The sequence below is a fragment of the Convolutriloba macropyga genome, chromosome 11, assembly GCF_964194025.1.
Source record: "Convolutriloba macropyga chromosome 11, txConMacr16.3, whole genome shotgun sequence".
NCBI classification, from domain to species: Eukaryota; Metazoa; Xenacoelomorpha; order Acoela; family Convolutidae; genus Convolutriloba; species Convolutriloba macropyga.
The window spans coordinates 28511905-29088620 of NC_134478.1; the positions used below are offsets into that span (position 1 = coordinate 28511905).

The 576716-nt window shown below is 34.8% G+C and overlaps 2 protein-coding genes across 3 annotated transcripts; both read left to right on the plus strand.

Moving 5' to 3' along the window:
• The first annotated feature begins 59593 nt into the window (after positions 1–59593).
• Positions 59594–341425, plus strand: LOC142349336 (WD repeat-containing protein 48-like). 2 transcript variants are annotated; one of them, XM_075400812.1, is made up of 17 exons: positions 59594–59670; positions 59983–60217; positions 66465–66677; positions 66960–67048; positions 147460–147561; positions 147900–148004; positions 160333–160566; positions 212510–212696; positions 235008–235132; positions 254994–255186; positions 258701–258885; positions 301217–301390; positions 301760–301873; positions 311766–311848; positions 339969–340013; positions 340643–340901; positions 341113–341425. In XM_075400812.1, the coding sequence occupies exons 1-17, from the start codon at positions 59620–59622 to the stop codon at positions 341230–341232; spliced, it is 2514 nt and encodes an 837-aa protein (XP_075256927.1). In that variant the 5' UTR covers positions 59594–59619; the 3' UTR covers positions 341233–341425. The 2 variants fall into 2 exon arrangements, with proteins under 2 accessions (XP_075256927.1, XP_075256928.1); XM_075400813.1 differs by lacking the exon at positions 339969–340013.
• A 157643-nt stretch (positions 341426–499068) lies between these two features.
• On the plus strand, positions 499069–557150 carry LOC142349616 (uncharacterized). The gene is given in 5 exon segments (XM_075401301.1): positions 499069–499372; positions 515788–515960; positions 543493–545540; positions 551043–556092; positions 556094–557150. Coding segments are annotated over 4 exon segments (8007 nt in total). The 5' UTR covers positions 499069–499372; positions 515788–515837; the 3' UTR covers positions 556880–557150.
• The last annotated feature ends 19566 nt before the right edge of the window (positions 557151–576716 follow it).

The window sequence follows — 576716 nt, forward strand, 5'->3', positions numbered from 1 at the left end:
TGCTCATTTGAAAGGCGTAGAAATTTTTGGTGTTTTCTAAGAATTACTGGTTGCTGTTGGTGTTTTTTGGACATGGCGTTATGAGATTTTTGGTTTCAAAATTTTATTAAATTTAAAGATTTTTTGAGATTTTGTATATTCAGTAGAAAAGCTTTGTCACAGAGTTGTGTACTGAAAAAATTCAACCAGAAAGAAATCAAAAAGTTATGCACGCTTTCTATCTTTGTCCTTAGATACTCAACATACCTTGCACCAAGACTTGAAATTCGTTAGATATTGAAATAGATAACGTTCATTGTTTCACACACAATCCGGGAAGTTTGATATGGTCATAAATTGACACATATTTATGACATCTTTTCAATTTCTTTGGTTTTAAACGTAAAATTCTGATAATTTCATGCATTTAAAGCCAAACAAAGCACCCAAAGAAAACAGCCTTTATAAGCTTAGCGCACTGTCAAATTTGGGTTTCAATTCATGCCACTTGACAAACTGAAAAAGTGTTAAATGTTTTTAGAAAAGGTAAGCTTATAGTTTTGACGTTTTTTTCGGCTATTTTTGACTTTTTTTTTCGGCTATTTTTGACTTTTTTTCGGCTATTTCTGACGTTTTTTCGATCAGTTTTGACGGTTTTTTCGGCTATTTTTGACGTTTTTTTCGGCCATTTTTGACGTTGTTTATCAGTTTTGACTTTTTTTTCGGCTATTTTTGACCATTTTTTGGCCATTTGAGACTGGATTAAGTTTTGCCAATTCTTGGCCAAGACTTGGATTAGGACTTGGCAAGTCTTGGCCAAGACTTGGATTAAGACTTCGCAAGTCTTGGCCAAGACTTGGATTAAGACTTCGCAAGTCTTGGCCAAGACTTGGATTAAGACTTGGCACGTCTTGGCCAAATCTGACAAGTCTTAAATGTGTTATGATCATAGCTCTGAATCCGTACTGATACCTAGACTTGCATTTAGACTTGCCCAGTACTGATATTGACTTGGCGTTCGGTACGGGTTTGACAATTGACAATTGTGTGCATTGAAAACCATACAAAGCACCCAAACAAAGCACCTTGTGAAATCAAAAATAATGAAAAAGTGCCAAGTACTTTGAAACCAACCAAAAAACATTCAAGCTCTTATGACTGTTTAAGAATAATTCCAATCAATTGAACAACTAGTCAAGCGCTTATTGATTTGATTTCAAATTTGTGATTTTCTCACAAAAAAATGAGATCAGCATACTTCACAGCTTTCATTATTTTTGGGATCTGGTTCATACGCCAATCGTTGCAAAAAATGAATTCGCTTATTTAAAATTAGGTCAGCCAATTGCACAGTAAATTCATAAAGCAATTAATTCCACAATGATGCAACGAAGAAGTTCTGAGAAACTTCGAAAAATAACAAAATATCTTAATTGAAACCCTGTTGGATATGCGTTGGATACACATGTAACCATCATGAAAATAAGTCATAACAGCGCAAAACATCAACACGGAAATGAATGCAATTGAATATTCCAATACTTTTTAATGGTCTTAATTGGTATGCGCCTAATATCCACAAAATTTTAGTCCAAAATTTTTGACTAAATTTTTCCTAACACGTAAACACCTATTATGCTACTCTCCAAACAGGTAAATTTTTCCTATAAACTAGAAGACGTTCAAACAGTTTTATTGCAATCAGAAGCAAATTTAGATTTCAACAGTTTGGAATTCAAAAAGTGCTATTCTTCTTCTTGAATATTTTTAAAACTCATTGGGGTTCTGTTTTGATTTGTTCAAACTTACGACTTCCTGATTTTTCACAGTTCGGAATCTAACCAAAAAATGCCTAAATTTGATCCCAATTGTTTAATGAAAAGTGTCAGTTCCGGGCTTCATCTTATGCCACCTGATAATTTTAAAAAAGTGAGTTTTTACAAAAGTGAGTTTTGTCTTCGGGTGGAACACTTTTATCTCTTTTTTCTACAAGCTCAGTACAGATCTGCTAGTCCTAATAGGTCTTCTGGCTTTTTTGTTATTATGAACTTTCGCATCATCTGTCACTTTTCTTTGTTTCATTGTCAAAATAAAATTTCTTGGTGTTGCATATTTTGTAGTCTGTAGTGAGCTATGGATGCAGTTGATTATTAGCGACCGGGGAAAACCAAATACCACATACGTTGCTCGGTTTTTTTAAATTATGAACTTATAATTGGTAGGCCATTATCTCCAATGGTAGAAAAAGTGTCAACTCATATCGGTATTGTCCTATGTATTTCGCGGGGCGTTCAGCTGTTCGATTTGCTATTTCAAAAATTGCCTACTTTTTTTGGGTGTTAGGATGTTGTTGATGTCCTCTGTATTCACAGTGCAATGCTAAGCCTACGGAATAATTTTGGCATGAGGTTTGCCTTTGATCGCTCTATAAGTTTAATCTCACCATACATTGTTCAACAAAAGCCCTTACCACGGTTTTTGCCTCCTCCTGATTTGCTAAATCTATCGCCTTCATAACAATTGCTGAATGAATGTTTAATTAGTAATGTGTACGTTATTCTATAGGACTCAAGAAGTGGACCCATGATTTTGTTCTCTAAAGTTTTGCTATTGGAATTGAATGTTTCTGTTCAATACCTTTCCTTTTCAAACACACGTTACTTTTTTATCAAGCGGTTACATCCCTCCTACTGGACAATAATGCGTTTCAAAAGCCCTTTCAAATGTTTTCTCTACGCCAAAGTGACTTGTGCTAGGAGCGTTTTCTAACAGTTCAAGCACGTTGGACACTCTCTCTCTCTCATGGTTAAAAATTTTTTTGAAGCAAAAATATAGTTATTTTTAATTTCGTGTATCGATACAAAAAACCTTCTATGAAGCAAAGATTTCTATATTGAATTCGGTATTTCCATAATTCCTCGTAGCTTCACTTTTCATTTGTCTTTGATCCGTTTTTTTAAGAGCCACAAGTAGAGTTTTTGAGGAGTTCATCAATTTGCTGCAAATCTAACAGCATTAACCTCAATAGTTTGTGTAGAAAGCCAACCCAACTCCCGATATCGGTACATTTATCTGTTTTCCTGATAGGTCGAGCTTTCACAAAAGTTCTCCTGATCTTCTGTGTCTATGTGCGGCAGGCAGACCACGTGTAAGATTTTATTTCCTGCGCAATTTTTGATGTCAGAATCTAATTGCAAAACATTTTCTCTCGATCATGCAACCACGCTCTCTGCATCTTTGAAGCTGTAAATCAAGACAAGTGCCATGTGGTCCGGTTACAAAGTGCTGACCATCTAAACTGTTTTCAATTTGATTGCGTAAAATGGACGATTACATCAAATTTATCGCTTAGTAGCCGGGTATCTATGTTATCCTATACTCAGCACGTTGCTAGCGTAAAAAAATTCCGAATCCTGGTTTCCTTGTTTTTGTCTAAACTTTGATCCAATGCCTGTCCTATGAAAGCATCGGTGGTTAGATTAAACGGATCCTTGTAACTTGTAAATGAGGCTTAAGAAAATTTTTAAATTTGATTGCAGCGCTTTTGCACTCTGCGCTGAATTTGATTTTCTTTTTATTTATTTAAAAACCTGTAAAGAAAGTTTGCCATTTTGCTAAAAACCAGAGAAAAATACGATAATTACAAACGAACTCATCCTATCAAACGTCTTTCAGAGAGGGTGAAAGGACAAAAACTAGAAAAAAAAATCCGATGATTACAAACGAGCTCATCCTTTCAAACGTCTTTCCCGCATTTTTCGGGCTCTCGTGGTTTTTGTGAGTTGACATTGACTCCACACAAGGATAAAATGTGTGGCAAAAAATTTCTGCGCTTTCAGGTAAATTTGCATCTTGATTGTGGTTTTTTGAGTCCCTTCTTCGCTTACCGTTGAAAAAAATTCACGTTTGCGATGTTCTTCAATCATTAAAACAAAAAGTTGACGTCGTCTAGATAAACTAGAGTCACTTTGTAAGGTAGGCAAGTGGAAACTGAAGCGAAAACAATTAAGAAAAACCTGCTTGTCACATACGTAAGTCTTGTTTATTTATACATTCTCAGAGGTGTTATGAATGCTGTGACATTTCGAGCTGTTACAGGACCAGAAGTGTTATGAAAGCTATGATCTTTTGACTTTCTTCCCAGGTCGTCAGTTCTCGATATCCCGACAAATGATCTTTGAAAAAGAACAGTTCCAGAAGTGCATAATTCTACTCAATCTTTGTAACGGCTAACATGATTTCTCTATTTGTTTGTTCAGACCCAGTTACTATATTGTCTACTCTGAACGGTAGGTACAACATTTATTTGGTATCAGTGATGATTTGGATGCCTATTTGGGGTGTGTTGGTTCGATTAGCACATCTCATTTTCAATATTCATCAGTCGTTTTCATGGAATGGTCGTGGAGTGCCCAATTTGATCTTATTTGTTTTTTTAGAAAGCTGTAGAGAGATTCTGTCCTTCTTCCAATAACCGGAAAGAAAAATGATGATTACAAACATGTCTAGGAAAGGAGCAACTGCATCCAGAGCGGATTGTTTCTCCTGCAATCTTCCAAACACTCTTATTTTTTCTGGATTGACATTAACTCCACTCTCGTATAAAATAAGTAGCGAAACACTTATGCGCTACCGGACAGCGTTGAACTTTGACCGTTGATGTTTAAGTCGCTTCTTCGAATAACGTTGTGTTGAAAGTTTCAACCAATTCCAATGTCTCTCAAAATTTGTTCCAGAAGCGATGCAGATAGATTAGAGCCAAATTGAAAGAGCGGCCAGCAGAAACTGAATCCGCTACGTCATAAAAACCTCTGGCGCAGACGCTCTCCACATACGGAAGTCTTTTATACTCATACAGCCCCAGAGCTGTTATGAAAGCTGTGATAGTTTGAGGTGTTATGGAAGCTGTAATATTTTGACTCTCTTCTGCGAGCAACATTTCAAATTATCCCAAGAAAAAAGAAAAGATCCAGAAGTACATGATTCTTTTTATTCGTGGTAACTGCTAATATGATTTTTCTCTTGGTTTATTCAAACCCAGAAACAAGTTTGTCTACAACTGACCAATAGATACCACATTTTCTTGGTACCATTTATGATGTGGATACCCATTTTGGGTGCGTTGGTTCGATTAAGACATCTTATTTTCATAGCATGCTTTATTACTCCGACTGCCATATGTACGTTGAAAATTAACAGCAGCGGTCTTCAGTTTTATTTTGTAGTAACTACGGTTGAAAAGGTGCACATCCTTTGAATTCTTCGAAATCTATTTCTTAAATTTTCTGCACGGTCTTCCATTTTTTGTCATTTCCGCACAATACAAATTCACTGAACTAGCAATATCATGCTTTTCATAACCATATTCATACCTTGATTGTCAAATTGAATCTTCGTTGTTTAGCTGTATTTTTCAGAATTTTCACTAATTTTTGCCTATGCGTGTCTGAATAGGAATCAGGACTCAAACCTAGTAGATATCACCAACAGCAAAATGGCCAAGAATCTATTTGATCTTCTTCGAATTTAAGTGTTTTAGTTTCCTGTGTTTTCTTAACTTCATGCATTCTTAACTTCGAACATAGTTTTGGTTTGTTGTGTTTTCGTACCTTTTTGGTCAACTATCCTGCGTTTAACGAAACTTTTTGCACTTTTGCACTCTGTGCTCAATTCGATTATATTTGATTTGTTTTGCAACCAATAGAGAGGATTCTATCTTTTTTCTAAAAACGGGGGGAAAAGTTTGATGATAACAAAACGAGCCCTCGAAAGGTCATAACATTTCATATTTCAGAGATGTTAATTCCTGCATTTTTCGATCGCACTCACTTTTCTGGGTTCACCTTGACTCCATTCCGGGATAAAATATGTCACAAAAAACTTAAGCGCCTTCATATAAAGTCGGATTTTGATCGTTGTTTTTTATTCCATTCTTCGCTTACCATTGGCGAAACAATTCCAAACATTTGCCATGATCGTCAATCATTAATCCAAAAAAAAGACGTCGTCCACGTAAACTAGAGCCACTTTGTAAGGTAGGCCAGCAAAAACTGCATCAACTACATTGTGAAAAACTCCTGGTGCAGACGCTTGTCACATACGGAAGTCTTGTTTACTTATACAGGCTCAGAAGTGTTATGAAAGCTGTGACAAGTTGAGCTGATACAGGTCCAGATGTGTTATAAAAGCCATGATAATTTCTGTCTTATGCTAGAGCGCTATTTCAAAGTATCCCGACAAATAAGAAAGATCTAGAAGTACATGATTCAATTCATTCGTTGCGGCGGCTAGCAATATTTCTCTATTTGTTTGTTCTGACACAGATGCTAGTTTGCCTACAACTGAACAAAAAGTACCATATTTTATGGTAAAATATATGGTTGGGATGCCTATTTGGAGTTTGTTGGTTCAATTAAGACATCACAGTTTCAATCAGTGTTTTTTATGGAATGTTTTTAGTACTCCTGCTGCCACATGTACGTTGAAAATCGCCAGCAGCGTTCTTCAGTTTTATTTTTTAATAAATCTGGTCGGAATGTCACATATCATTTAATTTCTGCAAAAAATTGGTCTCATATTTGTTGAACGGTCCTCCAATTTTTCTCATTTCCTCACAAAACAAATTCACTGAACTAGCAATATTATGCCTCTCAAAACCATATTCATACCTTGATTATCAAATTGGATCTTCGTTCTTAGGCTATATTTCTTAGACTTTTCAACGTTTCTTGCCTATGCGTGTCTGTTATATTTGTAAATATTTCTCTCCTACAAAATAGGAATCAAGACTCGAACCTAACCGATACCATCATCCAGGTCATTTAGCAAAATGGCCAAAAATCTATTTGATTTTCTTCGAACTTCAGGGTTTTGGTTTGTAATGCTTTTACCTTCATGCATTCTTAACTTCGAAAATAGTTTTGGTTTGCTGTGTTTTCTTACATTCTTGGTCAACTATTTTGCATTTATCAAAATTTTTGCACTTTTGCCCTCTGTGCTCAATTCGATTTTTTTATTTGTTTTGTAACCTATAGAGAGATTCTGTCCTTTTTTTCAAAAACCGGAAAAAATTCGATGATAAAAAACGAGCCCTAGAAACGCCATGGCATTCCATATTTCAGAGGCGATAAATCCTGCATTCTTCGATCGTTTTTCTTTTTTGTGTTCAACTTGACTCCACGATAGGAAGTGTCGCAAAAATCTTATGCGCTTTCTGATAAAGTCGCACTTCCGTTACCGTTGGCAAAACAATTCCAAACATTTGAGATGTTCCACAATGATTAATCCAAAAACAATGACTTCGTCCAGATTAACTAGAGCCACTTTGTAAGGTAGACCAGCGAAAACTGAGTCAACTACATTGTGAAAAACCCCTGCTGAAGTTGCTTGTCACATACGGAAGTACTTTTTACTTATACAGACTCAGAAGTGTTATGAAAGCTGTGATATTTCGAGCTGATACAGTCCCAGAGGTGTTATAAAAGCCATGATATTTGGACTCTCTTCCTCGAGAGCTATTTCAAAGTATCCCGACAGATAAGAAAAGATCTAGAAGTACATGATTCAATTCATTCGTTGTGGCGGCTAGCAATATTTCTCTATTTGTTTGTTCTGACACAGATACCAGTTTGTCTACAACTGAAAAAAAGTACTAAAAATTAGTACAATATATGGTTGGGATGTCCATTTGGAGTTTGGTGGTTCAATTAAGACATCTCATTTTCAATCAGTCTTTTTTATGGAATGTTTTTAGTATTCCTGCTGCCAATGAACGTTGAAAATCGCCAGCAGCGTTTTTTCGTTTCAACTTTTAGTAAATCCAGTCGGAATGTCACATATCATTTAAATTCTGCAAAAAAATTGTCTCATATTTGTTTAACGGTCTTCCAAAATTTCTCATGTTCTCACAAAACAATTTCACTGAACTAGGATTATTGTACTTCTCAAAACCATATACCTTGATTGTCAAATTGGGTCTTCATTGTTGAGCTATATTTTTTGAGGATTTTTCAAAGTTTGTTGCCTATGCGTGTCTGTTATATTTGTAAAACTTTCTCTCCTATAAAGTAGGAATCAGGACTCGAACCTAACCGATATCATCATCCATGTCATTTAGCGAAATGGCCAATAATCTGTTTGATTTTCTCCAAATTTAAGGGTTTTGGTTTGCTGTGTTTTCTTACCTTCATGGTCAACTATACTGCATTTAACAAAAATTTTTGCACTTTTTCCCTTTGTGCTCAATTTGATTTTATTTGATTTCATTTGATTAGGGAGATTTTGTCTTTTTTCCAAAAACCGGGAAAAAATTTCGATGATATCTAAAGACATCTCATTTTTAAAGGGGATAGTTTTTGCATTTTTCAATCGCTCTTCCTATTTTTCCGTTCAAGTTGACTCCAATCTAAGATAAAAATGTGGCACAAATAAATTTATGCCCTTTCAGGTAATGTCGCACTTTGATCGTTGTCTTTTGAGTCCATTCTTCGCTTACCGTTAGAGAAACAATTCCAAACACTTGCAAGGTTCCTCAATCATTAATTCAAAAACAATAAAGTCGTCCATATAAACTAGAACCACTTTGTAAGGCAGGCCAGCGGAAATTGAATCAACTACATTGTGAACAACTCCTGGTGCAGACGCTTGTCACATACGGAAGACTTGTTTACTTATACAGGCTCAGAGGTGTTATGAAAGCTGTGATATTTTGAGCTGATACAGCTCAAGAGGTGATACAAAAGTCATGATATTTTTCCTCTTTTCCTCGAGAGCTATTTCAATAAAAGTGAAAAGATCTAGAAGTACTTGATTCCATTTATTTGTTGTGATGGCGAGCATTATTTCTCTATTTGTTTGTTCTGACACAGATACCAATTTATCTACAACTGCACAAAAGGTACAATATTTTTGGCACCATTTTTGATTTGGGATGCTCATCTAGAGTTTGCTGGTACGATTAAGACATCTCATTTTCAATCATTTTTTTTCATGGAGTGTTTTTAGTACTCCTGCTGCCACAGTTTTAATTTTTAGTAAATCCGGTCGGAAGGTCACATTCAATTTAAATTCCGGAAAAAATTTGTCCCATATTTTTTGAACGATGCTCCAAAAATTCTGATTTCTCACATTACAAATTCACTGCGCTAGCGTTATCAAGCTTCTCAAATTTATATTTCTCTCTTGATTGTCAAATCGGATTGTCGTTGTTTAGCTGTTTTTTATGAAAATTACGCCTTTTAGAATTTTTCTAATTCCTGTCTTATAGTGCAGCACTCAGAACTTGAGCCTCAGCAATATCATTAGCACTGTCCATTAGCGAAACTGCCAATAAAGTATCTGATTTTCGTCGAAATTAAGGCTGCGAGCATAGTTTCGGTTTTATTGTGTTTTGTTATCTTCTTAGTCAACTGTTTTGCATATAGCAAAAATTCTTGCTTTTTCGCACTCTTTGCTCGATACAGTTTTGTTTGATTTATTTAGTAACCTGTAGGGAGAAAAAAAAATTGATGATAATACACGAGACCTAGAAGGGCCATGACATTTTTCAGACAGGATGAATCCTGCATTCTTGCAACGCTCTTACGTTTTCTTGGTTGACCGTGACTCCATTCCAAGATTAAAATGTGGCACAAAAAAATTTATGCTCTTTCAGATAAAGTCGCACTTTGATCGTTGTTTTTTGAGTCCATTCTTCGCTTACCGTTGGAGAAACAATTCCAAACATTTGCGATGTTCCTCAATCATTAATCCAAAAACAATGAAACCGTCCAGATAAACTAGAGCCACTTTGTAAGGCAGGCCAGCGGAAAATGAATCAACTACATTGTGAAAAACTCCTGGTGCAGACGCTTGTCACATACGGAAGTCTTGTTTACTTATACAGGCTCAGAAGTGTTATGAAAGCTGTGAAATTTTGAGCTGATACAGCTCAAGAGGTGTTACAAAAGGCATGATATTTTTACTCTCTTCCTCGAGAGCTATTTCAATAAAAGTGAAAAGATCTAGAAGTACCTGATTCCATTTATTTGTTGTGGTGGCGAGCATTATTTCTCTATTTGTTTGTTCTGACACAGATACCAATTTATCTACAACTGCACAAAAGGTACAATATTTTTGGCACCATTTTTGATTGGGATGCTCATCTAGAGTATGCTGGTACGATTAAGACATCTCATTTTCAATCATTTTTTTTCATGGAGTGTTTTTAGTACTCCTGCTGCCACAGTTTTAATTTTTAGTAAATCCGGTCGGAAGGTCACATTCAATTTAAATTCCGGAAAAAATTTGTCCCATATTTTTTGAACGATGCTCCAAAAATTCTGATTTCTCACATTACAAATTCACTGCGCTAGCGTTATCAAGCTTCTCAAATTTATATTTCTCTCTTGATTGTCAAATCGGATTGTCGTTGTTTAGCTGTTTTTTTATGAAAATTACGCCTTTTAGAATTTTTCTAATTCCTGTCTTATAGTGCAGCACTCAGAACTTGAGCCTCAGCAATATCATTAGCACTGTCCATTAGCGAAACTGCCAATAAAGTATCTGATTTTCGTCGAAATTAAGGCTGCGAGCATAGTTTCGGTTTTATTGTGTTTTGTTATCTTCTTAGTCAACTGTTTTGCATATAGCAAAAATTCTTGCTTTTTCGCACTCTTTGCTCGATACAGTTTTGTTTGATTTATTTAGTAACCTGTAGGGAGAAAAAAAAATTGATGATAATACACGAGACCTAGAAGGGCCATGACATTTTTCAGACAGGATGAATCCTGCATTCTTGCAACGCTCTTACGTTTTCTTGGTTGACCGTGACTCCACTCCAAGATTAAAATGTGGCACAAAAAAAATTTATGCTCTTTCAGATAAAGTCGCACTTTGATCGTTGTTTTTTGAGTCCATTCTTCGCTTACCGTTGGAGAAACAATTCCAAACATTTGCGATGTTCCTCAATCATTAATCCAAAAACAATGAAGTCGTCCAGATAAACTAGAGCCACTTTGTAAGGCAGGCCAGCGGAAAATGAATCAACTACATTGTGAAAAACTCCTGGTGCAGACGCTTGTCACATACGGAAGTCTTGTTTACTTATACAGGCTCAGAAGTGTTATGAAAGCTGTGAAATTTTGAGCTGATACAGCTCAAGAGGTGTTACAAAAGGCATGATATTTTTACTCTCTTCCTCGAGAGCTATTTCAATAAAAGTGAAAAGTTCTAGAAGTACCTGATTCCATTTATTTGTTGTGGTGGCGAGCATTATTTCTCTATTTGTTTGTTCTGACACAGATACCAATTTATCTACAACTGCACAAAGGGTACAATATTTTTGGTACCATTTTTGATTGAGATGCCCATCTAGAGTTTGCTGGTACAATTAGGACATCTCATTTTCAATCAGTTTTTTCATGCGGTGTTTTTAGTACTCCTGCTGCCACAGTTTTAATTTTTAGTAAATCCGGTCGGAAGGTCACATTCATATTAAATTCCGGAAAAAATTTGTCTCATTTTTTTGAACGATCCTCCAAAAATTTTGATTTCTCACTTTACAAATTCACTGCGCTAGCGTTATCAAGCTTCTCAAATTTATATTCCTCCCTTGATTGTCGTTGTTTAGCTGTTTTTTTTTTTAAAATTTACGCCTTTTAAAATTTTTTAAATTATTTCTGTCCTATAGTGCAGCACTCAGAACTTGAGCATCAGCAATATCATTAGCACTGTCCATTAGCGAAATTGCCAATAAAATATCTGATTTTCGTCGAAATTAAGGGTGCGAGCATTGTTTTGGTTTTATTGTGTTTTGTTACCTTCTTGGTCAACTATTTTGCATATAGCAAAAATTCTTGCTTTTTTGCACTCTGCGCTCAATACAGTTTGTTTCATTTATTTAGTAACCCGTAGGGAGAAAAAAATTGGTGATAATACACGAGACCTAGAAGGGCCATGACATTTTTTAGACAGGATGAATCCTGCATTCTTGCAACTCTCTTACGTTTTCTTGGTTGACCGTGACTCCAGTCCAAGATTAAAATGTGGCACAAAAAAATTTATGCTCTTTCAGATAAAGTCGCACTTTGTTTGTTGTTTTTTGAGTCCATTCTTTGCTTACAGTTGGAGAAACAATTCCAAACATTTGCGATGTTCCTCAATCATTAATTCAAAAACAATGAAACCGTCCAGATAAACTAGAGCCACTTTGTAAGGCAGGCCAGCGGAAAATGAATCAACTACATTGTGAAAAACTCCTGGTGCAGACGCTTGTCACATACGGAAGTCTTGTTTACTTATACAGGCTCAGAAGTGTTATGAAAGCTGTGAAATTTTGAGCTGATACAGCTCAAGAGGTGTTACAAAAGTCATGATATTTTTACTCTCTTGCTCGAGAGCTATTTCAATAAAAGTGGGAAGATCTAGAAGTACTTGATTCCATTTATTTGTTGTGATGGCGAGCATTATTTCTCTATTTGTTTGTTCTGACACAGATACCAATTTATCTACAACTGCACAAAGGGTACAATATTTTTGGTACCATTTTTGATTGGGATGCCCATCTAGAGTTTGCTGGTACGATTAAGACATCTCATTTTCAATCAGTTTCTTTCATGGAGTGTTTTTAGTACTCCTGCTGCCACAGTTTTAATTTTTAGTAAATCCGGTCGGAAGGTCACATTCATATTAAATTCCGGAAAAAATTTGTCTCATATTTTTTCAACGATCCTCCAAAAATTTTGATTTCTCACATTACAAGTTCACTGCGCTAGCGTTATCAAGCTTCTCAAATTTATATTCCTCCCTTGATTGTCGTTGTTTAGCTGTTTTTTTTTAAAAATTTACGCCTTTTAAAATTTTTTAAATTATTTCTGTCCTATAGTGTAGCACTCAGAACTTGAGCATCAGCATTAACCTTTAGCAAAATTGCCAATAAAACTTCTGATTTTCGTCGAAATTAAGGGTGCGAGCATAGTTTTGGTTTTATTGTGGTTTGTTACCTTCTTGGTCAATTATTTTGCATATAGCAAAAATTCTTGATTTTTTGCAATCTGCGCTCAATACAGTTTTATTTGATTTATTTAGTAACCTGTAGGGAGAACAAAAAATTGGTGATAATAAATGAGACCCAGAAAGGCCATGACATTTTTCAGACAGGATGAAACCTGCATTCTTCCAACGCTCTTACGTTTTCTTAGTTGACCTTGACTCCACTCTAGGATAAAATGTGGTGCAAAAACTTATGCGCTTTCGGATAAAGATACAGATTGTTCATTCTTCGCTTACCGTTGGAAAAAAAATTCCAACCGTTTACGATAATTTCTTGGTAATTCAAATTAAATTGAAATAAACGAGAACTCCGAAACTGTCCAGAGATGCGTTTAAAAAGTATTATGATGCCTCTTTGTCATGAGAAACACTATTCGGTTTTTCCAGTATTCCCCAAAATAGTTCAGTTTGTTTTAAGCATTGAAATTTAAAAAAAACGAATACTCCAAGATTTTCTTGTTCTCCTCTTCAAGTCTCTTGAGTGCTTATATATATATACGGCTCTTACAAATACTTTGTATAAAATCATTTCCGCGTCAACTTCTCAGTTTTAATCTGACCTGAATATTTATACAGGCATGAACTCTATACAGGCATGGAAAATGTATAGAAATTTCATGCCTAATATGCAAGGCGCTAACTCAATTCTAGTTCCTAAAATACTCAACTGTTGTTTCAATAATGAATTCATGAGGTTTTGCTTATATTTGTATGAGTTGAACTTTTTACAGGAGTTGTTGGATTGATACAGCTATTATGTTTTATTGCAGGTTCTGGCCAGCTCGGGCTCTCCCATTTGATTGTAGAATGAGTTGTTTATAATATTAACACTGCATCAACTATCAAATAAGGCCATCTCTTTTTTCATTTTTTTGCAAACAACGCCTTCATTGGGCTGTTTCAGGCACGCGAAGTTTTTGCGTGGCTTACTGAAAGTGAAGCCTGCCACCTTGAGTTAATTTTCTTTCATATAAGAACGCCTTATAAGAAAATTCGGATTTGAGGCGATTTGAGCTTGCACATTAAAGCCAGCTCCTGCATTCCCTAGATGCTTGATTTCGTTTAGCACAATGGAAAAATTGCTTTTTCTTGAAACTCACTGCTACTTTAGTTTGCTATGCAAACTCACCGCTGCTTGTGTTTGCACAATTCTCGTGCAACGGATCTCGTTGTCTGTTGTCAACTCCAAGTATTGGCAATTGCAATCTTTAGTCATAGCTCTGCTGGCTCCTGTAAGCGCTACGTCTTCTATAGCTATCACAACCTAATAACTCTTCAACCTCGCTCTCTAGCGTTTTGTTCTCGCACTTTGATGAAAATTTTCGATATATTTGGCTATAGGTTTCAATATCCTGCAAAAGTTCGCACAATTTCTCTATTTGAGTTAATTAATCAATAATTTTTATTTGCAGCAATTCCATATTTTGCTTCAAAATTGAAACAAAGTTCTGTTTTCCCTAAATGCATTATCTGATTTACAATATCGGCAACATTACTTTTCTCGAAACTCACGGCTGCTCATTGTTGCTCTGCACAGCTCTTGTTTAACGGATGACAGCGTCTATTTTTACTTCCTAATTTTGGCTCCTTGGTCATAAATCTTTCATCTAATATCAGTACTACTTCCTTTATAATACAATCAAAAACTTAAACTTCGCTCTTTAGCGTGTAAAAAAACATTTTTTCCTCGCTCTTCAATGAAGATTTCTCATAGTCCTGACTGAAAAATGAAATAGTCTTCAATTTTCTCACAAACCCAAAACTTGAACGAACTAAATGAGAATTTTTGTCTGACTGGACGGCGTACTCCAGCAGCGCCTTGTTCTCCTTTTTAATTCTCTTGAGTTCGTCTATGTGGAGTGACCTTACTAATGCTTTGTCTATAATTATTTCCGCGTCACGTAAGTTCCTTCTCAGTTTTAATCTGACTTGAATGATTTATATGCCACCTCGGAATCCCCTCAAATGGTGTTGTTTTCTTATATCTTTGGGGGTAAACTTTCATCGCAAATGACTGCAAATTGCCAAGAAAATCTGGATATTTTTGCCGTGTTGAATGACACTCTTTGCTAGCCTCCCTTGGATGATTACTGGTTTCTGGTTACAATGTTGTCTACGAGTTTTCACAATCTCATTGTAATCCTTTCTACTGTCGTCAGCAACTGATCATGGGAATCTATAGCAACAATTTGTAACACTAAAGCAAAACTTTGCAGTGTATCGTCAGTTTTGGTCTCGTTGCCATTCGTTGTTTCTTTTTTCTGCCATTTTGAAGTTGGGACAGATGCTCAAAAGGTGTAACATAACTTTAAAAATAATTAGATACTTTATTTGGTTACTTTTTTAGCATGATATGTCAATTGGTTAATTTTATTTGACGCCCGAGTGTTGCTTTATGAAATTTCTATGTTTAATTTCAAACGTATATATGATAATTCTCAAATGGCAATTGATTTCCAGCAAAAAATAGTACAATGCGTAAATGGTTGCTTGTAATATGCTTCAAAATGTCAACCATTTAGCAAAACAAGCTTTATCGGAAAATCTCAACAAAATCACTTCATACTTTGAATATCTGAAATTAGATTTGAACGCAGAAAAAGCAGAAGCCAAATTTAAACCGTGTTGTAGTAAATAATGCTTTTGAAAAGTTTAAAAGTTTACGAACAAATTGTGACTGAAAAAAGGAATGCAAATGTCTTTGCATTACAATTGATCATCAACTACAGTTTGGCTCTCAATTCAAACGTTTTTACAGAGATTTGTAGCAGGAAGTTAGACCACAAAAAAGATAAGTGGTCAGTAAAAACCAAAACTCTATGAATTTGTTTTAAATCGATTGGGTTATCGTTTTTAGATTATTGAGCAATGTAAATTAGCAATTTTAAGAGAAATTAGAAAAACGGCTGAGCTTGGGACTGGTAAAATCTTTTTTAAACCTAAACAGTAAAGTAACAAAGAAAGCATCTTCCAGGTCCACCAATTGACAAGTTATCTCCAAAATCCATTTTTCGTGCCGCGGCTATCAACAGTAACAATCCAACTAGCTCTTAACGCATATTGATCATTGAAAAAATAACACCTAGCGAATGTCTGGTAAGATGTTTTCTTAACTGTAATCTTCCGAGTATAGCCAACCTGGAGCCTTCGGGTTTGAAAAACTGTTGTGTTGGTGAAAAAAATTTGACAGAGAACAGTACTCTTTTCTTTTATTTTTGAATATTACAAATTGATTGTTTACTACTTCGTTTGGCTAATTATGCAATGGCTTTTTTATACTATACATTTTCTCCTGCGTTATATTATCCTGCGCGATACCTGTTATCTATCTAACAGGGACCCGTGCGGTAGAAAATAACTATGAAAAAATCCCAAGGAGATTAACGAAAATGGGTAAAAATAACCTAAGATTAATTAACCATTGATAGGACTGAAACCCAAGAACATATTCAAAACTAATCCTTACACAATCGAGCTGCCTCTCTTTAATTGCTTTACATCTCTCATCTTCACAAAACTTCTAATATTTACAAACAATAGATCTAACTTTGTATTAAACTGATTGTACATTTACATCTGCTCAATTAAATTCAAGTCTGAAACTTGGAAAATTTTCCTCAGTAACTCCGAGGTTTAAAGTGCTTAAGAATAACATCCAACCCAAACCGTAACCGTAGACAGTGCACGGATATTACATGTCTTACTGCTTTAGCTGTGAGGAAGTCTGATGGCGTCGTATACGGATTTGCCAAAATTTTAATACAGTATTATTTTCGTTTCAGTTATCTTCTTTTCAGTAACATCTATTCTCAGTATTTTTGTCCACCAAATTGGAGACTGGAAAGAATTTTTTTTCAGTCCTAAATATAAAACTAACCAGAAAATTTTTTTCTAAGTCTAGTTGACAAATAATCTCCCCAATTTTTTAATGCCACACCTGATAGCTGCAACAAGCTACCTAACTTATTACGGATGTTCAAAATTGAAAGCAGAAAACTGAATGAACCTTTTTAAAATATTTTATCTTGGCTGTAATCCCCTTACTTCATCGTAATTGGAGCATTAAGATTGCAAGTTTTTTTGTTTTGTTGAGTACAAATCTGACAGAGCCCTGTAATCTTTTCTTTTAATGTTTAATGTGTCGAACTTGTTGTTTTTTACTACTTCGTTTGGCTACATATGCAACTGCCTCTATTTGCTATACCTTTACTCAAATCAAAGTGTTTTTTGTCCTCTAAGTAATTTTTAAATTACTTTGAATGTGAATGCACACTTCAAAACAGTTCACTGCCTAATTCACAGAGGTTTTGAAAAGAAGACTGGTTTCAATTGAAAAAAAGTTTCTCACATTGGCATTTTTACAATTAACCAGCTGATGGTCAATGTAGAGCTCAAATATGTTCCAAATATAATGACTAATTTTTTCTCTTTAAAGTCTGGTTTTATTTGGCTGCGATTTAGACCATCAGATGTGGCCAAAACAAAAATGCTTCTGTCAGAATATAATTGCAAATGCCAGAGAAACCAGTGCTCTTGATGAACGGCATCCTGTTGAACAAAAAACATTCAAAGAAGCAACGTGCCAAGTTAAAAGTTGAAAACAGGAGGGGTTCAAGAACCCTTTTGAAGAACAGCAGTAGTCCTTATATTACTACATCAAAGCTATACACTGCTTTACTAGAGTTTTAGTTAACCTTGTATACGAGTGGTCTCAAATGTATTTGAATGATACCTTGTATAAACGTAATAATTGAATTTTGTGATGTCCTTTCAATTGTTTCGCTCTGTGTTTTCTTTTGGAATCTTCATTCTTTTTTCTTTCTCCGTAAGTCATCTGTTCGCCTTATTTCTTAGAAATGTTACATTTTTCTGTTAGGAAAAGTAATAAATTGTGTTCTTATGTTTTGTTCATTTTCTGCAAAGATAATAAGCTCCGCTTAATTTTGAGAGGGTCAGTTTCATTGCTCTTAGTGTTAGATTAATCTCAGAGGAGGTAAAATGTTGCGCTCTGGCTCTGGAATGTACATTTTTGCAAATTTAGTTGTCTAACAACTAAAAATGACCATCAGCTGGAATTCTGCACTTCGATCCTTGATTTGTTAGTCAATTCTACGCTTAGGGAGGTATGAAAAAATATGGGAAGTCATGTTGGATGTTGGCCGTTAACACGCTTAAATGGAATCATGTGCTTATGATCTTTTCTCCTATACCTAGGTCTTTTGCCGGGAAACTTTCAAATGGCACTCGAAGAAGGGAGTCAAAGTTTCACAGCTTGCGTAACACACCTGGCTCTGGATAATTAAACAAGGCATCCTTGTTGGTCTAGATTCTTTCCAAAATCAGAAACCTAGTGGAATCTGTGTTTAATGGGCTCTTCCGAAGCTTTCCATTTTATATAGACGTTATCGTTTTTGGGAGATATTTTGAGGAAACTCTGAAATGGTTGCAATTGGATAGCAGCACTAGTTCTGAGCAGCATCATATATTTTTTTAAATGAATTGGATTAAAATGCATTCCTAATTTCTATTCATTCTCTGTATAGATAACAGCCTGCCCATAGTAAATTCGGAAAGTTAGATACAATGTTCTTGGTGTTAACTTCATCTCAGAGGTGGTGGAGTAAGGTGCAAGCTTTGCAAATATTAGAGATCAAAGCATTAAAAGAGTCTAGCTTGTCTTCAGGAGATATCGAAGCAATCCCAGAACCCACTTATTTCGGGAAAAGTTCCGACGATTCGCAAAAGGAAAAGTTGCTGAAAGTCTACATTAAAATCAGTCACAGGAAGTCCGTCGTTTTTTTTCAATCGAATTGAACTCGAAATTAAATAAAACTCGAATCAGTATTTCGGACACCCTAAACTTAATCCTTGCTAAGACAAGGAATATAATCTGTGAAGTTAAACGCAATATTATATGAAAGGATCATTTCTAATAAAAACTCCCACCATGCAGATCGGAAAGCGATAACGAAGGTTCATATTGAAAAAAAAATCTTTAAAAGCTTGGATCTATGGATTAGATGCAATTTCGTTGCCCTGTTGAAAACGAGAAACTAATAAAAATAAGGCTTTTGATAAACAAATGGAAACCGGTACGATATCAATCTCTTTAGGACGCTTCTCTGATGGTCGAAATTGTCCTATACAAGTCAGATAAAAATGAGTGTCAAAGGAAAACCTCAGACAGTGCTCGAGAGCATAAGCAAAAACATCCAATTACTCGAAGAGCGGATCCTAAATATGTGATATCGGACATCAGGAGAACGTGATTTACACTTCCACCCATACACCTTCAAAAAAGCTAAAGCCATCGGAAATCAGATGAGCAGCAAGGAACACAAGTAGTAGTCACGCTTTCCCCAGTCTTAACGCTACCGAATGCTGAGAATATTGCTAACAATTTAAGGCTTCATCAAGCTATTTTATTAAAAAAAAATCAAAGTTTGATTTAAAAACTACCACTGATGATTGAGTTTTTTTTCTCTATGCAATGTTTGCCGTCTAATCGCACTTGATAAATGCCACTGGGTTAGACCTATTGTCATAGGCCATGTGTGGAGAAAAATAATAAACAGGAGTATTGCACAGTGAGAAAAACAAGATATTTAGCAAATGGGAGGAATTTTAATGCTATTTCTAAGACAAGAAGGTACATTTAAAACGCAAGTCATGAGCTTTTTCAACGACTCCACGATGAATATGCGGAAAATTGTTTACGTATCGGTGCCAGGAACGCATTCAACAGTCCTAACAGAGGTCTTGCCATAGAGAACACCGCAAAGTTTCGTTCATCATGTTATTCAACAGTTTAAATTTCATATACGATACCATCAGACCTCTTCATAATTCTAAAAAAAAATTAGGTCTCAAAAAGATCTGATGCAGTGGGGCCCGATAGCAATGGCAATGTATGGTGCGGCTATAATTTCACTAATTGATTTACTCAATGGTCACAAAATCAATCATACGTGGTATACTGAAGACGTATATTTACCTGAGGACAAGGCATACGAGTAACAAAAATCTCTTCAGCTCTGCGAATCCCTGTATGAGTATAGTGCTGCATACCCAGTTGTCGTGCGAGAACAGCTCCTTAAAAGAACCTCAAAAAGGAAGCAGCTAAAGGAAGCGAGATAAAATTTCACAAGTGAAAGATATCATTATGATGAAACTGAGGCTTATTCTCTAGATCTCGCAAAAGGAAGGAGCGTCGTGCTGATTGAATGCGCTTCCGTCGAAATTATACGACTTTAATCTGACCTGAGAACTTAGGGGTGACATTGCAATCAGAGATTGCGGGTAATCTGTGAAAATTACGTAAACCTGTGCATGTTGAGAGGCATTAGACGTAGCGAAAAGGAAAGATGATTATAAAAACGATAAGTTCCTCAGGACATTGCCCTCCTTTTCAAACTTTGTCATTTTGGAGTGTGCACGAGCCAGACGGCTCTTGAAAACGAATTTACTTCTCGTGTGCTTGGGCCACATAATGGCCAGCCCTATTTTTATCTGGAGTGTAACTCCTATTGACATTCCAATCAGAATCTGACATTATAAAAGCTATAAAAAATATAGCGCATGCGTTACACTGTCTTTCACACTTAGTAAATTTAAAACCTCGCAACTCGTGGCCTCAAGTTCAAAATTTTACTTTTGGAGCCAAACGTTGTAGCATCTTCCTTGACGAGTTTTCTTTCAATCGTTGAATTTAATTCCCTGTAGACAGTTAAATTGTATTAGGAGGTTCCCTGCAAATTCCCAGATTTTCCGAAGAGAATTAAAACAAGTTTCAAGTCCTGAGGAGGATTTCAGCTTCGGTCGTAACATTGCAAAATGTGAGTTGTGTTTCTCGGGAGAACCTACCCAGACTCAGAGAAATAACATACTTAACCAATTTGCAGAACTATGCATGGAACAGAAATTACAGCGAAAGACAATCGTGTATTCTTCGGAGCCGCAGTCGGAAAAAACGTGAGGCAATCTCTGCTCTCGGAAAAAGTAACATCTGGATACAAATGTCAATCTTTCTTGCTAAACTAGATGCGCACTGTGAACGTTATCACCTCCAGAATTGTTTCAGTTTGCCGAAATTGCTCTACTTTGTTAGAACAAGCCTTAGAACAAAAACTTTTGGAGAATTACAAAGCAACTTTGAAAACATAATTGAGTAGGGTAGCAAAATCTTTATGAAATTGCGTTTCTCCAAGAAGTCTTGCCCTCCTAAAGAGGCTGGATTTTAGTTTAGTTCGCGCAAATTTTTGCTCCTCCCACTTTTTCAGCTTTATCAGTGGACGCACACATGTCTCTAGTTCACTTCTTCATTGATGAAATTATTGAGGCAAATTCAAATAAGGCTTTGAGAACTGGTATGAGAAAACGCATTCTGTAGAGGCACCGGACACTGGGCATCAAACAGATTGGTCGAATCAAATTGACAAAAAATTTGTTCGTGACCTGATTTTCAAATTTTTTCCTTTTGAATTCAAAAGATTTAACAACTTCAAAACAATTTTGCCTACTGATGGTTAGATGTAATTCCCTGCAGAAACGTAAATCTGAAACTGTTTTTATCAACAACTAATTTTTTCAATAGGTTTGCGCCATCGGGCCAACTTCGGGAACATCACAAATGCCTATTGGGTAAAATGGTAGGTTGAGACAACAGGAACGGTCTTTCCTGTCCCGGGAGCGCAAGAAAAGTCTCTTGCCACGCTTAACTCAACGATTCAATTAGGCAAACCTTAGCTTCAGCTCGTAAAATTTAAGTGCTAGAACCGAGTCAGTTCTACAGAGTAGACAACAAGAGACCCAATTGGTGTACACACTAATCATTGAAGTGAGATAAGAAGTTTTTGTGCGTTTTACAATAATGGAATCAGTTGCTTCTGCTCGCATTGAGAGTTGATCGGTCGCGGCACATCAGCTGCAGAGCTCAAAAATCTAAAATCAACAAAACAAAGAGAAACTGGCGAGAAACGCTATTTGTTCCACAATTCAGCTAATGAGGTGCACGCAGCTGACGAGTCCTCTGCCGAATCTTGTCTTGGATATCTGTGCAAAAATCTCTTTGATGAAACAACATACCCATAACCGGCGCATTTCGTAAACAGAGAATCTCCTTGGCAATCCAGGTTTCAAACGCAGCGTGTGTGTTGAGAACTGTGAATGAAAATTCATCTTTAGAAAAGATTTTCTGTTTGTAACCTTTTAATTTTCTGTACTGCTTTGGCCGTTGCAGATGGATGGTTAGTGGGCCAGTCTTCATTCTGTTGGTTACATTCTTACTTACTTTTTACTTACAACATTGTAGCCCAGAGATCACTTTTAAAACTTTACAGAGCCACTATGTAAGTTATCTTCCTGTATTGTATCCTTATTTACTGTTTAAAAAATTCTTAAGTAGCTGCAATACTCGTCCAATTCATTACTCGCGTGTGCTCGAGTCATATGATGACCGGCCCTATTCTTGACTGAAGTCTAACTCCTACAAATCCTATCTGACTTACAGAAAATAAAAAATGAAAAAACGTAGCTCATGCGTTATATTGACAACAGGTTGCTACAATTAGGTTACGCACCACAGTAAACGCGATTCAGTTTCCAATTTGCTAAAGGAAGTATATGATGTTCTCCAAGTTGAGCCCTGTCTTCCGACTTTGCAAGGAGAAACCTTTGCAAAGAGAAATAATACACCTGATGACGACGCTCGATTAGATAACAAAGGAAATGGGTTGTTTGCTTTGTGCTTCAGCCGAAATTTTTTTTGACGTAAAATTTTTTAATCTGTTTGCCAAGAGATGCCAAAAGCATACCCGATTGATATGAATATCACGAGATCAAAAAAGTTCAAGTGTGAGCAAACAGCAGCTGATGTTGAGCAAACAGCAGCCACCTTCTGTTCACTGATCTCCTGCACTGGGGAGCTACCGTATCAACGTCGAAAACTATACAGAGGTTGGCAGCAAGAATTAGCGAAAGACTCAAATTCAGACGTGAATAAACACATCAGGACAAAACTTCGCGTAGCTCCATACTCTGGTCAATGCGCCGGCGTTAAGACGTGTGCTGAGGTAGGGTTACCTTGAGAGGTTACCCTACTTCTGTCTTATGGTGTCTCAAGAATATCGTATAATCTTAAGGCTTACCTGACTAACTAAAGTTCTAGATCTCTAGTCTCTTACTCTTCTATCTGAGCTTCAGCAGACAGCGCACCGGCCGAAATGCTAAAGTCTAACATATATCTCAATACTAAAACAAGAGCGGAGTAGAGAGAGATAAATATACTTTATTATTATATCAGGTATGACTGGTACCGACTAAAGGGGTAGCGTGTTGTTTTACCAACGGGTAAACAGTTAAACATTAAAAGGAAAGGTATTTCCATAATTTTAACCAATCAGGGTTGAGTATTTTAGTTTATATTTATTAAGATAAGTAAAGTCTCTAAATCTTTTTGTTGGAAGTCAACCCTGACTCCATCTTTCCGGGTTTTAGAGTTTTTTTGAAAGTCTTCTGTACTATGAGTCAATTTCTCTTTATATCTCTCTGAAGTTTTTTCTTTCTTTTTTGAGTGTGTTGCTTGGTGATCGGTTTCGTCAAAGAGTAAAGTCAACAGACATAGGTTGTCCACAAAGCAAAGAACGAACATCAACAACCACAAAAGTATTTATTCCAGTACCACGTCCAGTAGGTGAAGATCCTTTTCGACAGCTCCAGTGTCGATGTGTTGTGGCGCTCCTGATGTCCATTGACTTACCTGACTTACCTGGTTAATATTGTTAGTTGTTAAAGTGTTTAATAAGTGTTCTGTGTTACTACGTATAATACGTAGTATCCCTTCCGGTTGGAAGAGTTTTTCAAAATTGTAATCATGTAATTCGACGAAGGAATCGAGGGTAGTTAGTTTATATGTTAATCGAAGTTTCTGTTTACAATCATGGAAATGGTTAGTGACATGTGACTTTTTTGGCCATTTTATATTATGTTACTGAAGATGAACATGTATTATGTCTCTTGATGTCTCCTGAAATCAGGAGTTATTCTAATGCCATTAGTTCTGACGAATTGTTTTGTCATACTTCTACTGCTTTGGAGTAACTATTGTTCAATGTTAGTTTTCGCGTTTGTCGTATCTGTAAATTTTTTGAAGGTTACAGATCTCGCTTACTTTCTTTATAATGGGTATACGCAAAAATGTCCCATTTGCTGATTCCCATTAACGGTTATTTCATCATTGTGTAAAAGGTTCGCCGGATACGATACAGTCTTCCAAATAACGCCTTTTTTCCTTTTGAAGGAAAAGAATTCAGAGGATTTGTTACAAATATAAATGTTAGTTGTTACTGGTGTATTACATGTGATTGCATAGTATATCTTAAAGTATCATTTCGAAATTTGAAAATTTCGAATTGTGAACAATCTTAATATTTTGTTTGTTTTACCATTTGTTATATTCGTCTGGAAAGTATTGGTAACTATTTGTGAATACTTTGTATACAAAATGTTATGTTCTGTATTGGAAGATACTACATGTATTGCATGTTAAATCGAGTAGTTTTTTTCACACGATTGTCATGTTGTGACTCATATTGTTAGTTAGTGAATTTGCATGTAATCTATGTTAGTTTTGAATAGTGCATGTTTGTGAGGACACAATATTATAGTGTGTTATTATACATTGTGTTACTCATTCCACTTATTACTAATACCTTGTTCTATTTTTGTTTTCTTTTTATTTACAAAATTGCATATATCTAACTATGGAAAACTTTGCATATATACATGTATACAAGTAGCTAAGAGTAGGGGGTGAAAAGAAAAAAAGAAATAAAAAAAATTATGTTTTTTGTAGATTTTATTACACATGAAGTGTCATACTAGTACAAATGGGGTTCAATCACATTTAAGGATTGTTTGCAAAATGGGTTTTTTTACTAGCATTTATAAAATATTTATTGCACGTGAAATATGCAGAGGAACATCTATAGTTAGATGTATAGTAATAAGTATTTATGACAATGTTACAATGAAATTGTCCTGAATATTACGAAATTTGTTACTACATTGACGATTGTCTGTTTGTTTAGGGTGATTTGTTCGATCCCTATATTGTTGATATTCTTTGATGAAGTGATCATCCTTTGAAAGAAAATATGCCACTAGATCAGTTATTTCATCTAATGACACTTCTGTTATTGATGCTTTTACCGAGTTTCGTAATTCTTTCTCGATATCTGAAGTCTTGCGTTCATTGTTAAAGTGTATTCTGTTCAGGACAGCTCTGTTTGTTACGCTGCCTTTCAAATGGTAAGTGTGATATTCTTCACACGGTTCTAAGGATTCTATTGTTACAAAAAGCGGTCGTTCGGGCGCTTCCTTAGGTCGGAAGATATAGTAATTCTTTACAGGGTCGAAGTTACGGAGTGTTCCAATTGTGTATTCGCATTTGAGTCTGCATCCGTAATTAAGAATATAGGGTGACGTTAGTTGATCGTTTATGTGTATATAACTCTTTGTAGTGTTCTTGTTCTTGTCCCGTAAAAACGTATAGTATATTAAGTTATGAACTAGCTTCGTTTCATGTACTCTATAATTATTGTTTTGGACATCCTTTGGTGTCGGATGTAAGAAGTTTAAGCTAAGTTGGAAAATCTGGTGGTTAAAAACGCTGTAAGCGGAAAGGTCTTGTGATGCCTTTGCTACGAGATTATCAAATATACATGTTATAGGTATTCTAAATTCATAATCGTAGTCGTATAAAAAACGTTCTGTGAGACTGTAAATTTGTTTCAAAATTGGATAAGCAGTTTGATGGTATTTATCGCGTCCCATATTTTTGGTACTACGTTTAACTGTGTTCGTGTTCTCAGAAGGTAATGGTGGGAAAAATTCAGAGACACGGTCTTTTAGGTTGTGCAACGGTGCCATTACAAATTTATAGTCCCGTGAATCGAATGGCATTTCAAACCAATTACGATAACTTAACAATGGGTTATAGTTGCTGTTATGTGGGTTATTCAATGTTCGGGGATCTTTGTCCTGAAACCATATTGTTTCCATGACTGTTGCTGTAGGGGATTGTTCGTTAGTCGATTGGTGGAAAAATGATTTCCTACTGTTGCTTCGGGGCGTTACGGTGTACGGGAAGCGTAAATTGTTCGGTCTTATATGTGATGGATGTCTATGTGATATGCGTTGTTGAACGTGATATTGCGGTAACTCGTGTTCGTTATCGCTAGGTGGAGGTGGTCGTACTGGAGGTGGATAGTTACGTAGAGGTGGCGAGTGGTATACTGTATTTGCCGTGTTATCGCTACGTGGTCTGTTGTTCTGGTAACTATGTATGTTAGTAATGGTTCCTTGTTCTGTTACATTAGTATTTGTTCTATTAGAAAAGGAATCTTGATAACGTTTGTTTTCTGTTTGCTTTCTCCTAGTAACTTGTTCTTTTATATCCTGTGCAATCTCTTTGGGTGCTGGTTGGTTCAACGCTGTCTCTGTGTGTTGATCGAAAGTGGCGCATTCCACTTCGACTCTCATAGTTGTTATCCTGTCGTGTGGGTTGTTGAAACGGTCGTCTGTTTGCGTGCTACAATCAGAGGCGTTATCTCGAATTGTTCCTGGACTGGAACGTCCTGATCCGGAACTTAATTCTCCTTCCTCAACGTCGTAGCTGAGGGACGAATCTGCTCGGTATGGATTCTCGGGCTCATAGTCCATTTTGTGTGCCATTTCGTCTCTTGTTTGCTGAAAGGTAATTCAATTTGTTACATATTCTTACCTTTGTATTAGTTACAATTGATTGTTACAGGTATATACATGAAACGTTGTTCATTCAGTTTGTTACAAACACACTTGTTATCAGTGTTATCTTTGTTTTTATCTGTTATCTGTTACACAGTTATTATTATTCTTTTGTCGGTATTATGTTCTATGAAGACAATGTTCATTCATATTCGTACAGGGGTATATTGGTTAGTACCATTGTGTTACTTGTTATGTATGTTTACATGTATTTTTACAGCTATCTGTCGAATATACTAGGTGTGTTAAGTATAAGTGTAATAAAATACAGAAAATATGGGTAGTTGGTTGATAGTATTTAACTTTAGATAAGTAAGAGAATGTATATTAGTAATAAAAAAATGTCTTTGGAATAGTATAAAACATGTTAGTTGTTCGTGATTGAGTGTAGATTTACACTTCGTATGTATCTGCCGAATGAATGTCAAAATATGTGACTTCATTCGTATGTGGTTGGTCATCATTTTTCAGAATGTCTAAGCTATGGCTGCGGTTATGCATTTTATTAGCTGCTAGTTTCAACTGATTGAAATCTATAGGTGGGGTTTTTTGTTTCTATTAGTTTTACTGATGGTATGAGGTTTTGTTGGTTTGTTGATGTAGATGATGGCTGCGGAATTTCATACGGTGTTGTTTTACTAATACTTAAAGGAGGTTCATATCAACTTCCCTGAAATGTTGATGATTGTTGTTGTATGTTAGGCGCACTAGGGATGGATGTGATATGTGGTGTAGTAAGTGATGTTGTTTGAGGTGTATTAAAAGATACATTATTTCCTAAACATTGATATGCAGGTGGTGGAGTGATTAGTTGTGGTGGTAGTATAGGTAGCTTGTTTTCAGTTATTGTTTCTAATGGTTCAATTTTTAATGGTTCTTGTTTGTATTTTCGTTCTGGCAATGGTGATTTTTGTTTCTTCGGTGGTGAATCTATTGTTCGTAATTGTAGTCCCTTATCTGTTCTGCGAATGGTTGTATTATAGTGTTTATATTTAGTGTCAATATAAGCTTGTGATGGTTTATCGTTGTCATTGTGATCTGTTATATGTGTTATATCTGAAGAGTGTCGGCGAAAAATGTTCTTCCGTGGTGTATTATGTTTGGTATAGTGTGAATAGTTCTCGTCACTATCTTGACTAGTTTCCTCTGCTTGAATCTGTGCTATTAGTTGTGTCAGTGTCTGTGAGAAGATACCAATTATTCCCGTTAAAAGTATTTTTGTAATACTAGCTTGTTTGCCAATTGCTTTATGAATTGCAAAAGCGTTGTAGAGTTTTATCATAAGATTTGTTAAAAATAGTATCATGCTAAGCATGGCGTATATGATTGCCATTTTTTCTAAGATGTACCATGGCCAACCAAAGATTGATAATATTTGTTCTTTTAGCCATGCTCCGTCAAAAATTTCTTTCCAGTTTACACTAGGTTGGTCGATTTGGAAGTTATATCCATTAATATTTAGATCTTTTAACCATTTTAGTGATTGTTCATAATTTTTGTATGCTTGGAGTAATCCGAGTTGTTCAAGTGCTAGCAATTTTTGTGCGTTTGCTGATGTAGCTTCCTGTAATGGTTTTTCGCGGTCTCGCATGTATTCGTGTAGTAAATCTCGTTTTCGTTCTTGTATTAATTGTTCTCTACTGTATATTCCACTTTCTATCAAACTTGCTTTACTAAACATAGTTGTCTAGTACTATTTCTTCAGGTGAAATAGTGTTCAATATTGTTTCAACTTTTACTGGGTATGGTGTAACTCTGTATCTCGCTGTTCCTTCTGTGTCAGTTGATATTAACTGATCAAAGTTTCTATGTGAACATGGGACTTTCTTCGCCCATAAGTATGTTTGTCGTGTTAATTGGTGTACGTATTGTACTCTGTTTTTGTATAGAATTGCTATTTTGTCATAACACTCGCCTGTTTGCGGTACATATAGAGGTGATGATTTTTTTGCGCATTTGTACATTTTCATCACATTTACTCCTTCTTGCTTAACAAATATTGATCGGTCTCCAGTGAGGATATATCCTAATAGTGGAGTGTTCTTTTGTACTTGTGTTAATGTTAATTGTCTAAGGTTTCTAGGTTGTTCGCAAATTTGTGAATAGAATTCAATAGCTTGTAGACTTATTCGTGAGTAAATGTTGCTCATATAAAGATCCATTTTCATGTTCAAATGTGTGTTTTCGTTTACAAAAGTATTGTAGTATTGTTTGTTATCTTCGTCCTCATATCGTGTACGTTCTGATATTATTTGTTCTGGTTTTATTCGTATAAATTTTTTGTCGTCAAATTTATCTTTCTTTCTTGTTACTTTTTGTCCGGTATGCATATCGAATCCGTATTCGTAGATGATGTATATATCATCAAATTCTGTTTTGTGTAATGATTGGAGTGAGCCACATTCGCGATCGACGAGTGGCAATACTTCGAATCTAGTTGCGATCGTGTCTGTTTTGTTTAATTTTATTTTTTGTGTTATGTCTGTTTGTTGGACTGTTGTCCATCCAGCGTTTGTTTCTACCAATATCTATCTTGATATTTTACCATGAATGCATCAAATCTGATTAGTTCAAATAGTTGACAATGGGTTTGTGGTTCCCATACTACAATGGGTTTGTGGTTGCTTTTGTTAATGGTGTTGGGAGGCATTCTCCTTTACGGAGATCGCAGGGTAGTTTTGTTCCCATATATGATATTTCTTCGTTATCAAGGTTTAGTATTAGTGATACTTCACGTATTTCTAGTGTCCAATCTAATATATCTATTCTGTTTTGTTTTCGTGGTCCTTTCATGCAATTGGATTGTGCATTTTTTATTGCGCTTGGTATCCACATGCGATATGTGTAGTCATAAACTTTTCGTCCGTATGGCGGTACTAATGGGGTATTCATATCGAATTGTATTCGACCTTGCATTTCTTCGATCTTTTTCTGAAGTGGTGGATTTTCGATGTAGTTGAATGATATATTATATCTTGTTGGTTTATATCTTGTGTTTTTGAGTAGGTTTATTCTAGCGAGTTCGTTTCGAACTTCGTCCGCATCTAATATTTTTGTTCTTTGTGCATCTGATACGTAATAACTTGGTCTGTTTGCTCTAATGTAATCGGTGTGTTGTGAACACCATTCTACGCGTTCTTTAATTGTTCCTGCAACTGCGTATGCTTTTTTTTTTACTGCTTGTGCTTTTGATAATAATTGTACTTCTGTTTTTGTCATATCGAGGTCTAATGGTTCGAATTTGCGTGTACTAATTTTGTTTAGTTCGTATTATTTGACATTTGTGATTTCTTCTGCATCACAATCATAGTGTTCTATGAATATATCTTGTGGTCCGGTTGCGGAGCCGTTAATATTCTGTCCAGTTAATTCTACAAAGTCTATTTGTGTTTGTCTTTTTTGTTTTTTATTGTTCATATTGAACTTATCCAGTATACTATCTGTTAGTTGTGCTCTACAGAAATTCCAATTTCGTGTCCAATTGTCGATATCTATTTCCCACATAGCTTCGTTGTCTGAATAGTTTTTAGTGTTATTTGATTCTTCTACTTTAGTATTATTGAGATATCTTGGATAAGTGTTGGTTTGATTGTGTTGGAATACATAGTGTTGGAGGTTATCATATTTTTGTGGATTAATTGTGTGGTAATTATTAATAGTATTGTAATTTTTTGTGTTGTTTTTATTTTTAAAGTGTTGGATTTGTATTTCCATTTTCTCGTTGATACGGTCTTTAATGCGTTGTCTAGCTTCATTTTTTAATCTTTGTTCCATTTGTATTTTTGTTTCTACTTTCATATATATGTATATTTTTATTAATAATAATATGAGAATAATAACTTTCAGTTGAAGCAACATGTGTATGATAGACCGGTGTGTGGATTGTAAAATGTTGCAAACCCTAAAGTTTGTTTTGTATATCTATCGAATTTATATATAAATTCAATACAGATGAAAGGTGCTGGGATTGTGGTTGTGACTATAGATGGTGTTGTAGCGTGAAATGGATGAATAAAAACAGTGTTATATTTTATCGTTGTGTTAAATTTAAGTTCAAGAGAAGGTGTCGCTAGAACGTTAAGTGCTGCGTTGCGATGGCGATGAGTTAGATTTAAAGTGTTTGTAAGTCTATTTCTTGACCAATTGGTAAGTGTATCACCAAGGTTGGTAGGTTCGTATAACGGTGGGGGTGGATTCCAAGTTTTGTGATCTAATGGGAAATGATATGTGTGTTCATTTGTTCTACTTTGAGTTGGGGGGTTACAATTAAGTATGGGGGTTGATCGAATTCGTCCTGGATGGCTTGAGGGTAATCCAATGTCGGGTATGAATGATGATGAGGATAATGCTGTATTTCTCGGAGGTTGCAAGGTGTTTGGGATTTCAACTCTTGGTACGCTTACTGATGTATTTGATGATGATGTTTGATTTGTTCTTAATGGTGTTGTATTTGTACTTGTGGATTGTGGTGATGTTGCTGACCAAAGCGAACTATTAGGTGACTGTAATGGTTGTACTCGGAAGTGTTCTTGAACAAAGTTAAAGTCTTGTCTCTGTGAAAATGTTGGTGGTAAAAATGGATTTGCTCTTAGTTCGGATGGTGTTGGTGTATGATATGTATTAACACTTGAGTGTTCACTTGGTGAACTGAGACTAAAATTATGCAATGTAGGTGTTCCTGTTCTATTTGGCGGTTCTGAGTGTCCTGTTTCTAAAGGTCTTATTATATTAAATTCTATGTCTGTTGAGCCATATGATACTAATGTTGAGTCTTGTGTAGGGAATGATAATCACGATCGACGTCGTGCTCTTAAAAGTTCTCTACTTTCCGGTCGTTCCCGTCGTACAGTATACGGGTTTTCGTTATCTGGATTTAGTGTATCATCTATTTCTGGTGAAGTTGGAATATTTGTTATATCTGTGACTTCGTTATGGTGTGGTCTTTCTGGGTGATTGTTACTTTGATTATTACTTGATGACGCAATTTTTGCGGTCTATTTGTTATGCTCCTGAGCCAGGTCCGTGGGGTGGGATGTTGATGATTGGTGGTTGCAAAATAATGAGTGGTGTTAATTCTTGTCCTGGTGTGTGTGTTTGTGCTCCTAAGTTTGATATCCAAATTTCTTTATAGTCTAGTCTGAGATTTAATTGGTATATTATAACGTTACCGTATAATTGAGAGTTTTCTGGGAATCCTATTTGTAAGTAGAATTTTTGTGAGTGTAGGGTGTAGTAGATGGATTCTTCAATATCAGGAATAGGATAAATTTTTATGGATATAGAAAGTATTCTATTAGATTTAAACACATTCGTATGAAAAAGTAAATTATAATTGCGATCTTAATGAATTTAAATATTTCTAGTTCTATAATATCTATATTAGATTTACATATATGGAATATATCAGAGTGTATTTCATGCATGAAGTGTTATTATTGTACTGGTGGGCTCGCATAGACAACTCTACGGTTTTGAATGATTTCAGTTATGGTTACTATAGCTACATACGTTGAAATTACTACTATACACGGTACAAGAAAAATAGTTAAGAAAAATATGACTTTAGATAATAGTAAGTAGGTTGCTATTAATGCTTCTGTGAAATCAATTTTTGAAACTATTTTATTTGTTTTATGTGTTTGTGTATGTTAGTGTGATTATTAGTGTAAATTGGATACAATACTTCACTGAAAAGTGACAGTTATTTACTGTTGTAACTGACACTTAACGGTGTCGCATTATCAAATTTTGTGAGGGTTGAAGTGATACGTGATATATGACTATGACAATGAGTGGTATCATTACAGTTGTTACTTTTTTGTTCTGTCGTCAATAAGGTTTATAGCTTCCTTTTTTAAAACTACGAGAAAAACAGTGTTTAGCTCGTTTAAGTTGACACACTCCTGAGTGTTAATCTGTTGTTTCAGTACTTCAAATTCTGTGATTGTTTCCGTACACGGTGCTGTGTATTTGAGTAAATCAAAATGTTTTTCTCCCCAAAAGAGTTTTATCTCTTGTTTTGTTTTTGTTATTCCTTCTATGATAAAGAGATAATTTTGAGGTGATACTTTGCGATTTGTTAGTTGAACGCTATCGTCGTCAAAATGTATATGACTGCCAGATGGGTAGTTAAGTTCAATAAAATTGTCAATTTGGACTGAAATTCAGATGACAAGTTGATATTTACTAAATAAATTCAAAAATTCTGAAACTGACAACATAGGTGGTGTTTCATTATGATGGTGACTATAATGATGTATAAGTCTTTCTAAAATGAAATTAAGGTAATTCAGTTTTACCTGTTTTGTCGAGCTGTTTTCGGTAGAAAGTTGATAAAGATGTGAGAGAAATTTTTAAACACAGTTGATACAAATTTATTCCGAATGATTTCAGGAAATACTGAGAATTAGATTTTTGGAAGATACGGTGGAAATTTTTATTCTGTTTAAGAATGAGGAAAGAAATAGTTTATGATTCAAGAGATTATCTCTACAATTGAGAGTCGTCAATGAAATTTTGTTGAATTTAAAAGAATTTTAAGATGTTGTGTTGAATTTGGAACAGAGTTTTAGTTAGTTTTAACTTTTCTTATCAGCTTAGCTGAAAATGAGAAAATTTTTCTGATTCGAGAGAGGTTGTGATTTGTACAAGACAAAATCGGAGTTGTGATTTTTACTCAAATGTTTGGGGCTCTCTACAATGTTGGTGACATTTAAATATCTTCCGTTTTTCTTTCTTGGTTCTTGAAGTTGCCAATTTTACTAATTTTCTGGTCCTAATTAGTATTTTGGATTGTTATCCTTTGATGTATAAGTGTCTTTTTTAGATATTCTTTGGCTTTTTTGTTACGGCATTCTTCCTGTTATTGGTATGTTTGATTGGTTACTGACGTTATCGTTTTGCTGTTTGACAAGATACCAATTAGGAAGTTACCAATACCAATTAGGTAAGTTATCCTAAAGGTTGTAATTTGTGTCAAGTAGGTTTTTTTTATGGTGTTCCTTGATAGTGTTCAATGAAGATGGTGGCTCCATCTGCTCGCTTTTGTAAACCCTTTGAAAATTTAGTGCTAATGAGCTAGAGGTTCGTTAACATCGTTAATTGTTTTAAATGGTGCAGAAAAGGTGTAAATGGTGCAAATGATGCAAGTAGTGCAAACTGTTAATTAGTCTTTTTGTTTGCAACGGAAGTATGCGTTGAAAGTTGGTGTTGTGTTGAAATGTCTACTTCAACACATAATTGATCTGTGTTAGATCTATTTTTTTAATCACTATTTGGTAATGGTGAAAAATGTTAATTGGGTTGACATTTGTATTTTGTTACTAATTGCGTCTGGCTGGGAGCCGTTTGTCCCGGTACTTTGTTGTTCAAGTCTCTTCATCTTACTAATGAAGATGGTTGTTTTAATCCTTTTTCTGTTTTAGTGATTTGCTCGTTTACTAATGAGGTATGTTGTTGCTAATGAGTACTATGACGTCCGTCTTTTTTAACGTCCGTTTTTGCTTATGACGTAGGTTTGGGTTATGACGTCTTATTTGTTAAAATGTCATTGTGAAATGTTTAATTAGCCGAAGGTCATTTGACCGATGAATAATGAAATTTGAACTAAATTGTATTTGTATATATTTCAGGTAATGAGTCATCTCACCCTGGATTGTTACTGTCTGGGTTGTTACATGTAGGTTACAACACATGTATTGTTACAACGAATGGATTGTTACACTATTCTTACTGGATTGTTACACATAGTTATATCACCATTTGGCTATTATTTGGCGTTTGTGTTAAATAGTTCTTTTAGGCTAACGATGTTGTCAACAATGTTATGTGTTGTTGGCTTTGTTCTGGACTATTATTTTGTACGTATAACTTGGCATGAGCGCAATACTCGTTTAAAAAGAGGAAGTTATTCCAATTTGTAAAGAGCAAGTTAATCTTTTCCTGTATGTTTATTTTGTTTGTGTTTAACTCATTATTTTTTATTTCGTATTCGTTTTAGTGTTTTCTTGTTTTGGAATATTAGTAATTGTGCTTTACCTGTTCAGTGTTATTTTTATCTTTCCCTTTCTTGTATTATCTATTATTTTGTTATAAGTTATTTATTATTAATGTTGACTTCTACAAAATGTCTATTCCATTCCATGAGTCCTCAATCGTAGAGGATATTGTTATTTGATATTAATTTGTTATTTGAAATTTGTTTATTGTTTTTTACTTCAATTAACTTCAAAATCGTCTATTCCAGTTCCAAGCCTGTGAACATCAAAATACCATTTGTATTTTATTTTATTGTGTTTTGATATTTTGTTTACATGAAATTACCGTGACTAATCTTTATTGTTTGGTTCTGGGGCTAGTATCATAACCAGTTTGTGTTATAGTAGTTATTTGTTACTTGATTTATATTGTTTTATTTGTTCTTTGATATCTGTTGTTTTATTTGTCAGTGGATTTATGTGGTGGCGGCCTGTGTTGGAGATGGATGTGTCCGGAGGTGGATGGAAGGTGATAATGACCGTGAGAGGAGACTGTGACTTGAGGTATGTGAAGAAGATGTATGAAGAAGATGTGAATGACGAAGGAAGAAGATGTTGATGATGAAGATAGTATTCACCGTTTTGTTAAAATTATTTAATTATTATTTGTTGCCATTGAAGGTGTTAATACGTGTGTATTTGGGTAATTTGGGATTTTATACATTTGAAATGTTATAATAAATTTGGTGTGATCGATCTGGTGAAAAACATTCTAAGGTTTGTTATAATCTATGGCTTGTTATAATCTATGTTTTAACGGTTGGGGGATGAGTTAGGTGTATCTGGTATTAACACTTTCCACATTCATTGATGTGTTTTGTACTGTTTGCGTATTATCAGTATTATTGTTTTAATATAGATGTTCTTTTTGAATGACTTTAATTTCGGGGGTATACACACAGGTTCGGGTTTGGGAAGTGTGTTAGAGTAGAAATACTGAATGTATACTGGGTCCAAGTTTAGGTACATGTTAGTCTATTACAGAGCTGTAAACTATATATATTGTTTTAAGTAAACATGAAAATGATTCGTGAAGAGAATAGATTGTATATATTACATTTTTATATATATATATCTATATATATATTAGTATTGATATATAATATAATGTAGGGGTAATATCAGTGAGGGTTAGCTTGTATAGTAATAGGGTTGGCTTGTGTAGTAATATAGTTGACAATATGAATAGTGGATATTATGAATATCATAGTTTCAATTAATGAATTATATATTTATTAATAGTATGTAATTATTTATTATCAATATTATTATTATTATTATTTTAGGTTTTGCTATTGTAGTGTGACCTTCCTTTTCCGAAGGTTATATTGGTGTGTATGTTTTGTATCCGGGTTGTGGATATCTTGTTGAATGTAGGTTGATGTGTTTGGTTGTTTCAGTGTTGGTATTTCTTTTGTTAGGAGATAATTTTGTAGTTCTAATTTGATGTGCTTCTCTTTTGGATAATATGGTACAATGTGATTTCTGTGTATTGTTATTTGTTCTTTATTGTTGTCTTTCAAGATGTATGTTGTTTCAGTTGGTTTATCAACAATCAAATATGGTCCTGTTTTTAGGGGTAAAAGTTTTTTCGATACCCCTTCAATTTGTTGTTGATTGGTGACTAAAACGAAAGTATTTTTCTCAAGGGGTTTTGCTGTTCTAAATCGAATGTTCATTTCATCTGTTAGCTTCTTTCTGTTTTGTAGAATTTTTGTTATTTTTTGATATGTATCGTTGTAGTGTTTTTCTTTGTCGAGGAACCATTTTGCGAATGTTCCTTTTTGTAATTTTGCAATTTTAGGGTGGCTGAAATGGTTTTCTAAGTGTGTATGTGTAGGTTGTGTGTTGCATGCACTTTTATCCGATGGGTTGCAACTACCCATTTCGTCCGTTGTTGTTCCGAGTTTAATTTTGGTTGGTTTCCTTGGTTTCTGACTGAAAACAACTTCATAAGGTGACATACCTAGTCGTGTTTGATATTGTGTGTTGTACGCGTATGAGAAGAATTGTGCTTTTCGTGACCAATTATTGTACTTTTCATTTAGTAATGTTCTTATGAATTGTCCAATTATTTTATTTGTTCCTTCCACTAGTCCGTTTGTAAGGTGCATATGTTGTACTTGATTTAAACTTTATTTCGAAGTAATTACATAAATGTGTTAAATCTGTATTGATGTATTCAGATCCGTTGTCTGATCGGATTTCTTCGGGTAGTCCAAATTTCATGAACCAATGTTCAAATAATGCGTAGTGTGCATTGTTTTTTGGTGCACACATTATGGTAACATAATGTGAAAAGGCGTCAACTATTACAAAGATGTAATTATTTCCTTTTGATGTTGGGTAAATTGGTCCTTTTGTATCTATCATTATCATTTCGTTAAAGTAGGTTTTTGTTGGTGCCAGTTGTTCTTGTTTACTTTTCAGTTTCGTGTTAGCAAACACTTTGTTTGTTTGACATTGTATACAATCTGCAATTGGTATTTTTATCCAAGGTGTAAGGTTTGGAAAATAGTATTTTTCCATTATGCTTCGTTTTGTTTTTTCGAGTCCTGTGTGACCTAATAGGTCTATGCAATGGTTTTCGTAAAATGTGCATAGTAAGAGTGTTAGTGGTAGACAGATTCTTTGTAATGATTTTTTATGAATATTTACTACAATTTTGATTAGTTCAGATTTTTCATCAATAATGATCGATTTGTATTTTCTGAAGTATGCGAATAGTCCTTTATTTCCACGTATGTCCGTTGTTACTGAATATGGTTTACTGTTATGTTTTTTCCACATCTTCACTTTGTGAAGTACAGGGTCTAATATTTGAGTTTCTTTGATTAGTTTTTCTCTTAATTTTGTTTTTTCGTCGTAGAAAATATCTGATATTTTTGTATTTTCATAGTTTTGTTTTTGTTGGATTGTTATGTTATTTTTTAATCTAATCGTCATGATGAATTGTGTATGGTCTTTTTTGATTTTTCTCAATAATGAGGTCATCTTTCTCTATCGTCGGAGATTGCCAATTCTTTATTTTTGGTTTGTATTTTGTTATCAAATTTGTTTTTGTTTCTTTGTGATACTTTTCGTATGATATTGGGTGATATTCGTTTTTGTCGATGTTAATTTCGAAGTAATTGTTGTGAATGTTAGCTAAAATGAGGTAGTGTGTTCGATCTGTATTTTCGTCGTTTGTATTATTGCATATGCTATATTTGCATTCCAGTTTATTTGCGAATGGTGTCTTTGCAAAAAAGAATTTTATGTTTTCTGGTATTTCTACTGTTATGTCACGTGTTTTTGTAAAATGTTCTTTGTCTATTGTTCTGCTGAGGAGGTCAGGAAGGGCTAAGTTTTTTCCTTCTGTCCAAATGATATGTAAGTTTGGAAATTTCATTAAGATGAGTTGAAATCTGTAAACTCTATGGTTTGGTTTGTTCTTTTGAGCAAATAGGTAGATAATCGGTTTATGGTCTGTAAATAATACTATTGGGTGATTTGATCCTGTTAAGAGGAATTCGTGCTCGGTTAGTGCGAAAATGATCGCAGAGCATTTTCTGATTAATGTATATAGTCGCATTTCTACAGGTGTGAACAATCTGGAGTTTGCTGATATCAATTTCATTTTCTTTTCAGTTGGATGTTGTTGTAGCAATGCTGCTCCAATGCCTGTATTCGATGCATCTGTTATGATGTAAAATGGTTTTGTAGTGTCTGGCATTGTTAATTCTAACTTGTGTGTTATTGTTTTTTTCATTTGTTCAAAAATTTTTCGATGTTCTTGTGTCATTTTGAAATCAGTTTCTTTGTGTAAAAGATTGTAGAATGGTTCTAATATTGGCTGCATGCCATATACGTATTTTGCAAGAAAGTTAATTGTTCCTAAGTATCTTTGTAGTGCTTTCTTACTCTTCGGTGTTCTAGTCTCTGAAATCCGTCAATTCTTGATGTCAGTGGTTTCACTTTTTTATCCTCTTTGATATGTCCAAGAAATTTGACTTTTTTCAACATAAAGTATGTTTTATCAGGCGCTGCTTTGAGGTTCTCTTTTAAGATTACTTTATGATATTCAATGAGTGTTTCGTACATTTGGTCGTATGAATTTGTTTGAATGAATATATCGTCAACGTATGTTATTACTGTTCCTTTACGAAATAATGGGTAAAAAAAGTGCGTTAGTATTGATGCAATTGCTGCGGGTCCGATTGATATTCCGTAAAATAAACGTTTAAAGCAATATTGTTCATTGCCAATTGTAAAATGAGTGTATCTCATTGATTCTTCGTCTAGTGGTATTTGATTGTATGCGCTATTTAGATCAGCTGTTGTGAATATTGATCCATTTATGCGTGTTAGTGCGAAGTCAACAGGTTCGATTGGCCAATTACACTTTGATTCATCGATCATGCTATTTAAGTATCGTGCATCTAGTACTATTTTCAATGATTCTCACTTTCGTAATATAATTACTGGATATGTAAATGTATTTCCTGTAGATAGTTGTTCTTTGTTCACTGGTGCAATTACGTCGTATTTTTAGTACGTCCAGTAGTTTCTGGATTCGTTCTCTTAAGTGTATTGGTACTTTGCTTATTCTTTGTTTTTTGAAAACTGCATCTTTCTTTATAGGTAGGTTCAGTTTCAGTTTTGTTTTTCCAACGTCAAATTTTGTTGTTGCGTAGACTTGTCTGTAGTCTAGTATGATGGTTACCACTTTTTCAAATTCGTTTTGGGTTAAATGTGAATGTTGAAAGTCGAACATTTGAATAAATTCTTTTTCTGATTCTGTGTATTTATTAATGTTAAATTTGCATTTGAAATTTGGTTTTCTTTCGAATGTTGCTACTTGTTCAATTGTTTCATTGTCCTGTATGTTTAGTTTTTCGTTGATATCATTTTCGTTTTCATATGTTAAGTGATATAATGCTGTGAATAAGTCTAGAGAATTAGTCTGATACATTTCTTCGTTTTGTTTTTTGAATGTAATGTTTTGATACATAAAACCAATTAAGCCTTCATTGATTGTTGTTTTGTGTTGATTTTTATTGACTAAGAATATGTCTATAAAGTGTTCTGTTTCTGTTGTAAGGTTTTTATATCCGTGAATGATAAATTGTGATACTTGTTAATTGGTTCGAAATGGTAGTTTGAACTATATATTACTTTTCCGTTTGACTTTTCCATTTGTTTGAAGATGGGTATCGGAAATGTTATGCATTTGTGTTGTTCTTTTTCAAGGTAGATTGATTCTTTGTTATAAATCGGGTATAGTCTAGAGTAGTAGGGGTATCCTTTTGTACTGTTCATGAAGAAGTTAATGTCATTATCTAGAATTGTAGTAGTGTTTATTGTTGATTTGTTCGTATTTATATTTATTGTTTCTATATATTCCTTGATGAATGGAGTTCCAAGTATGTTGTGGTTACATTGAGTAACATAAAAATGAATGTTAAAGTTGTGTTGTATTTTATTTCTGTTGTTTGATATTCTATCTGGTGTTAGATTTAATGTTATTGTTGCAAATGTTTCTATGGTTGTGTTATTTGCTGCTGTTAGTGTTTTGTGTGCTCGTTCGAGATGTATCTCAGGGTTGTTGTATTTTATTTCATTCCGAGTGTCTTCATTTAAGAGGTATAATGTTGCTCCAGAGTCCAGTAGAAAATCAATTTCTAATATTGGTTTTTGCTTTGTAAAGTCTTGTTCGAATTTGTTACACTGATACATTGGTAGTATCCATGTTGGGTTACTTTCTAGTGCATTCACTATAGTATTGCATGTGTCTTCGTTTGCATTAAAAAATTTGTCAAGTATTTCTTGATCTTCATTTGATGATTCGGATGTGTATTCGTATTCATCAATGCCAGGTGGATCTTCGTTTGGTCTATCTGTTTCTATATTATTTATTCTACCTTTATTGTGATTATTGTTATATCTGTTTCCGTTTGTTCTTCCGTCTTTTGATTGATTTCTGTTGTTTTGTTCTCGATGTGACGAGTTTCTTCTATCGGTTCTATTGTTATTGTTTGAATAATGTCTGTTGTTGCTGTTTGATCTTTGTCTGTATCTGTCAGTTCTATTTGAATCTCTGCTGTCGAATCTCTGTCTGTTATAAAAATTATTATTATTACTATTATTATTATTATTATTATTATTATTATTTCGGTTATATGGTGATTGGTGTCTTGATTGACTACGGTTTGTATATCTTGAGTTTGATCTACTATTGTTATATCTATTGTAACTATTGTTTCTGTTGTAGCTGTTTGTTCTACTTCTATTGAAATTGTTTCTGTTATAACTTGTGTTTCTACTGTTATATTTGTTATTCGAATCGTTGTTTCTTTAATAATTTGACGTATTATTGTAGTTATTTCTTGATTGTGATCTATATGGCGTTCTGCTTCTTGAACTGTTGTATACTGGTGATGCTGATGGTAGTTGTCTTCCATTGACATTGTTGGAGTCGATTCTTCTATTCGGTAAATTTTGGTTATTTCTCATAGGATCATAAAATGTTTTATCTTTTGGTCTTGGTATGCTTTCTCGTCTTGGTCTTTTAAAACATCGACCTTTTTGTGTGACCGTGTGAACTACAGTAACAGCAAAATAGTGCAAATTTTTTGGTCTTCCTTTAAAATATTTTCTATCGTATATGTTACTTATTCCGTTTAGAACGTTACAAATCGTTCCTTCAAATTTTTCCAAGTCGTTTAAATTTAGGTCGTTTATATTATTACAAGCTATGTTCATTTGTTTTAAGTCATCATTAATGTTATTTGTAGTTTGGTTAATTTCACATAAACGTTTATGATTGTTTGTTATTGTTCTTGTTAAGTCCATTTGGTCTATTTTGTCAACTAGTGCTTTAAATGGCATTTCTGGTTCTCTTGGTGTTTGTTTATGGTTTGCATGTTTTTTTCAATGCTGCTGTTTTTAGTTCGTTGTCCAAACATCTTATGAATGTTTGATTCATTACACTCTTTTTATAATCTTCTGTATATAGTGAATATGCTGTTTTGACAAGTGTTTCTATTCTTAGAGCAAGTGATCGTAATGATTCGTTTGTATGTTTTTGTAACTGTTGTAATAATATTTTTGCTTGTTGTTTTGATTTTTCTGATTCGAACATATCTGAGAATTCTTTGCAAAATGTTTCCCAATCCAATTTGGTTTCACTCGGTAGAGTTGAATACCATTTTTGAGCTGGACCTTGTAGTGTGTGTAATATTAAAGCTGTTATTTTTACTTTCCATTGATGGTGTCCTGGTTTGTTTACTGGTTCTATACCAATGCTAAATATTATTGCTGCTACTATACTGTTTAGATACTCTTCGACAGTATATGCTGGATCTGTGCCATCAAATGGTTTATTGTCGTTGGTACTGAACCACTGCTTATGTTTTGTTCAATTTGCAGTTCTTCGTTTTTACTCATTGATGTCAATTGTTTATAGAATGGTAATGGGGGTTCTGTTACTGTTGTTTCTCTTTTTTCTGTTGTATTTGAATGTGTTGTACTTGGGGTTGATCTTCGTTTTCCAATTTCATGCCTGTTGTTTTGGGTATTATTGTTTTCTAGATTTCTGTTTTCTGTTCGTATATTATATTGTATATTAATGTCATTTATCGTTCTTTCGAATCTGTTAAACATTGATTGTAATGCTTCATCTTGTTTTCTTTCCATGTTTTTGTTTATTTGTCTGAATTTGTTTTCTATATTGTCTATTAATTTATTTGAATGATTTGTTACTTTTTCGGTAATTTCGTCTTTTAAATCATTATAGTTGTACATTTGTTGTTCCCAATGCAAATCGTGATTATCATTGTTTTCGTTGATTGAGCTTATATATATATATATTATTTCTAATATATTTTTGATTCATTGCTTGTTGAGTTTTCTTTCTAACTCTCTGATTTACTCTTGGTGGTATCCAGTTCCCAAATTTTATTTCTTTTTCTTTTTCATCTGAATCGGAAATATATATTTCGTCTACAACGTTTTGTTGATTTCCGAACAATTTTGACGTTAGTGGTTTGTCAGGTTTTATTGTTGATTTCTGCTTTGGTTGCAGACTTGTGTTTACTTGAACGTCTTTTGTTGTTGACGTATTTGTTAGTGTTTTTGATAGGCTAAATGATGGGGAACCTATCTGTCCTTGATCCGTTATTTGTACATAATCTTCTAGTCCCTGTGTGTAATTTATACTGTCCGAACATACTTTTAATGTACTTTCGAAGTGTGGTGAATAGTACTCACCGTCCCAGATGTGTCTAAGTTCTTCATTCAGATTTTCAATTTCTTCGAGAAATGTTTCTCCAAACTCTATTCGTTTTTCGTTAATGTGTTCAAAGTTATCTAACCAGAATAGAAATGTGAATTCGGAAATCATTTGGATAATATCAAACGTAGCTGTTTTGATTTCTGTTTTTAGTTCAATAATTTTTGTTAACCAATTATTGTATTTTATTATGTCGTTTCTGAGTCTATCGTTTACTGACTGTATTTGTTTTTGATGTTCGTCCAAGTATCCGATTGTGTTTCGGAGTAATTCGTATGATGTATTTGGTATTGCTGTTTTTTTTTATCTGTCTTGTCTTTCTTCATGTCTTCTTAGGAATGTTCTGAACATATCTGATAGTTTTGTTTCATTTTGAAAATTATATAATGTTTTCTTTTTTTTGTTTCATCTGTTAATGTGAAAATATAATGCTTGTTAAGTTGATCTCTACCCAGTAGTATTACTGGTAGATAATGTGCTAGATGGTTTCTATGGATACCGATTTGTTGTATGTGTTTTGTTTCTTTGAAGAAGTTATTCTTCAAATTTATTATTATTCTGTGTATTGTCTCGCGGTTATCTAGCGGACAATCATCAGAGATTGTAAACGGTATTAAGTAATTGCTAGCATTTGTTTGTTGTAGGTAACTACTGGCCATTGTTACTATTGTTTTGTTATCTCTGGGAATTGTTTTGTTTAATTGTTACTTTTTCCGTTATAGAGAATAAAAGATGAAAAATTGTTATTTCAATATAGTCCGGTACTGGTCGCACCAGATAAGACGTGTGCTGAGGTAGGGTTACCTTTAGAGGTTACTCTACTTCTGTCTTATGGTGTCTCAAGAATATCGTTTAATCTTAAGGCTTACCTGAATAACTAAAGTTCTAGATCTCTAGTCTGTTGCTCTTCTATCTGAGCTTCAGCAGACAGTGCGCCGGCCGAAATGCTAAAGTCTAACATTTATCTCAATACTAAAACAAGAACGGAGTAGAGAGAAAGAAATATACTTTATTATTATATCAGGTATGACTGGTACCGACTAAAGGGGTAGCGTGTTGTTTTACCAACGGGTAAACAGTTAAACATTAAAAGGAAAGGTATTTCCATAATTTTAACCAATCAGGGTTGAGTATTTTAGATTATATTTATTAACATAAGTAAAGTCTCTAAATCTTTTTGTTGGAAGTCAACACTGACTCCAGCGTCCCGTTGTTGAAATTTTTTTGAGGCATTGTAGAAGAAGGGCGGCTGTTTTAAGTCATCCTACCAAACTGCCCTTCAACTTAAATCAACCATACTATACTAAAAAGTGTGGTAGGCTTATTAAGTAATTTTAGCAGAGCCCTCGGGCGATATTTTGAGTCATATTATTGAAACAGTAAAAAATTGTCAACCAACAATACCCCTCAAACCGCCTAAAAACTCAGTCTCGACGGAAAATGACATTGATGATGGAAGCCTTCATCTCATAAAATGCGCGGGTGTGGATAAACGCAATCGATGTGCTGTATGGACAGAAGTGTTTCTTCCGCAGAAAATCCCAAGATTTTCTTTGCTCGACCATATCACTGTGGGTTCCACTCAGCTAAATAGTTAACACAAGTATCCGAAAATTTGAAACAAGTATCATGAAACCCGATTTGAAACCCGATGATACTTGGTGCGTTTCATGCTGAAGCGTTAGAGAAATACGGTAGGAGGGATAATTTCCTATTTTCAGGAGTCGTAGAAGAACAAAACAAAAATGTGTACCAAAAAGTTGTCGACTTGGTTGAACAAATTGAGGTTACAATAGATAAAACCGACATTACCGTTTGCCATCCCCGTCCAACATGTGGAATTGACCCAAAGGTATAATTTTGAAATTTGAGAGACAAACTAAACATCTGATCATAGGAAACAAGAAGAAGCTGAAATAGATTGTCCTGGGAATTTTCATTAATGATTATATAACACCGCTAAGAGGGAAGGAAGGACATGTAACTTGGTAGAGAAAAAGAGGAAGTTGCAAGTGTGACTACCATAAATGAAAACAAAATTGTGTATCTGAAATCTGATAAACTTTTATTCAATAACGTGTTTGAACTCTATGAATGGGATAGCTCCTGTTTGATGAGGGTATTAGCCAGCGTTTTTGAAATTGTAACCGCAAAGGTGCAAAGTGTTTCGAAAAACAAAGCCAAGCTTTACAGTAAATTGAAAACTCCTGTTTTTTACACTGACATAAAATGACTAAATAAAAATTTTGATGAAATAGAACAAATCATTTATGATAGAAATGACAAAGTCACCGCTATATGTGTTTGGGAAACCTGGTTGCCGTCTGATTGTCTTTTCAACCTCTGTAATTAATCCGGATATAAAATGGTAATTTCAGAAAGCACGATTAAAAGCAACAGTTGTGCTATTTAAATTGACGAAACGGTAGCGTATGAGGTTATACCAACACCAGTCGATCTGTTTCACTTCGTTAACTATTAGATGTTTTAATACCGAAAATTTGATACTTCGCTGAATCTACAAATCACCATCACCTAATAACAATGATTTTCTAAACAATTTTGAAATAATAATTTCATGTCTACAACAGCATGACCTAAAATGTACTAAAATTTTTTATTTTAACTTAGATTTACTTCAAAAATCTAAAATCGACGAATAATTTAAAATTGATTGCAAAAAAGGTTTCACTTATCGTCTAGACTTTCCTACGAGATTAACAGGTACCGCCACAACGTTAATTGATCATGTGCTTGATAACAAAAGAATTAATTTTGTTGAATTCTGTATTATTTTTCAAAGCATCACTGATCATTAATTAATTAATTAAAGTTTTGATTGGTTAACAAAAAATGAAGTTTAAAACGTGACAATCAGAGGGTATTTATTTTTGAACAATTAGAATGCCCTAATTGGTTTTCAGAATCTATTAGCATCTAAAATGACTACTTTTCAGTACGGTGACTGTAGTTCGGAATGTGCAAAGAGCTTGATTAGAATTATAAAAGAAGCAATAGACGAAATTGCTGTAATTCGAATAAGTAAGATTAAAACTAAAAAGGGTCCGTGGTTAAATAATAATTTAAAAAGTCTTATTGCAAAAAGAAACCACGCCTAAAAATTTTTATAAACTTAGTCAAGTGTCCGAATTCTAAAATACGAACTAAACATGTAATGCGTAGAAATAGAGTAAACAAATTTCTTCGCCTAAACAAAAAACAGTATCATAGTGCAAAATACAAAAACCTATTAAACTGTAGGAGATAATTTTGAAAAAGTTAAGATTAATTTGTGGAAGGAATAGCAAAGATAATACATTATCGATTTAAAATGAACATGGAACTACCATTGAAAATGATCATGACGCCGCTGATTGCTGTGATAAATATTTTTGTTTTCTTGGAATAAAAATAATAGCTCGATAGAAATACCAATAAAAAAAGTAAACATAAGCCCAGTAAATAGCCCAAAATCGGTTCATTTTTTCGATTGTACCTATACAAAAGGTTCAAATTTATTGCATAATCTTGATCCTAATATAACAACTGGGTTGGATGTAATTCTGGCTAAAGATATAAAACTTTGTGCAATTATTCTTGCGTATCTTGTCTCATACTTAGTTAGTCTATCGTTCAAAAGAGGTAGTGATTGAAGAGGTGACTGCTTGAAACATGCAAAAATTAGTCCAATAAATAAAGCCAGATCAAAAAGGAAAGTTGAGAATTATCAACCAATATCTGTGCTTCCTGTATTGAGCAAAATTTTTGAAAGGGCATTGTTCAACCGTCTCTATAACTTCCTAAATAAAGAAAATATGTTATAAAGAAAGCAGTTTGGTTTCCAAATCAAACGCTCTACAACTGACGCCCCGATCCAAGTTCTAGAAAGCATTCATTGCATCAAATTAGGCGATTGCCCATCTCAGGTAGAGGTCGTCATATTTGATTGGGGTTCTCTTTTAGGACCACTGTTATGTGTTCTTTATATAAATGGTTTGTGGAAAATAGGCTGTGTTTGAATTCTTCTAAGACACAACTAATGCATTCTTCTAATATTAGTCTTGATGTCACAGCAATAAAACTCATGAACCTGAATGTGTAAAATACCTAGGTCTCTTTCTTGATCATGAATTGAAATTTGAGTGTCATATAAAAGCAGGTAAGAAGATTTCGCCTCAAATTTTTGTTCTTAAGCGATCGAGAAAGTTTGTCACAAATCAATTTTTGCTTGTTCTTTCTAAAACCTATATATAGCCTATCATGTCGTATGGTTTGTTACTGCATGGATGAAACTCAAAAAATAAAATGAATCGATTATACGTACTTCAGAAAAAACTTTACGAATAATATATTTTAAAGGCAGATGTGAACACATCAATGAGTTTTTTCTTCGAAAAGAATTGTGTTTTTCAGATTTGAACTTTACTTAAAAGAGCTCGTGAAGTACACTTTGATCTATGTTCAGACTAGCAAAGTCACTGAACATGGTTCTAGCAATATTACGTTTTGTTTTACAAGATCGAACACAGCAGGTAAATTTAAAGTATCTAGGATTAAAAATAATGCTTAAAAACTCACTTACGTAGAAAAGTCCGGTTCTGTGCAATTTTTTAGATCAAAATGCAATACCGCTCCTTAAAATTAATTTATCTGAATTTGGTCTTAAGAATTTAACAGACCGTATAATGAATACAATAATTATAAATGAAAATGTTTTTGAAAGACTTCATGTAATCTATATTTATTATTCAGTTATGTGTTAATTATTCACTGTTTGCTCCAAGGGCAGCCCCCTTGGCTTTGGAGGGTCCACTTCGCTATATTTGAAGTTTTGTAAGATCTTTTGTTAAACTTTTATTATGCATCGGAAACAATAAAGGGCCGTGTACACCATCCGGCATCGATGGATGTAGGTCGAAAAATAGTCGAAAAATAGCATGATGAGTGGCACTTAGTAGCCGGATGCTGCACTCCAAGCTGTTCCCCTCCAGACAGTGTAAAGACGGCCCAGTCACAAAAATAAATAACAAGTGGAGAGGAAAGCACCTATATATATAGCACACATAGGGAACTAGAATGGAAGGATTAAAATAAAAATGAATAAGCAAATGAATAAAGATAAGCAGCCAAACACTCAGTGCAGCCTTCCCTCCTCCACGACGGCGCTAATCGAAGTCTCACTGAGAACACGAGGCTTGAGGGCACGACATCCCCTCAAGCAGAGAACACAGCTCCTCAGACGTGCGAAGCTGATTTTCGTTCGGATGTAGCTTATAGTGTCGGCGTACGGCTCTCCTCGTTTTTCGCTGATCTTGGTTGCGAGTTGTTTCATAACGCGCGATGCTGATGAACCTGCACCACCCGAACAAGCAAAAACCAGTGCATTGAAGCTGCTCTGTTCGGTTTCGCGGATTCGCTCTTCGTACTTATTTCGCTTGATGCTCTCGTGATATTTGTATTGTAATATCCGTGCACTGTTTACGGTTACGGTGTGGGTTGGATGTTATTCTTAAGCACATTAAACCTCGCAGATACTGAGGAAAATTTTCCAAGTTTCAGACTTGAATTTAATTGAACAGATGTATATTCACAATCAGTTTATTACGAAGTTAGAACTATTGCTTGTAAATATTAGAAGTTTTGTGAAGATGAGAAATGTAAAGCAATTAAAGAGAGGCAGCTCGATTGTGTAAGGTTTTGTTGGTAATATGTTCTTTGGTTTCAGTCCTATCAATGGTTAGTTAATCTTAGGTTATTTTTACCCATTCTTCGTTAATCTCTATGGGATTTTCTCATAGTTATTTTCTACCGCACGGGTCCCTGTTAGTTAAACTAACAGATAACAGGTTTACCTGCTTGACGAATCCCGTCATGAACAAACATTCCTTGACGTGTCCCGTCAAGATGAGATTCCATGATGATTCCCATCATTATTTATGATGCTTTCTCTATATTGTTAAAATCCGGTTTACTATTAATAACCATCTCTTTTTGTTCTCCTATTTGTTTGTGAAAATTTCGAATTATGCGTTTAATATGTAATTTATGAGCATGTCATACATTATGGTTCACTATACTGCCTCCCTCTTTGAAAAATGTGAGTGTTCCACTCACTCACACAGCAAGAGTTTCAAATGTCCATTTTCGAGTTCATATATTCTTGTGCTTTTTCAATGCCGTACTTGTCATAGATATTACGGGCCTCCTCATCTTCCATAATTTTCTTTGCTTGAAGAATGATTTTGAACATGTCCTCACGACCACCCTTGTCAAGATGACAAAGCATTGCCAACGTTTTGAAATGTTTCTGGATAATACTGGTTGTGGCCCCCTGTGGCAGGAAGAGAAGTTCATAAAAGTTTGGAGGTCGACTGAACGGGCTCTGCGCGTTGATCGCCTCCAGCCTCCTCTGTATGACCTTCTTTGAGACTTGCTCTGTTTTTACTCTACCACTTAGCTTTCTATTGTCTATCTCGGCATTCTCCAACTCCCGAGCTAAGCACTCCCGCTCTTCCACCAGAGCGATACATTCCCTTGTTTTTGTTTCGGCTACATTTGTAGCCTCCTCCAACTCTTTCTTCAATGTTTCCACCTGCCTCCTGCAGGACTCCCGCTGATTCCCAGCGTATTCAAGTTGCCGCTTGGTCTCCAGCAATTGATCACCTAATCTTTGACATTCAACTTTTAACTGCCGGAGCTCCTCTTCAAGCCGAGCCCCGGCTGTTCCCAGCATTTCGCTGTTGTCAATCTTCTTTTGTTGTTCCTCGATTCTGTGTTGCATCTCACTTAACTCCCCAACGCTAATTGCGGCTCTATCCACTATATTGTGTGGTTGCAGCTGCGTCAGTGGCACCACGTACCTTTTGTTTGAAGTTACTCCAACAATCCGATACACTTGGTGCCTGACTATCGAACTGACCTCGAACAACTCGGGTAGATAGTAGCAATAATCACCAATTTTTGGTTCTGCCATTCCTACATATCATATATGTAAATTAGTCTAATGTATCAATCTCAATTTCGGCTATATCTGGTACAGATTTTGCCTTTTTTGCTTTTATAACTACGGTGTTTGTTTCACCATCACACCGTTCGACTGTCCTTTTTCTTGTCACTTTTTGGTCCTTTGTACGTTGTATTAGATGATGAAAATAACCTAGTTCCCCCATTGGGGTTAATGGGTTGCAGTGCAATTACAGGATTGGTGCCACTGCGTAGCATATCGATTGAAAGAAACACGCGTACCAAACAAAATATGACTTTAGATCCAATAAAAATAGTCATCAAACTGATGGTTATTTCCCTGGCCACATGCCAGATTTGTTTCACTTCTTTACCCAAGTATTCAATAATCAGCAATTCATGCCACTGATCAATGTACTTTAAGTCCGAGTTGAAATACACTAGAGTCTCATGCTCATATAAACCTCCTTGTCCCAGGAAAACTTCTCTTCCTGTTATCGTCTTTCTCGAATGCCTCAACCTTTGGGCCCTTTTGCCAAGTTCCAGGTCCTTGTCATTGAAAATTCCTTCCATTGGCGCTGAAGTTGAACAATTGACGTTAACTCTATAATTAGGCATATCATTGGGTTTTTCAATCAATTGTATCCTTCGCCCATATGTTATCCATGACCCATTCTGCAATTCGAGAGCGTTCGGGTACATGGGGTTTCAATTAATCAGTGTGAAATTTCTATAGAATACTCTAGAAATGGGGTCCATGTATCTAATTACTTCTGAAGAATTGTCAGAAAACACCCTAACTGGTACTTCCTCCGTACAAAACTGATTTTCGACAACATGTACGATTACTTTAGCGCACCTATGGACATAAAGTATTCCTCCCGCTCTTTCTGCGTGTGTACCCAGAGCGTTTTGTTGACTTAAGAAAATTTGGTGTGAATTTCCGTTAATTGATGTCGTTAGAATCATAACTCTGTGCAGTTTTTCTATGTGACAATTTAATAACTCTATTTGTTTCAGGTTTTCAAACATGCCTCTAAAATCCCACACAAAATTTGGTCGAGTTTTATGTCCCTGAGATCTGTCTCAGATATATCTGCTGTTGAAAAATTTTGCTCCGTGGCCGTCAACTTTTCCGTTGTGTAAAACAAATTTCTGTGGTTTGTTTCAAAAAGCAGAAAATTGTCTATATGTTTTGTCTTGTTTTTCAACTGGACAACTAAATTCCTTTTTTTGTCTAATTTTCTTGTCAAGTACTTTTTGTTTCCAGCGCGGACTATTTTTGCTGTTATCGAATCTGAAAATTAAACGATCGTTAAGATGTTTGGTTTTTTGTCTTGGTCAAACAGATATTGTACTGAATCTATTTCAAATGTATCTGCTTGATATAACAAGGTCTGCTCCTGCTTCAAAGGGTCTTTAAAATATAACCATGTTCCTTCATTTGCTTCCCTAGTTTCAATGAACAAAGTCCCCATGAAAATTTCAGCATTTATCATGATGTTACCTTTCTAAGTTTCACCTTTTGGATTGATCCAATCCACGGGGTAGACATAATTCACTCCTTTCTCATCTCCGCCTTTCATGAAAGTTTTTGATATCTTCTGAACAAATTCAGCGTCGGTTCGGTCAACATTCATCTCGTTGAGGACTTCTTTGGGAGCATTGAATTCAAAATCACCAAGATCCGGTAACCGCGCTTTGTGTCCCGGCCATAGATTTTGACAGACTGACTCTTTTATTGGGTAAAACGTTGGAAATATTTGTGATTTTTTGTTTAAGTAAGTTGCGTCGTCATACCAACTACTTTTTTTCAGCACAGTTACCGTATATGCAGCCCTGTACATGCAGTATTTTAGTTTACTCATGCTGCTTTTGGCGTAGATCAGTCCTCCTTTGTTTACCTGCTCCTCATTTGTATGTGACGTTTCACATTTTGTCGGTTCCGTCATTGCAAATTTGTGCGTCTGTAGAAGGTTCTCAAAATCATACCCCACAATCTCCAAGGATTGTGAAAAACCTAATATGCTAACCAACTGGAGAAATTTCCAGTTCAGCTGCACGATCCAATGTGGGTTCCACGCCCTCTGCATTTTGTCGTATCACCTTTTTAAAAAAATACATCATTATCAAATTTTTCATCTGAATCGTTATCCTTGAATAAAAAATAGTCTTTCAGTTTCCGTGGTCTTGTTATTCCCGACGCACTTCTTGTCTGATATCGTCGTTCGGCGACATTTTGCGAAGTAGAAGCCGTGCTTCTATTTGGAAATTCTTCGCCTTCACTCCTTTCGGATGTTGACACCAGACTATCCCGCCTCTGCTTTGTGGCCACTTTGGGCGCAGGTATCTTTGTGCTTCTGCTCTTATTGTTGGTGTTAGTATTTATTGATCCTCTTGTACTCCCACCCATAGGTGTTTGAAACGATTCGTCTTTGACTGTCTCGTTGTGAGTTTCAGTATTAGGATGAATTTGACTAATATTTCCTTCAGGTTGAACTTCTCGTCCTTTTGTGTCATTCAGTTTTGGGGTTACCACTTCAATTTCCACAAAGTCATTGTCCTCCGTAAGGTTGTTTTGTGTTATTCTCGGTTCAATCTTTCCCTTCTTAGGTTCTTTTTTATCAGTGGTAGCACTTCTACTGTTAAAACGTTTGAGTCGATCGTAGTGGACCTTTTGTTGATTTTTTGTTTTCACATCCTCAATAACAAAGTTCAGATCGTTTATTATTTCACGTATTACCTGCGGTCCGTTGTAAAAGGATTTAAATTTCTTTGTCTGGCCAGTTTTTATTGTGGGGTTGAACACCATTACTAAATCACCTACTTCATATCGTGGTCCAAATGTGCTACGGTCATAGTAGGTTTTTTGTCTTTCTTGCTCCACATCCATGCTTTCCCGTACCAGCTCATGGCACGTTTGTAGTTCGTCTTTCAAGCAACCAACGTAATCACTCAAAGTTGGGTAGATTTTGGTTTGTATTGTTTGATACATGCAATCAATCGGCAGCGCGCATGATCGTCCAAAAACGAGGTAAAAGGGGCTGTACTTCGTAACAGAGTGAATTGATGATCTGTACGCCATCATTACTAGCGGAAGGTAGTCGCTCCAGGTGTTGTGATGCTCACCCACGTATTTTGCAAGACTCTCTTCGATTGGGCGATTGGTGCGCTCTATCATTGCGTTTCCTTGAGGGTGATAAGCTGTGGTTGAAGTCCTGTTAATTCCCAGCTCTTTACACATGTTCTTGAAAAGATTCGACATAAAATTACTGCCCTTGTCGCTATGAAGATTTGCCGGACAACCAAATCTTGAAACCCATACGTTTACAAAGGCCTTAGCTACCGTTGAAGCTTCTTGGTTGCTCATGGGAATTGCTTCATACCATTTTGTAAACTGATCTCCAATTAACAGAATGTACTTGTTTCCGCTGGACTCGGGTAGAGGTCCCATAATGTCTAAGGCAACTTGCCTGAACGGATGACTTGGTTTCCACGTTGTCAGGCTGTGTATGTGTTTCTGGTGTGGAGATTTCTTTTGACAGCATTCTTCGCAAGAACTTACCCACTCGTGGACATCTTTTTTCATCCCGGGCCAGTAGCATAGTTCTCGAACCCGATCAAATGTCTTGAACATACCAAAGTGTCCGCAATGTTCATGAAGGAAAGGTAGAATTTCTTTTAAAAGTGATCTCTGAACGACTATTTGTGTTAAGTTATTAAAATCGTCAAAACGTTTCTGTCTCTTGATTAGATCATTTTCAATCTGTAAATTTCTGAAATCAGTCCAAAGTTTCCACAGTGCCCTAGAGGCTCCTGCCATGTGTTTTCTTTGAGGGCGTTTCCCGTTCTCAATCCAATTTCTCAGTAAAATGAGGTCGGCTGCATTTTTCTGATGTTCAACTAGTTGTTCAACAGATTTCCCTAGTCCAATGGACCAGATATTTTTTTCTTCCGTATTTATTTGGTTCACTTGATCGCAGTCTTTGACTTGGTCTTCAGTCTGTGGAACTCTCGACAGACAATCCGCGTGAGGGATCTTTTTTCCCGCTTCGTGTTTGATTTCAAAGTCAAACTGTCCGAGCTTTTCTATCCATCGGGCCAATAATCCGTCTGGTTCCTTAAAACTATATAACCACGTGAGGGCCCTGTGGTCAGTAACAATTAAAAATTTTTGTCCCAGAAGATAATTTCTGAAGTGTTGAGTAAAATAACCTATTGCAAAAAGTTCTCGTTTTGTCGCAGAATAGTTTCATTGACTTTTGCTGAGCGTTTTGCTTGCGTAAGCAATAACTCTTTCACCCCATTGTTGTCTTTGGGAAATAATTGCGCCAATGCCAAACAAAGAGGCGTCGGTGGTTAACGTATAGGGATCCGTGTCATTCGGATAACCCAAATTTGGTGCTTTCTGTAAAGCTTGTTTTAGTTGTTCAACTGCTGATTCACATTCCTTGCTCAAAGTAAAGCGTTCTTTTTTGCTTAATAGCTTATAAAGCGGCTCTGCTATTTTTCCGAAATCTTGTATGAATCTTCTGTAAAATCCTACTAGTCCTAATATAGCTCTCAATTCTTTTATTGTTCGTGGGCTTTTCATTTGACTGACTGCCGCTACTTTCTCCGGATCCACTTCTACGCCTTTATTTGATACAATGTGTCCCAGGAAATGAATTTTTTCCAAAAAAACCTGCATTTTGAGCCTTTTATTCTCAATCCAGCGTCTTTAAGTCGCTTAAGTACGAGATCTAGGCAGTTGAGATGCTCCTCAAAGGATCTACCGAAGATGATTATGTCATCCAGGTATACTAAAGCCACTTCATAGGAGAGTCCCGACATGATCAATTCCATTAAATTTTGGAAGGCTCCTGGCGCTGACGCCAAACCCATGGGTAGTCTCTTCCATTTGTAGAGTCCCATTGGAGTTACAAAAGCTGTCACGTTCTGTGACTCTTCATCGAGTGCCATTTGAAAATATCCCGATGTCAAATCGATATTGGAAAAGTAAATATTTCCGTCTAGAGAATCAATAACGTCATTTATTCTGGGTAGCGGCCAACTGGTTTTCTCGATTTGTTTATTCAAAACTCTGTAATCTACAACTAATCTGTAGCTGCCATCTTTCTTCTTCACCAATATTGATGGTGCTGCCCAATACGAATGGGTTGGTTCAATTAATTTTGCATCCTCTAGATCTTCGACAATTTTTTTCATTGCTTTTCTTTTATCAAAACTCATACTGCAATAACTTCTTCTGAACGGCTGTGCATCTTTGTTGAGTTTAATCTGGTGTTTAATTTTGTCACAATATCCTAAGTCATTTGAGTTTCGTGAGAAGACTTGTTGATGTCTCGTGAACAATTCCTGTACTTTCTCTTTCTGCTGATCATTTAGTTTAGAACCTTCCAAATTTGCGTGTTTTCCCATTTGAAAAGTTTCCAATGTTTTTGGCTTATTTTGATTTGTAAAAATTCCATTCACAACTAAATTCTGTTTGTTTTCAAAGTAAGTTCCCACTTTAGTGCTTTTATACACGGTTACTGGTGCGTCCGTTAGATTTAACACTTTTATCAAACTCCAACCATCTTCCATTGATATCATACAGGCGGCTACAAACAATCTAGTCTTTAATTCAAAATCTTCAATCGCTTCCACTAATCCTTCCACTCCCGGAATTTCTTCTCCGTTTTCATCAGCTAGTCTAATTTTCATTAGACTTTCGTTTTTACTCTGTATATAAGTGTTTTGTCCCGCAATTGCAAAAACTTGAATACCTTGCGTTTTCTCTGTGGTGAGCGGTATTGAAATTTTAAAGTGACTGCTATATAGTTTTTCTTCGTGTAAGTTCAATACACATTTATTGGTTTTCAGGAAATCAATTCCCAGCAGGCATTCTATACCTTCGTCTGCCGTTATCACAAACTCTTGTTCGACCACCGGTAGTCTTGGTTGCAACTGTACCAAAAGCGTTACTCTGCCTATTATTTTGACAACTGAGTTATTGGCTGTTAACACTTGTTTTGTGTATGTTTGTACAATTCCATGTTTTCCCAGTTTTTCGTATGTGGACCAGCTCAAAAGCGATATACTACTTCCACTGTCTATTAATCCAACGCATCTGTTCCCATGAAGTATGGTTTCTGCGTTTAGACATTTAATTGTGTTTGTCGAACAAACTCTAATGACATTGCAGTTCTCGGTGGTTTTCTTTTTAAAAGGGCAGTTTCTTTTCAAGTGTTGGGAACTTCCACATAGGAAACAATTTCGACAATTCCTCGAAAGGTGTCCTTCTTGTCCACAGGCTCTGCACTTGAAACTCAGCCTGTCGTTCCTCCTAGACGGTTCCTCTCTTTCAAAAGATCTGTCTCGGTGACTAGGTCCTGGCGTTGGAAATCGCCGCCGATCGTTAAACCCACGATCTTGTTGCTCTCCTCTGTCACGTCTGTCGTCACCCCAACGTCCCCGGGAACCGCTTCGCTCCGTAGATTGATTTCGACGGTTTTCTCGCTGTTTGTCATCTACTGACAATTGGTTCACAAGCTTGGTGAATGCTTCCACTAAATCTTTTGTTTCATCTCGTCTAATTACCGCAACTTTTGGTGTTTGATCTTCCTCCTCTATTCTTGTTACAGCTTCCAGATGCAATGCTCTTTCCAAAACTGTTTCAATTTTCATATCCTTGTCGCCGATTTGTTTTCTGAGATCTAACCTCACCTGACTATGGTTGATTCCTTCTAGAAATCCTCTCAAAACGAGATGGTCTCTAATGTCTTGCTACTCCGTTGGGTAAGCTTTCAAAGCCAACTGCTTTAAATCTCCCAGAAAATCTGTCAATTTTTCTCCTGGTTGCTGTACGCGGCGAGCTAGCCGTCCCCGGAAAACGACCGGTTTTTCGCTGTAGTGTTCTCGAATAGCTTTAACGCTTTCATCATAATTTTCTCGTGTAGCTTGCGGTAGAGTGCGATAGAACGCTATGGCAGATTTTTGTAGCCTAAGTGCAAAGTAATGCGGCCGTTCATCAACTTCGCGAGCTGGATCTCCTTCAGTTCTTCTCCACTGTTGTAGTTCCGCTATTAGCTCAAAATGCGTCACATAACTTTCCCAGTCGTTTGAACCGATAAATGCTTCCGTTAATAGCATTCTAGAGGTTGAGCCCGTTGCCATTTTATTGTTCCCTACTTGAATCGTGCCCTTTTAAAACTTTGTTAAATTGTTGAAATTAATAGTTTCTACAAAATAATTATCAAGTAGATTGTCACTGGAAGGTGTTTTCTATTTTTATGTTTTAATTTCTATAGCACTCTCTTTATTTTAATGTTTTAAAAAAAACTTTTGTGTATAAAAATCTAACGCTTATTTCAATACGGTATTTCTTTTTTAATTATTTATTTACTTTTCTTTATTTTTAAGGAAGTTTTAATTTACAGTCTTATAGACGACTGTCCCACCTAATTTCTCTTTTTTTATTTTAATATGTTTCTGTCTGAACTTCGATTTTCCTCTTTTTTTTGATGTTTTTTATATATTTTTTTTTCTATTTACGGCAAGGATGATAAAAGGTGCTTTAGTTTTCTTTTACTTATTCTGCTTATTGTTACCTGATCAACTTTCTCGCTTTATTTTCTCTTTTTTTTAATGTTTGTTTTGAAAAGTCAATATATAACTTTCAGCAACTGTTTCAATTGATTTAACAAGGCGACTATCCCGCACTGTTTTTTTTCCGATGGTTATGCCGCTCGTTTTCTAAAAGTCAATTTATTAACTAAGGTCAAAAGAAAAAAATATTTTCTAGACTAATAAGAATTACGCAGTGGCGATCAGTTTCAAATACGAACGACAAAAACAAGAAGAACTCTTTATTTCTACTCACTTGGTATGATGCGGTCTTTCCTTACAGGGAATTTTCTGTCTCCACCAACGAGTAAAAGATAGCACCACGCGAGTAATTTCTCACTTGTTTTCCTGCGACTGATGTCCTGTGACTGATGTCCTCCGCTGTGGCTTCTGCAATTGATTCCCACAAAAGTTGATGGAAATTGTTGGTAATTGAAGATTTGTTATCCCAAATCTTTGTGTTTGTTTCGAGAATAATTCGATTCTCGGAGGTTTTGGGGTTAAAGTGCTTTTTAATTGCGTCTCCCTACCGACAAATTTGTTAAAGATTTTAAAATGTTAACTTTCCATCCCATCTCTGTCGCCAGTGTAATATCCGTGCACTGTTTACGGTTACGGTGTGGGTTGGATGTTATTCTTAAGCACTTTAAACATCGGAGATACTGTGGAAAATTTTCCAAGTTTCAGACTTGAATTTAATTGAACAGATGTATATGCACAATCAGTTTATTACAAAGTTAGAACTATTGCTTGTAAATATTAGAAGTTTTGTGAAGATGAGAAAAGTAAAGCAATTAAAGAGAGGCAGCTCGATTGTGTAAGGTTTTGTTGTTAATATGTTCTTTGGTTTCAGTCCTATCAATGGTTAGTTAATCTTAGGTTATTTTTACCCATTTTTCGTTAATCCCTATGGGTTTTTCTCATAGTTATTTTCTACCGCACGGGTACCTGTTAGTTAAACTAACAGATAACAGGTTTACCTGCTTGACGAATCCCGTCATGAACAAACATTCCTTGACGTGTCCCGTCAAGATGAGATTCCATGATGAGTCCCATCATTATTTATGATGCTTTCTCTATATTGTTAAAATCCGGTTTACTATTAGTAACCATCTCTTTTTGTTCTATTTGTTTGTGAAAATTTCGAATTATGCGTTTAATATGTAATTTATGAGCATGTCATACATTATGGTTCACTATAGTATGCATCTTTTATGGTCTTAGGGCAGCTCTTCGCATGAGGGTTGAAAATCTTCACATCGAAGAAAGTGCGATTAAAGCGGGAGACCCACAGACCGTTTGCCTTGATGTCCAGTCGAGCGTCATCATCAGTGGTGGTGGAATTACTCGAGAAAATTTCTCCATCGAGCGACTGAAGTTTTGGCTCTATCTGTACATCGTGGCAAACGTCATCCATCAGGTTTGCAAACACGTCTCTAATTTCGTTGTGCCGTAGGTGCGTATAACCGCCTTTGGCGCAATGGAGGGCATGGGTGAGGCTGAATTCTTTCCCGCATGGGCATATGGCTGGCGTGTTCTTCGCTTCCCAGGTGTAGCGAAGTGCTATTCCATCACGGAACTCAGTCTTCGTGAGGTCAAAACCATGTTTTGACAACGGAAGCGCGTTAAGCCAGCTTGATGCTCCTTTCTCCGAGGCCAGCTGGATGGTATACTTCATTTCTGGTAGATTGTTTTCGATTCTGGATTTTTTCGAGATGAGTTCACGTTGATTGTCTGCTTTCTGTCTGAGACTGATCATGGTTTGTTCTACTTCACATTGTTGAATATTATTGAATGACGCCAATGGTCTTGAGAGTTCAGTCACAGTGGTGACTGAACTTTATTATGCATCGGAGAAATTAAATTATTATTGACTTTTTAAATTTTGACCCATTCTTAATTTTAGTGCTGATCATGTAGCTGGTCTAAATGAGGATGAGTGCTTATCATCGACCTGGCAATCAGCGTCAAAGAAGAACGGTAATTGCTCATATCAATCTGCGTTTTCTTGTAGTATTTTGATACAAAACGCCAGCTAATTATGAAGCGTGTGGTTGTTTCTGGCACAGCTTCGGCCAAAATGGTAATAGAAAAATCCCACATCTAGCAGAAGGAAATGATCCTGTTGGCATTATTTTGCGCCTTGTTGGCTATGTGTAGGTTTACATATGTGTAGTTCGCTTTGTGTAGAGGTTTTAAGTAAGTAAACTATTGCTTTTCTATGTTAAACAATTGTGCGCGAGTGTTCCAAGTTTACTAAATAAATATCGATTTGCCATCTTTTTGCTATAGATTACAGTAATTATTCGAAATGACGCGAATGACGTTAAATATCACCACAATGGCGTCAATGCGCTGCAATATGACCCACACGAGAAAAAGTTGTACAGTGCTGGCAGAGACAGTGTCATTCGAGGGTGGAATGTGTCCTCGTCTGCTCTGGCAAAACATCAGTTGTCGACCCAGCCAATGGAGCACCACTGTGACTGGGTCAATGATATCGTGCTCTGTATGAATGGCAAGAATAGTGAGGCTGATTTCCTTGTACTCTTTGTAGCTCTAAAACTTTTCTTGTTTTGATAAAAATAAAACTGCTCTTCAAGTTCGAGTTTTTTAAACAGGTTGAGGTGATAAAATGGAGGACAACTTTCGTTCAAAATTAATTCATAACATCATAATTAAAAATCTAAAAGCTGGCCCTGCGTTTTTGCAACTGTTTACAATTATTATGAGCAGACGTTTGAAATGATATTCTAAAGCAAGTAAATAAATTTTGGCATCACATCATTTTTGTTATCTCTTCAGTATTAGTTGTAAAAGTGGCAGGGCGGAGTGGATGCGACAATCCTGTATATTGAACGCGTGAGCTCTAAAAAGGAACACAATTGTTGCATGTTTAAGGGCTTCTCGAAGCCCCTCTTATGGGGCCGAAGTGAGCTTCATGATTAATGGGGCACGTCGAGATTGTCCAATGACCTAACCTTTGGGGCTAAGCAGTTTTGAGCGTTTGCTCACCCACAGGAAAGGTTCAGTGTCCCGGGTAATATGTGTTGTTGCAAGTGTCTGTGTGTCTTTTGTAATTGTGGGGGCTATGACGAAGACAAGGCAATCTTCAAAAAATATCTGCCCCTCGGAAAAGTATTTATAATGTTCGATGGGTTGAGGTAAGGAAACTTCGGGAAAGAAGCTCTCGAGAAGAAGTTATTGGATGTTAGATACAAAAAGGTTGAGTCGGAAGAACAAATTTACGTATTCGCAATCTGAAGTTATTTTACGTGACTAAGGAGATAAAATAATGGAGACGCATGAAGATATTGTATTGCAACTTTAAGCCTTACCTGTTCATATTTTCAATGGTAATTGACTATCTACTATTACCACTCTGTGACTATTCTCCCTTTTAATGGTCGTAACATATCTGCTATTGAAAAGCTCACTAAGTTGGTAAATTTATGCATCAGCAACCATGTTTAGCATGTTTTTCTGGCCAAAACCTGGTTGGATGATTCTATAGCTGACAGACAGCATTTCATCCCTATTCAACTGTTGCAATGATTCTTCTCGAATGGACAGATCTTGCAACATTGCGCAGTGGTGTGGCTATTATTACTTCTGTTACTTCACTTCACGATGTGACATATATCAATTGTCATCAACCTCTGGATGTGATTCATCTGCCGTAGCGATAAATATTCGTAACGTATTATCTTTATGCAACTTTTATTTTATCTTCCACGATCAGCAGTGCATTTACTGATCCGAATGACAGTGTAGCTGAATTATTTGCGTTCTTCGTTAATCAGGTTGCAAGTCTTACCTGGTGTTCAGACGAGAATTATTCTTTATTTACTTGATGATTTTAACATGCCGGGGTTGAATTGGGAGACTGACTGGTGCTAGTTGTTGTGAGTCTGAGTTCGTTGAAATTTGCGCCAACTGTATTTTTATGCCGCTAGTTTCATTCGCTACCCACGATAAGGGCAATACTCTCGACAACATAATAACAAGTGCCTCAGATTATCAGACTCACATTGTATGTATTAATTAAAGCGATCAGTGATCGTCATCCTATTTTAGCACGTCTACATTATGAGAACCTTCCTAGTTCCGCGTGAGAGTACGTTTTTCCTTAACGGTTTTAGCCGTTAATTTTTCGTTCTATGCAAGTGGCTCTGTTTCGCGATTTGTTGCTAGCCATCGGTAGATGATGTCTCTATTTTACAGCTTTTTGATTGAGCAGATTCCGGTACACTTCAAGCGCATATCGTGAAGCGTTTATCTGTTCCTCACTTCTATTCTTCACATAGTGATATTTCTCTTTACATTCAAGAGACTGTTTATCGCCGATGTGTTAAGAATCCTACCGCGAGCAATCTGCAGAAGTTGCAAGAGACTAAAGTCCCCGGAAACAGTCTATTGATGTTAGTAGAATTTTTTATCAATGATTCGAATACTGCTACTTTGTCACTCAATTCTGAACGGCCTATACGATTCTCATTACCCACTCCTATGCTTTTCAATTCTGTTGTTCGGCGAGTTCTCAAATAGCAAACGCTTTCATTATTTTCTCAAGTCCAACGAGAAGTACTATGAGTCTTCTCATTTTGTTCCGACTCGTTCTACCATTGAAGATTTCCAAGACTCTTATGAAAAATTGAGCCTTATATCTAGTACCAAAACACTGAGTTATAAGTCATATGCCGGTTTACCTAGACAACGCTCAGCAATTGTCCAGCTGATTGGTTCCCTCTTTATCAATTTAATATTGGCCTTCAGTTTCCTTTTCCATGAAAAACTGCTTTTGTTTATCCTCCTTATAAAGGGGGCAAGATTTGCATTGAATCGTCGAACAGTTAGTTTGTTACCCAAGATATCCCGTACATTTGAGAGGCTAGTCTTTGATTGTTTTTCATCAGAATGCAAGAAAACTTCATCCCAAACAGTTTGGCTTCCAATTGAGAAAAAAGCCCGATTACCCAACTTATAGATTATAGACGCTATGCGCAGAAAGTATAAGGGAAAACGTGTTTTTGCCGTTGATCTCAAATTTTTATTTGAGTCCTTGGATTTCAATAATGATCAAGCTCGACTACAGCTTTGTAGTTTTGAAAATGGGATGATACTGAAAAGCCTAAAACCAAGTCTCTTTTGTTTAATCGTTCTGCGAGGCCGGCTTTCTATGGTAATGCTCTTGGAACATTTGATTCGTACAAGGATCTTGGTATAATAATTCACAAGAAACTCAAACAGACTAAACAAGGTGAAATCCAGCTTTTCTTGTAGACGAGCTTTTTATGGTCTTTGGAGATGTGTCCCGTTCAATTCTGATAGCTATGTCAAGTGTAATTTGTTTCTTTTTTATGGAAATCAGTTATGGCACGCTCCCTTGATGACGAAGGTGGACAGATCGAAAGCACGTTGCTTTGATAGATTTTTGCAACAGATTTTTGTTTGTAGAGTTACGTCGGAAGGATAGTTTTTACCCATGTTTTCAGCTGCAATTACTGGACGTCTAATTTTTCATCCAACTTTCATTGGAAAATTTAATGCTGATATTTTGCAGTATTTTAAAGTAACCCCCAGAATGGTTAATTTTCATTCATCGTCATACAACCGTTTTCAACTTGTACGAATCACTATAACTAACTATATTGATTTCTTTTACCGTGTTGGCAAATTTCCTGCAACATGGTGTCAAACTTTTCATAATCCCAGTCCATGTATGTCATTCGCTGGTATCTAATCCTTAAGCTTGAATCGTTTTCCCCTAATAATTCTAGCTCGTTTTATATTTATTGTAAATCTTGCGCAAAGAGGCGTTCAATGTTTAAAGAGTTTCCTCTACAATAAATCTGTTAGGCGGTGTAACCGAAGTTCTCCTTACTCCCCGCTTTCGGAACCGAAGGGTCGACTGCGCTCCAGAGGCCGCGTGAGGCTGTTGGTGGAAGTTGGAATTCAGCGTAAAGCCTCTCATCTTGGATGCGCGTCACCTGTTTTTATCAAAATGATCATTGAGCACACGAATGTCAGGCATTGCTAGCAAGGTTTCAAATCAATTTCGTAGGAAGACTACGCTGTATTCAACTAATTTCGTCGTTGTGTTGAACTAATGCTCGTTACTGAAGATGAGGACAGTTCTACACAACAACTCTGCAACCAATCATTGGCGACCTTGCAAAAGAGGTTTACATATCAGTCTCCTCAATGTACACTTTGGACCGTTTTACGTAACTGTCCACTGGACCACGGAGTTATTGGGATTTCTCTTTATCTACACGAAATCTCGCACAGTTCGTCTTTATATAGTATTGTCCATTGACGCCAGTTTGTGTATATTGGGAGTTGGCGGTTTATGTCACGTAGAAGTACGCCTGCCAAAATTTGGTCAGACAGTAGCACTAATTTTACTGGTTGCAAAGAAAGAACTCCGAGAAAGTATCGAAAATTGCACAGCCACTGCTATTGCTGAACTCGCTCAGAAAGGAATTGAATAGAAATTCAACCCCCCCCCCCCGCTTGCACAACTCAAGGTGGTGTCTGGAAAAAGTTGGCGCTCATCTTCTCACGCGTTCTTTACACCACCCTTGGGATTCGACGCTGAGGTATTGATTACCTAATTGTTGAACCTCCATGAAATTTTTGCTTTTTATGTGTAGTCATAGAGCTGCTAGAAATTAACGGATAATTAATCCCACATATCGACCGCATACTTTAAAGCGTTAATTGCCACTACTCTTAGCACCCGCCAAACAAAGCTATCAATAAGTCAGCTTTTGAGCCTTCACTTTTGTGATTAAAAAACGAGCCTGAGTTTAGGCCTGGATTATCCAGGACCAAATCCAAACTAGAAATAAACATGAGTAGGTGCCGCTAATAATGTTCAATTTCCCTGCTCTTTGACTGACATTTGCAAGTGGATCTGAATAAAAGCAAAAAATTCCCCCAAAAATTTCAAGTTTATCTGAGCAGAAGGAGAATTAAGGTGGCTACGCAAGGATGAAACAGGCTCGAGGGCTCCCGTTATTAAATTTTTTAAACGGAAGAACAATAATTTCTGTAGTTTTCTCGATTTCTCGGATAATAGGAAAATTAGGGAACCATTTCACTATGAAGGAGTACGTGGTTTTCCGCCAGCTATCGGCCCAAACTGATCTGAGAATAATTTTGAAGTTCAGGCCGCATTTATCTTCCTTTTTCTCAAGAACATTTCTGATAAATACTAGCTGAAACTAGAGAACAAATCATTCAAATATAATTAAGAATGGTTTTTTGAGTTTATCTTAACGTCAGCCTCTCCTTCACGGAAGACCAATTACAACACCAACCTGATACAATTAGACACCCAGCTCAATCCGATTAACAGAATAATTAGCCAGCGTGTATATTTGTACTCATCCTTTTATAGATTAACACTTTCAGCCCCCAATCCTTAAATTGACACATAGCGCAAACAGGTCTTAGGCATATATCTTTGCCTTCGATTTGTTATATCTTTTGTCAAGTCAGATCGGCATACATAAAGAGATCTCGTATTGTCTGATCTATAGCAGCCCGCTCTAATTTGATAACTGATCCGAGCGATTTGAATGCAATTATAATCTCTTTCTACAGGGAAATCATTTTACTGGAATTCTTACAATTGTTAGAGTTTGATCACCGCAAGTGTTTTGCCCGTGCACATCCTTACAAAAAAGAAATAAGACCGGTGAGCTGGTTTGGGTAGCTGAAGAGACCAACCCGCGAGTTACAGCCAATCGTTTGGATCAGCGAACTTCTTTACGGCTACGAGATCATGGCACACAACGGAGTTTCCAGATGTCAACCGGGTTGCTCTTTCGTCAGTTCGTAAAACTAGTACCAGTTTTTTTGGGACTGTAGGATTTTACGCAGTGAAATGAACGAAACGGTCTGAAATGCAAATATTAGAAAAGGTTGGTAACACAATTTTAGGCGCACTTGTTAATTAAGACAGTTTAGGATAAACGAATTTCGGTTTTCGAACTCGGTATAAAACGGTTATCGCTTTTGAACTGATTTATGAACTTTTAAAAGAGAATAGAAAAACTGCCGTCTAAAAGACCAGTTGTTGCTATCGTATTTTTTGAATGCTAACGTTGCTTTGTTAACTGATTTTTAAGCGTTCTATGCATGTAAGTTGTGATTTAAAACATCGATTCACTTTTTTTAATCAAGAATAGCTATCAAGCTTTATTTGTCTTTCTTTTGCTAACACACTCTCCTTCGTGTGCGTCTCGTTTTTGTTTTTGCTTGACAGATTTGGTTAGCGAGAATTCACAACTAAATTTTGAATCAAAACTTAGCAGAATTTTAATTTTTTTAACCTGTTTGGTAAAAATACACCCCCACCCCCGGCTGAAGGAGGCTACAAAAGTCAAGCTCACGCCTGTCTTTAGAGGGGAATTCCTCCAGTGATTTCGTTGCTTTCCTCTGAACTCGTATACCTGTTTTTATTGAGTGCATCATTGAGTTTAATATTGGCATGTGTTCTCATGAGTTGTGGCATTTTTTTGCAGTTTTGAATTGAGAAACATTTAGATAGCTTTTACGGGCATGCTAGTCCCTTATAACTGCGCTCGGCTTCTGTTAAATTTTATTTAACGATTAAAAATAGTCGACTTAAAACAGCAACATCAAATATCTACCTCGAGGGTGTCTGTTTTTGATTGTGAGAATTATACACACGCAATTTTTTTCTGGTTTTTGGGCGTCTCAAAAACCTGCTCATTGCTTAAGACTTTTAAAAATTCTTTTAGTTGTTTCGGCCAGCTCCGACTGCACAGTGAAAGTATGGAATGTCAGTAGGGGATTCTGCATGTCCACTCTTCGTACCCACAAGGACTATGTCAAATGTCTGGCCTATGCCAGAGATCGAGAATTGGTCGCGAGCGCGGGATTTGATCGACAGATTTTCCTCTGGGATGTGGGGAAGCTGTTGCAGCTGACAGCTACTAACAATACTATCAATAGTAAGTCCATCAATTTATCAGTAATATTGTACTGATCATGATCTATTTGTGTTCAATTGAATGGAGTATTGAGAGTAGGCGATTTAAGATCAAGATCGCTCCATATTGGAAATATGCCTCTACATTGCACGCAGCTTAATTGTAATCTATAAAAAGTAAAATTGTATCGTTAGAAGTGACTACAGGTTGTCACTGTTCTTAAGAAAAATTTAGAAGTAAACCTTTTGCAGCGTACTGTCTCCTTAATATCATCGACCATGCTTAATTTTAGTTTTGTTTTAGCACAAAATCTCCTGGGAGCCACTGACTCCATATACAGTCTTAGTATGAATCCCACTGGGACTGTATGTGTAGCTGGTACCTCCGAGAAGGTAAGCAAACCGTTTGTCATTCATGTTTCTACATTTATGGGCAGAACGATTAACGCACCTCTCCAAGTTTTTCGGTAAATTTTAGGCGCTCGCCTTTTTACGACTCGAAGGGCGTGTATCGGTGGAGCGCCTTTTTTGGTCGATAATTTTTTGGAGTATAGTGGAGGTAGAAGTCAATGCCGCAATTGAAAACTAAGTGCTTAGATCAAACTTCTAAACAAATTGAAGAGCAGAGAGAAGGGAGAGAGAGAGAGAGAGAGAGAGAGAGATTGAGCGAGAGCGAGAGAAAGAGAGAAAGAGAGAGAGAGAGAGAGAGAGAGAGCGAGCGAGAGAAAGAGAGAGAGCGAGCGAGCGAGAGAAAGAGAGCGAGCGAGAGAGAGAGAGAGAGAGAGCGAGCGCGCGAGAGGGGGAGAGAGAGAGAGATTTGGTCATGCCGCATTTTTGAGAGAGAGCGAGAAAGTTGTGAATTTTTGCTAAGCGAGCGAAATTTTTTGATTACAAGCTGCTTTTTCGGAGCAGTCTAAGTTTACTTTTTAGAGTAATGCGGTTTTTCTAAATATTAACTAATAACGACAATTGGGAACATTTTTGATCATTTAATTTATGAGTTTTATGCAATATTGAGCTATGTTTGTGATTTCGACGTTTTAGACGCTTTTTAAGCTGTTTTAGTAAAATTTGGGCTTTACCATAGTACACAGCTTGTTCAACATTTTGTGTGAAATCTTGTCTGCTAAAATTGTTTTTCGACAGCAGTTGATCAGCAATGCAACCCAAAATGAACAAAGTCAGTATCGAAAACGAAATCAGAAATAGAAACGGGATGGACCCATAAAGCTCAACTTTAGATGCCCGTTACTCGTTTTTTGTTCTTAGTTAATATCTCTAATGCTTATTGATATTGATATTAGCCCCTGTTTCGTCTCACTTCGAAACAGGAGTATGTTTAGCTCCAAAATGACATCAAAATAGTTCGCACTTTGAATTTGTTAGTTTACAAAAATCATTTTTTTGTTAGTTTTTTCTCTTCTTTCAATCCCAATCTTGGTTATGAGAGTCAACGGCGGCTGTTTTCCGGCAATCTGCCGGGTTTGTTTTGTTTTAGAAAATAGGGTTTTTATAAACAATTTTTCTGCTTGATTTTTCTGGATTTCAGCATATTTTTACATGTTCAATTGTTTAATTACGGTTCTTTGTAGGGCTCCTATTAATTAAAAAAAAATAGTTGTGATAGGTCATATTTTGATTAAAAAAACAAATCAATTTTCAGTTTTTTGTGTATTTTTCACTGCTCATGTTTTATAATAGGTTTTTAATGCGTTTTGGTGTCATGTGGGCTCAATGAATGAGCAGGAGCGGTATTTATACGTTACTTTATACGCAGTTATTGAGTTTTCTGAATTTTTGAAAATTTTCTCAAGTTTAGAAGGTTTTTGTCCTTTAGTTCGTTTCCTCTGGCTCGGTTTTCCTCATTTTTTGAAATTTATCGTTGGTTATGTTTTACCACCATTTGATATTTTTTATTTGAACACAACTTAGTCTTACCAGTCTGTTTAAAAAATGCTTCTGGAGTCACAACTGAAAAAAGGTTCCATGGATATATTTTCAAAACTTTTTTTCGCTGATATTTTGTCTTCATTTTATTCTTATTTATTGAACGATAAAATCAAGTTGGTTTTATCAGTTGGTGGTTAGCTTGGGTGTTAGATGACTTTTACTTCGAGTCAATTTCGGCTATGTTTTTTCCTAATTTGGTTTACCTTTCGTTTGTTTTCTGTTTAACATTGGTCATGACTTTACGTTTGGCTCCTGATTTACCTCAAGGTTTTCAATTAATGGATGTCAAGTCCTTTCATTTTTTCGAATTACCCAATATATTGAATATTGTCAATGTGAAAAGAGCAAAATCAAAAACGGGATTAACCGATAAAACCTGGTCTTTACGTTATACTGCATTAGGTCATAAAAGTTCATAAGAGTAGTTGCTAGCTGGCATTACTATAAATACTATTGCTAGCTGGAATAAACTCATGGCGGGAAGGCTGTTTAATTTATAAACCGCATAGTGGTAGCGGGTATATTATTATTGGTCTTCTTCAATAAAACTTTCAAGATTGTATTGGTTAATTGATTTCTGTCAGACGAAGTTTGTGCTAATTATATTGACCTTGTTGGCCTTTTAAGCGATTTTTTGTTATTTGCTTGACCGATTTTTTGTCTGACCACTTTTTGTCCTCAAAATTGAGATAAACAGTATAATAGTTAATTGTAAGTCTTGTATTTTAGGACTAAGGTAACTACAACTCGTTTCTGTAGGCTCTTCTTGAGGCTATTTTTTCCGGAGGAAGCTAGACCGTAGGGACAAGGTAGTTTTTCAATTTTTATAGCTTATGTAGTCTGAGTGCCCTGCGCTTTAAAGCTGTAAGCTAAGCGTGAACTCACAGAGTAAAGGCTATGTCTAAATCAATATCTTTAAAGCGATTGCTGGTGCTATTGTCCTTCTTAATAGCCTCCGTCAGCCTCATAAGCGGCTATTATTTAGGCGCTCTCCTTTTAATTCGCTTTACCTTCTGATCACGTTTTTCGTTTTACATAAGTCACGATTTTCACCTTTGACTTCTGACTTAACTCACTCACTGTTTAAACTGAATGGATTTGTAGGAAAAATTTCCTGAATTTCATGAGAGGGTTACGCACTTTGAAATTGTTAGTTTAAAAAAATCATTTTTTCATTAGTTTTTTTCTCTTCTTTCAACCCCAATCTTGGTTATGAGAATCAACAGCGGCTATTTTCCGGCCATCTGCCGGGTTTGTTTTTTTTTTGTTTTAGAAAATATGGTTTTTATAAACAATTCTTCTGCTTGATTTTTTGGGTTTTCAGCATATTCTTACATGTTCAATTGTTCAATTACCGTTCTTTGTAGGGCTCTTGTTACTAAGTAAAAAATAGTTGTGATGGGACATATTTTTATCAGAACAAATAATTCAAATTTTCAGTTCTTTGTGTTTTTTCACTGCTCATGTTTTTTATTGTTTTCCAATGCGTTTTGGTGTTATGTGGGCTCAATGAATCAGCAGGAGCGGTATTTATACGTTATTTTATACGCAGTTATTGAGATTTTTGAATTTTTGAAAATTTTTCAAGTTTAGAAGGTTTTTGTCCTTTAGTTCGTTTCTTCTGGCTCGGTTTTCCTCATTTTTTGAAATTTATCGTTGGTTATGTTTTACCACCATTTGATGTTTTTTATTTGAACACAACTCAGTCTTACCAGTCTGTTTAAAAAATGCTTCTGGAGTCACAACTGAAAAAAGGTTCCATGAATATATTTTCAAACTTTTTTCGCTGATATTTTGTCTTCATTTTATTCTTCCTTATTGAACGATAAAATTAAGTTGATTTTATCAGTTGGTGGTTAGCTTGGGTGTTAGATGAATTTTACTTCGAGTCAATTTCGGCTATGTTTTTTTCTAATTCGGTTTACCTTTCGTTTGCTTTCTGTTTAACATTAGTCATGACTTTCACGTTTGGCTCCTGATTTACCTCACGGTTTTCAGTTAATGGATGTTAAGTCCTTTCATTTGTTGAATTACCCAATATAGTGAATATCGTCAATGTGAAAAGAGCAAAATCAAAAACAGGATTAACCGATAAAACTTGGTCTTTACGTTATACTGCATTAGGTCATAAAAGTTCATAAGAGTAGTTGGTAGCTGGCATTACTATTAAGATTAACAGTCGTCAGGAAGCTGAATTAGGTTTAATTGAAACTGCAAATCAATTTAGAACCCTTTTGACCTTTAGAAAAATTCTGTCACTTTCGTTTCTTTTCTGTTTTAATTCCAATGTGCGCCAAGCGGGTCAACGGCAGCTTTTTTCAGCAATCTGCCGGCTGTTTTTTGCCCGAGGACGCTTGCTTGTGTGCATAATGGGTTTGCATTTTTGAGAGTTTAAGTAGTTCCTGATTGCGCTGTTCTCTAAAGTAGTTAGTAAGGAATAAACTCATGGCGGGAAGTCTTTTTAAATTATAAACCGCATAGTGGTAGCGGGGCTATTATTTATTCTTCTTCAATAAAACTTTCAAGATTGAATTGGTTAATTGATTTCTGTCAAACGAAGTTTGTGCTAATTATATTGACCCTGTGGGTCTTTTACGCGATTTTTTTGTTTTTTGCTTGACCGATTTTTTGTCTGACCACTCGACTTTTCGTCCTAAAAAATGGGATAAACAGTATAATAGCTAATTGCAAGTCTTGTATTTTAGGACTAACGTAACTACGACTTGTTTCTTTAGGCTGTTTTTTCCGGAGGAAGCTAGACCGTGTGGATAAGGTAGTTTTTTTCAATTTTTATAGCTTAAGTAGTCTGAGTGCCCTGCGCTGTAAAGCTGTAAGCTAAGCGTGAACTCATATAGTAAAGGCTATGTCTAAATCAATATCTTTAAAGCGATTGCTGGTGCTATTGTCCTTCTTAATAGCCTCCGTCAGCCTCATAAGTGGCTATTATTTAGGCGCTCTCCTTTTAATTCGCTTTACCTTCTGATCACGTTTTTCGTTTTACATAAGTCACGATTTTCACCTTTGACTTCTGACTTAACTCACTCACTGTTTCAACTGATTGGATTCTGTCACGAATTGAATTACGCAATGTAGTGAATATGGTCAATGTCAAAAGAGAAAAATCAAAAGAATCTGGTTAAACCGATAAAGCCCTGTCTTTAAGTCGTAAAGCATTAGGTTATCAAAGTTCATTAGAGCGATTGCTGGCTGATATTAGCATTAAGCATATTTGAATTCCTATCTCTTCTTTTTTTCTTTTTCTTTGTCCACCCCAATGTGAGTCTAGCGCGTCAACGGAGCGTATTTTCCGGCTATCTGTTGGCTGTTTTTTGCAATTCAAAGAATCAAAATTGCATTTGGGCGCTGTCTTTGTACAACTTGAAGAGTATTGGAGAACAATCTTTATTTTTCGATAAATTTTCTTTGGAGTTTAATCTTGGCCTGCTGGGGTTAATCTTGGCCTGGTCGTCGTCCAGGTTTTCGTTGGGACCACATGGCGTCACAATCATTTCAAATATGCTATTGCCGTCGAAATGTTCTGTGAAAATATGATCTTTATTTTATGTTTTAACAAATATCTGGGACGCTTGTGTAAATTTTGTGGTTTCATCGGATCAGAATTCTTTGAAATTTTTTCATTCTGCAGGAAAATTTTTACATGTCCTCTTTTCTTTTTTGAAGACTAGAAGCATTTAAAACCAAACTAATTGAATCATCTTCGCCGCAAGAATCAATCTTTGTCTAATTGATATCAACTGAGATTTGTAGAAAAAATTTCCTGAATTTCATTGGAGGGGTATGCACTTTGAAGTTGTTAGTTTAAAATGGTTTTTAAACATTTTTTCTGCTTGATTTTTCTGGATTTCGGCATATTTTTACATGTTCAATTGTTTAATTACGGTTCTTTGTAGGGCTCTTGTTACTAAGTAAAAAATGGTTGTGATGGGACATATTTTTATCAGAACAAATAATTCAAATTTTCAGTTCTTTGTGTTTTTTTCACTGCTCATGTTTTTTATTGTTTTCCAATGCGTTTTGGTGTTATGTGGGCTCAATGAATCAGCGGGAGCGGTATTTATACGTTATTTTATACGCAGTTATTGAGATTGTTGAATTTTTGAAAATTTTTCAATTTTAGAAGGTTTTTGTCCTTTAGTTCGTTTCTTCTGGCTCGGTTTTCCTCCTTTTTTGAAATTTATCGTTGGTTATGTTTTACCACCATTTGATGTTTTTTATTTGAACTCAACTTAGTCTTACCAGTCTGTTTAAAAAAATGCTTCTGGAGTCACAACTGAAAAAAGGTTCCATGAATATATTTTCAAAACTTTTTTCGCTGATATTTTGTCTTCATTTTATTCTTCCTTATTGAACGATAAAATTAAGTTGGTTTTATCAGTTGGTGGTTAGCTTGGGTGTTAGATGAATTTTACTTCGAGTCAATTCCGGCTATGTTTTTTTCTAATTCGGTTTACCTTTCGTTTGTTTTCTGTTTAACATTAGTCATGACTTTCACGTTTGGCTCCTGATTTACCTCACGGTTTTCAATTAATGGATGTTAAGTCCTTTCATTTGTTGAATTACCCAATATAGTGAATATCGTCAATGTGAAAAGAGCAAAATCAAAAACAGGATTAACCGATAAAACTTGGTCTGTACGTTATACTGCATTAGGTCATAAAAGTTCATAAGAGTAGTTGGTAGCTGGCATTACTAATAAGCTTAACAGTCGTCAGGAAGCTGAATTAGGTTTAATTGAAACTGCAAATCAATTTAGAACCCTTTTGACCTTTAGAAAAATTCTGTCATTTTCGTTTCTTTTCTGATTCAATTCCAATGTGCGTCAAGCGGGTCAACGGCAGCTTTTTTCAGCAATCTGCCGGCTGTTTTTTGCCCGAGGACGCTTGCTTGTGTGCATAATGGGTTTGCAATTTTGAGAGTTTAAGTAGTTCCTGATTGCGCTGTTCTCTAAAGTAGTTAGTAAGGAATAAACTCATGGCGGGAAGTCTTTTTAAATTATAAACCGCATAGTGGTAGCGGGGCTATTATTTTTTCTTCTTCAATAAAACTTTCAAGATTGAATTGGTTAATTGATTTCTGTCAAACGAAGTTTGTGCTAATTATATTGACCCTGTGGGTCTTTTACGCGATTTTTTGTTTTTTGCTCGACCGATTTTTTGTCTGACCACTCGACTTTTCGTCCTAAAAAATGGGATGAACAGTATAATAGCTAATTGAAAGTCTTGTATTTTAGGACTAACGTAACAACGACTTGTTTCTTTAGGCTATTTTTTCCGGAGGAAGCTAGTCCGTGTGGATAAGGTAGTTTTTTTTCAATTTTTATAGCTTAAGTAGTCTGAGTGCCCTGCGCTGTAAAGCTGTAAGCTAAGCGTGAACTCATATAGTAAAGGCTGTGTCTAAATCAATATCCTTAAAGTGATTGCTGGCGCCAGTGCCCTTCTTAATAGCCGCCGTCAGCCTCATAAGCGGCTATTATTTAGGCGCTCTCCTTTTAGTTCGCCTTACCTTCTGATCGCGTTTTTCGTTATACATAAGTCACGATTTTCACATTTGACTTCTGACTTACCTCACTCAATGTTTAAACTGAATGGATTTGTAGGAAAAATTTCCTGAATTTCATGAGAGGGGTACGCACTTTGAAATTGTTAGTTTACAAAAATCATTTTTTCATTCGTTTTTTTCTCTTCTTTCAACCCCAATCTTGGTTATGAGAATCAACAGCGGCTATTTTCCGGCCATCTGCCGGGTTTGTTTTTTTTTGTTTTAGAAAATATGGTTTTTATAAACAATTCTTCTGCTTGATTTTTTGGGGTTTCAGCATATTCTTACATGTTCAATTGTTCAATTACCGTTCTTTGTAGGGCTCTTGTTACTAAGTAAAAAGTAGGTGTGATAGGACATATTTTTATAAGAACAAATAAATCAAATTTTCATTTTTTTGTGTATTCTTCATTGCTCGTGTTTTTTATTGTTTTCCAATGCGTTTTGGTGTCATGTGGGCTCAATGAATGAGCAGGAGCGGTATTTATACATTACTTTATACGCAGTTATTGAGTTTTCTGAATTTTTGAAAATTTTCTCAAGTTTAGAAGGTTTTTGTCCTTTAGTTTGTTTCTTCTGGCTCGATTTTCCTCATTTATCGAAATTTATCGTTGGTTATGTTTTACCACCATTTGATATTTTTTTATTTAAACACAACTTAGTGTTACCAGTCTGTTTAAAAAATGCTTCTGGAGTCACAACTGAAAAAAGATTCCATGAATATATTTTCAAAACTTGTTTTTTTTTCGCTGATAATTTGTCATCATTTTGTTCTTACTTTTTGAACGTTAAAATGAACTTGGTGGTTAGCCTGGATGTTAGATGAATTTTACTTTGAGTCAATTCCGGCTATGTTTTTTTTCTAATTCGATTTACCTTTCGTTTGTTTTCTGTTTAACATTAGTCATGACTTTCACGTTTGGCTTCTGATTTACCTCACGATTTTCCATTAATGGATTTTAAGTCCTTTCATTTGTTGAATTACCCAATATATTGAATATTGTCAATGTGAAAAGAGCAAAATCAAAAACGGGATTAACCGATAAAACCTGGTCTTTACGTTATACTGCATTAGGTCATAAAAGTTCATAAGAGTAGTTGCTAGCTGGCATTACTGTTAAGCCTAACAGTCGTCATTATAGAAGCTGAATTAGGTTTAATTGAAACTGCAAATCAATTTAGAACGCTTTTGAGCTTTAGAAAAATTCTGTCATTTTCGTTTCTTTTCTGATTCAATTCCGATGTGTGTCAAGCGGGTCAACGGCAGCTTTTTTTCAGCAATTTGCCGGCTGTTTTTTGCCCGAGGACGCTTGCTTGTGTGCATAATGGGTTTGCAATTTTGAGAGTTTACGTAGTTCCTGATTGCGCTGTTCTCTAAAGTAGTTAGTAAGGAATAAACTCATGGCGGGAAGTCTTTTTAAATTATAAACCGCATAGTGGTAGCGGGGCTATTATTTATTCTTCTTCAATAAAACTTTCAAGATTGAATTGGTTAATTGATTTCTGTCAAACGAAGAGTGTGCTAATTATATTGACCCTGTGGGTCTTTTATGCGATTTTTTATTTTTTGCTTGACCGATTTTTTGTCTGACCACTCGACTTTTCGTCCTCAAAAATGGGATAAACAGTATAATAGCTAATTGCAAGTCTTGTATTTTAGGACTAACGTGACTACGACTTGTTTCTGTAGGCTTTTTTTTCCGGAGGAAGCTAGACCGTGGGGATATGGTAGTTTTTTTCAAATTTTATAGCTTTTATAGCTAAGTAGTCTGAGTGCCCTGCACTGTAAAGCTGTAAGCTAAGCGTGAACTCATATAGTAAAGGCTATTTCTAAATCAATATCCTTAAAGCGACTGCTGGCGCCAGTGCCCTTCTTAATAGCCGCCGTCAGCCTCATAAGCGGCTATTAATTAGGCGCTCTCCTTTTAGTTCGCCTTACCTTCTGATCGCGTTTTTCGTTATACATAAGTCACGATTTTCACATTTGACTTCTGACTTACCTCACTCAATGTTTAAACTGAATGGATTTGTAGGAAAAATTTCCTGAATTTCATTAGAGGGGTACGCACTTTGAAATTGTTAGTTTACAAAAACCATTTTTGTTAGTTTTTTCCTTTCAATCCCAATCTTGGTTATGAGAATCAACAGCGGCTATTTTCCGGCCATCTGCCGGACTTGTTTTTTGTTGTAGAAAATAGGGTTTTTATAAACAATTCTTCTGCTTGATTTTTTGGGATTTCAGCGTATTCTTACATGTTCAATTGTTCAATTACCGTTCTTTGTAGGGCTCTTGTTACTAAGTAAAAAGTAGGTGTGATAGGACATATTTTTATAAGAACAAATAAATCAAATTTTCATTTTTTTGTGTATTCTTCACTGCTCGTGTTTTTTATTGTTTTCCAATGCGTTTTGGTGTCATGTGGGCTCAATGAATGAGCAGGAGCGGTATTTATACATTACTTTTTACGCAGTTATTGAGTTTTCTGAATTTTTGAAAATTTTCTCAAGTTTAGAAGGTTTTTGTCCTTTAGTTTGTTTCTTCTGGCTCGATTTTCCTCATTTATCGAAATTTATCGTTGGTTATGTTTTACCACCATTTGATATTTTTTTTATTTAAACACAACTTAGTGTTACCAGTCTGTTTAAAAAATGCTTCTGGAGTCACAACTGAAAAAAGGTTCCATGAATATATTTTCAAAACTTGTTTTTTTTTCGCTGATAATTTGTCATCATTTTGTTCTTACTTTTTGAACGATAAAATGAACTTGGTGGTTAGCCTGGATGTTAGATGAATTTTACTTTGAGTCAATTCCGGCTATGTTTTTTTTTCTAATTCGATTTACCTTTCGTTTGTTTTCTGTTTAACATTAGTCATGACTTTCACGTTTGGCTCCTGATTTACCTCACGATTTTCCATTACTGGATTTTAAGTCCTTTCATTTGTTGAATTACCCAATATATTGAATATTGTCAATGTGAAAAGAGCAAAATCAAAAACGGGATTAACCGATAAACGGGATTAACCTGGTATTTACGTTATACTGCATTAGGTCATAAAAGTTCATAAGAGTAGTTGCTAGCTGGCATTACTATTAAGCTTAACAGTCGTCTTTATAGAAGCTGGATTAGTTTTAATTGAAACTGCAAATCAATTTAGAACGCTTGTGACCTTTTCTGTCATTTTCGTTTCTTTTCTGATTCAATTCCGATGTGTGTCAAGCGGGTCAACGGCAGCTTTTTTTCAGCAATTTGCCGGCTGTTTTTTGCCCGAGGACGCTTGCTTGTGTGCATAATGGGTTTGCAATTTTGAGAGTTTACGTAGTTCCTGATTGCGCTGTTCTCTAAAGTAGTTAGTAAGGAATAAACTCATGGCGGGAAGTCTTTTTAAATTATAAACCGCATAGTGGTAGCGGGGCTATTATTTATTCTTCTCCAACAAAACTTTCAACATTGAATTGGTTAATTGATTTCTGTCAAACGAAGTTTGTGCTAATTATAATGACCCTGTGGGTCTTTTATGCGATTTTTTGTTTTTTGCTTGACCGATTTTTTGTCTGACCACTCGACCTTTCGTCCTAAAAAATGGGATAAACAGTATAATAGCTAATTGCAAGTCTTGTTTTTTAGGACTAACGTAACTACGACTTGTTTCTTTTAGGCTATTTTTTCGGAGGAAGCTAGACCGTGTGGATAAGGTAGTTTTTTTCAATTTTTATAGCTTAAGTAGTCTGACTGCCCTGCGCTGTAAAGCTGTAAGCTAAGCGTGAACTCATATAGTAAAGGCTTTGTCTAAATCAATATCCTTAAAGCGATTGCTGGCGCTCTTGTCCTTCTTAATAGCCGCCGTCAGCCTCATAAGCGGCTATTATTTAGTCGCTCTCCTTTTAGTTCGCTTTACCTTCTGATCAAGTTTTTCGTTATACATAAGTCACGATTTTCACATTTGACTTCTGACTCACCTCACTCAATGTTTAAACTGAATGGATTTGTAGGAAAAATTTCCTGAATTTCATTAGAGGGGTACGCACTTTGAAATTGTTAGTTTACAAAAATCATTTTTGTTAGTTTTTTCCTTTCAATCCCAATCTTGGTTATGAGAATCAACAGCGGCTATTTTCCGGCCATCTGCCGGACTTGTTTTTTGTTGTAGAAAATACGGTTTTTATAAACAATTCTTCTGCTTGATTTTTTGGGATTTCAGCAAATTCTTACATGTTCAATTGTTCAATTACCGTTCTTTGTAGGGCTCTTGTTACTGAGTAAAAAATAGGTGTGATAGGACATATTTTTATAAGAACAAATAAATCAAATTTTCATTTTTTTGTGTATTTTTCACTGCTCATGTTTTTTATTGTTTTCCAATGCGTTTTGGTGTCATGTGGGCTCAATGAATGAGCAGGAGTGGTATTTATACGTTACTTTATACGCACTTATTGAGTTTTCTGAATTTTTGAAAATTTTCTCAAGTTTAGAAGGTTTTTGTCCTTTAGTTTGTTTCTTCTGGCTCGATTTTCCTCATTTATCGAAATTTATCGTTGGTTATTTTTTACCACCATTTGATATTTTTTTCTATTTAAAAACAACTTAGTCTTACCAGTCTGTTTAAAAAATGCTTCTGGAGTCACAACTGAAAAAAGATTCCATGAATATATTTTCAAAACTTGTTTTTTTTCGCTGATAATGTGTCATCATTTTGTTCTTACTTTTTGAACGATAAAATGAACTTGGTGGTTAGCCTTGATGTTAGATGAATTTTACTTTGAGTCAATTCCGGCTATGTTTTAATTCGATTTACCTTTCGTTTGTTTTCGGTTTAACATTAGTCACGACTTTCACGTTTGGCTCCTAATTTACTTCACGATTTTCCATTAATGGATTTTAAGTCCTTTCATTTGTTGAATTACCCAATATAGTGAATATCGTCAATGTGAAAAGAGCAAAATCAAAAGCGGGATTAATCGATAAAACCTGGTCTTTAAGTTATACTGCATTAGTTCATAAAAGTTCATAAGAATAGTTACTAGCTGGCATTACTATGAAGCTTAACAGTCGTCGTTATAGAAGCTGAATTACGTTTAATTGAAACTGCAAACCAATTTAGAACGCTTTTGACCTTTAGAAAAATTCTGTCATTTTCGTTTCTTTTCTGATTCAATTCCGATGTGCGTCAAGCGGGTCAACGGCAGCTTTTTTCAGCAATTTGTCGGCTGGTTTTTGTTGCCCGAGGACGCTAGCTTGTGTGCATAATGGATTTGCAATTTTGAGAGTTTACGTAGTTCCTGATTGCGCTGTGCTCTAAAGTAGTTAGTAAGGAATAAACTCATGGCGGGAAGTCTTTTTAAATTATAAACCGCATAGTGGTAGCGGGGCTATTATTTATTCTTCTTCAATAAAACTTTCAACATTGAATTGGTTAATTGATTTCTGTCAACCGAGTTTGTGCTAATTATATTGACCCTGTGGGTCTTTTATGCGATTTTTTGTTTTTTGCTTGACCGATTTTTTGTCTGACCACTCGACTTTTCGTCCTAAAAAATGGGATAAACTGTATAATAGCTAATTGCAAGTCTTGTATTTTAGGACTAACGTAACTACGACTTGTTTCTTTTAGGCTTTTTTTTCCGGAGGAAGCTAGACCGTGTGGATAAGGTAGTTTTTTTTCAATTTTTATAGCTTAAGTAGTCTGACTGCCCTGCGCTGTAAAGCTGTAATCTAAGCGTGAACTCATATAGTAAAGGCTTTGTCTAAATCAATATCCTTAAAGCGATTGCTGGCGCTCTTGTCCTTCTTAATAGCCGCCGTCAGCCTCATAAGCGGCTATTATTTAGGCGCTCTCCTTTTAGTTCGCTTTACCTTCTGATCACGTTTTTCGTTATACATAAGTCACGATTTTCACATTTGACTTCTGACTTACCTCACTCAGTGTTTAAACTGAATGGATTTGTAGGAAAAATTTCCTGAATTTTATTAGAGGGGTACGCACTTTGAAATTGTTAGTTTACAAAAATCATTTTTGTTAGTTTTTTCCTTTCAATCCCAATCTTGGTTATGAGAATCAACAGCGGCTATTTTCCGGCCATCTGCCGGACTTGTTTTTTGTTGTAGAAAATACGGTTTTTATAAACAATTCTTCTGCTTGATTTTTTGGGATTTCAGCAAATTCTTACATGTTCAATTGTTCAATTACCGTTCTTTGTAGGGCTCTTGTTACTAAGTAAAAAATAGGTGTGATAGGACATATTTTTATAAGAACAAATAAATCAAATTTTCATTTTTTTGTGTATTTTTCACTGCTCATGTTTTTTATTGTTTTCCAATGGGTTTTGGTGTCATGTGGGCTCAATGAATGAGCAGGAGCGGTATTTATACGTTACTTTATACGCAGTTATTGAGTTTTCTGAATTTTTGAAAATTTTCTCAAGTTTTGAAGGTTTTTGTCCTTTAGTTTGTTTCTTCTGGCTCGATTTTCCTCATTTATTGAAATTTATCGTTGGTTATGTTTTACCACCATTTGATATTTTTTTCTATTTAAAAATAACTTAGTCTTACCAGTCTGTTTAAAAAATGCTTCTGGAGTCACAACTGAAAAAAGATTCCATGAATATATTTTCAAAACTTGTTTTTTTTCGCTGATAATGTGTCATCATTTTGTTCTTACTTTTTGAACGATAAAATGAACTTGGTGGTTAGCCTTGATGTTAGATGAATTTTACTTTGAGTCAATTCCGGCTATGTTTTAATTCGATTTACCTTTCGTTTGTTTTCGGTTTAACATTAGTCACGACTTTCACGTTTGGCTCCTGCTTTACTTCACGATTTTCCATTAATGGATTTTAAGTCCTTTCATTTGTTGAATTACCCAATATAGTGAATATCGTCAATGTGAAAAGAGCAAAATCAAAAGCGGGATTAATCGATAAAACGTGGTCTTTAAGTTATACTGCATTAGTTCATAAAAGTTCATAAGAATAGTTACTAGCTGGCATTACTATGAAGCTTAACAGTCGTCGTTATAGAAGCTGGATTAGGTTTAATTGAAGCTGCAAACCAATTTAGAACGCTTTTGACCTTTAGAAAAATTCTGTCATTTTCGTTTCTTTTCTGATTCAATTCCGATGTGCGTCAAGCGGGTCAACGGCAGCTTTTTTCAGCAATTTGTCGGCTGGTTTTTGTTGCCCGAGGACGCTAGCTTGTGTGCATAATGGATTTGCAATTTTGAGAGTTTACGTAGTTCCTGATTGCGCTGTGCTCTAAAGTAGTTAGTAAGGAATAAACTCATGGAGGGTAGGCTGTTTAATTTATAAACCGCATAGTGGTAGCGGGTCTATTATTGGTCTTCTTCAATAAAACTTTCTAGATTGTATTGTTTAATTGATTTATCTCAAACGAAGTTTGTGCTAATTATATTGACCCTGTGGGTCTTTTATGCGATTTGTTTTTGCTTGACCGATTCTTTGTCTGACCACTCGTTTTTTCGTCCTCAAAAATGGGATAAACAGTATAATAGCTAATTGTAAGTCATATTTTAAGACTAACGTAACTACGACTCGTTTCTGTAGGCTATTCTTGAGTCTATTTTTCCGGAGGAAGCTGGACCGTGGGGATAAGATAGTTTTTTTTCAATTTTTATAGCTTAAGTAGTACCTGAGTGCCCTGCGCTGTAAAGCTGTAAGTTAAGCGTGAACTCATATAGTATCTATTATTGTCCTTCTTATTAGCCGCCGTAATATAGTATCTATTATTGTCCTTCTTATTAGCCGCCGTCAGGCCCTTAAGCGGCTGTTATTTAGGCGCTCTCCTTTCAATTCGCTTTACCTTCTGATCACGTTTTTCGTTTTACATAAGTCACGATTTTCACCTTTGACTTCTGACTTACCTCACTCACTGTTTCAACTGAATGGATTCTAAATTCTTTCACGCATCGAATTACGCAATGTAGTAAATCGTGTCAATGTCAGAAGAGCAAAATCAAAAGAAACTGGATAAACCGATAAAGCCCGGTCATTAAGTCGTAAAGCAATAGTTTATCAAAGTTGCATTAGAGTAAGGAATAAACTCATGGCGGGAAGGCTGTTTAAATTATAAATCGCATAGTGTTAGCGGGGCTATTATTGGTGTTCTCCAATAAATTATTCAAGATTGTATTGGTTAATCGATTTATGTCAAACGAAGTTTGTTGTAATTATATTGGTACTGGTGGTCTTTTATGCGATTTTTTGTATTTTGCTTGACCGTTTTTTGTCTGAGCAGTCGACTTTTTGTCCTCAAAAATGGGATAAACAGTATAATAGTTAATTGTAAGTCTTGTATTTTCGGACTAAAGTAACTACTCGTTTCTGTAGGCTATTCTTGAGGCTATTTTTCCGGAGGAAGCTGGACCGTGGGGATAAGATAGTTTTTTTTCAATTTTTATAGCTTAAGTAGTACCTGAGTGCCCTGCGCTGTAAAGTTGTAAGTTAAGCGTGAACTCATATAGTATCTATTATTGTCCTTCTTATTAGCCGCCTTCAGGCCCTTAAGCGGCTGTTATTTAGGCGCTCTCCTTTCAATTCGCTTTACCTTCTGATCACGTTTTTCGTTTTACATAAGTCACGATTTTCACCTTTGACTTCTGACTTACCTCACTCACTGTTTCAACTGAATGGATTCTAAATTCTTTCACGCATCGAATTACGCAATGTAGTAAATCGTGTCAATGTCAGAAGAGCAAAATCAAAAGAAACTGGATAAACCGATAAAGCCCGGCCATTAAGTCGTAAAGCAATAATTTATCAAAGTTCCATTAGAGTAAGGAATAAACTCATGGCGGGAAGGCTGTTTAAATTATAAATCGCATAGTGTTAGCGGGGCTATTATTGGTGTTCTCCAATAAATTATTCAAGATTGTATTGGTTAATCGATTTATGTCAGACGAAGTTTGTGGTAATTATATTGGTACTGGTGGTCTTTTATGCGATTTTTTGTATTTTGCTTGACCGTTTATTTGTCTGACCAGTCGACTTTTTGTCCTCAAAAATGGGATAAACAGTATAATAGTTAATTGTAAGTCTTGTATTTTTGGACTAAAGTAACTACTCGTTTCCGTTGGCTATTCTTGAGGCTATTTTTCCGGAGGAAGCTGGACCGTGGGGATAAGATAGTTTTTTTTTCAATTTTATAGCTTAAGTAGTACCTGAGTGCCCTGCGCTGTAAAGCTGTAAGTTAAGCGTGAACTCATATAGTAGCTATTATTGTCCTTCTTATTAGCCGCCGTCAGGCCCTTAAGCAGCTATTATTTAGGCGCTCTCCTTTTAATTCGCTTTACGTTCTGATCACGTTTTTTGTTTTTCATAAGTCACGATTTTCACCTTTGACTTCTGACTTACCTCACTCACTGTTTAAACTGAATGGATTCTAAATTCTTTCACGCATCTAATTACGCAATGTAGTAAATCGTGTCAATGTCAGAAGAGCAAAATCAAAAGAAACTGGATAAACCGATAAAGCCCGGTCATTAAGTCGTAAAGCATTAGTTTTCAAAGTTCCATTAGAGTAAGGAATAAACTCATGGCGGGAAGGCTGTTTAAATTATAAATCGCATAGTGTTAGCGGGGCTATTATTGGTGTTCTCCAATAAAATATTCAAGATTGTATTGGTTAATCGATTTATATCAAACGAAGTTTGTGTTAATTATATTGGTCCTGGTGGTCTTTTATGCGATTTTTTGTTTTTTGCTTGACCGTTTTTTTGTCTGACCAGTCGACTTTTTGTCCTCAAAAATTGGATAAACAGTATAATAGTTAATTGTAAGTCTTGTATTTTCGGACTAAAGTAACGACTGGTTTCTGTAGGCTGTTCTTGAGGCTATTTTTCCGGAGGAAGCTGGACCGTGGGGATAAGATAGTTTTTTTTTCAATTTTTATAGCTTTAGTACCTGAGTGCCCTGCGCTGTAAAGCTGTAAGTGAAGCGTGAACTCATATAGTATCTGTTATTGTCCTTCTTATTAGCCGCCGTCAGGCACTTAAGCGGCTGTTATTTAGGCGCTCTCCTTTCAATTCGCTTTACCTTCTGATCACGTTTTTCGTTTTACATAAGTCACGATTTTCACCTTTGACTTCTGACTTACCTCACTCACTGTTTCAACTGAATGGATTCTAAATTCTTTCACGCATCGAATTACGCAATGTAGTAAATCGTGTCATTGTCGGAAGAGCAAAATCAAAAGAAACTGGATAAACCGATAAAGCCCGGTCATTAAGTCGTAAGGCATTAGGTTATCAAAGTTCCATTAGAGTAAGGAATAAACTCATGGCGGGAAGGCTGTTTAAATTATAAATCGCAGTGTTAGCGGGGCTAATATTGGTCTTCTCCAATAAAATATTCAAGATTGTTTGGTTAATCAATTTATGTCAAACGAAGTTTGTGGTAATTATATTGGTCCTGGTGGTCTTTTATGCGATTTTTTGTTTTTTGCTTGACCGTTTTTTTGTCTGACCAGTCGACTTTTTGTCCTCAAAAATGGGATAAACAGTATAATAGTTAATTGTAAGTCTTGTATTTTCGGACTAAAGTAACTACTCGTTGCTGTAAGCTATTCTGGAGGCTATTTTTCCGGAGGGAGCTGTACCGTGGGGATAAGATAGTTTTTTTTCATTTTTTTTAAGCTTTAGTAGTACCTGAGTGCCCTGCGCTGTAAAGCTGTAAGTTAAGCGTGAACTCATGTAGTAGCTATTATTGTCCTTCTTATTAGCCGCCGCCAGGCCCTTAAGCGGCTATTATTTAGGCGCTCTCCTTTTAATTCGCTTTACGTTCTGATCACTTTTTTTGTTTTACATAAGTCACGATTTTCACCTTTGCCTTCTGACTTACCTCACTCACTGTTTAAACTGAATGGATTCTAAATTCTTTCACGCATCTAATTACGCAATGTAGTAAATCGTGTCAATGTCAGAAGAGCAAAATCAAAAGAAACTGGATAAACCGATAAAGCCCGGTCATTAAGTCGTAAAGCAATAGTTTATCAAAGTTCCATTAGAGTAAGGAATAAACTCATGGCGGGAAGGCTGTTTAAATTATAAATCGCATAGTGTTAGCGGGGCTATTATTGGTGTTCTCCAATAAATTATTCAAGATTGTATTGGTTAATCGATTTATGTCAAACGAAGTTTGTGGTAAATATTTTGGTACTGGTGGTCTTTTATGCGATTTTTTGTATTTTGCTTGACCGTTTATTTGTCTGACCAGTCGACTTTTTGTCCTCAAAAATGGGATAAACAGTATAATATTTAATTGTAAGTCTTGTATTTTTGGACTAAAGTAAGTACTCGTTTCTGTAGGCTATTCTTGAGGCTATTTTTCCGGAGGAAGCTGGACCGTGGGGATAAGATAGTTTTTTTTTCAATTTATATAGCTTAAGTAGTACCTGAGTGCCCTGCGCTGTAAAGCTGTAAGTTAAGCGTGAACTCATATAGTAGCTATTATTGTCCTTCTTATTAGCCGCCGTCAGGCCCTTAAGCAGCTATTATTTAGGCGCTCTCCTTTTAATTCGCTTTACGTTCTGATCACGTTTTTTGTTTTACATAAGTCACGATTTTCACCTTTGACTTCTGACTTACCTCACTCAGTGTTTAAACTGAATGGATTCTAAATTCTTTCACGCATCTAATTACGCAATGTAGTGAATCGTGTCAATGTCAGAAGAGCAAAATCAAAAGAAGCTGGATAAACCGATAAAGCCCGGTCATTAAGTCGTAAAGCATTAGTTTTCAAAGTTCCATTAGAGTAAGGAATAAACTCATGGCGGGAAGGCTGTTTAAATTATAAATCGCATAGTGTTAGCCGGGCTATTATTGGTGTTCTCCAATAAAATATTCCAGATTGTATTGGTTAATCGATTTATGTCAAACGAAGTTTGTGTTAATTATATTGGTCCTGGTGGTCTTTTATGCGATTTTTTGTTTTTTGCTTGACCGTTTTTTTGTCTGACCAGTCGACTTTTTGTCCTCAAAAATGGGATAAACAGTATAATAGTTAATTGTAAGTCTTGTATTTTCGGACTAAAGTAACTACTCGTTTCTGTAGGCTATTCTTGAGGCTATTTTTCCGGAGGAAGCTGGACCGTGGGGATAAGATAGTTTTTTTTCAATTTTTATTGCTTAAGTAGTACCTGAGTGCCCTGCGCTGTAAAGCTGTAAGATAAGCGCGAACTCATATGGTATCTGTTATTGTCCTTCTTTTTAGCCTCCGTCAGGCCCTTAAGCGGCTGTTATTTAGGCGCTCTCCTTTTAATTCGCTTTACGTTCTGATCACGTTTCTTGTTTTATATAAGTCACGATTTTCACCTTTGACTTCTGACTTACCTCACTCACTGTTTAAACTGAATGGATTCTAAACTCTTTCACGCATCGAATTACGCAATGTAGTGAATATGGTCAATGTCAAAAGAGAAAAATCAAAAGAATCTGGATAAACCGATAAAGCCCGGTCTTTAAGTCGTAAAGCATTAGGTTATCAAAGTTCATTAGAGCGATTGCTGGCTGATATTAGCATTAAGCATAATACCCTTCAGATTAGAAGCTGAAGTAAGTATAGATTTAGAATCTAACTGAAACTGCACACTGAATTAAAACAATTTTTGAAATCTAAGGGAAAAAATTTTTTGAATTCCTATCTCTTCTTTTTTTCTTTTTCTTTTCCACCCCGATGTGCGTCTAGCGCGTCAACGGAACGTATTTTCCGGCTATCTGTTGGCTATGTTTTTTTTGCAATTCAAAGAATCAAAATTGCATTGGGGCGCTGTCTTTGTACAACTTGAAGAGTATTGAAGAACAGTTTTTATTTTTTGATTAATTTGCTCTGGAGGTTAATCGTGGCCTGCTCGTTGTCCAAATTTTTATTCCGACCATATGGCGTCACAATCATTTCAAATATGCTATTGTTGAAATTTTCTGTGAAAAGATGAAAATTTTGTTTTTTTGTATTAACAATTATATGGGATGCTTGTATAAATTTTGTGGTTTCATCGGATCAGAAATTTTTTGAAATTTGTTTCATTCTGCAGGAAATTTTTTACAGATCCTCTTTTCTTCTTTTTTGAAAACTATAAGCATTTAAGATCAGACTAACTGAATTATCTTTGCGCCGCATAAATTAATCTTTGTTTTAAGTGATGATATCAACTGCGATTTGTAGGAAAAATTTCCTGAATTTCATTAGAGGATATCAAGGTTATGCAACGGTAGGGCCCAGGAATCTTATGTGTGTGCAACACACTTCAATCAAAATTATACTGATTATGTATCGTATAATGTCAGAATATAATTGAGGCGATCAAAAAATTCAGAAGCACATGTTTTTCTTGTCACTGATTTCTTTGTCTTAACTGGTTGACTATTCGCGGATTGATGTTGAATCTGTGTTAACTTGTGTCCAAAATAAACGGATTTGTTTTGATGTATGACTTCTGACATTCGAAAAAAAGTAGGCTAAAACCCCCGCCTTTCGGATGTTACCTTTGTCTTTAGCTACCAAGATGTTACCGGAATTTCTCGTTTTATTTTTACCGAGACTTTTTGTTAGTATGTCAGCTGGTTGTTTGCCTGTAGGAACATACTCCAACTTCAGTTCAACACTATCGCATATATCCCTAAGATAATGTACGTTGATTGCAAAATGCTTAGTTTTACTATGGTGAGAAGTCTGCTTACTTAGTTTGATACAGGCTTGATTATCAACATACAAGTTAGGTCGATTTAGTACAGGATGGTTGTTGAGTTCAGCTAAAATAACCTTCAAGGATAACAACTCTTGAGCAGTTGAAACATGTGTAAACTTCAGCCTCCGCTGAAGACGTAGCAATACTATTTTGGATTTTACTTGCCCAACTAATTGAGCCAGAATTATTACACATTTTAAAACAAAAGCCCGTTTTGCTTTTACGATTGTAAATCTTCCCAGCCCAGTCAGAGTCGCTATAACAAACCAAATTGTCGTTCACGGATGTCGCTTTCCTGAAAGTTAGCTTTAGATGTTTCGTAACCTTTAAATATCTTAGTACATGTTTAGCTGCAATCCAATGCTCCATTTTTGGCACATCAAGAAAAGAACTTAAAGCATGCGCCGCCTGTGAAAGATAGGTTCGTGTTGATAGTGCTAAATAATTAAGGCTCCCAACAAGACTGCAATAATTTTATTATTAATATCAGGTTTATCAGTCTCTGCAAATTTAATGAACTTTTGTTTTTCTGCAAGAGGTGTCGATACACTTTTGCAGTCGCTCATTTCAAATTTTATCAGAAGGTTATCAATGAATTTTTCCTGACTAATTCCGATTACCCCATCGGAAAGGTCAAATTTCTTTCCCAAAAGCCATTTGAGATCAGAACATTCACTAATAATGAATTTGTTTGACATCTTTCCCTCGAACCATTGGTAAAATTCAGTTTCTGGACAATAGAAAATAATATCATCTACCCAAACGCAAATCATTGCCAAAATGTTATTCCATTTTTTGATGAATAATCAAGGATCATATATGCATGCTTCAAAACCTATAATTTCTTAATGTTCTTTAAGTGTAAGGAACCAATTCCTTCCTGTCTGTTTCAAACCGTAATTGCTTTTGTTCAATTTACAAACTAATGGATTACCTTCTGGGTCATATTTTTCAAAACCTTCAGGTTGATGCATGTATACATTTTCCTCAATTGGTGTATTCAAGTACGGTGTCTTGATGTCCATTTGTTTGGGAATATTACCTAATTTTGCCACTATTTGAAGTATGATACGTATGTTATTTAGTCTAGTTGTTGTGAGTATGTGTCTTTGTTGTCAATACCTTGTTGTTGACTATAACCTTTCGCCACAATACGTGCTTTGTGTTTAGTGACATTACCATCACTATCATATTTGTTAGCAAAATGCCATTTGCTCCCAATTGCTTTCACATTTTCTGGAAGAGGAACTAACTCCCCAACGCGGTTTTTAATTAACGAATAATACTGTTCTTGCATTGCGTTTCGCCAATTTTCATTTTACAAGGCTTCATTAGTATTTCGAGGCAGTTCAGCATAACATTTCAAGATTTCCTCCACTTCTGCAGAAAACTCATAATTAGTTTTCTGGTTAAGTCGAGCAGATTGTACGAAGAGATGATATTTGACTTTCTACTGTCTCCTTGTTCAAGATTGCAACAGGTTCATTGCAAAATTCTGTCTCATTAACATCTGCAAAATTAATATTTGCTAATGAGGGACCATCCAAAGAAGAATGTTGATTGCGGTCGTTTTTGGCTTTACAAAACATCACATCCTCGTGGAATTTTGCATTGTGAGTTTTTGGTAATCTTGTAGCTTCCTTGTTCGACTGGAATTCCTATAATAAACGTTTTGCTATTGTTTGAAAATCCCTGAGAAATTCCTTGAGCACGATGGTCAAGTTTTCCTCGAAACTGTTTTTCGATATAGCTAAAGGCCTTACAGCCAAAAACCTTTACAAAAGAAACGTTGGGTTTGGATCCATACATTTTTTCGCAATGGTTTCTCCAATTGCTGAGTAAAAACGGTAGTTTTTGATGTAAAAGGCGTAGTTCATTGCATAGTTCCAGTATTCTTTTTCCAATCCTGCGTTGTCCAACAAACATCTCGTCATGCCGGTAGTGGTCCCCCATTTTCTCTCTAATTTACCATTTTCCTCTGGTGTATAAGGTGCTGAATTTTCAAATCTCGCCCAATATTCACGAGAGAACCTGGAAAACTGACTAGAGGAAACCTCTTTTGCGCCGTCACAAGTGTTTGGGGCGTGCCTAAATCTGCGCAAAACTGTTAAAATTACTGGAGGCATTCGTCACGAGTTTTCATAAAGGAAACTTTTGAATATCTGGAAAACTGTCAACAAATGAAATTGCATATCTATTATTGTCAGCTGATATAGGTGTTACTGGTCCTAAAATATCAAGAACAATATCAAGCGCCTTGCTTGCTCTGTCAACACTATCTTTAGGAACTGGTTTGCGTTTTGCTTTGTTTAATTTACAAGTGTCACACTTCAATTCACGTTATCAGTTTTGTCAATTTGCATCCCATCAACATGGTTTTACATTTTTATCAAATCCTGAAAGTTATTATGACCTAATCTGTCATGCCAAAGTTTCAAGTTTGACAAAGCTAAGCATTGTTCGTTGCAAAAATCATTTTCTTGAGTCTCATGATTAATAAACTTAGCACTCCATCGGAATAGATTGTTCTCTTGCATCAGTGGAAAAACAGTGCCATCTCTTGTTACTATCTGACCGTTGTCTCCAAATTCAACTTTGCCAGAATTTTTCAATTTGCTTACTCAAATTAAATTCTTCCCGTAGTCGGGAAAAAGATCTTCTGATAGCGTTATTTTTGGTCTGTTTAAATTATCCGGACACACAAAATTCAGCCCTACCCCTTCCTTTGATTTCGGATTCAGAATTGTTTGCACAGCCAACAGATCCCGAAAAACTTTCATCTAATGTAGCAAACAGTTCGCGATCTTTCAACATGTAATGTGTACATCCTGAATCAATTATTATATCAACTTTATTTGTAGTTAAAACATTGTTTTCACTACTTGCAAAAAAGCAAAAACCTTTTTCATCAGCTGAGTTCATTTCCCGAAGTAAATTAGCTGTTCATTGTTACTGGTACCATTTTTAAGTTTACGGCATTTGCTGCGGTCATGGTTGTTCATTTTACAAAAGGAACAGTACTTTTTGTTTTGTTTTTGTTTTGCGGCAATCCTTTGCTAGGTGACCTGGAGTACCACAATTATGACATTTCATTTTTCTTTTGTTAGAATCTTTTGCAAACCAAAACGCTTCATCTTGACCCATTTCCCCACAGAAATTACATTTCAGTTTTGGTTTCCGTCTATTACTGCCAAAGAAAGTGACTCCGGACGCTCATCATTGCTACGTTGTCTTTTGTCATATTCAAAATTCACTAAATCTCTTTTAATACTATCCAGATTTTGTTCATCTTTACTGAATTTGCATATTGTTACAAAATTATCAAAATCATCTGTGAGAACTTTCAAAATAGTAGAAATAAGCATGGGCTCGCTGACTTGTTCATCAACTTCTCTTAAATTACTCTGCAACTCCTCAGCCCGTTTGATATAATCAATGACACTTTCATTTGTTATCATTTTCAAACTAGTCAATTTTTCAATCAATTGCTGTGGACGAGGCCGTTCACAACTTTATATCTATCATACATTACGGCCCAATTCTTTGGACCATGTTCTTTGTAAGGTATCAAAAACATTGCAGAACGTTTGTCAAGTGATTGTATGATCTCACACCAAACACTCATCTTTAACTCATCAAATTTTTCCCTAGCTTGCTGTTTATTTCTAAGTTTAGCTTCCTCGGAAGCATTAGGTTTCAAATTTTTCTCAAACTCAGTTTCATCACATTGCGCTTTCAGAACTCTCAAAAGTTTCACGTTAAACATCTTTGCTTCAAATTGATCCTGAAAATAAGCAAAGTCCTCCTCTTCCAAAGAAATAAACACCTTTACTTCTACACGACTGATCACTTATTTTTATGTACCGCACTGTGAAAAGAAACTTCCAGTGTTATGTTAACGTTTCAAATAACTATAGCAAAAGTTAGAATATGTTCCGAAAAACAAATTTTTGTTGAATGTTATACATCAGACTCAAAAATCAGAAATTTGGAAACTGTTGGAGTGACTGGTGTTTTCTATCTGTTAAAAATCCCCTTATATTGTGGGTTTTAGCCGGAAAAGGCAAACATTACTTTCATTACAAAATTCTTTGCTATATCAAAAAAACTGTTAGATTACTGCTAAATCTGTGAATATTCAACAAAAACTTGCTGCATGAGTACTCCAAAAATTGCTGTATCGGAGACAATTATTTGTTTATATTTAAAAAAACTTGTCAATATGAAAAAAATCTTTAAATCTCCAACTTCAACTTGCAATGTATTTCGTGAATACAACAAATGCTGTGTATATACTGTCGACGTGATATCAAGTTTGCATTGTCGTTGGTAGAGTATCTTCTGCTTTTTGTGTTTCTAAATTTTGTCTGTTTAAAAAAAATCTGTCACAAAAAAGTTTGACATTTAGCTTTCAACCAATTATTATCTTCGATACCTTTAATTTTGCGGTTTCAAGTTCGACTTTCAAAACTTTGAATACTGCAGAAAACAATGTCGGCAGAATATCCGACAAAAAATTTGCTGTTTATCAGATTAAAAAAAAATCGCGCAGGCAAAATATCAAAATGCGCGATACTTTTTCCCTTTTTGATGATTAATAGTAAGGATTTTAATTTCCTGGGCCCGTCACCTATCAAGGTTATGCGACGGTAGGGCCCAGGAATCTTATGTGCGTGCAAAACATTTCAATCAAAATCTATATATTAATTCAGCGTCGACATAAAAGGCACCATGTTTAAGCTCTTATCTTGACATGTTTTAACGTCCTTTAAACATGATGTGTGACAAATAAGTTTTGCTCTCTCTGAGATTTGAACCTTGACCTAGTTCTAAGTTCATACTAATCAACAGAAGTCGGTAGCCACTGCGCCAAGGTGGAGGGGTTGCGCGGGGAATTTTATCTTTATTTAATATGTTTAATATCTACTCCCCCCCCCCACCCCCACCCCCCCCCCCCACACACACACACATACACGCACACCTCATCAACACAACACGGCGCCAGGGTGGAGGGGCTGTATTTAATCTTCACATTCCTTCCTCCCCCGCCCCCCGCTTCATCAGATACCACACCAACATACCCCACCTCCACTCCCGCACCAACCCGGTGCATTGGTGTCCGTTTGTTATGGAGTTATCATTTGCAGTCTTCATGTGAGTGTGTTTGTCTTATGTGTTCATAATTAGATCGGCTGAAAAAGAGCACATGTTGCCACTGTGATTCTCAAGACGAGTGACGCGAATCTAACTGGTCCCAAATCAAGATTTGACTGGTGTTTGATTGCTTATTGTGCTTCACTCATTGTTGGGAGATCTGAACAGAAGTTGGCTAGAAATATTCCTTTGAAATTGTCAGGTTTCAAACTTATCCCGTTGTTAAAATGATATCGTCTACGTTTGCTCTTGCCTCACTTCAGAGCAATTTTAAAAAATCATTTGAAAGTGCGGAGAAGGATGTTGAACTTTCTATTACGCATGTTGAACGGGCACTGGAAAATAATATAGGAGCACCCGAAATTTCCGATTTGAGGAAAAAAGTTGGTGATTCATTTACCGAAGTTAAAAAACAGCTTGTGAAATTTAATTCATCGGCTCTTTTTTTTATTGGCTTAAACATTGATCCCCTCAACCCCAATTTACATGATTTGGTGTCGGGTAGCAGAGACGAACTGGCGCTGTTCCTGAAATCGAGAAAGAGGGGCAAAAAGAATGAAGAGAATGGTGTGAGAGTTACTACAGGGAAAGATGGGACTGCTGCGCTTCCTCCCAAACGACGACGGGAAAACAAACCTGAGAAAGATGGGACCACCAACAATACCCAGAGCTCCAAGGCATGTCCGCCTTTAGCTTCGAAGAGTACTAAAGTGAGCGGCAAGTTGGACAAAAGGGCTGATGTTAAAGTGCAGTGTGCAGCGAAAGCTTCAAGCGCAGCGAAGAAAAGTCCGAATTTGTCTAAGACTGATCTTCATTTGGAGGTTCATGTTAGTGCAGGTAACAAAGCCGGTTCCCGACAGGAATTGGAGAGCTCAACACTGAAAGAAACGGTTGGAAAGTCGGTTGATAGTGATCGGAAAGGTGACAGCCGTGGGTCGGAGCGCGTTCCTTCGGAAATGATATCAGAGAACCGTGAAGAAGATGGCGTCAAGGACGCTGTCAAAGCTCCAGAAAAGGCCAGTCATGATGACGGAAAATTGGTACTTGATTTAGAGGAGGGCGAAGTTGCTGATTAGAACATCATTGATTGACTTAAAAATAGTTTCAAGTTCAGAGTTCGATAGTTTTCTATGTTTAACTGATTTGATTTTTAGTTTTATACATTTTGTGATGTTTCACATTTTGCCACGTTATATGCGTATGACCATTTTTGTTTTATTCGATTTATTCGGTTCTTTTCTGTTTTGATCATATGTTTATCAAAGAATTCAACGTTTAATCTGATCTTTGTTAAATGAGTTATCAGTTTCCGGGGATCAGTGGGAGTAATATCAAATTTAGAACTAACAAAATTACCTCAGATGGGCTTTAATATTTCAACAAACGACAACAGGTTTTCATGCAGCTGTTCAATTGCATTAGAGCAACTGTGTTGTTTTTGGCAATCTGTTTTGACTTGGTGGATTTTTTAAAGCGACAAGTTTGTTTTCTCTTTTTTTTCAGTGCATGAACTGGCTATTACTAAAAAAAGCTGCTGCTTGGCGAAAGCATTTTACTTCACTTTAATCTAATTTTAAAACTTCGCTGCAGTTGCAAGGGCCGCATGAAATTTTTAGCTAAAAATTCTCTAACATTGTATTGTTATAGAGATATACGTATAAATATAGTTACGAAGAGTTGAAAACTCACATTCTCGCTTATCGCTACATAAAGCGTCTGACAATGCAAAGGTCATGCAGGCCTGAAACTTGATTTAAACTGTTTACTTTATATATATGATTGAAAAAGAGCTTGCTCTTTCAATGTAATGTCGAAAAATGAATCTCTTCCCAGCCCATCCAAAATGCGAAAACTTTTGCTTGATCATTCTTTTTATTTGAACATTCTCTGCAATAGTGAACATCGAGTACTCTCTTTAACCTTTACGTGGCGAATTATCTAACTTTATTTATACTGCGTCCTTCATATAAGTGAAAAACAATATTTGCTCTTTCGATATCATATCAAAAAATGAATCCCTTCCGAACACTTCTCAAATACGAAAATTTTGAAGAATCATTTTTTAGTTTGATACATATTTCTCTCAAATAGTGCTGATCATCGATTCCAAGTTTTCAATAAACTATTGATTTGCTGTCTTCTGATATCAAAATAAAAAACTGTTCGACATGCCATCTCAACTGCAAACTGTCACGAGATCTCAGACATTTGATCAATTCACTTCTTTCTGAAAACTATTGCAACAGCCAAGAGGGTTTTGCGGAATTGATGTTTGATTTTCATTTAAAAAGTCTGAACATCGACTACTCTCTCCTCTCTAAACTCTCAAGTGAATTATCTTACTTGATTTATACTGCGTCCTTCATATGAGTGAAAAAGAGTCTTTGCTCTTTCGATGCCATATCAAAAAATGAATCCCTTCCGAACACATCTGAAATACCAAAACTTTTGAAGAATCATTTTTTTTATTTAGAAAATATTTCTCTCAAACAGTGCTGTGCTGATCATCGATTCTAAGTTTGCAACTAACTTTTGAGTTGCTGTCTTCTGGTGTCAAAATAAAAAATTATCGAATTGCTACCTCAACTGCAAATGGTCACGAGATCTCAGCCATTTGATCAGTCCACTTCTTTCTGAAATTTTTTGCAACAGCCATGAGGGTTTGCAGAATTGCTCGATTTTCATTTAAAAAATTTGGAACATCGAGTACCCTCTTTAACGCATTCGTGGTGAATTATCTTACTTGATTTATACTGCGTCCTTCATATGAGTGAAAAACAGTCTTTGCTCTTTCGATATCATATCAAAAAATGAATCCCTTCCGAACTCATCTGAAATACGAAAACTTTTGAAGAATCTTTTTTAATTTGATACATATTTCTTTCAAATAGTGCTGATCATCGATTCCAAGTTTTCAACAAACTTTTGAGTTGCTGTCTTCTGATTTTAAAACAAAAAATTGCTCGAAATGTTACATCAACTGCAAATGGTCACGAAATCTCAGCCATTTGATCAGTCCACTTCTTTCTGAAAATTTTTGCAACAGCCATGAGGTATTGCAGAATTGATCGATTTTCATTTTAAAAATTTGAACATCGAGTACTCTCTTTATCCCGTACGTGGTGAATTATCTAACTTGATTTATACTGCGTCTTTCATATGAGTGAAAACCAGTGTTTGCTCTTTCGATATCATATCAAAAAATGAATCCCTTTCGAACACATCTGAAATACGAAAACTTTTGAAGAATCATTTTTTAGTTTGAGACATATTTCTCTCAAATAGTGCTGATCATCGATTCCAAGTTTTCAATAAACTATTGATTTGCTGTCTTCTGATATCAAAATAAAAAATTGTTCGAAATGTCATCTCAACTGCAAATTGTCACAAGATCTCAGACATTTATTCAATTCACTTTCTGAAAACTAATGCAACAGCCAAAAGGGTTTTGCGGAAATGATGTTTGATTTTCATTTGAAAAATCCGAACATCGACTACTCTCTCTCTAACCTGTACGTGGTGAATTATCTTACTTGATTTATACTGCGTCCTTCATATGAGTGAAAAAAAAAGCTTTTGCTCTTTCGATGTCATGTCAAAAAAAGAATCCCCTCCGAACACATCTAAAAAACGAAAACTTTTGAAGAATCATTTTTTAAGAAAATATTTCTCTCAAACAGTGCTGATCATCGATTCTAAGTTTGCAACTAACTTTTGAGTTGCTGTCTTCTGGTGTCAAAATAAAAAATTATCGAATTGCTACCTCAACTGCAAATGGTCACGAGATCTCAGCCATTTGATCAGTCCACTTCTTTCTGAAATTTTTTGCAACAGCCATGAGGGTTTGCAGAATTGATCGATTTTCATTTAAAAAATTTGGATCATCGAGTACCCTCTTTAACCCGTACGTGGTGAATTATCTTACTTGATTTATACTGCGTCCTTCATATGAGTGAAAAACAGTCTTTGCTCTTTCGATATCATATCAAAAAATGAATCCCTTCCGAACTCGTCTGAAATACGAAAACTTTTGAAGAATCTTTTTTAATTTGATACATTTTTCTTTCAAATAGTGCTGATCATCGATTCCAAGTTTTCAACAAACTTTTGAGTTGCTGTCTTCTGATTTTTAAAAAATTGCTCGAAATGTTACATCAACTGCAAATGGTCACGAAATCTCAGCCATTTGATCAGTCCCATTCTTTCTGAAAATTTTTGCAACAGCCATGAGGTATTGCAGAATTGATCGATTTTCATTTAAAAAATTTGATCATCGAGTACTCTCTTTAACCTGTACTTTGTGAATTATCTAACTTGATTTATACTGCGTCCTTCATATGACCGAAAAAGAGTCTTAGCTCTTTCGATATCATATCAAAAAATGAATCCCTTCCGAACACATCTGAAATACAAAAACTTTTGAAGAATCATTCTTTATTCTGATACATATTTCTCTCAAATAGTGCTGATCATCGATTTTAAGTTTTCAACAAACTTTTGACTTGCTGTCTTCTGATTTTAAAATAAAAAATTGCTCGAAATGTTACATCAACTGCAAATGGTCACGAAATCTCAGCCATTTGATCAGTCCACTTCTTTCTGAAAATTTTTGCAACAGCCATGAGGTATTGCAGAATTGATCGATTTTCATTTAAAAATTTGAAAATCGAGTACTCTCTTTAACCCGTACGTGGTGAATTATCTAACTTGATTTATACTGCGTCTTTCATATGAGTGAAAACCAGTGTTTGCTCTTTCGATATCATATCAAAAAAATGAATCCCTTTCGAACACATCTGAAATACAAAAACTTTTGAAGAATCATTTTTTAGTTTGAGACATATTTCTCTCAAATAGTGCTGATCATCGATTCCAAGTTTTCAATAAACTAATGATTTGCTGTCTTCTGATATCAAAATAAAAAATTGTTCGAAATGCCATCTCAACTGCAAATTGTCACAAGATCTCAGACTTTTATTCAATTCACTTCTTTCTGAAAACTAATGCAACAGCCAAAAGGGTTTTGCGGAAATGATGTTTGATTTTCATTTGAAAAATCCGAACATCGACTACTCTCTCTCTAACCTGTACGTGGTGAATTATCTTTTTTGATTTATACTGCGTCCTTCATATGTTCGAAAAAAGTCTTTACTCTTTCGATGCCATGTCAAAGCGTGAATCCCTTCCGAACACATCTAAAAAACGAAAACTTTTGAAGCATCATTTTTTTAGTTAGAAATTGTTTCTCTCAAATAGTGCTGATCATCGATTCAAAGATTTCAACAAACCTTTGAGTTGCTGTCTTCTGATGTCAAAATAAAAAAATTGCTCAAAATGCTACCTCAACTGAAATTGGTCACGAGATCTCACGACATTTGATCAGTCCACTTCTTTCTGAAAACTATTGCAACAGCCAGGAGGGTTTTGCAGAATTGATGTTCGATTTTCATTTAAAAAGTTTGAACATCGAGTACTCTCTCTCTCTCTCTCTCTAACCTCTCAAATGAATTATCTTACTTGATTTATACTGCTTCTTTCATATGATTGAAAAACAGTCTTTGCTCTTCCGATATAATATAAAAAAATGAATCCCTTCCGAACACATCTGAAATACAAAAACTTTTGAAGAATCATTTTTTAGTTTGAGACATATTTCTCTCAAATAGTGCTGATCAACGATTCCAAGTTTTCAATAAACTATTGATTTGCTGTCTTCTGATATCAAAATAAAAAATTGTTCGAAATGCCATCTCAACTGCAAATTGTCACAAGATCTCAGACATTTAATTAATTCACTTCTTTCTGAAAACTATTGCAACAGCCAAGAGGGTTTTGCGGAATTGATTTTTGATTTTCATTTAAAAAGTCTGAACATCGACTACTCTCTCTCTCTCTCTCTCTCTAACATGTACGTGGTGAATTATCCTACTTGATTTATACTGCGTCCTTCATATGAGTGAAAAAAAAGTCTTTACTCTTTCGATGCCATGTCAAAACATGAATCCCTTCCGAACACATCTAAAAAACAAAAATTTTGAAGCATCATATTTTTAGTTAGAAAATGTTTCTCTCAAATAGTGCTGATCATCGATTCAAAATTTTCAATAAACCTTTGAGTTGCTGTCTTCTGATGTCAAAAAGAAAAATTGCTCGAAATGCTACCTCAACTGCAAATGGTCATGAGATCTCAGACATTTGATCAGTCCACTTCTTTCTGAAAACTATTGCAACAGCCAGGAGGGTTTTGCAGAATTGATGTTCGATTTTCATTTAAAAAGTTTGAACATCGAGTACTCTCTCTCTCTCTCTCTCTCTCTCTCTCTCTCTAACCTCTCAAGTGAATTATCTTACTGGATTTATACTGCGTCCTTCATATGAGTGAAAAAGAGTCTTTGCTCTTGCGATGTCATGTCAAAAAATGAATCCCCTCCGAACACATCTAAAAAACGAAAACTTTTAAAGAATCATTTTTTGTTTGAAAATAATTCTCTCAAATAGTGCTGATCATCGATTCTAAGTTTTCAACAAACTTTTGATTTGCTGTCTTCTGGTGTCAAAATAAAAAGTTGCTCGAAATGCTACCTCAACTGCAAATGGTCACGAGATCTCAGACATTTGATCAGTCCACTTCTTTCTGAAAACTATTGCAACAGCCAGGAGGGTTTTGCAGAATTGATGTTCGATTTTCTTTTAAAAAATTTGAACATCGAGTACTTTCTCTCTCTCTCTCTCTAACCTCTCAAGTGAATTATCTTACTGGATTTATACTGCGTCCTTCATATGAGTGAAAAAGAGTCTTTGCTCTTGCGATGTCATGTCAAAAAATGAATCCCGTCCGAACACATCTAAAAAACGAAAACTTTTGAAGAATCATTTTTTGTTTGAAAATAATTCTCTCATAGTGCTGATCATCGATTCTAAGTTTTCAACAAACTTTTGATTTGCTGTCTTCTGGTGTCAAAATAAAAAGTTGCTCGAAATGCTACTTCAACTGCAAATGGTCACGAGATCTCAGACATTTGATCAATTCACTTCTTTCTGAAAACTATTGCAACAGCCAAGAGGGTTTTGCGGAATTGATGTTTGATTTTCATTTAAAAAATACGAACATGGACTACTCTCTCTCTCTCTCACCTATACGTGGTGAATTATCCAACTTGATTCATACTGCGTCCTTCATATGAGTGAAAAAGAGTCTTTGCTCCTTCGATGTCATGTCAAAAAATGAATCCCTTTCGGATACATCTAAAAAACGAAAACTTGAAGAATCATTTTTTGTTTGAAAATAATTCTCTCAAATAGTGCTGATCATCGATTCTAAGTTTTCAACAAACTTTTGATTTGCTGTCTTCTGGTGTCAAAATAAAAAGTTGCTCGAAATGCTACCTCAACTGCAAATGGTCACGAGATCTCAGACATTTGATCATTCCAGTTCTTTCTGAAAATTATTGCAGCAGCCATAAGGGTTTTGCAGAATTGATGGTCGACTTTATTTGAAAAATTTGAACATCGAGTACTCTCTTTAACCTGTACTTTGTGAATTATCTAACTTGATTTATACTGCGTCTTTCATATGATTGAAAAACAGTCTTTGCTCTTCCGATATAATATAAAAAAAATGAATCCCTTCCGAACACATCTGAAATACAAAAACTTTTGAAGAATCATTTTTTAGTTTGAGACATATTTCTCTCAAATAGTGCTGATCAACGATTCCAAGTTTTCAATAAACTATTGATTTGCTGTCTTCTGATATCAAAATAAAAAATTGTTCGAAATGCCATCTCAACTGCAAATTGTCACAAGATCTCAGACATTTAATTAATTCACTTCTTTCTGAAAACTATTGCAACAGCCAAGAGGGTTTTGCGGAATTGATTTTTGATTTTCATTTAAAAAGTCTGAACATCGACTACTCTCTCTCTCTCTCTCTCTCTCTAACATGTACGTGGTGAATTATCCTACTTGATTTATACTGCGTCCTTCATATGAGTGAAAAAAAAGTCTTTACTCTTTCGATGCCATGTCAAAACATGAATCCCTTCCGAACACATCTAAAAAACAAAAATTTTGAAGCATCATATTTTTAGCTAGAAAATGTTTCTCTCAAATAGTGCTGATCATCGATTCAAAATTTTCAATAAACCTTTGAGTTGCTGTCTTCTGATGTCAAAAAGAAAAATTGCTCGAAATGCTACCTCAACTGCAAATGGTCATGAGATCTCAGACATTTGATCAGTCCACTTCTTTCTGAAAACTATTGCAACAGCCAGGAGGGTTTTGCAGAATTGATGTTCGATTTTCATTTAAAAAGTTTGAACATCGAGTACTCTCTCTCTCTCTCTCTCTCTCTCTAACCTCTCAAGTGAATTATCTTACTGGATTTATACTGCGTCCTTCATATGAGTGAAAAAGAGTCTTTGCTCTTGCGATGTCATGTCAAAAAATGAATCCCCTCCGAACACATCTAAAAAACGAAAACTTTTAAAGAATCATTTTTTGTTTGAAAATAATTCTCTCAAATAGTGCTGATCATCGATTCTAAGTTTTCAACAAACTTTTGATTTGCTGTCTTCTGGTGTCAAAATAAAAAGTTGCTCGAAATGCTACCTCAACTGCAAATGGTCACGAGATCTCAGACATTTGATCAGTCCACTTCTTTCTGAAAACTATTGCAACAGCCAGGAGGGTTTTGCAGAATTGATGTTCGATTTTCTTTTAAAAAATTTGAACATCGAGTACTTTCTCTCTCTCTCTCTAACCTCTCAAGTGAATTATCTTACTGGATTTATACTGCGTCCTTCATATGAGTGAAAAAGAGTCTTTGCTCTTGCGATGTCATGTCAAAAAATGAATCCCGTCCGAACACATCTAAAAAACGAAAACTTTTGAAGAATCATTTTTTGTTTGAAAATAATTCTCTCATAGTGCTGATCATCGATTCTAAGTTTTCAACAAACTTTTGATTTGCTGTCTTCGGGTGTCAAAATAAAAAGTTGCTCGAAATGCTACTTCAACTGCAAATGGTCACGAGATCTCTAGACATTTGATCAATTCACTTCTTTCTGAAAACTATTGCAACAGCCAAGAGGGTTTTGCGGAATTGATGTTTGATTTTCATTTAAAAAATACGAACATGGACTACTCTCTCTCTCTCTCACCTATACGTGGTGAATTATCCAACTTGATTCATACTGCGTCCTTCATATGAGTGAAAAAGAGTCTTTGCTCCTTCGATGTCATGTCAAAAAATGAATCCCTTTCGGATACATCTAAAAAACGAAAACTTGAAGAATCATTTTTTGTTTGAAAATAATTCTCTCAAATAGTGCTGATCATCGATTCTAAGTTTTCAACAAACTTTTGATTTGCTGTCTTCTGGTGTCAAAATAAAAAGTTGCTCGAAATGCTACCTCAACTGCAAATGGTCACGAGATCTCAGACATTTGATCATTCCAGTTCTTTCTGAAAATTATTGCAGCAGCCATAAGGGTTTTGCAGAATTGATGGTCGACTTTATTTGAAAAATTTGAACATCGAGTACTCTCTTTAACCTGTACTTTGTGAATTATCTAACTTGATTTATACTGCGTCCTTCATATGACCGAAAAAGAGTCTTAGCTCTTTCGATATCATATCAAAAAATGAATCCCTTCCGAACACATCTGAAATACAAAAACTTTTGAATAATCATTCTATATTCTGATACATATTTCTCTCAAATAGTGCTGATCATCGATTCTAAGTTTTCAACAAACTTTTGATTTGCTGTCTTCTGGTGTCAAAATAAAAAGTTGCTCGAAATGCTACCTCAACTGCAAATGGTCACGAGATCTCAGACATTTGATCAGTCCACTTCTTTCTGAAAACTATTGCAACAGCCAGGAGGGTTTTGCAGAATTGATGTTCGATTTTCTTTTAAAAAATTTGAACATCGAGTACTTTCTCTCTCTCTCTCTCTAACCTCTCAAGTGAATTATCTTACTGGATTTATACTGCGTCCTTCATATGAGTGAAAAAGAGTCTTTGCTCTTGCGATGTCATGTCAAAAAATGAATCCCGTCCGAACACATCTAAAAAACGAAAACTTTTGAAGAATCATTTTTTGTTTGAAAATAATTCTCTCATAGTGCTGATCATCGATTCTAAGTTTTCAACAAACTTTTGATTTGCTGTCTTCTGGTGTCAAAATAAAAAGTTGCTCGAAATGCTACTTCAACTGCAAATGGTCACGAGATCTCAGACATTTGATCAATTCACTTCTTTCTGAAAACTATTGCAACAGCCAAGAGGGTTTTGCGGAATTGATGTTTGATTTTCATTTAAAAAATACGAACATGGACTACTCTCTCTCTCTCTCACCTATACGTGGTGAATTATCCAACTTGATTCATACTGCGTCCTTCATATGAGTGAAAAAGAGTCTTTGCTCCTTCGATGTCATGTCAAAAAATGAATCCCTTTCGGATACATCTAAAAAACGAAAACTTGAAGAATCATTTTTTGTTTGAAAATAATTCTCTCAAATAGTGCTGATCATCGATTCTAAGTTTTCAACAAACTTTTGATTTGCTGTCTTCTGGTGTCAAAATAAAAAGTTGCTCGAAATGCTACCTCAACTGCAAATGGTCACGAGATCTCAGACATTTGATCATTCCAGTTCTTTCTGAAAATTATTGCAGCAGCCATAAGGGTTTTGCAGAATTGATGGTCGACTTTATTTGAAAAATTTGAACATCGAGTACTCTCTTTAACCTGTACTTTGTGAATTATCTAACTTGATTTATACTGCGTCCTTCATATGACCGAAAAAGAGTCTTAGCTCTTTCGATATCATATCAAAAAATGAATCCCTTCCGAACACATCTGAAATACAAAAACTTTTGAATAATCATTCTATATTCTGATACATATTTCTCTCAAATAGTGCTGATCATCGATTCTAAGTTTTCAACAAACTTTTGATTTGCTGTCTTCTGGTGTCAAAATAAAAAGTTGCTCGAAATGCTACCTCAACTGCAAATGGTCACGAGATCTCAGACATTTGATCAGTCCACTTCTTTCTGAAAACTATTGCAACAGCCAGGAGGGTTTTGCAGAATTGATGTTCGATTTTCTTTTAAAAAATTTGAACATCGAGTACTTTCTCTCTCTCTCTCTCTAACCTCTCAAGTGAATTATCTTACTGGATTTATACTGCGTCCTTCATATGAGTGAAAAAGAGTCTTTGCTCTTGCGATGTCATGTCAAAAAATGAATCCCGTCCGAACACATCTAAAAAACGAAAACTTTTGAAGAATCATTTTTTGTTTGAAAATAATTCTCTCATAGTGCTGATCATCGATTCTAAGTTTTCAACAAACTTTTGATTTGCTGTCTTCTGGTGTCAAAATAAAAAGTTGCTCGAAATGCTACTTCAACTGCAAATGGTCACGAGATCTCAGACATTTGATCAATTCACTTCTTTCTGAAAACTATTGCAACAGCCAAGAGGGTTTTGCGGAATTGATGTTTGATTTTCATTTAAAAAATACGAACATGGACTACTCTCTCTCTCTCTCACCTATACGTGGTGAATTATCCAACTTGATTCATACTGCGTCCTTCATATGAGTGAAAAAGAGTCTTTGCTCCTTCGATGTCATGTCAAAAAATGAATCCCTTTCGGATACATCTAAAAAAACGAAAACTTGAAGAATCATTTTTTGTTTGAAAATAATTCTCTCAAATAGTGCTGATCATCGATTCTAAGTTTTCAACAAACTTTTGATTTGCTGTCTTCTGGTGTCAAAATAAAAAGTTGCTCGAAATGCTACCTCAACTGCAAATGGTCACGAGATCTCAGACATTTGATCATTCCAGTTCTTTCTGAAAATTATTGCAGCAGCCATAAGGGTTTTCCAGAATTGATGGTCGACTTTATTTGAAAAATTTGAACATCGAGTACTCTCTTTAACCTGTACTTTGTGAATTATCTAACTTGATTTATACTGCGTCCTTCATATGACCGAAAAAGAGTCTTAGCTCTTTCGGTATCATATCAAAAAATGAATCCCTTCCGAACACATCTGAAATACAAAAACTTTTGAATAATCATTCTATATTCTGATACATATTTCTCTCAAATAGTGCTGATCATCGATTTCAAGTTTTCAATAAACTATTGATTTGCTGTCTTCTGATATCAAATTAAAAAATTGCTCGAAATGCCATCTGAACTGCGAATTGTCACGAGATCTCAGACATTTGATCAATTCACTTCTTTCTGAAAACTATTGCAACAGCCAAGAGGGTTTTGCGGAATTGATGTTTGATTTTCATTTAAAAATACGAACATGGACTGCTCTCTCTCTCTCTCACCTGTACGTGGTGAATTATCCAACTTGATTCATACTGCGTCCTTCATATGAGTGAAAAAGAGTCTTTGCTCTTTCGATGTCATGTCAAAAAATGAATCCCTTTCGGATACATCTAAAAAACGAAAACTTGAAGAATCATTTTTTGTTTGAAAATAATTCTCTCAAATAGTGCTGATCATCGATTCTAAGTTTTCAACAAACTTTTGATTTGCTGTCTTCTGGTGTCAAAATAAAAAGTTGCTCGAAATGCTACCTCAACTGCAAATGGTCACGAGATCTCAGACATTTGATCATTCCAGTTCTTTCTGAAAATTATTGCAGCAGCCATAAGGGTTTTGCAGAATTGATGGTCGATTTTTATTTGAAAAATTTGAACATCGAGTACTCTCTTTAACCTGTACTTTGTGAATTATCTAACTTGATTTATACTGCGTCCTTCATATGACCGAAAAAGAGTCTTAGCTCTTTCGATATCATATCAAAAAATGAATCCCTTCCGAACACATCTGAAATACAAAAACTTTTGAATAATCATTCTATATTCTGATACATATTTCTCTCAAATAGTGCTGATCATCGATTTCAAGTTTTCAATAAACTATTGATTTGCTGTCTTCTGATATCAAATTAAAAAATTGCTCGAAATGCCATCTGAACTGCGAATTGTCACGAGATCTCAGACATTTGATCAATTCACTTCTTTCTGAAAACTATTGCAACAGCCAAGAGGGTTTTGCGGAATTGATGTTTGATTTTCATTTAAAAATACGAACATGGACTGCTCTCTCTCTCTCTCTCTCACCTGTACGTGGTGAATTATCCAACTTGATTCATACTGCGTCCTTCATATGAGTGAAAAAGAGTCTTTGCTCTTTCGATGTCATGTCAAAAAGTGAATCCCTTTCGGATACATCTAAAAAACGAAAACTGTTGAAGAATCGTTTTTTTAGTTTGAAAATATTTCTCTCAAATAGTGCTGATCATCGATTCTAAGTTTTCAACAAACTTTTGATTTGCTGTCTTCTGATGTCAAATAAAAAATTGTTTGAAATGCCATCTCAACTGCACATTGTCACGAGATTGCAGACATTTGATCAATTCGCTTCTTTGTGAAAACTATTGCAACAGGCAAGAGGGTTTTGCGGAATTGATGTTTGTTTTTTTATTTAAAAAATCCGAACATGGACTACTCTCTCTCTCTCTCTCTAACCTGTACGTGGTGAACTATCTAACTTGATTCATACTGCGTCCTTCATATGAATGAAAAAGAGTCTTTGCTCTTCCGATGTCATGTCAAAAAGTGAATCCCTTTCGGATACATCTAAAAAACGAAAACTTTTGAAGAATCGTTTTTTTAGTTTGAAAATATTTCTCTCAAATAGTGCTGATCATTGATTCTAAGTTTTCAACAATTTTTTGATTGGCTGTCTTCTGATGTCAAAGAAAAAATTGCTCGAAATGCCATCTCAACTGCAAATTGGCACGAGATCTCAGACATTTGATCAATTCACTTCTTTTTGAAAACTATTTTAACAGCCAAGAGGGTTTTGCGGAATTGATGTTTGTTTTTTATTGAAAAAATCCGAACATGGACTACTCTCTCTCTCTCTCTCTCTCTCTCTAACCTGTACGTGGTGAATTATCTAACTTGATTCATACTGCGTCCTTCATATGAGTGAAAAAGAGTCTTTGCTCTTTCGATGCCATATCAAAAAATGAATCCCTTCCGAACACATCTGAAATACCAAAACTTTGAAGAATCATTTTTTGTTTGAAAATAATTCTCTCAAATAGTGCTGATCATCGATTCTAAGTTTTCAACAAACTTTTGATTTGCTGTCTTCTGGTGTCAAAATAAAAAGTTGCTCGAAATGCTACCTCAACTGCATATGGTCACGAGATCTCAGACATTTGATCATTCCAGTTCTTTCTGAAAATTATTGCAGCAGCCATAAGGGTTTTGCAGAATTGATGTTCGATTTTTATTTGAAAAATTTGAACATCGAGTACTCTCTTTAACCTGTACTTTGTGAATTATCTAACTTGATTTATACTGCGTCCTTCATATGACCGAAAAAGAGTCTTAGCTCTTTCGATATCATATCAAAAAATGAATCCCTTCCAAACACATCTGAAATACAAAAACTTTTGAAGAATCATTCTTTATTCTGATACATATTTCTCTCAAATAGTGCTGATCATCGGTTTTAAGTTTTCAATAAACTATTGATTTGCTCTCTTCTGATATCAAATTAAAAAATTGCTCGAAATGCCATCTGAACTGCGAATTGTCACGAGATCTCAGACATTTGATCAATTCACTCCTTTCTGAAAACTATTGCAACAGCCAAGAGGGTTTTGCGGAATTGATGTTTGATTTTCATTTAAAAAATACGAACATGGACTACTCTCTCTCTCTCTCTCTCTCTCTCTCTCTCTCTCTCTCACCTGTACGTGGTGAATTATCCAACTTGATTCATACTGCGTCCTTCATATGAGTGAAAAAGAGTCTTTGCTCTTTCGATGTCATGTCAAAAAATGAATCCCTTTCGGATACATCTAAAAAACGAAAAATTTTGAAGAATCATTTTTTGAAAATAATTCTTTCAAATAGTGCTGATCATCGATTCTAAGTTTTCAACAAACTTTTGATTTGCTGTCTTCTGGTGTCAAAATAAAAAGTTGCTCGAAATGCTACCTCAACTGCAAATGGTCATGAGATCTCAGACATTTGATCCTTCCAGTTCTTTCTGAAAACTATTGCAACAGCCAGGAGGGTTTTGCAGAATTGATGTTCGATTTTCATTTAAAAAGTTTGAACATCGAGTACTCTCTCTCTCTCTCTCTCTCTCTCTCTCTAACCTGTACGTGGTGAGTTATCTAACTTGATTCATACTGCGTCCTTCATATGAGTGAAAAAGAGTCTTTGCTCTTTCGATGTAATGTCAAAAAATGAATCCTTTCCTAATAAATCTAAAATGCGAAAAGTGTTGAAGAATCATTTTTTAGTTTGAAAATGTGTCTCTCAAATAGTGCTGATCATCGATTCTAAGTTTTCAATTAACTTTTGAGTTGCTGTCTTCTGATTTTAAATAAAAAATTGCCCGAAATGCCATCTCAACTGCAAATTGTCACGAGATCTCAGACATTTGATCAATTCACTTCTTTCTGAAAACTATTGCAACAGCCAAGAGGGTTCTGCGGAATTGATGTTTGGTTTTCATTTAAAAAATCCGAACATGGACTACTCTCTCTCTCTCTCTCTAACCTGTACGTAGTGAATTATCTAACTTGATTTATACTGCGTCCTTCATATGAGTGAAAAAGAATCTTTGCTCTTTCGATGCCATATCAAAAAATGAATCCCTTCTGAACACATCTGAAATACCAAAACTTTGAAAAATCATTTTTTCAGTTTGATAAATATTTCTCTCAAATAGTGCTGATCATCGATTCCAAGTTTTCAATAAACTATTGATTTGCTGTCTTCTGATATCAAAATAAAAAAAATTGCTTGAAATGCCATCTCAACTGCACATTGTCACGAGATCGCAGACATTTGATCAATTCGCTTCTTTGTGAAAACTATTGCAACAGGCAAGAGGGTTTTGCGGAATTGATGTTTGTTTTTCATTTAAAAAATCCGAACGTGGACTACTGTCTCTCTCTCTCTCTAACCTGTACGTGGTGAGTTATCTAACTTGATTCATACTGCGTCCTTCATATGAGTGAAAAAGAGTCTTTGCTCTTTGGATGTAATGTCAAAAAATGAATCCCTTCCTAATACATCTAAAATGCGAAAAGTGTTGAAGAATCATTTTTTAGTTTGAAAATGTGTCTCTCAAATAGTGCTGATCATCGATTCTAAGTTTTCAATTAACTTTTGAGTTGCTGTCTTCTGATTTTAAATAAAAAATTGCCCGAAATGTCATCTCAACTGCAAATTGTCACGAGATCTCAGACATTTGATCAATTCACTTCTTTCTGAAAACTATTGCAACAGCCAAGAGGGTTCTGCGGAATTGATGTTTGGTTTTCATTTAAAAAATCCGAACATGGACTACTCTCTCTCTCTCTCTCTAACCTGTACGTAGTGAATTATCTAACTTGATTTATACTGCGTCCTTCATATGAGTGAAAAAGAATCTTTGCTCTTTCGATGCCATATCAAAAAATGAATCCCTTCTGAACACATCTGAAATACCAAAACTTTGAAAAATCATTTTTTCAGTTTGATAAATATTTCTCTCAAATAGTGCTGATCATCGATTCCAAGTTTTCAATAAACTATTGATTTGCTGTCTTCTGATATCAAAATAAAAAAAATTGCTTGAAATGCCATCTCAACTGCACATTGTCACGAGATCTCCGACATTTGATCAATTCGCTTCTTTCTGAAAACTATTGCAACAGGCAAGAGGGTTTTGCGGAATTGATGTTTGTTTTTCATTTAAAAAATCCAAACGTGGACTACTCTCTCTCTCTCTCTGAACTGTACGTGGTGAGTTATCTAACTTGATTCATACTGCGTCCTTCATATGAGTGAAAAAGAGTCTTTGCTCTTTCGATGTAATGTCAAAAAATGAATCCCTTCCTAATACATCTAAAATGCGAAAAGTGTTGAAGAATCATTTTTTAGTTTGAAAATGTGTCTCTCAAATAGTGCTGATCATCGATTCTAAGTTTTCAATTAACTTTTGAGTTGCTGTCTTCTGATGTTAAAGAAAAAATTGCCCGAAATGCCATCTCAACTGCAAATTGTCACGAGATCTCAGACATTTGATCAATTCACTTCTTTCTGGAAACTATTGCAACAGCCAAGAGGGTTCTGCGGAATTGATGTTTGGTTTTCATTTAAAAAATCCGAACATGGACTTCTCTCTCTCTCTCTAACCTGTACGTAGTGAATTATCTAACTTGATTTATACTGCGTCCTTCATATGAGTGAAAAAGTCTTTGCTCTTTCGATGCCATATCAAAAAATGAATCCCTTCTGAACACATCTGAAATACCAAAACTTTGAAAAATCATTTTTTCAGTTTGATAAATATTTCTCTCAAATAGTGCTGATCATCGATTCCAAGTTTTCAATAAACTATTGATTTGCTGTCTTCTGATATCAAAATTAAAAAAAATTGCTTGAAATGCCATCTCAACTGCACATTGTCACGAGATCTCAGACATCTGATCAATTCGCTTCTTTCTGAAAACTATTGCAACAGGCAAGAGGGTTTTGCGGAATTGATGTTTGTTTTTCATTTAAAAAATCCAAACGTGGACTACTCTCTCTCTCTCTCTCTCTCTAAACTGTACGTGGTGAGTTATCTAACTTGATTCATGCTGCGTCCTTCATATGAGTGAAAAAGAGTCTTTGCTCTTTCGATGTCATGTCAAAAAATGAATCCCTTCCTAATACATCTAAAATGCGAAAAGTGTTGAAGAATCATTTTTTTAGTTTGAAAATGTTTCTCTCAAATAGTGCTGATCATCGATTCTAAGTTTTCAACAAACTTTTGATTTGCTGTCTTCTGATATCAAAATAAAAAAAATTGCTCGAAATGCCATCCCAACTGTAAATTCTCAAGAGATCTCAGACATTTGATCAATTCACTTCTTTCTGAAATCTATTGCGACAGCAAAGAGGGTTCTGCGGAATTGATGTTTGGTTTTCATTTAAAAAAATCCGAAGATGGACTGCTCTCTCTCTCTCTCTAACCTGTACGTAGTGAATTATCTAACTTGATTTATACTGCGTCCTTCATATGAGTGAAAAAGAGTCTTTGCTCTTTCGATGCCATATCAAAAAATGAATCCCTTCTGAACATCTGAAATACCAAAACTTGAAAAATCATATTATTAGTTTGATAAATATTTCTCTCAAATAGTGCTGATCATCGATTCCAAGTTTTCAATAAACTATTGATTTGCTGTCTTCTGATATCAAAATAAAAAAATTGCTTGAAATGCCATCGCAACTGCACATTGTCACGAGATCTCAGACATCTGATCAATTCGCTTCTTTCTGAAAACTATTGCAACAGCCAAGAGGGTTCTGCGGAATTGATGTTTGGTTTTCATTTAAAAAATCCGAACATGGACTACTCTCTCTCTCTCTCTCTAACCTGTAAGTAGTGAATTATCTAACTTGATTTATACTGCGTCCTTCATATGAGTGAAAAAGTCTTTGCTCTTTCGATGCCATATCAAAAAATGAATCCCTTCTGAACACATCTGAATTACCAAAACTTTGAAAAATCATTTTTTCAGTTTGATAAATATTTCTCTCAAATAGTGCTGATCATCGATTCCAAGTTTTCAATAAACTATTGATTTGCTGTCTTCTGATATCAAAATAAAAAAAAATTGCTTGAAATGCCATCTCAACTGCACATTGTCACGAGATCTCAGACATCTGATCAATTCGCTTCCTTCTGAAAACTATTGCAACAGGCAAGAGGGTTTTGCGGAATTGATGTTTGTTTTTCATTTAAAAAATCCAAACGTGGACTACTCTCTTTCTCTCTCTAAACTGTACGTGGTGAGTTATCTAACTTGATTCATGCTGCGTCCTTCATATGAGTGAAAAAGAGTCTTTGCTCTTTCGATGTCATGTCAAAAAATGAATCCCTTCCTAATACATCTAAAATGCGAAAAGTGTTGAAGAATCATTTTTTTAGTTTGAAAATGTTTCTCTCAAATAGTGCTGATCATCGATTCTAAGTTTTCAACAAACTTTTGATTTGCTGTCTTCTGATATCAAAATAAAAAAAATTGCTCGAAATGCCATCCCAACTGTAAATTGTTAAGAGATCTCAGACATTTAATCAATTCACTTCTTTCTGAAAACTATTGTAACAGCTAAGAGGGTTTTGCGGAATTAATGTTTGATTTTCTTTTAAAAAAATCCGAACATCGAGCACTCCTCTCTCTCTCTCTAACCTGTACTTGGTGAGTTATCTAACTTGATTAATACTGCGTCCTTCATATGAGTGGAAAAGAGTCTTTGCTCTTTCGATGTCATGTCAAAAAATGAATCCCTTCCTAATACATCTAAAATGCGAAAAGTGTTTTTTAGTTTGAAAATGTTTCTCTCAAATAGTGCTGATCATCGATTCTAAGTTTTCAACAAACTTTTAATTTGCTGTCTTCTGATATCAAAATAAAAAAAATTGCTCGAAATGCCATCCCAACTGTAAATTCTCAAGAGATCTGACATTTGATCAATTCACTTCTTTCTGAAATCTATTGCAACAGCAAAGAGGGTTCTGCGGAATTGATGTTTGGTTTTCATTTAAAAAATCCGAAGATGGACTGCTCTCTCTCTCTCTAACCTGTACGTAGTGAATTATCTTACTTGATTTATACTGCGTCCTTCATATGAGTGGAAAAGAGTCTTTGCTCTTTCGATGCCATATCAAAAAATGAATCCCTTCTGAACATCTGAAATACAAAAACTTGAAAAATCATATTATTAGTTTGATAAATATTTCTCTCAAATAGTGCTGATCATCGATTCCAAGTTTTCAATAAACTATTGATTTGCTGTCTTCTGATATCAAAATAAAAAAAATTGCTCGAAATGCCATCGCAACTGCACATTGTCACGAGATCGCAGACATTTGATCAGTTCGCTTCTTTCTGAAAACTATTGCAACAGGCAAGAGGGTTTTGCGGCATTGATGCTTGTTTTTTCATTTAAAAAATCCGAACGTGGACTACTCTTTCTCTCTCTCTCTCTCTAACCTGTACGTGGTGAGTTATCTAACTTGATTTATACTGGGTCCTTCATATGAGTGAAAAAGAGTCTTTGCTCTTTCGATGTCTTGTCAAAAAATGAATCCCCTCCTAATACATCTAAAATGCGAAAACTGTTGAAGAATAATTTTTTTATTTTGAAAATTTTTCTCTCAAATAGTGCTGATCATCGATTCTAAGTTGTCAACAAACTTTTGAGTTGCTGCCTTCTGATGTCAAATAAAAAAGTGCTAGAAATGCCATCTCAACTGCAAATTGTCACAAGATCTCAGACATCTGATCAATTCAATTCTTTCTGAAAACTATTGCGACGGGCATGAGGGTTTTGCGGAATTGATGTTTGGTTTTCATTTAAAAAATCCGGACATGGACTACTCTCTCTCCCTCTCCCTAGCCTGTACGTGGTGAATTATCTAACTTGATTGATAATGCGTCCTTCATATGAGTGAAAAAGAGTCTTTGCTCTTTCGATGTCTTGTCAAAAAATGAATCCCTTCCTAATACATCTAAAATGCGAAAACTGTTGAAGAATAATTTTTTTATTTTGAAAATTTTTCTCTAAAATAGTGCTGATCATCGATTCTAAGTTGTCAACAAACTTTTGAGTTGCTGCCTTCTGATGTCAAATAAAAAAGTGCTAGAAATGCCATCTCAACTGCAAATTGTCACAAGATCTCAGACATCTGATCAATTCAATTCTTTCTGAAAACTATTGCAACAGCCAGGAGGGTTCTGCGGAATTGATGTTTGTTTTTCATTTAAAAAATCCGAAGATGGACTGCTCTCTCTCTCTCTCTAACCTGTACGTAGTGAATTATCTTACTTGATTTATACTGCGTCCTTCATATGAGTGAAAAAGAGTCTTTGCTCTTTCGATGCCATATCAAAAAATGAATCCCTTCTGAACATCTGAAATACCAAAACTTGAAAAATCATATTATTAGTTTGATTAATATTTCTCTCAAATAGTGCTGATCATCGATTCCAAGTTTTCAATAAACTATTGATTTGCTGTCTTCTGATATCAAAATAAAAAAAATTGCTCGAAATGCCATCGCAACTGCACATTGTCACGAGATCGCAGACATTTGATCAGTTCGCTTCTTTCTGAAAACTATTGCAACAGGCAAGAGGGTTTTGCGGCATTGATGCTTGTTTTTTCATTTAAAAAATCCGAACGTGGACTACTCTTTCTCTCTCTCTCTCTAACCTGTACGTGGTGAGTTATCTAACTTGATTTATACTGGGTCCTTCATATGAGTGAAAAAGAGTCTTTGCTCTTTCGATGTCTTGTCAAAAAATGAATCCCCTCCTAATACATCTAAAATGCGAAAACTGTTGAAGAATAATTTTTTTTTATTTTGAAAATTTTTCTCTCAAATAGTGCTGATCATCGATTCTAAGTTGTCAACAAACTTTTGAGTTGCTGCCTTCTGATGTCAAATAAAAAAGTGCTAGAAATGCCATCTCAACTGCAAATTGTCACAAGATCTCAGACATCTGATCAATTCAATTCTTTCTGAAAACTATTGCGACGGGCATGAGGGTTTTGCGGAATTGATGTTTGGTTTTCATTTAAAAAATCCGGACATGGACTACTTTCTCTCTCTCTCTCTCTCTCTCTCTCTCTCTCTCTCTCTCTCTCTCCTAACCTGTACGTGGTGAATTATCTAAATTGATTCATAATGCGTCCTTCATATGAGTGAAAAAGAGTCTTTGCTCTTTCGATGCCGTATCAGAAAATGAATCCCTTCCGAACACATCTAAAATACGAAAACTTTGAAGAATCATTTTTAGTTTGATAAATATATCACTCAAATAGTGCTGATCATCGATTCCAAGTTTTCAATAAACTATTGATTTGCTGTCTTCTGATATCAAAATAAAAAATTGCTCGAAATGCCATCTCAACTGCACATTGTCACGAGATCTCAGACATTTGATCAATTCGCTTCTTTCTGAAAACTATTGCGACGGGCATGAGGGTGTTGCGGAATTGATGTTTGGTTTTCATTTATAAAATCCGAACATGGACTACTCTCTCTCCCTCTCCCTAACCTGTACGTGGTGAATTATCTAACTTGATTCATAATGCGTCCTTCATATGAGTGAAAAAGAGTCTTTGCTCTTTCGATGTCTTGTCAAAAAATGAATCCCTTCCTAATACATCTAAAATGCGAAAACTTGAAGAATAATTTTTTTATTTTGAAAATTTTTCTCTAAAATAGTGCTGATCATCGATTCTAAGTTGTCAACAAACTTTTGAGTTGCTGCCTTCTGATGTCAAATAAAAAAGTGCTAGAAATGCCATCTCAACTGCAAATTGTCACAAGATCTCAGACATCTGATCAATTCAATTCTTTCTGAAAACTATTGCAACAGCCAGGAGGGTTCTGCGGAATTGATGTTTGTTTTTCATTTAAAAATCCGAACATGGACTACTCTCTCTCTCTCTCTCTCTCTCTCTCTCTAACCTGTACGTGGTGATTTATCTAACTTGATTTATACTGCTTCCTTCATATGGGTGAAAAAGAGTCCTTGCTCTTTCGATGCCAGATCAGAAATTGAATCCCTTTCGAACACATCTAAAATACGAAAACTTTGAAGAATCGTTTTTTTAGTGTGATAAATATTTCACTCAAATAGTGCTGATCATCGATTCCAAGTTTTCAATAAACTATTGATTTGCCGTCTTCTAATATAAAAATAAAAAATTGCTCGAAATGCCATCTTAACTGCACATTGTCACGAGATCTCAGACATTCAATCAATTCGCTTCTTTCTGAAAACTATTGCGACGGCATGAGGGTTTTGCGGAATTGATGTTTGGTTTTCATTTAAAAAATCCGAACAGGGACTACTCTCTCTCTCTCTCTCTCTCTCTCTCTCTCTCTCTCTGCCTAACCTGTACGTGGTGAAATATCTAACTTGATTCATAATGCGTCCTTCATATGAGTGAAAAAGAGTCTTTGCTTTTTCGATGTCATGTCAAAAAATGAATCCCTTCCGAATACATCTAAAAAATGAAAACTGTTGAAGAATCGTTTTTTTAGTTTGAAAATTTTTCTCTCAAATAGTGCTGAGCATCGATTCTAAGTTTTCAACAAATTTTTGATTTGCTGTCTTCTGATGTCAAATAAAAAATTGCTCGAAATGACATCTCAACTGCAAATTGTCACGAGATCTCAGACATTTGATCAATTCACTTCTTTTTGAAAACTATTGCAACAGCCAAGAGTGTTCTGCGGAATTGATGTTTGGCTTTCATATAAAAAAACCGAACATGGACTACTCTCTCTCTCTCTCTATCTCTCTAACCTGTACGTGGTGAATTATCTAACTTGATTTATACTGCGTCCTTCATATGAGTGAAAAAGAGTCTTTGCTCTTTCGATGTCATGTCAAAAAATGAATCCCTTCCAAATACATCTAAAAAACGAAAACTGTTGAATAATTTTTTGAAAATTTTTCTCTCAAATAGTGCTGATCATCGATTCTAAGTTTTCAACATACTTTTGAGTTGCTGCCTTCTGATGTCAAATAAAAAATGCTAGAAATGCCATCTCAACTGCAAATTGTCACAAGATCTCAGACATCTGATCAATTCAATTCTTTCTGAAAACTACTGCAACAGTCAGGAGGGTTCTGCGGAATTGATGTTTGTTTTTAGTTTAAAAAATCCAAACATGGACTACTCTCTCTCTCTCTCCCTCTAACCTGTACGTGGTGATTTATCTAACTTGATTTATACTGCTTCCTTCATATGGGTGAAAAAGAGTCTTTGCTCTTTCGATGCCAGATCAGAAAATGAATCCCTTCCGAACACATCTAAAATACGGAAACTTTGAAGAATCATTTTTTAGTGTGATAAATATTTCACTCAAATAGTGCTGATCATCGATTCCAAGTTTTCAATAAACTATTGATTTGCTGTCTTCTGATACCAAAATAAAAAATTGCTCGAAATGCCATCTCAACTGCACATTGTCACGAGATCTCAGACATTTGATCAATTCGCTTCTTTCTGAAAACTATTGCGACGGGCATGAGGGTTTTGCGGAACTGATGTTTGGTTTTCATTTAAAAAATCCGAACATGGACTACTTTCTCTCTCTCTCTCTCTCTCCCTAACCTGTACGTGGTGAATTATCTAACTTGATTTATACTGGGTCCTTCATATGAGTGAAAAAGAGTCTTTGCTCTTTCGATGTCTTGTCAAAAAATGAATCCCCTCCTAATACATCTAAAATGCGAAAACTGTTGAAGAATAATTTTTTTATTTTGAAAATTTTTCTCTCAAATAGTGCTGATCATCGATTCTAAGTTGTCAACAAACTTTTGAGTTGCTGCCTTCTGATGTCAAATAAAAAAGTGCTAGAAATGCCATCTCAACTGCAAATTGTCACAAGATCTCAGACATCTGATCAATTCAATTCTTTCTGAAAACTATTGCGACGGGCATGAGGGTTTTGCGGAATTGATGTTTGGTTTTCATTTAAAAAATCCGGACATGGACTACTTTCTCTCTCTCTCTCTCTCTCTCTCTCCCTAACCTGTACGTGGTGAATTATCTAAATTGATTCATAATGCGTCCTTCATATGAGTGAAAAAGTCTTTGCTCTTTCGATGCCATATCAAAAAATGAATCCCTTCTGAACACATCTAAAATACGAAAACTTTGAAGAATCATTTTTAGTTTGATAAATATATCACTCAAATAGTGCTGATCATCGATTCCAAGTTTTCAATAAACTATTGATTTGCTGTCTTCTGATATCAAAATAAAAAATTGCTCGAAATGCCATCTCAACTGCACATTGTCACGAGATCTCAGACATTTGATCAATTCGCTTCTTTCTGAAAACTATTGCGACGGGCATGAGGGTGTTGCGGAATTGATGTTTGGTTTTCATTTAAAAAATCCGGACATGGACTACTTTCTCTCTCTCTCTCTCTCTCTCTCTCTCTCCCTAACCTGTACGTGGTGAATTATCTAAATTGATTCATAATGCGTCCTTCATATGAGTGAAAAAGTCTTTGCTCTTTCGATGCCATATCAAAAAATGAATCCCTTCTGAACACATCTGAATTACCAAAACTTTGAAAAATCATTTTTTCAGTTTGATAAATATTTCTCTCAAATAGTGCTGATCATCGATTCCAAGTTTTCAATAAACTATTGATTTGCTGTCTTCTGATATCAAAATAAAAAATTGCTCGAAATGCCATCTCAACTGCACATGGTCACGAGATCTCAGACATTTGATCAATTCGCTTCTTTCTGAAAACTATTGCGACGGGCATGAGGGTGTTGCGGAATTGATGTTTGGTTTTCATTTATAAAATCCGAACATGGACTACTCTCTCTCCCTAACCTGTACGTGGTGAATTATCTAACTTGATTCATAATGCGTCCTTCATATGAGTGAAAAAGAGTCTTTGCTCTTTCGATGTCTTGTCAAAAAATGAATCCCTTCCTAATACATCTAAAATGCGAAAACTGTTGAAGAATAATTTTTTTATTTTGAAAATTTTTCTCTAAAATAGTGCTGATCATCGATTCTAAGTTGTCAACAAACTTTTGAGTTGCTGCCTTCTGATGTCAAATAAAAAAGTGCTAGAAATGCCATCTCAACTGCAAATTGTCACAAGATCTCAGACATCTGATCAATTCAATTCTTTCTGAAAACTATTGCAACAGCCAGGAGGGTTCTGCGGAATTGATGTTTGTTTTTCATTTAAAAATCCGAACATGGACTACTCTCTCTCTCTCTCTCTCTAACCTGTACGTGGTGATTTATCTAACTTGATTTATACTGCTTCCTTCATATGGGTGAAAAAGAGTCCTTGCTCTTTCGATGCCAGATCAGAAATTGAATCCCTTTCGAACACATCTAAAATACGAAAACTTTGAAGAATCGTTTTTTTAGTGTAATAAATATTTCACTCAAATAGTGCTGATCATCGATTCCAAGTTTTCAATAAACTATTGATTTGCCGTCTTCTAATATAAAAATAAAAAATTGCTCGAAATGCCATCTTAACTGCACATTGTCACGAGATCTCAGACATTCAATCAATTCGCTTCTTTCTGAAAACTATTGCGACGGGCATGAGGGTTTTGCGGAATTGATGTTTGGTTTTCATTTAAAAAATCCGAACAGGGACTACTCTCTCTCTCTCTCTCTCTCTCTCTCTCTCTCTCTGCCTAACCTGTACGTGGTGAAATATCTAACTTGATTCATAATGCGTCCTTCATATGAGTGAAAAAGAGTCTTTGCTCTTTCGATGCCCTATCAGAAAATGGATCCCTTCCGAACACATCTAAAATACTAAAACTTTGAAGAATCATTTTTTTAGTTTGATAAATATTTCACTCAAATAGTGCTGATCATCGATTCCAAGTTTTCAATAAACTATTGATTTGCTGTCTTCTGATATCAAAATAAAAAATTGCTCGAAATGCCATCTCAACTGCACATTGTCAGGAGATCTCAGACATTTGATCAATTCACTTCATTCTGAAAACTATTGCGACGGGCATGAGGGTTTTGCGGAATTGATGTTTGGTTTTCATTTAAAAAATCCGAACAGGGACTACTCTCTCTCTCTCTCTCTCTCTCTCTCTCTCTCTCTCTGCCTAACCTGTACGTGGTGAAATATCTAACTTGATTCATAATGCGTCCTTCATATGAGTGAAGAAGAGTCTTTGCTTTTTCGATGTCATGTCAAAAAATGAATCCCTTCCGAATACATCTAAAAAATGAAAACTGTTGAAGAATCGTTTTTTTAGTTTGAAAATTTTTCTCTCAAATAGTGCTGAGCATCGATTCTAAGTTTTCAACAAATTTTTGATTTGCTGTCTTCTGATGTCAAATAAAAAATTGCTCGAAATGACATCTCAACTGCAAATTGTCACGAGATCTCAGACATTTGATCAATTCACTTCTTTTTGAAAACTATTGCAACAGCCAAGAGTGTTCTGCGGAATTGATGTTTGGTTTTCATATAAAAAAACCGAACATGGACTACTCTCTCTCTCTCTCTCTCTCTCTCTCTCTCTATCTCTCTAACCTGTACGTGGTGAATTATCTAACTTGATTTATACTGCGTCCTTCATATGAGTGAAAAAGAGTCTTTGCTCTTTCGATGTCATGTCAAAAAATGAATCCCTTCCAAATACATCTAAAAAACGAAAACTGTTGAATAATTTTTTGAAAATTTTTCTCTCAAATAGTGCTGATCATCGATTCTAAGTTTTCAACATACTTTTGAGTTGCTGCCTTCTGATGTCAAATAAAAAATGCTAGAAATGCCATCTCAACTGCAAATTGTCACAAGATCTCAGACATCTGATCAATTCAATTCTTTCTGAAAACTACTGCAACAGTCAGGAGGGTTCTGCGGAATTGATGTTTGTTTTTAGTTTAAAAAATCCAAACATGGACTACTCTCTCTCTCTCCCTCTAACCTGTACGTGGTGATTTATCTAACTTGATTTATACTGCTTCCTTCATATGGGTGAAAAAGAGTCTTTGCTCTTTCGATGCCAGATCAGAAAATGAATCCCTTCCGAACACATCTAAAATACGGAAACTTTGAAGAATCATTTTTTAGTGTGATAAATATTTCACTCAAATAGTGCTGATCATCGATTCCAAGTTTTCAATAAACTATTGATTTGCTGTCTTCTGATACCAAAATAAAAAATTGCTCGAAATGCCATCTCAACTGCACATTGTCACGAGATCTCAGACATTTGATCAATTCGCTTCTTTCTGAAAACTATTGCGACGGGCATGAGGGTTTTGCGGAACTGATGTTTGGTTTTCATTTAAAAAATCCGAACATGGACTACTTTCTCTCTCTCTCTCTCTCTCTCCCTAACCTGTACGTGGTGAATTATCTAAATTGATTGATAATGCGTCCTTCATATGAGTGAAAAAGAGTCTTTGCTCTTTCGATGCCGTATCAGAAAATGAATCCCTTCCGAACACATCTAAAATACGAAAACTTTGAAGAATCATTTTTAGTTTGATAAATATATCACTCAAATAGTGCTGATCATCGATTCCAAGTTTTCAATAAACTATTGATTTGCTGTCTTCTGATATCAAAATAAAAAATTGCTCGAAATGCCATCTCAACTGCACATTGTCACGAGATCTCAGACATTTGATCAATTCGCTTCTTTCTGAAAACTATTGCGACGGGCATGAGGGTGTTGCGGAATTGATGTTTGGTTTTCTTTTATAAAATCCGAACATGGACTACTCTCTCTCTCCCTCTCCCTAACCTGTACGTGGTGAATTATCTAACTTGATTCATAATGCGTCCTTCATATGAGTGAAAAAGAGTCTTTGCTCTTTCGATGCCCTATCAGAAAATGGATCCCTTCCGAACACATCTAAAATACTAAAACTTTGAAGAATCATTTTTTTAGTTTGATAAATATTTCACTCAAATAGTGCTGATCATCGATTCCAAGTTTTCAATAAACTATTGATTTGCTGTCTTCTGATATCAAAATAAAAAATTGCTCGAAATGCCATCTCAACTGCACATTGTCAGGAGATCTCAGACATTTGATCAATTCACTTCATTCTGAAAACTATTGCAACAGGCAAGAGGGTTTTTTGGAAATGATGTTTGGTTTTCATTTAAAAAACCGAACATGGACTACTCTCTCTCTCTCTCTCTAACCTGTACGTGGTGAATTATCTAACTTGATTCATACTGCGTCCTTCATATGGGTGAAAAAGAGTATTTGCTCTGTCGATGTCATGTCGAAAAATGAATCCCTTCCTAATACATCTAAACATCGGAAACTGTTGAAGAATCATTTTTTCAGTTTGATAATATTTCTCTCAAATAGTGCTGATCATCGATTCTAAGTTCTCAACAGATTTTTGATTTGCTGTCTTCTGATATCCAAGTAAAAAATTGCTCTAAATGCCTTCCCAACTGTAAACTGTCAAGAGATCTCAGACATTTGATGAATTCACTTCATTCTGAAAACTATTGCAACAGGCAAGAGGGTTTTGCGAAATTGATGTTTGGTTTTCATTTAAAAAACCGAACATGGACTACTCTCTCTCTCTCTCTAACTTGTACGTGGTGAATTATCTAATTTGATTTATACTGCGTCCTTCATATGAGTGAAAAAGAGTCTTTGCTCTTTCGATGTCATGTCAAAAAATGAATCCCTTCCGAATACATCTAAAAAACGAAAACTGTTGAATCATTTTTTCAGTTTAAAAATATTTTTCTCAAATAGTGCTGATCATCGATTCTAAGTTTTTGACTAACTTTTGATTTGCTGTCTTCTGATATCAAAATTAAAAATTTGCTCGAAATGCCATCCAACTGTAAATTGTCACGAGATCTCAAGATATTCGATCAATTCACTTCTTTCTGAAAACTATTGTAACAGCGAAGAGGGTTTTGCGGAATTGATGTTTGGTTTTCATTTAAAAAGTCCGAACATGGACTACTCTCTCTCTCTCTCTCTCTAACTTTTACGTGTTGAATTATCTATTTTGATTTATACTGCGTCCTTCATATGAGTGAAAAAGAGTCTTTGCTCTTTTGATGTCATGTCAAAAATTGAATCCCTTCCGAATACATCTAAAAAACAAAAACTGTTGCAGAAACATTTTTTAGTTTGAATTTATTTCTCTCAAATAGTCCTGATCATCGATTCTAAGTTTTCAACAGACTTTTGATTTGCTGTCTTCTGATATCAAAATATAAAAAATTGCTCGAAATGCCATCCAACTGTAAATTGTCACGAGATCTCAAGATATTCGATCAATTCACTTCTTTCTGAAAACTATTGTAACAGCCAAGAGGGTTTTGCGGAATTGATGTTCGATTTTTCTTTAAAATATCCGAACATCGAGTACTCTCTCTCTCTAACCTGTACCTGCTGATTTATCTGACTTGATTTATACTGCTTCCTTCATATGAGTGAAAATGAGTGTTCTACCTATGTCCTGTGGAAAATGAATATCACCCAAGCACAACTCAAAATCAAAAACTTTTGAAGGAGCATTTAGTTTGAAAATGTTTCTCAAATATTGCTCGATTCTAAGTTTTTAACAAACTTTTGAGTTGCTGTCTTCTGATATCAAAATAAACATTGCTTGAAATGCCACATCCACTGCAAATTGTCACGAGATCTCAGTTATTTGATCAATTCATTTATCCTGAAAACTATTGCAACAGCCAAGAGGTTTTTGCGGAATTGATGTTCGATTTTCATTTAAATAATCCGATTATCGAGTACTGTCTCTAACCTGTACCTGCTGATTTATCTGACTTGATTCATTCTGCTTCCTTCATTCATTCTGCTTCCTTCATATGAGTGAAAATGAGTCTTTGCTGTTTCTATGTCCTGTCGAAAATGAATCCCTTCGGAACACATCTAAAAATCAAAAACTTTTGAAGAATCATTTTTTAGTTTGAAAATATTTCTGTCAAATAGTGCTGATCATCGATTTTAAGTTTTCAACAAACTTTTGAGTTGCTGCTGATCATCGATTTTAAGTTTTCAACAAACTTTTGAGTTGCTGTCTTCTGATATCAAAATAAACATTGCTTGAAATGCCACCTCCACTGCAAATTGTCACGAGATCCCAGTTATTTGATCAATTCATTTATCCTGAAAACTATTGCAACAGCCAAGAGGGTTTTGCAGAATTGATGTTCGATCTTCATTTAAAAAATCAGAACATCGAGTACTCTCTCTAACCTGTACTGCTGGTTTATCTGACTTGATTTATACTGCTTCCTTCATATGAGTGAAAATGAGTCTTTGCTGTTTCTATGTGCTGTCGAAAATGAATCCTTTCGGAACACATCTAAAAATCGAAAACTTTTGAAAGATCATTTTTTTAGTTTGAAAATGTTTCTGTCAAATAGTGCTGATCATCGACTTTAAGTTTTCAACAAACTTTTGAGTTGCTGTCTTCTGATATCAAAATAAACATTACTTGAAATGCCACCTCTACTGTAAATTGTCACGAGTTCTCTGACATTTAATCAATTCATTTATCTTGAAAACTACTGCAACAGCCAAGAGGGTTTTGCGGAATTGATGTTCGATTTTCATTTAAAAAATCAGAACATCGAGTACTCTCTCTAACCTGTACTGCTGATTTATCTGACTTGATTTATACTGCTTCCTTCATATGAGTGAAAATGAGTCTTTGTTCTTTCTATGTCCTGTCGAAAATGAGTCTCTCCCGAGCACATCCCAAAATCGAAAACTTTTGAAGGATCATTTTTTAATTTGAAAATTTTTCTCTCAAATAGTGCTGATCGTCGATTTTAAGTTTTCAACAAACTTTTGAGTTGCTGTCTTCTGATATCAAATTAAACATTGCTCGAAATGCCACCTCTACTGCAAATCGTCACAAGATCTCAGACATTTAATCAATTCAATTCTTTGTGAAAACTATTGCAACAGCCAAGAGGGTTTTGCGGAACTGATGTTCGATTTTCATTTAAAAAATCCGAACATCGAGTACTCTCTCTAACTTGTACCTGCTGATTTATCTGACTTGATTTATACTGCTTCCTTCATATGAGTGAAAATGAGTGTTCTACCTATGTCCTGTGGAAAATGAATATCACCCGAGCACAACTCAAAATCAAAAACTTTTGAAGGAGCATTTAGTTTGAAAATGTTTCTCAAATAGTGCTGATCATCGATTTTAAGTTTTCAACAAACTTTTGAGTTGCTGGCTACTGATATCAAAATAAACATTGCTCGAAATGCCACCTCAACTGCAAATTTTCACGAGATCTTAGACATTTAATCAATTCATGTATTTCTGAAAACTATTGCAACTGCCAAGAAGGTTTTGCAGAACTGATATTCGATTTTCATTTAAAAAATCCGAACATCGAGTACTCTTTAACCTGTTTATGGTGAATTATCTGACTTGAGTTATACTACTTCCTTCATATGAGCGAAAGAGTCTTAGCTCTTTCGATGTCATGTCGAAAATTAATTTCATCCGAACATATCTCATATGCGGAGACTTTTCAAGGGTCGTTTTTCAGTTTGAAAATATTTCTCTGAAATAGTGCTGATCATCGATTCTAAGTTTTCAACAAACTTTTGAGTTGCTGTCTTCTGATGTCAAAATAAACCTTGCTTGAAATGCCACATCCATTGCAAATTGTCACGAGATCTCAGTTACTTGATCAATTCATTTATCCTGAAAACTATTGCAACAGCCAAGAGGGTTTTGCGGAATTGATGTTCGATTTTCATTCAAAAAATCCGAACATCGAGTACTGTCTCTAACCTGTACCTGCTGATTTATCTGACTTGATTCATTCTGCTTCCTTCATATGAGTGAAAATGAGTCTTTGCTGTTTCTATGTCCTGTCGAAAATGAATCCCTTCGGAACACATCTAAAAATCAAAAACTTTTGAAGAATAATTTTTTAGTTTGAAAATGTTTCTGTCAAGTAGTGCTGATCATCGATTTTAAGTTTTCAACAAACTTTTGAGTTGCTGCTGATCATTGATTTTAAGTTTTCAACAAACTTTTGAGTTGCTGTCTTCTGATATCAAAATAAACATTGCTCGAAATGCCACCTCCACTGCAAATTGTCACGAGATCTCAGTTATTTGATCAATTCATTTATCTTGAAAACTATTGCAACAGCCAAGAGGGTTTTGCGGAATTGATGTTCGATCTTCATTTAAAAAATCCGAACATTGAGTACTCTTTAACCTGTACATGGAGAATTATCTGACTTGAGTTATACTACTTCCTTCATATGAGCGAAAGAGTCTTAGCTCTTTCGATGTCATGTCAAAAATTAATTTCATCCGAACATATCTCATATGCGGAGACTTTTCAAGGGTCGTTTTTCAGTTTGAAAATATTTCTCTGAAATAGTGCTGATCATCGATTCTAAGTTTTCAACAAACTTTTGAGTTGCTCTCTTCTGATATCAAAATAAACATTGCCTGAAATGCCACATCCACTGCAAATTGTCACGAGATCTCAGTTATTTGATCAATTCATTTATCCTGAAAACTATTGCAACAGCCAAGAGGGTTTTGCGGAATTGATGTTCGATTTTCATTTAAAAAATCCGAACATCGAGTACTCTCTCTAACCTGTACCTGCTGATTTATCTGACTTGATTCATTCTGCTTCCTTCATATGAGTGAAAATGAGTCTTTGCTGTTTCTATGTCCTGTCGAAAATGAATCCCTTCGGAACACATCTAAAAATCGAAAAGTTTTGAAGAATCGTTTTTTAGTTTGAAAATGTTTCTGTCAAATAGTGCTGATCATCGATTTTAAGTTTTCAACAAACTTTTGAGTTGCTGCTGATCATCGATTTTAAGTTTTCAACAAACTTTTGAGTTGCTGTCTTCTGATATCAAAATAAACATTGCTCGAAATGCCACCTCCACTGCAAATTGTCACGAGATCTCAGTTATTTGATCAATTCATTTATCCTGAAAACTATTGCAACAGCCAAGAGGGTTTTGCGGAATTGATGTTCGATCTTCATTTAAAAAATCCGAACATTGAGTACTGTCTCTAACTTGTACCTGCTGATTTATCTGAATTGATTCATACTGCTTCCTTCATATGAGTGAAAATGAGTCTTTGCTGTTTCTATGTCCTGTCGAAAAGTGAATCCCTTTCGGATACATCTAAAAAACGAAAACTGTTGAAGAATCGTTTTTTTAGTTTGAAAATATTTCTCTCAAATAGTGCTGATCATCGATTTTAAGTTTTCAACAAACTTTTGAGTTGCTGTCTTCTGATATCAAAATAAACATTGCTCGAAATGCCACCTCCACTGCAAATTGTCACGAGATCTCAGTTATTTGATCAATTCATTTATCCTGAAAACTATTGCAACAGCCAAGATGGTTTTGCGGAATTGATGTTCGATCTTCATTTAAAAAATCCGAACATCGAGTACTCTCTCTAACCTGTACCTGCTGATTTATCTGACTTGATTCATTCTGCTTCCTTCATATGAGTGAAAATGAGTCTTTGCTGTTTCTATGTCCTGTCGAAAATGAATCCCTTCGGAACACATCTAAAAATCAAAAACTTTTGAAGAATCGTTTTTTAGTTTGAAAATGTTTCTGTCAAATAGTGCTGATCATCGATTTTAAGTTTTCAACAAACTTTTGAGTTGCTGCTGATCATCGATTTTAAGTTTTCAACAAACTTTTGAGTTGCTGTCTTCTGATATCAAAATAAACATTGCTCGAAATGCCACCTCCACTGCAAATTGTCACGAGATCTCAGTTATTTGATCAATTCATTTATCCTGAAAACTGCAACAGCAAAGAGGGTTTTGCGGAATTGATGTTCGATCTTCATTTAAAAAATCCGAACATTGAGTACTGTCTCTAACTTGTACCTGCTGATTTATCTGAATCGATTCATACTGCTTCCTTATATGAGTGAAAATGAGTCTTTGCTGTTTCTATGTCCTGTCGAAAAGTGAATCCCTTTCGGATACATCTAAAAAACGAAAACTGTTGAAGAATCGTTTTTTTAGTTTGAAAATATTTCTCTCAAATAGTGCTGATCATCTATTTTAAGTTTTCAACAAACTTTTGAGTTGCTGTCTTCTGATATCAAAATAAACATTGCTCGAAATGCCACCTCCACTGCAAATTGTCACGAGATCTCAGTTATTTGATCAATTCATTTATCCTGAAAACTATTGCAACAGCCAAGAGGGTTTTGCGGAATTGATGTTCGATCTTCATTTAAAAAATCCGAACATAGAGTACTGTCTCTAACTTGTACCTGCTGATTTATCTGACTTGATTCATACTGCTTCCTTCATATGAGTGAAAATGAGTCTTTGCTGTTTCTATGTGCTGTCGAAAATGAATCCTTTCGGAACACATCTAAAAATCGAAAACTTTTGAAAGATCATTTTTTAGTTTGAAAATGTTTGTCAAATAGTGCTGATCATCGACTTTAAGTTTTCAACAAACTTTTGAGTTGCTGTCTTCTGATATCAAAATAAACATTGCTTGAAATGCCACCTCTACTGTAAATTGTCACGAGTTCTCTGACATTTAATCAATTCATTTATCTTGAAAACTACTGCAACAGCCAAGAGGGTTTTGCGGAATTGATGTTTGATTTTCATTTAAAAAATCAGAACATCGAGTACTCTCTCTAACCTGTACTGCTGATTTATCTGACTTGATTTATACTGCTTCCTTCATATGAGTGAAAATGAGTCTTTGTTCTTTCTATGTCCTTTCGAAAATGAATCTCTCCCGAGCACATCCCAAAATCGAAAACTTTTGAAGGATCTTTTTTTGTTTGAAAATGTTTCTCTCAAATAGTGGTGATCATCGATTTAAGTTTTCAACAAACTTTTGAGTTGCTGGCTACTGATATCAAATTGAACATTGCTCGAAATGCCACCTCAACTGCAAATTGTCACGAGATCTTAGCCATTTAATAAATTCATTTGTTTCTGAAAACTATTGCAACAGCGAAGAAGGTTTTGCAGAACTGATAATCGATTTTCATTTAAAAAATCCGAACATTGAGTACTCTTTAACCTGTACATGGAGAATTATCTGACTTGAGTTATACTACTTCCATCATATGAGCGAAAGTCTTAGCTCTTTTGATGTCATGTCAAAAATTAATCTCTTCCGAACATATCTCATATGCAAAGACTTTTCAAGGATCGTTTTTCAGTTTGAAAATATTTCTCTAAAATAGTGCTGATCATCGATTCTAAGTTTTCAACAAACTTTTGAGTTGCTGTCTTCTGATATCAAAATAAACATTGCTCGAAATGCCACCTCCACTGCAAATTGTCACGAGATCTCAGACATTTAATCAATTCATTTATCCTGAAAACTATTGCAGCAGCCCAGAGGGCTTTGCGGAATTGACGTTTGATTTTCATTTAAAAAATCAGAACATCGAGAACTCTCTCTAACCTGTACTTGCTGATTTATCTGACTTGATTCATACTGCTTCCTTCATATGAGTGAAAATGAGTCTTTGTTCTTTCTATGTCCTGTCGAAAATAAATCCCTTCCGAGCTTATCCCAAAATCGAAAACTTTTGAAGGATCATTTTTTAGTTTGAAAATGTTTCTCTCAAATAGTGCTGATCATCGATTTTCAACAAACTTTTGAGTTGCTGCTGATCATCGGTTTTAAGTTTTCAACAAACTTTGGATTTGCTGTCTTCTGATATCAAAATAAAACATTGCTCGAAATGCAACCTCCACTGCAAATTGTCACGAGATCTCAGACATTTAATTAATTCATTTATCCTGAAAACTATTGCAACAGCCCAGATGGCTTTGCGGAATTGACGTTTGATTTTCATTTAAAAAATCAGAACATCGAGTACTCTCTTAAAACCTGTACTTTCTGCTTTATCTGACTTGATTCATACTGCTTCCTTCATATGAGTGAAAATGTGTCTCTACTGTTTCTATGTCCTGTCGAAAATAAATCCCTTCCGAGCTTATCCCAAAATGCGAAGACTTTTCAAGGATCGTTTTTCAGTTTGAAAATATTTCTCTTCAATAGTGCTGATCATCGATTCTAAGTTTGCTACAAACTTTTGAGTTGCTGTCTTCTGATATCAAATTAAAAAATTGCTCGAAACGCCATCCAACTGCAAATTGTCACGAGATCTCAAGACATTTGATCAATTTACTTCTTTCCGAAAACTATGGCAACAGCCAAGAGGATTTTGCGGAATGGATGTTTGATTTTCGTTTAAAAAATGTGAATATCGAGTACTCTCTCTAACATGTACGTGCTGAACTATCTGACTTGATTTTTACTGCTTCCTTCATATGAGTGAAAGAGTCTGCTCTTTTGATCTCATGTCAAAAATAAATCTCCGAACGCATCCCGGAATCGAAAACTTTAAGGATTAACTTTAGTTTGAACACTTTTCTCTTTAGTAGTGTAGAAAATCAATTCTAGGCTTTCAACAAACTCTTCAGCTCTTCTCTTCTGATATCAAAATAGAACATTGCTAATAGAAACCAAATCAACTGCAAATTGTAACGAGATCTTGGGCATTTGATCAATTCTTTTCTTTCTGAAAACTATTGGAACATTTGAGAGGGTTTTGCTGAACTGATGTTCGATTTTCATTTAAAAATTGCGAACATCAAGGACTCTCTCTTACCTGTACGCGCTGAATTAACTGACTTGGTTTATACTGCTTCCTTCATAAGTGAAAAAGAGTGTTTGCACTTTCGATGTCATGTCAAAACATAAATCCCTTCCGAACACATCTGAAAAACAAAATTTTTTGAAGAATCATTTTTTAGTTAGAAAATATTTCTCTAAAATTTTGCTGATCATCGATTTTAAGTTTTCAACAAACTTTAGAGTTGATGTCTTCTGATGTCAAAATAATAAATCGCTCGAAATGCTACCTCAACTGCAAATGGTCACGAGATCTCAGATATTTGATCAGTCCACTTCATTCTGAAAATTATTGCAACAGCCAAGAGGGTTTTGCAAAATCGATGTTCGATTTTCATTTAAAAAAATTTGAACATCGAGTACTCTTTAACCTGTACGTGGTGAATTATCTAACTTGATTTATACTGCGTCCTTCATATGAGTGAAAAAAAGTCTTTGCTCTTTCGATGTCATACCAAAAAATGTATTTCCAAACACATCCCTGAAACGAAAATTTCTGAAGGTTTTTCGTTTGAAAAATTTTCTCGAATATGGTTGATCATCCATTCTAAATTTTAACAAACTGTTCAGTTGCTGTCTTCTGATATCAACATTGCTAGATATGTCACCTCAACTGAAAATGTCACGAGGTCTCAGACATTTGATCAATTCACTTCTTTCTGAAAACTTGTACGTGCTTGTAAATATCTGACTTCATTTATTCTGATACCATCTGTTACCTCCGAAAGCATCTCAAATTGGAAACTTTGTGAATAGTTTTGATCTTCAATTCCAAATGTTTAACAAACTTTTTGGCTGCTGTCTTCCGATAACAAAATAAAACATTAGTTGAAAAAGCCACCTCAACTACAGATTGTCACGAGATCGTAGAAATTTGAACAATTCAATTTCTGAAATTATTGAGTACCCTGTCTAACACGTAGCTGCTGACTTATGTGACTTGGTTTATACTGATTCCTTCTTAAGGATGAAAAAGAGTTTGGTTTCTTGTCATGTTAAATTCATGTAAAAAACGATTTTTTTTCGAATCCGTCTCAAATGTTAGCACCTTTGTTGATTATCCATTGTTTTCAGCAAATTTTGTTTCTGTACTCTTTGACTTGATATCTACTGATTGTTTCAAATCAGCTCTTTCAATGTCATGTCACAAATTGTATACTTGCCGAACACTTTTGCGAAAGCGACATTTGTTTCTCCACACATCCCAAGTGCGAAAATTTTTAAAGGATTGTTTTTAGTTCGAAAATTCTCTCTAATAGTGTTATCATATATTCTAAATTTTCAACAAAAGCAGTTTTTTGAGCTGCTTTCGTAACTCAATTTAGGACATTACTGGAAAAGGGGCCTCAAGTAATTGGACATTCGATCAACTCACTTTTTTTTCAATAACTCGAACTTTCTAGATGGCCTTGCATGATTGATGTTTTCCTTTTATCGAGAACTTATGTTGTCATCAAACTGATTATTCGTTCTCGAATACTTCTCCAAATATTAAAGCAATTGATAATTTCAACTGTTTCTTTTGTAATTTGTAAAGATCTGCCAATGATACCAATCATTTTTAAATTTTCAAATTATTTTCAGGTGTGAATGGCGCGACAACAAGCGAAGAGCGTTGTTGATAAGTTTGCTGCAGCAGAGAAAGATATTGATTGTGCTATGAAGAGATATGAAAACTACGTGGGAAACCAAATTGCTAACGTTGCTTCGTCCTCAGTGCCCGCTGAGGTCAAGCTGGAGTCCTTTATTCTGGCTATGAGAGATTGTAAAGAGTTAGAGGATCTAAAAGCTCAAATATTGTTATCCTTAAAGGCCTGTAAGATGGAGGTATGCAGTGTGAGTGCAGGTTTTCTGAAGTTCATTCGACTGCATGTTAAACCGGACAATCTGGAGTTAGCCCGTCTTCTTGGTGTCGAAAATGAGGTCAAATGTGGTCGATCCGAAACATTAGGTGAAATAAAAAAGAGGAAAAGAAAGTGGTCCGTCGCAGGTTAATTTTTTCAGTAATAAAAGCTATTCAAGCTTTTGGAAAATCTCACTTATTGTCTGCTATAGGTTCTCAGTCTCTTAAGCAGTTGTTTGCTAAACGAACTACTGCTAAAGCTGCTACACTTAGGTCTGAAAAAGATGAAGTAATTGTCCTATCGCCCGACGAGTGGGACGGTACCTGTGCGACAAGGCTCAAAAGTTAGTGCCCAAAATTTGTTAACGATATAAAGAAATTTTTAGAATCTTTTAACATTTAAATTGTTTAGGGCGCTCTAGCCAACAGGCTAGCATTTCCGGTGACACTGAACAGTTTGAGAAAGAGCAAACTCAATTGAGTTCGCTGGCCACAATTGTTCCGGTCAGCTGTCGAAGAAGTAATCCAGGAACCGGTTCACATCTTTCTTAAACATTCATTTTTTGTAGTTGCTTCCTTGAAATCAAAATTGATTGTATTTTTTAGCTACAGTCTGCCGAGATTATTTGGATGTTAAAAAAGTGTCGTCTATGAGGTTTCCACAGTTCACGTCTTCTGAGTCTAATGCGGAGCTGGAAGATGGTTTTTCTGGCGCTCCTAGTTCTCCAATTGCTCACATTGATACTGAAAGCGACAGAGAGCGATCCGGTTCGAGGAGTGATTCAGATGAGGTATCCCGCGGCCTGCTGTCTCGAACTAACACAAATTTGATTGATCCAAATTATCGTTTGACTAGAAATGAGTTTGCTGCTGAATCACTGACTTGTAAAAGTGGTAGTACGAGTAAAAGTAGTCTTCATCGTATCAACCAAGTATATTCAGAATTGGGAAATGTTGAATCCGCGGGCAAGCAAATAAGAGGACCCATTACTCGACAGGTTGACAAACGATCGTTTGGTAACTATCAAGAGCCAATATAGTACAATCCAGCCAGATTTTTTTGGTTATTTAAAAAATCTGCGAGGATATGCGATACCAAGTTCCCTCAAAAAATAAGTTGAATTGGTCGAGTCATTAAATGTTAACTGTAAATGTTTGTTTGTTGCAGTTGATAAAAAAATTGCGTTTAGTTTCGATGTTTGTGACGCATTAGCGCTGTTGCTTTTATCAAATGTTTTGTGTTCTTACCAAATCCTGTCTGTTTTTGTTGACTTGTTTTTTGTCTTGCGAAGTCTCAGTTGACTTTTTATATGTTTCTGATGTCTATTTTGTTAAATATTGGTCTTTTGGCTCATAATGGTTTCTGTTTTATTTTGCGATTAAGCATAAAATTTTAATTTTCTCAAATACTTCAGTATTATATTTGTGAAAACTCAATGAAGCTTCAATTTTTTCAGTTGGAATAATTGTAATCGTTAATCTGTCTTCGAGACAAAAAGATGGGCATTTATTCTGATTCATTTGTGTTTGCATGCAGCATTTGCATTTTGATTGTTGGTTGTTCTGGACGCAGCGCTATCAATGATACTGTTCTGTTCAATTATGCAAATTTCTGAGTTAAACCTGGTGATGGCGCTTTTTGAAACTCAACAAATGCAATAGATAAAGAAATGCTTGAGGTGAAAAATAAAGTTCTGTCAACCAGTTTTAATTTAAAAAGGATATAATTCAAAATGAACTAAAAATTCGGCTCGGCGCCTGTACAATTATTTCAGATATCATGGAAGGTTATAAGGATTTGGTTCTGCAACTGGGACTGCGAGTAGATGCCCTTTTTCAAAACTTGAGAGATGTGATAAAACGTGAATTGAGATTCTCACCTTTTACCCGGCGAGCTCTCATAACTGCTGTCAACACTTGGCACATGAACCTGAAAAGATGTTTGGCAATGATGTTGAGAACTTTAAGCGTTCGGATCAGAGCTAACGCTGGTCTACACCAACAGGGTCAGTTCTTTTTAACATTTTGTATAAATGATTTGCCAAGCCATCAGGGAAATACTGCTATTCACTATGTTTTTTCTCTAGTGTCAATTTTACTCCCATAACTAATGAATTCAATCTCTCCGCTCAAAGCTGATCGGTTGATAAGGGTTTTTGATGTTATAGCTGATTTCACCACTGAAGTTCCACTGGATGCAATAAGTTGGACGAAGAGAAAAGCACTTTCTCACATAGAAGAAGAGAGCGAGAAATCTGATATTGCGGGTTCCTCAATGGGAAGCCCTGGGTTTCGAAAATTTGTCAAGAGATTTCATGTCGATGATCCCCTTGGATAGAAACATACTGCTTCACAGAATTGAACTTCAAGGATTTTTATTATCAGTTGTGACAGTGTGCGCGATGCGATCGACGGTTTTTTGTCTGTTAATCTTTGTTGTGGAAGTTATGTGAATAAATTTGTACGAGAACTTGTAGTCCGTAATAAATAATTTCCTTCAAACTGCTTTTCCGTTTTTGACCTAACCGGTGCCTACATTGTAATCTGTTGGCAACTCTAAACCATTTTGAATGCATGAGTTCAACAATTTGTTCAGTTTTCAATAAAAAATAAGTTTTGAATTTGGCAATGTAATTTTTTTTTGCTTATGAGATAATTCCATTCCATTTGATTGTGTATTTCAGAGTATGCCTGCTAAAAACAATTTGCCAGTCTGTGTTGTTATGAAGAACACAGTTTTGAGATTGCCGAAAGGGTATCACTCTTTACCAGCTCTGCTGATCAATTTGTTTGGTGTAAGTTATACATTAATTTATTTTTTTGGCTGTTTTTAAATTGGTGATTTTTAGGCGCCTTTTGCACTCCATCGTAACTGTCTTCTTGTCAAAAAGAGGTCGGAAGCCGAAGAGCTCAACGTTTTCTGCTTGGAGACGTTTTCAGGTGTTGTTCAAGGTGTTTGATTTTTTTTGTTGCTTTTCTCTTCTACCCCTGAATTGTTTTAGGAAAAGAGCTGTTGTGCCCTGGCTTCCAATTTAGTTTTGAGAAGGGATGCGATCAGAAATTGTGGCTCTATCGGTTTTCTGACTATGTGGAAAGCAGAATTAATGTAAAATTTGGAACACCAGTTGTCCTGGCCAAAGACTTTGACCTCGAGTTAAGAGCTGGTGATTTCTGTCTTATAATTGAAATACGGAAAGATACTCTGAGGCTGTTTTCTGTGCGATTGCGTTACGAGTTTGAACTAAAATACTTAGAGGTGCTCAATAGAAAATCAAAGAAAAGTTCTTATTTTCCAGTAAACTTAGCATTTTCATCTGTGAAGCATCATATTCAAGGTGATAGTGTTTACAGTTTCTCGTTGTGTTAATTTAATAACAATTTCAATTGATTTTGTTGTAAATTTTATAATCAGTTGTGTTTAGTAATCAGTTCTGATTTCTATATGAATTTTTTTCTTGCCTGCTTTCGATTTTTCTCCTGACGGTTATTCTGGCATCATTTTTAAAATCTCTTAATCCTCATTTCTTTGTTGTTTCTGTTCAAAGCTCTTCGTGAACTTACGATTTGGTAGCGTTCTTAATGCTAACTATTGATTTCAACCAGACATTGCTGAGTTTTTCCATTTTCTTTAAAATTGAATTATGAACATACCTGTCCTTTAAGAAATAAGTTTTTTCCCTGTCAGATATTTACATTCGCGCAATTGTTAAAATTTTGGCTAGAGGCTTAATAAGGAACTTTGTTCTGTATATTCAGAAATTGAGCGAGTTCAGAGATTGAGCGAATTCTACCACGAGTTGCAATCTTTTTTAATTTTTGAGATACTTGGACTTCATGATATTAGTGTTCATACAATCAATCTAATTGACTTCGAGGGGTTGCGATTGGTTTGGAAAGAAAATAATCTGCTTTTTTTCAACCTCTCCTTTTCCGATAGCCATTGATTATCTGATTTTAGGAGCATTGATTTATTCTCATATTTCTGAAGTTTGAAAGTAACTGGAGTTCATTTTGCTTTGACCTCTCGACTCATTGAGTTTTTAAGCATCGGTTTTTTAAGGTAGCATGAACCTTAACCGGATTACTGACGTCTACTTAACAGCAATCAATGAAAGCTTCTCGACGCTGAGGTTAACAGTTGAGCAAGTAACAAACGACCAAAATGCTAAAGAGACAAGACATCTCTTTGAGGCCGTGAACACTTGGCACATTAAAATAAAACGAAAAGTGGTAAGAGTTTTGAGCTTGTGTCGTTCATTCAATGACTGCAGATTTTGTTGGCAGAAAAGTGGAATACGTTTGTTGAAACACGAAAAACAACCTCTTACAAGTCTGGTTCCTCCAGGAGATGAACAGGATGAGCAGGTTGATTCTCTGTTTATGTCTACAAGTCAACGTTAGTGTGCTTTTTCAAGTTCTTTTTTGCTTTCTTTGACTCACATATATCTTTCGTAGAGCTTGATGAAGCACTTCTTGGTGACAGCTTTGAAGAGTTTTTCATCGACTGCGACGTCCTTACCGCAGTGGCTATGACAGGTTTGGTGTTTTTTACATTTTATATCTTGTTATACTCTTACTGCAAAACAGCTGACTTGTTTCAGATGCCGACAATTTGGAAATGCCATCAAGTTTTGGTATCGAACTGCAGTCTTTCCGTTGCAGTTACCCGAATATCTAATTCAAACGCTTCTACACGATCTTTGGTGCAGTAAAACCAATAAATAGGCAGTAAAGTGCCTAAAGTGCCTTCAGTAAAGTGCCTTCTGTACAATTTTGTTTTGTTTAAATTGTTTTAAAAAATGGCGAATGGAAATTAACTGTTTTTAGTTTGATGTTCTGGTTCTGTTATCGGTCAAAAACGAAACCGAAAAATTGCTCAGACAATTTTTTAACGTTTCATACTATTGATCCATTGATTTTATACTTCTAGAACGTATTGTCCTTAACAATATATTGGCTATGTCTTCATAAGGGTTCTTCTGTATATCAGTTTCAAAATGTTCATATTTAAGTTTTAAATGGTTTAGGAAAAAATATCTTTCTCCTGGTCGCGTACTCAAGTCTTTTTCATTTTCTGTTTACATTTGCATCAGGTTTTTCATTGTTTTCAGATTCTATGGTCTTTGGGATCTCATGTTTGTCCATTGAAGAGCAGATCATTGGCAGCTGTTGAATGGTTGAATGGGGGCTGTTGACCTTGATAAAGAGTTCAATCAGTTAATAGTAGAAAATTTGGAGTGTCAAAATGACTTTGAAATGTTGGTTTGTGGCTTGTCGTTGTCAACCGATGCGCAAGATCATTTAATGTTGAAATCAGTTGCTTGCAAACTGAGTGTCGCACGAACCAGTGATGAACTGAGAAGAGCTTTGGAAACTTACTGCGAAAGTGTGGATTTGAGTGATCGAAAATGTAGTTTTCATGCTGCTATTAAAGACTACTGAAGTTTTCCTATGTTAAAAGAGTAAATTTTCGATTCATTTTACTTTTCGTTCTTCGTGACGACGTTTTGATGTGGTTTTCTGGGAATCAATGACTGATATTTATTGTATTGGTGATTTATCGGTAAATTGATAGTTTCAGAATGATCTGTGAGTTGAAGAAGCAATTTGACGAGTTCTTTGCTTTAAGCCATGCTGGGCACAGCATGTTGCTTGCGGTACTCCAGGGAACATCTGAAAGCGGTTCTTCTCAAATTAAGCCAAATATCATAGCGAGCGCTCTCGACTGTAAGCTAGAAGTTCATCGGTCTGCTGCATTTTTGAAGCTCAATCTATTAGCAGCTCTCCGTGAAGAGAAGGCTGCGTCTGGTTAGTGGCTTTATTTTTCTGTCTTGACAGAATTCTTCATGTCAGAATGAGGTTTTCTCTTGAAATTTTGCCGTTTTCAGAGGGGAAGAAAACTGACGAGACTATTGGGTCGATAGAGAAGTAAGCCATCTGATGAATAGTCATGTGTTTCTCTGGCGTTGAGAACTTCAATAGACAGAGACTTGCCCTATATAGCCAAAATCGTATATTAGAGTACTTGTTTTGGATTACATAAAATATTATTTGTATGTTTGGAAACTGAATCTCTACGTTTCAAATAAATAACTTTCTCGGTGAACATCCTGCTTCTGATACAGAAACAGCTCTTTTTTCAGAAGAAAATGCCTCTTGAGTCTTTCTCTTCTAGCTCAGAGTCTGGTATTGATCTTGTTCGTCGAGCATTTCCGCATCTTGACAACAGCGAGTTGTCAAATTAAAGAGTACGAATCGAATACGTAAACGCGTCTATAACCTTGAAAGTAGCTCGACTGAGGTCTCCTGTGTTTCTCAAATAACTGTGCCTGGGTCTTCAACTTCTTTACTATCTAAGCAGGTTATCTTTTTGTTTAAAGTAGGCAACTGTTTCCTATAAGCGTTGGACTTGTACTACTTTTTTAGAGGCCTGGTTTGGCTCATTGGTCAGAGGACGTGTTATGGGTTGTCAGGACGTTGATCGAACGCCGCCTCGATGCAACCGCTGCAAAGGTGATATTTTCAAAGTTAACGGGAACCTGCAATTTTGTTTCTGATGAGCGATTATAGAAATGCTTTATTCAAGAGCTTTACTTAGAGCACTCGAACATCTGATCAATGTGTCTTGGATGTTGTTATTGAGCTTAGTCAGATCACTGCTTCAAGAAATCAGTTGCCCTCATTGAATTCATGTGACAATATGTGTTCTGCTTCAATTCAGGTTAGCTCAGATTTCCCGCTCTTGTCAGCTGTTTAAATTGATTTAACAAATATTTGTCTTTAATGTGTGTTCTCTGATCCGAAGTTTTTCAAATAATGGTACTAATTCCGATGAATTATAAATTGGTATGTTGAAATATCTATGACATAGAGCAATATTGTTTAACTTTTATGATATAATATAGTTGATATATGATGGTTTCTTCTCCCGTTCCCGATTAATGGCGAGATTTCTGAAAAGATTTTTTTTCACAGAAATTGCTCAAGGTACCATCAGTTGTGCTTCAGCAATCTTCTGATAGAAGCGGGCAAGGAAATGCTGAGGGTGGCGACCAGAACATCTGCCAATCATCTGCTGCGGATTGCACTTCTGGAGTTTTCAATGGACAACCAATTCCCTTCTCTAAGCAGGTATCGCGGTCATTGGAAAGTAATGGCAAATCTCGGAGTTTACTCAAAAACTTGAAGTATTTCATATCTGGTCACTTTGTGAGTGTTTCTATTGTTTAGAAAGGTGTGCGACCTGATCGCCGATCAAGAGTTCCAACACAGCGCATAAAAAATAAGAGACAATCTATGTCGAAGGTTAGCATAATAGTTCCGTTTTCTTTCATATTTTCTTATTTAATTTGAAATTTCTATTTTAGCGAAAATTGAGACTGAATCGTTCATTCGAACAAAACGGTAACTACCAAAAACGGATTATTCCCCGGCGTTGCGCAAGACGAACGTGTTCAGCCAAACGAGTATCTGATATACTGAATTGCTCTGTGATTGTGCAGAAGCATTTCTGTGGTTTCAGAGATATCCCTTGCGTACACTGTGGTGCTCTCAGGTGGAATGAGGAAACATCATCTATTTGTTGTTATTCAGGGAAAATAGCGCTGACAAGTCTGCCTGAACCGCCGGTGCTCTTAAAATCTTTATTGTTTTCTGACACTCAGAGGGCTGCTATCTTTCGAAAGTATATCCGACAGTTAAATAATGCTCTGGCTATGGCTTCAGTTAAAATTGGAAACGCAAAGTTGGACTCTAGTGGTTTTCAACCAACCGTTTTCCTTCAGGTAACATCAAAAACTGGTGTTTCGTTTCGTTTGATTTGGCACATTGGTTTGTTTAGGGAAAATCTTATAAGCTATTTGGACCATTAAAAGCTTCAGATGATCAGCCACGGTTTGTGCAGCTGTACGTCCATGATCCGCATGCGATTGACGAGTCAGTGAGTTTGCGCTTGAGCTCCTTAAAATTGCCATCTACTGCATCGCCGCTCGAGTGCGAGACTCTTCAAGGATTGCTGCGTGATCTTCAGGTATTCTTCTTGGTCTCAGCCTTGAACATTTTTATAATTTTGGTGACTTCTGGCTTCATTGTGTTCAGGCCATGCTGCTTGAAGTAAACCCTTATGTCCGAGATTTCATCCAGATCGCAGATTTCGACGAAAGTGAAGTGGCATCGTTGAAGTTTGTAATAAACCCTGCTGCCCGACCTCGAACTGAACATAGGAGGGTTCATAATCATAATCTTCGGGAGGTTGCGGTCCTGTACAATGAGAATCCTCAGCCTAGTGATATTATTGTTCATCGAAAAAGTGGTGGACTCTCTATTGTGTCTGATACTCATCGGGCATTCGATCCACTTCACTTTGTTCTGCTGTTTCCCTTTGGGACTGATGGCTGGCATCTCAACATTCCGCAAAGGTTGTTTTTTTTTGCTCAATGTTTTTTGTTTTCTAAATGTTTTACTGTTTCAGTGGCTCCAGTGGTCGGACGGTTACTAAACTGCAGTTTCATTCTTTTCTTTTACATGAGCGCGAAAGCGCCTGTAACTATCTTTTGAGAGCCGAGCGGCTTCTTCAAGAGTACATCTGTGTTTCATTTGCCACTATTGAGAACATGCGACTGCAGTTTGCGAAGTTCAATCAAGATACACTACGGTCCGAGATTTTTTGCTAATTTGGAAGATTCAGTGAATTCCTCCGATTGTGATAACCGAATTGGAAAACGAGTTATCTGCCCCAGATCAATCTACAACAGCCAAAGGAATCGGTTTTGTAGGTGTGTTACTTAATGATTTTTTGACTTTATTCTCTCCTCCATCTGTAATTTTTTGCAGGTATCAAGATGCCATCGCTGTTTGTCGAAAGTATCACAAACCTGATTTCTTTATTACCTTCACCTGCAACCCTTTGTGGAAGGAGGTCCAGCAACACCTACAGGGAGGACAAACAGCTTTTTCCCGACCAGACCACTCGTCAGAGTGTTTCGTTTGAAACTTCGCAGTCTCATTGATGATTTGCGTTACAATGGTAAGAATGTTTTGAGTTTGTTCATTTCATTACTTATGTTTATGGAGTTATTTTTTGCAACTTTTTCTAGGAGCGTTTGGAAGAATGATTGCCTTCACTTACGTTGTGGAGTATCAGAAGCGTGGTTTACCGCATGCTCATATTTTGTTAATTGTTGCTGATAGCGATCGACTGAGGAACCCTGAAAACGTTGATTCTGTCATTAGTGCTGAGCTACCACCGCTTCAATCAGCATTCCAATCAGAGGAACAAAAGCTGCAAGCCACGCGCTTGCACGAAATAGTTCTGAAATGTATGATTCATGGACCTTGTGGCATAAGGAATCCTCGCTCCCCTTGCATGATTGACGGGAAGTGCTCTAAAGGATATCCTAAGCCCTTAAGCATGCACACTTCTTGGACTCAGTGGTCAAGTTACCCGTCGTACAAGAGACGAAGTTTGAAAGATGGTGGACTGACCGCGATTGTCGGTGATCATGTCGTTGAAAACAGTTGGGTTGTCCCCTATAACCCCTTTTTGTCTCTTAAGTATGAAGCGCACATCAATGTTGAAGCGTGTATATCTCCCTTTGCTGCAAAATATCTCTTCTTGTACATCAATAAGGTGAGATATTTTTGTTTTCGGTCCATTTTTTACGATTGTCAAAGCTTCCGTTTGCAGGGAAATGATCGGGCCATGGTTAAACTAGCTGGAGAAATAACTGATGAAATTGAGCATTTCGAAAATATGCGTTGTATTGGATCGGTGGAAGCTTGCGCAAGAATCTTTTCTCTGCCGCAGTCAGAGAGATATCCATCTGTGCAACAATTATCCGTTCATCTACCGAAGCAGCAAGTTGTTGTGTTTCATGAAGGCAGTGAACAACGAGCGGTTGCGGATGAAGGTAAATCTCAAACAGAGTTAACTGAGTTCTTCACCTTCAACCGCGAGAACCCAGCTACTATGGTGAGGTACTGTGACTTTCCAGAGTATTTTTTCTGGAATAAAGTGGCAAAACGATGGTCAAAGCGAAAAATGAACAACGGAACTATCGGCCGAGTTCATACAGTTCATCCGTCAGCTGGTGACAGATACTATTTGAGAATGTTACTTCATCACAACTTCTGCAAAGGTATTAAAAGTTTGTGAAGTTCTTTTAAAGTTTTTGATGAGCACCGTAATGTTTCAGGAAAAACATCTTTCGACAGTTTATTACATGTTAACCAATTGAAAATGGGTTCTTTCAAAGATGTTTGCTACGCTATTGGAATATTAGCTGACGACAAAGAGTGGGATTTGGTTCTTGCTGAATCTCTTTCAACTCTATCGAGCCGGAAAGCCCGCGAACTTTTTGCGGTCATGTTGCTCTTTTGTGAGATACCGAATCCGCTTCATTTATTTGTCAAGTATTTGGACGATTGGGTTGATGATCTGCGACGTCAAGATCCAAGCTTGTCTGAAAGGCTTCTTCAAATTTATGCAAGGAAAGAAATAGATGATGAGCTTCAGCTACGTTCTAGAAAATTGGAAGACTTCAATATTCCTGGAGTAACAGCCGAAGAATTGAAAGACTTATGTTCAGTTTCAAAGAAATTATGTTATTCCAGTTCTGTTTTTTTTTCTCGATGAACCAAACTTATCGCGCCAAGAACTGATAAGTTTTGTTAATTTGTGCAAAGGTTCCGAAGCAGGGGGCCTTTATCGATCTCAGCGCGTGGTTTTTGATCACGCTGTTGACTATTTAAAGTCCGGCTGTCAATTTTTGGCGTTCGTTGACGCTCGTGGTGGAACGGGAAAAACGTATCTGTTGAACGCTGTTCTGGCCTATGCACGTTCTTTCAAAGATTTTATATCACCCGCTATTGCAGTTGCAACCAGTGGTATTGCAGCAACACAGCTTTCGAATGGTCGTACTTTTCATTCGCGCTTTAGGGCACCCTTAGATGTGTTGGAGCATTCGGTTTTGGATATCTCAGTTCAGAGTCAGTTAGCCAAATTGATTCGAGACAGTGTTGTCATCATCTGGGATGAAGCTCCAATGGCGCATCGGTTTCTCTTAGAGGCTCTTGATAGAAGCTTGCGGGACATCATGGCATGTGAGAAACCATTTGGAGGGAAAAGTCTTATACTTGCTGGGGACTTCAGGTTATTTTTTGTTGTCTTTCATTTTCCTGGTTATGATATCAGTTTCGTCTGTTTTTAGGCAAATTCTTCCTGTTATAAAAGGCGGAAACAGGGCAGAAATAGTGAATTCTTGTCTAAAGCGGTCTTACTTGTGGAAGCATTTCCAAAAGTTTTCACTGGACGAGAATCTTCGACTACTCAACTCTTCAACTTCGGCTTTCGAGTATGATAGGTGGCTTCTTAGTGTTGGTAATGGCCTAGCACCAAACTCAACGCAAGCGGTTCTGCCAAGCGATAAAGTAGAAGTGATCAATCAAGACGAGCGCACCAGCTGCATTCGGCGTATGATTTACTGGGTGTTCAATGATGAGCTACAGGTTAGGTAGAATTATTTTAGGTATAATAATGGAGACAGAACTGGTAACTAGTTATGTTTCAGCGAGGTGTGGTCCATAGTGGAAGCTGTGTTCTGGCTGTGACCAATGCTGCTACTGCCGAGATTAATCGCATCTGTACAAACCAATTTCTTGGGAGTAGCTTTGTTTGCTATAGCGCGGACACAGCGTATGATCCTGATGACAGTTGCCGCTACCCTGTAGAGTTTCTTAATAGTCTGAGTGTACCGGGTATTCCTGACCATTGCCTTGTTTTGAAAACAGGCATGCCAGTCATCTTGTTGCGAAATTTGAGTCCGAAAACAGGTCTCTGCAACGGAGTTCGTTTGGTCGTTCAAGAAGTGATTGATAGTCGAATAGTGGCTGTGAAATTTGCAAATGGTTCAAATTCTGATACCTTTTATATTCCGCGAATTAATTTGATTGTAAACGAAACAGCTGGTGTTCCTCTCAAATGGAGAAGAAGGCAATTTCCTCTCCGACAAGCGTTCTCGTTAACAATCAATAAGGTGCAGGGTCAAACGTTATCTCGTGTGGGTGTTTGGCTCGAGATACCAGTTTTTACCCACGGCCAGCTATACACTGCTGCTTCTCGCATAAATAACCCTGACAATATTCGCTTTTTTATTCTAAATGACTGTAACTTGGACTCTTGCAGTACGCAAAACATTGTATTCAGAGAAGTGATTGATTAGTTGTCTCTACAGCTTGCTATTCGTTGATGCTCTTTCTGTAGACAAATAAATGTTTGCTCATTATATGCTATTAGAAAATATAATTTTGTTTTTTTTTGTACGTTATTGGAGGCTCTTAAACGACACTCAGTCTTGAAGGAAAAAGGGTAAATACTTGTGTGAATGTAATTTCATCGTCGATTGAGTTGTGTGCTTTATTTAATTGCCTGTATTTAAAGCTGGGTCGGGAGTTTGAGAGCCAGAAGCGTCCTCTTCTCCTTTAATCAAGTGCACAGAAGAATCGGGAACATAAGAAAAAATAGTAAGGCATCGATGCAGAAGACAGAGGCTAAGTTTCAAAGCAGATTGGGGAATTTAAAACACTGGAAAAACAAAAATTTTGTAATGCAAATGTTTGGTGAGAGGTTGGCTGCGTCAATAGCTAGCTACGATTTGGGGATCCTACCTTTAGCTTATTTGAAAGGTGGATGAGGTCAAATGTACTTTGTTGCGGGTGGAGCGATATTAAGGCGTGAAACTCAAATGTGACTAAAAATGGGTCATTGGGAGAAGAGCCCCCGTATGGCCTAGATGCAAAACCTCGATTCCGGAGCAAAAAAGGCTGTGCAGCAAAAGTTAGAGATGTTGGGAGAAAACATTCAGTATTTTTCCTCCACCTTCTTTTTTTCATAACATCATAACACCATCTTTTTTTGACATTTTTGTGGCTCAGTTTTTTTTCACTTCTCACAATTTTTTGGTTCTCTTGAATCTTTTTTCCTTTATCTTTTCAATTGCGCTTCGGAATAATGAGACAATCATTGTCAATTTTGTGTCTTTTTTTCAGAAGAGAATCTCGACAGTTTTTGCGCTTTGTCCTTTTTCGTTTTTCGGCTGGGTTCTAGAACATTGATTCACTTGTGACTCGAACATTGGGTACTAGAACATTGATACATTTTGTGACTCTTGTTGATTTTTGCGTTACCGAATTTGATTGGTTGGTAAAAGAAAAGCAGTTGTAAGATAGGATTTTTCAAGAGCTCGATAGCCGAGTGGCAATTGCGCGCGTTTAGAAGGCAGATCGCGGGTTCGAAATTCGGCAGTCTGTTTTTTGATCAAACAAAAAAAATAGTAGAATACACGCTGCTCTAAATTAGTCTGACCTGCATTTCAATCGAAAGTAAAGTGTTTGATATTGGTTGTGTTATGTTTCCTTTGGTTTCGCATCGCAAATCTTTAATTGTTTTTTTATTTGCTCTATTTTTCATTTTTCTGGTTTTTGCTACCTTCTTTCTAACCTTTATTTCATAGTTTTCCTTTCCCTGTTGAGTTGTTCTGTCCCTCTTTCCTTGCTTTCTATCTGTCTTTCTGTGTCTCTGTACTCCGCAATTGTTCTTTTCTTTTTTTTGTTTTTCGTTCTTTTGTTTTGCGGTTTCTTTCGTCATCACGACCTTCTTTTTGTCTGGTTTGTCTACATTCTTTGTTCCGTCTTCCTCTGTTTTTTCATTCAATTTTTTTAGTGTCGTTTCCGTTTCTACTTCCGTTTTTTCCGTCCTGCGCTTTCTTTTTTGCTTTGTTCCGTTCGTTTTTGACTATCTTCTTCCCTTCTTTTGCTTTTTCTTGATCTGTTTTGATGTTTTTGATCACTTCATTAGCTCATCTGATCTCAGCAATTTTCACTTCTGTCACTTTATTCGCTTCTTTTTTATTCCTTGAATGAAAGAAAGAAAAATGGGGCAGAAAAAAAGAGTTAGGGACTTGAACCATGTTGACATTAGAGATCAGATGAGCTAAGGAAGTGGTCAAAAACAAAACAAATCAAGAAAACGCAGAAGAAGAAAGAGAGAACTTTGTTCTTTTTTATCATTGCCTATGTTTGAAATCTTTAAAACCCATCTTTCTTCAAAATCCTTACTTTGAAATCTTTCTTGCTGATTTTATTTAATTAACTTCTGTTTCATTTTCGTTTTGTCTTTTGGTGTTTTAATGTATGTACTACTTTCTATGTCTTGCATGCCTCTTCTTGTTGTTTTCGTTATATTGCTTATTATTGATCTCTTTTCGATCTATATTTAATTATCAGTATTTGTTTCTTCATATTTTTATTTCCAGTTTTCTCATCTTACTATTCAAGATTCTTTGCAGTATTAGAACAACAATTTGCTGGAATAAAGCACGAGAGCTTTCCTCCAACTAATTGCTTGGCTCTGTTTTTCTCCATCCTTCTATTTTTTGACTTTTTTGTCACGTACACAAACATTTCTTCGCCCACCCTCTCTCGCTCTACTTCGACTTTGACATACATCTTCTCTTTTTACGATCAATCTCTTTTCTTTTTCCCACCTCTATGCTTTCCCTTTTTTGGTTTTGCGTTCGTTTTTCCAATTTTCCGAACAAGTTTTTGTACTGTCTTGTCAACGTCCATTTTTGAAACTATTTTTCTCGCTTTTTGCTGGTTTTTTTCCCTGTCAGTGCAAAACAATTTTAACTTTTTATGCTATCAATTTTTGCTTAACTTGTTTTTCATCTGAGCAATTCTTGCAATTATTGCGATTCCGGGCCTGCTAGTTATACTGATTATGTATGGTATAATGTCAGAATAGAGGGATACGAACATTGTGCGGATAAACAATACCGAGATTTAATGTTTGCATTATAATTCTGTCCTTACTGTGCATAAGCTGGCAACTATCAACATTTCCTCCGCTGTGGTTCGAAAGCGATTCGCAGTCTTTTCTGTTATGTTAATAAAACGATATTTTAAGAAAGCTAACTCACTGCTATTTTACCTGAATGGCATAATACATACAGAGTATTCATACTGAGGCCAATGCTTTATAATGAAAACCTTTGGATAATTCCTCAAAACTTTCTGAATGATATTAATTATTTTTGGTCTTTTTTACAGGGAAAAACAAGCAAAGGACTACGACTTTTGTTCCCCGACAGATTTTTAAGCCTCAACTATTGAAATAAGAAAAAAATAATCTTGTAGTGCAACCAAATCAAGAGCTGCTTACTTTATAATACCGCATTTATGCAATGTTTCACACTAAGCACTAATTGTGTTTTCAGTCGCTTCTTGTGTGGGATCCAAGGACACAAAACTTCAACTACAAAATGAAGGGTCACACCAACATAGTCAAGTCCCTAGTCGTATCACCCGACGGAACAAAGGTTGGACTGCAGGCTTAAATGTACAAGTAAACTTTTTCTTCTTTGGCAATTAGATTAGGGGAAGAATTTTGCTCACTTTGACTAGGTTTAATATGGATCAAAGCTGGTTTGCATAAGAACTCGCGTTTGTTCTACAGTTGTTTTTTTCTCATTAGTTGAGTTCCATTTGTTCTTTGATTACGCTGCATACTTATCAAGGAACTCGTTTTACACACAACACGGGGAAGTCATGCGCGTTCTGTGCCGACAAATGAGGCTATTACAGCGATAAAAGGTAATCATTAAAGAATTCTGGGGTGAGAAATAGATTTGAAAACAGTTGTGAAATTGGTGTTCAGGTGCTGTCGGGTTCTTCTGATGGTCTGATCAAGTTATGGTGCCTTGGAGAGCAGCGATGCATTGAGACATTCAAGATTCACCAAGATAGTGTGTGGTGTCTGTTGGTAAGTACCTATATGCTACTTTGACCTTCAGTAAATTGCCGCTTGTATATCAAAGAGCGAGTAATTTTTGTATCAGGTCATCATCTAGCTGATTTTCAGCTGTGCGGGACCATTTTCCCTGACATAAATTGTTGCTGGTAGCCATAAAATGCCTTGGCATTGAACAGTAAAAATAAGAAAGACCAAACTTTTTGTAAGTTGTTTGAGAATGAAAAAATGAGATCAACAGAATTGTTGACAAATTAGAAACGAAAAATAGTAAATTCAGTTGTATCGGAAAAATGATACTATTGGTTTATTAATAGCCGCAAAGCGATTGACGTTCTCTTGTTTTGGTACAACTCGAAGAGGAGTATTGGTTTTCTTAAGGTTTTTTTTTTACCGGAAGTACTATTCGTTCAGACGGCGTTTTGACCTAAAAACGAAAGAGTAAAATTGCCATGTGAACTAATTTCTTCTGAGCGAAAAAAGTTTTGTGATTATGCGATCAGTGAATGGCCTTTTGACTTTGAAAAGTGTTTTTGAGAGAATTGTGCATATAGATAACCCTTTTTGACCGTTTTTTCGTCAATTTGATTCAATTTCTTTGCTTGTAATTTGTTTTTCTTTGTATTAAAAATTTTTGGCCGATGCTGCATTATCATTTAGCTAGCTGGAATTGATACCACACAGCTTTTGAGAGCCTAATAGTGCATTTTAAGTGCAAAATAGACACATATTTCTCTTTTTCTTTTAATTTTTTGGAATTTTTCATTGATTTCATTATTGGATCTTTGAAAGGATATTTTTTCTTGAGAAAAAGTATATTTGGCAACGTCCTCTAGACAGTTTATACATTAGGCAGTTATCTATAGCTTACCTCATTTCTGTTTTGTAAAATTTTAAATATACTAATCCGATTTTTGCCATTTTTGTTCAATTTTCTCAGTTTTTGTTAGTTTTTCTGGTTGGTTTAGTTAGTATTAAGTCTTTTTCTGCACAGGCACGGATTTTTTCCGGTTTTTAATAATTGGCATAGTTCTTGGAGTAATCTTAGAAATTCAGTGAAGAATTCGTCTCATAAACGCTGTTTTAACAATATCTTTTACAACAATTTTTTGTTGCAAAGCATTTTAGTGTTCCAAATATTTAAACTGTCGTAACTTGTTTCGTTTAGACAAGAGATTGGGAATGTTATCTTCTGAGCCATGAATGCTTGGCAAAATATTCTGTTTTCTACTTCATTTTCGACTTCGATTTTCAAATTTAAGAAGTACTCTTTTTGTTTCTGTTCTTTTTTGGCATTGTTTTCGTATTATACAAACTCTAGCGTGTATCATTCTAGCTTTCTCCTTTGACCTAGAATGTTTTTTTCACTGATTTTTCTTTCATTAAAAATTTTTAATTTCGTACTTGTTATATTTTTCGTTTTTTTTTTCTTGGTATTCAGTAGTTTTCATATTTAATGTACCACTTAGGCTTTTCTGGGTTTAGCTTTAAAAACTTTGACTGTTATTTCGTTTTTGTGATTTTTTGGGAGGCTAGGTCCTTAATAAACTGTTTTTTGGTTTTGAGTGTTACTCTGTTCGTTTTATTGTTTCCAAGATTATTTTTATTTTGCAGTGTTTTAGTATTTTAGTTTTTATTTTATCTGCTGTCTCCAACGAGAAATAAATCTATCTGATTCTTCAGTCCTAATTTTTAAGTGCTGTGAAGCAAAAATCGTTTATTGCGTTCTTGAGTCCTCTCTCTTAATTTTGATTGAGAAAAGCAAATTTTTGATCAAAGCAAATTTTTGATTAAAGCACTTAAGGAAAACAATTAATGCACTTAAGGAAAACAATCTTCTAAGATTGATACCTGCCTTATGCTTTCCGACTGTCTTTCGGGTCGGAGAGTTAATTGTGGAGCGCTGATTTTTTTCTAAATATCTTTAGCTCTTGACATTTTTTAGCCGGTCAGTTTTTAAGCCTAGCAAAATTTGCATTCTAAGAATTTTGGCCAATTGTAAACGCTACCAGATGTTTATTAATATGAATGTTTGTGGTATGAAGATATCTTAGTTAGTGTCTTCTGTCAAGATTATGGCTTTAGATTTAGGTTTATGAATGTTTTCTTATGATCTCGAATGATTTACTTGTTCTTATGTTAGCTAGCTTCAATGATGTCATTGCTCAAATCTTTCTCGTTCTAGGGTATAATTTTTTATCAAATTTTTTCATCAAAGTTGGTGAGGTAAAGAAAAACCGTTTTAAGACAAAAGATAATGATTTGGCTGGAGTGACAGTTTTCCTGGCAAACTTCCGACGCCTCGAGTAGCTTCCGGAGTTCTTCCGGCTATGTTTTACAGTTCAAAGAATTTGAATTGTTTTGGGGCGCTGTCTTTTTTACGACTTGAAGGGGAATGTTGGAGAAGTCCTTTTTTAATCACTTTTATTAGAGTGAATTTGAAGCAGAAAATGAAGCGCGTGCAAAATATTGGATTGGTTTGGGTGCTGAACACAATTCAAGAGCGGAGCGAAAAGTGGTTTTTTCATACCGATGTCGAGACAGCAAGAAACAGGTGTGAAAAAAGTTCTAAGCGTGCGAAATTTTATGTTCACGTACGACTTTTTAAATAATTTTGTTGGTTAAGATTTTTGATTATGGTATTGTTTTATTTTTAGGGGTGTTTTGATAGATGTTTTTTTCATTAATAAAAAAATTCATATGTACTCTCCTAATAAAAAAATTCATAAACTTCTGGTAGATTTTTTAATGTTGTTTTAAATGATTTCTCTCTTTTGATTCTCTCTTCTGAGTTGAGCAATAATTATTAGTTGAAAGATATTTGAGTAAAAATTATGCCAATTTTGTCGGATTTTCGTCGTTTTTTGCTTTTTTGATGTTTTCTAATTTCTCTGATTTTGTGCTTTTTGCTACTTTTTACTCTTCAATCTTCTGTTCAGTGCTTTTCTCGAGGTGTTGCTGGAAGTTACTGGAAGCTAGACAATAAAAAATATGTTTTTCTGTTTTTTCGCTTTTTTCTTGTATAAATCGGCTAGTCGTTGGATTGGTGCATGCGTGACCAGAAGTAGGAGTGAAATTTTTGTATGGTTTTGAATAATGGCAATTTATTTATTATTTGTTGCAAAGTTTTATTGAAATTTTGCAGAGAATAATTTTTTATTTTGTCTTTCAATTTACCTTACCACCCTTACTTGAATTTTTTGTTGGGTTTTTCTGTCAATTTTTTGTAGTCGTTTAATGAATGAAAACTAAACGCGTCGAATGGTGTTTTGCCAATAGGTGTTTTGAGTTTGCGACTTTTTCAAGACCTCATCTTTTTTGGTCAGATACTTTTTGATCGTTCATTTTCATGATATTTTCGTGTTATTGTTAGTGATTAGTGTTATTCAGTAGGATAATCATTGTCAGTTTTTTTTAAATTTCTGTTGACATATTTTCATGTTTTTTGAAGTCAAATTGGAGTAATGATTTTGGTCAAGCCGAAAAAGCGAGTGGTTTTGCTGCGTGAAATTTTTCACTCGAATTATCAGATACAGTAAGAAAACGGTGTTTCAACAGAAAATAGCTTTCTCTATTGTGATTTTTTGCTCACGTGCGGCAATTTGTCTTATTTTTGTCGCTGGTTTGTGCATTTTTTTTATTGAATCCTTTTCTAAATGATCCCAATCCATTCTTGGTCCATTCTAGGTCTAGATTTTTGTTAAATCAATGAAAATTCTTTGTATTGTTGGTGAGGACTTTTCCTGCTAGGTTTTTACAATTCAAAGAATTTGAATTGTTTTGGGGCGATGACTTTTATTTATGATCTGTTCACATATTTTCATGATTTTTGAAGTCAAATTGGGTTAGTAATTTTGGTCACGCCGAAACAGTTTGTGGAGCGAAAAAGCGAGTGCTTTCGCGGAGTGAAATTTTTTCGCTCCAATTTTAAATTGGAGTGAGATAACGGTGTTTTAACAAAAATTCGCTTTCTCGCTACTGGTTTTTAATTAACATGCGGCAATTTCGCTTTGATTTTGACTGTTTTTTCGATTTTTTTCGATCGAATTTTCGAAATGTTTTTTTCCAATCCATTCATAGTTCATTCTAGGCCTAGTTTTTCGTTTGAACCAAGTTTCCATTTTTCGCTAGTGGTTTGGTCACATGCGGCCCTTTGACATTGATTTTCTGTTTTTTTAATTTGATCTGATTTTTTTCGAATGGTTTTCCCAATTCACTCATAGTCCGTTATAGGTCTAGTTTGTTGTTTAGTCAATGAAAATTCTTTCATTTTTACGTCAGGACTTGTCCTGCTATGTTTTAGTTCGTCAAGATTTTTGTTACGACCATATGACGTCACAATCACTTCAAATCTGCTTTTTGTTCATTCGTTCATTCAATTTCAACTGAATTGCGTGCGTGACGTTATTTTTCAATCTTAGTGGAGCGAGTTTTTGGTTCATTTGCGTGAATAAGTTTTGGTCGCACGTGATTTACCTCACTCTCAAAAATGACTTTCTCACTTTGAATTTTACTTACTTTACTTAAAGAGTTAAGGTCAAGTGAGTATGTGTCACTCTAATTGAAGTTTATTTGATAGCAGCTAAGTTATGCAGATTCTTAATCAAAATCTAACATCTTAGCTTTGTTACTTTTCGTCTCATTCTATTCACGCAGAGAATGCTCTAAATACAGCTAAACGACGTCAAAAAGACAATAACATAATTGAAAGACTTGAAAAGAATTTAGCTTATTCACTTGAACTAGATAAAACAGTATATCTGAATTATTTTGCAGGTTTAACTGTTACAGAAGTTTTTCAAAATATTAAGAGCTTTCGTGTTTTTCCCTATCTGCCAGTTAAGATGAAATTTGCTGGAAATAATATTTCTGGATCGTTGAAAATTGCCAATGCTTTCAATCAACATTTTGCATCTGTTTTCAAAGAAGACACGAACCCTCTTTCAGTGCCACTCCCTTAAGCAGACCCCACAATTTGTCTCGAAGAATTCCATTTCACTAACAGTGAAGAAAAATCAATGATCCTTAGTTGTCATTCGGGTTTTGATTCATACGATAAATTGCAGGCAATATTATTGAAAACTTTCAGGTGCCATTTTTCCAGTTGTTGCTGAGATATTTAACAAAATTATAAATGAGCAAGAGTTTCCAAAGAGCTGGAAAGAAGCAATAATTAAACCCCTGCATAAAAGGGAGTCGAGAATTGACATAAAAAATTACAGACCAGTTTCAATGTTGTGCGCGCTTTCCCTTACTTTTCGAGAAGTTATTGTACAGAAAATTTAGGGATCGTTTATTGAGAAATTTAGACAATCGCCAGCATGGTTTTAGGCCCAAGCATTCTACAATTACTCAAATGCTAGAGTATTGTGGACAGATTTTTTGTTGTCTAAATGCTAAAGTGTCTGCATTAACCATTTATCTGGATATTGCAAATGCGTTTGATACACTAAATCACAATGCAATTTTATTGAAGCTTATGCATTTTGGATTTGATAACCAATTTGTCAAGTTTTTTGCAGATTACTTATCAAATAGAACGCAGTGCGTTAAAGATGAGTATTCGTCAGAGAACTGTTACAAGTTGTGGTCCACTGGTTCAGTGTTTGCGGTTTTTATGTTCGCTGTGTACATTAACGACCTTCCATCTCTAATGGAGAGTAGCACATATCTTTTTGCTGATGACACAAAAATTATTGTAAGTCAAATGAACTTTTTTTTGCTACAAAATGATTTTCGTAAAAAAAAGCTATCAAATTGTCAAAAGAAAACAGGTTGGAATTAAACATTGCAAAGTTTGAAGCTGTGTTTTCATGTAAAAAAAGTTGGATCAGTGTAGTGTCCACTTGTATGCAGATGATATAGAAATTACATGCAAATCTTCGGTGAATGATCTGGGTATAATTATTACTAGTAATTTGAAATGGGACAGTCATATCAATCAGCGGTTATCGAAGGCACAACAAAAGCTGTTTTTTCTTGAGAAACGCTCCCTTTTCTACAAATACGAGAGTAAACGTAAGTTTATACAAAAATTACATTTTATCAATTCTTTACGCGTCAAATGTATGGTTCTCGAATGGGGCAGATTGCAGAAAACTAGAAAAGTTGCAAAGACGAGTGCTCAGTGAGCTTTGAATAAGAATTTTGTTAACCGATAGTGTCTATAATCAGAGCCTCATTTACAACAATTTGTTGCCAATCAGTTTTGTTTTAGTTCGAAAAGATCTTCTTATGCTGAACAAAATTTACAACTGTGATACTGCCCTTAAATTTGATGATTATTGGAAAGTTTTCAAGGGACCACGCAGTAACCGTTCTGCAGCAAAACAATTTTTGTGGACAAATTTTAATTGAACAAAATCAGTCAAATTGGAAGAGCATTTTTTGAATTAGTTTCGGTTAATGGCAATTTATTCATTATTTGTTGCTAAGTTTATTGAACTTTTGCAGAGAATAATTTTTTATTTTGTCCTTCAATTTACCTTACCACCCTTACTTGAATTTTTTGTTGGGTTTTTCTGTCAATTTGTTGTAGTCATTTAATGAATGAAAACTAAACGTGTCGAATGGTGTTTTGCCAATAGGTGTTTTGAAGCTGCAACTTTTTCAAGGAGTTTTTTATCAGATTTCTCATCTTTTTTGGTCAGATACTTGTTGATCGTTCATTTTCATAATTTTTTCGTGTTGTTGTTACAGTGATTTGTGTTATTGATTAGGATAATCATTGTCAGTTTTTCTAAAGTTCTGTTGACATATTTTCATGTTTTTTGAAGTCAAGTTGGAGTAATGGTTTTGGTCACGCCGAAACAGGAAGTGGAGCGAAATAGCGAGTGCTTTCGCGGCATAAAATTTTTTCGCTCTAATTTTAAAGGAGTGAGATAACGGTGTTTGAACAAATTCGCTTTCTCGCTAGTGGTTTTTAATTCACATGCGGCAATTTTACTGCGATAGCTGGGGCTATTATTGGCCTGCTCTTGGTTTTTGTTTATTTTGTCGAGATTTTTGTTACGACCATATGACGTCACAATCACTTCAAATCTGCTTTTTGTTCATTCGTTCATTCAATTTCAACTGAATTGCATGCGTGACGTCATTTTTCAATCTTAGTGGAGCGAGTTTTTGGTTCATTTGCGTGAATAAGTTTTGGTCGCACGTGATTTACCTCACTCTCAAAAATGACTTTCTCACTTTGAATTTTACTTACTTTACTTAAAGAGTTAAGCTCAAGTGAGTATGTGTCACTTTAATTGAAGTTTATTTGATCGCAGCTAAGTTATGCAGATTCTTAATCAAAATCTAACATCTTAGGTTACTTTTCGTCTCATTCTATTCACGCAGAGAATGCTCTAAATACAGCTAAACGACGTCAAAAAACAATAACATAATTGAAAGACTTGAAAAGAATTTAGCTTATTCACTTGGTAAAATAGTATATCTGAATTAGTTTGCAGTTTTAACTTTGACAGTTTTTCAACATATTAAGAGCTTTCGTCGTTTGCCCGATCTGCCAGCTAAGATGATATTTGCTGGAAAGTATTTCCGGATCGTTGAAAATTGCCAATGCTTTCAATCAACTTTTCGCATCGGTTTTCAAAGAAGACACGAACCCTCTTTCAGTGCTACGCGCTTCAGCAGACCCCACAATTTATCTTGAAGATATCTATTTCACTGACAGTGAAGTAAAATCAATGATCTTTAGTTGTCATTCGGGTTCGGATTCATACGATAAATTGCAGGCAATATCATTGAACACTTTCAAGTGCCATTTTTCCAGTTGTCGCTGAGATATTTAACAAAATTATAAATGAGCAAGAGTTTCCAAAGAGCTGGAAAACAGCAAATATTATACCTCTGCGTAAAAGGGAGTCGAGAATTGACATAAAAAATTACAGACCAGTCTCAATGTTGTGCGCGCTTTCCCTTACTTTTCGAGAAGTTATTGTACAGAAAATTTAGGGATAGTTTATTGAGAAATTTAGACAATCGCCAGCATGGTTTTATGCCAAAGCATTCTACAATTACTCAAATGCTGGAGTATTGTGGAAAAAAGACTCGAGTACTTGAGTTTTGTGTTCGTTTTTTAAATGCTAAAGAGTTTAAATGCATTAACCCTTTATCTCGATATTGCAAATGCGTTCGATACAATAAATCACAATGCAATTTTATTGAAGCTTATGCATTTTGGATTTGATAACCAATTTGTCAAGTTTTCTGCAGATTACTTATCAAATAGAACGCAGTGCGTATTTGTTAAAGATGAGTATTCGTCAGAGAACTGTTACGAGTTGTGGTCCACTGGTTCAGTGTTTGCGGTTTTTATGTTCGCTGTGTACATTGACGACCTTCCATCTCTAATGGAGAACAGCACATATCTTTTTGCTGATGACACAAAAATTATTGTAAGTCAAATGAACTTATTTTCGCTACAAAATGATTTTCGTAAAAAAGCTATCAAATTGTCAAAAGAAAACAGGTTAGAATTAAACATTGCAAGGTTTGAAGCTGTGTTTTCATGTAAAAAAGTTGGATCAGTGTAGTGTCCACTTATATGCAGATGATATAGAAATTACATGCAAATCTTCGGCGAATGATCTGGGTATAATTATTACTAGTAATTTGAAATGGGACAGTCATATCAATCAGCGGTTATCGAAGGCACAACAAAAGCTGTTTTTTTCTTGAGAAACGTTCCCTTTTCTACAAATACGAGAGTAAACGTAAGTTTATACAAAAATTACATTTTATCAATTCTTTACGCGTCAAATGTATGGTTCTCGAATGGGGCAGATTGCAGAAAACTAGAAAAGTTGCAAAGACGAGTGCTCAGTGAGCTTTGAATAAGAATTTTGTTAACCGATAGTGACTACAATCAGAGCCTCATTTACAACAATTTGTTGCCAATCAGTTTTGTTTTAGTTCGAAAAGATCTTCTTATGCTGAACAAAATTTACAACTGTGATACTGCCCTTAAATTTGATGATTATTGGAAAGTTTTCAAGGGACCACGCAGTAACCGTTCTGCAGCAAAACAATTTTTGTGGACAAATTTTAATTGAACGAAATCAGTCAAATTGGAAGAGCATTTTTTGAATTGGTTTCGGTTAATGGCAATTTATTCATTATTTGTTGCTAAGTTTATTGAACTTTTGCACAGAATAATTTTTTATTTTGTCCTTCAATTTACCTTACCACCCTTACTTGAATTTTTTGTTGGGTTTTTCTGTCAATTTGTTGTAGTCATTTAATGAATGAAAACTAAACGTGTCGAATGGTGTTTTGCCAATAGGTGTTTTGAAGCTGCAACTTTTTCAAGGAGTTTTTTATCAGATTTCTCATCTTTTTTGGTCAGATACTTGTTGATCGTTCATTTTCATAACATTTTCGTGTTGTTGTTACAGTGATTTGTGTTATTGATTAAGATAATCATTGTCAGTTTTTTTAAAGTTCTGTTGACATATTTTCATGTTTTTTGAAGTCAAGTTGGAGTAATGGTTTTGGTCACGCCGAAACAGGAAGTGGAGCGAAATAGCGAGTGCTTTCGCGGCATAAAATTTTTTCGCTCTAATTTTAAAGGTGTGAGATAATGGTGTTTGAACAAATTCGCTTTCTCGCTAGTGGTTTTTAATTCACATGCGGCAATTTTACTGCGATAGCTGGGGCTATTATTGGCCTGCTCTTGTTTTTTTGTTTATTTTGTCGTCGCGATTTTTGTTACGACCATATGACGCCACAATCACTTCAAATCTGCTTTTTGTTCATTCGTTCATTCAATTCCAACTGAATTGCGTGCGTGACGTCATTTTTCAATCTTAGTGGAGCGAGTTTTTGGTTCATTTGCGTGAATAAGTTTTGGTCACACGTGATTTACCTCACTCTCAAAAATGACTTTCTCGCTTTGAATTTAACTTACTTTACTTAAAGAGTTAAGGTCAAGTGAGTATGTGTCACTCTAATTGGAGTTTATTTGATTGCAGCTATGTTATGCAGATTCTTAATCAAAATCTAACATCTTAGCTTTGTTACTTTTCGTCTCATTCTATTCACGCAGAGAATGCTCTAAATACAGCTGAACGACGTCAAAAAGACAATAACATAATTGAAAGACTTGAATAGAATTTAGCTTATTCACTTGATAAAATAGTATATCTGAATTATTTTGCAGTTTTAACTTCGACAGTTTTTCAACATTTTAAGAGCTTTCGTCGTTTGCCCGATCTGCGAGCTAAGATGATATTTGCTGGAAAGTATTTCCGGATCGTTGAAAATTGCCAGTTGCTTTCAATCAACTTTTCGCATTTGTTTTCAAAGAAGACACGAACCCTCTTTCAGTGCTACGCGCTTCAGCAGACCCCACAATTTATCTTGAAGATATCTATTTCACTGATAGTGAAATAAAATCAATGATCTTTAGTTGTCATTGGGGTTCGAATTCATACGATAAATTGCAGCCAATAATATTGAAAACTTTTTCAGCTGTGTTTTTTCCAGTCGTTGCTGAGATATTTAACAAAATTATAAATGAGCAAGAGTTTCCAAAGAGCTGGAAAAAAGCAATAATTAAACCCCTGCATAAAAGGGAGTCGAGAATTGACATAAAAAATTACAGACCAGTCTCAATGTTGTGCGCGCTTTCCCTTACTTTTCGAGAAGTTATTGTACAGAAAATTTAGAGATCGTTTATTGAGAAATATAGACAATCGCCAGCATTGTTTCAGGCCCAAGCATTCTACAATCACTCAAAAACTCGAGTATTGTGGAAAAAAGACTCGAGTACTTGAGTTTTGTGTTCGTTGTTTAAATGCTAAAGAGTTTAAATGCATTAACCATTTATCTCGATATTGCAAATGCGTTCGATACAATAAATCACAATGCAATTTTATTGAAGCTTATGCATTTTGGATTTGATAACCAATTTGTCAAGTTTTCTGCAGATTACTTATCAAATAGAACGCAGTGCGTATTTGTTAAAGATGAGTATTCGTCAGAGAACTGTTACGAGTTGTGGTCCACTGGTTCAGTTTTTATGTTCGCTTTCTAAATTAACGACCTTCCATCTCTAATGGAGAACAGCACATATCTTTTTGCTGATGACACAAAAATTATTGGAAGTCAAATGAACTTATTTCGCTACAAAATTATGTAAACAAAGCTATCAATATGTCAATAGAAAACAATTTGGAATTCAACATTGCACAGTTTGAAGCTATGTTTTGATGTAAAAAAGTTAGATCAGTTAAGTGTCGACTTGTATGCAGATGATACACAAATTACATGCAAACCTTCGGTGATTGATCTGGGTATAATTATTACTAATAATTTGAATTGGGACAGTCATATCAATCAGCGGTTATCGAAGACACAACAAAAGCTCTTTTCTCTTGAAGAGAAACTTTCCCTTTTCTAAAAATACGGGAGTTAATGCAAGTTTATACAAAAGTTACATTTTATCAATTCTTCACGCGTCAAATGTATGGTTCTCGAATTGGCCAAATTGCAGAAAACTAGAAAAGATGCAAAGACGAGCGCTCAGTGGGCTTTTGATAAGAAATTTATACCGATCGTGACTACAATCAGAGCCTCATTTACAACAATTTGTTGCCAATCAGTTTTCTTTTGGTTTGAAAAGATCTTATGCTGAACAAAATTTACAACTGTGATACTGCCCTTAAGTTTGGTGATTATTGGAAAGTTTTCAAGGGACCACGCAGTAACCGTTCTGCAGCAAAACAATTTTTGATGACAAATTTTAATTGGACGAAATCATTCAAATTGGAAGAGTATTTTGTTTTGAGAGTTGTGAAATATGCAAATGTTCTCACCCAGCGAAATGGCATCTCATTTTTTGACTGGACATGTCCAAAAGTGTTATTTCGGAAACAGTTGAACTCTCTTTTGAAATTAAAGGCTGTGAACTTTAAATACTATCAGTATCCTGTGAATTGGTCCTGTTTTTGTAATTAATAAAGTGATTCCCGTATCGCGGGTATCAAGTCAATTTAATAATAATTATTACTAATAATTAAATAGAATTTTATTTTTTGGTCTGTTTCTTTTACTATCTTTTTGAGACTGCAGATCTACAAAGCTACTGCGGCTTTTTTCTGGCAATATGCCAGCCATGTTTAATTTTGTGGTTAATTGATAAAAAGGGACTTGTACTAAAATACTTGTATGTGTAATTTGTTTCATTAAAAAGCTGAGAACGGTAGAAGTTGAGTTGCGCAGTTTGTTATGCCCTGAGATCCCAAATTAAAATACTGTTGCGGTACATAGGGTACTAGTTGTTTGTATCAACTAAATGGTGGGCTATTTTATACCAACTGAGTGAGATTTTCAGACGGACACCGCCTTTACCACCCTATATTCTGGCGGGAGAGATGGCTGTGTGTTCGAAACTGACTTGACTCCCTCTCTGAACACGCTGAATGACAACTGCTCAGCTGACAGTAGCAGCATATTTGCATCACGACAAGTCGTCCAAGAAAAGAAGCCCGTTATCAGCATGCAATTCGGAGATCACAGCTTGAAGAGTCTCTGGATTGCTACTACGTCATCACATATCAATAAATGGGTTTGTTCTTAAATATCAATAAATGGGTTGCCTGGTGTGTGTAGGTTGCTTTATAGAAGCAGTCAAGAGAAAAGCGCAATATTACTACAAAGTAGACATAAATCTTTCATGTTAATGGAGGATATGTTTTCTGAAACATTTTTACATTATTTTGCCTTGTGCTTGGTGTTTAGGTTGCTTGGTAAAGCAAACGAGATAAAAACGCCAAATACTATAAAGAAGACTCATTTGTTGAAATTGGAGGATTTGTTTATTCGATCACTTCAGTTTATTTTGCTTTGCGCTTGGTGTGTGTAGGTTGTTTTGTAAAGCAATCAAGAAAAAAGCGCCATATTACTGTAAAGAAGACAAATCATCCATGTTAATGGAGGGGTTGTTTTCTCGAACATTTTTGCTTGCTTGGCTTTGCGATTGGTGTTTAGTTTGCATTTTAAAGCAAACGAGAGACAAATGCCATATTACTGTAAAGGCGACTCATCGTTTGCTTCGATTTGCGCTTGGTGTGTGTAGTTTGCTTTGTAAAGCAATCAAGAAAAAAGCGCCATATTACTGTAAAGAAGACAAATCATCCATGTTAATGGAGGGGATGTTTTCTCGAACATTTTTGCTTGCTTGGCTTTGCGATTGGTGTTTAGTTTGCATTTTAAAGCAAACGAGAGACAAATGCCATATTACTGTAAAGGCGACTCATCGTTTGCTTCGATTTGCGCTTGTTGTGTGTAGGTTGTTTTGTAAAGCAATCAAGAAAAAAGCGCCATATGACTATAAGAAGACATGTCATCCATTTTAATGGAGGAGTTGTGTTCTCGTACATTTTTTGCTTGCTTCGCCTTGCGCTTGGTGTGTAGTTTGCTTTGTAAAGCAAACGAGAGAAAAATGCCATATTACTCTAAAGACGACTCATCGTTTGTTGAAATTTTGAAGATTTGTTTATCCGAACACTTAGTTTATTCTTTGATGCGCTTGGTGTGTGTAGGTTGCTTTGTAAAGCAGTCAAGAAGAAAGCGCCATATTACTATAAAGAAGACATATCATCCATGTTAATGGATGAAGTGTTTTCTCGAACATTTTTTGCTCGCTTCGCTTTGCGCTTAGTGTGTAGTTTGCTTTGTAAAGCAAACGAGAAAAAAATGCCATATTATTATAAAAACGACTCATCGTTTGCTTCGATTTGCGCTTGGTGTGTGTAGTTTGCTTTGTAAAGCAATCAAGAAAAAAGCGCCATTTTACTGTAAAGAAGACAAATCATCCATGTTAATGGAGGGGTTGTTTTCTCGAACATTTTTTGCTTGCTTAGCTTTGCGAATGGTGTTTAGTTTGCATTTTAAAGCAAACGAGAGACAAATGCCATATTACTGTAAAGACGACTCATCGTTTGCTTCGATTTGCGATTGGTGTGTGTAGTTTGCTTTGTAAAGCAATCATGAAAAAAAGCGCCATTTTACTGTAAAGAAGACAAATCATCCATGTTAATGGAGGGGTTGTTTTCTCGAACATTTTTTGCTTGCTTAGCTTTGCGAATGGTGTGTAGTTTGCATTTAATAGCAAACGAGAGGAAAATGCCATATTACTCTAAAGATGACTCATCGTTTGTTGAAATTTGAAGATTTGTTTATCCGAACACTTCAGTTTATTCTTTGATGCGCTTAGTGTGTGTAGGTTGCTTTGTAAAGCAGTCAAGAAAAAAGCGCCATATTACTATAAGAAGAGATATCATCCAGTTAATGGAGGAGTTGTTTTCTCGAACATTATTTGCTTGCTTAGCTTTGCGAATGGTGTGTAGTTTGCATTTAATAGCAAACGAGAGGAAAATGCCATATTACTCTAAAGATGACTCATCGTTTGTTGAAATTTGAAGATTTGTTTATCCGAACACTTCAGTTTTTTCTTTGTTGCGCTTAGTGTGTGTAGGTTGCTTTGTAAAGCAGTCAAGAAAAAAGCGCCATATGACTATAAGAAGACATGTCATCCATTTTAATGGAGGAGTTGTGTTCTCGTACATTTTTTGCTTGCTTCGCCTTGCGCTTGGTGTGTAGTTTGCTTTGTAAAGCAAACGAGAGAAAAATGCCATATTACTCTAAAGACGACTCATCGTTTGTTGAAATTTTGAAGATTTGTTTATCCGAACACTTAGTTTATTCTTTGATGCGCTTGGTGTGTGTAGGTTGCTTTGTAAAGCAGTCAAGAAGAAAGCGCCATATTACTATAAAGAAGACATATCATCCATGTTAATGGATGAAGTGTTTTCTCGAACATTTTTTGCTCGCTTCGCTTTGCGCTTAGTGTGTAGTTTGCTTTGTAAAGCAAACGAGAAAAAAATGCCATATTATTATAAAAACGACTCATCGTTTGCTTCGATTTGCGCTTGGTGTGTGTAGTTTGCTTTGTAAAGCAATCAAGAAAAAAGCGCCATTTTACTGTAAAGAAGACAAATCATCCATGTTAATGGAGGGGTTGTTTTCTCGAACATTTTTTAATTGCTTGGCTTTGCGGTTGGTGTTTAGTTTGCATTTTCAAGCAAACGAGAGACAAATGCCATATTACTGTAAAGACGACTCATCGTTTGCTTCGATTTGCGATTGGTGTGTGTAGTTTGCTTTGTAAAGCAATCATGAAAAAAGCGCCATTTTACTGTAAAGAAGACAAATCATCCATGTTAATGGAGGGGTTGTTTTCTCGAACATTTTTTGCTTGCTTCGCTTTGCGATTGGTGTGTAGTTTGCATTTAGAAGCAAACGAGAGAAAAGTGCCATATTACTCTAAAGATGACTCATCGTTTGTTGAAATTTGAAGATTTGTTTATCCGAACGCTTCAGTTTATTCTTTGATGCGCTTAGTGTGTGTAGGTTGCTTTGTAAAGCAGTCAAGAAAAAAGCGCCATATTACTATAAGAAGAGATATCATCCATGTTAATGGAGGAGTTGTTTTCTCGATCATTTTTTGCTTGCTTCGCTTTGCGATTGGTGTGTAGTTTGCATTTAGAAGCAAACGAGAGAAAAGTGCCATATTACTCTAAAGAGGACTCATCGTTTGTTGAAATTTGAAGATTTGTTTATCGAACACTTCAGTCTATTCTTTGATGCGCTTGGTGTGTGTAGGTTGCTTTGTAAAGCAGTCAAGAAAAAAGCGCCATATTACTATAAAGAAGACATATCATCCATGTTATTGGAGGAGTTGTTTTCTCGATCATTTTCTGCTTGCTTCGCATTGCGCTCTGTGTAGTTTGCATTTAAAAGCAAACGAGAGAAAAATGCCATATTACTCTAAAGACGACTCATCATTTGTTGAAATTTGAAGATTTGTTTATCCGAACACTTAGTTTATTCTTTGATGCGCTTGGTGTGTGTAGGTTGCTTTGTAAAGCAGTCAAGAAGAAAGCGCCATATTACTATAAAGAAGACATATCATCCATGTTAATGGATGAGTTGTTTTCTCGAACATTTTTTTGCTTGCTTTGCTTTGCGCTTGGTATTTTGTTATCTTTGTAAAGCGAATGAGAGAAAAATGCCATATTAATATAAAGACGATTCATCATTTGTTGAAATTGGAGGTTTTTTATCCGAACACTTCAGTTTATTTTGGTATGCGCTTGGTGTTTGTAGGTTGCTTTGTAAATCAATCAAGAAAAAAGCGCCATATTACTATAAAGAAAACAAATCATCCATGTTAATGGAGGAGTTGTTTTCTCGGACATATTTTTTTCTTGCTTTGCTTTGCGCTTGGTATTTTGTTATCTTTGTAAAGCAAACGAGAGAAAATGCCATATTACTATAAATACGACCCATCGTTTGTTGAAATGGAGGTTTTGTTCATCCGAACACTTCAGTTTATTTTGATATGCGACTTGTGTTTGTAGGTTGCTTTATAAATCAATCATGAAAAAAGCGCCATGTTACTATAAGAAAGACATATCATCCATGATAATGGAGGGGTTGTTTTCTCGAACTTCTTTGCTCGCTTCGCTTTGAGCTTGGTGTGTAGTTTGCTTTGTAAAGCAAACGAGAAAAAAATGCCATATTAATATAAAGACGACTCATCGTTTGTTGAAATTCGAGGTTTTATTTATCCGAACACTTCAGTTTATTTTGGTATGCGCTTGGTGTGTGTAGGTTGCTTTGTAAAGCAATCAAGAAAAAAGCGCCATATTACCATAAAGAAAACAAATCGTCCATGCTAATGGAGTTGTTTTCTCGAACTTTTTTTGCTTGCTTCGCTTTGCGCTTGGTATTTAATTATCTTTGTAAAGCAAACGAGAGAAAACGCTGTTACTATAAATACGACCTATTGTTTGTTGAAATTAGAGGTTTTGTTTATCCGAACACTTCAGTTTATTTTGATATGCGATTTGTGTGTGTAGGTTGCTTTGTAGAGCTATCAAGAAAAAAGCGCCGTGTTACTATAAGAAAGACATCATCCATGTTAATGGAGGGGTTATTTTCTCGAACATTTTTGCTTGCTTCGCTTTGCGAATGGTGTGTAGTTTGATTTGTAAAGCAATCAAGAAAAAAGCGCCATTTTACTGTAAAGAAGACAAATTATCCATGTTAATGGAGGGGTTGTTTTGTCGAACATTTTTTGCTTGCTTCGCTTTGCTATTGGTGTGTAGTTTGCATTTTAAAGCAAACGAGAGACAAATGCCATATTACTCTAAAGGCGACTCATCGTTTGTTGAATATTGAAGATTTGTTTATCCGAACACTTCAGTTTATTCTTTGATGCGCTTAGTGTGTGTAGGTTGCTTTGTAAAGCAGTCAAGAAAAAAGCGCCATATTACTGTAAAGAACACAAATCATCCATGTTAATGGAGGGGTTGTTTTGTCGAACATTTTTTGCTTGCTTCGCTTTGCTATTGGTGTGTAGTTTGCATCTTAAAGCAAACGAGAGACAAATGCCATATTACTCTAAAGGCGACTCATCGTTTGTTGAATATTGAAGATTTTTTTATCCGAACACTTTAGTTTTATCTTTGATGCGCTTGGTGTGTGTAGGTAGCTTTGTAAAGCAGTAAAAAAGCGCCATATTACTATAAAGAAGACATATCATCCATGTTAATTGAGGAGTTGTTTTCGCGAACATTTTTTGCTTGCTTCGCTCTGCGCTTGGTATTTTGTTATCTTTGTAAAGCAAACGAGAGAAAATGCCATATTACTATAAATACGACCCATCGTTTGTTGAAATGGAGGTTCTGTTCATCCGAACACTAAAGTTTATTTTGATATGCGCCTTGTGTGTGTAGGTTGCTTTGTAGAGCAATCATGAAAAAAGCGCCATGTTACTATAATAAAGACATATCATCCATGTTAATGGAGGGGTTGTTTTCTCGAACGTCTTTGCTTGCTTCGCTTTGCGCTTGGTGTGGCGTTTGCTTTTTAAAGCAAACGCGAGAAGAATGCCTTATTAATATAAAGACGACTCATCGTTTGTTGAATATTGAAGATTTTTTTATCCGAACTTTTCAGTTTTTTCTTTGATGCGCTTGGTGTGTGTAGGTATCTTTTCAAAGCAGTAAAAAAGCGCCATATAACTATAAAGGAGACATACCATCCATCTTAATTGAGGAGTTGTTTTCGCGAACATTTTTTGCTTGCTTCGCTCTGCGCTTGGTATTTTGTTATCTTTGTAAAGCAAACGAGAGAAAATGCCATATTACTATAAATACGACCCATCGTTTGTTGAAATGGAGGTTTTGTTCATCCGAACACTTCAGTTTATTTTGATGAGACTTGTGTGTAGGTTGCTTTGTGGAGCAATCATGAAAAAAGCGCCATGTTACTATAAGAAAGACATATCATCCATGTTAATGGAGGGGTTGTTTTCTCGAACGTCTTTGCTTGCTTCGCTTTGCGCTTGGTGTGGCGTTTGCTTTTTAAAGCAAACGCGAGAAGAATGCCTTATTAATATAAAGACGACTAATCGTTTGTTGAATATTGAAGATTTTTTATCCGAACACTTCAGTTTTTTCTTTGATGCGCTTGGTGTGTGTAGGTATCTTTGTAATGCAGTAAAAAAGCGCCATATTACTATAAAGAAGACATACCATCCATCTTAATTGAGGAGTTGTTTTCGCGAACATTTTTTGCTTGCTTCGCTCTGCGCTTGATATTTTGTTATCTTTGTAAAGCAAACGAGAGAAAATGCCATATTACTATAAATACGACCCATCGTTTGTTGAAATGGAGGTTTTGTACATCCGAACACTTCAGTTTATTTTGGTGAGACTTGTGTGTAGGTTGCTTTGTGGAGCAATCATGAAAAAAGCGCCATGTTACTATAAGAAAGACATATCATCCATGTTAATGGAGGGGTTGTTTTCTCGAACGTCTTTGCTTGCTTCGCTTTGCGCTTGGTGTGGCGTTTGCTTTTTAAAGCAAACGCGAGAAGAATGCCTTATTAATATAAAGACGACTAATCGTTTGTTGAATATTGAAGATTTTTTATCCGAACACTTCAGTTTTTTCTTTGATGCGCTTGGTGTGTGTAGGTATCTTTGTAAAGCAGTAAAAAAGCGCCATATTACTATAAAGAAGACATATCATCCATGTTAATTGAGGAGTTGTTTTCGCGTACATTTTTTGCTTGCTTCGCTCTGCGCTTGGTATTTTGTTATCTTTGTAAAGCAAACGAGAGAAAATGCCATATTACTATAAATACGACCCATCGTTTGTTGAAATGGAGGTTTTGTTCATCCGAACACTTCAGTTTATTTTGAGACTTGTGTGTAGGTTGCTTTGTGGAGCAATCATGAAAAAAGCGCCATGTTACTATAAGAAAGACATATCATCCATGTTAATAGAGGGGTTGTTTTCTCGAACGTCTTTGCTTGCTTCGCTTTGCGCTTGGTGTGGAGTTTGCTTTTTAAAGCAAACGCGAGAAGAATGCCTTATTAATATAAAGACGACTAATCGTTTGTTGAATATTGAAGATTTTTTATCCGAACACTTCAGTTTTTTCTTTGATGCGCTTGGTGTGTGTAGGTATCTTTGTAAAGCAGTAAAAAAGCGCCATATTACTATAAAGAAGACATACCATCCATCTTAATTGAGGAGTTGTTTTCGCGAACATTTTTTGCTTGCTTCGCTCTGCGCTTGGTATTTTGTTATCTTTGTAAAGCAAACGAGAGAAAATGCCATATTACTATAAATACGACCCATCGTTTGTTGAAATGGAGGTTTTGTTCATCCGAACACTTCAGTTTATTTTGATGAGACTTGTGTGTGTAGGTTGCTTTGTAGAGCTATCAAGAAAAATGCGCCATGTTACTATAAGAAAGACATCATCCATGTTAATGGAGGGGTTGTTTTCTCGAACGTCTTTGCTTGCTTCGCTTTGCGCTTGGTGTGGCGTTTGCTTTTTAAAGCAAACGCGAGAAGAATGCCTTATTAATATAAAGACGACTCATCGTTTGTTGAATATTGAAGATTTTTTATCCGAACACTTCAGTTTTTTCTTTGATGCGCTTAGTGTGTGTAGGTATCTTTGTAAAGCAGTAAAAAAGCGCCATATTACTATAAAGAAGACATACCATCCATCTTAATTGAGGAGTTGTTTTCGCGAACATTTTTTGCTTGCTTCGCTCTGCGCTTGGTATTTTGTTATCTTTGTAAAGCAAACGAGAGAAATTGCCATATTACTATAAATACGACCCATCGTTTGTTGAAATGGAGGTTTTGTTCATCCGAACACTTCAGTTTATTTTGATGAGACTTGTGTGTGTAGGTTGCTTTGTGGAGCAATCATGAAAAAAGCGCCATGTTACTATAAGAAAGACATATCATCCATGTTAATGGAGGGGTTGTTTTCTCGAACGTCTTTGCTTGCTTCGCTTTGCGCTTGGTGTGGGGTTTAATTTTTAAAGCAAAGAGAGAAGAATGCCATATTAATATAAAGACGACTCATCGTTTGTTGAAATTCGAGGTTTTATTTATCCGAACACTTCAGTTTATGTTGGTATGCGCTTGTTGTGTGTAGGTTGCTTTGTAAAGCAATCAAGAAAAAAGCGCCATATTACAATAAAGAAAACAAACCGTCCATGCTAATGGAGGAGTTGTTTTCTCGAACATTCTTTGCTTGCTTCGCTTTGCGCTTGGTATTTAGTTATCTTTGTAAAGCAAACGAGAGAAAACGCTATGTTACTATAAATACGACCTATTGTTTGTTGAAATTGGAGGTTTTGTTTATCAGAACACTTCAGTTTATTTTGATATGCGATTTGTGTGTGTAGGTTGCTTTGTAGAGCTATCAAGAAAAATGCGCCATGTTACTATAAGAAAGACATCATCCATGTTAATGGAGGGGTTGTTTTCTCGAACGTCTTTGCTTGCTTCGCTTTGCGCTTGGTGTGGCGTTTGCTTTTTAAAGCAAACGCGAGAAGAATGCCTTATTAATATAAAGACGACTCATAGTTTGTTGAATATTGAAGATTTTTTTATCCGAACACTTCAGTTTTTTCTCTGATTTGCTTGGTGTGTGTAGGTATCTTTGTAAAGCAGTAAAAAAGCGCCATATTACTACAAAGAAGACATACCATCCATCTTAATTGAGGAGTTGTTTTCGCGAACATTTTTTGCTTGCTTCGCTCTGCGCTTGGTATTTTGTTATCTTTGTAAAGCAAACGAGAGAAAATGCCATATTACTATAAATACGACCCATCGTTTGTTGAACAGGAGGTTTTGTTTATCCGAACACTTCAGTTTATTTTGATGAGACTTGTGTGTGTAGGTTGCTTTGTGGAGCAATCATGAAAAAAGCGCCATGTTACTATAAGAAAGACATATCATCCATGTTAATGGAGGGGTTGTTTTCTCGAACGTCTTTGCTTGCTTCGCTTTGCGCTTGGTGTGGGGTTTACTTTTTAAAACAAAAGAGAGAAGAATGCCATATTAATATAAAGACGACCCATCGTTTGTTGAACAAGAGGTTTTGTTCATCCGAACACTTCAGTTTATTTTGATGAGACTTGTGTGTGTAGGTTGCTTTGTAAAGCAATCAAGAAAAAAGCGCCATATTACAATAAAGAAAACAAGCCGTCCATGCTAATGGAGGAGTTGTTTTCTCGAACATTCTTTGCTTGCTTCGCTTTGCGCTTGGTATTTAGTTATCTTTGTAAAGCAAACGAGAGAAAACGCTATGTTACTATAAATACGACCTATTGTTTGTTGAAATTGGAGGTTTTGTTTATCAGAACACTTCAGTTTATTTTGATATGCGATTTGTGTGTGTAGGTTGCTTTGTAGAGCTATCAAGAAAAATGCGCCATGTTACTATAAGAAAGACATCATCCATGTTAATGGAGGGGTTGTTTTCTCGAACGTCTTTGCTTGCTTCGCTTTGCGCTTGGTGTGGCGTTTGCTTTTTAAAGCAAACGCGAGAAGAATGCCTTATTAATATAAAGACGACTCATCGTTTGTTGAATATTGAAGATTTTTTTATCCGAACACTTCAGTTTTTTCTCTGATGCGCTTGGTGTGTGTAGGTATCTTTGTAAAGCAGTAAAAAAGAGCCATATTACTACAAAGAAGACATACCATCCATCTTAATTGAGGAGTTGTTTTCGCGAACATTTTTTGCTTGCTTCGCTCTGCGCTTGGTATTTTGTTATCTTTGTAAAGCAAACGAGAGAAAATGCCATATTACTATAAATACGACCCATCGTTTGTTGAACAGGAGGTTTTGTTCATCCGAACACTTCAGTTTATTTTGATGAGACTTGTGTGTGTAGGTTGCTTTGTAAAGCAATCAAGAAAAAAGCGCCATATTACAATAAAGAAAACAAGCCGTCCATGCTAATGGAGGAGTTGTTTTCTCGAACATTCTTTGCTTGCTTCGCTTTGCGCTTGGTATTTAGTTATCTTTGTAAAGCAAACGAGAGAAAACGCTATTTTACTATAAATACGACCTATTGTTTGTTGAAATTGGAGGTTTTGTTTATCAGAACACTTCAGTTTATTTTGATATGCGATTTGTGTGTGTAGGTTGCTTTGTAGAGCTATCAAGAAAAATGCGCCATGTTACTATAAGAAAGACATCATCCATGTTAATGGAGGGGTTGTTTTCTCGAACATTTTTGCTCGCGTCGCTTTGCGCTTGGTGTGTAGTTTGCATTTTAAAGCAAATGAGAGAAAAATGCCATATTACTGTAAAGACGACTCATCGTTTGCTTCGATTTGCGATTGGTGTGTGTAGTTTGCTTTGTAAAGCAATCAAGAAAAAAGCGCCATTTTACTGTAAAGAAGACAAATCATCCATGTTAATGGAGGGGTTGTTTTCTCGAACATTTTTTGCTTGCTTCGCTTTGCTATTGGTGTGTAGTTTGCATTTTAAAGCAAACGAGAGACAAATGCCATATTACTCTAAAGGCGACTCATCGTTTGTTGAATATTGAAGATTTGTTTATCCGAACACTTCAGTTTATTATTTGATGCGCTTGGTGTGTGTAGGTTGCTTTGTAAAGCAATCAAGAAAAAAGCGCCATATTACTGTGTGGTACATGGGTAACCACTTAACCTCTAAACTATTAAATCTTTGAAGCAGTAAATTAATACTACCATATGCAGTATGTAATTCATCATGTTTTGTTAGCATTGGAATCGCCGCGCGATTCTTCATAGTTTTTGAAAGTGACAGGTATCTGCGCGCTAACAGACAGACCACGAAATGATCAATTGCAGTCTGCCTTATATGAACGTGAATAGAAGTTGTGCGTTAATCTTCTCTTTATACGATAGATAAGATACTTAGTCGAGCGTGAAGGAATTGAGTACCACATGGCGCAGTCAGCGGAAAAAGCAAGTACCATATTAGGACTGGAACCATTTTGGGAACGACCCAGCTCCAACCCCCCCCCCCATTCCATGGGAAAAGTGGAGAAGTCAACTCAAGATGGCCCTCGTCGCAAAGACAAACATCGAACTAGATGAACTCCTAAGAGAGAAACCGACAACAGTCATATATCCCCCGGAACCAGTGGAAGAACAACCAGTGAATAATCCAACACAAACAATGGAGAGGGAGAGACTCACGAGATACAGTCAGGCAGTAGCCAAATGGAAGAGTGAGTGCAACTTAATCGACAGAATAGGGGTGTTGTGCGGCGACAAGCCATGGGACATTGCGGACAAGAAGGCAAAATCAATGGTGTACCTAACAATTGGAATCGAAGGACGCAGGATGCACACCCGAAAATACGCACATACAAACGTCGAGAACATCACGACACAACAACTGTGGGAAGAATTGGAGTTGACATTTTTAAGACCAAGGAATGTAACTTTTGACCGGTATTTGTTGCTAACCAGACGTCAACAAAAAGGTGAAACCATGGAACAATTCCATTCGGCCTTAAGATCCCTAGCAGAATTCTGCCAGCTAGGAACTCTAGAAGACGGATTGTTAAGAGACATCTCCACAGCCAACATGAATGATCCAGAAATACAAAAAGAACTCTTGAAGGTAACATTGGAACCAGAAAAGGCACTGGAATTAGCCATCAGCATTGAATTAGGCGCACGAAGCCAACTAGCCATACAGGCAAAATCCACAACAGACCCATCAATGGTATCAATAGTAGGACGATCGGAGCCCGTTCTAGCAATCACCAGTTCAAGGTATCGAGGAAATTTTAGAGGCAACTATAGCCAGCCCAGAGGCACATTCACACAGTCCAGAGGCAACAACAACACTCAGTCAAACAGACAACAAGTACAACACAATTGTAGAAACTGCGGACAACCCTGGACACAAGACCACAGAGCCAAATGTCAAGCGCTAGGCCAAACATGCAGAAGATGCCATAAGCTCAACCACCTGGCCAAGGTATGCCGCTCAAACTTAAACAGAAACAACAATAGAAACATCAAAGAAATCGAAGAAATACACGATACACAACACGAGGACAACATAAACATGGTTTCCTTAAATAACAAAATAGAGAGCATAAGAGATGACTCAGAAGAAGACTACAGTGTAAACCTAGTCTCACCAACGGAAGGATCAACAACCCCCACCAAACTAAAGGTGACATTTGGAAACAACAAATATTGGGTAATGGTTGACTCCGGGAGCTCAAACAGCTTAATCACAGAGCGGATGGCCCACGAGATAGAGGAACGGGACAAAAATAGTTGGTGGCGTCGCAAGACGAATCCAACTAACCTAAGAAGCTTCACGAACACCCCAATCAAGAACAAGGGAACCTAGTACTGTGACGTTCAATGCAACGGGTGGAACGCAGGAAGAGCCGACCTCATCGTAGTACCAAACAACCATAGAGCACTAATAGGCCGAGACCTCTTCCAAGGACTAGGCATTCAAGTCAATCAACAGTCATACCCAAATTCGGAAGGTAAGAATGTCGCGATGATAGAAAATCTGGATAGCCAAAACTTAAAACAATTAATAGCAAAACAATTTCCCGGTCTAGTAAAACGGATAGGACGATCAATCAACCACACAGTAAAATCTAAAACAAACTTTACGCCTATTCATCAACGAGGTCGAAGAGTACCAATACATTTAAAAAACCAGGTCGAACAGGAACTCAAAAAATTACAAGAGAAGGGCAATATAATAAAACTGGACAAATGCAGCGACAAAAACTTCATATCGCCAATTGTAATAACAGTCAAAAGAGACAAAAGGATAAAACTAGCCTTGGACTCTAAAATTATAAACAAAGCCATCCACAAAAACAAATATCAGATGCAAAACATAGATTGCCTAATGGACAATATTGCCCAATCAATTTCGGAATCGTCGCACGAAGGCGAAGTACTTTTTTCAACAATCGACTTACGGTATGCATACAGCCAACTACCGCTAGACGAGGCAACAGCAAAGCAATGCAATTTTAACATAGTAGGCGGCCAAGCCACCGGAACGTACCGATTCATAACAGGTTTCTACGGCCTAACGGACATGCCGGCAGAATTCCAAAAGGCCATTGACAGCACACTAAAAGGTCTTAGAGACACATATAGTTTCTTGGACGACATAATTATAGTCTCCGGCGGAGGAATAAAAAATCACAAGGAAAAAGTTTTTAAATGCCTGCAAAAACTCGATAAAGAAAACCTCAGCATAAACTTAGAAAAATGCCACTTCGCAAAAAATAAGATAGAATGGTTAGGATTCGAAATCAACCAAAACGGAATAAAGCCACTCATCAGCAAAACCGAGGCTATTCAAAACCTAAAAGCCCCGAACACATGCAAGCAACTAAAATCATTCCTCGGAAGCGTCCACCACCTAACCAAATTTGTTCCAAATCTAGCAATCCAGTGTAGAGTCTTTAGAGACCTTTTGAAAAAAGATAATAAATACAAGTGGGAACATAAACATCAAATAGCATTCGAAAATATAAAATTACACATAAAAAACATAACAGAAAGTACGCACTATGATTCCACCCGAAAAACGAGAGTCAGAACAGACGCATCACGATCCGGACTCGGAGCCGTCCTAGAACAAGAATCGAATAAAGGATGGGAGACAATCGCATACGCCTCACGTTTCCTAAATAAAGCTGAAGAAAAATATAGCATAAATGAACTAGAACTTTTAGGTGTAGTGTGGGCACTCGAACATTTCAAACATCATCTTTATGGTCATTATTTTACAGTACAAACAGATCATAGAGCACTTTTATCCATATTGAAAGAGAAATCTACTAAAGCCCATCAAAGTAGACTAACACGTTGGTGTGACAGGTTAATCCCATTCCATTTTCAAATTGAACACATACCAGGATCAAAGATGGGATTAACAGATTACATTTCAAGAAACCCAAATAACAAAGCTAAGCCAATAAGCCGATACGATGAGGACTTTGTAATCGCGCAAATAGACGCAATTAAACAAACCATCTATGGAATAAAACAACGAGGGAGGCCACGAAAACCAGACAAGTTGGAATCGTCCAACGATTCCAAAGCACTAATTACAAAGCCGGAAATCAAACGACAAAGAGGCCGCCCACGAAAATTACCCCTGCAATCGCAGGACGATTCCAAAATCAAAGTGCCTAGAGCACAAAGTCACAAGACAAAACCACAAACTTTGCAAAAGCTGCACAATTACAGCTTACGCAGAAACAAAGAATTACCAAATATAGAAAACCACGTGACGATAGATGACGCAACTTTACAAAAAGTCACACAGCAAAACAATGCAAAAGCGCATTTGCCAAATAACTTAGCTACAGATAAGTCACTACCTAATTCCAACTCTAATTTCGAAATGGACAAAAAACAACCCACAATCCAACAAAACCCACCTACATCGCCAGCTAAGAACCCAATCTCTTTCTCGACCTACCTCAGCCCAGACAAAAAGAAGATCGCCCCACCAAAGTAGACACCCAGTTAGATAAAGCAATACGAGATGTCTTCAGTTCAACACTAATCGCGGCCATGACGAACAGAGACGCAGTTCTACGGGAGATAAGAGACTGCATAACACAAGGGGACGAACAAAGATGTAAGGCAGTAAGCAGGCAAATCCATACACATTGGAAACAACTCAGTGTGAATGACGGGTGCATCCTCCTAGACAATCGGCTAACCATTCCAAACGCAATGAAAGATGCAGTGATAGACGTCCTGCACGCAACCCACCCACGCGCTTGGGGGATGACTGAATTAGCCAACAGATTATGGTGGCCGTTCATAAATAGAGATCTGATTAACAAGTCAAAAACGTGTCGCCCGTGCACAGAAGTTGGTAAGAACCTTAAAAGCATAATACCAAAAACCAAATGGTCACCACTAAAACCATGCGTCGAACCGAACGAAGAAATACAATTAGACTTTGGGGGCCCAATACTAGACGGTCAAGGAAGAGAACTATACTTCCTTGCATGCATTGATAGATTCTCTAAATTCCCAACGCTTAAATTATACCCCAACGCGAATGCCACAAACATAGAACATTTCCTAACAAAATACATTGCTATCCAAGGGGTACCCAGATCCATACGAATGGACCAGGCTAGATGCCAAACAGGAAATGTAATAAAAGAATTCTGCAATAGAAATAATATCAAGATAATATTCGCCCCAGCGAACGATCACCGATCGATAGGATTAGTCGAAAGATTAATAAAAACGGTAAAACGCCGCCTAGGTTGCATTAAACTAGACCCGAACCAGCGCCCTTTCAACATAAAACAGTCATTAAGACAAATCGCACAGGAATTAAGAATATGCCGCAAAAAAGCAACTAATATTTCCCCATTCGAAGCACACTTCGGTCGCCCGGTGAACACAACAATAACTAACCTAACCTCATGTGCGGATAGTCGAAACTTAAAATAGCCAAATATTAAGTCTGATTATTTAGATGACAACATTATGGGCAATGACGAGCTAATCTCAGACAAACGTTGGATACAAGAGACGCTGGACAGTGACGAAGAAGTGAAACTATCAAAGCAGCGAATGCTATCTGCGGCACTGAACGACAAAGGTGAAATCCCCCGCACCTTCCGTATGGCACCGCAGACACCGCTACTACCCCTCGCCGAAAACAGCAAGGAGTTGAAACTAGCCAGGAAGACCCTCGCCGCCACCCGAAGCAAGAAACAGCTGCAAGGGCTTTACGAAGCCATCCCTGAAGGAGCGGCACTGGTAAAAACGTCCGGCTCCACCATGACCATCAAGTACCCCGGCCAAGACGATACGGTGTTACACAAATCTGAAGTAGCACGCTTCGGAACACCAGCGCAACCGAAGATCCCACTCATACAATTCGCAGCCCGAAAGACCGTAATCAACCACCATGGTAAAATTCAAAGACAGATGAACGTACACCAAAAAGATCAGTGTGCAAAACTCAAAGGCGAGAAAACGATCAGAAAGAGGACAAACGATTCGCCAACGAACCCCAACCTCGCTAATCTTTTGAAAGTGAATCGCACTAAGATTCCCCCAAAGAGGAAATTTATACAATCACCCAAGAAGGGAAAGACCGGGGCAAAAAGCCAAAGAACAGCAACACCGCCTGATTCCCCATTCGAAGACGAGGATTGTGAAGTGGCAACACCAAGACAGGAAACACTTGACAACAGCGAGGATCCAGACTATGACCCGCAGGAAGACATAAACGTCCAGGAAATTGCGGCACCAAAGAAACCAAGAAGAAGTAAAAGGGCAACAAAGAAGCCCGAAAAATATGGTCACAGCGAATGTCCCCAAACAGATGATGACACGGAAAGCTCGGAGACAGGCTCCCCGAAAAAGCAAATCACTGGAATTGCAAATTATCAGCCCACGACCACAACACAAGAGGTCCCGCAAGTATCGAAGGTGGACATACAAACAGCCGGCCCCTCACATCCTCCCCAAGGTGATCACGGGAGCGCAGCGCCGCAGCCTGAACTAGCACAATCGTTGGACGATACCCTGCCGTTCGAGCAGGCTGAGGAAGAGAGAGAACTAGACCCTCTCGAATTGTAAACAAACTTGTAAACAAAACTTTGGTTTTTCCTCCGAGGGGAAATGTGGTACATGGGTAACCACTCAACCTCTAAACTATTAAATCTTTGAAGCAGTAAATTAATACTACCATATGCAGTATGTAATTCATCATGTTTTGTTAACATTGGAGTCGCCGCGCGATTCTTCATAGTTGTTGAAAGTGACAGGTATCTACGCACTAACAGACAGACCACGAAATGATCAATTGCAGTCTGCCTTATATGAACGTGAATAGAAGTTGTGCGTTAATCTTCTCTTTATACGATAGATAAGATACTTAGTCGAGCGTGAAGGAATTGAGTACCACAAGTAAGAGTAAAGAAGACAAATCATCCATGTTAATGGAGGGGTTGTTTTCTCGAACATTTTTTGCTTGCTTCGCTTTGCGATTGGTGGGTTGTTTGCGTTTTAAAGCAAACGAGAGACAAATGCCATATTACTCTAAAGGCGACTCATCGTTTGTTGAATATTGAAGATTTTTTTATCCGAACACTTCAGTTTATTCTTTGATGCGCTTGGTGTGTGTAGGTTGCTTTGTAAAGCAGTCAGGAAAAAAGCGCCATGTTACTGTAAAGAAGACAAATCATCCATGTTAATGGAGGGGTTGTTTTCTCAAACATTTTTTGCTTGCTTCGCTTTGCGCTTGGTGTGTAGTTTGCTTTTTAAAGCAAATGAGAGAAGAATGCCATATTACTGCAAAGACGACTCATCGTTTGCTTCGATTTGCGATTGGTGTGTGTAGTTTGCTTTGTAAAGCAATCAAGAAAAAAGCGCCATTTTACTGTAAAGAAGACAAATCATCCATGTTAATGGAGGGGTTGTTTTCTCGATTATTTTTTGCTTGCTTCGCTTTGCTATTGGTGTGTAGTTTGCATTTTAAAGCAAACGGGAGACAAACGCCATATTACTCTAAAGGCGACTCATCGTTTGTTGAATATTGAAGATTTTTTTATCCGAACACTTCAGTTTATTCTTTGATGCGCTTGGTGTGTGTAGGTTGCTTTGTAAAGCCATCAAGAAAAAAGCGCCATTTTACTGTAAAGAAGACAAATCATCCATGTTAATGGAGGGGTTGTTTTCTCGAACATTTTTTTGCTTGCTTCGCTTTGCGATTGGTGTGTAGTTTGCTTTTTAAAGCAAACGAGAGACAAATGCCATATTACTGTAAAGGCGACTCATAGTTTGTTGAATATTGACGATTTGTTTATCCGAACACTTCAGTTTTTTATTTGATGCGCTTGGTGTGTGTAGGTTGCTTTCTAAAGCAATCAAGAAAAAAGCGCCATATTACGGTAAAGAAGACAAATCATCCATGTTAATGGAGGGGTTGTTTTCTCGAACATTTTTTGCTTGCTTCGCTTTGCGATTGGTGTGTTGTTTGCATTTAAAAGCAAACGAGAGACAAATGCCATATTACTCTAAAGGCGACTCATCGTTTGTTGAATATTGAAGATTTGTTTATCCGAACACTTCAGTTTATTGTTTGATGCGCTTGGTGTGTGTAGGTTGCTTTGTAAAGCAATCAAGAAAAAAGCGCCATTTTACTGTAAAGAAGACAAATCATCCATGTTAATGGAGGGGTTGTTTTCTCGATTATTTTTTGCTTGCTTCGCTTTGCTATTGGTGTGTAGTTTGCATTTTAAAGCAAACGAGAGACAAATGCCATATTACTCTAAAGGCGACTCATCGTTTGTTGAATATTGAAGATTTTTTTATCCGAACACTTCAGTTTATTCTTTGATGCGCTTGGTGTGTGTAGGTTGCTTTGTAAAGCCATCAAGAAAAAAGCGCCATTTTACTGTAAAGAAGACAAATCATCCATGTTAATGGAGGGGTTGTTTTCTCGAACATTTTTTTGCTTGCTTCGCTTTGCGATTGGTGTGTAGTTTGCTTTTTAAAGCAAACGAGAGACAAATGCCATATTACTGTAAAGGCGACTCATTGTTTGTTGAATATTGAAGATTTGTTTATCCGAACACTTCAGTTTATTATTTGATGCGCTTGGTGTGTGTAGGTTGCTTTGTAAAGCAATCAAGAAAAAAGCGCCATATTACGGTAAAGAAGACAAATCATCCATGTTAATGGAGGGGTTGTTTTCTCGAACATTTTTTGCTTGCTTCGCTTTGCGATTGGTGTGTTGTTTGCATTTAAAAGCAAACGAGAGACAAATGCCATATTACTCTAAAGGCGACTCATCGTTTGTTGAATATTGAAGATTTGTTTATCCGAACACTTCAGTTTATTATTTGATGCGCTTGGTGTGTGTAGGTTGCTTTGTAAAGCAATCAAGAAAAAGCGCCATATTACTGTAAAGAAGACAAATCATCCATGTTAATGGAGGGGTTGTTTTCTCCAACATTTTTTGCTTGCTTCGCTTTGCGATTGGTGTGTTGTTTGCATTTAAAAGCAAGCGAGAGACAAATGCCATATTACTCTAAAGGCGACTCATCGTTTGTTGAATATTGAAGATTTGTTTATCCGAACACTTCAGTTTATTATTTGATGCGCTTGGTGTGTGTAGGTTGCTTTGTAAAGCAATCAAGAAAAAAGCGCCATATTACTGTAAAGAAGACAAATCATCCATGTTAATGGAGGGGTAGTTTTCTCCAACTTTTTTTGCTTGCTTCGCTTTGCGATTGGTGTGTTGTTTGCATTTAAAAGCAAACGAGAGACAAATGCCATATTACTCTAGGCGACTCATCGTTTGTTGAATATTGAAAATTTTGTTTATCCGAACACTTCAGTTTATTATTTGATGCGCTTGGTGTGTGTAGGTTGCTTTGTAAAGCAATCAAGAAAAAAGCGCCATATTACTGTAAAGAAGACAAATCATCCATGTTAATGGAGGGGTTGTTTTCTCCAACATTTTTTGCTTGCTTCGCTTTGCGATTGGTGTGTTGTTTGCATTTTAAAGCAAACGAGAGACAAATGCCATATTACTCTAAAGGCGACTCATCGTTTGTTGAATATTGAAGATTTGTTTATCCGAACACTTCAGTTTATTATTTGATGCGCTTGGTGTGTGTAGGTTGCTTTGTAAAGCAATCAAGAAAAAAGCGCCATATTACTGTAAAGAAGACAAATCATCCATGTTAATGGAGGGGCTGTTTTCTCCAACTTTTTTTGCTTGCTGCGCTTTGCGATTCGTGTGTTGTTTGCATTTAAAAGCAAACGAGAGACAAATGCCATATTACTCTAAAGGCGACTCATCGTTTGTTGAATATTGAAAATTTGTTTATCCGAACACTTGAGTTTATTATTTGATGCGCTTGGTGTGTGTAGGTTGCTCTGTAAAGCAATCAAGAAAAAAGCGCCATATTACTGTAAAGAAGACAAATCATCCATGTTAATGGAGGGGTTGTTTTCTCCAACATTTTTTGCTTGCTTCGCTTTGCGATTGGTGTGTTGTTTGCATTTTAAAGCAAACGAGAGACAAATGCCATATTACTCTAAAGGCGACTCATCGTTTGTTGAATATTGAAGATTATTTTATCCGAATACTTCAGTTTATTTTTTGATGCGCTTGGTGTGTGTAGGTTGCTTTGTAAAGCAATCAAGAAAAAAGCGCCATATTACTGTAAAGAAGACAAATCATCCATGTTAATGGAGGGGTTGTTTTCTCCAACATTTTTTGCTTGCTTCGCTTTGCGATTGGTGTGTTGTTTCCATTTTAAAGCAAACGAGAGACAAATGCCATATTACTCTAAAGGCGACTCATCGTTTGTTGAATATTGAAGATTTTTTTGTCCGAACACTTCAGTTTATTCTTTGATGCGCTTGGTGTGTGTAGGTTGCTTTGTAAAGCAATCAAGAAAAAAGCGCCATATTACTGTAAAGAAGACAAATCATCCATGTTAATGGAGGGGTTGTTTTCTCCAACATTTTTTGCTTGCTTCGCTTTGCGATTGGTGTGTTGTTTGCATTTAAAAGCAAACGAGAGACAAATGCCATATTACTCTAAAGGCGACTCATCGTTTGTTGAATATTGAAGATTTTTTTGTCCGAACACTTCAGTTTATTCTTTGATGCGCTTGGTGTGTGTAGGTTGCTTTGTAAAGCAATCAAGAAAAAAGCGCCATATTACTGTAAAGAAGACAAATCATCCATGTTAATGGAGGGGTTGTTTTCTCCAACATTTTTGCTTGCTTCGCTTTGCGATTGGTGTGTTGTTTGCATTTAAAAGCAAACGAGAGACAAATGCCATATTACTCTAAAGGCGACTCATCGTTTGTTGAATATTGAAGATTTTTTTATCCGAACACTTCAGTTTATTCTTTGATGCGCTTGGTGTGTGTAGGTTGCTTTGTAAAGCAATCAAGAAAAAAGCGCCATATTACTGTAAAGAAGACAAATCATGCATGTTAATGGAGGGGTTGTTTTCTCCAACATTTTTTGCTTGCTTCGCTTTGCGATTGGTGTGTTGTTTGCATTTAAAAGCAAACGAGAGACAAATGCCATATTACTCTAAAGGCGACTCATCGTTTGTTGAATATTGATTTTTCTATCCGAGCACTTCAGTTTATTCTTTGACGCGTTTGGTGTGTGTAGGTTGCTTTGTAAAGCAGTCAAGAAAAAAGCGCCATATTACTAAAAGAAGACATATCATCCATGTTAATGGAGGAGTTGTTTTCTCGAACATTTTTTGCTTGCTTCGCTCTGCGATTGGTGTGTAGTTTGCATTTAAAAGCAAATGATAGACAAATGCCATATTACTCATCGTTTGTTGAATATTGAAGATTTTTTTATCCGAACACTTCAGTCTTTTCTTTGATGCGCTTGGTGTGTGTAGGTAGCTTTGTAAAGCAGTCAAAAAATAAAGCGCCATATTACTATAAAGAAGACATATCATCCATGTTAATTGAGGAGTTTTTTTCGCAAACATTTTTTTGCTTGCTTCGCTCTGCGCTTGGTATTTAGTTATCTTTGTAAAGCAAACGAGAGAAAACGCTATATTACAATAAATAAGACCCATCGTTTGTTGAAATTGGAGGTTTTGTTTATCCGAACACTTCAGTTTTTTTGATATGCGATTTCTGTGTGTAGGTTGCTTTGTAGAGCAATCAAGAAAAAAGAGCAATGTTACTATAAGAAAGGCATCATCCATGTTAATGGAGGGGTTGTTTGTCGAACATTTTCGCATGCTTCGCTTTGCGCTTGGTGTGTAGTTTGCTCTTTAAAGCAAATGAGAAAAATGCCTTATTACACTAAAGACGACTCATCGTTTGCTTCGATGTGGGCATGGTGTGTGTAGTTTGCTTTGTAAATTAATCAAGAAAAAAGCGCCAAATTACTCTAAAGAAGACAAATCATCCATGTTAATGGAGGGGTTGCTTTCTCGAACATTTTTGCTCGCTTCGCTTTGCGATTGGTGTGTAGTTTCCATTTTGAAGCAAACAAGAGACAAATGCCATATTACTCTAAAGGCGACTCATCGTTTGTTGAATATTGAAGATTTGTTTATCCGAACACTTCAATTTATTCTTTGATGCGCTTTGTGTGTGTAGGTTGCTTTGTAAAGCAATCAAGAAAAAAGCGCCATATTACTATAAAGAAGTCATATCATCCATGATAATGGATGGGTTGTTTTATCGAAGATCTTTGCTTGCTTAGCTTTGCGCTTGGTGTGTAGTTTGCTCTTTAAAGCAAATGAGAGAAAATGCCTTATTACACTAAAGACGACTCATCGTTTGCTTCGATGTGGGCTTGGTGTGTGTAGTTTGCTTTGTAAAGCAATCAAGAAAAAAGCGCAAAATTACTATAAAGAAGACATATCAGCCATGTTAATGGAGGGGTTGTTTTCTCGAACATTTTTGCTTGCTTCGCTTTGCGCTTGGTGTGTAGTTTGATTTTTAAAGCAAATGAGAGAAAAATGCCATATTACTCTAAAGACGACTCATTGTTTGCTTAGATTTGCGATTGGTGTTTGTGGTTTGCTTTGTAAAGCAATCAAGAAAAAAGCGCCATTATACTGTAAAGAAGAGAAATCATCCATGTTAATGGAGGGGTTGTTTTCTCGAACATTTTTTGCTTGCTTTGCTATTGGTGTGTAGTTTGCATTTTAAAGCAAACGAGAGACAAATGCCATATTACTCCAAAGGCGACTCATCGTTTGTTGAATATTGAAGATTTGTTTATCCGAACACTTCAATTTATTCTTTGATGCGCTTTGTGTGTGTAGGTTTCTTTCTAAAGCAGTCAAGAAAAAAGCGACATATTAATATAAAGAAGTGATATCATCCATGATAATGGAGGGGTTGTTTTATCGAACATCTTTGCTTGCTTTTACTAAAGACAACTCATCGTTTGCTTCGATTTGCGCTTGGTGTGTGTTGTTTGCTTTGTAAAGCAATCAAGAAAAAAGCGCCATATTACTATAAAGAAGACATATCAGCCATGTTAATGGAGGGGTTGTTTTCTCGAACATTTTTGCTTGCTTCGCTTTGCGCTTGGTGTGTAGTTTGATTTTTAAAGCAAATGAGAGAAAAATGCCATATTACTCTAAAGACGACTCATTGTTTGCTTAGATTTGCGATTGGTGTTTGTGGTTTGCTTTGTAAAGCAATCAAGAAAAAAGCGCCATTATACTGTAAAGAAGAGAAATCATCCATGTTAATGGAGGGGTTGTTTTCTCGAACATTTTTTGCTTGCTTTGCTATTGGTGTGTAGTTTGCATTTTAAAGCAAACGAGAGACAAATGCCATATTACTCCAAAGGCGACTCATCGTTTGTTGAATATTGAAGATTTGTTTAACCAAACACTTCAGTTTTTTTTTTTGATGCGCTTGGTGTGTGTAGCTTGCTTTGTAAAGCAATCAAGAATAAAGCGCCATATTACTGTAAAGAAGACAAATCATCCATGTTAATGGAGGGGTTGTTTTCTCGAACATTTTTTACTTGCTTCGCTTTGCGATTGGTTTTGTTTGCATTTTAAAGCAAACGAGAGAAAAATGCCATATTACTCTAAAGGCGACTCATCGTTTCTTGGATATCGAAGATTTTTTTATCCGAACACTTCAGTTTATTCTTTGATGCGCTTGGTGTGTGTAGGTAGACTTGTAAAGCAGTAAAAAAAGTGCCATATTACTATAAAGAAGACTTATCATCCATGTTAATTGAGAAGTTGTTTCCGCAAACATTTTTTGCTTGCTTCGCTTTGCGCTTGGTATTTAGTTGTCTTTGTGAAGCAAACGAGAGAAAACGCTATATTACATTAAATAGGACCCATCGTTTGTTGAAATTGGAGGTTTTGTATATCCGAACACTTCAGTTTTTTTTATATGCGATTTGTGTGTGTAGGTTGCTTTGTAGAGCAATCAAGAAAAAAGCGCTATGTTACTATAAGAAAGACATCATCCATGTTAATGGAGGTGTTTTTTTCTCGAACATTTTTGCTTGCGTCGCTTTGCGCTTTGTGCGTAGTTTGCTTTTCAAAGCAATTGAGAAAAATGCCATATTACTCTAAAGACAACTCATCGTTTGCTTCGATTTGCGCTTGGTGTGTGTTGTTTGCTTTGTAAAGCAATCAAGAAAAAAGCGCCATATTACTATAAAGAAGACATATCAGCCATGTTAATGGAGGGGTTGTTTTCTCGAACATTTTTGCTTGCTTCGCTTTGCGCTTGGTGTGTAGTTTGATTTTTAAAGCAAATGAGAAAAAAATGCCATATTACTCTAAAGACGACTCATTGTTTGCTTAGATTTGCGATTGGTGTTTGTAGTTTGCTTTGTAAAGCAATCAAGAAAAAAGCGCCATTTTACTGTAAAGAAGAGAAATCATCCATGTTAATGGAGGGGTTGTTTTCTCGAACATTTTTTGCTTGCTTTGCTAATGGTGTGTAGTTTGCATTTTAAAGCAAACGAGAGACAAATGCCATATTACTCCAAAGGCGACTCATCGTTTGTTGAATATTGAAGATTTGTTTATTCAAACACTTCAGTTTTTTATTTGATGCGCTTGTTGTGTGTAGGTTGCTTTGTAAAGCAATGAAAAAAGCGCCATATTACTGTAAAGAAGACAAATCATCCATGTTAATGGAGGGGTTGTTTTCTCGAACATTTTTTGCTTGCTTCGCTTTGCGATTGGTGTTGTTTGCATTTTAAAGCAAACGAGAGACAAATGCCATATTACTCTAAAGGCGACTCATCGTTTGTTGAATATCGAAAAGTTTTTTTATCCGAACACTTCAGTTTATTCTTTGATGCGCTTGGTGTGTGTGGGTAGATTTGTAAAGCAGTAAAAAAAGTGCCATATTACTATAAAGAAGACATATCATCCATGTTAATTGAGAAGTTGTTTCCGCAAACATTTTTTGCTTGCTTCGCTTTGCGCTTGGTATTTAGTTGTCTTTGTGAAGCAAACGAGAGAAAACGCTATATTACATTAAATAGGACCCATCGTTTGTTGAAATTGGAGGTTTTGTATATCCGAACACTTCAGTTTTTTTTATATGCGATTTGTGTGTGTAGGTTGTTTTGTAGAGCAATCAAGAAAAAAGCGCCATGTTACTATAAGAAAGACATCATCCATGTTAATGGAGGTGTTTTTTTCTCGAATATTTTTGCTTGCGTCGCTTTGCGCTTTGTGTGTAGTTTGCTTTTTAAAGCAAATGAGAGAAAAGTGCCATATTACTCTAAAGACGACTCCTCGTTTGCTTTGATTTGCGCTTGGTGTGTGTAGTTTGCCTTGTAAAGCAATCAAGAAAAAAGCGCCATATTACCGTAAAGAAGACAAATCATCCATGTTAATGGAGGGGTTGTTTTCTCGAACATTTTTTTGCTTGCTTCGCTTTGCGATTGGTGTTGTTTGCATTTTAAAGCAAACGAGAGACAAATGCCATATTACTCTAAAGGCGACTCATCGTTTGTTGAATATCGAAGAGTTTTTTATCCGAACACTTCAGTTTATTCTTTGATGCGCTTGGTGTGTGTATGTAGATTTGTAAAGCAGTAAAAAAGTGCCATATTACTATAAAGAAGACATATCATCCATGTTAATTGAGAAGTTGTTTCCGCAAACATTTTTTGCTTGCTTCGCTTTGCGCTTGGTATTTAGTTGTCTTTGTAAAGCAAACGAGAGAAAACGCTATATTACATTAAATAGGACCTATCGTTTGTTGAAATTGGAGGTTTTGTATATCCGAACACTTCAGTTTTTTTTATATGCGATTTGTGTGTGTAGGTTGCTTTGTAGAGCAATCAAGAAAAAAGCGCCATGTTACTATAAGAAAGACATCATCCATGTTAATGGAGGTGTTTTTTTCTCGAATATTTTTGCTTGCGTCGCTTTGCGCTTTGTGTGTAGTTTGCTTTTTAAAGCAAATGAGAGAAAAGTGCCATATTACTCTAAAGACGACTCCTCGTTTGCTTTGATTTGCGCTTGGTGTGTGTAGTTTGCCTTGTAAAGCAATCAAGAAAAAAGCGCCATATTACCGTAAAGAAGACAAATCATCCATGTTAATGGAGGGGTTGTTTTCTCGAACATTTTTTTGCTTGCTTCGCTTTGCGATTGGTGTTGTTTGCATTTTAAAGCAAACGAGAGACAAATGCCATATTACTCTAAAGGCGACTCATCGTTTGTTGAATATCGAAGAGTTTTTTATCCGAACACTTCAGTTTATTCTTTGATGCGCTTGGTGTGTGTATGTAGATTTGTAAAGCAGTAAAAAAGTGCCATATTACTATAAAGAAGACATATCATCCATGTTAATTGAGAAGTTGTTTCCGCAAACATTTTTTGCTTGCTTCGGTTTGCGCTTGGTATTTAGTTGTCTTTGTAAAGCAAACGAGAGAAAACGCTATATTACATTAAATAGGACCTATCGTTTGTTGAAATTGGAGGTTTTGTATATCCGAACACTTCAGTTTTTTTGATATGCGATTTGTGTGTGTAGGTTGCTTTGTAGAGCAATCAAGAAAAAAGCGCCATGTTACTATAAGAAAGACATCATCCATGTTAATGGAGGTGTTTTTTTCTCGAATATTTTTGCTTGCGTCGCTTTGCGCTTTGTGTGTAGTTTGCTTTTTAAAGCAAATGAGAGAAAAATGCCATATTACTCTAAAGACGACTCCTCGTTTGCTTTGATTTGCGCTTGGTGTGTGTAGTTTGCCTTGTAAAGCAATCAAGAAAAAAGCGCCATATTACCGTAAAGAAGACAAATCATTCATGTTAATGGAGGGGTTGTTTTCTCGAACATTTTTTGCTTGCTTGGCTTTGCGATTGGTGTGTAGTTTCCATTTTAAAGCAAATGAGAAACAAATGCCATATTACTCTAAAGGCGACTCATCGTTTGTTGAATTTTGAAGATTTTTTTATCCGAACACTTCAGTTTTTTTTGATGCGCTTGGTGTGTGTAGGTAGCTTTGTAAAGCAGTCAAAAAATAAAGCGACATATTACTATAAAGAAGACATGTCATCCATGTTAATTGAGTTGTTTCCGCGAACATTTTTTGCTTGCTTCGCTCTGCGCTTGGTATTTTGTTTTCTTTGTAAAGCAAACGAGAGAAAGCGTTATATTACAATAAATAAGACCCATCGTTTGTTGAAATTGGAGGTTTTGTTTATCCGAACACTTCAGTTTTTTGATATGCGATTTGTGTGTGTAGGTTGCTTTGTAGAGCAATCAAGAAAAAAGCGCCATGTTACTATAAGAAAGACATCATCCATGTTAATGGAGGTGTTTTTTTCTCGAATATTTTTGCTTGCGTCGCTTTGCGCTTTGTGTGTAGTTTGCTTTTTAAAGCAAATGAGAGAAAAATGCCATATTACTCTAAAGACGACTCCTCGTTTGCTTTGATTTGCGCTTGGTGTGTGTAGTTTGCCTTGTAAAGCAATCAAGAAAAAAGCGCCATATTACCGTAAAGAAGACAAATCATTCATGTTAATGGAGGGGTTGTTTTCTCGAACATTTTTTGCTTGCTTGGCTTTGCGATTGGTGTGTAGTTTCCATTTTAAAGCAAATGAGAAACAAATGCCATATTACTCTAAAGGCGACTCATCATTTGTTGAATTTTGAAGATTTTTTTATCCGAACACTTCAGTTTTTTTTGATGCGCTTGGTGTGTGTAGGTAGCTTTGTAAAGCAGTCAAAAAATAAAGCGACATATTACTATAAAGAAGACATGTCATCCATGTTAATTGAGTTGTTTCCGCGAACATTTTTTGCTTGCTTCGCTCTGCGCTTGGTATTTTGTTTTCTTTGTAAAGCAAACGAGAGAAAGCGTTATATTACAATAAATAAGACCCATCGTTTGTTGAAATTGGAGGTTTTGTTTATCCGAACACTTCAGTTTTTTGATATGCGATTTGTGTGTGTAGGTTGCTTTGTAGAGCAATCAAGAAAAAAGCGCCATGTTACTATAAGAAAGACATCATCCATGTTAATGGAGGGGTTGTTTTCTCGAACATTTTTGCTTGCGTTGCTTTGCGTTTTGTGTGTAGTTTGCTTTTTAAAGCAAATGAGAGAAAAATGCCATATTACTCTAAAGACGACTCATCGTTTGCTTTGATTTGCGCTTGGTGTGTGTAGTTTGCTTTGTAAAGCAATAAAAAAGCGCCATATTACTGTAAAGAAGACAAATCATCCATGTTAATGGAGGGGTTGTTTTCTCGAACATTTTCTGCCTGCTTGGCTTTGCGATTGGTGTGTACTTTCCATTTTAAAGCAAATGAGAGACAAATGCCATATTACTCTAAAGGCGACTCATCGTTTGTTGAATATTGAAGTTTTTTTATCCGAACACTTCAGTTTTTTCGTTGATGCGCTTTGTGTGTGGGTTGCTTTGTAAAGCAGTCAAGAAAAAAGCGACATATTACTATAAAGAAGTCATATCGTCCATGATAATGGAGGTGTTGTTTTATCGAACATCTTTGCTTGCTTCGCTTTGCGCTTGGTGTGCAGTTTGCTTTTTAAAGCAAATGAGAGACAAATGCCATATTACTCTAAAGACGACTCATCGTTTGCTTCGATTTGCGCCTGGTGTTTGTAGTTTGCTTTGCGATTGGTGTGTAGTTTGCATTTTAAGGCAAACGAGAGACAAATGCCATATTACTCTAAAGGCGACTCATCGTTTGTTGAATATTGAAGATTTGTTTATCCGAACACTTCAGTTTATTCTTTGATGCGCTTTGTGTGTGTAGGTTGCTTTGTAAAGCAGTCAAGAAAAAAGCGCCATTTTACTATAAAGAAGACATATCATCCATGATAATGGAGGAGTTGTTTTCTCGGACATTTTCGCTTGCTTTGCGCTTGGTGTGTAGTTTTATTTTAAAAGCAAATGAGAGAAAAGTGCCATATTACTCTAAAGACGACTCCTCGTTTGCTTTGATTTGCGCTTGGTGTGTGTAGTTTGCCTTGTAAAGCAATCAAGAAAAAAGCGCCATATTACCGTAAAGAAGACAAATCACCCATGTTAATGGAGGGGTTGTTTTCTCGAACATTTTATTGCTTGCTTCGCTTTGCGATTGGTGTTGTTTGCATTTTAAAGCAAACGAGACAAATGCCATATTACTCTAAAGGCGACTCATCGTTTGTTGAATATCGAAGAGTTTTTTATCCGAACACTTCAGTTTATTCTTTGATGCGCTTTGTGTGTGTAGGTTGCTTTGTAAAGCAGTCAAGAAAAAAGCGCCATTTTACTATAAAGAAGACATATCATCCATGATAATGGAGGAGTTGTTTTCTCGGATATTTTCGCTTGCTTTGCGCTTGGTGTGTAGTTTGATTTTTAAAGCAAATGAGAGAAAAGTGCCATATTACTCTAAAGACGACTCCTCGTTTGCTTTGATTTGCGCTTGGTGTGTGTAGTTTGCCTTGTAAAGCAATCAAGAAAAAAGCGCCATATTACCGTAAAGAAGACAAATCATCCATGTTAATGGAGGGGTTGTTTTCTCGAACATTTTTTTGCTTGCTTCGCTTTGCGATTGGTGTGTACTTTCCATTTTAAAGCAAATGAGAGACAAATGCCATATTACTCTAAAGGCGACTCATCGTTTGTTGAATATTGAAGTTTTTTTATCCGAACACTTCAGTTTTTTCGTTGATGCGCTTTGTGTGTGGGTTGCTTTGTAAAGCAGTCAAGAAAAAAGCGACATATTACTATAAAGAAGTCATATCGTCCATGATAATGGAGGTGTTGTTTTATCGAACATCTTTGCTTGCTTCGCTTTGCGCTTGGTGTGCAGTTTGCTTTTTAAAGCAAATGAGAGACAAATGCCATATTACTCTAAAGACGACTCATCGTTTGCTTCGATTTGCGCCTGGTGTTTGTAGTTTGCTTTGCGATTGGTGTGTAGTTTGCATTTTAAGGCAAACGAGAGACAAATGCCATATTACTCTAAAGGCGACTCATCGTTTGTTGAATATTGAAGATTTGTTTATCCGAACACTTCAGTTTATTCTTTGATGCGCTTTGTGTTTGTAGGTTGCTTTGTAAAGCAGTCAAGAAAAAAGCGCCATTTTACTATAAAGAAGACATATCATCCATGATAATGGAGGAGTTGTTTTCTCGGACATTTTCGCTTGCTTTGCGCTTCGTGTGTAGTTTGATTTTTAAAGCAAATGAGAGAAAAGTGCCATATTACTCTAAAGACGACTCCTCGTTTGCTTTGATTTGCGCTTGTTGTGTGTAGTTTGCCTTGTAAAGCAATCAAGAAAAAAGCGCCATATTACCGTAAAGAAGACAAATCATCCATGTTAATGGAGGGGTTGTTTTCTCGAACATTTTTTTGCTTGCTTCGCTTTGCGATTGGTGTTGTTTGCATTTTAAAGCAAACGAGAGACAAATGCCATATTACTCTAAAGGCGACTCATCGTTTGTTGAATATCGAAGAGTTTTTTATCCGAACACTTCAGTTTATTCTTTGATGCGCTTGGTGTGTGTAGGTAGATTTGTAAAGCAGTAAAAAAAGTGCCATATTACTATAAAGAAGACATCATCCATGTTAATTGAGAAGTTGTTTCCGCAAACATTTTTTGCTTGCTTCGCTTTGCGCTTGGTATTTAGTTGTCTTTGTAAAGCAAACGAGAGAAAACGCTATATTACATTAAATAGGACCCATCGTTTGTTGAAATTGGAGGTTTTGTATATCCGAACACTTCAGTTTTTTTGATATGCGATTTGTGTGTGTAGGTTGCTTTGTAGAGCAATCAAGAAAAAAGCGCCATGTTACTATAAGAAAGACATCATCCATGTTAATGGAGGTGTTTTTTTCTCGAATATTTTTGCTTGCGTCGCTTTGCGCTTTGTGTGTAGTTTGCTTTTTAAAGCAAATGAGAGAAAAATGCCATATTACTCTAAAGACGACTCCTCGTTTGCTTTGATTTGCGCTTGGTGTGTGTAGTTTGCCTTGTAAAGCAATCAAGAAAAAAGCGCCATATTACCGTAAAGAAGACAAATCATTCATGTTAATGGAGGGGTTGTTTTCTCGAACATTTTTTGCTTGCTTGGCTTTGCGATTGGTGTGTAGTTTCCATTTTAAAGCAAATGAGAAACAAATGCCATATTACTCTAAAGGCGACTCATCGTTTGTTGAATTTTGAAGATTTTTTTATCCGAACACTTCAGTTTTTTTTGATGCGCTTGGTGTGTGTAGGTAGCTTTGTAAAGCAGTCAAAAAATAAAGCGACATATTACTATAAAGAAGACATATCATCCATGTTAATTGAGTTGTTTCCGCGAACATTTTTTGCTTGCTTCGCTCTGCGCTTGGTATTTTGTTTTCTTTGTAAAGCAAACGAGAGAAAGCGTTATATTACAATAAATAAGACCCATCGTTTGTTGAAATTGGAGGTTTTGTTTATCCGAACACTTCAGTTTTTTTGATATGCGATTTGTGTGTGTAGGTTGCTTTGTAGAGCAAACAAGAAAAAAGCGCCATGTTACTATAAGAAAGACATCATCCATGTTAATGGAGGGGTTGTTTTCTCGAACATTTTTGCTTGCGTTGCTTTGCGTTTTGTGTGTAGTTTGCTTTTTAAAGCAAATGAGAGAAAAATGCCATATTACTCTAAAGACGACTCATCGTTTGCTTTGATTTGCGCTTGGTGTGTGTAGTTTGCTTTGTAAAGCAATAAAAATGCGCCATATTACTGTAAAGAAGACAAATCATCCATGTTAATGGAGGGGTTGTTTTCTCGAACAGTTTTTTTGCTTGCTGCGCTTTGCGATTGGTGTGTATTTTGCATTTCAAAGCAAACGAGAGACAAATGCCATATTACTGTAAAGGCGACTCATCGTTTGTTGAGTATTGAAGATTTGTTTATTCGAACATTTCAGTTTTTTCGTTGATGCGCTTTGTGTGTGGGTTGCTTTGTAAAGCAGTCAAGAAAAAAGCGACATATTACTATAAAGAAGTCATATCGTCCATGATAATGGAGGTGTTGTTTTATCGAACATCTTTGCTTGCTTCGCTTTGCGCTTGGTGTGCAGTTTGCTTTTTAAAGCAAATGAGAGACAAATGCCATATTACTCTAAAGACGACTCATCGTTTGCTTCGATTTGCGCCTGGTGTGTGTAGTTTGCTTTGCGATTGGTGTGTAGTTTGCATTTTAAGGCAAACGAGAGACAATTGCCATATTACTCTAAAGGCGACTCATCGTTTGTTGAATATTGAAGATTTGTTTATCCGAACACTTCAGTTTATTCTTTGATGCGCTTTGTGTGTGTAGGTTGCTTTGTAAAGCAGTCAAGAAAAAAGCGCCATTTTACTATAAAGAAGACATATCATCCATGATAATGGAGGAGTTGTTTGCTCGGACATTTTCGCTTGCTTTGCGCTTGGTGTGTAGTTTGATTTTTAAAGCAAATGAGATAAAAATGCCATATTACTCTAAAGACGACTCATCGTTTGCTTCGATTTGCGCTTGGTGCGTGTAGTTTGCTTTGTAAAGCAATCAAGAAAAAAGCGCCATATTACTGTAAAGAACACAAATCATCCATGTTAATGGAGGGGTTGTTTTTCGAACATTTTTTTTGCTTGCTTCGCTTTGCGATTGGTGTGTAGTTTGCATTTTAAAGCAAACGAGAGACAAATGCCATATTACTGTAAAGGCGACTCATAGTTTGTTGAATATTGAAGATTTGTTTATCCGAACACTTCAGTTTATTATTTGATGCGTTTGGTGTGTGTAGGTTGCTTTGTAAAGCAATCAAGAAAAAAGCGCCATATTACTGTAAAGAAGACAAATCATCCAAGTTAATGGAGGGGTTGTTTTCTCGAACATTTTTTTGCTTGCTTCGCTTTGCGATTGGTGTGTAGTTTGTAGTTTAAAGCAAATGAGAGACAAATGCCATATTACTGTAAAGGCGACTCATCGTTTGTTGATTATTGAAGTTTTTTTTATCCGAACACTTCAGTTTTTTCGTTGATGCGCTTTGTGTGTGGGTTGCTTTGTAAAGCAGTCAAGAAAAAAGCGACATATTACTATAAAGTCATATCGTCCATGATAATGGAGGTGTTGTTTTATCGAACATCTTTGCTTGCTTCGCTTTGTGCTTGGTGTGCAGTTTGCTTTTTAAAGCAAACGAGAGACAAATGCCATATTACTCTAAAGGCGACTCATCGTTTGTTGAATATTGAAGATTTGTTTATCCGAACACTTCAGTTTATTCTTTGATGCGCTTTGTGTGTGTAGGTTGCTTTGTAAAGCAGTCAAGAAAAAAGCGCCATTTTACTATAAAGAAGACATATCATCCATGATAATGGAGGAGTTGTTTTCTCGGGCATTTTCGCTTGCTTTGCGCTTGGTGTGTAGTTTGATTTTTAAAGCAAATGAGATAAAAATGCCATATTACTCTAAAGACGACTCATAGTTTGCTTCGATTTGCGCTTGGTGCGTGTAGTTTGCTTTGTAAAGCAATCAAGAAAAAAGCGCCATATTACTGTAAAGAAGACAAATCATCCATGTTAATGGAGGGGTTGTTTTCTCGAACAGTTTTTTTGCTTGCTGCGCTTTGCGATTGGTGTGTATTTTGCATTTCAAAGCAAACGAGAGACAAATGCCATATTACTGTAAAGGCGACTCATCGTTTGTTGAGTATTGAAGATTTGTTTATTCGAACACTTCAGTTTATTCTTTGATGCGCTTGGTGTGTGTAGGTTGCTTTGTAAAGCAATCAAGAAAAAAGCGCCATATTACTGTAAAGAAGACAAATCATCCATGATAATGGAGGAGTTGTTTTCTCGGACATTTTCGCTTGCTTTGCGCTTGGTGTGTAGTTTGATTTTTAAAGCAAATGAGATAAAAATGCCATATTACTCTAAAGACGACTCATAGTTTGCTTCGATTTGCGCTTGGTGCGTGTAGTTTGCTTTGTAAAGCAATCAAGAAAAAAGCGCCATATTACTGTAAAGAACACAAATCATCCATGTTAATGGAAGGGTTGTTTTTTCGAACATTTTTTTGCTTGCTTCGCTTTGCGATTGGTGTAGTTTGCATTTTAAAGCAAACGAGAGACAAATGCCATATTACTGTAAAGGCGACTCATAGTTTGTTGAATATTGAAGATTTGTTCATCCGAACACTTCAGTTTATTATTTGATGCGCTTGGTGTGTGTAGGTTGCTTTGTAAAGCAATCAAGAAAAAAGCGCCATATTACTGTAAAGAAGACAAATCATCCATGTTAATGGAGGGGTTGTTTTCTCGAACAGTTTTTTTGCTTGCTGCGCTTTGCGATTGGTGTGTATTTTGCATTTCAAAGCAAACGAGAGACAAATGCCATATTACTGTAAAGGCGACTCATCGTTTGTTGAGTATTGAAGATTTGTTTATTCGAACACTTCAGTTTATTCTTTGATGCGCTTGGTGTGTGTAGGTTGCTTTGTAAAGCAATCAAGAAAAAAGCGCCATATTACTGTAAAGAAGACAAATCATCCATGATAATGGAGGAGTTGTTTTCTCGGACATTTTCGCTTGCTTTGCGCTTGGTGTGTAGTTTGATTTTTAAAGCAAATGAGATAAAAATGCCATATTACTCTAAAGACGACTCATAGTTTGCTTCGATTTGCGCTTGGTGCGTGTAGTTTGCTTTGTAAAGCAATCAAGAAAAAAGCGCCATATTACTGTAAAGAACACAAATCATCCATGTTAATGGAAGGGTTGTTTTTTCGAACATTTTTTTGCTTGCTTCGCTTTGCGATTGGTGTAGTTTGCATTTTAAAACAAACGAGAGACAAATGCCATATTACTGTAAAGGCGACTCATAGTTTGTTGAATATTGAAGATTTGTTCATCCGAACACTTCAGTTTATTATTTGATGCGCTTGGTGTGTGTAGGTTGCTTTGTAAAGCAATCAAGAAAAAAGCGCCATATTACTGTAAAGAAGACAAATCATCCATGTCAATGGAGGGGTTGTTTTCTCGAACAGTTTTTTTGCTTGCTGCGCTTTGCGATTGGTGTGTATTTTGCATTTCAAAGCAAACGAGAGACAAATGCCATATTACTGTAAAGGCGACTCATAGTTTGTTGAATATTGAAGATTTGTTCATCCGAACACTTCAGTTTATTATTTGATGCGCTTGGTGTGTGTAGGTTGCTTTGTAAAGCAATCAAGAAAAAAGCGCCATATTACTGTAAAGAAGACAAATCATCCATGTTAATGGAAGGGTTGTTTTTTCGAACATTTTTTTGCTTGCTTCGCTTTGCGATTGGTGTAGTTTGCATTTTAAAGCAAACGAGAGACAAATGCCATATTACTGTAAAGGCGACTCATCGTTTGTTGAGTATTGAAGATTTGTTTATTCGAACACTTCAGTTTATTCTTTGATGCGCTTGTTGTGTGTAGGTTGCTTTGTAAAGCAATCAAGAAAAAAGCGCCATATTACTGTAAAGAAGACAAATCATCCATGTTAATGGAAGGGTTGTTTTTTCGAACATTTTTTTGCTTGCTTCGCTTTGCGATTGGTGTAGTTTGCATTTTAAAGCAAACGAGAGACAAATGCCATATTACTGTAAAGGCGACTCATAGTTTGTTGAATATTGAAGATTTGTTCATCCGAACACTTCAGTTTATTATTTGATGCGCTTGGTGTGTGTAGGTTGCTTTGTAAAGCAATCAAGAAAAAAGCGCCATATTACTGTAAAGAAGACAAATCATCCATGTTAATGGAGGGGTTGTTTTCTCGAACAGTTTTTTTGCTTGCTGCGCTTTGCGATTGGTGTGTATTTTGCATTTCAAAGCAAACGAGAGACAAATGCCATATTACTGTAAAGGCGACTCATCGTTTGTTGAGTATTGAAGATTTGTTTATTCGAACACTTCAGTTTATTCTTTGATGCGCTTGGTGTGTGTAGGTTGCTTTGTAAAGCAATCAAGAAAAAAGCGCCATATTACTGTAAAGAAGACAAATCATCCATGATAATGGAGGAGTTGTTTTCTCGGACATTTTCGCTTGCTTTGCGCTTGGTGTGTAGTTTGATTTTTAAAGCAAATGAGATAAAAATGCCATATTACTCTAAAGACGACTCATAGTTTGCTTCGATTTGCGCTTGGTGCGTGTAGTTTGCTTTGTAAAGCAATCAAGAAAAAAGCGCCATATTACTGTAAAGAACACAAATCATCCATGTTAATGGAAGGGTTGTTTTTTCGAACATTTTTTTGCTTGCTTCGCTTTGCGATTGGTGTAGTTTGCATTTTAAAGCAAACGAGAGACAAATGCCATATTACTGTAAAGGCGACTCATAGTTTGTTGAATATTGAAGATTTGTTCATCCGAACACTTCAGTTTATTATTTGATGCGCTTGGTGTGTGTAGGTTGCTTTGTAAAGCAATCAAGAAAAAAGCGCCATATTACTGTAAAGAAGACAAATCATCCATGTTAATGGAGGGGTTGTTTTCTCGAACAGTTTTTTTGCTTGCTGCGCTTTGCGATTGGTGTGTATTTTGCATTTCAAAGCAAACGAGAGACAAATGCCATATTACTGTAAAGGCGACTCATCGTTTGTTGAGTATTGAAGATTTGTTTATTCGAACACTTCAGTTTATTCTTTGATGCGCTTGGTGTGTGTAGGTTGCTTTGTAAAGCAATCAAGAAAAAAGCGCCATATTACTGTAAAGAAGACAAATCATCCATGATAATGGAGGAGTTGTTTTCTCGGACATTTTCGCTTGCTTTGCGCTGGGTGTGTAGTTTGATTTTTAAAGCAAATGAGATAAAAATGCCATATTACTCTAAAGACGACTCATAGTTTGCTTCGATTTGCGCTTGGTGCGTGTAGTTTGCTTTGTAAAGCAATCAAGAAAAAAGCGCCATATTACTGTAAAGAACACAAATCATCCATGTTAATGGAGGGGTTGTTTTTTCAAACATTTTTTTGCTTGCTTCGCTTTGCGATTGGTGTAGTTTGCATTTTAAAGCAAACGAGAGACAAATGCCATATTACTGTAAAGGCGACTCATAGTTTGTTGAATATTGAAGATTTGTTCATCCGAACACTTCAGTTTATTATTTGATGCGCTTGGTGTGTGTAGGTTGCTTTCTAAAGCAATCAAGAAAAAAGCGCCATATTAATGTAAAGAAGACAAATCATCCATGTTAATGGAGGGGTTGTTTTCTCGAACAGTTTTTTTGCTTGCTGCGCTTTGCGATTGGTGTGCATTTTGCATTTCAAAGCAAACGAGAGACAAATGCCATATTACTGTAAAGGCGACTCATCGTTTGTTGAGTATTGAAGATTTGTTTATTCGAACACTTCAGTTTATTCTTTGATGCGCTTGGTGTGTGTAGGTTGCTTTGTAAAGCAATCAAGAAAAAAGCGCCATATTACTGTAAAGAAGACAAATCATCCTTGTTAATGGAGGGGTTGTTTTCTCGAACATTTTTTGCTTGCTTGGCTTTGCGATTGGTGTTTAGTTTGCATTTTAAAGCAAACGAGAGACAAATGCCATATTACTCTAAAGACGACTCATCGTTTGCTTCGATTTGCGCTTGGTGTGTGTAGTTTGCTTTGTAAAGCAATCAAGAAAAAAGCGCCATATTACTTTAAAGAACACAAATCATCCATGATAATGGAGGGGTTGTTTTCTCGAACATTTTTTTGCTTGCTTCGCTTTGCGATTGGTGTGTAGTTTGCATTTTAAAGCAAACGAGAGACAAATGCCATATTACTGTAAAGGCGACTCATAGTTTGTTGAATATTGAAGATTTGTTTATCCGAACACTTCAGTTTATTATTTGATGCGCTTGGTGTGTGTAGGTTGCTTTGTAAAGCAATCAAGAAAAAAGCGCCATATTACTGTAAAGAAGACAAATCATCCATGTTAATGAAGGCGTTGTTTTCTCGAACATTTTTTGCTTGCTTGGCATTGCGATTGGTGTTTAGTTTGCATTTTAAAGCAAACAGAGACAAATGCCATATTACTCTAAAAACGACTCATCGTTTGCTTCGATTTGCGCTTGTTGTGTGTAGTTTGCTTTGTAAAGCAATCAAGAAAAAAGCGCCATATTACTGTAAAGAAGACAAATCATCCATGTTAATGGAGGGGTTGTTTTCTCGAACATTTTTTGCTTGCTTGGCTTTGCGATTGGTGTTTAGTTTGAATTTTAAAGCAAACGAGAGACAAATGCCATATTACTCTAAAGATGACGATGCTCATTTGTTTGCTTCGATTTGCGCTTGGTGTGTGTAGTTTGCTTTGTAAAGCAATCAAGAAAAAAGCGCCATATTACTGTAAACAACACAAATCATCCATGTTAATGGAGGGGTTGTTTTCTCGAACATTTTTTTGCTTGCTTCGCTTTGCGATTGGTGTGTAGTTTGCATTTTAAAGCAAACGAGAGACAAATGCCATATTACTGTAAAGGAGACTCATAGTTTGTTGAATATTGAAGATTTGTTTATCCGAACACTTCAGTTTATTATTTGATGCGCTTGGTGTGTGTAGGTTGCTTTGTAAAGCAATCAAGAAAAAAGCGCCATATTACTGTAAAGAAGACAAATCATCCATGTTAATGGAGGGGTTGTTTTCTCGAACATTTTTTGCTTGCTTGGCTTTGCGATTGGTGTTTAGTTTGCATTTTAAAGCAAACGAGAGACAAATGCCATATTACTGTAAAGGCGACTCATAGTTTGTTGAATATTGAAGATTTCTTTATCCGAACACTTCAGTTTATTATTTGATGCGCTTGGTGTGTGTAGGTTGCTTTGTAAAGCAATCAAGAAAAAAGCGCCATATTACTGTAAAGAAGACAAATCATCCATGTTAATGGAGGGGTTGTTTCCTCGAACATTTTTTGCTTGCTTGGCTTTGCGATTGGTGTTTAGTTTGCAATTTAAAGCAAACGAGAGACAAATGCCATATTACTGTAAAGGCGACTCATAGTTTGTTGAATATTGAAGATTTGTTTATCCGAACACTTCAGTTTATTATTTGATGCGCTTGGTGTGTGTAGGTTGCTTTGTAAAGCAATCAAGAAAAAAGCGCCATATTACTGTAAAGAAGACAAATCATCCATGTTAATGAAGGCGTTGTTTTCTCGAACATTTTTTGCTTGCTTGGCTTTGCGATTGGTGTTTAGTTTGCATTTTAAAGCAAACGAGAGACAAATGCCATATTATTCTAAAGACGACTCATCGTTTGCTTCGATTTGCGCTTGGTGTGTGTAGTTTGCTTTGTAAAGCAATCAAGAAAAAAGCGCCATATTACTGTAAAGAAGACAAATCATCCATGTTAATGGAGGGGTTGTTTTCTCGAACATTTTTTGCTTGCTTGGCTTTGCGATTGGTGTTTAGTTTGCATTTTAAAGCAAACGAGAGACAAATGCCATATTACTGTAAAGGCGACTCATAGTTTGTTGAATATTGAAGATTTCTTTATCCGAACACTTCAGTTTATTATTTGATGCGCTTGGTGTGTGTAGGTTGCTTTGTAAAGCAATCAAGAAAAAAGCGCCATATTACTGTAAAGAAGACAAATCATCCATGTTAATGGAGGGGTTGTTTTCTCGAACATTTTTTGCTTGCTTGGTTTTGCGATTGGTGTTTAGTTTTCATTTTAAAGCAAACGAGAGACAAATGCCATATTACTGTAAAGGCGACTCATAGTTTGTTGAATATTGAAGATTTGTTTATCCGATTACTTCAGTTTATTATTTGATGCGCTTGGTGTGTGTAGGTTGCCTTGTAAAGCAATCAAGAAAAAAGCGCCATATTACTGTAAAGAAGACAAATCATCCATGTTAATGAAGGCGTTGTTTTCTCGAACATTTTTTTGCTTGCTTGGCTTTGCGATTGGTGTTTAGTTTGCATTTTAAAGCAAACGAGAGACAAATGCCATATTACTCTAAAGACGACTCATCGTTTGCTTCGATTTGCGCTTGTTGTGTGTAGTTTGCTTTGTAAAGCAATCAAGAAAAAAGCGCCATATTACTGTAAAGAAGACAAATCATCCATGTTAATGGAGGGGTTGTTTTCTCGAACATTTTTTGCTTGCTTGGCTTTGCGATTGGTGTTTAGTTTGCATTTTAAAGCAAACGAGAGACAAATGCCATATTACTCTAAAGACGACTCATCGTTTGCTTCGATTTGCGCTTGGTGTGTGTGGTTTGCTTTGTAAAGCAATCAAGAAAAAAGCGCCATATTACTGTAAAGAACACAAATCATCCATTTTAATGGAGGGGTTGTTTTCTCGAACATTTTTTTGCTTGCTTCGCTTTGCGATTGGTGTGTAGTTTGCTTTTTAAAGCAAACGAGAGACAAATGCCATATTACTGTAAAGGCGACTCATAGTTTGTTGAATATTGAAGATTTGTTTATCCGAACACTTCAGTTTATTATTTGATGCGCTTGGTGTGTGTAGGTTGCTTTGTAAAGCAATCAAGAAAAAAGCGCCATATTACGGTAAAGAAGACAAATCATCCATGTTAATGGAGGGGTTGTTTTCTCGAACATTTTTTGCTTGCTTGGCTTTGCGATTGGTGTTTAGTTTGCATTTTAAAGCAAACGAGAGACAAATGCCATATTACTCTAAAGACGACTCATCGTTTGCTTCGATTTGCGCTTGTTGTGTGTAGTTTGCTTTGTAAAGCAATCAAGAAAAAAGCGCCATATTACTGTAAAGAAGACAAATCATCCATGTTAATGGAGGGGTTGCTTTCTCGAACATTTTTTGCTTGCTTGGCTTTGCGATTGGTGTTTAGTTTGCATTTTAAAGCAAACGAGAGACAAATGCCATATTACTCTAAAGACGACTCATCGTTTGCTTCGATTTGCGCTTGGTGTGTGTAGTTTGCTTTGTAAAGCAATCAAGAAAAAAGCGCCATATTACTGTAAAGAACACCAATCATCCATGTTAATGGAGGGGTTGTTTTCTCAAACATTTTTTTGCTTGCTTCGCTTTGCGATTGGTGTGTAGTTTGCATTTTAAAGCAAACGAGAGACAAATGCCATATTACTGTAAAGGCGACTCATAGTTTGTTGAATATTGAAGATTTGTTTATCCGAACACTTCAGTTTATTATTTGATGCGGTTGGTGTGTGTAGGATGCTTTGTAAAGCAATCAAGAAAAAAGCGCCATATTACTGTAAAGAAGACAAATCATCCATCTTAATGGAGGGGTTGTTTTCTCGAACAGTTTTTTTACTTGCTGCGCTTTGCGATTGGTGTGTATTGCATTTTAAAGCAAACGAGAGACAAATGCCATATTACTGTAAAGGCGACTCATCGTTTGTTGAGTATTGAAGATATGTTTATTCGAACACTTCAGTTTATTCTTTGATGCGCTTGGTGTGTGTAGGTTGCTTTGTAAAGCAATCAAGAAAAAAGCGCCATATTACTGTAAGGAAGACAAATCATCCATGTTAATGGAGGGCTTGTTTTCTCGAACATTTTTTGCTTGGCTTTGCGATTGGTGTTTAGTTTGCATTTTAGAGCAAACGAGAGACAAATGCCATATTACTGTAAAGGCGACTCATCGTTTGCTTCGATTTGCGCTTGTTGTGTGTAGTTTGCTTTGTAAAGCAATCAAAAAAAAGCGCCATATTACTGTAAAGAAGACAAATCATCCATGTAAAATGGAGGGGTTGTTTTCTCGAACATTTTTTGCTTGGCTTTGCGATTGGTGTTTAGTTTGCATTTTAGAGCAAACGAGAGACAAATGCCATATTTCTGTAAAGGCGACTCATCGTTTGCTTCGATTTGCGCTTGTTGTGTGTAGTTTGCTTTGTAAAGCAATCAAAAAAAAGCGCCATATTACTTTAAAGAAGACAAATCATCCATGTAAAATGGAGGGGTTGTTTTCTCGAACATTTTTTGCTTGGCTTTGCGATTGGTGTTTAGTTTGCATTTTAGAGCAAACGAGAGACAAATGCCATATTACTGTAAAGGCGACTCATCGTTTGCTTCGATTTGCGCTTGTTGTGTGTAGTTTGCTTTGTAAAGCAATCAAAAAAAAGCGCCATATTACTGTAAAGAAGACAAATCATCCATGTAAAATGGATGGGTTGTTTTCTCGAACATTTTTTGCTTGGCTTTGCGATTGGTGTTTAGTTTGCATTTTAGAGCAAACGAGAGACAAATGCCATATTACTGTAAAGGCGACTCATCGTTTGCTTCGATTTGCGCTTGGTGTGTGTAGTTTGCTTTGTAAAGCAATCAAAAAAAAGCGCCATATTACTGTAAAGAAGACAAATTATCCATGTAAAATGGAGGGGTTGTTTTCTCGAACATTTTTTGCTTGGCTTTGCGATTGGTGTTTAGTTTGCATTTTAGAGCAAACGAGAGACAAATGCCATATTTCTGTAAAGGCGACTCATCGTTTGCTTCGATTTGCGCTTGTGTGTAGTTTGCTTTGTAAAGCAATAAAAAAAAGCGCCATATTACTGTAAAGAAGACAAATCATCCATGTAAAATGGAGGGGTTGTTTTCTCGAACATTTTTTGCTTGGCTTTGCGATTGGTGTTTAGTTTGCATTTTAGAGCAAACGAGAGACAAATGCCATATTACTGTAAAGGCGACTCATCGTTTGCTTCGATTTGCGCTTGTTGTGTGTAGTTTGCTTTGTAAAGCAATAAAAAAAAGCGCCATATTACTGTAAAGAAGACAAATCATCCATGTAAAATGGAGGGGTTGTTTTCTCGAACATTTTTTGCTTGGCTTTGCGATTGGTGTTTAGTTTGCATTTTAGAGCAAACGAGAGACAAATGCCATATTACTGTAAAGGCGACTCATCGTTTGCTTCGATTTGCGCTTGGTGTGTGTAGTTTGCTTTGTAAAGCAATCAAGAAAAAAGCGCCTTATTACTGTAAAGAAGACAAATCATCCATGTTAGTGGAGGGGTTGTTTTCTCGAACATTTTTTGCTTGCTTGGCTTTGCGATTGGTCTTTAGTTTGCATTTTAAGGCAAACGAGAGACAAATGCCATATTGCTCTAAAGGCGACTCATCGTTTGTTGAATATTGAAGATTTGTTTATCCGAACACTTCAGTTTATTATTTGATGCGCTTGGTTTGTGTAGGTTGCTTTGTAAAGCAATCAAGAAAAAAGCGCCATATTACTGTAAAGAAGACAAATCATCCTAGTTAATGGAGAGGTTGTTTTCTCGAACATTATTTTGCTTGCTTCGCTTTGCAATTGGTGTGTAGTTCGCATTTTAAAGCAAACGAGAGACAAATGCCATATTACTGTATAAAGCAAACGAGAGACAAATGCCATATTACTGTAAAGGCGACTCATCGTTTGTTGAATATTGAAGATTTGTTTATCCGAACACTTCAGTTTATTCTTCGATGCGCTTGATGTGTGTAGGTTGCTTTGTAAAGCAACCAAGAAAAAAGCGCCATGTTACTATAAAGAAGACAAATCATGCATGTTAATGGAGGGGTTGTTTTCTCAAACATTTTTTGCTTGCTTCGCTTTGCGCTTGGTGTGTAGTTTGCTTTTTAAAGCAAATGAGAGAAAAATGCCATATTACTGTAAAGGCGACTCATCGTTTGTTGAATATTGAAGATTTGTTTATCCGAACACTTCAGTTTATTCTTTGATGCGCTTGGTGTGTGTAGGTAGATTTGTAAAGCAGTAAAAAAAGTGCCATATTACTATAAAGAAGACATATCATCCATGTTAATGGAGGAGATGTTTTCGCGAACATTTTTGCGTGCTTCGCTTTGCGCTTGGTATTTAGTTATCTTTGTAAAGCACACGAGAGAAAATGCCTTATTACTATAAATACGACCCATCGTTTGTTGAAATTGGAGATTTTGTTTATCCGAACACTTCAGTTTATTTTGATATGCAATATGTTTGTAGGTTGCTTTGTAGAGCAATCATGAAAAAAACGCCATGTTACTATAAGAAAGACATATCATCCATGTTAATGGATGGGTTGTTTTCTCGAACATCTTTGCTTGCTTCGCTTTGCGCTTGGTGTGGAGTTTGCTTTGTATAGCAACCAAGAAAAAAGTGCCTTATTACTGTAAAGAAGACAAATCATCCATGTTAATGGAGGGGTTGTTTTCTCGAACATTTTTTTTTGCTTCGCTTTGCGATTGGTGTGTAGTTTGCATTTTAAAGCAAACGAGAGACAAATGCCATATTACTGTAAAGGCGCCTCATAGTTTGTTGAATATTGAAGATTTGTTTATCCGAACACTTCAGTTTATGATTTGATGCGCTTGGTGTGTGTAGGTTGCTTTGTAAAGCAATCAAGAAAAAAGCGCCATATTACTATATTACTGTGAAGAAGACAAATCATCCATGTTAATGGAGGGGTTGTTTTTTCGAACAGTTTTCGCTTGCTTGGCTTTGCGATTGGTGTTGAGTTTGCATTTTAAAGCAAACGAGACAAATGCCATATTTCTGTAAAGGCGACTCATCGTTTGCTTCGATTTGCGCGTGTTGTGTGTAGTTTGCTTTGTAAAGCAATCAAGAAAAAAGCACCATATTACTGTAAAGAAGACAAATCATCCATGTTAATGGAGGGGTTGTTTTCTCCAACATTTTTTGCTTGCTTCGCTTTGCGATTGGTGTGTTGTTTGCATTTAAAAGCAAACGAGAGACAAATGCCATATTACTCTAAAGGCGACTCATCGTTTGTTGAATATTGAAGATTTGTTTATCCGAACACTTCAGTTTATTCTTCGATGCGCTTGATGTGTGTAGGTTGCTTTGTAAAGCAACCAAGAAAAAAGCGCCATGTTACTATAAAGAAGACACATCATCCATGTTAATGGAGGAGATGTTTTCGCGAACATTTTTGCGTGCTTCGCTTTGCGCTTGGTATTTAGTTATCTTTGTAAAGCACACGAGAGAAAATGCCATATTACTATAAATACGACCCATCGTTTGTTGAAATTGGAGGTTTTGTTTATCCGAACATTTCAGTTTATTTTGATATGCAATATGTTTGTAGGCTGCTTTGTAGAGCAATCATGAAAAAAACGCCATGTTACTATAAGAAAGACATATCATCCATGTTAATGGATGGGTTGTTTTCTCGAACATCTTTGCTTGCTTCGCTTTGCGCTTGGTGTGGAGTTTGCTTTGTATAGCAACCAAGAAAAAAGTGCCTTATTACTGTAAAGAAGACAAATCATCCATGTTAATGGAGGGGTTGTTTTCTCGAACATTTTTTTTGCTTCGCTTTGCGATTGGTGTGGTTTGCATTTTAAAGCAAACGAGAGACAAATGCCATATTACTGTAAAGGCGCCTCATAGTTTGTTGAATATTGAAGATTTGTTTATCCGAACACTTCAGTTTATTATTTGATGCGCTTGATGTGTGTAGGTTGCTTTGTAAAGCAATCAAGAAAAAAGCGCCATATTACTATATTACTGTGAAGAAGACAAATCATCCATGTTAATGGAGGGGTTGTTTTTTCGAACCGTTTTCGCTTGCTTGGCTTTGCGATTGGTGTTGAGTTTGCATTTTAAAGCAAACGAGACAAATGCCATATTTCTGTAAAGGCGACTCATCGTTTGCTTCGATTTGCGCGTGTTGTGTGTAGTTTGCTTTGTAAAGCAATCAAGAAAAAAGCACCATATTACTGTAAAGAAGACAAATCATCCATGTTAATGGAGGGGTTGTTTTCTCCAACATTTTTTGCTTGCTTCGCTTTGCGATTGGTGTGTTGTTTGCATTTAAAAGCAAACGAGAGACAAATGCCATATTACTCTAAAGGCGACTCATCGTTTGTTGAATTTTGAAAATTTTGTTTATCCGAACACTTCAGTTTATTATTTGATGCGCTTGGTGTGTGTAGGTTGCTTTGTAAAGCAATCAAGAAAAAAGCGCCATATTACTGTAAAGAAGACAAATCATCCATGTTAATGGAGGGGTTGTTTTCTCGAACATTTTTTGCTTGCTTGGCTTTGCGATTGGTGTTTAGCTTGCATTTTAGAGCAAACGAGAGACAAATGCCATATTACTGTAAAGGCGACTCATCGTTTGCTTCGATTTGCGCTTGTTGTGTGTAGTTTGCTTTGTAAAGCAATCAAGAAAAAAGCGCTTTATTACTGTAAAGAAGACAAATCATCCATGTTAGTGGAGGGGTTGTTTTCTCGAACATTTTTTGCTTGCTTGGCTTTGCGATTGGTGTTTAGTTTGCATTTTAAGGCAAACGAGAGACAAATGCCATATTGCTGTAAAGGCGACTCATCGTTTGTTGAATATTGAAGATTTGTTTATCCGAACACTTCAGTTTATTCTTCGATGCGCTTGATGTGTGTAGGTTGCTTTGTAAAGCAACCAAGAAAAAAGCGCCATGTTACTATAAAGAAGACAAATCATCCATGTTAATGGAGGAGATGTTTTCGCGAACATTTTTGCGTGCTTCGCTTTGCGCTTGGTATTTAGTTATCTTTGTAAAGCACACGAGAGAAAATGCCATTTTACTATAAATACGACCCATCGTTTGTTGAAATTGGAGGTTTTGTTTATCCGAACACTTCAGTTTATTTTGATATGCAATATGTTTGTAGGTTGCTTTGTAGAGCAATCATGAAAAAAACGCCATGTTACTATAAGAAAGACATATCATCCATGTTGATGGATGGGTTGTTTTCTCGAACATCTTTGCTTGCTTCGCTTTGCGCTTGGTGTGGAGTTGGCTTTGTAAAGCAATCAAGAAAAAAGCGCCTTATTACTGTAAAGAAGACAAATCATCCAAGTTAATGCAGGGGTTGTTTTCCCGAACATTTTTTTGCTTGCTTCGCTTGGCGATTGGTGTTTAGTTTGCATTTTCAGGCAAACGAGAGACAAATGCCATATTGCTCTAAAGGCGACTCATCGTTTGTTGAATATTGAAGATTTGTTTATCCGCACACTTCAGTTTATTATTTGATGCGTTTGGTGTGTGTAGGTTGCTTTGTAAAGCAACCAAGAAAAAAGAGACATATTACTGTAAAGAAGACAATTCATCCAAGTTAATGGAGGGGTTGTTTTCTCGAACATTTTTTTGCTTGCTTCGCTTGGCGATTGGTGTTTAGTTTGCACTTTCAGGCAAGCGAGAGACAAATGCGATATTGCTCTAAAGGCGACTCATCATTTGTTGAATATTGAAGATTGTTTATCCGAACACTTCAGTTTATTGTTTGATGCGTTTGGTGTGTGTAGGTTGCTTTGTAAAGCAACCATGAAAAAAGCGCCATATTACTGTAAAGAAGACAAATCATCCAAGTGAAGGGAGGGGTTGTTTTCTCGAACATTTTTTTGCTTGCTTCGCTTGGCGATTGGTGTTTAGTTTGCATTTTCAGGCAAACGAGAGACAAATGCCATATTGCTCTAAAGGCGACTCATGGTTTGTTGAATATTGAAGATTTGTTTATCCAAACACTTCAGTTTTTTATTTGATGCGCTTGGTGTGTGTAGGTTGCTTTGTGAAGCAATCAAGAAAGCGCCATTTTACTGTAAAGGAGACAAACCATCCAAGTTAAGGGAGGGGTTGTTTTCTCGAACATTTTTTTTGCTTGCTTCGCTTTGCGATTGGTGTGTAGTTTGCATTTTAAAGCAAAATAGAAACAAATGTCATATTACTGTAAAGGCGACTCATCGTTTGTTGAATATTGAAGATTTGTTTATCCGAACTCTTCAGTTTATTCTTCGATGCGCTTGGTGTGTGTAGGTTGCGTTGTAAAGCAACCAAGAAAAAAGCGCCATATTACTATAAAGAAGACATATCATCCATGTTAATTGAGATGTTTTCGCGAACATTTTTTGCAAGCTTCGCTTTGCGCTTGGTTTTTAGTTATCTTTGTAAAGCACACGAGAGAAAATGCCATATTACTACCCTTTGTTTGTTAAATACGACCCCAAATACGACCCTTTGTTTGTTGAAATTGGAGGTTTTTTTCATCCGAACACTTCAGTTTATTTTGATATGCAATATGTTTCTAGGGTGCTTTGTTGAGCAATCATGAAAAAGGCGCCATGTTACTATAAGAAAGACATATCATCCATGTTAATGGAGGGGTTGTTTTCTCGAACATCTTTGCTTGCTTCGCTTTTTGCTTGGTGTCGAGTTTGCTTTGTAAAGCAATCAAGAAAAAGCGCCTTATTACTGTAAAGAAGACAAATCATCCAGGTTAATGGAGGGGTTGTTTTCTCGAACATTTTTTTGCTTGCTTCGCTTTGCGATTGGTGTGTAGTTTGCATTTTAAAGCAAACGAGAAAAAAATGCCATATTACTGTAAAGGCGACTCATCTTTTGTTGAATATTGAAGATTTGTTTATCCGAACTCTTCAATTTTTTCTTCGATGCGCTTGGTGTGTGTAGGTTGCGTTGTAAAGCAACCAAGAAAAAAGCGCCATATTACTATAAAGAAGACATATCATCCATGTTAATTGAGGAGATGTTTTCGCGAACATTTTTTGCGTGCTTTGCTTTGCGCTTGGTTTTTAGTTATCTTTGTAAAGCACACGAGAGAAAATGCCATATTACTACCCTTTGTTTGTTAAATACGACCCCAAATACGACCCTTTGTTTGTTGAAATTGGAGGTCTTTTTCATCCGAACACTTCAGTTTATTTTGATATGCCATATGTTTCTAGGGTGCTTTGTTGAGCAATCATGAAAAAGGCGCCATGTTACTATAAGAAAGACATATCATCCATGTTAATGGAGGGGTTGTTTTCTCGAACATCTTTGCTTGCTTCGCTTTGCGCTTGGTGTGGAGTTTGCTTTGTAAAGCAATCAAGAAAAAAGCGCCTTATTACTGTAAAGAAGACAAATCATCCATGTTAATGGAGGGGTTGTTTTCTCGAACATTTTTTGCTTGCTTGGCTTTGCGATTGGTGTTTAGTTTGCATTTTAAGGCAAACGAGAGACAAATGCCATATTGCTCTAAAGGCGACTCATCGTTTGTTGAATATTGAAGATTTGTTTATCCGAACACTTCAGTTTATCATTTGATGCGCTTGGTGTGTATAGGTTGCTTTGTAAGGCAATCAAGAAAAAAGCGCCATATTACTGTAAAGAAGACAAATCATCCAAGTTAATGGAGGAGATGTTTTCGCGAACATTTTTTGCGTGCTTCGCTTTGCGCTTGGTATTTAGTTATCTCGTAAAGCACACGCGAGAAAATGCCACATTACTATAAATACGACCCATCGTTTGTTGAAATTGGAGGTTTTGTTTATCCGAACACTTCAGTTTATTTTGATATGCAATATGTTTGTAGGTTGCTTTGTAGAGCAATCATGAAAAAAGCGCCATGTTACTATAAGAAAGACATATCATCCATGTTAATGGAGTGGTTGTTTTCTAGAGCATCTTTGCTTGCTTCGCTTTGCCCTTGGTGTGGAGTTTGCTTTGTAAAGCAATCAAGAAAAAAGCGCCCTATTACTGTAAAGAAGACAAATCATCCATGTTAATGGAGGGGTTGTTTTCTCGAACATTTTTTGCGTTCTTGGCTTTGCGATTGGTGTTTAGTTTGCATTTTAAGGCAAACGAGAGACAAATGCCATATTGCTCTAAAGGCGACTCATCGTTTGTTGAATATTGAAGATTTGTTTATCCGAACACTTCAGTTTATTATTTGATGCGTTTGGTGTGTGTAGGTTGCTTTGTAAAGCAATCAAGAAAAAAGCGCCATATTACTGTAAAGAAGACAAATCATCCAAATTAATGGAGGGGTTGTTTTCTCGAACATTTTTTGCTTGCTTCGCTTTGCGATTGGTGTTTAGTTTGCATTTTAAGGCAAACGAGAGACAAATGCCATATTGCTCTAAAGGCGACTCATCGTTTGTTGAATATTGAAGATTTGTTTATCCGAACACTTCAGTTTATTATTTGATGCGCTTGGTGTGTATAGGTTGCTTTGTAAGGCAATCAAGAAAAAAGCGCCATATTACTGTAAAGAAGACAAATCATCCAAGTTAATGGAGGAGATGTTTTCGCGAACATTTTTTGCGTGCTTCGCTTTGCGCTTGGTATTTAGTTATCTCGTAAAGCACACGCGAGAAAATGCCACATTACTATAAATACGACCCATCGTTTGTTGAAATTGGAGGTTTTGTTTATCCGAACACTTCAGTTTATTTTGATATGCAATATGTTTGTAGGTTGCTTTGTAGAGCAATCATGAAAAAAGCGCCATGTTACTATAAGAAAGACATATCATCCTTGTTAATGGAGTGGTTGTTTTCTAGAGCATCTTTGCTTGCTTCGCTTTGCCCTTGGTGTCGAGTTTGCTTTGTAAAGCAATCAAGAAAAAAGCGCCCTATTACTGTAAAGAAGACAAATCATCCATGTTAATGGAGGGGTTGTTTTCTCGAACATTTTTTGCGTTCTTGGCTTTGCGATTGGTGTTTAGTTTGCATTTTAAGGCAAACGAGAGACAAATGCCATATTGCTCTAAAGGCGACTCATCGTTTGTTGAATATTGAAGATTTGTTTATACGAACACTTCAGTTTATTATTTGATGCGTTTGGTGTGTGTAGGTTGCTTTGTAACGCAATCAAGAAAAAAGCGCCATATTACTGTAAAGAAGACAAATCATCCAAGTTAATGGAGGGGTTGTTTTCTCGAACATTTTTTTGCTTGCTTCGCTTTGCGATTGGTGTGTAGTTTGTATTTTAAAGCAAACGAGAGACAAATGCCATATTACTGTAAAGGCTACTCATCGTTTGTTGAATATTGAAGATTTGTTTATCCGAACACTTCAGTTTATTATTTGATGCGCTTGGTGTGTGTAGGTTGCTTTGTAAAGCAATCAAGAAAAAAGCGCCATATTACTGTAAAGAAGACAAATCATCCATGTTAATGGAGGAGTTGTTTTCTCGGACATTTTTTTGCGTGCTTCGCTTTGCGCTTGGGATTTAGTTATCTTTGTAAAGCACACGAGAGAAAATGCCATATTACTATAAATACTACCCATTGTTTGTTGAAATTGGAGGTTTTTTGTTTATCCGAACTCTTTCAGTTTATTTTGATATGCAATATGTTTGTAGGTTGCTTTGTAGAGCAATCATGAAAAATGCGCCAGGTTACTATAAGAAAGACATATCATCCATGTTAATTGAGGGTTTGTTTTCTCGAACATCTTTGCTTGCTTCGCTTTGCGCTTGGTGTGGAGTTTGCTTTCTAAAGCAGATGAGAAAAACGCCATATTAATATAAAGCCGACTCATCGTTTGTTGAAATTGGAGGTTTTTTATCCGAACACTTCAGTTTATTTTGGTATGCGCTTGGTGTGTGTAGGTTGCTTTGTAAAGCAATCAAGAAAAAAGCGCAATATTACTATAAAGAGAACAAATCATCCATGTTAATGGAGGAGTTGTTTTCTCGGATATTTTTGCTTACTTTGCATTGCGCTTGGTGTGTAATTTGCTTTGTAAAGCAAACGAGGTAAAATTGCCAAATACTATAAGGAGACTCATCCTTTGTTGAAATTGGAGGATTTGTTTATTTCAACACTTCTTTTTATTTTGCTTTGCGCTTGGTGTGTGTAGGTTGCTTTGTAAAGCAATCAAGAAATAAGCGCCATAATACTATAAAGAAGACATGTCATCAATGTTAATGGAGGAGTTGTTTTCGCGTAGATTTTTTTGCTCATGTTTTTACAAAGAAGACTCGTCTTTGTTTTTAATGGAGGAGTTTTCCTCGAACAGTTTGGGTTCGTTATATTACTCTGCGTCTTGTGTGTTTAGGTTTCTTGGTAAAGAGCACGTTGTTTTTTTAAAAAAGAATACTCATCTTGATGTCGGAGCGCCATATTAAAGAAGATATTTCTTTTAATTTAATGGAGGAGTTGTTTGCTCAAAACATTTTTAGTTTGATACTAAACGGCCGATTTTCAAGACTTTTCCATTCGTCTATGAGTTCTCGCTGAATGATTTCTTTCTTTTAAATGGATCGGTAAATCAATTGAAAAAAGTTAGGCGATGAGAACTCGTATTTTTTTAAAACTTTACGAGCGGAAAAGTTGTCAAGGCTAGAAAATATAATAATTGAACACAAATGGTATCGTCAATCTTGTTGAGTTTAGGAGAGGATTTAATTTAAACAGAAGACTTTAAAAAAGATTTACATGTGAATTTGAAGGAAATTCCACCAGAAAGCTCAACGCAGGGCGGACGCGATGATGATGCGTTCGAACAGCAGCAGCAGAATGATTACGAGTCCATCTACAGTGGTGGTAATGGAAGTAGTACACTTGACAATCACACACAATCTGAACACTATCCAACTGCTGTTTTGAAAAGTGCCACTCCTCTCTACACGATTGAAGGTCAGTTTGCGCAGTATCTACTTTCTCCATTAAATAGACAATTGCTGTAATTAATTGCTCTCGAACGAAGCAAGAAGCAGTTATTGTAAACGTGTCTTTTTTGAGTAGTAAAATTTTTGCTTCGTTTTTGCGCATTTGCTTTAGAAAATTCTTTGGCTTTTCAACAGACTTTTTCACGCTTGTGTTCTTCATTTTTGAGTGATCTCAACTCAAAATTTTATCCCTATACAGTCGAATCATATAAAATTTAAGATAAGAAATCTTGTTTGTACTGGAAATGCTCCTGAAAAACATTTAAAAAATATATTCCAATTATTTAGAAGTCTTGCATACTAGATCAGATTTGAGAATATGCGTGTTTGCGTTCAATCTCATTTTTATTCTTGGCATTTGACCTTGGTGGTCTTTTTGGACTAGAATTCTCAACGGTCTATATAATCGCCGCCGTCACCATCTCGATGGCTATAAGTTAAGCGCTCTCCTTTTAAAATCAAAGGAATGTATTGTATTGGTGCTCTGTCTTTTTGATATGAGAAGTGATATGATATGGGTGCTATTATTGTTGCATCGTGGTTAATACAACTGAGCTAGTTGGAATTTATTTTTTTGTACTGTCTTTTTATGACTTGAAGAGGAGTATTATTGGAGCGTATTTTTTGATCGGTAATTTTGTTGGTGTGAATAAAGCAGGAAGTGAACTGCGTAAAAATAGTGTTTGTGTCAATTTGCTGAAGAAAGCTGAAGAGCAGAGAGAAGAGAGATTGGTTCTTTCTTCTCGATTTGAGAGTGAGAGAGTGAAAAAATAGGTGAGAGCGAATTAAGAGATTTCGCGTAGTGATCAAAGTTCTCTGATCCCTTGCGGTTTTTTCAACGCGGTTTTTAGTTTTAACTCCATCATTTCCAGTCAAAGGCGTTTCTCTCAATGATCTTAACTTGTAATAGTGCGTTTGAAAGTATTTTCAATTTGAAGGAAATATTTGAAGATTCAATTTATAGCAATTAGTGGTTTTGTTTGAAATGGGTTGGTTTAACAGTTTTGGCCGTATTTCTTATTAATTGCTCTTGAACGCAGTTCATAGCAATTATTGTAAACGTGTGTGTCTTTCTTTATGCAAAATTTTCGCTTGACAATTTTGACTTTTCGAGTGACTTTTACGCCCTTGACTTTTTGCATTTCGCGTGATCTAAAATTCCATCTCAATCACAATTTCAAGCAGCTGAACTCAATTGGCGGCAATTTAATACTAAAAGTCAAATGAAAAGTGCGCCGAAACTGGTGTCATTTTTTACTTTATATCTTAATAGTGGTATATGTTAACCTCTAATGTGGTTGTTTGAAGCCCACTATAGAACTTCTTAGTCCCATTTAGCCCCCCCCCCCGACTGAAGCAGGCTGCAATTGATTAGAGCTCCCACTAGTCGTTCAAGAGCAATTCTTCCAACGTTTAGTCGGTTATGTTTGATTGATATTATTTTGGAGCCGTTTTTGTTAACAAAAATTGAGAAATTCTGAGCACATTATTGGTGATATTTGTTTTAGTTTTTTTTGCTTATTTCAACTGATGGGTCTTTCCCATTATAGCCCCCCCCCCAGCTTAGTGGTCAGATAACCTATAGCCCCCCCCCCCCCCCAAACATGGTAATTATACCATAATGGGGGGGCTATAATTTCATGGGGGGGCTATAATGGGACAGACCCCAACTGATTTTATGCTTCTCGCTATACTTTTTCTTGGTCAATTCTCAATGCAAAGCTATTGCTTAGGAGTTCTTTCGATGAAATGACACTTTAAAGTTAAACATGGCTCTTCGCACTAATGTAAATCATACAATTTTTTTTTCAGGTTTTTGTACTTTAAATTTTTGAATTGTGGTTTCGGGAAGACCTTCAATGCCTGCCAGACAGGGTACATTTCAATGAAAAAAATTTACAAATGTATTGGTTTTTTGTGCTTTGCATGTTTTAGTTACTGTTCAAGATTTATCTGCGAAATATTGGGTAGTTGACTGGCCTAGATTTACGTAAAATATTTCGTATAATTGCAGGAGGTTGCGTTTTAGCATTGTGTGACAAATTTTGTGACGGAATTTTAGTTTATTATTAAGAGGTTAATTTTGATTTTGTCCTTGGTGATCTCCTTTCCTTTTCCTCTGTTTTCTCATTATGAAAAGATTTTGTTAGATTATCTGTCATTTGATTTCTTTGAGTTGCAACTTAAGTTTATTTTGTCAGCTGCTTTCTCAAATTTTATCTGTTACTTTTTTCATTATTTATGTTTTTGTGTGGCGGGTCCCATTCGATCTCTGATAAAGTGCAATAGAACTTTGTTCGTAATTTCAATTTTTACCAAAGGTTTCAACTACTTTGTCACAACCTCTTTTCAACAAGTATTAGCGATTATTTAACTTACCCAATTTTGTTGTCCTATTTGCCGTCTTGTCACCTTGTCTTATTGATGTCAGCTCCTGCTAGCTCTCTAATAAGGTATTATTAAAAATTTTTAGTGGTTTCAGTTCATATCAACCGTTTTAAACGAATATGGCTTCTTTTTTCAGAAAATCATTGATTTTTTTAGTATTGCTGTTCAGTATTGCTTTTTTGTTGTTTTTGTTTTTGTTGTTGTTGTTGTTCTGTCACATAGCCTCGCTAGAAAAGGTTGTTATTTTTGGGTCGCTAATGAGGCAAAAGTAGTTTTAGCTAAATTTTGAAGTTTTCTGTAAATATATAACAGTTTTAACAACTTTGACGCTTTTTTTAAAGATGACAGTATTTTCGCCCTTTTTTTGCATGCATGTTGTACTTGTTGTCTTTCTGCCTAGGTGCATTAACGGTAGGTGTTATAGACTTTCTGACTAACAAAAACTAGAATGTGATGATGGTCCCATCACATGGTTTTAGTTAGTAGTTAATGGCTATACTTCCCTTCAGACTGTTTGTTTTTGAAAATACCTGTTATTTTTCGTGTTTTACCGTCATTATTAGTCTATTCGGTTTCCAGTGTCTTAGTCCCAATTATTTATTGACAGATCTCCTTGGTTTTTTCTTTATGAATTAAGTTGGGACCATTTTGATAGTTCCGGTTTTCGGCTAATGGTTTTTGACTTTGAAACCATTCATTTTTAGAAACATTTAAACTTCCATGAGTATTTACTGTTGTTTAAACGCTTTTGGATCGAAAAGTTCAATTAACGGTTTTGGTCTTATAGACCATCATCAGAATCTAAAAAAAGGTATGACATTCTAAACTAGGTAAATCTAAAATGTTTCTGGAAAAGTAGCACCTTTCAGGATAGAGAGAGTGTAAAGTAGTTATAGACAGCTATGCATATATTTTTTTATCAAGACAACAGGCCGGTTCAATGATAAAATTACACTTAGAGAGTGAGTTCGCGAGCCCTGTACTCTTCTTTTTTTTATTAATGGAGCCTGCTCTACGTGATATGTACAGGGCTTCAAGAGTTAGTAGCTTGATGGGGTTGTTGGTTCTATCGATGACCTGAATTTCAGCATCTTCAATCTTCTGGTTGCAACTGTCCTCCAATGTGACTTGTCGGCCGAACGTGCTCTTGAATTCTCGTCGTCAAGTGGCGGGTGGTTTGCCCGTTGTAGCTGGATTGACATCCAGAACAAGTAATTTGATAGAAGTTACTCCATTTTCGGGACATCTTTCAGTAGTGAAGATCTCGGAAAAATTGGCTGTTTTACGGAGTTTCTGTGGGAACTGGTTGCTCCTGTTGCCCCTGCTCTGCAGAATGAGCATGATGTTCGCGAAATTGTTAGATTTTGCTTCATTTGCCGAGGGTTTCGCTTTGCTATTCGGGATCTTGTCCGATGTTTTCCTTATCTGAGGCTAGTAGAACTGCGGAGGATACTGATTTGCTCACAAATTTTTATCGCGGAGTCCATCCCCTCGACGAATTTCTCCCAGTTTGACGTCGAGTTGAAGATCGGTGTGTAAATGGTCTCCTGAATGATGTTTTTCTTGTAGACCATGGGGACTAGCGATCTGAAAGATCAGTCCTGTCTGTGGGCTTCTGGTACCAGGATGTTGTGATTCTCCCTTCCTTAAGCTATCTTTGTCGAGAAACGGCATGCTGCCGTCCATCACTATTTCTTTCGTGAATTCAAGATATGGGCGAAGCGTATTGATATGCAGGATTTTTCGGTTTCAGATTCTTTTCCGGATCTCAGGATGTCGTTCACATACGGTCGGAAGATTTTAGCCTTCGCTTCTGAGACGTTCTGAGCTGGACACACCCACAAGACATTTCGAAGGGTGGGCTTGTTTTGATCTCGTTGAATGACAAGCCGGAGCATACCCTGTGGAACCATTGCTTACAGTTATCCAAGGGATTGAGTACCCTGCTCTGGAGAACTTCTGACACTTTCCACAAGGAAAGGGGACATTGGTGTTCATTTTTGGTGGTTTCGTTTCATCAGTGGCTATTTTCTCTTCAAACTGTTTCAGCCGAAGGTTTGCGAGTATCACCGGTTGAGAAGCGCCCATCGCTATTCCATCTCACTGGATGTACCACTCGTGCTCGGAGCACGTTTTTTACGGCCAGTTCCATGAGTGACTTGAATGTTGCTCTCGACAGGGGTGGCGGGCTTCCTGAAGTGAACACAGCTTCACATGCCAGCTTGATGGCCTCCGGGAAAGTTGCTATAAAGGCTTTTCACATCCATGGAGAAAACTGTCTCATTTTTAATAGCCGCCCTCATCTTCTCAGCCGGCTATTATAGCGCTCCTTTTTTACAATTCAAAGAATTTGAATTGTATTGGGGCGCTGTCTTTTTTTTAAGATCTGTTCACAGATTTTCATGATTTTTGAAGTCAAATTGGAGCAGTGATTTTGGTCAAGCCGAAACAGGAAATGGAGCGAAAAAGCGAGTGGTTTTGCGGCGTGAAATTTTATCGCTCTAATTTTAAAGGAGAGTGAGAGTACGGTGTTTGAACAAAAATTCGCTTTATCGGTAGTGGTTTTTTGTTCACATGCGGCAATTTCACTTTGATTTTTACTGTTTTTTCGATTTTTTGGATCAGATTTTTTTCTAAATGGTTTTTCCAATCCATTCATAGTCCGTTCTAGGTCTAGTTTTCTGTTTAGTCAATGAAAATTCTTTGAATTTTACGTCAGGACTTGTCCTGCTATGTTTTTTTACTTCGTCGAATAAAAAAATGTTTCGCTTTACCTCATTTTGCCGCCTTTTCAACATTTTGCGTGAAATCTTTTTGACTTCTTTAGGCTAGTTTCTCTCTTCTCTCATTCTGCTAAAAGTGATTTTTAACATCAGTTGCTCAGCAAAGCAATTCAAAATGAACAGAGTCAGTATAAAAAATTGAAGTCAGAAATAGAAACGGGATAAACCCATAAAGCCCAATTTTAGATGCCCGCTATTTGAACGTCGTTCCTATAAATATTAGTTACCGCTCTCTAATGCTTATTGTTATTGATAGTAGCCCCTGTAGCCTCTCTCTAAGAAACAGAAGTATGTTCAACTACGAAATGCCATCTAAATAAATTGGACTTAAAAAAATGTTTTTGTACAAAAATCTTTTTTTTTCAATATCTTCTGTTATTTCAATCCCAATCATGCTTATTGGAATCAATGGCGGCTATTTTCCGGCAATCTGCCGGGTATGTTTATAGCTGCGAAGCTGTAAACTGGGCGTAGCTATATTGCGGTGCTCTTTGTTTTTTACAATTGAAAGAATTTGAATTGTATTGGGGCGCTGTCTTTTTACGACTCGAAGAGGAGTATTGGAGAAGTCCTTTTTTTTAATCTTTTTTAAATTTTTTAAAGTGATTTTTGAAGCGGGAAATGAAACGCGTGAAAAAATTTGGAGTAATTTTGGTGCCGAACAAAAGTGAAGAGCGGAGCGAAAAGAGAATGGTTTTTCTTCAAACCGCTGTTTTTGAGAGAGCGAGAAATTGATGTGTGAAAAAAATTTTCTAAGCGAGCGGCATTTTAAAGAAAGCATTTTTTTTTCATTTTTTGGTTAAGAGGTTTGGTTAATATTTTGTTTTAAATTTAGGCTGGTTTTGGTAGTCGTTTGACGGTTTCTGGAAATTCATATGAATTTTATGCTAATTCGGAGGTTTTTCATGTATTTTGCTCATTTTTGCATTTTTTTAACGATTGTTTTGTTTTACTGGCTCAAATGGGTATTGAAAAGACCCCTTCTACTTGATCAAAATTTAGATAACAATGGGTTACAATTTTTGTGGATATGAATTAGTTTTTTGTTGAGAAATATGACAAGAAATAGCTAAAATTGGGACTATTTTTCTTATTTTTTTGTTTGCAGTTTTTCGCTTTTTTTTGTTCTTTAGACAAGTTTCTTAGCCTATTATGACTTGCCTATTGTTTCGAGAGCATCTGGATACCTTATTGGTGGAATGGAATTTTTCTTTGGATTTATATGCTTTTGTAATATTAAAAAATATTAGTGAATTTTACGGTTTTTAGTGCAAGTTGGTTTTAAGAGCTTTTTTTCATAATTTTGCCTCAAGTATTTTGGGAAATTTCACATAAGTGGTTTACGTAAGTATGAGTTGTTTGATGAAGTAGCTTTGGCAGAGATAGTTATTTCGGGATCTCAATTTATAAAAAAAAGATTTGATCAGATTTTTTATCAGATTTTAACAGATTTGATTTTGTTTTTACTTTTGTTTTATGGTTTAGTTTCAAGATAATCATAAATTTGTGGAGTCGCGTTTTGTCGGATGAGTAGTTGGATGGCGTTTAAGTAGATTTGCGCTCCGAGTCGTTTCCGGAATTCTTCCGGCTATGTTTTTTTTTAAGATCTTTTCACACATTTTCACGATTTTTGAAGTCAAACTGGAATAGTGATTTTGGTCACGCCGAAACAGGAAATGGAGCAAAAAAGCGAGTGGTTTTGCGGCGTGAAATTTTTTCGCTCCAATTTTAAAGGAGAGCGAGAAATCGGTGTTTGAAGAAAAATTCGCTTTCTCGCGAGTGGTTTTTTTGTTCATATGCGGCAATTTCACTTTGAATTTTACTATTTTTTCGATTTTTTTGATCGGATTTTTTTCCAAATGGTTTTCCCAATCCGTTCATAGTTCATTGTTGGCCTAGTTTTTGTGAGAATCAGATTGACATTTCTCGCTATTGGTTTTTTGTTCTCGCTAGCGGCATTTTGACATTAATTTTCTGTTTTTTTGTTTTATCTGATTTTTTTAGAAATGGTTTTCCCAATTCACTCATAGTCCGTTTTAGGTCTAATTTTTTGTTGAGTCAATGAAAATTCTTTGAATTGTACGTCAGGACTTGTCCTGCTATGTTTTTTTGTTTCGTTGTCTGACGCTCTTTTTTCGTTTTACATTTGTTCACACAGCAAAGCTGAAAAAGTCAAATTTTCTGAATGACTTCTTGCTCTCACTAACGGCATTTGCGCACGTGACGTCATTTCTCACTCGTTTTAGCAAAAGTTTTTAGGTTATTTGCGTGATTAGATTTTGATCATGCGTGACTTACCTCACTCAATAAAATGACTTTTGCACTTTAAAACTTAAGTTTAATTTGAATTTGTTTAAGGTCAAAGGAACTCATATGTGCAGTAAAGGTCCCAAATAAGAGGTTTCTGCGCAATGAATTTTAACATGCTTTTTTAATTTATGGCTGAATGTTTTTCACCTAGTTTTTTGAGCGGCGTCAATTTTTTTTTCAATTTAGATCTGTTTCTATCTATTATATGGCACACAGGTCTATTCTTTCGCAGCTGTTCCGGCAATCTGCCGGCTATGTTCCTCAAGATTTCTCGGTGGATGTTTCAATATTGGCACCAGGAACTCGTCAAAAAAAACTTCGTCAACCACTTGCTCAACCTGTCGTAAGCACTTCAGGGCAGAGAGAGAGAGAGAGAGAGAGAGAGAGAGAGAGAGAGAGAGAGAGAAAGCGAGAGAGAGAGAGAGAGAGAGAGCGGGCGAGAGCGAGAACAGGTCACAGGGGAGTATCGGCTTTGTCCACCTTTGCGAGGCCGTAAAAGATGGCTGGCTGTGTTCCTGTGCATTTCTGCTTCTTGAAGAGATCGTCATCAATTTCTTTGTGTTCGCGCAAACGTTTGAGACTATTATTCATTTAGAATGGTGTTCTTCTTCTTAGTTTTGAGTACTGCAGTATTTAATGTTGCCTACATTTTTGATTTTTTTGTTACATTACCCTTTTCTTCCTACGAAATCTTTCTTTATGTTTTCTAATAAGCATTCGTTTATTTTTCGTAAATTCGAAGTTTGCCTTACATTTTTAATGATTGTTATACCACTTATTGAAATCAGTGTTATGCAATTTGTTAAGTATGTTATCTGTTGTTCTCTTACTTTTTTTTACCATTTATTCTCTACAAAAGTGGAAGCTACCGTCTAAATTTTGATATTTTTTATAGCTGCGAAGCTGTAAGCTGAGCGAAGCTATATTGCGGTGCTCTTGGTTTTTTACGACTCGAAGAGGCGTATTGGTTTTCTCTCGGTCTTTTTTTTGACAGAAAGTAGATTTGTTCACGCGGCATTTTGACCTAAAAGCGAAAGTGAGAAAAGCTGTCTTGGTTGAACAGATTTTCGCTAAGCGAGAGCAGTTTTTTTATCATGCGCTGCGTTTAGTGAATGACTTTTTTTTACTTTGAAAAGTAGTTTCTGACTGAATGGCACATATAGATAACCGTTTTTAGCCGTTTTTTGTCTAAGTGGACCATTTTTTTCACTTTTAATTTGGTTTCTTGTAGAAATAAAGTTTATTCGATATTTTATTGAAATGTCAACTTCGGAAATTGATGCCACAGTGTTTTGAAGAGCCTGGAAATGCGTTTCAAGTAGAAAATTGGCACATATTTCTTGATTTTTTAGTTAATTTTTGGCTTTTTCTATTACATCATTTTTGGATCTTTTAACCGTCTTTTTGTCAAAAATCAGTTAATAGTGCAACTTCTCTCTGATAATTAATATACTCAACGCCTCTTTCTACCTCGATGTAATTTTGTTTTATAAAATTGTACATATGCTAATCCAATTTTGGTAGTTTTTTTCCAATTTTCGTCAGTTTTTTTGTTTGTATTTTTGTTGTACTTGCTAGAAAATGTCTAGCAAGTCTTTCAAGTTGAAAATTGGCACATATTTCTTGATTTTTTAGTTAATTTTTGGCTTTTTCTATTAATTTCATCATTTTTGGATCTTTTAACCGTCTTTTTGTCAAAAATCAGTTAATAGTGCAACTTCTCTCTGATAACTAATATACACAACGCCTCTTTCTACCTCGATGTAATTTTGTTTTATAAAATTGTACATATGCTAATCCCATTTTGGTAGTTTTTTTCCAATTTTCGTCAGTTTTTTTGTTTGTATTTTTGTTGTACTTGCTAGAAAATGTCTAGCAAGTCTTTCAAGTTGAAAATTGGCACATATTTCTTGATTTTTTAGTTAATTTTTGGCTTTTTCTATTAATTTCATCATTTTTGGATCTTTTAACCGTCTTTTTGTCAAAAATCAGTTAATAGTGCAACTTCTCTCTGATAATTAATATACTCAACGCCTCTTTCTACCTCGATGTAATTTTGTTTTATAAAATTGTACATATGCTAATCCGATTTTGGTAGTTTTTTTCCAATTTTCGTCAGTTTTTTTGTTTGTATTTTTGTTGTACTTGCTTGAAAATGTCTAGCAAGTCTTAAGTTGAAAATTGGCACATATTTCTTGATTTTTTAGTTAATTTTTGGCTTTTTCTATTAATTTCATCATTTTTGGATCTTTTAAACGTCTTTTTTGTCAAAAATCAGTTAATAGTTCAACTTCTCTCTGATAACTAATATACACAACGCCTCTTTCTACCTCGATGTAATTTTGTTTTATAAAATTGTACATATGCTAATCCCATTTTGGTAGTTTTTTTCCATTTTTCGTCAGTTTTTTTGTTTGTATTTTTGTTGTACTTGCTAGAAAATGTCTAGCAAGTCTTTCAAGTTGAAAATTGGCACATATTTCTTGATTTTTTAGTTAATTGTTGGCTTTTTCTATTAATTTCATCATTTTTGGATCTTTTAAACGTCTTTTTTGTCAAAAATCAGTTAATAGTGCAACTTCTCTCTGATAACTAATATACACAACGCCTCTTTCTACCTCGATGTAATTTTGTTTTATAAAATTGTACATATGCTAATCCGATTTTGGTAGTTTTTTTTCCAATTTTCGTCAGTTTTTTTGTTTGTATTTTTGTTGTACTTGCTAGAAAATGTCTAGCAAGTCTTTCAAGTTGAAAATTGGCACATATTTCTTGATTTTTTAGTTAATTGTTGGCTTTTTCTATTAATTTCATCATTTTTGGATCTTTTAAACGTCTTTTTTGTCAAAAATCAGTTAATAGTGCAACTTCTCTCTGATAATTAATATACTCAACGCCTCTTTCTACCTCGATGTAATTTTGTTTTATAAAATTGTACATATGCTAATCCGATTTTGGTAGTTTTTTTCCAATTTTCGTCAGTTTTTTTGTTTGTATTTTTGTTGTACTTGCTAGAAAATGTCTAGCAAGTCTTTCAAGTTGAAAATTGGCACATATTTCTTGATTTTTTAGTTAATTTTTGGCTTTTTCTATTAATTTCATCATTTTTGGATCTTTTAACCGTCTTTTTGTCAAAAATCAGTTAATAGTGCAACTTCTCTCTGATAACTAATATACACAACGCCTCTTTCTACCTCGATGTAATTTTGTTTTATAAAATTGTACATATGCTAATCCCATTTTGGTAGTTTTTTTCCAATTTTCGTCAGTTTTTTTGTTTGTATTTTTGTTGTACTTGCTAGAAAATGTCTAGCAAGTCTTTCAAGTTGAAAATTGGCACATATTTCTTGATTTTTTAGTTAATTTTTGGCTTTTTCTATTAATTTCATCATTTTTGGATCTTTTAACCGTCTTTTTGTCAAAAATCAGTTAATAGTGCAACTTCTCTCTGATAATTAATATACTCAACGCCTCTTTCTACCTCGATGTAATTTTGTTTTATAAAATTGTACATATGCTAATCCGATTTTGGTAGTTTTTTTCCAATTTTCGTCAGTTTTTTTGTTTGTATTTTTGTTGTACTTGCTTGAAAATGTCTAGCAAGTCTTAAGTTGAAAATTGGCACAGATTTCTTGATTTTTTAGTTAATTTTTGGCTTTTTCTATTAATTTCATCATTTTTGGATCTTTTAAACGTCTTTTTTGTCAAAAAACAGTTAATAGTTCAACTTCTCTCTGATAACTAATATACACAACGCCTCTTTCTACCTCGATGTAATTTTGTTTTATAAAATTGTACATATGCTAATCCCATTTTGGTAGTTTTTTTCCATTTTTCGTCAGTTTTTTTGTTTGTATTTTTGTTGTACTTGCTAGAAAATGTCTAGCAAGTCTTTCAAGTTGAAAATTGGCACATATTTCTTGATTTTTTAGTTAATTGTTGGCTTTTTCTATTAATTTCATCATTTTTGGATCTTTTAAACGTCTTTTTTGTCAAAAATCAGTTAATAGTGCAACTTCTCTCTGATAACTAATATACACAACGCCTCTTTCTACCTCGATGTAATTTTGTTTTATAAAATTGTACATATGCTAATCCGATTTTGGTAGTTTTTTTTCCAATTTTCGTCAGTTTTTTTGTTTGTATTTTTGTTGTACTTGCTAGAAAATGTCTTTTTGTGCAACATGAGGGACTTTAATTTCGTTTCAATAAAAATTCAATCATTTTTGGCGTTAAGTTTTTGAAGAACAGTTAAAACTTTCGTAAATGCTGTCTTAAAATTTTTTTGACCATTTTTTTGCAAAATGTTTCAATGTTTCGTATTTATGAATTCTGCTTTTTCCTATTTTTTGTTCTCTTCAGGAGAATAGATCTTTGTATCGGATGGCTAGTTATCTTTTCTATGCTTGAATGCTGAACAATGAAATGTATTCGTTTTTCTTGAGTTTTTCAAATTGATTTTTTACTTTCAAAAATCAAGAATGTCTTTTTGTTACGGTGTTCCTTACATTCTGCCCATATTCTTCACATTCTAGTTAGTATCATCCTATCTTTGTCCTGGCATCTACGTTTGTTTTGCGGTATATTGATTTTTTCAGTTGTTAAAAATGAATGATTTCAGCTTTTTCTTAGATTTTCGTCATTTCTTTGGTTTGCAATAGATTTATTCAACATAAGGCAGTACTGAGAGTTTGATAGCAAGCTTTTTCCAAGATTTCCATTTATGACTATTTACTGCAACTTTCTTCCGGCCTTGTTAATAATTTAAACGATTTTTTGCCTTTGAATATTCTTCTGCTGCTTATGTCTATGATCAATTTAATTTTTGAATTAGTATGAAATCCTGTTGTCTAGCATATGTACAACCAGGAACAAATGTGTGTTGTTTTGTCTTAATTGCAGTGATTAGAAGTGTAATTATAGGTGTTTTCTGATTCTTAAATTTGAGCTTTATGTTTTGAAAAGATTTAACTTAGTTTCTAAGATTATTATCTGCCGTTTGCTATCGTGATCTTTTTCAGATTAGAATCATGAATTATTTGAGGGCAATTGATAACCTTGTCAGTTTTTTCAGACTATCATTTCTTTGACCACCTTAATCATTTCGGTTTTTTTAACCTTACCAAACGTTTTCAATAATATAAAATTTTGCTGCATTTTGTTTCTCTTGGTGACAGTGGTTCAAGTCTCACCGTTTTTTAGAGCAGTCCTGGAGAGGTAGTGAGTGAATGGTTTAATACAAAAGGTAGTGGCTTCCGCTGCAATTACGATTTTGTTAGTGAACATTTGACGCTTCGAGTTGCTTCCGGAATTCTTCCGGCTATGTTTTTTTGTTTCGTCGTCTGACGCTTTTTTCGTTTTACATTTGTTCACACAGCAAAGCTGAAAAAGTCAAATTTTCTGAATGACTTCTTCCTCTCACTGACGGCATTTGCGCGCGTGACGTCATTTCTCACTCGCTTTAGCAAAAGTTTTTACGTTATTTGCGTGATTAGATGTTGATCATGCGTGACTTAGCTCACTCAATAAAATGACTTTTGCACTTTAAAACTTAAGTTTAATTTGAATTTGTTTAAGGTCAAAGGAACTCATATGTGCAGTAAAGGTCCCTAATAAGACGCTTCTGCGGATTAAATTTTAACAAGCTTTTTTGATTTATCGCTGAATGTTAAATTGCTCTCAAACGAAGTTTGTAGCAATTATATTAGTCCTGTCGGTCTTTTTTTTATGCGATTTTTCGCTTGACCAATTTTTCGTCTGACGCTTTTGACTTTTCGTCCTCAAAAATGGGATAAACAGGTAGCGGCCAGCGGGCATTAAGTGCTCTTAGAGCCTTTTAGCTCTGTTTCAGCTCAAACAGTTTTGGAGTCTTATACTTATGGTGTGAACAGCGGTTCTTAGAGGTTGAAGACCCCCACCCCCCCCCCACTGCTGACCCCCCCCCACTATTGCCCCCCCACCGCCCTGTTGCCCCCCCACCCGACTGTCGCCACCCCCATCGGCTCCCCCGTGCACCCTCCCCTCACCCGTGGCTAGCTACTGACGAACAACCGCTAGTTAAAAACGCAAATTTATACTAATTTTCACAATTTTTTTCAAGATTTTTGAAAATTTTTGTCAGTTTTTTAAGTTTTTTCAGCCCTAGCAGCCCTAGGTGTCAAGGAATCCACTCTAGGATTTGATAATAGGTTATTGAATAGTTTCTAGTGGTAATAGAATGGTTTCAACATTTCAACACTGCGAATTTTTTGCATTTTTTTGATAAATTTTGCAAATTTTTTCAATGTTTTTGAAAGTTTTTGTCGTTTTTTAGGTTTATCCAGCCTCAAGAGCCAAGGAACTTCCTCGAGGGTTTAATAATAGGTTACTATGTAGTTTCTAGAAGCAATGGAATCATTTGCAAGATTTAAACATCACGAATTTTAGCATTTTTTTGACAAAAATTGCTATATTTTTAAAATTTTTTGACATATTTTCATTATTCAAGATTTTTCAGCCTCAGGGTTCAGACAACCTCCTGAAGGGTTTGATAATACGTTGCTGCATAGTTTCTAGTGGTAATAGAATGTTTTTCAACATTTGAACATCACGATTTTTAGCAGTTGTTGGATAAAACTTGAATTTTTTTTTCAAAATTTGTCATTATCTAAGTTCTTCCAGCCCCAAGAAACCTCGTATAGGCTTTGATAATAGGTTACTGAACAATTTTAATTGCGATAGAATAGTTTTGAACTTTTTAATATCACAAATTTTATCGATTTTTTAAAACTTATGATTTTTTCAGTTTTTTTTTTGAAATTTTTGTCATTTTATTTGCAGTTTTTGAGTCCTTTTTTGAGTTTAACAATTAATACTGGCCAACGAAGCTTTTTAAGTCTTGCAGATGGGTTACATGACAAAAATTCAGAGGCAAAAAATGTTCTTTGAACATTTTCGTCACTGCGAAATGTGGAAAGTTTTCTTCTGAATTTTGCACTTTCAGTTTTTTATATGATTTAGTTACTAACAAGGCTAGAATCTCATGGAAAAAATTTCTAGCTCTCTCTCTCTCTTTCTCTCGGTGTGTGTGTGTGTTGGTTGGCGTTTCTTTCCTTCTCTTTCTCGCTCACGTTTTACCTCGCTCTCTCTCTCTCTCTCTCTCTCTCTCTCTCCTTAACTCTTTTGTTGACTTCAGCGGCTGTTATGTGGCGTGATAATATCGTCTATTACCCTAGCCTCACGCCTCTTCAATCAAGCGAAAGCTAACCTCACTAAACAGTGGCTAGGTGCTGACAACCGCCCGCCGGTCGTTTGAGAGCAATTCGCCCGACGTTAGTCGGTTATGTTTTTGTTACCTAGTTTTTTGAGCGGCGTCGATTTTTTTTCAATTTAGATCTGTATCGGTTTCTATCTCTATTATATGGCATGCAGGTCTATTCTTTCGCAGCTATTCCGGCAATCTGTCGGCTATGTTTATTTAGTTAATATGTTCAGGGTTGCAATAATTTAATCAACATTTGAAAAAATGATTCAAATCGTGAGGTGAGTTCTTTGTAAATTTTTGTTTTACCTCGTGTTTTTGTGTTGGTATGTCCTATATTGACTGTTATAGGTTTTTTATAAGGAGGCTGACTAATCAGGTCTTTTTTGCTTAGTCGAATTGTATTTCAGGATTTTTGGTGCTCTGTTTAATACCCCCACAGCGATAGCTGGGTCTATCATTGGCCGTCTCTTGGTTTTTTTAGCCCGTCAAGATTTTTTGTTACGACCATATGACGTTTTTTGATCTATCGCAGTTTTTGGTCACATGCAATTTACCTCAAAATTGACTTCCTCACTCTGAAATTGACTTGTAACTTAATTCAAAATGAAAAGGTTAAGCGAATGTGTGTCACGCTAATGGAAGGTTATTTGAGAGCACCTAATGGAAGTAGCAATCAGTTATACAGATTCCTACTCAAAATAAAACATCGCAGCATTAGACATTTCTAAATTTCTCGTCTGTTTCTTTTACTATCTTTTTGAGACTGCAGATCTACGAAGCTATTGCGACTTTTTTCTGGCAATCTGCCAGTTATGTTTGTTTTTGTTTTGGCATCTTCCCTATTTTTGTTACGACCATTTGATCACGTGCCAAGAAATCATTGATCAACTTTTTTCGGTGACTTCTAGCACTCAACGGAATTTCTTATGGTCTTTTTTTACTCGTGTGTGACGTCATTTTTTACTCGTGGTCTGAGCCTTAAATTCAACGGTGTGTTATGTTCTTTGATCATACATAACTTAACTCAATAAATTATCTGTGCACTCACTTTTGGTAAGCTACGTTTTTAAGTCAATTTAAGGCCATGTCTTGCCGTTTCTTGTGGTTTTCGTGTCAATGGACGTCTAATCATCAGAAGTTAATAGATTGACAAGCAGATTGATTTTCACAGAGAAATTGACAAGTATATTCACAGAGCTTATTCACAGAGAAATTCCAGGTAAAAGTTTTCAAGCAGCTGTAATTGTTCTTGAACGAAGTTTGAAGTAATTATTTGCGTTTTGCGTTTTTTCTAGAACATTCTTTGACTTTGTGACTTTACGCTTGAGTTCTTCATTTTTCAATGATCCAAGTTGCTCTCTTTCTGAAATAAAGTTTGTTGCTAATCTAAAAGCGATTGTGAGCCAATTAGAAATAAAGCCATTGTAGCTTAGTGGTTTAAGATGTTGGACTGGAGTTTGGTAGATCACGTTTTGGAACCCTTGTGTGTCGGTGTTGCACCCATAAAACATATCTAAGCTACTCCTCTCAAATTTAAATTTCACGCGGCTGTTGTTCAAGAGAAATTCATTCGAAGTACATCGGTTTATATTTTTATTGCTAATCCTGTGTTAATGATTACACATGACTTCTGTGCAACTTGATCATAATTTTTTGAATTAACAATGCAAAAAGTTGCCGAATTTGGTGGAGGCATGATCACGTTGCACAGATTTCACGTGAGACTGAACTTACAGCTTCTTGCAGAAAAATGTTAATTTTGTCATTATTATATGTGGATTTTCTCCGTGAGTACTTCGGGCATCTTTTTACAAATTTGAGGTGATTATTTACAACCGAATCATATAAAATTTAAGAAAAGGATATCGTGTTGGTTCTGAGAATGCTCCTGAAAAACATTTTTAGAAATTTATTCCAGTTATTTAGAGGTCAGGCAAATTAGATAATTACAACACTATTTGCTTGAAAGACAATAGTGTGTGAGATCTGATTTGAAAATATGGGTGTATCTCATTTATATCTCTCATTTGTCTCAGTTCAATCTCATTTTTATTCCCTATCTTTGGTGGTGATGGTCTTTTTGAACTAGAGGTCTCAACGGTCTATGTAGAGGCTGTTATACGGCAAAGATGCTGGCTGTTTTTAGATGTGTTCACACATTTTTCAGTGACTTTGAGCTGTCGCAATGTGAGGCAGAGCTAAAGGGCACTGGGCATTAAGTGTAATTTGAGTACATAAGCTGCCTATAGTAGTCTTTTAGGCGCTTAGTGCGCTGAAGTAGCTGAGAAGGCCTCCGTTTGAGGGGAAGATGCCTTCTAGAGCCTGAAAGTTTGTAGGTTTTCACACTTTAAGATTGGGTGAACTTGGTCTTAAATTGATGTTGGTCACAGTTAATAAAGGCCCCGCACATCATTTAATCGCTTTTCATGTCTATTTAGGCACATTTTTTCTAACACAAAAAACTAGTTGCTATTGTGATAATTTTCGAGAATTTGTCGTTTAGGGCGTCGCAAAGATTTTTTAAAAATCTTATGCGTCATTAGCCCGATTTTTTGTTTTTGGGACCTTAGCTTCAAGAGCGTTTAGTAATTTGGCTATTTTTCCACGTTCTTGATTTTTTCTCTTATTTTTGCCTCTATTAGCCTCTTGTGTCCTCTTCTGCTAATCTTTAATTTAGTTGTGGTGAAAGAGAGATTTGGTTTTGAAAAAAGAATTTTGGTGAGATTAGACTTATTTGCAAAGATTTTTGTCTTCTCTTTTAATGTTTCTCAATTTTCTCTGATCATTTTCACATTTTCTGTGCGCAAGTATGTCAAAAAAAAAACATTTTTGAGCTGACTATTGCGTTCTTGCATAGTTTTTAGTGTTAGGTTTTGGTTTTGAAGACATAACACCAAGAAGCTCCACCAACTGTTCCGTATTTTTGACAATTTCGGTTTTCATATAATATTTGGCTTCATTTTTTCTTATATGTGAACCAAATTTGTTTCTTTGTTGCTTAATTTTCCTCTGCATTTTTTCTCCAAAAAAAAGTATTTAAAACGCTTAGCGCACAATTGTGTTCATTAATAGCCACACAGCGATAGCTGGGGCTATTATTGACCTGCTCTTGGTTTTTGTTTATTTCGTCGTCGCGATTTTTGTTGCGACCATATGACGTCCCAACCACTTCAAATTTGCTATTTGTTCATTCGTTCATGCAATTTAAACTGAATTGCGTGCGTGACGTCATTTTTCGCTCTTAGTGGAGCGACTTTTTTTGTTCATTCGCGTGATTAAATTTTTGGTCACATTTGACTTACCTCACTCTCAAAAATGACTTCCTCACTTTGAAATTGACTTTTATTTACTTTAATTCAAAGAGATGAGGTCAAATGGGTATGTGTCACTCTAAATGATGGTTATTTGAGAGCAGCTAATAGAGGTAGCAAAAAACTTTATACAGATTTTTAATCAAAATAAAAAATTTCAGCCTTCAATGAAAAGACGAATTTTTTGGTGTCTTTTTTACTGTTTTTTAGACTGTAGATCTACGAAGCTATTGCGGCTATTTTCTGGTGATTTGCCAGCTATATTGTATAGTGCTATTATTTTTTCTCTAAATTTTTGAAACTGTTTGTTTGCTTGGCTCGTAATGGTCAATTGGTCTGCCAATGATATCCTGGTTTTTATTCTTTCATTTAATTTATTCTTTCATTATTTCGGTTAATTCTTTGGATTGTAGTTCATGACTTGTTTTTAATTTTGTACCTTAGTGTTGAAGTTGGTTTTTTGGTCTCTGAAGTTGTAAGTGTGCTGAAGAAACTTCTCTGAGAAGGCCTAAACTCATGATGACAAGGTTTTTAAGCTCAAAACTGATAAGGTTTTTGCAGTATTTGAGCCCCAAACTATCGTTTTTCTTCTTTGTATGGTTTTTGTGTATCTGGTTCTTGAATTGACTTTAGTCGCTGTTCGTAGAGGTCCTGTTTCAGCAAGTTTTGAGCACGTTTGGTAATGTAAATTTAATAAAACTTTCCATTTTGTGTATTTTGCAGTTTTAATGAGAAGCGGAAAGTTTCTTCAAAAAGTTTCATGACTTTTTGGCCAATTTTGAACTTTGTACTTTTAGGGGTGCCTGCAAGTCTTTTAACCCTTGAGCGTGACTTAATGGATAGATTTTAGCTGCACAGGAATGCTTTTGCGGAAAGCATCCAAAACTCAACGCACTTTGAAATATTTTTTGGTTATTTTCTTAACAAACTCTTCTTGTAAATATTATTTCGTCGTATTTGCCGTTTTTATGTGGGTACAGGTTTCTGATTTTTTTGCCTGTTTAAAAAAATTATGTTTGGCTGTAGATTTTGAGCATAATTGGCTCTGAAGGCAAGCATCAAACTATTTTTGATTTTCACATTTCTGTCTTTTATTGCAAATAAGTCTAATTTTATTGATGTGATCAACGATAACGATTTTGAGCTTGGTGCTGGGAACTTGCTTAAACGTAGGGCATGAATACCAAGAAATTATATGAAAACTTTGGTATTTCTGGTTTCATTTTTCTCTAATTTGTGAACTATTTTGCGTGTATTCCGCTCGTATTGTTCAGTTGGTCTGCTGGTCAAGTCAAAGATTTACACTCATTTCAGTCTAGTTTTACACTCATTTTTGTGGATTGTATTTCAGGACCTGTCCTGCTGTTTGATTTATTTCACTTTTCTTAGCACGTATTTCTTTTTACACGAAGCACAATTTACACGCATGAGATCTGACTTACCTCCCTCGCTGTTTCAACTGAAAAGAGTTGAAACAGCGGAGTTGAAAGTTATCGCAATAGAGAATGCGATCAAGTTCAGAAAGGGAAAAATCAAAATAAACTGAATAAAGCCCAGTCATTAAGTCAGTGCATTTGTTTATCATCGTTCATAAAAGCGGATACTAGCATAAGGATTAAGTTGAGTCTTCAGTATAGAACCCGAATTAAGGGATTTGCATCTTTTCTGTTTTTTTTTCTGTTTCAATCTCGATGGGCGTCAAGAGGTTGAACGGTTGCTATTTTCGGCCGCCTGTCGGTTGTGTGAACTTCCATTTTGCGCTGAGGTCAGCTTGTTAGTTTTAATGAACTCAAAATTGTTCATAGCTGTTTTATTTTAATTTGTTCTCCAACGAATTTTGAATTAGGCAAATATTTCAGTAGTGGGTGTCTTTTGTGATCAAAATCTTTACTTGACTGTTTCTGTTATAAGAATATTCTTTCGCTTATTTGAGTGATTCAATTTTTTTCAAAATTAACAGGATAAACTGCTAAATCCCGCTGTTATTACATCTTCCTACTATTTGTGCCGATGAAATTGCGTTTGTTTTTTTGAATTTCTGAGTGGTTTCTATTACTCTTGACTTCAATTTTGCTCGGTCTAAAATGCTCATTCATTCACATTTTAAGCAGCCGAACTCCACTGGGGCATTCTACTACTAGAAGTCAAATGAAAATGGACAAATTTGTCATTTTTCGTAGCCGCCGGCTATTAGTACGCTATTAGTATTTTTCAATTATTTGTGTAAAAGCTTTTCGAATTCTCTAAGGTAGTTTCATTCTGCTCAGAACGCTTTTGAGCAGTTGCTCCGCAAAGCAGTCTATAATCCACTGAGTCAATGTCGAAATCGAGATCAAAAATTGAAACCGGTTAAACCCATAAAGAGTTAGTTTTCTAATTAGTCATAGTTACCAGGTATTTTGACATTTCTACTAATGTTTTTCATCTCATTAGTAACAGGATTACGCCTAATTGCAAAATCTAATTAAAATACCACGCCTTTTAATATTTTTCTCTCTCCTTGTTTTTACCCCCACTGGTTATCTGATGGGTGCATTTTCTCTTCAAAACTTGGTATTCGCCTCAAATAAAAACAGCATTTGAAACCTCTTAGTAAACGAATCCCCTACCTTCAAACTCAGTTGGAGGCAGTACAAAAGTCAACAGGCTAATGGGGTTTGTTTTTGAAGTCTTGATAGTGGTCAATAATAGCGTTTAATAACGTAATTTGAAGCCCTTTAGTGAACAAACTGCTCTTCCAGAAGCGTTCTTTTTTGTTCAACACCCTGACATCTTGTTTACTGGGTAACTCACCACATTTTATAGCAGTTGCGTGATAGATGAGCCAAAAGAGAACAGAGGGTAGCAATTGAAATAATAAAAACGCCTGTTTCTGAGTTGTTGGGCTAAATTACACGAAATTTTTTGCCTAATAGCAGCAAGCATTGCTTTTGCCTGATTGAGTTCTTGCCCAATATCCCATCCTTCGGTCGCTCAGTGATGTTTGTGTATTTTTTAAAGATTTCTTTGAGTTTTTTTTGACTGAAGATTTTCAATCGTATGTTATGATTTTCTGGTGATCTGAGTTGCACTGTACCTGAATTTTGAACTTTTTATCGTAAATGCATTCGCTAATTGTCGCCAGTTTTCTTCTAAATGGGAAAGCTAATTTGAATTAAGAATCCCACAAGTTATCCAACAGATTGGCCACAGTTTAACAGTTTGGCGTCATTTACAAAATCAAAGTTCAAATTAAACAGCTAACGCTTGCCTTATTTCTTTATCTTATTTCGTTTCTCTAGGTATCAGGGTTCGATCCTCTCTCGGAGTGAAACTCATAAAAAGTTTCTAAGCTACATCGCCTCTAAATTATTGAGCTCCACCTTTCCCCCGTTTGTCAGTTTGTTTTTCTTTCTTAAAAAAAGAACACGGCCTTTCTCCTAATATCTGTAAAATTTCGGCTATAACAAAAGTTTACGGAGATAGGCAGTGTAGAAAGTTGAATGACTATAAACAAAGAAAACAGTAACATTTAAGGCCTTGAAATATACCAATAGAGAAATTACTGTTGTTGGGTTGAGGGAGGACAGTATCAAAAATTCAATACACTTATAATAAAGTTAATTGAAATTAAAATGTTTCCAAGTAAATAAACCGCATTGGGCTTTGTTCGGGTTTTTCTTATATTCATTAAGATAAAACTCTTTATACTTCTTCTCTGCACGACTGTACGACATTAATAGAAAATTTCTTGGTATTGAATTGTGCTCAAGAATCCCTCTCTTAATAATACCTTTTTCATGAAATTTGTTTTGAAATTGTTTGGGTAAAAATTTTTTTGAGTTCGCTCGTGTTTGTAAAATCTTGCTGTTGGTAAGTTCCTGGACTACTCGTAGGATTTTTTTCTTAGTTAGTTTTTTCTTTGCTTAGTTTTGGTTTGGCTTTGATCAAGTTCCTCGCTAGTCGTCCGATGTTACATCGTTTGAGGCTATATATCGACTGAGGTAGATGGATCATTTAGACTATTTAGAATTTAACATTGTTTACTTTCCAATAGGAAAAACAAATCTACCAGGAAGCTCTCTTATCATAACTTCATATTAAAGTGTTTGTGCAAGGTTACATACATATTTTTTTGTTTGTTGAACGTAGTGATTTTTAACTATGGATCAATTAATTTCATCTCTTTATGTGTTTAAGACAATCTGCTGTGCCATCTATTTTCACTACAAAGAGTTGTTGATAAGCTTGTTGATATGTTGAAGGTAAACCTGCTTTGGTGAGGTACCATGTGTTGAACAACAAGAGGCATGTGTTGACACAGGACTCTGAGGGAACAGTGTCAAAATGGGATGTACTTACTGGGGTGAAAGAATCCGTCATTGGACAGGTAACTGATAAACTACGTTTTAAGCTCGTATAATTCTGATTTTTCAATAAAGTTGTCTTAGCAATGGCTAATTATTGCCTCAATGAAGAAAAGTTTGCTCTTCTGAACAGCTACAAAAATTAAATGAAATTGAATTGCAGTTGATGTTTCCTGACGAATGATTTGAAATAACTACTTTTTAATTCGCTCGAACGCAGTTTGTTGCAATTGTATCAGTCCTGCGTCATTTTTTTATGCAATTTGTTGTTTGACCTATTTTTCGGACGGTTCTTAGTTATAAACGTTTAACCTTCCTCCTCCCAGTCACTCCAGTTGGTTGTGTTTTCTCTGGAACATACTTTTTACGCTGGTTTACCTAGTAGATAAAATTTGACGTCACAGTAATGCTGCTCTTTTTGTTTCGACCTCAAACTGATTTAATCGTTTTTCAACTTTTTTTTTAAAAAAAATACAGTACAAATGAATTGACAATTAACTTGGTTATCATGATTTTAGTCATCAACACAACAGATTAGCAGTTTAATTAATAAAATATTAGCAGTCCGTTTCCTTTCTTCACAACAAGAAGTAGGCCTCTATTACAAAGATTTGCGTTTGTTCTCCCTGATATTGTTTTTAACACTCACCTGCTATTATTGAGGTGCTCTCCTTTTTTAACAATCTAAAGAATTGCATTGGGGATCTGTCTTTTAAGACTCGAAGAGGATTGTTTGTGACTTATTTTTTACGAATCGGAGAACCGTTATGATTTTCTGTTTTTACGAATCCAAGCGGGAGTTTTTTTGAGAAGTGTCTTTTTAATCAATGTTATTAGAGTGAATTTGAAGGAAATTAAATGCGTGAAAAATTTGTAGGTTGATTGTTGAAAAATTTGAAAACTGGAGCAATAAATCGACGTGTAGAAAAAATTTTTGTATGCGGGCGAAATTTTTTTTGTTTGCGTGCTGTTTTTCAAGCATTTTTTAAGCTTCACAAATTTTTTCGCTTCTTAAGGAATTTGAATAGGCTATTAATTGGTCTCGAACGATGTTTGAATCAATTATTGCAAACCTGTGTGTCCGTTTTTGACATTTTTGTTTGACTGATTTTCCGTTTTTGTTGTTGAGTAACTTTTTTTCAGGCCTGAGTTCTTCATTTTTGAGTGATATAAGTTGCTCTCTATGTGAAGTAAAGTTTGTTGCTACAACGCCATTGTAGCTTAATGGTTACCATGTTGGAGTGGCGTCCTGGATGTGTGGCTTTTTAACCCCGCTGGATTCGCAAAATTTTTTGCACCCATAGTAATTTCTGAGGTACACACCCTCTAAATTAACTGCCCCGCCTGTCTTTTGTGAGCAATTCATCGAACGTTCGTCGTTTTATGGCTTCATTAATGATTTTAAGTTTGTGTTGATAGTGTGGCTTTTCAGCCATTTAGAGGTTTTTTTAGTCTACTGAAGCTGTTTTGCCCATTTTTTCGTTCCATTGCATTCATTTGGGGGATTGACGCATTCTAATCAAAACAATTTTCAGGCATCATTTTATTGAAGTTTTGATGGATAAATTATTATTTTTGTTGAGAAATATGACGAAAAGCAAAAATTTTCAAACTATTTTTTGTCAATTTTTCAGTTTTCTATTGTTGTACCTACTTTTGTGTGGGCATATTAATTCGTTCAATTGATATATTGAGCGATTTTCATGTGCTTGTGTATTTTATCATGAGCAAAATGAAACTTTCTAATTAACTGCTCTGGAAGTTTGTAGCAACTATTTTAAAAGTGTCTTTTATACGGTCATTTTTTGCTTGACCGGTTCGACTTCTCTAGTGAATTTTATGACTTTGAATTTTTGCCCTTTTGCGTGATCTAAATTTCTCAGTTTACTACTCAAAGCCAATTGAAAAGCTCGTCAAAATTGATTTCATTTTTTCATTATCTTAATAGTAGCATATAATAATCGCTAATGACGTCATTTGAAGCCCCTTTAGTGAACTGAAAAAGCAATCTATTTAACGCGAGTCGCGTGTTTTAGTTGATGTTTTGGGGCTGGTCTTTTTGTTATTTGAGTTCATGATTTTGTTGTTTTGTTTGAGTCGTTTTAGGAAGCGCGAGATCATTCAAAGGGTAGATTTTTGGTAGAGATGACTTTTCCAATCATTTTTGGAATTCTTCTCGATCTATTTCTTTGATAAAAGAGCTAACAAAAAAACGGGAAGTCCAGGGAGTTGAAGAAGTTGTTTCCGTGAAAAAACGAGTTGTAGAGAAAATGGATTCGTTATTTTGTTCATTCTTTCTTTTGAAATAGAAATCGATGCAAGTGTGAGAAAATTGTCGCTCAGCTAGCAATTGTTTTTGTTCATAGGCGTCTTTTTCCAGCTTTTTTTTCTTAAAAATTTTTCACGTTCTCTTAAGGGTTATTATTGGCGAAGGTCGTAGTATTCGGGTTGTTTGATGGCGTTCTGAAGCTTTTTGGTTATTGAATAGAATTTTCCGCTAATTTGAAGATTTTCCGACCATTTTGAAGATTTTAAGGCGAGTTTTGGCTAACTGTATTGTTGTAAAATAATACAGGAAAAATTTGGCAAACAAATAGGGAATTCTGTTCATTTTTCTCAAATTCTTAACTTTTCTGAGCTATTTTTATAGTAGCTCTAAGTTCTCTGCTAGCTATTGTTATTGCGCTAATTATTTTTGCACTTGATTGAACATTTATCTTTATCGCTTTACCTTAGTTCACAGCTAGTTTAACATTTTGCTTCAAACCTTTGCCTTCTCTAGGCTGCCTTCATTCTTCGCTCATTCTACCCAACGCGTTTAAGCAACAGTTGCTCAGCAAAATAGTATAGAATGAAAAGAAAAATACGTTAATCAAAAATAGAACGGGTAAACTCTAGAAAAGGACCAGTTTTACATGTGCAGTATTTCAAATTCGCTCTAATTAGTCGTAGCTACAAAATTTTATGTTCAATTTTGCTCTAATAGGTCGTAGTTACCAGATCTATTCAAATCTCATTGATATTGATACTAATCACTTGATTATCTCTTCGATGATACGAATGTCTGATTCCAAAATCCAACAAAATAGCTTGCACTTGTAAAAATTTTCTAGTACGTGTTTGTAAACAATTTTTTTGATTTTCTGTTTACTTGCTCTCAAACGAAGTTCGAAGCAATTATTCTTTGCTTGACCGTTTTACTCTGGAAAATTCTTTTGATTTTACTTCTTGAGTGATTTTTTGAGTGATTTGATTTGCGCACATTCAGAAATCAAGTCTGTTGCTAAAATAAAAACCGTTTTTGAGCGATGACCTTACATAAATGGTGTAGTGTAGAGGTTACAGGGCAGGATTCTCAGCTGAGAGTTCGCGGGTGTAAACCCCTTTACGGGTTCAATTCTACCATAAAGTTTCTCTACCCTATGCTCCCTTCACAATTACTTGCCTCGCCAGAGCAATTCGTTTTGAGCAACTCGTGCGACGTTTGTCGGTTTATCTTCTTTCAATGCTAATCGTGGGTTATGAGAATCAATGGTGGCCCTTTCGTCGGCTCATTATGGCTGGCCTTATATGGGTTGAGCAATTTTTTAATTATTAGGGTACGAAAAGCTGACGCTGTTTAACAAGTTTTTGTATGATTCTTCAGTTTCCTACTGTCTATAGAGAGTTTCGTAGTTAGAAATAGTCCTTCTAAGAGTTTTGGTGTTTTTTCATTTGCTGGGAATCTTTTTTTTGTTGAAGAAAACTTATTAAACGAAGTCTAATTTCGGTACGTTTTTGTTCATTTTTTTTGTAATTTTTTGTATTTGTTCTCTTGTATAGTTTATTCAGACCTTCTCCATTCGTTCTGTTTCTAAAAAGAGACACTTAAATGTTTGACAGTAGTCGGTGTTGTTAAAATAAATGAAGTATTTGCCTTTTGTTTTTCTTTTTCGGGTGTTATTGATGTTTCTTATTTCAAGGACGAGCTGGTGGTAGATAATATAGCGTCAAGAGACTTTTTGATTCGCCAAAAGAACAATTTTTAAGATTTCACATTGTGTCACAAATTTGATATCACTGTAAAATTTTGATAGAAATTCATTTGGATATGAGTTTTTTTCTAGGTTTCTTTTTGAATTTTTTGGGTTTTGTCAATATGTATCCTTCCTCTCGTTGTTTTAATAGTAGCTCGTTTATTGAAAAAAAATAATTTCACAAGGTCTGTGAGAATATTTCATTTGGAACCCATTCCTAACTCTGAAATGTACTTTTATTTACATTAAGTCAAAGAAGCTCAATTGAGTATGTGTCACTCTAATTGAAGGTTTGTTGAGAGTAGCTAGTAGAAACAGCAAGAAGTTGTACATAATGGTAATCAAAATCTAACATCTCAGCCTATAATAGAAAATTTTTTGGTCTGTTTATTTTACTACTTTTGCGAGACTGCAAATCTACGAAGTTGATACTTCCCTTCAGACCATTTGTTTTCAAAAAGTTTGAGTCATTTTATGAGTTTTGATCGTGCTTGTTAATCTAGTTGGCTTCTAGTCTCTTCTAGTTTCACTCTGGACTGATCTTTTTGTTTTTTATACATGTGACAAGATTCAATCTATATAATGTTTCTCGTTTGTAGCTGATGTTTTGACTTCGGAAGCATTCTTATCGAGCATGAAGACTCAGACTCAAATAAAACTTACAAAATATTCACTATCTATTAATAGAATGAACTCAATTCTGATTGGACAAAAATGTAAATAAAAAGTATAAATACGAAATGCATAACACGAATTATTCATTCATTCATTCTTCAATTGATTCTTGCGAAACTTAGTGCTATTTTCCAACCTCAGAACTTGTGAAATTTTCTCATCTTAGCAGAATACCGGACGCTTGCGAACCTAAACACTTAGAAAAATATTTGAAAAGGAAACATAAAAACGGTACACGGAACCTAAATATTAGTAGGAAACTCCTACCAGAATAGCTTTACAGAGAGCTATCATATGGCGACAGAGATCAAGAGCGTCATTCTGCAACACTAAAGAAACGGAATCAGAGAAAAATCATCACAGCTGAAGCTTCATAAAAAAAAAGAAACAATTGTCTCAAAATTCATGTTTATCTCAAATTAATGTTTATTCTTTTGGGAAATTTATCACTCAAAAACAAGCAAATTCTGGATGCCGTTTTACAACTCCCCAATGTCAAAATTGTTCCATCGATCTCCAAGAGGTATGGAATATTCATTATTAAAAATAAATCAAACTCATTAAAACTTAAACTCCAAGAAGGTGATATACACGAACTTATAGAAGCTAATACAGGAAAAACCAACTTAATCACCTCACAAAAACCAATACGCCAGACCTGCCCACTTTGTCGATTGAAAACAAACGGACAAGATCAACAGGAGAATTGTTCCTTTCACTCATAAATAACAACAACAGATATGGCCGCGCCGCACCCACCACACGTATCGCTCAAACGTTTTGCCGGACTACCCAACGAAAACTGGGACCAATTTGAAGGTCTTTTGAGAGCAAGCATAGCAGTTGCCAGAATTCCGGCGGATCACAACCAACAAGCCCGATACCTACATTTACACCTCGACGGAAACGCATTAAACTATTATCTACGCTTACCAGAAAACACACGAAACGACCTTGATGACGCATTAGAACAGTTACGCAACCGCTACTCAGGCCCAGACCAACGGCGTAATTTTGAGTTAGACTTACAGAGCAGAAAATTTGATCCCGTGAAGGAACAACCAGACGATTTTCTAACTGACTTACAGCGGCTTGCCAACTTAGCAATCGTCGATGACGTTGGTGCCGGAATTGACCGCAATGACGAGCGCACAAGAAGAATCCGAGAACAATTTATACAGGGGATGCCCTTCAAATACAAAAAAGTTCTTCTCAGAGAATTGGACAATGTCGGAGTAAACGACTTATGCTCCATAGTCAAAAGACGACTTCGAATAGACCAATTAAACCCAGAGCCAGCACACACCACAGCCTTCAACTCACTAACAAGCTCCCAAAACTCTGCTTTTAACCAAGCGGTCGAAAACATAATGGCAGCAGGAATAGCTTCAATTCAGGCATCAGTCTCACAAACAACGCCACCAAGATGGCCGAACACCACCCAGAATAAATTTAACAAGCCTTTCACAAACTACAACAGAAATAACACAGCATACAGAACGCCAAACCAAAATAGAAGCTTCTCAGGTTATCATAACCGCCCTTTCTATCGAGGTAGAGGAAGAGGTACAAACGCGATAAGCAGATACAACAACCAAAGTCAACAATACAACCAGCGACAACGATCTCCCACGCCAATGCGAACTTTTTGCAGGATATGCGCAAGCAACGAGCATACCGCACGTGATTGCACTCAGAGGCAACCACCTTATCGCGACGCAACAATGCCATTCAACCAACAGCCAAAAAACTGAATAACCTGCATGCTTTTCTACAAAAAATTTCTTACTGTACAACTAGCTATAACGAAAACGTCTTTCTAATTCCTATTCAATTAGGCTCAATTACAATGAAAGCGATAGCTGACACTGGAGCATTTAGTAGCGCTATGTCACAAAAACATTTTGATAAAATCTACAATCATCTAACGCAAAAACCCATAAAAAAGGCACCACCGGAAATTACGGTCTCCACAGCGTTTATGCATCAGTCTCAAATCTTATTCACGACAAAACTAACATTCAAAATTGGCCATTTAGAACTCACAGAGGACTTTATGGTTTTTGAGAAACTCTCAGGCATATTACTTGGATTCCCCTTTTTCGACAAAAATGAAATAACAATCGACGCCCACAACCGCTATCTACATTTCCCTGATTTCACATTTCAGCTAAATTTGATGCAGACAGCAGGCTCAAAAACATCAAAACGATTCAATAATAAGCGTAAAATTTATCTAAAAACAACCACTCGAGTTATCATTAACCCCGGCGAACAGAAAATGATTGAACTCATGCCCTATCAACCATTAGAAGCAGATCACCAAATTGGAATAGTAGAGCCCACAACAAAATTCGAAAACATAGGAGTTTGCCTCACGAGTACGATAAACAGAATGCTAAAGGACAAACCAATTCAACTAATGGCTATCAACACAACGGAAGTACCGATCACAATCGAAAGAAACACACTACCTGCAACCTTCACGATAATCACACCCGAACAAGCTCGCTATCTTATCCCATTAGAGCCCAAGTTGCTGGAAACAAATAATTTCTCAAAGACAACAAAAACCATATCGAAACATATTGAGAAAGTAGCGAAGGGCCAGCTAAATCACATCACAATTAACCACAACGCAAAATATTGGTTCCCAACCCCAGAGACAACTGAAGATCCATCCAAACTCACAGGACTAGAAAAACGGATTTACGAAGAACTCATTCGCTTCAAGAAGAGAGAGTCCATTCGACCACTGGATAATGCAGAGGACCGAAAAATATTCTTGGAATCCTTTAACTGGCACGGAAGTGTCCTAACAGACGACGAAAAGAAGAAGACAGAGGATCTCTTATTGGAATTCAACGATATATTTACAAGACATCGCCTTGACATTGGCTACACCTCAAAATTCTCAGTAAAACTGACGCCTGATACTGATAGACCAGTATATTCAAAAAACCAAAGAGTTTCCATCCACCTCAAAGACGATCTCCTAGTAGAACTCGCCTTATTACAATACTACGGCGTGATTACAACGTTGCCATTCAGTAGATATTCATCACCAATCTTTGCAAAAAGAAAACCGAATGGCAAACTACGAATATTAATAGATCTGCGTAAAATCAACCACTTGATTCGAAATGACTATAACAACAACAATTTCCCAATAGCAACACTGGCTGACGCAGGAAGCCATCTTGCAGGCAAAAAGCTCTTTTGCAAAATGGATGGAAGCCACGGATACTACTCCGTGCCAATGGCCGACGAGCAATCCATTCAACTGCTCGCTTTCAATTTTGCATCGCGAACTTACGCATTTAAAAGATTAGCACAAGGACTGAGCAGAAGTGTTAGCGCATTCAGCTCATTCATGCGACAGAATCTTGACCCCGTAATTACCGCTGACAAATGTTTTCAATACGTAGACGATATTGGAATAGGTGCTCATGATCTCCCAGATATGCTGGAAAAACTATCAGCAGTCTTTACGTGCATCAGAGAATCAGGAATGAAGCTAGCTACAGATAAATGCGCCTTTGGTTTGAAGGAAATTCAGTTCTTGGGGAACACGATAACTTCAGAGGGTTTGACCCCCATCAAACAGAAAATCGCGACGTTTCTCAGAACATTCAAGATGCCGAAAAATGTTAAGCAAACAAAAAGAATGATCGGTTTCTTCAATTTTTACAAAGCCTTCATACCAGAGCTCGGAGAAAAGCTGCTTCCTTTTTACAGATTACTTAAGAAAGAAACAGACTTTGAAATAAGAGAGGAACACACCATAATGCTAAAGAAACTGACACAAGATCTACAATCAGCCTGTGAAATATCACTGAGGCTACCGATGACCAATAGACAATATGTCATTATGGCCGATGCATCATTCTATGCTGCTGGATTTGTATTAATGATCGAGGATTACACCCAAACGGCAAACGGAACGCCTGAACACAAAATTTATGCACCTGTAAGTTTTGGATCACGTATTTTCAAACCAAATCAACTCAAGATGTCAATCTACGCGAAAGAATTTCTTGCTGTTCATTTTGCCCTTGATATGTTTGCAAACATCCTTTGGGGATGCGAGAAACCAGTACTAGTCCTGACAGACAACAGAGCTGTCACCAGATTCTTTCAAACAAAGATCATTCCACCAACGCTGTGGAACGCATTAGATCACGTATTGAGTTTTGACATAATACTAGGACATATCCCTGGAAAAGCCAACCTCGCGGCAGATTACCTCTCAAGGATACACATAAACCCGAAGGAGAAACTCACACTTCGCATCAACTCGAAGATACCAATCAGTGAAGTCCAAATTGACACTACCGCCGAAGTCCCGGACAACTCAATTAATACACTCCTGCACGAAACATCCAAGGAAAACACTAGGAAACACTATCTTTTTCAGACCGTCAACGAAACAGACCAAACAGAAATCATTGAGGAGGTTCATATTCAACAAATAAAACCGGCGCAGCTCCAGGCAATACACGAACACAATCCAATGGACGACTTTGATACAACCGGTCACTCGCCACTGAATCTAAGAGCCGAACAACAAAAAGACTCAGACATCAAAAGAGTTATCCTTTGGTTCGAAAGAGGCCCACCAACAACCGCCCAATATCTCTCAGCAGACTTGAAAAAGTACCTGAAACAATACCCAAGACTCGCTATGTTTGACGGAGTGCTACACAGAAAGTTCTACAATCACACGGGCAACAGCTTCATCAAACAATACTGTGTTCCAATTCACTTGCAAAAAGAAGTACTTTTCCGCATCCACAACAGTGTCTGGAGCGGACATAAAGGTGTGTCGCGTACCATAGCCGAATTTCGGAAGCGGTTCTATTTCCCCAATTTCACCGAAACACTAACTGACTACATCAGAAACTGCGTGACTTGTTTACAAACTAAACCTAGTCCCACAGCAGCTTTGAGACCGCCTCTACAACCAATGTCTTCCTTACAAAATTTTCCAGCAGATGTACTCCTCATCGACCTTGTCGGCCAAATGCACCCTTCACCGTACACCTTCATATTATCCGGGATAGATGTCTTCTCGAAATACTTATTCGCAATACCTCTGATGAAAGGTGACGCCGACGTTGTAGCCCGAGCGCTTATTTCTATCTTCCTGAAACATTCATACATTCCATCACAGATAATCTGCGACCTAGGGACAGCTTTCACGTCACATTTAATGAGCGAACTTGCCACAATTCTTGAGATCAAACTCAAACACTGCACATTGAAACACGCACAAACAATTGGATTACTCGAAAGAAACCACGCCCCACTCAAACAAATTCTGCGAATAAATGAAAACCAAACGTCTTCTGACTGGCATAGATACGTTGATATTGCAGTATTCATACACAACACTACCTACGCTCCAGCAATAGGGTGTACGCCATCAGACGTATTTCACGGACGCACACCAGTCAACCCACTCGACCTACGCTTTCAAAACACACGTCTTTGGCAACACAAGCCAAAAGCGGATTGCATAAAGGAAATCCAGGATAAAACAACTGAGCTATTCGCTTCCGTGAAAGAAAATCTTATTCATTCATACCTCAAATACAAGAAATATTACGACAGGAAAGCCAATGCATCTCCTCTGAAAGAGCACACTTATTGCCTCATTTTGGACCCAAAATGTACAACACAAATCGCAACTATGAACAAACAACAGAGCAGATGGATTCCTATGTACAGAGTGGAAAAGAGACTCACAAATGCCAACTATATTGTGCGGAAAATTAACACAAACTATACACAATGTGTACACAGAATGCGATTGCGACCAATAAAACCACAATATGAAATCCAAGACTTAGCATCAATCGACCCTCGAAATTTTGAGGCCGATCCCTCAATCCCTGAAGAGGAACGAGAACCTCAGTTCTTTGATAACCAGATCGAGAACCACATCAACCAAGAAGCAATGACTCTACCCAGAACAGTGCCAGAAACGAGATCAATCAGTTTCAATCAAAATGTACAAACAGCGAGCTTCTCAGCACGAGAACCGCCAACAAACCATCAACAAATACAACAGGAAACTATATACGACGAAAATACATTCTTTGTAGAAGGCTCCGTGCCGTCTGAAGCAAGAGAAACACCAGAAACAATAGATGTGGGAGATTACGTCTTTTCCGCAAACAGTAATTTCCCTCAAACAGATGCACGATTTGGCTCACAAAGGCCCTACAACCTGAGACGAAGCGACCACCTTGCATTGGCAAGAGAGCACTCAGTATATAACAGCCTACAAGTTTCCGAAGAAGATCCGCAAGTGAAAGTGATCACTTACTTCCCACTCAGTCATTACCCTGACCCTGACCTCTCCATTGTTTTCAGTGATACAGAAAACAGCGACATAGAAACTAGCACCAGTGACCCCGAGTCCTCGCTTGAGTTCTATTTCTCAATAGCCTCGGGAAACATCGAGGATACCTTCAATTCTGCGGAAACCAACACTTCAATGCCCCAAAACAATGATGCAACTGAACAAACACCAGGAATGGAAGATTCTCTGCGAAATTCAGCAAACGAATTAGCAGTAACCAACTCCCAAGAATATAACGAGGTAGCATCGTACGACGATCCAGTATTCGAAACAACAGAAACTGACTCAGACATTAATTTCCAAGGTCCTAGGCACTCATCGCCATTAAGGCATAGGGTACCTCCCAGAGAATTAATAGACCTAGGCCCAATTTTACCAAACAGAAGACGGGTCATTCCACTAACTCTCCATAGGCAACAAATTGACGGTAATCTTCATCAAACTCTGGACTACGCAACGGATACAGAAGATTCTTTACTATGACGTCATTACTTTACTGCTCCATTCTTATTGGCTATTATCTCGCCCAATGACAATCGCTTGTATTCACTATATATACCACAAAAATAACTAGTAAAATCATTCTTCAACTTTACTCACTTCGAAATCAGCAGCATTCTCAACTCGAAAAAAAAACAACCCCATTCATAAACCATGTTCAATTACCTTCCAGAACAAGCTATAGCCTGCTTCCTACTTTACTTATTGACAAATATTCAAACCGCCTCAAGTAACCAGCCGGCAGTGGCAACTAAAGATGGTGTACTTTTTAACTTACATCAGAAAATTCTCTTAACAGAAAAATTTGTAAAGACAGAAATTCTAGTCCCTTACCCAGTCTACAATAAAACAGTAGAGTCGAAACTTACAAATCTCACTCGAGAACTGGCAAGTATGTGGACTTCAAAGAATTATGGTTGCCCACTCAATTATACCAACATGACTGAATCAACATCTGGTTTACAATGGATCGCGAAACAAGCTATCATGGAAAACGAACTCGCACAGCAGGATATCGAAACCTTAAAAATAGAAATGTCACAACTCCTCCGCTCACACGCCGCAACGGACACAACTTTTTCTCGAAAACCAAGGGCAGCAGCCGCTGCAGCCGCAGCTGCTGCAGTTCTGGGAATTGGCATTGGCGCAGGAGACAAACTCCTGTGCTTTATCAAATCCGTATTTGGAGGATGCGACAAACGGGTAAAACGAAACCAAGAAAACATCAGACAAGCCATGGCTTACCTCCAATACCTGACAGAACATGTCGAACAGATAACAACTTCACAGAACGAAAAATTCTTTGTAGTCTCGGGAGAACTTAAAGCAATAAAAGAGGCGCAGGACGAGATAATTAAAACCCAAAACAGGAACTGGGAGCTAGCAGAGGGGCAGTTCACTGCGCTCCGTCAGAATGTCCACCATATGAGAAATTGCGTACAATACCTTTATGTACGCGAACAAATAAACCAACACAGTCTTGTCTTAAGCAATATCTTTCAGACAATTCTGGCGAACATTAAAACCTACAGAGCAGCTCTGTACACCTTTAGAATAAACGTTCTGAATTCACTAACACCACTCATGAACCAGCTATTACCTATGTCGCTGGTACCTCGTCAGCAGCTCCATGAAATCCTTACAATGGTACACTTACAACAAAATGGGCTACAGGACCGATTGTCACTTGCCGTACCAATCCAAGACATTCTCTCGTACTATGAGACAAAATTGGTCACACAAGTTGAGGCAATTGAATCAGGTCTGATCCTGACACTGGCCATACCGATGGCATCAAAGAGCACAGTTATGAATGTGCTGCATGCCATTCCCATCCCCATGCCAGACGGGGATACAGGCAAAGCATTAGTTTGGCGTTTAGAAGCCAAATACATGGCCGTCTCGGACGACGGAGAAGAACTCGCGTTTATCGATGACAAAGAGCTCGAAAATTGTATTGGGTCCCAAAAATATGCAATATGCACAAAAGCCATACCTACAGAGCAGACTTATCAGTCTTGCATGGCTACACTTTTATACCACGACGACGAGCTACTTGCATTGCAACGCTGTCAATTGGATGTAATCGAATTGCCATTGACTGAAAAGGCTCGCAATCTCGGCTTCGGTCGTTGGTTAATTACGTCGGCAAGCGACGACTACACACTCATCGAGAGCGCAGGGAATGGCAGCAATCCCTTAGCAAGGATTGAGCATCCTGGATGCAGAGTTTGCATCATTACACTGGGATGTGGAAAACAACTGCGTGGACCAAACATTCATTTACGATCAGATCTTACAGCTTGCGATTCGGTACCGGCAATACGACTTGACTTCCAATTACCTGACCCAATAAGTACCATCTTTAACCTCCTACCGCCACTTGAAGAATTACCAAGTTTCTCATCAAGATCAGAAGCACAAATTCAAATTCTACATCAGATACAGCCACAATTCCAACAAATTGATTCAAGAAGAACCAGCAAACAAACGATCGAAAAAATTGCACAACCAATATTGGAGAAGATTCAAGCACTGAAACCAAAGCTTGAGAACAGACTGAAAGAATACATTCCATGGCAAATGTCATTATTATTTGGATTCCTTTCATTCCTGATAAGTGTTTTTCTACACCTCACATACTCACATTTTTTACATAAATGGGCAAAACTACACCGCCGGTTTCCTTTCCGAATAACACACGAAGGGAGAAAGATCAAAACGAAGCCAGTGCAAGTAGTTGCAATCAATGACTATGAATATCTACAAGAGCATCCTGAACATCCACTACATAAATGTTCACTTGTTCTGCCTTTGGAAATTAAAAACGAATTTGACACCCAGCAGGACAACGATAGCACACGAGTACGTACACCGTACACCTTTTTGAGGGACTACATCAAACGACTGAAAAGATCGGAAGAGCCCACACTAACGATTGAACATATTAACAGACCTCCACCTGTCACTTCTCAACCAATTTATACTCATATACCAGACCATACACAACCAAAATTGCCCACCCATTACGGAGCATACCCGCTTCGAAACATGAACACCGGAAGTGTCTAAGAGAAAAAAATTTTCATTTAAAAGAAAAAAAAAAGGAAAAAAAATTTTTTTTACAAAAATCTGAGAAGCAAAAACGCCTAAGTCCAAAAAATTTCCCTTGGAAAGACTAATTTTGAAAAAAATTACAAGTGTCGAGAAAAATTTTCAACTTTAAAGTGCGATATCTCGAAAACTAGAAGAGCTACGACCCTCAAACTTTCAGCCCAAAAATCGGACTCAAAAAAAAAAAGAATAACGGATCCCCGGGCTCCTCGTGGAACCCGGCTTAAAATTTTTCCTAAGTCTTTCCTCAAAGATACTATTTCAAAATTTGGAAAAAAAATCTAAAAAAAAACCGGAAACTTAAAAGAAAAAAGAAAACTTTTACATTACAATGCTAATCTCATCAGCCTCCAAAACGCCGCTTAGTTATCAGCTCAAGCGCTAAAGATGTTTGCGCATAAATAATCGCAGTCCAGCATTAACACAAAAACCAACGGAAAGACACGCGAAACAGAAATTAGCAACAGCGGTATTCTTAATATTCGAGCAAAAGCAGACCTATCAGGTTCTTTGATTTTCAAATCCAAAAAGAGGACATCAGGGACCATCAAACTCTAGTAACAAAACAACAACCAAGGAATCACATTCTAAATAACCGAGAAAAATGATAAATCAACTTACCTGCCACATAACAGAATCAAACCAGAACAACTTTAAATAAAACGAAATCAAATACAGTTTTAACCTCACACGGGGAAGCGAATGTGTGAAATGCAACACAACTCAGACCCCAAAAATGAAAAATATACACGATTTAACAAAGAGCTAAAGCGAAAATGGAAATTTGAATTACCAACCAATCACAAGACAGGGAATTATTTTCAGAAAAGCGGAAATATTTGGGGAAATGCATTATTTCACTATTTATTCCTTGAATGCAGAAAACAGACTCCAGTAGCAGCATTTACTAAATTGTATGGAAAAACAAAATTTTGAATGGCTGAACCCATTTACGAATTTTTCATAGAAATACAAAACCCAATCTTTACATCCCTTAATCATTACAACGCCACAATCGATAGTTATAGAATCTCCTTTTTCTTACACCAGGAACCACTCATCCAACTTAATATACGCCAGGAATTTATTATCAACGACACAGTGACCGTGCACACATACCCTGTTATAATTGACTACACATCCCCCGTTTGGTTAGAAATCCAAAACTGCATAAATAACAATAACCAAAACGCCAACATTGATTTCATTTTTCACCATCCTTTAGTTATTGGCAACCTCCCTCAACACTCACAGCATCCCGAGCCTATCCCCGACACCCCAGAATCCCCCGACTACGAAATTATTTCAGATGAGCCTTTAACCCCTTCCCCAATCGCAAGTTCCCCCTTCAGCCAACCCCCTCACTCGCCATAGACAATTCCAAACTAAAATCCCAAACACACTAATGTCCAGGTCCTCAACCCCCGAATTTCTCTCACTCGAACATTATGAAGACACTCTCCCATATTTTGATTTTATATCCACAAGATTTACCCTATTTATGTATTTTTATATAGATTTTAATATTTCCTTGTGTTATTTTGATCAATACCTTAAATTTCCTGATGAGTCCATTGTGTTCTGGGTAACCACGTTCGAAAATACAACCCACAAAGTAATTTTTGAAAAAAATTCTCCCTCCTACATTGACGTTATTTCATTTATAGAACTTAGCACAGAGGAATTTTTACACGGGGAATTTGAATTACTAAATATTAATTAAAATGAGTAATTTAAACGATAATGTAAATTCGCCCTTCATTAATTGGGATATTTACCGACAAGACCATGACGAGGGTTACTTCCCAACAATTCTCCCTTTCCCCATGTACCTTTACTTGCGTCATGGTCGCCGAGCAATGCTAGTCACATTTGACGACTACATTGTCCGCAATGACGGTACCATTTCCCTTTTTGTAGAATTTGTTGACCCGGGATACACCCTAAAGACCGTCACCTTTAGCCCCAACTGTTTTGACTATCAACAAGTTCTCGACAGTCTTAAAAACCCCAGCAACGACACCCTCGAACCAACATTCGAACTACACAATGAATGATTCCCTGTTACTTCGACCCGCCCCTCCTCATACCCCTTCACACTAATCTCATTCCCCACTACAATGCATTTTGATGTAAACCTTGTGTGTATATATTGAACAAGATTCCATTATATTCCTTTTACAAATTCTTAACAAAAACTTAGAAAATTACAAAAAAAGCAGAATACTCATATTTAACCCCTTTTTACGGTTCAAAACACTTTTGTACTCATTCTTATCTGATTACTTAGACCTCTGTTATCATCGAAAACCGCATGAGAGAGCGCGAACAACCACTACAAACCACTCAGCACAACATAATAGGTGAGAGAAAAGCTTTTAAAAAAAAAGTGTATGTTTCTCCGGAAAAAGTGTTACGCGGGTAAATTGACATCAAACTCTAACTAATTACACTTATTTCTTCCAAAAAAACTTACTTTTAACGCTGAAGCAGTATTTCCCAACACGGGGCAATTATTTTTTTAACGAATACCCTACATCATATTGGGTACGTCGAACTGACAAAAAGATCGATTTCTTCTCAAAAACAATTATTCTGCACCTGAATTGGCATCAAACTATTATTGTTCAACCATATTTGTAGACATATATCACCATCTTAGCTCGGAATAACAATCTTTAAAAGGTCGGGCAATTACTTTTTCATAAATATTCACACCTGCCGTAACCCAAATTATTGAAACTGGAACTTACGTTAAAGCTTGGAAGGATCCTTTGGAGGCAGGAAAGTGTACACAATTGGTTGTTCTTCCAGCTCGCCCACGTCTCCCGTTTTACTCAATTTATTAGACTTACGCACACCCCCCCACTTAATCCTTTTCTTATATGGTCTCTTAGTCATAGTGAATTCATTCTTTACTAAAGATTGTATATGTTCCGTAACATCTGAGGAGCCACCGACGTCCTTATCTCTCTTTAATGCCCATTCTAAAGCGGCTTCCTTGCCTTTGTCTTTCAAAAGTTTCTCAACAACTCCCTTTCGAGCCCCTAACCCAAATGAAGTAAATGTCCTTTGGGCAACTCTTGAATTTCGTAAGTCATGTGCTTCCCAACCAGTAACTAGGGAGACTCCCAATGACATTGTTAAAACAGCATGAGCACAGAGTGATGGCTGACATAAAACACTAGACTTATTTGATAAATAGAACCAAATATCACTCGGCAGCTCACTAGCTTTAGGACCACGTCTAATTAATTCCATGAAATACTGGGGTGTTCCTACAACATTATCAAATGCGATGGACGTCGTGTAGCTCCCACAAATGAGAAACAGTTTTTCTCCTACAATTGTCTTTGATATACTATCACTCCCACCTATTTCTATATGTGATCGTGTCCACCAAGGACCAAACTGTATCATTGCATCTCTCCTATTACAATCTAGGTCAGAGGGAACTTCTCCATTTAGAATTCCTTCAATATTAAATGTCCAGCCGACTGAGCCATACAAACCATCATAAGCTGACACTTTAGCATATATGCGTGATTCATCATGATAAGCCGGCATATTATCAATAAAATTTTCTACTTGATTTATATCAGCAAGCGCTTCCACTTCTCTACAAAAGTCTTCCTTTATTCCGACTATTTCTTCATTTCGAATCTCTAACGGCAATTTCGGCCAACCGTTTTCACCTACTATTGACCCCCTCCCCTCTTCAACTAACTTAGCCCTTAATTGATGCCAACTCTTCAACCCAGATCCGTCAACCCATGGAACTTCCTTCCACCCAAGTTCTATTAACTTACCCCTCTTTAGATACTCCTCCTTAAACTTACTTATATCCCCCAATAGATCACTTCTTTGCCGGGTATGCCTAAACAAGGCCATATTAAATATTGTATCAAATGAAAACAAAAACTTTAAAACTATAAAAACAAAACGAACCTTTCTGGATGTGTCGATAGAATATTTGACACCTTTAACCCAGTTAACTGTCGAGCCATAATACTTCACTGAAATAATAATTCTAAACTCGACAAATAATAAAACCAAAAAACCATTTCCAAATAAAACCGAGCAAACACAATTTAAAAGAATCTACCCCCCCCCTTCCCCCAACAAATTTGTACCAAAAACTCGTGACCGCTCGCAGTCAATCTAAGTATTAAATATTCAACTGAAATTCAAATCACTGATTCACAATCACCGTTCCCATTAAAATTCCCCCAATTTCTGTCAGTCCATTTCCTCCTAATCCCACAAAATCTAATCAAAAAAGACATTTGGGAACCACTTCAATTAACTCTTACCACATTTCCCAAAAAAATTTGCATTAGTTCATCTCAAATCTAATCTTTACTGACGTTACAACTAATGCTAATGGACTTCTCTGGGCCTTCTAATCACACTAAGAACGAGATTGCCAATGCAGCTACGCAAGGAATAATAGCAAAACTAATCCCCTGAGCTCCAGATGCCTCCACCCATTCACCGCATACAGAATGACGAAAGGGGACAAAGCTCACATTTCTATCCCCAACGACAAAAGTTGTATTGTACTGGCAACAAATTGCCACAGAATCATTCCGAGGAATCTTCTCACAAGCAAAACTGACACACAAAAGTGCACATAACAAACCCACAAAACTGAACATTTTCGATCTAGAAAAACTTGACACTACTTAAAACCAGAGATCAAACTCACATATTAATGGGTTTTCCAACCCATGCTAAACGCTTTTCTAGATAGCCGCAGTATCGAGCATGAAGACTCAGACTCAAATAAAACTTATAAAATATTCACTATCTATTAATAGAATGAACTCAATTCTGATTGGACAAAAATGTAAATAAAAAGTATAAATACGAAATGCATAACACGAATTATTCATTCATTCATTCTTCAATTGATTCTTGCGAAACTTAGTGCTATTTTCCAACCTCAGAACTTGTGAAATTTTCTCATCTTAGCAGAATACCGGACGCTTGCGAACCTAAACACTTAGAAAAATATTTGAAAAGGAAACATAAAAACGGTACACGGAACCTAAATATTAGTAGGAAACTCCTACCAGAATAGCTTTACAGAGAGCTATCATAATTCTTTTTTTAAAAAAAATCAGATTTCATTGAGGTTTTATTGTTGCCTGCGTTTGCTTTTTTAACTTTAAACTTTATCCTTTGATTTCACCTTGATTTTTTAATATGCTTTCTAATAAGCAGTTCTTTTATGATTGGATGTCTCGCATTGAATGTTTGGATGTCTCGGATGGAGTTACGCATTTTAATGAGTTTGCTGCCACTCATTTTCAGAGTTTGGTGCAATTCGAGTGTCTCGAGTTTGCTATCAGTTGTCTTTTAACTTTTTCTCTCATTTTTTTCTGGGTGTTGATCATCTCCGTTCTTGTTGTGTATATATTAGCTTAGGTTTTTAATGGTTTCGGTAACTGAATTAACCGTTTTTTTAAACTAGTTAAAAAATGTTAAGTGAGTTCTGTATTATATTTTGTTTACTTTATTGTCTCTATTGGTGTATGCTATGTTGACTATTAGAGGTTGTTCTTCTACGGATGCTGACAGTCAGATTTTTTTGTTTAATTCTAGGGTCTGCTATTGTCTAGGGTCTGTTATTTCCCGGCAATCTGCCGGCTATGTTTCGTAAAGGGTATACATAAGCTGGAAATCAAGCTTCATCCTGTTGGGAAATAGGTGGCCTCGTTTGACGATGAACTGAAGCGCCATTTCCAGTTCATCTTTGTGCCCTCCTGGTTCTCTGTGGATCTAAAGACTGGCTACCTCTGTGTGCACATTGACGAGATGGACTGTCTGCAGGCGTGGGTGCCATATAAGGAACTGAACATGAGACAGAGGTACGGGGGAGACATGCCAGACAGTGACAAAGGTACTTCTATTGTTGCAATATGCCTTTAAACAGCGACAATTAACACGCAAGATTTAGAAATAAGTTTCTATTCGCTTGAAACATTTCATACGTTTCCATTTCATGCCGTTTTAGTTGAACCAATGGTATAATATTTTCTGCACAAAAAGTCAATCGTATAATTCGCTTTCACAAAATTGGTGAAACATCTAAACTGCGGTTGAAAATGCGTTTTATTTGCCTGGAAGATTGCCTTTTCGTCCGAGGCATAATATATTTATTCATTCATAATATCGTAAATCTCGACGGAAGATTGAAGCAATTATTGTAAACGTGCTGGTCTTTTTTATGCGAAATTTTTTTGCTTGACCGTATACGCGCTTTTGTTCTAGAACATTCTGTTACTTCTCAAGCGACTTTGTCAAGCTTCACTTCATTTTGGGTGATTAATAGCCGCACAGCGATAGCTGGGGCTATTATTGGCCTTCTCTTGGTTTTTTTATTTCGTCATGATTTTTGTTACGACCATATGACGTCACAGCCAATTTTTGTTCATTCGTTCATGCAATTTCAACTGAATTGCATGTGTGACGTCATTTTTCGCTCTTAGTGGAGCGAGTTTTTTGTTCATGCGCGTGATTAGATTTTTGGTCACACTTGACTTACCTCACTCTCAAAAATGACTTCTCAATTTGAAATTGACTTTTATTTACTTTAATTCAAAGAGATAAGGTAAAATGGGTGTGTGTCACTCTAAATGAAGGTTATTTGAGATCAGCTAATAGAGGCAGCAATAACTTATACATTTTTTAAATCAAAATTTAACAGATCAGCCTTCAATGAAAAGACGATTTTTTGGTGTTTTTTTAGACTGCCGATCTACGAATCTATTGTGGCTATTTTCTGGCAATCTGCCAGCTATGTTTTTAGTTGCTCTCATCTCAAATGAAATTTGCTGCTAATATAAAAGCGATTGTTAGCCGTTAAATCTCCAAACTGTTGTAGTTTAGTGGTCAGGATGACTGACTGATTTTTTGGAGTCCGCGGGTTCGAACCTCTGAAATCCGAGTTCTTGCACCCCATAAAATTTCAAAGCTACACCTCTAAATTAAATTGCCCCCACCTGTCGTTCGATAGCATTTCTGACATTAGTTGGTTACGTCAATTATTTATTAATTGCCGTACAGCGATAGCTGGGGCTATTATTGGCCTTCTCTTGGTTTTTTATTTCGTCATCGCGATGTTTGTTACGACGATATGATGTCACAACGACTTCAAATCTGCTTTTTGTTCATTCGTTCATGCAACTTCAACTAGAGGGCATACGTGACGTCATTTTTCGCTCTTAGTGGAGCGAGTTTTTTCATTCGCGTGATTAAATTTTTGGTCACACTTGACTGACCTCACTCTCAAAAATGACTTCCTCACTTTGAAATTGTCTTTTATTTACTTTAATTGAAAGAGATAAGGTTAAATGGGTGTGTGTCCCTCTAAATGAAGGTTATTTGAGAGCAGCTAATAGAGGCGGCCAAAACAGATTTTTAGTCAAAATATAGCATATCAGCCTTCAATGAAAAGACGATTTTTTTGGTCTTTTTTAATTGTTTTTTTTGAGACTGCAGATCTACGAAGCTATTTCGGCTATTTTCTGGCAATCTGCAAGCTATGTTTTATGATATTAGCAATATATGCTACTTTAGATGAAAAGGCAATCTTTTGAGCAATAAAAACGCATTTTTTAAATCAAATTACATTATACAAATTATAATTAATTGCTCTCAAACGAAGTTTGTAGTTAATTGCTCTCAAATAAAGATTCTAGCAAATAGATTAGTCCTGTTGGTCCTATGCGATTTTTTGCTTGACCAAATTTTCTTCTGACCCATTTGATTTTTCGTCCTCAAAAACGCCCAACGGCAATTAAGTGCTCTTTTAGAGCCTTTAGTTCTTTTTTCTGCAAGTATGAGATTCACAGAAACTGTTTGGAGACTTATACTTATGGTGTGAAGGGCGGTTCTTAGATGTTGACCCCCCCCCCCCCACAACACCCCTCCTTAACATCACCCTTCCCTCTCACTTCACCCCCTCCCAATCCCCACCCCTGCACATCGATCAGGTCGTACGGGCCCGTGCAGTCAAAAAAACCCCTCCCACCGTTGCCCCCGCTGTCCCCACCCCTGTTTGCCCCCATCAGCCCCCTGTACACCCCCCGTTGATCTCACCTTACGTCCCTTCAATTAAGCTAAAGCTAGCCTCACTAAACCTTGGCTAGCTAATGGCGAAGCCAACCGCTCGCCTTTCGTTTGAGAGCATTGCTCGACGTTAGGCGTTTATGTTTTATAAATGTATATATATATATATATATATATATATATATATATGTGTGTGTGTGTGTGTGTGTGTGTGTGTGTTAGGTGTGTGTGTGTGCATGCATGTCTTTATATGTGTTCAAATTTATGTGCATATAAGTATATATAATTATACAATTATATTGTGTACCGTTCTAGCGGTTGCTAATCTTGGCAACTGTTTTTGGCGTTGCATTTTCGCTACTATTCTAACGTACCGCTAGGGCATTTGTCCCTGTTTTTTTAGTGTATGCAGGTAGTGTATGTAATAAATGAATGATGAACAGAAAAGTCATTTTTGAATTGATATCAACCAACTATAATTATATAGATGAGAACAGCACACATGATGAATTTAAATTCACGCCACATCAGTTAGCCGAATTGAATTTGGTCTGTGTCCTTCTAAAAAAAATAAGCTTCATATCTTTTTTTGGCAGTACCAGAAGATTTTGACAATGTTTCATTATATCAACTATAATTATATAGATGAGAACAGCACACATGATGAATTTAAATTCACGCCACATCAGTTAGCCGAATTTAATTTGGTCTGTGTCCTTCTTCTAAAAAAATAAGCTTCATATCTTTTTTTGGCAGTACCAGAAGATTTTGACAATGTTTCATTCGCGTTGGAAATTTTTAGTATGATTTCATACACAACTATTGATCACACCGTGCTCAAGGTTTTTAGATCTAGCAACAATTTTTAATCAACTAATTTTCTTAGTTATTTTTAAATGCTTGCTTTGCTATATTTGAAAATTTGTCGAGTGCAAGATATTTTATTTCTGTTTTTTTTTCCCATAATATTTTGTCCATCGACTGTAATTGAAAGATTCAGTTGAACCAAATATAATGAATTCCATTTGTCAGCATTGAGATCAAGAGAATTGCAATCAAAGTAATTAAACAAATTTTGACATCGTTTTCAAGAATTTCGATGCTCTCGAACATTTTTTGGATGAAAAATGACTATCATTAGAACCTATCGCTAAGAAGACTTCGACAATGTTCTTGGCAGACCCGTTAAATCCCAAGCTTGTTTCTCTTAAACATACAAGTGCGTCTATCGTTTAATAGTTTTTCCGAAATCCAAATTACTGTTGAAACAAAAAGCCCGAAAGTGTGCTTCGAGGAAAAGTTTCTGAAATTTGATGGAAAATGCTAACGTTTTCTGCTTTTAGTGCACTTTGCGTGTCTGCTGTTACAAGCCCTGTTCGAGAGATGGCCAGAGAGTGGTGCCATGAAGTATACATTGGAACTGGCAGAACAGGAGAATGCCGCTAGACAGCAACAACAGTTCTCCTCTCCCTCCCATCTTCGAGATGCTCTACAGCAATCACCTGAGGATGTACACGGGATGAATAAGGCATCTGTTTCCTTCTTTCAAATCCTTAACTCAATCTGTTCATAGTTACAAGGATGGAAATATATTAGCTGGAGAGATCTGGCTTAGCACGATTAGTTCTAGAGTTCTCGAAAACTTTATGGGTAGTTTTTTAATAGCCGCCCTCATCTTCTCAGCCGGCTATTATAGCGCTCCTATTTTTTTTTATAGCTGCGAAGCTGTAAGCTGAGCGTAGCTATATTGCGGTGCTCTTGGTTTTTTACAATTCAAAGAATTTGAATTGTATTGGGGCGCTGTCTTTTTTTTTTTTTTTAAGATCTGTTCACACATTTTCATGATTTTTGAAGTCAAATTGGAGTGGTGATTTTGGTCACGCCGAAACAGGAGATGGAGCGAAAAAGCGAGTGGTTTTGCGGCGTGATTTTTTTTCGCTCTAATTTTAAAGTAGAGTGAGAAAATGGTGTTTGAACAAAAATTCGATTTCTCGGTAGTGGTTTTTTGTTCACATGCGGCAATTCCACTCTGATTTTTACTGTTTTTTCGATTTTTTGGATCGGATTGTTTTCTAAATGGTTTTCCCAAGCCATTCACAGCTCATTCTAGGCCTAGTTTTTTGTTTGAATTGAATTTTCATTTCTCGCTAGTGGTTTTTTGTTCACATGCGGCATTTTGACATTGATTTTCTGTTTTTTTTTCCTATTTTTTTATCTTATTTTTTTTTAAAATGGTTTTCTCAATTCACTCATAGTCCATTCTTGGTCTAGTTTTTCTGTTTAATCAATGAAAATTCTTTGAATTGTACGTCAGGACTTGTCCTGCTATGTTTTTTTTGTTTCGTCGTCTGACGCTCTTTTTTCGTTTTACATTTGTTCACACCGCAAAGCTGAAAAAGTCAAATTTTCTGAATGACTTCTTCTTCTCACTAACGGCATTTGCGCGCGTGACGTCATTTCTCACTCGCTTTTGCGAAAGATTTTAGGTTATTTGCGAGATTAGATTTTGATCATACATGACTTACCTCACTCAATAAAATGACTTTTGCACTTTAAAACTTAAGTTTATTTTGAATTTGTTTAAGGTCAAAGGAACTCCTATGTGCAGTAAAGGTCCCTAATGAGAGGCTTCTGTGGAATGAATTTTTACAAGCTGTATTAATTTATTGCTGAATGTTTTTTGCCTAGTTTTTTGAGTGGCGTCAATTTTTTTTTTCAATTTAGATCTGAATCTGTTTCTATCTCTATTATATGGCACGCAGGTCTATTCTTTCGCAGCTATTCCGGCAATCTGCCGGCTATGTTTTTTACTTCGTCTAATAAAAAAATGTTTCGCTTTACCTCATTTTGCCGCCTTTTCAACATTTTGCGTGAAGTCTTTTTGACTTCTCTAGGCTAGTTTCTCTCTTCTCTCATTCTGCTAAAAGTGATTTTGAACATCAGTTGCTCAGCAAAGCAATTCAAAATGAACAGAGTTAGTACAAAAATGGATGTCAGAAATAGAAACGGGATAAACCCATAAAGCCCAATCTTAGATGCCCGCTATTTGAACGTCGTTCCTATAAATCTTAGTTACCATCTCTAATGCTGATTGTTATTGATAGTAGCCCCTGTAGCCTCTCTCTAAGAAACAGAAGTATGTTCAACTACGAAATGCCATCAAAATAAATCTAACTTAAAAAAATGTTTTTGTACGAAAATCTTTTTTTTTTCAATTTCTTCTGTTATTTCAATCCCAGTCATGCTTATTGGAATCAACGGCGGCTATTTTCCGGCAATCTGCCGGGTATGTTTTAATACTTCAGGCATGTGTTTAATAGCCACGGTCAGACTCTCAGCGGCTAATATTTAGGCGCTCTCCTTTTTTCACAATTCAAAGAGTTTGATTTGTATTGGGGCGCTGTTTTTTTAAGATCTCTTCAAACATTTTCAAGATTTTTGAAGTGATGATTTTGGTCACGCCGAAACAGGAAGTGGAGCGAAAAAGCGAGTGCTTTTGCGGCGTGAACTTTTTTCATTTAAATTTTAAAGTAGAGTGAGAAAATGGTGTACGAACAAAAATTTGCCTTTTAGATAGTGGTTTTTTGTTCACATGCGGCATTTTCGCTTCAATTTTTACTGTTTTTTATAGCTGCAAAGCTGAGCGAAGCTATATTGCGGTGCTCTTGGTTTTTTACAATTCAAAGAATTTGAATTGTATTGGGGCGCTGTCTTTTTTTTTTAAGATCTGTTCACACATTTTCATGATTTTTGAAGTCAAATTGGAGTAGTGATTTTGGTCACGCCGAAACAGGAAATGGGGCGATAAAGCGAGTGGTTTTGCAGCGTGAATTTTTTTCGCTCTAATTTTAAAGTAGAGTGAGAAAACGGTGTTTGAACAAAAATTCGGTTTCTCGGTAGCGGTTTTTTGTTCACATGCGGCAATTTAACTCTGATTTTTACTGTTTTTTTTTCAATTTTTTGGATCGGATTTTTTCTAAATGGTTTTCCCAATCTATTCACAGCTCATTGTAGGCCTAGTTTTTTGTTTGAATTAAATTTTCATTTCTCGGTAGTGGTTTTTTTTGTTCATATGCGGCATTTTGACATTGATTTTCTGTTTTTTTCTTATTTTTTTATCTGATTTTTTTTAAAAATGGTTTTCTCAATTCTTTCATAGCCATTCTAGGTCTAGTTTTTTTTGTTTAGTCAATGAAAATTCTTTGAATTGTACGTCAGGACTTGTCCTGCTATGTCTTTTGTTTCGTCGTCTGACGCTCTTTTTTCGTTTTACATTTGTTCACACGGCAAAGCTCAAAGTCAAATTTTCTGAATGACTTCTTCCTCTCACTAACGGCATTTGCGCGCGTGATGTCATTTCTCACTCGCTTTGGCAGAAGTTTTTAGGTTATTTGCGTGATTAGATTTTGATCATACGTGACTTACCTCACTCAATAAAATTACTTTTACACTTTAAAACTTAAGTTTAATTTGAACTTGTTTAAGGTCAAAGGAACTCATTTGTGCAGTAAAGGTCCCTAATAAGAGGCTTCTGCGGAATGAATTTTAACAAGCTTTATTAATTTATCGCTGAATGTTTTTCACCTAGTTTTTTTGAGCGGCGTCGATTTTTTTTTCAATTTAGATCTGTATCTGTTTCTATCTCTATTTGGCACGCAGGTCTATTCTTTCGCAGCTATTCCGGCAATCTGCCGGCTATGTTTGTTAATGTTGATAAGAAATTTTTGTAAATGGTTTTTCAATCCAGTCATAGCTCATTCTAGGTTTTGTTTTTAATTGCTCTCGAAGGAAATTCGTAGCAATTATTGTAAACGTGTTGGTCTTTTTTATGCAAATTTTTTGCTTGACCGTTTCTGCGCTTTTGTTCATTCTTTGACTTCAGAAGAAAGCTTTTTGCTAAAATAAAATTGATTGCAGCATAGCAACAAGAGGGCCCTGATAGCCGAGTGGGCAGTGCTTCTGGTGAGGTTTTGGGAGGTCCATCGATCGAATCCCAGCCTGGTCAACTATTTTTGCATCCATAAGGAAAGATTTATCTAGGCTATAGCCACTGAACTAAAGTGCATGGCCTGTCGTTCGAGAGCAATTCTGCCGACATTAGTCGGTTTATATTTTAATTAGTTAATGAAAATTCTTTGAATTTTAGGTCATGTTTTATGTAATCCGCTTTACCTTTTGATCACGTTTTCAGTGACAATTTTCGCTTGGCTTCTGACTTACCTCACTCACCGTTTCAACTGAATGTGCTTTGAATTCTTTCACGCATTGAATTACTTAATGTCGTGAATACAGTCAAAGTGAAAAGTCAAATCGAAAGAAATGGGACGAACTGCTAAAGACGTAGTGCATTTAAACTTTGTTAGAGATATTGCTGGCTGACTTATTATTAAGTTTAGTAGCTTTCAGTTTAAGGCTGAATCACGTATGATTTTAGAATCTCCGAAACTGCACACCGAATAAGAGCAATTTTTGAAACTTAGGAAAAAAAGTCAGTCAATTTTTATCTTTGCTTTTTTTATGTTTCTGTTTCAATCCCGATGCGCGTCAACCATTAGTGTTTATAGCGATGGTAGTAAGCTTATTGATACCTTGTTGTAGGCAACGTCGCTTCGCCGATAGTCTCGAACAAATATTAAGTCAATTTTCATCCAATAATTTTCTGGATAAGTATTTACTGAATGTTTGTCATTAGAAATAATACAGTCTAAGCTAAGCTTTATTATGTGACTCATCTGCGAAGCAGCTTCAATTTTAAAATATTCGAGAAAAACCACAAAAAGTTTCAGTAGAAAAACTAAAAACTTCAAACGTCAAATCCTTGCTAATTATCATTTTATGAATGCATTTCATGTCATTAGATAAAACCTAAGCTAAGTTTGATACTATATAACCTATCTGCGAAGCAGTTTCACTTATAGTCAAAAATAAATAGTTTTTGATTTATTAAAGAAGAACTGAGTTTTTTCATTTATTCCTAATACTTCAACGTAAACCACCAATTACTTGCTTCACAATTTCTTAACCATTATATGCCAATCTCTAACCATTGGAAAATTTCAAACTCGGCCGGTCCTTAACAATTATATATGCATCTTAAACCATTGTAGGTTTTACAAGCAATTTTGAGTTGAAGCAAAATTGAATCTGAAAATTCACGGGAATTTGAAAATAAACGGAATTGAAAAGCTATAAATCTATAATAATGATATTGAATTGAATAATTCTGAGTTCCTTACTGCATCTTGATGCAAATTGTTTATTTTTCTATCTCTTTCAAATTTGCACCACTCTAAATGATAATCCATTGACGCATGAATTATGGTGAAGTTTTCCATCAGCTTTGAATTGGATACAATTTTATTCCATAGAAACCCCTTGTCGCAGGCAATAAGCAAGTTTAATTGGTTGAGTACTTTTTTCTACAGAATTAATCTTTGACAGATATTGCTCATGTAACTACAGATTGAAGATACCTCGTATGTTATTTGGCAATGATAAATCTTCCGGTATATCCCATTGAAAACTGTCAAAGCTTGTTATTCAATAGCTTTTTCTTCTATTGTTGCAATGGACGTATTAATCTTACAAAATTTGTTCAATTCTCCAGTTATAAGGTCTTCTTCAGGTAGATGCAGAGTTTCGATTGCCCCAGTATAAGACTTTTTTCGTATTTAGATATTATTTTCAAGTTTTTCGCAATATTTTTCGCAAAACCCATTCTGCTTGAGTGTTAGGAAGATAAGTGAAAAGTGAGGTTGGTACAAATCGGAACAGATCATCTATACCCTTCTTCTAAGACTGTTCTGCATGCTTTATAACTTGTTTTATTTTTACCTGTTTTAAAACATGTTAATAATTAAATCCTTCTCTTTAATTGATTAGTCTATGTAATTTTTAATTATTGTAAAAGAATTAAATAATATTCAATTGCAAATAAATATTTTTTAAAGACAATTTTTATTCGAAATGTTTACATGTTTGAAGATCTTGTGATGTAATAATTACATGTTTGGGTGACCCTAAGGTATCAATTCGCCGATTTCTCACTAAGCCTACCTGGCATGAAAGTTTCCTGACCGATTGCCCATTTTTGTTTTGCTCAGCATAACTTAAATTACTCATTAGTTAATAAATACCCTAAAAATATTATTTCATAGATAATAAGATGTGCTGAGTCTCCTTGTTCTTGATCTATTTTATCAGTAAATTGAGATATGTTGACTTATTAATAGCCGCCCTCATCTTTTCAGCCGGCTATTATAGCGCTCCTATTTTTTTTACTTCGTCGAACTTTTTTTCGCTTTACCATTTTGCCGCTTTTTCAGCATTTTGCGTGAAATCTTTTTGACTTCTCTAGGCTAGTTTTTCTCTTCTCTCATTCTGCTAAAAGTGAATTTGAACATCAGTTGCTCAGCAAAGCAATTCAAAATGAACAGAGTAAGAATAAAAAACTGAAGTCAGAAATAGAAACCGGATAAACCCATAAAGCCCAATTTTAGATGCCCGCTATTTGAACGTCGTTCCTATAAGTCTTAGTTACCATCTTGTTACGCACTGATTTTTAATAGTGATCCTCGTGGTGTTATTGAGGTTTATATTAGAAGTAATTAACTTAAATAGTTGGCATTTTACAAGGACTTATTTTGGTGTTTCACAGTGCGATTTTTAGCAGATATATTTTGAATAAAATTAGCTAGTAATAGCCTTTTATTGAGCGGTTCAGTTGCGTGATATATACACTAGTTTGCCTTGCATTTTTGTGTTAAGTTAGTCGCTATTTCATCTGTAACTTAGTTTATCAAACTTGGAGTTTTTTCAAGAGAATTTCCAGTTCAATCTTTATTTATTTTTAGCAAGAATTGTTTAATAATTTTAACAAGAAGTTTCTCAAGTTTATCAAGTTTTATGAGATGATAGGCAGCTGATTGTCAGGCTGGTTCTCCGGTGTTCTGCTGATAGTGGGTTCCGCAAGATTGTGCCTTGAGTTGTATTGGTCCTTCGCAAATATTTACTGATTTTCAAGTAGGGCGATTTTCGGCTTTTGTACGTCTCTTGATGTTTGTTAAGTACATATACAAGTTCCGTATTAGCACCTACTTTATCGGAATAATTACTTCACCAAGTACATAATCTCTCATGAAGTTATTTACTGATTATGTGAATTTATCATCAAGAAACTCAAAAAAGTAAATATTGAGGCTTTTAGGCACTTGAAGTGTTTGCTAGTAAAACTGTCACTCTGCGGTTGTTTTTTGTAAACATAAACAAATTAGAGGTCACAGGCCTAGATGGAAATGTTAGCTATGAATGGCCTTGAAACTAACTGAATATTAATTAATATAAAGCACTTAATTATAGATATTTTAAGGAATATCATCACGTAACTATGAGGGACGAAATAGGGGCGTGACACTACCCGACTTTATGAAAATTTTCCATGAAAATTTTGAGAAGGAACTGGGTTTTAACAATTTTTCTATAAAACATATAATCTGCACGAGTATAAGGATATAAACATATTTTTGTTGGAGCCACCCAATTTATGTTTTTTTTAGAAAAGTGTTTAGGAACGAAAGCATTTAAGTTAAAGACAATTAAAGAAGTTAAGAGAAATAAAGTTTAAGTTAAGACAAATGCGATAAAGGTTAAAGTGAGGAAAGTTAAGACAAGATTAAGAGCTTTGAAGGAACATTAAGAATGTGAAAGTGCGCTAATGTTGAATAAAGAGTGAGAACATAAGATAAAGTTAGGATTAAGAGGAGACATTGAATTTGCACTGAAAAGAATCGTGGTTATTTCTTTGAATAATGGCACTAAACTTGATGTTGGGAAAACACATATGGTCGAACTGAATGGATGATTTAAAGCACTGGTTTATGGTGTGGATTGGAGAACTGGTTTGAAATTATAAAACACTGATTTATAGAACTTAATGAATAAAGGGATATTTTAACTGTTAAAAGAATAATACTTGTCGAACTATATAAGACTTTCAAGAGCTTAAAGCATACTCTCCTCTCGGGATTGAGCTTGATGGTCTAGTTCGTCGTCTGTGTTAAATCGGTCCATGGTGTTGAGTGATATGGTAGAAGTTTCAGGCATGGAATTTCGTCGTTGTCGTTTGAGGGTTCCAAGTTCTTCTGGAGAGATGACTGTTGGCGGTTGCTTGAGTTGTTTGGCAAGAGTTGTGACTACATCTGCTTTTAGATGTTTGGGCACGGAAACTACTGGGTTTAGCGGTACATTGGTTCCGTTGAGCTTCATGAAATTTGGTACCATTCTTCGTACAAAGGCTACTTTATGGTATAAGAACATGAAGAGAATATGTAACGCTAGATTTCCGATAAAAACAATAATGGTTAATGAAAGGGAAAGCTTGATCGGTACGTAAGATTCAAGTTTATCAATTAGTGCTGGCTTGAATGTCTTCATTTCAGTGGTAATTGGCTTTGCTATGGCATCTAGTGACTCTATTGATAATTTTCTGTTCGAGTAAATAAATTCCGTTTTAACTTTCTTCAATAAATCGAGATTTGCTTCGGTGGGAGAGTCATATTTCGGAAGTTCATGTATGTTAGGCACTGAATCAATTAAATGGGCAAGTGGATCTGGTAATTTAACATTAATTCTGGTTGCTGGAAGGTACTGACAACTTTGTAAATCAGCTCGAATCTTAATGTTGTCACTGAACATTGTATGTCCACATTTTAATGTGATTAAACAGATGTTACAACCTTTGTGAGGAACATTGATGTGTCGGCCATTTTTGTCCATACCAATCTCACTAAGGGTATAATCACTTGAAGCTGATGTGAGGAGCCAAATTCCATATCCGAGGTTCTGTGCTCGTTCTGGGTTGGGTAACACAACCTTCTCTGTATCACATACTTTCAATGCTGAGATTGTGTGGTGAAACTTGAGGGTTGCTAGACACGAGGAGGATCCAAGGTGGGTTTCCATTGTCTCATGGCAGATTCGGTATCGTGGCGATCCAAGACAGTTGTCATACTGAGCTTTCGTCAGTACTGTGGTTTCCATCTGTCCTTCGGAGATTGCTAAGTACTCTCCCTCTTTTACATATCGTAAGGCATCTACGGAGTCCTTCTGAGGCATAGGGATTACTATTGCACGATAAACTTCGAACACTGTCTGGCTAGGGGAATGGCTAATGTCAGTAAAAGTCCGTCTTCAACTGTCGAAATCTCTTGTACTAATTTCGCATACTCTTGTACTCGTAGTACGAAAGTATGTCAGTCATGGGTATTGCCAAAGTTAGACGATCTGGGGCGTTCTTTTGGCTATCATGGACTGAATCAAGGATCTTTATCAAAGATTTACGAGGCACTAAAGAGATTGGAAGACGTTTGTCTAGCAAAGTAGGAATTGCGTTTATAACATTAATTCGAAAAGAATATAAGGCTGCTCTGTAACTTTTAATATCTGCATAAAGAGTGAGAAGTAATGAAGCTGTGTATCAAAGTTAAAATTCAATTGTTGCTGTGATAATTGGATTTCCATGCAGATTGCTAGTGCGTTCAGATTATGATCTATAATTGCGAACTGTTCCTCTACTAGTTTCCAGTTTTCCTAGTAGTAAAATTTGGGGTGGTCTACCGCACAGAAAATGTCTCCCTTCACCAATTAGTCTCGAACCCAATCATTTGGTGCTTTATATATCTTTCAGTTGTTTCTTATAGCTTTTTAGCCTGAACCACCGTACTACAGGAGCATCTTTTTGGCACATTTTTTGGCAAACATATACCAAACTTCATCAAGGTTAGTTCATACAAAGTTCGTTTATTAGCTCATTATTCACTGCTTTATCTTTGTGTTTGACATATTGCAAATTGACCAGTTTGCTTGATGTCCGTTGTGCTTCTTTGTCTTGTGTGCTCAATTTACCGAATCTTTATTTGGTGAAAATAAAAATGAATCCAAAACAATTCAACAGTAGACAAAAGAAGACAATAAAATTTTCATTGTCTGATTTTCATTCATCACATTTTGTGTTTTGGCCTCGTCAAATCAAACCAACTTTATCTAGAATTGTCTAATGAAATCAACCCGAAATCAACCGTCTTATGCTGAAGTACGAAATACAAAATTTGAACCAAAGATTTCAAATTTAGATGGAGTTGTTTTGCATTAATAAGAGAATTAAACAAAATATAGTACTACAACAGTATTAGTGTATACACTTTCCACAAAGTTACAAGTTTTCAATTTCTTGATTAAGTTTCTAAAGTTCTAATCTGATGATTCTCTGAAATTTATTAGAGGCAAATCATCCTCTGACGCCAAGTCAGCAACCGCGGGTGGGTTGTTTTCGCTCTCACTCTTTACCCTTTTGGTTGGTTTGATTTCAGCAATAGGAATCATTCGTTTAGTGATTCTCTCTCGTTTCGCTCGATTGTACTGTCTGTGGTAGATCATTAGGGCTGTAAATTCTCGCAAATGCATTGCCGTATACCTAAGCTCCCACATATCTCCATTTAGGCAAAACTTCTTAAAGTAGAAGAAGACACTCAAGATGATGTCCTGGGGGTCAAAGTATTTGACCGCGAACCGGTAGTACGTGGTGTCGGAATCTAAATAGAAACAAAATTATCTAGACATTTATCTATCAATCCTATTGCTTACATCAAGCCAGCCATATACCGTTTTAAAACTTGTTACCCCCAACCTATAGCAGACTACAGCATAGATGAAAAAATTATTACCCTTTATATCGCGAATCACTTCGCAGTTCTTTCTGTCAACCCGCATTCGCTCGCAAGCGTTGAAGTTAACCACAATTCTCCCCTCACTATTGAATTTCCCCTCACTGATAACTTTCAATATGTCCGAATCAAGGGTACACGAATCCATTACTTCTGTGAAGTGGTGCTCAGGCACCGAAACTGATTGGTTTAGATACCGTTCACTGTTCGCAAACTTGAACAATGTGATCTCGATATTGCTCCCGTCCTCCGATTGATCTCGTGACACTCTAAGCAATCGCGTTGACGTTCGATATTCGAAGAAGTATCCCGCTGTACTTTCCATGCCTGACCAGTTTGATTCGTTTAGATTTTAACTTTGAGTGACGAGATGAATCGGTTGCTCGGTGGCCTCCTTTTATAGTGGTTATCTTTTTGCGATAATTCTAATTGTTTGCATAAAATAAAAATATCTTGGCATTTTAATAGCTGGGGGATCACAATATTCCGTATTCATACCTTGAGCACCCCATTGTGGCGTAAATTTGATTACTTTAGTTAATTATATCTTTTGGCGTGAACAAATTCTCCTTTGATGACACGGAAATGCGAATATTTCAATTATCTTAATTCAACTTTCTTTAATAAATCAGGAACTCTTATCATTTGCGGTTGTCTGATTTCAATACCCGAGGCCAAGCTATACTCATAGGTTTTATTTCTCAACTGCTTAAACCTCTGAATAGTAACACTAATCTCTCTCTGACTTTCTCTCCTTCTACTGTGAAACAAAGATTGCAAAATATAATAGAATTCTACGAGGTGAGGGTTTTTGGTGTCAAAGACAAACTCTGTTAAAAGATGTTAGGTGTTTGGGATGTTAAAGAATTTCACAAAAAAAAATTATTGAAGGAATTGGGGTTTTAGGAACTTTATGCCAGGTGCTCCCGAAGAGCAAAGCTCTTCCTTTTTTTACCAAGAAAGAAGAACGAAGTTCTTCCTTTGCGTCTGAGCTTATCTTTTTTTGCCTAAATAAATTATCAAGTGTATGGTCAGCACCATACTGATTTCGGATTGCAAACGTTTTGTATTTAAAATGAATCTGGAAGGAGTTCTTATTGGTATCATCATTTATCACAGCTCCTATCGTTAATATTTTTGCCGTTCTTTTTAAATTTAGTATAGTATGATCCCGTCGTTTTTCTTTGCGTCGCGCTCTTCTCTTTAAAGCTGTTCTGCTTTAGTTGAATATGGATGGTGCTTGCAAATGCTCAAAGGTATCTTTAAATTTTAAATATGGAGCAAATACTCCTGTTTATATGATCAGACTGCCTCGCAAGCAGCAGGAACTTTATGCCAAGAGAATTCGAAGAGTTGTGCTCTTCCGTATTTTGAGAGAAAGACGGTTGGAATTGACCTAAAATTGTACGCACTCATTAGTCGTCCTGGCCGTCACGGGACGGACCGTTTATGTCTTAGAAAAATATAAACTAAACAAGAGCTAAAAGAATGCATCAAATTTTTTGGAACATATCATTCACATCCTTTTAGCTCTTGTTTAGTTTACATATTTTCACTTGTAAAAGAGACTTATGAGTTCAGTGTTCAGTTTTCTTGGTGTTGTGAGAGATCTGCTGGTTGCAAAAAGGACAGAATCAAATAATTTGATGATCAATGTTGATAATCAAATTATTTGGTTTTGTTCTTTTTGTTTCCTGCAGTTCTCTTATACCTCACCAAGGGTACTGAAACCTCCCTCTGGCTTTTGTCAGACCTGGCTACCTCTCGTCGAAGGGACCAGGCAGAAGTCGGGTGGAGGATAGTTAGGAAACAGACTTCGAAAAACTTCAGTTTTTCGGTGTCTGTTTCTAGACTATCCTCCACCCCCCTTCGGGACTAAAACTTACAAAAGATGCTTGGCTTCCCGGTTTTCAATAAATTGGACCCTCGCATCTTTTCTGGCGCTGTTCATAGAACAACGCCAGAGCTTTCCTTGTGGCCAAACTGCTACAAGGATTGCAGGATAATCGAACAAAAATTGTTCCTGATCCTCTAACTAATTTTAATCAGAATTTCTTTGGAAGGCGTGTCTTGCTAGTTAAAGCCTTGCCAGACTTAACTTAGGCATATTTTGTTAGTGACATCCGGATAAATCTCTATAATAAATTTTGGTTTAGGAATTATGGTGAAATGCGACTTTTGCGACGAAAACTTTTCGAAACGACAAGACCTTCTTACTCATAAACATCAAAAGCACTCCGAGCTTCCTGATACAACTTTTCGATGCGGTCATTGCCCAACAAATTTTACGCTTGCCAAAAATTTAGTACGTCATCTCAAGAATATTCATAAATGTAATCGTTCGGTAAGATGCACCTCTTGTCAAACGTTCTTCGGTCTTGAAGAGGACTGGCAGAATCACTGCTCTGCCGAACATTCAGTTGTCGCTTCTACACGTAGAACTAATCCATCTGAAATACAGCAGAGCCATGAGTTTGTATTGGAGCGTGAGAGAAAAGCTGTGCGAGAACATTTTCAGTCTTTTCGATTGAAAATGACAAACGACACTAGCTTCGACCCTTTTGAGTTCCTTGTGAATAACGAAACTGCCATTGAAGAATTTGTTAGCAAAAAGTTGGAGACTATGATTACAATTAAGTTTGGAATTTGCATTGAAGTAAGTTTCGTCAAGCCCTTGACAGACGATAGCACTGTCTGCTACTTCCACAGTCCAATGGAAAGTCTCTCAACAACTCTAACCGCTGACGAATATTATTCGCACGTCGATAAACTTTTGTCTAAAATGAACGTTTTCTGCACGGCTGGTAGTGGCTGGGTAATTGAAAAATTAAACCTGGTTGAACTAAAAATTTCGAAATTTGCGCCTCTTTGGGCTGGTTCTTATATCGCTTCGCCGCCAGAACTTGAAAATCAACGCAAGTCAATTCTTAACATTAGAAACTGGAAAGACAATCTGTGCTTCCTTTACTCTGTGTTAGCTGCACTTTTTCCGGTAAAACAAAATCAGGACAGGCCTCAAAGTTATCGGCAACATCTCAGCCGTTTATTTTACAATCCACGAAAAATGCCAATAGCTTTAGCTGACATTCCAACGTTTGAGAAAAACAATCATTTGAAAATCAATGTATTCGCGTACGAACAAAAAAAGATTTACCCTGTTTACTTGACAAAGTACAAAAATTCCGCGAAGCGGATAAATTTGCTTCTCCTATCTGAAGAGAACAATTGGCATTACTGTCTGATTAAAAACTTGGATCGTGTAATGAAAGTTCTGCTCCGATCTCCCGCCACTGCGAGGTCGAAGAACAATATAAGAAAGTTTTGTGAGCGTTGTCTGCAGAGCATTGCACGAGAAAAAATAAAACTTCACAAATCTCTTTGTGAGCATCATCAGCCGCAAGTTATTGAAATGCCCAAAGATGGCTCAACAGTAAAATTTAAAAACTGGCAAAAGACTTTCAAGTGTCCTTTTGTTGTGTATGCGGACTTAGAAGCTCTTGATGTGCGCACGGATTCATTCGAATCCGTTGAGAAGCTTATTGAAAACGGCCTGAATAATGGACGTGCTTCAAGTTGTGTTATCGAAAATCAGTATCCCTGTAGTTTTGGTGTTGTTCTCGTTGACAGCAGAAATTCTGAGGTCCGCATGGAAAAGTTTTATAGAGGCGAAGATTGTATTGCAGTTTTGATGGACACTCTGCGGAGCTGGGTCAAATGGACGGAATCGGAACGCCAACGCTTTCGATTTCTGAAGCTATCGAATTCAAAAAAACGTGAGCTTATTGAACATTGGGCCAACCCCTGTTGCATTTGTCAAAAATGTTTTGAAATGGACGACGATAAGGTTATCCATCATTGTCATTTAACAGGAACAGTTTTTGGGGTGGCTCACAATGCGTGTAATTTGAAGGTTGCCGTAGGATCTTTCCTCCCTGTTTTCTTCCACAATCTATCTCGTTATGATGCGCATCACATTGTCAAATACCTCAAGTTGAAGGATAACGAAATTCTTTCGGCAATTTCAAGAACTGAGGAAACGTTTATTTCATTTTCGGTTCAAGTTCCGATATGTAGTTATATAAACAAATGTGGTGTTGAAAGAATTGTTCGGAACGAAATTCGATTTCTTGATAGTTTCAACTTTATGGCTTCAGGTCTTGATTCTTTAGCGCAGACACTTCAAGATGATGATTTAAAACTTCTCCGACACCATTTTCAAAGTTATTCCAATTCCGACTTCAGAAAAATTAGGAGTAAAGGTCTCTTTCCCTACTCCTATTTGAATTGTTTCGAAAAATTTGATGAAATTGGTCTGCCCCCTTTCGGTGACGACTGGAGAAATACTTTAACAGGGAAGATAGATATTACGGAAGAGATGTACAGAAAAGCAGTTGACATGTATCATCTGTTCAAATGCAACTCTTTTGGCGACTATCACGATGCGTATTTGCAAACTGACGTTTTCCTACTTGCTGATGTATTTGAATTGTTCCGATCTGTTTGTATTAAGGTATACCGCTTGGATCCAGCTTACTTCTATAGTGCCCCCAATCTTAGCTGGGATGCGATGTTGGTAACCACCGAAGTTGAACTTGGGTTGTTATCGGATGTTGATATGCTTCTTTTCTGCGAAAAGGCGATAAGAGGGAGATTGAATGGAGTTGGGGCGCTTCGGCATTTCCGGGCCAACAACAAAGATTTGCATAATTACAACAAGAACGAGAAATAAGTGTACGGAGCGTTTTTTGACGTTACTTCTCTTTATGGAGGAATCATGATGAAAAAGTTACCAAAAGATGGATATCAGTGGGCTGAGTTTTCGAATATTGAGGAACTCATCGACACCTATAAGAAAAACAATAGTTTGGGCTATTTTGTTGAAGTAGACCTGGATTACCCAGCATCAATTCATGACGACCACTCTGATTTCCCCTTAGCGCCTGAAAAACTAGTAATAAGTGAGGAATAGTTGTCACCCTATAGTAAGAATCTTGCTGCGAACAGGACATCTGTTGCAAAGTTAGTGGAGACGTTGTTTCCCAAGCAGCATTACATCTGCCATATTGAAAACCTAATGTTCTATTTAGAGCAGGGGCTTCAAGTACTGGCTCTTTACCGCGTTCTTCAATTCAATCAATCAGACTGGCTGCGCCCTTATATAGAAAAAAAAATACGACTATGCGTAAACAGGCGGCAACAGCCTTTGAGAAAAATTTTTACAAACTGATGTCTAACGCATGTTTCGGTAAAACAATGGAGAATAAACGAAATAGAAAAAATATTCAATTTGTTTCTGAAGAAAGCAAAGCCTCGAAACTTACGTCGAAGCCAGCCTTCAAATCTTTTCAAATTATTAGTGAGAACTTGTGCTCGGTATATTTATCTGTACCAAATATAAAGTGGGACAAACCAACGCCTGTTGGAGCAGCGATCCTGGATCTTTCAAAGCTTGCTCTATACAATTTTCATTATAACGAGATGAGACCTAGATACGGCAAGCGAATTTGTGTTACGTATAAAGACACTGACTCGCTTCTCTATCGCATAGAAACTGAGGATCTCTACAGAGACATGCAAGATTTCAAGCACTTACTGGATCTTAGTGACTACCCAACTTCGCATCCTCTCTTTGATCCAACAAATAAAAAGGTTCCTTTAACAATGACGGATGAGTTAAACGGGGCAGTTTTAGAAGAAAGCGTAATCTTGCGGTCCAAAATGTACAGTATCAAATTTACGAGTGGTGTTAAGCAAAGTGCAAAAGGTGTTCAAAAAGTCCTGAAAAAAACTCTGCATCACGAGAAATACCTGGAATGTCTTCAAAGTGGTATCAGCAGCCGCGCGCCAATGACAAGGATTCATTCATCCAATCATCAGATCAAAGTTACTACAACAAATAAAACGGCTCTAAGTTGTTTCGATGACAAACGATTTATACTTGCAAATGGCGTAGATACACTTCCTTACGGACATTATAGCCTACAGCAGATTCCTCAATTTTTGCAGAGCAGCTCAAGACCTAGCTCTGATGGTTGTGCTGATGTTGTTGACGATGACGACAGCTGCGACTCGACTGATGAAGAGGAGCAGTTTACCGAATTTAGGGAACTGTCATCCTTTGATTTGGACTCGGTGTCCGGAAGTTGTCCATCAAGCTCCTCCTTTGGTTATGGTTATTTTACTTTGATTTATTTGAATTATAGGTTTCTAATTTCGTTTTGTTTTAGCCCCACCTGATCCCGGGTTTTTTCCGCGAGAATATGATGAACAGGAGGCAGTAGTGAATTGGAGCGATCTCAGTGACCAAGACGATGATTGTCATGAGATAGAGGGCTGGAGAAACCCTTTCATACTTGATGAAGCCGAGGAGTGCAATGCACAGGATTGTATATCTTTTCAAAGTGTTGTTGATGACGACGGGGATAATTGTGATGAGAGTTATTTTGAATCAGTGCCTCCCAAGCGATCTCGGATGATTGTTCAATACTCAGATTCAGAATAATTTTTCTGGGTTAAAATTTCATTACAAAAATTTCAAAGTATAGTTTGACTGCAGTGTGGTATTAAAATATCTTATCAAATTTAATTCGTTAATCAATCCAATGTTTTTTACTGCTGCTTCAAGGATTAGTTTTAACTGCTTCGTTGCCTTGAGTCGGTCGCTTGCGTTTCCGTAATAGGCATGCCCTACCTTTTCGAAAATTTTTAATGCTGCGTATATACAGTAGAGTCCACATAGGTTGGAGGAGGGAGATTGCGGGTGAGGGGAAGAAGCAGTCTCATGTATGGTATACTTAGCGGAGTTATCAGAGTAAAGCAAACCCAATCTTTTATAGAAATCTATAAAGAAACTCAATGGAATGCCGAGGCTATTCCAAATTATTATGTTAACAAATGATTTCAGTTTCTTTTTCCGTTGCCTGTTTATAGTAGATACAAGTGAGCTTATTGCAACAAGCAGTATCCAGTGAGTTCCCTTTAGTTTAACAGGTGAAGTGTTAATTATCTGAAAACGTGGCCCCTTTTCTATTCTTGGGAAATTGTCCGCTGACCAGACACCTCCAAAAGAAAATTTGAGCAAGCGAAAATTTCTCACAATGTTTTTTAAGCTGACATTATCCATTGAATATTGTTTGGTTCTTGGAAACGTTCCTTTTTGCATCAATGAACAGTTGACTGAAGCGTTCTCGAATCATAAAGAGCTCAACTGCTTCTGGAAGAGCCTCAGAGAAGAATAATTTGAGAGTAATAGGTGCTCCTGTTAGTTCCGGGAATAATGTAAGGTTTTTTGATGCCTCCTGTGATGATGTCAAATCAAAAGTCACAATAAATTTGTTTGCAAAATCTTCTAGAGAAATTTTGTTTCCACCGTTTTTGAAGCCGAGTGCTGAGAGACTGTTGTGATACATACGAACATTGCTCTCGGTGTCTATTGGAGTGCCTGCTATTGGTAAACCGTTACCGCGTATAATTTCAATTCTTTTTAAATCGTATTTATTGTACAAAAAAGGATTTGAGTTCTTTGAACCTCTGAACTTGTCGTTTGCCACCATGCACAATGTTAGTCGCCTGATGGGTTCCGTACCAAATATGGACTCTTTGACAAGAGTTTTGCCCCGACTGCATAATAAAACTCTTGCATAGGGATTCGATGTAAGGATATCTCGCTGGGGCTTTAAGCAATGCTCTCTCAATGGAAAGCCGAACAGACTCAGTTACGGTTATTTTGCGAACAAATAATGAAGATTTTTCTATAACTGCTGTGAACAACTGGTCAGCGTCATCGCCTAAGCTTATCAAGCTAAATTCGTTGCTAGCGCGATAAAGTTTAATTCGAATATCGACTTCCGGTATCATCAGTTTTTCACAGCTGAAAAAATCTACATAAAGTGATCCGTAAAGACTGGAGACATATTCTGCTTCCAAGGTAGATTTCATTCGTTTCTGAAGCCATTCAGATTTATTGGCATCAGAGGAGGGTTCGGGATCGTAACAGTAACCTTGACAGGCCGCCCATGTCTCCTTACTATCGCTGTTTGTTGTCAGCTCAGTCTCGAGAAATGCACGATGATGATAACTGTTGTTGCTGTCAGAGATCAGAATTCCATTAGCATATACTTCAACTTGAGAAAACAGACTATGGAGTGTGTTGTTAGCAAACACGACTTTGCTAGCATCATTTATTTTCACGCGATCTTTCCCTTCTGCTGTATAAATTGCTACTTGAAGCCCCAATTGTATGTAGTTAAGGTCCAGGCAATTGCGTTGGTCTCCACTGATTAAAAAGTCCAATGTGGGCCCTCTTGAACCCACTTGTGGGTAAATTTCTTGATCAAATCCACTCTCATAGTTAACTAGAACATTCGGTTTTTCAAAAAAATCAAGAGCTGTATGGGTTACTGGATTTGCAATATCGGTTGCTAGGCTCGTAAACTCGGCCATTTTTAGTACCGTATGTTTGATAAAATATCTTTTCGACTGCGTTTGGGTTTTGTTTCTTTAGAAATGGTCGTACTCGCTCGTCGCTTTTGTGCCGGAGATTTTTTTATCTGCTGTTTGTTTGCTGATAAGAGTGTTTGTTTAGGATGACTCCCGCCGGGTCGGCCGGCGAGCGGGCGGAACGGCAGCGCGGATTCGCCCGCCCGACGCGGCTGTTCGCCCCCGCGCGTCCGGCGATCGCGTTCCTGCGACGGTGTCTGCTACGCTTTTAGAAATTGGTTTCTTGATAGAAGTTTTTGCTACCGTTTTCAGCCGCTTCTTTCCTGATATTATTTCTCCAATCTCAGGGATTGCAGCGCTCACCAAATTCCGTCCAACTGTTTTAGCAAAAGGAAGCGCATACTTTCTCAAAAGTGGTAATGTTCATCGACCAATTCTCACCGCGAGGGCGCCAAGGCCAGCGGCACCTGAACCAAATTGCCTTGCGGGGCCGCCGTGTGTAACATAGTTGTCTTGATTTCTCGCAATTTGTGCGTCATAGTGTGCGTCCATTATTCAATATTGATTCGTAGCGACTGGTTTTACTGTCGGCTGTGGGAAGAATGATTTAATGAGGTAAAAATTGAAATTGTAGTGTTAGCCAACTGCGACCGATTGATAGAAATGGCATTAATTGGCCTGTTTCGTCGCGAATTGTTATGGTTATTGATTGAAATGGTGACTTCACAACCGGTTTCCACTGCAGGTTGGAGAAAGAATGGTGACATATGACTGCTGTGTTTTCATTCTTGTTGGTAACTTTTGTTAGCGGTACGGATCTAAGAAGTGAAGTGAGGGTGCTTCCCAGAATTTCATCTTGGATGAGATCACAGTAAACAAACATCGTATGTCGCCCACCCAGTAGGTCAATAGGATATTTAGGCTCGACTCCTAGTTTCAGGAGACTGGTTCCGAGAATGTTTTGAAGGTCTGTAGAAAGAAGTTCAATACTAGAGGGACCTTTAGATCTGTTTGATTCATCTCCCTCTGTTTGCTCTCCTTCGCTTGTGGCCGTTTGATAATCTTCTGTTGATAGGATACCGCTCATGTTGTCTGTGGACAATAGTTTTAGCTTTTGACTATGACTCGACACGCTCCATTTCAACGGCCAAAACTCTCGTTTACTTCCAAAGGATTTAGAAAAAATCTTTGTCATTAAGTGGTCAAGAGTCGGGTAATAGCCAGCTTCAATTTTGATTCTCAAGTTTCGAGCTTTTTGAAAAGTTGTGGCTGCGTTGGTTGTTCCATGGTGACGGCGGCGACGACCTATTCCGACGTATAATTCGTCAGCAATTGTTGGTTCTATTGACTCATCGTCGTCGTCGTTGCTGTCGGCTGAATCTGAACTTTCATTTTGAAGTTTGTGAAGCTGTATATTTCCTTGCGTTACATTTTTGAATTTTGCTGGCCATGAGATTTCTACCAACGCCACTTGCCATTGACCGAATTTTTTGTTGAGGTCAATTGATCTGGGGAGCAAGTTGGTGAAAGATGACATTGTGTTTCCGGGATAGGTGTATGTGGAGGAATTGGAGATTAAATTTATCGAGAAACTATTTGAGTGTTCTACACTAACCATTTTTATGTTTCTGAAAATTTTGTCAGCTCAGATTCGTAAAATCTGCCGTAGATTTGTTCGCTTGTCTCGTGGGAAACTACTCGATAGGTTGGAGGGTTGAGAGTGAGTATCTTATCTATTCTAAATATCTCATGACTGAATTGAATTTTGTAACCACGGTGAAATGTTTCGATGTTTCTTTTAATACGAACAGTTTCACCAACAGCAAAACGTGGTTTCTGGATCTTATCGTTCAGATTGAGTGATACTAAATAGCTTGTATGTTGCTTTGTGACGCTCTTTGGTGCAAGCCCTGTTGTCCTGTTAACTCGGGCGTTTAATACAGTTACGAAGCTCTGCAAGTTGTCAATGTAAGTGCTGGTGTGGTTTTCGTTTAAATATTTATGTATTAATGATTTGATTGATCGGATGTTGCGTTCTGCAAATGCACTCTTCTTTTCGTTTCTTGTTTGGTAAATGATTATGTCTTTTTGCTCACAAAGTTTTTTAAATGAACCTAGAAATTCTTTACCATCATCAGTCCACACTTTTTCTGGTTTTGTTTTGGAAATCATGGTGACAAAAGCACGCCTCGTTGTTGAGGCGTACTTATCTTTCATTGGTTGGACCCGCAGAAAGCGACTCAATGTATCGACAGCCACTAATAGATAACGAGTATTCCTGTTGTCGTTGGCTAGAGATTGCATATCAGCAAGATCTAGTGACCAGATTTCATTCAACCGGTAGGATTGTACCTTAAGTCGTAGAAAACGGTGTCGCGTTTGTTTGAATTTGGTATATGTTGAGTTGTGTGTAAGGTAGTTCTCGACAGTCTGCCGTTTGAGTCCAGTTTCCTTGATTAACGTGTTAATGCTACCATATGCTGAAGGATGATTGACTTCCGTGAAAAATTTATGTACTTTTTGTAGGTCCTTGTTGTTTGAAAGTGCTGTTGATACAACTCTTTCGCGCTTGCATTTGGTGCAGGTAAAGTTATAGCTGTTGTATTCGTTTGCATTAAGCAGCCCAGAGCATTGATTGTGGACCCAACCACATATCGTGCAGTAATAAAGGGGCTTGTTTTTTGTACTTTTTCCTAATTGTTTCTTGCAACTTCCACATTTAAGTTTCTTTGTTGGGCCTGGATTTTTCTCTACTCCGCCTAATATTAGAAGCAGTTTGATAAGTTGCGCTGATAAGATCTTCAGAACTTGGATGCAAACATGGAGAGCCATGTGGTGTTAGAGTCTCTTGTCAGCTTTGGGCTTACTGCTTTGGCGTTTGTGTTTGCAATCAGGTGTTGTGCAATCTTTAATTCCTTTATCAATTCAAGATCACCATGGGAAATTTTTTTTGTTGGATGCTGGATATTGATCAGCAATTCAAATAGATTGCTATCTGATTGAGGGCCTCCTCTTCTGCTTTGTATTCTTCCAGTCTGCTTGTCAACAGTTATTGTGTCTGAATTTTGCAATAGTTTGATAATTGTTTTGGATTTTTCAACTTTACCACTCGACATGCCAGCTGACAATAACTCTTCTACAATTTGTTTTACCTCGTTTCCGCTCAGATTCGTCTGAAGATGTTCATTGGCTAGCATTTCGCGAGGTTCCTGATCTGATTCCTGTTTTAAGTTCTTTTTGTTTAATGTAGCTGCAACGCTCAATTGGGCTGCAATATCAGATTCATTTGCCCTGCTGTCTGATAGTAAAACTTCTTTAACTGATGGGGACTCTTGTTTAATTGTGTTGTTTGCGTTTAGCAGCTCATTGTATGTTTGTTGTGATATGAGAATGAATTTTTGAGCGATCGATTTATTGCAATTGTTCATTTTCAAAATGACTCTGAATTGGCTCGTAGATCAACTTAACAAGCTGCAGTCCTTGATTTGTTGCTAACAGCTTTCGTTTTTGTTTGATTTTAACTTTCTTGTTGCACAGAACTGAAAGAAGGTTTTTGAATTTTTGTAATTTGTTCTGTTTAAGTACACTGTTTGCTAATGAGACATTTCCCTGAACAATGTTATATATACAATCCAGTAAAAATTTTATGAAATTATCATTTAGGTGAAGTATTGCGAAGCGCTTCAGAACAGGTTTGAAGTCTATAAGCAGTTTGAAAGTAGTCCGATGATTTGAAATATTCATCAAGTTCAAGTTTGTTCTGCGAGATTTCTGAGCAGTAAAATATTGTGTGAGGGTCTGTCAGTTTGGAACACAGCCGTAAATGCTCACTGCATCTAGGATCCAGATCAATTAACAAATGACCAAAAGGCTCTTTGGTTGCTAATTTATAGGCCGATAAGACGAGCTTGCGGTTGCCCAGTTGACGGCCAAGTACATCAATTTGTAAGATATCTCTAGGATTCTTCTGCAAAAGCATATGAGTAACATTAAGGTCAATGGTTTTTGAGTTTCGGCTCTTTTGATATAAGTTATGCTTCAGTATTATTGCATGCTGGTTCTTGTGTCGACCAGAAATGACTAAATGCAAAAACTCCTCCTGCTGGGTTGCATCAGTGTAGACGTCGTCAAAAACTATCAGTAGGCGAGCTTTATCGGGAGTAGAATTAATTTTGCTCCAGTCAAGTCCTTGAATAAAACTGATTCCTGTGCCCAAGTTATTGTGGAGTTCGTCATAATTTTTTTGCCAATGTTGATAAACGTATATTATTTTGTCAAAGCAGGGGTAAAACAGTTTTTTCTGTTTAATGATGAGTTCGGCAACTAATCGAGTTTTGCCTGAGCCACTGGGTCCTACCACCATCATCAACAAATGAGGATCAGTCACTATAACCTTATTCATTTTGGTGTTGGAATTAAACAACCAATACTAAATGCTAGCAGCGACCAAATTTCAGGGCGTTCTGTTGAAAATTTTGTGATGAATAGAAAACAAAGACTAACTGCTATGGCACCGAGTAAAAGAAAAATGTTTAAACTGTAAAAGACTAATGATCTTTCTATGCTTCCACATAGCTTCCACGGTGGCCTTTCTTGGTCGTTCTGATCAAATAAAATTTTGGTTGCAAAATCCAACTGACAGTCTGGCAAGTTATCCCCCATTTTTAAAATGTAGCTCTAGGAGGTGGCTCTGGTGGCGGAATTTGGTCAGACTGTTGCGATATTGAAATAAAATATTCCAATAACCTGGATGCTTCTACTAGCAGCTCTACTTCAGATATTGTGAGATGAATTTCGGTTTGTACCAATACAAACTTTTGACCCACTTTTTTCCAACACTGTTTTCTCAAAATAATTTCTCGTTTGATGCTTGTCTGAGATAAATGAAGAGATGCAAGCTTAGAGATGCGCAGTGTGAATTTATCTGTATCGTAATTATTCATTCAAAAGGGAAGAGCTACAAAGTAGGACCAAAAAACCAGTTTGAACAAAATCCAAAAGATAATTCCTGTAAGGTGTCCAAGAAGAAAGTGGCTTGGAATTTCCGACAACATATAGACATACCCAGGTCGTATATCATATTGTTCCTTCATAAAGCCGTAAGCATCATGAAAAGCAGCATGTGTTCTCAAGATCTTTGAATTTTTCAAATAGCCATGCAAATTACTGTCACCAGGTCCTATCAACCCACCATGCGGAGCCAATTTGTTAATGATTTGCAGATCGGTGTTCGGATCAATAAACATACAGACAGCTAAAAACGCATTCTTTGTTCTTTTGTTCTTAGGAAACAATTTAGATACAATTTCAAAGTTGCTTAAAACTTTATTAATATCAGGAATAGTTATCATGAAAATGATTGCGTAACAAACTGTTTAACAGAGTGCATTTACAGAAAATGATTTGAATAGAAGTTTTTCTTTTATCTGCTTTCTTTTGTTTGTTTTGATGACTCATCGGAATTTTCCTCGTATACGTCACAACTATCCTCTAATGGGGCATCCCAACATTCCCAGCATGTGCACTGTGCGTTGTTCATTCCACATTGAACTTCCAAATAAACTGAGTGGTCAGTTCTGTAAATCGATCCCCACCCAGTCGCTAAAATATCAATATAGTCTTCCAAAGTTTGTTTAAATGGGGAGTCGGTACTCTCAAGGCTCTCAATTTTTGCTATAATTCTCCTCTGATATTCTGTCATGCTTGCAGATTCCAATCGTCTATTCGGGCAAGAGCGTTCAATTTCCCATACTATGTCCATTGCGCTGCAACGCTTAGGTGATATGTCCATTACTGTATCAGCGTTTCTTGTGAACTGCTCGAAGATATCTCCTCGTCTTGTAATATCTGATGAATTAAATCGCAAGAACTGCTCATTGAAGGTCTGGGAAGCGCTTGTTGGCGTAAAAATTCTGGCTTTGATCTCAAAGAGGACTTTACTCTCATGACGGATATAGGATTTAATAATCTTCTCCATGTGTTTTGGATTATCGTTTGAATAGACCAAAATGTGTTGGTGCTCAAATGGTGTCATTACACCATCTGAATTGCTGCTGTGTCTTTTGTGGCTCATGGTTAACAACTGCAAACTGCCATTCCGTAAATTGGTCAATCCAATGTGCTAGTCCTTTCGGCTGAACTTGCGTGGTGAGGTTGCCCTCTCTTTGATCAACTTTGCGTCTTTTTGTGTTTAGCTCAAAGGAAAACTGAGATGGAATTAGGACTTGAGCGCTGTAAACAATATATCGGAAGTTATCTGAGGTTTCTGGACTGTTTTTCATTGTTATTTTTGGTAAATGCGAGAAGTTTACTTCTTCGTTGTTTTTATAGAGCGATTTGTTTAATTAGGTCTGATAAAAACCCAAAACTGAGATAGCTTTGATAACACAGACAAAAGTGAGATAGTTTTGTTTGTTTGTGTTTGATAAATTATAATGGAATCCAAAAGGCAACGTAACCCAGGTGATTATGCGTTTACGCGAGTTACCATCTGGGCCATGTTGCCTTATTTCAGGTTTATTGTTTAATGATTTAAAAAGAAAACTTAGTTAGATTATGTATTGGTTAAGAAAATATTGCATGACTATTCGGCGAATCGCTTATCGCAATCGTACTATAAGTTTGTATTACTCAGCTTTAGCGTGATTTCGTCTAAGTAGTTTTGGTATCCGTAGCTCGGCAATGTAGGCATGCTTCCAGCACTAAGCTGTATGATTTTGAAGTTGGTTCGAGACTGCGCTGGGAGGGATCCTATTTCTGTGCGGTAGACCACCCCAAATTTTACTACTGTTAAAATTCAATTGTTGCTGTGATAATTGGATTTCCATGCAGATTGCTAGTGCGTTCAGATTATGATCTATAATTGCGAACTGTTCCTCTACTAGTTTCCAGTTTCTGTTCTGGTTTTCTTGCATTTCGTTTTGAACTTTGTAAACCTTTGCAAGTTCGTCAGCAACTAGGAAGAATGTCTCATCGGTTTGTGCGCCGATTTCCATTACATAGTCATTGAGGCTGTTGAAACTGTTGGCTAATCTGTCGATGTTCTCAGCATTTTGGGATGTTCGCTGACAAGATCCGAAAGTTCCTGTAATTCCACCGCATCCTCCGCTACTCATTGCGATTCCTGGACCAAAGAGTCCAATTCCAGCAACTGCGACTGCTATTGCAAGCGGGGCGGCTCGTTTTTGTCAAGTGTGAGGGTCTTCTTCAACTCTAGTAAGGAGTTCTTCAGTCTCGTTGCACAATTTTAGGACTTCAATTTCGGCTTCTATGGTTTCATTGAGTATTTTCGTGTAAAGCCAATCAACATTGAAGGCAGCTGTTTGGTTCCGGTAAGTAGTGCTATGGGTAAGGTTGCAAAATTCCGATTGCGTGATCCATTTTTTCGAGAGTTCATTAAGTAGAGTCTCTACTTGTTGTCTGATAGTGAAATTATAGCGAGGAAACGGTACTAAAAATTCCACATTTATGAACTTTTCGGTAATCAGAATCTTTCCTTCTTTATGGAAGATGATGCCTTTATCCAGAGCTGCTTCTGTATTAATCGGGGTTTCAAAAGTGGGGCCGAAAAGTAAGAGATTCAACACAATTGTGAGTAACATTTTCATATTTCAATAATATCGACTATGTTTCAGGACAATCTTCTACTGATGTGGTTCTTCTGAGTGTTTCAACTGGCTCTATTTGGTCTTCCGGTGTTTATTTGCTCATTTAGTTACTTTACTCGGGCTTCTAGATCTAGTTTTCTCAATATGGCACTTGTTTATGTGATGTTTATTTATTTCAGGTGTACTTTACTTTTAGGTGATGTGTGCTGATGTGTGTATTTATTGATATTACTACTGAATATGGTGTTTAAACATGTTGACGTGTGGTTATTTGGTTGAATGATGGGTGTGTGATGATGGGGGTAGTGGTTGGGGGGGTCGAATTATGCAGTCTTTACATGTTTTTTCGAGTTTTTCAGATTATTTTGCCCACAATATTGCACCATGTGCTTTAATATCACTGTTTCTGCCATAATTATTGGGTGCTGTGTGAATGGGACCAGGTTTGTTGGAAGGAACGCTGTTCACTGGTCAAGATTGAAACATCCAAAGTGCAATATGACAGCAGTAGATGATATAGTTATTGATAATGGGAGTGGTGGTGGGACTGAGTGGTGGATTATTATTATATTAGTATTCTTTTTATTATTATCATTAGTATCTGGATTGTTGGGAGTGTGGGCAAATCGAAGGAGGAGGAGGAGGGAAGTGGGGAGATCAGGGGAGGCTGTCGAGGAAGATTCAGTGTGACTTATTATTTATTTTTATTTTATTTAACTATTTTAATAGTTGTAATATTGTGTAATGGTAATATTAATATGACTGTGTAAGGACTATTGGGACTGACTGTAATATTGTAGTTTTACATGTAATATTGACTGGTGCTACTAATATACTTCGTACATGGTGCTAGTAATATGGTAGTAATTAATATATCAAGACTTGTTTTGTGGGGGGGTTGAGGATATAAGTAGAGGACAAAAGGAAGAATTAGAGAGGCGTAGGAAATAAGTGAATGCTAGTGAAGGGTGTAATTGTGTGCTCAAAGCGTTGTTGTGTGTTTTGCGGCATGTGTTATAAACTATTAGCGGTCATTATAGCATGGTATTTAAATGTCCTTGGCAATTATTGTGTAGTTTGTTCTGTTTGTGTGTTTTCATTCCTGTGATTGTTCATTTTTGACTTAACACTTTAGTTTTCTGCTTGCTTAATAACCAGTTTGACTCAATTTTGAACCTTTCAGATAGTTATTGTGAATCATGGATGTTGCCCAGTATGAGGATTTTCTGACTTTCTTGCGAAGCAAGTCGTTGTCTCAGTCTGAATGGATGTATCCATCATTTGTTCGGTCATCTGAGGAGCGACGAGCTTATCGGGACAAAGCAGAACATATGGTACTGGGGACAAAGAACGTGGGAACATCGGAATTGGCTGTACATCGGGAGGTGTTGATGTACAAAGTGGAAGTGAAGGTGGGCAGCGAGATGCAAGTTCAGGAGAAGGAAATTCCAACTCAGCAGATGTTGTCTCAGGAGTTGGCTTCGCTTCATGTCGGGTTTAGTGCTTCTGCAAAGCACATTACTCGTGTGAGGTCACAAGTCAATCGCCTGAAAGCTGCTGGGTTCTTCTTTCCACGGTCAATGGGAGGATTGCAGGCCACTGTTGAAAGGTAATTGCATATATTTATAATAATTATTTATATTTTTATTTGTTTTTCTTTAGTTTGTGTAGTAGTTGTAGTATTTTACTAGTTGTGAAGTGGTGTATCCTTATTGTTTAGAGCTAATCGTGAGTGTGTGCCATGTTTCGTGGAGAAGATGTTCGGCAAAGAGGTGCACTGCACTTTTTTCCGTGCAAATCTTCGTGCAAATGTGTGTGCCGAATTGGGGTACGAGTTTTACAATGACATTTATGCTGAGCATGTGGACATAGTGTCATTCAAAACTCCAAAGTTGCTTGGTGCGGCTGGTGTGAGGGCCGAAGTTGGTGGTCTGTGTGCTCTCAGTGCTCTGTACTACACTTTAACTGGTCGGAAGTCAGGTATTTGTTGTGTTTTGTCGCAATTTTCACTAAGTTTTATTACTTTAATTCACATTTGTTTGGTTTGTTGCAGACAAGAAGGTTCTCAAGCATAATGTTCGCGCTCTACGCTTGGCTATTGTGGCCAAGATGCGTTCGCCTGGGTTCTCTGAGCTTGTAAAGGACCAGTTAGGGTACTTTGTGTCGGAGTATGAGATTGCTGAGAGTGAAGATAATGGGTCGTTGGCCGAGTTCTGGGTAAAGTTTTATCGTAATTACTGTTAATTTTGATATGTGCGTGTCTAGGTAGGTAGTCTTTGAGGTTTTGTTGTTTAGTTTGTCGGTATGGCTTCTTTCCTGGGATGTAACGTCAATATTTATTGGCAGTATACTGAGGAAATGGGGGGCGGCTGGGTGTGTTACAGGCATTCAATCAATGCTAAAACCACCGCTCCTGCTGTACTGATCCAGTGCATCGGGAAATTCATCGACAATGAGTATCGGTACCATTGTGAGCCAATTGTGGACTTTCCAAAGTGAGTATTTAACTGTTTTTGTGAAGATTTATCGTGTTTTTCATATAATTTTGAGGCTTTTTGTTTATTATAATGACATTTAAACAGGTTGGACGATGCTGAGCGGTACGTGACTCGTTCTACTAGGACAAGGGGTCAGTCCGGTCAGTGTACTAGTGGTCGTGGTACCGTAGCTGAGGATAGCGCCGATGAGAATTGACTAGTGTCGGTGCAATTGTATTCATCATATAGCTTAACTTCATTTATAGGTGAGTTTTTACCTATTATTTGTCAATTGTAGCTTTGATAATTGGTTTTGACTGTTGGGACTAGCAGCTGTGAAGTGTGTGAACGTGTGGTAACATTTTAATTGCAATGTGTGACTTTATAATGACATATTTGTGAAAGTGAAATTTTGGTGACATAACGACTTTTTTGATTTTTGGGCATTAACTTTAATTTACTTGTCAATTATTGATCATAGACTGGTTCTAATGGTTCTAGATACTTAATCTGGTTGTTAGCAGCACTTGTGTGTAATTTGAACTGGTTTGGACGAGTATTTGGTACTAATTTTCACATGTAATTTTTTCGTAATTTTGGTGATTTTTCCGCCTCAGGGCTGGTGTGGTAAATATGTGAATTTTTCAATTTTTATTGAACTTTGGGCAAATTTTTTGGCTTGGCCCACTCAGTAGACAGGTGGGGATTAACTATGCAATAAATTCAGGTCTTTGGACACTTTTTGGTCAACTTTTTTGTTGATGTCTGAAAAAACGAAAAATGCGAAAAATTGAGGGCTCCAGCGTCACTCAATTTTTAAATTGCTCCGATTGGGCTCAAAATTGGTAGATCGTTTCAGGGGCTCAAAAAACCCTGCAGCGCAAAAATTTGGCGCAATTTAAGCATTTTTCGCAAAGTTATGATTGTTTTCGTGATCTGAACCTGGCTATTTTTGGATCATGAAATTTCGGTCTGAATAAGTCGTCACTGTTCATACATTATCGGTATTGAATGGTTAAAATGGTACTGTCTGTGCTTGGTACTAATGTATGTTACTGAATTATAGGGTTTGAAGCTATTTATCGGGTCATAACGTTGATTTTTGGGTCCAAAATGCGAATTTTCAAGCATGATTTTCCCACTAATTGAGCTTCTTCGAGACATGTGTCAGTCTGGTGATTCTCTAGTGGCCTAAATCAGGTGCTAACTGTTGTTACTGATATCTGTGGCTATCAGGGGTAGCATTTTGGTAGGTTTGGAGTTGATTAACTTAGGTTTTATACCAGTTTTTCTGTGAAATGTACTGAATTTTTACTTGTGAAGCGTCATGTTTGGTGCATAAGTTGACATAGATTGAAGATAATTGGTTTTTGACAGTAATTGTGGGTCATACTAGTGAGTACTATGTTGGTTGCAACTTTTGGTGCAGTTTGGTGCATGATTTGACTGTAATATGTTGACTTTTTCACTTTAGAATTTCGGACCAAATTTTGTGAAATATGTGCAATTTTCGATTTTTTCACTTTTTTCAACATTTATGAATTTCTATGCGATTGTATGGATTTATTAGGCTTAGACAACTACTAGGGAGACTGAATTTTGAATATGGGCTCATAATTCGGCTATTTGATACTATTTTCATGTTCTAAATCTGGCTCTATTTTGGCAAATTTGAGAAGAGTTTGGTAGGCTTCAGTTTTTTGCTATTAGTTCAACATTTTACTCAACAATTTTCAATATTTTTGATGCGTGTAGAGCTTGAGCATGCGGATGTTTTAAGCTAATAATATCAGGTTTTCGATCAGTATTTTGGATTTTATGAACATGTTCGTGAATTTTCAAAAAGTCTCCAAAATTGAGGGGCCCAGCGTCACTCAATTTTTAAAATGCTTCGATTGAGCTCAAAATTGGTGAATAGCTTTGTCGGCTCAAAAAACCCTGCAGCGCAAAAATTTGGGCAGTTTCAACTATTTTTTCACGAGTTATAACGTTTTTGCTGCAGTGAACCTGGGTTTTTTGAAAAGGCTCAGATAGGGGATAGGTTATTGGCTATGAGGTTATGAAAAACTTGTTCAAAATGATTGATATTGCTATGGTTGGACTGCTTATGAGTGGGGCTAACTGAATTAACAATAAAATTGGGCATATTTGGGTATTAAGATGCATGTTTGATCACTTATTTCGGAAATTTCACTCGATTTTTTGTGATTTTCGTTACTTTGGCAGTCTTTTCTCAGCTTGTATTGGCACTAGGGGGCTGGGAGTGCATATTCTGAGAGCTATAGATGTGGGAGTGCTGATGGTGTGGTTAATTTTTGTCAGAAGGTAATATTTTTGACTCTAGTGGGAAATAACTGAATTTTTCCTGACAAAATTGTGGCGATTTCAGAGCTTATTTGGGTTTAAGTCTTCACGGTTGATACTGGGGCGAGCTGGGACTGGTTTTTATAGTACTACAAAGCTAGTGGGGGGTCGCACTAGGGTTGTAGGGGGTATAGGTGGCTGTTATCGGGTCAGGTGGAGAATAAAATGACAAAATTTTTGAAGCGGAGGATTGAAGCCGAAGCGCAATTTTCGTTTTTTCATCATTTTTCAACATATACTTGGAAATATTGGGTTTTAACGGTTGTTTGAGGTTGTACCATGTGGGTGGCAGCTGCTGGAGGCATTTGGGACAGTTTTTGGCGTATTTATGGGGTATAATTTACACTACATTTTAATCAATTTTATCACACTTTGGTAGGGTTCGGTATTTTTGTCATAACTCAACTTTTATTGATTTTTGACGGGATTTTTGGGTACTGGGATGTCAAGCGTGAGCAGTAGGATGATCTAGGGCTATAAAATGGGTCAATTGGATGTTTTTTGTGGGAGTTATGATTGAATTCGAGCGGATTCGAAAAGTGTCAAAAATTGAGGGCTCCAGCGTCACTCAATTTTTAATGTTCTCCAAATCGCTTCAAAATTTGCATGTCGGTTCCCCGGCTTGAAAAATGCTGCAGCGCAAAAATTTGGAATGATCGGGGCATTTTTCACAATTTTATGACTGTTTTTCTGAGTTTAACCTAGGATTTTCGGAAGGGTCAATTTTAGACTAAGTTTTTGGTACTTAGAACGGGTCGAATGGGGTCAATAAAGGCTGGAATCGCTTCTACTGGATGAGGGCTTTTCAGAACAATAGGTTAATCCATGTTCGGACAAGTAGTTTTGGAGATATATGTTCAGGCTGCTCAGGCTTGTTGTAGGTTTTTGGGGCGGATGAAGGGTACTGCTGGACTGTACTGGGTCTGTACATACTAATGGATATAGATGGTTATGGGTAGAGGGTCGAAGACTTGGCATATAAGCTCAAAAATGATATTAAAATCCAATTTATCATAGCCACTAGCGAGTTTTGGAAGACTTAAGTGTGTAATTTCTGCATCTATTACTATTTCTCTCAGTTCATAAAGACTTGCTAATACAGATTCGTAAGTGGGTTTGTGGTAGTATCTGAATTTTGTAACTAAACTGAAGATGTAACGTTCAGAAATGGGGTCGAAGTAAATTAAAACTGAGCCGATATCAGGTGGATATCTAAGTCTAATTGCACTTGGGGCTGCTGGGTACCAGCTTTTGACTTGTCTGGCTAATCCCTTTGCCATTGCAAGGTCTGCTGATATACAGTGTGCAAAGGAGTGTGGTGAATATAAGATATCTGTTGGAGAACTTAGATATGTTGCATTTATTTCTTGACTAAAATGGTTTAAATTTTGATTAGATGAGCCTGGTGAAGATTTTTTTGATTGAGATCTAGTAACTGGTTTGTTTGCTGAACTGCTGGGCTTTTTCCCTGAAAATTTTGCTATACTTGCTCTAAATTGATCTAGTTTTGTCTCTCTACTTGGTGTATTTGACTGTTGTGCTGCTTGTGCTGATGCTTTTATTGCTTCACGTTTTTCTTCTTGTTCCAGTCTGGCACGTGCATTTTTTGGTCGAGGACTGCCTGATCTTCTAACTTGGTTGGTTAGGTAAGGGTTTGTTCTATCTTCTTTATGCAACATTATTTCTCTATCACGTTTAAATCCGCGTACATTTTTCCGCTGTTGGTAGTCTGTTGATTTGAATGAACTTTTCTCTGGTTTTCGTTTTGGGTTATAAGGTCTGGCTCTTATTTTTCTATCAGTTAAAGCAAATTGTTCTTCGTGTGTTTCTGGAGGCGATTCAATATCGAATGGTACTATTGATGGTTGTGGCTGTTGAGATGGTAGAAACATTTCATCGTCTGATGAGGATGATACAAGAGGAACACGAACTTCTGGTTCTTGCTGTCTAATTTCGTCAGCAATTAACGGATTAACTGGTATTCGGGCAATTTGTTCTGCGTCCAGGTTTAGGTCAGCTAAATTTTCATCTGAACTGCTATTTTCATCAAAGAAATTTGGGATTGCTTCGTCTGAACTTGAGGAATCAAATACTAGAAGATGGACTGGGGCAGTTCGTGGTCTAACTGCTGGTGCTACTACCCTTGGTGGGGCTGGTGGGGCTGCTGGAGGTGCTGCTACTGCTGGTCCTGCTAATGGTCCACCCAGGGGAACATTTATGGTCACTCTGACTGTATCTTGTTTCTCTTTTGTAGCTTGTTTTGTTTCCTTTTCTTGTTCATTTATCAGTTCTGGAATGTGTTTATCAAAAAGCTCTGGCTCCATGTGTTGTCTTCTAGATGGATCTGGTTGAAAGTTTACCGGGTTGATGACTTCGAGGTCTTCAGGAGTTTCACTTGGTGGGATTGGTTTCAATCTGATTCGATGAACACATTGGGTGTAATTCGTATTTACTTTTCGAATGATGTAATTAGAATCAGTAAGGACTTTTTCCACTTTATATAGCGGTAGCCATTTCTGAACTTGGGAAGCTATTACTGTTGATTGCTCTAATAGCTTAGGGTTTAAAAGTAAACAGAATGATTTTTCCAGAATCGGTTTTGCTGATGCTTTTTGATCATAATACTTTTTGTACTTCAAGTATGCAGTTGTTAATTTTTCTTTGTTTTCTCCAAACTTTTGCATCATGGCATCTTGCAGTTCATTTACAAAATCGGAATTTACTGCTACTGCATCCATTACTTTTCTGGAGAATTGTATGTCAAGGGGTTTTATGGGTTCTCTGCCATGGAATAAAGTTGAAGGACAACAATTTGTTGCTGAATGATATGAAGTATTATGAATAAAGGTTGCAAGAGGAACATATTTATGCCAGTCTTTCCATTGTTCTTCTGTATTAAGTTTCAGAATTCGCTTCAGTGGTCCGTGAGATCGTTCTACTGCTCCAATAGTCTGAGGGTGCTTTAGTGAGGCATGTTTTAACTTTACTTCTAGTAAACTTGCTAATTCTGACATTAATTCAGAAGTAAAGTTAGTTCCTAAGTCACTAAGTATTGTTTGAGGAATGTAGCTGTGTTGGAAGAACACCTTCACTAGTTCTCGGGCTACTGTGTCAGCATATCCATTTGTTAATTGAACTGCGAATAGGTACTTTGTGAAAACATCTATTGCACTCAAAACATACTTATATTGCGATGACTTTAGGGGGCCTACTAAATCAATTTTGAGCATATCTCCTGGATATGATTGTAGTGAACTGACTGGTTGCAGTTTCGGTGTGATGTGACTTTTTGGTACTCTGTTCAATTGAAGACAAGTGAGGCAGTTTTTGATGAAGCTAATGAAACGTTTAGTGAAGCCTGGATAATAAAATCGCTTTCTGAATTCCTGAATTGTTGCTTTAATGCCTAAATGTCCTGCTTTTTGTGAATTATGGAGCCTGTATATAGTCTCTTTCCACAAATGCTTAGGTACACAGAATTGTTTATGAAGTACTTTTCCAGTATCATCATAAAAATTCCGGTATAAGACATTCCCTTCAAGAATTAATCTGTTTAAATGTTTGTAATACTTTTTTAAGTTGGTTGTAGCATACTTTAAGTCTGGTTGTTGATTGTTTTGTTGAATCCAGCTTATTACTATTCTAATATCTGCATCTTTTTGCTGCTCATCTGCTAAGTTAAGGCTAATTAAGTTGTCTGTAAGGTCTGGGAACTCATCTAATGGATTTGGGTACTCAATTGAATTTATTTCGTGTTTTCGTTTAAGTTTTAATAGCCCTCGAATTTCTGTAATTGGAACATTATTTTATCGTTTTTTGTATTCATCGTAAAGTCCATGCTTTTTGAGAAAGTTTACTTCATCATTATTTATTTCGTCACAGAGATTTGCAGTGTCAAATAACACGTTCAGTTCAACATCGGGGTTTTGTGCTTCTGTATCAATTTCTATTTCTCTGACTGGAATCCTATCTGTTAATTTTAAAGACATTGTTGCTGTTTTGTCGTTCTCCATTCTAGAGAGGAAATCTGCTGCGTAATTAGCGCGTCCAGGAATATGAGCAATTACTATATTAAAGGCGAGTATTCTGTCTAAACAATTCCAGAGTGATGGTGGTATTACTTTTGACTGAAAGAATTGTGTGAGGCTTTTGTTGTCAGTGAGTATAATTACTTGTTTGCTTGATCCCCAAATGTAGTGTGAAAAGTAGTCCAGTGCATAGTACAAAGCTAGGAACTCTTTGTAATAAATTGAGAACTTTAATTGCGTAGCATTAAACAAATGCGATCCAAACGAAACGGGAGCGTATGTTTTCTTTTCTTTCTTTCCTGTTTCATTTACGTAGTCTTCCACCATTAGTACAAAACCTGCACCGTGGTAACTAGCGTCGCAAAGAATTACATACTGTAGCCCTGGTTTTGGCAATCGCAATGTTACATTTGTTGCTTCCATTAAATCTTTCTTTATTACTTCTAATGCCTTTACATGTTCTTCTGTGGTTTCTATTTCTGCATCCTTCTTCAGGAGCTTGTAAAATGACATTAGTTTTTCACCTAAGTTAGGAATGTAATTTCGGAAGAATTGCGTGAAGCCGATTAATCGTTTTACTTGCTTTGTTGTTTTCGGCATTTTAAATTTATCAAGAAATTTCGTTATTTTTACTTTTTCCGGTGAAATTCCTTCTGCACTGATGTTGTTTCCAAGAAATTTCATTGTGTCAGTTGCTATTTCACACTTTTCGGGTGACAATTTTAATCCAGATTGACGTATACACGTAAAAATTTCTCTTAAAGAGGGTACCAATTGTTCAAAATTTGTTACTGCATTTCCAATATCATCCATAAACTGGGTACAGTTTCCTGATGCTAAACATGGGTCCAAATAATGTCTAATGAAAGAGCTAAATCCAGTTACTGATTTATTCAATCCTTGTGCGAGACATTTATATGCATAAGTTCTCGAAGCAAAATTAAATGCTAGCAGTTGCACTGATACATCGTCTGCCATTTGCACACAGTGGTATGCTTGAGAACAGTCAAGTTTCGTAAACAATTTTTTCCCGGCAAAGTAATTTATTGCGTCACTCATGTTGGAAATCGGGAAGTTGGTATTCACGTAGTCATTTTTCAGCAAGTGGTTTACTTTTCTCAAGTCAATTAATAGTCTAAGTCTTCCTGAATTCTTTCGTTGTGCGAAAAGTGGACTACTATATCTTGATTGAGACAAAGTTGTTATCAGTCCGTAATAATGCATTAGTGTGAGCTCTACTTGTAGCTCATTTCTCAAATGGACGGGCGTTGGAGGGCCTTGTTCGTAAATTGGTATGCTTCTTTCTGGAGTTAACTTTATTTTTAAATCTGTATTATATCCGACGTCAAATCTGTGTTTTGCGAAAATGTCGCTGAATTCAACTAGTAATTCACCTACTACTGCTTTTTGTTCATCATTGAGGGCTGATTTTTACCACGGAAACTTGCTCAAAAATGTTATTTTATCCTGATGGTTACCCTTAGGATCTAATTTCTCCATTTCTTGCAGTTTTAGCAGTTGCTCATAGATATCTCTCTGCAAGGGCGACAAGTTTGTCGGATCTGGGCACGTTTCAGGCGTTGGGAACCATAGTTTTTCATATTCTGGTGCTGGTTTCGCTGGTTGAGCCTTTCTTTTTGGGGTGTCCGTAACTTGAATTAGTTGATTTATTTCTGTTAAATAATTTTCGCTCATTTTTGCCACATTAATTAATTGAGGATCTACTTCTAACAACTTTTCAGCTTGGTCTGATGTTAAGAATGAAAATTTGGCTATTTCTTCGCCTTTATTTATGGTAATTGGGTGATCGGTAATGTTCAGGACATAGATGTACAGAATGTTATTTTCAGCAACTTTACTTAAAGAGGTTGTTAATATTACTTCACTGTCTTTTTCAAATATTTCGTTTGGAATTATTACCCCACAAAGGTCAGTGAATGATTCTAGTTTATCATAAAGCTTGCATTCTAATACTGCTTGTTGATTTGGCTGTAAGACTTGCTTTTTCTGTGTATAAACTCCGAATTTTTTACGTTTTACAACTCTTCTGGGTTGCTTTTCTGGCTTTATTTCATTTATTTGCAGAGTTTGATCAGGGAATTTAATGTAACTTTGTCCTGGGCAGATGCTAACTTTGTGTTTAACGAAGAATGGGTTGCCTAATATTACAGGAGTTGTGACAATTAAAACAAGGAAATCTTCTGTAAATGTTTGTGTGCCCAATTTAAATGTAATTTTAATTGCTTTATCAATTTTAACTATGTTGCCGTTTGCCATTTTAACTTTGTCTAGATCTGGCTTTTCTATTTCTGTTATTGAATTGATATTTGTGTTAATTAGTTCCTTGTAAAACTCACGACTTATCACATTTGCAAATGCTCCTGTATCGATTAGTGCGCGTCTTTCTAATTCTCCATTAAATTTAACTTTAACATAGGACAATCTTCTGCCTAAAAGTGGGACAATGCTGAATAATTGCTGAACATGTGGTGTTGGCTTTGGTGAGGATTGAGGTACTTGTGTTGGGAGTGGCACAGAATTATTAACTTTACTTTTATTATTATTACTTTTGCGTTTTCTACGCTTTTTGTTACTTTTAATATAAACTGGCTCTATTACTTTATCTAAACTAGGACTAGACGTGCTTTCGTTATAATAATTAACTGAGTTTTTATAATTTTTATTTTGTTTTTTAAAGTTGGGTGGCTTTATTAGTTTTTTTGTTGATTAAATGGGTAATTCATACCTCTCATATTTCTATTTTGAGGAGTACATGCACAATTAAACTGGTTTGCTTGTTGACTACCATATCGGTTTTGGGCTGGCGCTGGGTTATCATAAACTATTTCCTGTCGAAGAAGATTTGCAGGGGTATTTTTAGTAGGGAACCGATAAATTGGTCTATTAACATAAGCTGGATGAACAAATGGAGGGCTATCTGAAGGTTCGGACCAATAATTCCGGGTTTGTGGCTGTTGATTATAATAGAATGGTCTAGGGGCATTAAATTGCGGTCTAAACTCTCGGTACTTATTAGCACGAGGGGCATACTGTTGCTGGGGCCGATAGTTTTGCTGAACTGGACGATAATTAGGCTGATATTGGGGGTAATTTGGTCGATAATTTTGATATTGGGGGCGGAAATTTTGTCTATAACTTTGTCTGCAGACTTGTTGAGGGTAATGTGGTGTGAATGTGTTTACTGGGTCTTGTTCTGATGGCTCATTTTTAGGTGCTGTTCTCTGCTCAAGTTCTTTCTGATTATTTGAAATAGTAGCTATTGCTTTTAACATTTTATCAGTGTTTGTTTCTGTTATTTCATTAAATCCATCGTCAAAATACTCTTCTCTGTTACACATCTCCCTTATTGCAATCTGTTGGCTAGCTAAGGTGCATAATTGATCAATGGTATCTGTATCTGGCCTTTCTAAAAGCTTAGGCTTAAGCCAGTTTGGCATGGACTTAATAAAGAAGCGCTTTATTTGCTCATTTTTTCGATTTTCTGACATCTGAAGGGCAGAATCTCTTGCTGCTGTCTCTCTTTCGAATCTACGAGCTTCAGCATCACCTCCTCCTGCTGCCGCTACTACTATTTCAGGTGCTGGATATGCTTTATTGGCTTCAGTTCTTAACTTTACTAAGAAATTTTTAACAGTGTCTGTTTTTGGATTAAACTTTTGATTCTCTAACTTTATAATTCTGATCTCTCTCAAGTCATCCTGCGTGAATCTATTTCTTAGAGCTGTTATACTGTCTTCGAAGACTAGTCTGGTAGCCTCTGGTAGGGTTAAGAAGTATCGTAAAGCGTCTCCTTTTAAATGTAATTGCAAAAAGTTCGCTTGTTGTGCGTTTGCGATTGCTGCAACTCCGATTGCACCTGTTATTAGTTGTTCAAACTCGCTAAAATTGTCCGTTTCTGATCCGGAAAAAGGCGTGATGTTGATCTGCGCGTGTGCCATTTTGCTTTTTACCCGATTAGATTGTATACTTTTCGTTCAATCAGTCTTATTTTCGTTCTAAAGTATTAAATAGCACGCTTAACTTAACTTAATGGAGAGATTAAGGGGATTTAAGTGAAGAAAACAGTTAAATAAATAGCACAAGAATATCAGAAAAGAAACTACTGAAACCATTCGTTCTAAAAATAATAAAGAAGGGCTGCTTATAAACCTATTCCTAAAGCTCCGGTCGAATCGTCAGACTTATATCGTTGAAGCCGTATGGGCCGCCGAAGTCTCACCTCTAAAGAGTGCCCCTTAGTTTAGGAAAATTCGTGGGGACCACGACCGCACAGGCCTTGTGGAAGCTGCACTCAAATAGGCAACAGCATAATTGACCGAAGTCACTGTTTGATTCATTAACCTCCGGAGCTGGGTGGGGAAATAAAATATAATTGTTTTTTATTTTTGTTTAAACTTTTGTTTTGCCCTCTTTTTTAGTTAATAATTAAGTTATGGTTTCAGTAATTTATTATTCTGATGTTATCTGATAATCAGTAATGATGTTGTCAAGGTTAATATCTCTATCAGATTAAAGTTTGTTACGAATAAGGCCAAATTTGCGAGATTTCTGATTTAAACTTTTTGCTGTCCAATAAATTGCTACACGTTTATCATCTTTATCTAGCACATAAATAACGATTGACTTATAAGTTGAAGAGGAAAAAGCGCTTACTATCTGAGCTTGTGTTTTATTGCTGTTATGGGTATAATTGATGTTATTTCCTTCAATATGTTCAACAAAATTGGGGGAAGCTCGGCAATTATTAATAGCGGGGAGAATTTGTTCTTTATAAATTGACATAAAGCACCAAAATTAATTTTACAAATTCATTTACTCACAATATCCTCGCTTGCAAATACCCTGTGTTGTTTTTGTCCGTTGTGGTGGCTGTGGTTGAGTTTGTTCCAGTTATTGTCCACTCAAACACTTTTGTATTACTGTTATACTTAGTCCACAGAGACACAAACACAGTTTCCACCCATTCTTTCCTTTGTTACTGCTTTCTGCATTATTGTCTTGCTCGGAAAGGATGTGCTGGATGCTGATCAGGATGATTGGAGGCTCTTAAGGTAATGAAGGAAAAGCGAAAGAAGAAAATGTCGAAGAGAAGAAAGAAAATGTCGAATTTATCAAAGAATTATTTGGAATTTCGGTCCGTTAAACTGGAAAACAGTTAATAACTCCTGTCACCATGTTACGCACTGATTTTTAATAGTGATCCTCGTGGTGTTATTGAGGTTTATATTAGAAGTAATTAACTTAAATAGTTGGCATTTTACAAGGACTTATTTTGGTGTTTCACAGTGCGATTTTTAGCAGATATATTTTGAATAAAATTAGCTAGTAATAGCCTTTTATTGAGCGGTTCAGATGCGTGATATATCCACTAGTTTGCCTTGCATTTTTGTGTTAAGTTAGTCGCTATTTCATCTGTAACTTAGTTTATCAAACTTGGAGTTTTTACAAGAGAATTTCCAGTTCAATCTTTATTTATTTTTAGCAAGAATTGTTTAATAATTTTAACAAGAAGTTTCTCAAGTTTATCAAGTTTTATGAGATGATAGGCAGCTGATTGTCAGGCTGGTTCTCCGGTGTTCTGATGATAGTGGGTTCCGCAAGATTGTGCCTTGAGTTGTATTGGTCCTTCGCAAATATTTACTGATTTTCAAGTAGGGCGATTTTCGGCTTTTGTACGTCTCTTGATGTTTGTTAAGTACATATACAAGTTCCGTATTAGCACCTACTTTATCGGAATAATTACTTCACCAAGTACATAATCTCTCATGAAGTTATTTACTGATTATGTGAATTTATCATCAAGAAACTCAAAAAAGTAAATATTGAGGCTTTTAGGCACTTGAAGTGTTTGCTAGTAAAACTGTCACTCTGCGGTTGTTTTTTGTAAACATAAACAAATTAGAGGTTACAGGCCTAGATGGAAATGTTAGCTATAAATGGCCTTGAAACTAACTGAATATTAATTAATATAAAGCACTTAATTATGGATAATTTAAGGAATATCATCACGTAACTATGAGGGACGAAATAGGGGCGTGACACATCTCTTATGCTTATTGGTATTGATAGTAGCGCCTGTAGCCTCTCTCTAAGAAACAGAATTATGTTCAACTACGAAATGCCATCAAAATAAATCGGACTTAAAAAATGTTTTTGTACAAAAATCTTTTTTTTTTTCAATATCTTCTATTCTTTCAATCACAATCATGCTGATTGGAATCAACGGCGGCTATTTTCCGGCAATCTTTCGGGTATGTTTTCTTTTTTATGTTATCTAGTTCTCAAATTTTTCTTTGGTGAGTGCGCTTTTTCTGTCAGTCCTAAATGCTATTATACTTAGTGAAAAGACGGAGAGCTAGATGCGTTTCATCCATTCATTTCATTTCATCATATATATAATGTATTATATATATATATATATATATATATATATATATATATATATATATTTATATATGTATTTGTATATATATATATATATATATATATATATATATATATATATATATATATATATGTATATATACATATATATATATATACATATATGTATATATACATATATGTATATATATAAATATATATATATATATATATATATATATATATATCGAGTTTCGTTTTTTTCACTGTTTTTTTTCAATAGAGAACCCTTTTTTTTATTAATTGATTAACTCAGATTTTCAACAGAGAGCACATTTTCTATTAAGTCTGCAATTTTTTTTTAACTCAGTTAAACTTTTATAGTTTTTTTTATTGATGATTATTACTGAAGAAAAACTAACTGGTAATTTTTTCATTCGAGAATAGTGTGTAATATATGCTCATTTTTGTTATCATGAAAGATCACTTAAATTAAGTGATTTTTTCCTATTTTTATAATCTGAAAATCACTTACTTAAATTAAGGTGATTCTCATAATTTTTAAAATTAAAGTCTTGGATATTATGTGCTATTCATATGTCTTCCGTTAGCAAGTTACTGGATAGCACATATTATCCACAGCTCATTGAAGAAAAACTCTTGTGGAAAGAACGGAGTTAATGGTTGCAACACCAATAAATGATACAACATGGACAGATAAAGTGGTCGATCAACTCAAACATTAAACATTTTAAATTTAAGGCTTTTCTCACGGAATTATGTGGCGTAAAGTCGACTTATTATTTTTTGATGTCGAGGAAACAAATGTATAAATCACAGCAAGCTGAGAGTGGAGGAGGAAGCAGGGCAAGGAGGGGTAGTAGTGGAAGTGGTAGTGACAGCTATCTGGCATCCCCTGGTGGTGGATTGGGAGTGGGAGGAGGGGCTCCTTTGAAGTATCTAGGAAACAACTACTTCTCTCTACCTGATCACACTGTTTTCATCATCAACGAGGTTCTATTACTCTTCATAGCATATTCGTTCAACAATTTGTTGTGTTGCGCTCTATTAAAGCTTTTCAAAGATCTGGGATATTAAATGTGGTGATTGTGTTCATATCATTATAGAAGCATCAACAACGTACTGAGCAGTCCAATTTCAAGGATTAGGTGAAAATAAGCATAGTCCATTTTTGATATGTATGATGATGCAAAAGTGGAATCAGCTTCAAAAGTGAATGAATAAACTTAAATGAGAAAAATCGATACCGCTGATCAAGGCTTATAATGGTCACCTCTTGCATGCAAAGAAGTAAGTGTCTGTCTTCGTTCGTAATATAATTGTGTCTCGCTATCTGCCATAGAAATTGTGAATGTGTTTAAGATGCCATCTGGGAAAGCTATTTCGAGATACTTGACTGCTAGCTGCGAAAGAGATGTGGAGTCACAGCAACTCAAAGACACACTCCCTGAGTGGATCAAGGAGATAGTAGTCGAGGTATGAACACAACATCCATCATGTTAATTATTAATAGCCACGAAGCGACAGCTGTGGCTATTATTGGCCTTCTCTTCTTTTTCATAGCTGCGAAGCTGTCAAATGAGCGGAAGTATATTGCGGTGCTCTTACGGTTTTTTTTAACCGGAAGTACTATTCGTTTTGTTGAAATAATTTTTAATAGAAGCTGTATTATGCAAACCTCTGCAATTGATGCCACAGTGTTTTTGAGAGTCTAATAATGCGTTTTTGAATTCCAAATGAGCACATATTACCCAATTTTTGAATTCATTTTTGGATTTTTCAAATTAATTTCTTCATTTTTGGGGATCATGAAGTGGATTTTTCTTTGAAAACTTCCAAAAATCAGTCCAAATACCAAACTACCTTTGATGTTTTATTCATTAAATGCCTCTTTATAACGTGAGGTATTTTTGTTTTTTAATAGCCGCCCTCATCTTCTCAGCCGGCTATTGTAGCGCTCCTATTTTAATTTGAATTGTATTGGGGCGCTGTCTTTACTCGAAGAGGAGTATTGGAGAAGTCCTTTTTTGAATCAATTTTATTGGAGTGAATTTTGAAGCGGGAAATGAAACACATGAAAAATTTGAAGTGATTTTGTTGCTGAACAAAATAAAGAATGGAGAAACAATACAGTGGTTTTTTGTTCATATTGCTGTTTTCTAGAGAGCGAGAAATTGAGGTGTGAAAAAAAATTCTGTAAGCGAGTGAAATTTTTTCTTCACGTGCGGCATTTCAAAGCGGTTTTTTTCAAATTTTTTTGGTTAAGAGTTGTGGTTATGAGTTTCTTTTAATTTTAGGCTGGTGTTGGTAGTGGTTTGAAGGTTTCTGGAAATTTATATGAATTTTATGCTAATTCGGAGGTTTTTCATGTATTTTACTGATTTTTGGGCTAATTTAAACGAAAAATAGGGAAAACTGGAACTATTTTTCTTAATTTTTGCGGTTTTCGTTTTTTTCTCGTTCTTAAATTTCTTAGCATATTATGACTTGCCTGTTGATTTGCGATCATCGGGATACACTATTGGCTGAAAAGAAATTTCCTTTGGATTTATGTGCTTTTGTAATATTAAAAAAAATTTTCTTAACTTTTTCCAGTTTTTTAGTCAAAGTTGTTTGTAATAGCTTATTTTCTCATGATTTGACATCAAGTATTTTTAAAACTTCACAAAAGTGGTTTTAGTAGGTACTAGTTGTGTTGATGAAGTAATTTTGACAGAGATAGTTATTTCTGGTTCTCGATTGATGACAAATTTTGATCAGATTTTTTATCATATTTTAAAAGATTTGATTTTTTAACTTTTTTGTTTTAGGGTTTTGTTTCAGGATAATCCTAAATTAGTTGAGGCACGTTTTGTCTGATGAGTAGTTGAATGGAATTTAAGTGGATTTCCACTTCGAGTCGTTTCCGGACTTCTTCCGGCTATGTTTTAAGATCTGTTCAGAAATTTTCATGATTTTTGAAGTCAAATTGGAGTAGTGATTTTGGTCACGCCGAAACAGGAAGTGGAGCCGAAAAGAGAGTGGTCTTGCGGCGTGATTTTTTTTGCTCTAATATTAAGGTAGAGCGAGAAAACGGTGTTTGAACAAAAATTCGCTTTCTCGCTATTGGTTTTTTGTTCACATGCGGCGATTTCACTTTGATTTTTACTGTTTTTTTTCGATTTTTTTATAGGATTTTTTCTAAATGGTTTTCCCAATCCATTCATTGTTCGTTCTAGGCCTAGTTTTTTGTTAGCATCAGAGTTACTTTTTTCTCTAATGGTTTTTTATTCTCGCTAGCTGCGTTTTGACATTAATTTTCTGTTTTTTTGATGTGATTTTTTTAGAAATGGTTTTCTTAATTCACTCATAGTCCGTCCTAGGTCTGGTTTTCTGTTTAGTCAATGAAAATGTCTTGAATTGTACGTCAGGACTTGTCCTGCTATGTTTTTCTACTTCCTCGAAAAATGTTTGGCTTTACGTCATTTCGCAGCTTTTTCAACATTTCGCGTGAAATAGTTTTGACTTCTTTAGGCTAGTTTCTCTCTTCTCTCATTCGGCTAAAACTGATTTTGAACATCTGTTGCTCTGCAAAGCAATTCAAAATAGAGTCAGTATAAAAAATTGAAGTTAGAAATAGAAACGGGATTAATCCATAAAGCCCAATTTTAGATGCCCGCTATTTGAACGTCGTTCCTATAAATCTTAGTTACCATCTCTAATGCTTATTGGCATTGATAGTAGCCCCCGTAGCCTCTCTCTAAGAAACAGAAGTAATGTTCAACTACCAAATGCCATCAAAGTAGATCGGTTTTAAAAAATGTTTTTGTACAAAAATCTTCAATATCTATTCTTTCAATCCCTATCATGATTATTAGAATCAACGGCGGCTTTTTTCCGGCAATCTGACGGGTACGTTTTTTTAATGGCTGCCTCAGCTTCTCAGCCGGCTATTTTGCGCTCCTTTTTTACAATTTAAAGAATTTGAATTCTATTGAGGCTCTGTCTTTTTTTAAGATCTGTTCACACATCTTCATGATTTTGAAGTCAAATAGGAGTAGTGATGTTGGCGACGCCGAAACAGGAAGTGGAGCGAAAAATCCAGTGGCTTTCCGGCATGACACTTTTTCGCTCTAATTTTAAAGTAGAGTGAGAAAACGGTGTTTAAACAAAAATTCGCTTTCTCGATTGTGGTTTTTTCCCATGCGGCAATTTCACTTTGATTTCTGTTTTTTTATTTTTTTAAACTGGTTTTTCTAAATGGTTTTCCCAATCCATTCATAGTTAAATCTAGGCCTAATTTTGTTTGAAGCGAATTTCTTTTTCTCGCCAGTGGTTTTTTTCACATGCGGCATTTTGACATTGATTTTCTGTTTTTTTAAATGTTATGTTTTAACATGTGTACAATTTTAAAACAGACCTGCCGGGTGTGTTTTAAAATTGTAGACATGCTTGCCCGATTTTGGAATTTTGTTTTTTGTTAAGATTAATTACTAAAAATCTTTTTGTGCACTCTCAGGGATCCTAATTTTTTTACTTTTGAATGATTTCATGGGCTTAAATATGTGAAATTCTGAAATTTCTTTTTATAAGCACTTTAAAAACCATTTGACATTTTTTTTGCAAAGTCATCCAAAATGAACAAATTCAGTATCAAAAAACAAAATCAGAAATAGAAACGGGATAAACCATAAAGCCCAATTTTAGATGCCCGCTATTTGAACGTCGTTCCTATAAGTCTTAGTTACCATCTCAAATGCTTATTGGCATTGATAGTAGCCCCTGTAGCCTCTCTCTAAGAAACAGAAGTAATGTTCAACTACGAAATGCCATCAAAGTAGATCGGTTTTGAAAAATGTTTTTGTACAAAATGTTCAATATCTTCTATTCTTTCAATCCCTATCATGCTTATTAGAATCAACGGCGGCTTTTTTCCGGCAATCTGACGGGTATGTTTTTTTGATGGCTGCCTCAGCTTCTCAGCCGGCTATTTTGCGCTCCTTTTTTACAATTTAAAGAATTTGTCTTTTTTTAAGATCTGTTCACACATCTTCATGATTTTGAAGTCAAATAGGAGTAGTGATGTTGGCGACGCCGAAACAGGAAGTGGAGCGAAAAATCCAGTGGCTTTCCGGCATGACACTTTTTCGCTCTAATTTTAAAGTAGAGTGAGAAAACGGTGTTTAAACAAAAATTCGCTTTCTCGATTGTGGTTTTTTCCCATGCGGCAATTTCACTTTGATTTCTGTTTTTTTATTTTTTTAAACTGGTTTTTCTAAATGGTTTTCCCAATCCATTCATAGTTAAATCTAGGCCTAATTTTGTTTGAAGCGAATTTCTTTTTCTCGCCAGTGGTTTTTTTCACATGCGGCATTTTGACATTGATTTTCTGTTTTTTTAAATGTTATGTTTTAACATGTGTACAATTTTAAAACAGACCTGCCGGGTGTGTTTTAAAATTGTAGACATGCTTGCCCGATTTTGGAATTTTGTTTTTTGTTAAGATTAATTACTAAAAATCTTTTTGTGCACTCTCAGGGATCCTAATTTTTTTACTTTTGAATGATTTCATGGGCTTAAATATGTGAAATTCTGAAATTTCTTTTTATAAGCACTTTAAAAACCATTTGACATTTTTTTTGCAAAGTCATCCAAAATGAACAAATTCAGTATCAAAAAACAAAATCAGAAATAGAAACGGGATAAACCATAAAGCCCAATTTTAGATGCCCGCTATTTGAACGTCGTTCCTATAAGTCTTAGTTACCATCTCAAATGCTTATTGGCATTGATAGTAGCCCCTGTAGCCTCTCTCTAAGAAACAGAAGTAATGTTCAACTACGAAATGCCATCAAAGTAGATCGGTTTTGAAAAATGTTTTTGTACAAAATGTTCAATATCTTCTATTCTTTCAATCCCTATCATGCTTATTAGAATCAACGGCGGCTTTTTTCCGGCAATCTGACGGGTATGTTTTTTTGATGGCTGCCTCAGCTTCTCAGCCGGCTATTTTGCGCTCCTTTTTTACAATTTAAAGAATTTGTCTTTTTTTAAGATCTGTTCACACATCTTCATGATTTTGAAGTCAAATAGGAGTAGTGATGTTGGCGACGCCGAAACAGGAAGTGGAGCGAAAAATCCAGTGGCTTTCCGGCATGACACTTTTTCGCTCTAATTTTAAAGTAGAGTGAGAAAACGGTGTTTAAACAAAAATTCGCTTTCTCGATTGTGGTTTTTTCCCATGCGGCAATTTCACTTTGATTTTTCTGTTTTTCATTCTTTCAACTGATTTTTCTAAATGGTTTTCCCAATTCATTCATCGTTAATTCTAGGCCTAGTTTTTGTTTGAACCGAATTTCTTTTTCTCGCTAGTGGTTTTTTTCACATGCGGCATTTTGACATTGATTTTCTGTTTTTTTAAATGTTATGTTTTAACATGTGTACAATTTTAAAACAGACCTGCCGGGTGTGTTTTAAAAATTGTAGACATGCTTGCCCGATTTTGGAATTTTGTCTGAGTTTTGTTTTTTGTTTTTTAAGATTAATTACTAAAAATCTTTTGTGCACTCTCAGGGATCCTAATTTTTTTTTGTTTTTACTTATGAATGATTTCATGGGCTTAAATATGTGAAATTCTGAAGTTTCTTTTTATAAGCACTTTAAAAACCATTTAAAATGTTTGCAAAGTCATCCAAAATGAACAAAGTCAGTATCAAAAAACAAAATCAGAAATAGAAACGGGATAAACCATAAAGCCCAATTTTAGATGCCCGCTATTTGAACGTCGTTCCTATAAGTCTTAGTTGCCGTTTCTAACGCTTATTGGCATTGATAGTAGCCCCCGTAGCCTCTCTCTAAGAAACAGAAGTAATGTTCGTCTCCGAAATGCCATCAAACTAGATAGGTTTTAAAAAATGTTTTTGTACAAAAATCTTCAATATCTTCTATTCTTTCAATCCCAATCATGCTTATTAGAATCAACGGCGGCTTTTTTCCGGCAATCTGACGGGTACGTTTTTTTAATGGCTGCCTCAGCTTCTCAGCCGGCTATTTTGCGCTCCTTTTTTACAATTTAAAGAATTTGAATTCTATTGAGGCTCTGTCTTTTTTTAAGATCTGTTCACACATCTTCATGATTTTGAAGTCAAATAGGAGTAGTGATGTTGGCGACGCCGAAACAGGAAGTGGAGCGAAAAATCCAGTGGTTTTCCGGCATGACACTTTTTCGCTCTAATTTTAATGTAGAGTGAGAAAACGGTGTTTAAACAAAAATTCGCTTTCTGGCTTGTGGTTTTTTCACATGCGGCAATTTCACATTTTTTCTGTTTTCTTTTATTTTTTCAACTGGTTTTTCTAAATGGTTTTCCCAATTCATTCATATTTAATTCTAGGCCTAGTTTTTGTTTGAACCGAATTTCTTTTTCTCGCTAGTGGTTTTTTTACATGCGGCATTTTGACATTGGTTTTCTGTTTTTTTGAATGTTATGTTTTAACATGTGTACAATTTTAAAACAGACCTGCTGGGTGTGTTTTAAGATTGTAGACATGCTTGCCCGATTTTGGAATTTTGTTTGAATTTTGTTTTTTGTTAAGATTAATTACTAAAAATCTTTTTGTGCACTCTCAGGGATCCTAATTTTTTTTACTTTTGAATGATTTCATGGGCTTAAATATGTGAAATTCTGAAATTTCTTTTTATAAGCACTTTAAAAACCATTTGACATTTTTTTTGCAAAGTCATTCAAAATGAACAAAGTCAGTATCAAAAAACAAAATCAGAAATAGAAACGGGATAAACCATAAAGCCCAATTTTAGATGCCGGTTGCTCAATCTTTTTTCTTAGTTATCATCTCTAATGCTTATTGGTATCGATACTAGCCCCTGTTTCATCCCTATTTTCCAGCAATCTGCAGGGTATGTTTTAGAATTGTACACATGCGTGCCCGATTTTGGCATTTTGTCTGATTTTTCTGTTTTGTTTTTTAATTTAATTACTAGAAAAAATCTTTGTGCGCTGTCAGGGATCCTAAATATTTTAGGGCGTTCGGTATTTGAATTTCTGATTTTTTTTTCATAATTGCAATTTTGAAAAAATGACAATTTCTTTGCAAAATGTTTTTTTATTTCCAATCTTTGAACTATGTTTCTACATTTTAATCTATACAGGAGGATATCTATATTTTTTTTCTGCTCTATAAGAAAATGTAATTTTTTTTTCACTTAATTTTTCTTTTAAACTTGATTTTGAACTTTCGAAATTGAGAACTAGTCTGTTTTTTTATGTTTTTGTTTCTGTCCTTATTCTCCGCCATCTATCATGTATCGGTCTATCGTTTTCCTGAGACCTACAGTTCTAATCAGCTGTGCTTTTATCAGTTGTTAAAAAATAATGATTTTAAGCCTTTTTCTTAGATTTTTTTTGTAATTGATTTCATTTGACATTGCGGCACTGAGATTTTGCTTGGAATGCCATTTAAGGTTTCGACTGATAATTACTTTCTACGAATTTTATTACGTTCTTAGTTTGATTCCAACCAATTTTTTCTTTGAAATTAATTGATTAATTTGAAGGTTTTTTAAACTATATTACTGATTTTTCGTCTTTTCGGATTTTTTGGCCCATTATATTGCTTTGTTATTTTTATCGCTAACTGAATTAAACTCTGATGCCTCTAGGTTCTTTTTACTATAAACGATGCAAGTTTCTTTTGCTACAAAGTTGTCTCTTTCTATGCAATTTGACAAAAATTGAGAAATTTTACACAATTTTTTCTTTTCAAAAATAGATGTTTGTAAGCTCACTAAGGCTTGCTGATACATTGTGGTTGGATAACTTGTTTTCGTTGCTTGGAACAACGGTTTTCGTTTGTATGTGTACATGTACTACATAGAAAATAAATTGAATTTTCCTATTTTTCATGTTAATTTTTTCTGGCAATTTTTTTCTTTGGCCGTTGTTTTCTCTGCATTGATGCCTTCTGCAAATTGATATTAGCTTTTTGAAAGGGCAGTTTTTGTGGAGGATATGACTTCGAGTCGTTTCCGGAATTCTTCCGGCTATGTTTTTTGTTTCGTCGCCTGGCGCTGTTTTTGTTTTACATTTGTTCACACAGCAAAGCTCAAGTCACATTTTCTGAATGACTTCTTCCTCTAACTAACTTTGTTTGCGCGCATGTTGACATTTCTTACTCCGTTTTGCCGTTGTTCATTGCGTGATTAGATTTTGGTCATACGTGGTTAGATTTTTCATACCTCACTCAAAATGACTTTAGCACTTTTATAACTTAAGTTTTATGTGTAAAAGGTGCCGAATGAAATAGCTTCTGCGCAATGAATTTTAGCACGCTTTTGTAATTTGTCGCTGAAAGTTTTTTACATAGCTTTTTGAGAGGCCTCGGTATTTTTTTGAACTAATATCTATCTTTTTCTATCTCTATTAAACTGCGCGCAAGTCTATTCTTTCGCAGCTACTCCAGCAATATACTGGCTGTTTTACAATTCAAAGAATTCCAAGTGTATTGGGGTGCTCTCTTTTTACGACTCGAAGAGGAGTATTGGAGAAGTCTTGAAGTGCATTTTGAACTGCATATTGAAGCACGAACTGAAAACCGTGATAAATGTTTAATTCTTTAGCTTAATTAAACAACATAATTGTTGTTTTGCTAGAATTTTATGTTTGCTCATGTGAACCTTTTGTGGCTCTATGTACTCTCGTAATACCAAAAAATTCATAAACTTTGTCTAGATTTTTGATTTTAAATGCTTTTTGATTTGTTTAAATTTAGTTTTGAATTGTTTTGTTAATGTTAACTGAGTAATTTTCATTCAGAGTTTGGCGGCTTTTGGTCTGTTTTTTGCTACTTTTTACCGTTCCTCCTTTTACCCAGTATTTTTCTAGAGATGTTGCTGGAAGTCAGCGGAAGCTAGACAGGTCACTTTTTAATGAAAAATAATACAAATTTCTAACTTTCTGTTTTTCGTTCTTGGCATTTCTATTGTATAAAACTGCACGGTGTTGGATTGGCGCAGGCTTGACCAGAAGTAGTAGTGAAAGTTTTTAAAATAAGGGTTTGGAAGTAGCATATTCTCAGTTCATCAATCATTTTTGAGCTAAATTTTGTTCAAACTTTTCAGAGAATACTTTTTCTCTTCCTTTCCCTCACCTCGGTTTCCTCTACTTGAATTTTTTGTTGGGTTTTTCTGTCGATTTGCAGTCGTTTAATGAATGAAATCTGAACGTGTTGCATGTTCTTTTGCCAATAGTTGTTTCGAGTTTCAAGTTTTCAGATGCTTTATCATCTTTTCGGGTCAGATATTTTTTATTGTTTATGTTATTGTTTCGAAGTTTTACTCAGTAGGATAATCATTGTCAGTTTATATGGTCAGTTTTTGCCTTTGAAGAAGTCTCCCGGAAGTCTTCCGGCTATGTATGTTTTTTAAAGATCTGTTCAAACTTTCTTGATTTTTTGAAGACAAATTGGAGTAGTTATTTTGGTCACGCCAAAACAGGAAATGAGAGAAAAAGGGAGTTATGAACGAGGAAAAAAAGTGGTTTTAAGGTGTAAATTGTTTTCCGTCGAATTTTCAAGTATAGTGAGAAAACGGGGTTCGAACAAAAATTTGCTTTCTCGATTGTGATCTTTTTGTTCCCGTGCGTAAATTGTCTTGTTTTTTTCTCGATTTTTATGATAATTTTTTTTCTAAATGGTTTTCACAGTCCATTCATAGTCCTTTGCAGATCTAGTTTTTTGTTTAGTCAACGAAAATTCTTTAAATTGTATGTCAGGTCTTGTCCTGCTGTTTTTTTTAGTCGTCAAGATTTTTGCTTACAATATGAGTTCACAATCTCTTCAAGTCTGCTTTTTGTTCATTCGTTCATCCAATTTCAAATGAAATGCGTGAGTGACGTCTTTTTCACCATTAGTGGAGCAAGTTTGTTTGTTAATTTGCTCGATTAAGTTTTTGGTCACACGTGACTTTCCGCACTCTCAAATTAACTTTTCATTACTTCATTCCAAAGAGATAAGATTAAGTGAATGTGTGTCACTCTAATTGCAGGCAAGGGTATTCAAGAGAGGTTAGTAGAAGCAGCAATGAGTTTTGCGGATTATTAATCAAAATCTAGCATCTTACCCTTTAATAGTTTTTGGTCTATCTTTTTACTATGTTTTTGAAACTGAAGATCTACAAAGCTATCGCGTCTATTTTCTGGTAATCTGCCAGCTGTCTTCAATAAATTTGAGCTTTATTTGTTTCGATCATGGAAAAGTGGTACTGAAGCGGTGAAGAAATGATATTAATCTGAAGATACTAAGTGAATATTGGTTTGATTTCTGCGAAACTGTGCTCGCGTGAACATCTACTAAAGTAAAATGAAGCGATGTTTAGATGATAGCGCCCAAATTCCACAAGCTTGCTTTCTTCCTCCTTCCTCACCCCAACTGCAATCTCAAGGTCTACAACAATAAAAAGTAAGTTAGCTCTTGCCTTCTAGTTCTCAACTTTACTTAGCCAGCTTTACTGTTGCAAATATTTCAAGGATGTCCTAATTTTTATAGTTTTTATAAAAGTATGCTGAGTAGAGCTATATTGCAGTAGTGTTGATTAATAGCCGCTCGCATCTTCTTAGCCGGCCGGCTATAGCGGGCCTATTTTAGGATTAGTTTTGGTGATCTATTTTTAATACTACTCGAAGAGTATTTGTGGGGCGTGTAACGGCTGCTCTCCTTGTGTTTCACAAACAAAGTTTTACACCGCCCAGTTCGTTCTGAGTGGTTAAAAAATCTGTCCAGATACTTCGTTTATGCAGTTTGCTTTTGTAACTGTTTATCCGTTCTGCTGTACTTACCGTTGCATTAACTAATTTGACTAACTTAGTTTTGGATTTTTTTCTCAATTGAACTGGGTCCACACATCACACAATACGGGATCTCTATATGTTTACCAGTTCAATCGTTTTGATGAAACAAATCTAAGGCAAAAATATATGCCTGAGAAGTGTTCTGAAAAATTGGTTTCTAATTTAATCCTGGGTGTGTGTGTTGCGGTTTTCGAAGAGTACTCACGAGTTGAAGATTGGAAATCAGGACACAGAAAATTGAATTCACTGTTCGAGACGTTTTCGATACAAGACAAAATATTTGATAGAATATTGCTCAAGACAAGTTTTGGTATCAAGACACAGTAACAGTTTAACAATTATACTGTTCTAGTTTTTGGTTTTGGCAAGACGCAGTAACAAATATAGTGCTCATGACTATATTTTTTCAACAATTTTATTGCTAGCTCGAGTTGCTAGGCTGACAAACAATTGGAGTTGATATTTTTGTTCAGTTTGTTAACAATTTTTTCTGCTTACGTGGCATACGCGGCTGTTTCTGATTCGCTATGCACACTTTGCTCGCTAAGGGGATGGATAATCCGGATAAAAATAGAACACAGTAATAGTTTTCGTCCTACGCATTTATTTGGATCTGTTTTGAATCTGTGCTGATTTTTTACTTCCTACACAATTTTGTTATTCCTTAAGCTCAGCTCCAACATCGCCGGCCCTGTTTTCCTTCGTGAAAAATCTTCGCCAGTTGGTAGTACTGGAGCGAGCTTCACTACTGGCCTCTTGTAGTATCCGTGTTTCGTTCGGATTTTCGCTGATCGAATCACTCCGTCGGATCCTTCGGTTATTCGACCCAGATCGTAATATCCATGTTTGTCACTTTCTTCCACTAACCACACAAGGTCACCCTGCTGAAGACTTCTGTCCGTTGTGGTCTGCCGTTTCTTTCGACTGTTCAACGTTGGCAAGTACTCTTTACGGAATCTGTCACAGATGAGGTCTGCGTAAACTTGTGTTTGTCGGAAGAGCTTTCTATGATCAACAGATTGCTCTGCACTTGATAGATACCGTAAACAAAGTTTGTTGTTGCCAAGTAGGAAATGGTTTGGAGTAATAGCTTCTAAATTGGTAGCATCAGAACTGACCAGTGTCAGTGGTCTCGCATTCAGCGTCTGTTCAACAAGACACATTGTGGTTGACAGAACATCTTCTGCGACTAATCGATTGCCCAGCACTGCCTGCGTACATTGCCGTTTTCAAACTCCTAACCAGTCTTTCCCACACTCCTCCGAAGTGTGGTGCTGCAGGTGGGTTGAACTACCATCTGATATCATGTTGAATCGGATGTTCTTCAATTTGCTCCTTGTTCCATGCTGCTATATACTCTACCAATTCTTTTTCAGCTCCAATGAAGTTTTGAGCGGTTTGCCTCTTCGAGTAATGAATCGCATAATTGCGTTCAGACAACTATCAGTGTCTAGTTTTGGTACAATCTCTATATGTACCGCTCGTAGAGTAAGGCATGTGAGTAGACAGCACCAACGCTTTTCGTTTCTTCGACCAATCTTTACTGTGAATGGTCCGAAATAGTCTACGCCCACATTCGAGAACACTGTTGATGCGACTAATCGTTCTTCAGGTAGATCTTGCCATTACTGGTGCCTTTGTTTGGGCTCTTCCCTTTCGACATCTAATGCAGTTGTTTCTGATCGATCTCAAAGCATTTCGTATGCCTAGGATCCAGAATTTCTGCTGAACTTTGTTTCTGACATGTTCAGTACCTTCGTGATGACTATTCTTATGTTCATTTCGCAAGAATATTTCAACTACATAGTGCTTCCAATGTAACAGTATTGGATGCTTGGTTTCGAAGTTCAAATGACTTTTACCTATTCTGCCTTGAGCAAGAGTAAGTCCTTGCTGGACTATGAATGGTTAAAGCTGGAGGATTTTGCTGATTTTTGGAATTTTTTTCAGCCTTGAGGGATTTCATCTCTTCAGCAAACTGTTCTTGCTGCAGTAGTCTGAAGATGCTTGCTTGTGTTCCCTACCTTTCTTCAACACTTAGTGTTTTTGCTGCCGGTTTGTGTTTTTTAAGTACGCGCTGTACGTATGCCATTGTATTTACAAGTCGATTGAAATTGCTGAATCGTTCCCACTGAATCATCGGCTTCTTTTCAACCTTTGCTGAGAAGACCATTTGGTCGTTTTGTTCGTCCGAAGCAAATGTTAATTTCACCTGTTCAGGCCATTCGTTCTCGTTGCTTCAGCCAGGCCGGCCCATGGAGCCATTCGTGAACATTGATCGCTCGTGTCTCGATGTCAGCTGGATTGTTAATACCACTCACATGATTCCACTGTGAAACCTTAGTTTTATCTAAAATCTCCGCCACTCTGTTTGCAACAAACACCTGTTGCTTACGGTGGGAGCTATGAATCCATTGCAGAACAGTAGTGGAGTCTGTCCAAAAGTTACAACTGTGAATCTTCGATTCGTGTTCCTTCACTATCTCTTCTTTAAGTCTCACCGCCAGCACTGCTGCTTGTAGTTCCAAGCGTGGTATGGAAAGGTGTCGCATCGGTGCGACTCTGCACTTTCCGGTTACAAAGTCTGCTGAGTATTCTTTAGGCTTTGAACATAGATATGCCATTGCGCACATTGTCTTCAGATGCGTCGGCAAACACATGAAGTTCTCATTTGTCTTTGGCTGTGCTGAAGTATTTTCTATCAATGCTGGTTTCTGATACTTCTGGAAGCTGCGCTTTCCACTTCAGAAACTCTTCTTTTTCGTTAGGTTCTACTGAGTTTCCAAATGCTGTCCATTTTTGGTCCAGATGCTCTTCAGGAGTCGTCTCATATGAACACTGAATGGTGCAAACGGTCCAAGAGGATCAAAGACTGATGAAACTAGAGGTGAAATCTTCCTTTGGGTAATTGGGGTCTCAACTTTTTTGCTCGTACCTCTACAAACCTGTAGAATATAATCGATAATCGTCCACTGAAGCCCAAGCACGGTTGAACCTTCCTTGCTGGGTTCGACTTCAACCTGCTTTTTGTCGCTGATTGATATCAAGTCCTCTGGGAATGCGTTGGTTACCACGTCGCTGTTGGTGGTCCACTTCTTCAGTTCAAATCCATGTTTTGAGAGCAGAGGTTGCTGTTGTTTGAAAACCTTGATTGCTTTTTCAGGTGTTTCGACTGACTTGATGAAATCGTCCTTGTAGAAATTGTTTTGGGTTGTTTTTGCTGCAATTGGGAACTCGTCCTCGTTATCGATGGCTACTCGCTTCAGAGCGTAGTTGGCACATGTTGGTAAATTCTTCGCTCCGAAAACATGACGCTGATACTCGTAAATTTGCACAGGTTCGTTCATTGTTGGTCGCCACAGGAATCTCAAGCAGCTTTTATCCCGTTCAGGAACTTGCACTTGCAGAAACATTGATTCAATGTCTGTGGTTAGGGCAATTGGTCCTTCTCGAAATCTGAATATTGTTCCGATCAATCCGTGTAGTAGATCGGGTCCGGCTAACAACTTGTCATTTAGGTATATATCCTTGCATTTTGCTGCAGCGTTGCAAACTCGGCGAACTTTACCCAGTTTGTTGGGGTTTAGAACTAGATGGTTTGACAAGTACCATTCCCTTCCGAAAGTGCCTTTGACTTCCGATTTACCAAGGATCTTCGCAAATCCCTTTTCAACATCTGTAGCATTTGACTGTTGATACAATTCTTTTAAATTTGGGTCTCGTTGGAACCTTCGTTCCAGTGAGTAGAGCTGACCAAGGGCCGAGCCGTAGTTGTTTGGACGATTGGGTTCTGGTTCACTCCAGAGCATGCGCACTTCGTACCGCTCACCTGTGAACTTTGTTGTGCTCTCTAGAAACTTCTGAGCTTGCTCTTTCTTTGATTGACTTGGAACATTTATTTTGGAAGCATAAGTTTCTATGTCCCACAATGATTGGATATTATCTGCCAATTTCACATCATCTGTGGAGGCGAAATGACAGACATTTTGACTTTTCCTGCCTTTCATGGGACCACTGACTACCCATCCTAATTCTGTTAAGACGGCGAAAGGCTTACTTCGTGTTCCAATCTTATAGTCCAATGGACGTTGAATTTCGTACGCATCTTGTCCAAGTATGATGCCTACTTCCATCAGGTTGAATGTTCTGTTAGTGAGAACATTCAGGTGTCTGAAGTTGTTCTTCAGTTCCTTGTAAGCATATGTTGTATCTCCCAACGAGATTGATGGGTGTGCAAACGCTTCAATCGAATGCACCTTTGAGTGTAGTCCCTTTATTGTGATAGGAACCTTCTCTGTCCTCAAATCTTGCGTCCCATGTATGCCAGCTATGTTCAAGGTAACGTCCGTGCCTTTGGCTTGTAGTTGATCCTTGACACTTTGATCGATGAATGATACTGTTGACCCACTATCGAGGAAAGCGTAGGTAGTCAACCTGTTACCACCGCTCTGAACCGATACCGGAACTATTTGAAGAAAACTGGTAGCTTGGTTACTCTGGTTGATTGTTGCTGCGCTTACATTAACTGCGTGACTACCCTCGTCCATTTGGTTTTCGGAGTGTAGCAGTCTGTTGTGCTTTTTGGTACATCCATTTATACCGCACGGGTGGACTTTACAATATTTGATTGCATGCCCTTCCCCAGACTTCCATAACATAAGTGTTCTTTTCTCACTGCTGCATAGCGATCGGTGACATTCATATTCTTAAATACTGGACAGTTCCATATTTTATCCGCTAGAGTGCCATCCGCTAGGGGACAGTTTTTGTTTTGCTTTTGCTTCGTTCCGTTTGCCTTCGAACTCGCACTAACAATTGACGATTTTAAGCATCGTTTTTCCTTGTTGGCTTTTGGTCGCTCATCTTCCTTTCGTTGGCTCTTGGTTGATGGCATTCCTTTATGGACAAAAGCCTTTCGAGCTGACCACTTTTCAAGGAGAGTGAGGTCGGGTCTATCTTCTTGACACTCGTCAACGAAAATGAACCACTTTTTTTGAAATTTGGGGGCAGTTTTTCAATTGCAACTTGCAGTGTTGAACTTGAATGCAGGTCGCCCTCATAATTGTATTGCTTCAGAACATTAACTAGGTTGCTGATTGTTATTGAGTAATTAATTATAGCCGTTGAGTCGTGCATTCGAATTGGTTGTTGTTTGCGCAATGTGTTGAGCTGAGCGTCGATAATTAGGTAAGTTCGCCCAAACTTCCGTCCCAGGAGTTCCCACGCTTGAGCGTAAAACTCTCCCGAATAGCCCGTTCCTGATATAGCTGACTTTGCTTTACCTGTCAACAAGGTTTTCAAGTGGCTCATTTTCTCTGAGTCAGGTATATCGCGATTGTGTATATCGCGATCAGGTATATACAACGTTGCTCTGAACATATTGGACCACTCTGGCCACTCGAGGGTTTTTCCGTCGAATGAACTCAACTTCACTTTAGGTAGCTGACTACTACTGCTTGGTTTATTACGCACAGACTTGTCTTGTTCCCGGGCTGAGCTGACACGCTCTTCCCTTGGTGACCGTGACTTAAGTACACCTTCGCGATTGAAGCTTACCCTGGGATAATTGTGGTCAATCCTGGTTTTCGCACGCTCGAAACTATAATCGTGCAAGTTGGAGTCATTGAGCCAACTGGAAACATTGTTCTTCGGGGTTTTCCAGTTGAATGGTGATCTACTTCGGATACTGGGGGCTGCACTATCATCAGAATCTGATGCTCTTGCGTCAAGAGCTTCTTTCTCGTATTCCAGTTTCAGTGCACCATCTTCAAAAAGTTGCATCTCCATTTCAAGCTCTTTCCTTTTGAAATCAAATTTAGTTCTCTTCAACCTCATTTTTGATGCAAAGTCTTTCTCTAAAGCCGCAAGTTTTGCTGCCTTTTTTGTTCGTTTATCAGAGGAGGCCTTTGAATCATTGTCCTGTTTGGGTTTCCCATTTTCGACAGTTCGTTGAGAAACTCCTACAACAGACTGTTATTTCTTAGCGGCAGTTGGTTCTGCATCGCTTGTCAACCGAGCGGTTTGATTCTGTTGATCCGTCATGTTTGTTTCTCCGTGAATGTATGGTAACCAATCTGCGTTTTATGTTTGTAAGAAATCTAGTCGTTCGGCTTCGTTACGTTCAAACAATTCGGGATCACGAAGAATATTTGCTCGCTTCCGAAGAAGAATGCAATAAGAGTTTTCAATCTTCGGTATCTGTTGACAAATGGTCTTGAGTTTGGTCGTTGTTTCTGATTAGCTCCTGGCCCTCCTGAGTTTTCTTCGATTCTTTTTTACAGTTTCTAATCTTTCTATGCAAAATGTCTTGACTCTGTGACGGAGTCACTTCGTTTGTACTTTGTGACTGCAGCTTGAATCTCTACAGTACTTTTGTTTATTTGCTTTAATTAAGACTTGCTATTCAACTTCTAACGCACTATGCCTAATTGACTTTGCGTCGTTGAATTGCCTGTTGAGTTTTGTTTTATTCGAGGATGCCTTTGACACTTCACTTGTTGAGTTGGACAGCAGTTTGTATTTCACTGTCCGGGTCGGCGGACCAAATGTAACGGCTGCTCTCCTTGTGTTTCACAAAGAAATGTTTACACCGCCCAGTTCGTTCTGAGTGGTTACAAAGTCTGTCCGGATACTTCGTTTATGCAGTTTGCTTTTGTAACTGCTTATCCGTTCTGCTGTACTTACCGTTGCATTAACTAATTTGACTAACTTAGTTTTGGTTTTTTTTCTCAATTGAACTGGGTCCACACATCACACAATACGGGATCTCTATATGTTTACAAGTTCAATCGTTTTGATGAAACAAATCTAAGGCACAAATATATGCCTGAGAAGTGTTATGAAAAATTGGTTTCTAACTTAATCATAGGTGTGTGCGTTGCGGTTTTCGCAGAGTACTCACGAGTTGAAGAGTGGAAATCAGGACACAGAAAATTGAATTCACTGTTCGAGACGTTTTCGATACAAGACACAATATTTGATAGAATATTGCTCGAGACAAGTTTTGGTATCAAGATACAGTAACAGTTTAACACCTATACTGTTCAATTGTTTGGTTTTGGCAAGACGCAGTAACAAATATACTGCTCAAGACTATATTATTTCAAGAATTTTAATGAGTTTATGTGCCAGCTCGAGTTGCTAGGCTGACAAACAATTGGAGTTGATATTTTTGTTCAGTTTGTTGACAGTTTTTTTTGCTTACGTGGCATACGCGGCTGTTTCTGATTCGCTATGCACACTTTGCTCGCTAAGGGGATGGATAATCCGGATAAAAATAGAACACAGTAATAGTTTTCGTCCTACGCATTTATTTTGATCTGTTTTGAATCTGTGCTGATTTTTTACTTCCTACGCAAGCTCAGCTCCAACAGGGCGTCTTTTTTATCGGTAATTTCTTGGAGTGTATTTGAAACAGGTAGTGAAATGCGTGAAAACAGTGTTTAGGGCAAATTGCTGAAAAGCAGCGAGAAGAGAGCAGTTTTTTTGTTCATTTCGCGTTTTTGAGAGAGAGAAAAGATGTGAAAAAATTTTTGCAAGGCAAGAGATTTTTCAAAGCAGCTTTTTAGTTTTAACTACAATTTTTTCAATCAAAGACGTTCCCTCAGTAATCTAAACTGATACGTGCATTTGGAATCATTTTTGACCTTTTAAAGGAAAGATTACACTTTAAGTGTCAAATTTGATTTGTTTTTGCATCAGTTTTTGTTCTCCTTATTGCGTTTGAGGAGTTTTATGGATCAAATCAGGCGCTCTAACGTCTTTGTTGACTTCAGTTTAATTGATACTCATATTGATTAGTTTTTGTTAACGGAAATAGAGTAAGGTTGAGTAAATTTTTATCAATTCTTGTATTTTTTGTCTATCTCTTTCGATTTTATGCTTCTTGTTATCGTGGTTTCATTAATTCTTAATAAAAAGCGATTTTTTAAGCAATCGCAACCATAATCTTCTTATGCTTTACAAGTTTTTGTCAGTTAAATTTCGTGTTAGTTTTCCTGTTATTGTTCTATTGTGTTTAGTATAATGAAGTAGGAAGTATATCATGCCAGTGAGTTTAGTCAGTTTTCTGCTTCGGGTCGTTTCCGGATTTCTTCCGGGTATTTTTTAATCGGTGACTTGTATATTTGCGGATGATTTTAGAGGAAGTCAAATGACACACGTGAAGAGATGTGTTTCTGTTAATCTGCTGAACAAAAGTCAAATATAAAGTGAAAGTTTAGAGTGGTTTTCGTTCATGCTTTATTCTGAGAGAAAAAGAGCGAGAAAATTAGATGTGAAAAATTGAGCTAAGTGAGCGAATTTTTTGTTCTTGTACAGTTTTTCAAAGAGTTTTTTTTAAGTTCCAACTCAAATATTTTTAATCAAAGATGTTTTGATCAGTTATCCTAGCTGGTAAAAGTGCGTTTGGAATTTTTTGACCTTTTGAAGGAAAATTTAAGTTTTAATTTAGGTTTTTGTTATGTTAAACATTTTGATTCGTTTTAAGATTTTTAGCAGTTTTTGTTGTTCATTTTATTGCTTTTCAGGAGTTTGTTGTTCAAATCAGTCGCTCTAACGTTTTTTGTTGATTCTCGGTTTGATCTTATTGAGTAGAGGTTTTTGTTGAAGACAATTGAGTAACTTTGAGTAATATTTTTTAAATCAGTTTTTGTTTTTCTCGTGTCTATCTCGTTCGCTTTTATGCTTCTTTTGGTCGTGTTTTGGTTAATTCTTAATGAAAAGTGTTTCCATGGGCGAATTAACTACTCTGAAGGGACACTTGAAAGCTAGGAATAAGTGAAGTAACGCTTCTTACTGGAATGAATAATACAAATTTCTAATTTGCGCTAAGCGAGCGAATTTTTTGTTCACGTGCAGCTGTTCCAGAGTTTTTTAAAGTTTTAACTCAAATTTTTTTCAATCAAAGTTGTTTCGATCAGTTATTCCTTAATCAAAAGTGATTCCATGGGTGAATTGACTACTCTGAAATGATAGTTGAAAGCTAGACAACGGATTCTCATTGGAATGAACATTAGAAATTTCTAATTTGTTTTTCAAGTATTTTTGGTTCTTCGCTTTCTTGTTGCTTCAGATCTTTCAGCCAGGTGCTGGCAGCCTGAATGCTTGAGCGGATGAATTAATAATAGTTGTAACCTAAATATAATGGTTGGGAGGAAGCTTTTTACCACCTCTTCCTTTCCGTCGGTTTTCTATATGAACTATTTTGTTTTAGTCAATTATTGCTCTTTTAATTAAATAAACTAACCGCCTTGCAAGTTATTTTGCCAATTGATGTTTTAAAGTCGCAACTTGTGCAGATTTGTTCAGATGCTTCATCAGTTTTTGCCTGTTAAATTTCATATTAATTTTCCTGTTATTGTTTTATGATGTTTAGTATAATAAAGTAGGAAGTGTATCATATCAGTGAGGTTAGTCAGTTTTCTACTATGGGTTGTTTCAGGAGTTCTTCCGGCTATTTTTTAAGCGGCGACTTCTATATTGAGTATGTGTTTTAGAAGAAGTCAAATGACGCACGTTAAGAGAAGTGTTTTCGTCAATCTGTTGAAGAAAAGTCAAAAGCAGAGAGAATTTAGAGTCGTTTTTGTTCATGCGTTATTCTGGGAGAGTGCAAGAAAAGTAGGTGTGAAAAAACTCGCCAACCGAGCAAAATTTGCTGATCACGGTAGGATTTTTCAAAGCAGTTTGTAGTTTGAACATATTTTTATCGGAAAATGGTGATTATTTCAATCTACTCAGCTAGCATTAGTCCGTTTAGAGGATTTTTGATTTTATGATAAGGCTTTCAAAATAACGATCAACAAAATAACATAATTTTAGTCAAATTTTGAACTATTTTGCCATCACGATTTTGCCATCAAGGTCATTTCATAGTAAGTGGGGAGTTCTTTGGTTAATCGTAATTATTTTAGTCATTTAGTTTCTTTTGATAAAATAAATTTTAATCTGAGTTGCGTTTGCTTAAAAAATGATATTTTTAAACAAATTTTGCCTATTTTCGTCTTTTTGAAAGCTTTTGTTGCCTATTTCTGATGAACTAAGCCTTTGGCAATAGCTTTTCTTGTTCACTATTTAGCCTAGAGATACTACTAGAGCTATTATATAGATTTTACTGCTCAGATTTGACAGTTCATGGTTTCATACATTGCAGTGTTTACTTATAAAAAGGTATAGATTTGTATTTTCTTTTTCGGTTTTTCATTGTTCGCCTTTTGTTGTTTACGGTTTCTCCGACCGGAGTTGCGTACTGCACTGATCTAGTTGAAGAATCTGCTAAACGTGTGCCAGAATAACAATCTAGAAGTTGCTTTTTAACTTTTTCAGTTTAACAGTTTTTTTTTCCTTTTCCTTGGTTTTCTCTGTTGTTTAGTGTTTCTCGTATTTCTTTTGTCAACGGTTGGTCAGCTATTGAGTGCAGTTTATTTTTTTGCAGTTTGTTTTGGCTATTTTGGTTTTGTTGGCGCAACTTGGGATAGAATTTTATTTTCCATATATATTTTTTGGCCGTTCTCGTGTTTTCGTTCCTCTTTTAACGCTTTCTAAACTGTTTCTAAAAGCTTCGTAGACTTAATCAGCAGGCTCATTTTTTTCATTAAGTGGTTGGTTGGGGACTAAAGAAATGCGTACTTTGAGTGGGTTCCGGAGTCGTTTGGCAGTGTTTTTTAATTCGTCGAATAAAAATTTGACCTCAGTTTTGATTTCAGCTTAGTTCACAGCTTGTTCACAGTTGTGAAATCGTTTTGACTTCTCTAGGCTATATTGATTTTGCTCTAATTCTGCTGGAACTGCTTTTAGATAGAAGTTGCACGGCAAAATAGTTCAAAATGAACAGACTCAGTATTAAAAAACGAATCCAGAAATAGGTACAGGATAAACCGTTAAAACTCAATTTTAAATGCGCGATACTTAATTTTGTTCTCAGTTGCAATCTCCAACGCTTACTGTTATTGATAGTAGCCTCTGTATCCTCCCACTAAGAAACATTAGTATGTTCAACTACAAAATGACATCGAGATAGCTCTCTTTTTAATAGCCGCGTCCTTAATTCTAGGCGGCTATTATAGCGCTCCTAAATTCTTTTACAATTCAAAGAATTTGAATTGTATTGGGCGCTGTCTTTTTGTTAAGATCTGTTCACACATTTTCATGATTTTTGAAGTCAAATTGGAGTGGTGATTTTGGTCACGCCGAAACAGGAAATGGAGCAAAAAAACGAGTGGTTTTGCGGCGTAAATTTTTTTCGATCTAATTTTAAAGTAGAGTGAGAAAACGGTGTTTGAACAAAAATTAGCTTTCTAGCTAGTGGTTTGTTGTTCACATGCGGCATTTTCACTCTGATTTTTACTGTTTTTTCGATTTTTTGGATCGGATTTTTTTCTAAATGGTTTTCCCAATTCATTCGTAGTTCATTCTAGGCCTGGTTTTTAGAACCACATTTCCGTTTTTCCGAATGATTTCTTTTTTGACATGCGACATTTTGACATTGATTTTCTGTTTTTTTTAAATTTTTTATCTGTTTTTTTTTTAAAATGGTTTTTCCAATTTGCTCATAGTCCTCTTTAGGTCTAGATGTTTGTTTAGTCAATGAACATTCTTTGAATTGTTCGTCAGGACTTGTCCTGTTATGTTTTTTTACTTCGTCTAACAGATTTTTGTTTCGTCTTACCCTGACTTCTTGGAATTGACCTTTTCAATGACTTACCTCACTCAAAAATTGACTTCTGAACTCATTTATGGAACTTCAAATTTTATGAACATTTACTTATTAAAGGTCAATAATGTGCATCTAAGTAGTGCCAAACATATATGCCCTAATTCTTGATTATTAGTGTTGAGTTTTTGATTTCGAATATTAATTTTGGTACTTTTTCCGTTTGTGCCCCCCAAATATTTAACGTGCATCTGGGGGCTGCAAATAGTATGCGCCTACTAAGCTGAGGGGGCACAAACGGAAAAGATCCTAATTTTGAAAAGCTCTATCAGGGCTTTCTCCTTATAGAGCTTATGTGTCTCATAAAAATGACAGTCCGAAGCTAACCCAAAAAGTCTAGTGGTCTATTAAAGGACTGGTGGTCGATCTGTCTATTTTATTTCTAAAATCAGTTTTTTGTGTTCATTATTTTCTGCTTTCAATCCCAATTGTGGCTATGGAAGACAACAGTGGGTATGTTTTTTTAATGGCCGCCCTCCTCTGCTCTGCCGGATATTATAGAGGCCATGATTCTTTTAATTCAAATTTGGGATTGTATTGGTGCCGTCTTTTTTTATATCTCACTTTTTCGATTTCTTGTTGTCAATGAAGTCGAAATAGAGTAGTACTTTTAGTCATATTGGAGTACTAAAAGGAGCGCAGAGCAAAAAGTTTCAGGGCGTGAAATTGCTTGTAACAGCTTTGAACTGCAATGAAACATAATTGTATATATTGAACAGTTTCAGCTCATATGTAACGTTTATTATCGACTTTGACACTTTTCAAAATGCCAAATTCTTGGTTTTCGTCCGTTTTTAGAGTTGTTCATATCCTATTATATAATGTAATTAATGGTCGATTTCATTGGCGCTCTGATGAGGCCTAATTGAGGTTGTTTTGGTTTGAATTGATGCATATTTATGGTTTATTAGTGTTTCCGTTTTTCATGTTCTCTGCTGTACTATTACTTAGTATTGTTTTTTCAGGCCTCATTAACTCGACGATGAAGTATAATTCGGGTTCATGAAAGGTTTCAGTTCATATCTAAAATTTTTAACTGCTCTCGAATGAGAAGCAATCATTCTGAACGTGTGTCATTGTAGTATAGTGTCTTCCTGGGCACGCACGCAACGGGGGGGGGGGGGACATTTGTGTAACCCTGTGTTTGCAAACGAAAAATTTTTTCGAAATGTTGGTAGTTTTTGGCGTTTTGGCAAGAGGTGCAAAACGCCAAAAACTACCAACATTTCGAAAATTTTACAGTGTCAGCAACACCCCAACCCCCTGCCCCCCCCCCCCCCCCCGTTGCAAACAGAGCGTTCCGGGAAGACACATTTTTGGTAAATTTTGTTAGTTTTAGACGTTTTTGATGGGTTTGGCTTGTTTTTGGGTGTTAGTTGGGAATTATCACTGCTATTTTGGTGGTTGTCATTTTATAATCAGTCCAAGTGAGCCTCATCAGTAAAAAAAAATTGGAAAAAAAATTGAAATATCGAAAATTTTGTGTGAAATGCATTTTGCTTTAAATTTTGCATGAATTTTGTTTTAAAATTCTGTGAAATGCATTTTGCGCTCGGTTTCAACTCTCAGAGACAATTTTTTGTTGACCGCATCGTGCCTCGTGAGCCTCATCATCGAAAAAAATTGAAAAATTTTGGGAAAATTCGAAAATTTTGAGTTGAATTGTTAAAATTGCGTGAAATACATTTTCCACCGGTTTTCAGGTTTAAAAGTCAACTTTTTGTGAACATCATGGCATTAAAATTATATCAAATGTTTTATCATCATAAATTGTCATCAATCACGGCTCATCAGCTAGTTGAAAAATTTGTTGAGTATATATGGTATTCTTTATGTCTGTTGCTATGAATCTGTCCGCTCAAATCCTCTTTTAGCCCACCAAGGAGGTGAGTGGTTGCTGCTGTGCTGTTGTTAGAACTATCTGTGTCACCAATCTATTTTTAGAATTAAATGTATACTTTGACTAACCCCTATAGTCACTACCGAAGGTCGTTTTACACGAGATAGGAAGACCGATCGACCGAGAGTGTCAATGAACTGTTTCTGAATAAGTTTACATGTTCAACTGTCTGCATTGGGTGGTTTTATTATTATTTTTTAACGCAGTTCTTGTATAGCAATAGAGCAGACTTATAGGAATTTGTGAGAGTTTAAGTTAGAGTTTGATGTGTAAGCAAACTATGTCAGTGGTTGACGATTGTTCCTTTGTCTTTTCTCACGATACTATCCGTACAGAAAGACGTTCGGTAGCTGCCTGTGTGAACAATTGTTACTCTACTAAAAAAGACAGAGACATTAAGGAAGCAAATCATCTGTATATGTCTTGCGCTTGACGTAACATATATAAATTATTTGGATAAAACTTGAGTACTACCAGGAAAACATTACATTTATCACCATGAATGTAATTTTTTTTTTCTCAGAAGATACTTTTAACCATCAAAAGAGAGAAAACTAGAGAGATCAACAAACAATCACGACATTAAAAAAACAACAAACAATGTTTTATTGCAATATAAGTAGTTTATTGAGGTTGAGCAAATGCAATTCGTAAGATTATAACTGTTTGGGATATTAACAGACTCATTTAGAGTTAACGTTTTTTTGGACGAAGACAAGAGCTGACGGGCGGCGTCTCAAGACTGTTGGTTGCCACAAGCGTACTACTTTCGGGTCTTTTGATTACACTTGTTGTAATTACTGTAGAGGTTATCGAGTTTTCTAAGTTGATGGTTGTTGATTCTGGACTTTCAATAATAGCTGGGATTTTCCAAAAGTTTTCAATGAGTTCAAGTTCCTACCAAAACTCTTCCTGATTTTCGTAGATAGATATTTCTGGAACATCGTAATCATAGAGAATTCTTCTAATGTCATCTGCCAGAACGTTTGAGTCAATTATTAACTCACGAGTGTAACCCGCAACAAATTCCAGAGTATATTGAGCTCGCTTAAGTGAAGCGTTTTCAAATTTAGAAGATTGACTGAAATCGAAATTAATGAAAGGCAATGCCATGTGTTTCACAGTTTTCCATTCTTCACATTGATACTCCTGTTGAACAATAATATTTTCTTTTTATAAAGTCTCGTACGCAATTGTTCGACTACTGGTAGATTTTTCTTTTAGTATGATTGCAATGGGAAACATTTTAGGAAGTCAGTCATAATTTTTTCTGTTTACACACGTTTAAGTGGACTTGAATAACTTGTTGAAGACTGGAAAATATACCAAAAAAATACTTAAAGAAATTTTAGAAGAAAATGGTAAAAAAAATTGAGTTAATTACTGGTGATGTAATCTGAATAGTTTTTATTGACAAGAATTATCAAAGCGCAAAAAATATCAATACATTTGTCAGCAAATCAGACAGAATATAATTATTTTATATTTAAAGTAATAAATTTGAAGAATCTGGTTTGTGCGAAAAATCGAACACTTATTTTGTAGGTGTTAGTTCTGCCACTGTTTAGAAAAATTTGTGCTCTGAAAAGGTTAATGTATACGGATGAGATATTTTCTTTAATGTCTGCAGTTTTTATGCTACATGTACTCTCCTTTTCTAAAATAAACACAAGATTTGAAACTTTTAGTGTAATCCCCACCAGCTGGTATCTTTCCGCAAAGCTATTTTTATAATCAATATTGAACCTTTTAATTTAGTTGTTTTTTGTTGCTACAGTACCTTGTGTTCACACTGATGCTGTGAAACGGAAATAAAAAACAAATTCGTTTTGGCGTGTCTTGACTTTCTAATGAATACATTTTGAATGAAAAAGCTACTGTTTTCGGAAATATCTAGGAAAACATGAAAAACTATTTAATTACTTTGAACGCTTTCAGCTCCAGCAGACAAATAGTTTTGCAATCTCTTCCTCTATGAATTAGATTGATCTGATTTCTCCGAAGAGAAAATTAAAAGTCTCTATTTTTTTAGTTTCAGTCGCTTTCAATCTAACTCGCAATGCATCTTGATAAACCAATTGTTTGTAGATATTGTTTGAAAAACATTCATGAGAAGTATTTGTACTTAGCCACAACTTAACCAAAAATTTGGTAAGATTGAACTATTTTTTGGCAGCAAGTGAATACTTCAGTCAAAAGGAATGTTTGACCATACGGAGGACTTATTGGAATAGATAACTTCTTTAGATTCGTACCTAAACAATTCGAAAATTCTACGATTACATGCAATTTTGCATGACGCTGGTGGTTTCATCCACGAGCTCTACACTGAAGGACCCGGCTGTCGTACATGCTTCCCTGGAAGCTTAATAGTTGCTTTACTGAACATCTGACAGGAATTCTTTTTGTTTGTATATCAAAGTTTTGCACTCAAAAATTTATTACTTGTTGGAAAGTTAAGCAGTAAAACAGTTTTGTTAGACTTTGAAGGTTTCCGTCACAGGAAAGTAAAGTTCATTGTTAAGGAGTTTGATGTATGTACTGAGGGTTACAACAATTGTTTTGTTTTCTCCACCATCAAAATTTTCCGATTTGACAAATCCGCAGAAAACTTTAACTAATTGGTTAATGAATCTAAAATCTTACTGGCTTAGAGTGGAACTCTAATCCAGAAAATTATCCCTGCTTTTGTCTGACACAAATTGTTCAAAGCGTTCGGTTAATTAACCAGAGAGCGGTTTTTTACGATAAAGGTTTTGAAAAGACTCAGCTTTTATCGGAATTGCTCGATTGTCCAGTAATCAATTCAAATAATCTAGAGTGTCCTAAAATATCTTAGTTTTTTTACAGTCAACTGTGTGAATCATAGCTCAAGACAGCGTGGTAGCGTCAACAATCATTGTGCACGGGAAAAGGCCTGTTTCTATTTTGACTGGTTGACTAATGAGAGGAATTGACGAAAGTGGAAGCACCCTTGTCAGTGAATTCGACTCTTTGCGCCTTGATCACGAAGGAGGGGACACTGAACTTTTCAACTTGCAAAGGAGAAAGAATAAAAAGTGGTTCTCAAGTTCGTCCGAGAACAGTTAGGGTGTTATTGACAAAGGAGGAAATTCGTCCGAATACACACCTGGTTTTTTACATCGAACCTTTTATTTCAGAAAAAAGAAAATGTCGGATTGTCAACACAAAGTCTCGCCTCCGAAACCTCGATTAATATCGAAACATCCAACTGGAAAAGAAGTAGATAAAAACGATGAAATGCTGCCTGATGAGATTCAAGATCTTGTAAACACGGACAAGGCCAAAAGAAATTATTTACTATGAAAAACACTACAAGACTGCTTGCATGTTTCACAGTGCTCATGAATGAAATTTTGAGCGATCATAATATAATTGTTCTGAACTATTCTATGTAAATCATTAAAAAAGTTCAAATTATTGTTTTATACTCATTTTTTTGCGATGGAACAAGTAACAGTTAATCAAGTTGTACAAGAGACTCTTTTCGAAAGAGACGGTAATGGTAAATCTAATTGAGAAATCTGTAATCAGATAACATTACCACGATCGGAAGTTGTATTTTTTCTCTAATTGTTTGTTATTTTGATGCTAATAGTTCTTTGCCTTGTAAAATTGACTGTGCTTAAACCAACTTGTGAGGAAACCTCAGTTTGGATTTCGATTCTATCGAGTTTAGATGGATTTATCTTATTAAACCACCGATTATCAACAAAATAATCTCTACCAGTGAAAGATTTTTCATGGCCGTGGTAGGTCCGTCGGGTTGTGATAAAACGAATTTAATTTTCAGAATAATAGCAGGAAACACCTTTTATCCAAAGTTTAAAAATGTTGTTTTCTACCACGAAATGCAGCCAAAATACTCACAAGTTGACCAGCATTCAAACAGTTTTCAAAAATTCACACACTTGGAGTTTTTGCAAAATACTGAAGATTTTTTGCATATTTGACGATTCCTGCGAGGAAATTTTCACCAGCAAGGAGTTTGTCAAGCTGGCTACCGCCGGTCGACACAAGAGCAAGCACCACGTGACGTTCAGCAAGTCGAGTTTCTCGGTAAGCAACTGAACCTTACTCATTTTTTGAAAAATTTTTATGAAGTAGCATTAAGAGAAAATTTTGAACACTTATTGATTGATCCTGATCCAAAAACTTTGACTGTCTACGATTTTGTTCAAACATTACAGTGCCTGGACCGTCGGTGTTCTGCATACCTTCAGACAAAGCCGATATAACTCAAATATCAAATGAAAGAGAAAAGGTTCTTTATACTAAAGCGAATGGTATTTTTTATCTGATCCTGAGCTGTGGAAATTTCTCCGCACTTCCGAAGAAAAAAAATTGTATTAGTACTGTCTGAATTGATTTGTATTGGTACTGTCTGATGTCAACGGCATCAGAGGACATGTGAAAGTTCAGATCAATAATGTAATACAATACGGAAACGTGTTCAGGATTGTTCTTCGTAAAAAGGTTTCGGTTGAAAAGAAGAGAGGAATACTGCTCACAAAACAGGTTTTGATTTGGTTCGTCTCATTATTCATTTTTGCTACCAGTATTTGAGTCAATCATAAAAGAGTAGAAAGTGTCACCTGTCGAGGAGTTTATTTGAGTTCCGAAAAAAGTCTACATGAAAAATCAACCATACCAAACTCAGGTCTTAGAATATCCTGACGTAAAACAAATCGGCACAGCTGTCAATTATAAATAGAATGCGATCAAATGAACAATGAAGTGCACATCAATGAAAAACTGTCGGAAGAAGACTCTGGTGTTGATGTTGTTGACGAAAATCGGGTCGGAAATTCAAATAGACGGGCAAACATTATCTCTTTTGCGTCATTCAAAATACTTGTACAAAAAAATATTGTAGATCTAATTAAAAAACCTGATGTTGTATTTATTGGTGAAAACGAGAAGTTACTCTTTGACAACCGTCCCACTGACATAAACGCATTCGCTTTTTTGTACAAATTACAGCAACCAACAAAGAAAATTGACACTCCCAATTATTTTGAATTGTTAAAAGTGTTACAAATAAAAGGAGGAACAAATAATTAACAGCAATGCTCAAACTTCAATCAGGAAAAATTCTCCAGAAACCGCAACAAAATGAAAAAAGTCAAGAAATTACAGAAACAAAAGCGCCCAAAGCCTCAAAAACTTGACAACCAGCAGCAACAGTCCAGCAGAGCACTCCCCAATGAAGACGAAAGCAGCAGTGACACTGACGAAAGAGAAGAGGAAGGTTTCGAAACTCCGTGCGAAGCAAGTATACAGAAGGAAAAACAATGGGAATCTTACAACGAGTGAAGAAAAATTGCTGCAGTTGATGTACACAAAAGGGCCAGCTGCGTTTGGAAGCGTTCAAATTTAAGAAAAAATACAACCTCGCAAAACGACACGGTTTCTAGCGACCAAGAATTCTCACATAAATTATAAAGGGTTTGGAAAAAGTTGCGCACGTTTGAATGTTGCATATGACATTGATGAAATTGGTCTCTTGAATTGGAACACGTGGACAAACTAAAAACAAAACGCAGGTATTAATTACTTATTGATTGCTTTTGACTGTATTTCACGCTATCTACGTGTTGGACCACTCAAATCAAAATATGCAACAACAGCTGAAGCCTTCAAACAAATGATTAATCATAAACAGCAAACAGCCGAGAAAAAGTTTGGGTGGATGCTGGAACAGAGTATGTTGGAAATTTCAAAACAGTTTGCCGGAGGAGAAACATTGAAATTTATCAAATTTTCAGCGAAAAGAAGACTGCTTTCGCTAAAAAGAACATCCGCTCATTAAACATTAATTTTTACAAGTATCTTGAAGAAAAATGGACATATTCATACATTTCACAGTCGGAACCGTGTAACAAAAATTGATCCGAACAAAGTTCTATCAGTAGGAATCAGTGAAAGTTGCTGACAATAGCGAAATGTTCCCAAAACCTTAAATGAGTTTACCATGTTTAGTTTCATCAGCTTCTATGGACATCTTTCCAAAGAATACTTTGGCTAACTTTAAAAACTTTTATAATGGAAGGTGATTGGAGAGTAGCTTTGAGTGAAATTATGTTCCCATCCAGAATCAACCAAGTTAATAGCACTCGAATCATAAAGTATTCCTCTCAAGGTAACAAAAACCATCAGAGAAGTATTCCATCTGGTGCTGTCTTAAAACCATACAAAGAAGAGACAGTTTTTATCAATGCCGGACGCTATGAGAACTTGGAACACCTGATAAAAACCATCCAGACAGTGACTGGTCTAACTAAATTCAGTCATCAGTACAATAAAATCAGTCGTTTTGGTCTTCTCTTTGGCAAAAATGAAGGCATTACATTTCCTGACGAAGAAATACCAAGAATTCTGGGCTTTGGAGGAATCAAATATGGCTCAGGCACTCATGTTGGCTATAAAATGATCGATTCCTTTGACAATTTGGCAATGTGTGAAGAAGAGAAAGCTTTTGTTACTGATTACCCTTTTAATCTGGTTGCAGGAAAACAATTGATATTTGTATACAGCAACATAATTGAGTATCAGCACATTGGAGAAACAAAAGCTCAGCTGAGTCGTGTCATTGATTCAAAACAAAGCCTGAAAATCGGTAGCTTTTGTTAAATTGAACCCACACATAGAATAGTTTTTAGCAATTTGGAGTATAAGAAATTGTCAAACATTTTTTCAGTGTATTGAGGTTCAGTTGAGAACCGAAACTGGTAAATTTGTTCCATTTAGAGGAGCAGGTAAAGTTATTCTGACTTTAAACCTTAGAAATTTTAATTAAATGGAAGCGTACTATCAACATCAATCAGTTTCACCATACATTGTAGGACACTATCGTCAACGAGTTAGTGGTTTTGGGGCTTTAGCAGCTGGAATTGGTAGGGCGGCCATAGCGATAGCTAAAAAGTTTTGTGGCTTGTTGCTAAAAAGATTGTAAGGGAACTGTTTGTACAGGCGGCACCAGAGATTGTTAACGTTGTCACCAAAAAGAAGAGTCCTAAAGAAGCACTCAAATCAACTGTTCAGAAAACGGTAAAGAAACAAGTTGGTGGCTCAAGATCTCGAATAGGAGGTGTTGGTGGTGGCAGTGTTCATAAAAAAACAGAATAGGAGCGGTCCTGTCAAATCCCGAACAATCTTTCAGAAAACAACCGTTACTGAGAAGTCGGTCAGATTTCTTTTTCAAAGTGAAAAATGAATACGAACTTATTGCCAGCAGAAGCATCACACACAACTCTTGGTTGGTCCATCATATTCACCGTATGGTCCAATGCTGGAATTAGAAATTTTTGGCGACAGGAACAACTTTTTGATTTGCAAAAGTTTCTACTTGAAATAAAATGCAAAATCACGGGAACCAATGATGCCGATTTGAGAACTGGCGCTGATGCAGCAAACACAGATTCGCCGTATTTTAGCAATAACGCACTGCACTCTATTTTCAGAGTTTACAGTCTCGGCGAACGCTGTTAAATTGTCAAATACAAACGGCAACTACGCACACAATGCTTTCATAGAAACAGATTTCTCATCCGGAAGAACAGCCAAGAACACTTGGTTAGTTTGTCAAGGGCTATTATCATGAAGAGGAAACGGTTAAAATTGATGGAGCTGACAATAGCTACTTATGTTGCTGCCCGAAAAACTTCAGTTGCCGACTCTCTGGAATGTTTCTCCTTGGAAAACCGGCCTGTGATATATTGACCTGTGACAAACATATTCTCAGTGGTGTTACCGTACGCATCTCCTTCAGAAGGTCACCAAACGATTTTACCGTCATATCCGAATCTAGTAAACGTCACAGAGCAGAAATTGTTGACGCAAATCGTTACGTGCGCAAAATTACCGTGGTTGTTCATGTGTTGTCTGCGATTGAAAAAAACTTTGCTTTAAACACCAGCTGTCTATCAGTACACGAATGTGTTGCCCAGAATTTTTCTTGCCACTCTTGACACCCGAAGTTGGAGTCAAGAAGGCATCTTCTCTCAAGAACCGGTTCGAAGAATGATTATTGCAATGTCAAATAATCAGTCATGTTTAGGAACTAAACGAACGAATCCTTTCGATTACCAGAAATTCAATTTGAATGAAATAGTGATTTATCGAAATGGACTACCGGTTGTTGGAACATCTGTTTCAACAATCTCAGATCAACCTGTCTACTTCAACACGCTTGAAGCTCTAGATTTTCTTGATAAAGGTGGTCATGGCATTCCCCTAGCCTATTAGACAAATCACTTCATTTTGGCCTTCGACCTTACTTCAACACAGGAGGCTTCTCACGATTTCATTCATGCTGAAATAACAAATTGTTCAATTTCAGTGGAGCTCACTTTTGGAACACCTTTGGGTGACAACGTTGAAATTTTATTCCTAGGGGAACGAAGTTCAAATTTTATTGTCAACACTGAACGAAAAGTTACAAAAAACTCGGTTATTACATATCCGGTTGGTGGATAATTTTGAGATAAGTTGTCCAATAAGAAAATGTTTTATCTGAAGCACGAGTTTTGTGGAGTTTTTGCAGCTGATAATTTTCCTAGACTGCCAGATAATTGCTTGGCTGTGGTCAATGCCTCATTATCAACATCATCGGTTAGTCATTGGCTACTGATTTGTATTTATTAAAAAAATTATATACTTTGCTGATCCACTTAAACAGGCACTGGGTTGCTACCACTTTATATACACTCGACTGCTACGATTCCTCAGATTACAGCCAATTCAGAACCCAAACTCAAAACTGTGTGGACTCTTTTGTATTTATATTACTCATATTATTTTCACATATAGCTATCCATATGTACACTAAATGAATGATGATGTTTTACTACAGTTTGCTAAGTATATGATGTAGGACAAGTTAATCAATTAAAATTTTCAGTATCAATTGATTTCATAAATTGGTAGCATTTTTCCTCCGAAGCTAGACTGCTTGGTTTTTGTTGAAAAATTTGGGATTGTTTTTTTAAATCAATCGAAAGGTAATTTTTACATTCTCATTATCAACATTCAGGGAGCCATATCTACCAATAATAATATCAGAAATTATTGAAAGTTCTGCATAAAAACTGTTCTGATAAATACATAAAAATCAGTTAAAAGCGAAGGTTGGTATGAAACCAGTTTGAACATGTACATTCTCGCTAACAGTCTCCAGTTCTAACATATTACGAAGCTTTCTTTTGGAGCTATATAAATCTAGCTGATGTTGGTGATTGTAAGTGACGGCTTGCCCCAACTTCTCTAAAATTTCACCGTGAAAAGTGATGGTGACAGATTGTGTTTTGTGGAGTAGAAGTCTGATTCATGTGTATAGGCAAGGAATTGAATAGGGTTTTAAAGAATTTTTTCTGAAAGCCTCTGTTACTTGGTCCAAATAAGCTCTACTAAGGTGATAATGTTGTTTTTTATTTCTACGAAAGTTGTTATTCTCATGCAAACTGTAAGCAGAACTGTAAAGAAGAGTCCTAAAGAAGCACTCAAATCCACTGTTCAGAAAACGGTAAAGAAACAAGTTGGTGGCTCAAGATCTCGAATAGGAGGTATTCGTGGTGGCAGTATTTATAAAAAAACAGAAACGGAGTGGTCCTGTCAAAGCCCGAACAATCTTTTAGAAAACAACCGTTACTGAGAGGTCGGTCAGATTTCTTTTTCAAAGTGAAATATAAATACTAACTTATTGCCAGTAGAAGCATCACACACAACTCTTGACGAAAGGTTGGTCCATCATATTCACCGGATGGTCCAATGCTGGAATTAGAAGTTTTTGGCGACAGGAACAACTTTATTGATTTGCAAAAGTTTCTACTTGAAATAAAGTGCAAAATCACGGGAACCAATGACGCCGATTTGAGAACTGGTGCTGATGCAGCAAACACAGATTCGCCGTATTTTAGTAACAACGCACTGCACTCTATTTTCAGAGTGTACAGTCTCGGCGAACGCTGTTAAATTGTCAAATACAAACGGCAACTACGCACACAATGCTTTCATAGAAACAAATTTCTCATCCGGAAGAACAGCCAAGAACACTTGGTTAGTTTGTCAAGGCTATTATCATGAAGAGGAAACGGTTAAAATTGATGGAGCTGACAATGGCTACTGATGTTGCTGCTCGAAAAGCTTTAGTTGCCGACTCTCTGTAATGTTTTCTCCTTGGAAAACCGGCCTGTGGTATATTGACCTGTGACAAACATATTCTCAGTGGTGTTACCGTACGCATCTCCTTCAGAAGGTCACCAAACGATTTTACCGTCATATCCGAATCTAGTAAACATTACAGAGCAGAAATTGTTGACGCAAATCTTTACGTGCGCAAAATGACCGTGGTTGTTCATGTGTTTTCTGCGATTGAAAAAACTTTGCTTTAAACACCAGCTGTCTATCAGTACACGGATGTGTTGCCCAGAATTTTTCTTGCCACTCTTGGCACCCGAAGTTGGAGTCAAGAAGGCATCTTCTCGCAAGAACCGGTTCGAAGAATGATTATTGCAATGACAACAAATCAGTCATGTTTAGGAACTAAACGAACGAATCCTTTCGATTACCAGAAATTCAACTTGAATGAAATAGTGATTTATCGAAATGGACTACCGGTTGTTGGAGCACCTGTTTCAACAATCTCAGATCAACCTGTCTACTTCAACACGCTTGAAGCTCTAGATTTTCTTGATAAAGGTGGTCATGGCATTCCCCTAGCCTATTAGACAAATCGCTTCATTTTGGCCTTCGACCTTACACAGGAGGCTTCTCACGATTTCATTCATCCTGAAATAACAAATTGTTCAATTTCAGTGGAGCTCACTTTTGGAACACCTTTGGGTGACAACGTTGAAATTTTATTCCTATGGGAGCGAAGTTCAAATTTTAACGTCAACTCTGAACGAAAAATTACAAAAAACTCGGTTATTACATATCCGGTTGGTGGATAATTTTGAGATAAGTTGTCCAATAAGAAAATGTTTTCATCTGAAGCACAAGTTTTGTGGAGTTTTTGCAGCTGATAATTTTCCAAGACTGCCAGATAGTTGCTTGGCTGTGGTCAATGCCTCATTATCAACATCATCGGTTAGTCATTGGCTACTGATTTGTATTTATTTAAAAAAATTATACTTTGCTGATCCACTTAGACAGGCACTGGGTTGCTACTATTTTATATACACTCGAATGCTACAGTTCTACTTCGAAGAAGAAATTGTTCAGTTCCTCAGATTACAGCCAATTCAGAATCCAAACTTAAAACTGTGTGGACTCTTTTGTATTTATATTGCTCATATTATTTTCACATATAGCTATCCATATGTACACTACATGAGTGATGATGTTTTACTACAGTTTGCTAAGTATATGATGTAGGACAAGTTAATCAATTTAGAATTTTAGCGTCAATTGATTTCATAAATTGGTAGCATTTTTCCTCCGGAGCTAGACTGCTTGGTTTTTGTCGAAAAATGTGGGATTGTTTTTTTATTTCAATCGAAAGGTAATTTTTACATTCTCATTATCAACATTCAGGGAGCCATATCTACCAATAATAGTATCAAAAGTTATTGAAAGTTCTGCATAAAAACTGTTCTGATAAATACATAAAAATCGGTTAAAAGCGAAGGTTGGTATGAAATCAGTTTGAACATGTGCATTCTCGCTAACAGTCTCCAGTTCTAACATATTTGGAAGCTTTCTTTTGGAGCTATATCAATCTAGCTGATGTTGGTGATTGTAAATGAGGGCTTGCCCGAACTTCTCTAAAATTTCACCGTGAAAAGTGATGGTGACAGATTGTGTTTTATGGAGTAGAAGTCTGATTCATGTGTATAGGCGAGGAATTGAATAGGGTTTTAAAGAATTTTTTCTGAAAGCCTCTGTTACTTGGTGCAAATAAGCTGTACTAAGATGATAATGTTGTTTTTTATTTCTACGAAAGTTGTTATTCTCATGCAAATTGTAAGCAGAACTGTTATTGATTCCTTTAGTATCAAATATTGGCTCACTTCTGTAGATAAAATAGTAAAATTTCTTTTGAAACTGCGAAAGAACTCAGGTGATCGTTCAAACATAGCCTCAACCATTACTAATACTGTGTGTGGCTCTCAGAACTTTTGTTCGGTTTATTCCTTGATCGATCAACAACTTGAGTTGATTTAACGCTATTCGTCTTCGATGAGAACGCAAACTGATAACGTCGTTTTCTTCCCGTTGTCTTATTGCGTTCTTTTTTGATATTCTTCTGATTGTCCAGTCTTTAGCTATTAACAGAGTGAACTGTATATTGGAGATAATTGTTCAAACTCAGCTAAAAATAGTGTAATTCGCTGGTGGGACTTAAAACCATCACTATTGCAATTGCTTTTATTGTCTTGGATTTGATCACGGAAGTTATCCTTTTTGAAAAGTTTTACCGTTATATATATCCAGTAGAGTCGTAAGTTTTTACACAGGCCACTACATAACGTTTTTCTGTACAGATAATATCGTGAGAAAAGTCAAAGAAAGAACAATCGTCAACCACTGGCATATTTTGTTTACAAATCAAACTCTAACTGAAGCTCAAACAAATTCCTATGAGTCTGCTCTATTGCTATAAACGTACTGTGTTAAACTATAATAACAAAACCACCCACTGCAGATATTTGAACATGTAAACTTATTCAGAAATAGTTCATTGACACTCTCGGTCGATCGGTTTTTCGATCACAGCCAAATACGACAACTGCTCGTGTAAAATGACCTTCGGCAGTGACTATAGTTGTTAGTAATAGTATACATGTAATTCTAAAAATCGATTGGTGACACAGAGAGTTCTAACAACAGCCCAGCAGCAACCACTCACCGCCTTGCCTATTACTATATTTTTTCATGATGATGTCATCAAAAAATCGTCTTTCAGACCTGAAACCCAGCGCAAAGTGCATTTCACGCAATTTTAAAACTTCGAAACTTTCGATTTTCAAATTTTTAAAGTAAATTGTTTTTACTGAGGCTCACCTGGGCTGATTACAAAATGGCAACCACCAAAACAGCAGTGATGCTTCCCAATTAACACCCAAAACAAGCCAAACCCATCAAAACGTCTAAAACTAACAAAATGTACCAAAAATGTGTCTTCCCGGGAACGCAACGGGAGTGGGGGACATTTGTGTAACCCTGTGCTTGCAACTGTGGGGGGGGGGGTTGACACGAAAAAAGTTTCCGAAATGCTGGTAGTTTTTGGCGTTGCCAAAACGCCAAAAACTACCAGCATTTCGACACAACCTGTTGTCCCCCCGTTGCAAACACAGGGTTACACAAATGTCCCTTTTGCTGGTTCTTAGTTCTGCTCATTTTTATGGTTGCTTTGGCTGTCCCCTTTAATGTATTTAATGGTAGGTATCCTCGGATCTCTCAGCATTTTTTCTAGTTTTGGTTTTTTGTTTAATTGATGAAAATTCTTTGAGTTATAGTTCAGTACTCGTTCTATGCTTTTTTAAATTCGCTTTACATAATTCGCCATTTTCACGTTTGACTTACCTCACTGAGTTTTTCGACTGAATGAAATTTACATTTCATTTGGAAATTTACGCGAGTACGTACAAGGTCAAAAAGTAAAGTCATTAGAAACAGGATAAACCAATAAAGCACGGGAACTAAGAGTTATGTTCCAAGTACGTTAAGTTTTCAAGTTCCTCACTTATACTACTAACTGTTATTAGTATTAAGCTTATTGTCCCCCGTTTGTTAATGTATCGTCTGCATTACCCGATTTAACGCACATTAGGAAACTGAGGACCAAATTGGAACACTTTTGATCACTCAGCAGTAATTAGGATGTCAAATTCTCTTTTTTGCAACAAGTAAATCAAAATTAACTATTTAACTATGCGGTTAAATATATTGCAAAAAACAAAACAATACCTCAAATCATTCAAGCACAAATTTTAAAACCAATTTTGTTTAAAAAATCGCATTAAATAAAATTTTCTCGAACTGCTGCGATCCCAATTTCCGGCAGTGGGGTTAACGGCGGTTATATTCTGACAGTCTTCCGTGTATGTTTTGTTAAAAAAAATGACGATAATACAAGAAACTATGTGTGTTCTTTAGAGACCGAGTTTCATCAAATGGGTCTCTACCCAGAAAAGTATACGAGTAGGTGTTCATTATTCTAACACACCACCCTGCCTCCTCTCTCGAAATATTAAAGATGCTTATTAACGCCAATACAAGTGTATTCACCGACCTGCATGGATTGATTCAACTAATGCAGGATAATTTAGGATCGCCATTCGCTTCCTGACATGTAACCGCTTCTGTTTGTCTCATAATTTAGAGCAGAAGTATTAAAATTTGGTCACCGTGGATACAGACAGCTAATTTGATCTTAATACGAGTCAATATCATTAAATTTTCTCAATTGAACCTCCTTTAGCTCCAATTGAAAGACTCAAACATTTTCAAAAATAGGGCGCAAAGCAATGTTTAATCTCGTTAATAAGAGCAGCTTCTTATCTCCTATATCGCCTCGCTGTTTGAAAAGGTTATATGAACATTGAAAATTTTTTTCGAACCTGAGGCTTAGATAATAGACAGTAGAGAGGAACAATCAAAATCGAATATTGAAAAATAGTCTTTACAAATGAAATAATAGTAATTCAATCACAGCTGTAAATATTTTGTGTTATAACTTGGTGTATTGATCCTTCCATTGAAGTAGTATTCCAAACAAAGTAAAGATTCGGATCGGAAGGTAAATTTTGGTTTGTGTTGTTCCCATTTAGAGACCGATTATCTGCAAACGATCTATTGCCAGTGCGTAAAATCCTCGAGCACGTAGTTGAGAAAATTCTGAAGCCAGAATCGACCTCGTCATCTCAACATGATCAGTATGGTGGAGGAGCCACTTCAGCCAACAGTTCTGGGGGTGGAACTAATTCCACTTCAGGTGGAAACCACCCATCTGGAAACACTCATGGTGGAATGACAGTTGAAGAATTGAACGATGCTGTCGATGCAATAGAACTCATTTGCAATGATGTGGTAAGGCTAAAATATCTAATTGTGGGGAGCTTTTGCAGTAAAATAGACAGAAGAAGCTTTGTTGAGATTAGGTTTTCAAACTTTTGCTGTTGATAAAGAAGGGGCCCATTGAAATTGGAAATTGCAAGCTGCGGAAGTCATTTCATTTTGGTCCAGAGCTTTTGGCTGAAAATGTTCCAATTAAACTCGTATATTCGTTCTTTGCTCTCAGGTGCTGGAGTTGAGCTGGGATCTGAGGACCATCAAACACTTCATATGGCGAGGAGTGAGTGGAGATTTGACTCTATTCTTCAAACAAAAAGAGACTTCTTCCTCTTCCCATCGCAAATGAACATAAATGATCAGCACCCATGTACCTTTCGGCCAAATATTGATATTTGAGTACCGTTCTTTTAATTCCTCATTGAAAGAGCAGTAGATTTTGTTATCTGTGGCATTAAAGACTGTCTGTTTTTAAAAAGATCTATTTAAAAAGTTTCGAGATCTATTTATAACGTAGACTTAATTTTGAAATTTATTTAATATTCACATTTTCTTAGACTTAAAAGGCTGAGGTAGCGGGAAAATCATTGTGCTGACCCAGACCGTTTTGTTCTTTAATTTTGAGAGCTGTCGACACATGAGGGAACTCTGTGAATTCAGAGAACTAAAAGGTTGCCGCATTATTGTATGAAAGGTTTTAATGAGGCCACATGCACAGCTGGTCATTTCCGTGCATAAAGAAGCCAAAAACGGGTTTCTCAAATGGGCAGTTTGTACGGAAAAGTAGGTAGATAACAATCATAATTGATTTTGCTTCTGTTTTAGAATCCAAGTGAGTAAAAATAGCAGTAAGAATTATAGGTCCCGCATTTTTTGAGCTCAGTTGTGAGTGACCATTAAATTCAGTTGGGAAATGCCTGTGCAAAACCCAAACAGTGACATAAACGACAACCGCACGCACGCGCGCAACAAACAGCAACAAACATTTGTTTCATATATCTAACATTCAAAACGGACTAAGTTATTTAGGAGTTTAAAAGTGAAAAACCAGGATTCCTGATCGGCTGGCGCCAAACGTGAAAATAAATTCTTATCGTTTTAATATATGATGTCACTCAATTGTTTAAAAATGAAACACCATATTGCTATAAAAAAACCGGCACGCATCCCTTTGGTACGAACGTATCTTGGAATCACTTACACGGATCTTCAAATTTGGATATCACCCGGTTGACCAACTCATTACACGGCCATTGTCCGGAAAAGGAAATTTAAAAACAATTTGTGTACACTTAGTGACAATGCTGCGTAGTAATTTTGCACGACACTTTTCTACTTTGAAAGGTACTCAATTCGTGAAATAAGTTATTAATTGCTCTCAAACGAAGTTTGTAGCAATTATATTAGTCTTGTCGGTCTTTTTTTAATGCGATTTTTCGCTTTACCGATTTTTCGTCTGACGGTTTTGACTTTTCGTCCTCAAAAACGGGATAAACAGGTAGCGCCCAGTGGGTATTAAGTGCTCTTTGAGCCTTTCAGCACTGTTTGACAGCTCAAACTGTTTTGGAGACATACTTTGGTGTGAAGGGCGGTTCTTAGAGGTTGAGACCCCCCCCCCCCTATCGCCTCCATCTCCCACCGCGCTGGTGCCCCCCCCCCCCAAACCAGCGTTGCACCACATCAGCGACAGGTGCACCCCACCCCCCCCCCCCCCCCCCACCGTGGCTAGCTACTGACCGCTCGCCGGTCGTTTGAGAGCAATTCACCCGACGTTAGTCGGTTATGTTTTATATCGAGGAACAGGTTAACATCTTGTAACGAGTATTCAAACGTAAGCCAAATCCACGATTGAGAGCATGTAAGTGATTTTGAATCAATTTTTCTGAGCCTTATGATAAATTGTAAAACATTATCTGAACGAATCCTTCAACAGCTGAAGGAAACAACAAAAAAGCAGTCACATGCCTGTCTTAAGTGAGGCGTGCTAGTTTTTACGGGCCTGCTAGTACAATACAATCAAGCAAAAGAAGCTTAACTAGCTAATTTTTTTTGGTTTAATGGTTATAATGGGTGCCACAAAGTTCTGATCCAAATTCAAAGTATCCAAATTTAAGAAATGCTGAATACAAACTTTGTCTTGATTTTTCCTCGGTCAATTTCTGATGCAGAGAATAATAATTTATTTTACATGTTTTCGATTTATTTCAAAACTGTAATCCAAAAAATAGTCGACGATAAATTTCAGACAGAAGAGTGACACTTCATGCTTGGTGAAAAACGTAAGTTTTTAATTTCACAGTTAGCCCCTGTTCTTTGTTAGTTAAATAATTGAAAAGTTGAAATGATCTGTTTGCTTTAGGGTGACAAATCATATTAACAAAGAGTTACACTACATGTTAAGTGAAAAACGAAAGTTAATTTCACATTAAGCCCCTCTTCTTGGTTAGTTACATAATTGAAAAGTTGAAATGATTTGTTAGCTTTAGGGGATAAATCATTTTTAGAAAGAGTGACACTACATGTTTAGTGAAGAACGAAAATTTTTAATTTCACAGTTAGCCCCTGATCTTGATTTGTTAAATAATTGAAAAGTTAAAATGATTTGTTAGCTTTAGGGTGCCCGAGGGTTTTTCTGAAAATGAAGTTTATCTCAGTTAAAAGATAGCCTAATGCTTTTGGGCGATAGATGAAACACATCAAGTTCAATCGCAAAATCAATATTTAAAATGAGATTTTCGTTAATTTAACGAATTTCCCTTTCATATAAGATGAATGGATACATCCAAATTAATGGAAAATCGGAATTTTAACTAGTGATTTCTATAAGAAGAGTGACACTTCATGCTTGGTGAAAAACGAAAGTTTTTAATTTCACAATTAGCCCCTGTTCTTGGTTAGATACATAATTGAAAAGTTGAAATAATTTGTTACCTTTCAGGTGCCCGAGGGTTTTTCTGAAAATGAAGTTTATCTCAGTTAAAAGGTAGTCTAATGCTATTTGGCGATAGATAAGACACATCAAGTTTAATTGCAAAATCAATATTTAATTTGAGATTTTCATTAATTTAACGAATTTCCCTTTCATATAAAGAGAATGGATACATCCAAATTAACGGAAATTTGAAATTCTAACTAGAGATTTCCCTAAGAAGAGTGACACTTCATGCTTAGTGGAAAACGAAAGTTATTTTCACATTTATCCTCTGTTCTTGGTTAGTTACATAATTGAAAAGTTAAAATGATTTGTTAGCTTAAGGGTGCCCGAGGGATTTTCTGAAAATGAAGTTCATCTCAGTAAAAACACAGCCTAATGCTATTGGCGATAGACTATATGCATCAAGTTTAATTGAAATATCAACGTTTAATTTGAGACTTTCATTAGTTTAACGAATTTCCTTTTCATAAAAGATTAATTGATACATCCAGATAAATGAAAAATTGAAATTTTAACTAGAGATTTCCAAAAGAAGAGTGACACTTCCTGCTTAGTGAAAAACGAAAGTTTTTAATTTCACAATTAGCCCCTGTTCTTGGTTAGATACATAATTGAAAAGTTGAATTAATTTGTTACCTTTCAGGTGCCCGAGGGTTTTTCTGAAAATGAAGTTTATCTCAGTTAAAAGATAGTCTAATGCTATTGAGCGATAGATAAGACACATCAAGTTTAATTGCAAAATCAATATTTATTAGCATAATAACATAATTGAAAAGTTAAAATGATTTAATAGCTTTCAGGTGCCCGAGGGTTTTTCTGAAAATGAAGTTTATCTCAGTTAAAAGATAGTCTAATGCTATTGGGCGATAGATAAGACATCAAGTTTAATTGCAAAATCAATATTTAATTTGAGATTTCCAGTAATTTAACGAATTTCCCTTTCATATAAGATGAATGGATACATCCAAAATAATTGAAAATCGAAATTTTAACTAGAGATTTCCATTAGAAGAGTGACACTTCAAGCTTAGTGACGAAAGTAAGTTTTAATTTTCACAGTTAGCCCCTGTTCTTGGTTAGTTAAGTAATTGAAAAGTTAAAATCATTTGTTAGCTTTAGGGTGTTGAATCATTTTACCAAAGAGTGACACTTCATGCTTAGTGAAAAACGAAATTTTTTAATTTCACAATTAGCCCCTGTTCTTGGTTAGATACATAATTGAAAAGTTAAAATGATTTGTTACCTTTCAGGTGCCCGAGGGTTTTTATGAAAATGAAGTTTATCTCAGTTAAAAGATAGTCTAATGCTATTGGGCGATAGATAAGACATCAAGTTTAATTGCAAAATCAATATTTAATTTGAGATTTCCAGTAATTTAACGAATTTCCCTTTCATATAAGATGAATGGATACATCCAAAATAATTGAAAATCGAAATTTTAACTAGAGATTTCCATTAGAAGAGTGACACTTCAAGCTTAGTGACGAAAGTAAGTTTTAATTTTCACAGTTAGCCCCTGTTCTTGGTTAGTTAAGTAATTGAAAAGTTAAAATCATTTGTTAGCTTTAGGGTGTTGAATCATTTTACCAAAGAGTGACACTTCATGCTTAGTGAAAAACGAAATTTTTTAATTTCACAATTAGCCCCTGTTCTTGGTTAGATACATAATTGAAAAGTTAAAATGATTTGTTACCTTTCAGGTGCCCGAGGGTTTTTATGAAAATGAAGTTTATCTCAGTTAAAAGATAGTCTAATGCTATTGGGCGATAGCTAAGACACATCAAGTTTAATTGCAAAATCAATATTTAATTTGAGATTTTCATTAATTTAACGAATTTCCCTTTCATATAAGATGAATGGATACATCCAATATAATTGAAAATCGAAATTTTAACTAGAGATTTCCATTAGAAGAGTGACACTTCAAGCTTAGTGAAGAAAGTAAGTTTTTATTTTCACAGTTAGCCCCTGTTCTTGGTTAGTTAAATAATTGAAAAGTTAAAATCATTTGTTAGCTTTAGGGTGTTGAATCATTTTACCAAAGAGTGACACTTCATGCTTAGTGAAAAACGAAAATTTTTAATTTCACAGTTAGCCCCTGATCTTGATTTGTTAAATAATTGGAAAGTTAAAATGATTTGTTAGCTTTAGGGTGCCCGAGGGTTTTTCTGAAAATGAAGTTTATCTCAGTTAAAAGATAGCCTAATGCTTTTGGGCGATAGATGAAACACATCAAGTTCAATCGCAAAATCAATATTTAAAATGAGATTTTCGTTAATTTAACGAATTTCCCTTTCATATAAGATGAATGGATACATCCAAATTAATGGAAAATCGGAATTTTAACTAGTGATTTCTATAAGAAGAGTGACACTTCATGCTTGGTGAAAAACGTAAGTTTTTAATTTCACAGTTAGCCCCTGTTCTTGGTTAGTTACATAATTGAAAAGTTCAAATGATTTGTTAGCTTTCAGGTGCCCGAGGGTTTTTCTGAAAATGAAGTTTATCTCAGTTAAAAGGTAGTCTAATGCTATTTGGCGATAGATAAGACACATCAAGTTTAATTGCAAAATCAATATTTAATTTGAGATTTTCATTAATTTAACGAATTTCCCTTTCATATAAAAAGAATGGATACATCCAAATTAACGGAAATTTGAAATTTTAACTAGAGATTTCCCTTTGAAGAGTGACACTTCATGCTTAGTGGAAAACGAAAGTTATTTTCACATTTATCCTCTGTTCTTGGTTAGTTACATAATTGAAAAGTTAAAATGATTTGTTAGCTTAAGGGTGCCCGAGGGATTTTCTGAAAATGAAGTTCATCTCAGTAAAAACACAGCCTAATGCTATTGGCGATAGACTATATGCATCAAGTTTAATTGAAATATCAATGTTTAATTTGAGACTTTCATTAGTTTAACGAATTTCCTTTTCATAAAAGATTAATTGATACATCCAGATAAATGAAAAATTGAAATTTTAACTAGAGATTTCCAAAAGAAGAGTGACACTTCCTGCTTAGTGAAAAACGAAAGTTTTTAATTTCACAATTAGCCCCTGTTCTTGGTTAGATACATAATTGAAAAGTTGAAATAATTTGTTACCTTTCAGGTGCCCGAGGGTTTTTCTGAAAATGAAGTTTATCTCAGTTAAAAGATAGTCTAATGCTATTGAGCGATAGATAAGACACATCAAGTTTAATTGCAAAATCAATATTTATTAGCATAATAACATAATTGAAAAGTTAAAATGATTTAATAGCTTTCAGGTGCCCGAGGGTTTTTCTGAAAATGAAGTTTATCTCAGTTAAAAGATAGTCTAATGCTATTGGGCGATAGATAAGACATCAAGTTTAATTGCAAAATCAATATTTAATTTGAGATTTCCAGTAATTTAACGAATTTCCCTTTCATATAAGATGAATGGATACATCCAAAATAATTGAAAATCGAAATTTTAACTAGAGATTTCCATTAGAAGAGTGACACTTCAAGCTTAGTGACGAAAGTAAGTTTTAATTTTCACAGTTAGCCCCTGTTCTTGGTTAGTTAAATAATTGAAAAGTTAAAATCATTTGTTAGCTTTAGGGTGTTGAATCATTTTACCAAAGAGTGACACTTCATGCTTAGTGAAAAACGAATTTTTTTAATTTCACAATTAGCCCCTGTTCTTGGTTAGATACATAATTGAAAAGTTAAAATGATTTGTTACCTTTCAGGTGCCCGAGGGTTTTTATGAAAATGAAGTTTATCTCAGTTAAAAGATAGTCTAATGCTATTGGGCGATAGCTAAGACACATCAAGTTTAATTGCAAAATCAATATTTAATTTGAGATTTTCAGTAATTTAACGAATTTCCCTTTCATATAAGATGAATGGATACATCCAATATAATTGAAAATCGAAATTTTAACTAGAGATTTCCATTAGAAGAGTGACACTTCAAGCTTAGTGAAGAAAGTAAGTTTTTATTTTCACAGTTAGCCCCTGTTCTTGGTTAGTTAAATAATTGAAAAGTTAAAATCATTTGTTAGCTTTAGGGTGTTGAATCATTTTACCAAAGAGTGACACTTCATGCTTAAGGAAAAAGGAAATTTTTTAATTTCACAATTAGCCCCTGTTCTTGGTTAGATACATAATTGAAAAGTTAAAATGATTTGTTACCTTTCAGGTGCCCGAGGGTTTTTATGAAAATGAAGTTTATCTCAGTTAAAAGATAGTCTAATGCTATTGGGCGATAGCTAAGAAACATCAAGTTTAATTGCAAAATCAATAATTAATTTGAGATTTTCAGTAATTTAACGAATTTCCCTTTCATATAAGATGAATGGATACATCCAATATAATTGAAAATCGAAATTTTAACTAGAGATTTCCATTAGAAGAGTGACACTTCAAGCTTAGTGAAGAAAGTAAGTTTTTATTTTCACATTAGCCCCTGTTCTTGGTTAGTTAGATAATTGAAAAATTAAAATCATTTGTTAGCTTTAGGGTGTTGAATCATTTTACCAAAGAGTGACACTTCATGCTTAGTGAAAAACGAAAGTTTTTAATTGCACAGTTAGCCCCTGATCTTGATTTCTTAAGCAATTGAAAAGTTAAAATGATTTTTTAGCTTTAGGGTGCCCGAGGGTTTTTCTGAAAATGAAGTTTATTTCAGTTAAAAGATAGCATACAGCTATTGGGCGATAGATAAGACACATCAAGTTTAATTGCAAAATCAATATTTATTTTGAGACTTTGGATACATCAAAATTAATGTAAAATCGAAAATTAAGATAGAGATTATTATTAATGTAATAGCTTCCCTTTTCGATTAAAACGACCCGATACGTTTAGTTTAATCGAAAGATCAATTTTTAATTTGAGGAATTCATTAATTTAACGAATTTTCCTTTCATAGAAAATGAATGGATACATCCAAATTAATGGAAAATCGAAATTTTAACTAGAGATTGTCATTAGAAGAGTGACAGTTCATGCTTAGTGTAAAACGAAAGTTTTTAATTTCACAGTTAGCCCCTGTACTTGGTTAGTTAAATAATTGAAAAATTAAAATGATTTGTTAGCTTTAAGGTGGACAACCATTTTAACAAAGAGTGACACTTCATGCTTAGTGAAGAATGTAAGTTTTTATTTTCACAGTTAGCCCCTGTTCTTGGTTAGTTAAATAATTGAAAAGTTAGAATCATTTGTTAGCTCTAGTGTGTTGAATCATTTTACCAAAGAGTGACACTTCATGCTTAGTGAAAAACGAAAGTTTTTAATTGCACAGTTAGCCCCTTTTCCTGGTTAGTTAAATAATTGAAAAGTTAAATTAGTTTGGTTGCTTTAGGGTGATAAAACATTTTAACAAAGAGTTACACTTCATGTTTAGTGAAAAACGAAAGTTATTTTCACATTTATCCCCTGTTCTTGGTTAGTTACATAATTGAAAAGTTAAAATGATTTTTTAGCTTTAGGGTGCCCGAGGGATTTCCTGAAAATGAAGTTTATCTCAGTAAAAACACAGCCTAATGCTATTGGCGATAGACTATATGCATCAAGTTTAATTGAAAAATCAATGTTTAATTTGAGACTTTCATTAGTTTAACGAATTTCCCTTTCATAGAAGATTAATGGATACATCCAGATTAATGAAAAATTGAAATTTGAACTAGAGATTTCCAAAAAATGAGTGACTCTTTATGCTTAGTGAAAAACAAAAGTTTTCAATTTCACAGTTAGCCCCTGTTCTTGGTTTTTTAATAATGGAAAAGTAAAAATGATTTGTTAGCGTTAGTGGATGAATCATATTAACAAAGAGTGACACTTCATGCTTGGTGAAAAACGAAAAATTTTAATTTCACAGTTAGCCCCTGTTCTTGGTTAGTTAAGTAACTGAAAAATTAATTGATTTGTTAGCTTTTTAGGTCCCCCATTTTTTTTCTGAAAATTAAGTTTATCTCAGTTAAAAGATAGTCTAATGCTATTTGGCGATAGATTAGACACATCAAGTTTAATTGCAAAACCAATATTTAATTTGAGATTTTCATTAATTTAACGAATTTCCCTTTCATAAAAGATGAATGGATATATCCAATTTAATGGAAAATCGAAAATTTAAATAGAGATTTTCAATATTGTAAAATTTCCCTTTTCGATTAAAACGACCACATACGTTATGTTTGATCGAAAAATCAATATTTAATTTGAGGCTTTCATTGATTTAACGAATTTCCCTTTCGTAGAAGATGAATGGATACATCCAAATTAATGGAAAATCGAAATTTTAACTATAGATTTCCATAAGAAGAGTGACGCTTCATGCTTAGTGAAAAACGAAAGTTTTTAATTGCACAGTTAGCCCCTGATCTTGATTTCGTAAGCAATTGAAAAGTTAAAATGGTTTGTTAGCTTTAGGGTGCACGAGGGTTTTTCTGAAAATGAAGTTTATCTCAGTTAAAAGATAGCATAATGCTTTTGGGCGATAGATAAGACACATCAAGTATAATTGCAAAATCAATATTTATTTTGAGACTTTGGATACATCAAAATTAATGTAAAATCGAAAATTAAGAAAGAGATTATTATTAAAGTAATAGCCTCCCTTTTCGAATAAAACGACTCGATACGATTAGTTTGATCGAAAGATCAATTTTTAATTTGAGGAATTCATTAATTTAACGAACTTTCCTTTCATAGAAAATGAATGGATACATCCAAATTAATAGAAAATCGAAATTTTAACTAGAGATTGTCATTAGAAGAGTGACAGTTCATGCTTAGTGTAAAACGAAAGTTTTTAATTTCACAGTTAGCCCCTGTACTTGGTTAGTTAAATAATTGAAAAATTAAAATGATTAGTTAGCTTTAGGGTGGACAACCATTTTAACAAAGAGTGACACTTCATGCTTAGTGAAGAAAGTAAGTTTTTATTTTCACAGTTAGCCCCTGTTCTTGGTTAGTTAAATAATTGAAAAGTTAGAATCATTTGTTAGCTTTAGGGTGTTGAATCATTTTAACAAAGAGTGACACTTCATGCTTAGTGAAAAACGGAAGTTTTTAATTGCACAGTTAGCCCCTTTTCCTGGTTAGTTAAATAATTGAAAAGTTAAATTGGTTTGGTTGCTTTAGGGTGATAAAACATTTTAACAAAGAGTTACACTTCATGTTTAGCGAAAAACGAAAGTTATTTTCACATTTATCCCCTGTTCTTGGTTAGTTACATAATTGAAAAGTTAAAATGATTTGTTAGCTTTAGGGTGCCCGAAGGATTTTCCGAAAATGAAGTTTATCTCAGTAAAAACAGCCTAATGCTATTGGCGATAGACTATATGCATCAAGTTTAATTGAAAAATCAATGTTTAATTTGAGACTTTCATTAGTTTAACGAATTTCCCTTTCATAGAAGATTAATGGATACATCCAGATTAATGAAAAATTGAAATTTTAACTAGAGATTTCCAAAAAGAAGAGTGACTCTTCATGCTTAGTGAAAAACAAAAGTTTTTAGTTTCACAGTTAGCCCCTGTTCTTGGTCTTTTTAGTAATGGAAAAGTAAAAATGATTTGTTAGCGTTAGTGGATGAATCATATTAGAAAAGAGTGACACTTCATGCTTAGTGAAAAATTTTAATTTCACAGTTAGCCCCTGTTCTTGATTAGTTAAGTAACTGAAAAGTTAATTGATTTGTTACCTTTTGAGTCCCCAATTTTTTTCTGAAAATTAAGTTTATCTCAGTTAAAAGATAGTCTAATGCTATTTGGCGATAGATTAGACACATCAAGTTTAATTGCAAAACCAATATTTAATTTGAGATTTTCATTAATTTAGCGAATTTCCCTTTCACAGAAGATGAATGGATATATCCAATTTAAAGGAAAATCGAAAATTTATATAGAGATTTTCAATATTGTAAAATTTCCCTTTTCGATTAAAACGACCACATACGTTATATTTGATCGAAAAATCAATATTTAATTTGAGGCTTTCATTGATTTAACGAATTTCCCTTTCGTAGAAGATGAATGGATACATCCAAATTAATGGAAAATCGAAATTTTATTTATAGATTTCCATAAGATGAGTGACGATTCATGCTTAGTGAAAAACGAAAGTTTTTAATTTCACAGTTAGCCCCTGTTCTTGATTAGTTAAATAATTGAAAAGTTAAAATGATTTGTTAGCTTTAGGGAGTTAAATCATTTTTATAAAAGAGTAACACTTCATGCTTATTGAAAAACGAAAGTTTTTAATTCGACAGTTAGCCCCTGTTCTTGATTAGTTAAAGAAATGAAAACTTAAAATGATTTGTTAGGTTTAGGGTGTTAAATCATTTTAACAAAGAGTGACACTTCATGTTATTGAAAAACGAAAAAGTTTTTAATTCCACAGTTAGCCCCTGTTCTTGATTAGTTAAATAATTGAAAAGTTAAAATGATTTGTTAGCTTTAGGGTGTTAAATCATTTTAACAAAGAGCGACACTTCATGCTTATTGAAAAACGAAAGTTTTTAATTTCAGTTAGCCCCTGTTCTTGATTAGTTAAATAATTGAAAAGTTAAAATGATTTGTTAGCTTTAGGGTGTTAAATCATTTTAACAAAGAGTGACACTTCAAGTTATTGAAAAACGAAAAGGTTTTTAATTTCAGTTAGCCCCTGTTCTTGATTAGTTAAATAATTGAAAAGTTAAAATGATTTGTTAGCTTTAGGGTGTTAAATCATTTTAACAAAGAGCGACACTTCATGCTTATTGAAAAACAAAAGTTTTTAATTTCACAGTTAGCCCTTGTTCTTGATTAGTTAAATAAATGAAAAGTTAAAATGATTTGTTAGCTTTAGGGTGTTAAATCTTTTTAACAAAGAGTGACACTTCATGCTGATTGAAAAACGAAAGTTTTTAATTTCAGTTAGCCCCTGTTCTTTGTTGGTTAAAAAATTGAAAAGTGAAAATGATTTGTTTGCTTTAGGGTGACAAATCATTTTAACAAAGAGTGACACTTTATGCTTAGTGAAAAAAGAAAGTTTTTAATTTCACAGTTAGCACCTCTACTTGATTAGTTAAATAATTGAAAAATTAAAATAATTTGTTAGCTTTAAGGTGCCCGAGAGTTTTTCTGAAAATGAAGTTTATCTCAGTTAAAAGATAGCCTTATGCTTTTGGGCGATAGATTAAATACATCAAGTTTAATTGAAAAATCAAAATTTAATTTGAGATTTTCATTATCTTAACGAATTTCGCCTTCTTAGAAGATGAATGGATACATCCAAACTAATGGAAAATCGAAAATTTAACTAGAGATTTCCATAGGAAGAGTGACACTTCATGCTTAGTAAAAAACGAGTTTTTATTTTCACAATTAGCCCCTGTTCTTGGTTAGTTAAATAATTGAAAAATTAAAATCATTTGTTAGCTTTAGGGTGTTGAATCATTTTACCAAAGAGTGACACTTCATGCTTAGTGAAAAACGAAAGTTTTTAATTGCACAGTTAGCCCCTGATCTTGATTTCTTAAGCAATTGAAAAGTTAAAATGATTTTTTAGCTTTAGGGTGCCCGAGGGTTTTTCTGAAAATGAAGTTTATTTCAGTTAAAAGATAGCATACAGCTATTGGGCGATAGATAAGACACATCAAGTTTAATTGCAAAATCAATATTTATTTTGAGACTTTGGATACATCAAAATTAATGTAAAATCGAAAATTAAGATAGAGATTATTATTAATGTAATAGCTTCCCTTTTCGATTAAAACGACCCGATACGTTTAGTTTAATCGAAAGATCAATTTTTAATTTGAGGAATTCATTAATTTAACGAATTTTCCTTTCATAGAAAATGAATGGATACATCCAAATTAATGGAAAATCGAAATTTTAACTAGAGATTGTCATTAGAAGAGTGACAGTTCATGCTTAGTGTAAAACGAAAGTTTTTAATTTCACAGTTAGCCCCTGTACTTGGTTAGTTAAATAATTGAAAAATTAAAATGATTTGTTAGCTTTAAGGTGGACAACCATTTTAACAAAGAGTGACACTTCATGCTTAGTGAAGAATGTAAGTTTTTATTTTCACAGTTAGCCCCTGTTCTTGGTTAGTTAAATAATTGAAAAGTTAGAATCATTTGTTAGCTCTAGTGTGTTGAATCATTTTACCAAAGAGTGACACTTCATGCTTAGTGAAAAACGAAAGTTTTTAATTGCACAGTTAGCCCCTTTTCCTGGTTAGTTAAATAATTGAAAAGTTAAATTAGTTTGGTTGCTTTAGGGTGATAAAACATTTTAACAAAGAGTTACACTTCATGTTTAGTGAAAAACGAAAGTTATTTTCACATTTATCCCCTGTTCTTGGTTAGTTACATAATTGAAAAGTTAAAATGATTTTTTAGCTTTAGGGTGTCCGAGGGATTTCCTGAAAATGAAGTTTATCTCAGTAAAAACACAGCCTAATGCTATTGGCGATAGACTATATGCATCAAGTTTAATTGAAAAATCAATGTTTAATTTGAGACTTTCATTAGTTTAACGAATTTCCCTTTCATAGAAGATTAATGGATACATCCAGATTAATGAAAAATTGAAATTTGAACTAGAGATTTCCAAAAAATGAGTGACTCTTTATGCTTAGTGAAAAACAAAAGTTTTCAATTTCACAGTTAGCCCCTGTTCTTGGTTTTTTAATAATGGAAAAGTAAAAATGATTTGTTAGCGTTAGTGGATGAATCATATTAACAAAGAGTGACACTTCATGCTTGGTGAAAAACGAAAAATTTTAATTTCACAGTTAGCCCCTGTTCTTGGTTAGTTAAGTAACTGAAAAATTTATTGATTTGTTAGCTTTTAGGTCCCCCATTTTTTTCTGAAAATTAAGTTTATCTCAGTTAAAAGATAGTCTAATGCTATTTGGCGATAGATTAGACACATCAAGTTTAATTGCAAAACCAATATTTAATTTGAGATTTTCATTAATTTAACGAATTTCCCTTTCATAAAAGATGAATGGATATATACAATTTAATGGAAAATCGAAAATTTAAATAGAGATTTTCAATATTGTAAAATTTCCCTTTTCGATTAAAACGACCACATACGTTATGTTTGATCGAAAAATCAATATTTAATTTGAGGCTTTCATTAATTTAACGAATTTCCCTTTCGTAGAAGATGAATGGATACATCCAAATTAATGGAAAATCGAAATTTTAACTATAGATTTCCATAAGAAGAGTGACGCTTCATGCTTAGTGAAAAACGAAAGTTTTTAATTTCACAGTTAGCCCCTGTTCTTGATTAGTTAAATAATTGAAAAGTTCAAATGATTTGTTAGCTTTAGGGTGTTAAATCATTTTAACAAAGAGTGACACTTCATGCTTTGTGAAAAACGAAAGTTTTTAATTGCACAGTTAGCCCCTGATCTTGATTTCTTAAGCAATTGAAAAGTTAAAATGATTTGTTAGCTTTAGGGTGCACGAGGGTTTTTCTGAAAATGAAGTTTATCTCAGTTAAAAGATAGCATAATGCTTTTGGGCGATAGATAAGACACATCAAGTATAATTGCAAAATCAATATTTATTTTGAGACTTTGGATACATCAAAATTAATGTAAAATCGAAAATTAAGAAAGAGATTATTATTAAAGTAATAGCCTCCCTTTTCGAATAAAACGACTCGATACGATTAGTTTGATCGAAAGATCAATTTTTAATTTGAGGAATTCATTAATTTAACGAACTTTCCTTTCATAGAAAATGAATGGATACATCCAAATTAATAGAAAATCGAAATTTTAACTAGAGATTGTCATTAGAAGAGTGACAGTTCATGCTTAGTGTAAAACGAAAGTTTTTAATTTCACAGTTAGCCCCTGTACTTGGTTAGTTAAATAATTGAAAAATTAAAATGATTAGTTAGCTTTAGGGTGGACAACCATTTTAACAAAGAGTGACACTTCATGCTTAGTGAAGAAAGTAAGTTTTTATTTTCACAGTTAGCCCCTGTTCTTGGTTAGTTAAATAATTGAAAAGTTAGAATCATTTGTTAGCTTTAGGGTGTTGAATCATTTTAACAAAGAGTGACACTTCATGCTTAGTGAAAAACGGAAGTTTTTAATTGCACAGTTAGCCCCTTTTCCTGGTTAGTTAAATAATTGAAAAGTTAAATTGGTTTGGTTGCTTTAGGGTGATAAAACATTTTTATCCCGAAGGATTTTCCGAAAATGAAGTTTATCTCAGTAAAAACAGCCTAATGCTATTGGCGACAGACTATATGCATCAAGTTTAATTGAAAAATCAATGTTTAATTTGAGACTTTCATTAGTTTAACGAATTTCCCTTTCATAGAAGATTAATGGATACATCCAGATTAATGAAAAATTGAAATTTTAACTAGAGATTTCCAAAAAGAAGAGTGACTCTTCATGCTTAGTGAAAAACAAAAGTTTTTAGTTTCACAGTTAGCCCCTGTTCTTGGTTTTTTTAGTAATGGAAAAGTAAAAATGATTTGTTAGCGTTAGTGGATGAATCATATTAACAAAGAGTGACACTTCATGCTTAGTGAAAAATTTTAATTTCACAGTTAGCCCCTGTTCTTGATTAGTTAAGTAACTGAAAAGTTAATTGATTTGTTACCTTTTGAGTCCCCAATTTTTTTTCTGAAAATTAAGTTTATCTCAGTTAAAAGATAGTCTAATGCTATTTGGCGATAGATTAGACACATCAAGTTTAATTGCAAAACCAATATTTAATTTGAGATTTTCATTAATTTAGCGAATTTCCCTTTCACAGAAGATGAATGGATATATCCAATTTAAAGGAAAATCGAAAATTTATATAGAGATTTTCAATATTGTAAAATTTCCCTTTTCGATTAAAACGACCACATACGTTATATTTGATCGAAAAATCAATATTTAATTTGAGGCTTTCATTGATTTAACGAATTTCCCTTTCGTAGAAGATGAATGGATACATCCAAATTAATGGAAAATCGAAATTTTATTTATAGATTTCCATAAGATGAGTGACGATTCATGCTTAGTGAAAAACGAAAGTTTTTAATTTCACAGTTAGCCCCTGTTCTTGATTAGTTAAATAATTGAAAAGTTAAAATGATTTGTTAGCTTTAGGGAGTTAAATCATTTTTATAAAAGAGTAACACTTCATGCTTATTGAAAAACGAAAGTTTTTAATTCGACAGTTAGCCCCTGTTCTTGATTAGTTAAAGAAATGAAAACTTAAAATGATTTGTTAGGTTTAGGGTGTTAAATCATTTTAACAAAGAGTGACACTTCATGTTATTGAAAAACGAAAAAGTTTTTAATTCCACAGTTAGCCCCTGTTCTTGATTAGTTAAATAATTGAAAAGTTAAAATGATTTGTTAGCTTTAGGGTGTTAAATCATTTTAACAAAGAGCGACACTTCATGCTTATTGAAAAACGAAAGTTTTTAATTTCAGTTAGCCCCTGTTCTTGATTAGTTAAATAATTGAAAAGTTAAAATGATTTGTTAGCTTTAGGGTGTTAAATCATTTTAACAAAGAGTGACACTTCATGTTATTGAAAAACGAAAAGGTTTTTAATTTCAGTTAGCCCCTGTTCTTGATTAGTTAAATAATTGAAAAGTTAAAATGATTTGTTAGCTTTAGGGTGTTAAATCATTTTAACAAAGAGCGACACTTCATGCTTATTGAAAAACAAAAGTTTTTAATTTCACAGTTAGCCCTTGTTCTTGATTAGTTAAATAAATGAAAAGTTAAAATGATTTGTTAGCTTTAGGGTGTTAAATCTTTTTAACAAAGAGTGACACTTCATGCTGATTGAAAAACGAAAGTTTTTAATTTCAGTTAACCCCTGTTCTTTGTTGGTTAAAAAATTGAAAAGTGAAAATGATTTGTTTGCTTTAGGGTGACAAATCATTTTAACAAAGAGTGACACTTTATGCTTAGTGAAAAAAGAAAGTTTTTAATTTCACAGTTAGCACCTCTACTTGATTAGTTAAATAATTGAAAAATTAAAATAATTTGTTAGCTTTAAGGTGCCCGAGAGTTTTTCTGAAAATGAAGTTTATCTCAGTTAAAAGATAGCCTTATGCTTTTGGGCGATAGATTAAATACATCAAGTTTAATTGAAAAATCAAAATTTAATTTGAGATTTTCATTATCTTAACGAATTTCGCCTTCTTAGAAGATGAATGGATACATCCAAACTAATGGAAAATCGAAAATTTAACTAGAGATTTCCATAGGAAGAGTGACACTTCATGCTTAGTAAAAAACGAGTTTTTATTTTCACAATTAGCCCCTGTTCTTGGTTAGTTAAATAATTGAAAAGTTAAAGTGATTTGTTTGCTTTAGGTTGACAAAACATTCTAACAAAGAGTTACACTTCAAGCCTATTGAAAAACAATTGTTTTTAATTTCACAGTTAGCAATTCTTGGTTAGTTAAATAATTGAAAAGTTAAAGTGATTTGTTGGCTTTAAATTGCACGATGATTTTTCTGAAAATGAAGGTTATCTCAGTTAAAAGATAGTCTAATGCTTTTGGGCGATATATTAGATTCATTAAGTTTAATTGAAAAATCAATATTTAATTTGAGATTTTTATTATCTTAACGAATTTCTTTTTCTTAGAAGATGAATAGATACATCCAAACTAATGGAAAATCAAAAATTTAACTAGAGATTTCCATAGGAAGTGTGACACTTCATGCTTAGTAAAAAACTAGTTTTTATTTTCACAGTTAGCCCCTGTTCTTGGTTAGTTAAATTATTGAAAAGTTAAAGTGATTTGTTTGCTTTAGGGTGACAAATCATTCTAACAAAGAGTTACACTTCGTGCCTATTGAAAAACAATTCTTTTTAATTTCATAGTCAGCAATTCTTGATTAGTTAGATAATTGAAAAATTAAAATGATTTCTTAGCTTTAAGTTGCACGAGGGTTTTGCTGAATATAAAGTTTATCTCAGTTAAAAGATAGCCTAATGCTTTTGGGCGATAGATTAGATACATCAAGTTTAATTGAAAAATCAATATTTAATTTAAAATTTTCATTAATTTAACGAACTTCCCTTTCATAGAAGATGAATCGATACTTCCAAATTAATTAAAAATCGAAAATTTAAATAAAGATTTCCATTATTGTAATAGCTTCCCTTTTCGATTAAAACGACCAGATACGTTAAATTGATCAAAAGATCAATATTTAATTTGAGGCATTCATTAATTTAATGAATTTCCCTTTCCTAGAAGATGAATGGATACATCCAAATTAATGGAAAATCGAAATTTTAACTAGAGATTTCCATAGGAAGAGTGACAATTCATGCTTTGTAAAAAACGAGTTTTTAGTTTCAAAGTTAGCCCCTGTTCTTGGTTAGTTAAATAATTGAAAATTTAAAACGACTTGTTTGCTTTAGGGTGATAAATCATTTTAATAAAGAGTTACACCCTCATGCTTAGTGAATAACGATTGTTTTTAATTTCACAGTTAGCAATTCTTCTTGATTAGTTAAATAATTGAAAAGTTAAAATGGTTTGTTAGCTTTAAGTTGAACGAGGGTTTTTCTGAAAATGAAGTTTATCTCAGTTAAAAGATAGCCTAATGCTTTTGGGCGACAGATTAGATACATCAAGTTCAATTTAAATATCAATATTTAATTTGAGATTTTCATTTACTTAACGAATGTCTCCTTCATAGAAGATGAATGGATACATCCAAACTAATAGAAAATCGAAAATTTAAATAGAGATTTCCAATATTGTAATAGCTTCCTGTTTCGATTAAAACGACCAGATACGTTAGGTTTGATCGAAAAATCAATATTTAATTTAAGATTTTCCTAAATTTAACGATTTTCACTTTCGTAGAGGATGAATGGATACATCCAAATTAATGGAAAATCGAATTTATAACTAGAGATTTCCATAAGAAGACTGACAGTTCATGCTTAGTGAAAAACGAAGTTTCTAATTTCAAAGTTAGCCACTTTTCTTGGTTAGTTAAATAATTGAAAAGTTAAAACGACTTGTTTGCTTTAGGGTGATAAATCATTTTAATAAAGAGTTACACTTCATGCTTAGTGAATAACGATTGTTTTTAATTTCACAGTTAGCAATTCTTCTTGATTAGTTAAATAATTGAAAAGTTAAAATGATTTCTTAGCTTTAGGTTGCACGAGGGTTTTGCTGAATATAAAGTTTATCTCAGTTAAAGGATAGCTTAATGCTTTTGGGCGATAGATTAGATACATCAAGTTCAATTGAAAAATCAATATTTAATTTAAAATTTTCATTAATTTAACGAACTTCCCTTTCATAGAAGATGAATGGATACTTCCAAATTAATTGAAAATCGAAAATTTAAATAAAGATTTCTATTATTGTAATAGCTTCCCTTTTCTATTAAAACGACCAGATACGTTAAATTGATCAAAAAATCAATATTTAATTGGGCATTCATTAATTTAACGAATTTCCTTTTCCTAGAAGATGAATGGATACATCCAAATTAATGGAAAAGCGAAACTTTAACTAGATATTTCCATAGGAAGAGTGACAATTCATGCTTAGTGAAAAACGAAAGTTTCTAATTTCAAAGTTAGCCCCTTTCTTGGTTAGTTAAATAATTGAAAAGTTAAAATGATTCGTTAGCTTTAGGGTGTTAAATCATTTTAGCAGGGTGTGACACTTCATGCTTTTTAAAAAACGAGTTTTTAGTTTCAAATTTAAACCCTGTTCTTGGTTAGTTAAATAATTGAAAAGTTAAAACGACTTGTTTGCTTTAGGGTGAAAAGTCATTTTAATAAAGAGTTACACCCTCATGCTTAGTGAATAACGATTGTTTTTAATTTCACAGTTAGCAATTCTTCTTGATTAGTTAAATAATTGAAAAGTTAAAATGATTTGTTAGCTTTAAGGTGCCCGAGGGTTTTTCTGAAAATGAAGTTTATCTCAGTTAAAAGATAGCCTTATGCTTTTGGGCGATAGATTAAATACGTCAAGTTTAATTGAAAAATCAAAATTTAATTTGAGATTTTCATTATCTTAACGAATTTCCCCTTCTTAGAAGACGAACGGATACATCCAAACTAATGGAAAATCGAAAATTTAACTAGAGATTTCCATAGGAAGAGTGACACTTCATGCCTAGTAAAAAACGAGTTTTTATTTTCACAGTTAGCCCCTGTTATTGGCTAGTTAAATAATTGAAAAGTTAAAGTGATTTGTTTGCTTTAGGGTGACAAATCATTCTAACAAAGAGTTACACTTTATGCCTATTGAAAAACAATTGTTTTTAATTTCACAGTTAGCAATTCTTGGTTAGTTAAATAATTGAAAAGTTGAAGTGATTTGTTGGCTTTAAATTGCACGATGGTTTTTCTGAAAATGAAGGTTATCTCAGTTAAAAGATAGTCTAATGCTTTTGGGCGATAGATTAGATACATCAAGTTTAATTGAAAAATCAATATATAATTTGAGATTTTTATTATCTTAACGAATTTCTTTTTCTTAGAAGATGAATAGATACATCCAAACTAATGGAAAATCAGAAATTTAACTAGAGATTTCCATAGGAAGTGTGACACTTCATGCTTAGTAAAAAACGAGTTTTAATTTTCACAGTTAGCCCCTGTTCTTGGTTAGTTAAATAATTGAAAAGTTAAAGTGATTTGTTTGCTTTAGGGTGACAAATCATTCTAACAAAGAGTTACACTTCATGCCTATTGAAAAACAATTCTTTTTAATTTCATAGTCAGCAATTCGTGATTAGTTAGATAATTGAAAAGTTAAATTGATTTCTTAGCTTTAAGCTGCACGAGGGTTTTGCTGAATATAAAGTTTATCTCAGTTAAAAGATAGCCTAATGCTTTTGGGCGATAGATTAGATACATCAAGTTAAATTGAAAAATCAATATTTAATTTAAAATTTTCATTAATTTAACGAACTTCCCTTTCATAGAAGATGAATGGATACTTCCAAATTAATTAAAAATCGAAAATTTAAATAAAGATTTCCATTATTGTAATAGCTTCCCTTTTCGATTAAAACGACCAGATACGTTAAATTGATCAAAAAATCAATATTTAATTTGACGCATTCATTAATTTAATGAATTTCCCTTTCCTAGAAGATGAATGGATACATCCAAATTAATTGAAAATCGAAATTTTAACTAGAGATTTCCATAGGAAGAGTGACAATTCATGCTTTGTAAAAAACGAGTTTTTAGTTTCAAAACTAGCCCCTGTTCTTGGTTAGTTAAATAATTGAAAAGTTAAAACGACTTGTTTGCTTTAGGGTGATAAATCATTTTAATAAAGAGTTACACCCTCATGCTTAGTGAATAACGATTGTTTTTAATTTCACAGTTAGCAATTCTTCTTGATTAGTTAAATAATTGAAAAGTTAAAATGGTTTGTTAGCTTTAAGTTGAACGAGGGTTTTTCTGAAAATGAAGTTTATCTCAGTTAAAAGATAGCCTAATGCTTTTGGGCGACAGATTAGATACATCAAGTTCAATTTAAAAATCAATATTTAATTTGAGATTTTCATTTACTTAACGAATGTCCCCTTCATAGAAGATGAATGGATACATCCAAACTAATAGAAAATCGAAAATTTAAATAGAGATTTCCAATATTGTAATAGCTTCCTGTTACGATTAAAACGACCAGATACGTAAGGTTTGATCGAAAAATCAATATTTAATTTGAGATTTTCCTAATTTTAACGATTTTCACTTTCGTAGAGGATGAATGGATACATCCAAATTAATGGAAAATCGAATTTATAACTAGAGATTTCCATAAGAAGACTGACACTTCATGCTTAGTGAAAAACGAAAGTTTCTAATTTCAAAGTTAGCCCCTTTTCTTGGTTAGTTAAATAATTGAAAAGTTAAAACGACTTGTTTGCTTTAGGGTGATAAATCATTTTAATAAAGAGTTACACTTCATGCTTAGTGAATAACGATTGTTTTTAAATTCACAGTTAGCAATTCTTCTTGATTAGTTAAATAATTGAAAAGTTGAAATGATTTCTTAGCTTTAAGTTGCACGAGGGTCTTGCTGAATGTAAAGTTTATCTCAGTTAGAGGATAGCTTAATGCTTTTGGGCGATAGATTAGATACATCAAGTTTAATTGAAAAATCAATATTTAATTTGAAATTTTCATTAATTTAACAAACTTCCCTTTCATAGAAGATGAATGGATACTTCCAAATTAATTGAAAATCGAAAATTTAAATAAAGATTTCCATTATTGTAATAGCTTCCCTTTTCTATTAAAACGACCAGATACGTTAAATTGATCAAAAAATCAATATTTATTTGGGCATTCATTAATTTAACGAATTTCCTTTTCCTAGAAGATGAATGGATACATCCAAATTAATGGAAAAGCGAAATTTTAACTAAATATTTCCATGGGAAGAGTGACAATTCATGCTTAGTGAAAAACGAAAGTTTCTAATTTCAAAGTTAGCCCCTTTTTTTGGTTAGTTAAATAATTGAAAAGTTAAAATGATTCGTTAGCTTTAGGGTGTTAAATCATTTTAGCAGGGTGTGACACTTCATTCTTTTTAAAAAACGAGTTTTTAGTTTCAAATTTAAACCCTGTTCTTGGTTAGTTAAATAATTGAAAAGTTAAAACGACTTGTTTGCTTTAGGGTGACAAATCATTTTAATAAAGAGTTACACTTCATGCTTAGTGAAAAACGAAAGTTTTTAATTGCACAGTTAGCCCCTGATCTTGATTTCTTAAGCAGTTGAAAAGTTAAAATGATTTGTTAGCTTTAAGTTGCACGAGTGTTTTTCTGAAAATGAAGTTTATCTCAGTTAAAAGATAGCCTAATGCTCTTGGGCGATAGATTAGATACATCAAGTTCAATTTAAATATCAATATTTAATTTGCGATTTTCATTAACTTAACGAATGTCCCCTTCATAGAAGATGATTGGATACATCCAAACTAATAGAAAATCGAAAATTTAAATAGAGATTTCCAATATTGTAATTGCTTCCTTTTTCGATTAAAACCAGATACGTTAAGTTTGATTGAAAAATCAATATTTAATTTGAGGCTTTCCTAAATTTAACGATTTTCACTTTTGTAGAGGATGAATGGATACATCCAAATTAAAGGAAAATCGAATTTTTAACTAGAGATTTCCATAAGAAGACTGACACTTCATGCTTAGTGAAAAACGAAAGTTTCTAATTTCACAGATGGCCCCTGTTCTTGGTTGGTTAAATAATTGAAAAGTTAAAATGATTTGTTTGGTTTAGGGTGACAAATCATTTTAACAATGAGTGACACTTCAAAGACAGTTTTTAGTTTCAAAGTTAACACTTCTTCTTGATTAGTGAATTAATTGAAAAGTTAAAATGATTCGTTATCTTTAAGATGCCCAAGAGTTTATCTCAGTTAAAAGATATCCTAATGCTACTGGGCGATAGATTAGATACCTCAAGTTCAGTTTAAATATTAGTATTTAAATTGAGATTTTCATTAATTTAGCGAATTTCCCTTTCTTAGAAGATGAATGGAAACATCCAAATTAATGGAAAATTGAAAATTTAAATAGAGATTTCCATTATTGTAATAGTGGAGTCAATGTTGACTTCCAACAAAAGACTCGAAGTTTTTATTTATTTAAATAAAATAAAGACTGAAGTACTCAACCCTGATTGGTTGAAAAAGAGGAAATACCTTTCCTTTAAGTGTTTATCTGTTTTCCCTTCAGAACCGTTTAGTCAACCCCGTTAATGGGACTTAGGCAATTGGACATTTTTGCGCATACCCATTACAAACGATAAGCGAGATCTGTAACCTTTATTAAATTTACAGATATGGAAAGCGCGAACAATAACCGTGAACATTAATCAAAACAACTAACAATTTCAAAACTTATTTCAAAAGTATGATAAAACAGTTCGTAAGAATTAATTGCATCAGAATAACTCCTGATTTCGGGAGGCATCAAAAGTAATAATACATGTTCATCTTCAGTAACAAAATTTAACATGGCGAAAACAGTCACATGGCACTAATATTTCTCGTTATTGTCAACCAACTTCTCGTTGACACGTACTTACCCTCGATTTTTCCTACGAATTCCATATAATATTCCGACCAAATGATTTTACTTTTTCTTTCCAACCGGAAGGGATACTACGTATAACCGAACAATTATAACAAAGAACATAATATTCTAAATACAGAGAAAAAATTTTTAAAACTTTTAACAACTAACATTAAAAGGTAAGTCAGTTAAGTCGCCAGACATCAGGAACGCCTCCAACATCAAACATCAACACTGGGCCTACCCGAAAGGATCTTCATCCACTGGATGTGGTAATGGAATAGATACTTTTGTGGTTGTTGATGTTCACTCCATGCTCTTTGGACAACCTGTGTCTGGGAACCAACCTACTTACGAACGAGATACAAAGCAACATCCAAAAAGAAAGAAAACCCTTCAGAGATAATTAAGAGAAATCGACTTATTATACTGAACAGAAGACTTTCAAAAAACTCTAAACCCCGGAAAGACGGAGTCCATGTTGACTTCCAACACAAGACTTGAAGACTTTGTTTATTTAAATAAAATAAAGACTGAAATACTCAACCCTGATTGGTTGAAAAAGGGGAAATACCTTTCCTTAAAAGTTTATCAGGTTTCCCTTCAGAACCGTTTAGTCAACCCCGTTAGTCGGTACTAGTCTCAGACCTGATATAATAATAAAGTATTTTTCTCTCTCTCTCTACTCCGCTCTTGTTTAGTATTGAGATATACATTAGACTTTAGCATTGGGGCCCGTGCACTGTCTACTGAAGCTCAGATAGAAGAGTAACAGACTAGAGATCTAGAACTTTAGTTAGTCAGGTAAGCCTTAAGAGTATCCTATATTCTTGAGACAACCATAAGACATTTCCAGAAGTAACCTACAAAAAGGTAAGCTCAGAACACGTCTTATCTGGTGCGACCAGATCCGAACTAAATTTCAGAAAATAACAAATTTCAAATCTCCACAACGGAATTAAAACGAACAGTATTATATCACAAACAATAAAAACAAAATATGGACACCAACTATTAACCACAGTCAATAACAAACCATTTCTTAACACCATTTACAATTGCTAGTGATTGCCCGCAAGAAAATCGCGAAATTATTTACAGAATAAAAATAAATTTGAAGAATAACCTCTCCAAAGAAACAAAACATATACAACAAATTAACATCCATAGAAATCACTTGGCGCACTATCTACCAGTAATACTACTGGATAGAGATCAACTCAATAAACATTATACATTTATCTTAACAGACGAAAAAGGAAATAGAAAAACATTCTATAATTTCCAAAATGAAACACCACTACCTAACATATTCAAAACATTCTTAAAACGACACGAAGATTCACAAGGTAGAACAAAAGTAACAGCAGTACCATCTACAACGTACGAAAAGCTACGAAATACAACCGTATACTTAAACGATCAAAAGAAACCAATACAATCAGTAAACGACAAACTAAGGAACGACATAATAAATTATAACAATTGGTTAACAAAAATCATGGAACTCAAACAAGAACTAAAAACAGCAACAGCAGATATAATAAAAATTATCTCAGAGTTCACATTCCTATTCTGGTTAGATAATTTTGAACACATTAATGACAAACGAATACAGTTTGGAGAAAGATTCCACGAACAAATCGAAAACTTAAGTGACGAACTTAAAAACATTTGGGACAGTGAATACTATTCACAACACTTTGAGAGCACACTAAAAGTAAGTTCAGACAGCTTCAACTACATAGAAGGGTTAGAAAATTATGTAAAAATTGAAGACCAAGGACAAGCAGGTTCTTCATCATATAACTTATCGAGAAGTCTAACATCAACATCAACACCAAAAGATGTCCAAATAAACACAGATTTACAATCAAAACAAAAATCAACAATAAAACCAAATAAACAGTTAACATCAGATTTATTTGGAAATCAACGGAATATAGCAGACGAAATAGATATATCTGATTCTGCAGATAGAGATGCAAGAACCGGAGACTTGCTACCACCATCAGTAAATCAAAGAGTTAGACGAAAATACCAGAACCCAACACAATATAATTATAACAGAAATAACACATATATTAGTTCATTGAACGATAATCGTGAACAACATGAACTATTCTGGGAACAACAAATGTACAATTACCAAGATCTCGAAGAGGAAAAAACAGAAAAAGTAACAGACCATACGAATAAACTTATTGATAATATAGAAAAAAAATTTAGACAAATTAACGAGAACATAGAAAGAAAACAAGAAGAAGCAATCGAAATGGTATTCAACAAACTTGAAAGGAAATTAGATAACATTAATAGAAAAAACAAACTAAGATCAGAAAATGGAAACTCAAACAGTGACAGAAACTCAAACACTAATAATATACAAAATACTAATATTCAAAACAATAGACAACAAGAAAATCGTACTAGAAGATCAAATTCAATCACAACGGAAGAAAGAGAAACAACAGTAACATAACCCCCCTTACCATTTTATAAACAATTAACATCCATGAGCATACACGAAGAGCCACAAATAGAACAAAACATTAGTAGTGGTTCAGTGCCAACAACAATAAGACCATTTGACGGTACAGATCCAGCATATACTGTTGAAGAATATTTAAACAGTATAGTTGCAGCTATGATATTTAGTAGTGGCATATAACCAGTAAATAAACCAGGACATCACCAATGGAAAGTGAAAAGAGCAGCTTTAATATTACATACACTACAAAGACCAGCTCAAAAGTGGTATTCCACTCTTCCAAGTGAAACCAAATTGGATTGGGAAACATTTTGTAAAGAATTCTCAGACAAGTTCGACTCAGAGAAATCAAAACAACAAGCAAAAATAGTGTTACAACAACTACAAAAACACACAAATGAATCATTACGATAACTCGCACTGAGAATAGAAACACTTGTAAAAACAGCATACTCATTATATACAGAAGATTATAGAAATAGTGTAATGAATCAAACATTCATTAGATGTTTGGATAACGAATTGAAAACAGCAGCCTTGAAAAAACATGCAAATCATATACAAACGCCCAGAGAACCAGAAATGCCATTGAAAGCACTAGTTGACAATATAGATCAAATGGATTTAACAAGAACAGTTACAAACAATCACAAAAGACTATATGAAGTCAACCAAACCACAACTAACATTAGTGAAGATCTCAAACAAATGAATATAGCTTGTAACAACATGAACGATCTTAACCAAAATGATTTAGATCAATTTGAAGGAACAATCTGTAACCTTCTAAACGGAATTATTAACACATACGATAGAAAAAACTTTAAAGGAAGACCAAAGTTTGCACTCTTTTGCAGCTATTGCATTTCACACGGTCACTCACAGGGAAGATGCTTTAAAAGACCACGAAGAGAAAGCATAGCACGACCAAAAGAAAGATCATTTTATAGCCATATGAGGAATAACCAAAATCTACCAAACAGAAGAATTGATTCGAATAACATCAACGGACGACAATTACCATCAACATCACCAGTATACCATAATTCCAGAAGCAGAACACCATACAGATCACAATCAGGAAATAATCCTAACAATAACTCATATAGTAGAGATAATCGATACTATCAAGGACATCGTAATTCAAATAATAATTATAACAATGGAAGCGGAAGCTATAATAGAAACAATTATAACGAAGCAGAACTAACAGTTACAACAGAAACAAAAATAATAACAAATACAACAATAGCAGATCGAATTCAAGATACACAAACCGCAGTCAATCATGACAACATTCACCACACAACAGAAATATTAATGATTACAGTAATAATGATAGACAAAGACATTATAGTAAAGATCCAAACAAAAGTGACGGATACAGACAACGATCAGGTAGTAACAATAGACATTATTCTAATAATAATAATAATCATAATAGGGATGACAGAAGACACTCAACGCAAAGAGAACAAAATGATAGATATCATTCAAAGGATCGAAGAACAGACGGAAATAAATACAACAATAACAATAAAAACAGAATAAATAACATAGATACAGATAGACAAAACGATGACCCACCTGGAATTGACGATTACGAATACACATCCGAATCAGCAAATGAAGACCAAGAAATATTAGATAAATTCTATAATGCTAACGAAGACACGTGCAACACAGTAATAAATACACTAGAAAGTAACCCAACATGGATACTACCGATGTACCAGTGCAACAAAATTCAACAAGACTTTACAAAACAAAGACCTATACTAGAAATTGACTTTCTATTAGATTCAGCAGCAACATTAAATCTTCTGAACGAAGATACTTGGAACGAAGTAAAATATAACAATCCAGATATACGCCTGGAACAAGCTAACAAAACACTAACAGCAGCAAATAAAACAACTATAGAAACATTCCGAACAGTAACACTAAACCTAACACCTGACAAAACATCAAACAGCAGAAAAAAATTTCAGCATAACTTTAGTATACATTTTTACGTAACACAATGCAATCATAATATACTTGGAACTCCATTCTTCAAAGAATACATAGAAACAATTAATGTAAATACGATCAAACTAACAATAAATACGAACACAACTATGGATAACAAAATTACCTTCTTCATGAACAGTACAAAGGGATATCCTTATTACTCTCGATTATAACCAATTTTTAACAAAGAGCCATTGTACTTGGAACGCGACCAACACAAATGCATAACTTTTCCTATATCAATATTTAAACAGATGGAAAGATCAAATGGAAAAACAATATACAAATCAATGTACTATTTTGAACCGATGAACAAATACCAAAATTTGTCATTTACAGACATAAAAGATTTATCGATAGAAAAAGAACACTTTATGGACATATTCCTAATAAATAAAAACCAACACAAAGTGACAATTAACGTAGGTCAAATTGGTTTTATGTATCAAAATATTACATTCAAACAACATAAAGAAGAAATGTACCACACGAATTCGATAGACTTATTCTCAGCATTATATCATCTAACATATGAAAATGAAAACGACATTAACGAAATACTAAACATACAAGAAAATGAAAAAATTGAACAAATAGCAACATTTGAAAGAAAACCTAATTTTAAATGAAAATTTGATATTAACAAATACACAACATCAGAAAAAGAATTCATTCAAATGTTTGACTTTCAACATTCACATTTAACACTGGAAGAATTCGAAAAAATAGTAACAATCATACTAGAATACAAACAAGTGTACGCAACAACAAAATTCGACGTTGGAAAAACAAAAGTAAAATTGAATCTACCTATGAAAAAGGATGCAATTTTCAAAAAAACAAAGAATAAGCAAAGTACCTATACATCTCAGAGAAAGAATCCAAAAATTACTAGATGTATTGAAGAAATACGACATAATTGCACCCGTTAACAAAGAACGATTATCTACAGGGAACACATTTACAAACCCAGTAATTACTCTACGAAAAGGTGAATCATTAAAAATAGTTTTAGACGCACGATACCTAGGCAGCATGATTGACGAATCTAAATGCAACTGGCCGATTGAACCAGTTGATGTAGCACTAACACGAATAAACGGAACAATATTCGAGACAGCTGATCTCAATAGTGCATATATCCAAATACCTTTAGACGAACAATCAATGAGATACACTCATTTTACAATTGGAAACGAACAATATTGTTTCAAACGCCTATTTTACGTAATTTCTATTGGACCAGCAGCGTTTGCATCTATATTAACACACTTTCTCTATCCCTTAATCAGGAAAGGGACGGTAATTACATATGTCGACGACATTTTCATTCAAACCAATTCATACCCACAAATGTATGAAACATTAATAGAATATAATAAGATATTATTAAAAGAAAACCTTAAAGCCGAACCTGATAATACATACTTCATGTTGAAAAAAGTCAAATTTCTCGGACACATCATTGAAGCCAAAAAAAGTAAAACCACTAACATCAAGAATTGACGGTTTCCAAAAACTGGAACCACCAACAATCATGAAAGCATTACAAAGATACCTAGGAACAATAAATTTCCTTGCGAAATAAGTTTATGGTATGCAACCAATATTACAACCATTATATAATCTCTTACACAAAGAGAACGAGTTCAAATGGACAAAAGAACATTAACAAATTTTTGAACAAATGAAAAGAACAATAACACACAAATTGGAACTATTAATGCCCAATACTACAAAACCATCCTATATCATCACAGATTCATCAAACACAGGCATCGGAGCAGCATTATTACAACAACATCCAACTGAAAGAAAGATGAAATTAGTATCAGCAAATTCCAGACTCTTCACGCCTATTGAAATGCGATTATCAACATTAATCAGAGAATGCTCAGCGATCATTTTCGCTCTAACAGAGTATGAATTTTTACTAACCGGTTCAAACCACCCAATAGTATTATTCACAGATCACAAACCAATCATCTATCTATTTACTCAAAAGAACAAACCAAATCAGAGTTTATAGATTCCAATTAATATTAATGAAATTCCGAAATTTACACATAATTTGGACAGAGGGAAAAAACCTAGCCCTCCCTGACCTTCTAAGCAGAACAAAAGACGAAGAACATTTTACAAAAACACGAGATATAACAGTAGAAATACCAGAAAACAAAAAATTTTTTCTCGCAAAAACACCATTTACAAACAACCTCGAATGCAAATACAGCATATGTAACAATACCAATGATAAAAATACAGAAAAAAAACACATTACCCAGTATTAGCTAACATACACAATAACTCATTCGAAATAAATATTGATAAAAATGAATATCACCCAATCTCATACGAGAAGTACAAAACAGAAACAAAAACAAATCTAATCCCAAAATATATAACCAAAACAAAAAATTGGCAATCACCGATTGTAGAAAAAGATGACCTTATCATTGAGAGAAATCAAAAAGGACCATAAACAATACACCATGATGATGATTATCTTAGATTAATAAATAACATAAAAACAAAACAAAAAACAAATTACGAAAGTGTAAAAACAAAACAAAAAGCAAATTACGAAAGTGTAAACAAATTACGAAAGTGTAAAAAGTGTAAAACAAAAAACAAATTACGAAAGTGTACAAAAATAACCGAAAACTTAATCAAAGAAACACAAATCTTAGATCCGGTACTTCACAAAGTGAAAATGTGGAAAAAACATAACTATAAACCACACTCAGTAACAATGGAGATACGTGGAAACAAAGGATTATTTGCATACTTTCGCAAATTCAAATCCATTATAACTGATGAAAACTCAGGTTTTATAAAAAATCGTTATCAATATCCACAAAAGATCAAAACAAAGAATCTGTCTACCATTAACTCTATTACTATGCACATTTTATAATAATCACTGCATCGACCTAGTAGGTCACCCAGGCCTTGAAAAAACAAAAAGAAATATAATGGACAAATATTATTTTCCAAATCTTACAATTTGGATCAAAATACTGATAGCAGATTGCATACAATGCCAAACAAACAAAGTATTTGCAAACACAAAAACAAAAAGCAAGCAAGAACAACTTGAACCCACAAAAACATATTTCAACGAAATGACAATGATTGACACAAAAGGACCTTTCCACCCAACATCTGAAGGAAACAATTACATCTTTGTCATAGTTGACGCATTTTCACACTACGTAACGATAATGTGTGTACCAAGAAATAATGCACACTATGCATTCACAGCACTATCCGAACATTGGTTCATGAAATTCGGACTACCCGAAGAAATTAGATCAGATAATGGATCGGAATACATTAAAACTGAGTTAACACATTTATGTAACTACTTTGAAAACAAATTTAAACCAAGTACCACATATGCACCCTGGACGAACGGTCTAGTAGAAGGATCAAACAGAATAATTGGACAATTTATAAGAACATTACTAAACGAAAAGTAACAAAATTGGTCACGGAAAGCAAAATTATTTCCATATGCCTACAATACACAATACCAAACACGACTAGGCACGTCGCCATATGATGTTGTGTTCAACCAAAAGGCCAAAAAAACCAACGAAAACAAAACTCGGATCAACTACAGATGAAATGGGAAATTGTAATCCAACAGAGAAAAGTGCATGTAACACACAACCAGCACACACTCATCTGGAAAAACAATTTAACCATCCAAAAATTGCAAAATTACAAAAAGGAACATTTGCTAAATGGTTCCTAGATAAAGAAAGACATTATAACGACACATATCAATTGATAACAAAAATCCTACAGAACAGGAAAAAACTAACAGATGAGATGAATCTCAGAACGGCAAAACCACTTGAGAAGAACACTTTTGTATTAGTGACAAATCAACAAAAAGTTGACGGAGTATCGAAAAAACTGTTACCCCTGAAAACAGGACCATATTTAATTATAGATAAACCTACAGAAACAACACACATATTAAAGGATAACAATAAAGAACAGATTACAATCCACAGAAATCACATCGTACCATATTACCCAAAAAAAAAACCTATCAAATTAGAACTACAAAACTACTTGCTCACAAATGAGATTCCAACACTAAAACAACCTAATATAGCAACTGGAACAACTGGAACTAAACCAAACCTAAAACCATCAGATAAAGAAGACACACACAAGTACAGTCTTCGCAAAAGGAAGATAACACTATTAAAATAAACAAACAGCAACCAAAATAATACTACTAATAATAATATTAATTATAATAACACTATTTTATTGTATTTAATTCAAGAATGTTAACAGCCTTCGTTTATTTTCAATATTGTTCTATTCAGTATTTTACATATATTGCACTGTGCAGTATTTGTATTATGTCTACAGTAATACCTTAGTTTTATATTCTGGAACTCTATTTCCCATTATAACATTTACTATTACACCATTCTCTATTCTATGACATCCTCTATTCTATTTCATATTTATTACACATCTTACTAACTTAATACTGTACACTAAGTATTAAATATTCCTACTACTCCGAATAAAAAAGTATTTCTACCAGTTTGAACACATTCAGTATTCTACTGGTCTGAAAACATCCAGTGTTTCTACTGCAAAGAAATAGCACACTCTCCTAACCCGAACCTTGTGTGCATACCACCAGAACAGAAAAAACGCAGAGTAAAAAGGCACATCTATTTTAACAAATAAGAACATCAGTACTAAGACACAAATGAAATTAAACGCACATCAAAAGCTAAAAAGTGTTAATATAAACGACCTAACCACTACTCTTAATAACACATGTTCCCTAACTATCTCACGACTATCTCACATTATCTGTAACTATCTCACATTATCTGTTTATAAATGAACCCAATAATACACAATGTCTTAATAAACACTACAAACCGAAAATGAACAAAATTAACCATACCTAAATATTAACACCTTCTAGTGAAATCAAAACGAAAAGTAAGAAATTTATGCGAACAGTAAAAATGTAATCACTATCATCAAAACCAACATACTCATCGACTTCTCTCACTTCTTCTAACACCATCTTCTCCACTATCTTCATTCACCGTACTTTCTTTCTCCGACTCACATCTGTAACCAACACACTTCACACTCTTCACTGTCACCATCACTTCCATCTACACACTCCTCTCCACTGACAACGCTTTTCCTACAGCCAGTTTCAAATAACTGTCAAAACTTAATCCCATGGATAAAACAAACAACAAATAACAAAGCAATCAAAATAACAAGTAAAATATCCAAACAGGATATATTAATACAAATAGGTATTGATAGTAGCCCTTGAACCAATCACCAATGAATAGACAGGTTAATTTCATGTAAACAAAGAACAAATCACAATATGAACACAACACAAACGGTTTTTGATGTTCACAGGCTTGGAACTGGAATAGACGTTTCGAGTTTGTAGACGATCAAACAAAAAACAAATCAATCAAATAACAAAATAATCAAATAACAATAATCAAATAACAATGTCCGCTATAACGATTGAGGACTCGCGGAATGGAATAGACATTTTGTAGATGCCAATATTATGGAGCACATAAAAATTTTGAAACACATAAAATTAATACATAACATTTATAACAAATCAACATTTATAATATTAACATCAAAAGGACACATAATAACAACAAGTCACAAAAAGGACAAAAAACAATAACAATTAAAACAAATAGAATAACAACAAATAATAACAAGGTAACAAAGGGAATAACAAGACTGAATTGTAACTAGACGGAAGTTAAAAATAACACAGTATATATAAAAATAAACGGTTACTAATATAGTAACTTCCTCTTTTTCAATAACTTCCTCTTTTCAGTAACTTTCTATTTCATGAGCACATTAACTATAAAGCACGAGTAACAATGCGTGTAACAGTATGTGTAATAATCCGATAAGCGTAACAATCTAATACGCGTAACACTCCAATAAGTGTTACAATTCAGTTATGTGTGACAATTCAATAACAACCCATGTAACAATCTAGGGTACTCATACACACGATATTTTAGACAAATAAATATTCACAACGGCTCAGTATCTGAAACACATGAAACCAAGTTAACATTGATATTATCAGATATTACATTGATCAATCATCGGTCAAACGACCGTTGGCTCGCAAATCGGCCCAGCGACCTTCGGCTAAACAAACATAAACCTGAATATACACGTAACATTTACCCGTGACATTTTCATAACACGTCATAACACGTCATACCCCTGCATACGAACCTCTGCATACGTCATAACCCTTATTAAAAATACGGACGTCAGTAAACAAAACGTCAGTAAACAAATACCTCATTAGTATTGCAACTAGTTTGCTCATCAGTATTATCATAAGCGAAAACAAGAACAACGTTCAAAAGTAACAAGGACCCCATTAGAGGGAAGAAACGTACAATTAGATACTTCCATCAATAAAATGAAGGGAAGTGTGAACAATTTACAGGGACTTACCGTTCCTTTACAGACGCAATTAGTAACAACAAAAAAATGTCAAATCAATTAACATATTCAACGCCATGAACGAAATGGTGATTACCATGATAGATCTGACAAAGATCATTTCGCAGTTGAAGTAAACACTTCATCGGCAAAGCACTTCAATCAATATAACCAAACACGTTCGACATGACGTCGATACCAAACAACTAATTAACAGTTGCAGTTTGCAAACCAACCATCCACTTGACATTTGTACCATTCGCACCAAATACCATTTTGGTAACTCAACTTGGTAACTCATTAACGATATACACCAACGACGTCACTGTACACTTCCACCATCTACATCAATTATCCCATTGATTAGAAACCTACTTGAAGCTAAATGTTCACAAGTGACAAAAACACTATCAGGTAACTAATTAGTACCTCTAACATACCATGACATAAGTACTGTTACGAAGTAAATAAGTAAGCGAGATATTATCAGCCAATCAGAATCGAGTATTTCTAAACTTTAAAATAAGATTTAAATACGCTCTAAAATACCTAGAAAGTTACGAAAAAGTTCATTTAACCTAATTTTAAGTAAATATAACCATGATATGTATCGATTAAGCTGGTTTTCGGCTTAATATTTTTAGGTTTTCTAGACAATTGCCGATTGAATACGAACTGATTTTGACGTCAATGACATCAGACAAAAAACCAGTAAAAGAGCATCGAAAAAACCTTGCCGTCTAAGTTTTCACTTGTTGTCTTGATCGTTACTTTGTACATTACTGATACTGACACGTTGCATTGATCGTTGAAACTATACGTTGCTATATGTCGAAAAAAGTTGAATTGAATTGAGCCCGAACTACAGTTTTACTGAGTTAATAAGTACGTCACACTATCATCAAACATACCAATTACATACCAACATACCAATTACAAGGGAAAAACAATCATAACAACAAAGCTGAATTAACTTCAGAAAGAATCTTATAATTTGAAAACTCGGAATCCAAAAGTCTAATTAGACCCAGTAAATTAGTAAAATTGGCAACATCATGAACCAAGAAAAGAAAACGGAAGGTATGAAAATGCCAAGAATATTATAGATGCAACAAACAGTTGAGTTAAAAATCACAACTCCGATTTGGTCTCGTACAAATCACAAACTCAGCTAAATTTGAAAAATCTGAAAATTTCAGTAAAACTGATATATAACAACAAAAATTCAAATCTTCAGCCAAAAAAATTTCCAACTTCTCCTCAAAAACTTCATTCTATTTTTGAATTCATAGTTTCAAATACAAACATTAATTCCATTTCATTTCATTTCTCAAAGTATAAACTCATTTCATTCGATTTCATTTCTAAAACCATAATCTCATTCCATAGTCCTAATATTCTCAAATCTCATACTCCCTTGATTTGAGAAACATCAAAATATTCACTGAGAAATTAAAACTAACAAAATACAAATATTGTTCCTTCAATTGTTTTATCACCAAAATTTCAGCCACAAACAATCCATCAGTACCAGGTAACCTGAATTATTTTAATTTCATTTCTGATAGACTAATTCATCATTACAGTAAACATGGTAATGAACAACCACCTATGATCTCAGTGTCAGAATTTATGAAATCATTGAACAGAAACCAACTTTGCATAAAAATAGTTGTTCAAATAGACGATTATACTGAACTTGAATACCCCCCTAATGCTCATATACATTTCGATGACGACAGTATCAAAATAACAAATTGTAGAATTTCACCTAAAAACTATCTTCTCATAATAGAAGGAGAAACAGAAACCGGACAAGAAGTAAAACTCTTTTGGGGAGAAAAACATTTTGAAATACTAAACAACACGGCACCATGTACTGAGACTATTACAGAATTTGAAAAACTAAAACAACAAATTAACACAGGTAAGTGTGTCAATATAACAAAATTACACACAGTTTTTCTAGTAGTTTACAAGAAAGACGCTGTAACATTGTCAGACGACAAGTTGAAAAACTAAATAAGTAATGATATCTATCATCGTTGTCGTTATATATCAATAACATAAAATACAGATACCTTTCAAACTATACAGTTTTTTCATAGTGCGACACCGTTAAGTGTCAGTTACACTAGTAAATAAATGTCACTCTTCAGTGAAGCATTATATCTCATTTGCACCGGACTAAGTTTAATACTATAATATCTAACATTCATATACAAATACATACAAAAAAAACGAAAACAATAATACAGTTTCAACAATTGATTTTCCTAACGCACTAATAGCAACTTATTTAATATTGTCTAAAAGGATATTTTTCTTAACTATCTTTCTTGTAACTTGTATAGTAGTTGTTTCAACGTATCTAGCTATAGTGACCATATACGAAGTTATTCGAAGCCGTAGAGTCATCTACGCCAGTCCACCAGTCCAGTAACAAAACTCATGCATGAAGTACATTCCAATATATTCCATATATGCAAGTCTAATATAGTTATAATAGAACTGGAAATTTTTAAATTTATAAAAATTGCACTAATAATTTATTTCTTCTTACGCATGTGCTTAATGTTAATAGAATTTTTTATAACTCTGTGAAGAAGGTTGTCAGAGAACGCTATTTGTCTGAGAATTTGTGGATGTAAATTTGTCTGTATTGGAGTTGACCAAACCAGTTGGTCGAGTGAATCTATTTTGTTTGTATCTTGTGTTTGTGATGAAGTAATATTAGGATCTGGATTCATATAATTCTCAACTGTCTCAATAGGAAAACCAATTGGTGCAGTAACATTTAATTGGCCACGAGGCGACTGTATCATACTAAGTCTCTTTTTCGTCTGCACTTATTTCATAGGTGTCAATGACACTTTCAACGTAACACGTTAAGTTAACAGGTTGCATAAACTGAGCAGTTCGCTCCAGTAGGTTTATGTATGTACATAGACAATAAATAGATAACATAAGAGATAAAGTGTTTATACATAGACATGATAGATCTTGGTTGCAAATGCTGAAGTCCTTTTGCTTCCTGTATCTCACTCCCTCCGCTATATGAAACTCGTGTTTCATCTAAATCTCTAATGTCCTCTGAATTCAAGTCTAAAATGTTGTCTCTGATTGGCGACACGGGTGGGGTTTTGTAATCTTGTGAAGTTGTGCTGCTTCTAAGTGATTGTGGTATAGTTGCGGATGTTGGTGATGGCTTGTCTTTGGATTCCATGTTGTCATGTCGTTGTGTAGGGTCCTGTTGGTGGAGTGGTTCTTGTTGAGTTTTGAGTTGAGGTTGTGCGGTGTCTTGAGTCTGTGCTGTGTCTTGTTGTGTGGATGTTTGTTTTTGAGTCGTGTATTTGTTGTGTTGGTCCGGTTGGTTGCTCGAATCAGTGTGTGCTGGTACAATTGTGATGATGTTTACTTGTTCCAATCTGATGCGTTCTTGCTCTAATTGTATCAACTCTATTTCTTTGCTCTGTTCTGGTGTGTTCTTGGTTGTGTTGTCTGCTTGGTTATCTAAAAAAACCACTGATGGTGTGTCTCTATTGGTTGCTTTGATCTTTGACATAGCTTTCTCGATTTTGGGTGTCGATTTGTACTTGGCTTGTGTTTCATTAATTATGATGTTTTCCGGGCCAATTGGTGGACTATCTAATGATGTTAGCATGAATAATGACGGATCGTTAGATGTTATGATGTTAAAATTTTGGTTAACATCGGAGTCGATTGTGATTTTTTCTGCATTCTCCGATTGGAGTATCTGCTCTGTATCGATTGTTATGAATGATCTATTAACATCAAAATGGGAATTGCTCTGGAGGGCTGCTTGTTTCGAACCCACTTTGAAGTCTTCACCAGGGGACTTTTTTGGGGTCCTTGTTCGTTTACGTGATAATTCCTTCTTCCCCCAGATGGTTTCTCTCTTTGGTGTTGTTGGTGCCAGTCTTGTCATTTGCTGACGTTTCTGGTTTTTTGTTGCCGCTTTTCTTACTTTTTCGGGAGTCCACTTGGTGTTGTCAACGTTTATTGGGGCTGACCGCTCTTGTATCTTCTTTTGTTTGGCTTCTTCTAAACAGAATTTTTTAATTTTCTCTGGATTTCTTTTATATTCACATACTGTTTTACACGCGACCATGTGTATTAGACGTGGTTTATTTTCTACTATTTGATGTGTTGGTAGTGTTTTCTTTTCAGTAACGACTGCTAGATCATTTTTTCTGATTACTGTACTTTTTCTTAATGGTGTGTCTAAAGTGATTGTGTGTGGTGAGTATCCGGTGATTGTACCGTCTTCAATGATGTTCCATTGTGGTGCAAGTGTGTGTCTTGGTTCTTTGGTTTTTCTTGCGAGTGATTTTCTTGCTATGTTTTTGCGTGTTCTAATGTATTTTGTGGTTTTGTCGCCTAATGTGAAATGTATTTCGGATGGAGTTATCTTACGTGTTGGAGTAGAGATGTTTACTGTGACGATTATACTGAACTTGAATACCCCCCTAATGCTCATATACATTTCGATGACGACAGTATCAAAATAACAAATTGTAGAATTTCACCTAAAAACTATCTTCTCATAATAGAAGGAGAAACAGAAACCGGACAAGAAGTAAAACTCTTTTGGGGAGAAAAACATTTTGAAATACTAAACAACACGGCACCATGTACTGAGACTATTACAGAATTTGAAAAACTAAAACAACAAATTAACACATATAAGTGTGTCAATATAACAAAATTACACACAGTTTTTCTAGTAGTTTAGAAGAAAGACGCTGTAACATTGTCAGACGACAAGTTGAAAAACTAAATAAGTAATGATATCTATCATCGTTATTGTTATATATCAATAACATAAAATACAGATACCTTTCAAATTATACAGTTTTTTCATAGTGCGACACCGTTAAGTGTCAGTTACACTAGTAAATAACTGTCACTCTTCAGTGAAGCATTATATCTCATTTGCACCGGACTAAGTTTAATACTATAATATCTAACATTAATATACAAATACATACAAAAAAAACGAAAACAAAAATACAGTTTCAACAATTGATTTTCCTAACGCACTAATAGCAACGTATTTAATATTGTCTAAAAGAATATTTTTCTTAAATATCTTTCTTGTACCTTGTATAGTAGTTATTTCAGCGTATCTAGCTATGGTGACCATATACAAAGTTATTCGAAGCCGTAGAGTCATCTACGCCAGTCCACCAGTCCAGTAACCAAACTCATGCATGAAGTACATTCCGATATATTCCATATATGCAAGTCTAATATAGTTATAATAGAACTGGAAATTTTTAAATTTATAAAAATTGCACTAATAATTTATTTCCTCTTACGCATGTGCTTAATGTTAATAGAATTTTTTTATAACTCTGTGAAGAAGGTTGTCAGAGAACGCTATTTGTCTGAGAATTTGTGGATGTAAATTTGTCTGTATTGGAGTTGACCAAACCAGTTGGTCGAGTGAATCTATTTTGTTTGTATCTTGTGTTTGTGATGAAGTAATATTAGGATCTGGATTCATATAATTCTCAACTGTCTCAATAGGAAAACCAATTGGTGCAGTAACATTTAATTGGCCACGAGGCGACTGTATCATACTAAGTCTCTTTTTCGTCTGCACTTATTTCATAGGTGTCAATGACACTTTCAACGTAACACGTTAAGTTAACAGGTTGCATAAACTGAGCAGTTCGCTCCAGTAGGTTTACGTATGTACATAGACAATAAATAGATAACATAAGAGATAAAGTGTTTATACATAGATATGATAGATCTTGGTTGCAAATGCTGAAGTCCTTTTGCTTCCTGTATCTCACTCCCTCCGCTATATGAAACTCTTTTTTAAAGTGTTTCATCTAAATTTCTAATGTCCTCTGAATTCAATTCTAAAATGTTGTCTCTGATTGGCGACACGGGTGGGGTTTTGTACTCTTGTGAAGTTGTGCTGCTTCTAAGTGATTGTGGTATAGTTGCGGATGTTGGTGATGGCTTGTCTTTGGATTCCATGTTGTCATGTCGTTATGTAGGGTCCTGTTGGTGGAGTGGTTCTTGTTGAGTTTTGAGTTGAGGTTGTGCGGTGTCTTGAGTCTGTGATGTGTCTTGTTGTGTGGATGTTTGTTTTTGAGTCGTGTATTTGTTGTGTTGGTCCAGTTGGTTGCTCGAATCAGTGTGTGCTGGTACAATTGTGATGATGTTTACTTGTTCCAATCTGATGCGTTCTTGCTCTAATTGTATCAACTCTATTTCTTTGCTCTGTTCTGGTGTGTTCTTGGTTGTGTTGTCTGCTTGGTTATCTAAAAATACCACTGATGGTGTGTCTCTCTTGGTTGCTTTGATCTTTGACATAGCTTTCTCGATTTTGGGTGTCGATTTGTACTTGGCTTGTGTTTCTTTAATTATGATGTTTTCCGGGCCAATTGGTGGACTATCTAATGATGTTAGCATGAATAATGACGTATCGTTAGATGTTATGATGTTAAAATTTTGGTTAACATCGGAGTTGATTGTGATTTGTTCTGCATTCTCCGATTGGAGTATCTGCTCTGTATCGATTGTTATGAATGATCTATTAACATCAAATTGGGAACTGCTCTGGAGGGCTGCTTGTTTCGAACCGACTTTGAAGTCTTCACCAGGGGACTTTTTTGGGGTCCTTGTTCGTTTACGTGATAATTACTTCTTCCCCCAGATGGTTTTTTCTTTGGTGTTGTTGGTGCCAGTCTTGTCATTGCTGACGTTTCTGGTTTTTTGTTGCCGCTTTTCTTACTTTTTCGGGAGTCCACTTGGTGTTGTCAACGTTTATTGGGGCTGACCGCTCTTGTATCTTCTTTTGTTTGGCTTCTTCTAAACAGAATTTTTTTAATTTTCTCTTGATTTCTTTTATATTCACCTACTGTTTTACACGCGACCATGTGTATTAGACGTGGTTTGTTTTCTACTATTTGATGTGTTGGTAGTGTTTTCTTTTCAGTAACGATTGCTAGATCATTTTTTCTGATTACTGTATTTTTTCTTAATGGTGTGTCTAAAGTGATTGTGTAGGGTGAGTATCCGGTGATTGTACCGTCTTCAATGATGTTCCATTGTGGTGAAAGTGTGTGTCTTGGTTCTTCGGTTTTTCTTGCGAGTGATTTTCTTGCTATGTTTTTGCGTGTTCTAATGTATTTTGTGGTTTTGTCGCCTAATGTGAAATGTATTTCGGATGGAGTTATCTTACGTGTTGGAGTAGAGATGGATCGGTTTCTGGCGAGGGGGACGTTTTCAGAGTTGTCGCTGTCTGTGTTAACGTCAACCAGTTGGTTGCTTTGTGCGCTAGTACTTGGCTGGGTTATTTGTGTTGTCTCGATGGGTTCCGGTGCTGCTTCATTGTCCCTGTACCTTATGTCCAACTCGTCCTCTGAGTTGCCGTCCCTTCTCCAGATTTCCTCCATTGTAAGGGCATTTTGAGATAGTATCTTCTTGTCTAAACATGTATTGGTTATGTTTTTGTAAGTGAGGTTGTGTTTTGATGGTTTTGTTGTGATGTTGGAAATTTCAGTGTTGGGTTTTCGTCCGAAGTGTGCTTCAAACGGAGTTATTTTTGTTGTGGAGTTTGGTAATAACCTGATGTTTTCAATAATGTTTGCTACTCGATTTGCTAGTGTCACTGTTGACCAGTTGGGGTCTACATCTAGCACTGCTAAGCATCTTTTTATTGTTTGTATTAATCTTTCTACCATCCCTGTTCCTCTATGGTCACCAGCTGGTGCTAGTATTTGTTTAATGTTTCTGTTTTTACAGAATAGCTCAAACACTTTTGCTTTAAATGCTTGTGCTTGATCACATCTTATTGATCGGGGTATTCCGTGTAGTCTGCAGTAGCTTTCTAAGTATTCTATTGCTGTATTTGTGTCGCAATTATTGAATGTTTCTGCATGAGGAAACCGAGAGAGTCGGTCAACAGTTACTAGTATGTAATTGTTTTGTGTATTGTTTTTGAATGGTATTGGACCTGCAAAATTCATTTGGATTTCTTCATTTGGTTCAGTTAATTTTCTAAGTGTACCTATGTTGTTTTTTGCGAGAATTGGTTTTAGGTTTTTACGTTTGTCAATGCAGTGACGACAGCTCTGCGCTTGGGCGACAATTTCGCTATGGATATGGGGATACCATATCAGACGCGCTAATGCAAGCATACCCGCTTGGCCGGGGTGCTTACTGTGAATAGTTTGGAGCACTAATGGGCGTAACTTATTGGGAATAACAATTCTATTGTCGAATAGTAAGCAACCAGTTGGTGTAACTGATAAGTCTCGTCGGATCTTATGGTAAATTGGATTTGTTTGTTTAACCAGTCTTGTTTGATAACCAGATCTATGATAGGGCCTAATTCTTTCTTTGAGTGTTCTGCCAGGAATTCTTCGTTGAACACTCTCATTAGATTTGCCCGGTACTCCGGCGTGGGTACGTCGTCAATTGCTGTGAATAGGTCCTCGTGCTTATCATTTTGTATTGCACTTATTCCTTTCCCTTTGTTAGATTCTGCTTCCGTTTGGGTGCTGCTGTCACGTAATTGTTTATTAGGGGATAAGTTTGTAATTGTTGTTTGTGGATTCATTTGGAGTAATTTTTTGTTGGGGGCACGTTTTCTTTTTCTAATTTGGATATCAAAAGTGTTTTTGTTCGGATTATTTCTTGTTGTAATAGCGATTATTTTTGAATTGTGTGAATTTAAATTTTGTTCAATAGAATGCAACTTGTTATTAGCTGTGTTAAGGCAAAAAGCGTGTTGTTCATTTAGTGTGTTTGCTTTAGCGTGTGTGACGTCATTATGTTCTAATTGCTTTCTCTCAGCCAACTGGTTGTAATTACCAGTTGGTTTTACTATTTCGCTTGGTTTTATTGTGTGTTTTAACCAAGCAGGCTTTATTCCTTGAATTGTATTTATGACATACTTCTCGTCGTCTTCGCTTTCTGGCGATGCTTTGCCTGATGGGTTTCTACTTAAGTAGTCAGCGAAACCCATATTTTTTCCTGGTATATGCTCTATGTTAAAGTTGAAAGGTAGTATTCTGTCTACCCATCTAGTTAATCTACTTTGGTATGTTTTGTTTCCGCGATTATTTTTTAAGGCTGATAGTAGTGCTTGATGATCCGTTTGTAAAGTAAATTTATTACCATACAGATAGTATTTAAAGTGTTCTAGTGCCCATACTATTGCTAAAAGTTCTAGTCCGTTGGTGCTGTATCTTTCTTCCAGTTTGTTCAGAAATCTGCTTGCATATGCTACTGGTTTCCAGATGGAGTTATGTTTTTGTTCTAACGCTGCGCCAAAACCTTTTCTGCTGGCATCCCACTTAACTCTTGTTTCTTTATTGATGTCGAAGTGTTTGTTTTCTGTTATATTTATTATTTGTCTTTTTATTTCCTCAAATGCTATTGTGTGATGGTTTTTCCAATCTAGTCTGTTCTGTGATTTTGTGTTATTTTTTGATAGTAGTGGTCGTAGTGGTTCTGATAATTCTGCGAGGTTTGGTGTAAACTTTATTAAGCGGTGTATGCATCCCATGAATGATCTTAGTTGTTTCAGCGTTTTTGGAATCTCGAGGTTGTATATTGATTCGCATTTTTGTTTCGTTGGAGTTATACCAGTTGGTGTTATCTAAAATCCTAACCATGTTATCTCTTTGTTTGCGAATTCACATTTTTGTAACTTTATTGCTAGGTTTTCTTTGTCCAGTTGGTATAATATTTTGTCTATTTCTTTTTCATGGTCGGCTATGTTTCCCTTCGTTATGACCAATATGTCGTCTATAAATGCGAATTTGTTTTGGCAATTTTGTAGTGTGACATCTATTGTTTTTTGAAATGTTGCTGGCATGTCGGTTAGGCCGTAGAATCCATTTAGAAATCTATACGTTCCTGTTGCTTTTCCGCCGAGTATATTAAAGTTGCAGTGTTTTTGTAGTTCAGGGTCTAGTGGAATCTGACTGTAAGCGTATTTTAAGTCTATTTTTGAAAAGTAAAATGTGCCGATTTCGTTGCTCCTAGATGTATGTTGCTACCGCATCTATCAGGTGGTCAATGCTTTGCATTTGATATTTGTTTTTATGAATAGCATCATTCAATTCTTTAGAGTCTAGTGCTATTTTTACACTTTTGTCCTTTTTTACTGTTATTACCACTGGGCTTATGAAGTATTCATCTGAACATTTCTCCAGGCGTTTTATTTGTTTGTCTTCGATTAAATTTTCTAGTTCTTTTTCAACCCGTTCTAATAGATGTAGTGGTACTCTTCTTCCTTTATGTTGTGTGGGACTAAAATTTTCTTTGAATGTTGATTTTGCCATGTGGCTTTTTGATCTTCCTAGTCTAGTGCATAGGTGTGGGTATTTTTTGTATATCCATTTAATTATGTTTTGTTCTATGGTGGTGTCTGAAATTAAACCAACTGTCTTACCTATTGGTTTGAATGCGCTCAGGTGGATTCCCAGTTTACGTAGAGTGTCTCTTCCCATCACATTTTGTGGTAGGTTGTTGACCAGCAAAATTTTGCAGTTTGTTGCCTTCCACGAGCCTGAGCTGAGCGTTATGTTTAGGACACCTTTTATTTGGATTTCCTGGTTGTTGAAACATTTGTACTTCATTTTTTCTGTGAATTTTGATATTCTTGCATCTTGATGTTTGGCTGTTAAGTCTTTGGCAATTGACTCCTGCTTGAACGAACTGGGAGATCCTGTATCCGCTAGCCAATCTATTTCTGATTTTCTGCAGTTTGTCTTCACTCAGAATTCTCCACTTGTGTCCTTATTGAGTGATACATTATTGACTTCTTTAAAACCAGTTGGTCTTACGATGTTTATTGCCGACCAGTCTTCCATTAATTCTTTGATGTATAATGCCGCTTCTCCATCAACTGTTTCGCTTTCTTCCTCCGGTGACTCCTGTTCTTGTTCTTCTTGGATGTGGCGAACTCGTCGTGTGTTTTGTGGTTGATTCTGTGGTGTGTATCTGTTTTCTTGTCGTGGTGTTGTGGGTTTCTTTCTTTCTGGCGTGGGTGCTTTGCACATTGATGTGTAATGTCCTGTTTTCTTACAAATTTGACATGTGACGTTTTGTGCTTTGCTCATGTTTAAGTGATTTCTTATGAAAGGTTGTCCGCATTTGAAGCATGGTTGTATTCTGCCTGTAGGTGGTGTTGGGAGAATGGGTTGTTTGAATGGGCGTTGTTGTTGTTGTTGTTGTTGTTGACGTGTGTTGTTTCTAACGTATGAGACATTCGACCAGTTGGTACTGCTTGAGTGTGCTCTTAATATTTCCTGTTGGTTGGCTTGACCTCTTTCCCTATTTATTGCAAAATTTAGCACTTGTTGTGGGGTTCTAACCTCCGACAACAAGTCCATTTGTATAGAAGTTTTGGTAATGTTAGAGATAAAAAGGTCTTTTACCAAATCTTCTTCTAGATCTTTGAAGTTGCACATTGCTCCGGCTTCTCTAATTCTACTATAGAATTTTTCTAGTGATTCGTGTGTTTGTTGCATGGATTTGAAAAACTTGAATCTGTCGAATGTAGTGTTGCGTGGAATAGTGAATGTAATGTTGAGTTCGTGAACTAGTTCGTTTGTGGTGCATTTTTCTATCTGTGTGTGTGTGTGGGTTTTTCTGGTGATAAGTTCTTCTGGCTTCGGCTCCGAGTGATAAGTAAATAAGGCTTTTAACTTTTGTGTCCGCCTCGTCCCACGGGATTCTGTCAACCATTGCTCCTTTGCGTTCGATCACCTTGCATTCGTTTTCAAAATCTACTCTTCTCCTTTCATTTCTTTGTTCTCTGTTTCTGGCTTTATCCTCTGTTTCTCCTTCGAATTCTTCCTCGTATGTGGGTAATGTCGGATAAAATAGATCTGTGGGTTGTGGTTTCAGTTTGAGTAGTTTATCTACTTCAATACTGTCGCGTGCCATTATCGCCATTTTCAACGTGGAGAGCCATTGTTTCCACTCTATCGGGGGTGTTGCGCGTTGTTCCCAAAATGGGTTGACTCCTAATGGAGTTTTTGCTGACTGCGCCATGTGAAGAAGGTTGTCAGAGAATGCTATTTGTCTGAGAATTTGTGGATGTAAATTTGTCTGTATTGGATTTGACCAAACCAGTTGGTCGAGTGAATCTATTTTGTTTGTATCTTGTGTTTGTGATCAAGTAATATTAGGATCTGGATTCATATAAAACTCAACTGTCTCAATAGGAAAACCAATTGGTGCAGTAACATTTAATTGGCCACGAGACGACTGTATCATACTAAGTCTCTTTTTCGTCTGCACTTATTTTATAGGTGTCAATGACACTTTCAACGTAACACGTTAAGTTAACAGGTTGCATAAACTGAGCAGTTCGCTCCAGTAGGTTTACGTATGTACATAGACAATAAATAGATAACATAAGAGATAAAGTGTTTATACATAGATATGATAGATCTTGGTTGCAAATGCTGAAGTCCTTTTGCTTCCTGTATCTCAAACTCCATAAAAATTGATCCTTTACCAGATATAGAAGAATCAATATACTACACACTACACTCGCAAAAATTTTATCTACAAATAGGATCCCTGAAAATTTACCACTATACGGCAACATAATAATTTACCAATTACAACTCAGACTTGAAAACAACGAAATTTGTGTATCAAATCTAGGAGCACAAACACAACAACCAGAACAAGAATTAACACCACTAATACTTCTATCACCACCCTTTGTCCAAGTCAAACCACACGGATTTGGCTCGGGAGCTTAAAAAATAACCAACAAAAATTGCATTGTCTAACAATAATCAAGGTAACAATAATCATCAAGAAAGACCACATCATAACGAAGTTACAGATTTAACAAATATACCAACTTCACCAGAAATTGATGATAACCCCGGAAACAAAAATCCATATACCGTACGGCGAGACCGCCCGGAAAGAAGAGAACCATTTAGAGCGCGACGTCGATCATCGCTATCATTTCCAACACAAGATTCAACACTCGTTTCATATGGTTCAAGAGATATAGAATCTAACATAATAAGACCTATAGAAGCAGGAAACTCAGAACCACCAAGTAGAACAGGAACACCGACATTACACAATTTTAATTTAAGTTCCCCAAGCGAACTTTCAGGTAATAGTACCATCCAAACACCCACACAATCTGAATTAAGAGCAAACCCATTTTTACCACCTACATTTCAACAAAGACAAGACTTCAATTTTGTTCAAGAACATTTTCGAGCACAGCCATTACACTCACCTATTAGTTCCTTTTGGTCAGCAACATCACCACACTCCGCATGTAGTAACACAACACCACAAAGATCAAATCAAACATCATCATCGAATACTTCTGTAAGCGTACCACACGTTGAACTAACAAACTCCTTACAGCCACCATGAAATACAGCTTTATCCCCATCATCCTTTATACCAAAAATAAGATTACCATCAAGCCATCCTGGTAGAACAAGATCAACGCCAATACTAAACCCAAATCCCCTACTAAAAGTAGGACTAATGAACATATATATCTTTTCGCACTAGATCACAAAACATGGAATCCACCTCCACCATTATACGGACCCACTAATCTCGGTGATACACTTACTAATTGGTCAAGAAGTAGACTAACAAACACTTTAAATCTCACACATCGCCAACGTAACGCAGCACTTAACGTTTTAGCAACACCATCTCTCGAACTTAAATATAACACAACAATTAAATACGACACTGTCTTTAATCACCCGTTCCACGCAACTACACTATCGATAGTAACAACCACACTTCCAGCACCGTTCACCTGCATTGACTTTATATACAAATTTGACAGATATACAAAACAAACATTAGGATTTGCAACATTTTACAATCCACACACCGGTCTATCATACACATGTCGATTCAACTAAAAGCTATTATTCTCATATTATTATTAATAATAATATACATATACATGAAAGTATAAACAAAAACACAAATGGAACAAAGACTAAAAAATGATGCTAGAGAACGCATTAAAGACCGTATAAATGAAAAATAGAATTACAAGTAAAACGTTTTCAGAATAAAACCAAAACACGAAATGAAAATAGTATCAAACATTTACATACAATTGACCACCAAAAATATAATGGACTTCAACACCATATATTCCACAATAATACTAAAATCCGCACTAATCCACATTTCCCTAACTCTAAAACAGAAGAACTCAATAACCTTGAAAACAGTTCAGATTATGAAGCAATGTGGGAAATAGCCATCGACAAATGGAAACGAAATTGGAACTTCTACAGAGAACGATTAACAGATAGTATATAAGAAAAATTTGGCATGAACAATAAAAGACAAAAGCGACAAACAAAAATAGACTTTGTAGAACTAAAAGGAGAGAATATCAACGGCTCCGCAACAGGACCACAAGACATTTTCATCGAACACTACGATTGTGATGCAGAAGAAATAACTAATATTAAATATTACGAATTAAACAAAATAAGCACATTTAAATTCAAACAACTAGATCTAGATATGACAAAGACTGAAGTACAATTACTATCGAAAGCACAAGCGGTAGAAATAAAAGCATACGCTGTTGCAGGAACAATTAAAGAACGCGTAGAATGGTGTTCACAACACACCGACTATATAAGAGCTAATAGACCAAGTTATTACGTCTCAGATGCTCAAAGAACGAAAATACTAGACGCTGATGAAGTTCGTAACGAACTCGCCAGAATAAACCTCCTTAAAAACACAAGATACAAACCAACAAGATACAACATTTCATTCAATTACAGTGCTAACCCACCACTTCAGAAAAAGATCGAAGATATGCAAGTAGAATACAATTCGACCTTAATACACCTATGGTACCACCATACGGACGTATAGTTTACGACTATACAAACCCAATGTGGACACCAAACGCAATTAAAAACGCACAATCCAATTGCATGAAAGGACCAAGAAAACAAAACAGGATAGACATACTAGATTGGACGTTAGAAATACCTAAAGTATCACTAATACTAAATTTAGATACTGAAGAAATTTCGTATATGGGAACAAAATTACCATGCGACTTCCACAAAGGAGAATGTCTACCGACACCTTTCACAAAAGCGACAATAGTTTGGGAACCCCAAACACACTTCCAATTGTTTGAATTAATTAGATTTGACGCATCTATGGTAAAATACCAAGATAGATATTGGATAGAAACAAACAAAGAATGGTCAACAGTCGAACAACCTGATATAACACAAAATGCAAAATTCAATAAGACAGATAACATCGCTACAAGATTTGAAGTGTACCCACTCGTAGAACGTGAGTGCGGATCACTACAACCAAAACACAAAACAGAATACGACGATATTTACATCATTTATGAATACGGATTCAATATGCATACAGGACAAAAAGTAACAAAGAAGGAAAACAAATTTGACGATGAAAAACTCATAAAAATTAAACCTAAACAAATAATATCAGAACAAACACGATATGAAGATGAAGATAATAAACATTATTACTACGGTTTCGTAAACGAAAAGACACATTTAAACTTGAAAATGGACCTCTACATGATTAACATATATTCAAGAATCGGCTTACAAGCAATAGAATTTTATTCACAAGTTTGCGAACAAACTAGAAATATTCGACAACTAACATTAACACAAGTACAAAAGAACACAACACTCTTAGGATACATCCTCACTGGAGATAGATCCATCTTTGTAAAACAAGAAGGAGTAAACGTCATGAAAATGTATCAATGCGCGAAAAAATCATCACCTTTATATGTACCACAAACCCGAGAATGTTACGACAAAATACCAATACTGTATGAGAACAGAGTACGATACGTACATCGACTTACAGAACAAACATACTTATGGGCAAAGAAAGTCCCATGTTCACACGTTGACCAACTTATCTCAATAGACACGGAAGGAACAGCAAGATATAGAGTAACACCTTACCCTGTAAAAGTAGAAACAATATTAAACACTATATCACCTGAGGAAATAGTACTAGACAACATGTTTAGTAAAGCAAGTTTAATAGAAAGTGGTATATACAGTAAAGAACAACTAATCCAAGAGCGGAAACGAGATTTATTACACGAATACATGAGAGATCGTGAAAAACCATTACAGGAAGCAACATCAGCTAACGCTCAAAAATTACTAGAACTTGAACAATTAGGATTATTAAAAACTTATAAAAACTACGAACAATCACTAAAATGGTTAAGAGACCTGAACATAAATGGATACAACTTCCAGATCGACCAAACCAGTGTTAACTGGAAAGAAATTTTTGACGGAGCATGGCTTAAAGAACAGATACTAACAATCTTTGGTTGGCCATGGTACGTCTTAGAAAAAGTGGCAAAAATCTACGCAATGATAAGCATGATACTATTTATCACAAACTTGATTATAAAATTCTACAACGCTTTTGCAATACATAAAGCGATTGGCAAACAAGGCAGCATGACAAAAATACTTCTCACGGGAATATTTGGAATCTTTTCTCAAACACTAACACATTTAGTAGCTCAAATACAAGAAGAAGAAGATAGCCAAGGCAGCGATGAAAATTATACACACTACGGAAATCACAAACCAAAAAAGAAACATACGTTTCGCAGACATTCCACAGACATAGCACATACAACAAATTATAATGATAATAATAAACCTGCAAAAATTTACGTGGATACAAACTACAAACATTATAACACCACAATTTGTAGAACAGTAGAACAAATAAACGCTTACAGCTAAGAACAACAAATTCACCCCCAAAGAAACACAAACCACCATTACCAGAATGAAAATATAAACAAGAACCATTAAAAATAGAACCATTGGAGACAATATCTGAAAACAAACTACAAACACTACCACCACAACTCATTACTCCACCTCCTGCATATCAATGCCTGGGAAATAATATATCATTCCCAAGGACACCTCTCACTCACAACACACCCTTTCCTAGTGCGCCTAATATACAACAACAACAAACTACATCATTTCAGTCACATTCATACGAACAACCACACAATATGAATCAACCAACATCCTATGAAATACCACAACCATCTAATAAATCTACAAATAAACAACATCTAATACCAACGGTTAAACTACTGGATATACAAAATCCACCACCAATAGATTTTGACCAATTAAAAATAACGGCTAACAAAATGCAAAACCGCAGCCAAAGTTTAGACATACTAAAAAATGACGATCAACCACATACAAATGAAGTAACATATTTTAAAAATCATTCGGCAGATACTTACGAGGTTTAACAACAACCACGTAATACACGAACAACTAACATACAATTTTTGTCAAACACATTCCTTAGATGTTAATAAATTTCTCTACCCATCTTTTTATACTACTTCTATTTAATTTATAACTCCTTTTGTATCTCACAGTCTTTATACCTCATTTTTTTTTCACAAATACATGTAGTGTTCACATAATTCATGTAACAATAACAATATAAATACATCTTTCGTAACGATATGTAACAATACACTAACCGTTCAGTACTGACCCATCGATATCAATTCATACTGATATAACAATAACTTATTGGTAATGATAGTAACAGGAAAATTCTGATGTAAGATACTCTTAACGACACCAAATAACAATCAATCCATAACAAAAATAAAAAATAATAATTGTAACATGTAATAATCGAGAATATGCACTAAAAACAATAACAATTTTAGCAAATGGCTTCAAGAATGGATTACGAAATTGAATACCCGTACAAAGCAGATTCTCCACTGAGCTATGAAGTCGAGGAAGGCGAGCTCAGCCCTGGCTCTGCACGATCAAGCCAAGGAACAATCCGCGACAATGCATCGGATTGCAGCACGCAAACGGATGATAACTATGATCACCCACAGGATAGAGTAACGACAATGAGAATAGAAGTGGAAAACGCGACATCTGCAAAACAGACGCAGACTAACCAGCGTACACCACAAGAGATAGCGAACCACATATCAGAACATATTGGTAAGAAACGACAGTCGGATACCCGACGAAACCTAGATTCGTTTCGTAACAGAACAAATGAACAAAGTACAAGCACTAACACACATAGTTACCAGAACACAAGACCGAGTAACAAAACTCCAAAAGATACATTTGTCTCTCCATCTTTACCGAATTATCCACCACCCGTACGACCACCCCCACCTGATGAGTACACAACCGTAACTAACAGAATACAGAACAATGTCCACCACAGCTGGACAGCAACAAATCCACATCACATTAGACCGAACAACCTCCGGTTTCCGTATGCAGTTATCCCTAGGAGTAACAATAGGAAATCGTTCTTTCACCAATCGACCAATGAAAAAACCCCCACATCAACTATCATGGAAACAATTTGGTTCCAAGAAAAGGACCCGAGAAATCTTAGCAATCCACTCAACAGTAACTATAATCCTTTACTATCGTACCGTAACTGGTCTGAAATGCCATTCGATTCCCGCGATTATAATTTTGTTATAACACCATACATAACTTGAAAGCTCGCGTCTCGGAATATTTTCCGCCTCTACCATCCGAGAATACTACTACTGTAAAACGTAGTACTAAAAAAATGGGAAGAGATAAACTGCATCAGTCAAAATACCCCATATTAAAACAATTTTACAGTCTAACAGAACGCTTCATGTATGATTATGACTACGAGTTCAAGGCACCAGTAACTTGTACTTTTGACTACCTTGTCGCGAAGGCATCACAAGACCTTTCGGCTAACAGTGTTTTTGAACATCAAATTTTCCAACTATCTTTTAACTTCCTACATCCAACCCCGAAAGATGTACAAAGCAACAACTACCGGGTACATGAAACAAAGTTAATCCACAACTTAATATACTATACGTTCCTACGCGATAAGAACATTAACACTACTAAGAGTTACATACATATTAACGATCAACTGACCTAACAATTTTTCTTAAATTACGGATATAAGCTAAAATGGAACTATACTATCGGGACTCTACGTAATTTTGACCCCATTAAGAACTATTACATTTTTCAGCCTAAGGAAGCACCGGAACGACCACTAATTGTACCAATCGAAGCGCTTGAACCGTGTGAAGAATATCACACTCTCCACTTAGAAGTCAGCGTAACGAATAAAGCCTTTTGTAATAGAATACAATTCAATAACGAACGAAAAGTAACGGAAAATGAAAAAGAGATAAGGAACACAGTTAAAGCGTCGATAACTGACGTACCAATTGACGATATCACTAATTCACTCGCACATTTTCTGTCAAAAGACGAAAATTTCCTTAAGGAATACAGGCATTATAGGGACAGAACAAATCATCCGAAACAAACGGACAAGTTGTAAGGACACCGACTGAAGAACAAGTAGCAATGTCGAATAAACTCAAAACTTTCATACCCAACTATGAATATATCCCTGCATAGATGTTTTCCTCTTTTTTGCAGCAACAATCTATACTTCCATTGTTTGCATAGACTATTCAATATAAGTATAATTTCTGTGTATAGATCACCAATCATTAACTTTGTATAATGTCTTTCATTTATACCAACCTCTACAAATTGTAAACGAGTTTATATCCCTTATAGCTATCAATAGTTATAACAATTGGATATCACACTTAAAGTGTAATACACTTTAGATAGAAATCAAATTTTTTTAAATTTAATTTTCTACCTTTGTAGAAAAACTATCCTACTTTTAGCTGATAGAAATCTACATGTACATATGCAAAGATTTTCCATAGTTAGGTATATGCATTTTTGTAAATAAAGAAAATACCAAAAATAACTTATAATTTGTAGCACGAATAATACGAACAGATATAAGTAAGTGTAACAAGCGTAATATGCGCAACACAGTGTATAATAACACGATATAAGTTATATGTATTATGTAATAGACATGCACAATAAGTTCAACACATAACGTGTACATAGCTATTCAATAGATTGAGTCATGACATGACAATTCTACTAATTTCAGAAATAACATTACTGTATAACACTAGCTCAAAACTTGGTATTCGAAATACCCATATGTATGAAATGTATTTGATCACCAGATCTGATAAATACAATTAACAAAATGTAAACAGTTAATAACAATCTGATACATAAGTATACTTCCAATTCGAAAATTTCTAATAACGAAATTTTGACAACTACATCAATCAGTTTATTAATAAATCAAAAATAAATTTTTAAACATGTAAATAATAACATGCAACCATCACATGCATTAACTGGCCATTGCCTTTACATATATCCTTCTATAGTAACAACTAACAACAGTACACCTATTAACAACTAATATGATGTAATTCCCAAAGGAATTATAAATACCAAAGAAATTCTTTGGAAGATTGAATGTCAATGTGTCGTATCAGGCGAATCTTTAAAAAATACAACGCGTAAACGGATAACTAAAAAAATTTATGCAATGATGAAATAACCGTTAATGGGAATTAGGAAATTGGACATTTTTGCGCATGCCCATTACAAACGATAAGCGAGATCTGTAAACTTAACTAAATTTACAGATATGGAAAGTGCGAACAATAACAGTGAACATTAATCAAAACAACTAACAATTTCAAAACGTGTAAAAGTATGATAAAACAATTCGTAAGAATTAATTGCATCAGAATAACTCCTGATTTTGAGATTCATCAAAAGTAATACTACATGTTCATCTTCAGTAACAAAATTTACCATGGCCAAAACAGTCACATGTCACTAACATTTCTCGTTATTGTCAACCAACTTCTCGTTGACACGTACTTACCCCTCGATTTTTCCACCGAATTCCATATAATATTTCGACCAAATGATTTTACTTTTTTTTCCAACCGTAAGGGATACTACGTTTAACCGAACAATTATAACAAAGAACATAATATTCTAAATACAGAGAAAAAATTTTTAAAACTTTTAACAACTAACATTAAAAGGTAAGTCAGTTAAGTCGCCAGACATCAGGAACGCCTCCAACATCAAACATCAACACTGGGCCTACCCGAAAGGATCTTCATCCACTGGATGTGGTAATGGAATAGATACTTTTGTGGTTGTTGATGTTCACTCCTTGCTCTTTGGGCAACCTGTGTCTGGGAACCAACCTACTTACGAAGGATATACAAAGCAACACATCCAAAAAGAAAGAAAACCCTTCAGAGATTATAAAGAGAAATCGACTTATTATACTGACCAGAAGACTTTCAAAAAACTCTAAATCCCGGAAAGATGGAGTCAATGATGACTTCCAACAAAAGACTTGAAGACTTTATTTATTTAAATAAAATAAAGACTGAAATACTCAACCCTGATTGGTTGAAAAAGGGGAAATACCTTTCCTTAAATGTTTTTCTGTTTTCCCTTCAGAACCGTTTAGTCAGCCCCGTTAGTCGGTACTAGTCTCATACCTGATATAATAATAAAGTATTTTTCTCTCTCTCTCTCTACTCCGCTCTTGTTTTGTATTGAGATATACGTTAGACTTTAGCATTGGGGCCCGTGCACTGTCTACTGAAGCTCAGATAGAAGAGTAACAGACTAGAGATCTAGAACTTTAGTTAGTCATGTAAGCCTTAAGAGTATCCTATATTCTTGAGACAACCATAAGACAGTTCCAGAAGTAACCTACAAAAAGGTAAGCTCAGAACACGTCTTAATAGCTTCCCTTTTCGATTAAAACGATCAGATACGTTAAGTTTGATCAAAAAATCAATATTTCATTTGAGGCCTTCAATAGTTTAACGAATTTCTTTTTCAAAGAAGATGAATGGAAACATCCAAATTAATGGAAAATCGAAAATTTAAATAGCGATTTCCATTATTGTAATAGCTTCCCTTTTCAATTAAAACGATCAGATACGTTAAATTTAATCAGAAAATCAATATTTAATTTGAGGTTTTCAATAATTTAACGAATTTCTCTTTCATAGAAGATGAATGGATACATCCAAAGTAATGAAAAATCGAAATTTTAACTATAGATTTCTATTAGAAGAGTGACACTTCAAGCTTAGTGAAAAACGAAAGTTTTTCATTTCACAGTTAGCCCCTGTACTTGATTAGTTAAATAATTGAAAAGTTAAAATGATTCGTTAGCTTTAGGGTGCCCGAGAGTTTTTCTGAAAATGAAATTTATCTCAGTTATAAGAAAATATAATGCTATGGGCGACAGATTAGATACGTTTAATTGAAAAATCAGTATTTAATTTGAGGCTTTCATTTTTTTAACGAATTTCCCTTACGTAGAAGATAAATGGATACATCCAAATTAATGGAAAATCGAAATTTTTAATAGAGATTTCCATATGAAGAGTAACACTTCATGCTTAGCGAAAAACGAAAGTTTTTAATTTCACAGTTAGCCCCTGTTCTTGATTGGTTAAATAATTGAAAAGTTAAAATGATTTGTTTGCTTTATGGTGACAAATCATTTTAACAAAGAGTGACACTTCATGCTTAGTGAAAAAAGACAGTTTTCAATTTCAAAGTTAGCACCTCTTCTTGATTATTGAAATAATTGAAAAGTTAAAATGATTCGTTAACTTTAAGATGCCCGAGGGTTTTTCTGAAAATGAAGTTTATCTCAGTTAAAAGATATCCTAATGCTTTTGGGCGATAGATTAGATACATCAAGTTCAATTAAGAAATCAATATTTAATTTGAGATTTTCATTAATTTAACGAATTTCCCTTTCATAGAAGATGAATGGATACATCCAAATTAATGGAAAATCGAAAATTTAAATAGAGATTTCCAATATCGTAATAGCTTCTGTTTTTGATAAAGACGACCAGATACGTTAAGTTTGATCAAAAAATCAATATTTTATTTGAGGCTTTCATTAGTTTAACGAATTTCCCTTTCGTATAGGATGAATGGATACGTCCAAATTAAAGGAAAATCGAAATTTTAACTAAAGATTTTCAGAAGAAGAGTGACATTTCATGCATAGTGAAAAACGAAAACTTTTAATTTCACAGTTAGCCCCTGTTCTTGGTTACTTAAATAATTGAAAAGCAAAAATGATTTGTTAGCTTTAGGGTGTTAAATCGTTTTAACAAAGAGTTAAACTAGATGTTAAGTGAAAAACGAAAGTTAATTTCACATTAAGCCCCTATTCTTGGTTAGTTACATAATTGAAAACTTGAAATGATTTGTTTGCTTTATGGTGACAAATCATTTTAACAAAGGGTGACACTTCATGCTTAGTGAAAACAGAAAGTTTTTAATTTCACAGTCAGCACCTCTTCTTGATTAGTTAAATAATTGCAAAGTTAAAATGATTTGTTAGCCTTAAGGTGCCCAATGGTTTTTCTGAAAATGAAGTGTATCTCAGTTAAAAGATAGCCTAATGCTTTTGGGCGATAGATTAGATACATCAAGTTTACTTGAAACATCAATATTTAATTTGAGATTTTCATTAAATTAATAAATTTTCCTTTCATAGAATATGAATGCAAACATCCATTATTTATGTAAAATCGAAAATTTAAATAGAGATTTCCATTATTGTAATAGCTTCCCTTTTTCGATGTAGACGACCAGATACGTTAAGTTTGATCGAAAAATCAATATTTAATTTGAAGCTTTTATTAATTTAACGAATTTCCTTTTCATAGAAGATGAATGGATACATCCAAATTAATTGAAAATTGAAATTTTAACTAGAAATTTCCAAAAAAAAGAGTGACACTTCATGCATAGTGAAAAACAAAAGTTTTTAATTTCACAGTTAGCCCCTGTTCTTGGTTAGTTAAAAAAATGAAAAGTTAAATTGATTTGTTAGCTTTAGGGTGACCAATCATTTTAACTAAGAGTGACAATCCATGCTTAAGGAGAAACGAAAGTTTTTAATTTCACAGTTAGCCCCCGTTCTTGGCTAGTTAAATCATTGAAAATTTAAAATGATTTGTTAGCCTTAAGGTGCCCGATGGTTTTTCTGAAAATGAAGTGTATCTCAGTTAAAAGATAGCCTAATGCTTTTGGGCGATAGATTAGATACATCAAGTTTAATTGCAAAATCAATATTTAATTTGAGATTTTCATTAAATTAACAAAATTCCCTTTCATAGAAGATGAATGCAAATATGCAAATTAATGGAAAATCGGAAATTTATATAGAGATTTCCATTATTGTATTAGCTTCCCTTTTTCGAATAAAACGACCAGATACGTTAAGTTTGATCGAAAAATCAATATTTAATTTGAAGCTTTTATTAATTTAACGAACTTCCCTTTCATAGAAGATGAATGGATACATCCAAATTAATTGAAAATTGAAATTTTAACTAGAAATTTCCAAAAAAAGAGTGACACTTCATGCTTAGTGAAAAACAAAAGTTTTTAATTTCACAGTTAGCCCCTGTTCTTGGTTAGTTAAAAAATTGAAGAGTTAAAATGATTTGTTAGCTTTAGGGTGACCAATCATTTTAACTAAGAGTGACACTTCATGCTTAAGGAGAAACGAAAGTTTTTAATTTCACAGTTAGCCCCCGTTCTTGGCTAGTTAAATCATTGAAAAGTTAAAATGATTTGTTAGCCTTAAGGTGCCCGATGGTTTTTCTTAAAATGAAGTGTATCTCAGTTAAAAAATAGCCTAATGCTTTTGGGCGATAGATTAGATACATCAAGTTTAATTGAAAAATCAATATTTGATTTGAGATTTTCATTAAATTAACAAATTTCCCTTTCATAGAAGATGAATGCAAATATGCAAATCAATGGAAAATTGATAATTTAAATAGAGATTTCCATTATTGTATTAGCTTCCCTTTTTCGAATAAAACGACCAGATACGTTAAGTTTGATCGAAAAATCAATTTTTAATTTGAAGCTTTTATTAATTTAACGAACTTCCCTTTCATAGAAGATGAATGGATACATCCAAATTAATTAAAAATTGAAATTTTAACTAGAAATTTCCAAAAAAAAACAGTGACATTTCATGCTTAGTGAAAAACAAAAGTTTTTAATTTCACAGTTAGCCCCAGTTCTTGGTTAGTTAAATATTTGAAAAGTAAAAATCATTTGTTAGCTTTAGGGTGATAAATCATTTTAACAAAGAGTTACACTACATGTTAAGTGAAAAACGAAAGTTAATTTCACATTAAGCCCCTATTCTTGGTTAGTTACATAATTGAAAAGTTGAAATGATTTGTTTGCTTTATGGTGACAAATCATTTTAACAAAGGGTGACACTTCATGCTTAGTGAAAACAGAAAGTTTTTAATTTCACAGTCAGCACCTCTTCTTGATTAGTTAAATAATTGCAAAGTTAAAATGATTTGTTAGCCTTAAGGTGCCCGATGGTTTTTTTGAAAATGAAGTGTATCTCAGTTAAAAGATAGCCTAATGCTTTTGGGCGATAGATTAGATACATCAAGTTTAATTGAAAAATCAATATTTAATTTGAGATTTTCATTAAATTAACAAATTTCCCTTTCATAGAAGATGAATGCAAATATGCAAATTAATGGAAAATTGAAAATTTAAATAGAGATTTCCATTATTGTATTAGCTTCCCTTTTTCGAATAAAACGACCAGATACGTTAAGTTTGATCGAAAAATCAATAAGTAATTTGAAGCTTTTATTAATTTAACGAACTTCCCTTTCATAGAAGATGAATGGATACATCCAAATTAATTGAAAATTGAAATTTTAACTAGAAATTTCCAAAAAAAAGAGTGACACTTCATGCTTAGTGAAAAACAAAAGTTTTTAATTTCACAGTTAGCCCCTGTTCTTGGTTAGTTAAATATTTGAAAAGTAAAAAATGATTTGTTAGCTTTAGGGTGTTAAATCATTTTAACAAAGAGTTACACTACATGTTAAGTGAAAAACGAAAGTGAATTTCACATTAAGCCCCTATTCTTGGTTAGTTACATAATTGAAAAGTTAAAATGATTTGTTAGCTTTAGGGTGTTAAATCATTTTTACAAAGAGTGACATTTGATGCTTAGTGAAAAACGAAAGTTTTCATTTTCACAGTTAGTCTCTGATCTTGTTTGGTTAAATAATTAAAAAGATAAAATGATTTGTTTGCTTTATGGTGACAAATCATTTTAACAAAGTGTGACACTTCATGCTTAGTAAAAACAGAAAGTTTTTAATTTCACAGTCAGAACCTCTTCTTGATTAGTTAAATAATTGCGAAGTTAAAATGATTCGTTAGCTTTAAGGTGCCCGAGGGTTTTTCTGAAAATGAAGTTTAGCTCAGTTAAAAGATAGCCTAATGCTTTTGGGCGATAGATTAGATACATCAAGTTTAATTGAAAAATCAATAATTAATTTGAGATTTTCATTAAATTAATAAAATTCCCTTTCATACAAGATGAATGCAAACATGCAAATTAATGGAAAATTGAAAATTTAAATAGAGATTTCCGTTATTGTAATAGCTTCCCTTTTTCGAATAAAACGACCAGATACTTTAAGTTTGATCAAAAAATTAATATTTAATTTGAAGCTTTTATTAATTTAACGAACTTCCCTTTCATAGAAGATGAATGGATACATCCAAATTAATTGAAAATTGAAATTTTAACTAGAAATTTCCAAAAAAAGAGGGACACTTCATGCTTAGTGAAAAACGAAAGTTTTTAATTTCACAGTTAGCCCCTGTTCTTGGTTAGTTAAATAATTGAAAAGTAAAAATGATTTGTTAGCTTTAGGGTGTTAAATCATTTTAACAAAGAGTTACACTACATGTTAAGTGAAAAACGAAAGTTAAATTCACATTAAGCCCCTATTCTTGGTTAGTTACATAATTGAAAAGTTGAAATGATTTGTTAACTTTAGGGGATACATCATTTTAACAAAGAGTGACATTTCATGCCTACTGAAAAATGAAAGTTTTCATTTTCACAGTTAGTCTCTGGTCTTGTTTGGTAAAAATAATTGAAAAGTTAAAATGATTTATTGGCTTTATGGTGACAAAGAGTGACACTTCATTCTTAGTGTAAATAGAAAATTTTTAATTTCACAGTTAGCACCTCTTCTTGATTAGTTAAATAAATGCAAAGTTAAAATGATTCGTTAACTTTAAGATGCCCGAGGGTTTTTCTGAAAATGATGTTTATCACAGTTAAAAGATATCCTAACGCTATTGGGCGATAGATCAGATACCTCAAGTTCAATTAAAAATAAATATTTAATTTGAGATTTTCATTAATTTAACGAATTTCCATTTCATAGAAGATGAGTGGATACATCCAAATTAATGGAAAATTGAAAATTTAAATAGAGATTTCCAATATTGTAATAGCTTCTCTTTTTGATTAAGACAAACAGATACGATAAGTTTGGTCGAAAAATCAATATTTAATTTGAGGCTTCCATTAATTTAATGAATTTCCCTTTCGTAGAAGATGAATGGATACTTCCAAATTAATTAAAAATCGAAAATTTAAATAAAGATTTCCATTATTGTATTAGCTTCCCTTTTTCGAACAAAACGACCAGATACGTTAAGTTTGATCGAAAAATCAATAAGTAATTTGAAGCTTTTATTAATTTAACGAACTTCCCTTTCATAGAAGATGAATGGATACATCCAAATTAATTGAAAATTGAAATTTTAACTAGAAATTTCCAAAAAAAAGAGTGACACTTCATGCTTAGTGAAAAACAAAAGTTTTTAATTTCACAGTTAGCCCCTGTTCTTGGTTAGTTAAATATTTGAAAAGTAAAAATGATTTGTTAGCTTTAGGGTGTTAAATCATTTTAACAAAGAGTTACACTACATGTTAAGTGAAAAACGAAAGTGAATTTCACATTAAGCCCCTATTCTTGGTTAGTTACATAATTGAAAAGTTAAAATGATTTGTTAGCTTTAGGGTGTTAAATCATTTTTACAAAGAGTGACATTTGATGCTTAGTGAAAAACGAAAGTTTTCATTTTCACAGTTAGTCTCTGATCTTGTTTGGTTAAATAATTAAAAAGATAAAATGATTTGTTTGCTTTATGGTGACAAATCATTTTAACAAAGTGTGACACTTCATGCTTAGTAAAAACAGAAAGTTTTTAATTTCACAGTCAGAACCTCTTCTTGATTAGTTAAATAATTGCGAAGTTAAAATGATTTGTTAGCTTTAAGGTGCCCGAGGGTTTTTCTGAAAATGAAGTTTAGCTCAGTTAAAAGATAGCCTAATGCTTTTGGGCGATAGATTAGATACATCAAGTTTAATTGAAAAATCAATAATTAATTTGAGATTTTCATTAAATTAATAAAATTCCCTTTCATACAAGATGAATGCAAACATGCAAATTAATGGAAAATTGAAAATTTAAATAGAGATTTCCGTTATTGTAATAGCTTCCCTTTTTCGAATAAAACGACCAGATACTTTAAGTTTGATCAAAAAATTAATATTTAATTTGAAGCTTTTATTAATTTAACGAACTTCCCTTTCATAGAAGATGAATGGATACATCCAAATTAATTGAAAATTGAAATTTTAACTAGAAATTTCCAAAAAAAGAGGGACACTTCATGCTTAGTGAAAAACGAAAGTTTTTAATTTCACAGTTAGCCCCTGTTCTTGGTTAGTTAAATAATTGAAAAGTAAAAATGATTTGTTAGCTTTAGGGTGTTAAATCATTTTAACAAAGAGTTACACTACATGTTAAGTGAAAAACGAAAGTTAAATTCACATTAAGCCCCTATTCTTGGTTAGTTACATAATTGAAAAGTTGAAATGATTTGTTAACTTTAGGGGATACATCATTTTAACAAAGAGTGACATTTCATGCCTAGTGAAAAATGAAAGTTTTCATTTTCACAGTTAGTCTCTGGTCTTGTTTGGTAAATTAATTGAAAAGTTAAAATGATTTATTGGCTTTATGGTGACAAAGAGTGACACTTCATTCTTAGTGTAAATAGAAAATTTTTAATTTCACAGTTAGCACCTCTTCTTGATTAGTTAAATAAATGCAAAGTTAAAATGATTCGTTAACTTTAAGATGCCCGAGGGTTTTTCTGAAAATGATGTTTATCACAGTTAAAAGATATCCTAACGCTATTGGGCGATAGATCAGATACCTCAAGTTCAATTAAAAATAAATATTTAATTTGGGATTTTCATTAATTTAACGAATTTCCATTTCATAGAAGATGAGTGGATACATCCAAATTAATGGAAAATTGAAAATTTAAATAGAGATTTCCAATATTGTAATAGCTTCTCTTTTTGATTAAGACAAACAGATACGATAAGTTTGGTCGAAAAATCAATATTTAATTTGAGGCTTCCATTAGTTTAATGAATTTCCCTTTCGTAGAAGATGAATGGATGCATCCAAATTAAAGTAAAATTGTATTTTTAACTAAAGATTTCCAGAAGAAGAGTGACACTTCATGCTTATTGGAAAACGATTTTTTTTTAATTTCACAGTTAGCCCCTGTTCTTGGTTAGTTAAATAATTGAAGTTAAAATGATTTGTAAGCTTTAGGGTGTTAAATCATTTTAACAAAGAGTGACATTTCATGCTTAGTGGAAAACGAAAGTTTCTAATTTCACAGTTAGCCCCTGATCTTGGTTGCTTAAATAATTGAAAACTTAAAATGATTTGTTCGCTTTATGGTGACAAATCATTTTAACAAAGAGTGACACTTCATGCTTAGTGAAAACAGAAAGTTTTTAATTTCACAGTTAGCATTTCTTCTTGATTAGTTAAATAACTACAAAGTTAAAATGATTTGTTAGCTTTAAGGTGCCCGATGCTTTTTTTGAAAATGAAGTTTATCACAGTTAAAAAGATATCCTAATGCTATTGGGCGATAGATTAGATACATCAAGTTTACTTGAAACATCAATATTTAATTTGAGATTTTCATTAAATTAATAAATTCTCCTTTCATAGAATATGAATGCAAACATCCATTATTTATGTAAAATCGAAAATTTAAATAGAGATTTCCATTATTGTAATAGCTTCCCTTTTTCGATGTAGACGACCAGATACGTTAAGTTTGATCAAAAAATCAATATTTAATTTCAAGCTTTTATTAATTTAACGAACTTCCCTTTCATAGGAGATGAATGGATACATCCAAATTAATTGAAAATTGAAATTTTAACTAGTGATTTCCAAAAGAAGAGTGGCACTTCTTTCTTAGTGAAGAAACGAAAGTTTTTAATTTAACAGCTAGCCCCTGTTCTTGGTTAGTTAAATAATTGAAGATTTAAAATGATTTGTTTGCTTTATGGTGACAAATCATTTCAACAATGAGTGACACTTCATGCTTAGTGAAAAAAGAAAGTTTTTAATTTCACAGTTAGCACCTCTTCTTGATTAGTTAAATAATTGCAAAGTTAAAATGATTCGTTAAATTTAAGATGCCCGAGGGTTTTTCTGAAAATGAAGTTTATAACAGTTAAAAAGATATCCTAATGCTATTGGGCGATAGATAAGATACATCAAGTTCAATTAAAAATAAATATTTAATTTGAGATTTTCATTAATTTAACAAATTTCCATTTCATAGAAGATGAGTGGATACATCCAAATTAATGGAAAATTGAAAATTTAAATAGAGATTTCCAATATTGTAATAGCTTCTCTTTTTGATTAAGACAACCAGATACGATAATTTTGGTCAAAAAATCAATATTTAATTTGAGGCTTTCATTAATTTAACAAATTTCCCTTTCGTAGAAGATGAATGGATGCATCCAAATTAAAGTAAAATTGTATTTTTAACTAAAGATTTCCAGAAGAAGAGTGACACTTCATGCTTATTGGAAAACGAATTTTTTTAAATTTCACAGTTAGCCCCTGTTCTTGGTTAGTTAAATAATTGAAAAATTAAAATGATTTGTAAGCTTTAGGGTGTTAAATCATTTTAACAAAGAGTGACATTTCATGCTTAGTGGAAAACGAAAGTTTCTAACTTCACAGTTAGCCCCTGATCTTGGTTGCTTAAATAATTGAAAACTTAAAATGATTTGTTCGCTTTATGGTGACAAATCATTTTAACAAAGAGTGACACTTCATGCTTAGTGAAAACAGAAAGTTTTTAATTTCACAGTTAGCATTTCTTCTTGATTAGTTAAATAATTACAAAGTTAAAATGATTTGTTAGCTTTAAGGTGCCCGATGCTTTTTTTGAAAATGAAGTTTATCAAAGTTAAAAAGATATCCTAATGCTATTGGGCGATAGATTAGATGCATCAAGTTTACTTGAAACATCAATATTTAATTTGAGATTTTCATTAAATTAATAAATTTTCCTTTCATAGAATATGAATGCAAACATCCATTATTTATGTAAAATCGAAAATTTAAATAGAGATTTCCATTATTGTAATAGCTTCCCTTTTTCGATGTAGACGACCAGATACGTTAAGTTTGATCAAAAAATCAATATTTAATTTCAAGCTTTTATTAATTTAACGAACTTCCCTTTCATAGAAGATGAATGGATACATCCAAATTAATTGAAAATTAAAATTTTAACTAGAGATTTCCAAAAGAAGAGTGGCACTTCTTTCTTAGTGAAAAAACGAAAGTTTTTAATTTAACAGCCAGCCCCTGTTCTTGGTTAGTTAAATAATTGAAGATTTAAAATGATTTGTTTGCTTTATGGTGACAAATCATTTCAACAATGAGTGACACTTCATGCTTAGTGAAAAAAGAAAGTTTTTAATTTCACAGTTAGCACCTCTTCTTGATTAGTTAAATAATTGCAAAGTTAAAATGATTCGTTAAATTTAAGATGCCCGAGGGTTTTTCTGAAATTGAAGTTTATAACATTTAAAAGATATCCTAATGCTATTGGGCGATAGATTAGATACATCAAATTCAATTGAAAAATTAATATTTAATTTGAGATTTTCATTAATTTAACGAATTTCCCATTCATAGAAGATGAATGGATACATCCAAAATAATGGCAAATAGAAAATTTAGATAGAGATTTCCAATATTGTATTAGCTTCTCTTTTTGATTAAGACGACCAGATACGTTAAGTTTGATCGAAAAATCAATATTTAATTTGACGCTTTCATTAATTTAACGAATTTCCATTTCGTAGAAGATGACTGGATGCATCCAAAATTAAAGGAAAACTGAAATTTTAACTAAAGATTGCCAGAAGAAGAGTGACACTTCATGTGAAAAACTCAAATTTTTAATTTGAGTTTTGACGCTAAGTGAAAAACGCAAATTTTTAATTTCACAGTTAGCCCCTGTTCTTGGTTAGTCAAATAATTGAAAAGGTAAAATGATTTGTTTTCGTTATGGTGACAAATCATTTTAACAAAGAGTGACACTTCATGCTTAGTGAAAACAGAAAATTTTTATTTTCACAGTTAGCAGCTCTTCTTGATTAGTTAAATGATTGCAAAGTTAGAATGATTTGTTAGCTTTAAGGTGCCCGAGGGTTTTTCTGAAAATGAAGTTTATCTCAGTTGAAAGATAGCCTATTGCTTTTGGGCGATAGATTAGATATATCAAGTTTAATTGAAAAATCAATATTTAAATTGTTTTTTTCATTAATTTAACAAATTTCATAGAAGATGAATGCAAACATCCAATTGAATGGAAAATTGAAAATTTAAATAGAGATTTTCATTATTGTAATAGCTTCTCTTTTTCGATTAAAACGACCAGATACGTTAAGTTTGATCGAAAAATCAATATTTAATTTGAAGCTTTTATTAATTTTGCGAACTTCCCTTTCATAGAAGATGAATGGATACATCCAAATTAATTGAAAATAGAAATTTTAACTAGAGATTTTCAAAAGAAGAGTAACACTTCATGCTTAGTGAAAAACGAAAGTTTTTATTTTCACAGTTAGCCCCTGTTCTTTGTTAGTTAAACAATTGAATAGTAAAAACGATTTGTTAGCTTTAGGGTGTTAAATTATTTTAACTAAGAGTGACATTTCATGCTTAGTGAAAAACGAAAGTTTTTAATTTCACAGTTAGCCCCTGATCTTGGTTGGTTAAATAATTGAAAAGTTAAAGTGATTTGTTTGCTTTATGGTGACAAATCATTTTAACAAAGAGTGACACTTCATGATTAGTGAAAACAGAAAAATTTTAATTTCACAGTTAGCACCTCTACTTGATTAGTTAAATAATTGCAAAGTTAAAACGATTTGTTAGCTTTAAGGTGCCCGATGCTTTTTTTTTGAAAATGAAGTTTATCTCAGTTAAAAGATAGCCTAATGCTTTTGGGCGATAAATTAGATACATCAAGTTTAATTGCAAAATCAATGTTTAATTTGAGATTTTCATTATTTTAACAAATTTCCCTTTCATAGAAGATGAATGCAAACATCCAAAATTAATGGAAAATCGAACATTTAAATTGAGATTTCCATTATTGTAATAGCTTCCCTTTTTCGATTAAAACGACCAGATACGTTAATTTTGATCGAAAAATCAATTTTTAATTTGAAGCTTTTATTTATTTAACGAACTTCCTTTTCATAGAAGATGAATGGATACATCCAAATTAATTAAAAATTGAAATTTTAAGTAGAGATTTCCAAAAGAAGAGTGACACTTCATGCTTAGTGAAAAACGCAAATTTTTAATTTCACAGTTAGCCCCTGTTCTTGGTTGGTTAAATAATTGAAAAGTTAAAATGATTTGTTTGCTTTATGGTGACAAATCATTTTAACAAAGAGTGACACTTCATGATTAGTGAAAACAGAAAAATTTTAATTTCACAGTTAGCACCTCTACTTGATTAGTTAAATAATTGCAAAGTTAAAATGATTTGTTAGCTTTAAGGTGCCCGATGCTTTTTTTGAAAATGAAGTTTATCTCAGTTAAAAGATAGCCTAATGCTTTTGGGCGATAGATTAGATACATCAAGTTTAATTGCAAAATCAATGTTTAATTTGAGATTTTCATTATTTTAACAAATTTCCCTTTCATAGAAGATGAATGCAAACATCCAAAATTAAAGGAAAATCGAAAATTTAAATTGAGATTTCCATTATTGTAATAGCTTCCCTTTTTCGATTAAAACGACCAGATACGTTAATTTTGATCGAAAAATCATTTTTTAATTTGAAGCTTTTATTTATTTAACGAACTTCCCTTTCATAGAAGATGAATGGATACATCCAAATTAATTGAAAATTGAAATTTTAAGTAGAGATTTCCAAAAGAAGAGTGACGCTTCACGCTTAGTGAAAAACGAAAGTTTTTAATTTCACAGTTAGCCCCTGTTCTTGGTTAGTTAAATAATTGAAAAGTGAAAATGTTTCGTTAGCATTAGGGTGTTAAATCATTTTAACAAAGAGTGACATTTCATGCTTAGTGAAAAACAAAAGTTTTTATTTTCACAGTTAGGCCCTGATCTTGGTTGGTTAAATAATTGCAAAGTTAAAATGATTTGTTAGCTTTAAAGTGACCGAGGGTTTTTCTGAAAATGAAGTATATCTCAGTTAAAAGATAGCCTAATGCGTTTGGGCGATAGAATAGATACATCAAGTTTATATGAAAAATCAATATTTAATTTGAGATTTTCATTAATTTAACAAATTTCCCTTTCATAGAAGATGAATGCAAATATCCAAATTAATGGAAAATCGAAAATTTAAGTAGAGATTTCCTTTATTGTAATAGCTTCCGTTTGTCGATTAAAACGACCAGATAATTTAAGATTGATCGAAAAATCAATATTTAATTTGAAGCTTTTATTAGCTTACGGAACTTCCCTTTCATAGAAGACGAATGGATACATCCAAATTAATTGAAAATCAAAATTTTAACTAGAGATTTCCGTTAGAAGAGTGACACTTCATGCTTAGTGAAAACTGAAAGTTTTTAATTTCACAGTTAGCCCCTGTTCTTAGTTAGTTAAATAATTGAAAAGTTCATATGATTTTTTAAATTTAGGGTGTTAAATCATTAATTTCGAAGTGAGCAATTGTACTTGGTTAGTTAAGTAATTGAAAATTTGAAATGAATTTTTAGCTTTAGGATGACCAATCAATTTAACAAAGAGTGACCCTTCATGCTGACTTAAAAACGGAAATTTTAAATTTCACAGTTAGTACCGTTTCTTGGTTAGTTGAATAATTGAAAAATTAAAATGATTTGTTAGCTTTAGGGTGACCAATCATTTTAACAAAGAGTGACAATTCATGCTTACTCAAAAACGAAAGTTTTTAACTTCACAGTTAGCCCCTGATCTTGGTTGGTTAAATAATTGCAAAGTTAAAATGATTTGTTAGCTTTAAAGTGCCCGAGGGTTTTTCTGAAAATGAAGTTTATCTCAGTTAAAAGATAGCCTGATGCTATTGGCGATAGACTATATACATCAAGTTTAATTGAAAAATCAATATTTACTTTGAGACTTTCACTAATTTAATGAATTTCCCTTTGATAGAAGATGAATGGATACATCCAAATTATTTGAAAATTGAAATTTTAAGTAGAGATTTCCAAAAGAAGAGTGACACTTCAAGCTTAGTGAAAAACGAAAATTTTTAATTTCACAGTTACGCCCTGTTCTTGGTTAGTTAAATAATTGAAAAGTAAAAATGTTTTGTTAGCATTAGGGTGTTAAATCATTTTAACAAGGAGTGACATTTCATGCTTAGTGAAAAACAAAAGCTTTTATTTTCCCAGTTAGCCCTTGATCTTGTTTGGTTAAATAATTGAAAAGTTAAAATGATTTGTTTGCTTTATGGTGACAAATCATTTTAACAAAGAGTGACACTTCATGCTTTGTGAAAAACGAAAGTTTTTAATTTCACAGTTAGCTCCTGTTCTTGGTTAGTTGAATAATTGAAAATTTAAATTAATTCGTTAGCTTTAGGGTAACCGAGGGTTTTTCTGAAAATGAAGTTTATCTTAGTTAAAAAACAGCCTGATGCTATTGGCGATAGACTATATTCATCAACTTTAATTGAAAAATCAATATTTACTTTGAGACTTTCACTAATTTAATGAATTTCCCTTTGATAGAAGATGAATGGATACATCCAAATTAATTGAAAATTGAAATTTTAAGTAGAGATTTCCAAAAGAAGAGTGACACTTCAAGCTTAGTGAAAAACGAAAGTTTTCATTTTCACGGTTAGCCCCTGTTCTTGGTTAGTTAAATAATTGAAAAGTGAAAAGGTTTCGTTAGCATTAGGGTGTTAAATCATTTTAACAAAGAGTGACATTTCATGCTTAGTGAAAAACAAAAGTTTTTATTTTCACAGTTAGCCCTTGATCTTGGTTGGTTAAATAATTGAAAAGTTAAAATGATTTGTGTGCTTTATGGTGACAAATCATTTTAACAAAGAGTGACACTTCATGCTTTGTGAAAAACGAAAGTTTTTAATTTCATAGTTAGCTCCTGTTCTTGGTTAGTTGAATAATTGAAAATTTAAATTAATTTGTTAGCTTTAGGGTAACCGAGGGTTTTTCTGAAAATGAAGTTTATCTTAGTTAAAAAACAGCCTGATGCTATTGGCGATAGACTATATACATCAAGTTTAATTGAAAAATCAATATTTACTTTGAGACTTTCACTAATTTAATGAATTTCCCTTTGATAGAAGATGAATGGATACATCCAAATTAAATGAAAATTGAAATTTTAAGTAGAGATTTCCAAAAGAGGAGTGACACTTCAAGCTTAGTGAAAAACGAAAGTTTTTAATTTCACAGTTACGACCTGTTCTTGGTTAGTTAAATAATTGAAAAGTAAAAATGTTTTGTTAGCTTTAGGGTGTTAAATAATTTTAACAAAGATTGACATTTCATGCTTAGTGAAAAACAAAACTTTTTATTTTCACAGTTAGCCCTTGATCTTGGTTGGTTAAATAATTGAAAAGTTAAAATGATTTGTTTGCTTTATGATGACAAATCATTTTAACAAAGAGTGACACTTCATGCTTAGTGAAAACAGAAAGTTCTTAATTTCACAGTTAGCATCTCTTCTTGATTAATTAAATAATTGCAAAGTTAAAATGATTTGATAGCTTTAAGGTGCCCGAGGGTTTTTCTGAAAATGAAATTCATCTCAGTTAAAAGATAGCCTAATGCTTATGGGCGATATATTAGATACATCAAATTTAATTGAAAAATCAATATTTAATTTGAGATTTTCATTAATTTAACAAATGTCCCTTTCATAGAAGATGAATGCAAACATCCAAATTAATGGAAAATCGAAAATTTAAATAGAGATTTCTTTTATTGTAATAGCTTCCCTTTTTCGATTAAAACGACCAGATACGTTAAGTTTGATCAAAAAATCAATATTTAGTTTGAAGCTTTTATTAATTTACGGAACTTCCCTTTCATAGAAGATGAATGGATACATCCAAATTAATTGAAATTTGAAATTTTAACTAGAGATTTCCGTTAGAAGAGTGACACTTCAAGCTTAGTGAAAACCGAAAGTTTTTAATTTCACAGTTGGCCCCTGTTCTTGGTTAATAAAATGAATGAAAAGTTAAAATGATTTTTTAAATTTAGGGTGTTAAATCATTAATTTCGAATTTAGCAATTGTACTTGGTTAGTTAAGTAATTGAAAAGTTGAAATGATTTTTTAGTTTTAGGATGACCAATCAGTTTAACAAAGGGTGACACTTCATGCTTACTCAAAAACGAAAGTTTTTAATTTCACAGTTAGCCCCTGTACTTGGTTAGTTAATTAATTGAAAAGCTAAAATGATTTGTTAGCTGTAGGGTGACCAATCAATTTTACAAAGAGTGACACTTCATGCTTTGTGAAAAACGAAAGTTTTTAATTTCACAGTTAGCCTCTGTTCTTGGTTATTTGAATATTTGAAAAGTTAAATTGATTTGGTAGTTTTAGGGTAACCGAGGATTTTTCAAAAATTGAAGTTTATCTTAGTTAAAACACAGCCTAATGCTATTGGCGATAGACTATATACATCAAATTTAAATGAAAAATCAGTATTTACTTTGAGACTTTCATTAATTTAACGAATTCCCCTTTGGTAGAAGATGAATGGATACATCCAAATTAATAAAAAATCGGAATTTTAATTAGAGATTTCCATTAGAAGAGTGACACTTCATGCTTAGTGAAAAACGTAAGTTTTTAATTTCGATGTTACCACCTGTTCTTGATTAGATAAAAAAATAAAAAGTTAAAATGATTTGTTAACTTCATGGTGAAAGATCATATTATCAAAGAGTTTACTTCATGCTTAGTGAAAAACGTCAGTTTCCAGTTTCACATTTAGCCCCTGTTCTTGGTTATTTAAATAATTGAAAAGCTGAAATGATTTGTTAGCTTTATGGGACAAATCATTTTTTAAAAAAAATTGACATTTCCTGCTTAGTGAAAATGAAAATTTTTAATTTCAGATTTAGCCCCTGTGTTTGATTAGTTAAATAATTGAAAAATAAAAATGATTTGTTAGATTGAGGGTGCCCGAGGGTTTTTCTGAAAATGAAGTTTATCTCAGTTAAAGGATAGCCTAATGCTATTGTGCGATAGATTAGATACATCAGTTTAATTACAAAATCAATATTTAATTTGACATTTTCATTAATTTAACGAATTTCCCTTTCATAGAAGATGAATGGATACATCCAAATTAATGGAAAATCGAAAATTTAAACAGAGATTTCCAATATTGTAATAGCTTCTCTTTTCGACTAAAACGACCAGATACGTTAAGGTTGATCGAAAAAGCAATATTTATTTTGAGTATTTCATTAATTTAACGAATTTCTCTTTCATAGAAAATGAATGGATACATCCAATTGAATGGAAAATCGGAATTTTAACTAAAGATTTTCATTAGAAGAGTGACACTTCATGCTTAGTGAAAAACGAAAGTTTTTAATTTCACAGTTAGCCCCTGTACTTGGTTAGTTAAATAATTGAAAAGTTGAAATGATTTTTTAGCTTTAGGGTGACCAATCAGTTTAACAAAGAGTGACACTTAATACTGAGTGAAAAATGAAAATTTTTAATTTCACAGTTAGCCCCTGTACTTGGTTAGTTAAATAATTGAAAAATTAAAATGATTTGTTAGCTTTAGGGTGACCAATCAATTTAACAAAGAATGACACTTCATGCTTACTCAAAAACGAAAGTTTTTAATTTCACAGTTAGCCCCTGTACTTGGTTAGTTAATTAATTGAAAAGCTAGAATGATTTGTTTGCTGTAGGGTGACCAATCATTTTAACAAAGAGTGACACTTCATGCTTTGTGAAAAACGAAAGTTTTTAATTTCACAGTTAGCCCCTGTTCTTGTTTAATTGAACAATTGAAAAGTTATATTGATTTGTTAGTTTTAGGGTAACCGAGGGTTTTTCAGAAAATGAAGTTTATCTTAGTTAAAACACAGCCTAATGCTATTGGCGATAGACTATATACATCAAATTTAATTGAAAAATCAGTATTTACTTTGAGACTTTCATTAATTTAACGAATTCCCCTTTGGTAGAAGATGAATGGATACATCCAAATTAATGAAAAATCGGAATTTTAACTAAAGATTTCCATTAGAAGAGTGACACTTCATGCTTAGTGAAAAACGAAAGTTTCTAATTTCGATGTTACCACCTGTTCTTGGTTAGATAAAAAAATAAAAAGTTAAAATGATTTGTTAACTTTATGGTGACAAATCACTTTATCAAAGAGTTTACTTCATGCTTAGTGAAAAACGTCAGTTTTTAGTTTCACATTTAGCCCCTGTTCTTGGTTATTTAAATAATTGAAAAGCTGAAAAATGATTTGTTAGCTTTATGGGACAAATCATTTTTTAAAAAAATTGACATTTCCTGCTTAGTGAAAACGAAAATTTTTAATTTCAGATTTAGCCCCTGTGTTTGATTAGTTAAATAATTGAAAAATAAAAATGATTTGTTAGATTGAGGGTGCCCGAGTGTTTGTCTGAAAATGAAGTTTATCTCAGTTAAAAGATAGCCTAATGCTATTGTGCGATAGATTAGATGCATCAGTTTAATTACAAAATCAATATTTAATTTGACATTTTCATTAATTTAACGAATTTCCCTTTCATAAAAGATGAATGGATACATCCAAATTAATGGAAAATCGAAAATTTAAACAGAGATTTCCAATATTGTAATAGCTTCTCTTTTCGATTAAAACGACCAGATACGTTAAGGTTGATCGAAAAAGCAATATTTATTTTGAGTATTTCATTAATTTAACGAATTTCTCTTTCATAGAAAATGAATGGATACATCCAATTGAAATGAAAATCGGAATTTTAACTAAAGATTTTCATTAGAAGAGTGACACTTCATGCTTAGTGAAAAACGAAAGTTTTTAATTTCACAGTTAGCCCCTGTACTTGGTTAGTTAAAAAATTGAACAGTTGAAATGATTTGTTAGCTTTAGGGTTAACAACCATTTTAACAAAAAAAGACACTTCATGCGTAGTGAAAAACGAAAGTTTTTAATTTTACAGTTAGCCCCAGTTCTTGGTTAGTTAAAAAAAATAAAAAAATAAAATTATTTGTTAGCTTTATGGTGACAAATCACTTTATCAAAGAGTTAACTTCATGCTTAGTGAAAAACGTCAGTTTTTAGTTTCACATTTAGCCCCTGTTCTTGAATAGTTAAATAATTGAAAAGTTAAAATGATTTGTTTGCTTTGGGGTGACAAATCATTTTAACAAAGAGTGACACTTCATGCTTACTCAAAAACGAAAATTTTAATTTCACAAATAGCCCCTGTACTTGGTTAGTTAAATAATTGAAAAGCAAAAATGATTTGTTAGCTGTCGGGTGACCAATCAATTTAACAAAGAGTGACACTTCATGCTTTGTGAAAAACGATTGTTTTTAATTTCACAGTTAGCCCCGTTTCTTGGTTAGTTGAATAATTGAAAAATTAAAATGATTTGTTAGCTTTAGGGTGACCAATCATTTTAACAAGGAATGACACTTCATGCTTACTCAAAAGCGAAAATTTTAATTTCACAGTTAGCCCCTGCACTTTGTTAGTTAAGTAATTGAAAAGCTAAAATGATTTGTTAGCTGTCGGGTGACGAATCATTTTAACAAAGAGTGACACTTCATGCTTTGTGAAAAACGAAAGTTTTTAATTTCACAGTTAGCTCCTGTTCTTGGTTAATTGAATAATTGAAAATTTAAATTATTTGTTAGCTTTAGGGTAACCGAGGGTTTTTCTGAAAATGAAGTTTATCTTAGTTAAAAAACAGCCTGATGCTATTGGCGATGGACTGTATACATCAAGTTTCATTGAAAAATCAGTATTCATTTTGAGACTTTAATTAATTTAACGATTTTCTCTTTGATAGAAGATGAATGGATACATCCGAATTAATGAAAAATCGAAATTTTAACTAGAGATTTCTATTAGAAGAGTGACACTTCATGCTTAGTGTAAAACGAAAATTATTAACTTCAAAGTTAGCCCCTGTACTTGGTTAGTTAAAAAACTGAACAGTTAAAATGATTTGTTAGCTTTAGGGTTAAAAACCATTTTAAAAAAAGTGACACTTCATGCGTAGTGAAAAACGAAAGTTTTTAATTTTACAGTTAGCCCCAGTTCTCGGTTAGTTAAAAAAAATAAAAAAAAATAAAATTATTTGTTAGCTTTATGGTGACAAATCACTTTATCAAAGAGTTAACTTCATGCTTAGTGAAAAACGTCAGTTTTTAGTTTCACATTTAGCCCCTGTTCTTGGTTAGTTAAATAATTGAAAAGTTAAAATGATTTGTTTGCTTTGGGGTGACAAATCGTTTTAACAAAGAGTGACACTTCATGCTTACTCAAAAACGAAAATTTTAATTTCACGAAAAGCCCCTGTACTTGGTTAGTTAAATAATTGAAAAGCAAAAATGATTTGTTAGCTGTCGGGTGACCAATCAATTTAACAAAGAGTGACACTTCATGCTTTGTGAAAAACGAAAGTTTTTAATTTCACAGTTAGCTCCTGTTCTTGGTTAGTTGATTAATTGAAATTTTAGATTAATTTGTTAGCTTTAGGGTAACCGAGGGTTTTTCTGAAAATGAAGTTTATCTTAGTTAAAAAATAGCCTGATGCTATTGGCGATGGACTATATACATAAGTTTCATTGAAAAATCAGTATTTATTTTAAGACTTTAATTAATTTAACGATTTTCTCTTTGATAGAAGATGAATGGATACATCCGAATTAATGAAAAATCGAAATTTTAACTAGAGATTTCTATTAGAAGAGTGAAACTTCATGCTTAGTGTAAAACGAAAATTATTAATTTCAAAGTTAGCCCCTGTGTTGGTTAGTTAAAAAATTGAACAGTTAAAATGATTTGTTAGCTTTAGGGTTAACAACCATTTTAACAAAAAGTGACACTTCATGCGTAGTGAAAAACGAAAGTTTTTAATTTTACAGTTAGCCCCAGTTCTCGGTTAGTTAAAAAAATTAAAAAAATAAAATTATTTGTTAGCTTTATGGTGACAAATCACTTTATCAAAGAGTTAACTTCATGCTTAGTGAAAAACGTCAGTTTTTAGTTTCACATTTAGCCCCTGTTCTTGGTTAGTTAAATAATTGAAAAGTTAAAACGATTTGTTTGCTTTGGGGTGACAAATCATTTTAACAAAGAGTGACACTTCATGCTTACTCAAAAACGAAAATTTTAATTTCACAAATAGCCCCTGTACTTGGTTAGTTAAATAATTGAAAAGCAAAAATGATTTGTTAGCTGTCGGTTGACCAATCAATTTTACAAAGAGTGACACTTCATGCTTTGTGAAAAACGAAAGTTTTTAATTTCACAGTTAGCTCCTGTTCTTGGTTAGTTGAATAATTGAAAATTTAAATTAATTTGTTAACTTTAGGGTAACCGAGGGTTTTTCTGAAAATGAAGTTTATCTTAGTTCAAAAACAGCCTGATGCTATTGGCGATGGACTATATACATCAAGTTTCATTGAAAAATCAGTAGTCATTTTGAGACTTTAATTAATTTAACGATTTTCTCTTTGATAGAAGATGAATGGATACATCCGAATTAATGAAAAATCGAAATTTTAACTAGAGATTTCTATTAGAAGAGTGACACTTCATGCTTAGTGTAAAACGAAAATTATTAACTTCAAAGTTAGCCCCTGTACTTGGTTAGTTAAAAAATTGAACAGTTAAAATGATTTGTTAGCTTTAGGGTTAAAAACCATTTTTAAAAAAAGTGACACTTCATGCGTAGTGAAAAACGAAAGTTTTTAATTTTACAGCTAGCCCCAGTTCTCGGTTAGTTAAAAAAAATAAAAAAATAAAATTATTTGTTAGCTTTATGGTGACAAATCACTTTATCAAAGAGTTAACTTCATGCTTAGTGAAAAACGTCAGTTTTTAGTTTCACATTTAGCCCCTGTTCTTGGTTAGTTAAATAATTGAAAAGTTAAAATGATTTGTTTGCTTTGGGGTGACAAATCATTTTAACAAAGAGTGACACTTCATGCTTACTCAAAAACGAAAATTTTAATTTGACGAATAGCCCCTGTACTTGGTTAGTTAAATAATTGAAAAGCAAAAATGATTTGTTAGCTGTCGGGTGACCAATCAATTTAACAAAGAGTGACACTTCATGCTTTGTGAAAAACGATTGTTTTTTCTTTCACAGTTAGCCCCGTTTCTTGGTTAGTTGAATAATTGAAAAATTAAAATGATTTGTTAGCTTTAGGGTGACCAATCATTTTAACAAGGAATGACACTTCATGCTCACTCAAAAGCGAAAATTTTAATTTCACAGTTAGCCCCTGTACTTTGTCAGTTAAGTAAGTAATTGAAAAGCTAAAATGATTTGTTAGCTGTCGGGTGACGAATCATTTTAACAAAGAGTGACACTTCAACCTTTGTGAAAAACGAAAGTTTTTAATTTCACAGTTAGCTCCTGTTCTTGGTTAGTTGAATAATTGAAATTTTAAATTAATTTGTTAGCTTTAGGGTAACCGAAGGTTTTTCTGAAAATGAAGTTTATCTTAGTTAAAAAACAGCCTGATGCTATTGGCGATGGACTATATACATCAAGTTTCATTGAAAAATCAGTATTTATTTTGAGACTTTAATTAATTTAACGATTTTCTCTTTGATAGAAGCTGAATGGATACATCCGAATTAATGAAAAATTGAAATTTTAACTAGAGATTTCTATTAGAAGAGTGAAACTTCATGCTTAGTGTAAAACGAAAATTATTAATTTCAAAGTTAGCCCCTGTACTTGGTTAGTTAAAAAATTGAACAGTTAAAATGATTTGTTAGCTTTAGGGTTAACAACCATTTTAACAAAAAGTGACACTTCATGCGTAGTGAAAAACGAAAGTTTTTAGTTTCACATTTAGCCCCTGTTCTTGGTTAGTTAAATAATTGAAAAGTTAAAACGATTTCTTTGCTTTGGGGTGACAAATCATTTTAACAAAGAGTGACACTTCATGCTTACTCAAAAACGAAAATTTTAATTTCACAAATAGCCCCTGTACTTGGTTAGTTAAATAATTGAAAAGCAAAAATGATTTGTTAGCTGTCGGTTGACCAATCAATTTTACAAAGAGTGACACTTCATGTTTTGTAAAAAACGATTGTTTTTAATTTCACAGTTAGCAATTCTTCTTGATTAGTTAATTAATTGAAAAGTTGAAATGATTTTTTAGCTTTAGGGTGACCAATCAGTTTAACAAAGATTGACAGTTCATGCTTACTCAAAAACGAAAATTTTAGTTTCACAGTTAGCCCCTGTACTTGGTTAGTTAAATAATTGAAAAGCTAAAATGATTTGTTAGCTGTCGGGTGACCAATCATTTTAACAAAGAGTCACACTTCATGCTTTGTGAAAAACGATTGTTTTTAATTTCACAGTTAGCCCCGTTTCTTGGTTAGTTGAATAATTGAAAATTAAAATGATTTGTTAGCTTTAGGGTGACCAATCATTTTAACAAAGAGTGACACTTCATGCTTACTCAAAAACGAAAATTTTAGTTTCACAGTTAGCCCCTGTACTTGGTTAGTTAAATAATTGAAAAGCTAAAATGATTTGTTAGCTGTCGGGTGACCAATCATTTTAACAAAGAGTCACACTTCATGCTTTGTGAAAAACGATTGTTTTTAATTTCACAGTTAGCCCCGTTTCTTGGTTAGTTGAATAATTGAAAAATTAAAATAATTTGTTAGCTTTACGGTGACCAATCATTTTAACAAGGAATGACACTTCATGCTTACTAAAAAGCGAAAATTTTAATTTCACAGTTAGCCCCTGTACTTTGTCAGTTAAGTAAGTAATTGAAAAGCTAAAATGATTTGTTAGCTGTCGGGTGACAAATCATTTTAACAAAGAGTGACACTTCATGCTTTGTGAAAAACGAAAGTTTTTAATTTCACAGATAGCCCCTGTTCTTGGTTAGTTGAATAATTGAAAAGTAAAAATGATTTGTTAGCTTTAGGGTTAACAACCATTTTAACAAAAAGTGACACTTCATGCGTAGTGAAAAACGAAAATTTTTAATTTCACAGTTAGCCCCGTTTCTTGGTTAGTTGAATAATTGAAAATTAAATTGATTTGTTAGCTTTAGGGTGACCAATCATTTTAACAAAGAGTGACACTTCATGCTTACTCAAAAACGAAAATTTTAGTTTCACAGTTAGCCCCTGTACTTGGTTAGTTAAATAATTGAAAAGCTAAAATGATTTGTTAGCTGTCGGGTGACCAATCATTTTAACAAAGAGTGACACTTCATGCTTTGTGAAAAACGATTGTTTTTAATTTCACAGTTAGCCCCGTTTCTTGGTTAGTTGAATAATTGAAAAATTAAAATGATTTGTTAGCTTTAGGGTGACCAATCATTTTAACAAGGAATGACACTTCATGCTTACTCAAAAGCGAAAATTTTAATTTCACAGTTAGCCCCTGTACTTTGTCAGTTAAGTAAGTAATTGAAAAGCTAAAATGATTTGTTAGCTGTCGGGTGACGAATCATTTTAACAAAGAATGACACTTCATGCTTTGTGAAAAACGAAAGTTTTTAATTTCACAGATAGCCCCTGTTCTTGGTTAGTTGAATAATTGAAAAGTAAAAATGATTTGTTAGCTTTAGGGTTAACAACCATTTTAACAAAAAGTGACACTTCATGCTAACTCAAAAACGAAAATTTTAATTTCACAAATAGCCCCTGTACTTGGTTAGTTAAAAAATTGAAAAGCAAAAATGATTTGTTAGCTGTCGGTTGACCAATCAATTTTACAAAGAGTGACACTTCATGTTTTGTGAAAAACGATTGTTTTTAATTTCACAGTTAGCAATTCTTCTTGATTAGTTAAATAATTGAAAAGTTGAAATGATTTTTTAGCTTTAGGGTGACCAATCATTTTAACAAAGAGTGACACTTCATGCTTACTCAAAAACGAAAATTTTAGTTTTACAGTTAGCCCCAGTTCTCGGTTAGTTAAAAAAATAAAAAAAAATAAAATTATTTGTTAGCTTTATGGTGACAAAGCACTTTATCAAAGAGTTAACTTCATGCTTAGTGAAAAACGTCCGTTTTTAGTTTCACATTTAGCCCCTGTTCTTGGTTAGTTAAATAATTGATAAGTTAAAATGATTCGTTTGCTTTGGGGTGACAAATCATTTTAACAAAGAGTGACACTTCATGCTTACTCAAAAACAAAAATTTTAATTTCACAGTTAGCCCCGTTTCTTGGTTAGTTGAATAATTGACAAATTAAAATGATTTGTTAGCTTTAGGGTGACCAATCATTTTAACAAAGAGTGACACTTCATGCTTACTCAAAAACGAAAATTTTAGTTTCACAGTTAGCCCCTGTACTTGGTTAGTTAAATAATTGAAAAGCTAAAATGATTTGTTAGCTGTCGGGTGACCAATCATTTTAACAATGAGTGACACTTCATGCTTTGTGAAAAACGAAAGTTTTTAATTTCACAGATAGCCCCTGTTCTTGGTTAGTTGAATAATTGAAAAGTTAAAATGATTTGTTAGCTTTAGGGTTAACAACCATTTTAACAAAAAGTGACACTTCATGCTTACTCAAAAACGAAAATTTTAATTTCACAAATAGCCCCTGTACTTGGTTAGTTAAATAATTGAAAAGCAAAAATGATTTGTTAGCTGTCGGTTGACCAATCAATTTTACAAAGAGTGACACTTCATGTTTTGTGAAAAACGATTGTTTTTAATTTCACAGTTAGCAATTCTTCTTGATTAGTTAAATAATTGAAAAGTTGAAATGATTTTTTAGCTCTGGGGTGACCAATCAGTTTAACAAAGAGTGACAGTTCATACTGAGTGAAAAACGAAAATTTTTAATTTCACAGTTAGCCCAGTTTCTTGGTTAGTTGAATAATTGAAAATTAAAATGATTTGTTAGCTTTAGGGTGACCAATCATTTTAACAAAGAGTGACACTTCATGCTTACTCAAAAACGAAAATTTTAGTTTCACAGTTAGCCCCTGTACTTGGTTAGTTAAATAATTGAAAAGCTAAAATAATTTGTTAGCTGTCGGGTGACCAATCATTTTAACAAAGAGTGACACTTCATGCTTTGTGAAAAACGAAAGTTTTTAATTTCACAGATAGCCCCTGTTCTTGGTTAGTTGAATAATTGAAAAGTTAAAATGATTTGTTAGCTTTAGGGTTAACAACCATTTTAACAAAAAGTGACACTTCATGCGTAGTGAAAAACGAAAGATTTTAGTTTTACAGTTTGCCCCAGTTCTCGGTTAGTTAAAAAAAAATAAAATTTTTTGTTAGCTTTATGGTGACAAATCACTTTATCAAAGAGTTAACTTCATGCTTAGTGAAAAACGTCAGTTTTTAGTTTCACATTTAGCCCCTGTTCTTGGTTAGTTAAATAATTGAAAAGTTAAAATGATTCGTTTGCTTTGGGGTGACAAATCATTTTAACAAAGAGTGACACTTCATGCTTACTCAAAAACAAAAATTTTAATTTCACAGTTAGCCCCGTTTCTTGGTTAGTTGAATAATTGAAAAATTAAAATGATTTGTTAGCTTTAGGGTGACCAATCATTTTAACAAAGAGTGACACTTCATGCTTACTCAAAAACGAAAATTTTATTTTCACAGTTAGCCCCTGTACTTAATTATTTAAATAATTGAAAAGCTAATATGATTTGTTAGCTGTCGGGTGACCAATCATTTTAACAAAGAGTGACACTTAATGCTTTGTGAAAAACGAAAGTTTTTAATTTCACAGATAGCCCCTGTTCTTGGTTAGTTAAATAATTGAAAAGTTAAAACGATTTGTTTGCTTTGGGGTGACAAATAATTTTAACAAAGAGTGACACTTCATGCTTACTCAAAAACGGAAATTTTAATTTCACAAATAGCCCCTGTACTTGGTTAGTTAAATAATTGAAAAGCAAAAATGATTTGTTAGCTGTCGGTTGACCAATCAATTTTACAAAGAGTGACACTTCATGTTTTGTGAAAAACGATTGCTTTTAATTTCACAGTTAGCAATTCTTCTTGATTAGTTAAATAATTGAAAAGTTGAAATGATTTTTTAGCTCTGGGGTGACCAATCAGTTTAACAAAGAGTGACAGTTCATACTGAGTGAAAAACGAAAATTTTTAATTTCACAGTTAGCCCAGTTTCTTGGTTAGTTGAATAATTGAAAATTAAAATGATTTGTTAGCTTTAGGGTGACCAATCATTTTAACAAAGAGTGACACTTCATGCTTACTCAAAAACGAAAATTTTAGTTTCACAGTTAGCCCCTGTACTTGGTTAGTTAAATAATTGAAAAGCTAAAATAATTTGTTAGCTGTCGGGTGACCAATCATTTTAACAAAGAGTGACACTTCATGCTTTGTGAAAAACGAAAGTTTTTAATTTCACAGATAGCCCCTGTTCTTGGTTAGTTGAATAATTGAAAAGTAAAAATGATTTGTTAGCTTTAGGGTTAACAACCATTTTAACAAAAAGTGACACTTCATGCGTAGTGAAAAACGAAAATTTTTAATTTCACAGTTAGCCCCGTTTCTTGGTTAGTTGAATAATTGAAAATTAAATTGATTTGTTAGCTTTAGGGTGACCAATCATTTTAACAAAGAGTGACACTTCATGCTTACTCAAAAACGAAAATTTTAGTTTCACAGTTAGCCCCTGTACTTGGTTAGTTAAATAATTGAAAAGCTAAAATAATTTGTTAGCTGTCGGGTGACCAATCATTTTAACAAAGAGTGACACTTCATGCTTTGTGAAAAACGAAAGTTTTTAATTTCACAGATAGCCCCTGTTCTTGGTTAGTTGAATAATTGAAAAGTTAAAATGATTTGTTAGCTTTAGGGTTAACAACCATTTTAACAAAAAGTGACACTTCATGCGTAGTGAAAAACGAAAGATTTTAGTTTTACAGTTTGCCCCAGTTCTCGGTTAGTTAAAAAAAATAAAATTTTTTGTTAGCTTTATGGTGACAAATCACTTTATCAAAGAGTTAACTTCATGCTTAGTGAAAAACGTCAGTTTTTAGTTTCACATTTAGCCCCTGTTCTTGGTTAGTTAAATAATTGAAAAGTTAAAATGATTCGTTTGCTTTGGGGTGACAAATCATTTTAACAAAGAGTGACACTTCATGCTTACTCAAAAACAAAAATTTTAATTTCACAGTTAGCCCCGTTTCTTGGTTAGTTGAATAATTGAAAAATTAAAATGATTTGTTAGCTTTAGGGTGACCAATCATTTTAACAAAGAGTGACACTTCATGCTTACTCAAAAACGAAAATTTTATTTTCACAGTTAGGCCCTGTACTTAATTATTTAAATAATTGAAAAGCTAATATGATTTGTTAGCTGTCGGGTGACCAATCATTTTAACAAAGAGTGACACTTAATGCTTTGTGAAAAACGAAAGTTTTTAATTTCACAGATAGCCCCTGTTCTTGGTTAGTTAAATAATTGAAAAGTTAAAACGATTTGTTTGCTTTGGGGTGACAAATAATTTTAACAAAGAGTGACACTTCATGCTTACTCAAAAACGGAAATTTTAATTTCACAAATAGCCCCTGTACTTGGTTAGTTAAATAATTGAAAAGCAAAAATGATTTGTTAGCTGTCGGTTGACCAATCAATTTTACAAAGAGTGACACTTCATGTTTTGTGAAAAACTATTGTTTTTAATTTCACAGTTAGCAATTCTTCTTGATTAGTTAAATAATTGAAAAGTTGAAATGATTTTTTAGCTTTAGGGTGACCAATCGGTTTAACAAAGAGTGACAGTTCATACTGAGTGAAAAACGAAAATTTTTAATTTCACAGTTAGCCCCGTTTCTTGGTTAGTTGAATAATTGAAAATTAAAATGATTTGTTAGCTTTAGGGTGACCAATCATTTTAACAAAGAGTGACACTTCATGCTTACTCAAAAACGAAAATTTTAGTTTCACAGTTAGCCCCTGTACTTAATTATTTAAATAATTGAAAAGCTAATATGATTTGTTAGCTGTCGGGTGACCAATCATTTTAACAAAGAGTGACACTTCATGCTTTGTGAAAAACGAAAATTTTTAATTTCACAGATAGCCCCTGTTCTTGGTTAGTTAAATAATTGAAAAGTTAAAACGATTTGTTTGCTTTGGGGTGACAAATCATTTTAACAAAGAGTGACACTTCATGATTACTCAAAAACGAAAATTTTAATTTCACAAATAGCCCCTGTACTTGGTTAGTTAAATAATTGAAAAGCAAAAATGATTTGTTAGCTGTCGGTTGACCAATCAATTTTACAAAGAGTGACACTTCATGTTTTGTGAAAAACGATTGTTTTTAATTTCACAGTTAGCAATTCTTCTTGATTAGTTAAATAATTGAAAAGTTGAAATGATTTTTTAGCTTTAGGGTGACCAATCGGTTTAACAAAGAGTGACAGTTCATACTGAGTGAAAAACGAAAATTTTTAATTTCACAGTTAGCCCCGTTTCTTGGTTAGTTGAATAATTGAAAATTAAAATGATTCGTTAGCTTTAGGGTGACCAATCATTTTAACAAAGAGTGACACTTCATGCTTACTCAAAAACGAAAATTTTAGTTTCACAGTTAGCCCCTGCACTTGGTTAGTTAAATAATTGAAAAGCTAAAATGATTTGTTAGCTGTCGGGTGACCAATCATTTTAACAAAGAGTGACACTTCATGCTTTGTGAAAAACGAAAGTTTTTAATTTCACAGATAGCCCCTGTTCTTGGTTAGTTGAAGAATTGAAAAGTTAAAATGATTTGTTAGCTTTAGGGTTAACAACCCTTTCAACAAAAAGTGACACTTCATGCGTAGTGAAAAACGAAAGTTTTTAGTTTTACAGTTAGCCCCAGTTCTCGGTTAGTTAAAAAAATAAAAAAAATAAAATTATAAAATTATTTGTTAGCTTTATGGTGACAAATCACTTTATCAAAGAGTTAACTTCATGCTTAGTGAAAAACGTCAGTTTTTAGTTTCACATTTAGCCCCTGTTCTTGGTTAGTTAAATAATTGAAAAGTTAAAATGATTCGTTTGCTTTGGGGTGACAAATCATTTTAACAAAGAGTGACACTTCATGCTTACTCAAAAACAAAAATTTTAATTTCACAGTTAGCCCCGTTTCTTGGTTAGTTGAATAATTGAAAAATTAAAATGATTTGTTAGCTTTAGGGTGACCAATCATTTTAACAAAGAGTGACACTTCATGCTTACTCAAAAACGAAAATTTTAGTTTCACAGTTAGCCCCTGTACTTGGTTAGTTAAATAATTGAAAAGCTAAAATGATTTGTTAGCTGTCGGGTGACCAATCATTTTAACAAAGAGTGACACTTCATGCATTGTGAAAAACGAAAGTTTTTAATTTCACAGATAGCCCCTGTTCTTGGTTAGTTGAATAATTGAAAAGTTAAAATGATTTATTAGCTTTAGGGTTAATAACCATTTTAACAAAAAGTGACACTTCATGCGTAGTGAAAAACAAAAGTTTCTAATTTTACAGTTAGCCCCAGTTCTCTGTTAATTAAAAAAATAAAAAAATAAAATTATTTGTTAGCTTTATAGTGACAAATCACTTTATCAAAGAGTTAACTTCATGCTTAGTGAAAAACGTCAGTTTTTAGTTTCACATTTAGCCCCTGTTCTTGGTTAGTTAAATAATTGAAAAGTTAAAATGATTTTTTTGCTTTGGGGTGACAAATCATTTTAACAAAGAGTGACACTTCAAGCTTACTAAAAAACGAAAATTTAGTTTCACAGTTAGCCCCGTTTCTTGGTTAGTTGAATAATTGAAAAATTAAAATGATTTGTTAGCCTTAGGGTGACCAATCATTTTAACAAAGAGTGATACTTCATGCTTACTCAAAAACAAAAATTTTAGTTTCACAGTTAGCCCCTGTACTTGGTTATTTAAATAATTGAAAATCTAAACTAATTTGTTAGCTGTCGGGTGACCAATCAATTTAACAAAGAGTGACACTTCATGCTTTGTGAAAAACGAAAGTTTTTAATTTCACAGATAGCCCCGTTTCTTGGTTAGTTGAATAATTGAAAAATTAAAATGATTTGTTAGCTTTAGGGTGACCAATCATTTTAACAAAGAGTGACACTTCATGCTTACTCAAAAACGAAAATTTTAGTTTCACAGTTAGCCCCTGCACTTGTTTAGTTAAATAATTGAAAAGCTAATATGATTTGTTAGCTGTCGGGTGACCAATCATTTTAACAAAGAGTGACACTTCATGCTTTGTGAAAAACGAAAGTTTTTAATTTCACAGATAGCCCCTGTTCTTGGTTAGTTGAAGAATTGAAAAGTTAAAATGATTTGTTAGCTTTAGGGTTAACAACCATTTTAACAAAAAGTGATACTTCTTGCGTAGTGAAAAACGAAAGTTTTTAGTTTTACAGTTAGCCCCAGTTCTCGGTTAGTTAAAAAATAAAAAAAATAAAATTATAAAATTATTTGTTAGCTTTATGGTGACAAATCACTTTATCAAAGAGTTAACTTCATGCTTAGTGAAAAACGTCAGTTTTTAGTTTCACATTTAGCCCCTGTTCTTGGTTAGTTAAATAATTGAAAAGTTAAAATGATTCGTTTGCTTTGGGGTGACAAATCATTTTAACAAAGAGTGACACTTCATGCTTACTCAAAAACAAAAATTTTAATTTCACAGTTAGCCCCGTTTCTTGGTTAGTTGAATAATTGAAAAATTAAAATGATTTGTTAGCTTTAGGGTGACCAATCATTTTAACAAAGAGTGACACTTCATGCCTACTCAAAAACGAAAATTTTAGTTTCACAGTTAGCCCCTGTACTTGGTTAGTTAAATAATTGAAAAGCTAAAATGATTTGTTAGCTGTCGGGTGACCAATCATTTTAACAAAGAGTGACACTTCATGCATTGTGAAAAACGAAAGTTTTTAATTTCACAGATAGCCCCTGTTCTTGGTTAGTTGAATAATTGAAAAGTTAAAATGATTTATTAGCTTTAGGGTTAATAACCATTTTAACAAAAAGTGACACTTCATGCGTAGTGAAAAACGAAAGTTTCTAATTTTACAGTTAGCCCCAGTTCTCTGTTAATTAAAAAAATAAAAAAATAAAATTATTTGTTAGCTTTATAGTGACAAATCACTTTATCAAAGAGTTAACTTCATGCTTAGTGAAAAACGTCAGTTTTTAGTTTCACATTTAGCCCCTGTTCTTGGTTAGTTAAATAATTGAAAAGTTAAAATGATTTTTTTGCTTTGGGGTGACAAATCATTTTAACAAAGAGTGACACTTCAAGCTTACTCAAAAACGAAAATTTAGTTTCACAGTTAGCCCCGTTTCTTGGTTAGTTGAATAATTGAAAAATTAAAATGATTTGTTAGCCTTAGGGTGACCAATCATTTTAACAAAGAGTGATACTTCATGCTTACTCAAAAACAAAAATTTTAGTTTCACAGTTAGCCCCTGTACTTGGTTATTTAAATAATTGAAAATCTAAACTAATTTGTTAGCTGTCGGGTGACCAATCAATTTAACAAAGAGTGACACTTCATGCTTTGTGAAAAACGAAAGTTTTTAATTTCACAGATAGCCCCGTTTCTTGGTTAGTTGAATAATTGAAAAATTAAAATGATTTGTTAGCTTTAGGGTGACCAATCATTTTAACAAAGAGTGACACTTCATGCTTACTCAAAAACGAAAATTTTAGTTTCACAGTTAGCCCCTGTACTTAATTAGTTAAATAATTGAAAAGCTAATATGATTTGTTAGCTGTCGGGTGACCAATCATTTTAACAAAGAGTGACACTTCATGCTTTGTGAAAAACGAAAGTTTTTAATTTCACAGATAGCCCCTGTTCTTGGTTAGTTAAATAATTGAAAAGTTAAAACGATTTGTTTGCTTTGGGGTGACAAATCATTTTAACAAAGAGTGACACTTCATGCTTACTCAAAAACGAAAATATTAATTTCACAAATAGCCCCTGTACTTGGTTAGTTAAATAATTGAAAAGCAAAAATGATTTGTAAGCTGTCGGTTGACCAATCAATTTTACAAAGAGTGACACTTCATGTTTTGTGAAAAACGATTGTTTTTAATTTAACAGTTAGCAATTCTTCTTGATTAGTTAAATAATTGAAAAGTTGAAATGATTTTTTAGCTTTAGGGTGACCAATCGGTTTAACAAAGAGTGACAGTTCATACTGAGTGAAAAACGAAAATTTTTAATTTCACAGTTAGTCCCGTTTCTTGGTTAGTTGAATAATTGAAAATTAAAATGATTTGTTAGCTTTAGGGTGACCAATCATTTTAACAAAGAGTGACACTTCATGCTTACTCAAAAACGAAATTTTTAGTTTCACAGTTAGCCCCTGTACTTGGTTAGTTAAATAATTGAAAAGCTAAAATGATTTGTTAGCTGTCGGGTGACCAATCATTTTAACAAAGAGTGACACTTCATGCTTTGTGAAAAACGAAAGTTTCTAATTTCACAGATAGCACCTGTTCTTGGTTAGTTGAAGAATTGAAAAGTTAAAATGATTTGTTAGCTTTAGGGTTAACAACCATTTCAACAAAAAGTGACACTTCATGCGTAGTGAAAAACGAAAGCTTTTAGTTTTACAGTTAGCCCCAGTTCTCGGTTATTTAAAAAAATAAAAAAAATAAAATTATTTGTTAGCTTTATGGTGACAAATCACTTTATCAAAGAGTTAACTTCATGCTTAGTGAAAAACGTCAGTTTTTAGTTTCACATTTAGCCCCCTTTCTTGGTTAGTTAAATAATTGAAAAGTTAAAATGATTCGTTTGCTTTGGATTGACAAATCATTTTAACAAAGAGTGACACTTCATGCTTACTCAAAAACAAAAATTTTAATTTCACAGTTAGCCCCGTTTCTTGGTTAGTTGAATAATTGAAAAATTAAAATGATTTGTTAGCATTAGGGTGACCAATCATTTTAACAAAGAGTGACACTTCATGCTTACTGAAAAACGAAAATTTTAGTTTCACAGTTAGCCCCTGTACTTGGTTAATTAAATAATTGAAAAGCTAAAATGATTTGTTAGCTGTCGGGTGACCACTCATTTTAACAAAGAGTGACACTTCATGCATTGTGAAAAACGAAAGTTTTTAATTTCACAGATAGCCCCTGTTCTTGGTTAGTTGAATAATTGAAAAGTTAAATTTATTTGTTAGCTTTAGGGTAACCGAGGGTTTTTCTGAAAATGAAGTTTATTTTAGTTAAAACACAGCCTAATGCTATTGGCGACGGACTATATACTTCAAGTTTAATTGAAAAATCAGTATTTATTTTGAGTCTTTCATTAATTTAACGAATTTCCCTTTGATAGAAGATAAATACATCCAAATTAATGAAAAATCGAAATTTTAACTAGAGATTTCCAAAAAAAGAGTGACACTTCATGCTTATTGTAAAACGAAAATTTTTAATTTCAAAGGTAGCCCCTGTACTTGGTTAGTTAAATAATTGATAAGTTAAAATGATTTGTTAGCTTTATGTTGACAAATCACTTTATCAAAGAGTTAAGTTCATGCTTAGTGAAAAACGTCAGTTTTTAGTTTCACATTTAGCCCCTGTTCTTGGTTATTTAAATATTTGAAAAGCTAAAATGATTTGTTAGCTTTATGGGACAAATCATTTTTTTGCAAAATTGACATTTCATGCTTAGTGAAAACGAAAGGTTTAATTTCAGATTTAGCCCCTGTACTTGGTTTGTTAAATAATTGAAGTGTTAAAATGATTTGTTAGCTTTAGGGCGACAGTCATTTTAACAAAGAGTGACACTTCATGCTTAGTGAAAAACGAAAGTTTTTAATTTCACAGTTAGCCCACATTCTTGGTTAGTTAAATCATTGAAAAGTTAAAATGATTTGTTAGCTTTAGGGCGACAGTCATTTTAACAAAGAGTGACACTTCATGCTTAGTGAAAAACGAAAGTTTTTAATTTCACAGTTAGCCCACATTCTTGGTTAGTTAAATCATTGAAAAGTTAAAATGATTTGTTAGCTTTAGGGTGGACAACCATTTTAGCAAAGAGTGACACTTCATGCTTAGTGAAAAACGAAAGTTTTTAATTTCACAGTTAGCCCCGTTCTTGGTTAGTTAAATAATTGAGATGTTAAAATGATTTGTTGGCTTTGGGGTGCCCGAGGGTTTCTCTGAAAATGAAGTTCATCTCAGTTAAAACACAGCCTAATGCTATTGGCGATAGACTATATACATCAAGGGTAATTGAAAAATCAGTATTTAGTTTGAGACCTTCATTAGTTTAACGAATTTCCCTTTCATAGAAAATGAATGGATACATCAAAATTAAAGCAAAATTGAAATTTAAAAAAGAGACTATCATTATTGCAATAACTTCCCTATTCGATTAAAACGACTAGATACGTTGAGTTTGATCAAAGAATCAATATTTATTTTGAAGATTTCATTAATTTATCGAATTTACCTTTCATAGAAAACGAATGGATACATCCAAATTAATGGAAAATCGAAATTTTAACTAGAGATTCTCATTAGAAGAGTGACACTTCATGCTTAGTGAAAAACAAAAGTTTTTAATTGCACAGTTAGCCCCGGTTCTTGGTTAGTTAAATAATTGAAAAGTTAAAATGATTTGTTTGCTTTAGGGTGACAAATCATTCTAACAAAGAGTTACACTTCATGCTTATTGAAAAACAATTGTTTTAATTTCACAGTTAGCAATTCTTGGTTAGTTAAATAATTGAAAAGTTAAAGTGATTTGTTAGCTTTAGAGTGACCAATCATTTTAACTAAGAGTGACACTTCATGCTTAAGGAGAAACGAAAGTTTTTAATTTCACAGTTAGCCCCCGTTCTTGGTTAGTTAAATCATTGAAAAGTTAAAATGATTTGTTAGTTTTGGAGAGCCCGAGAGTTTTTCTGAAAATGAAGTTTATCTCAGTTAAAAGATAGCCTAATGCTATTGGGCGATAGATAAGACACATCAAGTTTAATTGCAAAATCAATATTTATTTTGAGACTTTGGATACATCAAAGTTAATGTAAAATCGAAAATTAAGATAGAGATTACCATTAATGTAATAGATTCCCTTTTCGATTAAAACGACCCGACACGTTTAGTTTGATCGAAAAATCAATTTTTAAATTGAGGAATTCATTAATTTAACAAATTTTCCTTTCATAGAAAATGAATGGATACATCCAAATTAATTGAAAATTGAAATTTTAACTAGACATTGTCATTAGAAGAGTGACACTTCATAGTTAGTGTAAAACGAAAGTTTTTAATTTCACAGTTAGCCCCTGTACTTGGTTAGTTAAATAATTGAAAAGTTAAAATGATTTGTTAGCTTTAGGGTGGACAACCATTTTAACAAAGAGTGACACTTCATAATTAGTGAAAAACGAAAGTTTTTAATTTCACAGGTAGCCCCGTTCTTGGATAGTTAAATAATTGAGATGTTAAAATGATTTGTTGGCTTTGGGGTGCCCGAGGGTTTTTCTGAAAATGAAGTTCATCTCAGATAAAACACAGCCTAATGCTATTGGCGATAGACTATATATATCAAGGGTAATTGAAAAATCAGTATTTAGTTTGAGACCTTCATTAGTTTAACGAATTTCCCTTTCATAGGAAATGAATGGATACATCCAAATTAATGGAAAATCGAAATTTTAACTAGAGATTATCATTAGAAGAGTGACACTTCATGCTTAGTGAAAAACAAAAGTTTTCAATTTCAGTTAGACCCTGTTCTTTATTAGTTAAATATTAGAAAAGTTAAAATGATTTGTTAGCTTTAGGGTGACCAATCATTTCAAATCATTTGAAATAAAGTTTATCTCAGTTAAAACACAGCCTAATGCTATTGGCGATAGACTATATACATCAAGTTTAATTGAAAAATCACTATTTAATTTGAGACTTTCATTAGTTTAATGAATTTCCCTTTCATAGAAAATGAACGGATACATCCAAACTAATGGAAAATCCAAGGTTAAAATAGAGATTACCATTATTGTAAAAACCTCCCTTTTCGATTAAAACGACCAGATACGTTAATTTTGATCGAAAAATCAATATTTAATTTGAGGATTTCAGTAACTTAACGAATTTCGCTTTCATAGAAAATGAATGGATACATCCAAATTAATGGAAAATCAAAATTTTAACTAGAGATTTTTAAAAGAAAAGTGACACTTCGTTCTTAGTGAAAAGTCAAAGTTTTCAATTTCAGTTAGTCCCTGTTCTTTATTAGTTAAATAATTGAAAAGTTAAAATGATTTGTTAGCTTTAGGGTGGACAACCATTTTAACAAAGAGTGACACTTCATGCTTTGTGAAAAACGAAAGTTTTTAATTTCACAGTTAGCCCCCGTTCTTGGTTAGTTAAATAATTGAGAAGTTAAAATGCTTTGTTGGCTTTGGGGTGCCCGAGGGTTTTTTCTGAAAATGAAGTTCATCTCAGTTAAAAAACAGCCTAATGCTATTGGCGATAGACATCAAGGGTAAGTTTGAGACATCAAGGGTAATTGAAAAATGAACCTTTAGTTTGAGACTTTCATAAGTTTAACGTATTTCCCTTTCATAGAAAATGAATGGATACAACAAAATTAATGTAAAATTGAAATTTAAAATAGAGACTACCATTATTGCAATAACTTACCTATTCGATTAAAACGACTACATACGTTGAGTTTGATCAAAAAATCAATATTTATTTTGAAGATTCCATTAATTTAACGAATTTACCTTTCATAGAAAACGAATGGATACATCCAAATTAATGGAAAATCGAAATTTTAACTAGAGATTCTCATTAGAAGAGTGACACTTCATGCTTAGTGAAAAACAAAAGTTTTTTATTGCACAGTTAGCCCCTGTTCTTGGTTAGTTAAATAATTGAAAAGTTAAAATGATTTGTTAGCTTTAGGGTGGACAACCATTTTAACAAAGAGTGACACTTCATGCTTAAGGAGAAACGAAAGTTTTTAATTTCACAGTTAGCCCCCGTTCTTGGTTAGTTAAATCATTGAAAAGTTAAAAAGATTTGTTAGTTTTTGAGAGCCCGAGGGTTTTTCTGAAAATGAAGTTTATCTCAGTTAAAAGATAGCCTAATGCTATTGGGCGATAGATAAGACACATCAAATTTTATTGCAAAATCAATATTTATTTTGAGACTTTGGATACATCAAAGTTAATGTAAAATCGAAAATTAAGATAGAGATTACCATTAATGTAATAGATTCCCTTTTCGATTAAAACGACCCGACACGTTTAGTTTGATCGAAAAATCAATTTTTAAATTGAGGAATTCATTAATTTAACAAATTTTCCTTTCATAGAAAATGAATGGATACATCCAAATTAATTGAAAATCGAAATTTTAACTAGAGATTCTCATTAGAAGAGTGACACTTCATGCTTAGTGAAAAACAAAAGTTTTTTATTGCACAGTTAGCCCCTGTTCTTGGTTAGTTAAATAATTGAAAAGTTAAAATGATTTGTTAGCTTTAGGGTGGACAACCATTTTAACAAAGAGTGACACTTCATGCTTAGTGAAAAACAAAAGTTTTTTATTGCACAGTTAGCCCCTGTTCTTGGTTAGTTAAATCATTGAAAAGTTAAAAAGATTTGTTAGTTTTGGAGAGCCCGAGGGTTTTTCTGAAAATGAAGTTTATCTCAGTTAAAAGATAGCCTAATGCTATTGGGCGATAGATAAGACACATCAAATTTTATTGCAAAATCAATATTTATTTTGAGACTTTGGATACTTCAAAATTAATGTAAAATTTAAAACTATGATAGAGATTACCATTATTGTAATAGCTTCCCTTTTCGATTAAAACGACCCGATACGTTTAGTTTGATCGAAAAATCAATACTTAATTTGAGGCTTTCATTAGTTTAAGGAATTTCCTCTTCAAAGAAAATGAATGGATACATCAAAATTAATGTAAAATCGAAATTTAAAATACAGATTACCATTATTGAAATAACCTCCCGTTTCAATTAAACCGACCAGATACGTTAAGTGTGATCGAAAAATCAATTTTTAATTTGAGGAATTCATTAATTTAACGAATTTTCCTTGCATAGAAAATGAATGGATACATACAAATTAATGGAAAATCGAAATTTTAACTAGAGATTGTCATTAGAAGAGTGACATTTCATGCTTAGTGTAAAACGAAAGTTTTTAATTTCACAGTTAGCCCCTGTACTTGGTTAGTTAAATAATTAAAAAGTTAAAATGATTTGTTAGCTTTAGGGTGGACAACCATTTTAACAAAGAGTGACACTTCATGCTTTGTGAAAAACGAAAGTTTTTAATTTCACAGTTAGCCCCCGTTCTTGGTTAGTTAAATAATTGAGAAGTTAAAATGCTTTGTTGGCTTTGGGGTGGACAACCATTTTAACAAAGAGTGACACTTCTTGCTTAAGGAGAAACGAAAGTTTTTAATTTCACAGTTAGCCCCCGTTCTTGGTTAGTTAAATCATTGAAAAGTTAAAAAGATTTGTTAGTTTTGGAGAGCCCGAGGGTTTTTCTGAAAATGAAGTTTATCTCAGTTAAAAGATAGCCTAATGCTATTGGGCGATAGATAAGACACATCAAATTTTATTGCAAAATCAATATTTATTTTGAGACTTTGGATACTTCAAAATTAATGTAAAATTTAAAATTAAGATAGAGATTACCATTATTGTAATAGCTTCCCTTTTCGATTAAAACGACCCGATACGTTTAGTTTGATCGAAAAATCAATACTTAATTTGAGGCTTTCATTAGTTTAAGGAATTTCCTCTTCAAAGAAAATGAATGGATACATCAAAATTAATGTAAAATCGAAATTTAAGATACAGATTACCATTATTGAAATAACCTCCCGTTTCAATTAAACCGACCAGATACGTTAAGTGTGATCGAAAAATCAATTTTTAATTTGAGGAATTCATTAATTTAACGAAATTTCCTTGCATAGAAAATGAATGGATACATACAAATTAATGGAACATCGAAATTTTAACTAGAGATTGTCATTAGAAGAGTGACATTTCATGCTTAGTGTAAAACGAAAGTTTTTAATTTCACAGTTAGCCCCTGTACTTGGTTAGTTAAATAATTAAAAAGTTAAAATGATTTGTTAGCTTTAGGGTGGACAACCATTTTAACAAAGAGTGACACTTCATGCTTTGTGAAAAACGAAAGTTTTTAATTTCACAGTTAGCCCCCGTTCTTGGTTAGTTAAATAATTGAGAAGTTAAAATGCTTTGTTGGCTTTGGGGTGCCCGAGGGTTTTTTCTGAAAATGAAGTTCATCTCAGTTAAAAAACAGCCTAATGCTATTGGCGATAGACATCAAGGGTAAGTTTGAGACATCAAGGGTAATTGAAAAATGAACCTTTAGTTTGAGACTTTCATAAGTTTAACGTATTTCCCTTTCATAGAAAATGAATGGATACAACAAAATTAATGTAAAATCGAAATTTAAAATAGAGACTAACATTATTGCAATAACTTCCCTGATCGATTTAAACGACTAGATACGTTGAGTTTGATCAAAAAATCAATATTTTTTTGAGAATTTCTTGAATTTAACGAATTTCATAGAAAACGAATGGATACATCCAAATTAATGGAAAATCGAAATTTTAACTAGAGATTCTCATTAGAAGAGTGACACTTCATGCTTAGTGAAAAACAAAAGTTTTTAATTGCAAAGTTAGCCCCTGTTCTTGGTTAGCTAAAAAATTGAAAAGTTAAAACGATTTGTTAGCTTTAGGGTGACCAATCATTTTAACTAAGAGTGACACTTCATGCTTAAGGAGAAACGAAAGTTGAAAAATCAACATTTAATTTGAGACTTTCATTAGTTTAACGAATTTCCCTTTCATAGAAATTGAATGGATACATCAAAATCAATGTAAAAGCGAAATTTAAAATAGAGGTTACCATTATTGTAATAACCTCCCTTTTCAATTAAAACGACCAGATACATTAAGTTTGATCGAAAAATCAATATTTAATTTGAGGATTTCATTAATTTAACGAATTACCCTTCATAGAAAATGAAAGGATACATCCAAATTGAAGGAAAATTGAAATTTTAACTACAGATTCTCATTAGAAGAGTGACATTTCATGCTTTGTGAAAAAAACGAAAGTTTTTAATTTCACAGTTAGCCCTGTTCTTGGTTACTTAAAAAATTGAAAAGTTAAAATGATTTGTTATCTTTAGGATGCTCGAGGGATTTTCTGAAAATGAACTTTTTCTCAATTAAAAGAAAGCCTAATGCTATTGGGCCATAGATTAGATACATCAAGTTTAATTGAAAAATCAATATTTAATTTGAGACTTTCATTAGCTTAATGATTTTCCCTTTCATAGAAAAGGAATGGATACATCCAAATTAATGGAAAATCGAATTTTTAAATAGAGATTCTCATTAGAAGAGTGACACTTCATGCTTAGTGAAAAACAAAAGTTTTTAACTTCACATTTAGCCCCTGTTCTTGGTTAGTTAAATAATTGAAATGTTAAAATGATTTGTTAGCTCTAGGGTGCTCGAGGGTTTATCTGAAAATGATACTGGGCGATAGATTAGATACATCAAGTTTAATTGAAAAATCAACATTTTAACTAGAGATTTTGATTAGAAGAGTGACACTTTGTTCTTAGTGAAAAACGAAAGTTTTAAATTTCAGTTAGCCCCTGTTCTTTATTAGTTAAATAAATGAAAAGTTAAAATGGTTTATTAGCTTTAGGTTGACAATCACTTTAAATCATTTGAAATGAAGTTTATCTCAGTTAAAACACAGCCTAATGCTTTTGGCGACAGACCATATACAACAAGTTTAATTGAAAAGTCAACATTTAATTTGAGACTTTCATTAGTTTAATGAATTTCCCTTTCGTAGAAAATGAATGGATGCATCCAAATTAATAGAAAATCGAAATTTTAACTGAAGATTTTCATTAGAACAGTGACACTTCAAGCTTAGTGTAAAACTAAAGTTTTTAATTTCAAAGTTATCCACTTTACTTGGTTAGTTAAATAATTGAAAAGTTGAAATGAATTGTTAGCTTTAGGGTGAACAACCATTTTAACAAAAAGTGACACCTCATGCTTAGTGAAAAACGAAAGTTTTTAATTTTACAGTTAGCCCCGGTTCTCGGTTAGAAAAAAATTAAAAAGTTAAAACCATTTGTTAGCTTTGGGCTGCCCAAGGATTTTTCTGAAAATGAAGTTCATCTCAGTTAAAACACAGCCTAATGCTATTGGCGATAGACTATATACATCAAGTTTAATTGAAAAATCAACATTTAGTTTGAGACTTTCCTTAGCTTAACGAATTTCACTTTCATAGAAAATGAATGGATACATCAAAATTAACTTAAAATCGAAATTTAAAATAGAGATTACCATTAGTGTAATAACTTCCCTTTTCGATTAAAACGACCAGATACGTTAAGGTTGATTGCAAAATCAATATTTAAATTGAGGATTTCAATAAATTAACGATTTTCCCTTTCATAGAAAATGAATGGATATATCCAAATTAATGGAAAAGCGAAATTTTAACTAGAGATTCTCATTAGAAGATTGACACTTCATGCTAAGTGAAAAACGAAAGTTTTTAGTTTCACAGTTAGTCCCTGTTCTTGGTCAGTTAAATAATTGAAAAGTTAAAATGATTTGTTAGCCTTAGGGTGCTCAAGGGTTTTTCTGAAAATGAACTTTATCTCAGTTAAAATAAAGCCTATAATGCTATTGGGCGATAGATTAGATACATCAAGTTTAATTGAAAAATCAATATTAATTTGAGGCTTTCAATAATTTAACGAATATCCCTTTCATAGAAGATGAATGAATACATCCAAATTAATAGAAAATCAAAATTTTAACTAGAGATTTTCATTAGAAGAGTGACACTTCGTTCTTAGTGAAAAACGAAAGTTTTCAATTTCAGTTAGCCCCTGTTCTTTATTAGTTAAATAATTGAAAAGTTAAAATGATTTGTTAGCTTTAGGGTGACCAATCATTTTAAATCATTTAAAATGAAGTTTATCTCAGTTAAAACACAGCCTAATGCTATTGGCGATAGAATATATACATCAAAATTAATTGAAAAATCAACATTTAATTTGAGACTTTCATTAGTTTAATGAAATTCCTTTTCATAGAAAATGAATGGATACATCCAAATTAATGGAAAATCGAATTTTTGACTAGAGATATTCATTAGAACAGTGACACTTCATGCTTAGTGTAAAACTAAAACATTTATTTTCAAAGTTAGCCACTGCACTTGGTTAGTTAAATAATTGAAAAGTTAAAATGAATTGTTAGGTTTAGGGTGAACAAACATTTTAACAAAAAGTGACACCTCATGCTTAGTGAAAAACGAAAGTTTTTAATTTTACAGTTAGCCCGGGTTCTCGGTTAGATAAAAAATTAAAAAGTTAAAATGAGTTTTTAGCTTTGGGTTGCCCAAGGATTTTTCTGAAAATGAAGTTCATCTCAGTTAAAACACGGCCTAATGCTATTGGCGATAGACTATATACATCAAGTTTAATTGAAAAATCAACATTTAGTTTGAGACTTTCCTTAGTATAACGAATTTCCCTTTCATAGAAAATGAATTGATACATCAAAATTAATTTAAAATTGAAATTTAAAATAGAGATTACCATTAGTGTAATAACGTCCCTTTTTTATTTAAACGACCAGATACGTTAAGGTTGATTGCAAAATCAATATTTAAATTGAGGAGTTCAATAAATTATCGAATTTCCCTTTCATAGAAAATGAATGGATATATCCAAATTAATGGAAAACCGAAATTTTAACTAGAGATTCTCATTAGAAGATTGACACTTCATGCTTAGTGAAAAACGAAAGTTTTTAGTTTCACAGTTAGTGCCTGTTCTTGGTCAGTTAAATAATTGAAAAGTTAAAATGATTTGTTAGCCTTAGGGTGCTCGAGGGTTTTTCTGAAAATGAACTTTAGCTCAGTTAAAAGAAAGCCTATAATGCTATTGGGCGATAGATTAGATACATCAAGTTTAATTGAAAAATCAATATTTATTTGAGGCTTTCAATAATTTAACGAATATCCCTTCCATAGAAGATGAATGAATACATCCAAATTAATAGAAAATCAAAATTTTAACTAGAGATTTTCATTAGAAGAGTGACACTTCGTTCTTAGTGAAAAACGAAGTTTTCAATTTCAGTTAGCACCTGTTCTTTATTTGTTAAATAATTGAAAATTTAAAATGATTTGTTAGCTTTAGGGTGACCAATCTTTTTAAATCATATAAAATGAAGTTTATCTCAGTTAAAACACAGCCTAATGCAAATGGCGATAGACTATATACATCAAGTTTAATTGAAAAATCAACATTTAATTTGAGACTTTCATTAGTTTAATGAATTTCCCTTTCATAGAAAACGAATGGATACATCCAAATTAATAGAAAATCGAAATTTTAACTAGAGATTTTCATTAGAACAGTGACACTTCATGCTTAGTGTAAAACGAAAATTTTTAATTTTACAGTTAGCCCCGCTTCTTGGTTAGTTAGAAAATTGAAAAGTTAAAATGATTTGTTAGCTTTGGGGTGCCCGAGAGTTTTTCTGAAAATGAAGTTCATCGCAGTTAAAACACAGCCTAATGCTATTGGCGATAGACTATATACATCAAGTTCAATTGTAAAATCAACATTTAGTTTGAGACTTTCATTTGGTTAACGAAATTCCCTTTCATAGCAAATGAATGGATACATCAAAATTAATGTAAAATCGAAATTTAAAATAGAGATTACCATTATTGTAATACCTTCCCTTTTCGATTAAAACGACCAGATACGTTAAGGTTGATCAAAAAATCAATATTTAATTTGAGGATTTCAATAAGTTAACGATTTTCCCTTTCATAGAAAATGAATGGATACATCCAAATTAAAGGAAAATCGAAATTTTAACTAGAGATTCTCATTAGAAGAGTGACACTTCATGCTTAGTGTAAAATGAAAGTTTTTAGTTTCACAGTTAGTCCCTGTTCTTGGTCAGTTAAATAATTGAAAAGTTAAAATGATTTGTTAGCTTTGGGGTGCTCGAGAGTTTTTCTGAAAATGAACTTTAGCTCAGTTAAAAGAAAGCCTATAATGCTATTGGGCGATAGATTAGATACATCAAGTTTAATTGAAAAATCAATATTTATTTGAGGCTTTTATTAATTTAACGAATATGCCTTTCATAGAAGATGAATGGATACATCCAAATTCATAGAAAATCAAAATTTTAACTAGAGATTTTCATTAGAAGAGTGACACTTCGTTCTTAGTGAAAAAGGAAGTTTTCTATTTCAGTTAGCACCTGTTCTTTATTAGTTAAATAATTGAAAATTTAAAATGATTTGTTAGCTTTAGGGTGACCAATCTTTTTAAATCATATAAAATGAAGTTTATCTCAGTTAAAACACAGCCTAATGCAAATGGCGATAGACTATATACATCAAGTTTAATTGAAAAATCAACATTTAATTTGAGACTTTCATTAGTTTAATGAATTTCCCTTTCATAGAAAACGATTGGATACATCCAAATTAATAGAAAATCGAAATTTTAACTAGAGATTTTCATTAGAACAGTGACACTTCATGCTTAGTGTAAAACGAAAATTTTTAATTTTACAGTTAGCCCCGCTTCTTGGTTAGTTAGAAAATTGAAAAGTTAAAATGATTTGTTAGCTTTGGGGTGCCCGAGAGTTTTTCTGAAAATGAAGTTCATCGCAGTTAAAACACAGCCTAATGCTATTGGCGATAGACTATATACATCAAGTTCAATTGTAAAATCAACATTTAGTTTGAGACTTTCATTTGGTTAACGAAATTCCCTTTCATAGCAAATGAATGGATACATCAAAATTAATGTAAAATCAAAATTTAAAATAGAGATTACCATTATTGTAATATCTTCCCTTTTCGATTAAAACGACCAGATACGTTAAGGTTGATCAAAAAATCAATATTTAATTTGAGGATTTCAATAAGTTAACGAATTTCCCTTTCATAGAAAATGAATGGATACATCCAAATTAAAGGAAAATCGAAATTTTAACTAGAGATTCTCATTAGAAGAGTGACACTTCATGCTTAGTGTAAAACGAAAGTTTTTAATTTCACAGTTAGCCCCTGTTCTTGGTTAGTTAAATAACTGAAAAGTCAAAAATGCTTTGTTATCTTTAGGATGCTCAAGGGTTTATCTGAAAATTAACTTTATCTCAATTAAAAGAAAGCCGAATGCTATTGGGCGATACATTAGATACATCAAGTTTAATTGAAAAATCAATATTTAATTTGAGGACTTCAATAAGTTAACGAATTTCCCTTTCATAGAAAATGAATGGATACATCCAAATTATTAGAAAAGTGAAATTTTAACTAGAGATTCTCATTAGAAGTGTGACACTTCATGCTTAGTGGAGAAGTTTTTAAATTCACAGTTAGCCCCTGTTCTTGGTTAGTTAAATAATTGAAAACTTAAAATGATTTTTTAGCTTTAGGGTGATCAATCATTTAAACTAAGAGTGACACTTCATGCTTAGTGAGAAACGAAAGTTTTTAATTTCACAGTTAGCCCCTGTTCTTGGTTAGCTAAATAATTGAAAAGTAAAAATGATTTGTTAGCTTTAGGTTGCTCGAGGTTTTTTCTGAAAATGAACTTTTTCTCATTTAACAGAAAGCCTAACGCTATTGGGCGATAGATTAGATACATCAAATTTAATTGTAAAATCAATATTTAATTTGAGGCTTTCATTAGTTTAACGAAAATCCCTTTCATAGAAAATGAATGGATACATCCAGATTAATGAAAATCAAAATTTTAACTAGAGATTTTCATTAGCAGAGTGACACTTCGTTCTTAAGGAAAATCGAAAATTTTCAATTTCAGTTAGCCCCTGTTTTTTATTAGTTAAATAGTTGAAAAGTTAAAATGATTTGTTCGCTTTAGGGTGACCAATCATTTAATTCATTTAAAATGAAGTTTATCTCAGTTAAAACACAGCCTAAAGCTATTGGCGATTGACTATATACATCAAGTTTAATTGAAAAGTCAACATTTAATATGAGACTTTCATTAGTTTAATGAATCTCGTTTTCATAGAAAATGAATGGATGCATCAAAATTAATGTCAAATCGAAATTTAAAATAGAGATGACCATTACTGTAATAACCTCCCTTTTCAATTAAAGCGAACAGATACGTTAAGTTTGATCGAAAAATCAAAATTTAGTTTGAGGATTTCATTAATTTAACGAATTTCTTTTTCATAGAAAATGAATGGATACATCCAAATTAATGGAAAATCGAAATTTTAACTAGAGATCTTCATTGGAAGAGTGACACTTCATGCTTAGTGTAAAACAAAAGTTTTTATTTTTACAGTTAGCCCCTGTTCTTGGTTAGTTAAATAATTGAAAAGTTAAAAAGATTTGTTAGCTTTAGGGTGATCAATCATTTTCACAAAGAGTGAGACTTCATGCTTAGTGAAAAACGAAAACTTTTAATTTCACAGTTAGCCCCTGTTCTTGGTTAGTTAAATAAAAGAAAATTAAAAATGATTTGTTAGCTTTGGGGTGACCAATCATTTTAAATCATTTGAAATAAAGTTTATCTCAGTTAAAACACAGCCTAATGCTATTGGCGATAGACTATATACATCAAGTTTAATTGAAAAATCACTATATAATTTGAGACCTTCATTAGTTTAATGAATTTCCCTTTCATAGAAAATGAACGGATACATCCAAATTAATGGAAAAACGAAGTTTAAAATAGAGATTACCATTATTGTAAAAACCTCCCTTTTCAATTAAAACGACCAGATACGTTAAGTTTGATCAAAAAAGCAATATTTAATTTGAGGATTTCATTAATTTAACGAATTTCCCTTTCATAGAAAATGAATGGATACATCCAAATTAATTGAAAATCGAAATTTTAACTAGAGAATCTCATTAGAAGAGTGACACTTCATGCTTAGTGAAAAACGAAAGTTTTTTTAATTTCACAGTTAGCCCCTGTTCTTGGTTAGTTAAATAAAAGAAAATTAAAAATGACTTGTTAGCTTTTGGGTGACCAATCATTTTAAATCATTTGAAATAAAGTTTATCTCAGCTAAAACACAGCCTAATGCTATTGGCGATAGACTATATACATCAAGTTTAATTGAAAAATCACTAAATAATTTGAGACCTTCATTAGTTTAATGAATTTCCCTTTCATAGAAAATGAACGGATACATCCAAATTAATGGAAAAAGGAAGTTTAAAATAGAGATTACCATTATTGTAAAAACCTCCCTTTTCAATTAAAACGACCAGATACGTTAAGTTTGATCAAAAAAGCAATATTTAATTTGAGGATTTCATTAATTTAACGAATTTCTCTTTCATAGAAAATGAATGGATACATCCAAATTAATTGAAAATCGAAATTTTAACTAGAGATTCTCATTAGAAGTGTGACACTTCATGCTTAGTGGAGAAGTTTTTAAATTCACAGTTAGCCCCTGTTCTTGGTTAGTTAAATAATTGAAAAGTTAAAATGATTTTTTAGCTTTAGGGTGATCAATCATTTAAACTAAGAGTGACACTTCATGCTTAGTGAGAAACGAAAGTTTTTAATTTCACAGTTAGCCCCTGTTCTTGGTTAGCTAAATAATTGAAAAGTAAAAATGATTTGTTAGCTTTAGGTTGCTCGAGGTTTTTTCTGAAAATGAACTTTTTCTCATTTAACAGAAAGCCTAACGGTATTGGGCGATAGATTAGATACATCAAATTTAATTGAAAAATCAATATTTAATTTCAGGGTTTCATTATTTTAACGAAAATCCCTTTCATAGAAAATGAATGGATACATCCAGATTAATGAAAATCAAAATTTTAACTAGAGATTTTCATTAGCAGATTGACACTTCGTTCTTAAGGAAAATATAAAATTTTCAATTTCAGTTAGCCCCTGTTTTTTATTAGTTAAATAGTTGAAAAGTTAAAATGATTTGTTCGCTTTAGGGTGACCAATCATTTAATTCATTTAAATTGAAGTTTATCTCAGTTAACACACAGCCTAAAGCTATTGGCGATTGACTATATACATCAAGTTTAATTGAAAAGTCAACATTTAATTTGAGACTTTCATTAGTTTAATGAATCTCGTTTTCATAGAAAATGAATGGATACATCATAATTAATGTCAAATCGAAATTTAAAATAGAGATGACCATTACTGTAATAACCTCCCTTTTTCAATTAAAGCGACCAGATACGTTAAGTTTGATCGAAAAATCAAAATTTAGTTTGAGGAATTCATTAATTTAACGAATTTCTTTTTCATAGAAAATGAATGGATACATCCAAATTAATGGAAAATCGAAATTTTAACTAGAGATCTTCATTGGAAGAGTGACACTTCATGCTTAGTGTAAAACAAAAGTTTTTATTTTTACAGTTAGCCCCTGTTCTTGGTTAGTTAAATAATTGAAAAGTTAAAAAGATTTGTTAGCTTTAGGGTGATCAATCATTTTCACAAAGAGTGAGACTTCATGCTTAGTGAAAAACGAAAACTTTTAATTTCACAGTTAGCCCCTGTTCTTGGTTAGTTAAATAAAAGAAAATTAAAAATGATTTGTTAGCTTTAGGGTGACCAATCATTTTAAATCATTTGAAATAAAGTTTATCTCAGTTAAAACACAGCCTAATGCTATTGGCGATAGACTATATACATCAAGTTTAATTGAAAAATCACTATATAATTTGAGACCTTCATTAGTTTAATGAATTTCCCTTTCATAGAAAATGAACGGATACATCCAAATTAATGGAAAAACGAAGTTTAAAATAGAGATTACCATTATTGTAAAAACCTCCCTTTTCAATTAAAACGACCAGATACGTTAAGTTTGATCAAAAAAGCAATATTTAATTTGAGGATTTCATTAATTTAACGAATTTCCCTTTCATAGAAAATGAATGGATACATCCAAATTAATTGAAAATCGAAATTTTAACTAGAGAATCTCATTAGAAGAGTGACACTTCATGCTTAGTGAAAAACGAAAGTTTTTTTAATTTCACAGTTAGCCCCTGTTCTTGATTAGTTAAATAATTGAAAAGTTAAAATGATTTTTTAGCTTTAGGGTGATCAATCATTTAAACTAAGAGTGACACTTCATGCTTAGTGAGAAACGAAAGTTTTTAATTTCACAGTTAGCCCCTGTTCTTGGTTAGCTAAATAATTGAAAAGTAAAAATGATTTGTTAGCTTTAGGTTGCTCGAGGTTTTTTCTGAAAATGAACTTTTTCTCATTTAACAGAAAGCCTAACGCTATTGGGCGATAGATTAGATACATCAAATTTAATTGAAAAATCAATATTTAATTTGAGGCTTTCATTAGTTTAACGAAAATCCCTTTCATAGAAAATGAATGGATACATCCAGATTAATGAAAATCAAAATTTTAACTAGAGATTTTCATTAGCAGATTGACACTTCGTTCTTAAGGAAAATCGAAAATTTTCAATTTCAGTTAGCCCCTGTTTTTTATTAGTTAAATAGTTGAAAAGTTAAAATGATTTGTTCGCTTTAGGGTGACCAATCATTTAATTCATTTAAAATGAAGTTTATCTCAGTTAAAACACAGCCTAAAGCTGTTGGCGATTGACTATATACATCAAGTTTAATTGAAAAGTCAACATTTAATTTGAGACTTTCATTAGTTTAATGAATCTCGTTTTCATAGAAAATGAATGGATACATCAAAATTAATGTCAAATCGAAATTTAAAATAGAGATGACCATTACTGTAATAACCTCCCTTTTCAATTAAAGCGACCAGATACGTTAAGTTTGATCGAAAAATCAAAATTTAGTTTGAGGATTTCATTAATTTAACGAATTTCTTTTTCATAGAAAATGAATGGATACATCCAAATTAATGGAAAATCGAAATTTTAACTAGAGATCTTCATTGGAAGAGTGACACTTCATGCTTAGTGTAAAACAAAAGTTTTTATTTTTACAGTTAGCCCCTGTTCTTGGTTATTTAAATAATTGAAAAGTTAAAAAGATTTGTTAGCTTTAGGGTGATCAATCATTTTCACAAAGAGTGAGACTTCATGCTTAGTGAAAAACGAAAACTTTTAATTTCACAGTTAGCCCCTGTTCTTGGTTAGTTAAATAAAAGAAAATTAAAAATGATTTGTTAGCTTTAGGGTGACCAATCATTTTAAATCATTTGAAATAAAGTTTATCTCAGTTAAAACACAGCCTAATGCTATTGGCGATAGACTATATACATCAAGTTTAATTGAAAAATCACTATATAATTTGAGACCTTCATTAGTTTAATGAATTTCCCTTTCATAGAAAATGAACGGATACATCCAAATTAATGGAAAAACGAAGTTTAAAATAGAGATTACCATTATTGTAAAAACCTCCCTTTTCAATTAAAACGACCAGATACGTTAAGTTTGATCAAAAAAGCAATATTTAATTTGAGGATTTCATTAATTTAACGAATTTCCCTTTCATAGAAAATGAATGGATACATCCAAATTAATTGAAAATCGAAATTTTAACTAGAGAATCTCATTAGAAGAGTGACACTTCATGCTTAGTGAAAAACGAAAGTTTTTTTAATTTCACAGTTAGCCCCTGTTCTTGATTAGTTAAATAATTGAAAAGTTAAAATGATTTTTTAGCTTTAGGGTGCTCGAGGGTTTTTCCGAAAATGAACTTTTTCTCAGTTAAAAGAACGCCAAACGCTATTAGGTGTTGGATTAGATACATCCAGTTTAATTGAAAAATCAATATTTAATTTGAGGCTTTCATTAGTTTAAGGAATTTCCATTTCATAGAAAATGAATGGATACATCAAAATTAATGTAAAATCGAAATTTAAAATAGAAATTACCATTATTGTAATAACCTCCCTTTTCAATTAAACCGACCAGATACGTTAAGTTTGATCGAAAAATCAATATTTAATTTGAGGATTTCCTTAATTTAACGAATTTCCTCTTCATAAAAAATGAATGGATACATCCAAATTAACTGAAAATCGAAATTTTTACTAGAGATTCTTATTAGAAGGGTGACACTTCATGCTTAGTGAAAAACGAAAGTTTTTATTTTCACAGTTAGCCCTGTTCTTGGTTAGTTAAATAATTGAAGAGTTAAATTGATTTGTTAGCTTTGGGGTGCTCGAAGTTTTTTCTGAAAATGAACTTTTTCTCAGATAAAAGAAAGCCAAATGCTATTGACCGATAGATTAGATACATCATTTTTTATTGAAAAATCAACATTTAGTTTGAGACTTTCATTAGTTTAACGAATTTCCCTTTCATAGAAATTGAATGGATACATCAAAATTAAAGTAAAATCGAAATTTAAAATACAGATTACCATTGTTGTAATAACCTCCCTTTTCAATTAAAACGACCAGATACGTTAAGTTTGATCGAAAAGTCAATATTTAATTTGAGGATTTCATTAATTTAACGAATTTCCCTTTCATAGAAAATGAATGGATACATCCAAATTAATTGAAAATCGAAATTTTAACTAGAGAATCTCATTAGAAGAGTGACACTTCATGCTTAGTGAAAAACGAAAGTTTTTTAAATTTCACAGTTAGCCCCTGTTCTTGATTAGTTAAATAATTGAAAAGTTAAAATGATTTTTTAGCTTTAGGGTGCTCGAGGGTTTTTCCGAAAATGAACTTTTTCTCAGTTAAAAGAACGCCAAACGCTATTAGGTGTTGGATTAGATACATCCAGTTTAATTGAAAAATCAATATTTAATTTGAGGCTTTCATTAGTTTAAGGAATTTCCATTTCATAGAAAATGAATGGATACATCAAAATTAATGTAAAATCGAAATTTAAAATAGAAATTACCATTATTGTAATAACCTCCCTTTTCAATTAAACCGACCAGATACGTTAAGTTTGATCGAAAAATCAATATTTAATTTGAGGATTTCCTTAATTTAACGAATTTCCTCTTCATAGAAAATGAATGGATACATCCAAATTAACTGAAAATCGAAATTTTTACTAGAGATTCTTATTAGAAGGGTGACACTTCATGCTTAGTGAAAAACGAAAGTTTTTATTTTCACAGTTAGCCCTGTTCTTGGTTAGTTAAATAATTGAAGAGTTAAATTGATTTGTTAGCTTTGGGGTGCTCGAAGTTTTTTCTGAAAATGAACTTTTTCTCAGATAAAAGAAAGCCAAATGCTATTGACCGATAGATTAGATACATCATTTTTTATTGAAAAATCAACATTTAGTTTGAGACTTTCATTAGTTTAACGAATTTCCCTTTCATAGAAATTGAATGGATACATCAAAATTAAAGTAAAATCGAAATTTAAAATACAGATTACCATTGTTGTAATAACCTCCCTTTTCAATTAAAACGACCAGATACGTTAAGTTTGATCGAAAAGTCAATATTTAATTTGAGGATTTCATTAATTTAACGAATTTCCCTTTCATAGAAAATGAATGGTACATCAAAATTAATTGAAAATCGAAATTTAACTAGAGATTCTTATTAGAAAAGTGACACTTCATGCTTAGTGAAAAACGAAGGTTTTTTTTAATTTCACAGTTAGCCTCTGTTCTTGGTTAGTTAAATAATTGAAAAGTTAAAATGATTTGTTAGCTTTAGGGTGCTCGAGGGTTTTTCCGAAAATGAACTTTTTCTCAGTTAAAAGAACGCCAGACGCTATTGGGTGATGGATTAGATACATCCAGTTTAATTGAAAAATCAATACTTAATTTGAGGCTTTCATTAGTTTAAGGAATTTCCTCTTCAAAGAAAATGAATGGATACATCAAAATTAATGTAAAATCGAAATTTAAAATACAGATTACCATTACTGAAATAACCTCCCGTTTCAATTAAACCGACCAGATACGTTAAGTTTGATCGAAAAATCAATATTTAATTTGAGGAATTCATTAATTTAACGAATTTCCCTTTCATAGAAAATGAATGGATACATCCAAATTAATTGAAAATCGAAATTTTAACTAGAGATTCTTATTAGAAGAGTGACACTTCATGCTTAGTGAAAAACGAAAACTTTTTTAATTTCACAGTTAGCCCCTGTTCTTGGTTAGTTAAAAAATAGAAAAGTTAAAATGATTTGTTAGCTTTAGGGTGCTCGAGGAATTTTCCGAAAATGAACTTTTTCTCAGTTAAAAGAACGCCAAACGCTATTAGGTGTTGGATTAGATACATCCAGTTTAATTGAAAAATCAATATTTAATTTGAGGCTTTCATTAGTTTAAGGAATTTCCATTTCATAGAAAATGAATGGATACATCAAAATTAATGTAAAATCGAAATTTAAAATAGAGATTACCATTATTGTAATAACCTCCCGTTTCAATTAAACCGACCAGGTACGTTAAGTTTGATCGAAAAATCAATATTTAAATTGAGGATTTCTTTAATTTAACGAATTTCCTTTGCATAGAAAATGAATGGATATATCCATATAATGGAAAACCGAAATTTTAACTAGAGATTCTCATTAGAAGATTGATATTTCATGCTTAGTGAAAAACGAAAGTTTTTAATTTCACAGTTAGCCCCTGTATTTGGTTAGGTAAATAATTGAAGAGTTAAATTGATTTGTTAGCTTTAGGGTGCTCGAGGTTTTTTCTGAAAATGAACTTTTTCTCAGTTAAAAGAAAGCCAAATGCTATTGAGCGATAGATTAGATACATCATTTTTAATTGAAAAATCAACATTTAGTTTGAGAGTTTCATTAGTTTAACGAATTTCCCTTTCATAGAAATTGAATGGATACATCAAAATTAATGTAAAATCGAAATTTAAAATAGAGATTACCATTATTGTAATATCCTCCCTTTTCAATTAAAACGACCAGATACATTAAGTTTGATCGAAAAATCAATATTTAATTTGAGAATTTCATTAGTTTAACGAATTACCCTTCATAGAAAATGAAAGGATACATCCAAATTTGAGGAAAATCAAAACTTTTACTACAGATTCTCATTAGAAGAGTGAAACTTCATGCTTAGTGAAAAACGAAAGTTTTTAATTTCACAGATAGCCCCTGTTCTTGGTTAGTTAAATAATTGAAGAGTTAAATTGATTTGTTAGCTTTAGGGTGCTCGAGGTTTTTTCTGCAAATGAACTTTTTCTCAGTTAAAAGAAATCCAAATACTATTGAGCGATAGATTAGATAAATCATTTTTAATTGAACAATCAATTTTTAGTTTGAGACTTTCATTGGTTTAAAGAATTTCCCTTTCATAGAAATTGAATGGATACATCAAAACTAATGTAAAATCGAAATTTAAAATAGAGATTACCATTAATGTAATAACCTCCCTTTTCAATTAAACCGACCAGATACGTTAAGTTTGATCGAAAAATCAATATTTAATTTGAGGATCTCATTAATTTAACGAATTTCTTTTTCATAGAAAATGAATGGATATATCCATATAATGGAGAACCGAAATTTTAACTAGAGATTCTCATTAGAAGATTGACACTTCATGCTTAGTGAAAAACGAAAGTTTTCAATTTCAGTTAGACCCTGTTCTTTATTAGTTAAATATTTGAAAAGTTAAAATGATTTGTTAGCTTTAGGGTGACCAATCATTTTAAATCATTTGAAATAAAGTTTATCTCAGTTAAAACACAGCCTAATGCTATTGGCGATAGACTATATACATCAAGTTTAATTGAAAAATCACTATTTAATTTGAGACTTTCATTAGTATAATGAATTTCCCTTTCATAGAAAATGAACGGATACATCCAAATTAATGGAAAGTCGAAGTTTAAAATAGAGATTACCACTATTGTAAAAACCTCCCTTTTCGATTAAAATGACCAGATACGTTAATTTTGATCGAAAAATCAATATTTAATTTGAGGATTTCAGTAACTTAACGAATTTCGCTTTCATAGAAAATGAATGGATACATCCAAATTAATGGAAAATCAAAATTTTAACTAGAAATTTTCAAAAGAAAAGTGACACTTCGTTCTTAGTGAAAAATCAAAATTTTCAATTTCAGTTAGTCCCTGTTCTTTATTAGTTAAATAATTGAAAAGTTAAAATGATTTGTTAGCTTTAGGGTGACCAATCATTTTAAATCATTTAAAATTAAGTCAATCTCAGTTAAAAAAACAGCTAATGCTATTGGCGATACACTATATACATCAAGTTTAATTGAATAATCAACACTTAATTTGAGATTTTCATTAGTTTAATGAATTTCCCGTTCATAGAAAATGAACGGATACATCCAAATTAATGGAAAATTGAAATTTTAACTAGAAATTTTCATTAGAAGAGTGACACTTCATGCTTAGTGAAAAACGAAAGTTTTCAATTTCAGTTAGACCCTGTTCTTTATTAGTTAAATAACTGAAAAGTTAAAATGATTTGTTAGCTTTAGGGTGACCAATCATTTTAAATCATTTGAAATAAAGTTTATCTCAGTTAAAACACAGCCTAATGCTATTGGCGATAGACTATATACATCAAGTTTAATTGAAAAATCACTATTTAAATTGAGACTTTCATTAGTTTAATAAATTTCCCTTTCATAGAAAATGAACGGATACATCCAAATTATTGGAAAATCGAAGTTTAAAATAGAGATTACCATTATTGTAAAAGCTTCCCTTTTCGATTAAAACGACCAGATACGTTAATTTTGATCAAAAAATCAATATTTAATTTGAGGATTTCAGTAACTTAACGAATTTCGCTTTCATAGAAAATGAATGGATACATCTAAATTAATGAAACATCAAAATTTTAACTAGAGATTTTCAAAAGAAAAGTGACACTTCGTTCTTAGTGAAAAGGCAAAGTTTTCAATTTCAGTTAGTCCCTGTTCTTTATTAATTAAATAATTGAAAAGTTAAAATGATTTGTTAGCTTTAGGGTGACCAATCATTTTAAACCATTTAAAATTAAGTCAATCTCAGTTAAAAAAACAGCTAATGCTATTGGCGATACACTATATACATCAAGTTTAATTGAAAAATCAACACTTAATTTGAGATTTTCATTAGTTTACTGATGTTCCCTTTCATAGAAAATGAATGGATACATCCAAATTAATGGAAAATCAAAATTTTAACTAGAGATTTTCATTAGAAGAGTGACACTTCATGCTTAGTGTAAAACAAATGTTTTTAATTTCACAGTTAGCCCCTGTACTTGGTTAGTTAATTAATTGAAAAACTAAAATGATTTGTTAGCTTTAGGGTGAACAACCATTTTAAAAAGAGTGACACTTCATGCTTAGTGAAAAACGAAAGTTTTTAATTTCACAGTTAGCCCCGGTTCTTGGTTAGTTAAATAATTGAAAAGTTAAAATGATTTGTTAGTTTTGGGGTGCCCAAGGGTTTTTCTGAAAAGGAAGTTCATCTTAGTTAAAAGATATCCTAATGCTATTGGGCGATAGATTAGATACATCAAATTCAATTTAAAAAATCAACATTTAAATTGAGACTTTTATTAGTTTAACGATTTTCCCTTTCATAGAAAATGAATGGATACATCGAAACTAATGTAAAATCGAAATTAAAAATAGAGATTACCATTATTGTAACAACTTCCCTTTTCAATTAAAACGACCCGATACGTTAAGTTTGATCGAAAAATCAATATTTAATTTGAGGATCTCATTAATTTAACGAATTTCCTTTTCATAGAAAATGAATGGATATATCCATATAATGGAAAACCGAAATTTTAACTAGAGATCCTCATTAGAAGATTGACACTTCATGCTTAGTGAAAAATGAAAGTTTTCAATTTCAGTTAGACCCTGTTCTTTATTAGTTAAATAATTGAAAAGTTAAAATGATTTGTTAGCTTTAGGGTGACCAATCATTTTAAATCATTTGAAATAAAGTTTATCTCAGTTAAAACACAGCCTAATGCCATTGGCGATAGACTATATACATCAAGTTTATTTGAAAAATCACTATTTAATTTGAGACTTTCATTAGTATAATGAATTTCCCTTTCATAGAAAATGAACGGATACATCCAAATTAATGGAAAGTCGAAGTTTAAAATAGAGATTACCACTATTGTAAAAACCTCCCTTTTCGATTAAAACGACCAGATACGTTAATTTTGATCGAAAAATCAATATTTAATTTGAGGATTTCAGTAACTTAACGAATTTCGCTTTCATAGAAAATGAATGGATACATCCAAATTAATGGAAAATCAAAATTTTAACTAGAGATTTTAAATAGAAAAGTGACACTTCGTTCTTAGTGAAAAATCAAAGTTTTCAATTTCAGTTAGTCCCTGTTCTTTATTAGTTAAATAGTTGAAAAGTTAAAATGATTTGTTAGCTTTAGGGTGACCAATCATTTTAAATCATTTAAAATTAAGTCAATCTCAGTTAAAAAAACAGCTAATGCTATTGGCGATACACTATATACATCAATTTTAATTGAAAAATCAACACTTAATTTGAGATTTTCATTAGTTTAATGAATTTCCCTTTCATAGAAAATGAATGGATACATCCAAATTAATGGAAAATCGAAATTTTAACTATAGATTATCATTAGAAGAGTGACAATTCATGCTTAGTGTAAAACAAATGTTTTTAATTTCACAGTTAGCCCCTGTACTTGGTTAGTTAAATAATTGAAAAGCTAAAATGATTTGTTAGCTTTAGGGTGAACAACCATTTTAAAAAGAGTGACACTTCATGCTTAGTGAAAAACGAAAATTTTTAATTTCACAGTTAGCCCCGGTTCTTGGTTAGTTAAATAATTGAAAAGTTGAAATAATTTGTTAGTTTTGGGTGCCCAAGGGTTTTTCTGAAAAGGATGTTCATCTCAGTTAAAAGATATCCTAATGCTATTGGGCGACAGATTAGATACATCAAGTTTAACAAAATTTCTTTTCATAGAAAATGAATGGATACATCCAAGTTAGTGGAAAATCGAAATTTTAACTAGAGATTCTCATTAAAAGAGTGACACTTCATGCTTAGTGAAAATCGAAAGTTTTTAATTTCACAGTTAGCCCCTGTTCTAGGTTAGTTAAATAATTGAAAAGTTAAAATGATTTGTTAGCTCTAGGTTGACCAATCATTTTAACAAAGAGTGACACTTCATGCTTAGTGAAAAGCGAAAGTTTTTCATTTCACAGTTAGCCCCTGTTCTTGGTTAGTTAAATAAATGAAAAGTTGAAATGATTTTTTAGCTTTAGGGTGACCAATCAGTTTAACAAAGAGTGACACTTCGTACTGAGTGTAAAACGAAATTTTTAATTTCACAGTTAACCCCGTTTCTTGGTTAGTTAAATAATTGAAAAGTTAAAATGATTTCTTAGCTTTGGGGTGCCCGAGGGATTTTCTGAAAATGAAGTTCATCTCAGTTAAAAGATATCCTAATGCTATTGGGCGATAGATTAGATACATCAAGTTCAAGTAAAAAATCAACATTTAATTTGAGACTTTCATTAGTTTAACGAATTTCCCTTTCATAGAAAATGAATGGATACATCCAAGGTAATGTAAAATCGAAATTTTAAATAGTCATTACCATTATTGTAATAACTTCCCTTGTTGATTAAAACGACCAGAGACGTTAAGTTTAATGGCAAATCAAAGTTAAAATTGAAATTTCCTTTCATTTCATAATTTTTTCTTCACGGAAAACAATGAGGCTCGGTAATGTGTGCTCTTACATGAGTTTCCGACCCCGCTCATCCACAATAATTGTCTACAAAAAAAGGAACAGACAAAAAACAAGTATTTCAAAAAAATTGGTGTGCGAAGAAAGATGTGGCCTCCAAGCAAATAACTCAGTGGAGTAAAAAATGACGCATTAGGTTGATGAAATCTGCCAATATAAAGAACGCGAGTCAAGACGAACGGCAAAATCAAACAACAACCAACATTAATTACATGCAAAACTTTGTCCATTTAAAAAAGTCAACTTGATAACAAAGTCAAGTTAGAGTCAGATAAAACAACTTAAACGAAATAACTTTTACCTCACTAGGAAGGATATGGGACCAGTCCATAAAAAGGCGGGGTAACAATTGGACAAAAAGAACAAAAACAAAAGTTAAGAAATTGCTTATTTTAAAATAAAAATTAATTAAAAAATTAATGAAATAAAAAATGAAATAAACTAAAAATATGCCACATCCCACAGGTTTACGATTACCTATGCGTCTATAAAAAGGGATTAAAACGTGTTGACATTATTCAATTTTTTATGCGGTTACAAAAAAAAACGAAGTTATGAAGGCCATTATTTACAAAATGAAATACTTGAATAGGTTCCTTTGTTCGTCCAAAGGAAGCCCTTGAGAAATGCAATCATACAAAATACGTCTTAAGTCTACAGAAAGAACATCAAATATGGCAAAAACCAAAAATTAGTTTATTTTGCGAAAAACCCGTGTCGAATACAGTAAAGTAATAAGGAATTCTTTGAAACAATTACGTTTTATGACACCAATCCGTTGTGACACCCTCCCTGGACACCAATAATATCATATATGACGTGAAATTAACAAAACGATGTAACAAAAAGATAATAGATACAAAACTGCAAAAGACACCAAGCTACAAGTTAAGCAAAATAAAAAACAGGCAAAGCTCAATGAGCCAATATTTATTCGAAAATCAGACATTGTTCAAAGTCAAAATGACCATAAGCTTTCAAGTAAAAATCTAGATAAAATAATTTGGAGCTGCTTAGGAATTGGGCCTATCAAAAATGAGGTCTGATTTGAATTGTTCTGTTCTTTAATCAGTATTAAAAAGATAATTTTTTTAAAGAAAGACCGACTGATTACAATCCGAATTTTTTTGGATTGTAGCAGACCAAGACTAGGCATCCTAATGCTCTCTGTCCATTAGGAACAATTAATTGTTCAAACGTTATAGATATAGATAATTTGTTATTTAAGAAATCGAAATTAAGTACTGCGTTTCTGATAATAAATGAGTAAAAAAAACGCTATAAATTTCAATGTTTCAATTACGGAGCACTCTCAATGGACGTTGAAATAGGAATAGCCCCCTTGAATGATCTACAAAAATTGTGTAGGTGGTTTTGCGTGTGTACTTCCGACAAATTTAATCAAAGTAGACTAAGGGAGCTTAGTTTGCGCTTAGTTTGCGTAAATAGACAATTTAGTTCAAGAAAACTGCAAAATAACAAACTGAAACACAAAATTTAGTTGAAAAAGTTGAAAACAATATTTTCATTAATTTGGTATAACTCTGTTCGGCCCGTAGTGATCAGATACGCTTGATTTAATGAAAAACCAAAGTTTAAATTAGGATTTCTATTAATTTCATAAATTTCCTCGATATTGCAAGATATTTCACGTTTCATTTAAAAAAATCGCTAAATTTAAAATTTCTTTATTGTGATAAAGTTCATTTTCCATAAAAAAGACTGGATACATCCTGTTCAAAAACAGATACAAAATGTATCCACATTTTAATTTTTTTAAATTGATTTTCTTTTAAATGATTAGATGCATCCATTTCAAAAAATCAAAACAAACTAAAAATATCCCACAGCTTTACGATTACCTATGCGTCTATAAAAAGGGATTAAGACCTGTCGTCGCTATTCAATATCTTTTGCGGTTACAAAAAAAACGAATTATGGAAGCCATTATTTACAAAATGAAATATTTAAATAGGTTCGTTTACTCGTCCAAAGGAAGCCCTTGAGAAACGCAATCATCCAGAATATGTCTTAAGTCTACAGAAATAACATCAAATATTGTAAAAAACAAAAATTAGTTTATTTTGCGAAAAACCCGTGTCGAAGACAGTAAAGTAATAAGGAACTCTTTAAAACAATTATGTTTTGTGACACCAATCCGTTGTGACACCCTCCCTGGACACCAATAATGTCATATATGACGTGTAGTTAACAAAACTAGGTAACAAATAGATAATAGATACAAAACTGCGAAAGACATTCAGCTACAAGTTGAGCAAAATAAAAAATAGGCAAAGCTCAATGAGCCAATATTTATTCAAAAATTAGACATTGTTCAAAGTCAAAATGACCATAAGCTTTCAAGTAAAAATCTAGATAAATTAATTTGGAGCTGCTTAGGAATTGGGCCTATCAATAATGAGGTCTGATTTGAAATGTTCTGTTCTTTAATCAGTATTAAAAGGATAAATTTTTTAATGTAAGACGGACTGATTACAATTCGATTTTTTTTGGATTGTAGCAGACCAAGTCTAGGCATCCTAATGCTCTCCGTCCATTAGGAACTATTAATTGTTCAAACGTTATAGATATAGGTAACTTGTTGTTTAAGAAATCGAAAAAAAATGCTGCGTCTCTGATAATAAATGATTAAAGTTAGCGAAAAAACGCTATAAGTTTCAATTACAGAGCACTCTCAATGGACGTTGAAATAGGAATAGCCCCCTTGAATGGTCTACAAAAACTGTGTAGGTGGTTTTGCGTGTGTACTTCCGACAAATTTAATCTAAGTAGACTAAGGGAGCTTAGTTTGCGCTTAGTTTGCGTAAATAGTCAATTTAATTCAAGGGAACTGCAAAATTAACAAACTGAAACACGAAATTTAGTTGAAAAAGTTGAAAACAATATTTTCATTAATTTGGTATAACTCTGTTCGGCCCGCAGTGATCAGATACGCTTGATTTAATGAAAAACCAAAGTTTAAATTAGGATTTCTATTAATTTCATAAATTTCCTCGATATTGCAAGATATTTCACGCTTGATTTAAAAAAATCGTTAAATTGAAAATATTTTTATTGTGATAAAGTTCCGTTTCCATAAAAAAGACTGAATACATCCAGTTCAGTTCAAAAACAAAATGTATCCACGTTTTAATTTTTTTTATTGATTTCCTTTTAAAATGATTAGATGCATGCATTTCAGAAAGTCAAAGTAAACTAAAACTATCCCACAGGTTTACGATTACCTTTGCGTCCATAAAAAGTGATTAAGACCTGTCGTCGCCATTCAATTTTTTATGCGGATACGAAAATAAACAAGTTATGAAAGCCATTTTTTACAAATGAAATATTTAAATAGGTTCGTTTACTCCTCCAAAGGAAGCCCTTGAGAAATGCAATCATCCAGAATATGTCTTAAGTCTACAGAAAGAACATCAAATATGGCAAAAATCAAAAATTAGTTTATTTTGCAAAAAACCCGTGACGAAGACAGTAAAGTAATAAGGAACTCTTTAAAATAATTACGTTTTGTGACACCAATCTGTTGTGACACCCTCCCTGGACACCAATAATGTCGTATATGACAAGTAGTTAACAAAACTAGGTAACAAATAGATAATAGATACAAAACTGCGAAAGACACTAAGCTACAAGTTGAGCAAAATAAGAAAAAAATAGGCAAAGCTCAATGAGCCATTATTTGTTTGAAAATCAGACATTGTTCAAAGCCAAAACGAGCATAAGCATTCAAGTAAAAAACTAGATAAATTAATTTGGAGCTGCTTAGGAATTGGGCCTATCAAAAATGAAGTCTGATTTGAATTGTTGTGTTCTTTAGTCAGTACTAAAAACATAAATTTTTAAAAGGAAGACCGACTGATTACAATCTGATTTTTTTTGGATTGTAGCAGACCAAGTAAAGGCATCCTAATGCTCTCCGTCCATTAGGAACAATTAATTGTTCGAATGTTATAAATATATATAAATTGTTGTTTAAGAAATCGAAATTAAATACTGCGTTTCTGATAATAAATGAGTAAGGCATCCTAATGCTCTCCGTCCATTAGGAACAATTAATTGTTCGAATGTTGTAAATATAGATAATTTGTTGTTTAAGAAATCGAAATTAAATACTGCGTTTCTGATAATAAATGAGTAAAAAAAACGCTATAAGTCTCAATGTTTCAATTACAGATCACTCTCAATGGACGTTGAAATAGGAATAGCCCCCTTGAATGGTCTACAAAAATTGTGTAGGTGGTTTTGCGTGTGTACTTCCGACAAATTTAATCAAAGTAGTCTAAAGCAGCTTAGTTTGCGCTTAGTTTGCCTAAACAGTCAATTTAATTCAAGAGAACTGCAAAATTAACGAACTGCAACCGGTTTCTAACAAAACTGCAAATTACAACAAGCTTGGTGAAAACAACGAAATTTAGATGAAAATATCGAAAACAATATTTTCATTAATTTGGTATAACTCTGTTAGACCCGTATTGATCAGATACGCTTGGTTTAATAAAAAACCAAAGTTTAAATCAGGATTTCTATTAATTTAAAAAATTTCCTTGAGATTTCAAGATATTTCACGTTTGATTTAAAAAAATCGCTAAATTGAAAATTTCTTTTTTGTATTCAGTTTCCATAAAAAAGACTGAATACATCCAGTTCAAAAACAAATACAAAATGTATCCTCGTTTTAATTTCTTTTATTGATTTTCTTTTAAATTGATCAGATGCATCCATTTCAGAAAGTCAAAGTAAACTAAAAGTATCCCACAGGTTTACGATTACCTATGCGTCTATAAAAAGTGATTAAGACCTGTCTTCGCTATTCAATTTTTTATGCGGTTACAAAAAAACGAAGTCATGAAAGCCATTATTTACAAATTGAAATATTCAAATAGGTTCGTTTACTCGTCCAAAAGAAGCCCTTGAGAAACGCAACCATCCAGAATATGTCATAAGTCTACAGAAAGAACATCAAATATGACAAAAATCAAAAAACTAGTTTATTTAGCGAAAAATCCGTGTCGAAGACAGTAAAGTAATAAGGAACTCTTTAAAACAATTACGTTTTGTGAAACCAATCCGTTGTGACACCCTCCCTGGATACCAATAATGTTGTATATGACGTCTAATTAACAAAACTAGGTAAGAAATAGATAATAGATACAAAATTGCGAAAGACACTGAGCTACAAGTTGAGCAAAATAAGAAAAAAATAGGCAATGCTCAATCAGCCATTATTTATTTGAAAATCAGACATTGCTCAAAGTCAAAACGACCATAAGCTTTCAAGTAAAAAACTAGATAAATTAATTTGGAGCTGCTTAGGAATTGGGCCTATCAATAATGAGGTCATATTTGAATTGTTCTGTTCTTTAATCAGTATTAAAATCATAAATTTTTTTAATGGAAGACCGACTGATTACAATCCGATTTTTTTGGATTGTAGCAGACCAGGACTAGGCATCCTAATGCTCTCCGTCCAATAGGAACAATTAATTGTTCTAATGTTATAGATATAGATAATTTGTTGCTTAAGAAATCGAAAACGGATGCTCCGTCTCTGATAATAAATGAGTAAAGTTAGCGAAAAAACGCTATAAGTTTCCATGTTTCAAATACAGAGCACTCTCAATGGACGTTGAAATAGGAATAGCCTCCTTGAATAGTCTAAAAAAATTGTGTAGGTGATTTTGCGTTTGTTATTCCGACAAATTTAATCAAAGTAGACTAAAGGAGCTTAGTTTGAGCTATTTTTGAAGAAAAAGGCTCAATTCTGAACTTTTTAGCCAAAATTTTGCCAAAAAAATTAATTACAAATAGTCAAAAAAAATTTTTTTTGCCTCTAAAATTGAAATCAACAGCGCTATTCTTAAAAATTTAACAAATTTTAATATAGTTCTTTCCCTCTCAGGAGGGGCCGGAACAATAACAAACCTAGTTCACGTCTAGTGAAAGCTCAAAAAATGAAACCAAATTTTCGTTAATTTTGATATTTGCTTCTCTACTATTAATTCACTACTAATGACCAGAAACAGTCAATTTAATTCAAGAGAACTGCAAAATTAACAAACTGTGACCGGTTTCTAACAAAACTGCAAATTACAATAAGTTTGATGAAAAAAACCAAATTTAGTTAAGATTTTTTAAATCTAATGCTTCCTTTTGATGAAAATGACTTTATACATGCAATTTGATCGAATAGAAAAGGTTGAAAACAATATTTTCATTAGTTTCGTATAACTCCATTCGACTCGTAGTGATCAGATACGCTTGATTTAATGCAGAACCAAAGTTTGAATTAAGATTTCTATTAATTTCATAAATTTCCTCAAAATTGCAAGATATTTCACGTTTCATTTAAAAAAATCGCTAAATTGAAAATTTCTTTATTGTGATAAAGTTCAGTTTCCATATAAAAGACTGGATACATCCAGTTCAAAAACAGATACAAAATGTATCCACATTTTAATTTTTTTTAAATGATTTTCTTTTAAATGATTAGATGCATCCATTTCAGAAAATCAAAATAAACTAAAAATATCCCACCGGTTTACGATTACTTATGCGTCTATAAAAAGGGATTAAGACCTGTCGTCGCTATTCAATTTCTTATGCGGTTACAGAAAAAAGTTATTTAAGCCATTATTTACAAAATGAAATATTTAAATAGGTTCGTTTACTCGTCCAAAGGAAGCCCTTGAGAAACGCAATCATCCAGAATATATCTTAAGTCTACAGAAAGAAAATCAAATATGGCAAAAATCAAAAATTAGTTTATTTTGCGAAAAACCCGTGTCGAAGACAGTAAAGTAATAAGGAACTCTTTAAAACAATTATGTTTTGTGACACCAATCCCTTGTGACACCCTCCCTGGACACCAGTAATGTCATATATGACGTGTAGTTAACAAAACAAGGTAACAAATAGATAATAGATACAAAACTGCGAAAGACACTCAGCTACAAGTTGAGCAAAATAAGAAAAAAATAGGCAAAGCTCAATGAGCCATTATTTATTTGAAAATCAGACATTGTTCAAAGTCAAAACGACCATAAGCTTTCAAGTAAAAGACTAGATACATTAATTTGGAGCTGCTTAGGAATTGGGCCTGTCAATAATGAGGTCTGATTTGAATTGTTCTGTACTTTAATCAGTATTAAAAGATAAATTTTTTTAATGAAAGACGGACTGATTACAATCCGATTTTTTTGGATTGTAGCAGACCAAGTCTAGGCATCCTAATGCTCTCCGTCCATTAAGAACAACTAATTGTTCAAACGTTATAGATATAGATAATTTATTGTTTAAGAAATCGAAAAAAAATGCTGCGTCTCTGATAATAAATGAGTAAAGTTAGCGAAAAAACGCTATAAGTTTCAACTACAGAGCACTCTCAATGGACGTTGAAATAGGAATAGCCCCCTTGAATAATAGTCTACAAAAATTGTGTAGGTGGTTTTGCGTGTGTACTTCCGACAAATTTAATCAAAGTAGGCTAAAGGAGCTTAGTTTGCGCTATTTTTGATGAAAAAGGCTCAATTCTGAATTTTTTAGCCAAAATTTTGCCCAAAAAATTAATTACAAATAGTCAAAAAAAATTTTTTTTTGCCTCTAAAATTGAAATCAACAGCGCTATTCTTAAAAATTTAACAAATTTTAATATAGTTCTTTCCCTCTCAGGAGGGGCCGGAACAATAACAAACCTAGTTCACGTCTAGTGAAAGCTCAAAAAATGAAACCAAATTTTCGTTAATTTTGATATTTGCTTTGCACTACTAATGACCAGAAACAGTCAATTTAAATCAAGAGAACTGCAAAATTAACAAACTGCAACCGGTTTCTAACAAAACTGCAAATTACAATAAATTTGATGGAAAAAAAACGAAATTTAGTTAGGATTTTTTTAATCTAATGCTTCCTTTTGATGAAAATGACTTGATACATGCAATTTGATCGAATAAAAAAGTTTGAAAACAATATTTTCATTGGTTTGGTATAACTCCATTCGACTCGTAGTGATCAGATACGCTTGATTTAATGAAAAACCAAAGTTTAAATTAGGATTTCTATTAATTTCATAAATTTCCTCGAAATTGCAAGATATTTCACGTTTGATTTAAAAAAATCGCTAAATTGAAAATTTCTTTTTTGTATTCAGTTTTCATAAAAAAGACTGAATACATCCAGTTCAAAAACAAATACAAAATGTATCCACGTTTTAATTTCTTTTATTGATTTTCTTTTAAAATGATTAGATGCATCCATTTCAGAAAGTCAAAGTAAACTAAAAATATCTCACAGGTTTACGATTACCTATGCGTCTATAAAAAGTGATTAAGACCTGTCTTCGCTATTCTATTTTTTATGCGGTTACAAAAAAACGAAGTCATGAAAGCCATTATTTACAAAATGAAATATTCAAATAGGTTCATTTACTCGTCCAAAAGAAGCCCTTGAGAAATGCAACCATCCAGAATATGTCTAAAGTCTACAGAAAGAACATCAAATATTGCAAAAATCAAAAATTTGTTTATTTTGCGAAAAACCCGTGTCGAAGACATTAAAGTAATAAGGAACTCTTTAAAACAATTATGTATTGTGACACCAATCCGTTGTGACACCCTCCCTGGACACCAATAATGTCATATATGAGGTGTAGTTAACAAAACTAGGTAACAAATAGATAATAGATACAAAACTGCGAAAGACACTCAGCTACAAGTTGAGCAAAAAAAAATAGGCAAAGCTCAATGAGCCAAAATTTATTCGAAAATCAGACATTGTTCAAAGTCAAAATGACCATAAGCTTTCAAGTAAAAATCTAGATAAATTATTTGGAGCTGCTTATGAATTGGGCCTATCAATAATGAGGTCTGATTTGAATTGTTCTGTTCTTTAATCAGTATTAAAAGGATAAATTTTTTTAATGAAAGACGGACTGATTACAATCCGATTTTTTTTTTGGATTGTAGCAGACCAAGTCTAGGCATCCTAATGCTCTCCGTCCATTAGGAACAATTAATTGTTCAAACGTTATAGATATAGATAATTTGTTGTTTAAGAAATCGAAAAAAATGCTGCTCCTCTGATAATAAATGAGTAAAGTTAGAGAAAAAACGCTATAAGTTTCAATTACAGAGCACTCTCAATGGACGTTGAAATAGGAATAGCCCCCTTGAATGGTCTACAACAATTGTGTAGGTGGTTTTGCGTGTGTACTTCCGACAAATTTAATCAAAGTAGACTAAGGGAGCTTAGTTTGCGCTTAGTTTGCGTAAATAGTCTATTTAATTCAAGAGAACTGCAAATTTAACAAACTGAAACAACGAAATTTAGTTGAAAAAGTTGAAAACAATGTTTTCATTAATTTGGTATAACTCTGTTCGACCCGTAGTGATCAGATACGCTTGATTTAATGAAAAACCAAAGTTTAAATTAGGATTTCTACTAATTTAATAAATTTCCTCGATATTGCAAGATATTTCGAGTTTGATTTAAAAAAAAATCGTTAAATTGAAAATATCTTTATTGTGATAAAGTTCGGTTTCGATAAAAAAGACTGGATACATCCAGTTCAAAAACAAATACAAAATGCATCCACTTTTTAATTTTTTTTATTGATTTTCTTTTAAAATGATTAGATGCATCCATTTCAGAACGTCAAAGTAAACTAAAATTATCCCACAGGTTTTCGATTACCTATGCGTCTATAAAAAGTGATCAAGACCTGTCGTCGCTATTCAATTTTTTAAGCGGTTACAAAAAAACAAGTTATGAAAGCCATTATTTACAAATGAAATATTTAAATATGTTCGTTTACTCCTCCAAAGGAAGCCCTTGAGAAATACAATCATCCAGAATATGTCTTAAGTCTACAGAAAGAACATCAATTATGGCAAAAATCAAAAATTAGTTTATTTTGCGAAAAACCCGTGACGAAGACAGTAAAATAATAAGGAATTCTTTAAAACAATTACGTTTTGTGACACCAATCCGTTGTGACACCCTCCCTGGACACCAATAATGTCGTATATGACGTGTAGTTAACAAAACTAGGTAACAAATAGATAATAGATACAAAACTGCGAAAGACACTCAGCTACAAGTTGAGCAAAATAAAAAATAGGCAAAGCTCAATGAGCCAATATTTATTCGAAAATCAGACATTGTTCAAAGTCAAAATGACCATAAGCTTTCAAGTAAAAATCTAGATAAATTAATTTGGAGCTGCTTAGGAATTGGGCCTATCAATAATGAGGTCATATTTGAATTGTTCTGTTCTTTAATCAGTATTAAAAACATAAATTTTTTTAATGAAAGACCGACTGATTACAATCCGATTTTTTTTGGATTGTAGCAGACCAAGACTAGGCATCCTAATGCTCTCTGTCCATTAGGAACAATTAATTGTTCAAACGTTATAGATATAGATAATTTGTTGTTTAAGAAATCGAAAACAAGTACTGCGTTTCTGATAAAAAATGAGTTAAAAAAACGCTATAAATTTCAATGTTTCAATTACAGAGCACTCTCAATGGACGTTGAAATAGGAATAGCCCCCTTGAATGGTCTACAAAAATTGTGTAGGTGGTTTTGCGTGTGTACTTCCGACAAATTTAATCAAAGTAGACTAAAGCAGCTTAGTTTGCGCTTAGTTTGCCTAAACAGTCAAGTTTTCAAGTAAAAAACTAGATAAATTAATTTAGAGCTGCTTAGGAATTGGGCCTATCAATAATGAGGTCATATTTGAATTGTTCTGTTCTTTAATCAGTATTAAAAACATAAATTTTTTTAATGAAAGACCGACTGATTACAATCCGATTTTTTTTTGGATTGTAGCAGACCAAGACTAGGCATCCTAATGCTCTCTGTCCATTAGGAACAATTAATTGTTCAAACGTTATAGATATAGATAATTTGTTATTTAAGAAATCGAAATTAAGTACTGCGTTTCTGATAATAAATGAGTAAAAAAAACGCTATAAATTTCAATGTTTCAATTACGGAGCACTCTCAATGGACGTTGAAATAGGAATAGCCCCCTTGAATGATCTACAAAAATTGTGTAGGTGGTTTTGCGTGCGTACTTCCGACAAATTTAATCAAAGTAGACTAAAGCAGCTTAGTTTGCGCTTAGTTTGCCTAAACAGTCAAGTTTTCAAGTAAAAAACTAGATAAAATAATTTGGAGCTGCTTAGGAATTGGGCCTATTAATAATGAGGTCATATTTGAATTGTTCTGTTCTTTAATCAGTATTAAAACATAAATTTTTTTAATGAAAGACCGACTGATTACAATCCAATTTTTTTTGGATTGTAGCAGACCAAGACTAGGCATCCTAATGCTCTCTGTCCAATAAGAACAATTAATTGTTCAAATGTTATAGATATAGATAATTTGTTGCTTAAGAAATCGAAAACGGATGCTCCGTCTCTGATAATAAATGAGTAAAGTTAGCGAAAAAACGCTATAAGTTTCAATATTTCAATTACAGAGCACTCTCAATGGATGTTGAAATAGGAATAGCCTCCTTGAATAGTCTACAAAAATTTTATAGGAGATTTTGCGTGTGTACTTTCGACAAATTTAATCAAAGTAGACTAAAGGTGCTTAGTTTACGCTACTTTTGATGAAAAAGGGTCAATTCTGAATTTTTTAGCCAAAATTTTGAAAAAAAAATTAATTACAAATAGTCAAAAAAAATTTTTTGCCTTTAAAAATGAAATCAACAGCGCTATTTTTGAAAATTTAACAAATTTTAATATAGTTCTTTCCCTCTCAAGAGGGGCTGGAACAATAACTAACCTAATTCACGTCTAGTGAACGCTCAAAAAATAAAACAAAATTTTCGTGAATTTTGATATTTGCTCCTCTACTACTAATTCACTACTAATGCACTACTAATGACTAGAAACAGTCAATTTGATTCAAGAGAACTGCAAAATTAACAAACTGTGACCGGTTTCCAACAAAACTGCAAATTACAACAAGTTTGATGAAAAAAAACGAAATTTAATTAAAATTTTTTTAATCTAATGCTTCATTTTGATGAAAATGACTTGATACATCCAATTTGATCGAATAGAAAATGTTGAAACGAAAATTTTTATGAATTTGTTATAACTCCATTCGACTCGTAGTGATCTGATACGCTTGATTTAATGAAAAACCAAAGTTTAAATTAGGAGTTCTATTAATTTCATAAATTTCCTCGATATTGCAAGATATTTCACGTTTGATTTAAAAAAATCGTTAAATTGAAAATATCTTTATTGTGATAAAGTTCGGTTTCTATAAAAAAGACTGGATACATCCAGTTCAAAAACTAATACAAAATGTATCCACGTTTTAATTTTTTTTATTGATTTTCTTCTAAAATGATTAGATGCATCCATTTCAGACAGTCAAAGTAAACTAAAATTATCCCACAGGTTTACGATTACCTATGCGTCTATAAAAAGTGATTAAGACTTGTCGTCGCTATTCAATTTTTTATGCGGTTACAAAGAAAAATTTTTGAAAGCCATTATTTACAAATGAAATATTTAAATAGGTTCGTTTACTCCTCCAATGGAAGCCCTTGAGAAATGCAATCATCCAGAATATGTCTTAAGTCTACAGAAAGAACATCAAATATGGCAAAAATCAAAAATTAGTTTATTTTGCGAAAAAACCCGTGACGAAGACAGTAAAGTAATAAGGAACTCTTCATAATAAGGAATTTCATAGGTTTCCTCGATATTGCAAGATATTTCACGTTTGATTTTAAAAAAACCGCTAAATTGAACATTTCTTTTTTGTATTTAGTTTCCATAAAAAACACTGGATACATCCAGTTCAAAAACAAATACAAAATGTATCCAATTTTTAATTTTTTTCGTTGATTTTTTTTAAAAATGATTAGATGCATACATTTCAGAAAATCAAAATCTAATTAAGATCTGTATATGAATTCAAACTCGAGTGCTATACGACCATGTTTGAGCTCCAAACCTCACATGTTTTAACGGTCCTTAAACATGCGGCCTGTTTTAATGTATGTGTTTTGAGACACGATATATTGCCATATTTAAGGCCTTGTGCATAGCAAAAACAAGCGAGCTAAATAACCACAAGCCAAAATTTGCTGATTAGATGGTGCAAAAGATGCAGGTAATAGTCATCGGTACCGTAAAGGATAAGACCAATGTTGCTAAGCGAGGTGCAGGGATTCGAGTCCAAATAGGGGCGGAAAGAGACGCATAATTACCAGAACCACAAATTTGAAAAATTGTTTATTTTTTCTTTCCTTCCTTTTATTTCTCTCCTTTTCGTTTTTCTTTTCTTTCTCAATTCTGTCCCTTGTCATATTTGGCTCCTAATCTCTTAAGTTTTGCGCTCATTTAGCTTGCCGCATAACCAAAACTGGAGAACCAATAACGTCTTCGACAAAATGGGGTTATGCCAAAACTGGCGCTTGTTTTCGGTGCTAAAAAATGGGTTTTTCATCCAATAACTCGACCGTTCTTGTTTATAATTGTTCTATTATGGGAAGCAATTATTGCATAAAAAGACAAATACAAACTTTTGTCTTTTTTCTAATTTTGACCGTTTTGTGCTGTTTTTCTAGTATATCTTCTCAAGTGACTATTTGACGCACTTCTTTTTTTATTTTGAGCTATTTCAAGTCCTCTCACTCCAAAAAAGTTAGTTTTTCAAACAAAATCGATTTTTAGGGTCTCAATGATAAGACCCTGATAACCGCGTCGGTAATACCTCCATGTCGACGTAAGAAGGTCAGGGCTCGACTCCTACCGTCGGCTGGTTTTTCGCACTAATATAGAAAGTTTTTCTAGGCTATAGCGCCTGCATTAAACTACGCCGCCTGTTTTTCGAGTGCATTTTTTCCGACGTTACTCGTTTTATTTTTTCTTTCTCTTTATTTCTTTCTTATCTTTTTTTGTTAAAGAATTTTTTTCTCTATGTATTATTTTGAACCAGCAGGCCTGCAAAAGCATCACAAGATTCATCATTTAAATTCCAGATTCATGTTTCGCACGAAATGTGAATCAAACCCATGTCCCTCTTTAACATCAATAGGTCTCACCACTAACGCCTGCGCTGCGTGTTATGTGTGTCTATTGCAGTTTTTTGTTCCACGACTTGCTTTGACCTTGCTTTGTTGCATGTTTAATGAGCGCCAAGACTTGTGCAGATAACGAGCTTCTTTACGGTAGCATAATACGTCTCATAATGCATGTGTGATCCAAGGCTGCATGTTTTAGAACCGTTAAAATATGTAAATACTAGCGCTTAAACTTGGTTTTGTATCATTGAAGTAGGACTTGAGTCATGTTTAAGCTCCTAATCCGCACATGTTTTTTTGGATTCTTCAAGCATAGGGCACATCAAAAATGAGCCAAATAAGCGCTTGTAGAAAAATTTATTGATCTAGAAAGTGCAATAAAATAGCATTACGCTTCGGTAGGGTACGGGATAAGTGCCCAAGTCGGTGCCAAAAATGGCTCTCGTTTTCTCTACCAAAAAATGGGTAATACTGTTTCCATCCGCTCCTGTTTGTCTTTCATTCTTTTCAATCCTTTTTAACCTCTGTTATTCTGAGTTTTTTCCTTCTATCTTTCTATTATAATAAAAGTAGATCAACCTTGATTTCAATGGTTAAATGCACTCGCAATTTCACAAATTTTAACGGTCCTTACATATGCAGTCTACCTCAATAAAAGAGTTTTGTGGCATGCTATGCCGCATAATTATAGCTTTTAGTCTGCACATGTTTTGCGCTCATCAAGCATGCAGCGAAACAAACACAAGCGAGTTAAAGAGTCACTGAGAAAAAATTTACTGATGTAGAAGTTGCAATAGAAAAAGCAATACGGTTCGCTAATGTACTGGATAAGAGTTATGTCTGTTAAGCACGGTGTTCGAGGTCGTTTCCGAGTTGATGCCGAACATGAATCTTGCTTTCTCTGCCAAAAAAGGGGAATTCTGTTTTCATCCCAATTTCTCTCTATCTGTATTTTCTTTTTTTTTCATTAATGCTTTTTTATCTTTTTATGTTATATTTTTTCTTCCTTCTATCTTCTATTATAGTAAAAGTAGGTCGAGCTCGAGGGCAATGCACAACAGCGTTCCTTTTTTGAAAGTTTCAAAAATCCTACAATTTTAGACGAGCGTAACAATTTGTTTTTGAGACGCACTTCACCGCAATTCTTATGTTAGTAATCTGCACGTCTTCCGTTAATCATTCATGCAGCAGAGCAAAAATAGGCAAACCAAATGGCAATTAACAAAAACTGCTGATTAGAAGGGCTAAGCATTGGGCACTCAAGATAGCGTAAAGGGCAATACTGTCAGGCGAGTGCCAGAATTTTGATTCGAATTAAGAGTGGCGAAAAAAACTCAAATTTTGACCACAATGTTTGGAAGTTGGTTTTTTTTCTTTCGCTCCAAAATATTCATTGAGAAAAAGCAATAGACAAAAACTGTGCGCATTGGTAGCGTTAGGGATAAGAACTGTGGCTGTTAAGCGAGGGGCATGAGTTTGCATCCGAGTAAATGAAAAAAATGTTTCTTGTCTTCTGGGCCCAAAAAAAGCATAATTTTTGTTTTTCATCCTCTAGTGTCGTTTGATTTCTCTTCAATTCTTTCTTATCTTTCTTTCTTAAAATTTTGATTTTCGTTTTGTGTTCTTTTAAAAATAAATCCCACTTGAGCGCAAATGTTAGCTGTTCCCATCATCACAAGCTCTAATTGCCCTCAGAGATACAGCCGAGCATAACACATGCGCTTTGATACCATCTGTTTTAAATAAAACTAGGTAGCAAATAGGTAATAAAAAACAAACCTGCGAATGACACTAAGCTACAAGTTGAGCACAATAAGAAAAAAATGCAAAGCTCAAAGAGCCATTATGTATTTGAAATTCAGATATTGTTAAAAGTAAAAACGCCCAAAAGCTTTCAAGTAAAAAACTAGATAAATTAATTTGGAGCTGCTTAGGAATTGGGCCTATCGATGATGAGTTCTTGTTTGAATTGTTCTGTTCTTTAATCAGTTTTAAAAAGATCAATTTTTTTACGAAAAACCGACTGATTACAATCCACAATTTTTTTTGAGTGTAGCAGTCCAAGACTAGACATCCTAATGCTGTCCGTCCATTAGGAACAATTAATTGTTCGAATGTTATAGATATAGATAGTTTTTTGGATGAGAAATCGAAAATTAATGCTGCGTTTTTGATAATAAACGAGTAAAATTAGAAAAAAAAACGATATACATTCCAATTACAGAGCACACTCATTGGACGTCGAAGTAGGAATAGCCCCCCTTGAGTCTACAAAATTGGATTAGTCGTTTTTGCGTGTGTAATTCCGGCAAATTTTAACAAATTGGACTAAAGGAGCTTATTTCGCGCTATTTTTGATAAAAAGGCTGCATTTTGAAATATTTAGCCAAAATTTTTGCCAAAAAAATAAAAACAAATAGTCATTAATAATCTTTTGCCCTTAAAAAAAAGAAATAAACAACGCTATTCTTGAAAATTTGGCAAAAATGGCAAAATTTTATGCAAAAATTCCGGAAAATGCGAGTAAGATTTACCCAAATCTTTTTAATATTCACAATAATTCTAACATGAATAACTCGCTCTAGAAAATGAAATTCAAGAAAATCTTTTTAATTCCATACGCGGGACGGGCTTCTTAATGATACCACTAACAATTCTCTACGATGAATATATCGATGAGTCAAAATTCACCGAACAAATAAATTGTTTCAGTATATATACTTCTCCCCCCTCAAGGGGGCCGGAACAATCACTAACCTAGTCCACGTCTAGTGAAAGGTCAAATAATAAAACAACATTTTAATGAATTTTGATACTTTCTTTTTACTACTAACAAAATTGCAAAATACAACAAGTTTGATGACAAAACGAAGTATAGTTGAGATTTTATATCTAATGGTTCCTTTCAATCAAAATGACTTGATACATCCAATTTAATCAAAAGCAATAGGTTCAAAACAAAATATTCATCAATTTGGTAGATCTCAATTTGATACCTAAGTTATCTGATACATCCATTTTAATCAAAAGCAATAGGTTCAAAACAAAATATTCATCAATTTGGTATATCTCAATTTGATCTCAAAGTTATCTGATACGCTTGATTTAATGGAAAACCAAGATATAAATTGAGATTTCTACTAATTTCATAAATTTCCTCAAAGTTGCAAGGTATTTCACGTTTGATTAAAATCGCTTAAATGAAATTTTTTTTGTGATGAAGTTCTGTTTCCATAAAAAAGACTCGATACATCCAGTTCAAAAACAGAAACAAAATGTATGCACATTTTAATTTTCTTCATTGATTTTCTTTTAAAATGATTAGACGTATCCATTTAAGAAAATCAAAAACTAAATAAAATCTGTATATCAATTCTAATTCGAATGCTATACCACCATGTCGGAGCTCCAATCCTCACATGTTTTAACGATCCTTAAACATGCAGCCGGGTTTTTTGCATGTGTTTTGAGACACGATACATCGCCATATTTAAGGCCTAGTGCATAGCAAAAACAAGCCAGCTAAATAACCACTTACCAAAATTTGCTGATTAGACGGGGCACAAGGCGCAGGTAATAGTCATCGGTACCGTAAAGGATAAGACCAATGTTTCTTTGCGAGGTGCAGGGTTCGAGTCCAAATAGGGGCAGAAAAAGACGCACAAACTTCAGAACCACAAATTTGAATATTTTTGTATTTTTCGTTCCTTTTATTTCGCTCCTTTTCGTTATTTCTTTTCTCTCTCGTATTTGTCCCCTGTCATGTTTTGGCTGCTAATCTGCATATTTAGCGCTCATTTAGCTTGCCGCATAGCCAAAACTGGCAAACCAATAAATTCTTTGACCAATATGGGTTGATACCAAAGCAGGCGTTTGATTTCTGGGCTCAAAAAATGGGTTTTTCATGCACTCTTGTCGTTCTTGTTTATAATTTTTCTCTTATGACAAGCAAATATTGCATAAAAAGACAAGCATAAACTTTTGTCTTTTTTCCTAATTTTGACCGTTTTGCTCCAATATTTTTCTAGTATACCTTCTCAAGTGACTATTTCACTCTCTTCTCTTCCATTTTGAGCAATTTCAAATGCTCTCACTCCAAGAAAAGTTAGTGGTTCAAACAAAACCAATTTTTAGGGACTCAATGATAAGACACTGATAGCCGCGTGTTAAATACCTACTTCATGTTGACGTAAGGAGGTCGGCGTTCGAATCCTACGTTGGCTGGTGTTTTCGAATTTTTTCTAGGCCATAGCGCCTGCATTAAACTGCACCGCCTGTCCTTCGAGAGCGGTTTTTCCGACGTTAGTCGGTTTTTTTCTCTTTAGTTCTTTTTTATTTTTTTTTGCTAAAGAATTTTTTTCTCCATGCATTATTTTAAACCAGCAGGCCTGCAAAAGCATCATAAGAAAATCAATTAAGTTCCAGATCCGTGTTTCTCACGAAATGTGGATCAAACCCATGTCCCTCTGTAACAGCAGTAGGTCTTACCACTAACGTTTGCGCTGCTTGTTATGTGTGTCCATTACAGTTTTTTGTTCCACGACTTGCTTTGACTTTGCTATTTTGCTTGCTTTTTGAGCGCCAAGACTTGAGCAGATAACGAGTTTCTTTACGGTAGCATAGCATGTCCCATATTGCATGTATTATGCAAGGCTGCATGTTTTAGCGCCGTTAAAACATGTAAACAGGCGCTTAAACTTAGTGTTATATCCTTGAAGTGGGACTTGAGTCTTGTTTAAGCTCCTAATCCGCAAATTGTTTGGGCTCTTCAAGCATAGGGCATATCAAAAATGAGCCAAATAAGCCCTTGTAGAAAAATTTATTGATGTAGAAAGTGCATTAAAATAGCATTACGCTTCGGTAGCGTAATGGATAAGTGCCCGAATCGGTGCCAAAAATGGCTCTCGTTTTCTCTGCCAAAAAATGGGTAATTCTATTTCCATCCGCTCTTGTTTGTCTTTCTTTCTCTTCAATCCTTTTTAACGTCATTTGTTCTGAATTATTCTTCCTTCGATCTATCTATTATAGTAAAATTAGGTCGCACTTGAGTTCAATGGTTAACAGCACTCCCGTCTTCACAAATTTAACGGTCCTTTTATATGCAGTCTAGCGTAATAAAAACGTTTTGAAGCACACTATGCCGCAAAAACTTAAGCTTTTAGTGTGCACATTTTGTGCGCTCATCAAGCATGCGGGGTAGCAAAAACAAGCGAATCAAAAAGTTGCTGAGCAAGAATTTACTGATGTAGAAACTGCAATAGAAAAAGCAATACGTTTCGCTAAAGTAATGGATAAGAAATATGTTTGTTAAGCACGGTGTTCGGGTTCATAATCGAGTTGATGCCAAAAATGGATCTTCTTGCTCTGCCAAAAATAAAGAATTTTGTTTTTCATCCCATTTTTATCTCTGTCTGTATTTTCTTTTTTCTCTTTATTTCTTTTTTATATTTCTATGATACATTTTTATTCCTTCTAATTCTATTATATTAAAAGTAAGTCGCGCTTGAGGGCTATGCTCAACAGCGTTCCTATTTTTCAGTCTTACAGATCCTACAAATTTAGACTAGCTTAATAATTTCTTTTTGAGACACACTTCACCGCAATTCTTATGCTGTAATCTGCACGTCTTCCGCTCATCATTCATGCATCAGAGCGAAAACAAGCAAGCCAAATAGCCATTAACAAAATTTGCTGATTAGAAGGGGTAAGCATTAGGCACTGATAGCGTAAAGGGTAAGAGCAATGACTGTCAAGTGAGTGCCAGCTTTTCGAATCAAGGGTGGCGAAAAAAGATTTATGTTTTACCAGACCACAGACATCGGAAATTGGTTTTTTTTCCGTTCCAAAATTTTGATTGAGAAAGAGCAATAGACAAAAGCTGTGCGCATTGGTAGCGTAAGGGATAAGACCTGTGGCTGTTAAGCGAGGGGCATGAGTTTGCCCCCGAGTAAATGGGGAAAATTGGCTCTTGTTTTCTGGGCCCAAAAAATCATAATTTTTGTTTTTCATCCAATAGTAACATATGATTTCTCTTCAATTGTTTCCTATCTTTGTTTCTTAAAGTTTTTATTTTCGTTTTGTATTCTTTTAAATGTAAATCGCACTTGATCCCAAAGCTTAGCTTTTCCCATCATCGCATGCTGTAACTGCCCTCAGAGCTACAGCCGAGCGTAACACATGCGCTTTGATACGATCTGCACCGCAATTTTAAGCTCAAAATACAAGCAAAATTTCTTCACCGCAAAATTGCAAATCTGTTTTTATTTTTCTTGGTTGTTTTTGTTCCTTTTATTTCTATTTGATTCGGTTTTTCCTCTTTGCTACTTATTCATCTTTCTCTAGTCAAATTTAGGATATCGTCACTTGCTTCAATTGTCTTTAGAGCTGCATTCAAACGTAACGCATGCGCTCTGAGGCAAGCTATACTGCGATATGTTTTTGCACCCCTTGGGCTTTTCGCACTCATGTGTTTGCACTCATTAAGCAAGTCGCAAAAATAGGCGAGCCAGAAAAGCCATTGACCAAAAGTTTCTGCTGTAGAAGGAGCAATAGACAAATGCAATTTGCGTCGGTAGCGTAAAGGATGAGACTTACGAGGTCTATGCGAGAAGCATTGGTTCGCGCCCCAGTTACTGCCGATTATAGTTTTTTTTTCGCCCCGAATAAAGTAAAAGCTGTTTTTCATCCACTTCTGTGTTTCCTATTCATTTTCTCCTGTAATATTTTCTCCATGTAATATTGTTTTTAATAATGCTGTCACTTTGATTTAGGTCTTGATTTCTACATGTTTCATAGCCGCTTTAATTTGCAGCCAGCGTAATGTAGTTCATGCAGTTTGAGGTGCTCTATGCCACCATTTAGAATTCCGTTATCTTCACAAGTCTTAACGCTCCTTAAACATGCGACACAGCGAAGCCATAAACATCGCTGAACACAAATTTGCTGCTATAAAGAGTATTAGACGCAAACGATGGGGACTGGTGGCGTACTTCAAAGCTTTGGGGAAAAGTACCAAGTACAATCAGTATAACGGAAAATGAGAAGTCTTAATTCAGACTTCCAATAATTTCCTGAACTTTTGTTTATATGGAAAAGATCTTATGGATTGAGTTTATCCAAAATTAAGAGTTTAATTTTTGATTTCCTACAATCTCATATATTTCCCCTTCTAAATAAGAAAAAGATTGGATTAAAAATTATATTTCCATTAATTTTGTGAATATCATTTTAAAGAAAAAGTCTTGTCCTATATATACGGGAACAAGTTTTCTAGGATTATATTCAGTGAAAGTTTTTGTTACCATTTTGTTTTTGTTGATTACATATTTGCGGGTAACAGTTTTCAACTTGTTCAAGGACTTCAGTCAAGTTCTAATGCGCTTGACTTGGTTGCTTCACAACAAGCTCCAAGAAGAACAGGGGGCCAGCAGCACTTGGAGAGTTCGTCGAGGAGATGGTAATGCAAAGGGGCCAGAAACACCTTGAAGAAGTCGTCGCAGAGAGAGCAACCCAAGTTGCCTAGAAACCGTTACGTGAAAAAAAATCTAAAAAATTGTGGCTACGCAGACAAAACGCGTGCGAGTGATGAAACGGGTTTAACGAACGTACCGTAAGCCATTTTTACCTTCGCCACACTGTGTTGTCTATCTCATCCAGGGTACACCTTCAACACACGCCCAAGAGACCAAACACCACGAAGAGTCATGTATTTCAGGATCCAGACAACGTCAATCACTTTAAGTGGTGACTTGTTGTTCTCATTCCTTTTGGATCTCTTGAGTAGTGTCGTTAGATATTCTTTGACAAGTCGCTTCCAGAAGTCGTTCATCATGTTGCAAATTTCTCAATGTCCTGAAGCTGGCTGCAATCTGCTTCTCAAATTTTCCTGGTGGCAGAGAGTTGAATGGACGCCTGATGAGGAGAAGGTTAGGTGTGAGAGGCTTCTCGTTGTCGGGAAGATCAGCGACATTTGAGAGTGGTCGTGAATTCAAGATGGCTTCGCTCTCTACCATTATTATTTGGAATACCTCAAGTGAGAGTCTTTTTGAGCCTAGAATGATCAGCAGTGTTCTTTTCGCTGTCTGTTTCCAGCGCTCCCACGCACCACAGAAGCGGGGGCCATAGTGCGGGTTGAATTTCCACGTCGTGTTTTTAGCTGCAAGAGCTTTGTAAATATTGTCGTTGTCAAGGCTCTTTACATTTTTCTTGAGCTCTTCTGACACTCCCATGAACGTCTTTCCATTATCACTGTACAGCAGTTCTGGTTGACGTAGTCTACTAGTGAAACCTCAAAATTTTTTGTAACGAAAGTACTGGTGTTTGGATCTGGGCAGCTTTCAATGTGGACCGCTCTCGTGATCAAGCAGGTAAAGCTCAAACGCACCAGCGCTCCCACGCACCACAGAAGCGGGAGCCATGGTGCGGGTTGAATTTCCACGTCGTGTTTTTAGCTGCAAGAGCTTTGTAAATATTGTCGTTGTCAAGGCTCTTTACATTTTTCTTGAGCTCTTCTGACACTCCCATGAACGTCTTTCCATTATCACTGTACAGCAGTTCTGGTTGACGTATTCTACTAGTGAAACCTCAAAATTTTTTGTAACGAAAGTACTGGTGTTTGGATCTGGGCAGCTTTCAATGTGGACCGCTCTCGTGATCAAGCAGGTAAAGCTCAAACCACAATGTTTTTCATGATTTCTTCTTGTGTCCTCGATATGGTCCAAAAAAGTTGACACTACTGTTGGAAAACGGGAAATGTGTTGCGGCTGAACTGAAACGGGAGGCTGGAAAAGGAGCCATGATCGGTTGTATGTTCTCTGCATTGAATCTTCTGCACATAAAAAAGCGAAATCTTATCCTATGTAGACACTTTCGCAAGCCAAATACCTGGTATCGTTGCTGAACAAACTCTTTGACGGTATCTGTTCCATGATGAATGCATACGCGATGAGCATGTTCTAGGTACAAACGTGTGATTGTGTCTTTCGCATGCAGAGTATTTGGGAATTTGTCTATTTCATCAGGAGCAAATTGAAGTCTTCCACTTGAACGCAGTATACCGTTTTGTCGAGGATTGGGTGCAAGGACCGCAGTTTGCATTAAAGGTGGGGCTCGAGGCCCCTTTTTAATGAGGAAACTGTCGAGTGAAATGAGTTCTCTTAAGAACTTCTGATCACGTGCTTCCGAGATAGATTAATATCATAGGTCGTGTACTGTTACTTGTTATCACGAAGTTTCTTTGCTCTGAACAGTAAGGTAAAGGCAGTGGCTAAGGTGAGCAGCGTTTTCGTTGAAGACGAAAAACGTGCTGGGTCTATGTTTGGCTCTGGAACATTTGAAGCTGCATGTGCTGTTGTTGCTACGACAGCTGGTTTCGAAGGTACAGGCTGGTTATTGATTGGTTCTGATGATGACAGAAACTCTGGAGGTTGGAACCAGTTGAGAGATATTTCAGTTGGATCTAGGCCACGAGTGCCATGGATGGCTGGATTGTTCACTGTAGAAATATGTCTCCATTGGTTTGCTTTGTTTGTTGCCGCAATTTCTCTGAGTCGGTTTGCAACATATACAGGTTGTTTTTTGGGCAGATGCAATCCAATCAAGGACTACCTGACTATCAGTTCAGAACACAGTTTTGCCAATTGCGGAACAGGACTCTAGAATGTAGCCTTACAATTCTAGAATGTAGCCTTACTCCATGTACTGCAGCTTCGAGTTCAGTTTTCGGTACGCTTGTTTGTTTCTTTGGAGCATCTTTATATTTTCCAATAATGAAACAGGTTTCTGTTACCTCTGAATGGTTGTGTGTTATTCGCAGGTACGCTAGTGCTGCCATTGCAGCTGTCGAGGCATCAACAAATACGTTTAATTCTGCACTGCTTTCGGAGTAGTGAAGACTGGCTAGTGTTCTGGTTAGATGTACTTCAAGCTTTTCGAAGTATGAATCTAGTATTTTCTGAAGTCTTCTGCTTAATTCTACGGGTAGTGGTTCATCCAACTTTTTCCCTAGTTTCCAAATTTCTTGGAGACGGATTTTGGAACAGATTGTCAAATGTGACAGTATGCCGAGACTGTCGAATATCGAGCATACAAGGCTAAAGAATTTTCTCTGAGTATATTCAATTGCGTCCGTTGAAAAATCTGTTAGTGGCTTCATAATGAAGGTGCCATTTTTCAGATTCCTGGTCTGTCCAAGGACTTTGACAATGTCACTGTTTTCTTCAGTGTCCTGTGTTGGTAACTTTTTCAAAACATCGGGTTCATTAGAAACAAACCTTTTGAGGCGGAAACCGCCTTCCGAAAGACTCTGAATGATTTGCTGAACTGTCTTTGAAGCATTCGTTACTGTATCATGGGACTGGATGTAATCATCCACATAAAAGAGATCATTGACGGCTCTGACTGTTTCAGGATATTTATCTCCATTTTAATCAACGCTTTGATTCAAAACATAGATCGGACGGGCTGACTGGTCAGTTTGGTTGATAGCAATTTGCATGAACATGCCTTTGATGTCCGCGAGGACTGCAATTGGATTTTCAGAAATGCGGATAAGGACTCCAAGCAGGCTATTCGGCGGGTCAGGACCTGTTAACAAGTTAGTGTTCAGTAATTGTCCGCGGAATTAAGGGGCGGCGTTTGCGACGCGCCGAACTTTGCCGGGCTTGTTAGGACTCTCAACTGAGTGATGTGGGAGGAACCATATTTGATCCGGCCGTGGATCTTGCATCTCAACTGGTTTCACGAAGTTTTTCCCAAGTCAGTTTGCAGAGTCTTATTATCGATATCACGAAATTGAGGATTACGTTCGGGTTGCTTATTCGAGCTTTTGACTTGACTGAGGATGGAAAAGTAATTATTTTTCATCTTGGAGTTTTCTTTCCAAGGCAGTTTAATTTCAAATCTTTCTCCATTGAAGTTAATTGAGTTTTTCATTATCTGGAGGAATCTTTTATCAAGGGGAGATGAAGACTTGCTGTCTTGTTGAACTCCTTCCAATTCAATTCTCGAGAACTGTTGAACTACTTCGTCTAGCTTGGGTTCATCCGTACGATTTCTTGAAACTTGAAATACGAAGGCTTTTTTCAGCAGATTGGAGGATTTCAGATGGTTGTTTGTAAAAACAATTTTCATGTTCACTGGCTAGTGTTCAATGTTTTTGTCCGTTTTCTGTTAAAAAATCTGCTGTTGGTTGTTTGATTTGTTTTGCTGGGTCATGCAATGATCGAAACCACTGCACATTTGGCATCGTTTAGTTGATGGACATCTCTGTTTGTGAAGTTTATTGCTAAGGCAAATTTGTACAAAATATGTTTTTGCTAACAATGCTATATCTATCATTAGGAGGAAAAAGCTGGTATTCAGTGCAAGTTGCAATGCTGTGATTGTTTTTGCAGTTTTCTGTTGCAGTTGATGCTTTTGGTTCCTTTCCTGATTAAAAACTAGAGAGTATAGAGGTTGTGATGTGTAGCTTCTGCAAGCTGTATTAGTGTTGAGGTTTGTGTTTCCAAATTTTTTCGAATTGGGGAAAGCGTTTCTCATGAGATTTTCCCGGTTAACTTTATCATAAACTTGAGCTTGAAGCTCTAACCACTGTTGGAATTCTGCAAGAGATGGATCTGAGTGGAACTCAGTGAGACATTGTGCGGTCCATTTCAGGATGAGGTTGTGTGGAACCTTCTCTTTGGCTTTTGTCAATAGCGTTGTTGATTAAAGTTCTGCTATAAAACCAAGGTATTGAATTGCCTGAACGAGTCTTTTCAAAAAAGAGACGAAAAGGCAACAAAATTTCGCTTGTTCTGATGATTGACTTGCCAATTTTCATGTTGGTTGATAAAGGCATTAACCACGATGGTTCGGTCATCGAAGTGATTTATCAGATCGTTTAATGCTTTCTGGTAATATGACGGGTCGCAGGAATACGCGTGTATCAAGTATTTTGCTTTTCCTGACACAGAATTCTATGGATATAGTATTTGTTGTGTGTCTGTGATTGATGTGTTATGGTGAATCATACTGTAGAAGTTGTTGATCTATTCATGGAAGTGAAGAAGATATTCATTAAAGTTTTGTAGCTTTAAGGGAGGTAATTTAATAGAACGTTTATAATCAAGATTTGTCAACTATGGAACAGGATTGAAATTAGCATTTGATTCATTGGCTTGTGAGTTGTTCACAATTAAATTGGTTGACTCATTGTTTGGGTGACGAAGTTGGTTTTGTTTTGCGTTGCTTTGTGTCTGTGGGTCAACGAAATTTGGTACATTTGCATCGAAGAGCATTGAAGATGCTTGAAAGTCAGGGGCAGTTTGATTTTGATAATTTTGCAGACTGTTAGGCAAAACTGTTGGCTCTGAGCAAAGTTGAGCCTCAGGTTGTTTGTTCGTTAGTTTTTGAGTGTAATTTTGAGGAGGAAGAGATGAAAATTGCATAGCAGGTTTATTAGGAAACTGATTGCAGTTTTGTGGAAACAAACACTTTTCAAACTGCTGAAACAGTTGAGGATTCTGTTTTTCAGAAGGAAGGTCAAAATTTTGCTGTTGTATTACTTGCTCAGCATGTGTTGCATATGTGTACTGTGGATTTTGCAATTGAATGTTTTCTGCAACAACACTTGACTGATATTTTGTTGGCTGCGGGCAACCATTCGCATTTGTTGGAAATTGAGTGAGTTTTTGACTTCCTGTTTTGAAACTTTTTGGAATGCTTGGAATGCAATCAATTTCTCGAGCAAAAGGTTGAAGTGATTGCCGTCGAATAAACGGATTTGATTCGCTCTTGTTAATTTTGAGCATTTTGTTCGTTTTGAGTATCGTGACAAGCTTGATTTGGAGTTTGAATTATGAATTTATTTTCAGTCATTGGTTTTGAGAATAGACGCTCAGTAATGCTGACATGAGCAAAATTTTGAGCACAATATTCTGATTGAGCTGTAATACTGTGGCTTGGAATGTTCAGGTTAGCTATAGGCGGCAAATTTTTGAGCAAATGGTTTTCGTTTGCTTCGCTGTTGTCGAGAGCGATCGGGGCTGTTTGGAGGATACAGGGTGCCAAGCCTGGCTGATTGTTAGGGTTGATAGCGGCATTTTCATAGTCATCTGTTGCACTGTTCAAAACATGTGTATCATGGGCTTTTGTGAAAGGACTGCAAACGTGATTATCAGTTCCTGGAAGATTCTGTTCTTGTTGACTGATTTCCCGGTTTTGCATTTCTATTTGTCTTTGGTGAGCGCCAAGAACGCGTTTGAGGTTTATTTGTGGAGCAGTTGACTGTTTAAGTAAAAGTTTTGGCCTTCTAGGTCGAGGCCTGATAGCAGGAGGCTGATTTTTGTGGGCTGTGCTGCTTTTCTGTTGTTCCAGGTAACGTCGGAGCTGGTTGTCTTCATTGTTGTCTATTGATACAGGTGTAGATTGGTGAGATCGGTTTGCTCAGCTTGTGATTATGTTGACATCATCTCTGACCCGGGCAGTGGACTGGCTCAGTTGACCATCATCGTCAAAATGATCAACTTGCAACTGTAGTTAGTTAAGACGGTTGATCAGTTTGGTTTGTGTGCTCAGAATTGATGTTGCTATATTCTGATGAGGCTGCTGCTTCATCACGTTCTGCGACAGCTCTGTTAGTTCTTTTTTTTGCTCTGGTCCGTTCAATCAGCTGAGACATGGTTGGAAAACTCTTTCTTTACTGAATGGTTTTCTCCAAAATTTCGAGCTGGTTTTTCATGGCCATTTCTGTCGCTTTAAATGTTGATGACAAAATGGCAGTCAGCAGTGATCTGCTTAAACATCTTGCTGCTTGTTGTACTCTCTGGCTCTGTTGACTGCTTGTTGCTGTTGCAGACATTGAAGTTCTTTATTGAAGGTAAAAACGGCTTAAAGAGCCGGAGCGACTCAAATTTTGATGCAAAAAATTTGTCTAAGATTTGAATGTTAATGATCCTATTTTTTTCCTGTTCAAAATACCAGCTACGCACTTTTTTCCAAAACTGTTGTCCTAAAATGTTTTTGTTGGCTAAATCTAGCTTTTTTGCACTAAAAAAATTAAAAAAGCTTTTCGAGCGCTCGCGTGCATTAATCTACTTTTGTTCAACAGACCTAAATAATTGCTTCTTTTTTGTTAGACAAACACAATTTTTGCTTAAATAGCTGGCTTTGACTGTTTTAACTATTGTGTCTGGCTACTGTGGTTGACATTAAACTTGAGCCTTGCTACAAATGTGCAGTTGAACCAATATTAGACCAGAAGTCAAATAATTGTTACATTAACCTCCTTTCTCTTATAAAATTTTAAAACCTGTTAAATCCTCTGAAACAAAAGCTAATGATCTACCATCAGACCTAGAACTCCCAGAAAGTTTCTCTTACTTCCCTAACCCTAACGCCATTAATATCTGACAGAACTTTCCGTAAATTTATAAGAAGCAATTTTTTTTCAGAAGTTCATATTTTGTACGCTAAAAACCTAAAGTTTTGTTTCAAATGCGATGCATGGAGGCAACAAGGGCTACGAAACAATCACCAAAGGACGAAAAACTTTAATAAACAACGAGAAGCTTGAAGAGTTTGTAGAAGTTTTAACTTTCTTCTTTTTAGAGAACTTTTCTTTTCTTCAACTCTTTTTCAATCTGAGTGATCTTTTAGTTCTTCTAGTGTCCTCGAAAACCATGACATGAGAACAATTTTTTTGTGAGTGGACTTCTCAAAGAATCAATTGAGATGACATCTTAGATCTCTTTGTGAAAATGAATCCGTTTCGATGATGAAAAAAAATCAAATATCGGTAACATTTGGAACCGTTTTTCTCTGGTCAATTTTCTTCTTCTCAGTATGTTTACGTCTAATACAAGAGGGCTAAAGGATTTCGCAGACGGCAACCTCTGAGACCGAGGACTTCTGCAAAAAATTTTTGGCAAAAAATACTTTTTGATCTTTTTTGTTCTTTTGTGGGGATGGCAAGATTTTTTCAGTTATTTTTGACAAATGAAGCTTTTTCAGCTAACTTCTGTTGAAAAAAACCCACAAGAAACTACTTAAGAGTTGGTTTGGATCATGACACTTTCCTTCCATAACAATTTAAAGCCAAAAGTTTTAAAAAACTGTGTTTGATTTTATCTGGTCAAAAACTTTTTTTCGTCAAATTTCGTTTTTGGAAAACTAAAGGTTGTTATCCAAGCAATGACCTTTTTGGTTCAGTAACAACAAGATCAAAAATGAGGTTGAACTAATAAAAGTAAATTTTATAGGAATTTCAGGCCAAAAAATTAAAGATTAAAGTTTTTTGAAATTCTGTTTAAAAAAAAACATTATTTTCGTCAATTTTCCTTTTTAGGAACGATTTCTTGCACTAAGAGGTTGTCATTGCGTTAAACTAATTAAATAAGTTTAAGTCAAAGAAATTCAGATAAAAGAAGACAAACTTCAGGTTTTGTCTTTTTTCTCTTTTTTGAACTGCAGAATAATTCTGATTTTTGGAATGATTTCACCCGGGAACAGGACTTCTTGAGGTGACGACTGAAACCTCGGGCGATCAGCGACGGTGACGTCTGAAACAGTAGTAGAAAAAATCCTCCAGCGCTAATGTCTGACAACCCAAAAAATTGTCCTTCTGGGTAACATCTGTAACCAAAAATTTGGCTCCAAAAGTGTCTTTTTCTTTTAAGCCTTTGCATTTAGTCTTTTGGTCTTTTTTGTTCTGTATTTTGTGCGTCACACAGTCTGTGGGCCTCACGTTTGGTGAAAGTTGGCCTCACGGCTTTGACAGTTTTTGGGTGATGCCTTTGTCTGTGCCCAGCACAGAATTTAGAATTCTGGGGAGACCCAAATACGACATTTAGGGCCGTAAATGAAGGTTCTGTTCGAAGAGGGCTCACCATTTACTTGTTCTATATATACGGGAACAAGTTCTCTAGTCAAAGGATTATGTTCAGTAAAGATTTTTGTTACAGTTTTCTTGATTTCTTGATGATTGCATATTTGCGGGTAACCGTTTTCAACTTATTCAAGGACTTGAGTCACGTTTTCTTGCGCTTGAGTTGATTGTTTCACAACAATACTAGATACACGAACCTGAACGGTTAATAAAAAATTATTGTGTGATTTTAATAAACTCATAAATTTGTCGTTCAGTGAATATGACTAACTACAATCAGTTTAATCAAATATCAAACTTCAAAACAAAACTTTGATTATATTCAAATATTTCTTTTTTGAATATAAAATGACTAGATACAATCAATTTAATGTAAAATCAATGTTAAAAATTACATTTCTAATAATTCATAAATGCCCTTTTCCAAAAAGAATAGATGATCCCTAAACAAAAATCAACGTTCAAGTGGATAATTCGTTTTTTTCCATAGTTTCTTTTTCAATTAAATTGACTGGAACATCCCGTTTGAAAGTCAAAGTTTAATTTTATTTTTAAAGTGTTTTGTATTGTCCTAAACAATTAAAAGTTGTTTATGTTTCTTTTTTTTATTAAAAATGACGAGAAATACTTAATTTAAGGAAAAATAAACTTTTCAAATGAGATTTTTTAGAATTTGATCAAATTCTCTTCAACTAAAATGCTTAGTTACATCGAGTCTTATCGGAAATCAATCAGATTTCTTTTAAAACTATAACTTTTCCTTTTTATAAATTTATTAAATAATAAAGTCAACTAGATAAATCCAGTTCAATCGACAATCGATCATCAAATTTTGCTCTTTTTTTATTCTTATACATTACGAGCGTCTACCGTTAACAAATTTTTGGGTAAATTTACTTGTTTTTTTTATACTAGAATTCACGTTTTCCATGTTAGTACTTTGTGCGTGTGAAACATAGTTTCGAATTTCGCGGACCGAAAAGCCTTGTCCTATATAGAAATTCCCGTGAGTGTTTTTCTTTTTAAAGCTGAAAGTTGAAATGTAGAAATTGCTTTTCACCGCACGTAAAATACGTTTGACGGAAGAGCCCTTCGCCTGATCAAATTTCACAAAATTTCGCACTCTCACCACTTTTGCACTAGAAGCAATAATCTCTTTTAAAGAGACTGAAATCGATTTCAAATGAATACCCTCAAAAATTGCTAGATTTTTCAAAGTAGCACCAGTAATTAACGAAACGGGAAGCGTAATCCGCAAAGCACGAAAGCTTAAGATAATAAAGACAGGAATAAACAAAGGAATCTAAATTAGGCAGCAGAGGATTTGCCCAATAACCCCTTTTATAGTTGTTAGTGTTGTTGCAAGTGTTATAGAAACAGCGCATGAAAACACCAAAAGACGGAATGTTGCGTTGTTTGTACCTGTAGTTCTTATCCTAAGCTTTCCTGTTTTGTTGATTCTGCTTCGCTTGTTTGATCAATTGTTCGATGCTACTTTTCGAAAGCCAGTAATATTTTGGGAGTAATTTTGACCTATTCTTTTAAAAGCAAATCCGACTGATTTTAATAGCATTTGAAATAGCCAATCTCGAGTTTGTCAATTTTATCGGCGAGTTCAAGAACAATTTTACGAAAATTGACAACATATAACGTGGAAGAAACTTCCCCTATTGGTATGAAAATATGTACCAGAAAGCTAATCTAGCGTAAATTTCATGTTTTTGCAAAAAATACGTGCAATAAGCTTTAAGTGCTCTTATCTTACTTCTCTTATAATTGCTTTTTTTGAAAAAAGGCTAAAATTTTGAAAAATTAGTTTTTTCACGTTTTGTTAGACTGATGTTCATTTTAAGGCTCTTAATTGCTTTGTGGAAAACTCTGCAATAAACACAAAGCGTTTTCCACATTCGACGGAAGGCGGCAGCTGAAAGCGCCTGCCACTTTAGAAGTATTTTTTTACAGTACCGGTAGACGCTCGTAAAAATAATAAGAATAAGAAATCAGTTTAATAGTAATATAATATGAGTTCAAACGAAACATGGTTCTCCAACATCATGGTTTTGCCCCACTTAGGGGAGGTTCAATTTTGATTTAGGTTTTTTAATGGATTCCATCCAAAAAGATATCAGTAGTATCTGAGTTTTGATTTTGCGTGTGCCTCAATGAACTTGTCATTTCTGTTTGGAATGTTCTGGGACTCATCTGATTCACCACGAAAAATTGTAGGACAATGAAATCGCATTCTTATACTTAGCTACACGGGCGACAAAAGTTCCTTGCAACGCTTCTGTCTCAACTATCTCGCGTAAAGGAAAACTTTACCACTGGATCTTGTATTGCAGTCGTGTGATACGATCTTCCAGAAATCAAAGGGTTATAGAAGTGTCTGTCCGACAAGTTTTTTGTTCAAAAGAAGATCTGAGAGTACCAGCTGGTACCCAATCTGTAGAGGACCTTGGTAAATCAGATTCAAGAAAGTCCCAAGAAAAAATTTTGGGAGATGTATAAGTCGAGACGTCTTATCAGCTTGAGCCGTTTAATCTGATGTTCTCTTGCCTGAAAAATCAATTCTTGGTCAGTGCACCTTTGTAGAGAAAATTTCATAAATTTAGTTTTGTGAATTTGAAATTTGAATATTGTTTACTCCAGGTGTCTTATATGAGCTGTTTTCCGTATGTTTGGGAGCTTGTTAATTGAAAAGTTGAAATTGAAAAAAATTTGGGTTATCAGGAATGGTGCAGTTGTTTTGAAAAGACCAGCTGACTTCTAGTCATTGGCATTTGAACACAATTTGGTTTTAAACATTTCTACCAAGATTTACTTTTTTAAAAAATGATATTATCTAAGCAAAAAACTATTTATTTTTTTCTGGTACTTCCAGTAGCCATTTGCCCCGACTAGAAACGGATCATAAATGATTGTTGAAAGCATCACATATATTTTGAAGTCCATTCATTTGCTTGTAATTATACGTCATCTTTGCTGGAATATATTCTGGCTTTTTGATCCTTCCACGAGTTTTTTCCATTAGTTCTCAAGAGAACTATTGAGTTTATTTTCTATAAAAAAAAATAGAAAATCAAATATTAAAAAGTTGTGTATAAAAACAAGTACCTCGCATTAAAGTTTTCATTTAGCACTGAATGTACATTCAAATAACACAGCCATCCTGCTGTCAAACTAAAGAGTGAAATGATACTCGAACTATTTTGCTAAATATTTTGCCAAATATTTCAAGTTTTGTTAAAAATGCAATCATTAAGCTAACTTCCAATGAATTTTAACCACTTGACGTCAGTAAACAATTGTTTTATCAATAACAGGTAATTGAAACCTCTCCAGGTGTATAAAAAACTTTTTGCTTATACATCAATTCTAGATACAAAAAAAAAATATCAAGAAATTGGAGAAAAAAATTGTCGAAACCTTGTTAGTATATGAATAAATTTATGAAATTAAACTCACGTCAAAAACAAAAGCAATCGATGTGTCAATTTTCAAAACAGTTTTAACATAGGAGCTGATTATTAAAAGTCAGCTATAAGAACAAAGAACAAAGAACTTTTCGAAAGAAGGCGATAATAAAAGAAAAAAATGAAAAACAGTAGCCAATTTGCACTTGAAATCAATTAATTGACTTTCAAAATTACTGTTACACTGTATTGTCAATTCTGAAGGACTACTGATGCCGCACCGATCAAAAAATAATTATACAAAAAATAAACTACTGTAAAATAAACCTGAGTCAAATGAACCAAAAACCGCCGTCTACGGTTATCTAGATGCGCAATTCTCTCAAACCCATTTTCTTAGTAAAAAAGTCACTCATTCAATGCAGAACTTAAACAAAAAGTTATCTAGCTATGAAATAATTTTTTCACAGAGCGATTTTTTTACTGAGTTTTTCTTTTACGTCAAAACTCCGCTTGAACAAATATTACTTTCTGTTAAAAAAACATATGCGGAAGAAATCCGGAACCGACTTGACTTGTAAGAATTTATCGAATAAATTTTCAATAAAAAGTGAAATGATCATCGTTTAACTGAAACCAACTATTCTTTGGCGCAAGAGAGCTAACTAAAATATGGTAGAAAATCAAACCTGTGGTAATTGGAAAAGTATCAGCCCTGACATTATTGAAGCACGCAAACACGCCATTACGATGTCAATCAAAAACGATGAAGACATGACGCCCACATTTGAAACTAACGTGCTGAGCCGATGTAGAAAAACAACTAAAAAATGATGGAAATGTAAAAATTTGTTTTAAAGAAAACATATCTTAAAAAGTTGAATAATTGCGGACATATGGGCAAAAACAGATAGACTGAAAAAACTTAACGGAATAAAAATAGTTTAAGTTGAGATGTCTCAGACTTGCAAAACACTGAAATTAACTCTATAATTGAAAAGACAAATTGGCAAAGCGCAGGGCAAATATTTATCTTTGAAATAACTTAATTGTATATAAAGAACAACTAAAATTCGTGTCCAGATGGAACAATATTTTCTCTTCGTTTTATTGTCGCAGCAATATCAAAAATTGGAACTATTTATATTGTGTTCTGTGCTCCGGGTGTCAGAGTAGAATTGAATTCAAGGCGTTCCAAAATCTAAATTTATCAGGGTAGGTGAAATGATTAAAAAATTATTTAATATAGACAAGATTCAAACAAATAAAAACATAAATCTTTTGCTACAAAAAACTAGCACCAAAAACAATTCCTGGCATTTAGCAGCTGCTTCAGCAGTTCATAAATTAAACTTCACAAAATATCAGGGCTTAATTATTATATGCAGCCAATCAACTGCAGCCAAAACAAGAAATAAGTCGGAAACATTTTTTGACAACTCCTTCAAGCAGAACAAATAAACAGTAAATAAAGGCAACAACTCAGTGTAAACAATTGTGAGATGCAAAAGAAGGCCTAATAATATAATCTAGAGCTTACTGAAACATTGTAAAAATAGTATCAGAAAGGCATTTTCAAACATTAAAATGTGGGTAAAAGAAGAACATTGCACTATAAAGCATTGGAGTTTCGATAAATTACGAGGCCACTCCCTGTCAAAACTAAACAGCACCGACAAAATTCAAACATTCAAAACATTGTAATGTTTTCAAAACAGCTCAAAATATTGTGAAAATCATAACACTGAAATTTTAGTTCCAGGGGTTTACGCATTGATCGAAAACCGATATAAAAAAATTGCGCAAAATAACAAGCTAAAACTGTTATCTATTTGCGCCATTAGTAGTAGTAGCAGTAGTAGTGCAGGATTTAGAGTAAGACTCTTGGGTTTCCAACCAAATTACAGTTCAGATCAGTTTTATCTTCTTCAGTATGTTGCAGTTTCCACATCTGCAAATCACTCTCCATGTGCATTTGTTCTCTTCCACATAATGATTTGTGAAAAAATTCCCGTATCTTTTCTGTAAAACAATTTGTTTAGGATATTTCCATAACCATTTGCAACTCTAGAATCGTTTTTGAAGAGCAATTTTGTTCTTCAGAAAAACTTATTGTTAGTTTTGTTAACTCTCGCTTCTGTGATTCGATATTCACCCCGTTCAGTCTGACGTGTTGTGTACACTGCTTCTTCAATATCGTTAATATCTGCATCATAAACTCCTCGAGTAGCGGATAATAGAAGCAAAAGATTGTGAATTTCTACAAAGAGACTCAGTGATAACAGTTTTAAGGTCACTAAGCGATTCCGGTAGCTCTGATTTCGTTGCATGTTGTTGCACTTTTTCAAATCCGTAGAGGTAACTTTTACTTGGTAGCCACTTTTGAGAGGCATAGATGGCAATCGGCACAACATCTCCAGTATACGCATTCAGTTTCACTTTCCAGTCATATGAGCTGGTCAAATTACGTTGTCTTAGAAAGAGTGCGCTCATTGCTTTCCTAGACCTACTAAGGCAATTTTCATTCCAGTTTAAATTTTACTTTACAATGAGTCCCAAAACACGTTGAGAATTGACTGATTCGAGATCTTTCTCCCCAATTTTTGCCTTGATGTTCCTTTTTATGTTAAGTACATGAGATTTCTTTGTATTTAGTTTCATTTTGTCGGTCTCAAGCCATTTCAGCGTAACCGTAGCTTTCAACTTCTTGCATCATTTTGGGCAGGTCATTGATGAACAGGAGAAACAAGTGGCCCAAGAACTGACCCATGGGGTACACCACTATTTTTTGGGAAGAGTTTTGGCCGTTTATTTGAACAAATTGCTTTCTGTTCTAAGATAAGACTTTATTAGTCCTCATATGCTTCCACCAATTCCAAAAAATTTCAATTTTTCAATTCAGACTACATGCGAAACAGTGTCAAAGGCTTTGGCCAAATCAAGATACAGTACACTTAATTCTCTAACTGCCTCAAGATTGTTATTAATTGAAGTGTGGCAGAACATCGCTTCCTAAAACCGTACTGACTTGGGTGCAACTTTCTTTAAAAGAATTAGAAAATTTTGTCAAAAATTAGTTTTTCAATAAATTTTGAGGTACAGCAGAGAAGACTTATTGGCCGATAATATGTAATATCAGCTTAACTACTATTTTTAAAGATTGGCGTTATGTGGCTGATTTTCCAATATGTAGGAAACCACTGTTTGTTTATGCATGTCTTGAAGTATAATTTCATCGATTTACAAAAAAATTTGCGGCATTTCTTTAAAATGAAGTTCCCAAGTCAATCCGGTCAGGTGGACTTGTCTAGATTTAGATAACGTAAAATATTGCCGAATTGTTTTTCGCTACATGTCAGTTTACTTATAGTTTTATGTGTATTCGTACTTTTTCACACTTGCTAAAAACCGAAACGAAAAACCGATTGAATAGTTATGCCTTTTCCTTGTCAACGGACGTCTCCTCATTATTTAATTTCACTGTTGGTGGTATCAAGGCAGTCTTCTTGATGCACTTTAGACATTTTTGAATCTTACTAAACTTTCTCTCATCAAAAACAGTTTTCTCGAAATCTCGTATATCATTGTTACTCGACGGCTTGATTTGCTTTTCTAGCCTTTTCAATTCAATTCAAGAGAGCACTGAGTTTGTTTTTTTAGTGGATTCAGTCGTTTGATTGAATTTATGTAAAACTTGAAAACCAGGGAACCAGATTAGCGCAGTTTTTGGTTATCCTCGAAAAATTTTTGTCAATTTTTTCCCATAATCATTTGTACCATTTGTAACTTTCCCTAAAGTTCGTCAACCTTGCTGTAGCAAAAAGGTAAAAAAGGTTCTCTTCAATGCATTCGTCTAACTTTTTCCAAATGGTTCTTTTGAAGGCATACATTGTAGATTTTTTACGGATAAAATTTCAATTTTGGACAATTTGATTATAGTTTTGTTCGGCTTGTGGTCAGAAAATTGTTTGTTGAAATTAATGTCAATTAGTTTTCCTAATAGATTTTTTTCGCAATCAGTTTTTGACGACATAGAGGGCCAGTTTATTTGTGAGAAAATTAGATCACCCGTTATTATCACTCTATTGCAATGGTTTTCAACTGCTGAATCATGAACTAAATCAAGGACCTGCTGTATTTCATTTAATTTCCATTGATAGGGGCTAGGCTAAGGTGCGTTGTATATATTGCAAATTCACTCAAAAGCTGAAAAGTCAATCTCTCATTGCAGCGTTTGATCAAAATACTTCTCTCGCTCAGAAAAAAATAGTTCACGTCTTTTGGTCAATTTTACTCATTTTCAATTAGGTCAAAATGTTGCCAGAGTGATTAGTACTACAGGTAAGAAAAAAAATCAAAATTGATGCTATCCTCTTCGAGTAGTAAAACTGCAAAAAAATAAAGTCTTATGATGGATAGGCCTATTCCTCAAAATTCAAAATTAATGCATATTTTGGTGAGCAAAGTGCTCATATATTATGTGATGATCATTATTTTTTGGCGTGATTTCATAAAATCATTTGTTTTAACATCATTTTTTGAACATCATTTGTTTTTGTGCATTTTTTGAAATAAAAATTGAGCGCTCACATCCTAATGTTTCCAACAAATCTCTACGAAAAATTTTTTTGCACTATAAGACCATTTTTGACACCATTTGTGAATATAGATGATTTTTTTGGTATCAAGATGAACGCGTGGTTTTCGTTTGTTTTTTTTGTGCAGTGGTTCAAAATTTTGTGCAGTAGAAGAATAATTATATTTGGAGAGCATAAAGGGAACGAAATAAATTGGGTTTCAGAAATGCTTTAAATGTGGAACAATATGATTCACATCGCACAATTAATAACCAGTCAGATTTGCTGCAAAAATGGTATAAAATAATTGGAAGACTGGCTCAATTCAGTTCTATAAATAAGGTCTAATGTTCAACTCAGCGCTTTTTGCTTTTTTCTACGTTTTTGTTCGAGCCAATTTTGTTCTTCCAAAAATATAATCTTGCAAGATTAACTTTTGTTTCCGACTCGAGAGGGGTCTACATTTTTTCAACTTTGACCGCGGCAGAGAACATAATCAAAATTAGTTGTATAACTTGCTTAAACTGGTCGATTTGGAGCCTTGCATGTCAAAAAAATCGCTCTTTTCAAAATAACAAATTGGCAAAGACAACCGGTCCTCAGCAAAATACTCCAAGCAAATAAAATTGGCAATTAACTATCTTTGCAATTTTTATATCTTTCTTTTATCTTGGAACATTTTATTCATTCAATTCAAATTTATAATTTCTGAGCACAATTTTTGACGAATTGTTTTAGCTTTTAAAGAGTGAAATTGACGAGAGATAAAAAACAATTGAAATGTCAGTATTTTAAACCTTAAGCAACTTTTAGTGAAAAATCTTTTTGCAAAGCCTCACTCCCAAAGGTCTGTTCTACTGAAAGTGGAGTAGTTGCTTGTGGCTTCCCTGTTTCACTATTTCACTCATCATAGGCATCACTAATTAGGCTATCTTTATACTGGTGGCGATCAGGCAAGCCGATAGTACAGCAAGTCGATTTTTGAAAAACGTGTCATGTAAGCCAAAAATTTAAGAGATAGCATTATTATAATTTATCCATAGCGGGCCGGGGCGGACTAAATCTCATAGTGGATGAGAGCCATGGTCATGGAAAGTGGTCCGCTGGATCCTAGGGCACTAGATCTCTAAAATGGCCTATTTTTGTTTCTGTAGTGCATTGGAATAAATGCACAATATTATGCGCTGTGTTGATTGTAAGGTTTAGCGATGCATTAGTTCTTAAAGATATTACATAACTATTAGATAACCTTCGCCTTAGACGGTGGCCGCCGTATTGGCCGACAGGGCGTTTAGCCGACAACCAAAAAATGAGAAATTTAACAGACAATTTAAGTGAAATAAGCAATAAAACTTATTCTGAAGCTGTGATTGGCCAATTTAAAACACCATTTCGTAAACGGACAAATATACTGCAGTTTTTTCATCCTATAGTGTAACGAAGGTCTATCAACTAGCGTAACAAAGGTATTTAACCGCATCTGGCCATGCCTCGCGGGCCATGGTCATGCCTCAGCGGCCCGTGGGACTTGATATAAATCTATCACAACCGAACTACTGATTTATGGACCAATGGTACTTTTATGACCAATTATGATAAAATTGTCGGCTAAATTACCCATTTTTTCCTTTTCGGCTAAACACCCTGTCGGCCAATTTTCCTAGCACCCGATGCGTGGTCGGACCGCATTTTACCGCATCTGGCCATGCCTCGCGAGCCATGGCCTTGTCTCAGCGGCCCGTGGGAATTGATATGAATCTATCACAACTGAACTACTGATTTATGGACCAATGGTACTTTTATGACCAATTATGATAAAACTGTCGGCTAAATTACCAACTCTTTTCCTTGTCGGCTAAACGCCCTGTCGGCCAATTTTCCTAGCACCCGATGCGTGGTCGCACCGCATTTTACCGCATCTGTCCATGCCTCGCGGGCCATGGCCATGCCTCAGCGGCCCGTGGGACTTGATATGAATCTATCAAAACTGAACTACTGATTTATGGACCAATGGTACTTTTATGACCCATTATTACAAAACTGTCGGCTAAATTACCCATTTTTTTCCTTGTCGGCTAAACGCCCTGTCGGCCAATTTTCCTAGCACCCGATGCGTGGTCGGACCGCATTTTACCGCATCTGGCCATGCCTCGCGGGCCATGGCCATGCCTCAGCGGCCCGTGGGACTTGATATGAATCTATCACAACGGAACTACTGATTTATGGACCAATGAGACTTTTATGACCAATTACGTCGGCTAAATTTCTCACTTTTTCCTTGTCGGCTGTCGACACTGTCGGCCAATTTTCCTAGCACCGTCTTACACGTCTTACTTGGCGCTAGTGAAAATGGCAGGCGTACCAAAATATAGAAATTTTACTGCTGGCCAATCACAAGTGAGAAAATAGGAATATTGTTCTGATTGGCTGATTGCTCAACAAATTCTCCTAGTTTTAAAATGGGATGCGTGTTAACGTAAAATTGCTTAGAAATCGCGATAAGCCGAGATAGAAAAATTTCCCCGTGGGGGGAAACTGGTCTCACGTTTGGTTGTGATAGATTCATATGAAGTCCCACGCGCCGCTGAGGCATGGCCATGGCCCGCGAGGCATGGCCGGATGCGGTAATTATAATCTAGCATTAGGCTTTGTCCAATTTAGGCTAATTAAACGCATAAAGGTACAGTGTCTTAAATTTCTCAACCAATCACATTCGTTGAAATTTCTACATTTTGGTACGTCTATTTTTTAAGACGTCACCGTCTTACTTTTACTTCGGCTTACCTTGCGTTCACACCCAAAATGCTCACGGAAATTTGCTACTAGTCAATTTATATTTGTATTGTTGTTAGCAGAAGCTTCAGTGAGCCGAACAGCAAATAAATCGATCAAATTTAGTTACTTCGCAACGAGGTGAAGATCCAGCTGTAACCAATCAGAGTTGGTTCTGTTCCACAGTAGAGATAAGCTAGATAGCCGAAGGTGCAGATTGCGGAGAAATTTAAGGAAGGCGACGTTTTCAGTCGTGATATTTTATTCGCGTGATCGTCTGGTATCCTGAGCCCTACCTTCCTTCGGAGCCTCTTAACTTGTTCTGTATGCCTTATATAGGCTAGTTCCAGTGATTGTGGAGCACAATTATTGCGAAGTACTACTATTTCATGAAATTAACGAACAGGAGGGGGAGGCTAAACTCAATTAGCGGACGGACCGTTGATTTAAATTAGAACAATGTCAGCAATGTAATTAAATCGTTACTAATCGTTCAATTTCATCCACGGCTGAACATTTGTCGGCTAACTTTTATATTCTGCTACGCGCACATAAACTAACAGGTATAATACTCCACACTGATATTTGGAATAAATACGTGGGTGGCCGCCGTATTGGCCGACAGGGCGTTTAGCCGACAACCATAAAATGAGAAATTTAACCGACAGTTTAAGTAAAATGAGCAATAAATCTTATTCTAAAGCTGTGATTGGCCAATTTAAAACACTATTTCGTAAGCGGACAACTATACCGCATTTTTTTCATCAACTTGAGTAACGAAGGTCTATCCGTGCTCAGACCGTATTTTACCCCATCTGGCCATGCCTCGCGGGCCATGGCCATGCCTCAGCGGCCCGTGGGACTTGATATGAATCTATCACAGCCGAACTAGTGATTTATGGACCATTTATGGACTTTTATTACCAATTATGAAAAAAACTGTCGGCTAAATTTCTCATTTTTTCCTTGTCGGCTAAACGCCCTGTCGGCCAATTTTCCTAGCACCAAATACGTGTAATAGTCGACTATTTCTGAGAAATGCATGTGCGTATTGACGCATCTATTATTACCATTCCGATGGCATGCAAAATAAATTTTATAAAATGTGTTACAGAAAATTACACCATTCTTTCTCATTATAAGTCGAATATTTTACCATTTTGCAAGTGTGTTTTTGTAGCATATCTGAAAGCATTTTTGATTCTTAATTATATTTGATATTCTTCAGCTAAGAGACTGGTTTGAGTTTGAGTTTGAGTTATATTTCGTTGCTAAGTCAACTAAATTATGCAAAGTTCAGACAAAACACTAACTGCTATTTACATTTGAAGCAATCTATATCATTATTTGAAAAGAAAGCGCCGGCAGCTATTGTGAATTTATCGATTGCTTGAATTTGACAGAGGTTGGAGACAAAATCAGTTGAGGTTAGTTCAAATTGAATAGATGTCTCCGCACATCAACCATTATGTTTGTAATTGTAATGCAGTACAAGATTATTGTTTAAATAGCCACTTGGTTCCTTAGTTCAACAGACTTTCGCTGCTGGGATCTGTTCCGGAATCTTTTCTGTTCCCCCTTCCCAGTCTTTATATAACCAGTCTGTTTGCATCCCCTCAATATCTACTTTTTGGTCCTTAGAGATCCCCCAGACGAACTCCAACGGTTATCTTGTGAGATCTTCCAAGATTCTTGCAAACAACGTGTATCTTGCTAGATTCGGACGTTTGTCTTGCAAGATCTTGCAAGATAACCGTCCCAAAAACTTAGCAGTTTTAAACTCGTTAATGATCAGACTCTAGGCAGACTTTGACTAGGAAGCTCGGTCATGTAGGCGGACTTTAATATGACGCTCGTCCATGTAATCAAAAACGCACTCCCCCCCCCGTGCGTTTTTAATTATCTGATCATTAACGCACACCTCGACCTGGGCAGAAACATTGATCTGCGTTTTCCGTAGCGATAAAACAACGTTTTCACTGATTGAATGTGTATACATGGCGAAATAAGACTTTTCACTGACTACAATCACATCTTCTTATATATTAAAAATGAGTGACAGTTTATAAGCCCAGTGAAATGAAACTTGATAGCCTTGATAAGAAACATACTTAATCTTGGAAAATCTTACCAAGATCTTGCCATGTTACATGGCAAGATAATATCAAGATATGTACGAACTTGTATGATCTTTGCATGGCTATCAAGAAACAAGATCTTGGCAAGATTTCCAAGAAAGACTAACCATGACATGGCAAGAGATACCAAGTCGTAAAAATTAAAAAGCACCTTCAAACAAGATTTAGCACGAATTCATATGATTAAGCACGATTTATCAAGATTTATCAAGAGTTATCAAGAACTATCAAGAATTATCAAGAATTATCAAGAATTGTCGGAAAATTCAGCTCCCGTTAGTTTATCAACCAACAATTGAGCCTACTTTTTCCAGTATAGTTAAATTTTTAAGTGGGTGCTAGCTCGGTATGTACATAGTACACACCTTATACAGGACCGCCATCGGGAAGGCCCCCACTAAAGTCCCATAAAAACATCTTATTTTATAACAAAAATGTTCGTCGGTAAATTTCAAAATTTCAAAAATGCCGGTAATACCGTTTAACAGTCATATATCAGCTTATTGTTCTCTAAGTATCTTAAAAAAATTAGAAAAGTTCTTAGTCAAGATCTTATCAAGGTGTTCCAAGAAATGTCTGTCTATCAAGATCTTGGCAGATGTTTCAAGTTTTGCACGAGTTAACAAGATCTTGCATGTTATGGCAAGGTGTATCAAGTTTCGTTTCACTGGGAGGCTGCATGTTTAAGATCTTCGAGTGGCATGTTTAAGAGACCTATAGAACAAGCATAGTTTAAGCGGACTTATAAGTAGAGGTCAATGACAGAAAACGCGCTGACATAATAAGGTCAATGACCGAAAAACTGATTCGGAAAAGTTCAATGACCGAAAATACTAAGGTGCAAGAGAAATTCATCGACCAAGAAGGCAAATCTAAGGAAAATGACAAAAAATTTCAAAAAATCATGGGTTCTTATTTGGCGATGCAAATTATATATTCCTGAACAAAGAAAAGCTAAGATTCAAAAAATTTTAGAAGTTGGAACCTCGATTTCCCATTTGATCGCTTTTGCTTTTGTCTTGACTTTTCTTTTTTTGTTGTTTTGTTTTTCTGCTTTGCGTTTTTCCCTCATTATAGCTGCTTTCTGTTTTTTTTGTTCTTTCCTTCATTTTTTATTCTCTTCTTTCTTTCTTGTTTCTTTCTTTCTGTCATTCTTTCTCTCTTTCTTTGTTTCTGTTTTTACTTCTCACAAATTTCTCCTTGTAAACCTTTTTTGTTATATGCAAAAGTTTTGCTTGACTGTCTTTGTTTTTTTGTTCGAGAACTATTATTTCCAGTTCTTGAGTCACCTGTTCACGCCTATTGTTTCTACGTGACCAAATTGGATCTTTTTCATAAATTAAATCTGTTGCTAAATCAAAAGTGATTTTAAGATATGATAATTCAAGCCCTGACAGCCGATTGGTTAACGATTCCCTCTAGCAGGAAGAAGATCGCGGGTTCGAACCCCTCCGTAGTCGGATTTTTTTGAACGCTTAAAATTTTATTTGGGCGATACCTTCCGCTGCTTTAGTTTGACCCGACTTTCGCTTGAGGGCAATTCGTCCGATAGGAGTCGTTTTATGTATCTTTTGTTCATTTGCTCTTGTCCTTCTTTCTTCGTTCCTCTTTTTCTTTTGAGTTTTTAGTGAATTGTTTTTCTTCGCTTTCAATCCTTTCTTTTGTGCAAACTGTATTTTTACAGTTCTCCAGTTCTCTTTGGCTTATTTTCTTTTGTCTCTGTTTTTGCAAGTACTTTTCTTCAATTACTTTACTTTCATTATTACAATTTTTATTTTTCAATCTTTGATTTCTTCTCTGATTCCTATACATTTCCATTTGTTTTCCTTAAGCCCTTCTCTATCGCAGCTAATTTCTATCTCCGTTGCCATTTTTTGTAATTCTCGGCCACTTTTTTAGCTATTTTTTTCGGTCAATTTTTTTTCCGTTCTTTTATGTCGTTGTCGCTCACCTCTATGTTTCTCCTTTTTTCTTATTTTTGTTACTTATTTGCCTTTTTTTATTTTCCACGCTTCCGGTCCATTTGCTTCGTTTTTATGATTAATGACTGTTTTTTTCGTCACTGTTTTCTCTGAATTGTTTCCTCCTTCTCTACTTTAACAGCATTTGTTCTTCAATTTTTTTCAGTCAATTCTATTTTATCTCGTGTTTTTCACATTCATTATTTTAATTTTTTACTTATTTGTTTCAACTTTAATTCAAAATTTTGTTGTTTTTGTTTCTTTCTTTTTCTTTTCCTAATTTTTGTTCCTCATTAAGATTGACTTTTGAAAATTCCTATCAGAATTAGATAAACCGTATATGAATAAACATCTGGCACTCCAATTGTCATTTTGTCTAGATGAAAACTGAAAGACTTAATTTTGATCAGTATGATTTAATAACACAGCTTGTTGTATATCAAGCTAACACGGTAGATTTTTCAGCAGAGCTTTGGTGCCTGACCGTGGTTCTGGAGATAGTACGTTCAAGTCCTCTAATGTCTAATTCTTTAGCAGTATTTGGAGTTATAATCTTTCCCATAAAGTTGAAATAAGCGAACGTTCAAAAAACGCCAAAAACGTGCAATTGAGCCTGAATGTGGTAATTTGAATGTCCACGTTTTTTCCATTAAGCTTTCATTCGTTCGTTTTTTTCTACATGTTTCAAAATTGAACTTTGAACTCTAACCCGTGGCGTTTCCAAACGTTCGCCTTTTTCAACTTTATGGTACACGCTATAGCAAGTTGAATTTTAAATAGGGTTCAAATACCATGATAACTAAATAACATTTGTACGTTTGGCTTGAGCATTTACGTAAGGGAGGCCGCAAAGGTGATATTACGTTTTGAGTAGCGATAAAGAAACGTTTTTTGTTGATTAATTGTGTACATGGTGAAAATCGTAAATGGTCATTTTGGTTAGCCTTCCAATCCATTTAAAAACAGTTCTATGGCTGAACTGCACTCCTACTGAGGGTAACAGAGAGCTAAAGTTCAAAAGTTTGGGTCGAAAGTTTTTGCCTTAAACCAATTTTTTTCTCGGGCCTAAAGAGAAAGTTTCATATGTACTCTACCAGTGATAAGGTATTTGAAACACTGGTTTCCTGAACAATTAATTGATAGTTGTTTTTTTTTAACTTATATTGCCTCCACCAAATGTGACTATTTTATTGTGACTAGTTTACTGTGATTGTATTATTTGCAAAAGTTCTCAGCATAATCAAACTGTAAATGCCTTTTGTGCATAATTGTACATGTAATTGTATGAAATGCAAACAATTTGCTATAACAAATGTAAGTTTGGGTGCAAATAAATGTGTGTTAGGAGGGGGGCAAAACAGAAAAGAAAAGATACGTGTTCCGCTAACCCCTACTCCTCCCCCAGTCCTATAGCTATAATCATGGCAATCGTTGCAAGATCAGGCAAGGAACTTTCTGTATGGCTTGTATGGAACCATATATGTTTCTTGGTGACTTCTTAACAAATAGACGTGCCAAGATGTAGAAATTTCAACGAATGTGATTGGTTGAAAAATTTAAAGCAATGTACTTTTAAGTGATCAATTAGCCTAAATTGGACATAACCTAATGCTAGATTATAATTTTTACCGCATCTGGCCATGCCTCGCGGGCCATGGCCATGCCTCAGCGGCCCGTGGGACTTGATATGATTCTATCACAACCGAACTTGAGACCAGTTTCCCCAAAAAAATTGTAATTATTCTATTTTTGGCTTATCGCGATTTCTGAACAATTTTACGTTAACACGTATATCCTATTTTAAAACATGGAGAATTTCTTGAGCAATCAGCCAATCCGAAAACAATTTTCCCATTTCCTCGATTGTGATTGGCCAGCAATACAATTTCTATATTTTGGTACGTCTGCCATTTTCACTAGCGCCTTTTTAGTGACGTCTCAACAAATAGACGTACCAAAATGTAGAAAATTCAACGAATGTGATTGGTTGAGAAATTTAAAGTACTGTAGTTTTAAGTGTTCAATTGGCCTAAATTGGACATAGCCTAATGCTAGATTATAATTTTTACCGCATCTGGCCATGCCTCGCGGGCCATGGCCATGCCTCAGCGGCCCGTGGGACTTGATTTGAATCTATCACAACGGAACGTGAGACCAGTTTCCCCCAAAAAAGTATAACTTCGCTTTTTCGGCTTATCGCAATTTCTTAGCAATTTTACATTAACGCGCATATCCTATTTTAAAACATGGAGAATTTGTTGAGCAATCAGCCAATCAGAAAACAATGTTATTCAACTGAAAGCAATACAAGATCATCATGTTTTCAAAAAAAAAGTCCTTGAAAAATGTAACAAAGAGGAACTAATTGCGAAACTTCTAGAAACCAGTGAAAAAATAAATGAGAAGGATAGAATCATAAAATCTCTAGAAAACAATTTGGCACAGTACGAATTGAAGAAACAGACAGTTACTTACCAGAAAGAGACAATAAATCGTCTGGAGAAAGATGTTGAATACTTCAAAGACAGACATCCAAAGTCATTAATAATTTGCTAGAAAAGCAGGATAATTCGCGTTTACTAAAAAATATTGAAACACCAGATAAAAATATTATCCGAAAGTGATACCGCGCTTTGCAAAGCAGCTCTTAATATCAGATAGCACATACCGCAAAATCAATCAACAAGACATCTCGCAGCAAACGGCAATACATTCATATTCTTCAGCAACAATTAAAGATATTGGAAATGTTGTTGAAACGTATTCTCCTGGGGCTCAGACGGAAATGCAATGAAAGGCAATGCAAATGAAAGATACAGTTGATAAGTGCATGAAAAAGTTGAAACCACACAGTGTAGCTGTCTGCAAAATTTCACCTGTCAAGGACGGCTGTTATGCTCGAAATAGTAATAATGAGGCAATTACAAAGTTTATTGAGCTACTTGAAATGATATGTCTGGAACTGGATGGTCTGTATCAGTGGTCAAAAGTTGAATGTCTTGACAATGCTCTGTTAGATAATGATATTTCTTATGACGGGGTTCACCCAAATATAAATGGAATCAAAAACCTTGTGAATAATATTCGTCACTATAATGTCTTGAACAATCTACCTGCAGCACAGAATGTGATCCAACCTCGAAAAGTTCCAAATATTGCAATATTGCTTGAGTTGAATAATGTGAAAGATATGAGAGTTTGTTTTTTAATATTAGTAATACTTTTTTTCTGACAAATTTGCACAAAAATCACTTCATAGTTAGTAGGAGCAGTTTAACTCAAGCAAAACATTCGTTATATAATTTTGTCTACATATTGATGGTCAGCTGGATTAAAAAAATTTTGCACGTCAAAGCTGTTCGTTTTCTTTGCAATTTGTTTTTGAGAAAAACATAACTCCTTTGTGGAGATGTTGAAAAAAATCCTGGACCCTTTCATACATCGAACTTATCGACTTTTGATAAAGTGCAAGATCCAACCCAAAAGTGTTTGAAATTTTTTCTCATAAATGCGCGTAGCATACAAAATAATTATGAAGACCTTTCGAACTTGATTGAACAACTAGATTCGCAAACTATACTTATAGTAACCGAAACATGGGTTTCCGAGCAACAGGACACTAATTTAAATATTAGTAATGAACATCTTTTCTTACAAAAAGCTCGATCAAAGAAACAGGAGTCCATTGAGGTGGGGGTGCTGGAGTTTGGATCCCCAGACACTTCAATGTTAAACGTAAGAAAGAATTTGAGATAGCTAATGCAAATTTTTTTGAATCAATGTGGCTCGAAATTAATGAACCTCTGAAAGATAAATGTTTGGTGAATATTTCGTACAATCCGAGTAAAAATCTTTCCGATTTTTTCTTGAACGAGTTGAATGCTGAAGTATCTAATGCATACAATCTTCTTCTATTTGGAGACTACAACATTGACCAATTCAATAAAAAAGAGAAAGAAATACTTGACAACTTTACATCTGATCTGGCACTTAACCCAACAAATGTGGACACCCCGCTCGCATCAGCAAAAGTAATCAGTCCCTTATCGGTCACTGCTTCATGACGAAAAACCAAATTGTAGAAAGGAAAGTTTGTTTGCCGCCCATTGAGGTTGACCACAATATCATATTTTATCAGAGTAATTTGAAATGATAGGGAGGAACGAAGATGTATATTTCTTTAGAAGGAACATGAAATTTTTTTCGGGGGAGAAATTCAACAGGGACTTGGCTTTTGCGGACTGGCGACCTATGTATCAAGAGGAAAATTGGGATGAAATGTTTACAAAATTTAATGAAATTTTTCAAAGTATACTTGATCAACATGCACCTATACAGATCTGTGATTCTTCAATAAAACAAAACAAAAAAGTGATAAACCATGGATATCCAAGGAACTCAAAAAATTTATAACAGAAAAACATCATTTGTACAATCAATACAAATTCTCTCAAAACTACGATGTTTTTGACGAGTTCAAAAAATGCCGTAACCTAGTGTACCGAAAACTACGAGATGCACATCACAAATATTCTGTTAATTTTTTTAAGCAATATGATACTTCGAAGCAGAAATGGAATTTCATCAATAAAAAATTAAGAAACCACAAACAATGTATTAATGTGTCTGAAATTGAAATAGACGGAGCCAAGACCGTTGACAAAAAAGCAATCTGCAATGCATTTAATAAATCTTTTGCGGAAATGGGCAAATATTCTGGTGATTTCGTTCCTCTCAATATCCATAGGCTGGACCACTGTTCTGAAAAATTCAATTTTAGAGTATTGACTTTAAAAGAAATCTAAAAAACCATTGATATTTTAGAAAACAGTAAATCATCGGGTCCAGGATTTGTCCATGCATGGGCTTTAAAGGCGGCGAAGTACGCAATTGGTACTCATCTGCAATTTATTTTTAATGAATGTATTCAGAACCGTGTCTCTCCCCAACTGTTCTAAAACATGCATATGTCACACCAATTCACAAAAAAGGATCAACAACACAAGTGTGCAACTATCGACCAATTTCGTTCACACCAACTTTTGCTAAGCTTTTTGAGAAGCTTCTCCTTTTCCAAATGATGGATCACATTAATAAAAACAATCTATTGAATAAAGAGCAATTTGGATTCCAAAACAAAAAATCTTCAATAGATGCAGTATTGTTTTTCACTGAGACAGTAGTAGAAAACCATGAAAATGGGCAAAACACTGCAGCAATTTTTTAAGACCTTGCAAAAGCATTCAATTCAATTTCGCACAAAATATTTAAAAAAGCAGAGTCCTGCAACTTCTCTGAGCCTGCAGTTAATTTATTGAGATATTTTCTCGAAGAAAGATCACAATGCGTCAAAATAGGCACCGAGGTCTCAGAACACATTTTTGCTAATCACGGAGTACCGCAAGGCGCAGTATTAGGACCCCTAATTTTTCTTTTATACCTTAACAATTTTTTTCAGAAAAAATCAAAGGTGACTTTGAGATTGTTCAATTTGCAGACAATACTAGTATTTTATGTCGATATGAACCAAGAGAAACAATTACAACAAAAATTGAAAATATTTTACTGAAGACGGACAGTTACTTGAAGGAAAATCAACTCACTTTGAATGCTGATAAAACAGAACTACATTATTTTTCTACCAGGGACGAATTAGAACCAAAAGTTACTTTTATCGGGAATTTTAAAAAATCTGCTGAGAGTTGTCGTTATCTAGGAATAAACCTTGACTCAAAATTGACTTTTGAAGCACATTTAATTGTAGTTTTAAAGAAAATGGCGGCCGCCATTCGCTCACTATATCTTGTAAGAAACCATATACCTTTGGAAGTAAGGTTGCAAGTTTTCAAATGTTTAGTTCTGCCTCATTTGTCATTCATTGGAGTTTATTTACAAACATTGTCAGCAAAAAATGTACAGCGTATAAATCGACAGATTAAGTGGGGCATAAAAGTGTGTTATATGCGTCGTAAATTCGATCATTGTCGTGATATCCTTCTCAAATCGCATGTCCTACTAGCTGAATTAATTATTTCAAAGTTTAGTATATTGAAACTCTACACAGACTTGAATCAGTGGATAGTATCAGAAACATTTAAAAAATGTGCAAACCGCCTACAGTTAAAACAGAACAAACGGACAAAACAGCTGATAATAAGAACGCAAAAGTATACTAAGCAGAGTAAAAGATCTTTGATTTTGAAGAGCATACAAAAATGGAATAATTTACCCTCTAACGTAAGAGCGACGGAGAACAAAATTCTTTTGAAAAGAAATTTAACAGAGTTTTTGCAACGTCAGCATGAAAGTTTTCCAATAGATAGACAGTTAGGATCATTCGTGTCTTATTTTTTCTATAGTAGAACGTACAGCTTAATGGGTAACATCAATTGATAACCAGAAGTTTGATGTATAATTTTGATTATTTCAATAAATATTCGTGATTATTCTGAAGGCATGTAAAATTTAACCTTTCGGTTATATTATTATTTTACATTAATATAATAAAATTAATATTTTTTTTTGTTTTTAAAAATATTCCCATTTTCTCGATTGTGATTGGCCAGCAATAAAATTTCTATATTTTGGTACGTCTGCCATTTTCACTAGTGCCATGGTTCTTGGATATGGTTGTCAAAAAAGGTCAACCCGGGAGTTGTCCTAAATAGCCGCTATGCCCCCAAGAAAAAATTGATGTTTGACGTTTGACTCCCTTCTGAAAAGCGTATTAATTTATTTACATGCAAATTATTTTATATGAATGCTATAAATGCGGATGCTAGCGAAAAAGAACCCGCGACCGTAGGTATAAGTGGAACAGGTTCAGTTACAAAGCAATAAAGGTTCAAATGGGCACCACGGAAAATCTTTGGCAAATATCTTGCCATGTTTTTATAAGCGGACTGTTGGTTCTTTTCTGTCTCCCCCTCCAGCCTTATATAGCCAATCTTGTTTGCATTCCCAGAATTTCAATTTTCGTTACTTATGGATACAAAATTTGAAATTTTTGTTACTTTTTGTTTCTTTATTTGATAACGGTTATATGTCGGCATCAGAGGCAAACTGAAGGGTTTTTTGCTCTCGATAACTGAAAAAAATTTTCATAAAACAACCTTTGGACAAGATAAATTTCGAATTGTTAAAAAAACGCAATATTCAAGTGCCGCTTACTGTATAGGCAAATTGTAGTTTCCATACGCGTTAATTTCAAATTTTCGCTGCATCATTATGCTGTACCTGCCATTTGTTTTCAATTGTAAATATGAGTGTATGAGATGCAAGGGCGTTCCAAATGTACGTTGTTTCAAATGGACGACACCAAATGGACAACAAAAAAAATAATAAATGCAAAAACTCAATATTCGCTGATAATTTCGTACTAATTGACGGGCCGGTAGGTGCACTTCTTTCGCCGCTTTTAACTGGCCCGTTGTTTGCAGATTATATCCCGCAGCCAATTTGAGGCATAGCCATAGACAACGGTCCGCAATAGTCTGCATAATTTTCCTTGCGTATTTCTCGTTTAATTTAGTCATTAGTTTTCAAAACGCATGCAATCGTCGTCCAGTTGAAACAAAAATAACCGTTATCCATTTGAAACGTCGCTCATTTGAAGAGCCTCCATGAGGTGGAAACAATATGCTATTACAAATATAAGCGGAGCTTCAAATCGACGTGGGCGGCATCAACAGAAAAGAGCAAATAATTTAAGCGTAGATTTGGTTCAACACGGGAGCATCTGCCATGGATTTTGCGTGCCATTTATTTTGCTTCCTTGGTTCGACAGACTTTTGCCGCTTGGATCTGTTCCTCTAGCCCCCCCCCTCTGCCAGTCCCATATGGTTAAAATTGAGGCTCCCCCATAAATAAATTGATAAGGGGCTCCCTTCTGAAGAGATTTATAGTTTATCCGGACGGTTTTAAATCTGTCCGGATATTACGTTTTTGGAGTTAGCTTTTGTGAACTGCATTATCCGCTATACTGTAGAGTACTGTTGCATTACTTGATATTCGACTAGCCCAAATAACTAATCGTTCAGCTTTGCTGCTCTACAAAATTGTTTCGATCAGATTAACAAAAATAATTCCAAGTTAAAACAATCAAAATTTGCTTGAGTTTTGTTAATAACTCAACTTATATCTCAAAATTGCAAAATCGACTCGTAGCAAGTTGTTCACTAAGCCTATAACTAACTATAGGCCAAGTTCTATTGTTATAGATAGGCTACTTTATAAAGGAGACCCCAGAATATAACCCAATTTTGAATAATCCGGTTTAATTCAATAATCCATTTTGTTTCTCAATTGGCTTAGTAACGAGTGCATAGTAAATCTTCTAAGAAGAGAGCTAAGAGAAATTCAAAAAAAGAGGTTAAAAAATTGAGAATTTTTCTGATTATACTAAAAAAAAACTAGTCTGAGTAAAAGAAGACATATTCTGAGGTCCAAAAAGTGGATTAGTCTTATACCATTGTCAACCCGTCAATCATTAATCGTCTCTCGAAATAGATCAGTTTGTTTTGGTTCCTCAACAACTTTATGAGCTGAAATTCAAGTTATCGCCGACAAAATTGGACAAAGTTAATGATAAACAGGATTTGGTTCCAAAAAAATCTAGAACCTGTTTATAGAAAAGTTAACGCTACAACAAAGTCCTCCAGCGACGAATCACATCAATTTTGAATTCAGCTCGCATTAGGGTATCCCTCACTGATCCTTTTTCGATAGATGGAGGGATACAAGTGGGGGCTGATCACTGTACTGAGTTTGGGGAAAAATTGGGAAATTTTTGCAAGAGCAAAACCATCAAAATCTACTCTACAAGTGATACAAAAGCTACTGTAGCAGAAAGAGCAATTAGATCTTTGAAATACATTATTTATCTCCACATGGAGGAAAACAGTGATAAACACGCGAACAGCACGGATAATTCTGTTTACACTCTAAACAAAAGAGTTAACAGATCTTTAGGTAAACATCCCAAAAATGTAAAAAGTTTATGTCAAAAGATTGTTTGTCATTTTTTTAACAGAAATTCTATAAATGCGTTCAAAAACCGCTTTTGAGAATTGGTGAAAATGGAAATCTCCGAATCTTAAAGCACGATAGCCGATGCAGAAAATGTTACAAGCCACAATTCACAAGTGAAATTTTCCAAATTAATAATATTGCAACTTTGAAACCACCAACCTATAAACTTTACGGAGAGCAACGTGATGAAATTTTAGGCAATTTTTATGAAGTAGAGCTTGAAAAGTGTATCATTTATTAATGAGCTCTTTTACTGTAGAGTTGGTTTCAAATGCGTATTTTGACTGTTATCCAAATAATACTTTGATTTCTTTTACAAACTTTCATCTGGAACAAATAAATCTTGAAGGAGAATGGTAGGTCGCAATTACCGAATTGTCATATCCTTCCCTTTACCAAAATATCACGGAAAGAAAATTCTTTTGTCTAGATTCGGCTAACCCAAACACAAAACGATCCGAATATTGCACACTTGATCCTGGTCTATATCGTTGCGTTTCTGACATTATAAATGGAAGGAACAAGAAATTCAAGAAAAGGAAAAACTCGAAAAAAAACACTATAATTTTACAAGTCAACGAAATTACTAGAAGAATATCGCTAAATTTACCCAATGAGAAATCTATGCTTCTGATTTTCAGCCTTGAACTTTGTCAAGTTTTTCGATGTGAGTAACTATCTATGGTATGGGTGTGTTCATGAGTGGAGCTGGCCCTCATTATCCCAAATACCCGGACGATATTGTTCGCATACACTCATTAACGATTTATAGCGATATCGTTGAATACAATATCTTGGTGATACCAAAACCACTTTTTCGTTGCATTCACTTCTCAAAAGTCAAAAATTACATTATGTTAACAGGACAATGCATTAACTATCAAGACTTTTCAGATCTTCAATTCGAAAAAATTTGACGAATTGTTTTCACATCATAAAAATTGAACTACGTGACTAATACGGCAAAAAAAATCCTTTTAGCTTTACTGTTTTTATCAGAGCGGCATTGATTTTTCAAAAAGCAACTGATTATCGTTTTTAAAATTGAATCTTTAGAAAATGGTTGCAGTCAGTGATTTACCATATTTTCGTGGATACGCTAGACAAAGAGGTATGGCATTCGGTTCCTCCGGGCAAACAATTGGGAGGACAATAATTCCGTTTTTGAGGCGATATGTCGTCACAGCATCAATAAGAGTGGCTGCTGATTTGATTGAAATGGCTGCTCCTGAATTTGGAAATGTTTTGATTGGAAAGAAATCAACTCAAATCTGTTGTTACCGATGTTGGAAATTTTTTTTGCGTTAATAGCTTGTTGCTGGAAAAACAAGAAAGCGTCTCATTATTCATAGATCACTTCCAAAAAACAATTGAGGTCGTCGAACAAGCAAGCATTTTTTTGCAAATCGAAATTGAATTGTAGCTCAACAGATTTTTCTAATGTTCGATATGGAAACCAAACTAACTCTTGCTTGGATATTTTTGTCGAAATTCCAGTTTTCGAACCAATTGAGTCTTCACATGTAAAAGAAACTTACCCGAGTACTTTATTGGAAGAAAACAGCTTTGAGTTTGAATTTGAAACAGATAGAGCTATCTATCTTGACATGAGAGACATCCATCTACACATTTAAGTATCACTACAAACAGGGAGACTTCTTGACGATTATATGGAAAAATATTGAAAAGCGGGCCTGGAACACCATTATCGTTAACTGAAGTAGATTTAAACTGTCTGACTCATGATAATAATTTGATGCATTCCCTTTTTCTAATGTTGAAGTATATTTCAACAATCAACAAGTCTACAACTCAAATGGGCTCTTTGGACACAAAGCTCTAATTTCCAACGATTTCAATGCATAGCAAGATTCATTGAAGGTATTCTAGCTTGTCATGGTTATGAGTTTGAAAAAGAACCAACAGATTATGTCAAATTACCCTTTCTAGTGGATTAACGTTTTATGGTACTTAGCTCTTAATTTGTTTCAATGTGAGAAACTGTTGTTTTCAAACACTGAATTGCGGCTAAAGTAGATTAGGGCAAAACCTAATTTTTATGTAATTTCTTACAACCCTCATAAAATGCTCAAAGTTTTGGATTGTTCCTTGTGTAGGGTTGTGTTGGGTTGTAACTAATTTTATGGAAACAATTGCTCGCAAAATTTCTGTTTCCTAGCGACAGAATCAATTTGTTCAGGAAAATGTTTTCAATGAAGCTCGATTTAAACGAATTGCACTAGGAATGAACTCAATTTCAGCATTCACGGGACATTTTTGAAGACAATCCGTTCCGTTACCGCAAGTTGGACTTACGAGGACTGAGAGTCTTTCGAGGATAAGGGCTATTGTTTCAATTGACACCAGTAAAGACTGCCGAGCGTATGTTACTACCATATGAGCTACGATTTAATTACCATATTCCCGCCCTACATAACTATTTGTTCAGAGACCACTATATTTTTGTATTTGATCTCACATCACTTCAAGATGCTGCTGAAAAAATAAATTAAACCGAACTCAGTGGCGGGGCCTACCTCTAAAGCTATTCTTTGGCAGTAAACTCAGCGATGTAACAGAGCTCATTGTGTTAGGAGAACGCAAGTCAACAGTAAAGATTGATCTGTTTGGAACAAATGCTAAAAATGTCTGAGATGTTTTTTATTAACTTTTGAGATTTTTTTCTCTTCTTCTCCGTTTTCTACGGTTTTTATATACTTGTTTTCTGCACTGGAACATTTGTAGTTTTTTGTCTTCTCTTCATCTGGTTGTTTTCGCTATCAAATAATTTTCTGATTGATGTTAACTGGGGTAGACTAACTTCAAATAGTTATTTTTATGTTCCTTTTCTAATTTTCCTAGGATTTTTTAAAATTGTTATTTTGTTTTATCCAACAAACAGTTGAAAGAAACAGTTGAAGAACAGTTGAAAGAAACAGCAGAAACGAACATTTGACGAAACCACAAAATCCAAAAATTGTGGCACTCAACAAAACGAAAGTTTTCAACTTGATTGTTCTGCCAGGAATCCTTGTACAAACTGTGCTTGTGAGATAAGGACAAGAAACTTTTTTTGCATGGATAATACCTCACTTCGTGATGCTTATGAACGCTTTCGAGCTAAAATTTCTATGCTTAACGAAATTCAGTTTTCCAATTCCTCCCAAGTAACACTTCTCCAAGTGAGGTTGGTGAACATTGGATAATGATTGTTCTCAAAAGAAAAATGATTGGGCTCAAAACGAAATACTACCACGCGGACTCTCTAGCACGATCAGTCACACACTACAAATCTTTGAATTAATAGTGTCAGAAAATGATACCCCGACCGCTCAAGAAGATGCAGTATTTATGTGGATTCTACACTATTTTTGCTGCATTTGAGCTATTTAGATTTTTACAAACAAACTTGAATATGGTTCATGATGTGCATGTGTTGAATTTTATTTGTAATGAAATGTAAATTTGATTTCTTTTGCATACACTAAGCTGATAACAAATAGATTTGATATCGTTTTTCAACAATTGTACGAATTACCCAATTAGTTACGTAAGTTTTTCATTTTATCGATTTTATTAATCCGCTCGGCTAATTGTGTCTCGGTTTTCAGTTGTTTTGATACTTGTCTGTCGTAAATATTCGAGTGATTTTGTAGTCTGATGTGCGTAATTTATGCTGTGCTTGTGATTTTTTTTGCTGTTTTACCTCATAATTTTTGAAAATTTTGACGGGAAAGCTGTTTCTTATCTTTATATGTAAGTACGTCTTGCCAAAAGGGATGAAAACAGGCCATAAGTAATCTGAATACTTGGGAGCTATGCCTAATCTTAACACATGTGAGCTATACCTAATCTTTATACATGACAGATATGCCTAATCGTAATACATGTAACGTATGCCTAACATTAATACATGGCAGCAATCTTATTACATGCGAGCTGTACCTAATCTTAATACATGGAACCTAATCTGTTTACATGGCGGCGTCTCTACTCTATCTTAATAAATACAGGTGACCCTACATTCTATAGCCTCTCTTAATACATGGAGGGGGACCCAAATCGGAAATACGCTGTACCCTATCTTAATACATGGGGGTCCTCACGCCCCCGCCGCGGTGCTGGGTCGCCCACACTTTTACTACTCAAGTAAAATTCGGAACATTTCTCACAACTTGGGTTTTGATCTCTCGTTTGGACTTTTTTGTATGTGCTATCCGAGAGAATAAGTGTGTTCGCCGATCTTGGTATGAACTTTGGATGAAAAAAATCTGACTTTGTTGTTGATGCTGTTGATGCTTTGTTGTTATGGATTTGGTCGATGTTTTTTGTTTACTTTTCCAATCTGAATATGAACCATTTTGTTATTTTGTTGCCGGTAAGCATTTTCATCTTTTAGTTGTGATATTAATTTATTCAAATTCAAACATTCATTTATTAAGTCCTCTTTCTTCATTCTCCCGAAATCTTTCCTCTCTTTCTGTGCCTCTGTCATTGTTTTTAAGAAAGCTGTGGTTTGTTTGTGTGTTTTCACAAAAAGAACTTGCGACTGATTTCTGATTTACGATTTTCTTTTTTCTTTACGATAAGAGTTTTAGACATCTGATCGAGGAATAAGTTTGTATGTTGAATATATTTCATTAACCTCGATTGAGCCAACCTAAGATTTGCTTAATATTTTGTTTTTAATTTTTGTAACACTTGGTGCTTTAGATTGTCTCCAGAGACGTAGGAGTAATAGTGGCTGTTGGAATCCGGTCACGATGCCTCCTCGTAAAAATAGTGATGCATTGTCCGGAGTCAGTATCGGGAGCGGTGTCCCGGGTATATCTAGGCCACCTTCAGCAGCTGGAAGTGCTTTGGGAGCAGGTGATGCTGATTTCCAGGTAAGGCTGAGTTCAAGGTTATTTCTAGCACTCGTTAACAACAAGAAGCCTCGTTGTGTGTGTTAATACATAATTCTGTTCTGACTCCTCGAATCCGAATTATGTGCTCCAATTTTTCCAAATTGAGTGCAGAGGTTTACTTTTGATGTAAAAAAGGTTCCTTCACAATTCAGAGCTTTCGATGGTTTCTCAAATAAGTATACTTATAGTAACCTTATAGTAACTTATAGTAACCGAGTCCTTTGAAATCAGTACCTGAGTTCTTTGAAAAACTTGATGGCCGAAAAAACGAGTTCAACCGCAAGAACTGTATACAGGAACAAATAATTTTACCTCGTTTGAATCTGTTTTGCGAACAACAATGAAGAAGTAACATTTGTACATTTTATTACATTTTTTGAGAGAAAAAAAATGATTTAACCGAAACGTCCTCTTTGGCGAGGTTAGCTTTTCAAATTTTTTAGGAGATCAGAAGATTCGTAAAAATAAAACAAATATTGGAAAAAATGATATTTCGCGTTCATCTGCTATTATGCCTATTATATTGCATATTATCATTTTAGAAACCAAATTCAGTTCTGGAACATTGCATATCAAGAATAGTTTAAATTTAATTATGCGTATTTTGTCTTCATTATTATATTGGAGGTAATTGAGCTCGTCCAGGCTAAATGTATCCTGCAAAGTCTGAAAAATAATCAAATTAGCCGAAATGAAGATTGAGCTGCAAAATGTAATATTATAGTAATTACTATAATACTAAATAAGCTCTTTATACTTAAGCTGGCTTGTATGTAATTACCACAAAGCTCCCTTCGGTGGGGGTTACGAATTTCTTTGCAATTTAAAAGTTGGATGAACACACGCGAAATCACATATAACACAAACCCTATAGCAGAACATATTGATTTCTATGCATTACGTTTTACTCGAAAATCAAGATGGGCAGTGCAACCTGGGACATGAACAGAAGGCTGACCATCCAGAAAATCAGTATGTCTTTAAAATGATTCAGTGTGGGTTTGCTCGGTAGCCAACGTCAGTAGTGATGTGTCTTTCTGGGCAAACTACGGGGGGGGGGGACATAAGTGTCTTCCCGTGAACACTACGGGGGGGGGGGGACACAAGTGTCTTCCTGGGCAAACTACAGGGTGGGACACTTTGAAATTCTTTCTCCTTATTTCCCCTGCCATGCATGAAACTAATCTTAGGAATCCATTTTCCCTCCACTTGCGTGACTAGTTTGCCGCTTTCGGCTTGAAACCATTTTAACTACCACCGCTTTGAAAGTTAATTCGTCATATGTCTGCGCCAGGGTATTTAAGTCTTGTTTTGGTCTGGGCCATAAGTGTCTTCCCGTGAACACTACAGGAGGGGACATAAGTGTCTTCCCGGGCAAACTACAGGGGGGACATAAGTGTCTTCCCGTGAAAACTACAGGGGGGGACATAAGTGTCTTCCCGGGCAAACTACAGGGGGGACACTTAAATTTTTTTTGAGTTTTTTCGACTTTTATGCATGAAATCAACACTGGCAAAGACATTCTAATAATTCCTGCTGCCTGTCTAAAGGCTGTGTCTGTTTTGCCTTTGAATAACGTATCAGTTACGCTATTTTCGCTTAGAAACATAATTCCTAAATGTCTCTTCAGGCGGGGTTTTAACCGAAACTTGAATATGAGAACTTGAATATGCGGGTTATCCCAGAGAGTAAGGGACTAACAGTTTGCTTTGCTTTGCTTTGCGTCAACACCGAGCGGGGAATTTTTCAGTTTAATTATTGCAAATAAACTAACATTTAAACTTTGTCAGAATAGTCACTAAAGAAATTTAAGTTCCTTACTTTGTTTGCTTTGATCGGAAATCTTCCACTGTTTCTTTTTCGGGCGGCAGAATTTATAAAGGGACTGCTAGCAATCATTACAATTTTTCCAACAATGGCGTCAAAGTCATCCAGATGGACAATTATAGTATGCATTTTCTTATTTTTTTTCCTGCGCTGTAGCAAAACTCATATCCAGTGGCTGCAAATTGCTCATATGGGCGCCATTAAACAATGTCGTGTTAGAGCAAAAAAATGTTTGAGGTGCTGGTAGAATTTAGTTTTGAGCAAATTCATCGAAAAAGCAAGTGACAAAGTGCGAGGAATGGAATGAGACAAAGAGATAAACAGACATATTGAGAACGAGGGGAATGTAAGTCAAAGAAGAGAAATTGAGGAAAATAGAATGATGTAGACTGCCGGGACAGCGTAAGACTAAGGCGAGGGGCGACCATGGAGGTGGATAGGTGGAGAGAGTGCAATGTGAAAGGGTGAAAGAGAGTGCAAAGAACGGGTGAAGGGAAACTATGGTAACGAATCAAAAACAAAAAATTAGTGGGCAATGGATCGAGCATTCGATCAGGCTACTCTGTGGGACCGATTGAGAGACAAAGATTGAGCAAATAGGGGGAGAAGAAGAAAGAGGGGAGAGTGGTGTGTTGAGACGGATGCGCAAGGCAAACAGCTGTTGAAAACAATACGAGGGCAGCAGCAAGCGTTAAAGTGAGTGAGAGCAATTGAGCGAGCAGCCAATCGATTTATTATATGTCGGACCAACTCAGAGACAAAACGTGAGCAAACAAGGTGAGAGGAAGGCGTGTTGCGGCAAACAGGGGATAAATAATTAGAGAAAACCAGTGTTGGTAGTACTCGAGGAAGTGCGTGACGGCGCGATTAGGGTGTGATATTGGTTGAAAGATTAAAAGCGAGCAAACAAGGGGGAAAATGTGAAGTAGAGTTGATGTAAGTGTGTCAAGATACACAACGGTAGAACACGAGTGAAAGGGGACAAGCGAAAAAAAGAAGAAAGTGGTAGAGCGAGTGATTGAGCAATCGATAGCGCAAGAGTGTGGGGCCGATTGAGAGACAAATCGAAAGCAAGGAACCAAAGGGAGAAGGACAGGTGGAGGACGGTTAGTTGGAGCAAGAGGTGAGTAGTATTATAGTGACCACTAGCGGCAAATACGACTTATGATGAAGACAGTAAGAGAAACCGATTTAGTTGGTGTGTGTGTGTGTGAGAAAGAAAGAAAATCAGCAAGCGAACGAGTGATCGAAAGATCGATTGGGCTATCGTGTGCGGCCCGTTGAGAGTTAGAGAGCAACCACGCAAGGAGAGAATAAGCAATCCAGAAGGTCAACTGAGACGAGTGGCGGGAGAATTGAATGGTGAACAAATACGAGTGGTCAAAAACAGTTGATAATTCGCTATATAAGTATTATATTAAAAAAAACTCACAATTGGCTGTGAAAAGAAAATTTTTACTCTTCTACAGAACTTGTATATATGAGTATTGACTTTCTACCAAATACTTACCTTTTTTTACTATATGACTATCAAGACAAAAATTAATCATAGCTGATTGATAAGGGAGAATTTCACACTTCTATTGATTTCTGCAAATAAAACTTGACATATCACGAATTGAAAACCTTTTTCGCCATTAGGCCATCATACCAAAACTTATCCACAACTAATTGAAAAATGAAATTTTTTACACTGCTACTGCAGTTCTTCACATGAAAATAGACTTTTTACCATTTAAAAACCTTTTTTTAATATATGGTTTGAAAAAATAAAAGTTTTTTATAACTACTTAAGTGGTGACAATTTTGCACTTTTACTGAATTCCTACTTATGGAAAATGACTTTTTACCATTTAAAAACCTTTTTTTTACTATATGGTAAATAAAACAAAAGGTTTTTATAACTACTTAAGTAGTGAGATTTTTACACTTTTACTGAACACTCCTACATATGAAACTTGACTTTCTACCATTTAAAAACCTTTTTTTACTATATAGTGAATAAAATAAAAATTTATTTTAACTACTTAAGTAGTGAGAATTTTGCACTTTTACAGAATTCCTACATATGAAAATTGACTTTTTACCAATTAAAAACCTTTTTTTACTATATGGTCAATAAAACAAAAGATTTTTATAACTACTTGAGTAGTGAGATTTTTACACTTTTACAGAATTCCTACATATGAAAATTGACTTTTTACCAATTAAAAACTTTTTTTTACTATATGGTCAATAAAACAAAAGATTTTTATAACTACTTGAGTAGTAAGATTTTTACACTTTTACTGAACTCCTACATATGAAAATTGAATTTCTACTATTTAACAACCTTTTTTTAATATAAGGTGAATAAAATAAAAGTTTTCTTAACTACTTAAGTAGTGAGATTTTTACACTTTTACTGAAGTCCTACATATGGAACCTGACTTTCTACCATTCAAAAACCTTTTTTTACTATATAGTGAATAAAATAAATTTTTATTTTAACTACTTAAGTAGTGAAAATTTTGCACTTTTACAGAATTCCTACATATGAAAATTGACTTTTTACCAATTAAAAAAACCTTTTTTTACTATATGGTCAATAAGGCAAAAGATTTTTATAACTACTAGAGTAGTAAGATTTTTACACTTTTACTGAACTCCTACATATGAAAATTGACTTTCTACTATTTAACAACCTTTTTTAAAAATATGGTGAATAAATTAAAAGTTTTCTTAACTACTTAAGTAGCGAGAATTTTGCACTGTTACAGAATTCCTACATAGGAAAATTGACACTTTACCATTTAAAAGCCCTTTTTTACTATATGGTGAATAAAACAAGTTTTTAATAACTACCTAAGTAGTGAGAGTTTTGCACTTTTACAGAATTCCTGCATATGAAAATAGACTTTTTGCCAATTAAAAACCATTTTTTACTATATGGTCAATGAAATAAATTTTTTATAACTATTTAATTAGTGTGAATTTTCCACTTTTAAAGAATTCCTACATATGGAAATTGACTTTTCACTAATTAAAAACCCTTCTCTACTATATGACTATCAAAACAAAAAACTGTTCTACTGCATTTCTGCATATAGACATTGGCTTTTTACCAATTGAAAAACTATTTTCTACTATAAGACCATTGAAACAGAAGTTAATGACAATTGATTGAAGAGCGAGGACTCTGCACTTCTACTTAACTTCTGCAAATTAAATAATCAATTAAGAACCTTTTTCTACTATAGAACCATCAGGGTTAAGGTAAAACATAACTGATTTAGAAGTGAAAATGTATTAATTCTACTGATATTCTGCAAAACAATTGGAATTCAACTAATAGGAGAATTTTTCCTTCTTATGACCATCAGAAAAAATTTACATATAATGGATTAAAACGAGATTTTTTACACTTACTCTGAACTTCTTAATTTAAATATAGGTTTTTTAGCAATTAGGAACCTATTTCTACCCTGCAACAATTAAAACAAATAGTTGTTTTTTAACTCAGCGAGAGAAGAAAGTTTAGCACTTTTCTGAACTTCAACAAAAATTGACTTTCAAACAATTAAATAATTTTTTCTACTATATGACTATTAGAACAAAGGTTAATCGTAACTGATTGGGAATTGTAAGTTTTACACTTGTTCTGAACTTTTGCTTATTAAACAAAGTTTTCAATAAATAAACGCCTTTTTCATCTATACGACCATTAGAACAAAAAACTGATTACCAAAACTGAATTATTCACTGTTATCGTTTTTCAACAAAAAGCAACTTTCTACCGATTACAAACTTATTTTGTTGAGGCCTTTAACACAAAAGTTTTTCGAAACTAATTGCGCATTGACAATTTTTACCAATACTGACTTTTTGCATTTGAAAACGGATTTCTTTTTTAGTGAAAACATTTTTCCTTACTTAAAAAATAAAAAAGTTGAACTGTTTGTCTCAATACAAAAAGTTCTAACTTGGCAGTTTTGTTTATTTAAAACATAAAAAAATGACTTCTTATTGTTCAGAAACCTTTTGGTGCTATATTTCCAATTAAACTTTAAGTTTGTCTATTCAACTAAGTTGCTAAAGGTAACTAAGTTATGTTTAGAAATCCGTTTGGTGATATTTTCGTTAAAGCAAAAAGTTGATTACGGAAAAAGAGATAATTTAGCAGTTTTTTTTCTTGCTTTGTCTTAGACAAAAACGGTTTTCTACTCTATGAACATTCAAACCAAAATTTTTTCTAAATGATTCCGAAATAAAAAAAAATTACACTTCAATTGAACTTCTACTTCATAGGTAACTCTTTATCGTGTTTAAAACTTTTTGTTTATTAGATGACATTTGCTAATTTCTCACATTGGAAAGTGATTAGTTTCGCCGTTCAGAAAAACGTTTTTCTGCTTTATGTCCCTTCCAACGAAGACTTATTTTGACTCGAAAAAAGGGGAATTTTGTACTTGTACTCAATTACTGAATTCCTGTAAAAAATTTCGACATTTAACCGTTTTAAAACCCTTTACTACAACATAATTAATATTACAAAGGCCTTTAATTGATTAAAAAATGGGAGCACTACACTTGTGCCGATTTGCTACATACTAACCTGGACATTTAATTGTCGAAAGGTCTTTTTGTACAAAACAATCATTGAAACAAAAGCTTTTTAACTAATTATGGGAGCAAAGCGCATTTCAATTTATTGTCTGCATATGAAATTTGACTGTTAACCCTTTGAAGAAGTTTTTCTACAATATGATTAAAAAACTGCTAGTTCTTAATCACTGATTACGCAGTAATTATTTTGTACTTCAATTGAGTTTTGTCATTTGGTATATCACTTTTGACGTTAAAACACATATTTTTACTGAATGGTCAGTATTCCAGAATTTTTGTCTAACTGATTGCGAATGAGAATTTTGCATTTCCACACTATATTTTCTTTGGAAATGTGACTCCTTAAGGGTTGAATCATGTTTTTATTAATTGAGTGACAGAAGAAGTACTTCGTCTATCTGATTAAGAAGTGAAGAAAATGCCTTTCTGTTGAGTTTCCATTTTTGGAGATAAAACTGTCGCAGTCAAAAAACCTTTAACCAATACTTCATCATTTTTAGCGAAATTTACTTCCTAATTCATTGAAAATATGGAAAACTGCAGTTCTTAATTTACTCTATAAATAAATCTTAAATACTAAAGTCTGAAAAACTCTTTGTATTGCATATTTGTTGGACTAAAGGCTCTCATAACTGATAAATTGAGATTTTCTCATTTCTTATTATATAAAGTTGGGTCTTTACTACTGAAAAAATTTTTTTCTTCTACATGGTCATAAAATGAGAAGGTTTTCCTAACTGGTTGGTGAATACAAATCATTATTTTCAGTGATTTTCTACCTATGGGAAGAGACTTTTAACCCTCATTAATTTTTTTCATATTAATGACGATTCGAACAAATTTTTATATTCTGACTACCTGAAAAGTAAGATATCACTGGTTAACTGATATCTTCTTAGAGGTTTGACTTTTTACTTTCATATATACTTTTTGTTTTGATTACTTGTCTAATTCAACAAAACGTTCTTCAAACTCAACAATATATGAGAATTTCATAGTTGTATTAAGTCTCTCCATATGGAAAACGAATTTTAAGCGTTCAAACAACAATTTATATAAACCTGATTTTCATACATCAAAGACTTGAGTTTTCAAACGCTTTTTAAAATAATTTACTTACATAATCTTTAGAACAGAAGTATTTTCGAATTGCTTGAGAAGTTAGATTTTTGGACCTCCACTTGAAAACTACAAAAACGAAGATGATTTTTAACGTTTAAGTACACTTTTACCTACAATTGGTTAACCAATAGAAATTCGAATTGCTGAAGTTTAGTTTTTGAAATTGACGACAAAAGTCTTCAAGTTTATTTATCGAAACCACAATTTTCGATATCAAATAATTCTCATTAAGAAATAAATGATTGAATAAAAAGTAAATGGTTTTTATATTGAAATTAATTTTAATTGGGGCTAAGTTCAAAACTTACAGTTTCAGGTTGCAGCTTGGTCTACTTATTGCAGATGATTCAGTTGGCGAATTGATAAGGATAAAGATGAAGGCTAAAACCCACAACGATGCGCAGAAATAATTATAAACTGGAAGTAACAGAATAACCTCGCAAGAATAAGCGCACGGCAGTCGCAATCGTCATATTACAAAGTTTTTTGTGTCAAAGGAGGGTGTCATGGTCACATGGACAAAACATAAGTATCTCTCTTGTAAAGATTTACCATACAATTCTTCCACATTTTTGTGGCGCATATATGAATTCAGTTGCATCCTCATCCTCAGGTGCTGTCACAGTGTTTGACGATTTTATTTTTTTCATTTGCAATTTTGAATTGTTCTATAACGATAGGTAAGATTTGTTGCTGTGTATATTGTAAGACAATCTAGCGGTTTTTGTTTTGAAAGTGATCAACAAAATTACACTGTCAGAATATTGGGGCTAAGACTGTTCACATTTTCTTACTTCAGTACACTAATAAATATCTGGACAATTTTTCAAACCTATCCAAAGTAGAACTCGTTGCTACAGACATAATTTTTTTTTGTACAAACAAAACCAAATTAATAGCTATTATTCCAATTGTGTACACTTTTTTGTACGCGTTGAATGTTTTAGATAATTTTACGTACTACAGACCAGAAGGAAAGTATTTATGACTGTATAATCAATTCTGTCTCAAACACAAAAAAGTTATTTTCGACTGTATTGCAATGTAATGATGCCAAAAAAATACAACTTATTTCAAATTATTACGTGATATGCAGTTTGCCATATTTTGGTCTTCAGACACAAACAGTGATTACAATTAATTTTACAAAAATTGTCAAAGAAAATGATCTAGGTTTCAGCGCTATGACTGTTGTTTAAAAAAATAACACTAATTATTTTGCCATGAAACTGCGTGAAAAACGGAATTATAGTGTTTGATGGTATAAAGAAACAAAAGCTCTCCTCGTTCAGGTATGAACTCATCAAACGAATTTCAACATGAACAAGAGGTGTATACTTTTCAAAACAACTTTCAACTTTAGTTTCTTTATACCATCAAACACTATAATTCTGTTTTTCACGCAGTTTCATGGCAAAATAATTAGTGTTATTTTTTTAAACAACAGTCATAGCGCTGAAACCTAGATCATTTTCTTTGACAATTTTTGGAAAATTAATTGTAATCACTGTTTGTGTCTAAAGACCAAAATATGGCAAACTGCATATCACGTAATAATTTGAAATAAGTTGTATTTTTCTTGGCATCATTACATTGCAATACAGTCGAAAATAACTTTTTTGTGTTTGAGACAGAATTGATTATACAGTCATAAATACTTTCCTTCTGGTCTGTAGTACGTAAAATTATCTAAAACATTCAACACGTACAAAAAAGTGTACACAATTGGAATAATAGCTATTAATTTGGTTTTGTTTGTACAAAAAAAATTATGTCTGTAGCAACGAGTTCTACTTTGGATCGGTTTGAAAAATTGTCCAGATATTTATTAGTGTACTGAAGTAAGAAAATGTGAACAGTCTTAGCCCCAATATTCTGACAGTGTAATTTTGTTGATCACTTTCAAAACAAAAACCGCTAGATTGTCTTACAAAATACACAGCAACAAATCTTACCTATCGTTATAGAACAATTCAAAATTGCAAATGAAAAAAATAAAATCGTCAAACACTGACAGCACCTGAGGATGAGGATGCAACTGAATTCATATATGCGCCACAAAAATTTGGAAGAATTTCCTTGTAAGTCTTTACAAGAGAGATACTTATGTTTTGTCCATGTGACCATGACACCCTCTTTTGACACAAAAAGCTTTGTAATATGACGATTGCGACTGCCGTGCGCTTATTCTTGCGAGGTTACTCTGTTACTTCCAGTTTATAATTATTCCTGCGCATCGTTGTGGGTTTTAGCCTTCATCTTTATCCTTATCAATTCGCCAACTGAATCATCTGCAATAAGTAGACCAAGCTGCAACGTGAAACTGTAAGTTTTGAACTTAGCCCCAATTAAAATTAATTTCAATATAAAAACCATTTACTTTTTATTCAATCATTTATTTCTTAATGAGAATTATTTGATATCGAAAAATGTGGTTTCGATAAATACACTTGAAGACTTTTGTCGTCAATTTCAAAAACTAAGCTTCAGCAATTCGAATTTCGATTGGTTAACCAATTGTAGGTAAAAGTGTACTTAAACGTTAAAAATCATCTTCGTTTTTGTAGTTTTCAAGTGGAGGTCCAAAAATCTAACTTCTCAAGCAATTCGAAAATACTTCTGTTCTAAAGATTATGTAAGTAAATTATTTAAAAAAGCGTTTGAAAACTCTAGTCTTTGATGTATGAAAATCAGGTTTATATAAATTGTTGTTTGAACGCTTAAAATTCGTTTTCCATATGGAGAGACTTAATACAACTATGAAATTCCCATATATTGTTGAGTTTGAAGAACGTTTTGTTGAATTAGACAAGTAATCAAAACAAAAAGTATATATGAAAGTAAAAAGTCAAACCTCTAAGAAGATATCAGTTAACCAGTGATATCTTACTTTTCAGGTAGTCAGAATATAAAAATTTGTTCGAATCGTCATTAATATGAAAAAAATTAATGAGGGTAAAAAGTCTCTTCCCATAGGTAGAAAATCACTGAAAATAATGATTTGTATTCACCAACCAGTTAGGAAAACCTTCTCATTTTATGACCATGTAGAAGAAAAAAATTTTTTCAGTAGTAAAGACCCAACTTTATATAATAAGAAATGAGAAAATCTCAATTTATCAGTTATGAGAGCCTTTAGTCCAACAAATATGCAATACAAAGAGTTTTTCAGACTTTAGTATTTAAGATTTATTTATAGAGTAAATTAAGAACTGCAGTTTTCCATATTTTCAATGAACTAGGAAGTAAATTTCGCTAAAAATGATGAAGTATTGGTTAAAGGTTTTTTGACTGCGACAGTTTTATCTCCAAAAATGGAAACTCAACAGAAAGGCATTTTCTTCACTTCTTAATCAGATAGACGAAGTACTTCTTCTGTCACTCATTTAATAAAAACATTATTCAACCCTTAAGGAGTCACATTTCCAAAGAAAATATAGTGCGGAAATGCAAAATTCTCATTCGCAATCAGTTAGACAAAAATTCTGGAATACTGACCATTTAGTAAAAATATGCGTTTTAACGTCAAAAGTGATATACCAAATGACAAAACTCAATTGAAGTACAAAATAGTTACTGCGTAATCAGTGATTAAGAACTAGCAGTTTTTTAATCATATAGTATATTAACAGTCAAATTTCATATGCAGACAATAAATTGAAATGCGCTTTGCTCCCATAATTAGTTAAAAAGCTTTTGTTTCAATGATTGTTTTGTACAAAAATACCTTTCGACAATTAAATGTCCGGGTTAGTATGTAGCAAATCGGCACAAGTGTAGTGCTCCCATTTTTTAATCAATTAAAGGCCTTTGTAATATTAATTATGTTGTAGTAAAGGGTTTTAAAACGGTTAAATGTCGAAATTTTGTACAGGAATTCAGTAATTAAGTACAAGTACAAAATTCCCCTTTTTTCGAGTCAAAATAAGTCTTCGTTGGAAGGGACATAAAGCAGAAAAACGTTTTTCTGAACGGCGAAACTAATCACTTTCCAATGTGAGAAATTAGCAAATGTCATCTAATAAACAAAAGTTTTAAACACGATAAAGAGTTACCTATGAAGTAGAAGTTCAATTGAAGTGTAATTTTTTTTTATTTCGGAATCATTTAGAAAAAATTTTGGTTTGAATGTTCATAGAGTAGAAAACCGTTTTTGTCTAAGACAAAGCAAGAAAAAAAACTGCTAAATTATCTCTTTGTCCGTAATCAACTTTTTGCTTTAACGAAAATATCACCAAACGGATTTCTAAACATAACTTAGTTACCTTTAGCAACTTAGTTGAATAGACAAACTTAAAGTTTAATTGGAGATATAGCACCAAAAGGTTTCTGAACAATAAGAAGTCATTTTTTTATGTTTTAAATAAACAAAACTGCCAAGTTAGAACTTTTTGTATTGAGACAAACAGTTCAACTTTTTTTTATTTTTTAAGTAAGGAAAAATGTTTTCACTAAAAAAGAAATCCGTTTTCAAATGCAAAAAGTCAGTATTGGTAAAAATTGTCAATGCGCAATTAGTTTTGAAAAAATTTTGTGTTAAAGGCCTCAACAAAATAAGTTTGTAATTGGTAGAAAGTTGCTTTTTGTTGAAAAACGATAACAGTGAATAATTCAGTTTTGGTAATCAGTTTTTTGTTCTAATGGTCGTATAGATGAAAAAGGCGTTTATTTAGTGAAAACTTTGTTTAATAAGCAAAAGTTCAGAATAAGTGTAAAACTTACAATTCCCAATCAGTTACGATTAACCTTTGTTCTAATAGTCATATAGTAGAAAAAATTATTTAATTGTTTGAAAGTCAATTTTTGTTGAAGTTCAGAAAAGTGCTAAACTTTCTTCTCTCGCTGAGTTAAAAAACAACTCTTTGTTTTAATTGTTGCAGGGTAGAAATAGGTTCCTAATTGCTAAAAAACCTATATTTAAATTAAGAAGTTCAGAGTAAGTGTAAAAAATCTCGTTTTAATCCATTATATGTAAATTTTTTCTGATGGTCATAAGAAGGAAAAATTCTCCTATTAGTTGAATTCCAATTGTTTTGCAGAATATCAGTAGAATTAATACATTTTCACTTCTAAATCAGTTATGTTTTACCTTAACCCTGATGGTTCTATAGTAGAAAAAGGTTCTTAATTGATTATTTAATTTGCAGAAGTTAAGTAGAAGTGCAGAGTCCTCGCTCTTCAATCAATTGTCATTAACTTCTGTTTCAATGGTCTTATAGTAGAAAATAGTTTTTCAATTGGTAAAAAGCCAATGTCTATATGCAGAAATGCAGTAGAACAGTTTTTTGTTTTGATAGTCATATAGTAGAGAAGGGTTTTTAATTAGTGAAAAGTCAATTTCCATATGTAGGAATTCTTTAAAAGTGGAATATTCACACTAATTAAATGGTTATAAAAAATTTATTTCATTGACCATATAGTAAAAAATGGTTTTTAATTGGCAAAAAGTCTATTTTCATATGCAGGAATTCTGTAAAAGTGCAAAACTCTCACTACATAGGTAGTTATTAAAAACTTGTTTTATTCACCATATAGTGAAAAAAGGGCTTTTAAATGGTAAAGTGTCAATTTTCCTATGTAGGAATTCTGCAACAGTGCAAAATTCTCGCTACTTAAGTAGTTAAGAAAACTTTTTAATTTGTTCACCATATTTTTAAAAAAGGTTGTTAAATAGTAGAAAGTCAATTTTCATATGTAGGAGTTCAATAAAAGTGTAAAAATCTTACTACTCTAGTAGTTATAAAAATCTTTTGCCTTATTGACCATATAGTAAAAAAAGGTTTTTTAATTGGTAAAAAGTCAATTTTCATATGTAGGAATTCTGTAAAAGTGCAAAATTCTCACTACTTAAGTAGTTAAAATAAACTTTTGTTTTTTTTTCACTATATAGTAAAAAAGGTTTTTAAATGGTAGAAAGTCAATTTTCATATGTAGGAGTTCAGTAAAAGTGTAAAAATCTCACTACTCAAGTAGTTATAAAAATCTTTTGTTTTATTGACCATATAGTAAAAAAAGGTTTTTAATTGGTAAAAAGTCAATTTTCATATGTAGGAATTCTGTAAAAGTGCAAAATTCTCACTACTTAAGTAGTTAAAATAAATTTTTATTTTATTCACTATATAGTAAAAAAAGGTTTTTAAATGGTAGAAAGTCAAGTTTCATATGTAGGACTTCAGTAAAAGTGTAAAAATCTCACTACTTAAGTAGTTAAGAAAACTTTTATTTTATTCACCTTATATTAAAAAAAGGTTGTTAAATAGTAGAATTTCAATTTTTATATGTAGGAGTTCAGTAAAAGTGTAAAAATCTTACTACTCAAGTAGTTATAAAAATCTTTTGTTTTATTGACCATTTAGTAAAAAAAGGTTTTTAATTGGTAAAAAGTCAATTTTCATATGTAGGAATTCTGTAAAAGTGCAAAATTCTCACTACTTAAGTAGTTAAAATAAACTTTTGTTTTTTCACTATATAGTAAAAAAGGTTTTTAAATGGTAGAAAGTCAATTTTCATATGTAGGAGTTCAGTAAAAGTGTAAAAATCTCACTACTCAAGTAGTTATAAAAGTCTTTTGTTTTATTGACCATATAGTAAAAAAAGGTTTTTAATTGGTAAAAAGTCAATTTTCATATGAAGGAATTCTGTAAAAGTGCAAAATTCTCACTACTTAAGTAGTTAAAATAAATTTTTATATTATTCACAATATAGTAAAAAAGGTTTTTAAATGGTAGAAAGTCAAGTTTCATATGTAGGAGTGTTCAGCAAAAGTGTAAAAATCTCACTACTTAAGTAGTTATAAAAACCTTTTGTTTTATTTACCATATAGTAAAAAAAAGGTTTTTAAATGGTAAAAAGTCATTTTCCATATGTAGGAATTCAGTAAAAGTGCAAAATTGTCACCACTTAAGTAGTTATAAAAAACTTTTATTTTTTCAAACCATATATTAAAAAAAGGTTTTTAAATGGTAAAAAGTCTATTTTCATGTGAAGAACTGCAGTAGCAGTGTAAAAAATTTCATTTTTCAATTAGTTGTGGATAAGTTTTGGTATGATGGCCTAATGGCGAAAAAGGTTTTCAATTCGTGATATGTCAAGTTTTTTTTGCAGAAATCAATAGAAGTGTGAAATTCTCCCTTATCAATCAGCTATGATTAATTTTTGTCTTGATAGTCATATAGTAAAAAAGGTAAGTATTTGGTAGAAAGTCAATACTCATATATACAAGTTCTGTAGAAGAGTAAAAATTTTCTTTTCACAGCCAGTTGTGAGTTTTTTTTAATATAATACTTATATAGCGAATTATCAACTGTTTTTGACCACTCGTATTTGTTCACCATTCAATTCTCCCGCCACTCGTCTCAGTTGACCTTCTGGATTGCTTATTCTCTCCTTGCGTGGTTGCTCTCTAACTCTCAACGGGCCCCACACGATAGCCCAATCGATCTTTCGATCACTCGTTCGCTTGTTGATTTTCTTTCTTTCTCACACACACACACACCAACTAAATCGTTTTCTCTTACTGTCTTCATCATAAGTCGTATTTGCCGCTAGTGGTCACTATAATACTACTCACCTCTTGCTCCAACTAACCGTCCTCCACCTGTCCTTCTCCCTTTGGTTCCTTGCTTTCGATTTGTCTCTCAATCGGCCCCACACTCTTGCGCTATCGATTGCTCAATCACTCGCTCTACCACTTTCTTCTTTTTTTCGCTTGTCCCCTTTCACTCTTGTTCTACCGTTGTGTATCTTGACACACTTACATCAACTCTACTTCATATTTTCCCCCTTGTTTGCTCGCTTTTAATCTTTCAACCAATATCACACCCTAATCGCGCCGTCACGCACTTCCTCGAGTACTACCAACACTGGTTTTCTCTAATTATTTATCCCCTGTTTGCCGCAACACGCCTTCCTCTCACCTTGTTTGCTCACATTTTGTCTCCGAGTTGGTCCGACACATAATAAATCGATTGGCTGCTCGCTCAATTGCTCTCACTCACTTTAACGCTTGCTGCTGCCCTCGTATTGTTTTCAACAGCTGTTTGCCTTGCGCATCCGTCTCAACACACCACTCTCCCTTCTTTCTTCTTCTCCCCCTATTTGCTCAATCTTTGTCTCTCAATCGGTCCCACAGAGTAGCCTGATCGAATGCTCGATCCATTGCCCACTAATTTTTTGTTTTTGATTCGTTACCATAGTTTCCCTTCACCCGTTCTTTGCACTCTTTTTCACCCTTTCACATTGCACTCTCTCCACCTATCCACCTCCATGGTCGCCCCTCGCCTTAGTCTTACGCTGTCCCGGCAGTCTACATCATTCTATTTTCCTCAATTTCTCTTCTTTGACTTACATTCCCCTCGTTCTCAATATGTCTGTTTATCTCTTTGTCTCATTCCATTCCTCGCACTTTGTCACTTGCTTTTTCGATGAATTTGCTCAAAACTAAATTCTACCAGCACCTCAAACATTTTTTGCTCTAACACGACATTGTTTAATGGCGCCCATATGAGTAATTTGCAGCCACTGGATATGAGTTTTGCTACAGCGCAGGAAAAAAAATAAGAAAATGCATACTATAATTGTCCATCTGGATGACTTTGACGCCATTGTTGGAAAAATTGTAATGATTGCTAGCAGTCCCTTTATAAATTCTGCCGCCCGAAAAAGAAACAGTGGAAGATTTCCGATCAAAGCAAACAAAGTAAGGAACTTAAATTTCTTTAGTGACTATTCTGACAAAGTTTAAATGTTAGTTTATTTGCAATAATTAAACTGAAAAATTCCCCGCTCGGTGTTGACGCAAAGCAAAGCAAAGCAAACTGTTAGTCCCTTACTCTCTGGGATAACCCGCATATTCAAGTTCTCATATTCAAGTTTCGGTTAAAACCCCGCCTGAAGAGACATTTAGGAATTATGTTTCTAAGCGAAAATAGCGTAACTGATACGTTATTCAAAGGCAAAACAGACACAGCCTTTAGACAGGCAGCAGGAATTATTAGAATGTCTTTGCCAGTGTTGATTTCATGCATAAAAGTCGAAAAAACTCAAAAAAAAAATTAAGTGTCCCCCCTGTAGTTTGCCCGGGAAAACACTTATGTCCCCCCCTGTAGTGTTCACGGGAAGACACTTATGGCCCAGACCAAAACAAGACTTAAATACCCTGGCGCAGACATATGACGAATTAACTTTCAAAGCGGTGGTAGTTAAAATGGTTTCAAGCCGAAAGCGGCAAACCAGTCACGCAAGTGGAAGGAAAATGGATTCCTAAGATTAGTTTCATGCATGGCAGGGGAAATAAGGAGAAAGAATTTCAAAGTGTCCCACCCTGTAGTTTGCCCAGGAAGACACTTGTGTCCCCCCCGTAGTGTTCACGGGAAGACACTTATGTCCCCCCCCCCGTAGTTTGCCCAGAAAGACACATCACTACTAACGTCCGAGAAGTCTGCTTTTTTTTCTCTGGCCTGAATTCCTGCGAACTCTGAACAGTTTTGAAAAGGAATTGAATCGTTAAGGGACAAATAGCAATAAACAATGCAAAACGGAGAGTTGAAGGCTGACAAAGAATCTGTTGATTCAGCAGAAAAAGAAAACAGAAATTTAACTGCTCTTTGTTCTTTTTCTCATCTTACTTCAATGCAACTTGCAAAAAATTATCGCGATTGAGTGTGTCTTTTTATGCAAAAAACTGTCCTTGCGGTTTTTTCCGCAACTTCAGTTTTCCATTATCTGCATTTCTCTTTACCATTTTTTAGCACTTTACGCGGGGCTAAGCTCAATTGATAATAACTAACCTTGCTTTTGAAATTTACATCAATTCAGCCATTATGTGGTAAAATTGTTAACCATAGTGTTATCTGTTTTACTTTTAAAGTTAAAGGAGGTTCGTTGAACTGTTTGATCTGACCTTTCTGGCTAAAATTGTGGGCTAAATTATTTTCAATTCAACCTGTTTTCATGAAAATTGGCTCAAAATATGCTTCTTTAAACCACTTTGTCGCTTTGAGTTTTTATTGTATTGCGACGCTGTTGTTTTAAATTCACACATTTAGATGTTTGTTGTACATTATGAGTCAAATTTCGAGCCTGCTTTTGGAGAAAGTAGAACTGTAAATAGAGCAAAATAAACATTAATAAAAGGTTATATGCTACTGTAAAGTGCGTGAGAAAACAGATCTTCGAGAGGGTTTGCTTTCATGTGCAGTTTTTTTGTCGTCATTTCAGTGATTTTCTCTTCAATTTATTTTTTATCACTACTGCTAATATAAGGTATTATATGTTTTCATGCTGCCGAATTGCATTTATGTGACACTCAACACGCACCTAATTTTTAATGCCATTCGTTTCGGAGATGCATTGGAGATTTTCTGAGATCTGCCCTTATTTGCAGCTTATTTGCAGTTTGTGTATGGTTCCTGTGATAATAATGTAAATGACTTGACCCATCTTCTTAGAAGTGAAACTTCGCTTAATCTACTCGAATGTTTCATTTTGCGGTCAACGCATTTAATTACTTAAACAATTTATTTTCAAATACTAGCAAATTTTTAATCTATACGTGGATCCCTTGTTTTTCATTATACATTAAACTATTGTTGTATATGTGTGATGTCAGCACAGTGAAAATATGAACCAATGAGGATTGAATCATTTTATATCAGTGAAGCATTGTGACATTTTTTCTAAAAAAAAACTTTTGACACATTTTTAAAGCGAGGCATAAACATTTTCTTCAATGTCCTAACGGTTTAGTTGACATTTGCTCCTAGCATTTCTGTGAGTTTTTGAGTTTTGCTCTCAATTTTTTTACCTTGTGTTACCTTGTGCCCATTAGGTTTTTTAAATAGCGTCGTATGCTTTTAATTCAAAACAATTTGATCTGCTCAAGGCATTTAATTTGTTGTGCTTGAATAAAGTTTATGCCATTTCATATTCTCAAAATTATTTTGTCATTATTTTCCTCTTGGTATTGTGTGTGTGTGCTTTTTTACATGCTTAGTTCAACCAGTATCCTATGATTTATTGTTCAGATGAATTTGACATTCTTTTTGGTGAAAGTTATAACGTTTGTTATCATGTATTTTTTTAAAAAGTGGTTTAGGGTCATTTGCTTTATGAGTTGAAAAACTGCTATAGTAATAAGGGTAGTCTGTTAGTTAGGTTACTAGTGTCTCCTGGTCCATATCCTGATTCTGTTTTTATTTAGTGAAAAAACTCAACTACGTTTGTTGCTTTTTCAAAGTTTTGCTCAATAAGAAACTGATTTCTTCAGGTTTGTTTCCCTGACTCATTCTCCTACTCAATTTGTCTTTAAAGAGCAATTGTTTGAAAACAAAAACAATTTGTTCTCAATTATGTGTATAAAACAATTTGTTGACAGAACTAATTTACAGACACTTTTGAAAGAACATCTGAAGGCTTCCACGCCTAGTCGGGTGATGCTTTTTGGGAGCAGTATTTTTGCACAATAAATTCTCAACAAAAATAGAGCTATAGAACTTTTTTAACTTTGCAATATTTTTGTTAAGAACTGTTATGGAGGATACAAATAACGAGAACCTTTGTCTATGTACTACAGTGGCAGAAAAAATGAAAAAGAAAATCTTTTAAAAAAGTTCAGCAATGTTGGCATTTCCTTGCATCTAATTTTTGAGGAACGTATGATTATGTGTCTTTATTTCTGATCTGCTGTAAGTTTTTTTAAGTTCAAAATCATCAATAAATCTGTTAAAGTTATCATTTTCAAGTTCCGGCCTTTTACTGATAAAGTTTTCAATAGCTCATGCAGATCTTTTGCTAAGAAATTTTAATACTTATCTTGTTGATTTTCGCTTGATTGCCAGGGTTCATTCCAAAACATTATTTGGGTGATTTACTTGAATTTGTTTCAATCAGTTCTTTAGTTTTCTTGTTTGGGTTTCCGTAGATTACTACTGCATATTGAATATGAGGTTGCACGTATGATATGAACATATATACGAGCTGTTTGATGCTTAAAACGAAAATTAAGCTGTAAAACAAGCTTTTGAAGTTCTTATTTGACATATACCTTGAGATTTCACGTTGAACTTCCAGATAGCTGGCTTCTGTACTTGTCTTAATTGCAACACTGCTTATTGTCATAGTAGTTAAACTGTTTGTGCTGGTTGAGTTATTTTTTCAAAATTGAGATTCTATTATCACTAAGAAATTGTTTTTTTGTCATCCTGAAGCAGATTGTTGCAAATGTTTTTTGAGGTTGCTGGGCAGTATCGTCTGCGTATAGTCTCAAGATTAGGTTGCTGCTTTTGTTCGCGATATCACTGACATTTATTATCTAGAGTAGTGGTCCCAAAACTTGGCCTTGAGGAACACCAAAAGTAACTTTCCATGTACTCGATCTTTGGGAACCATTCCTAAAAGTCTACTTTGTTTCACTTAAATACGGTCCCATTATGTTGAGTATGGGTCACTTCAAGCCTGTGACGGAAATTTTTCTTAGCAGTGCAATGAGCAACTGTATCGAATGCTTTTATCATGTATAGAAAAAGCACAATAGCGTTTAGGTTTGTTTTGCAAATTTTTTCGGTTGTTTTCTACAAACTGCTACAATAGATTAAATGCACTTCTTTGTTGTCTGAAAGCAAACTGATTTGAATCTAGCAGATTGAATATTTCAAAAAAATCAATTTTGATTTATCAGAAAGAGTGGAAAAGTTTTGCTTTTGTTGGGAAAACTTTTGCGTATCACTTTAGTTTTCAGAAACTGTGGAGCTTCGTCGTTTTTTAAGTGCTGAATTTATTATTTCGTTATTCACTCATGACTTCTGTTGCTGACTCTTTTTGCACCTTTTTTCAGGTAACAATTTCTATTCTCATATGATAAGATAGAGCTAAAAATTTGCCATTATTAAGTCGCAAATGAGATGTTGGGGGTGTCTTTAAACGTCTGTATCTCATTTTGCAAATTAAAATGTCTTTTGGCGATTTCATAAGCATGGTTCACTTTCGTCAAGTTTTGAGAACTCACTTCCCATTCATTGCTTTCATATTTAAAGCTGGTCCTTAGTAGTCAGCGTTCTTAAAGAGCAGTGAATAGTGATTCATTGCAGCTGTATGTAACACGCTCAAATCTAGGTTTACTTTGGAATAAATTGCGTCAATCGAGTTTTTGCTTTTCTTCATTTTTCTGGTGTAGTTTTCATCCTCAATATATTTCAGATCAAAAGACATCAAAACATCTCGCAAATGCTCAACATTAGAAAGTTTAGAGTGATGGTTTATGTTGAGGTGACAGCAGAAGATTATGAGCAACCATCCTCAGCTAGCAACTTCTCAAAATGAGTCTGTACACTTGTTCTTATTTTTTCGTTTGATGTGTTCGTTGTCATGTAAATTGCGGCACTGACAAATTTCAATGCATGGAAAAGATATTTTAATTGATAAAAGTTTACAAAATTGGCCGCTCTAAGTTCCAATTTTTCAACTCTGATATCAACTCTGTGTTCACTTCTCCTTTTGTTCAAGTTTCTTTTAGGCAGACTGCTAACAGTAAAAACTTACACAAATTACTAAGGCTTGTGGTTATATGAGTTTTCTGTAATGGATCTAACGTTTTGTAGGAAAAATGATTTTTCCTATCTTACCTTTGAATAGGTCTAGGTTAAAAATAGGATGACCATTGTATACAAATAGCAATCTGCTAGAGTTTTTTTAGTGAAGGTGGATATGAAGTGAACGTTTCAAAAACAGATCAGTTGTTTGGAAGTTTAAGTGAAGACTAACAACCTCAGGCGCGTAATTGCAGCCCTCAGTTAGTGAACCTGTTGTTCACCATGTTTAGAACATTTCATATCAAGTTGAAAAGTGCTTATATCAACAAGGCGTCTTTTTGCATCAATTTTGAAAAACCTTGGCCAAATATGCGACGCGTAATCTCCTATTCAATTTTTCAAAAAAACCGTAAAGTTTTACTATTTTTTAATTGAAATGTTTGAGAAGGACAAAACTATAGGGCTATTGAGTCCCCAATCTAAACGCAGGTCTAAGTTTGGTGGAACAAAAACGACTGTTAAAATTCAAATAGTTCTTTGAAAACCTTATCAGTATTTTAGACTTTTTTCGAAGGTTTATCTCTTGAAAAGCTTCTTGGGATCAGGAGATGTCAGTTGTTTATCGTCAGTTTTTCTCTCACCTATCATTTCGATATATCTTTTTATGGTTTTCTCTTTATTTTGGGTTTTTGACCGTTTGCAGTTCGCTAATATGATTGATAATTTGAAATCCCGTATCTTTTTTTATTTTGTTATACGAGCATCCAAAAAGCGCTATTAGCATCGAAAAAGCGCGAAAAGTTTTTCTTAGAGGCGATAAATCCCCTATTGTTGGCTTCCGCTCAAAGCTCTGCTTCAATTTTTGGGAATCGTTCATTTAGGAAAATTGCCTTACACTTCTGAGTCTTCTTTTCTGCAGCTTTCAGTTTGCATCAAAAAAGACAAACTTACAGATGGCTGAGTCATTTTGATTATCATTCGCTGTTCCTTTTAATATGCGACACGCCCTTATCCGATCTTCCGTAGATTTCTCTTAACATAGTCATTGAAAAACCTTAGTGGTTTTAAAGCGTATCGTTGGCCCTTGGGTCGAAGAGCGGTTTGCAAATGATCCAAATTTTTTTTCTCGTATATCTTTATTGGGCTCTAAGTTGCGTGTTCGTGTGGATTTGTATTTTTTCAAGTTTTTGATTTTCACCTTCAATGCAACAAAAGATTAAACAAACCAATCGTACCAAAAAATATTTTGTAACTAATGTGTACTTGCAAAATGACAATGGTCTTTGCTGTATCAATTTAGGGACCGGAAAGCATCCGATGAACTGTTAAGCAAAATTGCGGCAAATGTTTTCACGACTTTGCCTACTGGCTTTATATTTTAGCCTAAATCAAATTACTTTATTATGTTACTTAAGACAGAAATTCTCTGGCTTCAATTATGCTCTATAAAATACGCTTCAGTGTCTGCAACGCTAGGTGAAAACTTTTTTATGACTTTTCGTTTTTCGTTTTTTTTTGGTTTTTCAAGTATATGAATAAAACTTTATCAATTTATTATATTTTTTAAGGCTGATAAATTTGCCTAATCTTTTGAAAAGATATTCAGTTTTGTTGTTATGAACTGATATGGAGGATACAAATAACGAGAACCTTTGTTTATGTAATACAGAAGGCAGAAATGTTGAAAAAATTTTAAAAAAATTCAGCGATGTTGGCATTTCCTTGCATATAATTTCTAAGGAACGTATAATGTGTCTTTATTTCTGATCTGCTGTAAGTTTTTTCAGTTCAAGATCATCAATAAATCTGATAAAGTTATTATTTTAGTGTTCAGGCCTTATTCTTTTTGTTAAAGTTTTCAATAGCTCTTGCAGATCTTTAGCTAAGAAAATTTTATTTTTATCCAGTTGATTTTCACTTGATTGCCAGCTTTCCTTTTGAAATATTATTTGAGTTAGTTGCTTAATCCTTGTTTCAATCAATCGATTAATTTCCTGCTCGAATTTCCAATAGATTAGTACTCCATATTGAAAAAGGTTGCACGTGTGATTTGAACACATATACGAGCTGTTTGATGCTTAAAATGAGACTCAATCTGTGAAGTAAACTTATGAAAATCGGCAAATTTAAATTAACTTATCTGACATGTTCCTTAAAATTTCACGTTGAACTGAGATATCTGGCTTCTGTACTTGTCTTAATTGCAAAACTGCTTATTGTCAAAGTAGTTGAACTGTTTGTGCTGGTCATCGGTTGACTTGATGTTTTTTCAAAACTGAGAGTAGGTTATCACTAAGAAAATGGTTTAACTTGTTTTTGTCACCCGAAAGCAGATTGTGGCAAATGTTTTTTGAGTTTGCTAGGCAGTATCCTCCGGGTATCGTGTCCAATTGAAGTTGCTGCATTTGTTCTTGAGATCTTTGACATATATTATCAAGAGTAGTGGTCCCAAAACTTAGCCTTGAGTAAAACCAAATGTAACTTCTTTTGTACTCGATCTGCGGGAACTATTTCAAAGAATCTGCTTTCTTTCACTTAAATACGGTTCCATTATGTTGAGTATGGGTCACGTCAATGCTTTGACGGATATTTTTCTCAGCAATGCAATGAGCAACTGTATCGAATGCTTTTATCATGTATAGAGAATGCATAATAGCGTTTAGGTTTGTTGCAAATTGTTTCTGGCGTTTTCTACAAACTGGTCCAATAGATCAAATGCACTTCTTTTTTGTCTCAAAGCAAACTCATTTGAATCCAGCAGATTTAATATTTTAAAAAAATCTATTTGGATTTATAAGAAAGAGTGGAAAAATTTTGCTTTTCTTGGGAAAAGTTTTGCCTATCAATTTAAATTTCAGAAACTGTGGAGCTTTGTTGTTTTTTAAATGCTAAATTTATTATTTTGTTGTTCACTCATGACTTTTGTTGCTGACTCTTTTTGCACCTTTTTTTCAGGTAAGAATTTCTAATCACATTTTTTAAGAAAGAGCTAGAAATTTGTCATTTTTGTGTCACAAATGAGATGTTAAGGGAGTCTTTAAACGTATGTATCTCATGCTGCAAATTAAAATGTCTTTCCGATTTCATAAGCATTGTTCAGTTTCGACCAGTGTTTAAGAATTCACTTCCCATTCATTGCTTTCATATTTAAAGCTGGTCTCTTGGTAGTCAGCATTCTTAAAGAACAGTGAGTAATGATTCATTGCAGCTGTATGTAAGAGGCTCAGATCTAGATTTACGTTCGTAAAAATTGCGTCAATTCACATTTTGGTTTTCTTAATTTTTCCACTGTTATTTTCATTCTCAATATATTTCAGATCAAAAGACTTCAAAACATCTTGCAAATGCTCAACATTAGAAAGTTTACAGTGATGGTTTATGTTGAGGTGACAGCAGAAGATCTATGAACAACCATCCTGAGTTTTTCAAAGAAAAACTGAGCTTTTCAAATTGCGGTAATCACAATTTTCAACGTATGGAAAAGATATTTTTATTGATAAAAATTTACAATATTGGCAGCTGTAAGTTCCAATTGTTTCAACTCTGATATCAACTCTGATTACTTCATCTTAGGTCCAGGTTTCTTCTGGGCAAACTGCTAACGGCAAAAACCTAAAATTAAAAGACGAGATTAATTTACTAAAGCTTGTAGTTAATATAAGTTTTCTGTAATGGATCTAATGTTTTGTAGTAAATATGATTTTTCTAACTTATCTTTGAAGAGTTCTAGACTAACAAAAAGCTAACCATTGTATACAAATAGTAATCTGTCTGAGGTTTTTTAAGTGAATTTGGATGTGAAGGGAACTTTACAAAAATAGATAAAATGTTTTATTCAACTAATTCTGTCTCTTTTATGGCCTTGTTTGTGCCTTTTACCTTAAAGACTAACCTTTGAAGACTAACTCAAGAGTAACAACCTCAGGCGCGTAATTGCAGCCCTCAAATAGTGAACCTTTTGTTCACCATGTTTAGAACATTTCATATCAAGTTGAAAAGTGCTTATATCAACAAGGCGCCTTATTGCATCAATTTTGAAAAACTTTAGCCAAATATGCGACGCGTAATCTCCTTTTCAAATTCAGTTGTTTATCGTCAGTTCCTCTCTCACTATCATGTAGATATATCTCTTAATGGTTCTCTCTTTTTTGGGTTTTTAACCGTTTGCAGGTCGCTAAGATCATTGATGTTTTGAAATCCCGTATCTTTTTTTATTTTGTTATACGAGCATCCAAAAAGCGCTACTAGCATCGAAAAAGCGCAAAAAATTTTTCTTAGAGGCGATAAATCCCCTTTTGTTGGCTTCCGCTCAAAGCTCTGCTTCAAGTTTTGGGAATCGTTCATTTAGGAAAATTGGCTTACCCTTCTGAGTCTTCTTTTTTGCAGCTTTCAGTTTGCGTCAAAAAAGACAAACTTACAGATGGCTGAGTCATTTTGAATATCAGTCGCTGTTCGCTTTTAATATGTGACACGCCCTCATCCGATCTTCCGTAGATTTCTCTTAAAATAGTAATTGAAAAATCTCAGAGGTTTTAGAGCGTATCGTTGGCCCTTGGGTCGAAGAGCGGGTTGCAAATGATCCAAATTTTTTTTTTCTCGTTGTTCGTGTGGATTTGTACTTTTTTCAAGTTTTGATTTTCACCTTCAATGCAACAAAAGATTAAACAAACCAATCGTACCAAAAAATATTTTGTAACTAATGTTTACTTGCAAAAGGACAATGGTCTTTCCTGTATCAATTTAGGGACCGGAAAGCATCCGATGAACTGTTTAGCAAAGTTGCGGCAAATGTTTTCACGACTTTGCCTACTGGCTCTATTTTTTAGCCTAAATCAAATTACTTTAACATGTTACATAAGACAGAAATTCTCTGACTTCAATTATGCTCTATAAAATACGCTTTAGTGTCTGCAAGGCTAGGTCAAAACTTTTATATGATTTTTCGTTTTTCATTTTTTTTTGGGTTTTTCATGAATATTGATAAAACTTTATTAATATATTTTATTTTTTGAAGGCTGGTACATTTGTCTATTCCCTATGAAAAGAAAGATTTGCCCCTCAGCAGCACCGATTTTCAAAGATGAACTTTGAAGTTGGTTTCATTAAGCGAAAGTATTCAAAATTGTTAAAATTTTTGGTGTCTGTTCATAATTACAAACAGAGGCAGCACCTCAGCAGCATCTGTTCTCGAAAAGGAATGTTTGAACTTTTTTCTTTTTTTTTTAAGTTGCATCTGTCTAATTAGAAAATCTTGGTGTATAAACGATCATTGTTATATCAGTTCAACCCATGCAATCACCCATGCAATCACACTCGTTTCCTTCTTGGGAAAATTGTTTGAGGTAAAACTTCCTGTTCTGGGCAATCAATTTTCACCCGCCACTGAGTTACAGCTGGTGTGATGGTGCATTAAATTTTGAGCTCCCCACTCATTGGGTGAGTCAAAGACTTATCAGTGCAGATTTTCCCCGCCCATGGATGACACACTATTCAAAGCCGACTCGCCTCTTTACTTCTGCAACAAGGATTCAAAGATTTGCTCCAGTTTCATGTGTGTCTATAATCTCGCATCCTTTGCTAGGAGCGTGATTGCAGATCCCCGAATTGCTGTAACAGAGACTGATTGAGATAAACTACTGAAGGCTACCAACAACCCCGCCGGCTGCAAATTTCTGTTATCAGCGAGAGTAGCGATTCGTTTGAGGGTCTTACGAAGTGTCTCTGAAAATCCTCCAAACGTTTCGAAAGCCAGAGGAATTAATTGAATTCCGACTTCACTACAGTTCTGGGCGTACTGTTCGCTGAAGTTGGTTTCATTAAACGAAAGTATTCAAAATTGTTAAAAGTTGGTTTCATTAAGCGAAAGTATTCAAAATTGTTAAAATTGTTGGTGTCTGTTCATAATTACAAACAGAGGCAGGATTAAATGATGAATTGCAATCAAAACTATGAATGACAAGAAAGAGTTGAAATTTGTCTGGTTTATGTTGTTAGAACAGCAGCACATTATTATAACTGTTCTGAAAAGAGTGATCAAATAAGTAATTCGATCGAAATTGATGGTTACTCTGCAAACTCAATTTCCCCTTTTTTCAAATTGGAGGTGAAAAAACATTAGCCGTTTTCTTGGCACCTTTTAAAAACAATATGTTGTGATAAATCAAACGTATCTTTATTGTCTTCTCAGATATGGTAGTATGATACATAGTCAAATGCGAATAGAGGAACATTCTGTGCCACGCAAAGGTTTATGCAATCCTTTTTGTTATTTTTAAGTTTGCACTCAATCATGTCAATGCTGCTGTTTAGGCATTCTGCTGACCTTTTTGATCAAAGATCCAGCTCCCTAATACTTTCTAGCGTTGTAAAATTTTGTTTTGCAAAGAATCCATACCTTACCGTGTACTTATCAAAAGTTTTTGTGCTTATAGCCAGCGTTTCGGAACCCAAGACAAGTAAATCATCCAAGAAGAGGTAACTATCCTAATAGTGATCACCAAATCCCACGAGGATCGTCAAGGAAAAGACAACCAAATGCCAGATCTCAAAGTCGTTCCAATCGAGGAAATCGGTACGGAACTCTACTCCAAGGAAGTCAACCACGACAGCAACCGCCGCCTTTCCGGGTCCAAAGAGGATCGAATTTTAACCCCGGTATTGATAATTTTCAGTGGGCTTCTAATGCAACCAACAATGGAAACAACTACAATGCTGGGTTTTCTGACTTTCCGAGGAATCCAAGTCTGGCGGATGGTGTAGGGTTTCTGACACCATGCACCCCAGGAAATAACGAGCAACCGGGCCCGTCAACTAGCTCAGCCAATAATCAGAATTTTACTGCCAGCAAACCGAAACACAAAGTCAAAAAAGACATTCAGCCTCAAAGCAAACAAACCCCAGAACTCAAGCCAAACAACCAACAACAAAAATTGGATTCAGTTCAGCCAAAGTTTTACAACGGAGTGAATGGAACTGTTTTGAAACTATACGAGACGTACGGATTTATTCTAATTGACCAAAAAGAACAAGCGGAAGTGAGGAATCTAGCATCGGACGGGAGATTTTATTTCAAACTCAGCGCTTTTAAAAGTTCTCTAACTTCACTAGTTCTGAGTGAAAAAGCACATGTTATTTTCACTGTTCGAATAAATTCCAACGAACCGCAAAATGAAACATCTCAAACATACGAGGTCATAAACGTAGCTTTGAAACACATGAGAACGGAGGAAGAAATCTACAACATTAGCGGAGCCTTCACAAACAACCAGTGCTTGCCAGATGATTCTAAACTGAGGCAATTTTCTGAAGACAACCAGAAGCAATCTCATATAATTTGTGATGCCGTTATTGTGACGCTCAACCCGCAGAAGAATTTTTGTCACGTGAAACCGAAAATTCAGTTGCCCCTTCAAATTTTCAGAGACGATAACTTGGTTCTCTTTTATTCCAACTTACTTAACCTTGGGATTGATTTGGCCCGTGGCGATGTTCTGCAAGTTTCGATTGATCCAAGAAATGCTGAGAAAATGCGCATAGAACATGCTTCTCTCAAAGAATTGGCTTTCGAGAAAAGTAGACAAGCTAACAGTATTTTTGCCATGGCCAACAACATGAACTTTTTTCTGAGTTCGGACGAAGAACATGAGAAGTATTTAGTCGAGCAGTTTTCAAATAGTTTACCTGTAAAAGCAGTGTTGAAGGCATTTTCCTCGAAGTCAGATAAACTGTCAACTCCTGCTTCCACGAAAGTTGTATTGGAGGCGACAATGCGAATTATGAATTTCTGCTTGGACCATTTTAGCAATCACTACAACAAAGATCTGATTGAGGTTTTAGCGAACGAAGGATTTTTCGACAGAAACCATGCCTTACACAGTTTTATAGTTTCCGGGAGACCAAACATTGGGTTGCAAAATTTGGCCAGCAATGATACTTCAGATCATCCCCAAATTTTGAGCCTTCAAAATATTTCTGACTTTTTGATCGAAGTGGTGAGAATTTGCCCTGAAATTGGTCGCAAAGTTCACAAACTACTAGCTGCCAACCCAAAAGCATTCGACACAAAGTTCTACCTGGATTTGATTGAGGTCATAACGAAGCCATTCGCGGTTAAGGTCGAAGACATGACATACAAAGAGATCAAGTTGGTGCCCACAACTGAAGAGCTGAACCAAATTATGGTGGATGAAAGGTCATTTCTAAACATAAGTCCAGTGGTTACCAAAGGAGCATACGATTCAGTCGAGTCTTACGTAGAGACGTACTTTAACCTGTTGCGTTATGACTGTTTCTTCAACTTGCTTGTTGGGATCAGGAACTACTTGAAAGGTGACCTGGACTTTAGAGACATGAATGTGGCGACTGATGGGGTGTTTTTTGCTTTGAGCTTTGTTCAGAGGTCTATGTCTAATGTGTTTGTGGTCACTGCGAAGCTTTTGAGGCGGCAAAATTCGAATAACAATAATCTCTTGGACAGCAGGTCAGTTGTATCAAATCATCTTTATAACATCGAGCAAACGTTTAACAGAACTAACCCAAGGTTACTATAAAAATGTTTAATTTTACTCTAAAAAGCATGGCATATAAAGCTTGATAGTTAATATGTCCAAATATTTCTAATTTTTCGGGAGGTTTCTAGATAAAGTAATAGAAATAAGCATTTCACATGTGACTTGCAGGTTTGGAATCACAGACATAAGTTTACAAATTCAAAAGTTAAGCACGTTTATTTAGCAAGGTGAATTTTTGTGATTGATTTTTATGAGGTATACAATTGATAGCCATCAAATCAGGGTCGAGAAATTTTTTCAATGTATTTATTTGGTAAAGCTAATTGTGACGAATTTCAGACCAATTTTAATATTCCAATGTCTTCATTTAACTCAATTAATAACATTGTTGATTCTTTTTAATGTAAATTAGAACTAGCCTCTTCGGTTGCAACTCCATCTCACAGATGGTTAGGGAAGGCGTCCTATAACAGTTGCCACTGAGAAAATAAACTCAGAACAAATAAGGAAAATATACAAAACGCAGAGAAAATTTCAGGGATCAGTGAACAATTATCCATTTTTCTGAATAATGGCAAGCAAAATTTCTTTGAGAGGAGCAAGGTATGGTCAACAAACGATGCATATCAATTGATGAGACAAATTACAAAACAGCCAGCTCTGCTTGAGAAAATAATAGTTATGGAAAACAATGTTTTTAGATACAAGAGCATTGCAGAATGTTTTAGCAACTATTTTTTTAATGTTTTTGTTGAAGACAATTCTGAAGTTAGTATTCAATTAAATCAAAATCCAGAAATATTTCTTGATGACATTCAGTTTAGCGAAGGGGCTCTAAGCAATGAAGTCAAAACATACGTAGTGGTGCTAATGATGGAATGAGCCCAAAGTTTCTCATGTTTTCTTTACCGTATATCTCGAATCCCCTTTTATTTACTTTTAGTTGCTGTGTTAGCAAATGTGAGTTTCCCACTTTGTGGGAAAAAGTGCAATTCGAATCTATTTCAAAAGCGATAGCAAGTTAGATATCAACAGTTACCTACCGATTGCTATGCTCAGCTCCTTGTCACTACTATTTGAGGGTGTGACGTTTAGACAGTTCTCAATTCTTCTGCAACAAAAGCTTTGCGTAGAGCAATACAGAGAAATCATTCAACCATTACTCGGTTGCTTCTCTATTGCAACATACTGTATGAGTTACTTGACGCAAACAAAATGCCAATGACATTGTATCTCGACATAGCAAAAGCCTTTGATGCCATCAATTTCAATGTCATACTTTAAAAAATATGCCAATTGGGGTTCGATAATGATTTTGAGGCATGATATTTGACTGACAGACAGCAACTAGTTGTAGTATTTTTGAAAAAAATTGACATTTGACTGGTCACCAACGATGAGTTTCAAGGGTCAGTTTGTACAGTGTTTCTTTTCGTATAACGACCTACCCGAAATGTTTGTCAATGAGTGCCATTATACACGCATGACACAAAAATCATCAGCACTGTGAACAACAAAATGCAGCTGAAACAAGACATTCAAAATGATATTGCTTGAGGCGAGGGGAATAGATTAAAAATCGATTTCGATAAGTTTGAAAGCGTGCAATTTGCCTTACGATAAAATCAAAACAATCAAATATTGCTTCTTGCCACCAACGATACTTTCTCACTAAAAACGCTCTTCAAAAACCTGAGCATATATCTTCAGAAAACTTCTCGTGAGACTATCAATTGAGTATCGCTCTAGAAAAAAAGTAATCAGATGCTTGCACATCTAAAGGGATGAATTCCAAGTGAAACAGAAATGTCAGTAAAATGCAATCTAGTCAAAAGTTACCTAATATCAGTATCGTTTTATGTATCACATATTTGGTTTGTCAGTAAAACTATCCTCAAACAAATGGAAAAGCCTTAGAGAAAGTCTCAAATATGTACGTTCAGGCAGTCATCTTACTGAGAAACAATACAATGATTGTTGTCGCTCAGTAACTTTACTCCCAATTTCATATAATTTTGCCTTTATGGAGCTTGGTGTTTTGTGACATGTAGCTTCCATTTTGGGCAAAAGAATTTCTGGGAAACGAGAATTGAACATCCCAAAACATGATCTAACGAGAAAGTTATTTTTGTTCAAAAGAAAGATATCGCCAGCGTTGCCGTTGTAATTTGTTTCTACAGAGCTACAAGTCCCCCCAAATTCAAAAGAGAAGTCCGAGAATGGCTATTTGATTTAGCTAAGCAGAATTTTATTTTAATTCATACCCATATGGATGGACAGTGTTTGAGAGAAATCAAATTCAAGCCCCGATAGGGACTTAATAAGCCTGGTGGAACCAAGTTGAGTGAAATTCATTATTATTACGCAAAGAAGTGTTTTTTCATTGATTGCCGTATTAATCTTCAAAATGCCGACGTAAATTTTTGCTCGTTTTGTTCGACAACGGCTCTGGAAATCTCAAAACTCTTGCTTCTTTCCACCCAATCAGCACATTTCATATATTAGCAGCTTTGTTTGTATTGCAAATTGGATCCTCAATATTTTTGTGGATCTTGCAAATGTTTTTGCACATGTTTTTGCAAAAGTCTGCTTGATGAGGAAGCCCAGCGACTTGGTTGCGTAGTTCACTCACTGGGCTTCCCCATGATTCGATGAGGAGCGATTTGAGTTGCTTTGACTGGAGATCACTGCGTTCATGAGAGGTAGACATGCTGATCTCTCTGCTTGAACGTACCAGCGGCCACGTGGTAGACTTATAGACAAGTACCAATTGTACAATTGTATACCCGGGAACGAGTGAGCAGTGGGGATTACAAATAGCAGTCAAAAGTTATTAAAAAACAGTCTGATGTGAAACCGAAAATACTTTTTGAAAGGAGTTCGTATTTGGTAGTTCAGAAATGTAATCTGTGGAAGTTGGGAAGACAAAGTATTTGAAATCTCTAATCGTGTTTCGGGATTGGTTTCTCTACGTTCCCAATTTCGAGAACATAGAACAAGAGTACGTGCGCATTTTTGGCAGCTTACGGTTGCTATATAAATGGCTGCGTTGATTCTTTGGTTAATGAATAAACAATCTCGATAAACAAATCAATCGAAATTGAAACAATTTGGTGCTAAGATTAGTTTACTCGGCTCTATTCAATTCAATGAGATTATTAAAGAATGGGTGGAAGAGATTAGTCAGGTTGTCATTTTCTCGGGTAGTTGAGCTGATCTGGTTTTGGCTACTGTTATCTCTAGACGTCAGGTGCGCGGTCTGAATGTAGGAAAGACAAGTAGAAAAAATTGATATTAGTGTAAAGAAATTTGAATGAAACTAACCAAATCAGAGCATGCATGATTCACCTTGTCAGACATCTGTGGTCACTGGAGCCTATAAGTCCGTTACTTTTACATCGATGCTCTTAAAAATGCAAACTTCTCCGTTTTTTAAAGAAAACGCCATTAGTGAGATAAATGATGAGGACCGGATAAGGTTTGAGCATTTGCACTCGAAAAAATATTTGTAAATTAAAACGTAAAAACGATCTAATGACATGGTTCTAATTTAAACCAACAGTCCACTAATTGCGTTTAGCTTCACCCTCCTGTTCGTTAATTTCATCAACTGCGTTCTTCCTGTTTTCCGTCAACTCGAGCAATTTCCCCTGTCATTGGGAAAGCTATTATTAATGCCGGGCGCTGTGCCCATGTTGTTGGGCGGCAATTGATCAAGGTAGCTGATGTTGAAATTAGCAGTCAACCTTCAGGAAATAAAAGCGCCATCTTCGAATCGGAACAATCGCTTTTTGCATCTCGTATCTCTTAAAGGTTTGATTATCTCAGGTTGACGCTCTCACGGCGTGCTCTCAGGTTTGATGCTCTCAGCTCATAGTTGTAGCATAAGGCTTTTCCCATTTTGACGACAATCTAGCTGCTAGTCCTTTCAGGAAAATTTTGCTTTCTCGTGCCATCATGCCACCAAAGCTGTACTCAAGGCGAGTAAACGATTAAACAAGATATTGTTTTCCAGACATGCTTCAAAATGTTTCTTTCCTTTCTCATCATCACAGTTCTCTGATACGTCTCCCGGGTTTCTGTTGAATTAAGCTTTGAGCCTCAGAGTCAGTGACGCGGTTATCAAACAGGGTAGTTTTTTGAGGGCTCCATACTCCCCTGACTAATAGATCGGCTCTTAAAGTTGGCTTATTCTCCGAGTGTTCTCTGATTACTGGTTTTTCATTATTAATTGGATACTTTTTTTATTATGCCTTGGGACAGGCAGAAATTTCTTCTCTGAAATTTTTGTTGTCATCGAACACGAATTACCACTTCTGAAGTTTCCCTCCATCCGCCTTTTCTCAGTTTTGGTTAACTGCTCTGACAGTTTCAAGGTCTAGCTGACATTGGTCTGCTTCCATTTCCTGCATTAAATTCTGCCCTGTTCTGTGGACGTGTGATCTATGTTTCTCAGCGTTCAACTCCGTTGCATTCACAATTGTATCTGCTATCAGTTTTAATGATTCTCTGGAAACGTCGAATTGCTCTCTGGTTTTGCAAGTGGGGTTCGATATTCCCACTCCACCGTGCTAAGCTGGCTGTCTGACTATCCTACGCATCGCGCCATGCACATTCATAACTTTTGTGAGAGCAGATGAAACTTTCCTTCGTATTTTGTGTTCTAAGGGTTTTAAGAATTTTTCGCATCCTGGTGCGATTTGCAGCCTAAAGTTTAATTCTTCATGGGTTGATTTTGTGAAAGCTTAAAACGCTTGTGAAAGCTGAAAACAAGAAATTTTTTTGTGGTTGTTCTTAACCTGTTCAAAACTGTTATTGTGGCAAATAAAAAGTACCGTTTTCCAGTAACCAATTTTTAACCAAATTTATCAAAACAGCGTTGAGCTTCGACAAAGTGGTTTGGGTTGGCAATCAGAAAACTCTTGCTAGGCTCTGCGTATTGGCCAAACTTTGTCCCAGTTTCATTTATTTTTTTTTCAAGACATTCATTTAAGTTTTCAAAACTAGCGCAAGCAGCGGCGTGATGTTTTATCCTATACACTGCGGAATTTTAAGATTTTCTAGTGATTTGTTTGCGTGGGTATGCCTGACGTAATTCTTGCGCTTTTGATGGGAAGTATTGGTTTTAGAACCTTAAACCAAGAAATCTACAATTTAATTGCTATTATTTCATTTTCGCTAATTTTGTGAAACTCTTCTTTTGTCTGCTTGGCTCTTAATGCGCAACGGGACAGCTTGCTGTAACTAAAGTGTACTAAAACGTCTCTGGACTCTTCTCTAGTTTTGATGGATTGGGGGATTCATGCTGTAAATATGGCAACGGGAAGAAACTTAAAAGATCTGATATTTTTTTATTATTTAGTATTTAAAGAAAAATGACCGTTATTGTCCAGAAAAACTGAACACTGTTTTTTCTTCTTAACTACCAATAATTCCAAAAGTTTAAACATATTCTACGTTTGTTTTCATAGGGCATTCATGTTTGGCAATTTGGTTGCCATCTCCAGCACTGGTCTCTTTAACGACATAATTTGGGCCACAGTGTATCACAGAGGTGACAAACTGGACAACGGATATGTCACTGTGTTCCTGGAATACGCCAGTGAAGTGAACGAGAAGTCATTCATAGACGCACTGGAATTATTGATCAGGAGTAGCGGATCTTGTGTCATTGCGGAGTCTCCAACATACTACCATGCTTACAAACCGGTCCTTAGATCAATTCAGAACTTAAATGCGGAATCGTTGCCGTTTAGAGTCGAACTAGTTACTGGTCAACAGCCTTATAATCTCGAGTCACCGCATGCGAATTCGACTTTCCGAAGAGGCTTATTGTTCAAATGTGAATGTGTGGAACGTCGAGGTCTTTCATACGCTACTGTATCTGACGATTGTCCACATAACAGGTCTTTGATGGTGGAGGAATACCTTGAAGAAGAAGGTCTTGATGTTGTAATTGGTGACGTAGATTATGGATCTGGATCTAGAGAACATCGGTCCAGGACCCTTTATGCAGGCGACACTCCCCCACGCCTCCCTTCTTATTCCTCTGACAATTCAAGGTCAGATAGTGAGGAAGATCGTAGATTGGCGCGGAATTTCGATTCGATGCTGCGTCTCGATTCTGATCAAGATGAAACAAGTGTGTTGGATCCAAGTCAAACAGTCGCAATCAAAAATCTTCTTAGAAACCGAATTGCGATTGTCCAAGGACCACCTGGAACTGGCAAGACATATCTTGGAGTCCATTTTACAAATGTGTTGCTTGATTTGAAAGGCGAAGAGGGTGAACCAGCCATTACTGGACCTATCATGATCCTGACGTACAAAAACCATGCTTTGGATGAGTTTTCAAAGCACATTTTGCAAAATAGACCAGTGTTCAGAAACAATTATGGCTCTTTTATTCGGGTTGGGGGACGTTCTAAAGATGCAGAGATGCAAAAATATTCACTGCACAATTTTATGGACAGAAAAGGCAAGATTGAACATGAATTAGATGGGACAAGGACGAAATTAGCCGAAGACTTGAAAGAGGCTATCAAACAATTCTGCGCCAAGTGTATGCAGTTGGATTATTCAGTTGCTCTGAAACACTTCGACAATGTGCAAATTGAAAATCTTCTCAGGCGTTTTGCAGAGATTGAAACCAATAAACAGTTTAGTAGGGAATTGTCAAAGTTGGTTAAAGAGTTCGGCAGTCTTTCAAATATCGGCCAGATTCTGTTCTGCCTTCTCACCGATCGATTTTATCAACCCGGAATTGAAAACCTGGAAAAGCTCTTTTTTGAAGCTTTCGAAGCTTGGCTTCCAACTGATGACGTCACCATTCAAATTCAGGGTCAAGAAAGCAACAAAAAGTACGAAGCTATCAAAAGAGCAAAACTCTACGAAAGAATCAACCAATCAGATCTGAGACAAGGTGACGACCCTGAAGAGCTCCTGAACGACCCAGTTGCCATTCAGAGGTTGATTGAGGAACGATACGAGGCTGCCGGGATGAACCACGATCAAGTCCAAAACCTGCCTATGACTAAGATTGCTTGGGGTGATGATAGTTCCGACAACCCTTACGGTGCTACCAAGTACCCAAAATGCCTGCAAAGTTTGGGAAACGTTTCTAAAATCATTGCCGCTAAAACTGATCTGGACAATTTGAAGTACATTAGTAACCCATGGGATCTGAGTGAAACAGAACGGTTGCACTTTTTACAAGCGATGTTGGTTAAACAAAGCTCAATAGCCGCTGCAAAGTTGAAAACATTATTCGATGAGTATGAAAACATAAGTGATCAGATCAAAAAAATTGAAAATTCACGCGAGGCTCAAGCTTTGAAAAAAGCGCGGGTTATTGCAATGACAATAACTGGAGCTGCAATTCGCAATGACGTTTTGAACGCCGTGAAGCCGTCAGTTATAATCGTAGAAGAAGCAGCCGAAATAAATGAAGCCCAACTAATCGCGCTTTTGGGTGACCACGTGAAACACTTGGTCTTGATTGGGGACCATCAGCAGCTACGACCGCAGGTTGAGTGCTTCACGTTAGTGAAGAAATACAATTTCGATGTAAGTATGATGGAGCGATTGATTAATAATAATCTTCCTTTTGCTACTTTAGCAGCCCAGAATCGAATGCGACCAGACATTTCCAAGTACCTTCGGGACATTTACCCAGATTTACTGGACAACCCACGAGTCTTCGATAACAAACCTGTTAATTGTCTAGAAAAAAACTGTTTCTTCTGGAACCACAATTTTCCAGAAAGGTCTGGACGCAGTCACTCAAATGGCCAAGAGGCTAAAACTGTAATTGATTTTGTCAAGTTTCTGTCTAACTTCAACGGTTACCCGTTGAAGTTGATCACAGTTTTGTCTGGTTATCAAGGTCAGACGGCAGAGCTGCGCAAATTGTCCAGGACCGATCCAGGACTAAAACCTCCACCAGAGGACAAAAATTTTGAGAACAGGCTCGATATTCAAACTATTGACATGTTTCAAGGTGACGAAAATGAAATTGTAATTGTATCGCTGGTTCGAAACAATCCACAGCGAAATCCGGGTTTCCTCGGAATTTTGAATCGGCGATGTGTAGCTCAAAGCCGGTCAAAATCTGGTGTGTACTTACTTGGGAACGCAGCGACATTATCCGGTCGGGACAAAAGCGAGGCTTCCAGAGTCTGGAAACCGTTTCTGGAAAAAATGAGCCAGGACGGCTGTGTCGGTGATTCGATGATGATCAAATGTCAGAATCACGAAGACGTTACATACTCGATGGAAGTCGGAAATTTGTTTCCTACTCAGCCGTTTTGTCCCAAAATTTGTGATTTTTTGATGCCATGCAAGGAACATAATTGCAAGCGTCAATGCCAGCCATACCACCCAAAAGCACACGAAGTTTGCAATGAAATTGTTGATTTCATGCATAAGTGCAACAAACACATGGGCAAGAAGAAATGTCATGAAGACAAAAACTATTTTAGATGCCCAGAACCCTGTGTGCACTTGTATCACCAAAATGATGAAGAAAAAGGACCACATCTATGCAAAGAGATCTGTGGAAATTATCACACCCATGCTCACTGTTTACAACCCATCGACTTCCTTTGCCCTGACAATGGACATCGTTTGACCCGGAAGTGCTACCAAGACGAGTCAGATATCAAATGTGAGGTTATTGTCTCATTCACTTACACTCACTGCAACTATCATAGCGACAAAAAGAAATGCTATGAGAAAGTGGCAAATAAGACGTGCAGGCATGATTGCCTCAAGAAAATGACGCCTTGCGGTCATCCATGCAAGGAACGATGTCAAAGTGGTCACATTCATGATTCCAAAATGGGAAAATGCACACAGGTAATCCCATTTATTTGTGAAAAATGTGGAAGCAATCTGGAAAGATTGTGCCATCAAAGTGAAAGCGACATTCTGTGCGAAAAAGAGGTCGAGTTTATTTATCCCAAGTGCAAGCGACACAAGGGAATCCGAAAATGTTACCAAAGAACTCAAGATCAAAAATGTCCAAACCAATGCGGGCTGAAGTTAGTCGAGTGTGATCATTTATGTAAACGTCCTTGTGAAACTGAACACAAGCATGATGCTAAGTCAGCTCAATGTGACGAAGATGTCGAATTCAAGCACCATTGTGGCCAAGCGTTATTACGACAATGTTTGCAAAATGAAACAGATATAACATGCTCGGGACCATGTCGTCGAACTTTAAATTGTGGACACAACTGTTATTTGCCATGCCAACCAGCCCATCGTCACAAAACAAACACATCACTCATATGCAGAGTCGAAGTCACGGAACCCTGCCCGAAATGCAAGAATCCTCTAACCCGACAATGCCACCAGAAACTAGACGAAATCAAGTGCGAAGCCAGTCTTCAAATGCGTTTCTTCAAATGCGGCCACTTGTACAAACGCAAATGTCACGAAAAAGAAGAGCGATACCAATGTAAAACTATTTGTAATGCAACGCTTGAAAAATGTGGGCATTTGTGCGTCAAAAAATGCGGGGAACCTCACAAGCATGACTCATCAGATTGTCCCGCTAAGGTTGAATTTGTTCATGTGTGCGGAAATAAACTTACCCGGAAATGTTTCGAGTCTGAGCAAACTACACCATGCGGTGGACCCTGTCCTCAAATGTTGCCCTGCAAACATAACTGCGTTAAAACATGTAAACCTGAGCACAAACACGACTACCCATGCGAACAGAAAGTTCAATTCGATTGCGATGTTTGTGGAACTGCGATTCCCAAGAAATGCTTCCAGGAGGAATCGTTAATGACATGCACAGGCAAAACTCAAAGGCATTGCAACAAATGCGGGAGTGACAGTACAGGCCCATGCACGAAGAGTTTGAAAATATTTCAATGCCAACTGCCTTGTGTTAAAAAGCATGAACAATGCGGTCACACCTGTTCTCAGAAGTGCCACGAAGACTGTTTACAAGCAAAGTGTAAACCATGTATTGAAGAGCAGAGAGAAAAGGAAAAACAGGAGCAGAAACTGCGAGAAGAACGACAAAAATTGGAAATCAAGCAAAAACGGGATCAGCTTAAGCAGTATTACAGCACTTTGAGGGACCCGAAGTCAGCTAACGTGTACAAATACGACTTAGACCCCAAAAATGCGGAAACAAGTCAGGACTACTTTGCCTTCAAAAATCAAGTTATGAAGTACCTAGTCATCAAACCAGGATTCATTGTCAAAATGAAAAAGATTACCAAAGTTCATAACTTAATGGCCCAGAAAAGATTAGTTGAACACCAAATAAATCTAATTGATCCACGAAAAGAGCAGCAAATGTTATTTTTCACTACTGAGTCACCGGGAAATGTCGAAAAGTATATAAATACTGGGTTCCACTCGAAGTTTATAAAACAACAAGGTGGTAAAAAAGGCCCCAAGCCTCTTCTGGGCAGAGTTAACTTTTTCTCGCTTAGCCCGGAAGTGAATTTCAAAGGCGAGAACTTTATTTTCTCGGTGTTAATTTGCGACGTATTGATCGGCAAAATGCAAAGGCATAACTCAAGGTCAAAATGTACCGCGTGACGTCAAAGATTTGCATGGACAGTTTGATTCGGCATTCATCTCGGGTGGCGAGGGTTATTCTGAGTACTATATCTACAACCCATTTCATATTGCAGTTACTGGTTGCGTAACCTTCAGCCTTGAACCTCAAACCAATATGCTTTCCTTAAACCAGAATGAACCCTGGCGAACCGGAAAATTCCAGAAGATAAGACTGGAACCAAGTCGTGAAATCGTATTTGATGATTGGAAAGATAAATTCTTCAGATTGGCAGAAAGTCAGTTTTTAAGACTGGCTCAGAAAAACAATCTGAATGCAACAATCAGCCATGTTGACTTGTACATTAATCCTAAGCTTGAAGACAAATTTAAAGCAAAGCAACAAAGACTGGGCTCAAAACTTGGGAAAGAGATTTTAGTGTTTCACGGCACTCCAATGCCAGATCCCGAACCGATTATGAAGGAAAATTTTCGACTGGACAAAATTCAGAGAATTGCTCATGGTTATGGAATATACTTCTCCGAGTTTCCAAAAGTATCAATTAGATATGCAGGAAGTCAGGGCGGAAGCTTAATCGTTGCCCGGGTCCTACCAGGAAGACAGCATACAGCTTCTGGTTGTGGAAATATGCGCCCCGGTTCACTAGTTTTGTGCGATCAACACGATTCCCACCTGGTCGATCCAGGTGCTGACAATTATAGTCATATGGTCATCATACAAGACGTTGATCAGATTCTACCCATCTTTAATATACACTGGAAGTGACTTCTCTCATATGAGGAATTTTCTGTTAAACTGATAACTTATAGTCGGTCTCATAAAGTTTAAGTTACCGTAGGTTCGAAAAACGCCAAAACATCCAATTGAGTTTGTAAATGGTATCTTGAAAGTACCGAAAACCAACTCAGTTCGCTTATTTTAGCTTTATGGGACACGTTATATACAGCTCTGACTGCATTTACAATTCACTGGCACTTTTCAACATATAAATTTCTATGTATAAATTGTTCAAATCAATACATTATTTAAATACGTACTCTCCAAGTTGACATTGGATCCATTATGTTTATCCCGTACTGTTTTGATTATCCCATCACAATTTACTGGAAAGGGAATAGGGTGCTTTAAAAAATTTATTTTGGTGTTTTGTTCGTAGAGATTGCAATTTGCTGTCAACGCCATCATTTTTGAAGATAATTTTGAGCATAATTCCAATACTGTTAGTTTGTGTCCTTTAAGCTTGTGCTTTTGGTTCCTACATTTTTTTGAAAAAAGGGAGGACTTTACGCCAGGTCCACTTTTTTGTTCAGACAATTTTTTACTTTTTTGAGGGCATCTCAGGCTAGCGTATGTGGTATCGATTTGAAGGTCTCTGCGTCTAGAATTGCGCTTAAAAAAGAAATTTCAGGAATTTTGCTTCTCTGGAAAAGTTTTAAAGTTTTTAACCCGCAATATTCTACCCTCAATTTCAGGCAAATTAGCCTAATTTTTGATCAAATTTGGCTTAAATTTTGGTCCAATTCAATCATTTACTACAAAAAGCAATTCTCAAGTGTGTCATTGGAAAACACGTATCTTATCGTTTTGTGAATGCATCCAATTAGTACAAAAACACAAAAAACGAGTTTTTGAGAAAAAAAGTTGCGACAATTATTCACCTATTTTTTGAGATTTTATGAATTTTTAACCCGTCTCTCAACTGTGTTAACCTACAAGTTCATCCAAAGTGCAGTTCGTTGTGAATCTTTGTTAAATTCTTGATAGATAGGGCAAAAATTATTAGATCTGTCCTTTGAAGGACACTTTAACTTTAAAAAAATAAATCAGAAAAATCTAAAACTATATAAAACTATAAACTGTGGTATATCGGACCTGGAAAACCTCAAAGAAATTTTGTTTTAGTGATAGCATGCACTTTGTATATGTAAAATTGAATGAAAACCGATCATAAATGACTCATTCTGCAATTTATACTTTTATGAACAACACAGCAACTGGAAAAAAAATCACGGATACTTTTTTGACAACTATTAAGAAATCGATTGCATTTTATGGAACTAATGAATTTCTTCTCATTGTGTTTTTCATCAGAACAACAACGAATTTGAGTTTTTAGGAGCAGCTTGAGATAGTCAGTCAACTATTATTGAGTTCCAATTTCATATATATAGATTGTTTTTAGGCGCAGAGTTCTTACATTTTTACGATTATGAGGTCAATTGGAATCCAAATTGGAGTGAACAGAACAGGTAGCAGAACGGTAATCACATTTCCGCAGCATAGGTAAAAAAAATTGGCTTCGGGGCGTAATTGGCTGTTTCTGAAATCAAAAAATTTAGAGTTTCACGAGTTTTTGTCGAATTGTCGTGTTTTGACTGCTTTTTTTGTGCAGTCCTCTTTTCACTATGAAGACTGCACAAAAAACAGAAGTGTTTTTTCACTACAGTTGTTAGAATGGAGATCAAAATAATTTCCCTTTGCCCTGAGCTTATTTTGTGGGAAGTTTTTTTTAATCTGAAAATTTTTTTGACTCTGAAAACTGTTTTGAAAAAAAAACAAAACTGTCGACATTTATTGAATCTAGTTCTCCGTAAAACTGATATCCTGATAGTGTCTTGTCACAAATAACTCTCATAAGTGTTTTCTTTATGCTTTACTTTTTATATTTTGAGATCTCTTTAAAGATATCATAATTTACATGTTTTTCAATAAGTGAGGCGCCAATTTTCCTGAAAAGCCAAGTCAAATTTGCTAGTCGTTTCCAATCTTTAGTTTCCCATAGATTTCTTTGCAAGTAATTTTTATAGCATGGTGTTTCTTTGCGTCATTAGGGTGAGTAAAATGTGCATTAACTTGACTTTGAGCAGCATAGAAACCGCGATCTAAACACTAAGTTATTACATCATTAAAGTTTACTCAGGTTTTTTAATTTATCTGAAAACTCAAAAATTTGTAAATTTGTTTTCCTGTTGTTTTTCAAACTTCAGCTTGATAACCTGAGCTTTTTTCCGTAGCAGTTTGATAAAAACATTGTTTAGTAGCGACATAAACATTTCTAAATTTTCCTTTCAGATATATTGACATGTTTTTCTCCGATACATCTTATGATTTCGAATGCCAATGTCGGAACAATCTGTGCCACGTACAGAACAAGCGAGCCTTCTTGTTTTCTTATTCAAATCGGTGTGCGAAAATTATTGCATTTCTTTTGTAGGAGTTGAGAAGATTGTGTATCAGCATCAATATATTTAGTTGCGTCCTAGATATTCAATAGAAGGTTGGCATTATATTACAGAACTCTGATCAGCTTTTAAAGTTAGTCAATATGCCTCTCAACCCTATTGGAGAACTAAATTGAAATTGGATTCAAATTGTTAAAATAAAAAATTCTAGTGGACATCATTGTAGCCTACCTTTTGATCTAAATGACAAGCACAACTATTTTGTGTAATTTTAAGCATTTTGCACTCCGATATTTTTCACAGACGAAGAAGAAAGTCTTTTTGCAAAATAATTGGTACGGAAAATTTGATTTGATGCTAAGCAGAACGCCAATTCTAATTGTGTCACTAAAGTTAGACACACTCTGGTGTGTTAACAAGTTCAGGGTTAAGCTTAAAACATCAATGACGTCTTTCTGAAAGAGAGCGAAAAAAGTAAGCAAGACAGAGATTTTGCGCAGCTAGCGAAAAATTTATATCACGTGGTGCTTTTTCGAACAATTTATTCTGAATTTTTTTGGGTATAGGGGTTGTTCTCAGCCATATTAACAAACAATTGTTTGAGCATTTCTGACCCTCTCAATCATTTATTAGAGTTTTCTATACAATCAGGAGCTATTTCTTTTATTTAGCCGTTTTGGACGTTTTTAAAAGTCACTGTTCAACTCTTTTCCATGTTTTTAGTGTCTGAGGGTTATTTCCTGGTTGAATTTCATGTAGTTTTGTAGTAACATGTAATTTCATGTTTAGTTTTCATTGCCTTTTAATTTCATTCTTTCTTTTGAAATTGGCTTTCGTTGAAGAAAACAGACTAAATTTCAACAATTTTTTGCTTAATTTTTCTGTTTTGTTTTAGGACTATCCCTACTAAATGAAAATATCAAAATGTCTTGAGGGTGCCAAATGAATGAGCAGGAACTGTTTATCAAGTTGTTTTAAAACATTTATTGAGACCTCGCAATTTAGTACCATATGATTAACTGTTTGAAATAGCCTGGTTAGTGACCCTAATTTCCAATGGTGCTTCTATTACGTAGTTGTTAGGAGTTTTCATAATTTCTGACAGATTTTTAATTTTTTTCGAAATGTTTGTCCGTTTCTGAAGTCATGTCACGCTGTCACAAAATAGAAATTTGCAGTTTTGAAAAGATTGTGAGCTGAACATAAAGAAAGTTATCAGCGAATAGCTTTCTGTTTTCCTGTCATCGATAATTTCTTCTAGTAGTTTCCTATTGAATTTGTTGTCGTTTTAGTATTCCTAAGAAATATGCTTATTAGTGAATAATTTTGTGGGCTTCCAATTTAGGTATTAAATAACGTATTCAGTGCGTTCCGTTGCAATCTTTGGGTTTTAATCGCCGCGAGTTGTCTTGAAAACCTAATGATTTGTTTTCGTTGTTGTTTTTATACTACATCATCAAAAAACCAAAGGAAACCAATAGATTTCGAGAAGAAAATCGATTTAAAAGAATTTATTTAACGTATCTAAAAACTTTTTCTGATAAACATTGTTTTGAACAACTTCGACACTTCCCCTTTGCACTTTTCAAAATTCTGTTATTAGCCTGTAACTGTTTTTCGGTAAGTGGCTAAGATTTTTTCCAATTTTTGAGAAATCTTATGAGCTTCTTTTTACAAGCTGCGTAAACTTTTTCCAGGCCCGGTGATAGCTAATGGTTTTGATGATTTTGATTCTGTTTGTTTTCAGTTTGCGTGAGGACTTGTAAGTAAAATTAGTCAAACTTTTTTTGTTCAAAGCTAATGTTTCTAATGACTTTTGAGATGATTTGGTTTGAAAAATGCGATATTTTTTCGAACGGTGCTTGTTTTCTTTTTATCGACTAATTATGTAGTCCCATTGTGGACAGGTCGCTTTCGTTTTGTAGTCAAGTTCAAGTGAGTTTGTGTATTTGAGGTTTCATCCAGTTGTATTTTGACTTTGTTACAATGTGCTTTTAAAATACTATTTTGAGTTTTTCCGTAAACAGTTTTTGTACTTATATTTTTCGTTTTTGTTCTCTCGTAGTCTTATGAATGGCAGTCATCATAAGTTCTTTGATTCAGCATTATATAATTCAGTTAGTAGTTTGAGTTTTTAACAGTTTTTTAACTCAAACATCTATTTGTGTATATCTCTTCTAATCTCGTCACTTGGCAGATAAATGGGTCAAAAATTAGGATGGTTTTAGAAAATTCAGCGATTGATTATGTAGAAATTTATACAATGCGCCAATTGAAGGCGAAGTGCTTAGCCGAAAACCAAAAAAACTGTGAATTTAAAGCGATAACCCAACGAGGCACCAATTGAAATTGTTTAACAAACTAGTGACCAATGAGTATTGTCGACCAATCAGAATTAAACAGCCGGCTAGATTCTTATTTTTTTCTTGCCAGCTAAATCCCTTATTGGCCACTATTCTTAGCACAGTGTCAGCACACAGTGATTTTGGTTTGAGTCGACTCAAGCAATAAGTCATTATATTTTGCAACGGGTTTCGGAGTGAAAAGTATGACTTTGTTGATCTTCCTAAGCATAACGAAGTAAGTTTGCATTTAAGTGCCTAAATTATGTACATGTTACAAAACAGCATTCAATTTTTGATTGCTTGTTGCTGTTTGAAGCGAGACTGTTTGCTGATTAATTTGTTGACGATGAGTGAATTTGAATTGGTTGTCTGATCATATGTGTGCTAAGATTGTATCTCTAGCAATTATTATCTCCTGCATTTTCTCTTCACTCCCGCCATGATCAGGGTGATGAATCTGGGCCAATTGACGGAATCGTTTGACAACCAGGTCTCTGTCCCTAGTTCCTCTGCTGAGACCCAACTCGTTGTATGCATTCTTCAGGGCATCATCTTTAGACACCGTGAAGAATCTCTGGACAACTCTTTTGGCAATGTTGCCAACTGAGTTGATGAGCTTGCCTATTGCAATAGCACCACTCCACTAATCACTGATTAGACTGATAAGGGACAGTCCTTCGGAGAGGAGAGAACACGCACCAATTCCAGCAAGAACCAATTCCATTACGATCCTTATCTGTTTGCCTACATAATAATAATAATAACAACCAGTCATCAGTTAAACAAACCTGTTAAACACCTCTTTGGGATAACAGTAAAATTGTTGCTTGAAATCAGAAAAGGACCACGCACATGAGCATAATGTCTATATGGTCTTCATTCTTGATTCGTAGAATAAATGACCAGATGGAACTGATTCAAAAGTGCAATTTCTAAGCTTCACTTCTGCAATTTTCAAATCCACATTTTAGATAATCTACATGCTGCAGGTGATGTTAAAGTCCGTGTTTGTGTTTCAAGTCGTTTGGCAGTTTTGGGCATGTGGCATAACGAGCATGATAATCTTAATTCTTCAAAACCTATCGACAAGAGTTAGTGGAATCAAAATATTGAGTTGGTAACTAAATACGATGATTTGACTCGAAAAAAGGGTGGGTTTTCTAGTGTTTTCCAAGTTTAACTGCATGTTGCTATGCAATAATGTTTTCTGGTTTTCCGTTCATAGATGCTAATAAACTATAAATTGTTCCCAGATATTTTTTTCTCAACTTACGAATAGACCATGCACAAACAACATGTAAAAAAAACAAAACACTACATTACGCAGAGGTATACCCCAAAGTTTCCGCCTTAGTAAAATTCGCTCGGAAATTAGATACATAAAATGAACGAAATTAGGAGACATGCTTTGTATCTTACTTTTCGGAAAAGGGGTTCCGCCAATTTTGCGAAATAAAAAAACTTTCAAATAGAAAAATAGGTTACAAGTCTTGTAGCACGTTTCCGCTCAATTTAGGTAACTATCATTCGCATTAAAAGCATCTCTAATCCTCAATTAAGCCTAATTAAAAGCGCGCATTTTGAGCATGCAAAATTGATTTAATACTCCGTAATAAGCACTTTATTGAAAATTTAATTGAATCTTTTAAAGCTTTAAAGCGATTGAAATACAAACAACTTTAAAGACAAGTCGAAAAGCCGAGCCATCGGTTTTTTCCGAAAAATCCCTCGCTCAAAAAGGGCTTGTATACCAATGTTGGACTGGCAAACTCAAGGTCACTATAAGTAGGGGCACTGATGTGGAAACCAAGCGGTTTTTGTTAACCAGGAAGAGAAAATAGACCTGAAAATCCGACAATTATCAAAAAATATTGAGGGATTTTTCAGAAAAAAGTCAAATGTTTTCTGTTTTTAATTCACTGAACAAAAAATTTAGTTTGCAAACTAACCAACAAGTTCATTCAGTTGTAATTTGGTGAGCGAATTACTTGTTTTAAGATTCTGAACAACAAAGTCAAGTTTTGCGATTTCGTTAAGGGTTTCCCAAAAATCGTCTTTTATTTAAAAAATATGACGTGACCCTATGGGTTAAGGAGTTGTAGAATGTTGCTCATACTATTTTCGTAGTATCTCTTATTCATATGGATTGTATTAAACAAAAAATTTTGCTTTGGGGTGAATACTTGGAAAATTGGTACATTAGAAAAGTAATGTTCGGAAACGCAAACAATTCGTCTGTTTTTTACGTAAAATGCGTTTTTATTTCTCGACTATTGATTCTAGGTGGTCCAAAGAGATAAGAGAGACGTTTGTCAGGCTAAGTTTGCCTATGATAAAAAAAATTTAGGATTAGTGTTATCTAAAGTCAAGTTTTGCGACTTCGTCAAACGTTTCCCAAAATTCGCCTCTAATTTAAAAAATGTGATGTGACCCTATTGCTCAAGGAGTTGTAGAATGTTGCTCATACTATTTTCGTAGTATTTCCTATTCATATGAATTGTATTAAACCAAAAATTTATGCTTTGGGATCAGTAATTAAAAAAATGGTACATCCCAATGCCACAAAATCTGTTTTTTTTTCAAAAAAATCCCTCGCTCAAAAAAGGCTTTCTTTTTCAATGTGGGACTGGCCAATCTATTTTCACTTGCCAACTCTGTTTTCAATGGCCAAATCTATTTTGTGAAACATTTGACGCACATCCCAGTGCCATAAAAACTGATTTTTTCCGAAAGATCGCTCGCTCAAAAAAGGCTTTGTTTGTCAATGTGGGACGGGTGTAGATTCAATCATGCCGCTAGGAACTCTTTGATAAGTAATAATAAAGCAGTAATAAGTACTAGTAGCAGTAATTAAGCTATATCACTTTTATGCTCTCAAATGCGCATTAATTTAGGCTTAATTGCGGATTATAGTGCGAAATCGATTTACGTTACGTGCGAAAAAGCGATACATAAATGGAGCAGATGCGTGATACAAAAATGCGCGAAAAATAGGATACGAAGTTTGTACTTGTAGTTCGCGGCTAAGATTAGGACACGTTTGCGAACACGGGTTGCTAATTTCCCTTCAATTTTGTCGGTTTCTGCTGAAGTATCTGTTTTCCGCAATATTGTTGCATTTAAAATGTATTTAAAATAGGAAAAACGAACACGAGATACACGCATCGGGAATATTTGCCCGTGACAATTTGGGTATACCTCTGCGGTGTAATGTACCAAAAAAGATCACCATCAATCCATCAAAAGAGCTAAACTCATTTTTAACTGTGAAGTTTGGGTGTTTATTTACAGTCAAAGATGACCCTCTACAACAAATTCAAAGGGTTTTCTTGATTTGAGGAATAAATTAAGTATCTGTCAAAAATTTGTCATTATACCTTGATGTGTTTTCTACATTTTGGAAAAAAAATGTCTACACCACCTTAAATTGTCTATAACTTCGTTGTATTTGAAAATATTGATTAAATAACAATTAAACACGGCCAAAAAGGCAAAATATCAAAAATAGAGGCCTAATCTAAACTACTTGCTACATCTAATATATGATAAGAATATAATGTTCACGTTGCTGGACAAAATTCAATATCTCTTCTAGATAAGACTGCCTGTACAAAGTCTCGTTTCGTATTGCTTGAGGACAAAAACTACGACGAATACTTAAAAAATCAGTTCCTGGAGCTCTGAAAAGATATTTGACTAAAAACGTTTAAAAACTATTCTCGACGACTACCATCAATAAAAAAAGACAATGCTCGACCCATTAAAAAACTTTAGCTTCACGTTGAATAGAATGCTGGACGGTGATGATTAGTCAATATTACTCCCCTCTACTACACGTTCAGAGTATTTTCATAAATTTCGGTCTAAACTAGGCCTCTGTTCTTGATCCTGTCTTTTTTTCCGTCGCGTTCAATTGTGATGTAACCAATATTTTCATATAATATCAAAACCTTATCATCAATTAAGGGCAGTGTAGACATTATTTTCCAAATGTACAAAAGACATGAAGGTATAATGACAAATTTTTGACAGAAACCAGTGTATGCCTCAATTCATTCAAACTTTTTGAGTTTCTTGTAGATGATCACCTTTGACTGTAAATAAACACCCGAACATCACAGTTAAAACTACGCTTAGTTCTTTTGACGGATCGATGTCAGTCTTTCTGCTACAATTTTTGGTAGTGTATTTTATTTTTACAACTGGTTGTTTGTGCCTGGTCTTTTCGTTTGTTGAGAAAGTTAATTTTCTTGGATTTTTTTATAGTTTATTAGGATCTATGAAGAAAACCAGGAACCAAGATTGTATTGCAAGGTGCAGTTCAACATGGAAATCATTAGAAAATCAATAAAAAAGCACAATTATTTAGCTGGAACAGGCATTCAAAAAACCATAGGAAGCAGAACCATAGTCTTCTAAGAACAACACTAATTTATCATTGCAACAGACTGTCCAACTTCGCAAACCGAAGGAAGTTTGCCAAAAAAAATACTGATCTTTGAAAAGATTATATTGCAATTGTGTTCAGTTGAATGAAACTATCTAGCACAGATCCTAAAATCGGTTCTGATCAGCAATGACTTAAATTGGATGAAATGCAGCATTACATTTGGGGTCAAGCTGAATTGAAACAGCAAAAACTTGAGTGTTGTTGAGTTTGACATGAAAACTAAAGTCTAGATGAAATATTTTCTTGAACCATCCAAGTCGAGCATGTTAATTTCATACCAATGTTTTTGCCTGGTATGGTCTTTTCATAAGTCGAGGCCTAAACGTGGAAAACAAAAATTTAGAGTGAGAAAATTAGGGCTCGAATTCTAGCTCACCCGGGTCGAGGTTTTTGGGTAAATTTTTGTAAGAAATGCGTTGAATGCGGTTAATTTTTGTAAGAAATGCGGTGAATGCGGTGACAATAAATATTTCACCGCATTTCACCGCATTTCTTACAAAAATTCACCGCGAAATTCACCGCATTTCTTACAAAACTTCACCGCATCAACTTTTGCGGCAAATTAATGTAAGAAATGCGGTGAAACCGGTGAAAGAAAATAATTCACTACATTTCACCGCATTTCTTACAAAAATTCACCGCGAAATTCACCGCACTTCTCACGAAAATTCACCGCATATGATTTACAAAAATTAATCAATCTGATTTAAATTCACAAGAAATTGAAAGGATGTAATTGACAGTTGGCGCAGTGTACTAAGCAGTTGAAAGCATGCAGGAGGTCAGAGGTTCGAACCCGTGTGGGACGATTGGTTTTCGTAAGAATACTCAGAACGCGGTGAAAACAAATAATTCACCGCGATTCACCGCATTCACCGCAAAAAGATGTAAGAAATACGCGGTGAAATTTTTTTTCACCGCTTTTCATCGCTTTTCTTACAAAAATTCACCGCCAAACCTCGACCCGGACAATGTTTTAATATTTGTAACTGTAATTTAAGCAGTTTAAGCAACACCAGTATTAAGGACATTACCATATTTTGATTGAACTGCTTAAAAATTAAGATTTTAAGAGAACTTACAACTGCCACAAGTTTCTTAGCGCTATACCAAGCCAGCAGATCTTTTTGCAGCCAAACAATGCAAACTTTTAAGACAAGTTTTGTCCTTATATGAATTTTATTTGCAGATTGTATGAAATAAATTTGAATAAAGGTGTTAGAGGAGAGATTGTCAAAGACTGATCAAATTTACTTGACGAAAAAGGATGGAGATTTTTTTTTCCGGCCGAAGACTGACTGGTTTTCGTTCTCGTTGGATCCATTTTCAGTTCGTATTGTGGATGCGAGTGATTTTCTATTTCATAAAAGCCTCGAAGAAACAATAAGGGAAGCTTTCAACCTAAAGCAGTACAATTTGGACTCTTGCAATTTGGAATCCTGCGACTGCTTTATTTCTTCCGTTCGTTTTGCATTCTTCCTATCCGCTGAATACAAATTCTAGTGTAAACGAAATAACGGAAAAATTTTACTACAGTATTTAAGCAGCAAGTAAGTCTACAATACCGTTGATAACTCGCCGTAGAAGCCTGGCACATCTTTATATGTCTTCTCAGTCCATTCACTTAGAAAACAAATTTCTGACCGCCAGGCGTCAAAGAAATGCATCTTAAGTAATCGTCTTAGCAAATCAACTCAATAGTTCTCTTGAGATAGATAGACAAAAAGCTGGAATCCAAATGAAGCTTAGAAAGTACTTAGAAGTATTTCAAAGGAAAGCTCAATCCTATCAAAGTTGATGTATAATGGAAAACAAGTCGATGGACTTCAAAACATATGTGAAAATTTCAACGATCATCTTGCGTCCTGTTTCAGTCGGGACGTATCGGTACTGGAATTACCAAAAATTTCGAATAAGTTAATTTGATTGGATGATATAACTTTTTTTAAAAACGAAGTCTTGAAGGAAATCTGTGAAGTAAAACCAGATTCAAATTCCATTGACGAGATTTCACCTGGGTTCCTCAAAACAGCTCCACCAATCCCGATAAACAATATTGTATTCATTTTCAGTTGTTCGATTAACAAAGTCCAGTTTCCAGACATATGGAGAAAAGTTCATGTATGACCTCCTTTTAAGAGTGGTAGCAAACTTGATATCAATTTACCGACCTATTGCAATGCTTACGTCCTTTTCATTAGTTTTTGAAATATTTGTGTATGAATATTTTCAAAAATTGGTTCAAAACCAACTCTGCAGCGGCCAGCGTCGTTTTCGCATTGGTCGACCAACCAAAACTCAACTCCTTGCTTATTGCAAAAAACTATTTTGAGCTGGAGTCCAAAAGAAAACTTATATCGGTTTTCCTTGATGTAGCAAAAGCGTTAAACACAATTCACTTCAGAATTATCATCCACAAAAAGTTTTAATTTGATTTTGATGAAGTTCCTCCTGTTCTTCAGGTCAACAACAGGTAGTTATTTCAAACTTTTTGTCGAATTACGCAACCAGTGAAGAACCACAAGGGTGTCTTTTTGCAGTCTTTCTGTTCTCTGTTTTTTTTTACCAAAATCTATCTCGAATGAAAATTTTTCTTCCGGACGACACAAAATTTGTTGTCTCAGAAAGCCATCAATCAATTGTAGAAACTCTTATTGACTGTTCTATCAGGAGGAGTGAAAAAAACTATTTGCTTTTTAAATATACGTTTCAATTTCAAGTTTATGAAGTTTTCTCTACAACTTCGCGCTGACCAAGAACTGTCTTTTCAAGAAGAGAACAGTTCTTTAATATCAAACTGTATGGGTCAAGTTGACAAGAGATCTTGACGTAAACTTCTCCCAAAGATTTTTCTTACGGTTTTCATATTGACATTGTTATACAGAAAAGTTTCCAGAAGCTAGATCATATTGGACTGCTGAAACATAAGTGTATATTAGGTGTGTTCTGGTTGACAGTTATGTACTTTCAGTTCTCTACTATGGATCAAATTTTTGGTTCCCCAGTAATGTTAGACTACAGCGCTTGGAGAAAATTCAAAGAAGATGTTTTAAGAGGATCTGTAGAAAATGAATCTCCTCGATTCAGACAATGCCCTAATTCTGATTAACCAAGGTCTTTTACCGATTGAATACAAAATGCTCCACTGAGATCTGCTTTTTTTGAACGGAATACTTGTTGGACAGACAATTTTGAAACGATCGGATTTTTGGCGAACAAAACACACAACTGCAATACAAGATCAAGTGGCAAAAACTTGATTTGTGCTAGAGAGATGAGGAAGAAGCGGTGCTAAGGAAATCTTTTTCTTCTTGTATTTAAGTACATGCGCATTCATTTACATACAGTCGTTCCTGGTATAAGTCGCTGATGAAGCCCAAAACATTCCAAAGAGAATTGACAAAAATCTTTGAGGGAGAAGCAACAACTAAATTCAGATACTAATCTCATCCTTCTTAATGGGATCCATTAGAAAAACTTAATCAAAATTGAACTTGCACTAAGTGGGGAAAAACCGAGATGGTTGCAACCATGTCTGGTTTGATTTCGTTTAACATTATTATTATTATTATTATTAATATTATTATTATTCTTATTATTATTATTATTATTATTATTATTATTATTATTATTATTATTATTATTATTATTATTCTTATTATTATTATTATTATTATTATTATTATTATTATTATTATTATTATTATTATTATTATTATTATTATTATTATTGTTATTATTATTATTATTATTATTATTATTATTATTATTACTATTATTATTATTATTATTATTATTATTATTATTATTATTATTATTATTATTATTATTATTATTATTACTATTAATAGTTTTAAAATTATTGTTAGTATTATTATTGTTATTATTATTTTTATTATTATTATTATTATTATTGTTTAATAATATTAATATTGTTATGAATATTATTATTATTACTATTATCATTATTATTATTATTATTTTTATTATTATTATTATTATTATTATTATTATTATTATTATTATTATTATTATTATTATTATTATTATTATTATTATTATTATTATTATTATTATTATTATTGTTATTATTATTTTTATTATTATTTTTGTGATGTGCACCTCCAGATGAAGATTAAAAATTGAAACCAAGCATCTTACACGTACTACTTATAAACACTCATAATATATATGGCAATATATCTAATCTATAAACTGTTACTTACTTTACATCAAATCCAGCAGAGCTAACTTATGGCGTAAATGTTGCATGTGTTATTGAGTTCATAGCCAAGTGTTGATGTTAGCGCTGACAGGTATCTGTTTGCGCACACTCTAAGTGTGATTGCGCGAATTACGAAAAGTGCAGTTTGCCTTTTTTGTGATATACACAAAGATTGTTATACTCCATACAGCATTTACCTATTTTCGTGGTCTTATCAATACATTCACCACATGGCGCAGTCAAACATCCAAAAATCCCCAATATGAGCAAATCCCTACCAAGACTGATCCCAGTGGTTCTCCGCATTCAAGCTTGCCATAATGGCAAAAAAATCTAAAGTAGACAAACTACTGAGAATAAAGCCAACGGCCGCTGTTTTTTTACCCAGCAATGCCTTCATTCGAAAAAGCAAGACCTAACAAGTCAAAAAAAAAGCCAGAAAAAGAGATTAGAAATCAAAGAAGAAAAATGCCCTTTGTCGATCGTTACCCGTGGGATGAAGCAGATACAAAAATCAAAAATTTACTTTATCTGTCAATTGGAACTGAAGCATCACGCATATACCATCAACACAACCCACACACAAAAATTGACACATGCACAACTTATGAACTTGCCCACGAACTCTCAATTACCTTCACGAAATCAAGAAAAACCCCATACGATAGATTCCTGATAATAAATGCAAGACAAGAACCACACGAAACACTCGAGACATTTATAGTAGATCGAGACAATTGGGAGCAAAAACGGCATTCGGAGCAGTAGAACAAGGTTTAGTAAAATACATTTTCATCGGGAATTTGAATAACAAGGCCATCCAAATGGAAATTCTATCGGAGATGAGAACCCCAGCCCAAGTCTTAAACTATTCACTTGCAAGAGAACGTGGCTAACAGAATCAAAAACAAATATTAAGAGGAAACATATCCAACTGGAACACCACAGTAGCCCACCGCTCTGCACGAAAACAAACCAAGCAATACTTCCATTACCAAACACAAAACAATATCCACAATGCTGGAGAAGTGGCTGATCTTTTACTCCTAACCACAATAACAACTGTTCAACAAAAGTAGCACAATGCAAAAACCACGACATTTCGCCAAAATGTGCAGATTACAAATTCCACCTCTTCCCAAAAACAGAGGACAGTTCACACACAGACAACAAACACAAACAAGAAACGTGAAAACAATAAACGAATCAGCCACACAAGAAATAGCACCACCACTGGAAGAAAATTACGAAATAGAAACAATTGATCCGGAACCCACAATGTACATCACAGAACTAATGGGGTACTGGAACAAAATAAGTCTCGTCAAAAGAGACTTCAAAAACACCAAAATACAGAACTAAACAATATGACTCCATATGGAGAAATAATAATACAGACAAAACTTAAAAAAAAGAGTATCATAAACTGGCTAGCAGATACGGGATCCCCACGCATGTTTATCAACATTTAGATCACAGAAGACATCATACAAAAAGAAAGAAGTATAAGAATAGAGAAATACGAAGGACAAATGAAACTCAAGTGTTTTAACAACAAAGACATACCAATAATAGGTCAACTCCATTTGGAACTCAGCTCAGGCTTGTGTAAGGTAACAAACTGCAATGCTCTGGTGGTAGAAAATAAATCATAAAACTTGATGGGCGGAGATATACTAGCGAAACTGGGACTGACTCTAACACAACAACAAACAAAAAAGGTAAGAAACTTTTCAATATAAATGAAAACGACATTGAACAAAATATAACCAAATGCATTTGCACAAAATACCTACACCTATGCTCAAGACTAGGCAGAAGCAAAAACCACAATGCAAAATCAGTATTGAAAAAACGAAAAAAGAAAAAATGAAAAAAACGAAATCAGTATAGAGTACCATTACACTTGGTAGAAAAACTAGAAAACTGATAACAAAAACTAATAGAAGACAAGCCAGTCATCCGCTTGGAGAAATGCCCGAACGACTTATTTATAAGCTCAGTAGTCAAAACCGTCAAAAAACACAAATCGACAAAAATGGCACTGGATTCAAAAGAATTAATTAAGACAATCCACAAAAAACAAATATTAAATGCAAAGTATCGATCACTTAACAGATTCCCTTGCAATGCAAATCTCAACAAACAAAAACAATGAAGGACCATGACTCAAGCAGCTAGTAATCGACGCTATTCATCAAACTCACCCCGGCCAAGCAGGCATGCTAGCCCAGGAAATTTAGTGTGGTTACCGTGTATTCGCAGAAGCTTAACTTCTAAAGCACAGTCATGTGATGAATAAACCAAGCAGGGTGAAAACCTAAAACCCATATCACCAAAACAAGAGTTAGGTAACTTACCCACACTATCCCAACCAAACGACGAACTCCAAATGGATTTTGCGGGCCAATCCCATTCCGTAATCATACAAATAGCTATTGTATCTTAGTATCAGTTGACAGATACTAAAGATTCCCTACAGCGCAAGTATTTAGGGACTGCGATGCATCTACCGCAACTGAATATCTGGAAGATTACTGTAAATTCAACGGTATTCTACGATCACTAGGATGTGATCAAGCTCAAGCGTTTAAATACAGAGACTTCAAAATATTTTTGCAAAGATAATAATACTAAATTAAAACTAGCTGCAGCCGGAGACCATAGAGCAGCAGGAATGGTGGAAAGATTAATCCAAACCATAAAACCATGAGGACCTATCTACAATAGTAGCTAAGATAATACAAAGCATAAGACTGATCCTAAACAGAGTAACAGGAATAGCACCTTTTGAAGCACACTTTGGCAGAAAACCAAACACTGCACTCACAAACATAGTAACAAAACCAAGCAAACATAACTTGTCATGCAAAAATCTTAAGAGTTATGCTTCAGATTGGAGACTACTGAAGCAGCCGGTACTAACCCCAGCAGCTATGTGGGACATGGAGCAAGACTCCAAACCATAACTTAATGTGCAATACAAGCAGCCACAGCAAAAGGACACACACACGAACAGCCCCGCCTCCACAGAGAGCGAAGACTCCACGAATGCGCCGCTGCTTAGCCCCACGCGCACCCTGGGTAAGACAACTTCATCTAAGATTGAAATCACATTCGGTGACAAAATATCCACAGTAACATTCTCAAAAAAACAACTCGCACGGAAAACAATTGCACGTAAAGAACCTGAACCACGAGGAACATTAAAACCAAAATGGGATGATATAGAAAACGGCACCATCACTAACTACTCCTCACACACAAAAACACTAGACACAGACAATCGGAAACACACAGTAATAAGAGAAAGTGATTTAGCAATAGTATTAGAACCACTACCAACACACCAAAAACAAACATCACAACCAAAAAGATTGATACACATGGTAGCATGCAAATCTCTAAGAGAGCACAACCGTAACCAAAAAAAAAACAAAACAATTCTGTTTAGAAGAGAAGAAACGAGTACAACAGAAACAACAAGTTCTGATTCAAGGACCAAGTTCCTAGAAGGCCCCCATTACATCTGGAGAACAAGATCTATACAGCCACAAAAAACTTGTTACAATCGAGAAAAATAACCAAATACAACAAAAACAAAAAAGGCGCATACAATGGTAAGCATAAAAAAGCACAGACAAGCAAGCACCAAAACAAGAGTACCATTAGACTTGGTAGAAAAAGTAGAAACCTAATTACAAAACTAATAGAAGACAACCCAGTCATCCGCTTAGAGAAATGCCCCGACGACTAAATTATAAGTCCAGTAGTAACAACCTTCAAAAAAGACAAATCAATAAAATAGCATTGGATTCAAAAAAATTAATTAAGGCAATCCACAATAACAAATATTAAAAGCAAAGTATCGATCACTTAACAGATTCTCTTGCAATGCAAATCTCACCAAACAAAAACAATGAATGACCATGGCGGTTCAATAAAATTGACCTCATATATGCATACGACCAAATACCACTGGACGAGAGTATTGCTAAACACTGTAACTTTAACATCCTTGGTGGAAAGACAACAGGAACATACAGATTCGTGAATGGATTCTACGGGTTAACCGATATGCCTGCAACATTCCAACAAACAATAGACAAAACACTAGAAGGATGCAAGAACTACTTCGCATTCCTCGATGATATTTTAATAGCAGTAAAAGGTAAGATAAAGGAGCATGAAGAAGCACAGGATACAATTCTACACAGACTTGACCAAGAAAGTTTGGCGATAATTTCACAAAAATGCGAATTCGCAAACTAAACCATCGAATGGTTTGGCTTCAAAATAACTCCACAGGGAGTTACACCACTAATATCGAAAACGGAAGCATTACAAAAACTAGAACCACTGAAAACACTAAAACAACAAAACTCATTCATTGGCAGTATCCGTCATCTATCAAAGTTCATACCAATCTTAGCAACAATATCAGAACCACTATGACCACTACTGAAAAAATACAACTTCATCAAATAAAATCAAATGGGAGGAAAACACAACACCACTTTTAACAAAATCAAACAAAGAATCTCCAAGATAATTGAAAACAAACATTTTGATGTAGACAAAGAAACAAGAGTAAAAGTGACGCCAGCGAACTCGGTCTAGACGCATGCTTGGAACAAAAAACACATAACACTTGGCACACAATAGCCTTCGCAAGTAGATTCCTAAACCCTGTAGAACAAATATGCAGCACAAACGAACTGGAATTACTAGCCGTAGTCTGGTCGTTAGAACATTATAAACAATATTTACAAGGAGCAGAATTCACCCTCCAAACGGATCATCAAGCATTACTCACCGCCCTAAAAAAACAGAGGCAAAAAAACTACCAAAGTAACGCGTTGGGTAGATAGACTAATCCCATTCAATTTTAACATCGAACATATTCCCGGAAAACAAATGGGTTTCGCTGATTACTTCAGTAGAAATCCAAACGGAGCGGTTACACCTCCATCAGAAGAAGATACACATTTCAACATTAAACAAATAAATGACTTCAAATTCACTCTAATACAGAACACGTTACGCAGCAATAGAAGCTACACAAATAAACACAAAAACCAGCTAAGTAATAATGACGTCATAAATCGAACTCCAATTAAACAAACACGCACACACGTTTTTTGCCATTCTCGCTATAGAAATAAGTTGCACGTTTTTACCACTCAGAACTTCCAACTGGATAAAATTCGTTTCAAACAATCAGAGACCAAATCAAACAAATTTACACGTAAATTTACACCAGCTTATTCAACAAATATCATCCAGCCAAATTATAAACTACAAACAGTCAATGTTATAACTCGGAATAGACCACAAATTGAAACATTCAACAGACCAATCATCAGACGATTCAAAAGCCCAAACAAAAGGACTACAACTTCGAATCCAACATTGAAAACATCATCTTCCTGACCCCCACTGGTAACGATCAGTACACAAACAGTTGACAATGACAACACCGCAAAGGGAAGAGAACCAGTACAAGCACATCTACACCAACCCATATTTCCACTAAGGGGTCCACCACAAACAATGCCAGACTGTCGCAAAAACCTGCAAAAGTATTTGGAGAAGAATTCCTAGCGGAAGCAACCAAACAAGACAGATCATTAACCCCACTCATGAAACTGATCAAAGACAAAGACTGGGAGAGCCTCAAGAAAGCAAACAAATACATCTTCACACTTAGAAAGGACCTGGCAGTAACAGAAACAGGATGCATGTTATATTACTATAAACTAGCCATCCCTCGCAACCTCAAACAGCTAGTAGTGGACGCTATTCATCAAACTCACCCCGGCCAAGCAGGTGTGCTAAGCCTAGGAAATTTAGTGTGGTTACCGTGTTTTCACAGAAGCTTAACTTCTAAAGCACAGGCATGTGATGAATTCACCAAACAGGGTGAAAACCTTATTACCATATCATCAAAACAAGGGTTAGCTAACTTACCCAAACTATCCCAACCAAACGAGGAACTCCAAATGGATTTTGCGGGGCCAATCCCATTCCGTAATCATACAAATAGCTATTATATCTTAGTATCAGTTGACAGATACTTAAGATGCCCTACAGCGCAAGTATTTAAGGACTGCGATGCATCTACTGCAATTGAATATCTAGAAGATTACTGTAAATTCCACGGTATTCTACGATCACTAGGATGCGATCAAGCTCAAGCATTTAAATCCAAAGACTTCAACGTATTTTGCAAAGATAATAATAGTAAATTGAAACTAGCTCCAGCCGGAGACCATAGAGCAGCAGGAATGGTGGAAAGATCAATCCAAACCAGAAAACGAAGGATGGGATTAATGGCACTAGACCCACTATGGTCTTATCTACAATGGTAGCTGAGATAATACAGAGCATAAGACTGATC

Bases quoted from the DNA above. Each gene is read 5' to 3' on its own strand.
- LOC142349336 (XM_075400812.1), top strand. From the start codon at position 59,620: ATGAGGATGAGTGCTTATCATCGACCTGGCAATCAGCGTCAAAGAAGA. The intron at 148,005-160,332 runs GTAAGTACCTAT...TGAGATTTTCAG, and splicing joins ATAGTGTGTGGTGTCTGTTG to ACGGACACCGCCTTTACCAC. The intron at 235,133-254,993 runs GTAACTGATAAA...GTTGGGAAATAG, and splicing joins AAGAATCCGTCATTGGACAG to GTGGCCTCGTTTGACGATGA.